The sequence below is a fragment of the Anolis sagrei genome, chromosome Y, assembly GCF_037176765.1.
Source record: "Anolis sagrei isolate rAnoSag1 chromosome Y, rAnoSag1.mat, whole genome shotgun sequence".
Taxonomy (NCBI): domain Eukaryota; kingdom Metazoa; phylum Chordata; class Lepidosauria; order Squamata; family Dactyloidae; genus Anolis; species Anolis sagrei.
Window position 1 is genome coordinate 37,168,197 of NC_090035.1, and position 576,716 is coordinate 37,744,912.

The window sequence follows — 576,716 nt, forward strand, 5'->3', positions numbered from 1 at the left end:
TAATGCTTGCCCTTTTTTCAAGGCTTTCCCTGAGTTTGGGCCCACCGTCTGTCTATTGGAGGCATGCTGGTTTGGTCACCCAATGAAGACCTGCTTTCCGATAGGCTGTGCCTCTTAGACATCCTTAGTATCAGAAATCACTGCCTGTTTAGCTGCTCTGTGCATTCCAACCGTGTTCCTTTACCTTCACCTTGTAGCCTTCCTCTATGTTAACTGAGTTCTAACTGTCAATGTATGCCATTTTCAGAGGTTGCTTTTGTTTCCAGGGTTTTTCTCTTCTGCTGGCTTCTCTTCCTTCCCAATCTTTGGATACATCTTTCTTCTATTTGAGGGGTGCCTGTTTGTCTTGTATGCCTGTTGTCCTGCATGAAGACTTGTCCTTCATCCTGAGCTTTTTCTCTTTTAAGTTACTGTAGCGACGAAAAGGACACTACAGGACACTTTAAGACTGATCTGTTGGTGGGACTTCCGGTAGCGGCAGCATGGCGGATGCCACGGGTTGCTGAAGTTCCGAGCTCGGCATCCTCTTTTCCGCATCAACCCTTGGTAGAGCGGGGGTCTTTCACCCCCAGCTCCCCCCAACCCGGCAGCGAGAAGCGGGTGGGCACTAGTAACTCAGCCGGCAAACAGGACAATTGCAACAGAGGGTTTCCCTCCCCGTTCGAGCTACCGGTGAGTTGTGCAGGGTTCGGAAAAGTTACCTGGCCAAAAGCCGGGAACAGTCCGTTTGCCGCTATTTTAAAGATAAAGAAGAAGAAGAAGAAAGGAAGAAGTAAGAAATTGATCTTGAAGGAAAAAAGGGAACCCGGCGTGGTAAGTAGGCTATAAAATGTATTACTCTTGGATCTACAACCTAATGGATTTACATTACAATCGTAATGCACTATAGTATTACATCTGGCTGTATAAATTGAGACTCTGATGATTGCCTGAGTACAAGCAGCAACCTAATTTAATTTAATTATGTCCACAAAGCCAATGACTGGCAGCTAAAGTACTAAAAAAGAGAAGAAACGTTGCTGACCTTCACAGAATTGACAAGATATACAGATGTAATATAAAGACTATGAATCACTAATCATAAGTGGAGTTGACTTTTGACTGTTGATCATAATTGTGTTGATTATGTTGACTACGAATGTCGAATGTAGACTGAGGGAATGTATAATTGACTTTTCGGAGGAAACGCAGCGCTACCTAATTAAGCTGAGTTAAGTTCTACAACACAGCTGTAACTAGGCCCACGCTGGCCAAGGACTGATCAACATAAATAATTAAAGACTAGATTTCAAAACAGCCGAGAATGAAGGCAAAGGGAAAAGGAAGGGAGGGGCAAGAGACAAAGAGACAAAGAGAAGGAACAGCAGGAGATAAATAATGAGAGGATTGAAATCAGGGAGAGTTTGAAAAAGAGATAACGAAGAACATCACAGAGGAGACCGAGGAGGTGGGCGCCAGGAGGGAGAAGGAGAGAATATCTTTAAAAATCAGGGCAGGCGTCGCAGCCTGACTGCTCCAACCTCAAGGATGTTGCGACCCACTATCTGATTACTCCTCCTCGAACTCCAACACTCAAACACTATATATTTTGACTCTATGCACTCCACCCACCCCCTTGTCGGCAGGACCAGACCTGTACAGAAGTTGATTATAAATTGTATGATTTTAACTGTATTTGTGTTTAGATTGGTTGCACTAATGCTGGAGCGGCCTAACTGAGAGGAGTGTGTTGCCATGGAGATGATGCAGTAGAGAGAGAAGTGGGAGGAGCTTAGAGGGGAGAGTTTGAAAAACAACAGTTTATGTTCAGTTAGGTTTTAGGTTCCGAGGAGTGAGGAGTTAGGGTTTGGAGCTCGGAGTGAGCAGTTCCAGTTAGGAGGTCGTTTCAGTCAGGTGTCAGAGATAGTTGTTTAGTGGAAGAGCAGTGAGAGGGAATAGCAGTAGGTTTTCCAGCCTAGGAAGGCAGGAGGGAGAAACCTGGATAGTTTCTTTAGTCAGGGAAGGCTAAAGAAAGCTAGTTAAGATCGCTAGTCGAGAGAAGACTAGAGATTAGTAGTTTGATCAAGGGCAGATCAAATTAGAAAGCTATTCACCTCAAGAAACATTGCTCAGCAAAGTGCTACATTACACTAACAGTTGCTATAAGCTGTATCATTTGAAAGAGTGTTACTTAAAGTTCCAGAAGTCATTCAACAACTCATAACCACACGCTTTGTACCAAATAAACTTGTTCTCTTTTGTTTGAAGACTGCCTCTTCTCCATCAATTCTGCGTCCAGTGTGCCATATCTCCCAATAATACCTCACATCACACATTAGTGGCACCATTAAGAGTAATAAATAATAAATCGTCCCTCCTAGAGGAAGCCACAGGGAGGCTTCCCTCCTAGAGGAAGCCTAGAGGAAGCCACAGGGAGGAGGAAGCAAGCTTGTTTTCTGCTTCCTTGGAGACTAGGACGCGGAACAATGGCTTCAAACTACAAGAGAGGAGATTCCATCTGAATATTAGGAAGAACTTCCTGACTGTGAGAGCCGTTCAGCAGTGGAACTCTCTGCCCCGGAGTGTGGTGGAGGCTCCTTCTTTGGAAGCTTTTAAGCAGAGGCTGGATGTCCATCTGTCGGGGGTGATTTGAATGCAATATTCCTGCTTCTTGGCAGGGGGTTGGACTGGATGGCCCATGAGGTCTCTTCCAACTCTTTGATTCTATGATTCTATGATTCCTCTCTCCTAATTCGTTACAAACTGGTGGCAGACGACGGGATCCGTTTAACAACTGATCAAGTGCCTTAAGACTACTTTGAGAATAAATTGTGAGGTAAAAGTCATTGAAATATGGCTACCAGACGACAAAAAAAGCTTGTTGAGGAAACAGAGGGAGACCAAGAAGGAAGTTCGGGCTCTGAAGCAGAAACAGAGCCAGTGCCTATGTCAGAATTGGCTTTTAAGTACAAACTAGAGATGAAACGATTGGAAATAGAGGCAAAAGAAAGACAAAGAGAGAGAGAACTGGAGATAGAGGCAAAACAAAGAGAGAGGGAACTGGAGATAGAGGCAAAACAAAGGGAAAGAGAGTTTGAAGAAAGACAAAAAGAGAGAGAACAGGAGATAGAATTGAGGAGAATGGAATTTGAACTGCAAAAGCCAAAATTAGCTTTGTCTGAAACATTCGGTAACATCCAAGAAGGGAGCTCTGGAGTGGATACCCCAGATATGATAAAGAGATTTCCTAAATTTACTAAGGATGATGATATAGAGAAATTTTTAATCTCATTTGAACGATGTTGTAGGGATTTTGGGGTTGCTAAGGAAAAATGGATGACATACCTAAGGCCTCAGATAAGTGGAAAACTCTTACAAATTTATGGAGAAATGCCTGAGGAGTCCTATGGGGATTATGATTTATTTAAGAAACAAATTCAACAGGAATTTCAATTAACTCCTGAATTTTACAGATTCAAGTTCAGGACCCTAAAAAGAGATAAGAACCAAAGTTTCGCTCAAGTGGCCTCTATATTGTCTCAACTGTTCGATAGTTGGCTAAGGATGTCTGAGGTGGAAAATTACCAATAGCTGAGAGAACTTTTAAAATTGGAACAATTCTTCCAATTGGTACCTTCCGATTTTCGCTGGCTGATACAGGATCGAAAACCATCCACTATAGTAGAGGCCGCGGTTATGGTAGATCAAATAATTACCCTAAAAGAAGGATTCAAAAGAGAAGATCTGCCAAGTGATAAAAGAACAAACAGGCAGCCATTTTACCAACATCAAACGCGCCCACAGCAAGAAAAAGGTTCTGCAATAGAAAACCCCTCCTGGAGGAGGCAGAGTGTAACAAGTCAAATTGCTCCTGAGGGAATAATGAGGAGTATTCAGTGTGGAAAGTGGGATCATATAAGGTATCAATGTCCCCTTTTAAGAAAAGAGAAAACAACCCTCTTTGTTAATAAAGTAAAAGAAACAAAGAAGACAGAACCAAATAATGTGTCAAAGGAGAGTTCGGAAACAGAGCCTCAAGAGAAACAGTGTTTGTTCATTTTGTCAAACACCCCAACGGAGGATTACTTAGAATCCATTTCCATTGACAACAAAGACATGAGAGGATTACGGGACACAGGGTCCGAAGTGTGTATTATACATGCAGATATAATACCTCAGAAATTTCAGCATCCTACCTCTGAAATAAGATTAAAAGGCTTGGGACCTACAATACCAACAGCAGTAGTGTCTTTGCCAATAGAATATGGAGGTTGGAAGGGTATGTGGGATTTTGCAGTCAGTCCAGACATACCATACAGATGTTTAATTGGAAATGATCTGGCTAAAAAGATTGAAAACTGGAGAATGACGTGTGAGGAGGAAGAATATAACAACAAAAGCCCTGATCAAAAAGTCATGTGTTTCACCATACAACAGGATGGGGATGAGAATCCAGAATCTAGCACTACGGTTGCTGAGCTTATTAAGAAGACAGGAGGAGTCAGAGAAATTCAATAGGAACAAAGAGCAGAAGAACAACCCTATAGATTTATTGCTGAAGATGGTGTTCCAAATATAAAGTCAGAAGTGTACAACCAGAAGAGACCATGCAAACGAGGAACAAGCCCTGCAGCAGAGCCGATTCCAGTGGCTGATTATTTGAGAGCCAGTGAAGAGAGTATAGAAACAATAGGTCTAGAAAGACAAGTGATAAACTCTGAGAAGAAAGAGGAATCCTTGACCTTAAAAGATGTATTTCCTTCAGCTCCACGTAAAGAAATTACCTCAGCCGAACTTTTTAACAAAGACAATAAAATAAAATTAAAAGAGAAAGCTGAAGAAAAACAGACTCTTGATTTGACAGTAGAAACTGATGAGAGTTCAAAATATCCAAGGACCTTATGTGAAACAAAGATCCAAACACCTGAAGGGCTAATTGAAGTTGACTTCTAGACATGATTCATCCACTATAAAAGTTCCAGGTGATCATACAAAAGAAGTTCTAAAGATTGGAACTATAGCTGAAGATAAGAGTCTAAGTAAAACTTATCAAAGAGCTGGCATCAACAAAATTATAAATACAAGATTATACCCTATGACAGATGATGGTGAAAAAGAGAGACATTTTGCTGAGAGTAAAACATTAGATCAACTCCTCCTTACTAACTCTGAACATGTCGATATGCCTACATCTGAGGAGAGGGTGAGCAGAAAAAGAAGATTTGGCCATGTGTCGGAAGAGAGATCTCCTTTATCCTTGAACAGAGAGGAAGGAGAGAGTGGAGGCCGGGCTGATGGACTGACAGGAGAGCTGATGTACACAGACTGTATTGGTGGTGATAAAAAGAAAAAGCTGCAATTTCTAGCTTTGGAAGTTTGTCCAGATAGCAGTGATGAGTTTGCCATGAAGAAGGACAGTATTCGTGTTCATTCTTCCAAGGACAGTGAATTCTCTTCTTCCAAGGACAGTGCCAAGGACAGTGCCAAGAAAAGATGTTCGAGGAATTCCAGATTATTCACTAAAATCTGATGCTACATTAAAGCAAGCTGTTGTTCAAGCCCTGAAACTCGATGGAAACAGAACTGTTCCTGATAATTGGAAGGTCAGATCAAAAGAAGAAACCCCAGCAGCAAAAAAGAGAGCAGAAAAGACTTGCAGACGTCGTGTGAGAAAGAAAACCGTATCTCCAGGTCATCGAAAAGACATCCAAAGAAGACAAAAGAAGAAACCTAAAAAGAAGAAATGAAGAAGTGGAAGAAAGAAACTAAAAGATCATCATAAAGAGACATTGCTGTGGACAGTTGGTCCAATACAACCGAGGTTGTGTTTGAACCATGGGACATTGGACACTAAGACCTCTATGTCAATGATCAAATGTGGGAATTTAACATTGTGTGGGCTATTAACAAATTGGAACTATATGTATAGGAAAAAGTTGTGGTATGGTATATAGATAAATGTCTTATAAATTGACCAAACTAGGTAGAAGGTCAATTATATATGTTAATGGGATAGAAACACATTTGGACAAGGATATTTGATGTTGATATGGAGAATTGAATAGATAGATTAATAACCTGCTTAGGTGCAAGATAGTTAGAAATGTTTAGATAGATTGTTTATATGAAAAATGTTAGAAATGTGAGACTTTGATACCACATCCATAGATGATACTAGAATTTTGTAAGGTTAAAGGTTTGTATATATGAATTATAATGTATTTAATCATAATATGTTTGCATTTCAGAAATATTGTGTATGTAGATATTGTTGGATAATTTGTGAAATTATTTTTGCCCATTCCGGGACTGAGAATGGCCCAAAAATAACTTTTTCTGGGGGGGGGAAGGTGTACAGAAGTTGATTATAAATTGTATGATTTTAACTGTATTTGTGTTTAGATTGGCTGCACTAATGCTGGAGCGGCCTAACTGAGAGGAGTGCGTTGCCATGGAGACGATGCAGTAGAGAGAGAAGTGGGAGGAGCTTAGAGGGGAGAGTTTGAAAAACAACAGTTTATGTTCAGTTAGGTTTTAGGTTCTGAGGAGTGAGGAGTTAGGGTTTGGAGCTCGGAGTGAGCAGTTCCAGTTAGGAGGTCATTTCAGTCAGGCATCGGAGATAGTTGTTTAGTGGAAGAGCAGTGAGAGGGAATAGCAGTAGGTTTTCCAGCCTAGGAAGGCGAAAGGGAGAAACCTAGATAGTTTCTTTAGTCAGGGAAGGCTAAAGAAAGCTAGTTAAGATCGCTAGTCGAGAGAAGACTAGAGATTAGTAGTTTGATCAAGGACAGATCAAATTAGAAAGCTATTCACCTCAAGAAACATTGCTCAGCAAAGTGCTACATTACACTAACAGTTGCTATAAGCTGTATCATTTGAAAGAGTGTTACTTAAAGTTCCAGAAGTCATTCAACAACTCGTAACCACACGCTTTGTACCAAATAAACTTGTTCTCTTTTGTTTGAAGACTGCCTCTTCTCCATCAATTCTGCATCCAGTGTGCCATATCTCCCAATAATACCTCACATCACACATTGGTGGCACCATTAAGAGTAATAAATAATAAATCGTCCCTCCTCTCTCCTAATTCGTTACAAGACCCGGAAAAGGAACTTTAAAAAACAAAATAAAAATAACAATTAGAAATTCAGAAAATACCAACCAAACTACAAGGAAGGCAGAAGGCAGAAGTAACCGCAAAGGAAAAAGAAGCTCAACGAAACTCAAAGGAACTTAACAAAATCTATCAACATAAATCAAATAAGCACACTCCAAATCTTCATCTACCCCCTCCTCCCACCCATTCCCCTCTTCAGTACTCTCTACCAGAAAAAGGTGAAAGAAACGCCAAGTAACAAAGGAGCGACGGACATATGGATCTTCTCAAGAGACCAACTTAGCAGGAGTGGCAAAGGACACCTGCCGGGCATGAGCCACGCCGTGCTCTTGCCAGGAAGGATCACAAGACTGGCAGAAGAGGGAAAAGACAAAGACTGACTCAGTGTGAAGCAACAGGAGTACAGAAACGGGAAAGTGAAAGAGATCCACGGGGAAGGGAGGGATAAAGGTGGAGGGTGACAGATGGGAGGGAGAAGGAAAAGTGTTTAGGAAATATTCAAGCGGGCCATTCCAAGTTCTAGGCAGGTTAAAAGAATATATATATATATATATATATATATATATATATATATAATAAAAACAATAGAAAATAATAATAATAATAATAATAATAATCACCACCTACAAAACTACAATCTAAAATAAAATAACATAACAAATAGAAATATAACAATCCAATGCCTTACATACCATAATAAAAGGACAAGTATATTTAACTACCAGAAAATTGAAAAATTAAAGGACAATCAACAACAATAGTAACCTCCCCAAAAGATGGGGAAAAAAGGGGGGAAAGCGAATAGGAAAAACTCGCTAACAGAAGAGGTAGGGGTTAAAGATATCCTGAAAGAAATTTGGAAGTTACAGTCAGAAATAAAGAAAGTACAAGAAACCCAAGCAAGTCAAAATGAGATATTGAGAGGAGAAATGAATGAAATAAAAAAAGAGATGAAAGAGGAAATAAAGACCCTAATCAAAGAGGAAATGAAAGTCATGGGAATTGATATGGAAAAAATAAAACAAGACAACAAAGACTTAATGAAGGAAAATAATGCAATGAAAATTGAACAAGGATCCATGAAAAAGAAAATAGAAAATCTTGAAAACAAATGGACTTTGACCCAACACCAACAGGAATTATTAGAAACAAAAGAAAAGGAACACCAGTTGAGATTCAGAAATATAAGAGAAGAGGAAGAGGAGAACACCAGAGAGATAATCATAAATGTTATAACAAACATAACAAAAAAATCGAGGTCTATTATTGAAATGTACTTAGACAGGGTGTTCAGAGTCCAAACGCAATATTCCAAAAAATTTAAAACACCAAGAGATATTATAGCCTGCTGCTCCAAAAAAAACACTGAGGGACGACATTCTAATAGAAAAAGCAAGAGAACCAGTGATGTACAAGGGAAACAAAATAGTAATATTAAAAGAAATACCTTCTTCAGTCTTAGAGAGAAGAAGGAAATACCAGTTCCTGATGGATGAACTAAAAAAAAACACGTAAAATTTAAATGGGAGAAAAAGGAGGGTATAATGGTAACTTGGAGAGAGACCAAATACTGGCTCACTTCCGAACCAAAAGCAAGAACATTTTGGGAGAAATTTATCAAAACAGAAGGACAAAAGGAAAGAGACAAGAATAAAGAAGACGGAGATATATCTGCCACACGCAAAAAAAAAAAAAAAAACAGAAGAAAAGGATGAGACTCCAGGAACCTCAGGAAAATGGGAGGACGAGGAATATGAAAATAAAAGAAAAAGAGCTAGGGAAAACTCCCCGAATGTATACCCATCACAGAGACCAGAAAACAAGAATGATATGGAGATAGAGGATAAAGATAAGAATAATGATGGACAGGAAAATTAAAGTGTATAGTAACAATGTTAACGGTCTTAACCACCCCAATAAAAGAAAAAAAGTATTTCACCAATTAAAAAAGAGTAATTATGGAATTATTTCTCTACAAGAAACACACATCACAGAAAAACATAATAACTTATTAGAACAAAAAGTATTGGGAAAAATGTACTATACTGCAGGTCCACAGAAGAAAAACGGAATTGTAATGTATATTAAGGAAAAAAATACCATCAAAACTAATATTCAAAGATCATGAGGGGAGAATATTAGGAATACAAATAGAGATAGAAGGTAGGGAGATACTGATATGCTCCATATATGCACCAAACTCAACAAAAGACAGCTTTATCAGTAAACTGAAAAATTATATAGAGGAACAAGAATACAGTGAGCTACTTATAATAGGAGATTACAATGGGGTCTTGGACCCAATATTGGATAAATCCACTAATAGAACAAAACTGAATAAAAAAAGAACAGGAGTATTACTAAAAAAATTAAAGAGTCTGATGGAGGATCTTAACCTAAAGGATGTATGGAGACACCAACATGAAGGTGAAAAAGATTTCACCTTCTTTTCACACAGACACAGAATATGGACACGGATAGACATGGTTTGGGGGTCCAAATCACTGTTACCAAACATCACAAAAACGAAGATATTGCAGATGATAAACTCCAACCACTCCCCGATAGAGATAACAATAGACATCCAGCAGGGAAAATATAGTACGTTTATATGGAAACTGAGGGACAATCTCATAAAAGAGCCTAGCCAACTGGAAAATATTAACTCAGTGATAGAGGAATATTTCAAGATCAATATGGACAAAGGAACACCAATAGACATAGTTTGGGATGCAAAGAAGGCCTATCTAAGAGGGCACTTTATTCAACAAGGTGCAAGAATGAATAAAATTAAAAGAGAAAAATGTGAGAAACATCTTAAAGATATAGCAAAATTTGAAGCATTAAAGAAAGAAAAAATAATAAAAAAACTGCCCATCAATTAGAATTACTAAGGAAGCAAATGAATATATTACAAGTAGAGGAAATAGAAAAGAAGCTTAAATTCGCCAAACATTATTTTGAAAATGCTAATAAAATTGGTAAGTGGTTAGCGAGAATAGCTATAAAAAAACAAAGTAAACACATAACAAAAATAGATGAAAATGGAATAAGCTACTTCCAAACAAAAGATATTATGGAAAAATTTGTAAAATATTACAAAGATCTATACAAAGATGAAACTTCCTGTTGGTGGCCGCAAGATGGTGGACGTGTTCTGAAAGCCTGCAGATCAGGTTTCAGAACAACCAGTTTTTTGCGAAGTCAGGGGGGAGAGCCCCCACCCGCTGATGGTCGGAGATCACGGGGGAATACCCTGGGTGCCATCGGCCGACGGCTTCTGAGTGGTACCCCCCTCAAGGGGGTGTCCAAGACGCCCGGCAACGAAGCACGACAGGAGGACGCAATTTCTGGTGGGAGGCAGCGGCAACGGTAGCCTCCGATCCTTCATTGACCACCAACACACTGAATGAAAGAAATGTAAACTAGAACTCCAAAACACAAAGCGAACAGTTCATCTGGGATTTAGCAGCCGACAAGAACAGAACAAAGGGTGATAACATCTACCAAGCTGCAGACAGGAAGCATTCCGAAAGTGATAAATAGCGGAAGGCTTCGGGCCAAGAATCAACAAAGGTAAGCAAGGAGCAAGGAGAAAAGAACGTGCAAGGAGAGAAAGAGCAGAAAGAGAGGAGAGGAGAGAAGAGAGAGAGGGGAGAAAAAACAGAGAAGGATAGAGAAGATAACGGAGGAACGGAGGAAAGAGGGATCAAAATAATCAGATTGCCACAGCTGGGTAGAGCGGAACGCTCCCTCCCAAAGGGACAGCAGAACTGAGAGCTCCTCCATACCCAAAGGATCGTCCTTAAAGGGCCGGCCGAGGGGAGATTGGAGGCCTGAGGTATAGCGGGCTGTGGCGGACAGAAAGCATATGATGGACTTGAAAGAAAGAAAGAGAGAACTGTAAAATAGATAATACACAATACATAATATTCGGGAATAATAAGTATATTATATATTATTAAGGATTACAAAAGAAGGACCCCCACCCCTCTTTCAAAGTCTACGTACACAAAATCTCTACAATAACTCTCTCCCCTGTACCTATACTATTCTGACCTTGAAGACACGCTGGGCGAGTGCCAGCAGAGAGGCGGAGGACCCATTCTTATCAGAAGAAGCCTGAAACCGTCCTTGGAAAGGCCTGCCTCCACCCACATGAGGTACTACAAACAAACAAGCAGCAAGCAGCAAGGCTCTGCGACGAGCTCTCGCGAGACTGCGGGAGATTGCACTGATCAACACGAGAACCTCCAAAGAGCAGCGCTCTCGCGAGAAGAGGCAATCCGGGACAAGAACAAATCCAACCACCGCGAGAAGAGAATAGCAGAGGACAATAAGGAAGTAGGAAGCGGGAAGGCAAGAAAGGGATGTAACAAATGAGATTCAGCCTCTGGTAAAAGCTAAGGAAAGGGACAGTAAAAGAAAAGAGGGGCACACTGAAGAAAGGAGACAGAAGAGCAACCAGAGAGAGGAGAACAGAACGCAGAAGGAGGGTGAAGAGGGGATAAAGGTAAGAAAGTTATATAATTTCGGGTCCTACATACATAAATGTTCTGAGATTAATTGAAGACAAATAAGAAGATAACATTATATACAAAACTAATAAAGAAAAAAATAAAATTCAGGTGGGAAAAAACTGATGGCATAACGGTCACACTGAATGACAAAAAATACTGGTTAAACTCAGAAGAGAGTGCCCGGGACTTTTACAACATGCATATTAAAAACAGTGCGCCCGAACCAAAGCAGAGGAAATTTCATAACAGCACAAAGAAGAATGACTCAAAAGGAGAGAAAAATGACACAAAAATGGACAAGGAAACAGAAGACGAGGAAGATGAAGGAGGGAAAAATGTATATAAATGGTCAAGGAATCAGTTAGAAGAAGAAGATGCAAGAGAACTTAAAAGACTGAGAGAGTTCTCTCCGGAGAACTACCAGCTGGTGGTACCGCAGGATATGCTACAATGGGAAATGCCTGAGAATAACTATGAACAGGAAAAGTGTCAGAATATACTCTAATAATATTAATGGCCTAAATTTTCCCAGCAAGAGAAAAAATTCTTCAACTTCCTAAAGCAAAAGAACTTTGATTTGATAACTCTGCAAGAGACATATATAGCTGATAGACACTCAAAACACCTAACCCAAGACAAATTATTATTTATTTATTTATTTATTTATTTATTATTTGCACTTATTAACCGCCACTCTCAGCCCGAGGGCGACTCGTGACGGTGTACAGAACATAGAAAAGACAACAATTTACAATAGTTCAAGACCACAACACAACATCTTACTAATACAACAACTAATTAAACTAAAAATCCGCTTCGTCTAGTTTGGGGTCATAATCAATCTCGTAGTCATAGTCCATTCCGGTGGTCATTCCAAAAACATAGCATTTAGTTGAAGGCCTTTTCGAAGAGCCAGGTTTTCAGGCCCCTGCGGAAGGCCATGAGGGAAGGCGCCTGTCTGATTTCAGCAGGGAGGGAGTTCCATAGCCGGGGGGCCACCACCGAGAAGGCCCGCTCTCTCGTCCCTGCCAGGCATGCCTGTGAGGCAGGCGGGACCGAGAGAAGGGCCTCCCCAGATGATCTCAAGGTCCTCGTGGGCTCGTAGGCCGAGATGCGGTTCGCAAGGTATTTTGGGCCGGAACCGTTTAGGGCTTTGTAGGATAACACCAGCACCTTAAATTGGGCCCGGTAGCAAATCGGCAGCCAGTGGAGCTGGGACAGCAAGGGCGTTGTGTGCTCCCTGCGTCCCGCTCCGGTTAACAACATGGCTGCCGCGCGCTGGACTAGCTGGAGCTTCCGGGCCGTCTTCAAGGGCAGCCCCACGTAGAGAGCGTTGCAGTAGTCGAGGCGGGATGTGACCAAAGCGTGTACCACCGTGGCCAAGTCAGACTTCCCAAGATACGGGCGCAGCTGGCGCACAAGCCGAAGCTGTGCAAATGCTCCCCTGGTCACCGCTGAAACCTGGGGATCCAGGCTCAACGATGAGTCCAGGGTCACACCCAAGCTGCGAACCTGCGCCTTCAAGGGGAGTGCGACCCCGTCCAGCACAGGCTGTAACCCTATACCCTGCTCGGCCTTGCGACTGACCAGGAGTACCTCTGTCTTGTCTGGATTTAATTTCAGTTTGTTCGCCCTCATCCAGACCGTTACAGCGGCCAGGCACCGGTTCAGGACTTCGACAGCCTCCTTAGTAACAGGTGGGAAGGAGTGACAGAGTTGGACGTCATCTGCGTACAGGTGACACCGCACCCCGAAACTCCGGATGATCTCACCCAGCGGCTTCATGTAGATGTTAAACAGCATGGGGGACAGTATGGAGCCCTGAGGAACACCACAGGTCAAAGGCTGTGGCGTTGAGCAGGAGTCCCCCAATAACACCTTCTGGGTACGACCCTCCAGAAATGACTGGAGCCACCGCAAAGCGGTGCCCCCAAGGCCCATCTCTGCAAGGCGTCCCAGAAGAATACCGTGGTCGACGGTATCGAAGGCCGCTGAGAGGTCCAGGAGCACCAACAGGGACACACTCCCCCTGTCTAGCTCCCGGCGGAGATCATCCACTAAGGCGACATTAGGAAAGACATTTCAAGCATCCTTTAGTGAAAAAAAAAGAGGAGTCGCAAGTTATGCCAAAGAATGGCTAAACCCAAAACAAGTTTTTAAAGATACACAAGGAAGATATTTAGGAATTACAATTGAAATAAAAAGTCAAAAAATCTTATTGTGTAATATTTATTGCCCAAATGGGCCAAAAATCAAATTTATGAAAGACTTGGTCAAAGAAAAAAAGAAATGGTTAACATACCAGCAGTTATTGAAGAAAAACGAGGAGGAGGGGGGGGGGGAAATCTGATATTAAAATCGCTAGAAGAAATTAAACAGAAAAACGAAAAGATCTCATGGCTTAACTATTATCAAATCCACCAAGAATTTAAAGAAGATAGTAAATTGGGGTTTAGTCAGGACCAAGGAATTTGGGAACTGGTAATGAAGAAGAAAAGCAAGCTTATAAAAATCATCTACCAACAATTACTTATGTGGAATACAGGGGAAGAACAAATAAAAGAGTGCCAGGTGAAATGGGCAAAAGAGTTAGGACATAATGTTTTAATAAAACAATGGGAAGAAATTTGGATGACTACATTAAAATATATAGAAGCCAGTGATCTACGCGAAAACTGGTATAAAATGTTCTTTCGATGGTATTTCACCCCTGTAAAATTAGCAAAATTTAATAAAAATGGGTCAAGCATGTGTTGGAAGTGTGGGAAAGAAAAGGGAACTTTTTTCCACCAGTGGTGGTCCTGTAAATTAGTTAAAAAATATTGGACGGAGATACATAAAGCAACCCAAAAAATTATGAAAATTAAATTCCCTCAAACACCAGAAACATACTTATTAAGCATTACAAATATAAAATTAGATAAGAATCAAGAAAAGATGAGCTTCCTCCTTAGTACGGCTGCAAGAATGCTTCTCGCTAAGGTCTGGAAATGGAAAGAGATCCCAACCCTGGAAGAATGGACTATAAAAGTACTGGATATCATACAAATGGACAATCTCTCGCAGAGACTTAAAGGAAAGTACAAAGACACAATATGGACAGGTTTTATAGACTTTATTAAAACTGAAGGTTTTCCGCTTCATATAGATCTGTCTAGCTTATGAACAATGTAAAGGATAGAAGTCGGAGCTGGCAAGAATGAAGAAAGTAAAATACAAACGCAAAGGAAGATTCCGGAAGACTGGCGGGAAGTCACCGCCAACCCCAACCCCTACCCCCCCACCCCGCTATGTTACCCAATCCACTCCACCCCGTCCTTTCCCCCCCTTCCCCACTTTTCACCCCTCCCACACACGCTTTCCTCTACCCTGCACCCCGTACCTCACTTTTCCACCCTTTGAACCGTATATAATCAAAAGCTCAATAAATATTATTATAAAAAAAAGAAAAATTTGTAAAATATTACAAAGATCTATACAAAGATGAAAATGTGCCAGAAGAAAAAATATCACAATACCTAGGGAAACAACAGATAGAACGTATAACAGAGGAACAAAGGGAAGATCTGAACAAAAAAATCACACAGGAAGAGATAAAAAAAATAATTCAAAATATGCCTACAGATAAAGTGCCAGGGCCTGACAGCTTTACTACTAAATATTATAAAGCCTTTCAGGAAACCTTAACACCTCACTTGCAAAAAGTAATGAACAATATATTAGAGGAAGGAAAAATACCTGAATCTTGGAAAACTGCTTCAATCTCCTTAATACACAAAGAAAACACGAGCAACACATTAGTTAGAAACTATAGACCCATCTCTCTACTAAACGTAGATTATAAGATATTCACGGGAATTTTAGCAGCCAGACTAAAAGACCTATTAAGCAAAAGAATAGAGGAAGACCAGGTAGGGTTCCTCCCGAAGCGACAATTAAAAGATAATATAAGAGTAATAATAAATATCATAGATCACTGCGAAAAAATGAACCAGAAGGAGGTAGCACTTAGGTTTATCGACGCAGAGAAAGCGTTCAATAGAGTTAATTGGAACTTTATCTTGGCGGTACTAAGGGAGATGGATATAGGATATCAATTCACGAAAGCAATTAAAGCCATATATACTGACCAAACAGCAAAAGTAGTGGTAAATGGACAACTCTCTACGGATATTCCTATAATGAAAGGGACGAGACAAGGTTGCCCCATCTCCCCGTTGATTTTTATTCTAACCCTGGAGATCCTTCTAAGCAACATAAGAAGCAACAAAGACCTAACAGGATTAAGAATAAAAGGCCACTCTTTTAAAACACGCGCGTTTGCAGACGACGTGGTGTGCTTCATAGACGACCCAATAAACAACATAAATAAATGGTTATCAGCAATAGATGAATATGGAGTAGTGGCGGGCTTGAAGGTAAACAAAGATAAAACGCAAATCATTGCGAAGAACATGAATAAAGAAAACAAAGAAAAATTGCAAGGAATAACGGGAATAAAAATTAGTACAAAGATAAAATATCTGGGAATAACAATTACACCTAATAACAACCAGCTTATAAAAAATAACTATGAAAAGAAATGGTCAGAAATCAAGAACAAATTACAGAAATGGTCAACACTCAATTTATCGCTGCTTGGTAAAATAGCAGCAATAAAAATGAACGTCCTACCCGACATCCTTTTTATATTCCAAGCACTCCCAATTCTTTAAAACAAACACTATGCTGAAGAAGTGGCAAAAAGAAATAATTAAGTTCATCTGGAACAGCAAAAAACATAGAATAAGTGCAATAAACTTGATCGATGATAAAGGGAGGGGAGGTCTGGCTCTTCCCGAGCTACAATTATACTACGACGCAACTGCACTAAGCTGGCTACGAGAGTGGGCAACACTAAAAAAGGAGAAGATTCTGGCATTAGAGGGCTTTGACATAAACCAGGGATGGCATGCCTACCTATGGAGGGATAAGGGAAAAAAAGAATCTGTCTTCAGAAATCACCCCATAAGGGCTGCTCTAATCAATACATGGAATAGATACAAAAATAGATTGTACCAAAAAAACACCATTATGGTTCTCCCCTAACAAGACATACCATAAGAGGGAAATACCAAGGAAGATCTGGTTAACATATAATCAACTCTTAAATATTAGGGGGCAGGACACAACTTTAAAACCAAGAGAGGAACTGAATCAGATAGATCCCTCAATCTCTTGGTTTAAATACCTTCAGATTGTAGAAAATTACAAAGAAGATAAGAAACTAGGGTTTGAAACAAAGAAACCCTTCTGGGACAAGATACTGACTACCAAAACAAAAATTATAAGAAAAATATATAATCAATTACTAACTTGGGCTACAGAAACAAAACAAATCAAGACTAATATGATAAACTGGTCAAGAGACGTAGGCCAATTAATTCCACTAGCAGAATGAGAAAAAAATATGGAAAATCAAAATTAAATATACATATGCCACAGATTTAAAGGAAAGCTGGGTTAAGATCTTTTATAGGTGGTATCTTACACCTGAGATACTAGCAAAAATTAACAAAGATACTTATTTATCGTGTCATCAGCAACCATTGTTTTACAATTCTAACAGAGCAAAACAAACACAGAGATTAAAATGAAAAAGAAAAAAAAGAAAAAAAAACCACACAGATTTTGTAAATTTGGTATTTGGTTAAATGTCCTTTGACCAGTATCTGGCCACTTGGAGTGCCTCTGGGGTTGCCGCAAGAAGGTCCTCCATCGTGCATGTGGCAGGGCTCAGGGTGCATTGCAGCAGGTGGTCAGTGGTTTGTTCTTCTCCGCACTCGCATGCCGAGGATTCCACCCTGTAGCCCCATTTCTTAAGATTGGCTCTGCATCTCGTGGTGCCAGAGCGCAATCTGTTCAGCGCCTTCCAAGTCGCCCAGTCTTCTGAGTGCCCAGGGGGGAGTCTCTCATCTGGTATCACCCATGAATTGAGGTGCTGGGTTTGGGCCTGCCACTTTTGGACTCTCGCTTGCTGGGGTGTTCCAGCGAGTGTCTCTGTAGTTCTAAGAAAGCTATGTCTTGATTTAAGTCGTTGACGTGCTGGCTGATACCCAAACAGGGGATGAGCTGGAGATGTCTTTGCCTTGGTCCTTTCACTACTTCCCGGCGGATGTCAGGTGGTGCAATACCGGCTAAGCAGTGTAATTTCTCCAGTGGTGTGGGTCGCAGACACCCCGTGATAATGCGGCATGTCTCATTAAGAGCCACATCCACTGTTTTAGTGTGATGAGATGTGTTCCACACTGGGCATGCATACTCAGCAGCAGAGTAGCATAGCGCAAGGGCAGATGTCTTCACTGTGTCTGGTTGTGATCCCCAGGTTGTGCCAGTCAGCTTTCGTATGATGTTGTTTCTAGCGCCCACTTTTTGTTTGATGTTCAGGCAGTGCTTCTTGTAGGTCAGAGCACGGTCCAAAGTGACTCCCAGGTATTTGGGTGCGCTGCAATGCTCCAGTGGGATTCCTTCCCAGGTAATCCTCAGAGCTCGGGATGCTTGTCTGTTCTTAAGGTGAAAGGCGCATGTCTGTGTTTTAGATGGATTAGGGATCAGATGGTTTTCCCTGTAATAGGCAGTAAGAGCACCTAGAGCTTCGGAGAGCTTCTGTTCTACCATCTCAAAGCTCCCTGCTTGAGCAGTAATGGCACGATCGTCAGCATAGATGAAACTCTCTGTCCCTTCTGGCAGTGGCTGGTCATTTGTGTAGATGTTGAACATGGATGGAGCAAGCACGCTCCCCTGAGGCAGGCCGTTCTTCTGTTTCCGCCATCTGCTTCTCTGGCCCTGGAACTCAACAAAAAAGCTCCTGTTTTGTAGCAGGTTTCCTATCAGGCGGGTGAGGTGGTAGTCCTTTGTGATATTATACATTTTTCTCAGGAGGAGGCGGTGGTTCACAGTATCATAGGCTGCTGACAAGTCTATGAAGACAGCTCCTGTGATCTGCTGCCTTTCAAAGCCATCTTCTATGTGCTGGGTCAGGTTCAGCACTTGCGATGTGCAGCTTTTGCCTTTTCTGAAGCCAGCTTGCTGTGGGATCAGACAGGGGTCTATATTTTCCATAATTCTATGCAAAATAAGTCTCTCCAGAACTTTGTAGAGGTGGCACAACAGGGAGATTGGTCTGTAGCTTTTTGGGTCATTACGGTCTTTGCCTGGCTTCAAGATGGCGATGACTCTTGCTTTCCTCCAGATTTTGGGGATCTGACAGGATGCAGTGCAGTTGTTCATCAGCTCCAGCAGCCAGCGCCTTGCTTTTGGACCAAAGTTCTTGATTTGTTCCATCCGTAGATCATCCAAGCCAGCTGCTTTGCCATTCTTACATTTGTTGAGAGCCATGTCCAATTCAGTAGATGTAAAGGGTTCATGGAGGTTGTTGTTCTCAATCTCTGGTTGTCTGGCTATTGGTTTCTTTCCTACTTTGGTGGCAAGGTTGGGTTTCCCATTCTTCAGGAGTTGGTGTGCTATCTGATCTGCCTTTATGTTGGCATGGGTATTAGTTTGTGAGGGATCGTTGCTCAGCCGTCTCAGCAGCCTCCACGCCTTCTGGCTGCTCCTGCCCATGTCGACCTCTGTGATCAACTTGATCCACTGTTCTTTCTTGGCTTCAGAGATGGAGGACACAATGCTCTGCGCTGCCTGAAGGGTCTGCTCACTGAATGGGTCTTCGTTGTGGAGCCTGTAATAGTTTTCCAACAAGGCAGCTGTTTCAGGAGTAATGCCCTGGAGGTAGTGGGTTCTGCAGCCTCTCGGTATGGAGGCCCGTGAGCAGGTTTTCACTATTTCAATAAAATGTTCGTATTCCTCAGGGACTGGCGCGACCGATGTGATCATGTCATCTAACATGTCTGAGAATTTAGTCCAATCTGCCTTTCTGAAGTTGTATCTTCGTTTAAATCGAACTTCCTGAGGCCTTATTGTTGGGAACAGTTGGCATATTATTGGTCGGTGCTGTGTGTTTGGGATTGGTGGTCCCACTGATTTGGTGCATTGCTGTACGATGCTGTCGCTCACGAATAAGAGGTCTGGGTTATAACCTCGGTGCCATCTCCCGCTGTTGTAGGATGGTGGGAGCTTGCTATCATGGATGAGTGATAGTTTGTGCAGTTCAGACCAGGACAGGACAGCCTCTCCATTTCTGTCCTCTTGGGCATAGCCCCATACATGGCTATGGCTGTTGAAGTCACCAATTACTACCGCCCTTTGGTGCCTGTCAAAGTTCTCGGGGGAGGAGAAGCAGAAATCTTCATTTGGGGGCTTGTACACAGAGGTGATGGTGATGTTATTAAGCTCTACTGTTATAACCTCGATATTGTTTTCTTCAGTGTTGTGGGCACTGCTGACTTGGAGGCCTGGTTTGACAAAGACAGCACTTCCATACTGCGCATGTGGTCTTTCCGCTACTAGGATCATTCCTGGAACATTAACAAAGATAAGACCAAAGAACATTGCTGGAAGTGTGGCAGAGAAAAGGGCGTGTTTTTCCACATGTGGTGGAACTGTAAAAAGGTAAAAAAATATTGGTCACAAATCCACAAGATGATAGAAAAAATACTTAAAGTAAAATTTGAATTAAGACCAGAAATATTACTATTAGGAATTCATAATGTGAATTTAGAAAAGAATGAGGATAAATTATTTTTTTATTTGACAACTGCTGCTAGGATGGTATTAGCTAGAGTGTGGAAAACGAAAGAGATACCAACAACAGAACACTGGATTGGCAAAATAATGGACATAATGAATATGGACATTTTGACGCAGAGAATCTCACAAATCTACAAGAAACCACAGAGAACGGACTGGAAATGTGTAATAGAATTCATCAAGGAGAAGAACCAAGAGATGTATACAATAGAACTATAAAAGAAATCCAAGAAAATGACAGATGAAGAAGGGAATGATCACCCCAAGCAAATAAGTATAAACAAGCTTTAATAAATATTAAGAGAAGGGACAGAAGTTGGAAAACTAAATATGTGTTGAATAAATGTAAAGCATGTAAAATTAAGAATACTTGTACCACCCTGGGCTAACCTGGAAGTACCCAACCCCTCACCTGCCATTCCCCCCTCCCCCTCCGCACACCCCTTTTCTTACCTTTGCAACCCCCTCCTTCCCCATACCTAACTTATCCCTTCTGTTATTACCCCTTTAAACCTTCCCCTTGTCTCTGTATTTTGTATGTTTAAATAAAATTTATAATAATAATAAAAAAAGACTGATCTGTTGGTGAGGAAGGGAAAGTTATTCTTGGGGGGGGGGGGGCTGCCTGACAGCAGAGTCGATGGATTGATACCGTTCCTCTCGTTGAGGTGCTCCAACCACTTGGCTGTCCAGTGGCTGCCTGTGCTATGGCCTTTTAATGCATTCCTCAATTCTGTCTTCCTCCTTCGGAAACAGTCTTCATCTCTTGGAGGGGTGGTTATTTGGCTGCCATGTAAAGGGAAGCAATTTGTCAACCAGGACTCCCTGTTCTCCTTGGCCTCCTTCCCTTTGGTCCCTACGGTCTCTTCCTCCTTGTATCCCCTTTCGGAGGTGGCTGTTAGCTAGCACTGTGTAGGCTAATGTTTCTCAAGAACCCAATATCTGCAATTCTCCCAGTGTTGACTCCCTTCTCCTGTCTCCCTCCCCAAAGATCCGATTGTGTTGCAGAACCTCCCTCCTTCTTTTCCCTCCCTCTTTTCCCACTTTCCTGCCTCACCGAAGGCTTACAACAACAGACACCACAGGATGTAATGCTGAATAATGTACTTTACATAGTCATTTCCTTCAAGAGTGGTATTTTCTGGAATAGTTTGTTGTGTTATTTCCCAAAATATATAACCCCAATTTTCCTCATCATACCAGTACCTGAATAAAAATCTTCATTACTCATTGCTGAATACCTCATGTAGCTGTCATTTTTACACACTGTGTTTGCTTCAGAGAAGGGGTTAGGGGTGGCTTATATGTCTTCATCGCAATCTGCACAGACAATGTTGTCCCCCAGCATATTGGAGATGTTGTACAACTGTTATTGTAACCTTGGTTTTGGCTGTCAGTCTGCAGAGGTAACATTGGCAGCCACCTGTGCAATGACTGCTTTCCTTTCTGTTGGGAATCTTCCCATCAACAAGAAGAGGTGTCATAGTGATTAAGATGGGAGAAACGGTTGGGCCAATATCAGATTGCTGTTTGTCCCCTGACTGCACATAAAAGGGTCACTTTTGGAGCCATAGCTGTCCAGTCCATGAGTGCTGCCCTCATGTCATCCTGGAGAAGCTACAGGTTGTTCACAAATTTTCAAGGGCACACATTTTTGCGGGTCATGGTTCTGGCAAATTTGCTAATCACAGTGTCAAATACCTTTGCAAGCTCAAGGAATGGCATGTACAGAGGTTGCTTTTGTTACCAACATTTCTATTTCAAAGCAATGATAGCTCCTGATTGAAGATGTGATTAAAATGTGAAATGATGTGTCGTGCCCCCCCCCCCCCCCCACCAGATATGCAGTGGTTGCATGTTACTGGGTTGCACTGCCTGCCTGTATTGCTTGCCTTTATGTGTAACAACGCCACCAGTTGTAGGGATGTTACTGCTTTGTCAGAGTCTCCTACAATTTGTAATGAATCTACAAATTCGATAATACAGCCACTGGCCTGTAATATTTTGTTTATCTTCCTTTGATGTGTAGCGCGGCTTGACTCGAAAGTATACGAAACAGAGACTTGGATTTAAGAGAAACTGTAATAAGTTTCATAGAAGACTGCCTTTTCTAGATGTCCTAGTCATCTGTAAACCAGATCAACAATTGGGTCACACCGTTTACAGAAAACCCACACACACAGATAGATATCTATAAATATACTCCAACCATCACCCAAGTAAAAAAAGAAGCACAATTAAAGCCTTGGCAGACCGTGCAAAAAGAATCTGCGAACCTCACCTCCTCCAAGATGAACTGAACCACCTAAACTGGGCTCTACAGGCCAATGGATACTCCACGTCAGACATCAGAAGAGTTGCAAGACCAAGAACAAGCCACGAGAGTAAAGATAAAGATCCACCCAGAGGAAAAGTGTTATTGCCAAATGTCAGCTCACAACAGCCGTTCCCAATAATTACACAGGACTCCAATCCGTAATCAATCAGAAACTTTTACTGCTGGATGTTCAGACACAAAGAAAGCCAGGATTGACTAGCAGCCGCCGGTCAACCCTTATATACACTCCCCCACATCCGAAATCCCCTTTCCTGCCAGCCAAGAGTCCAGCGCAGCATTCCCGCCAAATGCCAACTGCTCTCCCTGAGGTCACCAGCTGCACAGTTCTTATCAGCGTTGCATGTCAGGATCCTGGTTTTTAGCGCCAAAACCAAAGGCCTGGAAACCGGCTCCTGACATGATGTCCTCCTCCTCTTCTTCTTCCTGGAACAGAAATACATGTCACTACTACACTCCTTCTTCATCTAGTGATCCTTGGTACTTTTTCAACAAGCTACAATGGAATGTTGTGTGTATCTTCCCCAAAACCTTTGGCAGTTGCAATTTATACGTGACATTGTTGATTTTATTGGATATTCTAAATGGGCCAATATACCGAGGAACTAACTTTCTGGATGGGGCATCCAGCTTGAGATTTTTGGTGCTTAGCCATACCAAATCCCCCATCTCCAACTTGTCCCCTTCTCTTCTCTTATGATCTGTGAATAACTTATACCTCCGTTGGGCTTCCCGGAGTGACTTCACCACCTCCTCCCAACTGGCTTTCACTTTATCTGGCCATCCCTCCTTTCCCCAGGATTCTTCCTCCTCCCAATTCGGCAGTTTCGGTAAAGGGGCTATATCTCTGCCATAAACTATTTCAAACTGGGACTTCCCCGTTGATGCATGACAGGCCCCGTTATATGCAACTTCTACATATGGAATAAGATCTGCCCAGTTGTTCTGGCAATGATTTGTGTATGTCCTTAGGAACAACCCCAATGTTTGTTGAGTGCGCTCGACCCCACCATTTGTCATGGGATGGAATGCTGAGCTTAGGGTCCTTTCCACTCCCAGCAGCTGCATGAACTTCTCCCAGAATTTTGCTGTAAACTGCACCCCTTGATCGCTTATGACCTGATCCAGACACCCATGTAGCCGATATATGTGTTTGATGAAAAGTTCAGCGATTTTTTCTGCGGATGGCAACTTGGGCAGTGCCACGAAATGCGCCTGTTTCGAGAATAAATCCAGCACTGTCCATATGTAGTGTTGGCCCTGGCTATTTGGAAGTTCGCCTACAAAGTCCATGGTGATCACACTCCATGGCTTTGATGGCTCTGCCACCCTCTGTAACAACCCTGCCGGCTTTTGTGTGGGCATTTTATTTCTCATACATGTGTCACATTGGGATACATACAATTTTGTGTCACCTCTCATCCCAGGCCACCAAAATTGCCGTGCTAGTAATTTCAGGGTTTTGGTAACCCCCAAGTGTCCTGCCCCTTTACTGTCATGGCATCTTATCATCATTTTCCCCCGCAGGCTTCCTGGGATATACACTTTCCGGTTTACAAATCCCAATCCACCCTTCCATTCCACCTTTTCCTTGTTTCTCTCCAGGCACTCATCCTCCTTGTACGCTTGTTTTATCTCCTCCTCCCATCCCCCGTCTTTGCTTTCTACTCCCACAAGCCTCTGGCTGCATTCCGCCTGTGCCCTGGTCTGCACCGCCATGGCCCACTGTCGTTCTAAGAAAATACTCCCTCTTTGGTCTTGCCCCCTCCCTTCATCCTTCGGCATACACGACAATGTGTTTGCCACGACGTTTTGCTTCCCCTTGTGGAACTTCAGCTGGAAATCGAATCTGCTGAAGTATTGAGCCCACCTTATTTGTTTTGCTGACAACTTCCGGGGCGAAGTGATATATTGTAGGTTTTTGTGGTCGGTCCATACCTCAAAGGGTATGCCGCTTCCCTCTAATAGGTGCCTCCAAGTCTCCAAAGCTTTTAATATCGATAGGGCCTCTTTTTCCCACACCGGCCAGTTTTGCTCAGCTTTGCTGAACTTTTTTGATATGAACCTACATGGCTTCAACCTACCCTCCGGGTCCTTTTGCATCAACGCTGCCCCATAGGCCCAGTCTGATGCGTCACAGTGAATTACACTGCTTGGTCAGGTCGGGATGGACCAGGATAGGCTCTTCTGTGAACCTGCATTTCAGTTCCTCAAAAGCCCTCTGGCATTCTACTGACCAATCTAACCTTGCTCCTGGAGACCGCACCCTTACCGTCTCCCCCCTCCCATTTGGCTTCAGCAATTCAGTGAGGGGTAGTGCCAACTGGGCGAAATCCTTTATAAACACCCGATAAAAAATTTGCAAACCCCAGGAACGACTGCAACTGCTTGTGTGTTTTAGGAGGCTCTCACCCCTTCACGTCCTCTACCTTTGAAGGGTCCATCGCCACCCCTCCCTGGGAGATCCTGTACCCGAGGAAATCTATTTTTTCCTTATTGAATTCGAATTTGGGTAGCTTCACAAACAGCTTTGCCTCCCTCAATTTCTGAAGTACCTCCCTCACCAATTTGACGTGGGATTGTCTATCGTGGCTGAATATTATCACATCATCCACAAAGCAGTACACCCCAAGGTATAATAATGGATGCAGCACCTCGTTGATCATTTGCATAAATGCCCCTCCTGAGCCTTTTAGCACAAAGGGACACACAGAGTACTCAAAATGGCCCATTGCGCAGGAGAAAGCAGTTTTCCATCTGTCCTCAGGCCGTATCCGTAACTTGTGGTAGGCCTCGATTAGGTTGATTTTTGTAAACACCCATGCCTCTGACGGTCTCAATAACAAGTCCTTGGATAGAGGCAATGGGTAATTGTTGGTCATGCTCACTGCGTTCAGTCCCTATAGTCTACACACAACCTCAGTGAGCCGTCTTTCTTGTGCCTAAATAACACCGAGGCCCCCAATGGGGATTCAGATGGTTCTATGAACCCTCGGGCTAAGTTCTTATCTATGTACTTCCTCAGTTCCTCCATCTCCCTCGCCGACATAGGGTATAGTTTACTCCTGGGTAGATTAGCGTCTTTGTTGAGTTCAATCTTTACCTCCACCCTTCTCGGAGGAGGGAGTCGATCTGTCTCCTTCTCATCAAAAACATCCGCAAAGTCCCAATACTCAGGAGGGATCTCCTGCACCCAGTCTGCCATGGTCCCTTCCCCCCTACAGCACTCTCCCTTCTGCGCCTCTTGGAAACTCAGGCTGCCCTTCCTCCAATTGACCTGCGGGTTCGCTTCCTTCAACCACGGCATTCCGCCATTGGGGACACTGCAAATGTTATGCCACCTTCCCAACTTCCTATCTTGCACTGCACCTTCTCCACCTCGAACTGCGCCGGAGCTCCGGCTGCCACTGATCCATCCAGCTGGCAAAATGCTATAGGGGCTCGTAAGGCTGTCTTCTCATATTTCAGCTCATTTGCTAACTCTGGGGCCATGATATTCCTGGAGCATCCGCAATCCAGGAGGGCTTTGCAACTAGCCCACTTACCCTCCCCTTCTAGCCTTATTGGGAACACCAGCATTCTTGGGCTGTGACTCACCAGATCCCCCACTGGGGCCCCGTGAGGGATGCTCTCTTCTGCTCTCTTCCCAACAGCCGGTTTAGGCTTGGGCTGAGGGGGTTCCCCCCCCCTTTGCGCTGCCAACAACTCACAGCCCTATGCCCCAAATGACCGCATACAAAACATCCGCTCCTCTGCCCCTTGGATCCTCCAGCTGGTTCCTTCCTGATCAGGCCTCTCTCCGTCTTCTGACTCTCCTCCTTGGCTCTTGCTTGCTGCGGCGCCACCCCCCGATGCCTCCTGACCTGGGCCAGCGTCGTCTCGATGCGGCCAGCCAGCTCAATCCATCCGCCGATCGTCTCTATGTCATCGCGATGGAGCGCCCAGGATAAGATCTCCTTCCGCAGCCCTTCTTTAAATATCTGGACCTTTGTGACGCCGGACCACTCCAGCACCTTTTCTGCCAACAATTGGAATTCTTCTACATATTCGGACACGAATCGCTGGCCTTGGGTTATGGTCTGCAACTTTTCTCTCGCTCTGACTCTCTCAAGCGGGTCCCGGAAGTGCGCTTCCATCGCTGCTAGGAATCGTCTCGTGGATCCCAGGCATGGGTCATGCCTGGCATGGAGCTGGACATACCACTCTGCCGCTCCTCTCCTCAGCACTGCGCCCACTGCCCGTGCTCTGCTGGCTTCTGACCTAAAGGTACGTGCGTTGTCCCCCAGATAGCCTCTCATCATGGTCAGGAAGAAATCGAGGTTCCCGGCCTTGCCTCCAAACTCTACTCTCAGTTCCTCTCTCCTCTGCTGATAGAAAGGGGGATGCACCTCCCAGCCATCCACTTGCGGCGGCCCCCCTTGAGGTCCTGGTTGCCCGGGAAGCCATTCCCGTCGCCCTGTGCCGCGCCCAGCTCCGGCCGGGGGCACTAGGAGCGTCTGCTGGGACATCTGTGCGAGACGCTGTGGTCGTCCCTCTTCCTTGTCACTCTCTGCCCCAGCTCCCCCACTCACCTCTTGGGCCGTGCTCCGAGTTCTCGGTCACTCCTCTCCTCCATACTCCACATCAACTCCCGCCGAGGTCGTGGGTCCTCCATCAAGGGAGCCAGACAGTCCATCAGTCTCGACATCACAGTGAGGGTGGTTTCCATGGCCGCCACCTTCTCCTCTTGGTATTCCATCCTCTGCGGGGAGGGAAATTCTAGTCCGCTGCTCTCTCTCGCCGCTGCCTCTGGCCCCTTCACTTGCCTCTGGGTCACACCGTTGGGCCAGGCATAACCGGTCGACGATGCCAATGCAGCCACTCTCTCCAATTCCTCCTCCACATTCTCGAAAGGGGAAACCAGTTCCTCCCCTGCTGGAATCTCTTCTTGTTCCATGAAAGCACCTCACCACAGCCGCGGGATGGTGCTGGTAATCCTGGCTTAATGTCAGCTCACAACAGCCGTTCCCAATAATGACACAGGACTCCAATCCGTAATCAATCAGAAAATTTTACTGCTGGACGTTCAGACACAAAGAAAGCCAGGATTGACTAGCAGCCGCCGGTCAACCCTTATATACACTCCCCCACATCCGAAATCCCCTTTCCTGCCAGCCAAGAGTCCCGCGCAACATTCCTGCCAAATGCCAACTGCTCTCCCCAAGGTCACCAGCTGCACAGTTCTTATCAGCATTGCATGTCAGGATCCTGGTTTTTAGTGCCAAAACCAAAGGCCTGGAAACCGGCTCCTGACAGCCAAACATCAAGGGAACCACAGACCGCATAAGGAAGGTCTGAAGATCTTGGAGGTACCTGGTCACCGAACTGGTTCCCGTTCTGGATATGTCTCCCAGAACTCTCACTAGGTTGAGTGGTCCTCGCACTCGTTTGCCATATTGCAACTCGAACTCACTTTATCCTGTACTTCCTTGAGGAACCTCTCTGTATGCGAATTGAAGCTGCTGCAGTTTCACATCTCAGTCATTTGGATGTTGTTGACTGTATGCTTTGATCATTTTTATCAAGATTTTGTTAAGATTTTCTACAAGACCATTGTTCTGTGCATGGTATGCTGAAGATGTTAAATGTTTGATACCACACAGCTCTAATAGTTTCTCCATCAATCTTGATGTGAACTGGGTTCCTTGGTCAGATATCAGTTCCTTTGGATAACCTGTTCTCCCCCATATAGAGAATAAGGCATTTGCTACAATGGTTGTTTCTATGTTAGAAAGTGCCACAGCCTCAGGGTATCGAGTGGCATAATCAATCATGGTAAGGATATATTTACAGCCTCGCTGACTTGGTTTAGGTAAAGGGCCTACTATATCAATGCCTACTCTGAAGAATGGTTCTCCAATAATTGGATTGGGATTAATTGAGCTCTTGTCTGATCTCACCCTGAACTAATTCGTTGGCATGTGTCGCAAGACTGACAAAATTCTTTAATTTGTTGGTACATGCCGGGCCAAAATAAGTTCTTTGTAATGTGTTGTGTTGTGCGTCTAATCCAGGGGTCCTCAAACTAAGGCCCGGGGGCCGGATGCGGCCCTCGAAGGTCATTTAACCGGCCTTCGCTCAGGGTCAACCTAAGTCTGAAACAACTTGAAAGCACACAACAACAACAACAATCCTATTTCATCAGCCAAAAGCAGGCCCACACTTCCCACTGAAATACTAATAAGTTTATATTTGTTAAAATTGTTCTTCATTTTAATTATTGTATTGTTTTAAGTGGTTTTTGCATTACAAATAAGATATATGTGCAGTGTGCATAGGAATTCGTTCATTTTTTTTCAAATTATAATCTGGCCCTCCAAGATTTTGATGGACTGTGACCAGGCCCTCTGTTTAAAAAGTTTGAGGACCCCTAGTCTAATCCCTAGTGGGCTAGCATGCGCCACTTGCATCAGTTGCACTCTATATTTTTGAGGCACCACAATTTGTGTATAGGAAGTGATTAAAACTGGAGACTTTTGGTTTAAAACCTCCGTATACAAAACTTCATCCTTAATCACAAATCTGGTGGGCTTTTCTAGAATTAACTCAGCCATGTTAGTTAGAGCCATATTGAATAAGGTCTGGAGTGTGTCATCAGCCCTTTGTTCTTTAGAAATCTCTCTTTCTCCTTCTATTCCTTTAACTAGGTCAGCTATACGGAGCTTGTTTCTGGGTCTTCTTCCAAATCTTGGCGGATAGGCAAACAAGTGACATCTTGTTTCATATCTGGCTCTTTAATTAAGCATTTATCTCCTTTAGTTGCCCCTTGAATCTTTTTAATCTTTCTGGCAAGGTCATTCCCAATCAGGTACGTATAGGGAATTTCTGAAATTATAGCAAAATCCCATAGCCCTATCCATTCTCCATATTCTATAGGCAAAGATACTATGCTTGATGGAATCGTCGTACCTAAGCCTTTCAAATTAATCTGAGAGGTAGGATCCTGGTACTTCTTAGGCACTATCTCTTGTCTGATTATACATACTTCAAAACCAGTGTCCCTCCATCCCTGTATATGATTTCCATCTATCCTAATGGATTCCAAATAATCATCTGGAACTGTGTTCAAAATTACAAACAAACATTGCTTCTCAAGCCTTTCTTCCTTTTGAATTACCTCAGTGTGATTCTTCTCAACACTGGGCTCTTTTCCTTAATGTTTTCCTGGGGCCTTTTTTTAATAAAAGAAGATTTTTCTTTCCTCAGGAGATCATTTTGATTTAAAATGTCCAAACTTCTCACAGTGAAAGCAGCAATTTTTATTCCCTTCAGCTCTGATGAGGAGTGTAGTGCCTGCCGTCCTCCAGGCGGCGTTTTCTACTGAAGAATTTCTCTCTGGCTGATTGTGGGGAAAGGATCCAAATGGTTGTTTGAATTGTCTTTCTTTTTATAACCTTCCTCTTTTCTAAATCCTTTCTTCAAGGTAATTAATTGGTCTACCATGAGGGCCGCTTGGCTAGAGGACTCAGGATTCCTGTCCTGCACCAGTCATCTCTACTCTGATGGTACTTGTTGGAAGAACTGTTCAATTTCAATCAAATTCTCAAGTTGTTGGAAGTTATTTACCTCAGCACCTCTAACCCAACTTTCAAAGTATTGTGCCTGCCTTGAGGCTAATTGGGAAAAGCTTTCATTTTTTTTCTTTTTTAAGAGTCTGGAACTTCATCCTATAGAACTCAGGGGTTAATTGTAACCTTTGTTGTACCTGTTGCTTAAATTTGAGGTAGTCTCGGTGTTCAGTTTCTGCCATATCGCTATAAATTTATAAGAGTTTGCCACAGATTTGTGGCCTAAGATATATCATCCATTTCTCCTCAGCGATGCCAAAATCTTTACAACATCTTTCAAAGGAGATCAGGAATTTCTCTACATTGTCCTCCTTAGTATACCTTGGAAATTTCCTCAAAATGTGATCCATAGAGATCTTTCTTGTCCCTCCTGTGCATTTATTGGTGACTGAGAAAGAATTAAATGTTGTCTCTCTATTTCTAATTCCATTATCCTCAGTTCTGCTTGTCTGGTTCTCTCTGTCCTCTGCCTGCCTGGTTCTCTCTCTATCTTCAATTTCTAGTTTCTTTAACTCAAGTTTGCACTTAAGGGACATCTCAGACATGGCTGTTTGTTCTGAATCTGAGGTTTCTTCTTCCGGACAAACTTCAGTCTTCTCCGTTTCCTTTGTTACTTTCCTTTGTCTCCTGGTGGCCATCTTTTGCTCTAACCTTTACCTCACAACTTTTCTCTTATGCAATCTCAGGCACTAAACTAGTTATGTTAAATGAATCCCATCATCTGCCACCAATTTGTAACGACGCCACCAGTTGTAGGGATGTTACTGCTTTGTCATAGTCTCCTACAATTTGTAATGAATCTACAAATTCGATAACATAGCCACTAGCCTGTAATATTTTGTTTATCTTCCTTTGATGTGTAGTGCGGCTTGACTCGAAAGTATACGAAATGGAGACTTGGATTTAAGAGAAAGTGTAATAAGTTTATTGAAGTATAGAAGCTTAATGGTTTCAATGTTTCTTAACTCCTAGAGGTATTTTCCTTAGTGGTTACATTTATAACCTTTCATAAAACAACTCTTAAGAGGAATGTTCTTTCCATTAGACAGGTTTTAAACTTATTTCCTTCAAAATGACTTTCTTTTCTTAACAGATCACTCCAGGTACTAGCCTATTCTTTCCCTCTGTTATCTCTGTTACAGTAAAGATTCTTACTAGGGTTCTCTGCCCCTTTTTGTTCAAACCCTAACTACTAATCTAAATAAGTCAACTTGACCTATCTAAACCACACAGGCTAAAAGCCTATACCTTCCTGATTCTCAACACAGTAGAACCAGCTTTCCCTGCCGTTCTCTGACCACAGACTGCTTATTTAAAATGCCTGTTCTTGCCAAGTGGCAGTTGGCTCCTCCCCTTTTACCATGGTAACCCATCTCAGAGTGAGCTGAGCTGGCTACCATCCCCCCAATTATGCTATTTTAAAAACCCCTTTAACCATCTACCTATAATTATACATGACTGTAGGTTAAAATTCACACTTCACTACAATATGGCAAGGCTTTCTCTTTGTTCTTGCCCCCCCCCCCATCCTTCTATTTGAGGCGTGCTGGTCTGGTCACCCAGTGAAGTCCTCGTTTTTGGTAGGCTGTGTCTCGTATCAGAAATCACTGCCTGTTTCGCTGCCCGGTGCATTGCAACTGTGTGCCTTAACCTATACCTTGTAGCCTTCCTCTGAGCAAACTCTGTTTGAAAGGTGAATTATTGCCATGCTCAGAGGTTGATTTTGTTCCCAGCATTTCTCTCCTATTCTGACATCCATTCCTTTCCAAGCTTTGCATAGATCTTGGGTACCCCAAGGTGCAATTCTCTCCCCTCTTCTCTTCAACATCTATGTTAGACCCCTTGCTAGTTTGGCTCAGAGTTTCAGCCTAGACTGCTATCAATATGCTGACGACACCCAACTCCTTCTGTGTTTGGAGCCTGGAGCAACCAGATCAATACCAGTCAATTTCACCTTATGTCTGGAGGCTCTGTCGAACTGGCTACATGCTAGTAGACTGAAGGTAAACCCGGCAAAGACTGAGATTCTCTGGCATGGCAGCTCGATTGGTGTGACCCATTTGCTACCCACCTTCGATGGTGCTGCCCTATCTCTTTCGCCTACCGTTAAGAGTTTGGGTGTTGTTTTGGATTCGCAGCTGACAATGGAAGCTCAGGTCGCTGCTGCCAGCAAACAGGCCTTTTTCCTATGACAAGCCAGACAATTGGCACCCTACCTATCTGATGAGGCTCTGGTAACAGTCATCCATGCCACGGTCATGTCCAGGCTGGACTATTGCAATGCCCTGGATGTTGGCCTTCCGATATTTATGACCCGAAAGCTCCATATTGTTTAGAATGCGGCAGCCAGGCTACTCACAAGAACACCCATGAAATGCTATATAACACCAGTGTTGCAGCATTTGCATTGGCTTTCAACTGATTACCGTGGTCTATATAAGATGCTAGTTCTGACCTTTAAAATTCTTTATGGCCAGCTTCCATCGTATCTTAGGGACCATCTCTCAGTCTCCCATCATTGGAGGTCGCAACAACCATCCCAACATGACTTACTTTATATACCGGGTCCTAGAGAAGTGCACTTGGAAAGGACCAGACGCAGAGCTTTTTCTATTTCTGCCCCTGCCTTATGGAATTCCTTGCCGCCCTATATGAGAACCATGCGTGAGTTAGGGCCTTTTACCCTAGCACTTAAGACCTGACTTTTTACTAGAACTTTTGATCTATGTTAATGTTATCAATATCTGTATGTATGTATTTTTATCCTTTACAATTTAGCTTGTAAATCACCTAGGGCATCTTGGATGGAGGGCGATTAATAAGTAATTAAATGATGATGATGATTATCTTTCTTTTCTTTGAGGGGTGCCTGTCTGTCTGCCCTGTGAAGGACTTCCACACCTTTTCCCAATGGCTCGCTTACACTGTAATTGCTGCCGTAGTTAGTCTTGGGTAGTTGCTACACTTTCAGACAGATCTGCCCAAGTGTGGGTGGCTTCCTTCCTTTTTCATGCGGGGAGTGCCAATCTGGCTGCCCTGTGTAGGCCAGCATTACATCACCGCAATCCCTGTGGCTGTCCTATTCTTCTGATATGTTGGGTCACTGTTAAAAGGGAAAGGGTGCATGGTGGTCCCTGGCTTGCATTAGGAGCTCATCCTTTATCCTGCTGCATCTCTGTACTGGTGGGGACAATTTACAACAGCACACTTACAGATCCGCCTGGGTGTGGGTGGCTTCCTTCCTTCCTTCCTTTTTCATGTGGGGTGTGTCTGCCTGGCTGCCCAGTGTAGGCCAGTATTTCATCACCCTGGAGTCCCTCACTGTACCACAGTTGTTCAGATATTTTTGGTCAATCTTATAAGAAAGTGATGAAACTAGCGCCCCGTCCTTTCTTACATTTCCCAGAAATCCATTATATTTCTGCTATAACCTCAATGACACTCCCTTCTCCTGGAGGGGTGCCTCTGTGGCTTCCCTGAATGCCTGCTGTCCACACAGTGTTTCCTTCCATTCTGCTGGGGCAGAAATGGTTCCGTAACATGAGGAAGGACTTTGTCCCTTACTGGAAGGGTGTGGTGGAATGCTGGCATTTAGTGGTAATTAAAACTCTCATTCCTCTAGGGCTTCCTCATCTGGATTCCTTAATATGAAGTTGCATTTGCTCCTTGCGGTGGTGGGTTCCATTCAATTTAAGGGCTAATCTCACCTCCTGGAGTTTGTCAGTTTGTCTGCTCTGTGGAGGCCTGCTTTTTTGAGGTTCGGGTTTGTTTTCTGTTGGTGTAAAAAGCCTACAAAGAGATTGATTTAAGTCAGTCAACACTAAACCATTGGGAATCTACTATGTCAACTGCAGGGGTGATGACCTGCTTTTCCTGTTGTCCTCCATGTGGGGCTTCCTTCCCTTCTGATACAGTTGTTTTCCCAATCAGTTGGGCAGGAATTGCTTCATAAAGATGAGCCCCTCCTTTCTGAGCTTGTCCTTCCACCTCCTCCTCCATCTTTACTCTGAATGGGACTATTTGTTACAAGACACTTTCAGATAAATCTCTTTTGGTGTGGATGGCAAACCTTTCTTTTCTGAGGGGGGGGGGGTGTCTGCCTGCCTGCCTGCCTGCCTGTGAATGGGAACATTTCATCACTCAAAATGCTTGACAGGAAAGCTTGCTAGTTGTAGGGTGCCTAGCTATCATTTCCTTCCGGGTGAGGGAACCTCTCCTCCATCTGGGGGTTCTTTGTGGAGTATCCATCCAGATTTGCTAAATTTTAATGAGACAGCATAACCCCCATGCATCGACCCAGTTTGTTCTGGATGAACATCCTTCGTTGAGGTATGCTACTGTTTTGCTCTCCAGTGGCTGCCTGTGCTTTTCCAGGACGGCCTTTTGGTAAATTTTCATCTTCTGTCTTCTCCTTCAGGAAACAGTCTTCATCTCTTCGAGGGGTCAGTTTTTGGCTGTACAGAGTATGCCAGCAATTTGGCTACCATGACTCCCTGCTTGTCACAGACATGACTCCCCCATGCATTAGGTGGGGTCATTATTTCTGGAAAATGTTGCATTTCAGGCCACCGCCCTTTTGGGGGTGTCTTTCCTTCTCCTTGGCCTCCTTTCCTTCTGTCTCTTCCTCTTTGTATCTTTTCCCCTGCAGAATTGACAGTTTGCTTGCTCTCTGCAGGCTAGCGTTTCTTGTAAACCTGCAATCTGCAACTGTCCAAGGATTGACTCCCTTTTTCTGGCCCTCTCCTCAAAGAAACTGGTGTGCTGCAGAGCCCCCCTCCTTTGAGGGACTGGCCCTCCTCCTCCTCCTCCTTTCCTCCTGTAAGGAGGATGTATAATAGTACAGTAACTGTGTGATCTCCCCTGCTCTTGTTGGTTTGCCATCTGTTTTTTTCCCCCACGCGTGTGGGATTGGTTGCTTGTTGGCAGTTATGTGGATGAATATTTTTTCTTTAGCAGATAAGAGTTATCTTCATAAGAGATTTGTGTCCCTCAAGAATTGAACTATACTCTATTTTCATGCAGTAAAGGAGTGCATGTTTGGCTGTCCTTTGAAGGCCAATGTGGTCTTCCATGCAGGGTTCTCTCCCTTTTTATGATGCCAGGCTTTGTTCCTTTAGATGAGGCGGGACTTGGTTCCTTGCTGTGGGGCAGGGGTTGGTAAAAGTAGGGCTGCATTGGGGTGGTACACAGACATCCAGTGGGCAAGCAAGCTGTCTGTCCTCCAGGGATTCCAAAATAAGATTTCTTACAATGAGCCTGCTCTTGCTTCCCTGCAGTGGGTTCAATTCGTTTTGGAAGGAATCCTCTTTCATGGAAGAGTGGAAGTTTGGCAGCCCTGTGTACTGTACTGTGCTCAGCAGTTATCCTGCATGTTTGGGACACTTTAGGTGTCTCGGCACTTTGTTTCAACATAACAGCCCTATTGTCATTTCTGTGTGTCCCTTCCTTCCAATCATCATCACCTTTTGTTCTTAAGGGCCTACATTCTCTCAAGGACACTTGTTCCCGTACTGGAAGTTTGACCGCCCTGTGTACACCAGTAGTCCTCCAATGCAGAGGGGGTTCTTTGACATGCTTACTTTACTTAGGCAATCCCTCATTGGCCGAGTTGGATAGTCTAGGATCAGTATTCTGGTGGGTCCGTAGGTGACTGTGGAGCCCTATTCTTGACCTGCATCTTCTCCCACAGTGAGGGCATTGGTTTCCAGGTGGAAGATGGTCTTGGTCAAGATTGGCTTGACATGCCTTCCTCTTGGCACATTTCTCTCTTTCACCCTCCACTTGTGCCTCTTCAAATTCTACAGCACTGCTGGTCACAGCTGACCTCCAGCTGGAGCGCTCAAGGGCCAGGGCTTCACAGTTCTCACTGTCTATGCCAGAGTTTTTAAGGTTGGCTTTGAGGCCATCTTTAAATCTCTTTTCCTGTCCACCAACATTCTGTTTTCCGTTCTTAAGTTCAGAATAGAGCAACTGTTCTGGGAGACGGTGTCGGGCATCCGAATAACATGGCAGGTCCAGCGGAGGTGATGGCGGAGGACCATCACTTCAATGCTGGTGGTGTTTGCTTCTTCCAGCACACTGACGTTTCTCTGCTTGTCTTCCCAAGAGATTTTCAGGATTTTCTGGAGGCAGTGCTGATGGAATCATTCCAGGAGTTGCATGTGATGTCGGTAGATGGTCCATGTCTCACAGGCGTATACCAGGGTAGGGAGGACAATAGCTTTATAAATAAGCACCTTGGTATCCCTACAGATGTCCCGGCCCTCAAACACTGCTTCATTTAGAAAAATGCTGCACTCTAGGTAGCAGAAATGGTCAACATTTTCTAATGTTACACCATTAAGCTGTATCTCTGGCATTGAAGAAGGATTAGTTGGTGACTGCTGGAACAGCACTTTGGTTTTCTTGATGTTCAATGACAGGCCAAGCTTCTCCTATGCTTCTGCAAAGGTGTTTAGAATGGCTTGTAGATCTTCTTCTGAATGCGCACAGACAACGTTGTCATCAGCATACTGGAGTTCTGTAACAGATGTTGTTGTAACCTTGGTTTTGACTTTCAGTCTGCTGAGGTTAAATAGCTTGCTATCTGTCTGATAGATGATTCCCACTTCGGTGGGAAGCTTCCCATCAACAAGATGAAGTATCATAGTGATGAAGATGGAGAATAAAGTTGGGGCAATAACACATCCCTTTTTGACACCTGATTCCACCTTAAATGGATCACTTTGGGGGCCATTGCTGTCCAAGAGTGTTGTCATCATGTCATCATGGAGGAGCCACAGGATGTTCACAAATTTGTTAGGGCACCCAATTTTTTGGAGGATGGTACAGAGAGCGCTGTGATTCACTGTGTTGAATGCCTTTGCAAGGTCAATGGAAGCCATGTACAGTACTTGATTTTGTTCCCTTCATTCTTCTTGGAGCTGTCGTGCAGTGAAGATCATGCCCACTGTTCCTCTAGAGGGGTGGAAGCTGTTCTGGGATTCTGGGAGAGTGTCTTCTGAGAGGGGTAGAAGGCGCTTTGCAAGGATTCTTGCAAGGATTTTACCAGCGGAAGTTAGAAGGGAGTTTCTGCAGTCTGTTCTCTCCCCACCCACCCCCCTTTTTTTTTTTGAAGAGGGTGATGATGGTGGCATCCTTGAAATCTGCTTGGATTTTCTCAGTCACCCACACTTTTTCTATGAGCTGTTGGAATTGTTGTGTCAGCTCAGGTCCTCCCTCTTTAAAGATTTCAGCAGGGACTTCCGGTTCCCAATGGCAGAGAGAGGATGAAACTCCCCTGGGGCCCCGGAGAGATTTCATTGCAGTCAACGTATTGGGGAATTCCCAAGGATTGGAGAATCTCCTGGAAAAAGGAGGTTTGAATTTGGGGCCTTAGAGGCTCTGGTCTCTCCTGCAGGTGGTGAGAATTTCCATTTTTGCCATCCGTGGGGGAAGGAGAGTCAAACTAAGGCCATTAGCCTTTTATGTAGCTGGCTAATCCCTCAGCCCATATAATTCAAAATATCTGAAGTTTATCCATTAGAATACTAATGGAACCGCCTCAGAACTCAGGGGCAAAGAGGAAAGATCTGAAAGTATCTTCCTGGATCTATATAAAATCAGGGGAATAATAGAATATATTCAGTAGATGCAATCTGAAATTACAAGGTAGAGGAAAAATACAACCAGGCCATCCACTTTTGAATATTACAGTGGATTACAGGAAGAGCTGAGTTAAAGAAACTCAAGAAACCTAAAATGGCGACACTCTAACTTAAAGAGTGAAATCAAAACCACAACACATGCTTTAATATTAATAAGAAACAACACTTTATTTCATTTACTTCGTTAAACTGCCTCTAATTTCCAGCCAGTGAAAGTTGGAGATAAATACAGAGAAAGAGAGCAGGAAGCTAGAGAGAGAAGAGAGAGGTTAAAGAGAATTAGGGGGCAAGAAGAAAACATATGAAGGGAAAAGGAAGCTGATTTGTGGAAGAGGAGATACTAAGATTAGAGTGGAAGGGAGAGGTGAGGTGAAGAAAATGAAAGAGAAGTGGAAAACACGGACTGGATTAAGAAGAGGTGAAGTGAGTGGAGAAGAAGAGGAAAAAAGAGGGCAAGCAGAGAGAAAGGAAGCAAAGAAAAGGAAAGGGTAGTGTTAGAGGATCCAAAAGAGAAGAGAAAGGGAAGAAAATGGAAAAGGCTAATAAAAGGGGGAAAAGGGGAAAGAAACTAAAATGAAAAGAGAGGAGCAGAAACAAAAGAGAAAAGGGGAGACTAGAAAGCTATACAGATAAAGATAACTATCTTCCCTGGGACATAATCTCTTAAATCTTAAATTTAATAAGTAAGTGAATGGACACAAGACGGCTAGAATGGCCTCCCAGCAGCTGACTAGACAAAATAAAGAACCCAAAACCTCTACACCACAATTAAGACAAACAACTTTAAGTGTTACCCCAAAACAAGAACAAAATGTACTTTTGGAAGAAATAAGGAAACTGAGGTTGGAACAAAGGGAGATGAAATCAGAACTCAAGAAAGATATGCAAGACTTTTATGCAGAAATGAAAGCAGACTATAAAGAAGAGATGAAAGACCTTAAAGACTCTATTTTAACACTCTTAGAAAAAGCAAGAAATGCCACAACCAAAGTGAGTCAGTTGGAATCAGATTTTGTAAAGCTACAAGAAAATCTACATTGGGAAAGCGAGAAGGAGATGGATGAAAGGACGCTCTTAGACATGAAAATGTGGGATAACTCCTAAAATTAAGAGGCTTGAGAGAGGAAAGTGAAGAAAAGCTAAGGTACACCTTCACACCAATATTTGCAAAAATTCTAAACATAGATGAACAGAAAATGGATTGGGAAATAGACAAGATAATCCGCGTAGGTACCCTAAAGAACAGGAAACCTACTCTTCCACAAGATATTGTAATAACTTGTGTGAAGAAATCAACAAAAGAGGGTATATTACAATACAGTGCGGGGAATGAAATAAAAATGAATGGATATCAGGTAACAATATACAGAGATATCCCTATAAGAATTTTGCAAAAGAGGAGAGATTTCAATTTTTTAACTTCCTTTCTCTGAGAGCAAGCAATTCAATACCAATGGGGCAGGCCTGAAGGACTAAGCTTTCGATACCAGGCTAAATGGTTTGTAATCAACTCAGTAAATGAGGCAAAGGAATTTATGAGAAGACTTGGAAAAGAAAACACCCAAAAAAGAAACTTACCACCAGAAGAGGAAGAAATGGAAGAATTAGAAGGAGCAGTGGGTGGACATAAGAGAAATCTAGCAACAGAAAATGATCCCAGAAGAAGAGAATGAGAAAAGAAACAAAGCCCAACTTATACACATGCAACACAAAGAGAGACAGGACTTTTCATTACCAACAGCAAATATGGCGACTCTGGACATATCCGAATAAAATAACCATGGCAGATCTATGCATTTTAGCTTGGAACATTAAAGGTATGTCCACAACAGAGAAAAGAAGGAAAATCTATCACTTCTTAAGCAAGTAAAAACTTGATATTATCTGTTTAGAAGAAGTGAGAGTCAAAAAAGGGGGAAACAATTTAATAAAGAATAAAAGACTCGGGAAATACTTTTGCTCACTAGCAGATGAAAAGAAAAGGGGTGTCACAATTTATACAAGAGATAATATACCAGCACTAGGCCTGGGTAACAACGGAAAAATTTGTTTCTAAAATCGATTTGTTTTTGGGGTTTTTTTGTGTTTCAATATTTAAAAGAATTCCGAAATTTTTCTTTTAAAAAGTTCGATATTTACGAAATTTCGTAAATGTAAAAAAAATTACAAAACATTAACGTAACAAATACGAAACAATAACGAATCAATTCGTTAATGGCGGACGCGACCGCGCAATACGCTAAAAAACCTCCAAATGGGACAGGGGGAACTTCTGAAGCTTCCCTCTCCCTCTGTTGTTGACTGTTGGTGTGATATTATAATTTTTTTCACTAATTAAACAAAAAAAAACTATAAAACTTGCCCCAGACATACGGAAATAATAACGAAACGACCTCAAACTGATAACGAAACGAATACATAACGAATCTGAAGTATTTACGAAACGAATTTAAAAATTCGTTTCATTTTTAAGTTGCTCCAGAATGGTTCGTTATCGCTTCGTTATAAAAAAACGATTTTTAACGAATTACGAATTAACGAAACGAAACCGCCCAGCCCTAACCAGCACAAGAAATCTTCAAAGATGGATCTGGACACCAATTAGCAGTAGAAATTACCTGGCAAAACCAAAAAAAATCTTACTAGTTGGAGTGTATGGACCACATAATGCAAAAGAAAAATTCTATAAGAAATTGGAGAAAGCAATATTAGACAAAGATTATGAAGAAATCATCTTGTTGGGAGATTGGAATGGGGTCCTGAACCCACAAATAGATGTTCTGGGAGGAAGATCAAGCAAAATCAAGGGAAATTGCCTGTAGCTTTTAACACTCTAATGCAAACAACAGGGGTGATTGATGTCTGGAGACACCTATATCGGAATCAGAAAAGATTCACATTCTACTCAGAAGCACACTCATCCCTGTCAAGAATAGATATGTTTCTCACATAAAAAAACTCTTATCCCACAGATAAAGAAAACGGAAATTCTGCCGAGAACCCTCTCAGATCACAATGCAATTCTGCTAGTCTTTAAAAAGAAGAACTGACTTCTCCTGGAAACTAAATGAAAACCTGTTACAAGACTCAGAAATAGTTAAGAAAGCAAAAGAAATCCTAACACTGTATTTTACAGAAAACAAACCAGGAGAAGTAAAAATGGAATCAGTCTGGGATACAAGCAAAGCCATCATAAAAGGGTTCTTTATACAACAAAACACAACTAGAAACAAAACAAAAAGAGAACAATTGGATAAAATAAATGAAGCAATCAAGGAAAAGGAAAGAGAACTTCACAAAAAACCCATCTGACAAAAACAAAGGAAGAAATAAGGTTACTACAAAAACAGCTAGATCTGATCTTATCAGAGAAGATAGCAAAGAAATTAACAAGATGGAAACAGAAAACTTTGAATGAACTAATAAAGCTGGAAAATGGCTAGCACTACGGTTAAGGAAGGAACAAAGCTATGCACCCATTACAAAAATAACAGATGGTAAACATATGCACCTTGAAACATCCAAAATTTTTTAAAAATTGAACAATTCTATTCAAACCTATAAAAGAACAAAACGACTGATAAGGAAGAAATCGAAAAGGATCTGGATGGGTTAAAGATAAATAGATTCACAGAGGAAGGTAGAAGAAGTTTGAATCAAACAATCAGCATAGAAGAAATAGAAGAGGCAATACGAACTGCCAAAAGTAATAAAGCTCCGGGGCCAGATGGTTTCACAGCAAAATATTACAAAGTATTCCAGGAGAACTTAACTAAACCTCTACAAGCTATTATGAATTCGATAAAAGAAGGGGAAATACCTGAAACATGGAAAGATGCATATATAACATTAATACCAAAGGAAGATAGAGACCCTCTACAACCAAAGAATTATAGATCTATATCACTTTTGAATGAAGACTACAAACTTTTCATGTCTATCTTAGCAAATAGATTGAAAAATATTCTAAAGAGAATAATTTCAAAAGACCAAGCTGGCTTTCTACCGAATAGACAAATCAAACAGAACACAAGATGCCTCATTGACATAATTGAACTATTTGACAAAAACCCCAGCAGGAAATTAGCATTACTCTTTCTAGACATAGAAAAAGCGTTTGACAGCCTACACTGGGAATTCATGATAGAAGTTCTGCAAGCACATGATATGGGGGATCAATATATAAAAATAATAAGAACTATATACAAAGACCAATATGCACAGTTAATAATCAATGGAGAGAAAACACAAAGAGTTGAAATAAGACGGGGTACCATGCAAGGCAGTCCATTATCACCACTCCTGTTTATTATGTGCATAGAGATGCTCAAAAAACAAATAAATGAGAACAAAGAAATAAGGGGTGTGCAGGAGGCAAAGACTACAAGATCGTGCCTTTGCTGACGACATTATCCTGACTCTGGAAAATCCCAATGATTCAAAGGAAGAACCAAAAAATATCCTGACAAACTTTTCGGAATTACCTGGGTTAAAAGTAAACAAAGAGAAAAGTCAATTCTTAATAAAGAACCTGACAGAATTGGAAAAACAAGAATTAAAAGAAAATACAAAATACAATATTGCACAAAAAGTCAAATACTTAGGAATATACATCACAACAAAGAATTCAGAACTATTTAAAAATAACTATGAAAAGGTGTGGAGAGAGATAAGAAAAGAATTAGAGGAATGGAACAAATTAGGACTCTCTCTATTAGAGTCCTCTGTCATCCATCAAGCTGTTGGAGGAGATGCTCGGAGCAGAATGCTGCCATCCACTGCACAGACAAGCAGTCAGGGGGATTTGTCCATCCTCCAGCTGTTACAAGAGGCGGTCAGGATAGGACGTTGCCATCCACTGAGCAGACAAGCGGTCAGTCAGAGGAATTTATCCCTCGTCAAGCTGTTGGAGGAGATGCTCGGAACAGAATGCTACCATCCACTGCACTGACAAGCAGTCAGTCCTCGGAGAGCTTTGCCTGTCCTCCTGTCGGTTGAGGGGGTGGTCGGGGCAGAATGCTGGCATCCACTGGGCAGACAAGCAATCAGTTCTCATGGGAATTTGTTCCTCCTCAGTCTATTGGAGGAGGTGCTCGGGGCAAGACACTGCCACCCACTGGGCAGAGAATTAGTCAGTCCTCAGGGGAATTTTTCCCTCCTACTGCTGTTGGAGGAGGTGGTCGGGGCAGAGTGCTGGCATCCACTGTGCAGACAAGGGGTCAGTTCTCAGGGGAAGATGTCCCTCCTCCAGCTGTTGGAGGAGGTGATTGGGGTAGAACACTGCCATCCACTGCGCAGACAAGTAGTCAGTCATCTGGGAATTTGTACCTCCTCTAGCTATTGGAGGAGGTGCTCAGGGCAGAACACTGGAATCCACTGAGCAGACAAATGTTCAATCCCAATTCAAGGTGCAGGTTATCATCTAAAAAGCCCTAAACGGTTTGGGACCAGCCTACCTTCGTGACCCTATCTCCCTCCATGTACCATCTTGGGCCCTCCATTCATCTGGCGAGGCCCTTCTTTTGCCCCTGCCAGCTTCACAAGCTCGTCTGGTAAGCACAAGGGAGAGAGCTTTCTCCTCTGTGGCCCCCCGACTTTGGAACTCATTAACTGGAGAAATTAGGAAAGCCCCTATCCTAGAAACCTTTAAAAAGGATCTTAAAACCTGGCTCTTCCGCTGCACTTTTGGAGAGTAGGTATACAATCCCACACTACTGCTTAGCCTCAACATTCTGTCATTGGAGTATATGTTGTCCCCTCTCTGTGGGAAAGCTTGACTCCACAACCCCTGCTATAATGAGCTCTCCTCCGCAAATAATCTGTCTCTTTTTATCTTGCCCAAGTTTTAAATTAGTTTTAATTAGTCTCTCTTTTAATAATTACATGCCATTGTCATTGTGATTGCATCTATTGTAAATTTATATTGTTATGCATTTACATATTTATTTTATTATGATGTTGCTGTTTATTGTTTGCGTTTTCGGTTGTGTTTTGGTTTTATTTTTATTGTAATTTGTTGTTCAGGTTTGGTCTCATGTAAGCCGCTCTGAGTCCCCACTGGAGAGATGGTGGCGGGGTATAAATAAAGATTATCATCATCATCATCATCATCATCATCATCATCATCATCATCACCACCACCATCATCATCCTCATCATCCTGTTGTTTGAGGGGATTGTCTGAGCAGAACACTCCCATCCAATGGTCAGTGAGCAGACAAATGTTCAATGAGCAGACAAATGTTCAGTCCCAATTCAAGGTGCAGGTGGCGGGGTATAAATAAAGATTATTATTATTATTATTATCATCATCATCATCCTGTTGTTTGAGGGGATGGTCTGGGCAGAACACTCCCATCCAATGGGCAGACAAGCAGTCAGTCCTCAGGGGGATTGGTCCCTCCTTCAGCTGTTGGAGGAGGTTGTCAGGGCAGAATGCTGCCATCCACTGGGCAGACAAGCAGTCAGTCCTCGGGGGAATTTGTCCCTCATCCAGATGTTGGAGGAGGTGCTCAGGGTAGCACCTCCTCCAGCTATTGGAGGAGGTGCTCGGGGCAGAACGCTGCCATCCACTGGGCAGACAAGGGGTCAGTCCTTGGGGGAATTTGTCCCTCCTCCAGCTGTTGGAGGAGGTGGTCGGGGCAGAACGCTGCCATCCACTGGGCAGACAAGCGGTCTGGGGAATTTGTCCCACCTTCAGCTGTTGGAGGAGTTACTCGGGGCAGAACGTTGCCATCCATTGGGCAGACAAGCAGTCAGTCCTCGGGGGAATTTGTCCCTCATCCAGATGTTGGAGGAGGTGCTCAGGGTAGCACCTCCTCCAGCTATTGGAGGAGGTGCTTGGGGCAGAACGCTGCCATCCACTGGGCAGACAAGGGGTCAGTCCTTGGGGGAATTTGTCCCTCCTCCAGCTGTTGGAGGAGGTGGTAGGGGCAGAATCCTGCCATCCACTGACCAGACAAGCAGGTAGTCCTCGGCCAAATTTGTCCCTCCTCCAGCTGTTGGAGGAGGTGGTTGGGGTGGAACACTGCCATCCACTGAGCAAATAAGCAGTCAGTCCTCAGGGGAGATTCGTTCACCTTCCTGTTGGTTGAGGGTGTGGTCGGGGCAGAACACTGCTATCCACTGCACAAACAAGCAGTCAGTCCGCTGGGCAGACAAGCGGTCAGTCCTCAGGGGAATTTGTCCCAGCTCGAAGTGTTGGAGGAGGTGGTTGGGGTGGAACACTGGCAGACAAGCAGTTAGTCCTCGGGAAGCTTTGCCCATCCTCCTGTTGGTTGAGAGGGTGGTCGGGGCAGAATGCTGGCATCCACTGGGCAGACAAGCGGTCAGTTCTTGGGGGAATTTGTCTCTCATCCAACTGTTAGAGGAGGTGCTCAGAGCAGAATGCTGCCATCCACTGCGCAGAGAAGCAGTCAGTCCTCGGGGAGCCTGTCCTCCTATTGGTTAAGGAAGTGGTTGGGGCAGAGTGCTGGCATCCACTGGGCAGACAACTGGTCAGTCCTTGGGAGAATTTGTCTCTCCTCCAGCTGTTGGAGGAGGTGGTTTTGGTGGAATGCTGGCATCCACAGGGCTGATGAGTGGATGGGCTCCCTCCAGATGTAGGAGGGTGGGACAGGGTTGAACACTGGACTGCTCTTCTCTTATCTTGGAAATAAGTGAATGTAATTAATTAATGTAATGTTATGAGATAAATTCCTCTTACGCCCCTGGTCTCTTTTTTTTTCTGCTAGACTTTTCCAATCTCTTTAGAGAAAACAATTTCAGACCAGCCTCTTTGGATCTTACCCCCCCCCCCTTTCTTCTTTATCTTAATTGCTTAATTACTTAATAATAGTTGATAGCCCACCTTTCTTTTTTTCTTTTTTCTAATTTTTAGAGGAGTCCCCTTTTCCCTCCAAAGAAGCTTACCTTCTCTCACTCACATTTCATTGTGCTGTGCTAACAATGTCCCATCTTGTTCTTGAGTTTAAAATGTGGAAGGTCAGTAGTCCTCCAGGATCCAGCTGGACCCTGGCTAGCTCCTGTGGTGATCAGCTCACCCTCTAATCAGAGACCTGGACCAAACTTGACAAACAGAGCACTGATGACCCAATCTACATCCTGTTTGTGATTTGCGGGAGGATGGGTAATGGATAATGGAGTTGCAGTACCTTCACTCATTTCCTAAGACCGCTTTGGTTTCCTGTGTGCCAAGACAGATAAAGACCAATCTTGGCACACAGGGTGCATATGACCCATTCTACATAGTGGTGTGATTTGGAGGAGGATAGGCCACTTACTGAGACCACTGCAACACACAGTGATGAATCTGGATCACACTTGGCAGACAGAGCCCCCCATGATGAACTCTACATTCTGGTGTGGTTTAGAGGAGAATGGACCATGAACGATGATACTTACAGTATCTTAACTTGCAGCACCTTCACTCACTTCCTGAGATTAATGCAACCTTCACAAATGATCGACTGAAACAAACTTTGCACACAAACCCAGAGACCACTGTCCCCATGGCCCACTTTGCATTCTGGTGTAGTTTGCAAGCAGATGGACCATGGTACTTGCATATGGGAGTTTGCAAGCAGATGGACCATGGGACTTGCCCTCTCGCTGGCCGCTCGCCCTCTCGCTCGCCCTCTCGCCCGGCCGCTCGCCCTCTCGCCGGCCGCTCGCCCTCTCGCTCGCCCTCTCGCTGGCCGCTCGCCCTCTCGCTCGCCCTCTCGCTGGCCGCTCGCCCTCTCGCTCGCCCTCTTGCTCGCCGCTCGCCCTCTCGCTGGCCGCTCGCCCTCTCTCTGGCCGCTCGCCCTCTCGCTCGCCGCTCGCCCTCTCGCTCGCCGCTCGCCCTCTCGCTCGCCCTCTCCTCCTCCTCCTCCTCCTCCTCTTTCAGGCTCTGCCTCTGACTGGCTAAGAGAGGAGAGAGAGGAGAGCTCCCAGCAAGCATCGCCAGGCGGCCATCTTACGTATTTCCGAAATGGACGGAAATACAAAATTTTTTGGCGCCTACCGTTTCGATATTTAAAAACACTTCCGGGTTTAAAAATATGTTTTGTAATCGTTTTGTAATTGCTAAAATTAACGAATATTTAACGAATTACAAAATTAACGAACGAAACCGCCCAGGTCTAGTAGACACATGTGCACACGCACACACATATATGAATGGATGTTGGATCACTGGCTGGATATATATATATTGTATATATATTTACAATACTTTATATATTATTATTATTATTCCTTGTTTGCATGCTTCAAGTGGGTATCAGCCAGCACGTCAACTACTTAAATCAAGACATAGTTTTCTTAGAACTACAGAGACACTCGCTGGAACACCCCAGCAAGCGAGAGTCCAAAAGTGGCAGGCCCAAACCCAGCACCTCAATTCATGGGTGATACCAGATGAGAGACTCCCCCCTGGGCACTCAGAAGACTGGGCGACTTGGAAGGCGCTGAACAGATTGCGCTCTGGCACCACGAGATGCAGAGCCAATCTTAAGAAATGGGGCTACAGGGTGGAATCCTCGGCATGCGAGTGCGGAGAAGAACAAACCACTGACCACCTGCTGCAATGCACCCTGAGCCCTGCCACATGCACGATGGAGGACCTTCTTGCGGCAACCCCAGAGGCACTCCAAGTGGCCAGATACTGGTCAAAGGACATTTAACCAAATACCAAATTTACAAAATCTGTGTGGTTTTTTTTTCTTTTTCTTTTTCTTTTTAATCTCTGTGTTTGTTTTGCTCTGTTAGAATTGTAATACAATGGTTGCTGATGACACGATAAATAAATAAATAAATAAATAAATTATTATTATTATTATTATTATTATTATATATTGCTATATAATACATATATTAGATTATATATATTATTGTTATATATATTACTATATAATATAATGTTACTACTATATATTACTATATTAAATAGACTCTACTTTGAAAATTCTTACTATAGGCCATAGCAATGTGTGGCAGGGCACGGCTAGTGTATATAATAAAAGTGAATGTTTGTGTGTATGTGGCAGCTCGCTGCTTGGCTCCCACTTCCACCTGCTGCTGTGGCCCCCATGAATGACAGACCTGGACCAAACTTGCACACATAACCCCTATGACACTCTTTACATCCTGGTGTGGTTTAGGGAAAGATGCACCACAAATTATTGGATTTGCAATGCTTTCAATGGCTTCAGATCCCACAGACCACTGCGAGTCCCCCAATGATGGATCAGGACCAAACTTGGCACACAGACCCCCCCCCCATGACCAACTTTTCACCCTGGTATAGTTAGGGGGAGGATGGACTACAGATGATGGGACTTACAGTAAATTCAGGAGAGTCACCTTCCACTGCGAGCCCCATGAATGAGGGACCTGGACCAAATTTGAAACACAGACCCCCCCCCCCCCCAAGACCCACTTTTTGAGCATTGAAAATTGTGGAAGGAGAGACCATGGATGATGGGATTTGCAGTACTTTCAATCATTTCACCCCCACGGACTACTGCAATTCACACCAATGACAAATCAGCACCAAACTTGGCACACAGACCACCCATGATCCACTTTACATTCTGGTGTCCTTTTGGGGAGGACAGGCCTCAGATGATGGGACACCTGGGTCTCGCCCTCTCGCTCGCTCAGATGATGGGACACCTGGGTCTGCTCCAATTTCAACAGACCATTGAAATCCAAACAAATGATAGACCTGGACGAAACTTGGCACACAGACCCATGACCAACAGAACATGCTGGAGAAGTTGGGGGACATTGACCTTGATTTACAGGAGTTATAGTTCATCTGCATCTTGATAAACAGTGGCCCCCAAAAATGGACCAGGACAAAACCTGGCACAGAGATCGCCCATGATCAACTGAACATACTGCTATGGTTTGTAGGCATTGACCTTTATTATGCGAGTTGTAGTTCACCCTTATCCAGAGAGCAGTCCACCCAGCTGACAATAGATCTGGAGCAAATTTGGCACAAAGACCCAACATGGCTAAGTGTACAAACAGACAGGGGTCCTGGGAAACTGGGAGTTGTAGTTCAACCTTATCCAGAGAGCACTAAACCCAGCCAATGACAGATCTGGACTAAACTTAAGCAATATTATCAAACTTCCTGATCTGAACAATGCCTTTCTCAAATAACCAGAGCATCGTTGCGTCCCCAAATTAGTATATAAGTCTGTGTTTGTATGTATGTGGGTATGTATGTGGATATGTATGTGAGTATGTGTGTAACTGGCAGCTTTCCAATTGGCTCCCACTTCCACAGGCCATGAGTGATGGGATTTGCAGTAGTTTCTATCACTTTGGCTCTCACAAACCACTGTGATCACCACCAATGACAGTTCAGGACCAAACTTGGTACACAGACCCAAGAAGTTTGGGGGAGAATGGATCAGAGATTATGGGACTAGCAGTACCTTTACTCATTTCCTGAGATCACTGCAACATTCACAAATGACAGACTGAACCAAAATTGGCACCCAAATCCTCCATGACCCACCTCATGTCCTAGTGTGATTTGGGGGAGCATGCACCAGATGATGGGATTTGCAGTACTTTCCATTGCTTTGGCTCCTACATGGTGACTCCCAACAATGACAGATAAGCACAAAAGTTGGCACACATACCCCGCATGACCCACTTTATGTTCTGGTGTGGTTTGGTGGCCTGACAATGGGTGATGGGACTTGCAGTGCCTTTAGTCACTTCCAAAGATCACTACAACAAACATCAATGAGGACAAAGGGAAAGGGTTCATACTAATCTGAACCACAGATAAGGTGAATATTTGGGATGTCTACTAAATTAAGAATTTCAACATTAAACACCAATGGTTTAGGAACTATAATTAAACAGAGGAGAACTGAAGCTTTATTGAAGAAAGACACAGCAGACCTGATCTTCTTGCAGGAGACCCGCCAGAGAAAATACAAATGAGCTGAAATAAAATTGGATTAGACATTATGAAAAATCATTTGGGACATCTAAATCCAAAGGAGTAGCAACAATAATTGCCAAGAAATATAATAAGATTGTAAATAAAATTTTGAAAGATGAGGAAGGAAGGTATATAATAATGTATGGTGAAATGGGGGAAGGAAAGTTAGTATTAATAAATGTATATGCTCCAAATGTTAAATAGCAGGAATTCTATGAAAAAGTTTTAAATCTAGTAGAAAACTACCACCAACAAAATATTATCTTTGGAGGAGATTGTAATTGTTGTATGAATGAAGAAAAAGATAAAACAATGCAAAGAATAATTAGAGGATTAACAGATTTAGGTAAATGTATGAATAAATGGCAATTGAAGGATGTATGGAGGGTGGTAAAGGGTGACGAAAAGAAATGCACATTTTATTCTGTTATACATAGAGTATACACAATAATAGATTACCACTTTGTTTCAGCAAATATGTTGAGTAAATTGTTAAAAGCAAATATTAGTAACATAAGGGTCTCTGATCATGCCTTGGTGTCAATGGAAATTGTGTTAAAATGTAAATATGAAAAAAAAAAGGTGGAGGTTCCTAATAGGGTTCAGTATCATAAATACTAGGATACTGAACTATAAGGAGATTGTGGAGAAAATAAGAGTTGAATGGCAAGAAATATGGAAAATAAATGAAGGGGACATGTCAAAAGGAATACCGTGGGCTACAATGAAAGCGGTGATAAGAGGCTTATGCATAAAAGAGACTAGCAAATTAAAGAGGAAACAAGAAGAAAGGAAAAAGAGTTCAATTAAAGATATAGAAGAGCTGGAGAATGATTATATTAGAAAGGTAAATAAACAAACATATATAAAACTAAGGGCCAAAAAAGAAGAATTGGATAAAATTAAGATTGATGAGGTTCAAGAAAATTTAATATACTTAAAAAGAGAATTTTTTGCATAGAGCAAGAGAAACTCAAAAATGATAGCTAGATCAACACAGAAAAAGAAAGTGGAAAATATGATAAACACGATAAGAAATAAAAAAAAGGACACCTATGTAGATCACTGAAAGAAAAAAATAGAGATTTTTTGAAGAATTCTATAAAGAATTATACCAAACAAAGGGCTGCTCCACAGAAGAAATTAGGAAATATGTAGAGGAAAATTGGGAGGGTGAATTAGGAGAAGAGGATAAAGAATTATTAGAAAAACATATTGAGAGATATGAAATAGAAGAAACTATTTAAAAAATAAATAAAAGCCCCAGGTTTGGATGGACTAGGTCCGGAATTTTATAAAACCTTTAAAGAAATGCTGATCCCTAAATTATTGGAGGTGTATAATGGAATATTGTGTGGGGAGAAAATACTGGATTCATGGAGGAAATCCCTGATACTGAAAGCAGATAAGGACTTGACAGATACAGGTTCATATAGACCTATATCGTTAATAAATCAAGACGCAAAAATATTATCAGCAATAATGGCCAACAGAATGAATAATTGTATGTATAAATATATAAAGACTGACCAGTGTGGTTTGTGAAATGGAGACAAATGCCAAATTTAATAGGGAGAGTAATAAACAAAGTTTGGGCAACTCAACAGGGAAAAACAAAGGTAGGAATATTGGCCCTGGACATATTTAAGGCATTTGATTGTGTGGAATGGAGGACACTAAAAATAATTATGAGTAAGTTTGGAATGAGGAATAAAATGAAAGGATTGATAGAACAATATTATTCAAACAACATAGCGATAGTAACAATAAATGATGAGTGATAGGAGATATAAAGGTAATGAGGGGAACAAGACAAGGTTGCCCTTTGTCGTCAATATTATTCACCACAGTGATAGAATTACTTGCTAATGTAATAAGGAAAAGATGTGAAATTAGAAAGAGTAGGAACAACAACAAAACAAATCAGTTAATTTGCTGACGACACATTATTGACAATTAAAAATATGTGTGGCAATATGGATAGAATAAAGTCACACTTAGAGATATTTGGCAAAATTTACCTTGATTTAGTGGAGTTGTAGTTATCTAAATCCAGAGAGCACTGCAAAGCCAAACAATAATGGACCAGGAGAAAAATTGGCCGAGAGAACCCCCATGACCATCAAACCTACTGGAGAGGTTTGGGGGGAATTGACCTTGATTTCTGGGAATAGTAGTTCATTTGCTTCAAGAGAACTGAACCCAGCCGCCAACAGATCTGGACCAAACTTTGAATACTAGTGGGTTTTTGATCCACAATTTTGGGAATTTTAATTCATCCACATCCTTATGCATTTTCTAATGGAAGCATTCATTCATAACAAAAGTAAAGACTTTTCCTAATAAATAATTTTAACAATTATTTAACCCCGGTATCTAAACTATTACGATATAAATTTGGAAAATCTTAAACCTACAAATTTAAAATTGTTTTATTTGAGAAAGAGAAAAATAAACATTGACTGAAGTGATGCCCAATGTTAACATCACATTACTCTGCATTTCTTCAGAAGTTATTTGTGCTCACTACTTGTCACTTACTTCCTTAAAATAAGAGACACTAGATCTGTAGGCTTTACTCTTTACTGCATTTCTTTTTTTCCCTTATAGCATTCAAGGTGGAATCAATGTTAAGAATTAGAGAAAAATGGGATTGTATCTGGCAGAAAAAGAAGACTCTAAGAAAGACACTGAGGAGTGGCCAGAAAGAACAAATTCTCAACAGCTGGAACATCTCAGCATTGATTAAAATATATACGGAAAGACTTTCTGTATATATTTCAGATTTCAATATTAATGTCAAAAATATGTAGTATGATTTTACATAGGATTTGTGCTACATGTTTGTGCCACTGTTGGTATCCTTCAGTTAAAAAAGTCAATGTGATCCTAAATTGTACTGCTTTAAGGATTCTTGGATGACATAAACTATCTGGATCAGTCACAGTCAGACTTCAGGCCTGATCACGGTACTGAAATGGCTTTGGTCGCCTTGATGGATGATCTCTGCAGGGAGCTGGACAGGGGGAGTGTGACCCTGCTGATTCTCTGGGATATCTCAGCAGTTTTTTTCTGGGACAACTCTCTGGGGTCGGCTCTTACGTGTCTCCGGTCCTTCCTGGAGAATCATTCCCAGATGGTGAAGCTGGGAGTCACCTGCTCGGATCCCTGGCCTTTGACCTGTGGGGTCCCACAAGGTTCCATTCATAATAAATAAATAAATAAAAAATTCTGTCACCTATGCTTTTTAACATCTACATGAAACCGCTGGGAGAGGTCGTCCAGAGTTTTGGAGTTGGGTACCATCTCTATGCAGATAACATGCAACTCTACTACTCTTTTCCACCTAACTCCAAGGAAGCCCCTCAGGTGCTGGATGAGTGCCTGGCCATTGTGGCTGTCTGGATGAGGAGGAACAAGCTGAGGATCAATCCAGACAAGACAGAGGTCCTGCTGGTAGATCGTAAGCTGGATCGGGGTATAGGGTGGCAACCTGTGGTGGATGGGGTTGCACTCCCCCTGAAGTCACAGGTCCACAGCCTAGGTGTCCTCCTGGACTCATCACTTATCCTTGAAGCTCAGGTGTTGGTGGTGGCCGGGAGGGCCTTCACACAATTAAGACCCGTGCACGACCATACCTCGTGAAGTTGGATCTGGCTAGGGTGGTCCACACCTTCTGTCCCAGATTGGATTATTGTAATGCACTCTACGTGGGGCTGCCCTTGAAAACGGCCTGGAAATTTCACTTGGTACAACGGGCGGCAGCCAGGTTACTAACTGGTGCGACTAAAAGAGAGTGGTCAACCCTCCTGTTTAAGGAGCTCCACGGGCTGCCATTGATTTCCTGGTTCCAATTCAAGGTGCAGGTTCTTGCCTACAAAGCCCTGAACAGTTTGGGACCCGCCTACCTGTGTGACTGCATTTCTGTGTACGAACCCACACGATCTCTTTGATCATCTGGAGAGGCCCTGCTCACGCTCTCACCTCCTTTGTAGGCACGTTTGGTGGGGCTGAGGGAGAGGGCCTTCTCATTGGTGGCCCCCTGACTCTGGAACTCACTTCCCAAGGACATCAGACATTCCCCAACTGTGGCAGTCTTTAGGAGGAGCCTGAAAACGTGGTTGTTCCAGTGTGCCTTCCCAGAATAAGGAAAACTCAGCAATATTGTAATTTACCATTGATTTAGGACTGACTGCATTCCCTCATCTCTTTTTGAAAACCCTATACCAGTTATATCCTACCTTGTTCATGCTCAGCATTATTTTTTATTTTTAAATTATTACATTTGGCCCGGCCATTGGTTTTTTAAATGCTTGTATGTTATTTATTGTTTTGTCTATGTGATTTATATTAATTGTTTTGCATTAATTGTTTTGTTATTGCTTTGTTATTGATGTATTGTGGGCTTGGCCTCATGTAAGCCGCACTAAGTCCTTGGGGAGATGGTAGTGGGGTATAAATAAAGTATTATTATTATTATTATTTAATAGAAAATTTGTTACCAGGGGCAGAAATAACATGTAAAATAATGCTTATAAGTTCCTGCACCACAAAAAAGAACAGTTTGACACAGGATTTTGATTCGGGGGGGGGGGGGGGCTGAGTTTGGTTGGGGGAGGGGGCTGAGGCTGAGTGAAAGAAAGTCTACCCTAGCAAACCTTTTGTATGTTACCTAATACCCCCATACATATGGGATATATTGAGCATGGTGATCAGATCATGATATGAATAAACATAGCAGTTTAAATAATGCACCAGTAAGGCCTTCTCGTGGACCACCATGAGAATTGGGGGGGGGGGGGGTGAATTTCGGGGAGGGGCAATCTTTTATTAGAAATTAATTATATCCACATATGAAATCAAACAACTATTATAGGTAAGCATTCCAAGTATATCTGAGAATATTTTCTGTCACTTTTCATTTTACTTGTAATTCTGTGGCCAAATTTATAGGTCTCTGCTTAAAACAATGTTCAACTAGTGCAGCGCTAATCTGCTTTTCCATGTTCTTTATTTTGCTCTTCACACGTAAGAGGTTCTGGTGACAGTTACATTTTACATTGTCTATTTAGGTACATACACATAGTTATTGTAGGATTAGCTGTTAATACAATCCCAGTGGGGAGGAGCTCCATCTCCCCCCCCCCCCCCCCCCCACTGTCTTGCTGTGACCAGAGCCATTCTATCAAGGCTGTAATGTGAGCCATCTGCTGGTTGGAGTTGAGAGGAGTTATAGAGGGTTCCAGGTTGGAGGCTGGTAATCATTCACTCTGTGGATCAGCAGAAGCTCAGCCTGTGGTAATTAGACTCCAGTCCCAAAAGCCTACTGCCTGCTATCTCTACAGAAGATCAGGAGAAGAGTCAGACAATTAATAGAGCCCAACCCCTGGATTTCTGTCTTTGAAATCCTGGCCATACCATCTTCTCTGGGCAATGGCTGTTCATCACCAACAGATTTATGAAAGTAAACGAATGAGGGCAGCCGAGCAAAGGAGTTACGACTAGCTGTAACAAGATGAGGAAAATCACTGTTCTGGGTCCCCTGGTTGTGGTGGATTACTCACCTGTATTCATGTTTCTTCGAGTAGTTCTCTGTGAATCCACACACATGTGCAGGCTCCAACAAAAAACTTCCCAAGTTCAAAAAACAAAGTTTTGGTGGTAAACCCACCCAGCTTTCCAAACAGGGCATAAAAGGTGCCCTGAGTGCACACTCTGTGGTTCCTACACCGCAAAGCAGCTAGAAAGGGGGAGGCTTGCAGAGGTGAGGCCAGGCGGGTTTGTATGGATTCACAGAGAACCACTCAAAGAAACATGGTTACAGGTGAGAAACCCATCATTTTTCTTCATGGTCTCTGTGAATGCATACACATGGAGCCTAGCAAGCAGAGGTCTCAGAAAGTGGGAAAGCAAACTGACCCCAATGTAAGGACCAAAACATGATTTATTGTGAGAACACATGGTATAAACACCCTGTGATCGAACCATTATCATGTCTATGAAGTAGATAACTATAAATAATTGAGGATGACATCCCAGTATCATAAGCAGCAGGGAAAAACCCCCACAAAAACTTTAAGAAACATCAGTTTGTAACATCAGACAGGCAAAAAGGCCTAGCAAAGAACCACACAATATCCGCACAGGAATATTGGGTGAACATTTTAGGCATGTAGTAGCAAAACATTGGAAGAGCAATAAAGGGCATACAATGCTGCAAGATATGCATAAGAAGGCAGAGATGTCATAGGCAAGACATTTGGTAGAAACAGAAACATTGTAGAAAATTGGTGCATGAACATCCCGAGAGGGAGAGAAAACAGGATACAGCATTTTGTATGGAATGATTTGTACATGACATACAGAGACATCAGATCAGACAGGCAGATAAGACAGATCTCCCAAAGGCAGGGTCCCTGCGAGTTCTGGTATCTAGTCAATAATGAGATACAAAGGTCATCAGATGGCTGCCTTGCAAATTGAGTGCAACGGGATGCCTTTCAGGGAGGCCGTGTAAGCCACCATACTCCTCGTCGACCTCGGCAAACTGATGAGGGCAGAGGTCGATGTGCCAGTTTATACCAAAGTTCCACAATGGAAGCAATCCAGTGGGAAAGACATTGGGAGGTGATCGGTAGTCTTAGCTTGTCTGGGGCAAATGCAACAAAGAGCCTCGGGGTTTTGCGGGATTGGCGAGTTTCCCTATAAAAAAGCAGGGCTCGAGGAGGGTGTCGAGGAGATGGAATTTCTTTTCTGCCAGCAATGAAAGGTTCTGGAAGAAAGAAGGGAGCACAATTTCCTAATTGATGTGAAAAGCTGAGATGACCTTCGGCAAGAAGGTGATGTTGGTCCGTAGAACAGCATAGTCAGCATGAAAAAGAAGGTATGGCTCATCGACCCTGAGCACTTTAAGCTAGGATGGTCACTGAGCTGAGGTGATCGCCATGAAAAAAGCAACCTTCCAGGAGAGAAGGCAAGGGTCCATCATGGCCAGAGGCTTGAAGGGCGGGCCAGCCAGTTGGGACATTATAAGATCCAGACTGCATCCCAGATTGGGCGGGTGGACTGGGGGATGCAGGTTGGTATATCCCTTCAAAAACATCTTTATGAGATGATTTTGAAAAAAGGGTTGGGCTGCTGAGCTTCTGGAGATACCAGGAAATTGCAGCGAGGTGTGACTTTAAGGTTCTGGTTTGACAGTGACAGGAAGAAGTCAAACACCATCAGTATCGAAGGTGGCCTCATGGGTTCACCTCAATCCCATAGGAAACTTTGAAGATGGGACAAATAATATGAATAGGCTCTGGTAGTAGCCGGTTTGTGGGCCACCTTCAGGATCAACCAGATGTCAGGGTGAAGGATGGTTAAAAGGTTATCCTCCACGCAATGAGGTGGAGGGGTGGAACAGGTGGAACAGAAGACTGTTGTCCCTCAACAGGAGGTCTGGCTGAGGAGGTAGGATAAGCATCTGTCCCTGAGAGAGCTAGAGGAGGGTGGAGTACCACGTCTGCCTGGGCCAAGCGGGCACGATAAGGATGCAATTTGCGTGTGTGGCTTGAATTTTCTCAATCACCTTGAGGAGAAGAGAGATCGGAGGATAAGTGTAAAGTAGATTTGTCGACCAGTCCAACAGAAATGTGATCCAAGACAGCTCATGACCGGGTTCGGGGGGAGATGGGCCCTGAATAGTGGAAGCTGGGCACTGGACAGAGAGGTGAAGAGATCAACAACCGGGTGATCCCAACAGTTGAAGAGGAGTTGTAGTTCCGCAGGACTGAGAATCCACCCGTGTGTGACTGAGAAGATCAGTTTGTCTGTTGAGGAACCCTGGAAGATGAAGGGCTGAAAGCGATACCAAATATTGCAGGCACCAGTTCCACAGGGCCAGGGACAGTTTGAGGGGTTTTCTCGAGCCCATGCCACCCTGTTTGTTGACATAAAACATAGCAACTGTGTTGTCCATTGGGAGGAAGGCTCTGAGTGCTTTGAAAATGGCCAAGAGCTCGAGGTATTTATATGGCACAACCTCTCCTGAGGAGAGCAAAGATCCTGAATTGAGAGTTCTCCTGGCATCCCTAGGCAAATGTTGATGCATCAATCATCAGGGTGACAGAGGGCTGTTTGGAGTGGAAGGGAATCCCGATACACATGTTTCATCGATGAGTCTGCCAGCTGAGGGCCTGTCATAGTGAGGTCGGTACAGAGAGGATTTTCAAGCTGTGATCCCGGGATGGATTGAAATGGTCGAGGAACCATCCTTGAATTGGTCACATTTTGAATTGGCGAAAGGAGTCACCATCACTGTTGATGCCATATGTCCTAGTACGACCTGGATGTGTCGTGCCCTGACCGATTTGGAGGTCATGCACCAGCAAACTTGTCAATGAAGGGAGGGAGACCATCCTGGTCACGGAGTCAAAGAGAGCGGTGATGGACTTTATGGACTTTGTTGGAATAAGTGTGACTTTTGGGCATTCAGCTAGAGACCGAGGGAGTCTAGGAGGTCCAGTTTCATGGAAATGTGGGTTTTTATAAGGTTGGACTATCAAGACACAAGACCCAGTCATCCAGGTAAGGGAAGATTTGGACTTTCTGCCTTCTGAGATAAGCAGTGATGACCAACATACAATTTGTGAAGATTCTTGGTGCCATCATGAGGTTGAACGGGAGGACGTTGAAGCAGAAGATCTGACCTTCAACCTGGAAAGACAGGAAGTGTCTATGAGAGGGTTGGATTGCAAAATTGAAGTATGAGTCCCAGAGATCGATGGGCGCAAAGAAGTTGCTGAGGTGTATCAGGGGAAGGATAGATGATACTATCACCATTCTGAATTTTCTCAAGCGACTGAAAGAGTTCAGTGCTCTGAAGTCGAGGATCGGTTGAAGGGAGTTGTCCAGCTTCAGTACCATGACGTACCTGGAGAAGAAAGCTCAACTGCCTGCTTCTGATGGAGAGGGTTGAATTGCCCCCTTTGAGAGCAAAGTGTCTATCTCGTTGAGGATTGCAGGAGAGGGATAGGTGAATAACGTGACAGGTAGGGGGGAGTTCTTCGAACTCTAATGCATAGCCTTCTTTGACAACCCTCAAGACTCACTGGATGTGTGAATCTTGACTTTCACCATCTGACTGAGATTGGGACGGCGGGTCCTGAGCCAGCCTGGTTGGTTGTGCCAGTTGAAGTGAAGGACTTGACGAAGCAGCCGAGGAAGTCTGAGGTGCCTTTTTAGAAGAAGATGAGAAGGAAGACCATGGGGAAGCCTTCTTTTTCACCGGCAGCTGGGCAGTAGTCAATGTAATCCATTTACCAAAATCCCCAGAACATAGCTCAATTCAGTGGTACACAGAAATCAAAAGGAGCAGCCGCTCTCAAACATAACAGTTCTAGGTCTGGATAAGGATTCCACTGTATATAGGCTTCAGGGATACATTCAATAAGAAAAGTCATATAAACTAAGTATTGAGTCATGAGGCTATATGTAAACTGAAGACAATAAGGAGGATGAAGCGCCACTCTCAAAACAATCTTCATGGAAAAGATCCAACTAAAGTCCAGTGAAAATGGAGCACTGCTTCTCAAAATAAGTCTTCAAAGGAAAAGTCCCAATGGCATTCAACAGGGGTGCCCGGGTATTTTTGTACCCTGTTTCGGGGAAAGCAATCCCCTTCCTCAGGAGTTGATAAAGTCAGCAACTCTAGACTCTTATCTATAACAAAACATAACATCACATAGAGTAACAAGTATTTTCCAGCACAATTACAGTAGTAAAGATAATGGATACATCAAACATATAACATATACTCACATCATGCCAGATAGCTTATACAAAAAGTGACTCTGCTTGAAGTAAATTCACACTGCGAGTAATTCTGAAGGGTCATCCACAGGTTTATAAAGAGTAATTGGAAACTTAAAGGAAACAGCTAAAATTAAATGACTCGTTAAGTCCTTGAGGGGAAAGGGTTTTCAACTTAAAGATCCAGAACATTTCCCTTTGGGATAATAGTTCTTCCAAATTCATATGGGGTTTGGTGTGATGCATTCCAGAGCATCACACCAAATTTAAGAGAATTGGATGAATGTTTGTGTTGTGTAAAGTGTGAATATAGAAGGGACTCCATAGATAAACATTTTATTCTAGATTTATGTTCAGAAATTCTAATACTCAGAGGTCTGGTTGTTTTTCCAATATACCACAAACCACAGTCACATGTTAGAAGGTAAATAAGATTACTGCTGTTACAAGTGGAAAAATGTTTGAGCGTGGTGCCCACTTTGTTCCTATAGTTGTGTACCTCCTGAGTTTTCCATGATTGTGGACAACATTTACAGCGTCCACAGGGGTAATGGCCTCTCAGAGTGCTTTTAGGTGTAGTAGTAGAAGTGGTTAAATCTGTATGTATTAACAAGTCTCTTATATTTTTAGTGCGCCTATTACCAAAAATGGGTGGTTTTTGGCAACCTGGAATATCTTGAAGAAGATGCCAGTGCTTTTTGATGATTCGGGTAATCTGTTTGGAATAGTGCGATAGTTCTTGTGTCCAAATAATTTGATTTTTTACGGGTTTAGGGCATTCTTTCAGTAAATAGTCCTATCTATTTTATCAGCTTTGGTTAGTGCTTTTCTTATTACATGTTTGGGGTAGCTTCTATTTCTGAACTCATGGCTTAAAGTGACACTTTCCTGAATAAACTGTTCTTTGGTGCTTGAGTTACGTTTAAGTCTGAGGAGCTGTGAAAATGGAAGATTGGTTTTTAAACTAAAGTGATGGAAGCTGTTGTACTGAAGATAAGAATTTTTATCTGTGGGTTTTCTAAAGTTCTTGACCAAAAGTTTATTGTGATCTTTATAGACTGTAACATCCAGAAAATTAATATGTGTCAGGTTGAGATGTCTGGTGAACTTAATAGACGTATGTATGGTGTTGATCCAATTAGAGAATCCTACTGCGGCCTCAGTTGATTTAAATACCATGAATATGTCGTCAATGAATCGTCCGTAATATATAATATATAATATAATACATATTTAAAGATGGATTTAATAATACAGTCTTCTCTAAATTTGCCATAAATAAATTGGCAACAGAGGGGGCCAATGGACTGCCCATTGCCACACCAAAGATCTGAAAGTAAAATTGATTTTGAAAACGGAAATAATTTTTCTCCAAAACTATATCTACCAGGTCCATAAGGAAATGTGTGGGTGGGTGTAACTTGGTTCTTTTATGGAGCACATTCTCTATGATAGTAGTACGTGCCTCATCGAATGGAATGTTGGTATAAAGTAAAGTGACGTCAATAGTTACTAAAACACTATCCTCCTCTATTTTGAGATTTTCTATAACATTAATGAAGTGCTTTGTGTCTTTGATATAGGAGTCACAGAGAGGGACAAAGGGTTGGCAAAAAGAGTCCAGATACTTAGCAACTGGTTCCAGCACTGAAGATGAGCCTGAAATAATGGGTCAGCCTGAGGGGGGGGGGGGGAATAACACCTTTGTGGATCTTTGGTAAAGTATAGAAGATTGGTATTCTAGGAAATTCTTTCTGTAGATATTTAAATGTGGAAGAAGAGATAAATCCCAAGGATAATTTCTCTTGGCACACAACCCTGATAAGGGACTGTATGTGTTTAGTGGGGTCTGAAGCAACAGGTTTATAAAATTTACTATTAGATAACTGGAGGTTGATTTCCTTAATGTAATCTTTTTTGCTGAGTAACACTATGGCTCCCCCTTTGTCTGCTGGTTTCCAGACTACCTCTTTAAGGTTACTCAATTTGTCCAAAGTGGTTCTTTCAATGTCAGACAAATTAGAATGGAATGGCTGTCTGTGGGTGATTAACTTATTGAAGTCCCTCTCTACTACTTTTTCAAAGCACTTGATAAGTATGTTGTCTGTGGAGGGGCAAAACTTGCTTTTGGGTTTGAAGGGATCTATGGTGGAGTTGGGTATGTTGTTTGTGAAAATCTCTCTTAGGCGAATGGTTCTAAACAATTTAAACAAATCTATGCGTGCTCGGAAAGCATTAAATTTTGGAGTTGGAACAAATCATAGAATCATAGAATCAAAGAGTTGGAAGAGACCTCATGGGCCATCCAGTCCAACCCCCTGCCAAGAAGCAGGAACATTGCATTCAAATCACCCCTGACAAATGGCCATCCAGCCTCTGCTTAGAAGCTTCCAAAGAAGGAGCCTCCACCACACTCCGGGGCAGAGAGTTCAACTTCTGAACGGCTCTCACAGTCAGGAAGTTCTTCCTAATGTTCAGATGGAATCTCCTCTCCTGTAGTTTGAAGCCATTGTTCCGCGTCCTAGTCTCCAAGGAAGCAGAAAACAAGCTTGCTCCCTCCTCCCTGTGGCTTCCTCTCACATATTTATACATGGCTATCATATCTCCTCTCAGCCTTCCCTTCTTCAGGCTAAACATGCCCAGTTCCCTAAGCCGCTCCTCATAGGGCTTGTTCTCCAGACCCTTGATCATTTTAGTCGCCCTCCTCTGGACACATTCCAGCTTGTCAATATCTCTCTTGAATTGTGGTGCCCAGAATTGGACACAATATTCCAGATGTGGTCTAACCAAAGCAGAATAGAGGGGTAGCATTACTTCCTTAGATCTAGACACTATGTTCCTATTGATGCAGGCCAAAATCCCATTGGCTTTTTTTGCCGCCACATCACATTGTTGGCTCATGTTTAACTTGTTGTCCACGAGGACTCCAAGATCTTTTTCACACGTACTGCTGTCGAGCCAGGCGTCCCCCATTCTGTATCTTTGCATTTCATTTTTTCTGCCAAAGTGGAGTATCTTGCATTTGTCACTGTTGAACTTCATTTTGTTAGTTTTGGCCCATCTCTCTAATCTGTCAAGATCGTTTTGAATTCTGCTCCTGTCCTCTGGACTATTGGCTATCCCTCCCAATTTGGTGTCGTCTGCAAACTTGATGATCATGCCTTCTAGCCCTTCATCTAAGTCATTAATAAAGATGTTGAACAGGACCAGGCCCAGGACGGAACCCTGCGGCACTCCGCTCGTCACTTCTTTCCAAGATGAAGAGGAAGCATTAGTGAGCACTCCCTGTGTTTGTCCACTTAACCAATTACAGATCCACCTCACCGTAGTTTTGCCTAGCCCACATTGGACTAGTTTCCTTGCCAGAAGGTCATGGGGGACCTTGTCGAAGGCCTTACTGAAATCCAGGTACGCTACATCCACGGCATTCCCCGCATCTACCCAGCTTGTAACTCTATCGAAGAAAGAGATCAGATTAGTCTGGCATGACTTGTTTTTGATAAATCCATGTTGACTATTAGCGATGACTGCATTTGTTTCTAAGTGTTTGCAGACCGCTTCCTTAACAATCTTTTCCAGAATCTTGCCTGGTATCGACGTGAGGCTGACCGGACGGTAGTTGTTTGGGTCATCCTTTTTTCCCTTCTTGAAGATTGGGACCACATTGGCCCTCCTCCAATCTGCTGGAACTTCTCCCGTTCTCCAAGAACTCTCAAAGATGGTTGCCAATGGTTCCGAAATGACTTCCGCTAGTTCCTTCAATACTCTGGGGTGTAGTTGATCTGGCCCTGGGGACTTAAACTCATTAAGAGCGGCCAGGTATTCCTGTACGACTTCTTTCCCAATTTGGGGTTGGATGTCCTCCAATCCCTCATCCACTCCATCTTGCTGAGGTTGAAGACTCTCTTTTTGTGAGAAGACCGAGGCAAAGAAGGCATTAAGTAGTTCTGCCTTTTCCCTATCCCCTGTCAGCATTGCCCCATCTTCTCCGTGAAGAGGTCCTATCGCCTCCTTGTTTTTCCTTTTTCTACTGACATAAGAATAGAAGCCCTTTTTATTGTTTTTAATGTCCCTGGCAAGTCTGAGCTCGTTTTTTGCTTTAGCTTTGCGGACCTTTTCCCTACAGGTGTTGGCTATTTGTTTGAATTCTTCTTTGGTGATTTCTCCCTTTTTCCACTTCTTGTGCATGTCTCTTTTGTGTCTTAGCACAGTTAGAAGTTCTTTGGACATCCATTCTGGCTTCTTTGCACTTGTCCTATTTTTTCTCTTTGTTGGCACGGTTTGCAATTGCGCCTTGAGTATTTCACTCTTGAGAAATTCCCATCCATCCGTAGCTCCCTTGTCTTTTAGTATCTGTGTCCACGGAATGCTGCTCAGCGTTTCCTTCATTTTTTGGAAATCAGCTCTCCTAAAGTCCAAAATGCGGGTTTGACTTGTCTTAGTTTCGGCCTTCCTTTGTACCTCAAATTGCAGGAGCACATGGTCACTTGCCCCTAAGGATCCTACCACTTCGACCGCATCGATCAGGTCCTCCGCATTTGTTAGGATGAGATCAAGAGTAGCCAATCCCCTTGTTGCCTCTTCTACCTTCTGGACCATGAAATTGTCTGCAAGGCAAGCGAGGAATTTGTTGGACCTTGTACTCTTGGCCGAGTTTGTTTTCCAGCAAATATCGGGATAGTTGAAATCGCCCATGACTACTACATCTCTTTTCTGTGCCTGTTTGGTCAACTGTTGGCAGAAGACTTCATCAAGATCTTCCTCCTGGCTTGGGGGTCTATAGTAGACGCCTACAACGAGATCTTTTTGAGTCCCAGTTCCCTTGATTCTTATCCAGATAATTTCAAGCTGGTTTCCCAGATTGCTGTCTTGAATTTCTTCTGCAGCATAAGAGTTTTTGACATATAAGGCTACTCCGCCTCCTCTTCCCTTTGTTCGGTTTCTGTGAAAGAGGTTATACCCCTCGATATCTACATTCCAGCGATAGGAGTCATCCCACCAGGTTTCAGTGATGGCTATGATATCAAATGATAGACCTTTGTTTACTACTGACCTTTCTAAATCAGATAACTTGTAATCAGATAGATTGACAATCATGTCCGGTGTCTTCGATTTTGGCCCCTTCGAAAAAAAGTAGTGGAGGAAGACAAGGAGGATGGTCGATTCATATTTCTATGTTTAGTAGATCGTCTTAAAGAAGGTGCGTCAGAGGCTTCAGAGCTTTCAGTTGTCCTTCCTGGGTCTTCCTCTGTAGAGGAATCTGTAAACTGTGGATGAAAACTGACCCTTCTCCTAGAGGGGGCTTGCTCTTTGTCCAATAGCCATGGGTAGACTCGATTGGACAGATAGTCATTGCGATCTCTATCAGTTTTTTTAATTTTAAATTCCTTCACCTGTTTATATAAATCACTACACTTTTTGTCAAGAGTCTCAAGCATGGTTGGAGAAGTTGTGTCTTTCATAATATTTTCCATAAGATTAGTAATTTTGGTTTCTCCTTCCTTAATAATAGCATTGGATTTCATAATTAGTAGGGCCATTAAATCCAAAGAGCATTTATTTAGAATCTTAACCCATTGTTGTAAGAAATCCCTGTCTTCTTTAAACATACCAGGTGGTTTATATTTCCTTAATCCTCTAGGGATCATATTATGTTTTATATAGTCAGCTAACGTGGAGGCATGAAGATCCAAACGAATATTTCTTTTTTTCAATTTTTCTAAATCATTGAGTAAATTGCTGGTCTGGGAAGACTCAGCTACCGGTACATGATCAATGACTGACCTATTTTTTAGTAAGAGACATAATGTCTTCTCTTTCAAAGCTCAGTGTACCGAGCCAGTCATCCATATTACTATGGTAATACTACTACACAATATCCCAGAGTACTTGTAAGGTATCAGCACAAACACAAAACAATCTATGCGTAATGTCAAAGTGTATTATCAAAAGAGCATATAGTATTCCATTTACCAAAATCCCCAGAACATAGCTCAATTCAGTGGTACACAGAAATCAAAATGTTGCGGCTTAAAATGCCGATTTCCAATTTTCCGGTTCGTAGAGATCGTAGAGAAATGGAAAAGACCGAGACAGCTTCCAGATTTCCAGATTTATTTCTCTTCCTAGGGAGAGGGTGTCCAACCTTAAAAGATGGCTGGAAAACACAACCTCTTATCCAAATCACCAGGTTTATATAGAGCGAATATCCAATTTCCACATGCGTATGTTCCCCCTGGGAGCCCCCGGTGGCGCAGTGGGTTAAAGCACTGAGCTGCTGAGCTTGTTGATCGAAAGGTCACAGGTTCAATTCCGGGGAGCGGCGTGAGCTTCCGCTGTCAGCCCTAGCTTCTGCCAACCTAGCAGTTCGAAAACATGCAAATGTGAGTAGATCAATAGGTACCGCTCCGGCGGGAAGGTAACGGCGCTCCATGCAGTCATGCCAGCCACATGACCTTGGAGGTGTCTATGGACAATGCCGGCTCTTTGGCTTAGAAATGGAGATGAGCACCACACCCCAGAGTCAGACATGACTGGACTTAATGTCAGGGGACTACCTTTACCTACCTACCTATGTTCCCCCTGACACGTACACACTACATAATCATCTTATTGGCAAAGTACCATATCCCAAATATTTGCCTTTCCCATTTGCCTTTGTCCTACACCAAGAATGACGTGATTTGATTTCTTAATCCTAAAAACAATTCCCAACTTTATATACTTTAATCATACTCATTTCTAAGTAAGTTTTCTATTTATTCTTATTCTCTTATTAACTCTTATTAATTCTTCATTGATTACTTTCAAAATCTTGATTATTTGATTTGATTCTATTATAAAATGCTTCTATTATAAAATGCATCTAACTTTTGCCTATTATTTACTTCTTTTGACCATAAGGTGTCGCTCGCTGACCTATAGATGTTCTAGCCTATTGTTCCTTTGAAATTTACTTAATTAGGTGGTTTTTCCTGTGTTTTTGCCAAGAACAGTTCCTTCACTCCTGTGACCTTAATTTACTATTGTTTCAAATGACATGTTCCATTTAATATTTAACTTTCTTGGTTTTGACCTATGAAGCTTTTATCTACTTTCATCTTATGGAACAAACCTCTCCTGTTACGTCTTTACCTAGAAATCTCTTTTGCCAACGCTTCAAAAGTAAGCTTTCAATTTTTCAAATATATTTTTATAATCATTATTTTTTTTATATTTTTCCACCTGACCGCTACAAAAAGGAGTAGCCACTCTCAAACATAACAGTTCTAGGTCTGGATAAGGATTCCACTGTATATAGGCTTCAGGGATACATTCAATAAGAAAGGTCCTTCTAACATGTGACTGTGGTTTGTGGTATATTGGAAAAACAACCAGACCTCTGAGTATTAGAATTTCTGAACATAAATCTAGAATAAAATGTTTATCTATGGAGTCCCTTCTATATTCACACTTTACACAACACAAACATTCATCCAATTCTCTTAAATTTGGTGTGATGCTCTGGAATGCATCACACCAAAACCCCATATGAATTTGGAAGAACTATTATCCCAAAGGGAAATGTTCTGGATCTTTAAGTTGAAAACCCTTTCCCCTCAAGGACTTAACGAGTCACTTAATTTTAGCTGTTTCCTTTAAGTTTCCAATTACTCTTTATAAACCTGTGGATGACCCTTCAGAATTACTCGCAGTGTGAATTTACTTCAAGCAGAGTCACTTTTTGTATAAGCTATCTGGCATGATGTGAGTATATGTTATATGTTTGATGTATCCATTATCTTTACTACTGTAATTGTGCTGGAAAATACTTGTTACTCTATGTGATGTTATGTTTTATTATAGATAAGAGTCTAGAGTTGCTGACTTTATCAACTCCTGAGGAAGGGGATTGCTTTCCCCGAAACAGGGTACAAAAATACCCGGGCACCCCTGTTGAATGCCATTGGGACTTTTCCTTTGAAGACTTATTTTGAGAAGCAGTGCTCCATTTTCACTGGACTTTAGTTGGATCTTTTCCATGAAGATTGTTTTGAGAGTGGCGCTTCATCCTCCTTATTGTCTTCAGTTTACATATAGCCTCATGACTCAATACTTAGTTTATATGACTTTTCTTATTGAATGTATCCCTGAAGCCTATATACAGTGGAATCCTTATCCAGACCTAGAACTGTTATGTTTGAGAGCGGCTGCTCCTTTTGATTTCTGTGTACCACTGAATTGAGCTATGTTCTGGGGATTTTGGTAAATGGAATACTATATGCTCTTTTGATAATACACTTTGACATTACGCATAGATTGTTTTGTGTTTGTGCTGATATCTTACAAGTACTCTGGGATATTGTGTAGCAGTAGTCAATGTAGCCAGGGAGGAACTGATGCCAGGGTTGACTGGTCCCAACGGGGCTCTTCGTGTGCCCTCTTTAAAGCTATTTAAAGGGGATATGATAGCCATGTATAAATATGTGCGAGGAAGCCGCAGGGAGGAAGGAGCAAGCTTATTTTCTGCTTCCCTGGAGACTAGGACGCCGAACAATGGCTACAAACTACAAAAGAGGAGATTCCATCTGAACATGAGGAAGAACTTCCTGACTGTGAGAGCCATTCAGCAGTGGAACTCTCTGCCCCGGAGTCTGGTGGAGGCTCCTTCTTTGGAAGCTTTTAAACAGAGGCTGGATGGCCATCTGTCAGGGGTGATTTGAATGCAATATTCCTGCTTCTTGGCAGGGGGTTGGACTGGATGGCCCATGAGGTCTCTTTCAACTCTTTGATTCTATGATTCTATGATTCTATGATTTTCATGGCTGATGAAGATGGAGGCGTTGCCACCCTAGTCCTCGTGGAACGGATCGAAGCTACGGAACTTGAAGCCGACAAAGGTCTCACCAGCACCATTTGAGTAGTCAAAGTGCACGGTGGTTTAAGCTGCTGGGCTCGTCTCGATAACTTTGATGTGGTCAATCTGGGTTTTGATGACGTCGAGGAGGTCAAAGAGGACGCCTGAAACGCCAAAGGCGCCAAAGTCTAGGGCTGCGCCGAAGGAGCCAAAGTATGTTCATAAAGAACTTTAAGGCGGGCAGCCCTATTCTTCCTAGCTTGGACCGTTGGGGTCAGCAAATGACGGTTCTGGCAATGATGGCAAGAAGCGGTTTTGTGCGCTTCTCTGAAGCAACGTAAGCCCTTCGAATGCTTATCCGAGTCACACAGTTTCTTCGAACACTGAACACAGAGAAATAGAAAGAAGTTTCCGAAGCGAGCTTTGTGGTGGAAAAACAGGAATTGTGGAGCATGTGCGCGCGGCACCTTTTATGCCCTGCTCGGGAAGCTGGTTGGGGTTACTACCAAAACTTTGGTTTTTGAACTTGGGAAGTTTTCTGTTGGAGCCTGTGCAGCTGCAGATACTCCATGCGTGTGCATTCAGAGACCATGAAGAAAAATGTGTGGATACCTTGCACCCAGATCGTCTAGCTGTTCTCCTTAACTCTGTCACTTTAGCACTTTATTAAGGCCACCAGATCTCTGAGCTTATTTTCATCCAACTATTATTTTAACATCATTGCTGCTATGTGATACAAATGCTACTTGACCTGGTCCCTTTCTAGCACAGTATCATTGGTCCTATGATTTGATTCTGCACTAGCACTTTGTTTAATGACCTATCCATTTATTACTATATTTTATTTCCTACTCTTACTTTATAGTCTCTTAACTATTAGATCAACTTATTCATGTTACTCCTGAATCCACTGTCTTTGCAATTGCATTTTGTGGCATCTGGGGAGACTAGAGGGAACTGGAGGGAATTGAAGACTATGGGGCTAGGGGAGGGAAAGCTGGGAAACAGATCCAAATAACAATTCAGAGTACCATAAAAACTGGCCTACAAGACGACTTTTTAAACCTTGAAAACCCTTTCAAAAGTTGGGGGTAGTCTTGCCTTCCGGATATACCAGGACGATGATGTATGGCAGCAGCAGCGGAACTTGCAGGTGAGCCTTGACTTCGCCTTCAGTCTGGCAGGTCAAGTGGCTTGCAAGTGCACCCACTGCCGCTTCTGGCGAGACCACCTCGGCCCTCCCTTCCCAGCCTTCAGCCACGTGAAGTGGCTGGCGAGTGCTCCCACCTGCCGCATCCAGTACGGTTGCCTCCGGAGAGTGGACGACGCAGCCGAGGCAGCGGAGGAGAACCTCCGCTTGCAGCAGCCTACTTGCCTGACTTTCACGGCTGCGCAGGCCTGCGTTGACCTTTGCAGCTGGTGAGCGTGTTCGCTCCTGCTGCTCCTGACGAGGCTTCGAGTGAGATCGACTCTGGCCTCCAGGAGCAGCGAAGTGCAGGCCATATGCTCCATTGGGTCCCAGTTGGGCCCAGTGAGGAAAGAGGCAGCGTGAGGAAGGAGGCCGGAGGGCAGCCTTTTTCACGCTGCCTCCCTCCTTCCTGGGCCCAATTGGGGCCAACGGAGCATCTGGCCCCACTGCACGGCTCCTGGAGGCCGGTCGATCTCACTGAAAGCTTTGCCAGGAGCAGCAGTGGAGGGCTCGCTCACTCATCAGCTGTGGAGGCCAGCGCAGGCCTGAAAGTCAGTCAGGCAGGCTGCTGGGAGCGGAGATTATCCTCTGCCTCAGTTGTGTGCTCTGCTCGCTGCTTAAACCACCACAGGCCTACAGAGGCCTGCACTGGTGAAAGCAGCAAGCGAACGACGCAGCCGAGGCAGCAGAAGGGAATCTCCTCTCCCAGCAGCCTGCCTGACTTTCAGGGCTGATGAGCGAGCGAGCCCTCCCCTGCTGCTCCCGGCAAGGCTTTCAGTGAGATCGACTGACCTCCAGGAGCAGCGCGGTGGGCCCAGATGCTCCGTTGGCCCCAATTGGGCCCAGGAAGGAGGGAGGCAGCGTGACTAACTGACTGACTTCCAGGCCCAGGAGGTACCATACTTTTTGCTTTTGCTCCATGAAGACAGAAGGGGGGTTGGACTACATGGCCTTTAGAGCCCCCTTCCAACTCTATTCTCTTTCTTCTTATTAGTAGTAGTGTTAAGCCTTAATGGCCATCTGTCAGGGGTTCTTTGGTTATACTTTCCCTACATAAAGGCAAAAGGAAGGGGGTTTGTCTAGATGGCCTTTAGAATTCCCTTCCAACATTATTATTATTATTATTATTATTATTATTATTATTATTATTGACATAAAGGCTGGATGGCTTCTGGAGGTCTCAACTCTACGAATCTGCGATAAAATCTCTCTCAAGGGGGCTTTTATTGTGCTTTTCCTGCATGAAGGCGGAATTAAAGGGGTTTTACCAGATGGCCTTTAGAGCTCCCTTCCAATTCTATTACTATTATTCTTATTCTTATTCTTAAGGCTAGATGGCCATCTGTTTTGATTGTGCTTTCACTGTATTAAGCAAAATGAAGGGGGTTGGGCTACATGGCTTTTAGAGCTCCCTTCCAATTATTATTATTATTATTATTATTATTATTATTATTATTATTTTTATTATTATTATTACTATTAATGTTAATGTTAATATTAAGGCTGGATGGCTATATGTTGGGGTGCTTTCCCTACATCAGCGTTTCTCAACCTGGGGGTCAGGATCCCTGGGGGGGGGGTCATGAGGGGGTGTCAGAGAGGTCAACAAAGACCATCAGAAAACACAGTATTTTCTGTTGGTCATGGGGCTTCTCTGTGTCAAGTTTGGTTCAATTCCATCATTGGTAGAGTTCAGAATGCTCTTTGATTGTAGGTGAACTATAAATCCCAGCTACTACAACTCCCAAATGACAAAATCAATCCTCCCCAACCTCACCCGTATTCAAATTTGGGCATATCAGGTATTTGTGCCAAATGTGGTCCAGTGAATGAAAACACATTCTGCATATTAGATATTTACATAACTGTTCATAACAATAGCTAAATTACAGGTAAGTAGCAATAAAAAATAATATTATGGTTAGAGGTCACCACAACATGAGGAACTGTATTAAGGGGTCACCACATTAGGAGGGTTGAGAAACACTGCCCTACATGAAGGCAGAATGAAGGGGGTTTGACTAGATGGCCTTTAGAGCTCCCTTCCAACTCTATTATTATTATTATTATTATTATTATTATTATTATGCAGGCTGGATGGCCATCTGTCAGGGGTGCTTTGATTGTACTTTCCCTACATGATGGCAGAATGAAGGGGGTTGGACCAGATGGCCATTAGAGCTCCCTTACAACTCTTTTATTATTAATATTAATATTAAGTCTGGATAACCATTTGTCGAGAGTGCTTTGATTGTGCTTTCCCTGCAAGAAAGCAGAATGAAGGGGGTTGGACTAAATGACCTTTAGAGGTCCCTCCCAACTTTAGGATTCTATGAAAGGAATCTTCGTCAACGACGAGCCAATAGTGTGATGCTGCAGCTGAAAAGGCCAATGACATTTTAGGCCGCGTCAATAGGAGAAGCCTGCGAAAAGGCAAAAGGGAACTGATATGACACTTTACTTCAGCTGGTTTTTTAATTGTTGTAAATGAGAATTATTTAATGCAACTGTTTATTTTAACTTATTGCCAGCATAATGTAAAGGACCCCGAGTGTAAATGAAATTCAAGGGAGGAAGAGCAACTGTAATGTACAATATAAGGTACAATGTCCCTCTCATAGGAACCTGAATGTCATAAGCATTTGAATTAAAATTACCATATTGAATTCAAATCTGATTTTTTAAAAATGTTATTTGGTGTGCATTGGAAGAGGGGTGGTCTTATACGGCGAGTATATCCCAAATTCTATATTTTAACTGGAAAAGTTGGGGGGTCGTCTTATAGGCCCAGTTGTCTTATATGCCGGAATATACGGTATATACACCAAATCCCAACAATCAGACTGTAGGATGAAAGGGGGGGAGGAGGGTTATATAGGAAGGGGAGGGAGTTTCAATGGTTGAGGGGCCCCAAGAGTAGTGGTGGGGAGGGAAGAGATATGGGAAAGGGAGACCCAAACAACTAATTTGGCCTAAATTTCATGAAAGAATATTGGCAATTCCAAAGCAACTTCCTGACATGGTAAAACTGAGTATCCAGGATGGTGGTCCCTCTAAATTAAGGGTGGTTCTGTTAAATGCTAGGTCTGCCAATGAAAAAACACCTACTATCCAAAAATTAATTCTTGATGAATGGTCAGACCTGCCATGTATAACAGAGACCTGGTTGGGTGAGGCTGGAGGGGCCAATCTTACCCAACTTTATCCGCCAGGATACTCTGTGCAGCATCAGCCAAGATCTGGAGGGCGGGGAGAGGGGTTGCAGTGGTCTATAGGTTTTTCCATCTCCTTGACCAGGTACCCCATCCCATAGTCAACCATGCTTGAATGTGTCCACTTGAGGGTAGGTGACCGGGACAAAATAGGGATTCTGTTAATTGTCAACTGCAGTCTCTGAGGATGTAACATGAACACCTGCTTATCCAGTTTTTATGGATTCATTTCAATTGGTGCAGCTCGAGGACGTGGACAAGATCCTTGGAGAGGTGAGAGCAACCACTCCATCCTAGACCCCTGCCCATCCTGGCTGATAAAGGAAGCCAGAGGAGGATTGGCCAAGTGGGTAAAAGTGGTGGTTAATGCCTCTTTGGAAAGGCAATATTCCAGCAAGCTTAAAACAAGCTGTAATAAAACCGCTGTTGAAAAAACCATCACTGGACCCCACTCAATTCAACAACTATTGGCCTGTTTCCAATCTCCCCTTCTTGGGCAAAGTCCTAGAATGTGTGGTGGTCTCACAACTCCAGGTATTTTGGAAGACATGGGTTATCTGGATCTGGCTCAGTCTGGCTTTAGGCAGGACATGGTACCGAAACAGCCTTGGTTGCCTTAGTAGATGATCTACACTGGATATGGGAGTGTGTTCCTGTTGTTTCTGCTGGACCTCTCAGCAGCCTTTGATACCGTTGACCATAGTATCCTTCTCCTGGGACACCTCGCAAAAATAAGAGGTATTATTTTGCAGTGGTTCTGGTCCTTTCTTCAGGCTGTTCCCAGAAGTTGTTGTTGGGGGATACCTGCCCGAAATCACACCATAGACTTGTGGGGTCATGCAGGTATCAGTGCTGTCCTCCATGTTGTTTAACATTTATATGAAGCCCTGGGAGTTAGATGTCATCTGTATGCAGATGATGTTCAGCTCTATGATGCCTTCCCATCTGTTACTAAAAAGGCTGTTCAAGTCCTGAACCACTGTTGGTGATGGTGTGGATGAGGGCAAATTGAAATTGAATCCAGACAAGGCAGCGGTCTTCCTGGTCAGTAACAAGATTAGACTGGGCATAGGTTACAGCCTGTGCTGGATTGGGTTACACTCTCCCTGAATATGCAAGTTCACAACACTGGAGTGATCCTAGGCTCTGTTGAGTCTGGAATCCCCAGGTCTCAGCGGTGGCTAGGGGAGCTTTTGCACAATTAGTACTTTGTGTGCCAGTTGCACCTGTACTTTGGGAAGTCAGACTTGGCCACAGTGGTTCATGCTCTCATTACACCCCAAATAGATTACTGCAACATACTCTACATAGGGTTGCCTTTGAAGACTGTTGGATGCTTCAACTAGTCCAATGGACAGCAGCCAGGTTGCTCACCGGAGCAGCATACAGAGAGCACACTAGCTCCATTGGCTGCCAATCTGCTACCTAGCACAATTCAAAGTGCTGGCTTTAGCCTAGTATAATGCCCTGAATGGTTCAGGCCCAACTTACCTGTCTGAATATATCCCCCATTATGAAGCATCACAAAGTTTAAGATTGGCAGGGGAGGCCTTGCTCTCAGCCCCACCAACCTTGCAAAACTCAATTGCACTACCTTGGAAAGAACACTACCAAAGCCTCCTGAACCGCAGCTCCAATGAGGCCAAAGAGGTTCTCTCACAAATCCCACAAACAACAAACCAGGGATGAGCTTGCAACACTGCCTAGTTTGGAAGAAGTCAACAATGGCATCAGCCAACAAAAAATAACAAAGCCAGTGGACTTGATGGGATCCCTGCTGAAATCTTTAAAGAGGGAGGAGCTGAGCTGACACAACAACTCCACCAGCTCATAGAAAAAGTGTGGGTAACCAAGAAAATCCCAGCAGATTTCAAGGATGCCACCACCCTCATCACCCTCTTCAAAAAAGGGGAAAGAACAGACTACGGAAACTATTGAGGTATCTCACTTCTAACCTCCGCTGGGAAAATCCTTGCAAGAATCCGTGCAAATCGCCTCTCAGAAGACACCCTCCCAGAATCCCAGAACGGCTTCCACCCCTCCAGAGGAACAGTGGACATGATCTTCACTGCACGACAGCTCCAAGAAAAATGCAGGGAATAAAATCAACTTCTGTACATGGCATTCATTGACCCTGCAAAGGCATTCGACACAGTGAATCACAGCACTCTCTGGACCATCCTCCAAAAATTTGTGAACATCCTGCGGCTCCTCCATGATGGTAACAGTCTTGGACAGCAATGGCTCCCAAAGTGACCCATTTAAGGTGGAATCAGATGTCAAACAGGGATGTGTTATTGCCCCAACTTTATTCTCCTGCGAGACGTGGACTGTCTACAGACGTCACATGCAACTCCTGGATCGATTCCATCAGTGCTGCCTCCGGAAAATCCTGCAAATTTCTTGGGAAGACAAGTGGACAAATGTCAGCGTGCTCTACTCCGAACTCAAGAACGGAGTACATGATAGATGACATGATGTGTCCTACTTTTAGTAATAGACTGGCTTTTTGTAACAGACTTTCAAGTTTAGCTGGTTCAGAGCATTTCAACCATATGAAATACCTAGCAGGAGTTAGAACCGACTGCCAATGAGGTGAAAACTGTCCTCCAATCCTCTTAATGCATTAGTTTCATCAGTGTCACCACGAACTTGGTGGAAGACATAGCCATGCTTCAGCCTGCCCAATTTCTAAAATGCATATTCCTCATGGCTTCCATCAGAGTCCAATAACAACACCTAGCTTGAGTTGCAGATCCTTCTCAGGCACATGGCATTCGCCTACAAATGGCAATTTTTCCTTGCCTTCTTTTAACAAAGAGGACTTTACCAGCCTTACTCAACTACGGAGATCCTTGAATTCCTGATCCAGCTGGCCTCTGGACACCTGTACCAGTGTTGAGCTTTAATAATCTTTGTGTCTCATTACAGGCTGAACTCCATAGCTAATAAGGACTTTGGCAAGGTCATTTTGTTTTCCTGTGTTGCTTGATTCCCACAATCAATGTTTACATTTCTGTTCCCAATGTTGTACTGTTTACTAAAGTAATGTGCCTTAATGGGGAGTGCCCCATGTATGCTTATCTTACTTCAATATTATCCTAAGACTGATGATTTGATATGGTTACATTTCATAATGTTTTGTCATGTGTATGCATTTGCAACAATTTGAGTTCTTCACTTGCTTGCCTTATTTGTTGCTGCCAGTGAAGATAATTGATCACTTCAGAATGTCAACCTCCTCCTGTGCAGCAGCTTTCTAGTCTCCAATTGATGTATATTCACAGGGACCACAGAGAAAAAACACAGGTTGCTTTCCTGTAACTATAATTCTTTGATAATACCTGTTCACTTTTCCCACTTGCTATGCCTTTTATATATATGTAGGTTTCTGCCAAATAGAAACATGAATTGAAGTAATTGTGGCGTCTGCCCAATATATACTTTCAGAATGGTGGGTGGGACTACCACCAAAAATATTCTTTAAAGATATAGAACTGCTCTGCACTGGTGCAGTTAATCCATTGGAGTGGATTCACAGAGGACTACTCAAAGAACTACAGATACAGGTAAACAACTTTGGTATTATAAGAGAGAAGTATTAGGTTTTTTTACGCTTCACAGATCTTTTCTATGCATTAACACTGGATAGGTACGAACTTTTAATAGCAATTATTTCAATTACTTACATTTGCCTGTTCCTTTTTTTTTGAGAGCTTTAGTTCATACATATGCAGTTTGCTTTATGAGATTTTCAATTTAAAAGATATTGATAAATATTTATCTGCAGACAAAGAGGCAGATAGATACATAGATTTTGCACTTTGAAATTAACAAGGATGACATTTTGATACATCTTGGTTTTCAGTGTTAACTTATCAAATATGAATATTCATATGCAATGCTGAATAATGGTTATTCTAGACTCTGCATAGCTAGTTCAAATATTAATTTTTTTAAAAAAGTTTCTTTCATTTTTTAACATTTCTCAGAAGCATATTGTAATTTTCCAAACACTCATAGCTTTGAGTTTCTCATTTATTAGAAATATTAAAGTAAATCAGAAACGTTGTAAATAACAATGGAGATCAGTTCTAATTTTACAAGAATATATGTTTTGGATTTATTGTCCTATGAGAAATTAAAGACTAGGTTCCTAATTATAGATTGCAACATTTAAAAGAAACTGAACAATCTGATTCCAATTTTTCTCTTCTTTCTGCTTTTGCTCTAGCAATCATTTTTTTGTGAAGAAATCAGTGTTTCTAAGGGGAATGAAGGAAGGAAAAATGGAATGGAAAGGAAAATAAGCAATAGAATGTCCCAGGGAAGATTATTATTTTTAAAAATTCTAAAAAGGAAAAAAAAGATACAGCCTCTGTTAGTATGTGAAACAGTGATTTTAAACAAAGAAAACAGTACTATATTTTTTGAATTTTTAATATTTTTACAGATTATCTAGACCACTTTTGATTAAGAAACTGTAAAAAGTTAATAAAGCCACAAGCTAACAATAAGAGGTGGCCCTAGTCAATTTTCCAAAGAGTCCTGTTGTTGTGTCTGAAATGTACTGCTCCAGGTCTTCTCTCACAAATTGCAAACTTCGCTTCAGATTTTTTTTAGTCCACTGGTCTCTTCTCACCATATTTCTTTGTAAACTCTTCTGCATTCTTACAGAATTTCTTACGGTCTTTAGAGTATTCTTCAGCTAGGTCAGCTCGAAGTGGATGTTCAGGCTGAGGATCATTCACCAGTGCTATGAGGGACTGGATTACTAAAATAGAATGGATAGATTAGGAGATATTTTGTTTTCCGGCTGCACCATAAATACATTCATATTTAAACATTACCTTAGTAAACAAGGCAATAACTCCCCAAATTCATAAAATAGTTGACCTTCTAAACTGCAATGATAAGCTGTGTGTGTAGACTACAGAAAATTGGCAACATCTTGATTAAAAAATCTCATTCAAACATAGATCTCTCCAAGTGTATCTTTGATTGCCTCTCCTAGTATTAATTTCTTTGAGTTTACAGAAGAACAAAAACAAATCTGAAATAAGTACAGTTGGTCTATTTTCTTGAAAAAGAGTTTTAAATGAACTGCCTAAAATTTATAGACAGGTATATATTTGTTGGATTTCATCCCTGGACCGCATTTTTGTCGGATTTCATCCCTGGACCTCATTTTTGAGTCATCAAGTTTCTAGACTGCACAAGTTTTTGTGTCATCAAGTTTCTAGAATATCTGGCAGACAAAATTAGAAATAGTGGTAGAATAACAGGATTTAGGATATGAAAGAAGGAAGTGAACGTGAATTTGTTTGCAGATGATTTTTTAAAATAATAACAGGAAATCCATTGGATGCATTGAAGAAATTAGAAGTAATATTGGATCATTATCATAAAATCACAGGTTTAAAGATTAATGTGACAAAATCAGAGCTGTTGGGGTTTAATCTAGGGAAAGGAATCCAAGAAGAAATTTGGAGAAAGAAAGATATACAGATTGTAAAAAATTAAATTAAATTGACTTTGGAAATTTACTTAACTAATAAGCCAACAAGGATCTGGGATTATTACTACAAGAAAAACATGAGAAAGGATACAGACACAAATGAATAATTGGTAGGATAATAATTTAAATACTTCAATTAAAATTAGATTGATTAAAATGTACTCTCTAAATAATTGTATCTGTTTCAAACTCTACCACTGTAGATTACACAATGAAAATTTTAAAAATGGGACATATGGAGGGGAAAAAAATCAGTAGTAAGTAATAAGGAACTATATATGTTAAATAATGAAACAGGATGGGGAATACTAAAGTTACAAGAATACTACGGAGCATTTCAATTGTAAGCAATTTTGGAATTGATAGAGAAGAAGCAAGAGAAGTGAATAACAATAGAGACTGAAGCAAATAAAGTCAAGGAGATTATGGAATCTTTACAAATAATTTAAAAAAGAGAATAGAAAAAAACATCAGGTCCAAGGAAAAGAGCATTAAAATATGGGGGAAATGGAAAGAGAAATGGTTGCCATATTGATCAGAGGAAGACCCCATAGGTAGTTTAAGAAATAAGGACAAGAGCATTATAAAAAAATGAAACAGATGGGATATAGTAAAAATAAAGATTTATATAATAAAAAGGAATTAATAGAATGGGAATAATTGGAAACATCACGGGGTGAGATAAATTGGTTAACATTAAGAGGAATTTGGGAACAAATTAAAAGGAAGAAAATAGTAAGGGAGAAAATATAACAGACAAGATATTAGAAGAGACAGAATCATTTGTATTGTCAGGTTACATGAGAATGCTAGCTTCTTCTTTTTTGTATATATCAGAAGATTAAAGCAAACAAAGACATTAAGAGCTGAAGGAGATGATGGTTAATTGAAGTACAAGGAATAGGAAGAGGAGGTGTTCTGTGTTGCACCCCAGGCCTGGAAACACCTGTAACCACAGCACCACACAAGAGTCCAGAGTATAAGTAAACAGTTTATTGTAAAAACACATAAAATATATGAAAATAATAAAAAATAAAGATGTGAAGTAAAAAAAAAGATATTAGAAGAGAGATTTGGAGGCAAAAAAATACTTAATAAAATATATGGAAGAATGATAGAAGATAAGGAATCTATGTATAGAATAATGGAAAACAAGTGGAAAAAGTAAGAGGGCATAGAAAAAGAAAAAGAAATAGAAAAGATAATCAATGGTTTAAATAAAATAAACAGAAACATACAATGAATTCTAGCTGAAAATAATAACAAAATGGTACAGAATACCAATCCAGTTGGCCCAGATAATTCTGGGATTAAATCCCAAATGTTGGCATTGTGGGATTCAGAAAGCATGGTATCTACATTGATGGTGGGAGTGTGAAGAGATACAAAAACTCTGGAATAAAATTCTAAACCACATTGAATTACAAACTAAAATAACATTTGATATAAATTTGCAAGTTTTGTTAATAGGGATATATAATGATAGAAGAATTAAGGACCAAAAGCAAAAATTAATAATAATGATGTTAAGAACGGTACATGCGGTAAAAGCTTGGGGGTGGAAAGATAAAAAGAAATGGACACTTGAAAATGGTATGAATGTGTGTGGGACCAAATGCAATATATTATGGACATTATAAGAAGCAAAAACATAACATGGTCAGACAAACAGAAGAAAATTAAAGAAATGTGGACTCCATTTAACAGATGGTTACAGGTTGTTAAACCAGATGATGAAAGCTGGAAGAAAAACTTGGATAGAATAGAAAGAAGGCTCATGTAATAGGAAACAAAAGGATTACGTTGTCAACAGGGAAGGGGGAGAGGTGGGTGTGGGGAGGGAGAAGGGAATGAAAAAGGGAAAACGCATGGTAATTATGGTTATGCATTTTTTTAAAAAAAGCATTAAAAACTGAAAAAACAAGCTGAAAAAGTTTCTAGTCCTCAATGAGTAGCTAGACTAGGTTCTAGGCAAAATGTAGCTGCATGGACTTTTTACCTTTTACCGTTTTTGGAAGATGAGATTTAGCAAAATAGTTAACTCCAAGACTCTTCTATCAAGGATATATTTTCTTTTACTTTAATTAATATATTTGAACCAAAGTTCTGACTCTGAAATTCTGAGCCATCCTGAAGATTAAAAGGCTATCCTTTCTCACCACACATAAGTTTCTGCTGGTTATTGAGTTTACTCCTGGTACTCTTCTATGTTTTGGTGCAATTGCCCCAACTGAGGGTTATTTTTGACCCTAACAGCCCAAAACATGTACGCTGAGTGAAAAAATAATTTCAAGTTGTCTCTCAGAAAGAACCCTTCAGTTTGTACAAAGTGCCAAGACAGTAAAAGAAATATTATCACGTCTGAAACGGCATTACAGCAAAAGTTTCTTCAATGAGACCATGCTGATTTATCATGTTATTTACAGCCAAAATGGGCTCATATGATAATTTAAATGTTTTCTGCAGCATGTAAAATCTCTGGGTTAGGACAGCAACTCGAATGGCATCCTGTTTCTCACCAAATGTGCAGAGCACAACCTTTTCATCACCAACACCCTCTTCCGCCAGTTCAAGACATCATGGAAGCACCCCCGATCAAAGCATTGGCATCCCTTAGACTATGTAATCACACATGCCAGAGACCGCCATGTCTTTCTCACAAGAGCCATGACAGGTGCTGATGACTGCAGGCTAATCCGATCCACGATGGCTATCAAGCACACCCCCAAGCGCAGACTCCAAGGATGAAAGACAAGGCGCAAAATGAACACCCAAGCCCTTCAGAAGCCCTCCAAATTCGTCCATCTTCAAACAGCACTCAAGGACCATCTACCCACAGAACACCCCAAAAATGTTGAGGAACACTGGAACAAACTGAAGACCTCCATAATTACAGCCTGCAAAGAAGCTATTGGATAAAAAACCAAGAAACATCAAGATTGGTTTGATGAAAATGACGAGATCCAATAGCTAATCGACAAGAAAAGAAAAGCCTTCCAAACATGGTAGAGATACATCAACTTTGCTGCTAAGAAAAATATCTGTGCCAGTGCAAAAGCTGAGGTCCGAAGAAGGACAAGAGAACTCAAGAACATCTGGTGGGCAAAGAAGGCTGAAGAAATTCAACACCTGGCAGATACCCATGATGCTCAGGGAGCCAAGGTAATCTATGGACTAAGAAACCATGGCATACAACCTCTATGCTCATCAGATGGAACCAAACTTCTGAAAGACAAAATATCAATTGCACAACATTGAAAAGAACGCTACCAAAGCTTCCTGAATCGCAGCTCCAATGTGGCCTAAGAGGTTCTCTCACAAATCCCGCAACAACAAACTGGGGATGAACTTGCAGTGAAGTTGAACATGACACCCCTGCCCCCCAATAAGAGATAGTAAGTTATAGTTCTCCAAGGACCAGAGGACAAGCTTCAGCCCCAGTAATGCAGGGCTCCATATCTTGACTCAGTGGAATCGCCAAGTCTCTCCTTATGATTTTTGGACCCTCTTGCTCCTCATCAAAGACTTTCCCCCCATTATGGACATAATTTCATCTATGGATTTTCCTATAACCAACTATGGATACATATTGAGCCATGATCAAAGCTCTTATCAATTTCTCTGGTGGGAGGGATAAGTGGGTATATTTTCTATGTCATGATTTTTATATTTCTATATTCTCCCCTGTGTATCTGACCTTTTCCTGATCCTATTACCTAATTCCCTTTTATTGAAAATGTATAAAAAATACAAGAAGCCACCCCCATGACCCTGGAAAGAAGGAAATCCTCAGTTGAAAAGACCCTTATCAAAAGACACTTTTTGCATGGACAATAACAATGGATCGTGACCTTTGGGGCTCAGAGTTGGTCCACCCATGGGAGGCAGTTGTTTGGCATTGATGATCATATCACAATGGGACAAAAGGGGCCTTCCGAAAGCCACACTTTTCCTGATCTGTTACTCAATTGAACCTTCCTCCACCAAAACTCCACCCAGATTTCCTCATTGTTCCCATATCGCAGCATCCAGCAAATCCGGATCTGGCAGGCTCGCCAGACAGCAACGTTTATTTCTTTCAATCATAGACAATAGAATTGGCCGGCTCGCAGGCCCCCTGGGACTCGCTGACCGCTTAGACATTTCCTATCTCCATAATCCTTTCAAGCATCCATTGTTTCCCTCTTGTCCCGCCTCCCTCTCTCCTGATTTGTCAGGACGCCGAGGCAGCAGAAGCCCAGCGATTGGCCCAGGTGCTCAGGAGGCAGCCAAGCGTCCTCCCCAGCTGTAGAGCACCAGCCAATCATCATCGAGTCAACAGGGGGGCGGGGAGCGGGAAATTCAAATCTGACAGCTTAGTTTCTGTATAAAAAGGCTTTTATTTGTAAACATGCTATGCTTTGCTTGGAGAAATATTGCTGCTTTGCATCTTTTCCAGCTGGATCGCCATAAACAACTCAGTGGCTTTTCTTCAACTTGGTGAAACCTTTTATTGGGAAAAATCAGGGGAAAATATTGGGTGCTTCTTCTGTCTCGCCAGGGCAATGAACCCTTTGATGAGTCTGATTGGTCTCTGCCTCCTGGCAAAGACCCCTAAATTCCTGCTTGATATCAGGATGAAATCAGCAATGCCATCAGTCAAGAAAAAATAATAATAATAACGAAACCAGTGGACCTGATGGGATCCCTGCTGAAATCTTTAAAGAGGGAGGACCTGAGCTGACACAACAACTCCACCAGCTTATAGAAAAAATGTGGGTGACAGAGAAAATCCCAGCAGATTTCAAGCATGCCACCATCATCACCCTCTTCAAAAAAAGGGGAAAGAACAGACTGCGGAAACTATCGAGGTATCTCCCTTCTAACCGCTGGGAAAATCCTCATAAGAATTCTTGTAAACCGCCTTCTACCCCTCTCAGAAGACACTCTCCCAGAATCCCAGAATGGCTTCCACCCCTCCAGAGGAACAGTGGACATGATCTTCACTGCATGACAAATTCAAGAAAAATGAAGGGAACAAAATCAATCTCTGTACATGGCATTCATTGACTCTGCAAAGGCATTCGACACAGTGAATCGCAGTGCTCTCTAGACCATCCTTCAAAAAAATCGGATGCCCTGCCAAAGTTGTGAACATCCTGTACAGCAATGGCTCCCAAAGTGACCCATTTAAGGTGGAATGAGGTGTCAAAAAGGGGTGTGTTATTGCCCCAACTTTATTCTACATCTTCATCGCTATGATACTGCACCTTGTTGATGGGAAGCTTCCCACCGGAGTGGAAATGATCTATCGGACAGATGGCAAGCTATTTAACATCAACAGACTGAAAGCCAAAACCAAGGTTACAACAACATCTGTTATAGAACTTGAGTATGCTGATGACAACATTGTCTGTGTGCATTCAAAAAAAGACCTACAAGCTACTCTTAACACCTTTGCAGAAGCATACAAGAAGCTTGGCCTGTCATTAAACATTAAGAAAACCAAAGTGCTCTTCCAGCAGTCACCAGCTAATCCCTCTCCAGTGACAGAAATACAACTTAATGGTGTAACATTAGAAAATGTTGACCATTTCTGCTACCTTGGCAGCCACCTCTCCACCAAAGTCAACATTGACACTGAAATTCAACATCACCTGAGCTCTGTGAGTGCGGCATTTTTCCGAATGAAGCAGAGAGCGTTGGAGGACCAGGACATCCGCAGGGATACCAAGGTGCTTGTTTATAAAGCTATTGTCCTCCCAACCCTGCTATACACCTGCAAGACATTGACAGTCTACAGACGTCACATGCAACTCCTGGAATAATTCTATCAGCACTGCCTCCGAAAAATCCTGCAAATCTCTTGGGAAGACAAACGGACAAATGTCAGCGTGCTGGAAGAAGCAAGGACTACCAGCATTGAGGTGATGGTTCTCCGCCATCGACTCCGCTGGACTGGCCACGCTGTCCGGATGCCCGACTATCGTCTCCCAAAGCAGTTGCTCTATTCTGAACTCAAGAATGGAAAACGGAATGTTGGTGGGCAGGGAAGGATGTTTAAAGATGGGCTCAAAGCCAACCTTAAAAACTCTGGCATAGACACTGAGAACTGGAAAGCCCTGGCCCTTGAGCGCTCCAGTTGGAGGTCAGCTGTGACCAGCAGTGCTGTAGAACTTGAAGAGGCACCAATGGAGGGAGAAAGAGAGGAATGTGCCAAGAGGAAGGCGCATCAAGCCAACCTCGACTGGGACCGCCTTCTGTCTGGAAACCAATGCCCTCACTGTGGGAGAAGATGTAGATCAAGAATAGGGCTCCACAGTCACTTACAGACCCACCGCCAGGACACTACACTTGGAGGACCATCATCCTCAGACTACAAGGGATCTCCTAAGTAAGTAAGAATGGGGGAAATGTGAGTGATAGAATGGCAATTGATGCCATCTCAGCAGGAATCCATCAAAGTTATGAAATTATGAAAAATATTCATACAGAGCAAAATCCTTTAACCCTATATGCGTTGATTGTTCAATTGAGAGAAGAGGCAGTTGAGAAAAACTGGAAAAATATCCTATGAAGGTTGCTTTTGTCAGAAAGTTGATAATCTACAAAAGCAATGCTGGCTTGGTAAAAGGAATAAAGGAAGTTTGGGGAATTATCCCATTTCTGTTAAATGTGGCATAGGGGCTCTGTGTGCCAAGTTTGGTTTTTGATAAATTTTGATAAATCATTGGTGTGGGTTACAGTGGTCTCAAGAAGTTGGAGAAAGTACTGCATATTCAAACATCCATGGTATGTAGTCCTGCAATCTTCACAAGGATATAAAGTGGGTCATGGAAGCTTTTCTTGCAAAGTTTGGTCCTGATCCGTCATTGCTTTGAGTCACAGTAGTCTTAGAATTTAGTGAAGGTACTGCAAGTCCCATTATCCATGGTCCATCATCCTCCAAACCACAAGATTTAGAGTGGGTCAATGGGGCTCTGTGTGCCAAGTTTGGTCCTGATCTGTTATTGCTGGGGGGCTGCAGTGGTCTGTGGGTGCCAACGTGTTTGAACTTACTGAAAGTCTCATCATCAATGTAATGGCGAGCAGCCAGGAGCCCCTGCCTTTAAACTTATCTGACCTGCAGCAGGGAGTTCCACAGTTCCTGGTTGCCCAACTGGGCCAGCACCGCTGGGAGTGTAGCCACAGCAGCAGCTTCATCTTGGAGATCTCCTTCTGCTTTGTCTTGCTTTGCTTTCTTCCCCTCAAACTAACATTGTAACAAATCCCCTAATAAAGTAACTTTGAATTGCGACTTTCTACCTCTCATTGTGTCCGTTCACTGGCTCTAACTCACTAAAACATGAACCTTTCCTTTTCCGAGCCACGGACAGCTCCTGGCTTACCCAGGATGCAATTCAAGTGTCCCGGGGAGCCCGAAACTGCATTTTTCTGAACTGCGGATACGAAAATCCATCGGGTCCCCATATCTGTGGGTCAACGGATTGCTCCAAAACCGGTGCCATTCTTCTCCTAGACTAATTTCGAGACTAATGGCTATCTCACATTTGCTCTATCAACCTCTCAGCCCCAGGGACAACCTTGTTGCCCCCTAAAAACTCCACATGGAGATCAGCTGGCTCCCCGTTGCCACCATGTTGCTGCTGCCATTTTGTTGATGCCAAAGAAGTCTATTGGCCTGGGGAACCTGCTGCGGTCACCCCTTGAGACCTCAGGGAAGCAAGCAGGCATCCCGACAGGATTTATAGTCTCCTCACCTGGATGGACAAACTTTGGCCCAGTTCTTGGGGCGATCTCAGTGCAAATTCAGTGAACTCTCAAAACTATCCCCTCTTCCCACTTATGGACTCTGGATTCTTTATAAAATTTTAGCCTAACTTTCACAAACCTTTCTGAACTTTTTGGAAACGTTTCCCCATGGACTGTTCTTGAGAACTGTGGTACAGCGAAGGTACTGCAAGTCCCATAATCCATGATCCATTCCTGGCCAAACCACACCAGGATGTAAAGTGGGTCATGGGAAGTCTATGTGACAAGTTTGGTCTTGATCATCCATAGTCTGTTCTTCCCCAAACCTCACCAGAATATTGAGTTGGCCATGGGGGCACTCTGTGCCAAGTTTGGTCTTTATTGGTATTTGGATGAGTGTTGCTGTGGTTTCAGGAAGTGAGTGAAGGTACTGCAAGCCCCATCATCCATTGTCCGTACTTCTTCAAACAGCACCGGGATGTAGGGTGGGTCATGTGGGCTCTGTGTGCCAAGTTTGGTCTTGATTGGCCATTAGATGAGGGTTGCAGCAGTCTTGGGAAGAGAGTGGAGGTACTTGAAGTCCCATCATCCATGGTCTGTCCTCTTCGAAAGTGCCCCAGGATGTAGAGTGGGGTCATGGGGGCTCTGTGTGCCATGTTTGGTCTTGATCAGTAATTGGTGAGGGTCTCAGTAGTGAGGGTCTCATCCATCTCCAAATTTTTCCCAACCACACCAGGATGTAGAGTGGGTCATGCGGGCTCTCTGTGTGAATTGTGATCCTGATCCATCATTGTTGGCAGTTGTAATGGTCTCAAGAAGGGAGTACCTGTGCTGCAAGTCCCATCATCCATGGTGCATCCTCCTTCAAACCACAGCAGGATGTAGAGTGCGTAATAGAGACTCAGTGTGCCAAGTTTGGTCATTATTGGTGATTGGATGAGGATTGCAGTGGTCTCAGGAATCGAGATAAGGTTCTGCAAGTCCCATAATCCATGGTCCATCCCCGGCCAAACCACACCAGGGCGTAAAGTGGGTCATGAGAGGTGTATGTGCAAAGTTTGGTGTAGATCAGTCATTGAATGAAATCACAGCAGTCTCAGAAAGTGAGTGATGGTACTGCAAGTCCCATCATCCATGGTCCATCCTCCTCCAAACTGCAGTAGGATGTCGAGTGAGTGAAGGTACTGCAAATCCCTCACGCCCTTTCCTTTCTCTTCTCATCCATTTGAGAATGTTAGAATATTTTTTTGGTTTTTGGCTTTTTTTGTCATGTCAGGGGCAACTTGAGAAACTGCAAGTTGTTTCTGGTGTGAGAGAATTGGCCATTTGCAAGGATGTTGTCCAGGGGACGCCAGAATGTTTTGCTGTTTTACCATCCTTATGGGAGGCTTCTCTCATGTCCCACCAGAGGCTGCTGTTGAAGCTGGCCAATCAGAAACTATATGCAAATTTCCTTCCCATGTCCCCGCTTCTATTATTAACAGTCTTTACCATCAGGGGCTCCTGTTGAAGCTGACCAATCAGAGACCACATGGAAATAGTAGCACAGTGCTGCCAATCAGAAAGCTGCCACAAACTCTTCCGCCCTACATCCTACGTCCTTTGTCCTACCTCTGTCCTACATCACATAAAAACTTTGATTTTTGTTATATACAAGCTTGGGGACCCGGCACTGCCCGGGTTATTTGAGAAAGGAATTGTGTTTCAATGTTGGTCTTTATCAGTTATGTATATGGCTTGCAGTGTTCTCAGGAAGTTAGTGAAGGAACTCCAAGTCCCATCATCTGTGGTCCATCCTCCAAACTGCACCAGAATGGAGAGTGGGTCGTGAGGGCACCGCGTGCCAAGTTTTGTTCTTGATCAATAATTGGCTGAGGGTCACAGTGGTCTCAGAAAGTGAGTTAAGGTACTGCAAGTCCCATCATCAATAATCTGTTCTCCCCCAAACCTCACCAGAATGTTGAGTTGGCTAAGGGGGCTCTCTGAGCCGAGTTTGGTCTTTATTGGTTACATCAGGATGTAGAGTGGGCAATGGGGGCTCTGTGTGCCAAGTTTGGTCTTGATAAGACATTAGATTAGGGTTGCAGCAGACTTGGGAAGTGAGTGGAGAAACTTGAAGTCCCATCATCCATGGTCTGTCCTCCTCAAAAGTCCACCAGGATGTAGAGTGGGTCATGGGGACTCTGTGTGCCAAGTTTGGTCTTGATCGGTCATTGGCGAGGGTCTCAATGGTCTCAGGAAGTAAGTGAAGTGACTGCAATTCCCATCATCCATTGTCAAATTCTTCCAAACCGCACCAGGATGTAGAGTGGTACATGTGGGCTCTCTGTGTAAATTGTGGTCCCGATTCATGATTGTTAGCAGTTGTAATGGTCTTAGGAAGGGAGTGCAGGTTTTGCAAGTCCCATCGTCCATGGTGCATCCTTCTCCAAACTGCACCAGGATGTAGAGTGTGTCATGGAGACTCAATGTGCCAAGTTTGGTCTTTATCGGTAATTGGATGAGGGTTGAAGTGGTCTCAAGAATCGAGCAAAGGTACTGCTGTTGAAGCTGGCCATAATCCAGGGTCCATCCCCGGCCAAACCACACCAGGACTTAAAGAGGTTCATGAGAGGTCTATGTGCCAAGTTTGGTCTTGATCAGTTATTGGATGAGGTTCACAGCGGTTTCAGAATGTGCGTGATGGTACTGCAAGTCCCATCATCCATGGTTCATCCTCCTCCAAACTGCAGTAGGATTTAGAGTGGGTCATGAGGGAGTGGGTTTGGAGGAGGACGCACCATGGATAATGGGACTTGCAATACCTGCAGTCCCTTCCTGAGACTATTACAACTGCCAACAATGATGGATCAGGACCACAATTTACAAAGCGAGTCCGCATGACCCACTCTACATCCTGGTGCGGTTTGGAAGAATTTGTCAATGGGACTTGCAGTCACTTCACTCACTGAGACCCTTGCCAATGACTGATCAAGACCAAACTTGGCACAGAGAGTCCCCATGACCCATGCTACATCCTGGTGCACTTTCGAGGAGGACAGACCATGGATGATGGGACCAAGTACCCACTCCCTTCCCAAGACTGCTGCAACCCTCATCTAATGTCCAATCAAGACCAAACGTTGCACACAGAGCCCCCATGGCCCACTCTACATCCTGTTGCAGTTTTGTAGGAGGACGGACGATGGATGATGTGACTTCCAGTACCTTCACTCACATTCTGAGACCTCTGCAAACCTCATGCAATGACTGATCAAGACCAAACTTGGTACAAAGAGCTCTCATGACCTGCCTTACGTCCTGGTGTCATTTGGAAAAATTGGAAATGGATGATGGGACTTGCCGTTGCCTCACTCACTTTCTGAGACCACTGAGACCCTTGCCAATGACTAATCAAGACCAAACTTGGCACACGAAACCCCAATGACCCACTCTACACCCTGGTGCAGTTTGGAGGACAGACCATGGATGATGGGACTTCAAGTACCTCCGCTCCCTTCCCAAGATTGCTGCAACCCTCATCTAATGACCGATCAAGACCAAACTTGGAGCGGTGGAGTCTGCCATGGCTGGGTGAAAGACGTTTTCCCTTAGCTCTTGTGGAAACGAAGCAAAAAGCAGTGAAAAATGGATGGATGATGACTTTTCTGGACTAAAAAGAAGTCTGAAAGTCCGGGGCATACGAGAGCCTGAGAAGGTAATTTATTACCACTTAATTGCTCTGATTTATGAGCTTTGGCAGAAGCGAGGCGGCTGGCTGAACCTGGCTGCCTGAAAACGAAAGCTATTTGAAAGTGAAAGTGATTTGCTAATTATAACTGCATACAGAGCTGGAGAAGATAAATAGTTTGCAACTTAAATACACATTAAAATAATTAGAAATACTGGATCCGGGAAGGCAAAATAATGATTAGAGGCAGGTTCCTCCTTTGAAGAAGGAGTGAGCTAGTCTCGTCATATTAAAAGCGAACTCCATTGGCATTGTAAGGCATATTTGAGTGGATCTTTCTTGGACTGTGTAGAACGAGGGAACCAAGTAATTAAAAAATTGATGAAAGCAGGAGGAGTAAAACTGAAGGGAGGTTGAATGAGAAGGAACAAACAAAGTCAGGATATCCCAAAGCCAGATCCTCGTTGGTTACATACCAAGCCTTCAGACAGATCGTTTTCAAGATTGGAACGGGTCCCACAATCCCCCAAGGAAATGAGTACTGTGAGAAGAAGCCCTCCCCCCTCCATGAAGGGAGTTAAACAGTTAAAACGAACCCCCCCAAATGGAGGGGGCAAAAGGGGGAGGAACCATTTCTACCTCGCTGCCATGTTTAACACCAGAACCAGAAGGAAGCAGGAAGAGCAGCGAGAAGGAAGAATTGGAGATGGGCAGTAGTCAAATGTTAAGCAAAATAGCAGACCTGATTAAAGGAGAGGCTGAAAGACAAACAAAGGAAATGAACTTGAACATGAACTTGATGTTTGATAAAGAAAGAGAAATAAGGAAGGCCGAAATTCAGGCATTGAAGCAAGAAATTCTGACCAGCAATGAAGAAATGAAAGAACATTTGGATGCAGAAAGAAAATGCTCAGATGGAAAATTTCAGACAATAAGAGAAGCTCTGGAGACTGCACAGGGAGAAATACGAAAAAATAGAGCAGAAATTGAAAGAAGTAGACAGGAACAACTGGTACTCAAACAACAAACGCAAAAAAATGAAAATAGGCTTTCAGATGTGGAAAGAAAGTTTGTGTACATGCAAGACAATCAAAGAAGAAATAACGCAATAATAAAAAAACTATTCAGAAGGAAACAAGAAAGAAGATCTGAAATCTGAGATCTTGAAATGGTTGCAAAAGATCTCGCCAACACTAAGCTGGTCAGAACTGGATATCGAGAGAGTTCACCGCCTTCCGGCTGGAAGAAATAGAATAATTCCTAGGAACATAATAATTCGATTTCACAATTTTGTAAAGAAAGAAGATTTGATGAAAATATTAAAGAAGAACCCAGATCTGCTAAAGATGGGCGACTCAAAATTGGAAATATTTAATGACTACTGTCCTGAAACTAAAAACTGGAGATACTCAATGAAGCCTATTACGACGCAACTAATGAAAGCCGGAATTGTGTACACCTGGGGATACCCTATCTTTCTTAAATTTCAATGGAAAGGCAAGAGATATAGAATCGACACATTGGAACAAGGTTATCAACTACTGGAGGAGCTTGGCATAGTAAGAAGACAAGAGAGAGATCGAAAGGAAGAGGAGGCGAGGGATCCGGATGGAGGAGAATTGGAGGAATTAATCGGTGCTGTTGGAGGAATCGAGATGTAAGAAGAAACTATACACTGCAATCAAGTTTCTTATTGATTTAAAATGAGCACTCGGGGGGAGGGAGACTCTGGGCCACAGGATGACTTCACCCCCCCTCCCCAATTGGGAAGGCCCGGGGGCCATGACTGGGACGAGAAGTCCCGAAGATTGGAAGGGGAGGAAGGGGGGAATGAGGGAAGTGGGGGGATTGGGGGGGAGGGGGGAATGGGGAGTAAGGGTAGGGGAGGGGAAGGGACAAGGGTTCACGTTGTTTCAAGCCACAAAAAAGCTTTTAAAGGGAAATGGAAATGATGTCCCATAAATTAAGAATTTCAACGCTTAACACGAGAGGGTTGGGGACAGTAATTAAGAGAAGGCGGATCGAATCTCTACTGAGGAAGGACGCGGCGGACGCCATCTTCTTACAGGAAATGCATCAAAATAAGCGGGGCTCAAATGAGTTAAAGTCGAGCTGGATAAGGAACTATGAAACATCTTTCTGGTCATCAAAGTCAAGAGGAGTAGCAATAATAATAGCAAAGAAATGTAATTTTGTCATAAACAAGGTATTGAAAGATGAAGAGGGAAGATATATAATAATGTATGGGGAAATAGGGGAGGAAAAATATGTATTAGTAAATGTATATGCACCAAATGTAAAACAGCAAGAATTTTATGAAAAAGTGTTAGAACAAATAGAGAATTACCATCAACAAAATGTAATATTTGGAGGAGATTGTACGGTACATAAGGTGTATACAAGAATTGATTACATTTTCGTCTCCAAAAATATGACAAGTAAAGTGCTAAATGCTGATATAGGTATGATTAAGATTTCGGATCATGCTTTGGTTTCAATTGAGATTGTGTTGAAATGTGATTATGACAAAATGAAAAGGTGGAGGTTAAATACAAGAATACTAAATCATAAAGAGATAGTAGATAAAGTGCAAGCAGAATGGCAAGAAATATGGGGCTTTAACGAAAAGGGGGTGACAAAAGGAGTTCTATGGGACACTATGAAAGCAGTGACCAGAGGGTTATGTATAAAAGAGACAATTAACTTAAAAAGAAAGCAAGAAGAAAGGGAAAGGAATTTAGAAAGTGAAATAGAAGAGATTGAAAAAGCATATGTAATAAAGAGAGATAGACGAATTTATGCTAGGTTAAGAGCAAAAAATGAGGAATTGGATAAAATGGAAATAGACGAAGTACAAGAAAATTTAATTTATTTAAGGAGGGAATATTTTGAGTTTAGTGATAGGAATTCAAAGATGTTAGCCAAATCAACACAGAAAAAGAAAATGGAAGGAACAATAAATATGATAAAAGATAAAACAGGTAAATTATGTAGAGCTATGAAAGAAAAACTGAAAGTATTTGAAGAATTTTATAAAGAACTATATCAGACCAAAGCAAGCCCCATAGAGGCAATTAGGAAATATGTGGAGGAAAACTGGGAGAGTAAGCTGGAGGAGAAAGATAAAGAGTTACTGGAACAACCTATCAAGAAAAAAGAAATAGAGGAAGTTATTAATAAATTAAAAGTAGGGAAAGCTCCAGGCTTGGATGGTCTAGGGACAGAATATTATAAAAGCTTTAGAGAAGTTTTAACCCCAAAATTATTAGAATTGTATAATGGAATAATGAAGGGAGATAAAATACCCGAATCATGGAGGAGATCATTAATAATATTAATACCTAAACCGGACAAAGACTTAACAGATCCAGGGTCATATAGGCCCATATCATTAATTAATCAGGATGCAAAGATATTGTCCGCCATAATAGCCAATAGAATGAATAAATGTATGTATAAGTACATAAAAGAAGATCATTGCGGGTTTGTAAAAGGAAGACAAATGTCAAATTTGATAGGGAGAGTATTAAATAAAATTCATTGGGCTAAAGAGGGGAAGGAAAAAGCAGGGATACTATCATTAGATATTTTTAAAGCGTTCGATTGTGTGGAATGGGAGACATTAAGGGAAATATTGAATAAATTTGGAATGGGAAATAGAATAAAAGGAGTACTAAAACAATTTTACTCAAGGAACTCAGCAGTGGTAACTATAAATGATGGAGTGACAAACGAAATAAAAGTGACTAGAGGAACTAGGCAAGGGTGCCCTTTGTCTCTGATACTATTTGCTATGGTGATAGAACTGTTTGCTAATAACATAAGGAACGATAAAAATTTAGAAGGGTTAGGAAAAAAGGAGAAGGTGAGCTTATTCGCTGACGATACATTGTTATTTATAGAAAATATAGTGGAGAAAATGGATAGAATAAAAGAACATTTGGAGATATTTGGGAAAGCAACGGGTTTACAAGTTAATTGGAACAAGTCAGAAATGATGCTACTTAATTATACAAGAGAAGAAGAAAAAGATTTTATGGAACATCCTCCTCCAAACTGCACTAGGATGTAGAGTGCACCATGGAGCCTCAGTGTGCCAAGTTTGGTATTTATTGGTAATTGGATGAGGGTTGCAGTGGTCTCAGGAATTTAGCAAAGGTACTGCAAGTACCATAATCCATGGTCCATCCCCGGCCAAGCCACACCAGAACATAAGGTGGGTCATGAGAGGTCTATGTGCCAAGTTTGGTCCTGATCTATCATTGGATGAGATTAACAGCGGTCTCAGAATGTGAGTGATGGTAATGCAAGTCCCAACATCCATGGTTCATCCTCCTCAAACTGCAGTAGGATGTAGAGTGTGTCATGGGGGCTTTGTGTGCCAAGTTTTGTCTGTATTGGTAATTTTCTGACCCAGCCCCTGGCCTTTTCCTTTCCTCTCTTTGTCATCTCGGAATCTTGTAATTGAGGCTGGCCAATCAGAGACCATATGCAAATTTCCTTTTCTCATGTCCCCGTTTCTGTCATGAACCCTTTTCTCCACCAGGGGCTCCTGTAAAGCTGGCCAATCAGAGACCATATGCAAATAGCACCACAGTGGCAGCCAATCAGAATCTTGGAACATTCAGGCTGGCCAATCAGAATGCCTGCACATACACTGCCACGCTTTTGTCCTCCGAATACAAACTTTGACTTTGACTTTTATTATATACTAGCTTGGGGACCCGGCGCTGCCCGGGTTATTTGAGAAAGGAATTGTGTATCAAGGTTGGTCTTTATCTGTTATTTATATGACTTGCAGTGGTCTCAGGAAGTTAGTGAAGGTACTGCAAGTCCCATCATCTGTGGTCCATCCTCCTCCAAACTGCACCAGGATGGAGAGTGGGTCATCGGGGCTCTGTGTGCCAAGTTTGGTCTTGATCAGTCATTGATGATAATCGCAGTTGTCTCAGAAAGTGTGTTAAGGTACTGCACGTCTCATGATACATAGTCTGTTGTTCCCCAAACCTCACAAGAATGTTGAATTGGCCATGAGGGCTCTCTGTGCCAACATTGTTCTTTCTTTGTATTTGGGTGAGTTCCGCTGTGGTTTCAGGAAGTGAGTGAAGGTACTGAAAGTCTCATCATCCATCGTTTATCCTCCTCCAAACAGCACCGAGATGTAGAGTGTGTCATGGGGTCTCTGTGTGCCAAGTTTGATCTTCATTGGTCATTAGATGAGGGTCACAGTGGTTTCAGTAAGTGAGTGAAAGTACTGAAAATCCTATGATTCATGTCCAGCCCCCTTAGAACTGCATCAGGATGGAGAGTGGGTCATGAGTACTCTGTGTGCCAGGTTTGGGCCTGGTCTGTGATTTGTAGGGGCTACAATGTTCTGTGGGAAGTTGCAGCAGTTTTGAGAAGTGAGTGGAGGTACTTGAAGACCCGTCATCCATGGTCTGTCCTCCTCAAAAGTGTACCAGGATGTAGTGTGGCAAGGGTCTCAGTTGTCTCAGGAAGTGAGTGAAGATACTGCAAGTCCCATCATCCACCCCCAAATTCTTGCAAATCGCACCAGGATGTAGAGTGAGTCATGCGGGCCCTATTTGTGAATTGTGGCCCTGTTCCATCACTGTTGGCAGTTGTAATGGTTTCAGGAAGGGAGTACAGGTAATGCTAATCCCAACGTCCATGGTGCATCCTCCTCCAAACCGAACCAGGATGTAGAGTGCATCATGGAGACTCAGTGTGCCAAGTTTGGTCTTTATCTGTAATTGGATGCGGGTGGCAGTGGTCTTAAGAATTGAGGAAAGGTACTGCAAGTAGCATAATACATGGTCCATCCCTGGCCAAACCACACCAGGGCGTAAAGTGGATCATAAGAGGTCTATGTGCCAAGATTGGTCTAGATAAGTCATTGGATGAAGGTCACAGCAGTCTCAGAAAGGGAGTGATGGTACTGCAAGTCCCATCATCAATGGTCCATCCTCCTCCAAACTGCAGTAGGATGTAAAGTGAGTGAAGGTACGGCAAATTCCTCAGGCCCTTTCCTTTCTCATCCACTTGAGAATGTTAGAATGTTTTTTTGTTGTTTGTTTTTGTCATGTCAGGAGCACTTTGAGAAACTTCAAGTCGTTTCAGGTGTGAGAGAATTGGCTGTCTGCAAGGACGTTGCCCAAGGGATGCCAGGATGTTTTGATCTTTTACCATCGTTGTGGGAGGCTTCTCTCATGTCGCCGCATGAGGAGCTGGAGCTGATAAAGAGAGCTCATATGCGCTCTCCACGGATTCAAACCTGCAACCTGTGGGTCTTCAGTCCTGAGCCAACAGGGGCTCCTGTTGAGGCTAGCCAATCAGAAACCATATGCGAACTTCTTTTTCCCTTGAGAATGTTGAAATGTTGTGGCTGGCCAATCAGAAACCATATGCAAATTGTACCACAGTGGCAGGCAATCGGAAAGCTGCCACATACACCACCTTACGTCCGCAGCACACATACAAACATTGACTTTTATTATATACTAGCTTGGGGAACCGGCGGAAAATAACTTGGGGAAAATAACTGCCCAGGTTATTTGAGAAAAGATTTGTGTATCAAAGTTTGTCTTTATCAGTTATTTATATGGCTCGCAGTGGTCTCAGGAAGTTAGTGAAGGTATTGCGAGTCCCATCATCTGTGGTCCAGCCTCCTCCAAACTGTGACAGGATGGAGAGTGGGTCATGGGGACTCCGTGTGCCAAGTTTGGTCTTGATCAGTCATTGGATTAGGGTCGCAGTGTTCTCAAATGTGAGTGAAGGTACTGCAAGTCCCAACATCCATGGTCCATCTTCCTCCAATCCACACCAGGATGTACAGTGGGTCATGAGGGCTCTGTGTGCCAACTTTGGTCTTTATTGGTAATTGGATGAGTGATGTTGTGGACTCAGGAAGTGAGTGAAGGTACTGTAAGTCCCATCATCCATGGTCTGTCCTCCTCCAAACAGCACAGGGATGTAGAGTGGGTCATGGCAGCTTTGTGTGCCAAGTTTGGCCTTGATCAGTCATTGGATGAGGCTCATATAGATATAGATATAGAAGAAGATAGACTAGTTTGGGGACCCAGCACTGCCCGGGTTATTAGAGAAAAGCATTGTGTGGCAAAGGTTTTCTTTATCAGTTAGTGAAGGAACTGCGAATCCCATCGTGCATGGTCCATCCTCCTCCAAACAGCACCTGGATGTAAAGTGGGTCATGGGGGTCTGTGTGCCAAGTTTGGTCTTGATCAGTAATTGAATGAGGGTCACAGTGGTCCCATCATACATAGTATGTTCTCCCCTAAACCTCACCAGAATGTTTAGTTGGCCATGGGGGTCATGAGTACTCAGTGTGCCAAGTTTGGGCCTGGTCTGTGATGTTGAGTGCCAACCAAGGATTACATTTTGTAGTCAGGCCTCTCCAACCGAGGCCTACCTTTTTTAGTCAGACCTTACCAACCGAGGCCTACCTTTTGTAGTCAGGCCTTGCCAACTGAGGCCTACCTTTATTTAGTCAGGCCAAGCCAACCGAGGCCTACCTTTATTTAGTCAGGCCTTGACAACCGAGGCCTACCTTTATTTAGACTGGCGTTGAGAACTAAGGCCTACCATTTTTAGTGTTCAACTCCAACTATTCCTGAAAGCCAACGTTAGAATGTTGAGGCTGGCCAATCAGAAACCACATACAAATTATACCACAGTAGCAACCAATCAGAATGTTAGAATGTTGGGGCTGGCCAATCAGAGACTTTATGCAAATTGTACCACAGTGGCAGCCAATCAGAAAGCTGCTACTTACATTTCCGCCCTTTTGTCTTCCGCATACATACATACATACATACATACATACATACAAACATTCACTTTTATTATATACTAGCTTGGAGACCCGGTGCTAGGTTATTAGAGAAAATGGGAAAAGGCGGCTCTGTGTGCCAAGTTTGGTCTTTATTGGTCATTTTATGTGGGTCACAGTGGTTTCAGAAAGTGAGTGAAGGTATTGCAAGTCCCATCCTCAATGGTCCATCCTCCTTCAAACTGCAGCAGGATGTAGAGTAGGTCATGGGGGCTCTGTGTGCCAAGTTTGGTTTTTATTGGTCATTGGATGAAAGTTGCAGTGGTTTCAGTAAGTGTGTGAAGATATTGCAAATCCCATCATCCATGGTCCATCTTCCTATAAACTCCACCAAAATGTAGAATGGGTCATGGGGGCTCAGGGTGCCAAGTTAGGTCTTTTATCACTCATAGGTGTGGTTTGCAATGGTCTTATGAAGTGAGTGAAGCTACCGCAAGTCCCATTATTCATGGTCCATTGGCCCAGAAACCCCATCGAGATGTAGAGTGTGTCATGGGGGCCTGTGTGCCAAGTTTGGTCTTTATCAGTCATTGGTGTGGGTTGCAATGGTCTCAAGAAGTCAGTGAAGGTACTGCAAGTGCCAATATCCATGTTCCACCCTCCTCCAAACTGCAGCAGGATGTAAAGTGCATCATAGCAGCTCTGTGTGCTAACTTTGATCTTTATTGGTCATTGGATGATGGTTGCAGTGGTTTCGGTAAGTGAGTGAAGGTACTGCATATCCCATCATCCTTCGTCCATCCCCCTTAGAACTGCATCAGGATGTAGAGTGGGTCATGAGTACTCTGTGTGCCAAGTTTTGGCCTGGTCTGTGATGTAGAGCGCCAACCGAGTGTCTACCTTTTGTAGTCGGGCCTTGCCAACTGAGGCCTACCTATTTTAGTCAGGCCTTGCCAAGTGAGGTCTACCTTTATTTAGTCAGGCCTTGCCAACCAAGGCCTACCATTTTTAGTCAGGCCTTGCCAAAGGAGGCCTAATTTTTGTAGTCAGGCCTCGCCAAGGGAGGCCTAACATTTTTAATCTTCAACTCCCTGGTCTGTGTGGGTTCGATCTTGTTCTGTCATTGTTGGGGGTCACAAGGTGTTTTGAACTTAAACTCCAACTATTTCTGACAGGTTCAGGCCCCTTTGTTATTCCCTCTGCTTTCTCAGAATGTTGAGATTGGCCAATCAGAGACCATATGCAAATTGTACAACAGTGGCAGACAATCAGAAAGCTGCCACATACACCTCGCACACATACATACATATATACATACACTGACTTTTACTATATACTAGCTTAGGGACCCGGCACTGCCCGGGTTATTTGAGATAGGCATTGTGTGGCAAAGGTGTGTTCTTTATCATTTATCACTTAGTGAAGGTACTGCAAATCCCATCATGCATGGTCAATCCTCCTCCAAACAGCCTCTGGATGTAGAGTGGGTTATGGTGGCTCTGTGTGCCAAGTTCAATCTTGCTCTGTCATTCGTGAGGGTCACAGTGGTCTCATGAAGTGTGTGAAGGTACTGCAGGTCCCATCTGTGGTCCATCCTCCTCCAAACTGCACCAGAATGTAGAGTGGGTCATGGGGGCTCTTTATGCCAAGTTTGGTCTTTGTCAGTTTTGGGGGGGGGGCACAATGGTCTGTTGGAACTGAAGGGTTTGAAAGTACAACGAATCCCATCATCGATTGTTCGTCCTCCACCAAACCTCACCAGGATGTAAAGGGGGTCATAGGCACTCTGTGTGCCAAGTTTGGTCTTGATCAGTCATTGGATGAGGGTCACAGGTGTCTTGGGAAGTTAGTGGATGAACTACAAGGCCCATCATCCATGGTCCGCCCTTCTCCAAAGTGCAGTAGGATGTAGAATGGGTCATGGGGGCTCTGTGTGTCAAGTTTGGTCTTTATAGCTCCCTCTATGTCCCATCTCAGAGTTTAAGATCTTCTGGGGAGGCCCTGCTCTCGACCCCGCCTCTATCACAAGTGAGGCTGGCGGGGACGAGGAGCAGGGCCTTCTCGGTGGTGGCCCCTCACCTGTGGACCTCACTCCCCGGGGAGATTAGATCAGCGACTTCCCTTTTGTCATTCAGAAAAATATTGAAGACCTGGATATGGTACCAAGCTTTTGGACATTCTGGCAGCTAAAGGAAAGATCCTGATGATGACCAGGAAGTGATGGAACGGAATGGATATTCGGAACTCTGAAAACTGAGCATGAGATTGTTTACTATTATATTATGTACTGATGATTTTAACTTGTTAATTGTTTAAATTGCTTTTATGTATATTTGTATAACTGACATAGGCATCGAATTGTGCCTTCGTTTGTAAGCCGCCCCGAGTCCCCCCTCGGGGGTGAGAAGGGTGGGGTAGAAGTAACTGAAATAAATAAATAAATGAAATAAATAAATTTGTTGGGGGCCGCAGTGGTCTGTGGGAAATGAAGGGTATGAAAAGACTACAAATCCCGTCATCCATTTTCCATCTTCCCCCAAACCTAACCAGGATGTAAAGGGGGTCATGGGTGATCTGTGTGCCAAGTTGGTCTTGATCAGTCGTTGGGTGAGGGTCTCAGTGGTCTTGGGGAGTGGGTGGATGGACCAGAGATGTCCCATCATCTGTGGTTCATCCCCCTCCAATCTGCAGTAGGCTGTAGAGTGGGTCATGGGGGTTTTGTGTGCCAAGTTTGGACTTTATCGATCTTTGTTGGGGGCCACAGTGGTCTTTGGGAACCAAAGGGTTTGAGAGTACTACATATCCCATCATCCTTTATCCATCCTCCCCCAAACCTCACCAGGGGGGTCATGGGGGCTCTGTGTGTCAAGTTTGGTCTTGATCAGTCATTGGATGAGAGTCCCAGTGGTCTCAGAAAGTTATTGAAGGTACTGCAAGTCCTATCATTCATAGTCCATCCTCCCCCTAACCACACCAGAATGTTGAGTTGACCATGGGGGCTCTTTGTGCCAAGTTAAGTCTTGATCTGTCATTGTTTGAGGATCGCAGCAGTCACAGGAAGTGAGTGAAGGTACTTCAAATCCCATCATCCGTGGTCCATCCTCCTACAAACAGCATCAGGTTTTAGAGTGGGTCATGCAGTTTCTGTGTGCAAAGTTTGGTCTTGATCAGTCATTAGATGAGGGTCACAGCGGTCTCAGTAACTGAGGAAAGTTACTGCAAGTCCCATAATCCATGGTCCATCCCCGGTGAAACCACACCAGGGCATAAAGTGGGACGTGAGAGGTCAATGCGCTGCCTGGATTATTTCAGAAAGGCATTGTGTGGCAAAGGTGTTCCTTATCAGTTATCAATTAGTGAAGGTACTGCAAATCCCATCATGTATGGTCCATCCTCCTCCAAACAGCACCTGGATGTAGAGTGGGTTATGGGGGCTGTGTGTGTCAAATTCGATCTTGCTCTGTCATTGGTGAGGGTCACAGTGGTCTCATGAAGTGTGTGAAGGCACTGCAGGTCCCATCATCCATAGTCAATCCTCCTTCAAACCACAACAGGATGTAGAGTGGATCATGGTGGCTCTCTGTGCCAAGTTTGGTCTTGATCAGTCATTGATGAGGGTCACAGTGGTCTCAGAAAGTGAGTTAAGGTACTGCAAGTCCCATCATCCATAGTCTGTTCTTCCCCAAACCTCACCAGAATGTTGAGTTGGCCATGGGGGCTCTGTGTGCCAAGTTTGGTCTTTATTGGTATTTGGGTGAGTGTTGCTGTGGTTTCAGGAAGTGAGTGAAAATACTGCAAGTCCCATCATCCATCATCAATTCTCCTCCAAAGAGCACCGGGATGTAGAGTGGCTCATGGAGGCTCAACTGCACCAGGATGTAGAGTAGGTCATGGGGGCTCTGTGTGTCATGTTTGGTCTTGATCAGTTATTGGATAAGGGTTGCAATGGTCTTGGGAGGTGAGTGGAGATACTTCAAGTCCGATCATCTGTGGTCCAACCTCCTTGAAACTGCTCCAGGATGTAGAGTTGGCCACGTGGGCTCTGTATGCCAAGTTTGTTCTTTATCAGAGTTTGTTATGGGCAGCAGTGGTCTGTGGATACCGAAGGGCTGGAAAGTACTACAAATCCCACCATCCATTGTCTGTCCACCAAACCTCAACAAGACGTAAAGGGGGTCATGAGGGTTATGTGTGTCAAGTTTGGTCTTCATTAGTTATTGGTTGAGGATTGCAGCTATCTTGGGAAGTTAGTAAATGTACTTCAATTCCCATCATACTTGGTTCGCTCTCCTCCAAACTGCAGTAGGATGTAGTGTGGGTCATGTGGGCTCTGTGTGCCAAGTTTGGTCTTTATTGGTCTTTGTTGGGGACCACAGTGGTCTTTGGGAACTGAAGTGTTGAAAGTACTACAAATCCCATCATCTGTTGTCCGTACTCCCCCAAACCACATCAGGATGTAAAGTGTATCATGAGGGTTATGTGTGCCAAGTTTGGTCTAGGTCCATCACTCGTACAAGTCTCTGTGGTCTGTGAGAGCCAATCAGAAAGCTGCCACATATGCTTCCGCCCTCTGTATACATGCAAACATTCACTTTTATTATATACTAGCTTGGGGACCTGAAGCTGCCCAGGTTATTTGAGAAAGGAATTGTGTCTCAAGTTTGGTCTTTATCAGTTATTTATATGGCTCACAGTGGTCTCAGGAAGTAAGTGAAGGTACTGTGAGTCCCATCATCTGTGGTCTATCCTCCTCCAAACCGCACCAGGATGGAGAGTGGTTCATGGGGGCTCTGTGTGCCAAGTTTGGTCTTGATCAGTCATTGATGAGGGTCACAGTGGTCTCAGAAAGTGAGTTAAGGTACTGCAAGTCCCATCATCCATAGTCTGTTCTTCCCCAAACCTCACCAGAATGTTGAGTTGGCCATGGGGGCTCTGTGTGCCAAGTTTGGTCTTTATTGGTATTTGGGTGAGTGTTGCTGTGGTTTCAGGAAGTGAGTGAAAATACTGCAAGTCCCATCATCCATCATCAATTCTCCTCCAAAGAGCACCGGGATATAGAGTGGCTCATGGAGGCTCAATGTGCCAAGTTAGGTCTTGCTTGGTCATCAGATGAGGGTTGCAGCAGTCTTGGGAAGGGAGTGGGTACTTGAAGTCCCATCACCCATGGTCTGTCCTCCTCAAAAGTGCACCAGGATGTAGAGTGGGTCATGGGGACTCTGATCAAGTTTGGTCTTGATCAGTCATTGGTGAGGGTCTCAATGGTCTCAGGAAGTGAGTGAAGATACTGAAAGTCCCATCATCCATCTCCAAATTCTTCCAAACCGCACCAGGATAAAGAATGGGTCATGCGGGCTCTGCATGTGAATTGTGGTCCTGATCCATCACTGTTGGCAGTTGTAATGGTCTCAGGAAAGGGGTGCAGGTATTGCAAGTGCTATCATCCATGGTGTATCCTCCTCCATACCACAGCAGGATGTAGAGTGCATCATGGAGACTCAGTGTGCCAAGTTTGCTCTTTGTTGGTAATTGGATGAGGGTTGAAATGGTTCCAGGAATTGAGCGAAGGTGTAGTTTGGCTGGCCTATTCCCAGCCAAACCACTGAGAGGGACAGTGAACCAAAATGATAAATTATTTAATACATTTATCATTTTATATATCATCAGAATATCAAAAAAATACATATTCCTAATTCTACCTGAAGAGATATGGTCAGTTTTCCTTTAAGAGAAGAGAAAAGAGGAAAAAGTGCAACCTATGCAGGAAAGTTGCTGAATATGCTTTATTACCTTACATAAGAGTTGTTTATGATACAGGAAACATAACCTGCAGATGGTCGTGCTAAAGAGGAAATGTTTGCCTGAGTTATATCTAATAGATGTTTATGCTATAGGAAACACATGCTTAAACTTTATAACACTTAACACTGAAAAGAGGAACTTTGGGTGGTAAACAATCCCCTATAAAAAACCCCTGGCCGAGAGGACAGACGCGCAGCAGCTTGGTCACTTACACTGCTCTTTGTATGTCTGCTCGCCTCAAACTATAGTTTGAATAATAAATATGTTCTTGTTTTTAATCAATTTGGACTTCTGGTGATTCATAGTGGTAAGGCAGAAGAACTGAAGAAAGGAGAAGCAGTCTGGTTCCGCTTCAAATGGTGCCGTGACTTGGATGACCTGCTGAGGATCCGTTTAAATCTCCAGGAGTTGCCTTTAAGGGCAGAGAGAGACGTTGCCCTCCCGGGGCGTGGGGATCGCACTGGCACTGTGAGGGGTCCCAAATACAGATCGGTGGGGTGTCACCCACTGCGCGCAGAGGAGGGTGGACATTTTCTCTCCCAAACTAAAGATTGGAAACAACCACAGCCAAGGGCTAAGGGAGCTGGCTAGCAGCTAGAGCCCAGAAAGGAAAGAGGCGGCCGCCGGGAGGAAATTGGAACCTTAAAACAGGCAAGTGAAATTTCTTGATATGTATTAATAGGGTCCTGGGGAAAATACTTGTGAAAAAAGTACAGGATACCTTGACTGGGTGGTATAGGAGTCCAAGGTTCTTCTTGGGATTTTTGGGGTAGACGGGTCCAGGAGTCAAAGCCCCTAAGGAACTGAGTCAAGGGTGAAAAGGGGATTTTAGGAATCTAAGACTCCGCTAGTGTAAAAGTAACAATTAAGCTTAAAGCCTTTGTACCCCTCTCCATGGAGATTTAAGCGAACTGGAGGGTTTCCAGGTCGTTGGCTCGTAAATCTCCACCTGACACTTAATTTTGAGTGGCCAGGAAGGCTGAGAGAGTACAAATGTATAGATATGGGTACTAAAAATAAACAACAGATGTTGCTATTGGTAACGCTGCTGCCTCTGTGAAAGTAGGGCAAGTTAAGAGGGAAAACCCACAAATGTATGATTAAAAGTGTACAATTAAAAATATAATTAGAAGTGTATCATTTGTCTGTTGATTTTTAGTAAGGAGGCGTTAGATATAGAATCAACTGTCTGTGTTACATGTTAAAAGAGAGTACAACTTTGCAGCTAAATAATGGAACAAAAGGGAAAGGAAGAAAAATGCATTTGTTTTTCCAGGAGCAATGAAAGTAGATGATAATTATGTTTTAGTCCCCCTATAGACAGAAGTTGGCTTTTGAGGCTGCACACAAAAGAAAATGGAAATTGTATAAAAATAAGCAGTCTAAGAGAAAGGAGGAAAAGGATAAGGCAGGAAACTCTAGAGACAAATTGGTTACAGATGGAAACTAAACTTTGCCCTGAAAGAATGCCCCCCCCCCCTAATTAGTTCCCAGAGAAATGCTGAATAAAGTTTAACAGTTTGTGACTGAAATGTGTATGCTGAATTAGAATATAAATGGCTTAAGATATAAAATAGTTATTAAAGGTGTTGTTTATACTTTAGGACAGTTGGAGAGACAGGAGATTTTGATTGATCGTGTGTGTGAAAAACAGTAGTCCAATAGCATTTTTTAGAAAGATAGAGAAAGGAATTCATGGAGAGTTAGAAAGTCAATGAGGAGGATAAGGTGGTGTTAAAAGAATATTTTTATTAGTCAACGTGCCTTTGATGTTTAGAAAAAGCTTTAGAAAAATTTAGGATTGACGGGCGTGAAGTTGAAAAAGGTCTTAAAGGTGGCTAGTCAAGCTTAAGAGGTATTACATGTCTTGTGAGAGAATGCAGATCTGAAAATGGAATTGGAGAGGCCGGAGGTCACCCCAGTGGGGCCTGGCTGGATTGGCAAACCTAAATTAGGATGCGTTGGTTTTGTTGTGATAGAAAAAGGTTAAGACTGGGTTGTTCAAATAGAGTGAGATGAAATAACAGATAATGAAACAAAAATGACTGGATGGTGAGAATGGAGTTTGATTTCAACTAAAAATGTTGTGGAGATAGATTAAATAGGTTTGGGTGTGGCAACACTAGTTTGAGACCTGCTAATGATTAAAACACTGTGATATAGAAGAATATACTTAGACCTCGAGAGATCAGACCAGATTAGATTAAATCGGATTATAGGAGACTGTGTTTGAGATATTGGATGAGACTGAAAATGAGACTGTGTTTGTGTTAATGTTAAAATAGGACACTGTAGGATGAAGAGGAAAAATTAGAAAAATAAGCGTTATTGAAAAATGTATGGACTTTTTTACAAAAATGGTGTTAAATAGGTTATCTAGCTATATTGGTATGATGCGGTATCTCTGGTATCTTTTCCTTGTTACTGCGCTACATTCCTTTTTACCAGGGGACCGAGTGTGGCTGAAGGACTGGAGGTGTGATCCCCTGGGACTGGAGTAAATGGACCTGCTGCAGATGCTGTTAATACCTTCCAACTTGGTGTTGAGCCGTAGATACATCATACCTAGATAATAAAAAAAGACTACTACCAAAGACTTTGAGACTTTTTGCAGGTGGTGAATCTGAAACTGGACAATTTGTTAAGACTCACACTTAATAAAGTTAATAAAGCTAAGGGCCACCCTGAAGAGGAGGGGCCCCCAGCTGCCTAAGAGCTCACCCCCAGGGGTCCTGCCACCGAGGGCCTGCCTCAAAGAGGATACCCCAAAGACTGAATGGACCTTTGATATACTATCTGATTTGGTTGAGCATAGTTTTCCCGAGGACAACACAAGGAGGATGGGAACAAAATGTATTCCATCAAATGGTTAAAGAGATTATACATGGGACTAGGGTTACCGACTGTTGGGTTTGTATCCATGGTCTTTGCTCACAACTAGAAGGACGGCCCATGGTAGGACAAGTGTTAAACTTAAAAGAATGGTATTCTTTTAGGCCACTGGCCCATAAAGTAGAAGGGTTAAAAGTAGAAGGGTTAAAAGATTCAGCCCAATTTATGATATCTCACAGAGAGCCTCCATTAGAAGCCCCTATGTGTATCACTCGAGATAAAGATGAGGTGAGAGAAAGAGATCATGAAGACCTTCCCCAGGATGCGGTAATAGATCTTGGAAACTATCCCCATTGTACTACCACTCTCATTATAGATTATGATAATCTTCTGATGAAGGTCAATGAACCACAGCGGGAGGTGGAACCACAAAGGTCGAGAAGAGAGGTCAGCGTACCACCTGGAGGAGTTATAAAACCTCCCCCTTCTCGTCCTGTTCATCAAGGAGGGACAGAAAATTCTCCCAAGGGACCTGGATGGCGAGGGACTGGTGCAGGGATGGCACCAGCGAGGGCAGCAGGAGCAGCAGCTCCTCTCCATCATCTGGATTCCAGTCGTCCCCAGGAGATCCTCCCTGAAAACCTCCCTGCAAACCAACCGGTGCCAGAAAGGAGTGAAAAAGTACAACCGGTGCAAAAACCTGGAGGTCTTGAGGATAGACACGCCATGGGAGGCCCACCTGCAGGTCTCTATTGGATATGTGGGCGATGGGGTGGAAAACTCTTACCCCCATTATGGTCAGGTACTTGCACTATTGGTATCTTAGCCCCAACTAACATACAGATTAGGCCTGTGCGGTTTCGTTCGTTAATTCGTTAATTTGTTAAACATTCGTTAATTTTTGCATATACGAAACGATAACAAAACATATTTTCAAACCCGGAAGGGTTTTTAAATATCGAAACGGCAACCCCCACAGTTTTAACGAGCTTTCGCTCGTTTCGTAAATGGGGCGGGCAGGGGCGAGGGGGCGGCGCGAGCGCGCACCCAGTGAGCCAAGCCCCGCGCCTGCCTGTTGGGCGCGAGCGTGGCTCCCGATTGGCCGGCCCGCGCGCGCTCGCCCTTAGGCTGAGGCCCTCTTTGGCAGGAGCTTTCCCCTCAGCGGCAGCAGCTTCCCCCTCGCCCCTTTGCTGCTCCGTGCTCCTTCTTCCCCAGGCTGGGCGCCAGGCTTGGGAGCCCAGCCCCGGGAAGGAAGGGAATTTTTAGCCACGGAGCAGTAGAAGGGCGAGGAGGAGGCTGCTGGCGAAGAGGGCCTCAGCGGCGGCAGCTTCCCCCTCGCCCCTCTGCTGCTCCGTGGCTAAAAGTTTCCTTCCTCCCCGGGCTGGGCTCCCAAGCCTGGCGCCCAGCTTGGGGAAGAAGGAGGACGGAGCACCAAAGGGGCGAGGGGGAAGCTGCCGCCGCTGAGGCCCCCTTCGCCAGTAGCCTCCTCCTCGCCCTCAGCGGCAGCAGCTTCCCCCTCGCCCCTTTGCTGCTCCGTGCTCCTTCTTCCCCAGGCTGGGCGCCAGGCTTGGGAGCCCAGCCCCGGGAAGGAAGGGAATTTTTAGCCACGGAGCAGCAGAAGGGCGAGGAGGAGGCTGCTGGCGAAGAGGGCCTCAGCGGCGGCAGCTTCCCCCTCGCCCTTCTGCTGCTCCGTGGCTAAAAGTTTCCTTCCTCCCCGGGCTGGGCTCCCAAGCCTGGCGCCCAGCTTGGGGAAGGAGGACGGAGGAGCAAAGGGGCGAGGGGGAAGCTGCCGCCGCTGAGGCCCCCTTCACCAGTAGCCTCCTCCTCGCCCTCAGCGGCAGCAGGCTTGGGAGCCCAGCCCCGGGAAGGAAGGGAATTTTTAGCCACGGAGCAGCAGAGGGGCGGGGAGGAGGCTCCTGCCAAAGAGGGCATTTCCATTTTAAAATATTTTTTTAATATTATTTTAATATTATTCTTTAAAAATACAAAAAATATTCTAAAAATTCGTTAATATTTACAAAATTTTGTAAATACCAAAACTTTTTTGGGGGAAAGTTTTGTAATTATTTTAAATATCGAAACAAAAAAACACCCCAATTACAAATCGATTTTAGAAACGAATTTTTTCTTGATCAAACAGGCCTAATACAGATCTACCCAAGACAACAACCCCAGGTGGCTTGGGAAAAGGCACATGGAGGGCACCGTGGAAAGAGAGCTTATGATGAAAACTATGGATATGATCCAGATAACACATATCTTAGTGAGGGAAACAGGTTTGGAGCAATCCTGTTCCCATCAGTAGGGGTATCCCTAAATGTGAGACAAATAAGGAGACTATCAGCACAAATGGAGAGGTTGGCTAACCAGACAGTTATTGGAATAAAGGCTCTCCAAATAGAGATTGATTCATCAGCAGGAGTTCTAATGCAACATAAACTTGCTTTCGACTACCTTTATCAGCTGATGGCAGATTATGTGTCTGGCTGAACGTAACATGTTGTCACTACATCAAAGAATCAGGAGAGATTGAATCCGATGAGGAAAGGATCGATAATATAGTCTCCACTATCAGGGCTGAATACTCCCCAAAAGAAGCAGGCTGGTTTGGGTGGCTAAGTTCCTGGCTCCCAAACCTTCAATGGCTAAAAGATATTGTTGTTATGGTTTTTATAACCTTGCTGCTTACATCAAGCTACTGCCGTGCTTGATGTCCTGCCTGAGAAGAATGGTCGAAAAGATGATTAATGCCTCTTACACGAAAAATAGACCATACCATGTATCTGAAGCTTAGAGAGATGGAAAAACCACCTGAATATGCAAAAACCATTCTATAGTTTAAAAATTAAAGGTGTAACTATGAATTTAACTTTTTAGTTACAAGAAAAAACGGGGGAATGAGAGGGACAGTGAAACAAAATGATCTTATTTAATACATTTATTACTTTATATATCATCAGAATATCAGAAAAAATATGTATTGCTAATTCTCTTTGAAGAGATATGGTCAGTTTTCCTTTAAGAGAAGAGAAAAGAGGAGAAAGTGCAGCCTATGCAGGAAAGTTGCTGAATATGCTTAATTACCTTACATAAGAGTTGTTAATGATACAGGAAACGTATCCTGCTGATGGTTGTACTAAAGAGGAAATGGTTGCCTGAGTTTTATCTAGTAGATGTTTATGCTAAAGGAAACACATGCTTAAACTTTATAACACTTAACACTGAAAAGAGGAACTTTGGGTAGTAAACAACCCCCCTATAAAAAACCTCTGGCCGAGAGGCCAGACGCGCAGCAGCTTGGTCACTTACACTACTCTGTGTATGCCTGCTTGCCTCAAACTATTGTTTGAATAATAAATCTGTACATGATTTTAATCAATTTGGACTTCTGGTGATTCATAGTAGTAAGGCAGAAGAACTGAAGAAAAGAGAAGCAGTCTGGTTCCACACCAGGGCGTAAAGTGGGTCAAGAGAGATCTATGTGCCAAGTTTGGTCTAGATCAGTCATTGAATGAAGGTCACAGCAGTCTCAGAAAGTGAGTGATGGGACTGCAAGTCCCATCATTCATGGTCCATCCTCCTCCAAACCACAGTAGGATGTAGAGTGAGTGAAGGTACTGCAAATGCCTCAGGCCTTTTCCTTTTTCTTCTCATCCACTTGGAATGTTAGAATTTTTTTTGTCATGTGAGGAGTGACTTAAGACACTGTAAGTCATTTCTGGTGTGAGAGAATTGGCCTTCTGCAAGGAGGTTGCTCAGGGGATGCCAGGATGTTTTGATGTTTTACCATCCTTGTGGGAGGCTTCTGTCATGTCCCCGCTTCTCTCATTAACCCTCTTCAGAAACCATATGCAAATTTCCTTCTCTCATGTCCCGGCTTCTCTCATTAACCCTCTTAGTCACCAGGGGCTCTTGTTGAAGCTGGTTAATCAAAACCATATGCAAATTTTCTTCTCTCATGCCTTCGCTTCTCTCATTAACCCTCTTGACCATCAGGGGCTCCTGTTGAGGCTGGCCAAACATTAAACATATGCAAATTTTGGAGTTTTCAGGTTGGCCAATCAGAAACCATATGCAAATAGTACCACAGTGGCACTCAATCAGAAAGCTGCCACATACACTTCCTCCCTCCTCATACATACATACATACAAACAAACTTTGATTTTTATTATAGACTAGCTTGGGAACTTGGCGATGCCTGGGTTATTAGAGAAAGTGGGTAATGATGGTTCTGTATGCCAAATTTGGTCTTTATTAGTCATTGGATCATGGTTGCATTTTTTTCAGGAAGTGAGTGAAGGTACTAGAAGTCCCATCATCCATGGTCCACCCTCCTCCAAAAAGCAGCAGGATATAGAGTGGGTCATGGGGGCTCTATGTGCCAAGTTTGGTCTTTATCAGTCATTAGATGAGGGTGGCAGTGGTTTTGGTAAATGAGTGAAAGTACTGCAAGTCCCATCATCCAAAGTCCATCATCCTTCAAACTGCAGCAGGATGTAGAGTGGGTCATGGGGGCTCTGTGTGCTAAGTTTGGTCTTGACCAGTCATTGCTTCAGGGTCGCAGTGGTTTCAGTAAGTGAGTAAAGGTACTGCAAGTCTCATCACCCATGGTCAACTCACCTTCAAACAACAGCAGGATATAGAGTGGGTCATGGGAGCTCTGTGTGCCAATTTGGTCTTGATTGGTCATTGGATGAAGGTCGCAGTGGTTTCAGTAAGTGAGTAAAGGTACTTCAAGTCCCATCATCCATGGCCCATCCCCCTTAGAACTGCATCAGCATGTAGAGTGGGCCATGAGTACTCTATGTGCCAAGTTTGGGCCTGGTCTGTAATTTGTAGGGGCTACAATGTTCTGTGGGAAGTGAACCTGGTGAAGGTACTGCAAATCCCATCATTAGTGGACTATCCTGCCCTGAACCAGACCAGGTTTTAAAAACTTGGCACACAGAGGCCACTGGGCCTCTGTGTGCCAAGTTTGGTCCTGGTCCGTCATTGGTGTGGGCCACAGTGCTCTAAGGTAGTGAGTTCAAGTACTGCAAGTCCTGTCACCAATGGTCCATCTTCGCTCAAACTGCACCAGGGTGTTGAGTGGGTCTTGCGAGGGAGGGGGGGTGTCAGTGGTCTTTGTGCCAGGTTTGGTCTTGTTCTGTCATTATTGGAGGCCTCAAGGTGTTTTGGACTTCAACTCCAACCATTCCTGACAGCTTCAAGTTCCTTTCCTATTCCCTTTGCTGCCTTGGAATGTTCAGGCTGGCCAATGAGAGACCATATGCAAATTGTTCCTTGGAATGGTGAAGTTGGCCAATCAGTGACCATATGCAGATTGTACCACAGTGGCAGCCAATCGGTATCTTGGAACTTTCTGGCTGGCTAATCAGAGACCATATGCAAATAGCACCACAGTGGCAACCAATCAGAACATACACCGCCACACATCCACCGCATACAAACTTACTCTTATTATAGACTAGCTTGAGGATCCGGCGCTGCCTGGGTTATTAGAGAAAGTGGGTAATAATGATTCTGTATGCCAAGTTTGGTCTTTCTTGGTCATTGGATAACGGCTGCATTGTTTTTAGGAAGTGAGTGAAGGTACTTGAAGACCCATCATACATGGCCCACCCTCCTCCAAACAGCAGCAGGATATAGAGTGGGTCATAAGGGCTCTGTGTGCCAAATATGGTCTTTATCAGTCATTGGATGAGGCTGGGAGTGGTTTCAGTAAGTTAGTGAAGGTACTGCAATTCCCATCATCCAAAGTCCACCCTCCTCCAAACTGAATCAGGATGTAGATAGGGTCATGAGGGCTCTGTGTGACAAGTTTGGTATTGATGAGTCATTGGTTCAGGGTTGTAGTGGTTTCAGTAAATGAGTGAAGGTACTGCAATCCCCATCATCCATGGTCAACCCTCCTACAAGCTGCAGCAGGATGTACAGTGGGTCATGGGGGCTCTGTGTGCCAAGTTTGGTCTTGATTGGTCATTATATGAGGGTTGCAGCAATCTTGGGAAGGGAGTGGAGGTACTTGAAGTCCTATCATCCATGGTCTGTCCTCCTCCAATCTGAACCAGGATGTAGAGTGGGTCATTGGGGCTCCATGTGCCAAGTTTAGTCTTGATCAGTCATTGGTGAGGGTCTCAGTGGTCTCAGAAAATGAGTGAAGTTACTGCAAGTCCCATCATCCATCTCCAATTTTTCCCAAATCATACCAGGGCGTTAAGTGGGTCATGAGAGGTCTATGTGTCAAGTTTGGTCTTGATCAGTCATTGGATGAGGTTAACAGCGGTCTCAGAATGAGAGTGAAGGTACTGAAAGTCCCATCATCCATGGTCAACCCTCCTCCAAAACTGCAGCAATATGTAGAGTGGGTCATGGGGGCTGTGTGTGCCAAGTTTGGTCTTGATTGGTCATTAGATGTGGACTGAGGCAGTCTTGAGGAGTGGAGGTACTTAAAATCCCACCATCCATGGTCTGTCCTCCTCGAAAGTGCACCAGGATGTAGAGTGTATTATGGGGGCTCTGTGTGCCAATTTGGCCTTGATTAGTCATTGGATGAGGGTCACAGTGTTTTCAGTAAGTGAGTAAAGATACCCATCATCCATGGTCCATTCCCCTTAGAACTGCATGAGAATGTAGAGTGGGCCATGAGTACTCTGGTTTGGGCCTGGTCTGTGATTTGTAGGGGCTACAATCTTCTGTGGGAAGTGAATCGGGTGAAGGTACTGCAAATCCCATCATCAGTGGCCCATCCTGCCCTGAACCGCACTTGAAGTCCCATCATCCATCGTCCTTCTCCAAGCAGCATTGAGATGTACAGTGGGTCAAGGGGGCTCTGTGTGCCAAGTTTGGTCTTGATCGTTAATTGGATGAGGGTTGCAGTGCTCTCAAGAATTGAGCAAAGGTACTGCAAGTCCCATAATCCATGGTCCATCCCCGGCCAAACCACACCAGGACATAAGGTGCGTCATGAGAGGTCTATGTGCCAAGTTTGGTCCTGATCAGTCATGGGATGAGGTTAACAGCAGTCTCAGAATGCGAGTGATGGGACTACAAGTTCCAACATCCATGGCCCATCCTCCTCCAAACTGTAGTAGGATGTAGAGTGGGTCACGGGGGCTCTGTGTGCCAAGTTTGGTCTGTATTGGTAATTTTCTGACTCAGCCCCTTGCCTTTTACTTTCCTCTCTTTGTCATCTCGGAATCTTGGAATTGAGGCTGGCCAATCAGAGACCATATGCAGATATCCTTCTCATGTCCCCGTTTCTGTCATGAACTCTTTTCTCCACCAGGGGCTCCTGTAAAGCTGGCCAATCAGAGACCATATGCGAATAGCACCACAGCGGCAGCCAATCAGAATCTTGAAACTTTCAGGGTGGCCAATCAGAATGCTGGCACATACACCGCCACACCTTTGTCGGCTGCATACAAACTTTGACTTTTATATATAGATTCTAGCTTGGGGACCCGGCGTTGCCCGGGTTATTAGAGAAAGGAATTGTATATCAAAGTTGGTCTTTATCACTTATTTATATGGCTTGCAGTGGTCTCCCTCAAACATCACCAGAATGTTGAGTTGGCCATGGGGGCTCTCAGTGCCAAGTTTGTTCTTTATTGGTATTTGGATAAGTGTCGCTGTGGTTCAGGAAGTGAGTGAAGGTACTGCAAGTCCCAACATCCATCCTCCTTCAAACAGCACCGGGATGTAGGGTGGGTCATGGGGGCTCTGTGTGCCAAGTTTGGTCTTGATCGGTCATTAGATCAGGGTTGCAGCAGTCTTGTGAAGGGAGTGGAGATACTTGAAGTCCCGTCATCCATGGTCTGTCTTCGAAAGTGCACCAGGATGTAGAGTGCATCATGGGGGCTCTGCATGCCAAGTTTGGTCTTGATCAGTCATTGGTGAGGGCCTCAGTCATCTCAGGAAGTGAGTGAAGTGACTGCAAGTCCCACCATCCATTGTCAAATTCTTCCAAACTGCACCAGGATGTAGATTGGGTCATGTGGGCTCTCTGTGTAAATTGTGGTCCTGATCCATCATTGTTGGCAGTTGTAATGGTCTTAGGAAGGGAGTAATGGTATTGCAAGCCCCATCCTTCTGTCATGTCCCCGTTTCTGTCATGAACCCTTTTCTCCACCAGGGGCTCCTGTTGAAGCAGGCCAATCAGGGACCATATGCAAATAGCAGCGCAGCGGCAGCCAGTCAGAATCTTGGAACTTTCAGGCTGGCCAATCAGAAAGCCGGCACATACACCGCCACACATCTGCCACATACAAACTTTGACTTTTATTATATATATATATATATATAGATAGATAGATATAGATATAGATATAGACTAGATTGGGGTCCCACCACTGCCCGGGTTATTTGAAAAAGGAATTGTGTCTCCAGTTCGGTCTTAATCAGTTATTTATATGGCTCACAGTGGTCTCAGGAAGTAAGCGAAGGTAGTGTGAGTCCCATCCCATCATCTGTGGTCCATCCTCCTCCAAAATGTACCAGGATGGAGAGTGGTTCATGGGGGCTCTGTGTGCCAAGTTTGGTCTTGATTAATCGTTAGATGAGTGTTGCAGAAGTCTTGGGAAGTGAGTGGAGGTAATTGAAGTCCCATCATTCATTGTCTGTTCTCCCAAAAAACCTCACCAGAATATTGAGTTGGCCATGGGGCTCTCTGTGTCAAGTTTGGTCTTTATTGATATTTGGTGAGTGTCACTGTGGTTTCAGGAAGTGAGTGAAGGTATCATCCATGGTCTGTCCAGGATGTAGAGTGGGCCATAAGTACTCTGTGTGCCAAGTTTGGGCCTGGTCTCTGATTTGTAGGGGCTACAATGTTCTGTGGGAAGTGAATCGGGTAAAGGTACTGCAAATCCCATCATTAGTGGCCCATGCAGCCCTGAACTGCACCAGATTTTAAAGTGGGCCATTGGGCCTCTGTGTGCCAAGTTTGGTAATGATGCGTCATTGGTGTGGGCCACAGTGCTCTAAGGTTAAACCATAGTGCTCTAAGGTTAAACTCTCTCCGTTGCCATGGACCGACCACCACCTGGTCAGATTTAGACTTACTGTACCTCCTAACCTCAACAGAGGTGGGGGACCCATTAAGTTGGTCCACCCCAGGAGGCTTATGGATCCGGATGGATTCTTGACGGCTCTTAGGGAATTTCCCGCCTCCTCGGTTGGTGATTGTGTTGATGCCCTGGTCTCTCTCTGGAACAGGGAGATGACTAGGGCAATAGACACGATTGCTCCGGAATGTCCCCTCTCAAGTAGCCGAGCTAAACCAGCTCCTTGGTTCAACGAGGAGTTGGCAGTGATGAAGCGAAAGAAGAGGGAACTAGAGAGCATGTGGCGTTCTGATCCGAGCGAGCCAAACCGAACACGGTTTGTGTCCTTTCTAAGGGCATATGCCGCGGCAATAAAGGCCGTGAAGAAATCTTTCTTCGCGGCCACTATTGCGTCTGCAAAGAACCGACCGGCTGAGCTGTTTCGAGTTGTCAGAGGCCTTTTAAATCCCGTCGCTCAAGACGGGAGCCCTGGCAACCTGGCAGCCCGCTGTGATGCTTTTGCTCAGTTCTTTGCAGACAAAGTCGCTTTGATCCGTTCTGGTCTGGACACCATATTAATGGCAGTAGATGAGGATGTAGCTGGAGCACCTGCTTGTCCAGTTTTATTGGATTCATTTCAATTGGTGAAGCCCGAGGATGTGGACAAGATACTTGGAGGAATGAGGCCTACCACATGCATCCTGGACCCCTGTCCATCCTGGCTTTTGAAAGAAGCCAGAGGGGGATTGGCCGAGTGGGTGAAGGTGGTGGTTAATGCCTCCCTTTGGGAAGGCATCATTCCGGCGAGCTTAAAACAAGTTATAATAAAACCGCTGTTGAAAAAACCATCACTGGACCCCACTAAATTCGACAACTATCGGCCAGTTTCCAATCTCCCCTTCTTGAGCAAAGTCTTGGAACGTGTGGTGGCCTCACAACTCCAGGTATTCTTGGTAGACACGGATTATCTAGATCCGGCACAGTCTGGCTTTAGGCCGGGACATGGTACCGAGACAGCCTTGGTCGCCTTAGTGGATGATCTGCGCCGGGAGCTCGACAGGGGGAGTGTGTCCCTGTTAGTGCTCCTGGACCTCTCAGCGGCCTTCAATACCGTCTACCACGGTAACCTTCTGGGATGCCTCGCGGGGATGGGCCTCGGAGGTACTGTTTTGCAGTGGCTCCGGTCATTCCTAGAGGGTCGGTCTCAGAAGGTGTTATTGGGAGACACCTGTTCAACCCCACAACCGTTGTCTTGTGGGGTTCCTCAGGGCTCTATACTGTCTCCCATGTTGTTTAACATCTACATGAAGCCGCTGGGTGAGATCATCCGGAGTTGAGGGGTACGGTGTCATCTGTACGCAGATGATGTCCGACTCTGTCACTCCTTCCCACCTGCTACTAAGGAGGCTGTCGAGGTCCTGAACCGGTGCTTGGCCACTGTGACGGTCTGGATGAGGGCGAACAAATTGAAATTGAATCCAGACAAGACGGAGGTACTCCTGGTCAGTCGCAAGGCCGAACAGGGTATAGGGTTACAACCTGTGTTGGATGGGGTCGCACTCCCCTTGAAGACACAGGTTCGCAGTCTGGGTGTGACCCTGGACTCATCGCTGAGCCTGGAACCCCAGGTTTCGGCGGTGACCAGGGGAGCATTCGCACAGTTAAAACTCGTGCGCGAGCTGCGACCGTACCTTGGGAAGTCTGACTTGGTCACGGTAGTCCACGCTCTGGTTACATCCCGCTTAGACTACTGCAACGCTCTCTAAGTGGGGTTGCCCTTGAAGACTGCTCGGAAGCTCCAAATGGTCCAACGCTCGGCAGCCAGGTTGCTAACAGGAGCGGCACTCAGGGAGCACACCACTCCTCTGTTGCGCCAGCTTCACTGGCTGCCAATCTGCTACCGGGCACAATTCAAGGTGCTGGCTTTAGCCTATAAAGCCCTAAACGGTTCTGGCCCTACTTACCTCTCTGAACGCATCTCCTCCTATGAACCCACCAGGACATTAAGATCGTCTGGGGAGGCCCTGCTCTCGGTACCGCCCGCATCGCAAGCGCGGTTGGCGGGGACGAGAGACAGGGCCTTCTCGGTGGTGGCCCCCCGGCTGTGGAACGCCCTACCTGTGGACATCAGACAGGCCCCCTCACTGCTGGCATTCTGGAGGAAGGTCAAGACCTGGCTTTATGAACAAGCGTTTGGCTAATTGTGCAATGAAACACAGTAAGATGGTAGAACTGAACATAGGAATTGGTATAAGGACTATGATTGCGGATTCTGATTTTGATTTGTTTGCTGAGGCGCACGTCTATGTTAATTAATTGCTTGATTTGATATGTCTTGTATAATGCGTTTTAACTGCTTTTGATATTGTTGTGTTAACCTTTACTATGTAAACCGCCTTGAGTCGCCTTTTTGGCTGAGAAAGGCGGTATAGAAGTAAAGCAAATAAATAAATACTGCAAGTCCCGTCATCCATGGTCCATCTACGCTCATACTGCACCAGAATGTATAGTGGGTCTTGGGGTCTTTGTGCCAGGTTTGGTCTTGTTCTGTCATTGTTGGGGGTCACAAGGTGTTTTGGACTTCAACTCCAACAATTCCTGACAGATTCAGGCCCCTTTCCTATTCCCTCTGCTGCCTCGGAATGTTCAGGGTGGCCAATCAGAGACCACAGTGTCAGCCAATCGGTATCTTGGAACTTTCAGGCTGGGCAATCAGAGACCATATGCAAATAGCATCACAGTGGCAGCCAATCAGAATGCTGGCACATACTCCTTCACAACGCCACAACTGTCCGCCGCATACAAACTTTGACTTTTATTATATACTTGGGGATCCGGCACTGCCCGAGTTATTTGAGAAAGAAATTGTGTTTCAAGGTTGGTCTTTATCAGTTATTTATATGGCTCACAGTGGTCTGAGGAAGTTTCACTGAGTGAAGGTACTGCAAGTCCCATCGTCCATGGTGCATCCTCCTCCAAACCGCACCAGGATGTAGAGTGCATTATGGAGACCTGGTGTGCCAAGTTTGGTCCTTAATGGAAATTGGATGATGGTTGCAGTGGTCTCAGGAATTGAGCAAAGGTACTGCAAGTCCCATAATCCATGCTCGATCCACAATCAAACCACACTAGGGCGTAAAGTGGGTCATGAGAGTTCTATGTGCCAAGTTTGGTGTTGTTCAGTCATTGTTGAGGGTCGCTGCAGTATCGGAAAGTGAGTAGAGGTACTTCAAGTCCCATCATCCATGGTATGCCCTACTCCAAACCACTGCAACCCTCATCCAATTATCAATAAAGACCAAACTTGGCACACTGTGTCTCCATGACGCAGTAGGATGTAGAGTGGATCATGGGGGCTCTGTGTGCCAAGTTTGGTTTTGATTGGACATTAGATGACGGTTGCAGCAGTCTTGGGAAGGGAGTGAAGTCCTATCATCAATGGTCTGTCCTTCTCGAAAGTGCACCAGGATGTAGAGTGGGTCATGGGGACTCTGTGTGCCAAGTTTGGTCTTGATCAGTCAGTGAGTCTCAGGAAGTGAGTGAAGTGATTGCAAGTCCCATCATCCATTATCAAATTCTTCTAAATGGCACCGGGATGTAGAGTGGGTCATGCGGGCTCTCTGTGTATATTGTGGTCCTGATCCATCATAGTTGGCAGTTGTAATGGTCTTAGGAAGGGAGTGCAGGTATTGCAAGTCCCATCGTCCATGGTGCATCCTTCTCGAAACTGCACCAGGATGTAGAATGCGGCATGGAGATTCAGTGTGCCAAGTTTGGTCTTTATTGGTAATTGTATGAGGGTTGCAGTGGTCTCAAGAATTGAGTAAAGGTACTGCAAGTCCCATAATCCATGGTCCATCCCCAGCCAAACCACACCAGGACATAAAGTGCATCATGAGAGGTCTATGTGCCAAGTTTGGTCCTGATCAGTCATTGCATGAGGTTAACAGCAGTCTCAGAATGTGAGTGATGGTACTGCAAGTTCCATCATCCATGGTTCATCCTCCTCCAAACTGTAGTAGGATGTCGAGTGGGTCATGGGGGTTTTGTGTGCCAAGTTTGGTCTATATTGGCAATTTTCTGACAGAGCCCCTGGCCTTTTCCTTTCCTCTCTTTGTCATCTCGGAATCTTGGAATTGAGGCTGGCCAATCAGAGGCCATATGCAAATTTCCTTCTCATGTCCCCGTTTCCGTCATGAACTCTTTTCTCCACCAGGGGCTCCTATTGAAGCTGGCCAATCAGAGACCATATGCAAATAGCACCACAGCGGTAGCCAATCAGAACGCTGGCACATACTCCTCCCGCCACACCGCCACACTTTTGTCCTCCGCATACAAACTTTGACTTTTATTATATATTAGCTTGGGGACCCAGCGCTGCCCGGGTTATTAGAGAAAGTGGGTAATGGCAGTTCTGTATACCAAGTTTGGTCTTTTTTGGTCCTTGGATGATGGTTGCATTGTTTTCAGGAAGTGAGTGAAGGTACTTGAAGTCCAATCATCCATGGTCCACCCTCCTCCAAACTGCAGCAGTATATAGAGTGGGGCACGAGGGCTCTGTGTGTCAATTTGTTTTAGATCAGTAAATGGCGAGTGTTGCAGTGGTTTCAGTAAGTGAGTATAGGTACTGCAAGTTCCATCATCCATGGTTCATCCTACTCCAAACTGCAGTAGGATGTCGAGTGGGTCATGGGGGCTTTGGGTGCCAAGTTTGGTCTGTATTGGTAATTTTCTGACTCAGCCCCTGGCCTTTTCCTTTCCTCTCTTTGTCATCTTGGAATCTTGGAATTGAGGCTGGCCAATCAGAGACCATATGCAAATTTCCTTCTCATGTCCCCGTTTCTGTCATGAACTCTTTTCTCCACCAGGGGCTCCTACTGAAGCTTGCCAATCAGAGACCATATGCAAATAGCACCACAGCGGCAGCCAATCAGAAAGCTGGCACATACTCCTCCTGCTACACTTTTGTCCTCTGCATACAAACTTTGACTTTTATTATATGTATAGATATAGATAGAGATATATAGATATAGGTATAGATAGATATAGACATAGATATAATTATTTCTGAATTCAGTTATAAAATTGAAGTTTAAAAATGGTAGAAGGCAAAATTTACATATTGAAACTGTGGAATGGAATTTCGATTTCCAACAGCCTAAAGCATGAGATAGTTTACCAGCTTTCAATCAATCCTAGTTTGGGGAAATCTGGGTTCAACATTTGAAAACCCTTACCTTGATCAGTTTTGGTGGCTGGCTTCCAGTTTTCAGCACTAATTACTGGAAGACAAACTTGCCCTTTTTCATCAATGTTAGGATGATAGATCTTTGTTTTAAATGTAATCTTTGGAGGTTTGAAAGGGTACTCTGCAGGAAAGTTGATTTCGATTCTGAATGCTCCTTTGTCATATGGAGGATTGTCCTGTAACAAAAATATCAATATTCGGTCAAGACTGCAATAAATAAAAAATATATGATAGTTATCTGAAGCAGCAAGGGGATAATGCAGGGACATGGAAATATATGTAATTTAATTGGAAGAGCAAAAACCGATAGCAGTGACCTAAGGAGAAAAATAGGCTGCAATACAGATAGAGGGAAAAAAGAACCAGAAAGCCATTGGTATCTATTTTCAGTATTAGAACTTCAAAGTTCATTATCATTATTTTAAATACTGGAACAAATATCATGGATAGAACAAGACACAAGTGGCTTTCTAAAGGCTATTCTTGGCAAACCAGAAAGCAAGACAAAAGGCTGTAGTTATGGGGCTTGATTCAGCTTTCAGCGGAGTCAAATCCTGCAGCACTAAAAAATCCTGCAGAAATAGCCTATTTCTCTTTTTGTGAAACAGACATATTGCAACAACAGCATTAGCAGCAGTAAACAACAACAACATCAACAAGATAACAGTGGCAAAAGACAAGACTTCCATCTTGTCTTCTGCATATATCATCACTTGAGAGGCCTCGTCCCCTTCTGGCACCAAGGGCTGCTCTAGCCAGAGCAAAGACAGAAGGGCACAGAAGAGACTTCCAACTTGTCTTCTGCCTATATCATCACTTGAGAGGCCTCGCCTCCTTCTGGCACCAAGGGCTGCTCTAGCCAGAGCAAAGACAGAAGGGAACAGAAGAGACTTCCATCTTGTCTTCTGCCTATATCATCACTTGAGAGGCTTCGCCCCCTTCTGGCACCAAGGGCTGCTCTAGTCAGAGCAAAGACAGAAGGGCACAGAAGAGACTTCCATCTTGTCTTCTGCCTATATCATCACTTGAGAGGCCTCGCCCCCTTCTGGCACCAAGGGCTGCTCTAGCCAGAGCAAAGACAGAAGGGCACAGAAGAGACTTCCATCTTGTCTTCTGCCTATATCATCTCTTGAGAGGCCTCGCCCCCTTCTGGCACCAAGGGCTGCTCTAGCCAGAGCAAAGACACAAGGGAACAGAAGAGACTTCCATCTTGTCTTCTGCCTATATCATCTCTTGAGAGGCCTCGCCCCCTTCTGGCACCAAGGGCTGCTCTAGCCAGAGCAAAGACACAAGGGAACAGAAGAGACTTCCATCTTGTCTTCTGCCTATATCATCACTTGGGAGGCCTCGCCCCCTTCTGGCACCAAGGGGTGCTCTAGCCAGAGCAAAGTCATAAGGGAACAGAAGACACTTCCATCTTGTCTTAGAATTTACTATTCTTATTGTTAGTTAATTGTGAAAGGGGCAAGGGACAAAGCGAGCTGGGGGGAGATAAAGGGAACAGAAGACCATGGCAAGTTGAGATCCCAACAAAGCAAATAGCCAACAATGAAATACATATTGAGGTTCTGGATATGGAATGCAGCATGGAGGAGGAGGGGTGTTGCGCCAGCCGAGGGGCTCTCATAGAAGTGGTGGTGGGGAAGGGGAGATGCGGGAAAAGGAGACCATTAATTCGGCCTAGGAATCGTGTAACAACATTAGTAATTCCAAACCGGTCTCCTGATATGGTAAGCTGGTGTAACCAGGATGGCGGTCCCTCTGGATTGAAGGTGGTGCTGTTGAACGCCAGATCTGTCAATGGAAAAACAACTTTCATCCAAGATTTAATCCTGGATGAGCGGGCAGATCTGGCGTGCATTACGGAGACCTGGTTGGACGAAGCAGGAGGCGTGAATATGACCCAGCTTTGCCCACCAGGTTTTTCCGTGCAGCACCAGCCGAGATCCGGAGGGCGGGGAGGCGGGGTCGCAGTGGTCTATAGAGATTCCATCCCTCTGACCAGGGGCCCCATCCCGCAGTCAATAAATTTTGAATGCGTCCACTTGAGGTTGGGTGACCGGGACAGAATAGGGATTCTGTTAGTGTGCCGCCCACCTCGCTGCACTACAGTCTCCTTACCTGAGCTAGCGGGGGTGGTCTCAAGCCTGGCATTGGAATCCCAGAGGCTCCTTGTGCTGGGGGACTTCAATGTCCATGCCGAGGCAGCTCTTTCAGGAGAGGCTCAGGACTTCATGTCTGCCATGGCAACCATGGGGCTGTCCCAGCAAGTATCTTGTCCCACTCATAGTGCAGGACATACATTGGACTTGGTTTTCTGCCAGGGATGGGAGGAAGGTGGTGGGATCGAGGAGCTGACCATCTCTCCGTTGCCATGGACCGACCACTTCCTGGTCAGATTTAGGCTCACTGCGCCCCCTAACCTCTGCAGAGGTGGAGAACCCATTAAGTTAGTCCGCCCCAGGAGGCTTATGGATCCGGATGGATTCCTGATGGCTCTTGGGGAGTTTCCCGCTGCCTCGGTAGGTGATCCTGTTGAGGTCCTGGTCACTCTCTGGAATGGGGAAATGACTAGGGCAATTGACATGATCGCTCCGGAACGTCCCCTCTCAAGTAGCCAAGCTAAACCAGCTCCCTGGTTCACCGAGGAGCTGGCAGTGATGAAGCAAAGGAAGAGGGAACTAGAGAGTGTGTGGCGTTTGGATCTGAGTGAGCCAAATCGAACACGGTTTGTGTCCTTTTTAAGGGCATATGCCGCGGCAATAAAAGCCGCAAAGAAGGCCTTCTTTGCGGCCACTATTGCGTCTGCAAAGAACCGTTCGGCAGAGCTGTTCCGAATTGTCAGAGGCCTTTTGAATCCCACCGCTCAAGGTGGGAACCCTGACGATTCGACTTCTCGCTGTGAAGCTTTTGCTCAGTTCTTCGCAGACAAAGTCGCTTTGATCCGTTCTGGTCTGGATACCATGTTAATGGCAGTCTCTGAGGATGTAACACGAGCACCTGCTTGTCCAGTTTTGATGGATTCATTTCAATTGATGAAACCCGAGGATGTGGACAAGATACTTGGAGGAATGAGGCCTACCACATGCATCCTGGACCCCTGCCCATCCTGGCGTCTAAAGGAGGCCAGAGGGGGATTGGCTGAGTGGGTTAAGGTGGTGGTTAATGCTTCCCTTCGGGAAGGCAAGATTCCAGCGAGCTTAAAACAAGCTATAATAAAACCGCTGTTGAAGAAACCATCACTGGACCCCACTAAATTTGACAACTATCGGCCAGTTTCCAATCTCCCCTTCATGAGCAAAGTCTTGGAACTTGTGGTGGCCTCACAACTCCAGGTATTCTTGGTAGATACAGATTATCTAGACCCGGCACAGTCTGGGACATGGTACCGAGACAGCCTTGGTCGCCTTAGTGGATGATCTGTGCCGGGAGCTCGACAGGGGGAGTGTGTCCCTGTTGGTGCTGCTGGACCTCTCAGCGGCCTTCGATACCGTCGACCACGGTATCCTTCTGGGATGCCTCGCGGGGATGGGTCTTGGAGGTACTGTTTTGCAGTGGCTCCGGTCATTCCTAGAGGGTCGATCTCAGAAGGTGTTGTTGGGGGACACCTGTTCAACCCCACAACCATTGTCTTGTGGGGTTCCTCAGGGCTCAATATTGTCTCCCATGTTGTTTAACATCTACATGAAGCTTCTGGGGGAGATCATCCAGAGTTTCGGGGTACGGTGTCATCTGTATGTGGATATGTCCAATTCTGTCACTCCTTTCCACCTGCTACTAAGGAGGCTGTCAAGGTCCTGAACCGGTGCTTGGCCGCTGTGACGGTCTGGATGAGGGCAAACAAATTGAAATTGAATCCAGACAAGACAGAGGTACTCCTGGTCAGTTGCAAGGCCGAACAGGGCATAGGGTTACAGCCTGTGTTGGATGGGGCCGCACTCCCCCTGAAGATGCAGGTTCGCAGCTTGGGAGTGACCCTGGACTCATTGCTGAGCCTGGAACCCCAGGTTTCGCCGGTGACCAGGGAAGCATTTGTACACCTAAAGCTTGTGCGCGAGCTGCGCCCGTACCTTGGGAAGTCTGACTTGGCCACGGTAGTCCACGCTCTGGTTACATCCCGTTTAGACTACTGCAACGCTCTCTACGTGGGGTTGCCTTTGAAGACAGCTCAGAAGCTCCAACTAGTCCAACGCTCGGCAGCCATGATTTTAACAGGAGCGGAGCGCAGGGAGCATACAACCCCCCTGTTGCGCCAACTCCACTGGCTACCGATCTGCTACCGGGCTGAATTCAAAGTGCTGGCGTTGGCCTTTAAAGCCCTAAACGGTTCCGGCCCAAGCTACCTATCCGACCGCATCTCTGCCTATGAACCCACCAGGACTTTGAGATCTTCCAGGGAGACCCTGCTCTCGATCCCGCCTGCTTCTCAAGCTCGGCTGGCGGGGACAAGATAGGGCCTTCTCGGTGGTGGCTCCTCGGCTGTGGAACACCCTTCCTACGGACATTAGACTAGCACCATGTCTAATGGTATTCCGCAAAAAAGTGAAGACCTGGCTGTTTGGGCAGGCGTTCCAATAATTAGTGCAATGATTGGTTAATGAACACTGGAATGGAACAATGGATGACGAATCTGGTACATGTTTTTGATGACGAGACGACAGTGAATGGGTATTGTAGTAACTGTTTATTAATTGTGTAATGTGTTAGGTTGTTAACTGTTTCTATACTATAGCACTGATTTTTTGCTGTTCGTATTTGTTGTGAACCGCTGTGAGTCGCCTTCGGGCTGAGAACAGTGGTATATAAGTAAGGTAAATAAATAAATAAATAAAAGGATATGCTATCAAGATAGCTGAATTGCTGTCAAGAGTCATTCCAATCTCCTTGGGTTTGCAATAATAATTTTAAAATGGATTAAAAATGCTAATTCAAGCTTGTTAGTTGCAACATTCACACTTTCTTTAAGCAGACACGTGTTCTTTCTCTCACTTTGGGCATTATTCCACAGGTATGTGTGTGTATGTATGTGAATATATACATATGTACGTATATATTCACACACACTCTATTTGCCTCATTGCCAACAGAACCTCTGATGATTCAAGCTACAGATGAAAGCGAAACAACAGGAGAGAATGCAGGTGGAACACATTGATCATACAGCCCAAAAAATTCACAGCAACTCAGATATATATAAAGTTATTAATTCTACTCAATGCTATTTGTCTCATCAATGTTCTTCTTTTCACCACAAAAGTAATTAGTGGCCAATCTTTCATAACTTTCCTTAAATAAGCCAGCTTGCTTCTATTTGCCAATCTTTTTCACCTGTTCTGACCTTTCTCAAGTTTTCCTTGTCACTGTCTGAATAATCTCCCTCTTCTTTCCCACTACTCGAGTCTTGTCTCATTACACTTGATTCTTCTTGTTGTTCTCTACTGTAGGCTCCCTCTAGCTCCTCTTATTTTTCCAGATCTTGTTTAAAGTTGTGGTAATAATATTTTGCTTGCTGAGGCATGGTCATCCAGTATCATTATTTGTTACAGAGAAAAGAGAAGTCTTCTTGATTTTTCCCTACCTAAAGAATATTTATTTAGTATTTTTCTTTCAAGTCCTGAAGTGTTAGTTAATCTGGTTGTCACTTTCTATCATTCTTCTCTCATCTGTTGCTTGTTTATCATCAAATAATATTTCTTTTCTAGTTTATCCACATATCAATGTCAGTTTTGGAATAATGCTTTCTCTTGTTTCTTGCTTTTTCATAGTTAAGGAAAAAGTTCTTCTAGCTAAACAGTTCCAAAAGATAGCAATAAAATTGCTCAAAAATAGTTCCCTAATAAGAAGTCCCTCAGCACATTGTTTCCAAAAATAGAGGATAAAATTGTAATCCAGAGCAAATAAAAGGCAGTAAATCAAAATTGTAATCCAACTGAGATTTACATCTCACACACAGAGAAATGAAATTGTACTCCAATGCAAAAAAGTTTATAGTAAAACAAATTGTTCTTTAAAGTAAAATGATTTCCAAACAGTCAGGCTGGTATCAAATGTCCCTCTGCAAAGTTCTCTTATTTCTCCTTTTTGAAAACTTACACCTCTGCTTTGAAATTAGCCTTAGAAAGATGAGTTTCTAGCAAGTATTGTCTGTAATGACTGTAAGAGTCCTTACATTAACACTTACTTAGGTAGATTCTGGGCAGGGATTTTTGCACAAAGAGAAAATGACAAAGATTGTGATAAAGATTCCCCATCTGTCCTTTGAATTAGACGATTTTCAAATAATCCCAATGCTGTAAAATATGTACCACAGTCTCCTCAGTAATCCCAGTTCTAGAAAAAAGAATTTTTAAAATAAAGCAAAAATAGTAAAATAATAAAATGGTTGTCTTTATAAGCTCATGGTTCAGAAGGATGCTCCATATGAACATTTGCCTGACGCGATTCCAGGTGACGAGGATCATGAACAGGGGCCTCCCTAAGAGATCTTTTTCTGAGGTCTCTTCTGATCCCATGGCAACGATTTATGGCTTGCTAAAAGGGGCCGACCAAGGGCAAGATGGATGGATGGTATCCTTGAAGTGACTGGACTGACCTTGAAGGAGCTGGGGGTGGTGACGGCCGACAGGGAGCTCTGGCGTGGGCTGGTCCATGAGGTCATGAAGAGTCGGAGATGACTGAACGAATGAACAACAACAACAAAATTCCCCTGTAATGTCTCTACTGGGAGACATGTAAGTAAAACAATTTAAAACTTTTATTGCAACATGATTTCTCAGAAATGTGACTGATCTCTGGAGCACACTTGGAAGAAACATCCCTGTTTTTCAAAGGGGGAGGGAATGACAATAATAATAATAATAATAATAATAATAATAATAATAATAATAATCGTCATCATCATCATCATCAAGGTGATCCCAATGGTGATTGGCACACTGGGTGCAGTGCCTAAAGATCTTGGCCTGTACTTAAACATAATCGGTGCTGACAAAATCACAATCTGCCAGCTGCAGACGGCCATCTTACTGGGATCTGCACACATTATTTGCTGATACAGCACACAGTCCTAGACACTTGGGAAGTGTCCGATGTGTGATCCAATACAACAGCCAGAAAAGTGTCTGCTGTGGACTCATCTTGTTGTGTTTCAAATAATAATAATAATAATAATAATAATAATAATAATAATAATTTGTATTTATTACCCACCTCTCCTAATAGCTTGAGAAGGGTAGAACAAATTCAAAAACAAATGAACATAAAAATACAGTAAATTCATATATAGTGGTAACAGAATGTAAATCAAGGCTCTTTCCACAGTTGTGGGGCAACCACTGAAAAGGGGGTCCTCTGGGTAATGGTTACCAGCTGGTTGGTTGGAATCTCAGTGGACCTCAGAGAGCCTCAGTATCCTAAAGGGCAATGGATTGTGTAGGAGGAGGTCATTCTGTAGGGGACCTGGACCCAAACTATGGAGGGCTTTTGTCAGGAGCTGATTTTTGCCGTCTCAGAAGTTCACCATAAATCTTCCCTGTAACATCTTGAAGCCAACCAGAAGTGTTGGTGGAAAGGCTGGAGCACAGCTGGATGGACTAACTTTTTTCTTGAGGGAAAATTGTGATAAGGGACTGGGGGTGAGGTAGTAAGAATAGTAGGAAAAGTGGGGGGGTTTGGGCAAGAATGCCATTGGCAGCTTTTTCTTGGTTTGCGGAAATCTGAGTAATAAAGCCAATTCCAAAGAAAGCTTTGTGAATTGTTTGATTTGCTGTCTAGATTTTGCAGATAATGACAGTTTTAAAGGTCAAAATTATGAAGTGCAGGTAATTTATGTAGTAACCATTAGAAGATAATTTCTGTGGTAAGTATTGAAAGTGGTAATAATTTCAACAAGTATAAAGTTTAATATTTGGGGACTATGAAAAGGACATATAGAAAGACTAATTAATTGATTAGTAGTTATTTAAATTACAAATAATTATAGATTGGTGAATGATTTGATAGTCATTATATTGGTTCTTGTTTGTATACAGAACTGGTTTTCTTGGGGTTTTTTTTCTGCATTTACCTCCACATGTTTTTTCCTTATAACCAGAGGTAAGTGTTGGAGTTTTCTTTTACACTGTGAAGGGAAATCTTGCTACTTTGCCTTGGTAGAAAGAAAGCACCTATTAGGATAGAAATACTCGAAGTCTGTTCCAATATCCACAAAGTTTAGTTGTGTTTTCCTGTTGATCTGTTTTGGACCAGTAGTTATATTAACTTAAGGGACTGTTTCTAAGTAACACAATGAACCAGAAAAAAACCTCTTGTTCTTTTGTTGTTAAACCTTATTGTTAGGTGTCTGTTTTGTAGCCAGGTAAGTGAAGTGAAAAGAAGACTAAAAGAAACTTTATGCAATATTGACTTTTGTTTTATGAACCCAACTAAAATTAATTATTTACATTAAAACTATTATCATACTTTTTCTTTCATCTTCTGATTTATCGTCATTCATACTCTTTTTTTTGTAACTCTTGTAATATATCAAGTATAAAAAATCTATAAGAAAAGTGCCTTTGCATTTACATATGTGCTTAATTCATTTTGTATTTCAATTCATCAGATAACTATATTTTGTCTTATCTTTGTAATCCCAAGTAATGCTTGATCAATATATCCTTTCTAATGTGGGCATATTTTGCTGGATTTCAGTGCTTTTTTCAAAATGTAGAAAGAGACTCTAAAACTGTCTATAGAGTGCACAGACAACCTTAAGTACTTTGAAGAAGAAAATGTTATTACATTAACGTTATTATAGTACAAAGGTTTTTCTTGGGTTACACCTCATAAACAATGGCCCAGAAATGTTTTCTTATACTAACAACTACATTGAATTGCCAGAAATGTCTTTGGCTGTAAGTTTTCAAGAGTTCATTATATAGATGATTTATTAATTTCTTTGGAAAATTAATCACCCCTATATAAATAATTCATATCGTATTTCTAAAATGGCAGCAGGTTGCTTTTACACTCACAGGAACAATAAGCCCTTGCCAAGTCAATAAGTTAGCTTCATCAACTTGGATATTACGGAAGTTCTTCATTCCACACTTGCGGATTTCTTCGAGTTCCTGTAAACCAAGCATAGTACAGGTGGAATGTTATTGATTACAGCAAAAACATGAAAGCTCAAGTGTTTATTTTCAAATATTTATCCATTGTAGGCAATGACAGCAAACTGGGAAAAAGTACTGCAGATGAACGTTTTACACTTGTCCCTCCTTTCCTAGACTTCTGTTGTACACAGACTCAGTTAGATTCACATAATATTTGTTTGTTTGCTTATTTATCTCATTTATATATTGCTTTTCACCTAGAGTGGAACCCAACACAACTCACAAAAAGAAGCAAAATATAATAATAGCTTAAATCCAATTTAAAACCATCAGTTAAAAACAATATAACTGTACATTATGTAAAATATATAACAGTTTAAAACAGCACTGAATCCAGTCGACATTAGATCAGGACCAAACTTGGCACCCAGTCCCAAATGGCCAGCTGTGTCCCGGCATTGAACGTTTGCCGTGTATATGCTGTGCTCTGCCTTGAGTCCCCTTCGGGGTGAGAAGGGCGGAATATAAATGTTTTAAATAAATAAATAAATAAATAATACAGGTGGGGTTTGGGGGTGAATGACCTTGGCTCTGGTAATTGTAGTTCATCCATATCCAGAGAGCACTGAACCCAGGTGACTATGGATCTGGACCAAACCTGGTACACAGATTCAACATAGCCAATTGTGCATACAAGCAGAGCTTGGGGGTTAATCACTTCTGATCTGGGAGTTGTAGTTCACCCTTAACCAGAGAGCTCTGAATGCAGCTCATGTTGGATCTGGACTAAAACTGGCACACATACCCAACATGGCCAACTCTGAATACTGGAGACGTTTGGGGTGATAGGCCTACGATTTTGAAATTGCAGTTCACCCACATTGTTATGCATTTTTGAATGGGAGCATGCATAAAAAACAACAGGAAAGACTGGCTTTTTCCCCTAAGAGATAGAGCTACAAATTATCAAACTGATATTGCCCACCACCCGAAAACAAACAGTGCCTTTCTCAAATAACCCAGGCCAACATAACATACTGGAGGAGGGGGGTGAATGACAAGTCCACAAGGGAGTTGTAGTTCACCTTGCATCCAGAGATATCCCCCAACTTCCCAAAACAATGCTTTTCTCAAGTAACCCAGGCATTGTCAGGTTCCCAAGCTAGTATTACAAATAACAATGAGAGTGAATCTTACCTTTACAGAAAGTTTTGCTTTGTTTTTTCAAGAAAACTTTTCACAGTATAGAGGATATTTTTTTTTTAAAAAAATCAATGGTAAAGAAATAAAGATATATTATCTTTTTCCTGTTCTGTTAGTATTCGTTATATACATATTTCATTCTATTCAGATTTTACAGGTATTTCCATTTTCAATAGCAGTTTGCTAGTCAAAGTATAGCCATTTAAAAATAATTTCATACAAAATCTATCTATTTATCTAATTAATTAATGGCAGTATAATCCATTAAGTTATGTATTTAGTATAAAAGATACATTTGAAATAATCATTTTAAAAGCGATTGAACACTCCTTCGTATCAACAAACAATACTAAGTGTTGTGTTTTGGGGGATTATAAACAAATTGCCTTGATCTCTTTTTTTTCAAAAAGGGAGATACTTTTAATCTCTGAAGTTACATAAGAATAATAGGTTTTTTTAGATTATATGTTTTAGGTTATATGTTTTTAAACTACGCATCTTTATTTAACTTACTACAACTACAAACACAACTAAGTATCTATTAAAATATAGATTGTGAACAAAAAACATGGATAAGCATACTTGCACAAAACAATAACATACAGAAAATAAACAAAACCATTAATTAGACAAATGTAATTAAAAGTAGAAATGTGGCTATATAACACCATATAAAGGGATTGGATTAATAAAATGATTAGATAAAGAGTTAGAGCATTGTAGATTAGTGGTTAATTTGCTTTTTATCCTTCTCAAATAACATCTTTTAAAGGGAGTCATGTCTTCTCAAGTTTCGTCATCTTGGCTTCCAGTTTCATATGCTCTAAGACCCATTGATTTATCTTTATAAGTTTATCAGATCTACAGAAATCTTCCACAGAACATTTGGAAATTTTCCAAATCTTCCCCTGACATTAAGTCTAATTGTGTTGTAATCTGGGGGTTCATGCTAATCTCAATTTCTATGCTACAGTTTTGTCCGTTGACACCTCCAAGGTCATGTGGCCGGCATGACTGCATGGAGTGCAGTTACCTTCCCGCCGGAGTGATACCTGTTTTCAAATTGTTAGGTTGGCAGAGGCTGGGGCTAACAGCAGGAATTCATGCCACTCTCCGAATCTGAATCTGCGACCTTTTGCTCTGCAAGTTCAGCAACTCAGTGCTTTAACCCACAATTCCACTGGGGGCTTCTTCACATACTGCATATGCTCAAAGATAAGCCAAGTTTTTCAACCCTTTTGGGGCTGAAAAAGCCCCCTCGGATTATATTCAAGTCAAGGTCTTCTGCCCCGGTGAGAAGCAAAGTCCCACCCACCATTTGCAATGAGGCGACGTCTTCACTTGTGTTGAGGTGAGGTTTTGCCTCTCTGTGAGCAGAAGCCTTGTCTCACCATGAGTGGAGACCAAAGTACATCATCTTTGATCTAATATCCTTCACTCCAGTGAGCAGCCGGGCATAATTTCCTGGCGAATGGACTGGTTTGATCTTCTTATGGTCCAAGGCACTCAGAATTTTCCTCCAACACCACGGTTCAAAAGCATCTATCTTGCTTCACTCAGCCTTCCTTATGGTCCAGCTCTCACATCCATAGGTTACGATGGGCAATAGTATATTAATTGCCAATGTGATGTCTCTACTTTTCACTATTTTATCAAGATTGGTAATTGCTCTCCTCTCAAGAAGTAAATGTCTTCTGATTTCCCCCCTGTTTAAGGAGTTCCATTGACTGCTGTTCATTTTCCAGTAACACTTCAAGGTGAGGGTTCTTCCTACAAAGCCCTGAATGGTTTGGGACCTGCCTACCTGCATGACCTCATCTGGAGGCCTTGTTCTCGCTCCCGCCCCCTTCGCAGGCACGATTGGTGGGGACGAGGGAGAAGGCCTTCTATATGGTGGCACCCCAACAGCCTGCCAGGTAGGTGCTAAGTTTGATTGAATTCTATTGTTTGTGCATTTCAGAATACTCTTTGATTGAAAGTACAACTGCAACTCCCAAATGTCCGGGTTTATTTTCCCAAAACCTCTCCAGTATTTTCTTTTGATCATGGGAATTCTAGATGCCAAGTTTGGTCCAGGTCTTTAATTTGTCAGGGTTTTAAAGGCCTGTGGAAGTCCGAGCTGAATCAGTTGAAGGTACTGCAAATCCTATCATCCCTTGTTTATACCCCCAAACATATTGTTTTTGTGATTAATCACTAGGCTTTAATTATATTCCATTTCTATCAATGAAAATATATCCTGCATATCAGATATTTACATTATGATTCATAACCATAGCAAAGTTACAGTTATAAAGTAGCAACGAAAATAATTTTATGTTGGGGGTCCCTGTCTCTTGCATCCTATGGGCTATGGTGTCGATAATTAGGATCCCTTGGGGAAAAATGATTTTTATTTGGGTGGTGCATACAAATAGGATCCTATGGGGAAAATTGATTTTAACTTGGGTGGTGCATAAAAATAGGACCCCATGGGAAAAAGTGATTTTAACTTGGCCGCCTGTCTCTTGCATCCTATGGGCTGTGGTGCAGATAAATAGGATCCCATGAGGGAAAGTGATTTTAACTTGGGTGGTGCATAAAAACAGGATCCCATGGAGAAAAGTGATTTTAACTTGGGTTCCTATCCCTTGCATCCTATGGGCTTTGGTGCAGATAAATAGGATCCCATGAGGAAAAGTGATTTTAATTTGGGTGGTGCATCAAAATAGGATACCATAGGAAAAAGTGATTTTAATTTTGGTGGTGCATAAAAATAGCTTCCAATAGGGAAAAGTGATTTTAACTTGGCCCCTGTCTCTTGCATCCTATGGGCTGTGGTGCAGATAAATAGGATCCCATGGGGGGAAGTGGTTTTAACTTGGCTCCCTGTCTCTTGCATCCTATGGGATGTGGTGCAGATAAATAGGATCCCATGGGGGAAAGTGATTTTAATTTGGGTGGTGCATAGAAATAGAATACCATTGAGAAAAGTGATTTTAACTTGGGTTCCTGTTTCTTGCATCCTATAGGCTGTGGTGCATATAAATAGGATCCCATGAGGGAAAGTGTTTTAATTTTGGTGGTGCATCAAAATAGGATACCATAGGGAAAAGTGATTTTAATTTGGGTGGTACATAAAAATAGCTTCCAATGGGGAAAAGTGATTTTAACTTGGGCCCCTGTCTCTTGCATCCTATGGGCTGTAGTGCAGATAAATAGGATCCCATGGGGGAAAGTGGTTTTAATTGGCTCCCTGTCTCTTGCATCCTATGGGCTGTGGTGCAGATAAATAGGATCCCATGGGGAAAGTGATTTTAATTTGGGTGGTGCATAGAAATAGAATACCATTGAGAAAAGTGATTTTAACTTGGGTTCCTGTTTCTTGCATCCTATAGGCTGTGGTGCATATAAATAGGATCACATGAGGGAAAGTGATTTTAGTTTTGGTGGTGCATCAAAATAGGATACCATAGGGAAAAGTGATTTTAATTTGGGTGGTACATAAAAATAGCTTCCAATGGGGAAAAGTGATTTTAACTTGGACCCCCGTCTCTTGCATCCTATGGGCTGCGGTGCAGATAAATAGGATCCCATGAGGAAAAGTGATTTTAACTTGGGTGGTGCATAAAACAGAATCCCATAGGGAAAAGTCATTTTAACTTGGGCCCCTGTCTCTTGCATCCTATAAGCTGTGGGGCAGATAAATAGGATCCCATAAGGGAAAGTGATTTTAACTTGGGTGGTGCATAAAAATAGGATCCCATGGGGAAAAGTGATTTTAACAGGCCCCTGTCTCCTGCATCCTATGGTCTGTGGTGCATAAAAAGAGGATCCCATGGGGAAAGTGATTTTAATAAGAGTGGTGAATAAAAATAGGATCCCAAGGGGAAAAGTGATTTTAATTTAGCCCCCTGTCTCTTGCATCCTAGGAGGTGTGGTGCAGATAAATAGGGGGAAGTTTTTAAACTATGCTACTGTCCCTTGGCGTATTAAGAGAGGGCGATTCCTTCCTATCTTCCCCTTTGCAGAAGCTAAGAGAGGGCAGCATGCTCCAGGTGTAAGGAGGAGGGGGAGTGCAGCCTCTTTGCACTGTCTGCAGGAATGAGGTGGTAGCCCTGCTCAACCGCCCCTCTGGGAATGGAAGCCCTGGAACCGCAGAGCCAGGTAGCCTTCTCCCCTCCAGGCTGCCCCAGAGCTCAGCCGCCAGACCAGGAAGCGAAGGGGGTGGCTCAGGCCAGGCATGTAGCCGGGGGGGGGGGGGGGGGCTTGAGGGGCTTCAGCCCCCCCCCCGAAATTCTCATGGTGGTTCGCGAAAAGGCCTTACTGGTGCATTATTTAAACTGTTATGTTTATTCATATCATGATCCGATTACCATACTCAATATATCCCATATGCATGGGGGTATTGGGGTAATGATACAAAATGTTTGCTAGGCTAGACCCTCTTTCACTCAGACTCAGCCCCCCTCGAAACTCAACCCCCCCAACCCCCCCTGAAATTTTTTTAGCCCCCCCCCTCCCCGAAACGAAATCCTGGCTACGGGCCTGGCTCAGGCCTGCATGTGCAGCTTCCCATCAACTACTTCTCCACCCCCCCCCCCAACCAGGTGACTCCTTACTCTCTTAACTCCTGCAGAGGCCAGGACTAGGTGGCATGTTCCAGGTGTGAGGAGGAGGGGGGGGGGGAAGAGACAGTTTGTGTGAAGGAAAGAAAGTTAAGAAAGTAAAAGGCAGACAGGGAGGGGGAAAAGTTGTGATGGGAAGCAGAAGCAAGGGGAAGGAGGCACACGGTCTTTCCTCTCTTCCCTGTCTCCCTCGTTTGTGTTCTCTATTCTTCCTTCTTTTCCCTGCCCTCCGCCACTTTACCCCCCATTTTGGCCACCCCCTGCCTACCACAACCTGCCCTCTCTCCCCCTTTTCCCACACTCTTTCTCTGCCTCTTTCCGCTCATCTGAGATCAATTGGACAAGAAGCACTGCCTGAACATCAAACAAAAAGTGGGCGCTAGAAACAACATCATACGAAAGCTGACTGGCACAACCTGGGGATCACAACCAGACACAGTGAAGACATCTGCCCTTGCGCTATGCTACTCTGCTGCTGAGTATGCATGCCCAGTGTGGAACACATCTCACCACACTAAAACAGTAGATGTGGCTCTTAATGAGACATGCCGCATTATCACAGGGTGTCTGCGACCCACACCACTGGAGAAATTACACTGCTTAGCCGGTATTGCACCACCTGACATCCGCCGGGAAGTAGCAGCCAATAGTGAAAGGACCAAGGCAGAGACATCTCCAGCTCATCCCCTGTTTGGGTATCAGCCGGCACGTCAACGACTTAAATCAAGACATAGTTTTCTTAGATCTACAGAGACACTCGCTGGAACACCCCAGCAAGCGAGAGTCCAAAAGTGGCAGGCCCAAACCCAGCACCTCAATTCATGGGTGATACCAGATGAGAGACTCCCCCCTGGGCACTCAGAAGACTGGGCGACTTGGAAGGCGCTGAACAGATTGCGCTCTGGCACCACGAGATGCAGAGCCAATCTTAAGAAATGGGGCTACAGGGTGGAATCCTCGGCATGCGAGTGCGGAGAAGAACAAACCACTGACCACCTGCTGCAATGCACCCTGAGCCCTGCCACATGCACGATGGAGGACCTTCTTGCGGCAACCCCAGAGGCACTCCAAGTGGCCAGATACTGGTCAAAGGACATTTAACCAAATACCAAATTTGCAAAATCTGTGTGGTTTTTTTTCTTTCTTTCTTTCTTCTTTTTCCTTTTCTTTTTAATCTCTGTGTTTGTTTTGCTCTGTTAGAATTGTAATACAATGGTTGCTGATGACACGATAAATAAATAAATTGGACCAGTGGACGGTTTCCTCCTCCAGGGGCATAAATCTCATTCCCTTTCCCAGGGGAGTCAGCAGCCAAGTTAAGCTTGGGGCACCATCTTTGCGTGCAACTGGGAGGGGGGCAGGCAGGGAGAGCCCTGGCTGGAGGAGCCCACAACTCTACCACTGACTCTCTCCCTCCTTCTCCCATCCGTCCCCTGATGGTTTTGCAGAGCTGCTAGGCTGGATCCAGGCCGAGCCCTGCTGCGGGCCCAGCAGCCATTCCAGGGAGGCAGAGGGCTAAGCCATAGAAGGTGACATCGTGACCCCCCCAGAAACAGCCCAGTGACCCCCCTGGCAGTTATGACCCCCAGGTTGAGAACCGGTGTCTTACTGGCATGTGAAATAAGTATCATTTGAATATTCTTTAGAGTTTCCCTTTTTTGATATAGGGATAAAAGTTGATTTTTTCCAATCTGATGGCCATTCTTGTGTTTTCCGTATTTGCACCCATCAACTTGACAGTATACTCTTTCAAGATTTTAAGCAGTTCAGCTGGGATCTCATTTTCTCCTGCTGCCTTGTTATTAGCAATGTTTCTTAAGGCCAAATCAGCCTCACTCCCCAGGATGTCTGGTTCTAATTCACTCACCACACCGCCAAAGCTGTTCTCAATACTTTTATCCTTCTAATACAGATGTTCTGTATAATCCCACTACCTTCTCTTGATCTCTTCAGCTTCTGTTAGATGCCTATCATCTTTGTTTTTAATCATGCCTAGTTTTGCTTGAAATTTACCTCCAATGTTTCTAATTTTCTGGAAGAGGTCTCTTGTCTTTCCTATTCTATTGTCTTCTTCCACTCCATATATCGCTTGTTTAAAAATAGTTCCTTATATCTTCTGGTTAACCTCTGGAATTATGCGTTTAATTGGGCATATCATCCCCTATCAGCAAACAACCTTTTTGGGTTTTCTTCTTCTTTGAAACGTACTTTGTTGCCACCTCCTGTACAATGTTGCAAACTTCTGTCCACTGTTCTTCTGGGACTTTATTAAATCTAGTCTTGTAAATCTGTTCTTTACATCCACTGCATATTCACTAACTATGTGTTAGTGTCTGTGTGTTTTCCCTGATCTCTTTAGTCTGACTTTATCTTTTGCAATAAGAAGTTTATGATCTGAACTACAGTCAGCTCCAGGTCTTGTTTTCACCGACTGGAAGGATGTCCGCCACCTTCAGCTGCAGAAGATGTAGTTAATCTGATTTTGGTGTTGACCATCTGGTGAAGTCCATGTATAAAACTGTCTTTTAGGTTGCTGGATGAGAATGTTTGTTATGAACAGCGAGTTTTTCTGGCAAAATTATATCAGCCAGTTCATTTTGTTGTCCCAAGCTATGCTTGCCTGTGATCCCAGTTGTCATTTAACTATCACCTCAGCATTCCAGTCTCCTGTGATGAAAATAATGTATCTTTTTGGTGTGTTATCGAGTTTTATTTATTTATTTATTTATTTAAAGCATTTATATTTATCACCCCGAAGAGAACTCAGGGTGGAGAACAACATATAAATGGCAAACATTCAATGCCAAAACATACTACACTATACACATATAAAAACATTAAAATGACTGATCTTGACGTTAAAATCCTCTGTTTAAAACTGTCTCAAATAACCATATCAAATTTGGTTGGCATACTAAAAGTTCCTAATGTTGACTAATTATACAGTCCCAAATGCTTGGTCCCACAGACAAGTTTTATCATCCTTTTAAAGGACAGGAGGGAGGGGGCTGAGTAAGTGCTGCAGATCCTTATAGAAATGATCTAATTCTGCTTCTTAAGCAGCTGTGGTTGGGCATATATTTGAATCACTGTGATGTTAAATGGTTTACCTTGAACTCGAATTGAGAACTTTCTATCATTTTTTCAACTGTATACAAGCACTGCTTTAGTGACTTTATTATTAACTAGCTTGGGGACCTGGCGGTGCCCAGGTTAATTAGAGATAGGCATTGTTTTTCTGTGCTATAGTTTGGTCTGGATCCAATATCAGGTGGGTTTAGCGAGTGTGGCTGAACTACAACTCCCATATGCAAGTCTTATCATCCATGGTCAATTGTCCTCCAAACTGTAACAAAATGTAGGGTGGGTCATGCCAAGTTTGTTGGTCCTGATCTGTTATTGGTGTCAGTGGCAGTGGTCTCAGGAAGTGAGTGGATTGTAAGTCCCTTAATCCATGGTGCATCATCCCACACACCACACTAGGAACTAGTTCGATCTTGATCAGTCATTGCTGTGGGTCATTGTTATCTCAAGAACTGAGTAAAGATACTGCAATTCCTATCACCCATGGTCCAAAATCTTCCAAACTCCACCAGGATGTAGAGTTGGTTATGGCACCTCTGTTTGCCAAGTTTGATCTTGATCTGTCATTGATGAGGGTCACAGTGGTCAGGGGAGGGAGTGGAGGTACTTCAAATCCCATCACCCATGGCAAATCCTCTTTCAAGCAACAACAGGTTGTTGGCTCTGTGTGCCAACTTTGGTCTTAATCAGTCATTGGTAGATGGTTGCAGTGATCTGAGGAAGTGAGTGAAAGCACTGCAAGTCCCATCACCCATTGTTCATCATTGCCAAAACTGCACCAGGATGTGGAGTGGGTCATGGGGGATCTGTGTGCCAAGTTTGATCTTTTTTAAAAATAATCTTTTATTCAGGGATAAAATAGGGTTACAATGTGGAGATAGTTTCTTAAATTATTTAAAATAAACAGTGAATAATAATAATATGTCTCCACCAGTGAGTTGTGAGGAGAGAAATGTATGTTCATCTTCAATTTCCTCTGACGCAGTCCATCCAGATTGTCTTCGTATTCTATCGATTTCCCTCGGTCTCTTCTCCTCTTGGCTTCATTGTAAGTAATTTAAATTTTCAACAAATTTTTAAATTGCCGTCCAATCAGTCTTTCTTGTCATGGGTTTTGGGTTTTTCTTAAGTGCATTTGTTAAACTATCCATATTAATCATGTTGAGGATTTTTATTTTTATTATCCAATAATCTAAAGTAGGGATCTCTTTGCTCTTCCATTTTTTGGCATATATAATTCTAGCTGCAGTGGTCATATGAAAGAATAATACTTCCTTATTCTTCTCCATGTCAAAATCTGTTATACCTAACAGAATTCTGGGTTTAGTTCTATTGTTAATTCCAGAATTCTTTGTATCGTTTATGTATCTCTAACCAGAATTTTGGCCTTCTTACATAATCATGAAAGGTGGAAAATCCTTTATTTTTACATTTCCAGCATCTATTTGCAAAGTTCGATCTTGATCTGTCACTGATGAGGGTCACAGTGGGCTCATGAAGTGTGTGAAGTCCCATCTTCCATGGTGAATCCTCTTTCAAACCACAACAGAATGTAGAGTGGGTCATGGGGGCTCTGTGTGCCTAGTTTGGTCTTCATCAGTCATTGGTGAGGAATTGATTGAAAGTACTGCAAGTCCCATTATCCATTATCCATCCTCAACCAAACTGCACCAGAATGCAGAGTGTGTCATGGGGCACTGTATGCCAAAAGTAGTCCTGATCCACCATTTTTGTGGGTTGTAGTGGTCTCAGGAAGTGAGTGAAGGAACTGCATCTCCCATCATTCATTTTCCATCCTTCTCCTAACTGCATCACGATGTAAAGTGAGTCATTTGGGTGGCGGGGCGGTCTGTGAACCATGTTTGGCCCAGGTCTTTGATTTGTGTGGGCCACAGTGTTCTGTGAGCAGTGAAACGGATGAAGATATGGCACAACTCATCATCCATGGTCCATCCTCTTTCAAACTGCAACAGGATATGGACTTTGTGTGACAAGTTTCTTTATGATCAATCATGGGTGTTGGTCACACTGGTTTTACCAAGTAAGTGAAGGAACTACAAGTGTATAAAGTTTGGTCCTTATTTGTTATTGGTGTGGGTCACAGTGGTCTCAGGAAGTGACTCCTGTAATCCATGGTCTACACTCCTCCAAACTGGACCAGGAAGTAGAGTGGGTTATTGGAGTTCTGTGTGCTAAGTTTGTTCTTTATCGATCATTGAATGGGGTTCACAGCAATCTCAGGATGTGAGTGAGGGAACTTCAAGTCCCATCCATGGTCTATCCTCCTTCAAACTGCACCAGGATATACAGTGGGTCATGGGGTCTCTGTGTGTCATGTTTGGTCATTATGGATCATTGGATGAGTTTGCAGTGCTCTCAGGGAGTGAAGGTATTGCAAGTCCCATCATACATGATCGGTCCTCCTTCAAATTGCACTGGGATGTAGAATGGGTCATGGGGGCTCTGTGTGTCAAGTTTGGTCTTTATCGGTAATTGGATGAGTGTTGCAGTGCTCTCAAGAAGTGAGTGAAGGTACTGGCAGTCCCATCATCCATGGTCTGTCCTCCCTCAATGCACACCAGGATGTAGAGTGGTTCATGGGAGCTCTCTGTGCCAAGTTTGGTCTTGGTCAGTCATTGGTGGGGGGCACAGTGTTTTGCGGGTGCCCAAGTGTTTTAAAGGACTACAAATCCCACCATCCATAGTCCATCCTTCTGCAAACAGCACCACGATGTAGAGTGGGTCAAGCGGGCTCTGTGTACCAAGTTTGGTCTTGATCGGTTCTTGCACCAGGATGCACCAGGGTCATGGTGGCTCTGTGTGCCAACTTTGGTGTTGATAGGTCATTGGATGGAAGTCAAAGTGGTCTCAAGAAATGAGTGAAGGTACTGCAAGTCCCATCATCCATGGTCAATCCTCCTCAAACATCACAAGGATGTGGGTTATGGGGGTTCTGGTGCCAAGTTCGATCATGATATGTCATTTTGAGGGGAACTGTGGTCTCATCAACTGTGTGAAGATACAGCAAGCTCCATCATCCGTGCTGAATCTTTCTGCAAACTACAACCAGATGTAGATTGCATCATGGGGGCTCTGTGTGCCAAGTTTGGTCTTGATCAGTCATTGGATGAGGGTTGCAGCGGTCTCGGGAGGTGAGTAGAGTGTAGAGTGGGTCATGATGGTTCTGTGTGCCAAGTTCGGTGTTGATCAGCCTTTGTTTGAGGGTCACAGTCATCTCAAGATATGGAGTGAAGGTACTTCAAGTCACATTGTCCATAATCCATCCTTTTCCAAACTGCAGAAGGATATGGAGTGGGTCATGGGGGCTCTGTATGTCTTTATCGGTTTTTGTTGGGGGCCATAATGGTCTGTGGGAACCGAAGGGTTTGAAAGTACTACAAAATCAATAATATATTTTCAGTCTCCCCCAAACCTTGCCAGGACGTTAAGAGGGTCATGGGTCTTATGTCTGCTGACTTTTGTCCAGGTCCGTCACCTGTTCTGTTTGCAGTGGTCTGTGATAGTGGGAGCCCATCAGAAAACTGCTACATACATGACTTCCGGTGAACATGGCGATGGGGAAGCCTCGTTAAGAGTGAGCTCCTGATGAGGATCTGTGTTGTGGCGGTCAGGTTGAGCTGTTAAAGCTCCCCCCTTTGCCAGATCGAGTGCAAAGATGTCGCGAATCTCATAGTGGGCTCGAAGACCCCAAAGACCTCTCCCCCTTCAAGGAGGAGAGTTCGAGAGGGTCCGAGCAACACAAGGGAAAGGTGAGCCGCTCCACAAGGATCGCGCCGCAAGGCACATCTAACCGTCGCCAACCTATTCTCAGCAAAAGAAGAGAGAAAGAAAGAAAACCCTAACAAGGGAAAAGAGACAAGAAGGTAACGGGATCTTTTCCCAAATATTAAAGAAAGAAGAAATCAAGCCAGAGAAAGTTTGAGAAGGAGAGAATAATCTAACTCTATAAAGAAAGGGACCCGGGAATAAGATAAGAGGAGGCTTCCTCAATATTATTTTTCACGGTAAATTAAAATTTAATGGAATAAATAAATAAATAGGCAAACAAATAAACAAATTGGCAAATAAACCAAAATATTAGAGTACTACTAATCTATAATTGATGAGATAAGGCACGTTCATTTAGACAGAATTGGCTACTATTAAATATAAAGTGGTTAGAATTTGATTTGTCTCCCCTCCCTTCCTCGCTTGGAAGAATAGACAGAAAGAAAACTCCAACCTTGACGCCTTTGATGTTTTGAATATCTCCTGCCTTCTTCATAAACAACTGAGCACGCGGATAGAAAAGGAAGTGATGATAACGGAAGGAGCTGGTTGCAGGAAGGGACGGAGTGGCAAGGGCGGAAGGAGAAATAAAGAAAGGGCAGAAGTGAGAGGGAGGAAGGAGGAAGAAGACCATTTTGGAAACCATAGAGAAAGAAAGTTATAGAGCAGCAAGAGCCAATTAAATTAAATTAAATTATTATTATTATTATTATTATTATTATTATTATTATTGTTATTAACTTTATTTGTACCCCGCTAGCATCTCCCGCAGGACTCGATGCGGCTTACAAAGGCCAAGGCCTCAAAACACAACATAACAATACACAACCTAAGCAAATTAAAGACAGTTAAAGCAGTATTAAACAACAAGCAATAAAACAATACACCAAGATGCAATAAAACTGGGCCGGGCCAGAGTAATGGGTACAGATTAAAAGTGCTGACGTGACAAGTGGTATGTAAGGATTATGGGGTAAGTGCAGTGTGCAGCAATCTTAATTCTAATAAAGTGCTTCTGGGACTTGTTGTTGGAGGGTTCCTACTCTGGAAAGGCACATCGGAACAGCCAAGTCTTCAGGTTCTTTCTAAAGACTGCCAATGTAGGGGCCTGTCTAAGATCTTTGGGGAGGGTGTTCCAGAGTCGGGGGGCCACCACAGAAAAAGCCCTGTCTCATGTCCCCACCAGCCACGCCTTCGACGCAGGCAGAATCGCGAGCAGGGCCTCTCCGGGTGAATGAAGTGAGCGCGTGGGTTCATACACGGAGATGCAGTCACGCAGGTAGGATGGTCCCAAACCATTTAGGGCTTTGTAGGTAAGCACCTGCACCTTAAATTGGGCTCGGAAAATAAACGGAAGCCAGTGGAGTTCCTTGAGCAGAAGGGTTGACCTCTTCTCTCTGTAAGGAGCACCAGTTAACATCCTGGTTGAAATTTCCAAGCCGTTTTCAAGGGCAGCCCCACACAGAGTGCATTACAGTACTCCAATCTAAATAAATTAAAGTAATTGATGCACAATACCAGGATGAGAGGCAGAAGGTAAAGGTGAAATATCTAGGACGAGAAGCAGACAGAAATGAGGACGAGAAGAAGATGATCGGACAGAGGAGGAAACGAGGAAGAGAAGCAGACGAAATAAACCAGCACAGATGAGGACGAGAACCAGACAAGGTAAAGACTATACAGACGCGGATGAGAAGCAGGTGAATTAAATATAAAATACGAGGATGAGAAGCAGATGACCCAAGAGGAAGAAGAAGGGTGGAAAATAAATTTAATTAAACCACTGCCTGCTAGAAGTCATTATAAATCATAGAAATTACTGCAGAAAATGGAGACTGAACGAAAATTTAATTAAAACAGAGGACAAAGAATACTATAAGAAAGTAATTCATGAATACTTACAAATAAACAGACCTGAAGGTGTAGAACCACAAGTGATATGGGATGCACTTAAAGTAGTTATAAGAGGCCACTTAATACAACAAGGAGCGAGGGAAAATAAAGGAATAAGAAAATCAAAGATAATGGTTAAAATATCATCCAAAGAATTGGCATTAAAAAAGAGACCTGAAAATAAGAAATTGGAAAGAGAGTTAATGACATTAAAACAAGAGAAGGTGCGGTTGGAACTTGAATTCCAAGTAAGACAACTAAAATTCTTAAAACAACAGATCTTTGAAAACGCTAATAAATCAGGAAAATGGCTATCAAATCAAGTAAGGAAAAAGAGACAGATAAACCACATAACAAAAATAATTATTAAGGACAAAGAATTAATGATGGATAAAGAAATAATAGAGGAATTTAGAAAGTTCTATAGTCAATTATATACAAAGGACCAGATAATGAAAGAAGAAATTACAAAATATATTAGATGAAACTACATAAGATTTCGGACGAGGACAGAGAAATGTTGAATAGAGAGATAATGGAGGAGGAGATAGAAAAGGCAATTAACAAAATGGATGCAGATAAAGCTCCGGGACCAGATGGGTTCACGGCCGGGTTTTATAAATCATTTAAGCAAACCTTAACACTGACACTAAAAATGATTCTAAATGAGGCAATGAAATATCAGAAAATACCAGACTCCTGGAATGAAGCGGAAATTACAGTAATACATAAGGAAGGAACACTGGACACAGATATCAGAAATTACAGGCTGATTTCCTTGTTAAATACACATTATAAAATATTTGCAAACATCATGGCCACAAGATTAAAAACATTTCTAAATGATTGGATTGGAGAGGAACAAACGGGGTTCCTCCCAAATAGACATATGAAAGAAAATATTCGCATGGTATTGGATCTTTTAGAATACTATGAGGTTAATCATCAAAAAGAATTTGATGGTGGCCAGTATATACCAGCAGCAACAAAGGTCTTCCAAGCAAAGGTAACAGCCCAATTATTATACGCAATTCCGGTATGGATCACAGGCTTCACATCTAAAGTAGAACAAGTTCAATCAGGGTTTCTTAGAAAACTGTTTGCTGTCCCCAGTTGTGTTCCATCTGCTGTTTTAAGACTGGAATCAGGAACAGCCTCACTTGTATCACTGGCTTGGAGAAGGGCCCTAGGATACTGGATGGAGAGGGTGCACAAAGGGTCTGAAGTGGGATATACATATCTGATTCAAAAAGACTTCTTTAAATCCCACCGAATCAAAGCGCTAAATCAGAAACTCGGGCAGATGGGCCTCTCAGAGAATATATTGAGCAGTTTTGAGCATAAAAAGTTAATGCAGATCTTAGCGGATCAGTGACATAGACAAACAGGTCTCAATGACTCTGGCGTGCTCCACATGCTCTCCATTGAGTTTAGGCCTAACATTTAATTATTTGGGAGGTGCCAAATACTTAGAAAATTTAAACATCCCAAAATTTCACCTTGCTTTCAGTTGGGCCAGATTCAATGCCTTCAAATCAGCCATACTAGAGGGTAGATACAAAGGGACTGATTACGAACACAGAGTTTGCCCATGCGGGGAGAATAAAATTGAAACTGTAACACATGTACTTTTTATTTGCACAATTTACAAGGATGATAGACTAAGGTTAATATCCCCTCTACTCACCAAGTGGCCAGGAAGATTCCTTAGTTGGTACTGCACTTATTTACTGTCTGATCTTGATAAAAGGGTAACGGAACAGGTGGCCAAATTTCTGTTTGCAGTGGCAAAAAGCCGCAAGTGTTTCATGAATAACCTGTAAAGGCTGAGTGTAACAAAGAGTACTCAGGAGACTTATTATTAACTTGCAATCAGTTCCTGTTTTAGATTATATAGACAGCCATTCATCCGATAGCGAATGGTGATACTTGTTTTTATTAATTATAAGCCAAATGTGTTGTTATTAATTGTTTATTGTTGTATTCCATCATTCTACTTTCACTTGACTTAGCCGATGGTTTGTTGACCTAAATAAAGGCTACTGAAAAAGAATTTGCCATTTTATCAATTGATGCTGAAAAAGCTTTTGACAATTTGAATTTGGGATTTTTTAAAGACACTAATACAAGAATTGGATATGGGAGAAAAATTTAATAATGCAGGTAATGCAATTTATAATTGACAAAAAGCCAAAGTTAAAATAAATGGACAAATGACACAAGAATTTGATATCTCAAAAGGCACGAGACATGGGTGTCCCTTATCCCCATTGATATTTATAATGGCGGTGGAGATTCTAATGAAAAAAAAATCAGAGAAGATGAAAATGTCAAAGGAGCAAAAATTGGTAAATTTGAATATAAAATCCGAGCATTTGCAGATGATCTACTAGGAATAATTGAGGACCCAAGTAAAAACTTATAAAATTGGTTTACTAAAATAGAAGAGTTTTGAAAAGTGGCCGGATTTAAGATGAATATGAAGAAAACTAAGTTACTACTTGAAAACGTAGAAAAGGAAAAACAAGAGAGGATTCAAAAGTCGAATGTGTTAAAAAAAATAAAATATTTAGGAGTCTGGCTTTCAGCGAGGAATGGTCAACTTCTAAAAAACATTATAAATTATAAAATGATATGGAAGAAAATCCAAAAAGATCTCAAAAATGGAACTATTTAAATTTATCTTTACTCGGTCGAATTTCTTTAATTAAAATGAATGTCCTACCAAAGCTTATATTTTTATTTCAAAACATACCGGTAATAAGAAATCAAACCTTGTTTAAAAAATGGAAGAAAGATCTATTAAAGTTTGTATGGAAAGGGAAAAGATCAAGGATAAATTATACGAATTTAACTGATAAAAAAACAAGAGGTGGTCTTGGTTTTCCAGACTTGAAAACTTACCAGGAGGCATGTGCCTTATTATGGGTAAGAGACTGGATGTCATTAACTAAAGAGAAATGTTTAAATTTAGAAGGTCATGATTTGAGAGTAGGCTGGCATGCCTACGTTTGGTACGACGGAGAAACTAAAGAGAAAAACTTTGGAAATCACTTCGTCTGAGCTGCGCTACTAAGGATCTGGATGAGGTATAAATTTTTTATATATATAAAACTATGCCATTGTGGGTCTGTGCAATGGAGGCCCACCAAAGGAGACTTAGGTTGGAGAGTATGGCCAAGATATAAGGATATTCTAATTAAAGGGAAAATAAAGATTAAAACTTTTGAACAACTGAAGAAGAGTTATGAAAATATAACATGACTACACAATATTCAAATCAAGGAATATTTTAAACAAGTTAAAAAGTTGGATTTGACTGGGAGGAAAATATATGGGACAAAAAATTAAAAATGGAAAAGAAAATAGTAACAACAATTTATAATAGATTGTTATTATGGTTAACGGAAAAGGAACAGGTCAAAACATGTATGATTAAATGGGCGGAAAATTTAAGAAACCCTATTCAATTTAGAGAATGAAAACAAATGTGGAACAAAAAGTTGAAATATACTTATGCAATGGATTTAAAGGGAAATTGGATTAAAATGTTCCACAGATGGTATATTACTCCAAAAAAAAAAAAGCCATATGTATAAGAATACATCAGATAAATGTTGGAAGTCTAGTGATCAAATAGGCACATTCTACCATATGTGGTGGACATGTAAAGAAACATCTAAAAACTGGTCATTAATACATGAGGAAACACAAAAAAAATTTGAAGAGGAAGTTTAAGAAGAAACCAGAATATTATTTATTAGGCTTCACAGACCTGGAGTTACAACTTGAAGAAAATGAAGATAAATTGTTAACATACATTACAACAGCAGCTAGAATTAGCTTTGCAAGACATTGGAAAAAAGAACAGATCCCCACTATTGATGAATGGATAGATAAAGTTAAAGAAATAAGAGACATGGATGAACTGACTTTTTTGATGAGGAAAAAATACCGGGAAATTGGTAAAAAGGACAGATTGGACCCTTTTTTTATGACTACGAAAAAATAGGACAGCAGAGACTAAGAATACATAAATTTGATGAAGAATGACTTAATAAAGATCCTGAGGCTGGAGTTGAAGTCATTTTAGTATAGATTTTCTTTTTTTGTATTTTTTGTATGCTTTGTATTCCCCCCCCACTTTCCCCCTCTCTTCCCCCTCCCCCCTCCTTTGTCTTTATTGCTTTTTTCTATGGTGATCGGGTTTCCTACATTTCTATCCTCTTTTGGAATGTTCTCCCTCTTTCCTTGTGTTGGTGTCTAAAATGTTTAATAAAAATCTATTCAAAAAAAGAAAAAGAAAACTGCGACATACACCACCGCATACAAACATTCACTTTTATTATATACAAGCTTGGGGACCTGGCGGTGCCCGGGTTATTTGAGAAATGATTTGTGTGCCAAGGTTGATCTATTTCTGTTATTTATGTGGCTTGAAGTGCTCTCAGGAAGTTAGTGAAGGTACGGCGAATCCCATCATCCATGGTGCAACCAGGATGTAGTGTGGGTCACGGGGGCACTGTGTGCCAAGTTTGAACAGTCATTGGATGAGGGTCGCAGAGGTCTCAGGAAGTGAGTGAAGGCCCTTTAAGTCCCATCATCCATTGTCCGTCCTCCTTGAAACTGCACCAGAATGGGTGATGGGAGCTCTGTATGCCAAGTTCGGTCTTGATTTGTCATTGGTGGGAGTCACAGTGGTCGCAGGAAGTGAGTAAAAGAATGACCAGTCCCATAATCCATGTTCCATCTCCTCCAAACTGCACCAGAATGTAGAGTAGGTCACGGAGGTTCTGTGTGCAAACTTTAGTTTTGATAAGTTATTGGATGAGCATCACAATGGTCACAGAAAGAGAGTGAAGGTACTGCAAATCCCATCATCCATAGTCAGTCCTCCCCAAAACCACACCAGAATGTTGAGTTGGCCATGGGGGCTCTTTGTGCCAAGCTTGGTCTTTATTTGTAAATGGATGAGTGTCGCTGTGGTTTCAGGAGGTGAGCAAAGGTACTGCAAATCCAATCATCCATGGTCTGTCCTAGATCAAGCTGTTCCAGTAAGCAGTGTGGAAATGGGTGCCCTGTGTGCCAAGTTGGTCTTGATTAGTCATTGCAGGAGGATTGCAGTCGTCTCAGCAAGAGTGAGGTACTTCAAGTCCCATCATCCATGGTCTCAAAATTGCACCAGCATGTAGAATGGGTCATGTTGGCCCTGTGTGCCAACTCTGGTTTTCACTAGTCATTGAATGAGGGTTGCAGTGGTCTCCAGGAGTGGAGGTACTTCAAGGCCCATCATCATCCATGGTCTGTCCTCCTCCAAACTCCAGTAGGCTGTAGAGTGGGTGCCAGGTTTGGTCTTTATCGGTCTTTCTTAGGGGCTGCAGTGGTCTGTGGGAACTGAAGGGTACGAAACGACTACAAATTCCATCATCAATTATCCGTCCTCCCCTCCCCAACCTCACCAGATTTCAAGGGGGCCATGACACATTGACTTAAGATGTTTTCATTTACAGTAATCTGTAACAATCAAGTTCCTTACATTCTACTAACTTCATAATTCTTGTGTGTGCCAAGTTTGGTCTTCATCAGTCATTGATGAGGGTCACAGTGGTCTCTGGAAGTGAGTGGAGGTACTTCAAGTCCTATCATCCATGGTCCACCCTCCTCCAAATTGCAGTAGGATGTAGAATGGGTCATGTGGGCTCTGTGTGCCAAGTTTGGTCTTTATCGGTCTTTCTTGGGGACCACAGTGGTCTGTGGGAACCAAAAGGTTTGAAAGTACTACAAATCCCATCATACTTTGTCTGTCCTCCCCCAAACCTCATCAGGACATAAAGGAGGTCATGGGGAGTTTTGTGTGCCAAGTGTTGTCCAGATAAGTCACCCATGCAGGTCATAGTGGCCTGTGCAAGTGGCAGCCAATCAGAAAGCTGCCACATACACCGCCCTACACATACAAACATACTCTTTTATTTATATACTAGCTCGGGTCCTGGCGGTGCCCAGGTTATTAGAGAAAGTGGGTAATGGGGGTTCTTTATGCCAAGTTTGGTCTTGATCAGTCATTGGATGAGGGTCGCAGTGGTTTCAATAACTGAGTTACAGTAATGGAAGTCTCATCATCAATAGTCCATCCTTCTTCAAAGTACAGCATGATGTAGAGTGGGTCATGGGGGCTCTGTTTGCCAAGTTTGGTCTTGATCAGTCACTGACTAAGGGTTGCAGTGGTTTCTGTAAATGAGTGAAGGTACTGCAAGTTCCATCATCCGTGGTCCATCTTCCTTCAAACTGCAGCAGGATGTGGAGTGGGCCATGGGGGCTCTGTGTGCCAAGTTTGGTCTTGATCAGTCATTGGATGCAAGTCCCTTCATTAATGGCCCACCCTCCTCCAAACTGCCCTCCTCCAAACTGCCGTGGGATATAGAGTGGGTCATGAGTTCTCTGTGTACCAAGTTTGGGCCTGGTCTGTGATTTTGGCCTGATCTGTGGAAAGTGAATTGGGTGAAGGTACTGCAAATCCCATCATTTGTGGCCCATACTGCCCGAAATCGCACCAGGTTGTAAAGTGGGCCATTGGGCCTGTGTGCCAAGTTTGGTCCTGATCCATCAGAGGAGTGGGCCACAGTGCTCTAGGGAAGGGAGCTCAAGTACTGCAAGTCCCATCATCCATGATCTATCCTACCTCAAATTGCACCAGGATGTTGAGTGGGCCTTGGTGGGTTTGTGTGCCAAGTTTGGTCTTCTTCTTCTTATTTTTAGATAAATATTTATTTCTAATTTTAGTTCATAAAAGCATTTTGGAATTTCAACGTGTTCATTTAAATACAATCCAAATAAATAGTCTCATACAAAGTTATGATACTTTTAAATAAAGAGTGACCTTATCTATGGCTTTTAACTAAGGATTTGTTAAAAATCAAAAGGGAGTTTCCATCTTTCAAAATCACGACAAATCCAGTTTTAGAAAGGTTTCCATCTTCCATTATAATGAATTTTGCTTTGATCCATGATTAGCCATTTGAATGAAAAAAATTTCAATACAAATACATGCTCTTAAACATACTTTGTAGTCCCCAATGGAGTCCATACAAGAGGGTGATTTGAATCGTGCTGCATAAGAGAGAGGTATAGGGTTCAGGCAGCTATCAAGTCACTTATTTTGTTACCAGATCACTGTCCGATTCGTGGAGCTATAGCAGCTGCTGATGAAGTATCTCCTACACCATCCTTTTGTGGTAATAAGGCATTTGACATTGTGAAAATATAATGGGTTTATCTCTGGAAAAAAAATCTGCATATTTGCAAACAAATACTTCACAGTCACTGTCATTCCGTTGCTGCGGAATTTCATTTGGTTTCATACTATAAAGTGTCCATGATGAAGGATTAATCTCTAGGTTTCTCTTGACTTTGCTTTCATCCTGCAGATCCTGCAGCAGTTTCATATAGATGTTCTGGCCACTTTGTCCCATTGAGTCAAAATATTTGATGGTCTCCCTCCTCATGTCTATGATCACTAATGCCCAATGTACCCTTATGTGAATTGGCACCAAGATCAAATCATGTTGGAATAAATCCCCTTCTTTGGTCCATCATCGTACTGCATTACAGCCCGCAGAACTTAACTTAGGGTAGAACAAAGTGCTGAAAGCATAAAGAAGTGGAAATCCTTGCCTCTTATTTCTTTCCACTAAAAGGTTCATACAGAAGTTAATGACTATATCATTGAGGCATTGTTGGTTTCTTAGAGTCTGAAAATCTCCTCGCATAATATTCAGCTTGAAGGCACTTGTCAAAACTTGATCTTCTTGGTTGTAACTTAGAACATTTGCTATCTCTCGCTCCATAGGCTCTGTCAGGTCTGGAAAGTACTCTGTAGTCTTGTCCAAGCTTAGATATTTATGTTCTTTCATTTTAACTAAACAGCGCCTTCTGTCAGAAGAACCTTCTTGTCCCAGGTTTAACTTCAGTGATACTTCTTCTGATAATTCGTTTGCCAAGGGGTGCATTATACACTCTTTTTTTCCGGACCACTATTTTGTCTGGTTCTGAAGATCTTTCTGTTGTTAAGTGTAAGTGCTTGGCAAGGCTGGGGCTGGAATTATTTTTAGAGCATTTTTCTTTTTCTTGCTCCAGCAGTTTTTTGTATTTCTCTCGCTCTTCATTCTGAACTCCCTTAAATAGATTTCTTTAGATTAGGTTTCCTTAGGTATCATCCAGTATCTAGAGCAGAACCTTCTACCTTATGCCAGTGAGTAGCAAGTCCCCATGGTAGCAATTCTTCTTGAAATGAACTATGTCTTTTCTTACTATTTTTCCCAGCACTACAGTCATACCTTAGACAGGGCATAACTCTGTGGTAGTCAGATAATACTTCTACATCTGGATGCATACTGGTACCACAACCAGTTTTCTTATCCAACATTTGCTTCTCAGTCATAGGTTCCATTTGCTTGTCAGAAAAGGTACCATTTGAAACATTTGAAAAAAAACCCCTCATCTTTGGCTTCTGCATGCTGTTCTTCTGTCTGACGATATATGGATGCCAACTGGGATGGGAGTGTAATTAAATTCCCCTTGCCAACATATCAAAAATACCAAGTTTTTTGCCTTTTTATTTGCTCCTGTTCAAAGTCTTCTGGATTAGACTGAATGCGTCTCTTCCTCGGCCAAGCAGGCAGCGCCTCCCGGTGGCAAGTGGGCACTAGAAAGAACCACCAGTGCAGAGCCTCGAGCAGCCATTGCTGCATAGGCCTCAGCTGCAGTGACTGAAGTTTGGTCTTCTTCTGTCATTGTTGGGGGCCACAAGGTGTTTTGGACTTCAACTCCCACCATTGCAGATAGCCTCAAACCCTTACATTTCACCTCTCTTCCACCTCAGAAAGTTGGAATGTTGTGGCTGGCTAATCAGAGACCATATGCAAATTATTCCACAGTGGCATACAATCAGAAAACTGTTACAGCGTCAGGCCCATTTCCCCCCCTCTCTGCTACCTCAGAATGTTGGAATGGTTCAGGTTGGGCAATCAGAGACAATATGCAAATTGTACCACAGTGGCACCCAATCGGAATGTTGCCACATACACCTCCCTCCCTCCACATACAAACATTCACTTTTATTATAGACTAGCATGAGAAAGTGGGTAATGGAGGTTCTCTATGCCAAGTTTGGTCTTGATCAGTCATTGGATGGGAGTCACAATGGTTTCATTAACTGAGTTATGGTACTGCAAGTTTCATCATCAATGGCCCATCCTCCTCCAAACTGCAGCATGATGAAGAGTGGGTCATGGGGGCTGTATGTGCCAAGTTTGGTCTTGATCAGTCATTGGGTGAGGGTCAGAGTGATTTCAGAAAGTGAGTGAAGGTACTGCAAATCCCACCATCCATGGTTCATCCACCTTAGAATGGCATCAGGATGTAGAGTGGGTCATGAGTGCTCTCTGTGCCACGTTTGGGCCGGGTCTGTGATTTGTAGGGGCTACAATGTTCTGCGGGTAGTTGATTGCGTGAAGGTACTGCAAATCCCATCATTAGTGGCCCATCCTGCACGAAACCGCACCAGGTTGTAAAGTAGGCCATTGGGCGTCTGTGTGCCAAGAATGTTGATACTGCCCAATCTGAGACCATATGTAAATTGTTCCACAGTGGCAACCAATCAGAAAGCTGCCACATACTCAGGACCCTTTCCTTTTGCTTCTGATACCTCAGAATGTTGGAATGTTGAGGCTGGCCAATAAGAGGCAATATGCAAGTTGTACCACCGCAACAGCCAATCGGAATGCTGCCACATACACCTCCCTCCCTCCCTCTACATACAAACATTCACTTTTATTATACACTAGCAAGGGAACCCGGCGCTGCCCAGGTTATTTGAGAAAGTGGGTAATGGGGGTTCTGTATGCCAAGTTTTGTCTTTGTTGGTCATCGGATGAGGGTCGCGATGGTTTCAGTAACTGAGTTATAGTACTCCTAGTCCCATCTGCCATGGTCCACCCTCCAAATTGCAGCATGATATAGCGTGGGTCATGGGGGCTCTGTGTGCCAAGTTTGGTCTTGATTGGTCATTGGATGAGGGTTGCAGCAATTTCAGTAAGTAAGTGAAGGTACTGCCAGTCCCATCATCCATGGTCCCCCCTCCTCCAAACTGCAGCAGGATGTAGAGTGGGACATGGGGGTTCTGTGTGCCAAGTTTTGTCTTAGTCATTAATTGAATGGGAGTCACAGTGGTTTCAGAAGGTGAATGAAGGTACTGCAAAGCCCACCATCCATGGTCCATTCCCCCTTAGAATGGCATCAGGATGTAGAGTGGGTCATGAGTATTCTCTGTGCCATGTTTCGGCCAGATATGTGATTTGTAGGGGCTATAATGTTCTGTGGGTAGTTAATCTGGCTAATACTGAAAATCCAGCTAGTACTGAAAAAATACAATCTGGCCAATACCTAAAATCCCATCATCTATTGTCCATCCCCCTTAGAACTGCAGCAGGATGTAGAGTTAGCCATGGGGCCCCCGTGTGCCAAGTTTGGTCTTGATCAGTTATTGGATGAGGGCCACAGTGGTTTCAGTAAGTGAGTGAAGGTACTGAAAATCTCATCATCCATGGTCCATCCCCCTTAGAACTGCATCAGGATGTAGAGTGGGTCATGAGTACTCTGTGTGCCAAGTTTGGGCCGGGTCTGTGATTTGTAGAGGCTACAGTGTTCTGTGGTAAGTAAGTCACAACAAGGTACTGCAAATCCCATCATTCGTGGCCCATCCTGCCCTGAACTGAACCAGGTTGTACAGTGGGCTATTGGGCCTCTGTGTGCCAAGTTTGGTCCTGATTCGTCATTGGTGTGAGCCACAGTGCTCTAAGGTAGTGAGTTAAAATACTGCAAGTTCATTCATCCATGGTCCATCCTCCCTCAAATTGCACTAGGATGTAGAGTGCGTCTTTGGGGGGGGGGGGGGGGGTGGTCTGTGTGGCAGATTTGGTATTGTTCTCTCACTGCTGGGGGCCACAAAGTGTTTTGGACTTCAACTCCAACCATTCCTGATAGCCTCATGCACCTTTCTTTTTCCCTCTTTGCTACCTCAGAATGTTGGAATATTGAGGCTGGCCAATCAGAGACCATATGCAAATTACTCTACAGTAGCAACCAATCAGAAAGCTGTTACAGCCTCAGGCCCCTTTCCTTTTCCTTCTGCTACCTCAGAATGTTGGAATGTTGAGGCTGGCCAATCAGATACTATATGCAAATTGTACCACAGTTGCAGCCAATCAGAATGTTACCACATAGACCTTCCTCCACATACAAACATTCAGTTTTATTATATAACTAGCTTGGGGACCTGGCGCTGCCCAGCTTATTAGAGAAAGGAATTGTATATCAAGGTTGGTCTTTATCAGTTATTTATATGGCTCGCAGTGGTCTCAGGAAGTTAGTGAAGGTACTGTGAATCCCATCATCTGTGGTCCATCCTCCTCCAAACTGCACCAGGATGGAGAGTGGGTCATGGGGGCTCTGTGTGCTAACTTTGGTCTTGATCAGTCATTGCAGTCTCAGAAAGTGAGTTAAAGTACTGCAAGTCCCATCATCCATAGTCTCCCTCAAATATCACCAGAATGTTGAGTTGGCCATTGGTCTTTATTGGTATTTGGATAAATGTCACTGTGGTTTCAGTAAGTGAGTGAAGGTACTGCAAGTCCCATCATCCATTGTCCATCCTCCTCCAAACACCACCAGGATGTAGAGTGGCTCATGGGGGCTCTGTGTGCCAAGTTTGGTCTTCATTGGTCATTAGGTGAGGGTTGCAGCAGTCTTGGGAAGTGAGTGAAGGTACTTGAAGTCCAATCATCCATAGTCTGTTCTCCCCCAAACCTCACCAGAATGTTGAGTTGGCCATGGGGGCTCTGTTTGCCAAGTTTGGTCTTCATCAGTCATTGGATGAGGCTCTCAGTGGTTTCACTAAGTAAGTGAAGGTACTGCAAGTCCCATCGTCCATGGTGCATCATCCTCCAAACCGCTCCAGGATGTGGAGTGCATCATGGAGACCTCTGTCCGCCGCATACAAACTTTGACTTTTATTATATATATAGATATAGATAGCTTGGGGATCCGGCGCTTCCTGGAGTATTTGAGAAAGGAATTGTGTATCAAGGTTGGTTTTTATCAGTTATTTATATGGCTTGCAGTGGTCTCAGGAAGTTGGTGAAGGTACTGCGAGTTCATCATCAGTGGTCCATCCTCCTCCAAACAGCACCAGAATGGAGAGTGGGTCATGGGGACACTGTGTGTCAAGTTTGGTCTGCCTCAGTCATTGGATGAGGGTCGGAAAGTGAGTTAAGGTACTGCATTATCCATAGTCTGTTTAAGGTCTGATTATCCATAGTCTGTTCTCCCCCAAACCTCACCAGAATGGTGAGTTGGCCATAGGGGCTCTCTTTGTCAAGTGTGGTCTTCATTGGTATTTGGATGATTTAAGGAAGTGAATGAAGGTACTGCAAAGGACACCATGGCGATGCTTGTCTTCCCTCAGAACAGTTAGTGCTTCATTCTTCTCGTGCAATGGGGAGAAGGGCTTTTGCGCATGCTCTGTAAGGCATTTTTGGTGAGTTTTAAGTTATCTCCCCTTCATTTTTTACAGTTTGTTTTGTTTGAAAGACACAGATCAGATTAGAATGTATTTTGCTGCCAAATTTGGTGTTATTTTGTCCAGTGGTTTTTGAGTTCTGTTAATCTAACAAACAAACATTAAATGTTTATTTATATAAGATATAGATATAGATAGACTAGCTTCAGGACCTGGTAGTGCCTGGGTTATTTGAAGCAGGCATTGTGTGCCAAGGTTGGTCTTTATTAGTTACTTGCACTGCTCTCAGGAAGTGAGTGAAGATACTGAGTCACATAATCCATGCTCTATCCTCCTCCAAACAGCCCCAGGTTGTAGAGTGAATCATGGGGGCACTGTGTGCCAAGTTTGGTCTTGATCTGCAACTGGATGAGGGTCACAGCGATCTCGGGAAGTGAGTGGAGGTACTTCAACTCCCATCATCTGTTGTCTAACCTCCTCCAAACAGCACTAGGATGTAGAGTGAATCATGGGGGCACTGTGTGCCAAATTTGGTCTTGATCTGTCATTGGATGAGGGTTGCAGCGGTCTCGGGAAGTGAGTGGAGGTACTTCAAGTCCCATCATGTGTTGTCTGTCCTCCTCCAAAAAGCACCAGGATGTAGAGTGAGTCATGGGGGCTCTATGCCAAGTTTGGTCTTGATCAGTCATTGGATGTTGGTCACAGCAATCTCGGGAAGTGAGTGAAGGTACTGTAAGTGCCCTCATCAATGGTCTGTCCTCCTTCAAATGGCACCAGGATGTAGAGTGGGTCATGGGGGCTCTGTGTGCCAAGTTTGGTCTTCATCAGTCATTGGATGAGAGTCACAGCGGTCTCAGAAAGTGAGTGATGGTCCTGCAATTCCCATCATCCAAAGTCCGTCCTCCCCCAATGTGCATCAGAATGTTAAGTTGGTCATGGGAGCTCTCTGTGCCAAGTTTGGTCTTTATTGGTAATTGGATGAATGTAACTGTGGTCTCATGAAGTGAGTGAAGGTACTGTAAGTCTCATCATCCATGGCTCATTCTCCTTCAAACAGCACCATGATATTAAGTGGCTCATGGGGGCTCTGTATGCCAAGTTTGGTCTTTATTGGTCATTGGAGGAGGGTTGCAGTGAGTAAAGGTACTGCAAGTAACATCATCCATGGTCTGTCTTACTTCAAACTGCACCAGGATGTAGAGTAGGTCATGGGGGCTCTGTGTGCCAAGTTTAGTCTTTATCGGTAATTGGATGAGATTTGCAGTGATATCGGGAAGTGAGTGAAGGTACTACAAGTACCATCATCCATTGTCTGTCTTCCTTCAAACTGCACCAGGATGTAGAGTAGGTCATGGGGGCTCTGCATGTCAAGTTTGGTGCAGGTCTGTCATTTGTGGGGGCCGCAGTGTTCAGTGAAAAGTGAATCGAGTGAAGGTACTGCAAATCCCATCATCCCTAGTCCATTCTCCCCTAAATTGCTTCATGTTGTAAAGTTGGCCATGTGGCCCCTGTGTGCCACGTTTGGTCTTGATCAGTCATTAGTGTGGGTCACAGTGTTCTCAGGAAATGAGTGAAGGTACTGCAAATCCCATCATCCATGGCCCACTCTCCTCCAAACTGCAGGAGGAAGTAAAGTGGGTCATGGAGGCTCTGTAAGCCAGGTTTGGTCTTTATCAGTCATTCAGGATTTGATCCTGGATAACGGAGGCAGATTTCGCATACATCACCGAAACATGGCTGGACAAACTGGGGGGGGGGGGGGGGGATCTCACCCAGCTATGTCCACCGGATTTTGGGGTGCATCAGCAGGCTAGGTCCAGGGGCGGAGAGGAGGGGTTGCGGTAATCTTTCGGCAGTCCATCACCCTAATCAGATGCAATGTCCTGCAATCATTGAGATTTGTGTGTGTCTACCTGAAGGTAGGAGCTTGAGACAGCCTAGGGATCCTGCTGGTGTACTATCCACCCCACAACGCAGCAGTTTCCATGTCTGAGCTAGCCAAAGTGGTCTCAAATTTGGCCTTGGGCTCCCAAAAACGTATAGTTTTGGGAGATTTTAACATCCATGCCGAGATCACGTTGACAGGTGCAGCTCAGGATGTCATGACAACCATGGGGCTGACTCAAGTAATATCTGGTCAGTCAGATTGGAAGAGCAAAATATGCTTCCATTGTCATGGTCTGACCACCATCTCATCTGTTTAAGATTTGCTGTGTCCTCTAACCTCCGCAGGGGTGGTGGACCCATTAAGATGGATCCACCAGGAGACTTAGGGAACCCCATGGACTCCTGAGATCTCTTGGGGATCTTTCTGTCCGGGAGACTGACGATCCTGTTGACGCCCTGGTTGATCACTACAAAAAGCAAGTTGGTTGATCACTATAAAAGCGAGTTGGCCAGGGTGATTGACACCCCCAAACGTCCCCTCTCGTTGCGTAGAATTACATCGACTCCTTGGTTCATCGAAAAACTGGCTATGATGAAGCGCTGGTGAAGGGGTCTAGAGTGCATCTGGAGGAAATCTCGTGACGTGTCTAACCAAGCACGGGCTAAAGTCGCTATTAGGGCTTACTCAGCTGCTTTGTGAGCAGCCGAGAAAGCATTCTCGACTGCCCGCACTGTGAGAGTCGTTCAGCAGTGAAACTCTCTTCCCCGGAGTGTGGTGGAGGCTCCTTCTTTGGAAGCTTTTAAACAGAGGCTGGATGGCCATCTGTCAGGGGTGATTTGAATGCAATATTCCTGCTTCTTGGCAGGGGGTTGGACTGGATGGCCCATGAGGTCTCTTCCAACTCTTCGATTCTATGATTCTATGATCTGCAGCAAACAGGCCATTGGAGTTGTTCCAAGTTGTTGGGGAGCTCCTTCGGCCTCCTGAGGTTGGGGGGCTCCTTGACGACTTGGCAACTCGGTGCAGCAATTTTGCACGGCACTTTGCAAACAAAGTTGCTCAAATATGTCTTGAGCTGGACTCCAGTTTAAACGCAGTGTCATAAAAGGTAACTGAGGCACCTGACTGTTTGATCTTATGGGATTGTTTCTATCTTGTTCTTGATGACACGGAAGGGATCCTTGGGACTGTGAGAGCAACTACTTGCGTTCTGAATCCTTGCCCATCCTGGCTAGTTAAGCTGGCCAGAGAGGGGTTGTTGGAATGGTTTGTTGCAATAATAAATGCTTCACTGTGCCAGGGGAAATTCCCGTCCTGCCTCAAGCAGGCAGTGGTAAAACCTCTATTAAAGAAGACCTCCCTTGACCCAACTATATGCAGCAATTACAGACCAATTTCCAACCTCCCTTTTCTGGGCAAGATTCTGGAGCGGGTAGTTGCTTCCAAAATTCAGGGATTCATCGATGAAGCCAATGTTCTGCATCGCTCACAGTCTGGCATTAGGCCTGGGCACAGTACCGAGATAGCTTTGGTCACCTTGGTGGATGACCTCCACAGGGAACTTGACAGGGGGAGTGTGACCCTGCTTGTTCTTTTGGATATCTCAGCCGCTTTTGATACCATCAACCGTGGTATCCTTCTGGGAAGACTCTGGGATGGGACTCAGGGGTATGGTTTTACTGTGGCTCTGGTCCTTCCTGGATTGTTCCCAGTTGGTAAACCTGGGGGACTCCTGCTCAGACCCCTAGCCATTGACCTGTGGGGTCCCACAAGGATCCATTCTTTTCCCCATGCTATTCAACATCTACATGAAACCACTGGAAGAGGTCACCCAGAGTTTTGGAGTATGGTACCACCTCCATGCAGAGGTGGTACCAGAATTCAAGGAAGCCCCTCGAATACTGTACGAGTGCCTAGCTGCTGTGATGACCTGAATGAGGATGAACAAGCTGAAGATTAATCCTGACAAGACAGAGGTCCTCCAGGTCAGTCGTATGTGCTGCAGGGGTATTGGGTGGCAACCTGTGCTCGATGGGGTTGCACTCCCCCTGAAGTCACAGGTGTGCAATTTGGGGGTCCTCCTGGACTCCGTGCTGGTGCTGTCGGCAGTTGCTGGGAGGGGCTTTGCACAGTTAAAACTTGTGTGCCAACTGCGACCATACCTTGTGAAGTCGGACTTGACGACGGTGGTCCATGCCTTAGTTACCTCTAGACTGGATTACTGCAATGCGCTCTATGTGGGGCTTCCCTTGAAGATGGCCTGGGATGTACAACTTGTCCAACGCTCGGTGGCCAGATTAATAATAGGGGCGAATTACAGGGAGCAGACGACCCCTCTGTTTAAGGAGCTCCACTGGCTGCCATTTATTTCCCAGTCCCAATTCATGATACAGGTCATCACCTATAAAGCCTTAAATGGTTTGGGACCCACCTACCTTTGTGACCGTATCTCCTTCCCCGATCCCTTCAATCTTCAGGGAAGGCTCTCCTCTGCCGTTATCTCAGGCCCGCCTTGAGGGAACAAAGGAGAGCGCTTTCACCTCAGTGGCCCCTCATCTTAGAATACACTACCCGGTGAGATTAGGTGAGCCCCCACCTTAGAAAACTTTAAGAAGAATCTCAAAACCTGGCTCTTCCGCTGTGCTTTTGGTGATTAACCATACAATTTGATATTGCTGCTATGCCTCAACATTTGCCCTTAGAGTATACCATCTCCTCTCCAGTATGAAGACCTTTCTTGACCTCACATCCAAACAGTTTATCCTTCACAAATATTCTTCAAGTCCCATCATCTATGGTCCGTTGTCTTCCAAACAGCACCAGGATGTAGAATGTGTAATGGGGGCTCTATCTGCCAAGTTTGGTCTTGATCAGTCATTCGATGAGGGTTGCAGCAGTATCGTGAAATGAGTGGAGGTACTTTAAGTGCCATCATCCATTGTCCATCCTCCTCAAACTGCATCAGGATGTAGAATGGGTAATAGGCGGCTCTGTGTGCCAAATGTTGTCCTGATCAGTCATTGGATGAGGGTTACAGTGGTCTCAGAAAATGAATGAAGGTAATGTTAGTTCCATCACTCATAGTTCATCCTCCCCCAAACTATACCAGATTGTTGAGTTGGTCATGGGGGCTCTCTGTGCCAAGTTTGATATTTATTGCTAAATGGATGAGTTTCACTGTGATCTCAGGAAGTGAGTGAAGGTACTTCAAGTTCCATCATCCATGGTCTGTCCTCCCCAAACCTCACCAGGACATAGAATGGGTCATGGAGGATCTGTATGCAAAGTTTGGTCTTGATAAGTCATTCGATGAGGGTAGCAGCAGTCTGGGGAAGTGAGTGGAGGTACCGCAAGTCCCATCATCCATGGTTCATCCTCTTTCAAACTGGTCAGTGTCCTGTGAAAGTGGCAACCAATCAGAAAAATACCACATACATATACAGAAACATTAACTTGTATTATATACTAGCTTGGGGACCCGGCACTGCCCAGGTTTTTTGAAAAAGTGGGTAATGGCGGTTCTGTATGGCAAGTTTGGTCTTTATTGGTCATTGGATGATAGTTGCATTGTTTTCAGGAAGTGAGTGAAGGTACTTGAAGACCCATCATCCATGGTGCACCCTCCTTCAAGCTGCAGCAGGATGTAGGGTGGGTCATGGAGGCTCTGTGTGCCAAGTTTGGTCTTTTTCAGTCATTGGAAGAGGTTCACAGTGGTTTCAGTAAGTAAGTGAAGGTAATGCAAGTCCCATCATCCATGGTCCATCCTCCTTCAAATTACAGTAGGCTGTAGAGTGGGTCATGGGGGCTCTGTATGCCAAGTTTGGTCTTGATCAGTCATTGGAAGAGGTTCGCAGTGGTTTCAGTAGTGAGTGAAGGTACTGCAAGTCCCATCATCCATGGTCCATCCTCCTTCAAATTGCAGCAGGATGTAGAGTGGGTCATGCGGGCTCTTATAGATATTATTATGATAGATATATAGATATGATTATTGCAGATATAGCCCAGGATTGCTACAAAGTAAAAAAATGGATGGCCTTTGTGTTTTGATTGTGCCTTCCTGGACAGCCTTTGCTAACTCACAAAGGCTGTCTTTGTTCTTTATTTGAATACTGGACTTCATTTTTCCGAATTCCTTCCCATAGCTCAATAAGGATTAGCTTTCTGAGCACACACACACAAACACAGGATCCCTCCCATGTCAGTTCCCAGCAGGTATCTCCATGCTACCGACAGCCAAGACCCTAAAGGGAAAAGGGGAAAAAGGAAAGGAAAAGAAGGAAAGATCTGGAGAAGGGTGTTTTCTCTCCCTCCCTCCCCCCTTCTCTCTGAATCCTTTGGGAAGAGAGAGGCAGGGTAGCAAGAGGGATATACAGGCCACTTTTCCCTCCCTCTCTCAAGCCACCTCTCTCTCTCAGCTGTTGAGTATTTTCCCCCTCGTGCAGGAGGGAAGGGTGGGGTAGGGTGTTCTTTTAACGCATGTGTTGATAGTCATTTAGGCTTGTGAGGGTTAAGTTCTTTCCAGTTAATTTTATTTTTTGGGAGGTTTTTTTGAGTGAAGGACACAGATTGCTTTAGTTGTTGTCTAGTGTTCACATTTCATATATATACTCATTGAGTTGGAAGAGACCTCATGGGCCATCCAGTCCAACCCCCTGCCAAGAAGCAGGAAAATCACATTCAAAATTTGTTGTCAATTCGTCCAGTGGTTTCTGAGTTCTGTTAATCCCACAACTGAAAATTACATTTTTATTTATATAGATAGATATAGATATAGATAGATTAGAATGTTGAGGCTGGCCTATTAGAAACCATATGCAAATACCACAGTGGGAACCAATCAAAATGTTAAAATGTTGAGGCTGGCCAATCAGAAATGATATGCAAATTGTACCACAGTGGCAGCCAATCAGAAAGATGTCACATACACCTATGCCCACCCTCCGCATACATAAAACATTCACTTTTATTATATAGTAGCTTGGTGACCCGGCGCTGCCAGGGTTATTTGAAATAGGCATTTTTTGTCTGTTTTGTAGTTTTAGTCTAGATCCAATGTCTGGTGGTTAAGTGGGTGTGGGTGAACTACAACTTTCAAATGTAAGTCCCATCTTCCATCGTTCATCCTCCTCCACAGTACACCAGGATGGTGAGTGGGTCATGGGGGCTTTGTGTGTCAAGTTTCTTCTTGATCGGTCATTGGTGTGGGTCGCAGTGGTTTCAGGAAGTGAATGAAGGTACTGTAAATACCATCATCCATGGTGCATCATCCCACTAACCACACCAGGATGTAGAGTGGGTAATGAATTCTCTGTATGCCAAGTTCGACCTTGCTCAGTCAATGGTGAAGATCGGAACGGTCTGAAGGGAACATCATCCATGATCTAAAGTCTTTCACACCACACCAGGATTTAGAGTGGGTTATGGAGGCTGTGTGCCAAGTTCAATCTTGCTCTGTCATTGGTAGGGGTCGCAGTAGTCTCATGAAGTTTGTGAAGGTACTGCAGGTCCCATCATCCATGGTAAGTCCTTCAAACCACAACAGAATGTAGAGTGGATCATAGTGGTTCTGTGCCAAGTTTGGTCTAGATCAGTCACTGGTGAAGGTAGCAGTGGTCTCAGCAAGTGTGTTTAGTTACTGCAATCCCATCATCTGTGATCCATCCCTACACAAACTGCACCAGGATGTAGAGAGGGTCATGGGTGTCCTCTGTGCCAAGTTTGGTCTTTGTTGGGGGCCACACTGGTCTGTGGGAACCGAAGGATTTGAAAGTACTACAAATCTGATCATCCATTGTCCATCCTCCCCCAGACCTCACCAGGATGTAAAGGGGGTCACGGGGGCTCTGTGTGCCAAGTTTGGACTTGATCAGGCATTGGCAAGGTTCTCAGTGGTCTCAGGAAATGAGTGAAGTTACTGCAAGTGCTATCATCCATCTGCAAATTCTTCCAAACTGCACCAGGATGTAGAGTGGGTCATGGGGACTCTGTGTGCCAAGTTTGATATTGACCAGTCACTGGATGGGGGTTGAGACAGTCTCGGGAAATGAGTGACGGTACTTCAAGTCCCATCATCTGTGGTTCATCCTCCTCAAAACTGCACAATGATGTAGAATGAGTAATGGGGGTTATGTTTGCCACATTTGGTTTTGATCAGTCATTGGATGAAGATCACAGTGGTCTCAGGAATTGAGTGGAGGTACTTCAAGTCTGATCATCTGTTGTCCAACCTCCTTGAAACTGCACCAGGATGTAGAGTTGGTCATGTGGGCTGTGTGTGCCAAGTTTGGTCTTTATCGGACTTTCTTATGGGCAGCAGTGGTCTGTGGGAACCAAAGTGTTTGAAAAACACTACAAATCCCATCATCCATTGTCTGGCCTCTCCCAAATGGGATGAAAATGTAAAGTCATGGGGGCTCTCTGTGCAAAGTTGAGCCTTGATCTGTCATTGCATGAGGATTGCAACTGTCACAGGAAGTGAGTGAAGGTACTACAAGTCCCATCATCCATGGTCCATCCTCCTACAAACAGCACCAGTTTGTAGAGTGGGTCATGCGGGCTCTGTGTGCCAAGTATGGTCTTGATCAGGTATTGGATGAGGGTCGAAGAGGTCTGGGCGAGTGTAGTTACTTCAAGTCCCATCATCCGGGGTCCATCCTCCTTGAAAGTGTACCAAGATGTAGAGTGGGTCATGGGGGGCTCTGTATGCCAAATTGGACTTGATCAGTCATTGGATGAGGGTGGCAGTGGTATAGGGAAGTGAGTGGAGGTACTTCAAGTCCCATCATCTGTGGTCTGCCATTATCTAAACTGCAGTAGGACATAGAGTGGGTCATGGGGTCTCTTTGTGCCAAGTTTGGTATTTATCCATCTTTGCTGGGGATCACAGTGGTCTGTGGGAACCAAAGGGGTTGAAAGTACCACAAATCCCATTATCCATTGTCCGGCCTTCCCCAAACGGGACCAAAATGTAAAGTGCATCATTGGAGTTATGTATGCCAAGTTTGGTCCATGTCCGTTGCTCGTGCATGTCTCTGTGGTCTGTGAAAGTGAAAGCCGATCAGAAAGCTGACACATACACTTCCGCCCTTCCGCATACATACATTCACTTTTATTATAGATATATATAGATAGATATTTAGATAGATATCATATAGATAATATTACATGTATCATTTTACTCTATTATTATATCTATTTTACTGTATATTGCTATTACATTTACATTATTTTATTTTATTATTATCATTATTACATGCATTATTTTACTCTATTGTTACTGTTATAACATTTTCATTATTTTACTCTATTATTATCTCTATTACATTTATTATTTTACTCTCTATTATTATTAGAAGGATACATAAACTTATTTACACGGAAGAAGGTAGAATAATCTTTATAAATAAAAATGTAATGTTCGTTTGTGGGATTAACAGAACTCAGAAATTTAGCAGAAGACACCAAACCAGGCAATCTATGCCCTTCACTTACAACTCCCTCCCCAAACACTTCCTCCCCAAAAAGACACTTAACTATAAGTCTCAGGGAGGGAGGGGGGAGAGAAGGAGTGTGCGTGCATGGCCAGTGTCGAGAGTTTGCATACACAGCATGCTCCCATGGAGGCCCTCCATTCAGGAGCTGGAGGAAAAGCCCTCATCCCCGCACGCCTCCCTCCCTGTCACTATCTTTTACATCAGGGGTCCTCAAACTATGGGGTGTGGAGAAGGGTGAGTTCTCCCCCCCCCCCCATCCAAGAAGTGCTGCACAAGGCAGCACTCCAGCACATGGAGAGGGGGGCAGGCTTACTACTACTCCTCCTCTTTCAAGGGGAAACTTACAACTGAAGGGAAGGAGGGTTGGCGGGGGCACATTAGGAGTGAGGGGAAAGAACAAACAGAAAGGTAAACAACACTTCAGATTTACTTTGTTCTTTCACTCTGCAGCAATTCACTTCTTTGATTCTCATGCTCCAACATATCGGAGGAAGCAGCGAGGCAGCAGCAGCAAAAGAAACAGAGGCAGAGGTGGAGGAGCAGCAGGAAGGGAGACCGACTCTCTTTGCTCACTCTCCCTCCCTCCCTCTCTCCCTGCAGCATCCACTAGATTCTTGGCTATGACTCTGTGGAGCCCTGTGACTTTTTGTGCCACAAAGCTCCTCAGGGGGAGGGGGAAGCCAAGGAGTAGCTGCCGTCGTGCTGGCAACCCCGCCCGCCACTCTCGAGGGCCAACAAGTGACCAAAAGTGACCAAAAGCTTCATTCATTGCAGAGGAGACTCCTGTTTGTTGTCTGGAGGAGAAAAGGTGAGAGGCAGGAGCCTGAGATTGGGGCCTGAGGCATGCAAGAGGAGAGATTTTGTAGGCAAAGGTTTTTTTAATTGCTGGGTCCCTCTGAGCATGTGCAGTAATTCCTTGAGCTTTCCAAAGTAATGGATTGCAACTCCTTTGGGGATGATGGGAGATGTCTTTGAGAAAGGATGGGAGATGAAACTAGGAAAGGCATGGACAACTGCAAAAACCCAATTTGCGTAAATTGAAAGATGTCCAAAATCATAGTTGAATGTTTCATTAGCATTGTGTCAACATATTTAACTTTTCCAGGAATCACTTTTTTCTATTTTATAGCATTCCAGCTTGTCCACGTAGTATTACATATTTCTTTTTTTAATTCTTTCCCTTTTCTTTTTTCCCCCTTTTCTCCCTTCCCTTTTTTTTCTTGACAACCATACATAATCCCTTTTCTAAACATCCACATAGTATTCATATCTCAGGAGTTCCACCATAACACATATAACATGGAAAAGAAAGTCACACCAAAAGAGCAACAAAGGATTCCTCATCATTTCTTTCTTCAGAAGGAAGTCAAACTATTTGATGAAAATCAGGATTTTGTATTAGTCAGTCTTAGAATCCCCATGTTGAAATAGCCTTTCTTTCTAAAAACCTTTTGAAGGGTTCCCAGTCTTTCCTAAATTTTGAAGTGTCTTTTGACTGGAGATATCCTGTCAGAATGCCCGTCTCTGCCACTTCTGCCACTTTCACGGTCCATTCTTCCATTTCCGGTGTTTCCTTCCATTTCCAGGCTGGCGCGTAAACGATTCTTGCAGCAGTTACCATCAAGGTGAAGAGTTTGTTGTGTGACTTCAGCAGTGTTCTGTCTGTTATTCCCAGTAGGAATATTTCTGGGTGCATAGATATTTTTAGCTTTAATTTTTTTTTCAATAATTTTATGGATCTTAATCCAAAAGCTTTTTGCCTTCTTGCAAGACCACCACATATGAAAAAATGATCCTGTTGCTTGTTTACATTTCCAGCAAGTGTTTTTTAATTGTGGTGGCATTTTGGCTAATTTAGCAGGTGTTATATAGGACTGATAAAACATTTTATATAAATTTTCCTGAAGTGAACAGCTGATCGAGTGGCCAATGTTTTTGGCCCATTTTACCATACATTCTTTGATATATTCATCTTCTGGATGCAATTTTAACAGGAGGTTGTAGAGCTTAGAGAGTTGTTTATTTCTTGATTGTAGTATCTTGTCAAAATCTGTCTTTTCTAGTTCAAATCCTGTCTGCACATCTTTTTGATACTGTTGGTGTATTTGTGCATATTCAAACCAGCTCATATTATAGCCTTGTTGGTTTATTTCTGTCAGTGTTTTCAATTGGAGGTTACCTTGTGATTTCTTGAGTATTTCCACATATGTTGGCCATCTTTTACTAACTTTAGGTTTTCCACTTTGTTTGAAAGCTTCCTGGATCGAGGTCCATTGTGGTATTTTTGTATAATTTTTTTTATAATTGTTCTAAAGTTTCATCAGGGTTTTCCTAATTGGATGTTTGTTAAAATTTGGATCTTCTGCCACCTTTCCATAAACTAAGTAAGCATTTAATCCAAATTGTTAAAATTTGTTAAAACTCTTGAAGTATCTCCTTCAAGAGTTATAAGACTTTGATTGTCAAGATGAATCCATTCTTTTAGCCAATTCAATATAGCTGCTTCTCTATATAATTTTAGGTTTGGGAGAGCCAGTCCTCTTCTTTGTTTAGTGTCTTGTAGATTTTTCATCTTTATTCTAGGTTTCTTCCCTCTCCAAATAAGTCTCGTAAGTTCAGCATTCCAATTTGTAAGTTCTTTTTCCTTGATGTCCACTGGAATGTTCTGAAACAAGAAGCATAGTCTAGGTAGAATATTCGTTTTTATTGTGGCTATTCGTCCTAGGAGAGAGATCTAAAAGTTCATCCATTTTTGAAGGTCATTTTTTAATTTTATTCCAGGTTTTTTCATAGTTATTTTTGTACAGATCCTTGTTATTTCTTGTTATATTTATTCCTATATATTTTGCATGGAGGGCTATTTCAATTCCTGTTTCTTGACTTAGTTCTTCTTTTTCTTTATTGTTTAACTTTGTCGCTAATATTTTTGTTTTGCATAGATTGATTGTAAGACCCGCAACTAGTCCAAATTGATTGACCAAGCGCATCATTTTAGGAAAGTCCTTCAATGGGTCTTCTGACATTAAAATAATGTCATCCGCAAATAACTTTAGTTTATATTTTTGGTTTTTCACTTTTATACCTATTAAGTCTTCATCTTGGCGTAGTATTCTTGCTAGAATTTCTATTGCGAGTATAAAAATAAAGGTGAGAGGGGGCATCCCTGTCTCACACCTCTCTGTATTGGAAATGATTTGGTCATATCTCCGTTAATTTTAATTTTGGCTCTTTGTTCTGTATATATGGCTTGTATTCCATTACTGAATTTTTCACCATATCTTAGGTTCTTTAGTAGTTCAATAATAAAATTCCAGTTTAGTCTGTCAAAGGCCTTTTCAGCATTCAATAATAAAAGTGCCCCCTTTTTAACTTTTTGAATGTGTTCAATTATGTTTAAGATTATTCTTCTGTTGTCTTTAATTTGCCTTCCAGGTAAAAAGCCTGCTTGATCGGATTTGATCCAATTGCTCGGAGTTGATTTTAATCTAGTTGCCAACGATATAGGCCTGTAATTTTGAACCAGTTTTTCGTCATAGTTTTCTTTCGGGATTAAAATAATGCTGGCCTCCTTCCATGTCTCTGGTATTTGATTTGTTTCCAGTGCAGAGTTCATTATTTTTAGTAGTATTGGTGTTATTTCATCTTTCATCATTTTGTAGTATGTCGCTGTAAAGCCATCTGGGCCTGGGGATCTATCTGTCTTTAAGTTCTGGATTGCTTCATCAATTGAAGATTGTTGTTCTTCCTTCTAATGGCCTGTATTTTATTTTATTTTACTTATATTTTCAACTTTTGCATAATGTAAAAAAAATAGCTGTATTTATTTTATTTCCTGTAAACATGGAGTCCCAAACTGGGAGAAAGTATGAACAATAATTAACAATGATTAATTAATAATTAATCATTCTTTTTGGCATTCTTTCAGTTTCATTTTGCATTTCTGTAGGGTCCATTTGTTTGAGGTGGTCTCTGCCCTGAGTTGCAAGCCACACTCTTTCAACCTCCACAATAATGATTTAATCAGAGTTGGACAGTCTTATCTTAAATTACAGTTCTATGCAAATATTCATAAACATTTAACCTATTGCTACCTATTATTACCTCAATTCTATTTTTATTTTTGAAACAAGCTTCGCTACTTCATTTTACATCTGTCCCTTCTGTCTATTGCTTCAACTGGAATTCCTCTGTTTTCTGAGGCCCACAGCGTGTGGCAGGGTACAGCTAGTGAATAATAAAAAGCCCAAATATTGAAAACTTCTGGAGAAAAATATAATGTCCCTTGTGGCTTGCTTACATGATGTTTATGATTTATACCCTCCAAGGTGTTTTGGACTTCAAATCCCACCATTCCTAACAGCTTCAGGGCTTTTCTTTCCCCTCTCAGCTATTTAAGAATGTTAGAATGTTGAGGCTGGCCAATCAGAAACCACATGCAAATTATACCACAGTTGTCTGTGGGTGCCCAAGCTTTTTAAAGTACTACAAATCCCATAATCCATGGTCTACGACCCCCAAGCCACACCAGGACATAAAGTGGGTCATGGGGATTGTGTGTGCCAAGTTTGGTCCAGCTCTGTCATTCCTGCAGGTCCCAGTGGCCTGTGAAAGTAGGAGCCAATCAGAAATCTGCCAAATACATACATAAAAACATTTACTTTAATTATATACTAGCTTGGGGGCCCGGTGGTGCCCAGGTTATTTGAGAAAGGCATTGATTGGTCTTTATCGGTTATTTATGTGGCTTGTAGTGGCCCCAGAAGTTAATGAAGGTACTTTAAGTCCCATCATCCAAGGTTAATCCTCCTCGAAACTGCACCAGGATGTAGAATGGGTCATCGGGGCTCTGTGTGCCAAGTTAGGTCTTGATCAGTCATTGGATGAGGGTCAGAGTGGTGTTGCAAATTGAGCGATTGTACTGCAAATCCCATCATCCAAAGTCCATCCTCCCCCAAACCACACCAGAATGTTGAGTTGGCCATGGAGGCTCTCTGTGCCATGTTTGTTCTTTATTGGTCTTTGGATGAGGATCTCAGTGCTCTCAGAATATGAGTGAAGATACTGCAAGTCCCATCATCCATGGTAAATCCTTCTCCAAGCAACACCAGGATGTAGAGTGGATCATGGGGGCTCTGTGTTTCTAGTTTGGTCTTGATCAGTCATTGGATGAGGGTCAAAGCAATCTCAGGAAGTGAGTGGAGGTACTTCAAGTCCTATCATCCATGGTCCGCCCTCAGTAGGATGTAATGTGGGTCATGGGGGCTCTGTGTGCCAAGTTTGGTCTTTATCGGTCTTTGCTGGGGGCCATAGTGGTGTGGGAACTAAAGCATTTGAAAGTACTACGAATCCTATCATCCATGGTCCTTCCTTCCCCATACCGCACCAACACATTAAGGGGGTCATGGGTATTATGTGGGTCAAGATTGGTCTATATTGGTCTTTGTTGTGGGCCGCAGTGGTCTGTGGGAATGGAAGGTTTGAAAAGTTCTACAAATCCCATAATCCATTGTATGTCCTCCCCCAATCCTCACCAGGATGCAAAGGGCATCATAGGGATTATGTGTGCCAAGTTTGATCTTTATCGGTCTTTTTGGGGGGCCACATTGGTCTATGGGAACAAAAGGGTTTTAAAGTACTACAAATCCCATAATCCGTGGTCCAACTCCCCTTTACCAGGATGTAAAGTGGGTTATGGATGTTATGTGTGCCAAGTTTGGTCCAGGTTTGTTGCTTGTGAAGGTCACAGTTGCCTGTGACAACTGGCAGCCAATCGGAAAGCTACCACATACATACATACATACATACATACATGTATAGACTAGCTTCGGACACGGTGCTGCCTGCATTATTTGAGATAGGCATTGCTTGTCTATTCTGTAGTTTTAGTATTGATCTAATGTCTGGTGGTTCAGTGGGTGCGGGTGAATTACAGCTCTCATATGCAAGTCCCATCGTCCATGGTCCATCCTCCTCCACACTGCCACAGGATGGTGGGGGAATCATGGGGGCTTTGTGTGTCTTCTTGATCGATTATTGGTGTGGGTTGCAGTGGTCTCAGGAAGTGAATGAAGGTACTGCAAATCCCATCATCCATGGCGCATGGTCCCTCAAACCACACCAAGATGTAGAGTGGGTAATGGAATCTCTGTATGCCATGTTCTATCTTGCTCAGTTATTGGTGTAGATCGGAACGGTCTGAAGAAATTAGTGACGATACTGTAATTCCCAGCAGCCATGGTCTAAAGTCTTTCACACCACACTAGGATTTAGAGAGGGTTATGGGGACTCTGTGTGCCAAGATTGATCTTTCTCTGTCATTGGTGAGAGTCACAGTGGTCTCATGAAGTGTGTGAAGGTACTGCAGGTCTCATCATCAATGATGAATCCTTCTTCAAACCACAACAGGATGTAGAGTGTATCATGGTGGCCCTCTGTGCCAAGTTTGGTCTTGATCAGTCATTGGATGAGCGCCACAGTGGTTTCAGTAAAGGAGTGAAGATACCCATCATCCATCGTCCATCCCCCTTAGAACTGCATCAGGATGTAGAGTGGGTCATGAGTGCTCTGTGTGCCAAGTTTGGGCCTGATCTGTGATGTAGAGTGCCAACCGAGGCTTACCTTTTGTAGTCAGGCCTTGTCAACCGAGGCCTACCTTTTTACTCAGGCCTTGCCAACCGAGGCCTACCCTTTTTACTCAGGCCTTGCCAACCGAGGCCTACCTTTTGTAGTCAGGCCTTGCCAACTGAGGCCTACCATTTGTAGTCGGGCCTTGCCAACCAAGGCCTATCATTTTAATCAGGCCTTGCCAAACAAGGCTTACCTTTTGTAGTCAGGCCTTGCCAACCAAGGCCTAACATTTTTAGTCTTCAACTCCCACCATTCTTGAAAGCCTCAGACTTTTACCTTTTCCTTCTCAGCCACTTCAGAATGTTAGAATCTTGTGGCTGGCCTATCAGAAACCATATGAAAAGTACACCACGTGGCAAACAGTCGGAATGCTGGAATGTTGAAGCTGGCCAATCAGAGACCATATGCAAATAATACCACAGTGGCAACCAATCAGAAAACTGCCACACACACCTCCGCCCGCCACATACATACATACACTCCCTTTTATTATATACTAGCTTGGGGACCCGGCACTGCCTATGTTATTTGAGAAAGTGGGTAATGGCGGTTCTGTATGGCAAGTTTGGTCTTTATTGATCATTGGATGATAGTTGCATTGTTTTCAGTAAGTGAGTGAAGGTTCTTGAAGTCCCATCATCCATGGTCCACCCTCCTCCAAACTGCAGCAGGATGTAGAGTGGGTCATGGAGGCTCTGTGTGCCAAGTTAGAGCCTGGTGTGTGACTGTAGGAGCTACAATGTTCTGTGGGAAGTGAATCGGGTGAAGGTACTGGTAATCCCATTATTCATGGCCCATCCTCCCCGGAACTGCACTAGGTTGTAAAGTGGGCCATTGGGCCTCTGTGTGCCAAGTTTGGTCCTGATCCGTCATTGGTGTGGGCCACAGTGGTCTACGGAACTGAGTTCAAGTACTGCAAGTCCTGTCATCCATGGTCCATTCTCCCTCAAACTGCACCAGGATGTTGAGTGGGCCTTGGGGGGTCTGTGTGCCAAGTTTGGTCTTATTCTGTCATTGTTGGGGGCCACAATGTGTTTTGGAGTTCACCTCCAATCATTCCTGACAGCCTCAGACCTCTCCTCCCTCTCCCACCTCAGACTGTTGGAATATTGAGGCTGGCCAATATGCAAATTGTACCACAGTGGCATCAGTGGCACAGTGCCACATACACGTCCGCTGTCCACATATATACATACATACAAACACTCTCTTTTATTATAGACTAGCTTTGGGACCCGGCGCTGCCCGGGTTATTAGAGAAAGTGGGTAATGGTGGTTGGGTATGCCAAGTTTGGTCATAGGATGATGGTTGCATTGTTTTCAGGAAGTGAGTGAAGGTACTTGAAGTCCCATCATCCATGGTCCACCCTCCTCCAAATAGCAGCAGGATATAGGGTGGGTCATGGGGGCTCTGTGTTCCAATTTTGGGTTTTATCAGTCATTGGATGAGGGTCGCAGTGGTTTCAATAAGTGAGTAAAGGTACTGCAAGTCCCATCATCCATGGCCAAAACTCCTCCAAACTGCACCAGGATGTAGAGTGGGTCATGGGGACTCTGTGTGCCAAGTTTGGTCTTGATTAGTCATTGGCAAGGGTCTCAGTGGTCTCAGGAAGTGAGTGAAGTGACTGCAAGTCCCATTATCCATCGTCCATTCTTCACACCATACCACGATGTAGAGTGGGTCATGGGGGCTGTGTGTGCCAAGTTTGGTCCTCATTGGTCATTAGGTGAGGGTTGCAGCTATCTTGGGAAGGGAGTAGAGGTACTTGAAGTCCCATCATCCATGGTCTGTCCTCCAAACTGCACCAGGGTGTAGAGTGGGTCATTGTGGCTCTGTGTGCCAAGTTTGGTCTTGATTAGTCATTGGCGAGGGTCTCAGTGGTCACAGAAAGTGAGTGAGTTTACTGCAAGTCCCATCATGCTTCTCCAATTTTTGCCAAATGACACCAGGACGTAAAGTGGGTCTATTTGCCAAGTTTGGTCTTGATCAGTCATTGCATGAGGTTTGCAGAGGTCTCAGAATGTGAGTGAAGGTACTGGAAGTCACATCATCCATCGTCCGTCCTCCTCCAAAACTGCAGCAGTATGTAGAGTGGGTCATGGGGGCTCTGTGTGCCAAGTTTGGTCTTGATCAGTCATTGGCGAGGGTCTCTGTGGTCTCAGGAAGTGAGTGAAGTGACTGCAAGTCCCATCATCCATTGACAAATTCTTCCAAACCGCACCAGGATGTAGAGTGGGTCATGCAGACTCTCTGTGTAAATTGTGATCCTGATCCATCATTGTTGGCAGTTGTAATGGTCTTAGGAAGAGAGTGCAGGTATTGCAAGTCCCATCGTCCATGGTGCATCCTCCTCCAAACTGTACCAGCATGTAGAGTGCATCATGGAGAGTCAGTGTGCCAAGTTTGGTCTTTATCGGTAATTCGATGAGGGTTGCAGTGGTCTCAAGAATTGAGTAAAGGTACTGCAAGTCCCGTAATCCATGGTCCATCTCCGGCCAAACCACACCAGGGCGTAAAGTGGGTCATGAGAGGTCTATGTTCCAAGTTTGGTCCTGATCAGTCATTGGATGAGGTTAACAGTGGTCTCAGAATGTGAGTGATGGTACTGCAAGTCCCATCATCCTCTTCCAAACTGCAGTAGGATGTCGAGTGGGTCTTGTAGGCTCTGTGTGCCATGTTTGGTCTGTATTGGTTATTTTCTGACTCAGCCCCCTCTGGCCTTTTTCTTTCCTCTCTTTCTCATCTCGGAATCTTGGAATTGTGGCTGGCCAATCAGAGACCATATGCAAATTTCCTTCTGTCATGTCTCCGTTTCTGTCATGAACCCTTTTCTCCACCAGGGGGTCCTGTTGAGGTTGGCCAATCAGAGACCATATGCAAATAGCACCACAGTGTCAGCCGATCAGAAAGCTGCCACAAACACGTCCACCCTACATCCTACCTACCTCTGTCCTACGTCGCATACAAACTTTGACTTTTATTATAGATATAGATAAGATAGATAGATAGATAGATAGATATAGATAATTTTCTCTGTAGCTTTTTGAGTAAAGTAGTGCCTTACCTTGTGGAGAGACAGTGCTTTTTCTTTATTTGGGACAATGTTGTACCTGAAGGAGGGAAGGCAATCTCCTGCAATACAAGATTCTTGGGCATGTGGCGCCACCTGATTGGTCAATAGCTCTGAAGGGCATGTGGCACCATCTGATTGGTCAATAGCCCTGCCTTATCCTTTTCAGGGCCTAGGAGGATGAAGCCAGCCTTCAAAGATTTAGCAAAAGCATCAATAATTCTTTTCCCTCTTGTGAATTATTACTCCCAAAATCAAGGTCAATTTCCACAAACTCCTATGGTATATACAGTTGGTTATGAGTCTTCTTTGTGTGAAGTGTAGTTCCTGTCCATTGCCTATGATTTATACCCTCCAAGGTGTTTTGGACTTCAACTCCCACCATTCCTGACAGCCTCAGGCCCTTTCCATTCCCCTCTCAGCCACTTAAAAATGTTAGAATATTGAGACTGGCCAATCAGAAATCATATGCAATTTATTCCACAGTGGTCTGTGGGTGCCCAAGCATTTTAAATCCCATAATCCATGGTCCATCACCCCCAAACTGCACCAGGATGTAAAGTGGGTCATGGGAATTATGTGTGCGAAATTTGGATCAGGTCCATTATCCGTGCACGTCACAGTGGCCTGTGAAAATGGCAGCCAATCAGAAAGCTGGCACATGCATACTCCGCTGCATACAAACATTCTCTTTCATTATAGACTAGCCATCTCCTGCCACACATTTCTGTGGCCTAGTCTGTGTATATGTGCTTTGTGTGTGAATATATTTGCGTATATTTGTATATATGTGTTTTTGCGTATACATGTGGTTTTGTAATGTATTTTTTTTTTGCTTTTTAAGTCTCTTCTTCTGTATTTTTCAGTGTTTTTATGAGTGATGGTTACTTGTTGGCCCGATAGGTGTACTGTGTCCAAATTTGGTGTCAATTTGTCCAGTGGTTTTTGAGTTATGTTAATCCCACAAAAGAACATTACATTTTTATTTATATAGATATAGATATAGAAGATTTAGATATAGATATGTGGATATAGATTATGAAGGCTACTTCATTTCTTCAGTGCTCCTCTTGTCCACAGTAGTAGATCTGGTGGTCATCGCTGTGAAGTCTATTTCAGTTCACTGACCCCCAGAATGTCTTATCTTTAATCTTGACATCTCACCAGTAACCATGTCCAATTTGCCCTGGCTCATAGATCTTACATTCCAGGTTTCTATGTTGTGTTGATCTTTAGAACATCTGATTCGTTGTTCTCTTCCAACACTGCCGGCCGCTAGCCTTCCTTTCAGCTTTGAACTAGCTGCGTCATCACATCTGGGACTGGTTGAACTTATCTTCTGTTCCTTCCCAGTAGCATTTTGACCATCTTCCGACCTGGGAATCCCATCTTCCAATGGTATATTGACAAATCTCTGGTTGTACGGGGAATATGAACTATGGTAATTAGATGCAATCTCTTATGCTATGAACACATGCTTCTTGGACCACTATCTGGTCTCCCCCATTTGTTGTGGTGCTGCATTCTACTGACATTTTGGGAGTGTGACCATGCAGTCACCTGCCTCCTTTCAACTCTCTTTGTGGTTCCCAATGCTTTCTGAGATATGGCAGCGGCCTCCTGGGCAATAACTGTCTAGTCAGGCAACTTGTTCATAGGGGTTCCTTCTTGTCATGAGGACGACTCTGATATTGGTTAGTGTGACTCATCTCCTGGAATGATTCATCTAAGGAATTGCAGTGAGAAGATTTTCCCCCATTTACTGTTCTGACAATTACCTTGTCTCGCTTGAACTCTCTGGGAGCATTTTCTGTGCTCCCACTACTTGTAGGTGGAGCAAAAGAAAAGGAGACTAACAGCTCTCTCCTTAGTTCTTCTATGGTGTTCTTTCCATGCTCCCCATAGGGAAGGAATGGGAAAGGAGGGGAAAGTATTGTATTTTCCAGGGTACAAGATGACTGGGCATGTTATATGACTCCCCAACTTTTCAAGTTAAAATATAGAAGGATATACTTGCCATATAAGACCACCCCTCCTCCAACACAATTCCATTGATTTGGTAACTACAACTCCCAGAATGCCTCAGCGGTCATGTCCAAGACACGCCGCCTGAGGCTGCTGGGAGTCATAGTCCAGAGGCACTTCCTTGTAGTTCATCTACAACTAGACAAACTATGAACCCCACTGACAACAGACCTGAGTGAATCTTGGCACCAAAAACCACAATGACCAATGGAAAATATTGTAGGAGTTTGGGAGAAAACCAACCTACATGTCTAAAAGTTGAAGTTCATTGAATCATAGTTGGAAGAGACGTAGCGGGCCATCAAGTCCAATCCCCGGACAAGAGCAGGAAAATCACAATCAAAGCGCTCCCAACAGATGGCTATCCAGGTCCTGTTCCAAACCTCCACCACACTCCGAGGCAGAGAGTTCCACTACTGAACAGCTCTCTCTCACAGGAAATTCTTAATATTCAGGAACCATACCCTTTCCTGTAATTTGGAGCCATTGTTCTGAGTCCTAGACTCCAGGGCAGCAGAAAACAAGCCTGCTCCCTTCTCCCTATGACTTTCCCTCACATATTTATACAAGGTCAGCAATGTCTTCCCTCAACCTTCTCTTCAGCTGGCTAAACATGTCTAACTCTTTAAGCCACTTCTCATAGGACTCGTTCTCCAGACCCTTGATCCTTTTAGTCAACCTTCTCTGCACACATTTAAGCTTGTCAACATTTACCTTCAATTGTGGTTCCCAGAAGTTGACACAGTGTGGTTCCAGGTAAGGTTGGACCAAGGCAGAATACAGGGCTTGCATGACTTCCCATTGATCCCGACATTAGACTCCTAGTGATGCAGGCCAAAATCCTATTGTTTTTTTAGCTGCTGCATGACATTGTTGTCTCATGTTTAACTTGTTGTCTACAAAGACTCCAAGATCTTTTTCATACATACTGCTATTGAGCCAGACATCCCCTCATTGTGTATCTTTGCATTTCATTTTTTCTGCCTAAGTGGAGTATCTTGCATTTGTCTCTGTTGAACTTCATTTTGTTAGTTCTGGCCCATCTGTTACAATCTTATTTCCTGGTTTTGTGTGAAGCCAGCAAATTACACCATGCCTTAAATCTAGCCTGTGTATATCTGAAACAAGGGCAAGGCTGAAATGAGCTTTGTGTATTCTAAGTAGAATGAAACGTAGCAGTACTAATCTTTTTTAAACCACCTCATTGGATGTGTTGCAATGGCAGATTCCCAGATTAGTGTTTACACTTTACTTTATTTTTCTGGTTATTTATTATTAAATTTTTATTTTACTTAAATGATATTTCTCTTTACTGTTCTAATGTAGCACAAATCCTATATAAAATCATATTACGTATTTTTGATATTAATATTGAAATCTGAAATATATACAGGAATGGGAGCAATGGCGGGGAGGGGCCAGCAGGAGGGAAATAAACTGGCAGTTGGAATTTTGTTTCATACTCTAATGTATGCTTTTGAATAAAGCCTTTCCACTTTGTATGTGAGGTAATTTCTTCCTCAGAAAACTACAGATCCAGACATAAAATTTTCCTGATGGACAGTATACTCCACAGTTTTGGGTCCAAGAGAGGGGGGAAGATCAGACAGCAGGAATAAGGAGCCCTGCATTGGACAATGTTGAGGCAGCAAAGACCCTCCCTAAGGAAAATTCAGCAGTTTTTGGGGAAACAAGAGTAGAACCACCTCCCTCCACATAGGAAAACTAATTGTGCCATCCACATAGACCCGAATGTGAAGTTACCATCTCCTAAGATGTATGCAATGTCAGAAAAGGAGAAAGGGGCACTGCAAAGGTTTGTAGACAAAAATCTTGCATGTGGGTCTATTGAGCCTGCAGACTCACCCATGGCTGGTCCAGTGCTCTTTCTGTCTAAAAAGTATGGGATGTTACACTTGTGTAGTGATTACAGGTGTCTAAATGTCATTCGTACCACTAATAAATATTCCATACCCCTGATACAAAACATGTTATCACACCTATCCTGGGGAAAAGTCTTTCCGAAGTTAAACTTAAGAGAAGCCTACTACAGAATCAGTCTTCAAATGTCTACTAAGATCGTATCGGGGAAACGGAAGATGACGCCAAGGATGGCCCTATAGTAAAACTTCCCCATCTGTCTTTTACATTACATCTATTGTATTACCTATATTATTGAATACTACCATTTTATCAGCTAATATTTTAGACTATATCTGTGGAAGCCAGGAGAAGAAAGAGAAACTAGTTAGGCTGCTGATAATCCTTCAGACAAAACAAGAAGAGGCGTGAGGCACAACTAAAATGCCTAAAAGAAAGAAAAGACTTGCCTCACCAACTGTCCAGAGCTCTCAACCTGGCAAGAAGGATTGTAAAAGAAGAAAAAGATCGTATCGAGGAAACGGAAGATGACGCCAAGGATGGCCCTATAGTAAAACTTCCCCATCTGTCTTTTACATTACATCTATTGTATTACCTATATTATTGAATACTACCATTTTATCAGCTAATATTTTAGACTATATCTGTGGAAGCCAGGAGAAGAAAGAGAAACTAGTTAGGCTGCTGATAATCCTTCAGACAAAACAAGAAGAGGCGTGAGGCACAACTAAAATGCCTAAAAGAAAGAAAAGACTTGCCTCACCAACTGTCCAGAGCTCTCAACCTGGCAAGAAGGATTGTAAAAGAAGAAAAAGATCCCCAAAGCCAGTGGGTGAATCTGTGTTACTAAAATAAAGTTACTTAGAGGATTTTGGAATTGCATGCCAAGCAGAGGACTCAAGGACACCTGAGGAGACAGCTAACAGATTCGAGCCCTTGAGGGATGGGGTGCTGACACTGGTCCCTCATCAAGTCAATCTGAATGTGGGGGTTGAGGAAGAGAAGATACTGAAGGCACCAAAACACACAGAACTGATTTATCATTGTTTGCTGAGCAATGCCTTCTAATGGCCAAGACGCTTGATCTCCTAAGTTCCAAAGCAGTAGAGATCCTGGATTTACTTACAAAGCAATCAGAGAAGCAATCACAGATACAGTACTAGATGCCTTATGCAGCATAGGGAATGGTAGGTTACTCACCTATAACCATCTTTCTTCGAGTGGTCCTCTGTGAATCCACACATGTGGAGTATCTGCGCCTGTGCAGGCTCCAACAGAAATCTTCCCCAGTTCAAACTTTTCAGTTTTGGCGGTAACCCTGGCCAGCCGCACCAGGCAGGCATAAAAGGCACCCCACGTGCACACTCCCCAGTTCCTACGCCGCATTTAGCGAGGAAAGGGGGAGGTTTGCAGAGGGGCTGGCTGGTTTGTGTGGATTCACAGAGGACCACTCAAAGAAAGATGGTTACAGGTGAATAACCTACCATTTTTCTTCATGGCCTCTGTGAATGCACACATGTGGAGACTCGCAAGCTGAGGTCCAGGACAGCGGGAAGCGAACTGACACCAAGTAAGGGCCAAACCAGATTTCTTGTGAAACTACATGACTCAAACAGTAAAACACATATCATTGAATAAAGTCAAAAGACCATGGAACAAGTTCAAGGAATGGTCAACATATTAAATTGGCAATTGTTTTTAGTGCAGGAAAAAACATAACACCTTTGGCGCAAAGAGAAACTCTTTGTATTAACCGATTATTGTTCCCAAGCTAGGATGGGTACAAACAACAGACGCAATCTCCCAGAGATAGAGGAGTTGGGCAATCGAAATAAAGCTCGACCGAGTTTCAGGGAACATATATCAACTTGTAACACGACAGATGTCAGGTAATAACATACATTAATGGGGTAAACCCCATGGGTAAGTGCACAGAAAACATGGTATCAGTATCAGCGTCAGTACCGTAGTGACCACTTACAGAAAAACATCAAACCCAAGCATTAACAAAGACCACTCATGACCAGTCAACCCAATATAAACAGAGGATAGACAACACCCCTTTCACTCAGAGTAGGCAGGTAGTGAGTATGCCGTGTCTCTGCGGAATTGGTGTCCAAATGGTAATGCGATACAAAGGTCATCGGGTTCGACCAAATGCCAACTTTACAAATAGAGTCCAGAGGGACACCCCGTAGGAAAGCCGTAGTTGCCGCCATGCCCTGTGTCGACCTTGGGCAGATCGACACCGTAGATGGTCGACGGGCCAACTCATAGCAAAGTTCAATTGTAGGGGCGATCCACCTTAAGAGTCTTTGTGCTGAGACTTGTAGGCCCAACCTGTCCTAGGCATAGGCTACAAACAGCCTTGGTGACTTACAAGATAACGCAGTTCTGTCCCTATAGAAAAGGAGGGCCTGACGAACATCCAGGGAGTGCAGTCTCCTCTCTATCTGGGAAGATGGACTTTGAAAAAAGGCAGGGAGAACAATCTCTTTGTTGACGTGAAACGTCGAAACCACCTTCAGAAGAAAGGTGATATCCTTTTTCTCAAAACCACGCTATCGGTATGAAACAAGAGATACGGCTGAGCCGCCAACTCAGACGGTCTGTGGGCCGATGTAATTGCTACTAGGAATGCCACTTTCCAGGAAAGCAGTCTCAAGTCTGTTGTAGCCAAAGGCTCGAATGGCGGGCCCGCCAACTGAGCCAGGACAAGATCAAAACTCCATCCTGGGGTAGGTAGATGGATGAACCGGCGGATGGACATTCATATAGCCCTTTAAAAAAGGCTTAACGAGATGGTTCTGAAACAGCGGTGGGGCTCCCATCCTCTGGAAGAACAAAGAGAATGCAGCGATGTATGACTTTAAGGAGGCCAAAGTCAAGTTCTTGTTTGCCAAGGTTAGCAAAAATTCCAACACCATTAGTACCGATGGGGGCATTTCTGTGAGACCTCGCTGCTGGAGGAAACTCTCCAGATGAGTGATATGGTAAGGATATGCTCTGGATGTTGCAGGTTTATGTGCTGCCCGAAGGATCAACTGGACCTCAAGTTCCACAGTTTAGAAAGTTATCCTCCAAGCTGCGAGGTGAAGAGATGAAACATCTGGGTGCAGTATCAGGCCACTCTCCCTTGACAGGAGATCTGGTTCTGGAGGAAGGTGAATCATCCGACCCCTTGAGAGTTGAAGGAGGGTCACGTACCAAATCTGTTTCGGCCACGCCGGTGCAATCATGATGCAGTTCACAGTTGCCATCTGAATTTCTTCAATCACCCAAAGCAACAGCATGGTCGGTGGGAACAGATAAAGGAACTCGGTAGACCAGTCGAAGAGAAATGCGTCCCTGAGGCAGCCGATGACTGTGTCTGGCGGAAGACGAGCTCCAAAGAGAGGGAGCTGATAGTTCAGCCGAGGGGCAAAGAGGTCGATCGTTAGCTGGCCCCAGTGCCAGAAGATCGGCTGGAGTTGTTCGAGGTCGAGCATCCATTCGTGGGACATTGACATCGAGCGGCGGAGGGAGTCGGCTTGATAGTTGAGCAAGCCGGGAAGGTGGAGAGCTGACAGGAATATGGAATATCGAAGACACCACTCTCAAAGTGCCAGGGACAGTTTCAGCAACTTTCTGGAACCTGTGCCCCCCTGCTTGTTTATATAATACATTGCCACCATGTTGTCTGTCTGAACATGGACCCTTCTGTTGGTTACTATTGGCAGGAAGGCCCTGAGCGCCTTGAAGATAGCCAGGAGCTCAAGATAATTTATGTGTTGTAACCTTTCTTGAGGCGACCACAAGTCTTGGATTATCATATTTCTCGTGGCCTCCCATGTATGCATCGAGGAGTCAGTCGTGAGAGTGATTGATGGGCATTCAGGATGGAAAGGGAGTCCCATGCAGATGTTTTCTTGAGATGTCCACCACCCAAGAGATCGTCGAACCATGGTCAGCATCGAGAGGATCTTTGAGCTGTATTCCCATCGGGGGTTGAAGTTGTCGAAGAACCACCTCTGCAGCGGACGCATCCTGAGTTTCGCAAACGGGATAACCATCACGGTTGAGGCCATATGTCTGAGAAGACTCTGGATGTAGCGTGCTCTGATTCTGGAGGACATTGTGCACCTGTGGACCTCCCAACAAAGGGCCAGGAACCTGACTTCTGGCAAGGAGACTGTCTTGGACACCGAGTTGAAGTAAGTTCTGATAAACTTTATGGAAGTCATCGGCGTTAGGTGCGATTTCTCAATATTGAGCTGGAGACTGAGAGTCTGCAGGAGATCTAGGGTAAGTACCACATGGGACATCAGGGGGCTGGGCACCAGAAACCAGTTGTCCAGGTAAGGAAAGATGCAAATCTTTTGTCTTCTGAGGTGCACAGCGACTACTGACATGCACTTCGTCAATTTCCTCGGTGCCATGACGAGACTGAATGGAAGAACCATGAAATAAAAAGTCTGTTCGCCTACTTTGAAGGACAGGAAGTGCCTGTGTGATTGGCAAATACCTACATGAAAATAAGCATTCTTGAGGTTGATGGATGCAAAGAAATCACCTCAATGGAACATGAAAGTTATCAATGATACCGTCACCATCCTGAATTTCCTCAGGTAGATGAACTTGTTCAATACTCTGAGATCGAGGATTGGTCAGAGGGAGCCGTCTGGCTTCGGCACTGTGAAGTACCTCGAGAAGAAAGTTCGATTGTCCAACCAAGATGGAGATCTTCGAATCGCTCCTTTTGAAACCAAAGTGCCTATCTCAGCTAAGATGGTGGGTGAGGGTCTGCTCGAACTATATGTCCCGTTGGGAGCATTTCGTCGAACTCCAATGCATAGCCTTCTTTGACAGTTTTTAAAACCCACACATCTGACGTGATGGACTGCCATGCATCCACAAAATGAGCAAGACGATCTCCGAACTGGACAGTTTGCAGATTTGTGGCATCGAAATGACTGGAATGAGGCAGAGGACTGGTAGGGATGGTGACCCCGACAAAAGTATCTAAGATGGAAGTGGTATCATCGAGAAAAACGTCAAACCCGACGTCTTGCATTGCTGCCAGCGGGTGGTGGTTGGGCTCTGGATCCTTGGGGCTGTCGAGATCGGCGATTTTGATTGTGAGCCTGAGGTTGTGTAGCAGGTAGAGGATGCAGGGTTTGTCTCACCAACTGGTGTCAGTAGGAATGACCATTGGAGTGACATTGGTGGCAGTTGTACCAACGCATTCTCTGTGCCTGTGACTGATTTTCTATGCCACATTTTGTGGCTAAAAGTTTATAGTCTTGATTGGATTTTAACTTGTCATCCGTGCCCACATTGAACAGCCCCAGAGCATCGGAGGGAAGGTCCTTGATGACCTGTCTTGAAGATGTAGCGCCGCCAGATGATCTGAGCCATGCATGTTTTCTAATAGCCAGCGCATGGGCTATCATTTTCCCCGCAGTATTGCCTGTATGCTTTGCTATCTACATTTGGTTGTGAGCCAGGGAATTTGCCTCTTGAGATAGTGCCAACAGAACGGCATGATCCTCTTCTGAGAGCTTGGCTATGAAGGGCTGGGTCTTCTCCCAGAGAATTTGTTGATAGGCCCCCATGCAGGCTTCGTAATTCAGCATTCTGGCTGGGCAATTTTTACCACCACCGAATTAGGATTGGGGTGATGTTTAAGCCATTTGAGTCCATCGTCATTGGTTCGATACCAAGCCTCTATGCGTTTCGAGGTGGGTGGTATCGACGAAGGTGTCTTCCACGATGCCTGGATTACCTTGCGTAAGAATGGAAGAAAAGGCAGAAGGGATGCCGACGGAGCTTCCGCCTGAACACACTTGAATACAGGGTCAGTGACAGCTTTAGAAGTCTGTTTAATCTTCAAGATCCAGGGTTTCTGCCATCTGTGCCATCTGGTCGGCAAATGCTCGAACATTGTCTGTGGGAGATGGTGGGTCGGCCCCATAGGAGTCATGAGTCGGAGACCTGTTGAGACCCAGTGAAATAACAGATTCAGAGTGCACCGAGCCGTGCACATCCTTATCCTGGTCATCATCTTCCGAAGGGTGAGGAGACGAAGACAGTTGCTTGGCCTGGATCGGTAGGGGTCTGGTTACTACAACTGGAGAGGATGGAGGAGGAGGGTGTTTTAAGGCTGAGGCCTGGCTGCCCTCGCAAGTCTCACCATTTGGCAGCCTCTCTCTGGTGTTGATGCCGATGGGAAGAGTTCTTGCTGCACTGGCAGGTGCTGAGACACTTCCACCATCATTTGCACTAACTGGATTGGTGAAACATGAATTTCCTCCTCCTCTGACTGGGGTAGGGAGGACGGTACATCTGGTACCAGTGGTCGCTGTGCCGGCTAGACCGGTGAAGAATGAGATGACAACGTTGCCGAGAAAGTTTGGGTAACCCTCTTTGACGAAGATGAGGATGAAGAGCGGGGCTGAGTGTCTGAGAGGTAGGTTGCAGTGACTTGCCTGGAGGGATTGAGGCCGGGGTAGATTGAGCTCGGCAAGACTCCTCGTGGGCCCGCTTAAAGGCTTTCTTTATAGCCAACGCCGATGGAGGAGTGGTGATGTTAGACCTCGTGGATCGGAGGAAAGCCACCGAGCTCGATGTCAATGAAAGTTGCACCAGCACTGTCTGAGTGGTCAGAGTGCACGGCGACTTTGGCTGCTGGGTTCATCTCGATGATCTCGATGTCGAAGAAGCTGGCTTGGACGACTGCACCGCCAATGAAGTCGATGGGATCGAGGGTGGCTGAGACATTAAGGGTGCCTGAGACAAGAAAGTCGAAGGTTGCGGAGGCAAAGTTTGTTTGTAAAGGAGATCTTTCAGGTGTGCAGCTCTATTTTTCCTGGACTGAACCGTTTACATGTTGAAGTATTATGCGCTTCTCCTAGGCACTGCAGGCACTTCAAATGTTTATCTGAGTCCGGTAGTTTTCTCGAGCACTAAGTGCAATGTTTGAAGCGAGTTGTAGACATAGTAAGGGAAGACTCCAAGTGAGCTGTGCGGCGGAAAAACAGGAACTGGGGAGTGTGCCCGCAGGGCGCCTTTTATGCCTGCCTGGGGCGACTGGGCGGGGTTACCACCAAAACTGAAAAGTTTGAATTGGGGAAGTTTTCTGTTGGAGCCCACGCAGGCGCAGATACTCCACATTTGTGCATTCAGAGAGGCGACAAAGAAAAACCAGCGATTCTCCTCAACAGAAATAGCAACAAAGACAGCAGGAAGGAAAACCAAAAACGGGGAATAACTGTTTTCACTGGAGATACTGATAACATTGTACCAGCCCCAGATATAAAGTGCTTGTCAGAATCTTCAATACTAACACAATCAGGTCAATCAGAACATTTAGATATAGTAAGACTTATTCAGATTGTAACCTGGAATGTAGCTGGCTGGAAAGAGACTGCTGGTTGTGAACTGGTGAGATTCCTATCTGATTTCAAAATATTAGCGCTACCAGAATCTTGGTTAGTAGAAGTGGATGACTCAATACAATTACTCGAATTTCAATGTTGGTACACACCTGCTCATAAAAGAGGGAATAAGGGGCATGCCTCAGAGGGCCTATGTATATTATTAAGGAGGAACTACAGTGGCAAGGAGAAGGATTGTTCATGGGGGTTGATAACCATACTGGCCATTAAGTTCAGCCATAAAGAAATGGAGCTTATACTGATAAATGTTTACATCTCAACAGTCACATCCTCTTATTATAGTCCTGATACCTGGGTATGGTTAGAAATAATAGTGGAAGAACTAACAACGATGTAAATACAAGCAACAATTATTTTACTGGAAGATTTTAATGCTAAATTAGGGCCATCCATTCATGGACTTACTCAATATGGTGGTCTCTCATGTGATTTTATTAATAACTACCCTTAATGGTATTTCAAAGCAAAAAGTTCAATAGGGCCGCTATGTCTGCTTTCTTTGATTTACAAATTCTAGGAGGTAAGAATTATAATAATCAGAATTATGTATACCCTTACACATTTCATTCCAGCCAAACAAACAGTGCATTAGATTTTATATATGTTTCAGCAGATAAGGGCAATCTTTTCTCACAGATCAAGGTGCTTTTGAGGGGAGAAAGTGATCAACCAGTGAGTGTAAAATTTTTGGGACCTTCAGATTTAAGGCCAAATGATAAGAACGATAAATGGATTATGGCCAACACTGAGGTGATTCAAAGTAAAATATTTGCTTGGACCAAAGTAGACATGGTGGCAATAGCAAGTACGCTCAAATCAGAGGATATAACAAAGTGGGCCTTACTAATACAGTCACCCTCAGCTGAGTGGCAGACAGTCTCAAATGCATTCACAAACATTTGTGGTAGCCTAAAGGAACATCTTGTAACAAAAGCCTCTCCTAAATGTCCCCACATGAGCAGAGCACCCTGGTTTGACAAAGAATGCCAGCTTTTGAGTATAAAGATGAGGACAGCAATGAAGTGTGCTCAGGGACAACATTCTGCACATTTGCATACTGAAATGTTGACCCTGAGATGAGAATACAAGAAACTTATTAAAACAAAAAGGGAAAAACATGCAGTCTCAATTTGGTCTGGACTCGAGTGTTCAGCTAAGAATAATAAGTCGGCTATCTTTTTGCATGCAGTAGCTGGAATTTTGAAGGAAAGGAAATTTGCATTGATATACCTATCCCTGCAGAGGACTGGGAAAGCTACTATACCCACTTGTTTGCTCCATCAGAACCCACAGTGATGCAGCCTCCAGTTAAAGATTTACTAATAGAAGCCCTATCCCATTGGCCTCCAGTAACAGAATATGAGATCAGATGTATCACAAATGACTTAAAGACCAATAAATCCCCAGGAGAAGACTATCTACCTGCTGAGCTATTAAAAACACACCTGGACTGGTGGGCTCCGCTATTAGCAGGCCTATTTACACACATAAATAACACCTGTCAGATCCCAGTTGGCTGGAAGATGACAATAGTTGTTCCCATACACTAAAAAGGAAACAAAAAAGAGATCCTGGTTCTTATAAACCAATTAGTTTAGTTGATATTGTGGCCAAAATATATGTCAGATACCTCTTGAGCAGAGCTGAAAGCTGGGAAAAAGAAAACGCATCCTTGATGAAGAACTGACCGGCTTCAGGAAGAGTAGATCTATCATTGACAATTGCTTTGTGTTAAAACACATAATTGCACACTATGCCAACAAAGGGAAACAACCGTATGCTGCCATTATAGATCTCAGTGGAGCATTTGATAAAGAGATTTGATAGAGATGTTACGGATGGAATTAACTGATCTCAATATGGAACCCGGACTGCTGGCACTGATCAAAGCACTTTACACTAACACCTACCTGAAAGTGCGATTTGGGGTGCAAGGAGCCATGATAAACAGTGTTGAACCACATAAAGGGATCAGACAAGGCGGCATATTAGCACCACTGTTGTTTAGCTTATATATATATGACATATTTGAACAGTTGAAGGATCGAGAGGTACACATGCCCCAGGTGTTTAAAACCCATATTAACATGATATTATATGCTGATGACATTACTGTCATACTCAAAAGTTGAGCTACATAGTTTGCTGAGAAAATTTAATTCCTATTGTCATAAGAACGGGGGACATGAGAGAAGCCTCCTTGCAGGATTGCAAGACATCTGGGCGTCCCCTGGGCAATATCTCCGTATACGGCTGATTCTTTCACTCCAGAAGTGACCAGAAGCAACTAGCAGCATGCAAACAAGGAAGCAAAACAACCAACGGACCTTTTCAGGACCAACCATTACAATAATCTCAATCAACATTGAAGGCATGTTAACTGTCAAAGAACAACTGCTCTATGAACTGTGCCAAGATAAGAAATACAATGTGCTATGTGTTCAAGAAACACACAGGGATGAACAACAGAAATGACCAAAAGTTTCAAGAATGGTCTTAGTAGCAGAAAGACCACATGCGCAGTATGGAAGCGCTGTCTTCTTAAAACCAGGTCTCCAAGTCAGCAGTGCCCACAAAATGGAAGAAAACAATATAGAGGTTATAACAGTAGAGCTTAATAACATCACAATCACCTCTGTGTACAAGCCCCCAAATGAAGAGTTTTGTTTCTTCTCCCCCGAGAACTTTGATAGGCACCAAAGGGCGGTAGTAATTGGTGACTTTAACAGCCATAGCCATGTATGGGGCTATGCTCAAGAGGATAAAAATGGAGAGGTTGTCCTCTCCTGCTCTGAACTGCACAAACTATCACTCATTCATGATAGTAAGCTCCCACCATCCTACAACAGAAGGAGATGGCACCGAGGATATAACCCAGACTTCTTATTTGTGAGCGACAACGTTGTACAGCAATGCACTAAATCAGTGGGACCACCAATACCAAACACACAGCACCAACCAATAGTATGCCAACTGTTTCCAACTATAAGGCCCCAGGAATTTCGATTTAAACGAAGATTCAACTTCAGAAAGGCAGATAAATTCTCAGACATGTTAGATGACATGATTATATTGGTCGCGCCAATCCCTGAAGAATACGAGCACTTCATTGAAATAGTGAAAATCTGCTCACGGGCCTCTATACCGAGAGGCTGCACAACCAACTACCTTCAGGGCATTACTCCTGAAACAGCTGCCTTGTTGGAAAACTATTACAGGCTCCACAACAAAGACCCATTTAATGAGCAAACCCTTCAGGCAGCACAGAGCATTGTGTCCTCCATCTCTGAAGCCAAGAAAGAACAGTGGATAAAGCTGATAACAGAAGTCGACATGGGCAGGAGCAGCCAGAAGGCGTGGAGGCTGCTAAGATGGTTGAGCAATGATCCCTCACAAACTAATACCCATGCCAACACAAAGGCAGATCAGATAGCACACCAGCTCTTGAAGAATGGGAAACCCAAACTTGCCACCAAAGTAGGAAAGAAACCAATAGCCAGACAACCAGATACCGAGAACAACAACCTCCGTGAACCTTTTACATCTACTGAATTGGACATGGCTCTCAATAAATGTAAAAATGACAAAGTAGCTGGCCTGGATGATCAACGGATGGAACAAATCAAGAACTTTGGTCCAAAAGCAAGGTGCTAGCTGCTGAAACTGATGAACAACAGCACTGCATCCTGTCAGATCCCCAAAACCTGGAGGAAAGCAAGTCATATCCATCTTGAAACCAGGCAAAGACCGTGATGATCCAAAAAGCTATAGACCAATCTCCCTGTTGTGCCACCTTTACAAAGTCCTGGAGAGATTTATGTTGCATAGAATTAAAAATAGACCCATGTCTGATTTCACAGCAAGCTGGCTTCAGGAAAGGGTAAAAGCTGCACATCACAAGTGCTGAACCTGACTCAGCATAGAGAAGATGGCTTTGAAAGGCAGCAGATCACAGGAGCTGTCTTCATAGACCTGTCAGCGGCTTATAATACTGTAAACCACTGCCTCCTCCTGAGAAAAATGTATAATATCACAAAGGACTACCATCTCATCCGCCTCATTGGAAACCTGCTACAAAACAGGAGCGTTTTTGTTGAGTTCCAGGGCTAGAGAAGCAGATGGCGGAAACAGAAGAACGGCCTGCCTCAGGGGAGTGTGCTTGCTCCATCAATGTTCAACATTTACACAAATGACCAGCCATTGCCAGAAGGGACAGAGAGTTTAATCCATGCAGATGATCGTGCCATTACTGCTCAAGCAGGGAGCTTTGAGATGGTTGAACAGAAGCTCTCCAAAGCTCTAGCTGCTCTTACTGCCTATTACAGGGAAAACCAGCTGATCCCTAATCCATCTAAAACACAGACATGTGTTTTCACCTTAAGAACAGACAAGCATTCCGAGCTCTGAGGATCACCTGGGAAGGAATCCCACTGGAGCATTGCAGCACACCAAAATATCTGGGAGTCACTCTGGACCGTTCCCTGATCTACAAGAAGCACTGCCTGAATATCAAACAAAAAGTGGATGCTAGAAATAATATCATACGAAAGCTGACTGGCACAATCTGGGGATCACAACCAGACACAGTGAAGACATCTGCCTTTGCGCTATGCTACTCCGCTGCTGAGTATGCATGCTCAGTGTGGAACACATCTCACCATGCTAAAACGGTAGACGTGGCTCTTAATGAAACATGCCGCATTATCACGGGGTATCTGCGCCCTACACCACTGGAGGAATTACACTGTTTAGTGGTATTGCACCACCTGACATCCGCGCCGGGAAGTAGAAAGGGCCATGGCAGTGACATCTCCAGCTCATCCCCTGTTTGGGTATTATCCAGCGCATCAACAACTTAAATCAAGAAATAGTTTTCTAAGATCTACAGATACACTCATTGGAACACCTCAGCAAGCGAAAGTCCAAAAGTGGCAGGCTCAAACCCAGAACCTCAATCATTGGCTGAAACCAAATGAGAGACTCCCTCCTGGGCACACAGAAAACTGGACAACTTGAAAGGCGCTGAATAGACTGCGCTCTGGTACCACGAGATGCAGAGCCAACCTTAAGAAATGGGGCTACAAAGTGGAATCCATGACATACGAGTGTGGAGGAGAGCAAACTACAGACCACCTACTGTAAGGCAACCTGAGCCCTGCCAAATGCACAATGGAGGACCTTCTTGCAGCAGCACCAGAGGCACTACAAGTGGCCAGCTACTGCTCACGGGACATTTAATCAGCTGCCAAGCTTGTAAACTTTGTGTTTTGTTTGTTTGTTAAAAAATGCAACACAACTGTTTTGTCTGCTCTTGACACGATAAATAAATAAATAAATAAATAAGAACTCCCTAATTATCAATAAATCAAAGTAAAAAATAATGGTATTTGATAAATGACACAATAGACATAGATAGCTTCTGGGTGGTGACCCAATAGAGCAAGTTTGCACTTTTAAGTATTTAGGTGTCATTTCTTCTGAGACTGGTTCTTGGCTCCCACATCATCAAAGGAGCACAGCCAGAGCAAGAGCACAGGCAAATCAAATGCTAAAAAGTAACTAATTATAGCCAACCAGGATCCTTTTAACTTTTAACTTAATCAAATTCTAATGTATATTAGTTCACTATTATAGGAGTCTTAGGATAGTGATTAGTGTCTATTTTTTGTACTTTTCATTTTGTCTATTGTTGATATGGTCAGTGGACCATAATCTTTGCTTGCTTGCCTGGTTTGTGTGATGCTAGCAAATTACACCATGCCTTAGATCTGGCCTAAGGGAGGCCTACTACAGAATCAGAATTAAGGCTGGGGATGAATGAAAACAGCTTTCAATTGTCCCCTAGGATCACACCAGTACCGGATAATGCCATTTATCTTTATTGGGACCCCAAAGTTTTCATGCAGTTCATCAATGAAGTACTACATCCATTTCTATGTAAGGGAGTTTTAGTTTATTCGATGACATTTTGTTTTCAACATCATTAGAAGAACACATAACATTGACCAGGTAGGTATTAACAAAATTATGGGAAGCACACCTCTATGTCAAGTTGTCCAAGTTGAGTTCCATAAAGCAGAACTAGACTACTTGGGTTCCACATTTCCACAGATGGGATAAGCATGGATCCTACCCGCCTATCTCCGTGATCGCATCTCCTTCTATGAACCGGCACAAGCTCTAAGATCTTCCAGGAAGGCTCTCCTCTCGGTCCCACTACCGTCTCATGAGCGATTGGTGGTGACGAGAAAGAGGGCCTTCTCAGTGGTGGCCCCCACCACTGGAATGCCCTTCCAATGGAAATAAGACAGGCCCCATCCCTCCCCTCCTTTCGTAAGAGCTTGAAGACCTGGTGGTTTCAACAAGCCTTTGAAAATGACTAGTTCTAACTCAGTCCTACACATTGTTGAATACCGCAACGCAGCAGTTTCCCTGCCTGAGCTAGCAGATGTGGTCTCCAATTCGGCTCTGGTCTCCCAGCGCTTGATAGTGCTGGGAGACTTTAACATCCATGCTGAGACCTCTTTGACAGGTGCAGCTCAGGACTTCATGGTCGCCATGACGACCATGGGGCTATCACAAGTTATATCTGGACCCACCCGTCAGGCTGGACATACACTCAACCTAGTTTTTGTGGCGGACAGTGGAATGGTCAGAGTGGAAGAGCAAAACATCCTTCCACTGTCATGGTCTGACCAGCATCTAATCAGTTTTAGACTTGCTGTGACCTCAGACCTTCACAGGGGTGGAGGATCAATTAAGATGATCCGCCCCCTGGCTCTTACTGCCATGGAGCCTGGCGATTCTGTCGGCACCCTGGTCGATTGCTATAACAGCGAGATGGCCAGGGTGATAGACTTGATCTCTCTTGAACACCCGCTCTCACTGCGTAGAGACACACCGTCTCCTTGGTTCACTGGGGAGTTGGCTGTGATGAAGCACACGAGAAGGAAGCTAGAGTTTTTTGTTGGTTTTTTTGTCATGTCAGGAGCGATTTGAGAAACTGCAAGTCGCTTCTGGTGTGAGAGAATTGGCCGTCTGCAAGGACGTTGCCCAGGGGATGCCTGGATGATTTGATGTTTTTATCATCCTTGTGGGAGGCTTCTCTCATGTCTCCGTATGAGGAGCTGGAGTTGATAGAGGGAGCTAGAGTGCAAATGGAGAAAATCTCAGTTGATAGAGGGAGTTGATAGAGGGAGGCTAGAGTGCAAATGAAGGAAATCTCAGGATGTATCTGACCAAGCATGGGCTACGACCTCTCTTAGGGCCTACTCCGTGGTTATACGGGTAGCAAGGAAGACCTTCACGACTGCCCATATAGTGTCTGCATCTAATAGATCTTCGGAGTTGTTCCGGGTCATTGGGAAATTTCTTCACTCTCCTGAGGTGGAGGAGACCTTCGACAATCCGAAAACTCGGTGCTGTGAATTTGCGCAGCACTTCGCAGACAAAGTTGCTCAGATACGCTTTGAGTTGGACTCCAGTTTAATCACAGTTCCAAGAGAGGTGACTGAGGCATCTGCTTGTCCGGTTGTGTGGGATTCCTTTCGGCTTGTTCATCCTGAGGACGTGGAGGTGGCCCTTGGGGCAGTGAGAGCGACCACATTGGCTCTGGACCCTTGTCCGTCCTGGCTAATTAAATCGGTCAAGGATGGTTTGATTGATTGGTTTATGTTGATCATTAATGTATTGTTGGAGCAAGGAATTTTTCCATCTGGATTAAAACAGGCGGTGGTCAGACCACTCCTGAAAAAGACCTCCCTTGACTCCACGGTCTTGAACAACTATAGACCAATCTCAAATCTCTCTTTTTGGGGCAAGGTGTTGGAGTGGGTGGTCGCTTCTCAGCTCCAGGGCTTCCTAGATGACACCAACTATCTGGATCAGTCACAGTCTGGCTTCAGGTCTGGCCATGGCACTGAGACGGCTTTGGTCGCCTTGGTGGATGACCTCCGTAGGGAGCTGGACAGGGGGAATGTGACTCTGTTGGTTCTCTTGGACATCTCAGTGGCTTTCGATACCATCGATCATGGTGTCCTTCTGGGACGACTTTCCAGGATGGGCTTGGAGGCACGGCTTTGTCGTGGCTCCAGTCCTTCCTGGAGGGTCGATCTCAGATGGTGAAGCTGGGTGACACCTGCTCGGACCCCTGGCCTTTGACCTGTGGGGTCCCGCAAGGTTCGATTCTGTCTCCCATGCTTTTTAACATCTACATGAAACGGTTGGGAGAGGTCATCTGGAGTTTTGGAGTTGGGTGCCATCTCTACACAGATGACACACAACTCTACTACTCTTTTCCACCTAACTCCAAGGAAGCCCCTCAGGTGCTGGACAAGTCCCTGACCGCTGTGGCTGTCTGGATGAGGATGAACAAGCTGAAGATTAATCCTGACAAGACAGAGGTCCTCCTGGTAGATTGTAAACCAGATCGGGGTATAGGGTGGCAACCTGTATTAGATGGGGTTGCACTCCCCCTGAAGTCATAGGTCCGCAGTTTGGGTGTCCTCCTGGATTCATCACTTACGCTTGAGGCTCAGGCATCATCGGTGGTCAGGAGGACCTTTGCACAATTAAGACTCGTGAGCCAATTGCGACCGTACCTCGTGAAGGCGGATCTGGCCAGGGTGGTCCATGCCTTAGTCATCTCTAGACTGGATTATTGTAATTCACTCTACATGGGGCTGCCCTTGAAAACGGCTCAGAAATTCCAGATGGTCCAACAGGCGGCAGCCAGGTTGTTAACTGGGACTCCTTAACAGGGAGCGGTCAGCCCTCCTGTTCAAGGAGCTCCACTGGCTGCCATTCATTTTCTAGACCCAATTCAAGGTGCAGGTTTCTTACCTACAAAGCCCTGAACGGTTTGGGACCCGCCTACCTTCGTGACCGCATCTCTGTATACGAACCCACACAATCTCTTCGACCATCTGGAGAGGCCCTGCTCACACTCCCACCTGCATCACAAGCGTGATTGGTGGGGATGAGAAAGGGGGCCTTTTCGCTGGTGGCCCCACTCTGGAACTCACTCCCTAAGGACACCAGGCATGTCCCAACTTTGGCAGTCTTTAAGAGGAGCTTGAAGATGTGGTTATTCCAGTGTGCCTTCTCAGAATAATGATAACATAACACTTTGTCCTCCAAAGCACTTTAGGTCTGCTCGTATGTTCCCACAAACTGTCCCATCACTTTTTCGCCCATGTTCAGCATTATTTTTTAATCTTTTAATTTTAATTACATTTGGCCTACCCATAGATTTTAAAGTGTGTTGTTCTATTGATAATGCTTGTGTTATTGTTTTATTATCTTGTTGTTTTAAAATTGCTTATATTGTTATTGTTATTGCTTGTATTGTTGTATTTTGGGCTCGGCCTCATGTAAGCCTCACCGAGTCCCTTGGGGAGATGGTAGCGGGGTATAAATAAAGTATTATCATCATCATCATCATTATTATTATTATACGGCCTTATTCTTCCTACCAATTACCCAGATCATTTCTTCTAATTGGTCCTGGAATGAACAGCCACAGACCCATGCCTAATATAATTGTTGCCTGTCATAGCATTGCACTTAATTTCCGGACCTCCTAGAATTTTTAGGCTTACACAAATCTTGGCCCAGCCTTTTAAATTTTTAAATTGCTTTGAACAAGCAGGATTACTTTTAATATATGTGTGTTATGGAAACAATCTTTATGTTTATATTTTGTTTTGTTAATCTTATGGTTATCTTGTTTTTACTTTGTATGTATTGTGATGTTACCTGGGAACCACTCTGAGTCCCTCGGGGAGATGGAGCGGTATATATAAAAAAGTTATTATTATTATTATTATTATAATAACGTCTGGCGGGGACGAGAGAGAGGGCCTTCTCGGTGGTGGCCCCCCGGCTGTGGAACACCCTCCCTGTAGACATCAGACAGGCGCCCTCCCTTATGTCATTCCGTAAGAGCCTAAAGACATGGTTATTTGAGAAGGCGTTTGACTAAGTGCTACAACAATTGGCAATGATGATTGGAACGGAATATGGATAACGAGATTGGTTTATGATTCTACGATGAGACGGCGCAGATGATTTAGTGTAATTATATTGTTGGTGTATTATTGATAGTTATGATGATATTGCTTTATTGTAAATTTGTCTTTTTATATGTTGTACACTGCCGTGAGTCGCCCTATTTATTTATTTATTTATTTATTATTTGCACTTGTTAACCGCCACTCTCAGCCCGAAGGCGACTCGTGGCGGTGTACAGAACATAGAACATAAAGGACAACAGGTTACAATAGATCAGGATCATAACACACATCTTACTAATACACAACTACTTAACTAAAAATCCGCTTCGTCTTGTTTGGGCCATAATCAATCTCGTAGTCATGGTCCATTCCGGTGGTCATTCCAAAAACATAGCACTTAGTTGAAGGCCTTTTCGAAGAGCCAGGTTTTCAGGCCCTTGCGAAAGGCCATGAGGGAAGGCGCCTGTCTGATTTCAGCAGGGAGGGAGTTCCACAGCCGGGGGGCCACCACCGAGAAGGCCCGCTCTCACGTCCCCGCCAGGCGAGCCTGTGAGGCAGGCGGGACCGAGAGAAGGGCCTCCCCGGATGATCTTAAGGTCCTCGTGGGCTCGTAGGCCGAGATGCGGTTTTCAAGGTATTTTGGGCCGGAACCGTTTAGGGCTTTGTAGGATAACACCAGCCCTAGGGCTGAGAATGGCGGTCAACAAATGCAGCAAATAAAAATAAATAAATAAATATTATTATTATTATTATTATTACTAAAGTGCAGGATCTTTTGGCGTGGGAGGCCCCTTGTACACAAAAACAACTCCAAGGATTCCCGGGTTTTGCAAATTTCAATAGGCCAAAATCATCCTGCCAAAAATAGATCCTTGGCTGTTGATTCAGCTGAAGAAAGGGGGGTGGGTATGGTACTACGGTAGCAAGCTTTATGTTCCGCAAAAGTGTCAATGAAGGTGCTAGAGCAGGGCCACAACATAAAACCGCTAGACACTATGGCTATACCAAAACTTTGAAATAACTCAATCAGCAGTTTTGGTGGCCGAAAATGCAGAAAAATGTAAAAAGTTATTTGCACGAATGCCAAATTTGTGCACAGGCTAAACAGAAAGTGAGAAAACTTACAGAGTTATTGAAAACAATAGCAGAGCCTCACCAACCCTGGAAGCAGCTAAAGCTATGGACTTCATAGTAGAATTGCCAAACAGCAAAGGTTACAACACTATATGGACTGTCATTGACTTGTTCTCCAAACAACCCCACTTTGTCCCAGTTAAAGGCTTACCTACTGCTAAGCAGCTGGCTAAATTGTTAGTGCTTCATGTCTACTGTAGCTGTCCTGAGAGAATTATTTCAGATTGGGGACCATAATTCACAGCCAAATACTGGGGGATTTCTTGAAACTGTTGGGGATATAACAATCCCTCAGTTCAGCATTACACCTCATGACAGACAGGGCCACTGAGATGGTACAGAAAACCCTCCAACAATTTCTATGTTGTTACAGTAGTTACCAACAGGACGATTGGGTAGATTCTCTTTCTTTTGCTGAGTTTTCTTATAATTTCTTGGATCATGCATCAACTGGGTTGCTCCCTTTTAAAGTGCTACAAGGATGTGACTTCGCCCCTGTACCAAAGGTGCAGGCGGGGGCAGAAGGGAAGTCAAAGCTCCACCAGGTGATTGAGCTGATAAATTAGTAGCAGTCTGGCCAATCATTCGGCATTTGCTAGAGGCTGCTACAAAGAGGTATAAATAGTTTGCGGACATAAAAGGGCTAAACAACTTCATTTCCTGGGTAGGGGATTGGATGTACTTATCCACCAAATTTCTAAAAACTGCACAGCCATAAAAAAAACCCTAGATTTTTGGGGCCTTTCCCCATAATAGAAATAACTAACTCAGTCACAGTATAACTCAAGCTTTCTCATGGTTTAAAATGAATACATCCAGTCTTTCATTGCAATCTTATCAAACCAGCTTGCAAGGATTGAAAATGCCAAAAAGAAGTACCAAACCCTGATCCTATCCTAGTGGATTGGTAAAGCCACTTTGAGGTAAAAAAAATTCTAGAGTCTAAACTCTAGATGTCATTATTTTAAAAAATCAGTATTTAATTCAATGAAAATATTTTGACCAAACAGAATGGGTGGATGGCCAAGAGTTGCAGGCAACATTCCATCAAAAATACCCAGAAATCCACAGTAACTGTCAAATAATATGTACAATGTGTAGGATGTTTGCTCATGTTATTAACATGTTATTAAAGTTTGCAATTTTACTGTTTGTTATTTTTATTTTATTTTTGGTGGGGAGACATATTATGATCTTATTTCCTGATTTTGTGTGAAGCTAGGAAATTAGGCCATGCCTTAGATCTGGCCTGTGTATATGTGAAACAAGAGCGAAGGTTGACATGAAAACTGAAGCAATGAAGAGGAGGGGCCAACATGAGCGATAGGAGGCATGATGGAAATAAACTGGCAATTGGAATTGTTTCATACCTCAATGTATGCTTTGGAATAAAGCCTTCTCACTTTGATCGTGAAGTAATTTTGTTAGAAAGCTATAGATCTGGACACCATCTTTCTAACCTGTTAAGATTGTTTTGAATTCTTTTAATGTCTTCTGGAGTATTGGCTATCCCTCCAAATTTGGTATTGTGTGCAAATTTGATGATCATGTCTTCTAACCCTTCATCTAAGTCATTAATACAGATGTTGAACAGAACCAGGCCCAGGATGGAACACGTCTTATGGCACTCCACTTGTCACTTCTTTCCAGGATGAAGAGGAAGTATTTGTGAGCTTCCTCTGGGTTCATTCACTTCACCAATTACAGATCCACCTAACCATGGTTTTGCCTAGCCACATTTGATTACTTGGTTTACCGGAAAGTCATGGGGTACTTTGTCAAAGGGCTTACTAAAATTCAGATATGCTACATCCATAGTGTTCCCAGGATCTACCCAGCTTGTAACTCTATCGATTTACACTTACACCCAGAGACACTATGACCACCACTGATTATAGATCTGGACCAAACTTGGCACACAGAACTCCCAAACTTACTGAAGGGGGCTGACCTACTATGGTAAGAACTGTAGTTTATCTTACAGCCAGAGATCAAACCGAACCCCATCAATGATGCATCTAGAGCAAACATGCCCAACATGACAAACTTTAATTACTGATGGAGTTTCAGGGGCTTAACTTGGCATGATGTGAGTACTAATTCACCTACAACCTAATGCTCTTTGTAAAATAAAATAACAACTTTTCTCAAATAACATGGGCAACTGGGGTATCAAAGCTAGTCTAGAATATAAGACAATGTTTGTTTGTATGTATGTGTGTATGCATGTGACAGCTTTCCAATTTGTTCCCACTTCCACAGGGCATTGCAACCCCCCATAAATGATGGACCTGGACCACACCCCATCACCCAGCTCACGTCCTGGTATAGTTTGGCAAAGTATGGACCACAAATGATGAGATTTGCAGTACTTTCACCTGATTTGGTTCCCACAAACCACTGGGACCTCCATAAATGACAGCCCTGGACCAAACTTAGCACACAGAAACCCCGCATGAGCCACTTTACATCTTAGTGCAGGAACAACAAATGATGGGATTTACAGTTCCTTCACTCAATCCAGGGACCACTACAACCCCCACACATGACAGACCTGGAGCAAATTTGGCACACAGCCCACTTTATGTCCTGGTGCAGATTGGGGACCAAACTTGGCACACATACCCCCGTCGCATGATCAACAGAACATAGTGGAAGGGTTTTTTGGGAGAACTGACCCACTTGTATGGGAGTAATAGTTCACCCTGCATCCAGACAGCATTGTGTCCCCACCAATGGGTTTCAATCCCACTCAATCAATGAAGAGTTCCCAATCAGATTTAGGAGGCCCAAAGGAGGTTTAACAATCCTAATCTCCAACAAGCTACAGGCTAAGACAATCCCCCCCCCCCTTAAAGACTAGTGGTATGGCTATTCTAATGCAATTCAGGAACCACAAAATGCTGATAATAAATGTCTACATACTCCCTATGAGAAGAAAAGCCCAAGTCTGAGCTGGAATCCTATGCCCATTATCTTATACTACAGAATCCCAATGCATTTATTGTTTTGCAAGGATGGGCCCATATGACTCTTCTCTCTATAAGCAACAGAGCTATACATCTCCAACCCGTGAGGGTGACAGATTTCTCCCTTTCCACTGGTCCAAGGATCCAAAATCGCATTTTGAAGGCCTTTGTCTAACCAAAACAACTTATAGGCTAAATAGCTGTATCTTAAATGGGGTGCTGGAAGGCAATCACCCAGCTGAATTCATCTTTTTTTCAGGCACAAAAATGAGTTTTATTGATTACATAGCCATTTCAAGGGATTTTGTCCCATATGGTAATTCCCTAAAAGTTATGCTAAAACTTGAGAGGGACTATCTTCTAGACTCTCTTCAATTAAATGCCTTCTCACAGGAAACTCACATAACTGAATATTATCATCCTCTACTACTGCCAACAGAAAGATTTTAAAACTAAGTCAAGTGGACCCCACATCTGAACCAAAGAATAACTGATCTGCTGGCCACAGATCAGCTCATGAGCTTTCGCTCCTGACATCAGCTGAAGCTGCCAGCACACTCATGCTTATAGAAACATCATTCAAGAGCTTCAGACAGTTAAGTCAGTACAACATCACAGAGCGGAAACATCAACATCAACAACAGTATCAACAATCCCAGCATGGTTTGACAAGGAGTGTATTTCTGCCAAAAAAAAAAAAAAAAAGCACTCACCACTGCTTATCAGATTTTCAAATCCAACACCTCATCTACAACTACACAAGATCTCCTTCAGAAAAAGAGATAATATAAATAATTGCTGACTCGCAAGAAGGGAGAGGCTGTGAAAAATAACTGGGCACAGCTCATCCAAGCTGCCAGGACAAAAGATGCAGCCACCTTCTGGCGTACCACATCTAATATTCAAAGTTGGGATTGACTCTCAGCCAACTCTCAAATATCCCCAGCAATCTGGGAAGCACATTTTCAGGAACTTTACAGGGATACCGCACTGGATATCATGGGTGGAAATGTCTGCCCAGTTTCATTAATGGAAAATCTTTCCATTTAGGTTCCAGTGGCAGCTTTGGAAATTAAGAGTCTTGTAGCTCATTTAAAACCAGGAAAGGCACTAGGAGAAGATTTGATCCTTACTGAGCTAATTATTGACTGTTGGGAGAATTTGTAATGACTATTGGTTTTACTGATGGATCTATGGATCATAATAAAATTGTTGTTGTTGTATTGCAACACCTCATAGAAAAATATTCCTCCCACACGTCATTCTCTATGTTGTGTTTATTGACATCAGAGCAGCTTTTGATTCTATTGGTGAAGGAGGAGGAGCAGCAGCACAATGGGGAGAAAGAGAAGCTGAAGACTATCCCTCTCTTTGAGCCCAAGGAATGCATATACAAATACAAATCAGCACCTATTCTCTTCTTCAACTGATAATGTAAGTTCCCAACTTGGGAACTGTCCCAATTTGGTATTATCGCACTCCAGGAAACATGGATTACAGAAGAGGAACAAATATGCCAACTCTCGGAATTTCAAACCTGGTCCAAACCACCTATGAAACTTTCAAAATATGGCAGACCTAGTGGGGGCATTGCCACTTTAATCAAAGGTGCATTTGGTTGGCAGGGAGAAGAAATCTCACTAAAAAGTACTACAAACTGTATTAACATCCTGAGTCAAATTAACAAATATTTCTGCCCCCTTGGCAAAAAGGAGTCCAACTATCATCCTCCTAAATGTTTATATAGAACCTACAACATTGTCAGATAAACGGGATATATGGCCAATTCTTGAAGGGGCACTGGAGGAAATTAATATGGGGTTTCTGGCAGCACAGACCATAATCCTGGGTGTTTTCAACGCGAGACTGGGCAACTCCAAACTGAAGATTGCAAGAGCTAGCAACATCCCCCCAGATGCAAGCTTGTTCGACTTCGGATGGAGGTCCCGTGACTGTCAAAGAAACAAAGCTGGAGTTTCATTGGTGGCCCTACTGTACAAATTCGATCTCACGATCCTTAGTGGCTTAAATGAGGAATTTATATACCCATTCAGCTTCCATTCAGAAAATGTCAGCAGTGCTATAGACTTCATTTACGTTTCCAGGGAACTCCAGCCAGCGTTTACTCCCTTGGAAGTTATTCCCAGATTGGATAGCGATCACCAACCTGTGACAGTGAGATGCCTCCTGCAGACTGACCTTAGAAAGCCCACACTTAGCACCAATCAGGAGAGCCAGACATTGGAATTACAATATAATAAAAGATTTAGATGGAAATTTGTTAATCTAACCCACCTAAAGGACATTATCGACTCTCCAGAAATAGGCCTTCTTAAAAGAGAAATCCAGTCGGAGACAAATTATATTGTGGTTGTTTTTTATGCTTATAACTCTTTAGTTAATGGACTAAAGGGGTTGCTGACAGAGACATCCAATAAAAAAACCACTACTGAGCACTTCGAATTCCAACAAGTGGTTTGATTATGAATGCCAACTAAAAAAGAAGCAACTGAAAAGTGCCATAAGAGTACTCCAACATACCCACAACTCAGATACACATGCCCATATGTTAAAGATTAGACGGCAATATAAAAAACTGATTGCAGATAAAAAGAAGAGCTATAATATGAAATTATGGTCTGATCTTGAACTGACAATTTCCACACGTAACTCTGTTTTATTTTGGGATATTGTAGAGGTGGTTTGATTTGATATTGAATCACCCATTCCTGTGGCCCAATGGGAAGACTTTTATACAGAACTATTCAATACATGACTGTCCCGAACGGAGGAATTAAGCATTGAATCAATCTTAGGAGCAGATCCCCTTCCCTCATGGCCACCACTGCAAGCAGCGGAAGTGAAAAAAGTTATAACAAGGCTGAAAGCAAACAAAGCCCTGGGTGAAGACTTTCTCCCACAATAGCTGTGACGGTGCGAGTGGCGCCACCTATGTATAGAATGGTTAGTTGTAAGATTTAAACTGTTGTATCATGCTTAATCTTGCCCCTTTTTACCCTGCTTATGTATATTTGTATGGTTTGGTTGCTTGTAGCTGTCAATCGGTACTGTTTGGCTCCACCTCTCACCTCTTCCTGCAAGAGGGGAGAACTTCCTTTTTCTTCTTCATTCTGCTATCAGACTTCCTGCAACATGGACGTGAGTAAGAGACTTGATTCTAAAAGATCCTGCCCAAAGACACTAAGTTGCCAGAAATTCAGTCTTGCAAATCTACTATCGATGGCCAAGACTCACCAAGGCAAGGTTTAAATCCAGCCAAATTTGAAAGATTCAGCAAATGGACTAGACTTCAGGGAGCCATTGCTAGGCTCATACATTACATCACTACCAAAAACTGTGGTGTTACTTAAAGAAAAGGATGCTCCTAGACACCAATGGGCTAAGGGTATTGTGTCTAAGTTATATCCTAGCTCTGACAATAGAGTGTGCAAGGCCCTAGTTAAGGTTGTTTTTAACCAAAAGGTTTCCTTGTTTGACAGGCCTATTCACAACATGGTTGTGTTATTTTCACAAGACCTACAGTCTTAGAGTTATAAAAGTTAAAGGTGTTTAACTTCATTTTTGTTTAGATTTTCGAAAGTCCGAAAATCTAGGCCGGGTGTGACGGCGCGAGTGGCGCCACCTATGTATAGAACTGTTAGCTGCAAGATTTAAACTGTTGTATCATGCTTAATCCTGCCCCCTTTTACACTGCTTATGTATAGTTGTATGGATTGGTTACTTGTAGCTGTCAATCAGTACTGTTTGGCTCTACCTCTTCCTGCAAGAGGGGAGAACTTCCTTTTTCTTTTCATTCTGCCATCAGAGTTCGTACCAGATGGACGTGAGTAAGAGACCTGACTCTAAAGGACCCTGATTTAAGTTACCTCTTAGCACCAGTTCTGAGGTTTTTTACCCCTGGGACTCATGCTTTATGTCCAGATCGTCCTGGACAATTATTGAGGAGACCCAGGCACCTTCAAGCCGGTTCTTTTGGCACCAAAGGAAGACCCTGAATCTTCAAAACATAGGCCATCTGAACTGGGGTTGTGGTTTGCCCCTGCATTCACAGCCATTGAGGAAGGAGGAAACTTGGTGAGGCTTCTCAGCTTCAAACCCCTTGGACCCAGGACTAATTGAGATTGTAACGTATATTTTTCTTCTAAAGTTTTCCAGCTCATTGCTTTGAAGAAATGACTTGTGATAAATAAAACTTATTTTGAGCTACTTACAGTGTTTTGGGTTTTTGGGAGTTCCAGTTTCCTATAGGAGGGCAAGAAGCAATCCCTTGGAGGAAAGATGCCACGTCCATTCCTCCTTTATTGAGAATAATAGCGCCCAGGCGCGACGGCACAAGAACTGTTCAAGCAAAATATAGATTGGTGGGCCCAACTACTAGCAGGCTTATTCAATCATATAAATAAGGTATGTTCTGTTCCATCAGGCTGGAAACTAAGCATTATAGTGCCAATTTTGAAGAAAGGGGTTAAAGCCAACCCTAGGAATTATTGCCCAATCAGCCTTATTGACATAGCAGCAAAGATCTATGCAAGATACCTACTGGACAAAGTAGAGGAATGGGCTGAAAATAATTCGATAATAAAAGAAGAGCAAGCAGGCTTTAGGCAAGGCTACTCCACTATAGACAATGCTTTTGTTCTTCAGCACGTAATTGACAAATATTCATCAATGAACAGAAGTTTATATGTTGCTTTTATAGACCTGTCCGCTGCTTTTGACTCTATAAGCCGAGGGTTACTCTGGAGGTAATTTTTGAAGTCCAACATAGGTAAAAGACTCCTGGCACTTATGATTGCTCTATATGATCACTCCTCAGTTAAAGTGAGATTAGATAACAGTGGGGCGGCCTCCAATGGAATACCTACAACTAGGGGTGTGAGGCAGGGATGTTTGTTGGCTCCGTTCTGTTTTGATTTTTATATTAATGATATCGTGGAATATTTGAATATGAAAGAATGTCACAGTCCAAAGATTATGGATAGGGAGACAAACATTTTGATATACGCAGATGACATAGTATTGTTATCCACCACCCCAGTTGGGTTAAGGTCCCTGCAAAAACTTAGCCAATATTGTACTGAAAATGCCCTCGCTATAAATAAAGAAAAATAAAAAATAATGGTTTTTGGTAAGAAAGCTAAGGCTTCCAATTGGCACCTTGACGGGCACAAAGTGGAGCATGTGAAGACATTTAAAGACTTAGGTCTTCATTTTGCGGCATCTGGGGCATGGACCCAACACCTAAAATTAAGCATTGCAAAAGCTGATAATGCTGTGCAGGCAATTCATAAATTATGCAACCACAATTACCCAGGTTCCTTGCGCCCCTTTCTGAAGGTTCTTAAGGCAAAGGTGTTCCCCATCACTTTGTATGGAGCTGAAATATGGGGTGAGCAAGACCCTTTATTGATAGAGATTCCAACTGCGCCACCTGAAAATTGGCTTAGGTGTGGAGAGATCATCCCTGTCAGCTGCAGTGAGAGCAGAGATGAGAGTACCCCCTATTTCCACTGCAATTCTGAAGAGGCAGATCAATTGGTGGTACAAAATAAGACAAATGCAACCTCACAGACTCTCAGCCATATGCCTTCTAAACAAGAAAACCACAAAGAGTGGTCATCTTGGCTTAGCAGATTTGGTCACACAGTCAGTAGGTTAGGTTTTGCCCCCCACGAGTTAATAAATTTTGGGGCAAACGTATGCTCAATTGCATATCAAAGAGCTCTCAACATTGTTGCACAAAATGATCTAATGATCATAGCGCAAGCTAGAGCCACTCCATACCTGACCAAATTTAAATGTAACATAGGCATGGAACCTTACCTCTCTTTTATACTTCCACTATACAATAGAAAACTTTTTACCCTGGCTAGATTTGAGCAGCTCGACATTAAGTCCAAGTTGGGACGACATCAGAATATTCCCTACATGAGGAGAACCTGTGGGTGCCGTGAGGTAGATGCAGAAGTGGAAGACTCAGAACATTTCTTCTTAAAATGTCCCTACTACAATAGGATCCGGTCTTACTAACTAGAGCCTCTGCTGGAGAATCATACTTATTTAGAGAATAAGGAAAAATTGTACCTCCTCCTACAAAAAGCACTACAAAAAGCACTGGCCATCTGTGAGAAGATGGAAGCAGAGAGAGGTGACCTCTCCACTAGTTTTACCTACCCGCACCCCTGCCCAAACCCTACTTTAAGGAATTAATCAATTTTTAATATTTTAATTTTTTTTATCTTGTAGTTGCACAATCATTTAGGAGTGGGTTGACAGGCCAGTAGGTCAGGATGCCTTGTATTCATATATGGTTTTACTGTATGTATGGGCAAGTGTGTATGCAGATGATGGGATTTGCAGATGATGGGATTTGCAGGGCCATTAGTCAAAATTGACTAATCAATAAAGAATTGTTGTTGTTATTGTTGATTCTATCTCCCATCCCAAGCTAAGGGAAAAACTTGGGTCCACCTCAATAGACAGACTACTCCTGCAACTAATATGAAGACTCCATAAAGGAACTACTCTAAAGTAACATGCAGTCCCCAGGGCCATCTTATCAAACTGGTTGAAACTGAGAATGGAACCCCCCCAAAAAACGTACTGGTCAGGTTTTAAAGACTTTATTATATCCAGAAAGATTCCACTTTTGATAAATTTGTCTAACCTCTGAAAGGACAAAAATTATCTAAAGTGATTATGAGAAGATTAGCTAGAACCGATTTACAGCAAACCAAAGTTATTAAACTCTCAGAAGACTTTGGGAAGTACAAGCACTTCTTAATGTTTGGTGGGGGGCGGGGGGGGGGCGGTTGATGTTTTGTGAGGATGTTATGATTACTGTGGATCTCATTTGTCTTTCTTTTTGTCTCTTACTTCCATATACTTTTCACTTTTCACTTAGATTTCTTCCTTTCTTCCTTGTTTGATTCTTTCTCTTTGTCTTATTGTAAATATCAAAATGCACAATAATATATATATATATATATATATATATATATATATATATATCGGAACTGAGAATGGAACATCTATACAACTTGGACTTCCTCCCTTCAAAACTAGCAGAAAGGCATCTATCCAATATGCTTTATGCAGATTATGCAGTTCTTTCCAGAACACAAGTTGGATTGAAAAGAGCTCTGAAAGCATTAACAAATTACTGTGAGGCAGAACAGCTGCATCTCAATTTTCAGAAAACCAAAATTATGATGTTCGGTAAATAACCCAAGAACTGGAGAAGAGATGGAAACAAAATTGAGCAGGTTTCAAGTTTAAATACCTGGGAGTACTCCTCCATTGCGCTAACAACAGGAAAGTGCACACAGAGTATGCAACAGAGACAGTGCAAAAGAGCTTGTTCGCCATCTTAAGATACCTCAAGACGGGAGGAGGTCACTTTATACTGGCAGTACTTAAACTTTTCAAGCCTAAACCAATAGTACAAGTGCTGCATGGAGCACAGTTTGGCCGCTTTTCAAATTATGCCCCAATAGAACATAATTCCTAAGATCAGCTCTACAGGCTCCCAGATGTGTCTCTTAATGCCACCCTGTGATTGGAGACAGGCTTCACGAAAGTAGAGGTGAGAATATGGACAACATTTTCAAGAACTGGCTATGCCTATCCTTCTCCCCATGTGGTCTTACCCCTCTAACCATGAAGTACGACTTCCAGTTCATATGGACTAAAAGAGTGACAGTAAAGATCGCAGCACTAGGTTTCTCCCATGGAAAATTGCTAAGCATGAGATGGGACCAAGCAAAAGATCTCATTAAGCAACAGATACTGGACATAGAGCATCAATCAGACCTAGCTTGTTCCCCAGCTTTTATTGTTAGGGAAGCAAATAGACACCCCACTGCCCCTATGGCACACTTAACAGACCTGGAGGTGCCCAAACACTGAAGGGCTTTTACCATGGTAAGATAACATGCCCTTCCATTGGATGTATTGGAGAGGAGGTATCGGAAGACCTTCTCCAAGGAGAAACTATGCCCCCTGAGTCTGGACACATAGAAACAACTGACAAGTACTTCTTCAATGCATGTTCTACAGAGACCCAAGACTAATCTCATTACCCCATGACTTCTAAAATATCCAGGGTGCAGTGAAAAATATTATTCCACCCTGCTGCTTTCAGACTCTAGCACTACAATAACTTACAGTGTTGCGAAGTTTTAAGCATGTCCCCATGTGGGGACATGAGAGAAGCCTCCTACTAGGATGGTAAAACATCAAAACATCCGAGCGTCCCCAGGGCAATGTCCTTGCAGTGGCCAATTCTCTCACACAAGAAGCTACTTGCAGTTTCTCAAGTCACACACACGCACACACAAAGACCTCTGCTGCTTTCGGACTCTAGCACTACAATAACTTACAGTGTTGCTAAGTTTTGTGCTTTGGCACTTAAAATTAGATGGATGATGACAGAACCCATAAGGCAACACCCTGTTGGGAATGAAATTAGAGCAACATGTTACCATTTTACTCCTGGTGCGGCTTGGAGAGGATGGACCATGGATGATGGAATTTGCAATATCTCCACTCACTTCCAGACACCGCTGCAACACCTATGCATGACAGACCTGGACCAAATTTGCCCCACTGACCCTCCATGACCCACCTCACATCCTGGTGAAGTTTGGGAGGATGGACCACAGATGATGGGATTTGCAGATGATGGGATTTGCAGATGATGGGATTTGCAGGGCCATCTTATCAAACTGGTTGAAACTAAGAATGGAACATCTATACAACTTGGACTTCCACCCTTCAAAACTAGCAGAAAGGCATCTATCCAACATGCTTTATAGAACTCTTTCTAGAACTCAAGTTGGATTGAAAAGAGCCCTTTTAATCACTTCAGCTCTACAGACCGCTGCGACCCCGTCAATGATAAATCAGGATCAAACTTGGCACACAGACTCTCCCATAACCAACAGAACATAATGGAGGGGTTTTGGGGAGATTCATCAACTCATGTGGGCGTTGTAATTCACCCTGCATCCAGAGAGCATTCTGAACCCTATCAATGTTAGACTTGGACCAAACGTGGCACACAGAAACCTGGTGACCAACAGAACAAATTGGAGGGGCTTTGAGAGGACTGAAATGCCCATGTGGGAACTGTAATTCACCCTGCATCCAGAGAGCACTCTGAAGCCCACCAATGATGGATCTGGACCAAACTTGGCACACAGACCACCCCATGACCCACTGTATGTCTTGGGGAGGACAGACTATCGATGATGGGACTTGGAGTACCTTCACCTGATTCAAATCTCACAGACCACTGTGACCCCCATGAATGACAGATCTGGGCCACACTTGACATACAAGCCTGCCATGGCCCACGCTACATCCTGGTGCAATTTCAGTAAGGACAGATCATGGATTATGGGATTTAAAGTGCCTTTACTTATTTCCAGACCAAACTTGCCATTCAAACACTGCATGATCCATTTTACATCGCGGTGCAATTTGGGGAGGATGGACCATAGATGGACCATAGATGTTGGATTTGCAGTACTTTTACTCACTTCCAGAGACCACTGTGACCCCCATGCATGACAGACCTGGACTAAACTTGCCTCACTGACCCCCAGAACACACCTCAAGTCCTGGTGAAAATTGGGGGAGGCTGAACCACGAATGATGAGAGTTGCAGTAGTTTCAATCACTTCAGCTCCCACAAACCACTGTGATCCCCCACCAATTACAAATCAGGACCAAACTTGGCCCACAGAACCCCCATTATCAAGAGAACATAGTGGAGGGGTTTAGAGGGGACTGACATGTGGGAGTTGTAGTTCAGAGAGCATTCTGAACCCAACCAATTATGGATTTGAACCAATCTAGGCACACAGAGCCCTACTGACCAACAGAACATCAATCAATCAATCAAAAATAGTTTATTGTACGGGCCCAAGGCCATGACAAAAAGCACCACACGCACAGACCATCGATGTACAGGCACCAAAGATGCTAAACAGAACCATAATTTGCTCCCACAACAAAAACAATGGAAGTTAAAATAATTAAAATACATTTTAGGAGAGGATCCAGTTAACCCTTAGAATTTTCTTGGCAGTTGATAGCAATTTTATCTAACTCTGTCTTTCTGATCTTTTTTGCAGAGCGAGCAAAAAAGGCTACTTTGTAAGTTATATAGTCATTTGTATCGCTCAACAGAAACTGCACTGTTTCTGCAATAGAGTTTCCTTCATCTTCTGTCAACAAGGGTTTCAGGTGTCTTTCCCTTGGGTCACTATACAATGGGCAGACTAAAAGATAATGCATGATGTCTTCTATCTGACATTGACTACAAATACATTCAGTTCTTGTGGGGTTTTTTCGGGCTATATGGCCATGTTCTAGAGGCATTTCGCCTGCATCTATGGCAAGCATCCTCAGAGGTGAGGTCTGCTGGAACTGGGAAAAAAGGGGTTTATATATCTGTGGAATGACCAGGGTGAGACAAAGGGCTTTTGTAAGTTGGGCTAGGTGTGAATCTTTCAACTGACCACCTAGATTAGCATACAATGGGCTGACTGTGCCTGGAGCAAACTCTTCTTGAAAGGTGATTAGATGTCCCTGCCTGTTTTTCTCTCTGCTGTTTTTGCTGTTGCGATTTTAGAATTTTTTAATACTGGTAGCCAGATTTTGTTCATTTTCATGGTTTCTTCCTTTCTGTTAAAATTGTCCACATGTTTGTGGATTTCAATGGCTTCTCTGTGTAGCCTGACATGGTGGCTGTGAGAGTGGTCCAGCATTTTTGTGTTCTCAAATAAAATGCTGTGTGCAGGTTGGTTCATCAGGTGCTCTGCTATGGCTGATTTCTCTGGTTGGAGTAGTCTGCAGTGCCTTTCAAGTTCCTGGATTCTTGTTTGGGCGCTGCGTTTGGTGGTCCCTATGTAGACTTGTCCACAGCTGCATGGTATACGGTAGACTCCTGCAGAGGTGAGAGGATCCCTCTTGTCCTTTGCTGAACGTAGCATTTGTTGGATTTTCTTGGTGGGTTTGTAGATTGTTTGTATGTTGTGTTTCCTCATCAGCTTCCCTATGCAGTCAGTGGTTCCCTTGATGTACGGCAGGAACACTTTTCCTCTGGGTGGATCTTCATCTTTACTCTCGTGGCTTGTTCTTGGTTTTGCAGCTCTTCTAATGTCTGAGGTGGAATATCCATTGGCCTGTAGAGCCCAGTTAAGGTGGTTCAGTTCAGGGTAAACAAATACATTGTTTTCTCAGGGAACATTTTGGTAGAGACCATCTAACACTGCGGTTGGCATCACTTGAAATCGTAGCTCAGTGAAGGTGGTTCTTAAGGAAGGAAACTTGAGCTTGATCAGATATCTGGCTCTGAAATGTTTAGTTTTCAAAAAGGGGAACCATGGGGAGATATTTGAGTTCCTGATTAATTGCAGGGTCCTTCTTGATTCAATCCAAAATAGCCAGTCTCTTAGTTGTCTCTTAGTCATGTCCAGGGCAGAATTCAATTCAGGAAGATTGTAGTTGAGGAAGAGGTACTCCAGGCCAGATCTCCATTGTCCATGGCCACTCATTTCCTCGTAGCACAACACAGGAAACCGGTCGCCCTGAAGAGTAGCAATTTGTTTGAAGTATCTTAATTGGGCACAATTTATTCTTGATTTTACTGATGGACATCCAGATTCAGTGCATAGAAACACTGCAGGAGTTCCCGCTGGAAGATAATAAAGCTTTTGTAGGAACTTGTTCTGCAGAATTTCCAGGGTTTTGTAGAGGTTGGTATCTGAACCCCAGATATCTGCACCATATAGCACCTGTGTCAGCACTTGACTGCTGAAAATTTTAAGGGCAGGTTCTATCAGCTGGCCACCTTGTGTATAGAAGAATTTCATTAGGGCGCCTATTGTTTTCTGAGCTCTCAGCTTCACTGCTTTGCTGTGATGTTTCCAGGAAAGAGATTCACTGAAAACAATTCCCAAGTATTCAAATAATTGGGTTTGTTCTATGGCATGTTGGTCTAATGTCCATTTGTACCTGGGACAGTGCCTTCCAAAAACCATCACTTTGGTCTTAGAGTAGTTTATTAATAGATGTTCTTCTTGGCAATATTTACTGAAAGCCTTCAAGAGGTTTTTGAGACCCAACCAAGAAAGGGATAAGAGCACTAAATCATCTGTGTACATCAGGATGAAAATCTTTCTATTCCTGATTGCTGGTGAAGGAGAGTCAATTTTGGATAAACATGTCACTAAATCATTCACATAGATGTTGATAAGAGTGGGAGCCAATACACATCGCTGTTTTACTCCACTTAGAATCATAGAATCAGAGAGGTGGAAGAGACCTCATGGGCCATCCAGTCCAACCCCCTGCCAAGAAGCAGGAATATTGCATTCAAATCTTGCCTGACCGATGGCCATCCTGTCTCTGTTTAAAAGCTTCCAAAGAAGCTTTTAAGAGAAGAAGCTTCCAAAGAAGCTTTTCTCTGCCACACTCTGGGGCAAAGAATTCCACTGCTGAATGGCTCTCACAGTCAGGAAGCTCTTCCTCATGTTCAGATGGAAACTCCTTTCTTGTAGTTTGAAGCCATTGTTCCGCGTCCTAATCTCCATGGAAGCAGTAAACAAGCTTGCTCCCTCCTCCCTGTGGCTTCCTCTCACATATTTATACATGGCTATATCTCCTCTCACCCTTCTCTTCTTCAGGCTAAACATGCCCAGCTCCTTAAGCCGCTCCTCATAGGGCTTGTTCTCCAGACCCTTGATCATTTTAGTTGCCCTCCTCTGGACACATTCCAGCTTGTCAATATCTCTCTTCAATTGTGGTGCCCAGAATTGGACACAATATTCCAGGTGTGGTCTAACCAAAGTGGTCTAACCAAAGGGGTAGCATTACTTCCATAGATCTAGACACTATGCTCCTATTGATGTAGGCCAAAATCCCATTGGCTTTTTTTGCCACCACATCACATAGTTGACGCATGTTTAACTTGTTGTCCATGAGGACTCCAAGATCTTTTTCACACGTACTGCTCTCGAGCCAGGCATTGTCCCCCATTCTGTATCTTTGCATTTTGTTTTTTCTGCCAAAGTGGAGTATCTTTCATTTGTCACTGTTAAACTTCATTTTGTTAGTTTTGGCCCATCTCTCTAATCTGTCAAGATCATTTGGAATTCTGCTCCTGTCCTCTGGAGTATTGGCTATCCCTCCCAATTTGGTGTCGTCTGCAAACTTGATGATCATGCCTTCTAGCCCTTCATCTAAGTCATTCATAAAGATGTTGAATAGGACTGGGCCCAGGACGGAACCCTGTGGAACTCCACTCGTCATTTCTTTCCAGGATGAAGAGGAAGCATTGGTGAGCACCCTCTGGGTTCGTCCATTTAACCAATTACAGATCCACCTCACCGTAGTTTTGCCAAGCCCATATTAGACTAGTTTGTTTGCCAGAAGGTCGAAGGCTTTACTAAAATCCAGGTATGCTACATCCACGGCATTCCCCGCATCTATCCAGTTTGCAACTCTATCGAAAAATGAGATCAGATTATTCTGGCATGACTTGTTTTTGATAAATCCATGTTGACTATTAGCGATTACCGCATTTGTTTCTAAGTGTTTGCAGACCACTTCCTTAACAATCTGTTCCAGAATATTGCCTGGTATCAATGTGAGGCTGACCAGACGGTAATTGTTTGGGCCATCCTTTTTTCCCTTCTTGAAGATTGGGACCACATTGGCTCTCCTCCAATCTGCTGGAACTTCTCCCGTTCTCCAAGAACTCTCAAAGATGATTGCCAATGGTTCCAAAATGACTTCTGCTAGTTCCTTCAATACTCTGGGGTGTAGTTGATCTGGCCCTGGGGACTTGAACTCGTTTAGAGCGGCCAGGTATTCCTGGACGACTTGTTTCTCAATTTGGGGTTGGATGTCCTCTAATCCCTCATCCACTCCATCTTGTTGAGGTTGAAGATGACTTTCTTTTTGTGAGTAGACCTAGGCAAAGAAGGTATTAAGTAGTTCTGCCTTTTCCCTATCCCCTCTCAGCATTGCCCCATCTTCTCCTCGAAGAGGCCCTATTACCTCCTTGTTTTTCCTTTTTCTACTGACATAAGAAAAGAAGCAATTTTTATCATTTTTAATGTCCCTGGCAAGCCTGAGCTTGTTTTGTGCTTTAGCCTTGTGGACCTTTTTCCTACAGGTATTCGCTATTTGTTTGAATTCTTCTTTGGTGATTTCTCCCTCTTTCCACTTCTTGTGCATGTCTCTTTTGTGTTTTAGCAGAATTAGAAGTTCTTTCAACATCCATTTTGGCTTCTTTGCACTTGTCCTATTTTTTCTCTTTGTTGGCACAGTTTGCAATTGAGCCTTGAGTATTTCACTCTTGAGAAATTCCCATCCATCCGTAACTCCCTTGTCTTTTAGTATCTGTGCCCATGGAATGCTGCTCAGTGTTTCCTTCATTTTTTGGAAATCAGCTCTCCTAAAGTCCAAAATGCGGGTTTGACTTGTCTTAGTTTCGGCCTTCCTTTGTAACTCAAATTGCAGGAGCACATGGTCACTTGCCCCTGAGAACCCTACCACTTCAACCACATCGATCAGGTCCTCTGCATTTGTTAGGATGAGTTGAAGAGTAGCCAGCCCCCTTGTTGCCTCTCTGCCTTCTGGACCATGAAATTGTCTGCAAGGCAAGCGAGGAATTTGTTGGACCTTATACTCTTGGCCGAGTTTGTTTTCCAGCAAATATTGGAATAGTTGAAATCACCCATTACTACTACATCTCTTCTCTGTGCCTGTTTGGTCAATTGTTGGCAGAAGACTTCATCAAGTCCTTCCTCCTGGCTTGGAGGTTTGAAGTAGATGCCTACAATGATATCTTTTTGAGTCCCAGTTCCCTTGATTCTTATCGAGATGCTTTCAAGTTGGTTTCCCGGATTGCTGTCTTGCATCTCTTCTGCAGCTACTCCACCTCCTCTCCCCTTTGTTTGGTTTCTGTGAAAGAGGTTATAGCCCCCAATGTCTACATTCCAGCAATAGCAGTAATCCCACCAGGTTTCAGTGATGCCTATGATATCATATTTGTGGCATTGTGCTAAAAGTTGGAGTTCATCTTGTTTATTTCCCATGCTCTGTGCATTAGTGTAAAGACATGTGAGCCCCTGAGATCTTACCCTGAGCTGTTTAATTGGGATTATTGTGCTTTTGATACTTGGTCCTCGTGTTTGTTGTAGAAAAGGTTTCTGTCAGTGAACCGTTTTTGCCAGCTCTGACCCTCATTTCTGTGTTGGTGTATAATTTCTGAATCAGCCTCAGCAATCTGCAATCTATGTCAGAGTTTTGTAACTTTCTCCATAATCCATTTCTGACCAACAGAACATACTAGAGGGGATTGGGGAGACTAACCTAACCTGGTGGCATCTAGAGAGCATTCTAAATGCACTAATGTTGGATCTGGACCAAACTTGCCACAAAAACTCTTTATGGCCAATTTTGCATGCTGGTGGATTTTGAGGGTGATAGACCTTGGCATCCCGGGGAGTTATAGCTCACCTGTATTCAGAGAACACTGAACCCAGTAAGTGACAGATCTGGACCAAACGTGGCACACATACCCAAAATGGCAAACAATAAATATTGGCCACTTTTGGGGATGATTGTGCTTGAATCCTGGGAATTGTAGTTCACTGATATTCAGAGAATACTGAATCCAGATGATGATGGATCTGGATGACACTTGGCACAAACACCCAATCTGTGTTTTAAGGCATTTAATATTGTGTTTTAAGGAATTAAATCATTGTCTGTATGCGAAGCTGCCTTGAGTCCCCTCCTGGGTGAGAAAGGTGGGGTAGAAATATCATAAATAAATAAACAAAACAAAAAAACCATGGTCAAGTATGCATACTGGTGGGATTCAAATAGAGTTGACCTTGGAATATGGGAGTTGTGCTTTACTCACATTCAGAGAGCACTGAAAGTTACAGGCCACATGTATTCATAGAACTGTGAACCCAGCAGATGATGCATGTGCACCAAAGTTAGCACACAGACCCAAGATAGGCAACTATGAGTGCTGGTGGAGTTTGGGGAGAATTTGCTAACAATTTTGGAAAACAGAGTTAACTCACATTCTTATACATTTTCTAATTGGAACATTCATAAAATACAAAAGCAAAAACTGAGTATTTTTTGTTTGGAAAACTTATAAATTATCAAATTGCTATTACATAACATAAAAAAATGCCTTTTTCATATAATTCAGGTTTAGCTGGGTTTCCAAACTAGCTTATCTGTATACATACTAAATGTGAAAATGTGTGTATGTGGCAGGAGTGTTTGCTTACACTGGCAGACACCCCTCCAAAAACAGGTTAGAGTTCCCACTGAACAGGAGACACCCATGGCTCTTGCAAAACTGATATTGCAGGTTACCATGGAAATGTCCAAGAGTCCTGCTAATGTCCTACACAAATGCCATACTACCCACCACACAAGTGAAGGTGGAATGACAACCAAACAAACGGGGCAATGAGAAGAAGAGGATAGTGGTGTATATGTAGCTGTAGATAAGTCATTAAACATTTATAGATATACTAGCTTAGGGACCCAGAGTTGCCCGAGTTATTTGAGATAGGCATTGGTTGGTCTTTATCAGCTATTTATGTAGCTTGCAGTGTGTCAGGAAGTAAGTGAAGGTACTGTGGGTTCCATCATCCAGCTTCATCCACCCACAATCTGCACCAGGACGTAGAGTAAGTCGTGGGGGCTTTGTGTGCCAAGTTTGGTCTTGATCAGTCGTTGGATAGGGTCTCAGCGCTCTCAGGAAGTGTGTGGAGGTACTTCAAGTCCCAACATTCGTGGTCATGGGGGCTCTGTGTGCCAAATATGTTCATAATCCGTCATTAGTGGGGACCACAGAGGGAGCTCATCCATGCTCTCCCTGGATTCCTTTCCCGTTTCAGCCACTTGAGGATCTTGGAATGTTTTGGTTGGCCAATCAGAAACCATATGCAAATTGTACCACAGTGGCAGCGAAAAAGAAAGCTGCCACATACACCTACATCCGTCCTCCGCATACATACAAACACTCTCTTTTATTATGTATATATATATATAGATATTGATATAGATATCGATAGATATAGATATATAGACTAGCTGTACCTGGCCACAAGAAGCTGTGGCTCTAAGAAAACAAAGGATTTGCAGACATGAAGTAATCTGGGCTAGGGAACTCCTCCCACCAGAGGTTTCCTGCTGGCTAGTAGAAGCCAGGCCGTTAAGGTGCAAGGTGGTATGGAAAATAAAGTAATGAGAAGCAGCCCCTGAAGCTGCAAGGCTTTTCACTTATATTCATGCTGGCCAAAACTCTCAAAAAATCCTCTTTGAAACAGAGGCTGGGTGGCCATCTGCTGGGGGGTGCTTTGAATGGGATTTTCCTGCTTCTTCACAGAATGGGGTTGACCTGGATGACCCACCAGGTCTCTGCCAATTCTAGAACTCTCTGATTCTATATTCTTCTCTTCCCTTCACCAGTTTCCCCCTTTCTTTCTTTGTTCCTTCCCTCCCTCTTCCCTTCCTTTCCTCTCCCATCCCTGACTCCTTTCCCTCCCTCCCTCCCTCTATATTTCCTTCTACCTTTCCTTCCATTCATTATCTTCTCTTCTTTTCACCAATCCTTATATTTCTTTCTTCTCTCCTTTTCCTTTCTTTCCCCTCCTTCTTCTGGGACAGCTTGTAAGGGTTTTAAAGGGGTTTTTGGGGGGAGGGGAGAGGGGAATGTGGAGAGTTCCTGGCTTTCTCATGGTTTGCATCCTCCCTTCACACAACCGCTCCTACAGTCAGGTTTGCCTTCCAATCCCCTGGTCTTGGGGGAAGAGTTGCCTGCTAGCCACATGGGCCTCATGGAGCCACTGCGGGGGATCCAGCTGCTGCCGGGGCTTGCCTCGCCAAGCCTCCACCCCTCCATTGCGCCAGGCCTTCTCTGTCACTCCCTCTCATTATTATAGATATATAGATATTATTGACAAACAGATATTATTATAGACCCTCTGCTACCCTCATCCAAAGACTGCTCAACACCAAACTTGGCACACAGAGCCACCATTAACCACTCTATGTCATAGTGCAGTTTCGAGGAAAATGGATCATGGATGATGGGACTTGAAGTACCTCTACTAATTTCCCTAGACCGCTACCACACTCATCCAATGACTGATGAAGACCAAACTTGGCACACAGAGCCCCAATGACCCATGCTACATCCTGATGCTGTTTGGAGGAGGATGGACCATAGATGATGGAACTTACAGAACCATCCTGTAAAGATGCCAACAATTTGTGATGAGGCTACTAATTTGTAAAGAGTTTGTAAAGAAGCCACCAATTTGTAAAGGTTTATTAATTTGGTTTATTAATTTTATAGCGTAGCTGATAGCTGGTAACAAGTTTATTGAAATGTAAAAGGAGCGTGATGGTTTCATTTCTTACTCTTAGAGGCGCATGTCTTGAAAGGTTACATTTATAGCTCTGGAAGGGACTCTGCCTTCCACTAAACAGGTTTTAAAACTTATTTTTCTTCAAACTGTGTTTCTTTCCTTAATATATTACTTCAGTTACAAGCCTATTCTTTTTTGTGATGTTTCTGTTGCAATAGAGATCCTCCCAGGGTTTCTCACCCTTTCTCTTATACACTAACTGTTAATATAAATAAGTCAACTTGACTTATTTAATCTACTCAGGTTAAAAGCCAAAACCTTCCTGATTCTCACTGCTATAGAAATCAGCCACTCCTACAGTTCACAGACTGTACTGTCAGGAGCCGGTTTCCAGGCCTTGGGTTTTGGCGCTAAAAACCAGGATCCTGACATGCAACGCTGATAAGAACTATGCAGCTGGTGACCTCGGGGGGAGCAGTTGGCATTTGGCAGGAATGTTGCGTGGGACTCTTGGCTGGCGGGAAAGGGGATTTCAAATGTGGGGGAGGGTATATAAGGGTTGACCGGCGGCTGCCAGTCAATCCTGGCTTTCTTTGTGTCTTAATGTCCAGCAGTAAAAGTTTCTGATTGATTACGGAGTGGAGTCATGTGTCATTATTGGGAACGGCTGTTGTGAGCTGACATTAAGCCAGGATTCATCAGCACCATCCCGCGGCTGCGGTGAGGTATCTTTATGGAGCAAGAGGAGAATCCAGCAGCAGGGGGAGAGCCAGACTCCCCTTTCGAGAATGCGGAGGAGGAACTGGAGAGAGTAGCTGCCTTGGCTTCATCGACTGCTTATGCCCGGCCCAACGGAGTGACCGAGAGGCAAGCGAAGGGGACAGAGGCAGCAGCGAGAGAAAGCAGTGGGCTAGAATTCTCCACCCCACAGAGGATGGAGTACCTACAGGAAAAGGTGGCAGCCATGGAGACCACCCTTGCAGTGATGTCAAGATTGATGGAGCATCTGGCTCCCCTGGTAGAAGACCCCTGACCCCGGGGGGAGTCGACCCGGAGCACGGCCTAAGATGCAGGCAATTTGGAGAACTGGGGTGGAGAGTGACAAGGAGGAAAGACAACCACGGGGCCTCACGCTGACATCCCAGCAGATGCTTCTGGTGCCCCCGGCTGGAGCCGGGCGCAGCACAGGGCTGCAAGGAAGGCCCCCAGAGCAGCAAGGGCTCCAGGGAGGACCACCGCGAGTGGAGAGCCAGGAAGCACAACCTCCCTTCTATCAACAGAGAAGGGAGGAATTGAGAGTGGAATTTGGAGGCGAGGCTGGGAACCTCGATTTTTTTCTGACCATGGTGAGAGGCTACCTGGAGGACAACACACCTTTAGGTCAGAGGCCAGCAGAGTGCGGGCAGTGGGCGCAGCACTGAGGAGAGGAGCGGCAGAGTGGTATGTCCAGCTCCATACCAGGCATGACCCATGCTTGGGATCCACGAGGCGATTCTTAGCAGCGATGGAAGCACGCTTCTGGGACCCGCTTGAGAGAGTCAGAGCGAGAGAGAAGTTGCAGACCATAACCCAAGGCCAGCACTCCATGTCTGAATATGTAGAGGAATTCCAGTTGCTGGCGGAAAGGGTACCAGAATGGTCCGGCACCACAAAGGTCCAGATATTTAAAGAAGGGCTGCGGAAGGAAATCTTATCCTGGGCACTCCATCGCGATGACCCAGAGACGATCGGTGGATGGATTGAGCTGGCTGGCTGCATCAAGACGATGCTGGCTCAGGTCAGGAGGCATCGGGGGGGGGGGGCGGCACCACAGCAAGCGAGAGCCAAGGATGAGAGTCGGAGGACGGAGAGAGGCCCGATCGGGAAGGGACCAGCTGGAGGATCCAAGGGGCAGAAAAGCGGATGCTTTGTATGCGGCCGTTTGGGGCATAGGGCTGCAAGCTGTTGGCAGCGCAAAGGGGGGGATCCCCCTCAGCCAAAGCCTAAACCGGCTGCTGGGAAGAGAGCAGAAGAGAGCCTCCCTCACGGGGCCCCAGTGGGGGATCTGGTGAGTCACAGTCCAGGAATGCTAGTGTTCCTGATAAGGCTAGAAGGGGAGGGAAAGTGGGCTAGTTGCCAAGCCCTCATGGATTGTGGATGCTCCAGGAACATTATGACCCCCGAATTGGCAGACAAACTGAAATGTGAGAAAGCCATTTTGCCAGCCCCTATAGCATTTTCCCAACTGGACGGGTCAGTAGCAGCCGGGGCTCTGGCACAATTCGAGGTGGGGAAGGTGCAGTGCAAGATAGGGAATTGGGAAGGTGGCATAACGTTTGTGGTGTCCCCTACGGTGACTTATAATGTGATATTGGGAATGCCGTGGTTAAAGGAAGCAAACCCACAGGTCAATTGGAGGAAGGGCAGCATGAGTTTTCAAGAGGCGCAAAAGGGGGAATGCTGTAAGGGGGAGTGATGCACGGCAGATTGGGTGCAGGAAATCCCTCTCAAATATCGGGAATTTGCGGATGTGTTTGATGAGAAGGAAGCGGATCAGCTCCCTCCCCCGAGAAGGGTGGAGGTGAAAATTGAACTCAACAAAGACACTAAGTTGCCTAGAAGTAGGTTATACCCCATGTCAGCGAGGGAGATGGAGGAATTGAGAAAGTACATAGATAAAAACTTGGCCCGAGGGTTCATAGAGCCATCCGAATCCCCGTTGGGGCCCCCAGTGCTATTTAGGCACAAGAAGGACGGCTCATTGAGGTTGTGTGTAGACTATAGGGGACTGAACGCAGTGAGCATGAACAACAATTACCCGTTGCCTCTAACCAAGGACTTATTATCGAGACTGTTGGAGGCACGGGTGTTCATGAAAATCGACCTAATTGAGGCCTACCATAAGTTGCTGATACGGCCTGAGGACAGATGGAAAACTGCCTCTTCCTGTGCGCTCGGCCATTTTGAATATTCCGTGTGTCCCTTCGGGCTAAAGGGATCGGGAGGGGCGTTTATGCAAATGATTAACGAAGTGCTGCATCCATTGTTATACCGTGGGGTGTACTGCTTTGTGGATGATGTAATAATATTCACCCGCGATAGGCAATCCCACGTCCAATTGGTGAGGGAGGTACTTCAGAAATTGAGGGAGGTGAAGCTATTTGCGAAGCTACCCAAGTGTGAGTTTAATAAGGAACAAATAGACTTCCTCGGGTATAGGATCTCCCAGGGAGGGGTGGCAATGGACCCTTCAAAGGTAGAGGATGTCAAGGGATGGGAACCACCTCAGACACACAAGCAGTTGCAATCATTCCTGGGGTTTGCAAACTTTTATCGGGTGTTTATAAAGGACTTCGCCCAGTTGGCGCTACCCCTCACTGAGTTGCTGAAGACAAAAGGGAGGGGGGAGACAGTAAGAGTGCGATCTCCGGGAGCAAGGTTAGATTGGTCAGTAGAATGCCAGAGGGCTTTCGAGGAACTGAAATGCAGGTTCACAGAAGAGCCTATCCTAGTTCATCCCGACCTGACCAAACAGTTTGTAATTCATCGTGACGCGTCAGACTGGGCTTATGGGGCAGCGTTGATGCAAAGGGACCTGGAGGGTAGGTTGAAACCATGTGGGTTCATATCAAAAAAGTTCAGCGAAGCTGAATGAAATTGGCCAATGTGGGAACGGGAGGCCCTGTCGATATTAAAAGCTTTGGAGAATTGGAGGCACCTATTAGAGGAAAGCGGTATACCCTTTGAGGTATTGACTGACCACAAAAACCTACAATATATCACTTCGCCCCGGAAGTTGTCGGCGAAACAAATAAGGTGGGCTCAGTTCTTCAGCAGGTTCGATTTTCAGCTGAAGTTCCACAAGGGGAGGCAAAACGTTGTGGCAGACGCGTTGTCGCGTATGCCGGAGGTTGAAGGGAGGGGGCAAGCCCAAAAGGGGAGTGTTTTCTCGGAACAACAGTGGGGCATGGTGGTGCAGACCAGAGCACAGGCGGAACGCAGCCAAAGGCTTGTGGGGGTAGAGAGCAAAGACGGGGGATGAGAGGAGGAGATAAAACAAGCGTACAAGGAGGATGAGTGGCTGGAGAGAAACAAGGAAAAGGTGGAATGGAAGGGTGGATTGGGATTTGTGAACAAGAAAGTGTCTATCCCAGTCAGCCTGCAGGAGAAAATGATGATAAGATACCATGACAGTAAAGGGGCAGGACACTTGGGGGTTACCAAAACCCTGAAACTACTGGCATGACAATGTTGGTGGCCCGGGATGAGGGGTGACACAAAATTGTATGTATCCCAATGTGACACATGTGCGAGAAATAAGGTACCCACACAAAAGCTGGCAGGGTTGTTACAGAGGGTATCAGAGCCATCGAAGCCGTGGAGTGTGATCGCCATGGATTTTGTAGGCGAACTTCCAAATAGCCGGGGCCAACACTACATATGGACAGTGATGGACTTATTCTCGAAACAGGCGCATTTCGTGGAGCTGCCCAAATTGCCATCCGCAGAAAAATTAGCTGAACTTTTCATCAAACACATATATCGGCTACACGGATGCCCCAATCAGGTCATAAGCAATCGAGGGGTGCAGTTTACAGCAAAATTCTGGGAGAAGTTCATGCAACTGCTGGGAGTAGAAAGGACCATGAGCTCAGCATTCCATCCCATGACCAATGGGGGGGGGGGGGGGGTCGAGCGCACTCAGCAGACGTTGGGGTTATTCCTAAGGACATACACAAATCATTGCCAGAACGACTGGGCAGATCGTATCTCATATGCAGAAGTCGCATACAACGGAGCCTGTCACGCATCAACGGGGAAGTCCCCATTCGAAATGGTAGGGAGGTAGCCCCTTTACCGAAACTGCCGAATTGGGAGGAGGAGGAATCATGGGGAAAGGAGGGATGGCCAGACAAGGTGAAAGCCAGTTGGGAGGAGGTGGTGAAGTCACTCCGGGAAGCCCAACGGAGATATAAGTTATTCACAGATCGTAAGAGACGGGAAGAAGACCGATTGGAGGAGGGGGATTTGGTATGGCTGAGCACCAAGAATCTCAAGCTGGATGCCCCATCCAGGAAATTGTCTCCTAAGCATATTGGGCCATTTAGAATCTCCAATAAAATCAATGATGTCACATATAAATTGCAACTGCCAAAGGTTTTGGGGAAGATACACTCAACATTCCATTGTAGCTTGTTGAAAAAATAGCAGGGTTCGCTAGATGAAGGAATGTAGTAGTGACATGTATTTTTATTCCAGGAAGAAGAAGAGGAGGAGGACATCATGTCAGGAGCCGGTTTCCAGGCCTTGGGTTTTGGCACTAAAAACCAGGATCCTGACATGCAATGCTGATAAGAACTGTGCAGCTGGTGACCTCGGGGGGAGCAGTTGGCATTTGGTGGGAATGTTGCACGGGACTCTTGGATGGCGGGAACGGGGATTTCAAATGTGGGGGAGGGTATATAAGGGTTGACCGGCGGCTGCCAGTCAATCCTGGCTTTCTTTGTGTCTGAATGTCCAGCAGTAAAAGTTTCTGATTGATTACGGAGTGGAGTCCTGTGTCATTATTGGGAACGACTGTTGTGAGCTGACCCTGTACACTAACCCACTGGTTCTCAGGCACTAAATTACTTATGTTAAACGTATCCCATCGTCTGCCACCAATTTGTGATGATGCCACCAATTTGTGACGAGGTTACTAATTTGTAAAGAGTTTGTAAAGGAGCAAGCAACTTGTAAAGGTTTATTAATTTGATAGCATAGCTAATAGCTGGTGATACTGACTTGGTCTTTCCTTAATGTGTAGCGTGACTTAACTTGGAAAGGAATGGTAATAGAGACAGAGCTTTGGGAAAAACAGTAACAAGTTTATTGAAATGTAGAAGGAGCGTGATGGTTTCAATGTTTCTTACTCTTAGAGGCACATATCTTCAAAGGTTACACTTATAACATTCCTTAAACAACTCTGGAAGGGACTCTGCCTTCCACTAAACAGGTTTCAAACTTATTTTTCTTCAAACTGTGTTTCTTTCCTTAATAGATTACTTCAGTTACAAGCTTATTCTTTTTTTTGTGATGTTTCTGTTGCAGTAGAGATCCTCACTGGGTTTCTCTCACCCTTTTGCTCATACATTAACTATTAATATAAATAAGTCAACTCGACTTATTTAATCTACTCAGGCTAAAAGCCAAAACCTTCCTGATTCTCACTGCTATAGAAATCAGCCACTCCTACAGTTCACAGACTGTAGACTAACCCACTGGTTCACAACACCCACTAGAACCATCCTCTCCAGTAGTTGCTGACTACAGACTTTTTTAAAATGGCTGCCCTGCCACGTGGAAGTTGGCTCTGCCCCTGTTTCCATGGTAACCAAGCTCAACAATAGCTGAGCAGGCCACCACCCCCCTTAGTTATGCAACTTTAAATACTTACCCTTTAAAACATCTATCTATAATTATACATAACTGCAAATTAAAAATTTACACTTCACCTCACATCCCAATACCGATGTGACCCTCGTGCAATGACAGAAGAAGACCAAACTTGGCACACAGAGCCCCATGGCCCTCTTTGTGTCCTGGTGAGGTTTGGGGGAGGACGGACAATGGATGATGAGATTTACAGTACTTTCCCACCCTTCGGATCCCACAGACCCCAGCGACTCCCAACAAAGACCGATAAAGACCAATCTTAGCACACATAACCCCCATGTTGAGGTTTGGAGGAGAACAGACAATGGATGACGGGATTTGTAGTACTTTTCAAACCTTCAATTCCCAAAGAACACTGCGATCCCCAATACAGATCACACTTGGCACAAATATCCCCCGTGACCTTCTTTATGTCCTGGTGCACTTTGGGGGAGGAAGGACCCTGAATGATGGCATTAGCAGTACTTTCAAACACTTCCTACAGACCACAGTGGATCGCAACAAAGACCAATATAGACCATACTTGGCACACACAGCCCCCATGACCCACACTACATCCTGCTGGATTGGAGGAAGGGGGACCATGTATTGGAGGAAGGGCGACCATGGATGATGGAACTTGAAGTATCTCCGCTCATTTCCTGAGATCGCTGTGATTGTCATCCAATGACTGATCAAGACCAAACTAGGCACACAGAGCCCGCATGACCCACTCTACATCCTGGTGCCTTTTGGAAGAGGATGGACCATGGATGATGGGACTTGCAGAACGATCACTCACTTTTTGAGACCGCAGTGACCCTCATCCAATAACTGATCAAGACCAAACTTGGCAAACAGAGCACCCATGACCCAGTCTACATCGTACTACAGTTTGGAGGACAATGGACCATGGAAGATGAAGTACCTCAACTCACTTCCTGAAACCGCTAGCACCCTCATTCAAAGACTGATGAAGACCAAAATTGACACACAGAGCTCCCATGACCCACTCTACATCCTACTGCAGTTCAGAGCAGGATGAACCATGGATGATGGGACTTACAGTACCATCGCTCACATTCTGAGACCGCTGTTAACCTCATCCAATGACTGATCAGGACCAAACTTGGCACATAGACCTCTCATGACCCACTTTAGGTCCTGGTGTGGTTTGGCTGGGGATGGACCATGGATTATGGGACTTGCAGTACCTTTGCTCAATTCTTGAGACCACTGCAACACTCATCCAAGTACCAATAAAGACCAAACTTGGCACACTGAGTCTCCATGACGCACTCTACATCCTGGTGCAGTTTGGAGGAGGATGCCCCATGGACAATGGGATTTGCAATACCTGCACTCCCTTCCTAAGACCATTACAACTGCCAACGATGGATCAGGACCACAATTCACACAGAGAGAGCCCACATGACCCACTCTACATGGTGCAGTTTGGAAGAATTTGCCAACGGATGATGGCACTTGCAGTCACTTCACTCACTTCCTGAGACCACTGAGACCCTCGCCAATAACTGACCGAGACCAAACTTGGCACACAGAGTCCCCATGGCCCACTCTTCATCCTGGTGCACTTTCGAGGAGGACAGACCATGGATGATGGGACTTCAAGTACCTTCACTCACATTGTGAGACCTCGGCGAACCTCATCCAATGACTGATCAAGACCAAACTTGGCACATAGACCTCTAATGACCCACTTTACGTCCTGGTGTCATTTGGAAAAATTTGGAGATGGATGAAGGGACTTTCATAACTTCACTCAACTTTCTAAGACCACTGAGACCCTCACCAATGACTAATCAAGACCAAATTTGGCACATGGAGCCCCAATGACCCACTTTACATCCTGGTGCAGTTTGGAAGAGGACAGACCATGGATTATGGGACTTTAACTACCTCCGCTCCCTTCCCAAAATTGCTGCAACCCTCATCTAATGACTAATGAAGACCAAACTTGGCACACAGAGCCCCCATGATCCACTCTACATCCTGCTGCAGTTTTGGAGGAGGGTTGACCATGGTACTTGCAGTACCTTTACTTACTTACTGAAACCGCTGTGACTCTAATTCAATGACTGATCAAGACCAAACTTAGCACACAGAGCCCCCATGCCCCACTCTATATCCTGCTGCTGTTTGGAGGAGGGTGGACCATGGCTGATGGGACTTCAAGTACCCTCACTCATTTTCTGAAAACAATGCCATCATCATCCAATGTCCAATTAAGACCAAACTTGGCATACAGAACCGCCATCACCAACTTTCTCTAATAACCCGGGGAGCGCCTGGTCCCCAAGCTAGTCTATAATAAAAATGAATGTTTGCATGTATGCGGAGGGCGGAAGGGCAGAAGTGTATGTGGCAGGTTTCTGATTGGCTCTCACTTTCACAGGCCGAAGAGACATGCATGAGCAACGGACATGGACCAAGCTTGGCACACATAACCCCCATGATGCACTTTACATTTTGGTCCCGTTTGGAGGAGGCTGGACAATGGATGATGGCCTTTATAGTACTATCAAACCCTTTGGTTCCCACAGAGCACTGTAGTCCCCAACAAAGACCAAACTTGGCACACAGAGCCCCATGACCCACTCTACGTCCTACTGCAGATGGATGACGGCGGATCACAGATGATGGGACTTGAAGTACCTCCACTCAATTCCCGAGACCGCTGCGATCCTCATCCAATGACTGATCAAGACCAAACTTGCAAACATAATTCCCATGACTCACTCTACATTCTGGTGCAGTTTTGAGGAGGATGAACCACGTATGATGGCACTTGGAAGTACCTTCACTCATATCCCGAGACCGCCTCAACCCTCATCCAATGACTGGTCAATACCAAACTTGGCACACAGTCCCCATGACCCACTCTACAACCTGGTGCATGTTAGAGGATGTACCACAGATGATGGGACTTGAAGTACCTCCACTCACTTCCCTAGACTGCTGCCACCCTCATCCAATGACTGATCAAGTCCAATTTGGCATACAGAGCCCCCATGACAGACTTTACATCTTGGTGCACTTTCAGGGAGGATGGACCCCGGATGATGGGACTTGAAGTACCTACACTCCCTTCCCCAGACCGCTCTTACCCTCATCCAATTCCTGATCAAGATCATACTTGTCACAGAGAGCCCGCATGACCCACTCTACAAAATGGTGCTCTTTGTAGGAGGATGCACCATGAATGATGGGACTTTAAATACCTTCACTCACTTCCTGTGAACACTGCAATCTTCATGCAATGGCAGATCAAGGACGAACTTTGCAGAGTCCACATGACCAACTCAACATTCTGGTGTAGTTGGGGGGGGGGATGGACTATGGATGATGAGACTTGCAGTACTTTCACTCATGTTCTGAGACCACTGTGACTCTCATCCAATGTCTGATAAAAACCAAACTTTGCACACAGAGCCCCAATGACCCGCTCTACATACTGACGCAATTTGGAGGAAGCTTGACCACAGATGATGGGACTTCAAGTATCTTCACTCACTTCCCGAGACCACAGCCAATTACCAATAAAGACCAAACTTGGCACACAGAGCCCCCATGACCCCCTCTCCATCCTGGTGCTGTTTGGAGGAGGATGGACAACAGATTATGGGACTCGCAGTACCTTCATTAACTTCTGAAGACTACTGCAAGCCATATAAATAACTTGTTACACAATTCCTTTCTCAAATAACCTGGGGAGCGCCGGGTCTTCAAGCTAGTCTATAATAAAATTGAATGTTTGTATGTATGCGGAGAGCGGTAGCGTATGTGGCAACTTTCTGATTGACTGCCACTGTGGTAAAATTTGCATATGGTCTCTAATTGGCTAGCCTCAACATTTCAAATTTCTCAGGTGGCAGAGAGGGGAAAGGAAAGGCCTGACGGTTTCAGGAATGGTGGGATTTAAATTCCAAAACACCTTGTGGTTCCCAACAATGACAGAACAAGACCAAACTTGGCTCACAGGCCCCCCAAAACCCAGTCTACATCCTGATGCTGTTTGGAGGAGGATGGACTATGGACAATGGGGCTCACAGTACCTTTACCAACTTCCTGGGACTGCTGTGAGCCACATAAATAACTGAGAGAGACCAACCTTGCAATACAATACCTTTCTCAAATAACCCGGGTACTGCCGGGTCCCCAAGTTAGTATGTGATAAAATACAAATTGTTTGTATGTATATATGTTTGGCGGGAGGTGTATGTGGCAGCTTTCTGATTGGCTTCCACTTCCACAGACCACTGCAATCTGCATGGGTGACAAATCTGCATCACACTTGGCACGCATAACCCCCATGACCCCCTTTACATCCTGGTGAGGTTTGGGAGAAGATTGACAAATAATGATGGGATTTGTAGAACTTTCAAACCCTCCAGTTCCCACAGACCGCTGTGGCCCCAACAAAGACCAATAAAGACCACACTTGGTACACAGTGCCCCCATGACCAAGTCTACTTTCTATGACAATTTGGAGGGCAGACCATGGATGGTGGAACTTGAAATACCTCCACTCGCAACCTGAGACTGTTGCAACAAATATCCAATCCAAACCAAGACCAAACTTGGCACACATGACCACCTTTCCATCCTGGTGAGGTTTGTGGGAGAATGAACAAAGGATGATGGGATTTGTAGAACTTTCTAAACATTTGGTTCCCACGGACCACTGTGGCCCCCAACAAATACCGATACACCGAACTTGGCACACATAGCCCCACATAGCCTCCATGACTCACTCTACATCATACTACAGTTTGAAGGAGGACAGACCATGGATGATGGGACTTCAAGTACTGCCACTCACTTCTCGAGACACATGTGACCCTCTTCCAATAACTGATCAAGTCCAAACTTGGCATAGAGAGCCCCTATGACCCCCTTTATGTTCTGGCGTGGTTTGGGGGAGGAAGGACAATGGATGACAAAATTTGTAGTACTTTCCAACCCTTCAGTTCACACAGATCACTGCAGCCCACAACAAAGACCAAAAAAGTCCAAACTTGGTACACAAGGCCCCCATGACCCATTCTACATTCTGGTGCAGTTTGGAGGAGGATGGAACACAGATGATGGGAACTGAAGCACCTTCACGCACTTTCTGAGACCGCTGCGACCCTCCATTTTAGTCCACCAGAGGAAGGCCTGGAGTGAGGCCGAAACCAGTAAAAAAAACGTGGACTACCGATTTAAGTTCAACTCGACGCAAGAACATGCAGCGTTGATACTTTTTTGAGTGACTGTACCAAACACATATAATATTGTTTTGTGAGTGCTATGATTTGGAACTGTATAGTAAGTTTCACCAGTCACATTGTTGTCTGAGTTGATTTATTTTTCTTTCTGTGTACAAGTGGGCTATTGTGTTGCATGCAGTTTTGAGGAGGACAGACCATGGATGATAGGACTTAAAGTACCTTCACTCACTTCCCGAGACCACTGTGACCCTCTTCCAGTGACTGATCAAGACCAAATTTGGCTCACAGAGCCGCCATGACCCACTTTACATCCTGGTGCTGTTTGGAAGAGAATGAACCATGGACAGTGGGACTCGCAGTACCTTCACTAAGTTCCTGAGACCACTGCGAGCTACATAAATAACTGATAAAGACCAACCTTGGCACACAATGTCTTTCTCAATTACCCAGGCACCGCTGGGTCTCCAAGCTATTATATAATAAAAGTCTGTATTTGTATGTATGTGGTGGTGTTTCCTTCTGCTTTTTGGTTGGCTGCCACTTGCACAGGCTAGTACGATCCCCGTGCATGATGGACTTGGACCACAAACTTGGCACACAGATGCCCATAACCACCTCATGTCCTGGTGCGCTTTGGTATCCCGAGAAATTGACCCCTTACCGACAATTGGGAAGCCCCATTACCAAGTCAAAATACTTCATGGTTTATGAGAATTGACCTTCATTTAGGGAGTTGTGGTTCACCCTTATCCAGAGAGCACTGAGTCCAGCCAACAACGGGCTTGGATCACACTTGATGCACAGACTCAACATGGCCAACTGTGAATACTGGTGGGATTTGGGGGTGATTGCTCTGGGACTCTGGGAGATGCAATTTCACATTTGGCACACAGGTTTCTCATGGTGCACTTTATCTCTTGTTGTCCCTTGGGGGAAGATGTACCATGGATGATAGGATATGCAGTATCTTCACCCACTTTCACAGACTACTGAAACCCCCACAAATGACAGGCCTGGACCAAACTTGGGACACAAATCCCACATGATCAACAGACCATATTGTGAGGAGTTTGGGGAACTGACTCATCTGCATGAGAGTTGTAGTTCACCCTGCATCCAGAGCACTCTGAACTCCACCAGTAACAGAACTGGATCAAACTTCAAAACAGAGAACCCTGGTGAACATACTGGTATTGTATGTGGGGAGACCAACCTTCCCATGTGGGTGTTCTAGTTAACCCTGCACCCAGAGCACTCTGAACCCCACCAATGATGGCTTTGGATCAAATATGGCACACAGAACCTTGATGACCAACAGAACATACTGTAAGAATTTGGGGGACAACTGACCCACCCACGTGGGAGTTGTTCACCTTGCACCTAGAAGCCCCTGGTGGCACAGTGGATTAAACCCTTGTGCTGGCAGGGCTGAAGCCCGACAGGCTGCAGGTTTGAATCTGGGAAGAGCGCAGATGAGCTCCCTCTGTCAGCTCTGGTTCCCCATGCGGTTCCCCCACAAAGATGGTAAAACATCAAAACATCTGGGCATCCCCTCAGCAATGTCTTTGCAAACGGCCAATTCTCTCACACCAGAAGTGATTAGCAGTTTCTCAAGTTGCTCCTGACATGAAAAAAAGCCAAACAAACAAGCAAAAAAACCCCAGAGAGCATTTCAAAGCCACTGTGGCGGATCTGGAACACATGCAGCACACAGAACAGGTAGCCAATGGGGCATACTGAATAGATTGGGAGGGAATGACCCACCCACGTGGGAGTTTTAGTTCACCCTACATCCAGAGCATTCTGAACCTCCTCAATAATGGATCTGGACCCAAAGACCCAACATGCCCAACTGTGAATACAGGTGGAGTTTGGGGGTGATTGCCCTAAAATTTGGGAGTTGTAGTTCACCAGCATCTGTGACCCCCATTGACAATGGACCATGACCAAACTTGGTACAGAGAAGCCCTATGACCAATCAAACACAGACCAGGGGTTTGTGGGAATTGACCATGATTTTGGGAGTTGTAATTCACCTGCACTCAAAGAGTCGTGGTCCTAGCCATCGGATCTGGACCAAACTTGCCACACAGACCAAACATGGCCAGCTGTGTATACAGACTGGTTTGGGGAGGATTGGCCCAAACCAGCTTGTACAGTTAGCCTGTTTGCACATGGATAATTGTGCAAACAGTCAGGAATTGGGGGTGATGGCCCTGTTAATCTGGGAGTTGTAGTTCAACTTTATCCAGAGATCACTAAGAACATGACCAGCTGTGCATACAGGCAGGAGTTGGGGGCAATTGCTCTGGGAATATGGGAGTTGTAGTAAACCCTTATTTAGAGATCACTAAGCCCAGGTGAGGACATATCTGGAACAAACTTGACACACAGACCCAACATGGACAACTGTTCATTCAGCCAGGATTTGGGTGGAGATTGCTTTGAAAATCTGGGAGTTCTAGTTCACCATTATCCAGAGTGTATTAAACCCAGCTGACAGCAGATCTGGACAAAACTTGGCACACGGACCAAAATGACAAACTGCAAACACCATTATTATTATTATTATTATTATTATTATTATTATTATTATTATTATGCTCCTGGCACAACAAAAAAAAATTATTTAGAGCATTTGTATCCCGTCCTTCTCAACCCCCGAAGGGGGATTCCGGACGGCTTACACTAGGCAGTCATTAGATGCCAACAAAGAAACAGAACACAACAATTCACATAAACAAGTCAACATCAATAAAATACATTTAAAAAGCAATAAAAATACATTAAAATTTTTGGCCCTTAAATACTAACACAATCAAGTCTGAGTCCACAAATCAAATCATAGTCCAGAGTTCCAGTCTGGACTAGACAATTCTCATGAGTCATTACAGTTGTTCCTCAGTCAGCTGCCAGAATGCTTGATACCAAAGCCAATACTTGAGTTTCTTCCTGAAGGAGAGGAGAGAAGGAGTTGCTCTGATTTCACTGGGGAGTGCATTCCACAGATAGGGGGCCACCACCAAGAAGGCCCTGTCTCTCGTCCCCACCAATTGCGCTTGTGAGGTTGTCAGAATCAAAAGCAGGGTCTCTTACTGATCGTAAACTCCGAGGTGGGTTATAGAGGGAGATACGTTCAGACAAGAAAGCGGGGCCAGAACCATTTAGGGCTTTATAGGCCAAAATCAGCACTCTGAATTGCACCAAGAAGTGCACCAGCAGCCAGTGGAGCTGATGAAATAGCGGGGAGGTATGTTCCCTATAAGTCGCTCCGATGACTAATCCAGCCGTCGACCGTTGGAGTTTGACAGTCTTCAAAGTCAACCCCACGTAGAGTGCATTGCAATAATCTATTCGGGATATGTATTGCAAGTCACCTACAGATGTGAGAGCTAGATCATAGGGAAGGCTGAGCAAAGGAAGATAGATGCTTTTGAACTGTCACCTAGGGATGTGAGAGCTGGACCATAGGGAAGGCTGAACAAAGGAAGATAGATGCTTTTGAACTGTGGTGCAGGAGGAAAGTTCTGAGAATGCCTTGGACCTCCAGAATTCCAACCAGTCCATACTTCAGGAAATAAAGCCAGACTGCTCATTGGAGGGAAGGATAGTAGAGGCAAAGATGAAGTACTTTGGACACATCATGAGAAGACAGGAAACCTTAGAGAAGACAATGATGCTGGGGAGAATGAATGGGAAAAGGAAAAGGAGTTGACCAAGTGCAAGATGGATGAATGGCATCCTTGAAGTGACTGGATTGACCTTGAAGGAGCTGGGGGTGGTGACGGCCGACAGGGAGCTCTGGCGTGGGCTGGTCACGAAGAGTCAGAAATGACAGAACGAATAAACTACAACTGCAAGTCCCATGATCCATGTTCTGTTCTCCTTCAAACTGCACTAGGATGTAGAGTGGTCATGGAGGCTTTGTGTCAAGTATGGACTTTATCGGTTATTGGTTGATGGTCACAGTGATCTCAGAAACTGAATGAAGAAATTGTAAGTCCCATCATCCATGGTATATTATACACCAAAGCGAACCAGTATGTAGAATGGGTCATGGGGACTCGTGTGCCAATTTTTGTCTTGATCTGTCATTTGTGGGGGCAGCAGTGGTCTGTGGTTGCCTAAGCATTTTTAAAATACTACAACTCCCATAATACATGGTCTAGTTCCCCAAACCACACAGGATGTAAAGTGGGTCATGGGGGTTATGTGTACCAAGTTTGGTAAAGGTCCGCCACCCGTGCAGTTCACAGTGGCCTGTGAAAGTGGCAGCCAATCAGAAAGCTGCCACATACACACATACAAAAATTCACTTATATTATATACCAGCTTGGGGACCCGGTGGTGCCCGGGTTATTAGAGAAAGTGGGTAATGGGGCTTCTATATGCCAAGTTTGGTCTTGATCAGTCATTCGATGAGGGTCGCAGTGGTTTGTACTCTGTGTACCAAGTTTGGGCCTGGTCTTTGATTTGTAGGGGCTGCAGTGTTCTGCGGGAAGGGAATAGGGTGAAGGTACTGCAAATCCCATCATTTGTGGCCCATCCTGCCATTGGGCCTCTGTGTGCCAAGTTTGGTCCTGACCCATCATTGGTGTGAGCCACAGTGCTCTAGGGTAGAGAGTTAAAATAGTGCAAATCCTATCATCCATGGTCCACTCTCCCTCAAACTGCACCAGGATGTAGAGTGGGTTTTAGGGGGCCTATGTGCCAAGTTTGGTCTTGTTCTGTCATTGTTGGGAGCCAAAATATGCTTTAAATTTTAAATCCCACCATTCTTGATAGCCTCAGACTCTTACCTTTTCCCTCTCAGACCCATCAGAATGTTAGAATGTTGAGGCTGGCCAATTAGAGACCATATGCAAATTGTACCACAGTGGCAGCCAATCAGAAAGCTGCTGCATACACCTCCACTCTACGTCCGTTCTCCCTCCACATACAAACATTGTTTTTTATTATTTTATTATATAATAGTTTGGGGACCCAGTGCTGTCTGGATTATTTGAGAAAGGAATTGTGCATCAAGGTTGGTTTTTATCAGTTATTTATATGTTGAGGCCGGCCAATCAGGGATCTTATGCTAATTGTACCACAGTGGCAGCCAATCAGAACACTGCCACATACACCACCCTCCACATACAAACATTCACTTTTATTAAATATTTAGACTAGATTGGGGACCCAGCGGTGCCCGGGTTATTTGAAAAAGGCATTGTGTGGCAAAGGTGTTCTTTATCAGTTATCAGTTAGTGAAGGTACTGCAAACCTGGTCAATCCTCCTCCAAAAGACCCCTGTATGTAGAGAGTGTCATGGGGGCTTTGGGTGCCAAGTTTGGTCTTGATCAGTCACTGGATGAGGGTTGCAGCATTCTGGGATGTGAACGAAGGTACTTCGAATCCCATCATCCGAACTGCAACAGGATTCTCAATGGGTCATGAGAATTCTGTGTGCCAAGTTTGGTCTTGTTCAGTCATTGAATGAGAGTCGCAGTGGTCTCTGGATGTGAGTGGAGGTACTTCAAGCCCATTTATCCTTGGTCTGTCCTCCAAACTGCACCAGGGTGTAGAGTGGGTCATGGGGGCTTTGTGTGTCAAGTTTGGTCTTGATCAGTCATTGGTTGAGAGTTGCAGTGGTTTCACTACATGAGTGGAGGTACTGCAAGTCCATCATCCATGGTCCATCCTTCAAACTGCAGCACGATGTACAGTGGGGGCTTTGTGTGCCAAGTTTGGTGTTGATCAGTCATTATATGAGTGTTGCAGTGGTTTCAGGAACTGAGTGAAGGTATTGCAGGTTCCATCATCCATGGTCCATCCTCCTCATTCTGCAGCAGGATGTAGAGTGCGATATGGGGCCTATGTGTGCCAAGTTTGGTTTTTATTGATCATTTCTTGAGGGTCGCAGTTATTTCAGTAAGTGAGTGAAGGTACTGCAAGTTCCATCATCCATGGTCTACCCTCACTTAGAACTGCAGCAGGACATAGAGTGGGTCATGGGGGCCCTGTGTGCCAACTTTGGTCATTGGAAGAGGGTCGCAGTGGTTTCATTAAGTTAGTGAAGGTACTGTAAATCCCATCATTTATTGTCCATCCCACTTAGAACTGCATCAGTATGCAGAGTGGATCATGAGTACTCTGTGTGCCAAGTTTGGGCCTGGTGTTTGATTTCTAGGGTGAAAGTACTGCAAATCCCATCATTCATTGCCCATACTGCCATTGGGCCTCTGTGTGCCAAGTTTGGTCCTGACCCATCATTTCCTGTGTGCCAAGTTTGGTTCTGACCCACAGTGCTCTAGGGTAGTGAGTTAAAGTAGTGCAAGTCCTATCATCCATGGTCCACCCTCTCTCAAACTGCACCTGGATGTGGAGTGGGTCTTGGGGGGCATGTGTGCCAAGTTTGGTCTTGTTCTGCCATTGTTGAGAGCCAAAAGATGTTTTGAACTTCAACTCCCACCATTCCTGGCAGCCTCAGACTCTTACCTTTTCTCTCTCAGCAACCTCAGTATGTTGGAATGTTGAGGCTGCCCAATCAGAGATCATATGCAAATTGTACCACAGTGGCAGCCAATCAAAAAGCTAACACAAAAACCTCCGCCCTACATCCATCCTCCCTCCACATACAAACATTCTCTTTTATTATATATTAGCCTGCGGACCTGGCAATGCCCGGGTTATTTGAGAAAGGAATTGCCTATCAAGGTTGGTCTTTATCGGTTATTTATATGGCTCACAGTGGTCTCAGGAAGTTACTGAAGTTACTGCGAGTCCCATCATCTGTGGTCCATCTTCCAAACTGCACCAGGATGGAGAGTGGGTTATGGGGGCTCTGTGTGCCAAGATTGGTCTTGATTGGTCATTATGTGAGGGTTGCAGCAGTCTTGGGAAGGGAGTGCAGGTACTTGAAGTCCCATCATCTATGGTCTGTCCTTTCTGAAAGTGCACCAAGATGTAGAGTGGGTCATAGGGGCTCTGTGTGCAAAGTCTGGTCTTGATCAGTCACTGGCGAGGGTCTCAGTGGTCTCAGGAAGTGAGTGAAATTATTCCAAACTGCACCTGAATGTAGAATGAGTCATGATTATTATTTACAGTATTTATATACCACTTTTCTCACCCCTAAGGTGACACGTCCTCATGAGGGCTCTCTCTGTGAATTCTGGTCCTGATCCAACATTGTTGGCAGTTGTAATGATCTCAGTAAGGGAATGAAAGTATTACAAGTCCCATCGTCCCTGGTGTATCCTCCTCCAAACCACAACAGAATGTAGTCCATACCCGGGGAAGCCATACAAGGGCGTAAAGTGGTTCACAAGAGGTCTATGTGCCAAGTTTGGTCTTGATCAGTCATTGGATGAAGTCACAGCAGTCTCAGAAAGTGGGTGAAGGTACTGCAAGTCCCATCATCCATAGCCATCCTCCCCCAAACAGCTCCAGGATGTAGAGTGGTTCATGGGGGCTGTGTGTGCCAAGTTTGGTCTTGATCAGTCATTTTATGAGGGTCACTGCGGTCTCAGAAAGTGGGTGAAGGTACTGCAAGTCCCATCATCCATGGCCATCCTTCCCCAAACAGCTCCAGGATGTAGAGTGGTTCATGGGGGCTGTGTGTGCCAAGTTTGGTCTTGATCAGTCATTTTATGAGGGTCACTGCGGTCTCAGAGTGAGTAATGATACTGCAAATGTCATCAGCCATGGTCCATCCCCTTACAGCTGTATCAGGATGTAGAGTGGATCATGGAGGCTCTGTGTGCCAAGTTTGGTCTTTTTTGGTCATTGGATGATGGTTGCAGTGGTTTCAGTAAGTGAGTGAAAGTACTGGAAAACCCTTCATCCATGGTACTTCCCCTTTAGAACTGCATCAATATGTAGAGTTTGTCATGAATACTCTGTGTGCCAAGTTTGGACATGGTCTGTGATTTCTAGGGGCTGCAGTGTTTTGTAGGAAGGGAATATCAGCCACATCATAATGTTAGAATGTTGAAACTGGCCTATCAGAAACAATATGTGAATTATACCACAGTGGGAACTAATCAGAGTGTTAGAATGTTAAGGCTGTCCAATAAAATCCATATGCAAATAATACTACAGTGGCAACCAATCAGAAAGCTGCCACATACACGTTCTCCACATACATAGAAACACTCTCTTTTATTATAGACTACCTTGAGGACCCAGCGGTGCCTTGGTTATTAGAGAAAGTGGGTAATCTGTGGCTCACCCTCCTCCAAACTGCAGCTGGATGTAGAATGCATCATGGAGATTCAGTGTGCCAAGTTTGGTCTTTATCGGTAATTGGATGAGGGTAGTAGTGGTCTCAGGAATGGAGCAAAGGTACTGCAAGTCCCATAATCCATAGTCCATCCCCGGCCAAACCACACCAGGGCGTAAAGTGGGTCGTGACAGGTCTATGTGCCAAGTTTGTTCTAGATCAGTCATTGGATCAAGGTCACAGTGGTCTCAGAAAATGAGTGATGGTACTGCAAGTCCCATCATTCATGGTCCATCCTCATCCAAACTGCAGTAGGATGTAGAGTGAGTGAAGGTACTGCAAATCCCTCAGGCCCTTTCCTTTCTCTTCTCATCCATTTGAGAATGTTAGAATTTTTTTTCTCATGTCAGGAGCGACTTGAGAAACTGCAAGTCATTTCTGGCATGAGAGAATTGGCCGTCTGCAAGGATGTTGCCCAGGGGATACCAGGATGTTTTGATATTTTACCATCCTTGTGGGAGGCTTCTGTCATGTCCCTGCATGAGGATCTGGATTCAAACCTTCAACCTTCCTGCAGGTACAGAGGTTTAACCCTCTGCGCCACCAGGGGCTCCTATTTCAGAAAGGCATTGTGTACCAAGGTTGGTCTTTATCCGTTAATTATGTGGCTTGCAGTAGTTTCAGGAAGTTAGTGAACATACTGCGAGTCCCATTGCCCATGGTCCATCCTCCTCCAAACACCAGAATGGAGCATGGGTCATGGGGACTCTGTGTGCCAAGTTTGTCTTGATCACTCATTGGATGAGGGATGCAATGGTCTCAGGAATTGAGTAAAGGTACTTCAAGTCTCATCATCTGTGGTCCATCCCAAACTGCACCAGGATGTAGAGTGGGCCATGGGTGCTCTGGGTTTCAAGTTTGGTCTTTATCAGTGATTGTATAAGGTTCACAGCAGTCTTAGGAAGTGAGTGAAGGTACTTCAAGTCCCATCATCCATGGTCCATCCTCCTCCAAACTGCAGTAGGATGCAGAGTGAGTGAAAGTTATTGCAAATCCCTCAGGACCTTTCCTTTCTCTTCTCATCCACTTGAGAATGTTAGAATATTTTTTTTCTCATGTCAAGAGCGACTTGAGAAACTGCAAGTCATTTCTGGCATGAGAGAATTGTCCGTCTGCAAGGATGTTGCCCAGGGAACTCCAGGATTTTTTGATCTTTTACCATCCTTGTGGGAGGTTTCTCTCATGTCCCTGCATGAGGAGCTGGAGCTGACAGAGGAGCTCTCCGGATTCCAACCTGCGAACTGTGGGTCTTCAGTGCTGCTGGCATAGGGGTTTAACCTTCTGTGCCACCAGGGGCTCCTGTTGAGGCTGGCCAATCAGAAACCATATGCAAACTTACTTTCCCCTCTCAGCCACTTGAGAATTTTGGAATGTTGTGGCTGGCCAATCAGAGACCATATGCAAATTGTACCACAGTGGCAGCCAACCAAAAAGCTGCCACATACACCTACGTCCTCCACATACATACAAACACTCTCTTTTATTATATACTAGCTTGGGGACCTGGCGCTGCCTGGGTTATTTGAGAAAGGAATTGTGTCTCAAGTTATTTATATGGCTTCCAGTGGTCTCCGGAAGTTAGTGCAGGTACTGCGAGTCTCATCATGTGGTCCATCCTCCTCTTAACTGCACCATGATCGGGAGTGGGTCATGGGGGCTCTGTGTGCCAAGTGTGGTCTTGATCACTCATTGGATGAGAGTCCCAGTGGTATCAGAATGTGAGTGAAGGTCACATCATCCATAGTCCATCCGCCCCTTAACCACACCTGAATGTTGAGCTGGTCATGGGGGCTTCTCTGGGCAAATTCGGCCTTGATCTGTCATTGCATGAGGATTGCAGCGGTCACAGGGAGTGAAGGTACTTCAAGTCCCATCATCCATTGTGCACCCTCCTACAAACAGCACCAGTTTATAGAGTGGGTCATGCGGGCTCTGTGTGCCAAGTATGGTCTTGATCAGACATTGGATGAGGGTCGGAGCATGAGCAGGGCCTCTCCAGGTGATTTAAGAGAATGTGTGGGTTCGTACACAGAAATGTGGTCACGCAGATAGGACTGCGGACCTGTGACTTCAGGGGGAGTGCAACCCCTTCCAGCAAAGGTTGCCACCCTATACCCTGATCTGGCTTACAATCGACCAGTATTGTCTTGTCGGGATTGATCTTCAGCTTGTTCCTCCTCATCCAGACAGCCACAGCGGCCAGATACTCGTCCAGCACCCAAGGAGCTTTCTTGGAATTAGGTAGTAGAGTTGCGTGTCATCTGCATAGAAATGGCACCCAACTCCAAAACTCCGGATGACCTCTCTCAGCGGTTTCATGTAGATACTGAAAAGCATGGGGGACAGAATGGAACCTTGCAAGACCCCACAGGTCAAAGGCCAGGGATTCGAGCAGTTGTCTCCCAGCTTCACCATCTGGGAACGACCCTCCAGGAAGGACCGGACCCACAAGAGTCGTGCCTCCAAGACCCATCCTGGAGAGTCGTCCTAGAAGGATACCATGATCGATGGTATCGAAAGCCACTGAGATATCCAAGAGAACCAGCAGTGCTACATTCCCCTTGTCCAGCCATCTCAGTACCGTGACCAGGTCTGAAGCCAGACTGTGACTGGTCCAGATAGTTGATGTCATCAAGGAAACCCTGGAGCTGAGACGAGACCACCCGCTCCAGCACCTTGCCCAAAACAGGAGGTTGGAGATTGGTTTGTAGTTACTCACGACCGTGGAGTCAAGGGAGGCTTTTTTTCAGGAGTGGTCTAACTACAGCGTGTTTCAGCCCAGATGGAAAATTCCCTTGCTCCAACGATGCATTAATGATTAACACAAACCAATCAATCCACCTCTGGCCAATTTAATTAATGAAGAAGGGCAATGGTCCGGAGCCAACGTGGTAGCCCTTACAGTCCCAAGGATCCCCTCCATGTCCTCAGGATGAGCAAGACGGAAGGAATCCCTCAAAACCGGACAAGCAGATGCCTCCGTCATCTCCTCTGCCACTGTGTTTAAGGTGGTGTCTAACTTGAGGCGTATCTGAGCGACTTTATCTGCAAAATGGTGTGCAAACTCACAACACAGAGTTGTCAGGTCGTCAGGGGCCTTCTCCACCTCAGGGGGGTGAAGGCGCTCCCCCACGACCCAGAACAGCTCCGAAGATCTATTAGATGCAGTCAGGAAGGTCTCCCTGGCTACCCGTATAGCTGCAGTATAGGCCCTAAGTGAGGTTCTAGCCCGCGTACGGTCAGAGACACCCCGAGATTTCCTCCAGATGCATTCTAGTCTCCTTCTTGTGTGTTTCATCATAGACAACTCCCCAATGAACCAAGGAGATGGCATGTCTATGTGCAACAATAGGGGATGTCCGGGAGTGATCATATCTATCACCCTGGCCATCTTGCTGTTATAGCGGACCAGAGCATCAACAGGATCGCCAAGCTCCATGACAGGAAGAGCCCCAAGATTCCTCAGGAATCCATCTGGATCCAGCTATTTCCTGGGGCGGACCATCTTAACTGGTACTCTAGCAAGCCTAAGACTGATCAGATGGTGGTCAGGCCATGACAGTGGAAAAATATTTTGCTCTTCCACTTTGACTGTTCCGGTGTCCGCAATAAAAACCAAGTCGAGTGTATGTCCAGCCTGATGGGTGGGTCCAGATATAATTTGTGATAGTCCCATGGTTGTCATGGTGACCATGAAATCCTGAGCTGCTCCTGTTAAAGTGGTATCTGCATGAATGTTAAAGTCTCCCAGCACAATCAGATGATGGGAGACCAAAGCCGAATTAGAGACCACATCTGCTAGCTCAGGCAGGGAAACTGCGGAGTCGCGGGGTGGGTGGTACACCAGCAGAATCCCCAAGCTATCATGGTTTTCCACCTTCAGATGAACACATTCAAACCCAGAAGATTGCGGTACAGCGCATCTGACCACGGCAATGGACTGCCGAAAGGCTACTGCGACCCCTCCTCTCCGCCCCCCAGACCTAGCCCACTGGTGCACCCCAAAACCAGATGGGAATAGCTGGGTGAGATTTACCCCACCCAGCTCGTCCAATCAGGTCTCAGTTATATAAGCCAGGTCCGCCCCCACATCCAGGATCAGATCCTGGATGGCAGCAGTCTTTCCATTGATGGATCTGGCGTTTATCAGCAGGACCTTAAGTCCAGGGGGTCTATTATGGGGTCTACCACATCCTATTATTATTATTATTATTATTCAGTTCTTGTGGGGTTTTTCGGGCTATAAGGCCATGTTCTAGAGGCATTTCTCCTGATGTCAGGAGAAATGTCTCTAGAACATGGCTATATAGCCCGAAAAAACCCACAAGAACTGAGTGATTCCAGCCATGAAAGCCTTCGACAATACATTATTATTATTATTATTATTATTATTATTATTATTATTATCTTTATTTGTATCCCGCTAGCATCTCCCGAAGGACTCAATGTGGCTTACAAAGGCCAAGGCCTCAAAACACAACATAACAATACAACACCTAAAGCAAATTAAAAACAAAGCAATATTAAACAACAAGCAATAAACAATACATCAAGACACTATAAAACTGGGCTGGGCCAGAGTAATGGGTAGAGGATTAAAAGTGCTGCTGTGACAGGTGATATGTAAGGATAAGGGTAAGTGCAGTGTGTGGTGTGCAGCAATCTTAGTTCTAATAAAGTGCTTCTGGGACTTGTTATTATTATTATGTAATATTGTTATTATCCTACCTTCTGCAGGGTCACAAGAACTCTGTTGCGCTTCTCCCTGGTGTATTGGTGACCGACAAAACTCTTCCCCCCACACAACCTGTATGGTGCCCATCTCCTCCGGAACCCCTCCCTCCCCAGAGAGTTGGATTCAGTGGCTAGTCAACTCTCCAAAAAAGGGGAGGTAGTTCACGATTTATTTTGAAGGTCATGTGAGAATGTTTCTGATGTCATAGTGGAAAGGGAATCATCAAGGGAACTAAGAGGACTGAAAAGAGGGAGTGTCCTTGGGTGGTAGAATGTGGCTGATTGAGTGGGGACAACAGATGCAGATTGGGTTTCAAACTGGTACTGTGCAGATGGGGGGGGGGGGTCCTAACCGAGGAGATATTTGTGGATTTATCACATGAACCAGATGGAACATGATGAGAAGGTTCTGTGATGTCAACAAGGGGGTGAACATATGTGTCCACAAACACCTTTCTGATAGTAATGCCCCATTCTTTTAAGCAAGATCGAATTGCTAATAGCTCACCGAGCCATGAATTGTCTTCTGGTGTAATCAGAAGACGAGTAGAGCGATCATATGATTGATAGTCTCTACATAGCCATGCTATGGCCTTCACTCTGTCTTCTGGTGGTCTCTTTGATAGGATTTCATAGAATCATAGAATCAAAGAGTTGGAAGAGACCTCATGGGCCATCCAGTCCAACCCCCTGCCAAGAAGCAGGAATATTGCATTCAAATCACCCCTGACAAATGGCCATCCAGCCTCTGCTTAAAAGCTTCCAAAGAAGGAGCCTCCACCACACTCCGGGGCAGAGAGTTCCACTGCTGAACGGCTCTCACAGTCAGGAAGTTCTTCCTCATGTTCAGATGGAATCTCCTCTCTTGTAGTTTGAAGCCATTGCTCCACGTCCTAGTCTCCAAGGAAGCAGAAAACAAGCTTGCTCCCTCCTCCCTGTGGCTTCCTCTCACATATTTATACATGGCTATCATATCTCCTCTCAGCCTTCTCTTCTTCAGGCTAAACAGGCCCAGTTCCCTAAGCCGCTCCTCATAGGGCTTGTTCTCCAGACCCTTGATCATTTTAGTCGCCCTCCTCTGGACACATTCCAGCTTGTCAATATCTCTCTTGAACTGTGGTGCCCAGAATTGGACACAATATTCCAGATGTGGTCTAACCAAAGCAGAATAGAGGGGTAGCATTACTTCCTTAGATCTAGACACTATGTTCCTATTGATGCAGGCCAAAATCCCATTGGCTTTTTTTGCCGCCACATCACATTGTTGGCTCATGTTTAACTTGTTGTCCACGAGGACTCCAAGATCTTTTTCACACGTACTGCTGTCGAGCCAGGCATCCCCCATTCTGTATCTTTGCATTTCGTTTTTTCTGCCAAAGTGGAGTATCTTGCATTTGTCACTGTTGAACTTCATTTTGTTAATTTTGGCCCATCTCTCTAATCTGTCAAGGTCGTTTTGAATTCTGCTCCTGTCCTCTGGAGTATTGGCTATCCCTCCCAATTTGGTGTCGTCTGCAAACTTGATGATCATGCCTTCTAGCCCTTCATCTAAGTCATTAATAAAGATGTTGCACAGGACCGGGCCCAGGACGGAACCCTGCGGCACTCCACTTGTCACTTCTTTCCAAGATGAAGAGGAAGCATTAGTGAGCACTCTCTGTGTTCGTCCACTTAACCAATTACAGATCCACCTCACCGTAGTTTTGCCTAGCCTACATTGGACTAGTTTCCTTGCCAGAAGGTCATGGGGGACCTTGTCGAAGGCCTTACTGAAATCCAGGTACGCTACGTCCACGGCATTCCCCGCATCTACCCAGCTTGTAGCTCTATCGAAGAAAGAGATCAGATTAGTCTGGCATGACTTGTTTTTGATAAATCCATGTTCACTATTAGCGATGACTGCATTTGTTTCTAAGTGTTTGCAGACCACTTCCTTAACAATCTTTTCCAGAATCTTGCCCGGTATTGATGTGAGGCTGACCGGACGGTAGTTGTTTGGGTCATCCTTTTTTCCCTTCTTGAAGATTGGGACCACATTGGCCCTCCTCCAATCTGCTGGAACTTCTCCCGTTCTCCAAGAACTCTCAAAGATGGTTGCCAATGGTTCCAAAATGACTTCCGCTAGTTCCTTCAATACTCTGGGGTGTACTTGATCTGGCCCTGGGGACTTGAACTCATTAAGAGCGGCCAGGTATTCCTGGACGACTTCTTTCCCAATTTGGGGTTGGATGTCCTCCAATCCCTCATCCACTCCATCTTGCTGAGGTTGAAGACTCTCTTTTTGGGAGAAGACCGAGGCAAAGAAGGCATTAAGTAGTTCTGCCTTTTCCCTATCCCCTGTCAGCATTGCCCCATCTTCTCCTCGAAGAGGTCCTATCGCCTCCTTGTTTTTCCTTTTTCTACTGACATAAGAATAGAAGCCCTTTTTATTGTTTTTAATGTCCCTAGCAAGTCTGAGCTCGTTTTTTGCTTTAGCTTTGCGGACCTTTCCCCTACAGGTGTTGGCTATTTGTTTGAATTCTTCTTTGGTGATTTCTCCCTTTTTCCACTTCTTGTGCATGTCTCTTAGCACAGTTAGAAGTTCTTGAGCCAGAGACTTGCAGACTGCCTTCCTTGAAGTCCATCTGCCTCTATTGATCATTAAATTAGCAATTTCTACCGCAAAATTATTCGTTTCCAGATGTTGGTTTTGGCCACAAACTGCGGTGGGATGAGCAATAGAGTCTGATGTTATATTAACAGTTGTCCTCTGAAAGTCTGTGGTTATCTCCTGCCAGTCAGGGCCATCCTGATTCCTATGAGTACAAGAAGGCCCTCCCATTCCCTCAGTTATCACACATTCAACCCTTTCTTCCAAAGTCCAGTGACCCTCTTTCTCCTATCAAGCAAGCGTCCTCCATTGAGTCTGTAAACAGGATTGTCCACCCTCAGAGGGTCATATTGCACAGGAGTTTTAATAAATGGCAATTCCTTTAAAGAGGTGGTCAACTTTTTTATTGAATGTTTCAAGTTGATGTGACAAAAGTTTGAACAATTTTCTCAAGAGGTCACACAGATAGGATAAGTCATTCATGATTCTATGATTCTATGATTCTTCCTATGAAATTCTAGTCTTGCCATTTCTAATGTCTCAAAGTCCTTCTTCTGGTAAGCATCCAAAAACTTCCTTCTACAACTTCACGTTCTTAATAATCCTTCTCTAACTTTACCAATTACACTGTTCTACAATTTTTCAGTTTTTCTCAGTTACGGAAACGAAATGTGCTGTTTCTTAATAAATTTAACATGCTGAATTCAAATATAATAATTAAATGTGTTAATTGGCTCTGGTTTTTATGCAACAGCTATTTCAATTTTCTCCACAATAGGTAATTCGTTAATACTATGATAATGCGCCTAACCTTACTGCATGTATATAAACTGTGAATATTTACTAAATTTTAGTCAAATTATATTGCCAATAGTTTATACATGAGAAATATTTAATTTTTTGTTTATGTTTGTGCAGCAAGAAACTATATTAGTAGGCCTAATGCAGTTGAAAAGTCTGAAAGTTTAAATGTCGCTTTAATCGTGACTTTAGTTTTTATTCTGTTTGCTTCTCTTGACTTTTCTTTTGTATTCAAGGAAAGGATTGTCTCTTACAATGCTCCAACAGTAGTCTGACAGCATTGACGGAGTCCATTTACCTTGATATCTTTTTCCATAGTGCTTTATTTACACACATGCGAGGCATAACTACAGTAAAAAGAACAATGTAAAACGATGTTTAACGATACTGTCTCAGTCTTCAACTGACTGACCCTCACCGTTCAAAAGTCTGGCCTTATATAGGGCTTTCTGGCTTTTGCACACGGCACTAATATTGCGTCATCAAACTTTCTAGAATATTCTAGAATCTTCCATAGTGTAAGTTGCAACATGCATTTTTTCAACCATACGTGATCACGTGACTGCTTATATCATTAAAAACTAGAGCCAATATACATTTTTAAATGTCATTTTTGTTTTCAGCACCCCAAAATCATAAAAGAACAGCTATTTCCAGGCCCGCAACTTTCTAGAATTTTCCATAGTGTAAGTCGCAACATGCATTTTTTCAACCATACGTGATCATGTGATTGCTTATATCATAAAAACTAGAGCCAATATACATTTTAAATGTCATTTTTGTTTTCAGTACTCCAAAATCATAAAAGAACAACTATTTTCAGGCCCACAACTTTTTCTCCGTTGAACAGTGTTACCAGCCAGGCACTCCTCAAACCTTATCCTTAATCTTCTCTCAACATCTCACACATTCTCCAAAACTTATCTGTACTTTCTATTTACCATCACAACCATCCACACTAACAGGACTCTCTCTTGGTCCAATTCACACAGACTTTTCTTATAGATACTAGCTTCAGGACGCGGCGCTGCCCGAGTTATTTGAGAAAGGAATTGTGTATCAAGGTTGGTCTTTATGTTACTTATATGGCTCGCAGTGGTCTCAGGAAGTTAGTGAAGGTACTGCGAGACGCACCATCTGTGGTCCATCCTCCTCCAAAATGTACGAGGATGGAGAGTAGGTCATGGGGGATATGTGTGGCTAGTTTGGGCTTGATCAGTCATTGGAAGAGGGTCACATTGGTCTCAGGAAATGAACAAAGGTACCGCAAGTCCCATAATCCATGGTCCATCCCGGCCAAACTACCACAAGGGTGTAAAGTGCATCATGGGGGCTCTGTGTGCCAAGTTTTGTCTTGATCAGTCATTGGATGAAGGTTACAGCAGTCTCCGAAGGTGAGTGATTGTACTACAAATCCCATCATCCATGGTCCACCCTCCTCCAAACTGCAGTAGGATGTAGAGTGGGTCATGGAGGCTCTGTGTGCCAAGTCTGGTCTTTAATGGTAATTGAATGAATGTCTAAGGAAGAGAGTGAAGGTACTTCAAGTCCCATCACCCATGGACCCCCTCCTCCAAACAGCACCAGATTGTATAGTGGGTCATGAGTGCTCCGTGTGCCAAGTGTGGTCTTTATTGGTCTTTGTTGGGGGCTGCTGTGGTCTGTGGGAACTGGAGGATTGGAAAGTACTACAAATCCCATCATCAATTGTCTGTTCTCCTCCAAACCTCACCAAGCTGTAAAGGGGTTATGTGTGCCAAGTTTGGTCTTGATCAGTCACTGGATAAGGGCTACAACGGTCACAGGAAGTGAGTGGAGTTACTTCAAGTCCCATCATCCATGGTCCATCCTCCTCCAAACTGCAGTAGGCTGTAGAGTGGGACATGGGGGTTCTGTGTGCCAAGTTTGGGCTTGATCTGTCATAGGTGGAGTGTCACAGTGGTCACAGAAACTGAGAGAAGTTACTGCAAATTGCTCAGGCCATTACCTTTCCGTTCAAATCCACTTGAGAATATTAGAGTCTGGCCAATCAGAAACCATGTGTAAATTTCTTTTCCCTCTTCGCAATTTGAAGATCTTGGAATCTTTTGGTTGGCCAATCAGAGACCATATGCGAATTGTACCAGTGGCAGCCTGGGTTATTTGAGAAAGGAATATTAGATCAAGTTTGGTCTTTATCAGTTATGTATACGGCTGGCAGTGGTGTCAGTGAGTTAGTGAAGGTACTGCGAGTCCCATCATCTGTGGTCCATCCCCCTCCAGACTGCACCAGGATCGAGAGTGAGTCATGGGGGCTCTGTGTGCCAAGTGTGGTCTTTGATCAGTCATTGGGTGAGTGTTGTTGTGGTCTCAGGAAGTCACTGAAGGTACTGCAAGTCCCATCATCCATTGTGTGTCCTCCTCCAAACAGCAACGGGATGTAGAGTTGGTCATTGGGGCTCTGTGTGCCAGGTTTGGCCTTGATCAGTCATCAGATGAGGGTTGCAGAAATCTTGGGAAGGGAGTGGAGGTACCTGAAGTCCCATCATCCATGGTCTGTCCTTGAAAATGCATCAGGATGTAGAGTGGGGCATGTGGTCTCGCTGTATGAATTGTGATCCTGATTCATCATTGTTGGCACTTGTAATGATCTCAGGAAGGGAGTGCAGGTATTACAAGTCCTATGGTCCATGGTGCATCCTCCTCCAAACCGCAGCAGTATGTAGAATGCATCATGGAGACTTAGTGCGCCAGGTTTGGTAACTGTGACCCTCATCCAATGACAGATCGAGACCAAACTTGGCACACAGAGCCCCCATGACCCACTCCTCATCCTGATGCAGTTCTAAGGGGGATGGACCATGGATGATGGGATTAGAAGTGCCTTCACTCACTGAAACCGTGACTCTCATAGAATGACCGATCAAGACCAAACTTGGCACACAGAGCCCCCATGACCCACTCCTCATCCAGTACCATGGCTGCCGCCCGTTGGACTAGTTGGAGCTTCCGAGCAGTCTTCAAAGGCAACCCCACATAGAGAGCGTTGCAGTAGTCAAGGCGGGATGTAACCAGAGCGTGGACTACCGTGGCCAAGTCAGACTTCCCAAGGTACGGTCGCAGTTGGCGCACGAGTTTTAACTGTGCGAATGCTCCCCTGGTCACCGCCGAAACCTGGGGATCCAGGCTCAGCGATGAGTCCAGGATCACACCCAAACTGCGAACCTGTGTCTTCAGGGGGAGTGCGACCCCGTCTAACACAGGCTGTAACCCTATACCCTGTTCGGCCCTGCGACTGACCAGGAGTACCTCTGTCTTGTCTGGATTCAATTTCAATTTGTTCGCCCCCATCCAGACCGTCACAGCGGCCAAGCACCGGTTCAGGACCTCGACAGCCTCCTTAGTAGCAGGTGGAAAGGAGTGACAGAGTTGGACATCATCTGCATACAGATGGCATCGCACCCCGAAACTCCGGATGATCTCGCCCAGCGGCTTCATGTAGATGTTGAACAACATGGGAGACAGTATTGAACCCTGAGGAACCCCACAAAACAAAGGTTGTGGGGTAGAACAGGAGTCCCCCAGTAACACCTTCTGAGACCGACCCTCGAGGAATGACCGGAGCCACTGCAAAGCAGTACCTCCGAGACCCATTCCCGTGAGGCGTCCCAGAAGGATACCGTGGTCGACGGTATCGAAGGCCGCTGAGAGGTCCAGCAGCACCAACAGGGACACACTCCCCCTGTCGAGCTCCCGACGGAGATCATCCACTAAGGCGACCAAGGCTGTCTCGGTACCATGCCCCGGCCTAAAGCCAGACTGTGCCGGATCCAGATAATCCGTGTCTACCAAGAATGCCTGGAGTTGTGAGGCCACCACACGTTCCATGACTTTGCCCAAGAAGGGAAGATTGGAAACAGGCCGATAATTGACGAATTGAGTGGCGTCCAGTGATGGTTTCTTCAACAGCGGTTTTATCACAGCTTGCTTTAAGCTGGCTGGAATCTTGCCCTCCCGAAGGGAGACATTAACCACCACCTTAACCCACTCGGCCAATCCCCCTCTGGCCTCCTTTAGAAGCCAGGATGGGCAGGGGTCTAGGATGCATGTGGTAGCTCTCATTCCTCCAAGCACCTTGTCCACATCCTCGGTTTGAACCAATTGAAATGAATCCATCAAAACCGGACAAGCAGATGCTCGTGTTACATCCTCAGAGACTGCCGTTAATATGGTGTCCAGTCCAGAGCGGATAAAAGCGACTTTGTCTGCAAAGAACTGAGCAAAGGCTTCACAGCGAGCTGCCGAGTCATCAGGGCACCCATCCTGAGTGGTGGGTTTTAACAGGCCTCTGACAACTCGGAACAGTTCAGCCGGACGGTTCTTTGCAGACGCAATAGTGGCCGCAAAGGAAGTCTTCTTTGCGGCTCTTATTGCCGCGGCATATGACCTTAAAAAGGACACAAACCGTGTTCGATTTGGCTCGCTCGGATCCGAACGCCACACGCCCTCTAGTTCCCTCTTCTTTCGCTTCAACGCTGCCAGCTCCTCGGTAAACCAAGGGGCTGGTTTAGCTCGGCTACTTGAGAGGGGACGTTCTGGAGCGATCGTGTCTATTGCCCTAGTCATCTCCCCATTCCAGAGAGCGACCAGGGCATCAACAGGATCACCAACCGAGGTGGCGGGAAATTCCCCAAGAGCCGTCAGGAATCCCTCCGGATCTATAAGCCTCCTGGGGCGGACCAGTTTAATAGGTCCTCCACCTCTGCAGAGGTTAGGGGGTGCAGTGAGTCTAAAGCTGACCAGGTGGTGGTCGGTCCATGGCAACGGAGAGATGGTTAGCTCCTCAATACCGCCACCTTCCTCCCATCCCTGACAGAAAACCAAGTCCAATGTATGTCCAGCACTGTGGGTGGGGCCAGATACCTGTTGGGACAGCCCCATGGTTGCCATGGTAGACATGAAGTCCTGAGCCGCTCCCGATAAGGCGGTCTCGGCGTGGACATTGAAGTCCCCCAGCACAAGTAGCCGTTGGGACTCCAGTGCCAGGTCCGAGACCACCCCTGCTAGCTCAGGTAGGGAGACTGTAGTGCAGTGAGGTGGACGGTACACTAACAGAATCCCTAATCTGTCCCGGTCACCCACCCTCAGGTGGACGCATTCAAAATTTGTTTAAAGGTGGTGGTAATAGGATTTAATGTGGTCCCAAAATGGTGTCTTAGTTTAATCATACGAAATAATCTAGCTAATTCTATGCACATCCTAAAGGGATTGTATTTAGGTTTGTGAACAAATGTTAGACCTTTGTTGATAACATCTTTCTCCTGAGTGGTTAATATTCTATTGGACAAATTCACTATTAGGTCTTCCGTTTCACATTCGGAGCGTCTTGAAAAAAACGGGTAGGTTTATTCCTAATACGACCTGTACGTCTAGGCATATAAGTGTTGTCCCTCTTTGTTGAGGACATGCTGTGTCCTGAGCTGTCAGACATAGATCTTGTGTCTTCTTCAGAAGTGTACTCACTAAACCTTACTTGTTTTCTAGAGTGGCGGTTTTTTGGAGTATATCCACTGGTAAACACTATTGTTGTTATAAAAATTTTCATCCCTCTCAAATTTCTTAAGTTTGAAAGCTCAAAGCTGTTGGGAAAATTCTTTAAGTTTACATGTAAGGATGTCCAAATCCGTTTTAAACTGATCATCAGAATTGAGTTTCCCTAGCAAATCCTGGGATTGAGTTTTTAACGGTAATTTCATTTGAACGCAAAATGAGAAGAAGCATTAAATCCTGTGAACATTTGTTGAGGATTGCTACCCATATTTAATTAAAGGACTTATCATCCTGAAACATTCCTGGAGGTTTGAAAATACGTAGTCCGCTGGGTATCCTATTGGCTCTAATATATTCCGCCAGTGTTGATGCATGTAGATCCAACCTGATTTCCCTACGTTTTAATTTCTCATACTCTCTTATAGATATACCCATGTTAGGGTTGCTGGAAGTAGATTCTCCAGCTTCAAACAATGATCTGTCTTTAATAAAGGATTCCTTAAGTTTGTCATCAGACCACCTTAAGTTTGCGCACAGACCACTGTGGCCCCAACCGATAAAGACCACACTTGGCGCACAGAGCCCCCATGACCCAGATTACATCCTACTGCAGTTTGGAGGAGGGTGTTCCATGGATGGTGGGATTTGAAGTACCTCCACTCTGTTCCCAAGAACGCTACTACCATAACAGAATGACTGATCAAGACCAAACTTGCAACACATGACCCCCACAACCCCCTTTCCGTCCTGGTGAGGTTTGTGGGAGAATGAACAAAGGATGACGGCATTTGTAGTACTTTCAAAACATTCAGTTCCCACAGACCACTCTCGCCAGCAAAGACTGATAAAGACCAAACATGGCACACATAGCCACCATGACCCTCTCCACATCATACTATTGTTTGGAGGAGGGCGGACCATGGATGATGGGGCTTCAAGTACCAACAATCACTTCCCAAGACTGATGTGATCCTCTTCCAATGACTGATCAAGACCAAACTTGGCACACAGAGCCCCCATGACCCCCTTTATGTCCTGGTGAGGTCTGGGGGAGGACAGACAATGGATGCCGGGATTTGCAGTACTTTCCCACCCTTTGGTTTCCACAGACCCATGCGGCCCCCAACAAAGACCAAACTTGGCACACATAACACCCATGACCACCTTAACATACTGTTGAGGTTTGGAGGAGGACAGAGAATGAATGATGGGATTTGTAGTACTTTTCAAACTTTCAATTCCCACAGACCACTGCGGCCCCCAACAAAGGCCAATATAGACCACACTTGGAACAAAAACCCCATGACATCCTTTACATCCTTGAGCGTTTTGGGGAAGGAAGGACCACGGATGATGGCATTAGCAGTACTTTCAAATGGATTAATTCCCACAGACCACTACAGCCCCCAACACGGACCAATAAAGACCAAACTTGGCACACAGAGCACCCATGACCCACACTACATCTTACTGCAGTTTGGAGGGTGGACCATGGATGATGGGACTTGAAATACTTCCACTCACTTCCCGAGACCATTGAGACTGTCATCCAATAACTGATCAAGAACAAACTAGGCACACATAGTCTCCATGACCCCCTCTACATCCTGGTGTTTTTTGGAGAGGAAGGACTATGGGTTATGGGACTTGCAGAACCATTACTCACTTTCTGAGTCTGCTGTGACCATCATCCAATGACAGATGGAGACCATACTTGGCACACAGAGCCCCCATGACCCACACTACATCCTGGTGCAGTTTCAAGGAGGATGGACAACGGATGATGGGACCTCAAGTGCCTTCATTCACTTCCCAAGACAGCTGTGAACCTCATCCAATGACTGATCTGAGCCAAACTTGGCACACAGAGCCCCCATGAGCCACTCTACATCCTGCTGCAGTTTGGAGGATGGGTCAGGGATGATGGGACTTGCAGTACCTTCATTCACTGAAACCACTATGACCCTAATCCAATGACAGATAAAAACCAAGCGAGGCAAAGAGAGGCCCCATGACACACTCTACATCCTGCTGCAGTTTGAAGGGTGGACCATGAATGATGGGATTTGCAGTACCTTCACTCACTTCCTGATAACAAGGAACCATCATCCAATGACAACTAAAGACCAAACTTATTTATTTATTATTTATTTGGGGTTCTTGTACCCCGCCCTTCTCACCCCGAAGGGGACCCAGGGCGGCTTACAGCTGCAAGGCGCACTTAGACGCCTGCTACACAAACAATCATCACAAAATATATATATATATATAACAGGAATACAGAACCACAATTACCCACTTTCTCAAATAACCTAGGCAGCACAGGGTGCCCAAGCTAGTTTATATCTATATCTATATCTATATGTATAACAGAAGAGAATGTTTGTATGAGGAGGGCGGACGTAGGGTGGGCGGATGTAAGGGGAATGGAGGGAGGTGTATGTGGCAGTATTCTGATTGGCTGCCACAGTGGTACAATTTGCATGTGGTCTCTGATTGGCCAGGATCAAAATTCTAATATTCTGAGGAAACAGACAGAGGAGAGATAAAGGCCTGAGGCTGTGGCAGCTTTCTGATTAGTTGCCACCGTGGAACAATTTGCATATGGTTTCTGATTGGCCAGCCTCAACATTCTAACATTCTCAAGTGGATGAGCAGGGAAAGGAAAGGGACTGAGGGATTTGCATTACCTTGACTCACTTTCGGTGACCACTGTGACATTCATACAATGACTGATCAAGACCAGATTGGCACACAGAGCCCACATTACTGACTCTACACCCTGATGCTCTTTAGAGTACAGACCATGGATGATGGGACTTACACTACTTTCACTCACTTCCTGAGACCACAGCAACACTCATCCAAATACCAATAAGGACCAAACTTGGCACACAGAGTCCTCATTACCCATGCTTCATCCTCATGCTGTTTGGAGGAGGACGGGCCATGGGTGATGGGACTTGCAGTACACTCACTTTCTGAGACCGCTGTGACCTTCGTCCAACGACGAATAAAGAACAAACTTGGCACATAGACTTCACTTTACGCCCTGGTGTGGTTTGAACGGGGATGGACCTTTGATTATGGGACATGCAGTACCTTCGTTCTATTCCTGAGACCAACGCAACCCTCATTCAATTACCGATAAAGACCAAACTTGGCACACTGAGTCTCCATGATGCACTCTACATCCTGGTGTGGTTTTGAGGAGGATACACCATGGATGATGAGACTTATAATACCTGCATTCCCTTCCTGAGACCACTAGAACTGCCAACAATGATGGATCAGGACTACAATTAACACAGAGAGCCCGCAAGACCCACTCTACATGCTGGTGCAATTTTGAAGAATTTGGAGATGGATGATGGGACTTGCAGTATCTTCACTCACTTCCTGAGACCACTGAGACCCTCGCCAATGACTGATCAAGACCAAAATTGGCACACAGAGCCCCCATGACACACTCTATATCCTGGTGCATTTTCGAGGACAGACCAGGCTGATGGGACATCAAGTACCTCCACTCCCTTCCCAAGACTGCTGCAACCCTCATCTCATGACCGATCAAGACCAAACTTGGCACACAGAGCCCCCATAATCCACTCTACATTCTGATGCTGTTTGGAGGATGATGGAGGATAATTGATGGGACTTGCAGTACCTTCACTCACTTACTGAAACCGCAGCGACACTCATCCAAATACCAATAAAGACCAAACTTGGCACCGGGAGCCCCCATGGCCAACTAAACATTCTGATGAGGATTGGGGAGAACAGACTATGGATGATGGGACTTGCAGTACCTTTAATCACTTTCTGAGACCACTGCGACACTCATTCCGGTCAGCACCAGGTTCCCAAGCTAGTATATAATAAAAAAGAATGTTTTTCTATATGGCAGATAGGAGGGAGGGAGGGCCGGCGGACGGTGTATGTATGTCCTCTAATCTCTCATCCATTTCATCTTGCTGTGGATGAAGATGACTTTCTTTGTGAGAAGACTGAAGCAAAGAAGGCATTAAGTAGTTCTGCCTTTTCCCTATCCCCTGTCACCATTGCCCCATTTTCTTCCCAAAGAGGCCCTATCGCCTCCTAGTTTTTCCTTTTTCTACTGACATAAAAAAGAAGAACTTTCTATTGTTTTTAATGTCTCTGGCAAGTTTGAGCTAATTTTGTACTTTTGCCTTGGGGACCTTTTCCCCACAGGAGTTGGCTATTGTTTGAATTCTTCATTGGTGATTTCTCCATTTTTCCACTTCTTGTGCATGTCTCTTTTGTGTCTTAGCGCAGTTAGAAGTTCTTTGGACATCCGTTCTGGCTTCTTTGCACTTGTTCTATTTTTTCTCTTTGTTGGCACGGTTTGCAAATAAGCCTTGAGTATTTCACTCTTGGGAAACTCCTACCCATCCATAACTCTCTTGTCTTTTAGTGTCTGTGTCCACGGTATGTTGCTCAGTGTTTCCTTCATTTTTTGGAAATCAGCTCTCCTAAAGTCCAAAATGCGGGTTTGACTTGTCTTAGTTTCGACCTTCCTTTGTACCTCAAATTGCAGGAGCACATGGTCACTTGACCCTAAGGATCCGACCAGTTCAACCGCATCGATCAGGTCCTCCGCATTTGTTTGGATGAGATCAAGAGTAGCCAACCCCCTTGTTGCCTCTTCTACCTCCTGGACCATGAAATTGTCTGCAAGGCAAACAAGGAATTTGTTGGACTTTGTACTCATGGCTAAGTGTGTTTTCCAGCAAATACCAGAATAGATGAAATCGCCAATGACTACTACATCTCTTCTTTGTGCCTGTTTGGTCAACTGTTAGCAGAAGACCTCCTCAAGTTCTTCCTCCTGGCTTGGAGGTCTGCAGTAGACGCCTACAACGACATCTTTTTTAGTCCCAGTTCCCTTAATTCTTATCCAGATGCTTTCAAGCTGGTTTCCCGGATTGCTCTCTTGCATCTCTTCTTCAGTGTAGCAGTTTTTGACATATAAGGCTACTCCGCTTCCTCTCCCCTTTGTTCGGTTTCTGTGAAAGAGGTTATAGCCCTCGATGTCCACATTCCAGCGATAGGAGTCATCCCACCAGGCTTCAGAGGTGTTGTGCTAAAAGTTGGAGTTTGTCTTGTTTTTTTTGCCATGCTCTGTGCATTAGTATAAAGACATGTGAGCCCCTGAGTTCTTCCCCTGAGCTGTTTATTTGGGATTATTTCGCTTTTGGTAATTGGTCCTTGTTGTGTTTGTGCAGCCTTCTGGCGGTTCCCTGACATTGTGGGTAATGTAGTGTTTGCAAGGCTGTTGTCCCCCTCCCCCAGTGGACCTAGTTTAAAGTGCACCTAATGAGGTTTGTGAGTCTGTGAGCAAAAAGGTGTTTTCCTACTTGTGTGAGATGAACCCTACCCCTTGTCAGTAGGTCTTCCTCCTGGAAAAGCAGGCCATGGTCGAGGAAGCCAAAGCGTTCCTCCTGACATATGATCTCTGATTGACCAGCCTCAATATTCCAACATTCTGAGGTGGCTGAGAGAGGAGAAGTAAGGGTCTGAGTGACGGACCTGGACCACACTTGGCACACATAACCCCCATGATCCCCGTGACATACTGGTGAGGTTTGGGGGACGATGGACAAAGGATTATGTGATTTGTAGTACTTTCAAACCCTTTGGTTCCCACAGACTACTGTGGTCCCCAACAAAGACCGATAAAGACCAAACTTGGCACACAGAACCCCCAGGACCCACTCTACATACTACTGCAGACTGGAGGAGGATGGACAACAGATGATGGAACTTGAAGTACCTCCAATCACTACCTGAGACCGCTGAGACTCTCATCCAATGACTGATCAAGATCAAACTTGGCACAGAGCCCCCATGACCCCCTTTAGATCTTAGTGAGGTTTGGTGGAGGACCGACAATGGATGATGGGATCTGTGATACTTTCAAACCCTTCAGTTCCCACAGAACACTGCAGCCCATAACAAAGTCCGATAAAGATCAAACTTGGCACACACAGCCCCCATGGCCCACTCTACATCCTGGTGCAGTTTCAAGGAGGTTGGACCAGAGATGATGGGACTTGAAGTAACTTCACACACTTCATGAGACCATTGTGACCCTCACCAATGACAGAGCAAGATCGAACTTGGCACACAGAGCCCCCATAACGCACTCTAAATCCTGGTGCGGTGTAAAAGACATTATACCATGAATGATGGTAATTACAGTATCATCACTAATTTCTTCAAACTGTTCTGATTTACTTCAATGACTGAGCAAGATCGAACTTGGCATACAGAAGAAACTTTTCACACAAATCCCCCATGACCCACCCACCATCCTGCCGCGGTGTGGAGGATGATGAACCATGGACATTGGGACTTGCTTATGAGAGTTGTAGTTCACCCGCACCCACTGAACCACCAGACTTTGGATCTAGACTAAAACTACAGAACAGACATATAGTGCCCATCTCAAATACCCCGGGCAGTGCTGGGTCCCCAAGCTAGTCTATATCTATCTATCTATATAATAAAAGTCATTGTTTTTTATGCAGAGGAAGTGCAGAGGAAGTGCAGAGGAAGTGCGGAGGAAGTGTGGTGGGCGTAAGGTGGAGGAGTTTCTGGCAGCTTTCCGATTGGCTGCCACTGTGGTGCTATTTGCATATGGTCTCTGGTTGGCCAGCTTCAACAGGAGTCCCTGGTGGCGAAGAGGGTTAATGAGAGAAGCAGGGACATGAGAGAAGCCTCCCACAATCATGGTAAAAGATCAAAACATCCTGGCGTCCCCTGGGCAATGTCCTTGAGGACGGCCAATTCTCTCACACCAGTTTCTCAAGTCGCTCATGACATGACAAAAAAACAAAAAAGAAAAAAAACATTCTAACATTCTCAAATGGATGAGAAGAGAAAGGAAAGGGCCTGAGGGATTTGCAGTACCTTCACTCATTCTACATCCTACTGCAGTTTGGAGGAGGATGGACCATGGATGATGGGACTTGTAGCACCATTGCTCACTTTCTGAGACTACTGTGACCTTCATCCAATGACTAATCTAGACCAAACTTGGCACATAGGCCTCTCATGACCCACCTTACTCCCTGGTTTGGCCGGGGATGGACCATGGATTGTGGGACTTGCAGTACCTTCGCTCAATTCCTGAGACCAATGCAACCCTCATCCAATTACTGATAAAGACCAAACCTGGCACACTGAGTCTCCACGATGCACTCTACATCTTGCTGCGGTTTGGAGGACGTACCACGGATGATGGGACTTGCAGTACCTTCAACTCACTTTCTGAGACCATTGCAACCCTTATCCAGTGACTGAACATGGCACACAGAGCCCCTATGACCCACTCTCCATCCTGGTGCAGTTTGTCTTTTTGATATTTTTTAATTATTTTATCATGATTCAATACATTTGTTATATGTTTGTTTTGCAGCAGATACTTATTATTCAATACAACCTACCATTCTTTAACTTTGGTATCTAGTGTTATTTTTCTGCTTATACAAATATTCTAAACCTTACTGCTGTGCTTCCCACTCCCCCTCCCAAGCCACAGCTTTTACATATCATCTGTCCAAAATTTCAATTCTTCTTGTGGAGGTAATTTTCCTTCTTTATTGTTTAAATTTTCTCCATACATCATCAAAATCGCTTTGTTTTCATATACCTCTTTTAACTTTTAATATACATGTCAGTTTATCATATATTTTTTGCCAATTTCCATACTTCCTTATACCGCTCCTCTATTTGTATATTTATTTCTCCTTTCCAATTCCTTGCTATAAACAGTCTTCCTATTTTTTATTTTTAAAAATTATTGCATCTTTATCCTCTTTTTTTCAATTGTTTATTGTTATATAATGAGGCTATACCAGGACTTCTTCTATTTTAATGCTCATTATAACTTCTATTTCTCTAAATACTTTCCCCCAAAATTTACATATTTACATTGCCACCAGATATGTATATATGTTTCTCATTCTTGACATCATCTCCAGCAATTTTTTGAATAGTTTTTATTTATATTTGCTATTCTTACTGGTGTTAGGTACCATTTCCATATTAACTTGTAATAATTTTCTTTAACCCGTATTGATGTTTTTAGATGTCTTTGTCTCCATAATTATTTCCATTCTGTTTCATTGATTTTTATCCCTGAATCTTCTTTCCAGATCTCCTTGAGGATGTTATTTTTTTCCTTCCTTTATTTCAATTATTATATATTTTACTAATTATTCCTTTCAAATGTTCATGCTCCTCTACAACCCTTTCGTTTTGTATTATTTGTTCAAATTGGTTAAGCTTACTTCCATTTTTGTTATTTCCCCTCCAATTTTTAAACCATTATTCTAATTGTATACAATGGAACCATGTTAATTTTAATTCTCTAAATTCTTCCATAATCATTTCTTTCTTCATTCCAACCTTTATCTAATCCCCTATTTTGTCTAAATTCTTTCCCCTTAACTTTTTATCCATTTAAAAAATTGGAAATTTATTTTCCATTACAATTGGGTTTATTACTGAACCATCCGTTATTAACATTCTCCTATATTTGTCCCATACTTCTAATATATTGCTCAACATTGGGTTCCTTATTTCCCTAGTTTCTTTTCTCGTAAACTGTTTAAAAAATATATTCCAAATTTCTTCCTCCACTTTTTCCGAATCCTTTCTTAGCCAATCTACTCCCTCTTTTTTATCATTCCTTCTATAACCAATCTTAATCTGCTCACTTCATAATATTTTTAATATTAGGGAGTGCTAATCCTCCCTCTGTTTGCAATCTGTATTATTACTGTTTGTTTAATCTACTTCTTTTACTAACATTACAATATTTATTTATCATTTGTTGCAATCTATTTAGCTCTTCTTCTGTAATTTGAAGTGGCAGCATCCTAAATATAAAATTTATCTTCGGAAGTAAAAATTTTCATTTTTACTAATGCTATCTTTCCAAACCAAGATAAATATATATTTTCATTTTCTATTAATGTTTTTTTAAACAACTTTTCTCAATGCTACTACATTTACCTCTTCCATTTCTTTTAAATCCTTTGTTAGTATTACTCCCAGGTATTTTAATTTATTCTTAATTCTAATTCCCATTTTGCTCTGTTTTATGAAGTCTTTTTCTTCTTTCTTTGTATAATTAAATAGCATCATTTCTGACTTATTCCAATTAACTTGCAGACCTGTTATTTCCCCAAATATCTCTAAATAATCCTTTATTTTATCCATTTTACTTACTAGATTTTCAATAAATAGCAATGTATCACCAGCAAATAAGCTGACCTACTGCTTTTCCTTTATTCCTAGCCCTTCTAAGTTCTTATCTTTCCTGATGGCATTTGCAAATAATTCTATCACCATGGTCAACAAAATCGGTGATACAGGGCAACCTTGTCTTGTTCCCCTTGTCACTTTTATTTCTTTTGTCACTCCATCATTTATAGTTACTACTACTGAATTTCTTGAGTCATATTGTTCTAATAATCCTTTTATTCTACTTCCCATTCCAAATTTATCCATAATCTCCCATAATGTCCACCATTCCACCCAATGAAAAGCTTTAAAAAATCTAATAATATCCCCACTTTTATTTTCTTCTCTTGAACTACACAAATTTTAATACTCTCCCTATCAAATTTGACATTTGTTGTCCTTTTACAAATCTGCACTGATCATTTTTAATATACCTGTACATGCATTTATTCATTCTATTGGCTATTACAGCAGATAAAATCTTTGCATCCTGATTAACTAATAATATGGACCTATATGAGCCTGGGTCTGTTAAATCTTTATCAGGTTTTGGTATTAATATTATTAATGACTTCCTCCATGATTCTGGCATCTTATCTCCTCTTATTATTCCATTATACAGTTCTAATAGTTTTGGAATCAATACTTCTCTAAAGCTTTTATAATATTCTGTTCCCAGACCATCCAGCTCCAATGCATGGAAGTGGAAGAAGACAACAGAATAGGAAGGACAAGAGACCTCTTCCAGAAAATTAGAAACATTGGAGGTAAATTTCAGGCAAAAATTGGTATGATAAGAAACAAAGATGGCAGGGACCTAACAGAAGCTGAAGAGATCAAGAGAAGGTGGCGAGACTATACAGAAGATCTGTATAGGAAGGATAACAATATCAAGGATAGCTTTGACGCTGTGGTGAATGAATTAGAACCAGACATCCTGAGGAGTGAGGTTGAATGGGCCTTAAGAAGCATTGCTAACAACAAGGCAGCAGGAGATGATGGGATCCCAGCTGAACTGTTTAAAATCTTAAAAGATGATGCTGTCAAGGTGATGCATGCCATTTGCCAGCAAATATGGAAAACACAAGAATGGCCATCAGACTGGAAAAAATCGACTTATATCCCCATACCAAAAAAGGGAAATGCGAAAGACTGCTCAAACTTCCGTACAGTGGCCCTTATTTCTCATGCCAGTAAGGTAATGCTCAAGATCCTGCAAGGAAGACTCCAGCAATACATGGAGCGAGAGTTGCCAGATGTTCAAGCTGGGTTTAGAAAAGGCAGAGGAACGAGAGACCAGATTGCCAATATCCGCTGGATAATGGAGAAAGGCAGGGAGTTTCAGAAAAACATCTACTTCTGCTTCATTGACTATTCTAAAGCCTTTGACTGTGTGGATCATAATAAATTGTGGCAAGTTCTTAGTGAGATGGGCATCCCAAGCCACCTTGTCTCTCTCCTGAGGAATCTGTACAAGGACCAAGGAGCAACAGTCAGAACTGACCACGGAACAACAGACTGGTTCAAGATTGGGAAAGGCGTACGGCAAGGCTGCATCCTCTCACCCAACCTTTTTAACTTGTATGCAGAACACATCATGCGATGTGCGGGGCTGGATGAATGCAAAGCTGGGGTGAAAATTGCTGGAAGAAACATTAACAACCTCAGATATGCAGATGACACCACTCTGATGGCCGAAAGCGAGGAGGAGCTGAGGAGCCTTCTAATCAAGGTGAAAGAAGAAAGCGCAAAAGCCGGGTTGCAGCTAAACGTCAAAAAAACCAAGATTATGGCAACAAGAATGATTGACAACTGGAAAATAGAGGGAGAAACCGTGGAGGCCGTGACAGACTTTGTATTTCTAGGTGCAAAGATTACTGCAGATGCAGACTGTGGCCAGGAAATCAGAAGACGCTTACTTCTTGGGAGGAGAGCAATGTCCAGTCTCGATAAAATAGTGAAGAGTAGAGACATCAGACTGGCAACAAAGATCCGCCTAGTCAAAGCCATGGTATTCCCTGTAGTAACCTACGGATGTGAGAGCTGGACCTTAGGGAAGGCTGAGCGAAGGAAGATCGATGCTTTGGAGCTGTGGTGTTGGAGGAAAGTGCTGAGAGTGCCTTGGACTGCGAGAAGATCCAACCAGTCCATCCTCCAGGAAATAAAGCCCAACTGCTCACTGGAGGGAAAGATACTAGAGACAAAGTTGAAGTACTTTGGCCACATCATGAGGAGACAGGAAAGCCTAGAGAAGACAATTATGCTGGGGAAAGTGGAAGGCAAAAGGAAGAGGGGCCGACCAAGGGCAAGATGGATGGATGGCATCCTTGAAGTGACTGGACTGACCTTGAGGGAGCTGGGGGTGGTAACGGCCGACAGGGAGCTCTGGCGTAGGCTGGTCCATGAGGTCACGAAGAGTCGGAGACGACTGAACGAATGAACAACAACAACAGACCATCCAGACCTGGAGCTTTCCCAGCTTTTAAATTCTTAATAACTTCCTCTATTTCTATCTTTTAATAAGTAGTTCCAATAATTATTTGTCTTTCTCCTCCAACCTACTCTCCCAATTTTCCGCCACGTATTTCCTAACTGCTTCTATGGAGCTAGCTTTTGTTTGATATAGTTCATTGTAAAACTCTTCGAAAACCTTCAATTTTTCTTTCATAGATCTACATATTTTACATGTTTTATCTTTTATCATACTTATTGTACCTTCCATTATCTTTTTTGTGTGAATTTGGCTAACATCTTTGAATTCCTATCACTAAATTCAAAAAAATCCCTGCTTAAATATATTAAATTTTCTTGTGCTTCATCCATTTCCATTGTATCCAATTTCTCTTTTTCTTTTCTAGATTCCTTTCCCTTTCTTCTTGCCTTTTCTTTTAGATTGTCTCTTTTATGCATAACACTCTCACCACAGCTTTCATTGTGTCCCATAGCACCCCTTTTGATACATCCTTTTAATTAAACCCCCAAATTTCTTGCCATTCTGATTTCTGAGTGAAATCCTGGTGCAGTTTGGAGATGAATGACAGATGATTGGACTCGCAGTACCTTCACTAACTTCCTGAGACCACTGCAAACCATATAAATAACTCATAAAGACCAACCTTGATAGACAATTCCTTTCTCAAATAACCTGGGCAACGCCGGTTCCCCAAGCTAGTATATAATAAAAGTCAGTGTTTGTATGTATGTATGTGGGGGTGCGGCAGGCGGTGTAAGTGGCAGCTTTCTGGTTGGCGCCCACTTTCACAGGCCACTGTGACCAGCAAGGGTGACAAACTGGAACCAAACTTGACATACATAACCCCCATGACCCCCTTTATGTCCTGGTGAGGATTGAGGGAGGATGGAGAAAGGCTGATGGGATTTGTAGTACTTTCAAACCTTTGGTTCCCACAGACCACTATGGCTACCAGCGCCGGGTCCCCAAGCTAGTATGTAATAAAAGTGAATGTATGTATGCATGTATGCATGCGGAGGGCGTTAGTAGATGTATGGGCAGCTTTCCGATTGGCTGTCACTGCAGTACAATTTACATAAGGTCTCTGATTGGCTAGATTCAACATTCCAACATTTTGATTGGTTGCAACTGTGGTATAATTTGCATATGGTCTTTGATTGGCCAGCCTCAACATTCTAACATTCTGATTGTTTGCCACTGTGGTATAATTTACATATGGTTTCTGATAGGCAAGCCTCAACATTCTAAGACTCTGAAATGGCTGAGAAGGAAAATGTAAGGATCTGAGGCTTTCAGGAATGCTAGGAGTTAAAGTCCAAAACATCTTGTGGCCCCCAACAATGACAGAACAAGGCCAAACTTGGCACACAGACCCCCCCCCCCCCAAGACCCACTCTACATCCTTATGCAGTTTGGAGGAGGGCAGAGCATGGATGATGGGACTTGAAGTACCGCCACTCATTTCCTGAGACAGCTGCGACCCTCATTTAATAACTGATCAAGACCAAACTTGGCACACAGACTCCCCATGAACTACTCTACATCCTGATGCATGATGGGACTTGAAGTACCTCCAATATATTCCAGAGACCGCTGCGACAGTCATCAATGACTGATCAAAACCAAACATGGCACACAGAGAACCAATGAACCACTCAACATCCTAGTACTGTTTGGATGAGGATGGACCATGGATGATGGGACTTGCAGTCCTTTCACTCAATTTTTAAGACCACACTGACACTCTTCCAATTACCAATAGAGACCAAACTTGCCACAGAGAGCCCCCATGGCAAACTCAAAATAGGATGGGATAGGATGGACTATGGATAATGGGACTTGCAGTACCTTCACTCACTTTCTGAGACCAATGCGATCCACATCCAATGACTGATCAAGACCAAACTTAACACACAGAGCCCCATGACACATTCTACATATTGATGCAGTGTCATGGATGGACCACAGATGATGGGACTCAAAGTACCTTAACACACTTCCCGAGACCGCTGTGCCCCTCATGTAATGAATGATCCAGATGAAACTTGGCACAAAAAGCCCCCATGACCCACTCTACATCCTGGTGCAGTTTGGAGGAGGATGGACCATGGATGATGGGACTTGAAGTATCTCCACTCACTTCCTGAGACCGCTGCTACCCTCATCCAATGACTGATCCAGACTAAACCTGACACAAAGAGCCCTCATGGCACTTTCACAGGCCACTTTGAGCCGCACGAATGATGGACCTCGACCATACTTGGCACACTTATCCCTATCACCTTGGCACACTTATCCCTATTACATCCTGGTTCCATTTGGAGGAGGATGGACCATGGATGATGGGATTTGCAGTACTTTCAAACTCTTCAGCCCTCACAGACAACTGTGACTCCCAACAATGACAGAACATGACCAAACTGGGGACACAGAGCACCCATGACCCACTCTACATCCTGGTGCTGTTTGGAGAAGGATGGACCATGGGTGATAGGAACTGTAGTACCTACATTCACTTCCTGACACCATTGTGACTCGCACCAATGATGGATTAGGACCACACTTGGCACACAAGCCACCATAACCGACTTTACATCCTGTTGTGATTTGAAGGAGGATGGATCATGGATGATGGGACTTGCAGTACCTTCACACACTCCTTGGGACTACAACAACCCTCACCAATAAAGGATCAAGATTGAACTTGGCACACAGAGCCCTCATGACCCACTCTACATCCTGGTGTGGTTTGGAAGAATATGGACGATGGATGATGGAACTTGTTCAGTTTGGAAAAGGATGAACCACGGATGATGGATCTTGTAATACCTTCACTCTCTTCCTGAGACCACTGCCACCCTCATCCAATGAGAGATCAAGACCAAACTTGGTACACAGAGACCCCATGACCCACTCTACATCATGGTTCAGCTTGGATAAGGATGTACCACAGATGATGGATCTTGCAATACAGTCACTCTCTTTCTGAGACCACTGCCACCTTCATCCAATGACAGATCAAGACCTTAATTGGCGCAAAGAGGCCCTATGACCCACTCTACATTTTAGTGTAGTTTGGAGGAGGATGCAACTTCTGATGATGGAACTTGCATTACCTTCTCTCTTTTCCTGAAACCAATGTAACCATCAGCCAATTCCGCTCAAATACAAAAATTGGCACACAGAGGCCACGTGACCTATTCTGCATCCTGCTACCATTTGGAGGAGGGTGGATCATTGATGATGGGATTTGCAATACCTTCACTCACTTCCTGAGGCCACTGCAACCCTCATAGAAAGACTGATCAAGACCAAATTTGGCACACAGAGACCCCATGGCCTAGTCTATATCCTTGTACCATTTGGATGAGGGTGAACGATGGAAAATTGTACTTTCAGTACATTCACTCACTTCCCGTGACCATTGTGACCCACACTAATGACTGCTCAAGACCGTATTTGGCACACAGAGCCACTTTGACCCATTTAAATCCATTTGTGATTTGAAGGAGGATTCAAAACGGATGGGACTTGCAGTACCTTAATGAGACCACTGTGACCATCACAATTGACTGATCAAGATCGAACTTTGCACACGGACCCTCATCACCCACTTTATTTCCTGGTGCTGTTAGGGGGCGACAGACCATGGATGATGGGATTCACAGTACCTCCACTCACTTTCACAGACCATTGGGACACACATATATGGCTGATAAAGACTAATATGTAATATGTGAACTCACTTTCAGAGACAATTATAACCCTCATGAATAATGGATCAAGACCACATGACACAGAGAGCCCGCATGACTAATACAGTTTGGACGATGGATTTGCAGTCCCATCATTCATTTCTTGAGCTCAGCAATGACTGATCAAGATCAAATTTGGCACACTGAGCCTCCATAACCAACTCTATAACCTGGTGCTGTTTGAAGGAAAATGGATCATGAATGATGGGACTTGCAGTAAATAATAAAAGTGAATGTATGTGGCGGGTGGGTGCTGCATGTGCATATGTGGCAGGTTTCTCATTGGCTCCCACTTTCACAGGCCACTGCAGCCTGCACGGGTGATGGACCTGGACCAAACTTTGCACACATTACCCTCATGACCCACCTTAATGTCCTGGAGCAGACTGGGAGAGTATGGACAACATTCAAACACTTCAGCTCCCAAGGACCATTATGGTTCCCAAGAATGACAGAATAGGACCAAACCTGACAATGGATGATGGGACTTGCAATATATTAACTAACTTCCTTAGACCACTGTGACTCACACCAATGATGGATCAAGAACAAACTTGGCATACAGAGCCCTAAGACTCACTCTACATCCAGGTACTGTTTGGAGGAGAATGGACCATGGATGATGTGACTTACAGAGCCTTCACTCACTTCCTGAGACCATTGTGACCCTCACCAATGACTGATGAAGACCACACTAGGCACCCTGGTGCAGACTATAGTCTTTACATCCTGGTGCAGACTATAGACCATGGATGACAGCATATGCATTACCTTCACTAACTTCCACAGACTACGGCAACCCACATGAATGACTGATCAAGATGAAACTCATTCCACATCCTAGTGTAGTTTGGGACATGGCAGACAATGGATGATGGGATCTGCAGTACCTTCATTCACTTCCTGAGACAACTGCACCCTCCATCAATGAGGGAGCAGGAACAAACTTGGTACCATATGAGCCCATATGACCCACTCTACATGCTGGTGTGGTATGGAGGAGGATGAACCATTTATGATGGGACTTGCATACTTTCACTCTCTTCGTGAGACCACTGTGACCGTTACTAAATACTGATCTTGACCAAACTTGGCATACAGAGTCCCCATGACATCCTGATGCAGTTTGGGGAACAATTGACAATGAATGGCCAGAGATCCAGTACCTTCACTCACTTCCGGAGAACACTGTGACCCATAGTAATAATGGTTCTGGAGCACACTTAATACACAGAGCCCCTATGACCCACTCTACATTCTGGTGCAGTTTGGGGGATGACGGACAATGGATAATAGGAGATGAAGTACCTTCACTCATTTCTTGAAACCAGTACGACCCACAGTAATGACAGATCAAGAGCGTACTTGGCACACAGAGCCCCTATAACCTATTCTATATCCTGGTGTGGTTTGGAGGAGTAATGGACCATGGAAGATGGGACTTGCACTACCTTCACTCCCTGAGGCCACTGCAACCCACAGGAATGACTGATCAAGACAAAACCCAGTCTACACTGTTCCAGTGTGCCTTCCCTGAATAAGGAAACAGTGCCCTGTTATGATTAATTCTCTGCAATTGTCCTCAGAAGCACTTTACTATCCGTTGGGTTGGTCTCCCTACATTATCTTTTAAAACCCTCCTTCTTAGATACATCCTACCTCTATTCATGGCTAGTGTTTATTAAAAAAAATTAATTTATTAGATCTGGCCTGGCCATAATGTTTTAAATTCTCTGTTGTATTGTTTATATGTGAGTTATATCAATTGTACTGTTTTATTTGCTTGCTGTGTTGTTTTTACTGATGTGTTGTTGGCTTGGCCTCATGTAAGCCGCCCTGAGTCCCCTTGGGGAGATGGTAGCAGGGTATAAATAAATAATAATTATTATATTATTACTAGCTGTGCCCTGCCACGCGTTGCTGTGGCCTATAGTAAAACTTATCAAAGTTGAGGTAGATATCTGGACTATTATGAAAGAGAGGTACCTACCTATTCCTTCCCCCTTTTCCTCCCCCTTTCTCTCCTTTCTTCCTTCTCTACCTCTTTCTTTCTTTCACTACTTGGTTTCATCCTTCTCTCTTTCCTTCATTCCCTCCCCCTTTCTTCCTTTGCCTTTCTTCCCTCCCTGTTTCCTTCCTTCTTTCACTTTTTATTTCCTTTTATTTTACCACCATCATAACAATAACAATAATGCAATGCATTGCCTCTGGGACCTGACACCTCTCCCATTCCTCCAGGGTCTCATAGGAACAATAGCATAATAATAATAATAATAGAAATAACAACCTTTACCCGCCACGTGTTGCTGTGGCCAATCTTCCCTCTTTCTCTCCTTCTTTCCCTCCTTCCTTCCTTCCTTCCTTCCGTCCCTCCCATCTTTCCTTCTCCTCTTCTTTCTCTATCTCTTTCCTTCCTTCCCCCTTTTTCTTTCTTTTCTGCTGTCTCTCTTTTCTTTCCTTCCATCTTTCCTTTTCTTTCCTTTTCTTCTTCCTTCTTTCTCTAACTTTCCTTCCTTCCCCCTTTTTCTTTACCTCCCTTTCTCTTTCTTCCTTCTTTCCTTCCTTCCTATCTTTCCTAGATTTTGACAGGGCGGGAAGGGGCGGGGTGGGGTTTGGAGGGGGCATGAAGTAAAAAGAGGTAAGATTGGGGTGGGGGAGTGATGGAGCATGGGGTTGTGTGTGTGTGTACAGCGGTGGGGGGAGTGATGGAGCGTGGGGTTGCGTGTGTGTATGCGGCGGGGGGGGAGTGATGGAGCGTGGGGTTGCGTGTGTGTGTGCGGCGGCGGGGGGAGTGGGGTTGCGTGTGTGCATGCGGCAGCGGGGGAAGTGATGGAGTGTGGGGTTGCGTGTGTGTGTGCGGCGGCGGGGGGAGTGGGGTTGCGTGTGTTTTGTGTGGCGGCGGGGGGAGTGATGGATTGTGGGGTTGTGTGTGTGTGTGCGGCAGGGGTGTGTGTGTGTGCGGGAAGCGGCGCGGCGGGGCTTGGAGTGGGCATGGTTTCCGCAGAGGGAACGTTGGCCGGAAGGGCATGTGCGCGCGCCAGGGAACTTGCGGCTGGGCGCCAATGCGCATGCTCAGTTGTTTTGCCGTTTTGTGAGTGTGTTGTTGTGTTGTTTTTCATTTTGAGTAGATACGTTTGTACCTTGTGGGTTGTATTATGGGCATGGGAATTTTGGTTAAGTTTCGTTGGTTTTTTTTAGAGTTTTATCCTTTTGCCGTTTTGTGAGTGTGTTGTTGTGTTGTTTTTCATTTTGAGTAGATATGTTTGTACCTTGTGGGTTGTGTTATGGGCATGGGAATTTTGGTTAAGTTTCGTTGGGGGATTTTTGAGTTTTGTTGTTTTGCCGTTTTGTGAGTGTGTTGTTGTGTTGTTTTTCATTTTGAGTAGATATGTTTGTACCTTGTGGGTTGTGTTATGGGCATGGGAATTTTGGTTAAGTTTTGTTGGGGGGGGTTTGAGTTTTGTTTCCTCGTTGGATGCCCCTAACAAATTTATATATATAGATTATTACATCCCGGTATCATTTGGGACACAATGGACAAAGGGCCTTTTCTGTGGTGGCCTCCCGGCTGTGGAACGCCCTTCCCATGGAGGTAAGATCAGCCCCCTCGCTGATGGTGTTCCAAAGAAGATGTTTGGATATTCAAACCTGGATGTTTGAACGGGCATTCGGTTAAACAGTGCAACCAATGTGATGATTACAGGAATTGGAAAATTGGACGACGAACTGAATCGTTTTAGTTATGAGATGCATTATGTTGTTTATTGTTGGATTAATATTGTATTTTATGCCTTTGTGGTTTTACATTGTATATTGTTGTTGATTTTATCCTTGTTGTAAACCGCATTGAGTCGCCGGTCAGGCTGAGAAACGGCGGTATACAAGTATACGTATAAGAAATAATGGATGATGGTTTTTTTAGTACCCTCACTTTCTGAGACCACTGCAATCCACAACAATGACTGATCAAGACCAAACTTGTCACAGAGAATCCCCATGAGCCCCTCTATTGTCCTGGTGTGGTATGGAGGAGAATGAACCATGGACGATGAGACTTGCATATGGGAGTTGTTCATCTGCACCACCTGAACCCAGCCAACATTATATATAGATGATAGTTGAAACACAGATAAATAATGCCTTTCTCAGATAACCAGGTCCCTAGGCTATCCATGTTTATGTGGGTATGTGTGTTAGTGGCAGCTTTCTGATTGGCTCCCACTTCCACTGACCTGGACCAAACTTGGCACACATAGCCCTCCTGGCCCACTTTGCGATCTGATGTGGGTTGGAGAACAATCAACCACGATGATGGGATCTAAATTGCTTCAGATTCCACAGACCACTGTTTTGTTTTTGTTGTGTTTTTTTGTTCTTGGAGAATGGGAGAAGTTCCAGCAGACTGGAGGAGCCCAATGTGATCCCAAATCTTCAAGAAGGGGAAAAAGGATGACCCAAACAATTACTGCCCGGTCAGCCTCACCTCGATACCAGGCAAGATTCTGGAAAAGATTGTTAAGGAAGTGGTCTGCAAACACTTAGAAACAAATGTGGCCATCGCTAATAGTCATCATGGATTTATCAAAAACAAGTCATGGCAGACTAATCTGATCTCTTTTTTCGATAGAGTTACAAGCTGGATAGATGCGGGGAATGCTGTGGATGTAGCGTACCTGGATTTCAGTAAAGCCTTCGACAAGGTCCCCCATGACCTTCTGGCAAACAAACTAGTCCAATGTGGGCTAGGGAAAACTACGGTGAGGTGGATCTGTAATTGGTTAAATGGACGAACCCAGAGGGTGCTCACCAATGCTTCCTCCTCATCCTGGAAGTGACGAGTGGAGTGCCGCAGGGTTCTGTCCTGGGCCCAGTCCTATTCAACATCTATTAATGACTTAGATGAAGGGCTAGAAGGCATGATCATCAAGTTTGCAGACGACACCAAATTGGGAGGGATAGCCAAGACTCCAGAGGACAGGAGCAGAATTCCAAATGATCTTGAGAGATTAGCGAGATGGGCCAAAACTAACAAAATGAAGTTCAACAGTGACAAATGTAAGATACTCCACTTTGGCAGAAAAAACAAAATGCAAAGATACAGAATGGAGGACAATGCCTGGCTCAAGAGCAGTACATGTGAAAAAGATCTTGGAGTCCTCATGGACAACACGTTAAACATGAGCCAACAATGTGATGTGGCGGCAAAAAAAAGCCAATGGGATTTTGGCCTACATCAATAGGAGCATAGCGTCTAGATCTAGGGAAGTAATGCTACCCCTCTATTCCGCTTTGGTTAGACCACACCTGGAATATTGTGTCCAATTCTGGGCACCACAATTGAAGAGAGATATTGACAAGCTGAAATGTGTCCAGAGGAGGGCAACTAAAATGATCAAGGGTCTGGAGAACAAGCCCTATGAGGAGCGGCTTAAGGAGCTGGGCATGTTTAGCCTGAAGATGAGGTGAGAGGAGATATGATAGCCATGTATAAATTTGTGAGAGGAAGCCACAGGGAGGAGGGAGCAAGCTTGTTTTCTGCTTCCCTGGAGACTAGGACGTGAAACAATGGCTTCAAACTACAAGAGAGATTCCATCTGAACATGAGGAAGAACTTCCTGACTGTGAGGAGAGCCTTTCAGCAGTGGAACTCTCTGCCCCGGAGTGTGGTGGAGGCTCCTTCTTTGGAAGCTTTTAAACAGAGGCTGGATGGCCATCTGTTAGGGGTGATTTGAATGCAATATTCCTGCTTCTTGGCAGGGGGTTGGACTGGATGGCCCATGAGGTTTCTTCCAACTTTTTGATTCTATGAGTCTATGAAGCGGTAATGGCCGTGGGAAGGCAACTATGGCAGGGTGGCTCCAACAACGGCAGAACGGCAACAGCGGTGGGGCAACAAAGCAGCAACAGTGTTGAAAAAGCAGCTGCAGACAGGCAGCTCCAAGAGAAGACAGCTCAGTGGAGGGATACTAATGGTAGCAGGGTGATGGGCGATGGCAGGCCAGATGGCAGGGCAAGAAGCAGCTGGGTTTTACTCTAGCCCGTAGCAGTAATCAGCAAGAGGGTCCCGCCGATCATCCACAGCTGGTGATTCACTGTGGAGGTTCACAGAGTTCAGGTTGTCTGGGGCCAGCAACTGGAATCAAGTCTCAAACAGAGGCAGGCAGACTTAGTCACCAAATAATGTAATCTGGTAAAAGATTTTTTAAGTTGATAGATTTTTAAAAATATTTTAAAATCCACTCTTAGGAAACCACTGTCTGAAGCAGGAGTGATCTCAACCAAAGTGAGAAGTAGGGAGAAAAACTCGACCTAGATTATAATTGCGGCCATGCTCTACCTTACCTCTCCTAGTCTTCCTCCCCTTGTTCTTGTCCTTCTTGCTCTAGTATGCCCATCCAAGGCCTCCTTCAAGACCCTGTGTGGTCAAACCAGCAGTTATGCTGGAATCTTGACAGGGAAAATCTGGAAAAGAGGAATATCACAGATATAGATTTTTCTTTCCAGAGCTCCTGTGAGGTCCCTATAGCCTCAGTGCCATCTTGCCTCCTATCTTCTATTCAGTTTTTCATGTTGGATCTGTGTGCTAAGTTTAGCCCAGATCCATTGTTGGCTGGGTTATGTTTACCAAATATGCTCCAGGTCCATTTTCGAAGGGGGTCACAGTGCTCTGGAATGATGCAGGGTGAATTACAACTTCCATCCCGTTCAGTCAGTCCCCCAAACCCCTCCTGTCTGTTCAGTTACTGATCAATTCCTCTGTGTATGCTATATACCATAGAAAAGGGTAGGGAAAGGTTAAGGGAAAGGCAGTAGGCAGGGTCATGAAAATTCCACCCAATAAACCCTGGGATGCCTGCCCCTAGTGGAGGATACATGTCAAATCTAGGATGAAATTCTCTCAAAATGAAAGCATTCCTTGGATGGTGGGCTGTAGTGTTTGGGGAGGAGCTTGGCAGTCTTTGAATCACATGTTCATGGTGCTCACTATAACCTGCAATGTCAGTGGAGTGAGTGACTTTGGAAGCTTCTCAACACTTGGAACTATAGCCTATTTGTGGAGGCCAGAGGCTGTCTGTCCAAGCAGATACCTCCACCACATATACATTTTCACTTTTCTTATATGTAGAAGGATAGGTTGGATCCAGCAGTGCCCAGCTTATTTGAAAAGGGCATTGTTTGCCTGCGCCCCAAGTTTAGTCTAGGTCTAATGTCTGCTGGGTTCAGTGGGTGCAGGTGAACTACAGTTTCCATATGCAGGACCCATCGTCCATGGTCTATCCTCCTCCAAATCGCACCAGGATTTAGATAGGGTAATGGGGAGTCTGGGTGCCAAGCTTGGTCTTGATCAGTAATTGGTATGGGTCTCTGTGACCTCAGGAAGTGAGTGAAGGTATTGCAAATCCCATCATCCACTGTCAAAACTTCTCCAAGCTGCAAGGGTATGTAAAGTTCATCATGTGGGCTTTGTTTGCCAAATTTGGTCCAGATCTGTCACTGGTGGGTACCACAATCATCTGTGGAAGCTGAAGCAAATGAAAATACTGCAAATCCCATCATTCATCTTTTTCCAAATCACACCAGGACACAGAGGTCAACATGGGGATTTGTGTGCCAAGTTTGGTCTTGATCAGTCATTTGTGTGGGTCGCAGTGGTCTCTGGAAGTTAGTGAAGCTACTGCGTATCCCATCGTCCATGGTCCATTATCCACCTAACTGCAACAGGAGATAAAGGGGTCATGTTGGCCCTGTGTGCCAAGCTTGGACTTGAGCCATCATAAGTGTGGGTTACAGTATCCTCAGGAAGTGAGTAAAGGTAATACAAGTCCCATGGTCCATCTTCCTCCAAACCATACCAGGATGTAGAGTGGACAATGGCGGTACTATATACCAAGTTTGGTCCACATCCATCATTCGTGATGGTCGCAGTAGTCTCAGGAAGTGAGAGTACTGCAAGTCCCATAATTCACTGCCTATCCTCCCCCAAACCACACCAGGACATAAAGTGGGTCACAGGGCATATGTCTACCAAGTGTTGCCCATGTCTGTGATTTGTGGGGGCCTCAGTGATCTGTGGGAGGCAAATTTGGTGAAGGTATTCCCCCAAACTTCATCAGGGCATGAGGGGGGTTTTGTGCCAAGTTTGGTCAAAGTCTGTCATTAGTGGGGGTTGCAGTGATCTCTGGAAGTGAGTGAAAGTACTTCAAATCCCATCATCTGTGGCCCATCCTCCCCCAAACCACATCGGGATATAAAGCGTGTCATGGGGGTTCGGTGAGTCAAGATTGGTCCAGATCTGTCATTGGTGGATCTCACAATCGTCTGTGAAAGAACTGCAATTCCATGGTTCATCTTTCCCCAAATAGCACCAGAACATAAAGATAGTAATGGGGGTTATGTGTGATAAGCTTGGCACAGGTCAGTTATTTGTGGAGGTTACACTGGCATGTGGAAGTGGGAGCCAATCGGAAAGCTGCCACATACACACATACCCTCATACATATACATAGGCATACATACCCACAGACAAAACTTGACATTTACTATTTATGCCATATGCCAGAAATTAATAATGAATAATCAGCGATTTTTGGGCATTCCCAGCAACTATCCTAGTTTTTCAAGGAGACGATGTCCTAAGAGCAGAGACATATGAGGAAAGCTTATAATTGCTCAAGTCTTTAGAAATCAAGATAGGTGGCATGGCTCAAAAATTGGCCCAAACTCAACAGGACACCTCCAAAAAGTTTAGAAAAACAACAGGAGGAGCAACCGCAACCCAGAGCTATGTGACAGAAGATGAATCTGCTAAGGAAGATCAAGATAGAGTCAATGGAGAACAACAGCTGAAGAGCCCATGCAAGCAGGATGTTTAAGTTAAAAGACCACTGAGAAAGAAGAAAAATAGTTATTAAATCTTTATGCAATTATTGATTGCTTAATGTATTGTCGAAGGCTTGCATGACCACAGTCACTGGGTTGCTGTGGGTTTTTCAGGCTGTGTGGCTGTGTTCCAGGGGTGTTCTCTCCTGGCATTTCTCTCCTGCGCCTATGGTGGGCATCCTCATAACCTTTGGGAGTGCCTGCTGTGGATGTAGGTGGGGCGTCTGGGGGGGAGTGCTTCTGGGATGTGGCCGTGCAGCCCAGAGGACTTGCAGCAACCCATTGAATGCTGAATCTTTCTTTAATTTTTCAAAAATAAGGTAACCAGATTGGATAGGATATAAGGAGTAAGGGAAAGAGTACAATAGAAGAGTATTTCTAATAGGAATAGGGGAGAACCCTAATTGGGAACGCAATCAGCAGAATGATTATCCCCCTAACAGGGTAAGCTAGGGGTTTGCCACTCCTCATTTTAAGCAAAGGGGGGTCACAATGGAGATATGAGGGAGGGGTGAGAGAAGAATTAAGAAAGAAAACCAAGGAGACAAAGAGAAGATATAAAATGATTTCTTTTTTAAAAAAAAAAAAAACCAAATGGGTGAATTACCAATACTGGCACTGAATATTAATGGAATGGCAGATCTCAAGATATATAGGGTGCTGAAACTTGTAAGGGATTGTAAAATATACCTAATAATCTTATCTGAAATGCACAAAAAGAGGGGGAGTGATAAACTGATTAAAGACAAAAAATGGAGCAGAATTTACGAATCTCGTGGGACAGGTAATGAAGAGGTGTAGCAATTCTAATTAATGAAAATTTTCCATTTGAGGAACTCAATTTTCAAAAAGATAGGGAAGATAGAACAGCTTTTGTGAATGGAAAAATAAATCACATTAAAATAGCATTAGCTGTGATATAATCACCAAACAGAAATATAAAACAATATATACTAGATACAAAAAGGAATCTTGATAATTATGCGAAAGGGACACTGATTTGGGCAGGCGATTTCAATTTGGACTTAATAACAAAAATAATAAAGCATTAAATGTAAATATGCTTAATATGGTGGATGTACATTCAAACCAGACTAAAAGAGATACATACTATTCAGCAAGACATAATAAATTTAGTTGTATAGATTATATTTTAATAAACAAAACAAATAATGTTCAAATAAAGGAGGTAGGAAGTAAACCAATCTTTTTGTCGGACCATTGTCCTTTGATCGCGACTCTGGGATTGAGTTCTGATGCTAGACAGAGAATCTGGAGATATAATTCAGTAGTATCAGAGAAAAGTGAATACGAAGTGAATTGTAAACCGCAATGAGTCGCCGCACAGACTGAGATATTAGCGGTATACAAGTGTACTAAATAAATAAATAAATAAATTGCAGGAGGAGATAAGAGAATATTATAGAATTAATGACACTGGAGAGCTATCTAAAGCTAAGGTGTGGGGCTCATTTAAAAGTGTAATACGAGGTCAGTGTATTAGTATTGAATCCCATATCAGGAAAAGCTGGAGGAGAGAAAAAGAAAAATGTATAAAAGAGATTGAATTAATAGAGGAACAACTGAGAACAACAAGGTGAAGAGATATAAATACTATTTTAAGGCAGAAAAAGAAAGAATTGAAATTAATGGATGAAGTGCAATGGAACAAAATGAGACAGTGTGTAAGGCAAAGAATTAATAGATGGGTTACAAAATCAATGAAACAAATGGTTAAATACTTAAAGAAGAGAAAGGAAAAGTCACGCATAACAAAACTCAAAGATAAAAATGGATTGTTGAAGGAAGGGAGAAAGGAAATAGAAGACAAAATGAGAGAATTTTACAGGAATCTGTACCAAAAAGAACATAGATATGATAGCCATGTATAAATATGTGAGAGGAAGCAACAGGGAGGAGGGAGCAAGCTTGTTTTCTGCTTCCTTGGAGACTAGGACGCGGAGCAATGGCTTCAAACTACAAGAGAGGAGATTCCATCTGAACATGAGGAAGAACTTCCTGACTGTGAGAGCCGTTCAGCAGTGGAACTCTCTGCCCCGGAGTGTGGTGGAGGCTCCTTCTTTGGAAGCTTTTAAGCAGGGGCTGGATGGCCATTTGTCAGGGGTGATTTGAATGCAATATTCCTGCTTCTTGGCAGGGGGTTGGACTGGATGGCCCATGAGGTCTCTTCCAACTCTTTGATTCTATGATTCTATGAACAGATGAATAATAATGAGATAAAAATTGGGAATAAAGTAAACGAGGATGATAAAAACATCTTAAAGGAAGATTAAGGAAGATGGCGGAGAGTGAAACACCCTGATAACATCGCTCCATGAGTTTCTTACTAAGAACTTCTAAAAACTAAAACTAAGAATCCTAAACAGACTGAAGGCCTGGCATGTTAACAAGATAATTTGCCAGATAATTTGCTGACTTCTACAAAAAGGGAGTGACAATTTATCTAAGCTATTTTGAAACCCTGAAGTACTCTTTTATCAGAAGACTCGGCGTTTCTCCTGAGTTGTTTTTCTACGGATATCTACTGCAAGCAGGGAGTAAATTCTGCTCCTGCCACGGATGGTTCCCATTTGGTGATGAAAAAGATTTATTGGAATTCTATTTGAGCCAGTCTTTCCGTTAGGCATTTTCAAGAAAACAAGCCCTTTGGTGTTTTTATACTTTCGATATGATGGCGGCGTGGTAAGCAGCGAACCTTCTGCACGAGAAAAGAGCGGGCTCACAACCCAGCCTATTCTGGGTCAATTTTCCCTTCTGGATTCCCGCAAGTCGTCCCCCCATACAGACAACAATCCCTGGGTCACGAAAGTGATCTCAGGGATCTATTTTGGGGAACGCCGGAGAAGAAGAAGGTGAGCAAACGGGGGAAGAGGAGGAAAGGAGAAAGACAACCGGGCCGCCGCCATTGTCGGCCCCAAACATCCTATCCCTCGCCGTTTGGACCCCTCTTTGGACCCTCTCCGGACCCCCTATACCCTCCAGTCTCCGGTCTTTCAATAATTATTATCATCTGACCTGACGGAGAAGTGGAGGTTCTGTTTGGCTGCTCAACTGCTCAACGGGTCGACCGACTCTCTATCGCGTCGGCGTCTTCCAGCGTCTCCCAGCTGCAGCCGCAGACACCCGGCTGCCTCGGTCGCGCCGACTTCTTCCAGCTGGCTTCTTCCAGCCGCGCCAGCTTCCTCCAGCTGCAGCTGCGCCGGCTCCTCCAGCCACGCCGGCTTTTTTCCATCTGCAGCCGCAGACACCTTGGCTGCCCCGGCTACTACGGCCGCGTGGGCCGGTCCTCGGCTCAAAAGAGGAGTGGAGTGAGGCCCATTACCAGCTAGGCCTGAGTACGCGGCTGCCATTTTGGGGCGCGGCGCGGCTACTGCAGCGGCTCCCTGCGGCCTGGGCTGGCCCCTGCGGGCCTGAAGCGGGGATGCTTACCAGCCCTGTGCCCCTCTGCGTTTTCTCGCCTACCAGAGGTCTTGGCTATTTGGCGGGGTCGCCGCTCAACTTTTAGCGGCCTTCCATCACTCCCTGCTCGACCACATACGGCATCGGCGGCGGTGCCGTTTGGTTGCTCGGCAGCGTCAGAGCTCCGAACGGGGTTGGTGCCTACCATCTCTCGCCGCCCTTTCGGACGCCTGGGCACTCCGGCTTGTGTGCCGTTTCCCCCTTGGGGAAGCCGGCCCCAGGCCGGCCTGGTTCTGGGTCGGAGCCCGGGCGCGGCCTAAAGGACTTGTATGCTACCGACGCCGTGCTATTGCTGTGCTGACCAACTCAGACTGCCTAATTGTGTGTTGACCAATTAACCATCTTCTGTGCCGACCGTTTGTGTTGTTCAATTTGTTGTGGAGAATGCTGTGTTGTCCAACTCAGGCTGCCTGACGTGTGTTGACCAGTTAATCATCTACTGTGTCGACCGTTGTGCTGCTCGATCTTTTGTGCTGTCCATCTGTGTCGTCCATCTGTGCTGGCCATCCCTTACCATCGGACTGTCCGGCTGTGGCCAACGACTACCACCACGGACGTTAATTTTATCCCCGGAAGGACCAAAATCATCCACCCCTGGATCCGCTTTCTGTCGTCCATTGTCCTGTAATTGTATGCCTTAATATCTTTGTCAACATACCGAGTGCTGCGGTTAATCTGCATAATTCCAACACTTTAATCTCTCAGCACTTTAATTTTCCAGCACTTTAAATTGCTATTTGTACTGTATTGGTCCATTACCCTGCTCAACTTAGCACTTTAACCCAGTGTTCTAGTCTTCTAGCACTTAAATCAGCAGTCCTCCATGACGCACCTTATTGTAGCACTTTAGAACAATCTTGTTAAACCTATCGCACTTTAAGAACTGTGAGGTTGATACAACTACCTGCTGCACTTTAAAAACTTGGTAGCTCTATTGATAGTGTTTAACACTCACCTACTGCACTTTAAGAACTGTGAGGGGGATACAACTACCTGTTGCACTTTAAGAACTTGGTAACGCTATTGATAGTGCTTAACATCTATCTATTGCACTTTAAGAACTGTGAGGTTGATAAAACTACCTGCTGCACTTTAAGAACTTTGGTAGCTTTGTTGATTGTGTTTACCACCACACCACCATTCATGCTGCTCCCGATCCCCTGGTACTTGCTAACCCTTTTGTTAATTATTTGTGGGGGAGGTAAGGAGGGGAGTGAATCGGAGATTTCTGGAAATAGCAAAGTCCGGGTAAGAAATGAATGGAAGGGAAAACTAGAACGAATTGTATTGGTAACAAATCAGATAACCAGCAGCGAAGCATGGGGTGAAATTATGGATGTGAATTGCATCATGGAGGAGGAAGGATGTTCCGTTGGTCGGGGAGCCTCCATAGAAGTCGTGGTGGGGAGGGGGAGATACGGGAAAAGGAGACCCCGAATTCGGCCTAGGGACCGTACAACAACTTTAGTAATTCCAAATCGGTCTCCCGATACGGTAAATTGGTGTAACCAGGATGACGGTCCCTCCGGATTGAAGGTGGTGCTGTTGAACGTCAGATCTGTCAATGGCAAAACAGCCTTCATCCAGGATTTAATCCTGGATGAATGGGCAGATCTGGCGTGCATCACAGAGACCTGGCTGGACGAAGCTGGAGGTGTGAATCTGACCCAGCTTTGCCCGCCAGGTTTCTCTGTGCAGCACCAGCCAAGATCCGGAGGGCGGGGAGGCGGGGTTGCAGTGGTCTATAGAGATTCCATTCTTCTGACCAGGGCCCCCATCCCGCAGTCAACGAATTTTGAATGCGTCCACCTGAGGGTGGGTGACCGGGACAGATTAGGGATTCTGTTAGTGTACCGTCCACCTCGCTGCACCACAGACTCCCTGACTGAGCTAGCGGGGGTGGTCTCGGACCTGGCATTGGAGCCCCAGCGGCTGCTTGTGCTGGGGGACTTCAATGTCCACGCCGAGACCGCCTTATCGGGAGCGACTCAGGACTTCATGTCTGCCATGGCAACCATGGGGCTGTCCCAACAGGTATCTGGCCCCACCCACAGTGCTGGACACACATTGGACTTGGTTTTCTGCCAAGGATGGGAGGAAGGTGGCGGTGTTGAGGAGTTATCCATCTCTCCGTTGCCATGGACCGACCACCACCTGATCAGCTTCAGACTAACTGCACCCCCTAACCTCTGCAGAGGTGGAGGACCCATTAAGTTGGTCCGCCCCAGGAGGCTTATGGATCCGGATGGATTCCTGACGGCTCTTGGGGAATTTCCCGCCGCCTCAGTTGGTGATCCTGTCGATGCCCTGGTCGCTCTCTGGAATGGGGAGATGGCTAGAGTAATAGACACGATCGCTCCAGAACGTCCCCTCTCAAGTAGCCGAGCTAAACCAGCTCCTTGGTTCACTGAGGAGCTGGCAGCGTTGAAGCGAAAGAAGAGGGAACTAGAGAGCGTGTGGCATTCGAATCCGAGCGAGCCAAATCGAACACGGTTTGTGTCCTTTTTAAGGGCATATGCCGTGGCAATAAAAGCCGCAAAGAAGACTCGACAGGGGGAGTGTGTCCCTGTTGGTACTGCTGGACCTTCGATACCATCGACCACGGTATCCTTCTGGGACGCCTCGCGGGAATGGGTCTTGGAGGGACTGTTTTACAGTGGCTCCGCTCATTCCTCGAGGGCCGGTCTCAGAAGGTGTTACTGGGAGACTCCTGTTCAACTCCACAACCTTTGTCTTGTGGGGTTCCTCAGGGTTCAATACTGTCTCCCATGTTGTTTAACATCTACATGAAGCCGCTGGGTGAGATCATCCGGAGTTTCGGAGTGCGATGTCATCTGTTCGCGGATGATGTCCAATTCTGTCACTCCTTTCCACCTGCTACTAAGGAGGCTGTCGAGGTCCTGAACCGGTGCTTGGCCGCTGTGACGGTCTGGATGGGGGCGAACAAATTGAAATTGAATCCAGACAAGACAGAGGTACTCCTTGTCAGTCGTAAGGCCGAACAGGGTATAGGGTTACAGCCTGTGTTGGATGGGGTCAAACTCCCCCTGAAGACACAGGTTCGCAGTTTGGGTGTGATCCTGGACTCATCGTTGAGCCTGGAACCCCAGGTTTCGGCGGTGACCAGGGGAGCATTCACACAGTTAAAACTTGTGCGCCAACTGCGCCCGTACCTTGGGAAGTCTGACTTGGCCACGGTAGTCCACGCTCTAGTTACATCCCGTTTAGACTACTGCAACGCTCTCTACGTGGGGTTGCCTTTGAAGATGGCCCGGAAGCTTCAATTAGTCCAACGCTCAGCAGCCATGATACTAACTGGAGCGGAGCGCAGGGAGCATACAACTCCTCTGCTGCACCAGCTCCACTGGCTGCCGATCTACTACCGGGCTCAATTCAAAGTGCTGGCGTTGGCCTTTAAAGCCCTAAACGGTTCTGGCCCAACTTACCTATCCGAACGTATCTCAGCCTATCAGCCCACCAGGACCCTAAGATCTTCTGGGGGGGGGGGCTGCTCTCTATCCCGCCTGCTTCACAGGTGCGGCTGGCGGGGAAGAGAGACAGGGCCTTTTCTGTGGTGGCCCCGCGGCTATGGAACGCCCTCCCCATGGAGATAAGATCAGCCCCCTCATTGATGGTATTCCGGAAAAGACTAAAAACCTGGATGTTCGAGCAGGCGTTTGGTTAACTCAGTGCAATAAGTGTAATGATTGAAGGACTGCCAATTTGGACGATGAAACTGGATCGCGATTTTAATCAATAGATGAATTGGATTGTTTATTGATATATGTATTGTGGATTGTGTTTTTATGTTTTTAAACTGTATACTGTTGTTTGTTATAAGTTGTTGTAAACCGCGTTGAGTCGCCGGCTAGGCTGAGAAACGGCGGTATACAAGTATAGCAAATAAATAAATAAATAAATAAATAAAATGTAGTAATAACACAAGATGAAGTAATTAAAGCAATAAAAGGATTGAAGCAATATAGGGCATCAGGCATAGACAGATTCACAGCAGAATCCCCCCTCAGGGTTGAGAAGGGCGGGGTAGAAGTAACTGAAATAAATAAATAAATAAATAGATTCTATAAGACCTTTATGTATTGGTACCATATATGACGGAAATGTTTAACGAGGTATACATAAGAGGTATTGTTCCACAAACTTGGAAATTTTCCGAAATTATTACCATCTTGAAGCTGGATAAACAACCAGATTTCCCAGAATCATATCGTCCAATCACTCTAGCAAATCAAGATTATAAGATATTCAAGAAAATCATAGCAAATAGAATGGAAGCTATTCTACCAAAGATAGTAGGAGATCAATATGAGTTATTGAGAATTTGTGAGCCAATAGGAAATGTTATCAATGCAATCTGTCATGCAACTAAAACTAAAAGAAAGCTGGCAATTCTAAAGCTAGATGTGTACAAAGCTTTTAATAAAGTAAACCACAAATATTTATATAGATTATATAATGAACTAAATTTGGGGAATATTTTTTGTGAAATGATTAAAAATATATACAGGGGAAATAAGGTTTGCATTAGAGTGAATGGGCAAAGAACAGAGAATATTGATGTCAAAAATGGGACTAAACAAGGGTGTCCATTATCCCCAATGTTATTTACTTTGGCAATAAAATCCTTAGCATATAAAATAAGGATGCATGGAATGTGAGAAGGTTATCAGATTGGTAGACAGGAGCTGAGGCAAAACTTATTTGCGGACGACACAATAATTTTAACACAGCAACCAAGGGAAATGATCGAGTCAATGAAAATAATCTTGAGGGAGTGTAAACAAGGATCAGGGTTATCAGTAAATATGGAAAAATCAGAGATATTATTTATCAATCTCCCCCTCCCGAGGGAACAATTAGAGATAAGGAAAGAATGAGGATTAAAACTGGGAATTAAAAAAATGAGGTATTTGGGAATCTGGATATATAAAACACCAGAGAAAATAACAGATGGAAATTACAGGGAAGTATGGAAGAGAATGCTAAAACAAATGAGTACTTGGGAAAAATAAAAACCTTAAACAGATGTCTAGGATAAGAGCACTGAAAATGTTGATAATTCCAAAAATGATGTATCCCAGGTACTTCCAGAAACTCCTCCCCTGGTAAAATTACAAGAATGGGATAGGAAACTTAATTATTGGATTGAAGGGGGAAAAGACCAAGAGTAAGGAAAAAACTGTTGATTGCAAAAGAAATGAAAGGAGGATGGGGTTGTCTTAGTCTAGAGCTTTATAGTGTTGTCTTCCAAAGACTAATAGAATTACAAGTGACAAATTAAAAATGGGTGAGATTTGAGAAGGAAATTAATGTTGATTATGAAGAAATAATCTATAGAAAATGGGATAAAAGGCATATTGATAAACTAACAGGACCAATGAGAGGAACAATACAAGTGTGGAAGAAGTGGCAAAAGACAATAGGCAGTTTAAAATCTAAAATGTCAACATTATGGTCAATTAATAAAAAGAATCAAATGTGAACAAAAATTATTAAAGGGAAAAGAAATAGACAGAATTGAACAATTGTACAATATTGAGGGAATGGTAAGGGAGAACAGAATTAAACAATGGCTTGGACAGAAAAATTGGCTACAGATAAGAGCAATTTGTACCTATCTAGATTCTAAAGAAAATATTAATATCGTAAAAAGAGAAGATACTACATTTGAAAAGATAATGAGAGAAAAAATAGAAGGAAACAACACACAGGCCAGTAAAATATATACAATGTTAATAGAGGCCAATGAGTGTACAATACGGGACTTGAAAAGTATGTGGGAAATGGAGTTACAAATTACAGAACAAGATATGAGACAAGTGGTAGAGATATTGGGACGACAAAGAAAACAAGAAATATCGGAGCAAGAAATCAAACAAGCAATAAAAAAGTTAAAACCAAATAAAGCACCAGGGCCGGACGAACGGTCAGCAAACTACTATAAAACATTTCACCAGGAATGCATACAATATTTAAAAGACTTAATGAATAAAATAAGAGTATACAAGCAGATTCCAGATTTATGGAAACAAGCATATATATATGTGATACACAAAGAGAAATCAGACCCAGAAGAAGTAAAAAATTATAGAACAATTTCATTACTTAATGTGGATTATAAAATTTTCAGTAATATAATGGTAGATAGACTCAAGAAATTACTCAGTGAATATATAAAGGAGGAATAGGCAGGATTCTTACCAAACAGATATTTAAAAAATGTAAGAATAATTATATACCTAATTGAATATTATGAAATTAAACACCAAAATAAAGTAATGTTCTTGGCCCTGGATGCAGAGAAAGCTTTTGACAATGTGAATTGGAACTTTTAAAAAATTGTAACGAAAGAGATGGATTTAGGATTTTATTTTCAAAACCCAATAGAAGCAATATATGAAAAACAAGAGGCAAAAATTATAGTGAACAGGAAAGAAAAACTCTAGAAATAAAAAAGGAACAAGGCAGGGATGCCCATTATCACCACTTATATTTATTCTTACACTAGCTTACCCACCACGCGTTGCAGTGGCCAACCTTCTCTCCCTCTTTCTCTCCTTCTTTCACTCCTTCCTTCATTTCCTTTTCTTCTTTCCTTTCTTCTCTACATGTTTAGTTCCTTCCCTAGCTTTTTGCTCCCATCCTTCCTTCTGTTTATTTCTTCCCTCCCTCTTTCTCTCCTTCTTTCTCTTCTTCCTTTGCTCCTTCTCTTCCTCTTTCCTTCTTCCCCCTTTTTCCCTTCCTCTTTCCTTTCTTCCCTCTCTATCTCTTTCCTTCCTTCCTTCCTTCCTTCGCTCTTGACTTTCAGACTTCCTTTTCTTTCTTTCTTTCTTCCCTCCCTTTCTCTTCTTCCTTCACTTTTTTCCTCTCTTCCCCTTCCCAAATTCCCCTTCCTTCCTTTTGACACCTTCCCTTCCCCTTTCCTTTCTTCTTCTTTTCTATCTTCCTTTCCTTCCTTCCTTCCTTCCTTCCTTTCTCCGTTCTTTCCCATCCTCCTTCTCTCCCTTTCTTGTCTTTCCTTCCTTTCTTCTTTCATATACCTTCTCAACTTCTCCTTCATACACCTTCCCTTCCCTCCTTTCTTCTTCCTTCCTTCCTTCCTTCCTTCCTTCCTTCTTTCTCATCCTCCTTCTCTCCCTTTCTTTTTTTTCTTCCTTTCTTCTTTCATACACCTTCTCAACTTCTCCTTCCTTTCTTCCTTCCTTCCTTCCTTCCTACACCTTCCCATCCCCTTCCCACTTTTCTTCTTTCCTTCCTTCCTTCCTTCCTTCCTTCCTTGCTATTTACACCCCTTCCCCTCATTTCTGTGTTTCCTTCCCTCTCCTGCTTCCTTCCCTCCTTCCCCTTCCTCACCAATGGCGGAGCCAGACGGTGGTGTGCGGGGGTGGCCTGGGCAGCCTCCACAGGTCGCGCAGCATCCTGGCCCCCAGCGAGCACAGCCGGCCGAGCTCCAACTCCCAGGCCGGGGCTTCAGTGTCAGCAGGTAGGCCGCGTTCAAGAACTACAGTACTTCTTCCCCTGGGCACTGCGCATGCTCAGTTGGTTTTTGTAATTGTGAGTTTGTTGAAATGTTGTTTGGAATTTTGATGAGTGTTGTGCATATCTTGTGGATTGAGGTATGTGCATGGCAAATTTGGTGAATTTTCGTTGGGTTTTTTTTGTGTTTTGCTGTCCCATTGAACGCCCTTTCCCTTTTTATATATATAGATTAGTGATACTGCTGAATAAGATAGAGAAGAAAAAGATCTGACCGGTGCAAGGTTACAAGGACAAGAATATAAATTTGGAGCTTTGGCCAATGATGTAATATGTATAATTGAAGAACTAAGAAATAAATTGGGAGGTTGGATAAACACAATTGAAAAATTTGATAAGGTTTCAGGATTTAAAGTAAATATGGAAAAAACCAAGGTGATAACAAAGAACATAGGGAAAAAGAATAAGAGGAATTAAAAGAAAAATGGAACATACAAATTGTCTCAAAATTAAAATATTTAGGGATAATTCTAACACCAAAAAAAATTACAATTACTACAAAACAATTATATAGAAAAATGGAAGGAAATCAAAAAAGAAATGGTAAGATGGAAAAACATAAACTTGTCACTAATGGTCAAATTGCAAAAGTAAAATGATGATATTAGCAAAATTGATGCTTTTATTTCAAAATTTACCAATCAAAATAAATATGAAAAATTTAAAAGACTGGAACAAAGATATAACAAAATTCATTTGGAAAAAAAAGAATACATTATGATAATATGGTGGAACGAAAAGAAAAAGGAGGACTTGCTGCAACAGATTTAAGATTATACTTCAAATTAAATGCATTATTGTGGGCCAAAGACTGGGAAAATTGGAGAAAAAGAAATGATTAATTCTGGAAAGGATAGAATTGAGAGAGGGTTGGCACACATGCATTTGGTATAAAGGGAGAAAAAAAGAAAAAAATGGGAATCATTTTATAAGATCAGCAATCTTGAAAATATGAGAGAAATATAAAAAGAAACTATACAACAAAACACCTATGTGGGTATCACCTCTGGAAGTTGAACAAAGACGGTGTATGGGATGGTATGAATGGCCAAAATATAAGGATGTATTAAAAAAGGAGGAGAAATTATATTAAAATCACAGCATGAATTGAATATGATAGACCAAAAAATCTCATGGCCACAATATTGGGAAATTAAAGAAACAAAAAAAAAAAGATAATAATGGGTTTATTCAAGAAGAAAAAAACTTAATGGAATAATGGAACAACATAATGGAATCAGAAAAAAAACTTATAACAAAGATATAAAAAACTATTAGAATGGGAATTAGAATCAAAAGAAGGAAAGATTTATATGGGAAGGTGGAACTAAAACATTAGAAGAACTATCAAGCAAAAAGAATGGGAAGTAATTTGGAAAAATATATATAGTTATTTATTTATTTATTTATTTACTTACTATATTTGTATACTGCCCCCTCAGCCTTATGGCAACTCGAGGCGGTTTACAAGGCAAAATTCAATGCCACCAAAAACACAATTGCAATATAAAAACTTTAATTGCAATATAAAAACTTTAACATTAAAATCATAACAGCTGTAATAAAACATAATTCAATAAATACCCATAAAAACAATGTCCAATTCCATCTTGTAGTTGATTCCATTCTTATGTCCATTACTCATTATTCGCAAATGTCTGCTCGCATAGCCATGTCTTGAGTTTTATTTCGAAATGCTAAAAGTGAAGAAGCCAATCTAATCTCCATAGGGGCGTTCCATAGCCGAGGGGCAACCACTGAGAGGGCACTGTCTCTCATCCCTGCCAGCCATGCCTATGATGATGGTAGGACCGAGAGCAGGGCCTCTCCAGACAATCTTAAAGTCCTTGAAGGTTCATAAGGGGAGATGCAGTAAGGGGAGATCCGGTAAGATGGCGAGGTGGTAGCAGCAAGATCCTGCTGAGGGCCCGACAGAAGTGAAATCTGAGATAATCCTCCCATACAGACCAGCCCACTACCCCAAAATCATAACCGCCATACATCTGAGGTCTTGAAGGAGACCTTGGTGTTCGTTTGGTATGATTGTTCAATCCTATGGGGAGAAGGTGAGCTGGAAGAGGAGAGGAGAAGGAGAGGTTGTAGCACAACAAATATAGTTGGATTGCTCCTTCCCCACTTTCTTACCAACTGCTTCAAACTGTTGGAGCTGCGACTGGCTGCCCCTTTGTGGGTGAAATCGCCATCGCCGCCCACCACTGTGGTGACGGTGGGCCATGTGGAGCGGCCGCCACTGGAGCCGACTGCCACGGGGGGGATTCCTCGGTGGTTGCCGCTGCGCCACACACCACTCCTCTCTGCCGCCTGGAGTTTTTGGAGTTCAATCTGCTTGCACTTCCATCTGCTCGGCGTTTCCTTCAGCTTCTCTGTCTGCCGGCGTCGTTTCCTTGCCCGGCGGGCACGGTGCGGCGGGATTGAGCCGCGGAGCTACATCCTGTGATGAGGGGGCCATTGCGGCTGTGGTGGGGGGCCTTTTACTCCTGGATACCGACATCTGGCTGTGACACCCAATTCCATCGGGCTGTTTTGACTCAGTGACCTAGCCGGATATTGGCCCTCATTGCTTAGAGGACCTGCCTGCTTGGCAGGAAGCCGGAACTGATCCATTCCCCCCTGTCCCTTGAACTGGAGGCTTTTCTGTCTCCTTCAGAGGTGGCTGCTAAGTAAAACTTCCTGGGGAATGGCAATTTGATTGAAGATCCGGCGGCCTAATTCTTTATCATTCTGTGTCATGTGGTTCGTGTGGTGCATGGTCCCGTGAATTGGTTGCAGTTGGCTGTAGTGGCCATCATTTTAAATGATGAATAACACCAGGTTTAACATCATAGTGCGGACGTTGGGCCTAAAGAACGACTGGAAGTTTTGTCCGCCTATGACTCAGCGTTTTCATTGTTGTACCATCAGGGCTCTCAGTGCTTAAAGAACTAGTTACTCACTCTACACTGCCCTCTCTGGTCGAGCCAAACTGTGCAAGTAACATCATCTCACACAGCTTGGAGAGTGTGCTAGCAACTAATGATAAAATTCAGTTACTGTCTTTCATTGTACGGGTTACCATCTTTTTCCTGTTAACTTTATTTATTTATTTATTTCGAGGTTTTAACTTTGTCATCATCTCTCCTGGACGGCCAGGAAGAACCAGGGATCTAGCCAATGGGTGTCGGCTTGTTCTCCACGGATCCAAGAAGCTGGGTTCCTATGGTTTAATCTGACTGTCCTTGTTGAGCGACCTTTGGATTTAATCCTAGAAGGCATTAACTTGAATTGTAGAATTGTAGAATTGTCTAGCACCAAGTCACTTTAGTCTGAGCAATTTTAGACCTTGCTTTAATCTGCCAGAACCCTTGCTATTAACTGGTCCCAAATTATTAAATCTGTGATCAAGTTGTTGTTACTATAACACTGTAAACAAATGCTCTAAGATCCTGCACTATCACTTTAGTTCTATCTAGTTGTATTGTTAACTACCAGCACTTTATGTCCATGTCACCACTTATGCTATTCTTGCTGCTATTGACATTCTTGCTGCTATTGAATCAGTTATCCTTTCCTTCCATTATTGTACAACTGCACTTTATAATCTTTGGTATACTGGAAAGAACAGGAACAGGATGCATTAAGGGGTGAGAATGCAGGGGTCTAGCTATATGTAACTATAACAATGACTGTTATCAAATATCAACAACCAGAACAAGAATTGAGGAAAATGTAGGGAGCTTCCCCAGGAGGGGGGGGGGGTAGTTCCATGGTTGAGGGGGCCGCCATAGAGGTGGTGACAGATAGAGGAAGATACAGGAAAGGGAGAACAAAACACTCATTCTGGCCCAAAATTTACAACAACAAATTGGCAAAATCTAAATACATAAGTGATTCAAGGCAAAAGCAAATTCGGCCCAAAATTAACAGTAGAACATTGGCAATTCCAGAAATCACTCACAATACAACCCAACAATCCATTCGGCTCGAAATTAACAAGGATTTATTGGCAACTCCAAAACATTCTCTTGACAAGGTACAGCTGAGGTACCAGGTTGGTGGCCCCTCCAGGCTAAAGGTGGTGATGCTCTATGCCAGGTCGGTAAATGGGAAAACCTCCATCATTCAAGTTCTAATCCAGGAGGAACAAGCAGACCTGGCTTGCATAACGGAGACCTGGCTAGATGAGGGAGGAGGAGTGAATCTCTCCCAGCTCTGTCCGCCAGGATACTCTGTGCAGCACCAACCAAGATCTGGAGGGTGGGGAGGTGGAGTCGCAGTGGTTTATAAGGATTTTATCCCCCTGATCAGGTGCCCCATCCCACAGTCATCTTCTTTTGAGTGTGCTGGCTTTAGGATAGGTGACCAGGACAGGATAGGGATTCTGTTAGTTTACCGACCACCCCACTGCAAGACAGTCTCCTTACCTGAGATAGCAGGAGTGGTCTCGGATTTGGCGTTGAGCTCCCAACAGCTTTTAGTCCTGGGAGATTTCAACGTCCATGCCGAGACCTCTCTTTCAGGTGCAGCTCAGGACTTCATGGCCGCCATGGCAACCATGGGCCTGTCCCAATTAGTATCTGGTCCCACCCATAGTGCCGGACACACATTGGATTTGGTCTTCACTCAGGGATGGAAGGAAGGTGACGGGGTGGAGGAGCTGACCATCGCTCCATTGCCATGGACCGATCATCACCTGATTAGGTTTAGACTTACTGTGCCTCATAACCTCCGCAGGGATGGTGGACTCATTAGAATGGTCTGCCCCAGGAGACTTATGGATCCAAATAGCTCTTGGGGAGTTTCCCACCTCCTCGGCTAGCGATTTTGTCGATGCTCTGGTCTCCCACTGGGACAGTGAGATGACATGGGCAATTGATACAATTGCTCCAGAACGCCCCCTCTCGAGTAACCGAGCTAAACCTGCCCCATGGTTTACTGAGGAGCTAGCAGCGATGAAGTGAAAGAAGAGGTGGCTAGAGCGCGTGTGGCGCCGGAGACCTACCAAATCTGCCCAAACACATCTGAATGCCTTTCTAAGGTCCTACGTTGTGGCAATAGCGGCGGCACAAAAATCATCTATTGCTGCCAATATTGCATCTGCGAAGAATCATCCAGCTGAACTTTTCCGAGTTGTCAGGGGTCTGTTAAATCCGCCGAAAAGCGAGATCCCTGATAACTCGGTGGCTCGCTGTGAAACTTTTGCTCGATTCTTTGCAGATAAAATTGCGCTGATTCAGTCCGACTTCGACGCCATATTAACAGCAGTCTCTGAGGATGTAACATGAGCATCTGCTTATCCGGTTTTATTGGATTCATTTCAATTGGTTCAGCTTGAGGATGTGGACAGGATCCTTGGAGAAGTGAGACCTACCACATGAATCCTAGACTCCTGCCCATCCTGGCTGATAAAAGAAGCCAGAGGGGGTTTGGCAAGAGTGGGTGAAGGTGGTGGTTAATGCCTCTTTACAGGTGGGTAGATTTCCAGCGAGCTTAAAACAAGCTATCATAAAACCGCTGTTGAAAAAACCATCACTGGACCCCACTCAATTGGACAACTATCGGCCAGTTTCCAATCTCCCCTACTTGGGCAAAGTCATGGAACGTGTGGTGGCAACACAACTCCAGGGATTTCTGGTAGACACTGATTATCTAGATCGGGCACAGTCTTGCTTTAGGCCGGGACATGGAACTGAGACAGCCTTGGTTGCCTTGGTAGATGATCTTCGCCGGGAGCTGGACAGGGGGAGTGTGTTCCTGTTAGTTCTGCTGGACCTCTCAACAGCCTTCGATACCGTCGACCACAGTATCGGAACGCCTCATAGATATGGGACTTGGGGGTACTGCTCTGCAGTGGCTCCAGTCCTTTCTTGAAGGAAGGTCCCAGAAGGTGTTACTGGGTGACACCTGTTCGGCCCCACAACCATTGTTGTGTGGAGTCCCACAGGGTTCAATTCTGTCCCCAATGTTGTTTAACATCTACATGAAGCCGCTGGGGGAGATCATCCGGAGTTTCGGAATGAGGTGTTATCTCTATGCAGATGACGTCCAAATCTGTCGCTCCTTCCCACTTGTCACCAAGGAGGCTGTCAAACCTTGAACCGGTGCTTGGCTGCTGTGTCGGACTGGATGAGAGCTAACAAATTGAAACTGAATCCAGACAAGACAGAGGTCCTACTGATCAGTTGTTGAGCCGAACAGAGTGGCCGGGAGAGCTTTTGCAAAATTAAAACTTGTGCACCAGCTGCGCCCGTACCTTGGGAAGTCGGATCTGGCCAGTGGTCCACGCTCTTGTTACATCCCGAATAGATTACTGCAACGCACTCTACGTGGGGTTGCCTTTGAAGACTATTCGGAAACTTCAATTAGTCCAGCGGACGGCAGCCACATTAGTCACCGGAGCGTCATACAGGGAGCATACAACCCCTCTGTTATGTCAGCTCCACTGGCTGCCAATCCAGTTCCGAGCACAATTCAAAGTGCTGGTTTTGACCTACAAAACCCTATACGGCTCCGGCCCAGCGTACCTGTCCAAACGCATCTCCCTCTATGTCTCACCTCAGAGTTCGAGATCTTCTGGGGAGGCCCTGTTCTCGACCCCATCTCTATCACAAGTGAAATTGGTGGGGATGAGGAGCAGGGCCTTCTCGGTGGTGGCCCCTCACCTGTGGAATTCACTACCAGGGGAAATTAGGTCATCGATATCCCTCCTTTCTTTCAGAAGGAAATTAAAAACATGGTTGTGGGACCAGGCTGTCCTTATCTAATCTGGCGATTAGATAAGGACAATGATGACCAGAATCGATGGTACTGACAATGTGAAATGAATTTACGGACTCTGAGATGGCGAACGCTGAGTTTTAGATTGTTTTTATTGATTTTGATGTATGAACTATCCTAATTGTTATAATTGCTGTTTACATGTTTTATTCATTGTTATGTTTATGTTTATGCTGGCATCGAATTGTGCCTTTGTAAGCCGCCCTGAGTCCCCCCTCGAGGGTGGAGAAGGGTGGGGTAGAAATGCGGGAAATAAATTAGTAAATGCGTTCGGACAGGTAAGTTGGGCCAGAACCGTTTAGGGCTTTATAGGCCAGGTCAGCACTTTGAATTGTGCCCTGTAGCAGACTGGCAGTCAATGGAGCTGGCGCAACAGGAGGGTTGTATGCTCCCTGAGAGCCGCTTCAGTTAGCAACCTGGCTGCTGTCCGTTGGACCAGTTGAACCCCATGTAGGGAGCGTTGCAGTAGGATGTAACAAGAGCGTGGACTACCGTGACCAAGTCAGACTTCCCAAGGTATGGACGCAGCTGGTGCACAAGCTTTAACTGTATGAATGCTCCCCTGGTCACCACCGAGACCTGAGGTTCCAGACTCAGCGATGAGTCCAGGACCACACCCAAGCCGAACCTGCGTCTTCAGGGGGAGTGTGGCCCCATCTAACACATGCTGTAACCCTATGCCCTGTTCAGCCTTACTACTGACCAGGAGTACCTCTGTCTTGCCTGGATTTCAATTTGTTAGCCCTCATCCAGACCGTCACAGTGACCAAACATTGGTTCAGGACCTGAACAGCCTCCTTAGTAGCAGGTGGAAAGGAGTGACAAAGTTGGACATAATCTGCATACAGATGACATGGCACCCGAAACAACAGATGATTTCCCCCAGCGGGGACAGTATTGAACAACATCAGGGACAGTATTGAACCCTGAGGAACCCCACAAGACAATGGTTGTGGGGCTGAACAGGTGTCTCCCAATAACACCATCTGGGTGTGGCCCTCCAGAAAGGACTGGAGCCACCGTAAAACAGTGCCTCCCAGGCCCATTCCAGCAAGGCGTCCCAAAAGGATACTGTGGTCGACAGTATCGAAGGCTGCCGAGAGGTCCAGCAGAACCAACAGGGACACACATCCCTGTCTAGCTCCCAGAGTAGATCATCAACTAAGGCGACCAAGGCTGTCTCGGTTCCATGTCCGACTGTGCCAGACTGTGTCGTATCCAGACTGTGTCGTATCCAGATAATTTGTGTCTTCCAAGAATACCTGAATTGAGAGGCCACCACACATTCCAGGACTTTGCCCAAAAACGGTAGATTGGAAACAGGCCAATACTTGACAAATTGAGTGGAGTCCAGTGATGGTTTCTTCAACAGCAGTTTTAATATAGTTTGTTTTAAGCTTGCTGGAATATTGCCTTCCCGAAGAGAAGCATTAACCACCACCTTTACCCACTTGGCTAATCCCCCTCTGGCCTTCTTTAAAAGCCAGGATGGGCAAGGGTCCAGGATGCATATGGTTGCCCTCATCCCTCCGAGTATCTTTTCCACATTCTAGGGTTTCATCAATTGAAATGAATCCATCAAAACCAGACCAGCAGATGCTTGTATTACATCCTCAGAGACTGCTGTTCACATGGTGTCCAGGCCAGAACAGATCAAAGCAACTTTGTCTGCGAAGAACCAAGCAAATGCTTTACAGTGGGCTATCAAGTTGTCAGGGCTCCCATCCAAATAGGTGGGATTTAATAGGCCACTGACAACACGAGACTGCTCCGCTGGACGGTTCTTTGCGGATGCAATATTGGACACAAAGGAAGATTTCTTTATGGCCTTTATTGCCGCGTCATATGTCCTTAGAAAGGCAACATGCCATGTTTGATTTGGCTCGATCGGATCTGAATGCCACACACTCTCTCGTTCCCGCTTCCTTTGCTTCATCGCTGCCAGCTCCTTGTTGAAATAAGGAGATGGTGACAGGCCAAAGCGTACTGGCGACAGATACATAAAGAAACTGGAAAAATTTTATGCAAATCATTCCTCCCAAGACTAGAATACTATTTGCTAGGAATAATAGACTTTGACCTAGATGTAAATGAAAGTAAGATCTTTTTTTATCTTTCTACAGCCGCCAGGATTAAATGGGCACAAAACTGGAAATCTAGAGAAGTTCCAACTATAGAACAGTGGACTCTAAAGGTCTATGATATTATGAATATGGATCTTCTGACGCAAAGAATATCAGTAAACAACACCAAGACAACAGATTGGAGCAGTTTCCTAAGCTACCTCGAAAATAGAAAAAGGGAATAAATGACGAATGTTAGGGAAAATAAATATCTATATATGCAGAAATATAAACATATATCTATACTGTGGGAAAAGCGGATTAGATGATCTATAAAAGTAAATAATTCAGAAGACCAAGGACATATGTAATTACAACATGGAACTAAGGAAAGAAGACCTATTCGACAGCACAGACGCACCGGGAAGCACTTTTCTAATCCCCCCCCCTCACCTCACCCCCTCCCCTTTCCCTCCTTTTCCCTCCCTCCCTATCTTCCCTGATTGAATCAAGGATAATGTAGTATGTATGTTGTGTATGCCTGTTTGGAAGTGAGTGGTCCTCTCCCCCCCTCCCCTTTTTCCTATCCCTCTCACCCCCCACTCCCACTCTTTAGACAGTCACATTTTTACTCTTGTACTCTTTGCTTTTAATGTATATGGAAAAAATCAATAAACATATATTTTAAAAAAAGAAATAAGGAAATGGTTTAGCTCGGCTACTTCAGGGAGGGACGTTCCAGAGCGATCGTGTCTATTGCCCTAGTCATCTCCCCATTCCAGAGAGCAACCAGGGCATCAATAGGTGGCAGGAAGCTCCGTAAGAGCCATCAGGAATCCATCCGGATCCATAAGTCTCCTGGGATGGATTATCTTAATGGGTCTTCCACCCCTGCAAAGGTTAAAGGGTGCAGTGAGCCTCAACCTGACCAGGTGGTGATCGGTCCATGGCAACGGAGCGATGGTCAGCTCCTCCACACTGCCACCTTCCTCCCATCCCTGGCAGAAAACCAAGTCTAATGTGTATCCACCCTTGTGAGTAGGGCCAGATATCAGTTGGGACAGCCCCATGGTCACCATAGAAGACATGAAGTCCTGAGCTGCTCCTGACAAAGTGGCCTCGGCGTGGATGTTGAAGTACCCCAGCAAAATAAGCCGTTGAGACTCCAACGCCAGGCTCGAGACTCCAATTGACCACGTCAGGAGACCAATTTGGAACTACTAATATTGTTTCATGATCCCTAGGCCAAATAAGTGGTCTCCCTTTCCCATATCTCCCCCTCCTTGTTATTACTCCTAAGGGGGGGCCTCGACAAATAGAACACCCATCTCCCATGACAAGCTTCATATTCATATCTTCAACCCATGATTTAATATCTGATTTGATGGTATTTCATTTTGTATTGAATCTCCCGTCCATTCACTTTCTACCCCCGCCCTGCAAATTCCGGACCTCTCCAGCCCATTCCAACCCTCACCTCCCTCACAAAGTGCAATTATAATTAGTATATACAGCAACTTAGGACAGAACATGGGGAATGGTTATGGGACACATTTTAAATTAGGAGTCCATAAAGTGTGAGCAAATAATTGAGGTCCATAATGAGTTTATAAAGTGCTAGAACATATATGGAGTCCATAAAGTGCTGGTGGGGTTTGTTGTTGTTTAAAGTGCCAGATGGTTAATCTATAAAGTGCAATAGTGGAAGGAAGTTAATGGGTTAAAGTGCTATATAATGAGCAACATTAGCAGCATGATTTTATATATAAAGCAGAGTAACGGTTCTTTCCTATGTCCTCAGTTCCTTGGTTTTAAGGCCAAATTGATTTTAGTAAAAAGCCCACGCCCTCATCCCTCCAAAGTATCAGGCCTCAACAGCCGAAGACATAAACCTTCTGGCAGCCGAGCAGCTGAACTTCACTGGGTGGTGAGGTCTGTAAGGAAATGACGAAGACCACTAGTATTAGATGGTGATCAAGATGGTGGACAGGGAACTCCCTGTCCACCATCTTGGTGTTGATCCTTCCGGGGGTGGATGCGATAGTAAATACTGCACACGATATCAACCCCCGCTGTGTGATGTAAATGTAAATGTAGCAGGAAAGGGCAGCGGCACCAGCGCAAGATCGCAAAAGCGTGGCACTCCCGGTAGCACCAGACACCAAGGGCCAAGTCCCGATGCCATCAGTGGGCAGGCTGCCCAAGCCAGCGGCCAATAGTTTCAATGGCGGCTAATTCACATAAGTCAACAGTCAAGCTGTAAACAAGCACACCAGGTCAGCTGTACAGCAGGCACGCCAAGCACCTCAATGAGGAGATGAAAATCAAAAAAAACGGGGAGGTGGCAGCCAGCAAACGACAGCAGCAAGAAGGGAGTGCCCCAACCAGCCTCCACAACGAAAAAGGGCCCGCCTCAATCCGATGGATTGGATTTGATGGCAGCTATCTCCACACAGGCAATCAGGGTGACAATTATGACCATGGGCAGGGAAACGACCAGAGAAACGGCAACCAGCAACCCAGCATGAATACCAGCAAGTTGCACAATCCCACACTGTGGCAGCTGACAGGGACCTGGATGTTTCAGCTCCTAGGCTCTTATATTTTTCTCGTGCTTCTGTTCTTCAGTTCATCAGCCCCTTTCCGAGGAGGGAGCGTTGCGGCCTAAACACTGTAATGGAGGCTACGCTGTACCTCCTCTACCTCTCCTGGTCTTCTTAATCCCTTTGTTTCCACCAAACCCCCTTAGTCTACTCTCAGGACCTATTCCGAGACCTCCAGACGTAAGATGTAGGGTATTGAGCTGGAGGGGCTGGGGTGGGGGGACACAGGAGGCAGATGAATTCAGTTTGTTCTTATGGAGTTTACGGAGCTTTTACGGGTCAATGTGTCCTCGGCGCATCTTGTAGCTGTTCCGCAATTGATTTGAAAGAGAATTGGGTAAAGACAGCATACAGATGGTACATGACTCCGAAGAAGATGGGGAAGAATTATAAGAATATGAGTGCTGGAAATGTAAAGAAAAAGAAGTTTCATATTTCCACACATGGTGGACAGGTGATAAAGCTAAAAGATATTGGAAAGAGGTACAGAAAGAACTACAAAAAGTATTGAAGTTAAATATCCCATGGAAACTATAATTATGTTTATTAGGAATGCATGAACTAAAAAAAAATGGACAAGTTATTTTTGATGACTAGATGGCAGCAAGAATTTGCTATGCGCAAATTCACAGGTGACCACTCGAGAAACTATGTTTACAGGTAAGCAACCTATATTTTCTCCTCGTGGTCACTGTGATTTGCACATATGATACATTCCTCCATTCGCGCAGGCAACCTTGGTCCTCCCTGGTCCTTCAGATGTCCAAGGGAATTTTCAAGCCATTACCAAAGAGGGAGGACATTCTGTCAGTGCAGGAGGGTCGTGTTCTATACCCGGACGTTCACAGCTTAAGGCTGACAGCTTGGCGACTGTTGACATCCCGGTAGCCTTTAAATCTCCTTTGTCAAGTCCAGTGAGATTGATCATAGAAGCTGCCCAAAGACAGTCAACTAAACGGTCTTATGTTTATAAGTGGTCTAGGTTTACCAAATTTGCAAAAGAGAAAAGGGTGGAGCCTGAAACAGCTCCAATTTCCACTATTTTGGACTTCCTTGCACAGCTGGTGGATTCAGGATTATCATGGGCCTCTTTGAAGTGCTATCTAGCGGCATTATCCTGGTATAGGAAAGTGGGCTTACCTTCATGTTTCAGTGACCCACTGGTTTCTCTTTTTATGAAAGGTTTGAAAAACTTAAGACCACCAGTTACTCCTATCGCTCCACCTTGGAGTCTAGAGATAGTGCAGCCTTGACCAGACCACCATTTGAGCCACTGTCAGCGGTAGACGTGAGTTTTTTTTTATCATGGAAAACAGCATTTTTAGTAGCGATAACTTCAGCCCGCAGAGGAGGGGAGTTATGTGCTCTAAGATGTGAAGAACTGTACATGAGAGTTCATAAGGATAAGATAGTCTTGAGGACATAGCTTTCCTTCCCAAGGCGATACGTAAGTTCCATATGTCGCAGGAAATAGTGTTGCCAGCATTTTTTCAGAATCTTGTCTCCCCTTTAGAAAAGAAGTTACACCTGCTTGATGTACGCAGGGCATTGATGTATTATGTTGATAGGACCAGAGGTCATAGGAGGTCCCCTCGACTGTTTTTGAAATATAGGAAAGACTCCATTGGTTTCCCTGTGTCTTCGCAGAGGATATCTTTATGGATTGTTTCTACAATCCGATGTGCTTATCGTTTATCAGGGAAAGACTTACCTTTACAGGTCAGAGCTCATTCTACGAGGGGTGTTGCAGCGTCAACGGCGTTCTTGAAAGGGATCCCTCTCAATGTGATCTGTAGAGAGGCGACGTGGTCCAAGCCAACAACCTTCGTGAAGCATTACAAACTGGATGTGACGTCCAAGAGGGATGCAGCCTTTGGCAGAGCAGTATTGTTTACAGAAGTGGCATAATGCCCACCATCCAAGGTTAGCAGCTCGCTAGTCTACCTTTTGTGCAAATCATAGTGACCACGAGGGGAAAATATAGGTTGCTTACCTGTAAACATAGTTTCCCGAGTGGTCACCTGTGAATTTGCACAACCCGCCCAACCTCCCCTCTTTATTTTAGATGTCATGCTTCTGGCTGCGTTTTAGCGGTGGAAGAACTAACCAAAGCCCCTTCTAAGGGATATTTATAGAGGGGAGCAAGGTGGGCGGGGCTTCGTTAACTGTTAAAAGGTCTCGAGAATTTTCCGTTTCACCATGCGAAACTTTCTGGTAATAATAAATCTATTTACCCCCCTTAAATCGAGTATTGGGCATTGTCCACCTCCCTTTTTGGATACTAAAAAGTACCTTGAGAAAAAGCATTGTCCATATGCTGATGTAGGGATTGGACATATTGCTCCTTTGGAAAGCAGGATATTTATTTCCTCTATCAGCGGAGGAGATGGAGGTGTGATCCTTAGGTGGCCTACTGGCGGTAAACTGTCAAATTCAATTAAATAACCATCTCTCACAATTTGTAACACCCAACTATCAGTAGTAATTAATGACCAAGCGTCATAAAAAGAGGCTAATCGTGCCCCAAAATAAGGAAACTTCAAATTTACAGCTTTAAAATTCTCATAATCAGGAAAAAAAATTCATAACCAGGAAAACAATAACTTTGTTCAGAAACATTAGAACTTAAAATATCAGGCAATTTAACTCCTTTCTGCCTAGAGGGAAAATGTCAAAACCTATTTGAAATATTTATATAAATATTTATATAAATATTCGCTATTTATAGAGAATCTTGACAGCAAAAAATCTCTTGCTTTAGATATAAAGCAAGAGATCTAGGGGAGAGGGGAAGAAACAAACAAGAACAAGAAGTCGAAAGGGGAGAAGAAAGAGAGAAAGGAAATGGACCTCTAGAAAAAACCAGCAAGTCAAAATAACTTCCATGCCTCTTTATCTTTTGATTTTAGATATAGAATTTTTCTTTTCTACACACACACACATTTGCTTTTTCTCTTTTCTTTCCTATTGTTGGCAGACTTATTACACCTTTATAGACACAGACCTATTTACTTTACACTTTTCTCATTTTTCTTTTTTTCTTTCTTTTTTATTACTTTTTTCTTTTAATTATAAATTTAAAACTTCTAATAAAGATTTTAAAAAAAAAAAAAAGGAATACAAGAGTAAGTGAAATGAGGAGGAAAATATTACATAAGTGGTATCGTACATCCTGTCAATTAGCGTACTATTATAAAAAGGGGACCAGTCAGTGCTGGCATGGATGCCAACAGAAAGGATGGTTTATGCACATGATTTGGCAATGTGAACAGGTACAATATTTCTGGCAAACAATACAAAATGTGTCAAACCAAATATTAGGGACTGATTGGGTTATAACAAAAGAAATGGCAGTCCTAATACAAATAGAGGGAATGGGAAATAACAGGGAACTAAAGGAAGCAATAATTGAGTTCACACAAGCAGTCATAGTATTGGGATGGAAAGACAAATCAAAGTGGACGGTAAATAAATGGTATCAGTATATGGTGGACCAAATGGAATTTGGAATTATGGATGTAAAATTAAATGACGCAAAATGTAATGAAAATAGAATGCAAGAAGTTGAAGAAAGATGGAGCCAGGTCAAGAATTACATTATGAACAAGTCTAGAGATCAGGCCATAAGAAATAGAATACAAATGTTATACAATATGTAAATTTAGAAGACTTGTCTCCAAAAGGATTAATAAATGAAAGAAAATAATCCTCGTAGTGGTGGTGGGAATTGTAACTGTTTTGTTTGTATATGTGTGTGTCTTAAAATAAAAAATAGTAATAAAAAAAAACATTTACTACCTTGAGGACCCAGCAATGCCTGATTTATTTGAAAAAGGCATTGTTTGTTTTTGTGTGTTAGGTATTTTTAATTTGTCATTGTTTGTTTGTACAACAATGTTAGTCAAGGTTCAATGTCAGCTGGATTCAGTGGGTGCGGGTGAACTACAACTCCCATATGCAAGTCATTTGTTTGGCTCACAGTGGTCTCAAGAAGTGAGTAAAGATACTGCAAGTCCCATCATCCATGGTTCAAAATCTTTCAAACCACACCAGGTTGTAGAGTGGGTCATGGGGGGGGGGAGTCTTGTGAGCCAAGTATAGTCCTGATCCATCAGTGGAGGGGGTTGAATGTTTCCAATAAACACTGAAGTCTTTTGGCACGGCACCCAATGTGCCAATCACCACTGGGACCACCTGTACTGGTTTATGCCAGAGCCTTTGCAGTTCGATTTTGAGGTCCTGATAATGGCTGAGTTTTTCCTGTTGTTTTTTCTCAATGCGACTATCACCTGGTATGGCGACATCAAACTTTTTTCTTTTCCACAATCATGATGTCTGGCATATTGTGTTCCAAAACTTTGTCAATCTAGATTCGAAAGTCCCACAGTATTTTTGTGTCTTCATTTTCTACTACCTTTGCAGGTTTATGATCCCATCAGTTCTTTACTACTGGCAGGTGGTACTTGTGACATAGGTGCCCATGAATCATTTGGGCCACAGAGTTGTGCCTCTGTTTGTGGTCTGTTTGTGAGATTTTCTTGCAGCAGCTGACAATATGATCAATGGTTTCATCAGTTTCCTTGCACAGTCTGCAGAGCTTGAGGACAGGGCAAGACAAAGAGAAATTGAAATGGAATCCCAAAGGAGACAAGCAGAGGAAAGAACTAGACAGGCAGAGATAGAATTGAGGAAAATGGAATTGGAAATAGAAAAACAACATTTAACTCTCCCTCAGGCACAAATAAATACACAGGAGGGACAAGAGGAGATCCTATGGATCATATTTTGAGGAGGTTCCCTAAGTATAGTAAGGAAGATAATGTGGAGAAATTTCTAATTTCTTTTGAAAGATGCTGTATGGATTTAATGTTGCTGAGGAGAAATGGATGGTGTATTTGAGGCCACAGATGTGTGGTAAACTCCTAGAGATTTACAGTGACATGGCTGAAACGGAAAACAGAGATTACTCTAAATTTAAACAACAGGTCCAACAGAAATTACAGTTGACTCCTGAATTCAATAGAATGAAGTTCAGGATGCTTAAAAAAAAGAAAATAATGAAAGCTTTTCACAATTAGCCTCGAAGCAGGCACAATATTTTGAGAGCTGGATCAGAGGCGCTCAGGTGAATAACTTCCAGCAACTTAAAAACCTAATTGAGATGGAACAGTTGTCAACAAGTTCCCCAGAATATAACTGGCTGGTAAGGGATAGGAACCCTGAAACTTCGACCCAAGCAACCCTTATGGTGGGTCAACTTATTACTTTAAGGGAAGAATTTAGAAAAGAGGAAGGATTTAAAAAATAAGACAGGCAATTCAAGCCGCTATTTAAAAACTTCCTCCACAGTCAATCCGGAAAAGGTCCCTCGGTAGAAAACACCCCCTAGAGGACGGCAGGTGCCATACACTCTAATAGAGCTGAGGGGAACAATAACTGTTTCCACTGTGGGAAATTTGGACATTTTAATTATTATTTGGAACCCATTAAGATAGACTCTCAACAACTGGTGGTCTTGGGAGATTTCAACATTAATGCTGAGGCCACCTTGTCTGGTGCAGCGCAGAACTTCATGGTTGCCATGACGACCATGGGCCTGTCCCAAATGATATTGGGGCCTATTCATCAGGCAGGGCATACTTTAGAACTAGTATTTGTGACAAATGGAGATAACGTTGGTGTGGAAGAGCAAAAAATTCTACCATTGTCATGGACCGACCATTATCTGGTCAATTTTAGACTATCGTTATCTCTAACCTCCGCAGAGGTAGGGGACCTATTAAGATTTTCCGCCTCAGAAGACTTATGGATCCAGAAGGACTGCTGATGTCTCTTGGGGATCTGTCTGTCATGATAGCTGGTGATCCTGTTGAATCCCTGGTGGAGCTCTATAACACCAAGATAGCTAGGGTGTTAGACATGATCGCCCCTGAACGTCCCCTCTCGCTGCGCAGAGTCAATCCAACTCCTTGGTTTTCTGAGGAGCTGCCATTGATGGAAGTGCTCAAGACAGAGACCAGAGTGCAATTGGCGGAAATCCCAGAGTGTTCCCGACCAAACACAGGCTAGAGCCTTTATTAAGGCCTACTCTGCAGCGTTGGAGGCAGCCAGGAAATCTTTCTCGGCTGCCCGCATCACATCTGCAAAAAATAAACAAGCTGAGTTGTTTTGGGTTGTCGGGGAGCTCCTTCACCCTCCTGGGACAGAGAAGCCCCACAACAATCCTGACACTCAATGCAGCGAGTTCACGCATAATTTTGCAGATAAAGTTGCTCGGATACGCTCCGATCTAGACGCCAATTTTCCTAAAGTGTCAGGTGAGGTAACCAAGGCATCTGTCATTTGGATCTTATTGGATTCATTTCAATTGGTGCAGCCTGATGACGTGGACAGGATCCTTGGAGCAGTGAGGGCGACCACATGAGCACTAGACCCTTGCTCATTGTGGCTTATAAAACTTGCAGAAGATAATAAATGCTATATTGGAGCAAGGGCAAATTCCATCATGCCTAAAACAGACAGTTGTGAGACCACTCTTTAAAAAGGCATCTCTTGTCTTGTCAGTTTTGAACAATTATCGGCCAATCTCAAATCTCCCCTTCCTGGGCAAGGTTCTGGAGCGAGTGGTTGCTTCTCAGCTCCAGGGATTTCTGGACGAAACTGATTTTCTGGACCCATTGCAGTCTGGCTTCAGGCCTGGTCATGACACCGAGACACCTTTAGTTGCCTTGGTGGATGACCTCTGCAGAGAACTTGGCAGGGGGAGTGTGACCTTGTTGGTTCTCCTGGACACCTCAGTGGCTTTTGATACCATCGATCATGGTATCCTTCTGGGACGGCTCTCTGGAATGGGTCTTGGGGGTACTGCATTGCAGTGGCTCCGGTCCTTTCTGGAGGGTCGCATTCAAGCTGGGGGATACCTGCTCGGACCCCTGGTCTTTGACCTATGGGGTCCTGAAAGGTTCTATTCTATTCCCCATTCTCTTTAATATCTACATGAAACCGCTGGGCGAGGTCATCTGGAGTTTTGGAGTTTGTTGCCATCTCTATGCAATGACACACAACTCTACTACTCCTTTCCACCAAAATCCAAGGAAGTCCCTCGGGTCGTGGACCAGTGTCTGGCCACTGTGATGGGCTGGATGAGGGCTAACAGGTTGAAATTGAATCCTGACAGAGGTCCTGCAGGTCAGTCGCTTGGCCGAACGGGGTATAGGGTGGCAACCTGTGTTTGATGGGGTTACACTCCCCCTGAAGACACAGGTCTGCAGTCTAGGGGTCCTCCTGGATTCAGTGCTGATGCTTGATGCGCAGGTGGTTGGAAGGGCCTTTGCACAGTTAAGACTTGTGTGCCAGTTGCGACCATCCCTCAAGAAGTCTGATTTGACCATGGTGGTTCATGCCTTAGTTACCTCAAGATTAGACTACTGTAATGCACTCTACATAGGGCTGCCCTTGAAGATGATTCGGAAACTACAGCTGGTGCAAAGATTGGCAGCCAGATTGTTAACTGGAGCAAGTTACAGAGAGCGGTCAACCCTCCTGTTTAAACAGCTCCATTGGCTGCCAATAAATTTCCGGTCCCAATACAAGGTGCAGGTTATCACCTATAAAGCTCTAAACAGTTCAGGACCTGCCTATCTGTGTGATCGCTTCCTCCCTTTCAAGCCCACGCGATCCTTAAGATCTTCCAGAGATGCCCTTTTCTCACTTCCGCCCCCGTCTCAGGCACAGTTGGTAGGGGTGAGAGAGAGGGCATTCTCGGTGGTCGCCCTCATCTCTGAAACTCCCTCCCCAGGGAGATTAGACTGGCACCCTCCCTAGCCACATTCCGTAAGGAATTAAAGACATGGATGTTTCGTTGTGCTTTCAAATGACAACTCCTATGACAAATGGCCTGTATCATGACTTAAATTGTCATTGAATCTGATGTCCTATATTATATTAACTGATCCTGTTAATTCGCTCTGTTTCCATGATTTTTCCTATACCATTATACATTGTCATCTACCTTACTAAACCACTTTATCCTTTAACTAGTTCACGTAGTGGTTTTCCTTTCCCCCCCCCCCCCTCCAAAATTAGTCTGCTGTTATTGTTGTGGTAGCTATTTTTGTTATGTTGTTTTATGCTGTTTTATTTGTTATTGCTTTATTTTAATTGTAGCTATGTATGGGGCTATGCTCAAGAGGATAAAAATGGAGACACTGTCCTCTCCTGGTCTGAACTGCACCAACTATCACTCATCCATGATAGTAAGCTCCCACCATCCTACAACAGCGGGAGATGGTACCGAGGATATAACCCAGACCTCTTATTTGTGAGCGACAGAATTGTACAGCAATGCACTAAATCAGTGGGACCACCAATTCCAAACACACAGCACTGACCAATAGTATGCCAACTGTTCCCAACAATAAGGCCTCAGGAAGTGCCTGGGCTTGGGCCCCATGTAAGCTGCCCCGAGTCCCTTCAGGGAGATGGAGGCAGGGTAGAAAAATAAAGTTCTTCTTCTTCATGCAATGCTTTGTTGGGCCAGCTGTCAGTTCTGGTTTGGAGTGCAGTTTTCTTGTACTGCTTCTTTGTCTGCTATGCTTTGAGAAGTTTCTGATTACTGACTTCAATTAAAACAGGTTCTTGGCTTTCCTGGCCTTAATTGCATTACATGCATTAATTGCATCATCATCATTACTATTATTAGGAGCATTTCTATCCTGTCCTTCTTGCCTCTGAAGAAGGAGGGCTACCAACAGGCACCATTCAGTGCCAAACAATAAAACAAGCATAATATACAATTAACTTACATTTAAAAACATTTATTTATACATTAAAACAGTAAGGAATTCCAGAAAGTCTGCCTCTTAGCAACTCTTGGAGAAATGTGTTTAATCTCACCTTTGCAAAGAGTATGCGATATTTAATTACTGTAAGACTTTTCAGATATTCACAAGACATAAATGGGTCCCTGTATGGTAAATTTAAAACTCTGGGGGAACATGGTGAATCTGAGTGAGCTCTAAGCTCTCCCAGGGCAATGTTCTGCAGCCTTTGCTTCAGGGATTCCTGTGCCATTTTGAAAGCCAAATAGAGCAAAAAAGTGCAGATAGTCCGATTTTTTTTCATTCAGTCCTCCATGCCCACAGGGGTTTGAAGGCTTCATGATGGAGGTGATGCAACAAACCTGTTCCCAGTTTGAAAACCATTGCTTTTAATCATAGGTTCATTTTCAGAGTCCAGGCCCTAGTAGGCAGTGGGCATTCACGCATTTCTAGAAGCAGGACCGCACTTGGTACACAAGGCACATTTAGAAGATTTCTTATAAACCTTGCTTGCACTCTATCTTGGATGACAGTTGAGTTTTCATACCATATGTCTCCATCAAAAAGGAGTTTATAAGCTGTTTTGGCATTAAAGATTTTTAGTGCAGAGGGACATATTAGTGTAATAAAACTGTTTTAAGGCTGCTCGGCAGGCCCTTGTCTTTTTCAGAGTGCTCTCTCCAGGTTAAGGTGTGGTGGAAGCTAAGGCCCAAATACTGGAGACTTCTAACATGCTCTAGAGAAAATTTGTCAGTGGCCCATTTCTAATTTGTAAATTTTCTTTCAAAAACCAGAACTTTTGATTTGTTGAAATTTATATTTAGCTTATTTGTTTCAAATATTCTGTAAAGTTCCTAAGTTGGCGTATGAGCCCTGGAGAGGATGGCTATATCAAAAAGGAGATTGGACTAAATTCTCAGACATGTTAGATGACATAATCACATCGGTCACGCCAATCACTGAGAAATATGAGCACTTTATTGAAATCATTAAAATCTGCTGGCGGGCCTCTATACCGAGAGGCTGCAGAACCAACTACTTCAGGGCATTACTCCTGAAACAGCTGCCTTGTTGGAAAACTATTACAGGCTCCACAACAAAGACCCATTTAGTGAGCAAACCCTTCAGGCACCACAGAGCATTGTGTCCTCCATATCTGAAGCCAAGAAAGAACAGTGGATCACAGAGGTCGACATGGGCAGGAGCAGCCAGAAGGCGTGGAGGCTGCTACGAAGGCTGAGCAATGACCCCTCACAAACTAATACCCATGCCAACATAAAGGCAGATCAGATAGCACACCAACTCTTGAAGAATGAGAAACCCAATCTTGCCACCATAGTAGGAAAGAAACCAATAGCAAGACAACCAGAGATTGAGAACAACAACCTTCATGAACCCTTTACATCTACTGAACTGGACATAGCTTTCAATAAATGTAAAAATGGCAAAGCAGCTGGCCTGGATGATCTACGGATGGAACAAATCAAGAACTTTGGTCCAAAAGCAAGGTGCTGGCTGCTGGAGCTGATGAACAACTGCACTGCATCCTGTCAGATCTCCAAAATCTGGAGGAAGGCAAGAGTCATCGCCATCTTGAAGCCAGGCAAAGACCGTAATGATCCAAAAACCTATAGACCAATCTCCATGTTGTGCCACCTCTACAAAGTTCTGGAGAGCCTTATTTTGCATAGAATTACGGGGGGAAATAGACCCATGTCTGATCCCACAGCAAGCTGGCTTCAGGAAAGGCAAAAGCTGCACATCGCAAATGCTGAACCTGACTCAGCACATAGAAGATGGTTTTGAAAGGCAGCAGATCACAGGAGCTGTCTTCATAGACCTGTCAGTGGCTTATGATACTGTCAACCACCGCCTCCTCCTGAGAAAAACGTATAATATCACAAAGGACTACAACCTCACCCGCCTCATAGAAAACCTGCTACAAAACAGGAGCTTTTTTGTTGAGTTCCAGGGCCAGAGAAGCAGATGGCGGAAACAGAAGAATGGCCTGCCTCAGGGGAGTGTGCTTGCTCCATCCATGTTCAACATTTACACAAATGACCAGCCACTGCCAGAAGGGACAGAGAGGTTCATCTATGCAGATGATCGTGCCATTACCGCTCAAGCAGGGAGCTTTGAGATGGTTGAACAGAAGCTCTCCGAAGCTCTAGGTGCCCTTACTGCCTATTACAGGGAAAACCAGCTGATCCCTAATCCATCTAAAACACAGACATGTGCTTTTCATCTCAAGAACAGATAAGCATCCCGAGCTCTGAGGATCACCTGGGAAGGAATTCCATTGGAGCATTGCAGCACACCCAAATACCTGGGAGTAACTCTGGACCATGCTCTTACCTACAAAAAGCTCTGCATGAACATCAAGGCTGTTAGAAACAATATCATACGAAAGCTGACTGGCACAAACTGGGGATCTCAACCAGATACAGTGAAGACATCTGCTCTTGTGCTATGCTTCTCTGCTGCTTATGTTTGCCCAGTGTGGAACACATCTCACCACGCTAAAACAGTGGATGTGACTCTTAATGAGACATGCGCATTATCATGGGTTGTCTGCACCCTACACCACTGGAGAAATTACACTGTTTAGCCGGTATTGCACCACCTGACATCCGCTGGGAAGTGAAAGGACCAAGGCAGAGACATCTCCAGCTCATCCCTTGTTTGGGTATCAGCCAGCACGTCAATGACTTAAATCAAGAAATAGTTTTCTAAGATCTACAGAGACACGCGCTGGAACACCTCAGCAAGCGAGAGTCCAAAAGTGGCAGGCTGAAACCCAGAACCTGAATCAATGGCTGATACCAAATGAGAGACTCCCCCCTGGGCACACAGAAAACTGGGTGACTTGGAAGGCCCTAAACAGACTGCGCTCTGGCACCACGAGATGCAGAGCCAACCTCAAGAAATGGGGCTACAAATTGGAATCCACAACATGCGAGTGTGGAGAAGAGCAAACCACAGACCACTTGCTGCAATGCAACTTGATCCCCGCCACATGCACAATGGAGGACCTTCTTGCAGCAACACCAGAGGCACTCCAAGTGTCCAGCTACTGGTCAAAGGACATTTAATCAACTACCAAGCTTGCAAACTCTGTTTTGTCTATTTGTTAAAAAATAGGCCCTGAAATGTGGCCATGGCAGCTATTATAATGTAACTATTATCCCTGTAAACTTCTTTAATGAGAAAGACCAGTCTTTTATCAGTTAGATACTTATCTAATTTGACCCATAGTTTTGGTCTGAAGATTGAATCAAATGCAGCTTTTAAATCCATGAAGGCCACAAAAAAAATGTACCTTTTCTGGGTTTTATAATATTTTTCTGCTAGATGAGAGAGGACTAAGCTATGATCAACTGTAGGTGAGTTTTTCCTGAAGGCTGCCTGGACATCTAAAAGAATTTTATTTTCCTCAATCTCCTTTGTCAGTTTCATATAGAGAAATCTTGTGTACAGTTTGCCTGGAATGGAAAGCAATCAGGGCGGTCTATAGTCTCTGGGATCTTTTGGGGAGCCTTTCTTATATATTGGAACTATGTTTCCAGCAAGTTGGAATTTTGCCTTAGTTGTTTATGTGGGTGAAAAGGGCAGCTAATAGTGGAGCCCACCACTGCATGTTTGATTTTATAAATTCTGTTGGTAGGAAGTCATTTCCCGGGGCTTTGACATTTTTAAGTTGTGAGATGAGTTCCACTATCTGCTCTGATGTAACCTCACTCCAAATTGGGGTCTCTGTGAATAACTCTGGGGGGTTGGTGTATTCATAGAATCATAGAATCGAAGAGTTGGAAGAGACCTCATGGGCCATCCAGTCCAACCCCCTGCCAAGAAGCAGGAATATTGCATTCAAATCACCCCTGACAGATGGCCATCCAGCCTCTGTTTAAAAGCTTCCAAAGAAGGAGCCTCCACCACACTCCGGGGAAGAGAGTTCCACTGCTGAACGACTCTCACAGTCAGGAAGTTCTTCCTCATGTTCAGATGGAATCTCCTCTCTTGTAGTTTGAAGCCATTGTTCCACGTCCTAGTCTCCAAGGAAGCAGAAAACAAGCTTGCTCCCTCCTCCCTGTGGCTTCCTCTCACATATTTATACATGGCTATCATATCTCCTCTCAGCCTTCTCTTCTTCAAGCTAAACATGCCCAGCTCCCTAAGCCGCTCCTCATAGGGCTTGTTCTCCAGATCATTTTAGTCGCCCTCCTCTGGACACATTCCAGCTTGTCAATATCTCTCTTGAATTGTGGTGCCCAGAATTGGACACAATATTCCAGGTGTGGTCTAACCAAAGCGGAATAGAGGGGTAGCACTACTTCCCTAGATCTAGACACTATGCTCCTATTGATGCAGGCCAAAATCCCATTGGCTTTTTTTGCCGCCATATCACATTGTTGGCTCATGTTTAACCTGTTGTCCACGAGGACACCAAGATCTTTTTCACACGTACTATTCTCGAGCCAGGCATCCCCCATCTGTATCTTTGCATTTCGTTCTTCCTGCCAAAGTGGAGTATCTTGCATTTGTCACTGTTGAACTTCATTTTGTTAGTTTTGGCCCATCTCTCTAATCTGTCAAGATCGGTTTGAATCCTGCTCTTGTCCTCTGGAGTATTGGCTATCCCTCCCAATTTGGTGTCGTCTGCAAACTTGATGATCATGCCTTCTAGCCCTTCATCTAAGTCATTAATAAAGATGTTGAACAGGACCGGGCCCAGGACGGAACCCTGCGGCACTCCACTTGTCACTTCTTTCCAAGATGAAGAGGAAGCATTGGTGAACACCCTCTGGGTTCGTCCATTTAACCAATTACAGATCCACCTCACCGTAGTTTTGCCTAGCCCACATTGGACTAGTTTGTTTGCTAGAAAGTAATGGGGGACCTTGTCGAAGGCCTTACTGAAATCCAGGTACGCTACATCCACAGCATTTCCCACATCTACACAGCTTGTAACTCTATCAAAAAAAGAGATCAGATTAGTCTCTAAGTGTTTCTAAGTGTTTGCAGACCACTTCCTTAACAATCTTTTCCAGAATCTTGCCTGGTATCAACGTGAGGCTGACCGGACGGTAATTGTTTGGGTCATCTTTTTTCCCTTCTTGAAGATTGGGACCACCTTGGCCCTCCTCCAGTCTTCTGGAACTTCTCCGGTTCTCCAAGAACTCTCAAAGATGATTGCCAATGGTTCCGAAATGACTTCCGCTAGTTCCTTCAGTACTCTTGGGTGTAGTTCATCTGGCCCTGGGGACTTGAACTCATTTAGAGCGGCCAGGTATTCCTGGACGACTTGTTTCCCAATTTGCTGTTGGATGTTCTCTAATCCCTCATCCACTCCGTCTTGCTGAGGTTGAAAATGGCTTCCGCTAGTTCCTTCAGTACTCTTGGGTGTAGTTCATCTGGCCCTGGGGACATGAACTCATTTAGAGCGGCCAGGTATTCCTGGACGACTTGTTTCCCAATTTGCCGCTGGATGTCCTCTAATCCCTCATCCACTCCATCTTGCTGAGGTTGAAGATGACTTTCTTTTTGTGAGAAGACTGAGGCAAAGTAGGCATTAAGTAGTTCTGCCTTTTCCCTACCCCCTGTTAGCATTGCCCCATCTTCTCCTCAAAGAGGCCCTATCGCCTCCTAGTTTTTCCTTTTTCTACTGACATAAAAAAGAACTTTCTATTGTTTTTAATGTCTCTGGCAAGTTTGAGCTAATTTTGTACTTTTGCCTTGGGGACCTTTTCCCCACAGGAGTTGGCTATTGTTTGAATTCTTCATTGGTGATTTCTCCCTTTTTCCACTTCTTGTGCATGTCTCTTTTGTGTTTTAGCACAGTTAGAAGTTCTTTGGACATCCATTCTGGCTTCTTTGTACTTGTCCTATTTTTTCTCTTTGTTGGCACAGTTTGCAATTGTGCCTTGAGTAATTCACTCTTGAGAAATTCCCATCCATCCGTAACTCCCTTATCTTTTAGTATCTGTGTCCACGGGATGCCGCTCAGCGTTTCCTTCATTTTTTGGAAGTCGGTTCTCCGCGGGTTTGACTTGTTTTTGTTTCGGCCTTCCTTTGTACCTCGAATTGCAGGAGCACATGGTCACCTGCCCCTAGGGATCCGACCACTTCAACCGCATCGATCAGGTCCTCCGCATTTGTTAGGATGAGATCAAGAGTAGCCAATCCCATTGTTGCCTCTTCTACCTTCTGGACCATGAAATCGTCCGCAAGGGAAGCGAGGAATTTGTTGGACCTTGCACTCTTGGCCGAGTTTGTTTTCCAGCAAATATCGGAATAGTTGAAATCGCCCATGACTACTACATCTCTTCTCTGTGCCTGTTTGGTCAACTGTTGGCAGAATACTTCATCTAGTTCTTCCCCCTGGCTTGGAGGTCTGTATTAGATGCCTACAACTAGATCTTTTTGAGTCCCAGTTCCCTTGATTCTTATCCAGATGCTTTCAAGCTGGTTTCCCAGATTGCTGTCTTGTATCTCTTCTGTATCTCTTCTGCAGCATAAGAGTTTTTGACATATAAGGCTACTCCGCCTCCTCTCCCCTTTGTTCAGTTTCTGTTAAAGAGGTTATAGCCCTCGATGTCTACATTCCAGCGATAGGAGTCATCCCGCCAGGTTTCAGTAATGCCTATGATATCATATTTGTGGTGTTGTGCTAAAAGTTGGAGTTTGTCTTGTTTATTTCCCATGCTCTGTGCATTAGTGTAAAGACATGTGAGCCCCTGAGTTCTCCCCTGAGCTGTTTAATTGGGATTATAGTGCTTTCGGTACTTGGTCCTCATTGTGTTTGTGCAGCCCTCCATTTAGTCTTCTGGCGGTTCCCTGACATTGTGGGTAAAGTAGTGTTCGCAAGGCTGTTGTCTCCCTCCCCCGGTGGACCTAGTTTAAAGTGCACCTAATGAGATTTGCGAGTCTGTGAGCAAAAAGGTGTTTTCCTACTTGTGTGAAATGTACCCCATCCCTTGCCAATAGGCCATCCTCCTGGAAAAGCAGGCCATGGTCGAGGAAGCCAAAGCATTCCTCCTGACACCATTTTCTAAGCCAGTCATTGACCTGTACTATTTTTCTGGCCCTTGTAGGACCATGTCTTACAACTGGGAGGAGGGATGAAAAGACCACCTGTACATTAGATTGTATTGGGAGTTATTATTGAAGAAAATGCCTCTAAAACAGCTTTTCCAGATAATGGGTGGTATCTGGTGACTAATTACAGAGGGGTGGGAGCTAAGAACACCTGAGATAAGGTGCCAAAAAAGTCTAGAGTAGTTCTTGTGCAATGGATGCTTCAAGCAGGGTGGGCCAAGCATTTAGTCTGCTTTACTTTTCAAAATATAATTAAGGCCTTGTGTTCTTTCTTTTCCTGGTTATAGTTCACTAGAAATGGCCATCGCCTGTCCTGTCTATAGGCCATATAAGAATATTTAAGGCCTCTTTTGTCTTCTGACATCTTTCATCAAACCAATTTGATGAACCTGGTATGTGAGAGATTCTCTCTACATTTTGCTAAGTAATCACATCGGAAACATCTTCCCTGAACAGAGAGATAATGATGTCATATGCCTCAATCACTGTCTCAATAACATTTTCTTTCATTTTTTGTCATTTTTCATTTTATTTTATCTGAGCTCATTCTTATTTGGATCTATTCGTCTAATTTGGCTGACCATCTGGATGAGCTCTCTTCTAGATGGTCTGGTAAGTATTTTTGTATAACTCTAATTTCTTTCTAACAAAGTTTGTGGCAGATGATCACTTCAATTTTAGGCTCAAATTTGAGCGTACGGGCCCAGTTTAAAGCATCTCTTGTTATCAGGCAATAGTCCACCATGCTAGCTTCCCCTTTGTTATTAAAGGTATATTCCCCTTCAGACTCCTCCTTTACTGTGCCATTAAGCACTAAGAAGTCCAACCTATACATCATTTGTAGCATATAGTATCCTTCATAGTTTGAATTTTTTTCTTTTAAATTCCTATCAAAGAAGACACTAACCTCTTTGAGTTCCCTCAGAAGTGGGTACTTTGTTTTTAGCGTGTTATCATTTGCTCCTATCCTGGCATTCAAGTCTCCCATTATAAGGATGGGTACCTTAGTATATCTAGTCATTTGGGAAAACATATATTCTTCTAACTTTGGACAGGTTTCCTCTAATTGTTTTTTAATCCTCGAGGGGGGAAGGTATACTGTTATAATTGATATTTTTGTTTTACTTTTAGCAGGATTTGTGTACTAATTGTTGCAGGCTGTCCAAGGATATTATCTCAGATGTTAATGCATTAGAAACAAAGGTGGACAGCCCACCTCTTGGGAGTCCCAACATGTACTTTCAGGGCTTCCAGAGTAAAACTAGTATAGCCATCTAGGGTAATGGGAACTGTAACCCATGTTTCTTGACATAATATTATATCAAAGGAACTAATAAAGTGAAAAAAAGAGTTGTCCCCAATCTTGTTTGCCACCCGGCTATGCTCCAGATGATCTTTAGTTGGAAAGACCCTGGAGCCCCATGTGGCTGTGTAGCTTTCATGCTTTTTTTCTCATTTGGCCCCTTGCTCTCTGCTTCAGTGCCCAGAGAAAATTCGCATAGACATATGATAAGGGAATTGTCAGAATAAACCAAGCGTTTGTATTTTGTGGTTTGAATATATTCACTTTCAGGGACAGTGGGACATGTTTAGTGGTGGGCCATGGGGGCTCTGTGTGCCAAGTTTGGTCCTGAACCTATATTGGTGGGAGGCACAGTGGTATGAGGAAGTGATTCGGGGTATTTCAAGTCCCATCATCCATTGTCCATCATCACCCAAACAACACCAAGACGTAAAGTCAATCATGGGGCATCTGTGTGCCAAAATTGATCCAGGTCCATGATTAGTGGGGGCTGCAGTTGTCTATAAAAACCAAATTTGGTCACTGGTCCGTCCACGCCCAAACTTCACCAGGGTGTGAGGTGGGTCATGGGGCTTATGTATACCAAGTTTGTTCTTAGTCCGTCATTATTTAGGGTCCCAGTGGTTTCAGGAGTGAGGGTACTGGAATTCCCATCATCCATGGTCCGTCCTCCACAATCCACAGCAGGATATAAAATGTGTCATGGAAGGTCTGTGCGCCAAGTTTGGTGCTGATCTGTCATTGGTGGGGGTCACAGTGGTCTGTGGGAGCCAACGTGATTGAAAGTACTGCAAATCACATCATCCATGGTCCATGCATCCCCAAACCACACCAGGATGTAGAGTGGGTCATGGGGATCCACCATTCATGCAGATTGCAGTGGCCTGTGGAAATGGGAGCCACTCAGAAAGTTGCCACATACACACATACATACATAGATACATACATTAACTATTATTATATACTAGCTTGGGGACCCGGCGCTGCCTGGGTTATTTGAGAAACGAATTGTGTATCAAGATTCGTCCTTATCAATTATTTATATGGCTCGCAGTGGCTTCAGGAAGTGAAGGTACTGCGAGTACCATCATCTGTGCTCCATCCTCCTCCAAACTGCATCAGGAAGGAGAGTGGGTCATGGGTCAGTATATTAACTGTGTGCCAAGTTTGGTCTTGATCGGTCATTAGTTGAGGGTTGCAGCAGTCTTGGGAAGTGAGTGGAGGTACTGCAAGGCTCTGTTCTCCCTCAAACCTCACCAGAATGTTGAGTTGGCCATGGGGGCTCTCTGTTCCAAGTTTGGTCTTTATTGGTATTTGGATGAGTGTCGCTGTGGTTTCAGGAAGTGAATGAATGTACTGCAAGTCCCATCATTCATCGTCCATCCTCCTCCAAACAGCACCAGGATGTAGAGTGGCTCATGGCGACTCTGTATGCCAAGTTTGGTCTTGATCGATCATTAGATGAGGGTTGCAGCAGTCTTGGGAAGGGAGTGGAGGTATTTGAAGTCCCATCATCCATGGTCTGTCCTCCTCGAATGTGCACCAGGATGTAGAGTTGGTCATGGAGGCTCTTTGTGCCAAGTTTGGTCTTGATCAGTCATTGGCAAGGGACTCAATGGTCTCAGGAAGTGAGTGAAGATACTGCAAGTCCCATCATCCATCTCCAAATTCTTCCAAACCGCACCAGGATGTAGAGTGGATCATGCGAGCTCCCTTTTTGAATTGTGATCCTGATCCACATTGTTGGCAGTTGTAATGGTCTCAGGAAGGGAGTGCAGGTATTGCAAGTCCCAGCGTCCATGGTGCATCCTCCTCCAAACTGCAGCAGTTTGGAGGAGTGCATCATGGAAACTCAGTGTGCCAAGTTAGGTCTTTATCGGTAATTGGATGAGGGTTGCAGTGGTCTCAGGAATTGAGCGAAGGTACTGCAAGTCCCATCATCCATTGTCCATTCCCCTTACAACTGCATCAGGATGTAGAGTGGTCCATGAGTACTCTGTGTGCCAAGTTTAGGCCTGGTCTGTGATTTGCAGGGGCTCCAATGTTCTGTGGGAAGTGATTCGGGTGAAGATACTCCAAATCCCATCATTCGTGGTCCATCCTGCCCAAAACCGCACCAGGTTTAAAGTGGGCCATTGGACCTCTGTGTGCCAAGTTTGGTCCTGATCCATCATTGGTGTGGGCCATAGTGCTCTAAGGAAGTGAGTTAAAGTACTGCAAGTCCCATCATCCAATGTCCATCCTCCCTCAAACTGCACCAGGATGTTGAGTGGGTCTTCCGGGGGGGGGGGGGATCTGTGTGCCAGGTTTGGTCTTGTTCTGTCATTGTTGGGGGCCACAAGGTTTTTTTGGACTTCTACTCCAACCATTCCTGATAGCTTTCCTATTCCCTCTGCTACCTCGGAATGTTAACGTTAGCCAATCAGAAACCATATGCAAATTGTACCTCGGAATGTTGAGGTTGGCCAATCAGAGACCATATGCAGATTTTACCACAGTGGCAACCAATCAGAATCTTAGAATTTTGTGGCTGGCCAATCAGTGACCATATGCAAATAATACCACAGTGGCAGCCAATCAGAAAGCTGCCACATGCACTTCCATCGCATACATACAAACATTGACTATAATTATAGATATAGATATAGATAGAAGATATAGATATGGACTAGTTTAGGGGCCACTGCATTCCATGGGAGGAAAATCAGTTGAAGGTACTGCTAATCCCATCATCTGTGGTCCATCCTCCCCCAATCTTCACCAGGGAGAAAGGGGAATCATGGGAGATTGGTGTGCAAAGTTTGGTCTTGAAGGTACTACAAATCCCATCAAAATCCCATCACCACAGTACATCCTCCCCAAAATTGTAACAGGTTGTAAAGTGGTTCATGGGAGATAGGTGTGTCACCTTTGATCCTGTTAGAGCATTGGTGGGAGTCACAGTGGTTTGTGGGAGCCGACACAATTCAAAGTATTGCAAATCCCATCATCCATGATACATACTCCTCCAAACCACTGCAGGATGTAGATTTCATCAAGGGGGCTCTGTGTGCCATGTTTGGCCTTCAATAGTGAGAAGTTAGGCTTGCAGTGGTTGCAGTAGTCCCAGGAAGAGAGTGAAACTACTGCACGTCCCATCATTCATTGTCCATCCTCCCCTAAACTACACCAACATGGAAAGTGGGTCATGAGGGATCTGTGCACCAGGTTTCATCCAGGTCTGTGATTTATGGGCCCTATAGTGTTCTATGGGAGGCAAATCGGGTGAAGGTAATGCAAATGCCATTGTCCATGGTACATCATTCCCCAAACTTCACCAGGGAATGAGGTGGGTCATGAGGGTCTGTATGCCAAGTTTGGTCTAGATCGGTCATTGGTGTGGGTTGAAGTGATCTCTGGAAGTAACTAAAGGTACTGCAAGTCCCATCATCCATTGTCCATCCTCCCTCAAACTGCACCAGGATGTAAAGTGGATTATGGGGGATCTGAGTGCCAAGTTTGTCCTTGATCTGTCACTGCTGAGAGTTGCAGGAAATGTGTGAATGTACTGGAAGCTCCAACATCCATGGTCCATCCTCCTTCAAATCAGAACAGAATGCAAAGTGGGTCATGGCGCTCTGTGTGCCAAATTTGGTCTTGTTCAGTCATTGGATGAGGGCTGAAGTGGTCTCAGGAAGTGAGTGAAGGTACTGCAAGTCCCGTCACCCATGGTCAATCCTCTTCCAAACTGTATCAGGATGTATAGTGGTACATGGGGGATGTGTGTTGCAAGTTTTGTCTTCATCAGTCATTGGATGAGGACCAAAGTGGTATCAGGAAGTGAATGAAAGTACTGCAAGTCCCATCATCCATGGTCAATCCACCTTCAAATTTACCAGGATGTAAAGTGGGTCATAGGGGTTCTGTGTGCCAAGTTTGATCCAGGCCATTCATGGGCATCTCACTGGTGTGTTGGAGGTCTAGTGGATGAAGATACTGCAAATCTCATCATCCGCTATTAGTTCACCCAACAAAGTAAGCTAAGACATTAAGTGGTCCACATTGAGTCTGTGAGTCAAGTTTAGTCCAAGTCTGTCATTTGTGGGGGTTGTAGTGATCTCTGAAAGTGAGTGAAGGTACTGCAAATCCCATCATCCATGGCCAATACTCCTCCAAAACACACCAGGATGTAAAGTATGTCATGGGGATTCTGTGTGCCAGATATGATTCAATTCCATCACTGCTGGGCATGAAAATGGTCTGTGGGAACTGAAGCGATTGAAAGTACTTCAAATACCATCATCCATAGTCCATGCTCCCCCAATGGGAGTTATGCATGGGTAATGGGGGTTATGCGTGCCAGGTGTCATACAATTCCATCATTAGTGCAGGTGGCAGTGGCCTGTGAAAGTACAATCCAATCAGAAAGCTGCCACATACCCACACGTCCCCACAAATAAATAAATATAAATATACATACAAACACAGGCTTTTATTATATACTAGCTTGGGGACCCGGCATTGCCCGGGTTATTAGAGAAAGTGGGTAATGGCGGTTCTGTATGCCAAGTTTGGTCTTTATTGGTCTTTGGATAACTGCTGCATTATTTTCAGGAAGTGAGTGAAGGTACTTGAAGTCCCATCATCCATGGGCCATCCTCCTACAAACAGCAGCAGGATATAGAGTGGGTCATGGGGGCTCTGTGTGCCAAGTTTGGTCTTTATCAGTCATTAAATGAGGGTGGCAGTGGTGTCAGTAAGTGAGTGAAGGTACTGCAAGTCCCATCATCCAAGGTCCATCCCCTTTCAAACTGCAGCAGGATGTGGAGTGGATCATGGGGGCTCTGTGTGCAAAGTGTGGTCTTGATTGGTCATTAGAAGAGGGTTGCAGCAATCTTTGGAAGGGAGTGGAGGTATTTGAAGTCCCATCATCCATGGTCTGTCCTCCTCCAAACTGCAGCAGAATGTAGAGTGGGTCATTGGAGCTCCATGTGGCAAGTTTAGTCTTGATTAGTCATTGGCGAGGGTCTCACTGGTCTCAGGAAGTGAGTGAAGTGACTGCAAGTCCCATCATCCATCTCCAAATTTTTCAACACCAGGACGTAAAGTGGGTCATGAGAGGTCTATGTGCCAAGTTTGGTCTTGATCCGTCATTGGATGAGGTTTGCAGAGGTCTCAGAATGTGAGTGAAGGTACTGGAAGTTCCGTCATCCATGGTCCACCCTTCTCCGAAACTGCAGCAGGATGTAGAGTGGGTCATGGGGGCTCTGTGTGCCAACGTTGGTCTTGATTGGTCATTAGATGAGTTTTGCAGCAGCCTTGGGCAGTGGAGGTACTTTAGGTCCCATCATCCATGGTCTGTCATCCTCCAAACTGCTCCAGGATGTAGAGTGGGTCATTGAAGCTCCATGTGTCAAGTTTAGTCTTGATGAGTCATTGGCAAGGGTCTCAGTGGTCTCAGGAAGTGAGTGAAGTGACTGCAAGTCCCATCATCCATTGTCAAATTCTTCCAAACCGCTCCAGGATGTAGAGTGAGTTATGCAGGCTCTCTGTGTAAATTGTGGTCCTGATCCATCATCGTTGGCAGTTGTAATGGTCCTAGGAAGGGAGTGCAGGTATTGCAAGTCCCATCGTCCATGGTGCATCCTCCTTCAAACTGCACCTGGATGTAGAGTGGGTCATGGAGAATCAGTGTGCCAAGTTTGGTATCTATTGGTAATTGGATGAGGGTTGCAGTGGTATGAAGAACTGAGCAATGGTACTGCAAGTCCCATAATCCACGGTCCATCCCCGGTCAAACCACACCAGGACGTAAAGTGGGTCATGAGATGACTATGTGCGAAGTTTGGTCCTGATCAGTCATTGGATAAGGTTAACAGCAGTCTCAGAATGTGAGTGTGGTACTGCAAGTCCCATCATCCATGTTTCATCCTCCTCCAAACTGCAGTAGGATGTAGAGTGGGTGATGGGGGCTCTGTGCCAATTTCGTCTGTATTGGTAGTGTTCTGACCCAGCCCCCGGCCTTTCCTTTCCTCTCTTTGTCATCTCGGAATGTTGGATTTGAGGCTGGCCAATCCAGACCATATGCAAATTTCCTTCTGTCATGCCCCGTTTCTGCCATGAACCCTCTTCTCCACCAGGGGCTCCTATTAAAGCTGGCCATTCAGAGACCATATGCAAATAGCACCACAGCGGCAGCCAATCAGAACGCTGCCACATACACCTTCCGCCCTTCCGCCCTCCGCCCTTCCTCTGTCCGATACAAACACTCTTCTTTATTATATACTAGCTTGGGGACCCGGTGCTGCCCAGGTTATTTGAGAAAGGAATTTTGTATCAAGGTTGGTCTTTATCAGTTATTTATATGACTCACAGTTGTCTCAGGAAGTTAGTGAAGGTACTGTGAGTCCCATTATCTGTGGTCCATCCCCCTCCAAACTGCTCCAGGATGGAATGTTGGTCATGGGGGTTTTGTGTGCCAAGTTTGGTCTTGATCGGTCATTAGATGAGTGTTGCAGAGGTCTTGGGAAGTGAGTGGAGGTACTTGAAGTCCCATCATCCATAGTCTGTACTCCCCAAACCTCACCAGAATGTTGAGTTCGCCATGGGGGCTCTCTGTTCAAAGTCTGGTCTTTATTGGTTCTTGAATGAGTGTCGCTATGGTTTCAGGAAGTGAGTGAATGTACTGCAAGTCCCATCATCCATTATCCATCCTTCAAACAGCACCAGGATGTAGGGTGGGTCATGGGGGCTGTGTGTGCCAAGTTTGGTCTTGATCGGTCATTAGATGAGGGTTGAAGCAATCTTGGGAAGGGAGTGGAGATACTTGAAGACCTATCATCCATGGTCTGTCCTCCAAACTGCACCAGGGTGCAGAGTGGGTCATTGGGGTTCCATGTGCCAACTTTGGTCTTGGGGAGTGGAGATACTTGAAGTCCCATCATCCATAGTCTGTCCTCCTTGAAAGTGCACCAGGATGTAGAATGGGTCATGGGGACTCTGTGTGCCAAGTTTGGTCTTGATCAGTCATTGGCGAGGGTCTCAGTGGTCTCAGGAAGTGAGTGAAGTGACTGAAAGTCCCATCATCCATTGTCCGTCCTCCTCCAAACAGCACCAGGATGTAGAGTCTCTCATGGGGGCTCTGTGTGCCAAGTTTGGTCTTGATTGGTCATTAGATGAGGGTTACAGCAGTCTTGGGTATTGAGTGGAGGTACTTGAAGTCCCATCATCCATAGTCTGTTCTCCCCCAAACCTCACCAGAATGTTGAGTTGGCCATGGGGGCTCTGTGTGCCAAGTTTGGTCTTCATCAGCCATTGGATGAGGGTCTCAGTAGTTTCACTAAGTGAGTGAAGGAACTGCAAGTCCCATCGTCCATGGTGCATCATCCTCCAAACCACACCAGGATGTAGAGTGCATCATGGAGACCCGGAGTGCCAAGTTTGGTCCTTATCGGAAATTGGATGATGGTTGCAGTGGTCTCAGGAATAGAGCGAAGATACTGCAAGTCCCATAATCCATGCTCGATCCACAGTCAAACCACACCATGGCATAAAGTGGGTCATGAGAGGTCTATGTGCCAAGTTTGGTGTTGTTCAGTCATTGTTGAGGGTCGCAGCAGTCTCGGAAAGCGAGTAGAGTCCGATCATCCATGGTATGCCCTACTCCAAACCACAGTAGGATGTAGAGTGGGTCATGGGGGCTCTGTGTGCCAAGTTTGGTTTTGTTCGGACATTAGATGAGGGTTGCAGCAGTCTTGGGAAGAGAGTGGAGGTACTTGAAGTCCTATCATCCATGGTCTGTCCTCCTCAAAAGTACACCAGGATGTAGAGTGGGTCATGGGGACTCTGTGTGCCAAGTTTGGTCTTGATCAGTCGTTGGCAAGGGTCTCAGTGGTTTCAGGAAATGAGTGAAGTGACTGCAAGTCCCATCATCCATTGTCAAATTCTTCCAAACTGCACCAGAATGTAGAGTGGGTCATGCGGGCTCTCTGTGTAAATTGTGGTCCTGATCCATCATTGTTGGAAGTTATAATGGTTTTAGGAAGGGAGTGCAGGTATTGCAAGTCCCATCGTCCATGGTGCATCCTGCTCCAAGCCGCACCAGGATGTAGAGTGTGTCATGGAGACTCAGTGTGCCAAGTTTGGTCTTTATCGGTAATTGGATGAGGGTTGCAGTGGTCTCAAGAACTGAGCAAAGGTACTGCAAGTCCCATAATCCTCTGTCCATCCCTGGCCAAACCACACCAGGACGTAAAGTGGGTCATGAGAGGTCTATGTGCCAAGTTTGGTCCTGATCAGTCATTGGATGAGGTTAACAGCGGTCTCAGAATGTGAGTGATGGTACTGCAAGTCCCATCATCCATGGTTCATCCTCCTCCAAACTGCAGTAGGATGTCGAGTGGGTCATGGGGGCTTTGTGTGCCAAGTCTGGTCTGTATTGCTAATTGTCTGACTCAGCCTCCTCTGGCCTTCTCCTTTCCTCTCTTTGTCATCTCGGAATCTTGGAATTGAGGCTGGCCAATCACAGACCATATGCAAATTTCCTTCTCATGTCCCCATTTCTGCCATGAACTCTTTTCTCCACCAGGGGCTCCTTTTGAAGCTGGCCAATCAGAGACCATATGCAAATAGCATCACTGCGGCAGCCAATCTGAATGTTGGAACTTTCAGGCTGGCCAATCAAAACGCTGGCACATACTCCTCCCGTCGCACCGCCACACTTTTGTCCGCCGCATACAAACTTTCACCTTCATTATATACATAGACTAGCTTGGGGACCCGGCGCTGCCCGGCTTATTAGAGAAAGTGGGTAATGGCGGTTCTGTATGCCAAGTTTGGTCCTTATTGGTCATTGGATAATGGCTGCATTGTTTTCAGGAAGTGAGTGAAGGTACTTGAAGTGCCATCATCCATGGTGCACCCTCCTCCAAACAGCAGCAGGATGTAGAGTGGGTCATGGGGGCTCTGTGTGCCAAGTTTGGTCTAGATTGGTCATTAGATGAGGGTTGAGCTATCTTGGGAAGGGAGTGGAGGTACTTGAAGTCCCATCATCCATGGTCTGTCCTCCTCCAAACTGCACCAAGATGTAGATTGGGTCATGGGGGCTCTGTGTGCTAAGTTTGGCCTTGATCAGTCATTGCATTAGGGTCGCAGTGGTTTCAGTAAGTTAGTAAACGTACTGCAAGTCCCATAATCCATGGTCAATCCTCCTCCAAAACTGCAGCAGGATGTAGAGTGGGTCATGGGGGCGCTGTGTGCCAGGTTTGGTCTAGATTGGTCATTAGATGAGGGTTGCAGCAATCTTGGGAAGGGAGTGGAGGTACTTGAAGTCCCATCATCCATTGTCTGTCCTCCTTGAAAGTGCACCAGGATGTAGAGTGGGTCATGGGGACTCTGTGTACCAAGTTTGGTCTTGATCAGTCATTGGCGAGGGTCTCAGTGGTCTCAGGAAGTGAGTGAAGTGACTGCAAGTCCCATCATCCATTTTCAAATTCTTCCAATCCGCACCAGGATGTAGAGTGTGTCATGCGGGCTCTCTGTGTAAATTGTGGTCCTGATCCATCATTGTTGGCAGTTGTAATGGTTTTAGGAAGGGAGTGCAGGTATTGCAAGTTCCATCGTCCATGGTACATCCTCCTCCAAACTGCACCAGGATGTAGAGTGTGTCATGGAGACTCAGTATGCCAAGTTTGGTCTTTATCGGTAATTTGATGAGGGTTGCAGTGGTCTCAAGAATTGAGCAAAGGTACTGCAAGTCCCATAATCCTCTGTCCATCCCTGGCCAAACCACACCAGGATGTAAAGTGGGTCATGAGAGGTCTATGTGCCAAGTTTGGTCCTGATCAGTCATTGGATAAGGTTAACAGCGGTCTCAGAATGTGAGTGGTGGTACTGCAAGTCCCATCATCCATGGTTCATCCTTCTCCAAACTGCAGTAGGATGTCGAGTGGGTGATGGGGGCTCTGTGTGCCAAGTTTGGTCTGTATTGGTAATGTTCTGACCCACCCACCCCCCGGCCTTTTCCTTTCCTCTCTTTGTCATCTCGGAATCTTGGAATTGAAGCTGGCCAATCAGAGACCATATGCAAATTTCCTTCTCATGTCCCCGTTTCTGCCATGAACTCTTTTCTCCACCAGGGGCTCCTATTGAAGCTGGCCAATCAGAGACCATATGCAAATAGCACCACTGCGGCAGCCAATCCGAATGTTGGAACTTTCAGGCTGGCCAATCAAAACGCTGGCACATACTCCTCCCGTCGCACCGCCACACTTTTGTCCGCCACATACAAACTTTCACCTTTATTATATGCATAGATATAGATTAGCTATCCCTGCCACACGTTGCTGTATATGTGCTTTGTGTGTATATATATATATGTGTATATATGTATATGCGTGTATATGTATGTGTGTGTGGTTTTCTGCATGCGTTGTAATGTTTTGTTTTTTTGGCTATGTAAGTCACTTCCGCTGTGTTTTTCAGTATTTTTATGAGTGATGGTCACTCGTTCGCCTGATAGGTGTATTTTGTCCAAATTTGATGTCAATTCCTCCAGTGTTTTTTGAGATATGTTTCCCACGAACAAATATTACATTTTTCTTTATATAGACTATCTTGGGGATCCGGCAGTATTGGGATTATTTGGGAAAGGCATTGTTTGTCTGTGCTCCATGTTTGGTCTAGATCCAATATGAGATAGTTTCGGTTGGTGTGAGTGAACTACAACTCCCATATGCAAGTCCCATGGTCCATCCTCCTTCAAACTCCACCAAGATTGATAATGGGTCATGGGAGCTCTCTGTGTCTTGATAAGTCATTGGTGTGGGATGTAGTGGTCACAGGAAGTGAATGAAAGTATTTCAAGTCCCATCATCCATGATCCATCATCACCAAACCACACCAGAATGTAGTGTGTGTCATGGTGGCTCTGGATGTCAAGTTTCATCGTGATCCATCATTGGTGAGGGTCTCAGTAAGTGAGTGAAGGTTTTGCAGCAGCAACCCCAGAAGAAGGAGAACAAAATGATAAAAGATCTAATCAACACAACCAGGAAGGAAGACAACAGACCAGCTCCAGACAAAAGGGGAAAACAAGCTGATATGGAGAAAAGAACTGTGGACCTCATGAAAAGACAAAGAACAGGGAATAAGGACAAACTAATAGACTCAAATAGAATCGGAACTAGAAGTAGAGATAAGTAAGACTGTGGAGTCTACAATGGCATCATCTCATGCACTGTATAAAAACAGTGTGTATACTACAGTTTACGCAGACTTTTAAGAAAAATTGGACTATAGCATACTAACAAGGACACTTCTGTAGAGCATGGTTCAGAGAAAGAACCACAAACTGTTTTGTTAATTAGAGTAAGTAGATCTACGTTAAATTATATAGTATGCCAGTGGTGTTAGCATTAAAAGGAAATAACAGTAATAGAGCCAGAATCTTGGCAAGGTAAGGCTCTACATGAGGCCTATACAACTCAACAATTGAAGGTTAGGTAATAATAGAAGAGTAGAATAGTAGAATGCTAATAGATATAATGTATGCCATTAAGTCTTACTTGGGGAAGGGGGTCTAAACAGAGGATAGGGAGAGGACAGGGAAGCTCATCCCCAGGGAGTTATCTGGATGATGGTGAGGATATTTTACTCAGCCATTCCTCTCTTGATTCAGGGTTGGGAATCGGAAGCCAGATGGGGGAGGGGGGCAAAGGGGGCAAGAGAGGGAAGGGTTCCTGTGGAGGGAAGAGAGGGAACAGTTAAAAACAGAAAAGTAATATTGACTAATAAAATTATGTGGAGAGTGACAAAAAAAAATCATGATGGGTGATAGTATCAATATTATGTTGATAAAATGAACGGACTTTCGACACCAGTAAAGAGACACAAACTATCCAAATTGTTAAAGGAAAACCAAATACACAATGCATTGTTATAAGAATCAAATAAAAAGGGGGGAGACAAATCCAAATTGTGCAACAACAAAAATTGGGATATACAGTATGAATCGAGGAGCTCAAATAAGCTAGAGAGTGGCCATACTGAATAAGGATAATTTAAACTTTGCATTGGAAAAGGTAATTAAAAATATCAAAGGTAGATTTATAATGATATTAAGTAAAATAAACAATACACAGGTATCAATAGCAAGTGTTTATGGCCCAAACCAGAAACAAGTAAAATTTATAAACAAAACCTGCTCAAAAATAGAAAAACATGCATCAGGTTGGCGGGGACTTAAACTTACCCTTGTATTTAAAAAAAAAGGAAGAGTAATGGAATAGGAAACTCAGATACAAATTGGAAGATAAATTTTAGAAAGTAGAACTTAATAGAGGCTAATAGTAGAATAGGGGAAAGAACAGATATTCCTACAGACCTTCAACATTCTCTACTATAGACTATTTCCTGGTCGGTATTAACAACACAATGCCAATAAAAGAACTTTTGGTGGGCAAACAATGGCCAGGAGACCATGCACCTCTCTACTTAAAATTGGGAAAATTTACCATAAACAAAGTGGGGAAAATGGCGATTTAACCCAAAAGTTGCCTATAAAGTCAGTCAGAAATGAGTTAAAAGAATGAATTATTCAATATTTTAACCTAAATAGAACCCCTGGAATGAAAGAAAGCATAGTATGGGGTGCCCTCAAGGCAGTAATTAGAGGGAAATGCATAACAATCGAGAAGGGCATAAACAAAAGGAAATATGAAAAATTAAGGAAATTGAGATCAGAAGAAGAAGAAGCATTCTAATCATTTTTAAAAGACCAAACGGTGGGGGGGGGGGGGGGGGGGAAGAGAAATTGAAAGAGATGAAAAAACAACTAGAAAACTTGGAAGAAACAAAAAGTACAAAAAAATACATCTGGGTTAAGAATGACTTTCAGACAAACTCTATAAATAACGCAAAGAAATTAGCAAGTCTTCTAAAAAAGAAACAAGGGAAAACAAAGGCTATTAAACTGAAAGACAGGAAGGGCCAAATAAAAACAAGGCAGGAAGACCTAAAGGAAATAATGGCCAATTATTACAAAAAGCTTTACACAAATAAGGATACAGAGAGAACAGAAGGATTACTTAGCAATCTCTCTCCCAAGCAGCATTGGATATGAAATAGAAGAGGCAATAAAAAAAACTTCAAAATTAATTCCTCACCGGGACCCGATGAGCTTATTACAAATTTCTATAAAAATTTTCAAAAGGAATTAACTCCTTACCTACTAATACTATATAATGAAATCATGAGGAAAAAAATCACTCCAGAGACATGGAAGAAATCCAAAATTATAACAATATTAAAACCAAATAAAGAGGGAACAGACCCTAACTCCTATAGGGCTATTACTTTATGTAACGTGGACTATAAAATATTCACAAAGATAATAGCAAACAGGTTGAAAGAGATAATGCCCACTCTAATTGAGGAAGATCAGTTTGGTTTTATTTAAAAAAGAAAGATAGTGGACTCAAATAGAAACATCGTAAATGTAACTGACCACACAACAAGAGAGAAAGCAAAATTACTTTAAAAAAAACTAGATGTTTACAAAGCATTTGATACAATAAATCATAATTATTTGGCCAGTCTTTGTGAGAAGTGTAACTTAGGGGGAAAGATGTGTGGAGCAATTAGAGAACTATACAAAGATAATCAAGCTGAAGTAATAGTAAATGGATCTAATTCCAGAAGTACTGAAATCAAAAGTGGAACCAAACAAGGCTGTCTTTTTTCCCCTTTACAATAGAGCTTTTTGCTAACCTAATTAGATCAAAGAAAAGCATAAAAGGATATAAGATAGATAGGGAATAAAAATAAATTTATATGTGGATGATGCAGTAGTCATTATAGGCTCAATAGAAGACTCGGTAAAGGAAGTAACAACAAAAATCAAAAAAATTGAAAAGATTTGAGGCCTAACCATTAATATTGAAAAATCAGAACTTCTACATAAAAACATGAACTGAAAGGAGATAAAAGTAGCCCAATCTATCCTAGGGGTGAAACTGGAGGGAAAGAAGTTAAAATACCTAGGTGTTTATATACTAAAATAAATAAATATAATCCAGATAAATTATAACCAATTATGGAAGAAAGTAAGTAAACAAATCAATGACTGGAAAAAATGGAATTGGGACATAACAACAAGGGTGAAGGCATGTAAAATGATATTACCTAAATTTTTATACTTATTTCAAAACCTCCCATTTAACATCCCACCTAAAATAATAAAGTAATGGGATATCTCAATTAAAACATGGGGAGGAGGTTCCAGTAAAACTAAAATTACTAACACAATTTTATTTTTTTTACTCCACAAGAAAATGGAGGCTGGGGAGCACCTTGCCTCCAGAATTACTTTGAAGCCTGCCAACTGACCAGGTTACTTGAATTGGACATTGGAGTGCCCAAAAGATTGGTCAGGATAGAGAAACAGATGGGAATATGGATCATGTCTTATGGGGAAAATCAGGGGAAAAGACTTTAAAAATATAAAAGGAGGCCCTTTGGCATCAACAATGGTATGTTGGGAAAAACTTCCATTAAATAAAATAGACATGCTCCCAATAGGATCCATAGAGAACAAAAAAAAAACCCCGCAGTTATACCGAAATATGTTAAAGAAATTGACTTACTTGACTTAGGTGATACCTCGTTGTCCGAGCAGGACAGTCTTCCAGGGTCAGTGTACTGGCGGTGAGTCCGTAGGTGACTATGGAGCCCTATTCTTGATCTGCATCTTCTCCCACAGTAGTTTCCAGGTGGAAAGCAGTCCCGGTCGGAGTTAGCTTGACGCGCCTTCCTCTTGGTACGTTCTTCTCTTTCGCCTTCCATTCATGCCTCTTCAAATTCTACAGCATTGCTGGTCACAGCTGACCTCCAGCTGGAGCACTCAAGGGCTAAGGCTTCCCAATTCTCAGTGTCTATGTCAGAGTTTTTAAAGTTGGCTTTGAGCCCATCTTTAAATCTCTTTTCCTGCCCACCAACATTCCATTTCCGTTCTTGAGTTAGGAGTAGAACAATTGCTTTGGGAGACTGTGGTCAGGTATCCGGACAAGGTGGCTGGTCCAGCAGAGTTGATGGCGGAGAACCATATACTTCAATGCTTGTGGTCTTTCCTTCTTCCAGCACACTGCCATTTGTCTGCTTGTCTACCTAAGAGATTTGCAGTATTTTCTTGAGGCAGCACTGATGGAATCGTTCTAGGAGTTGCATGTGATGTCTGTAGACAGTCCACATTTCGCAGGCATATAGAATGGTTGGGAGGATTATATAAACAAGCACCTTGGTATCCCTATGGATGTCCCGGTCCTCAAACACTCTTTGCTTCATTCGGAAAAATGCTGCACTCGCAGAGTTCAGGCGGTGTTTTATTTCAATGTCAATGTTTATTTATTTATTTATTTACTTTGCTTATATACCGCTGTATCTCAAGCCCGAAGGCGACTCACGGTGGTTCACAAACAGTAAAAACAGTAGAAACAGCAGTGGTTCCATACAACATATAACAATTGACTTAACACATTATCCATAAATTACCAATAAGCAATTACAATGCACAATTATTACAAAAAACAACCGTACCCAATCTTCTCATCATCCAAGCATAGTCCAGGTTCGTCGTCCATTGTTCCATTCCTATGTTCCATTACCAGATTGCACTAAATTACTCAAACGCCTGCACAAACATCCAGGTCTTCACCTTTTTGCGGAATACCATTAGAGATGGTGCTAGTCTAATGTCCGTAGGAAGGGCGTTCCACAGCCGAGGAGCCACCACCGAGAAGGCCCTATCTCTCGTCCCCGCCAGCCGAGCTTGAGAAGCAGGCGGGATCGAGAGCAGGGTCTCCCCGGAAGATCTCAAACTCCTGGTGGGTTCATAGGCAGAGATGCGGTCAGATAGGTAGCTTGGGCCGGAACCGTTTAGGGCTTTAAAGGCCAACGGCAGCACTTTGAATTCAGCCTGGTAGCAGATCGGTAGCCAGTGGAGTTGGCGCAACAGGAGGGTTGTATGCTCCATGCGCTCCGCTCCTGTTAAAATCATGGCTGCCGAGCGTTGGACTAGTTGGAGCTTCCGAGCTGTCTTCAAAGGCAACCCCACGTAGAGAGCGTTGCAGTAGTCTAAACAGGATGTAACCAGAGTGTGGACCACCGTGGCCAAGTCAGACTTCCCAAGGTACGGGCGCAGCTGGCGCACAAGCTTTAGCTGTACAAATGCTTCCCTGGTCACCGGCGAAACCTGGGGTTCCAGGCTCAGCGATGAGTCCAGGGTCACTCCCAAGCTGCGAACCTGCATCTTCAGGGGGAGTGCGGCCCCATCCAACACAGGCTGTAACCCTATGCCCTGTTCGGCCTTGCGACTGACCAGGAGTACCTCTGTCTTGTCTGGATTCAATTTCAATTTGTTCGCCCTCATCCAGACCGTCACAGCGGCCAGGCACCGGTTCAGGACCTGGACAGCCTCCTTAGTAGCAGGTGGAAAGGAGTGACAGAATTGGACATCATCCGCGTACAGATGACACCATACCCCGAAACTCCGGATGATCTCCCCCAGCGGCTTCATGTAGATGTTAAACAACATGGGAGACAATATTGAGCCCTGAGGAACCCCACAAGACAATGGTTGTGGGGTTGAACAGGTGTCCCCCAACAACACCTTCTGAGATTGACCCTCCAGGAATGACCGGAGCCACTGCAAAACAGTACCTCCAAGACCCATCCCTGCGAGGCGTCCCAGAAGGATACCGTGGTCGACGGTATCGAAGGCCGCTGAGAGGTCAAGCAGCACCAACAGGGACACACTCCCCCTGTCGAGCTCCCGGCGCAGATCATCCACTAAGGCAACCAAGGCTGTCTCGGTACCATGTCCCGGCCTAAAGCCAGACTGTGCCGGGTCTAGATAATCCGTGTCTACCAAGAATACCTGGAGTTGTGAGGCCACCACACATTCCAAGACTTTGCCCAAAAAGGGGAGATTGGAAACTGGCCGATAGTTGTCGAATTTAGTGGGGTCCAGTGATGGTTTCTTCAACAGCGGTTTTATTATAGCTTGTTTTAAGCTCGCTGGAATCTTGCCTTCCCGAAGGGAAGCATTTACCACCACCTTAACCCATTCAGCCAATCCCCCTCTGGCCTCCTTTAGAAGCCAGGATGGGCAGGGGTCCAGGATGCATGTGGTTGGCCTCATTCCTCCAAGTATCTTGTCCACATCCTCGGGTTTCACCAATTGAAATGAATCCATCAAAACTAGACAAGCAGATGCTCGTGTTACATCCTCAGAGACTGCCATTAACATGGTATCCAGACCAGAACGGATCAAAGCGACTTTGTAAAGAACTGAGCAAAAGCTTCACAGCGAGAATGTTGACTTTGGTGGAGAGGTGGCTGCCAAGTGAGTGGAAATGGTCAAGATTTTCTAATATTACCCCATTAAGCTGCATTTCTGGCATTGGAGAGGGATTGGCTGGTGACTGCTGGAAGAGCCCTTTGGTTTTTTTGATGTTCAATGACAGGACGAGCTTCTTGTATGCTTCTGCGAAGGTGTTTAGAGTGGCTTGTAGGGTTCACTGTGTTGAATGCCTTTGCAAGGTCATTGAATGCCATCAAATGGATGCCAAATTGGAAGCTGTTCTAAGTCCTCCCAGAGGCTGAGACGGGTGGGGTAAAAGTATTCGAAATAAATCTATCTATATATCTATATATTTATTTACATCTATATCTATCTATCTATACATATAATAAAAGTCAAAGTTTATATGCGGAGGTGCGACCGGGTATGTGCCAGTTTCTGATTGGGTGCCGCTGTAGTGCTATTTGCATATGTTCTCTGATTGGCCAGCTGCAACAGGAGCCCCTGGTGGAGAAAAGGGTTCATGACAAAAATGGAGACATGAGAGAAGGAAATTTGCATATGGTCTCTGATTGGCCAGCCACAATTCCAAGATTCCGAGATGACAAAGAGAGGAAAGGAAAAGGCCAGGGGCTTTGTCAGAAAATTACCAATACAGACCAAACTTGGCACACAGAGCCCCCATGACCCACTCTACAGCCAACTGCAGTTTGGAGGAGGATGAAACATGGATGATGGGATTTGCAGTACCATCACTCACATTCTGAGACCGCTGTTAACCTCATCCAATGACTGATCAGGACCAAACTTGGCACATAGACCTCTCGTGACCCACTTTATGTCCTGGTGTGGTTTGGCCGGGGATGGACCATGGATTATGGGACTTGCAGTACCTTTGCTCAATTCTTGAGACCACTGCAACCCTCACCCAATTACCGATAAAGACCAAACTTGGCACACTGAGTCTCCATGATGCACTCTACATCCTGGTGCAGTTTGGAGGACGATGAACCATGGATGATGGGACTTGCAGTACCATCACTCACATTCTGAGACCGCTGTTAATCTCATCCAATGAATGAATAGGACCAAACTTGGCACATATACCTCTCATGACCCACTTTACATCCTGGTGTGGTTTGGTCAGGTATGGACAATGGATTATGGGACTTGCAGTACCTTTTCTCAATTCTTCAGACCACTGCAACCCTAGTCAATTACCGATAAAGACCAAACTTGGCACACTGAGTCTCCATGATGCACTCTACATCCTGTTGCAGTTTGGAGGAGGATGCACCATGGACGATGGGACTTGCAATACCTGCACTCACTTCCTAAGACCATTACAACTACCAACAATGATGGATCAGGACCACAATTTTCACAGAGAGCTCGCATGACCCACTCTACATCCTGGTGTGGTTTGGAAGAATTTGACAATGGATGATGGCACTTGCAGTCACTTCACTCACAAAATCAAACTTAGCACACAGAGCCCCCAGTCCTGAGGCTGTGGCAGCTATCTGATTGGTTGCCACTGCAGTACAATTTGCATATGGTCTCTGGCCAGCCTCAACATACCAACATTCTGAGGTGGGAGAGAGAGGAGAGGTCTGAGGCTGTCAGGAATGGTTGGAGTTGAAGTTCAAAACTCATTATGGCCCCCAACAATGAAAGAACAAGACCAAACTTGGCACACAAACCCCCCAAAGCCCACTCAACTTCCAGGTGCAATTTGAGAGAGGCTGAACCAGGGATGATGGGACTTGCAGTACTGAAACTCACTTCCTTAGAGCACTGTGGCCCACACCAATGACAGATCAAGACCAAACTTGGCACACAGAGGCTCAGTGGCTCACTTTACAAACCGGTGCAGTTCAGGGCAGGATAGGCCACAAATGATAGGATTTCCAATACCTTCATCCAATTCAATTCCCACAGAATATTGTAGCCCCAACAATCACAGACCAGGCCCACACTTGGCATAAAGAATACCCATGACCCACTCTACATCCTGGTGCAGTTGCAGGGGGGATGGACAATGGATGATGGGATTTGCAGTACCTTCACTCAGTTACTGAAACCACTGCAACCCTCATCCAATAACCAATAAAAACCAAACTTGCCACACAGAGCCCCCACGGCCCACTCTACATCCTGCTGCAGTTTGAAGGAGGATGGACTATGGATGATGGGACTTGCAGTACATTCACTCTCTTACTGAAACCACTGCAACCCTCATCCAATGATCACTACAACCCAAACTTGGCACACAGAGGACTCATGGCCCACTCTACATCCTGATGCAGTTCTAAGGGGGATAGACCATGGATTTGCAGTACCGGAACTCAGTTACTGAAACTCACTTCCTGAGACCGCTGTGACCCTCATCCAATGACTGATCAAGACCAAACTTGGCACACATAACCCCCATGATGACCTTTACATACTGGTGAGGTTTGGGGGAGAATGGAAAAAGGATGGTGAGATTTGTAGTACTTTCAAAGCCTTCGGTTCCCTCAGACAACTGTGACCTCCAACAAAGACCAATAAAGACCAAACTTGGCACACAGAACCTCCCTGACACATTCTACATCCACTGTGGCCCATATCAAAGTCCAATAAAGACCAAACTTGGCACACACAGCCCCCATGACCCACTCTATATCCTGGTAGTTTCAAGGTTGGACCAGAGATTAAGGGACTTGAAGTACTTCCACTCACTCCCAGAGACCGCTGCGACCCTCATCCAATGACTGATCAAGACCAAACTTGGCACACAGACCCCCCTGAACCAATCTACATTCTGCTGCAGTTTGGAGGGGGATGGACCACAGATAGCGGGACATGCAGTATCTAAACACAACTGCTGAGACCACTGCAACCCTCACCAATGACTGACCTAGACTAAACTTGGTACAGAGAGCCACCATTATCCAGTCTACATCCTGTTGTGGTTTGAAGGGGGATTCACAATGGATGATGGGACCTGCATCATTCATTGTGAATCCCCCTTCAAACCACCTTCACACATTTTATGAGAACACTGTGAACCTCATCCAATGACTGATCAAGACCAAACTTGGCACACATAACCCCCATGACCCCCTTTGCGTCCTGGTGAGGTTTGGTGGAGGAGGGACAATGGATTATGGGATTTGTAGTACTTTCAAACACTACGGATCACACAGACAACTGGAACATGAGCATCCCCTCTCAAGTAGCTGAGCTAAACCATTTCCTTAGTTTACTAAGGAGCTGGCAGCGATGAAGCAAATGAAGAGGAGACTAGTGGTGGAAAGAGCCTAGCAAGTCAAATCAATCACGGCTGAATGTCTATCTAAAGACATACGCTGCAGCAATAGAAGCCGCAAAGAATGCTTTCTTTGCAGCTAATATTGCATCTGCAAAGAACCGTCCGGCGGAGTGGTTCCAAGTAGTCAGATGGCTATTAAATCCCGTCTGCCAAGACAGGATCCCTGACAGCTTGGCAGCCTGTTGTGAAGCATTTGCTTGGTTTTTCATAGACAAAGTTGCTATGATCCGCTCTGGCCTTGACCCTACATTAACGGCAGTCTCTGAGGTTGTAAAACGAGCACCTGTTTGTCCAATTTTTATGGAGTCGTTTCAAACTGCAGTTCGAGGATGTGGCTAAGATTCTTGGAGAGGCGAGGCCGACCACATGCATCCTAGACCCTTGCCCATCCTAGCTGATAAAGGAAGCCAGAGAGGGGTTTGCCAGGGTGGGTGAAGGTGGTGCCTCCCTAAAGGAGGGCAAGTTTCTAGCTAGCTTAAGAGAGGCTGTTATAAACCACTGTTGAAGAAACCGTCACTGGATCCCACCCAATTTTCAGCCAGTTTCCAATTTTCCCTTTTTGGGCAATGTCCTGGAACGTGTGGTTGCTTTGCAACTCCAAGGATTTTTGATAGACATGGATTATCTAGGTCTGGCACAGTCTGGCTTTAGGCCAGGACATGGTACCAAAACAGCCTTGGTCGCCTTGATAGATGATCTACGTCGGGAACTAGACAGGGAGAGTGTGTCCCTGTTGGCTCTGCTGGACCTCTCAGCGGCTATCAATACCGTCAACCATGGTATCCTTCTGGGACGCCTCAGGAATATGGGACTTGGGGGTACTATTCTGCAGTGGCTCCAGTCCTTCCTGGAGGGTTGGTCCCAGAAGGTGTTGCTGGGGGACACCTGCTCATCCCCACAACCATTGACTTGTGGGGTCCTGCAGGGTTCTATATTGTCCCCCATGTTGTTTAACATTTACATGAAGCCGCTGGGAGAGATCATCCGGAGTTTTGAGGTCAGATGTCATCTGTAAGCAGATGATGTTCAGCTCTATCATTCCTTCCCACCTGTTACTAAGGAGGCTGTGCAGGTCTTGAAACTTAATCCAGACAAGACAGAGGTACTCCTGGTCAGCCGAAGGGCCGAACAGGGGATAGGGTTGCAGCCTGTGTTGGACGAGGTTACACACCCCCTGAAAACACAGGTTTGCAGTTTGGGAGTGATCCTAGACTCGTCGTTGAGCCTGGAACCCCAGGTCTCAGAGGTGGCCGGGAGAGCATTTGCACAATTAAAGCTTGTGCGCCAGCTGCACCCGTTCCTTGGTAAGTCTGACTTGGCCACGGTAGTCCACGCTCTGGTTACATCCCAAATAGACTACTGCAATGTTCTCTACGTGGGGCCGCCTTTGAAAACTTCTCAGAAGCTCCAATTAGTCCAGTGGTCGGCGGCCAGGTTGTTAACTGGAGCTGAGTACAGGGGGCGTACCACTCCTCTGTTGCACCACCTCCACTAGCTGCTGATTAGCTTCCAGGCACAATTCAAACTGCTGGTTTTAACCTTTAAAGTCCTGAATGGTTCTGGCCCAAATTACCTGTCCAAACGTATCTCCTGCTATGAACCATCACGTAGGTTAAGATCATAAGGAGAGGCCCTACTCTTGATCCCACCACTCTCACAAATATGGTTGGTAGGGAAGGGAGACAGGGCCTTCTCGGCAGTGGCCTCCTGTCTGTGGAACTCTCTCCCTAAGGATATCAGGTTAGCCACCTCCCTCCTGTCCTTCAGAAGACAACTGAAGACCTGGCTCTGGGGCCAGGCATTCGATTAGAGGCCAGCACCAATAGGAAAAGGAAATTTGGATTTTGTGATATGGATTCTCCCGGTTCAGCTTGGTTTTAACTGGCACGTTAATCTATTAATTTATTGTTAAATTTTACTGATGATGTTGTATAATGTTTTAAAATGGTTTTATTGTGAATTGTAATTTTTATGTTATTTATGCTGTTAGCATCCTCTGATGCTCATGTGAGGCCGCACTGAGTCCCCTTTGTGGGGAGAAGCGCGGGATATAAATATATGAAATAAATAAATAATAAACATTTACTCATTTACTGAAACCACTGCGACCCTCATCCAATGATCACTAAAACCCAAACTTGACAGACTCCCCATAACTCACTCTACATCCTGCTGCAGTTTGAAGGAGGATGGACCATGGATGATGGGACTTGCAGTACCTTCACTCACTTAATGAAACCACTGCGACCCTTATCCAATGACCAATAAAGACCAAACTTGGCACACAGATCCCCCATGACTCACTCTACATCCTGCTGCAGTTTGAAGGAGCATAGGCCATGGATGATGGGACTTGCAGTACCTTCACTCACTTCCTGAAAACAATGCAACTCTCATCCAATGTCCAATAAAGACCAAACTTGGCATACGGAACCCCCATTACTCACTTTCTCAGCGCCAGGTCCACAAGCTAGGATATGATAAAAGTGAATGTTTGTATGTGGAGGGAGGACGGGAGGGAGGTGTATGTGGCAGCTTTCTGATTAGCTGCCACTGTGGTACAATTTGCATAGAGTCTCTGATTGGCCAGCTTCAACATTCCAACATTCTGAGGTGATAAGAGAGGGGGGAAAGGGCCTGAAGCTGTGGCAGTTTCTGATTGGTTGTCACAGTGGAACTATTTGCATATGGTTTCTGATTGGCCAGCCTCAACATTCTAACATTCTCAAGTAGATGAGAGGGGAAGGGGAAGGACCAGGGATTAGCAGTAACTTCACTCACTTTCTGTCATCACTGTGACACACATCCAATGATTGATCAAGGCCAAACTTGGCAAACAGAGCCCGCATGACCACTCTACATCCTGGTGCTCTTTGGAAGAGGATATACCATGGCTGATGGGACTACATTCACTCACTTCTTGAGTCCACAGCAACACTCATCCAATTACCAATAAAGACCAAACTTGACACACAGAGCCGTCAAGACCCACTCTACATACTGGTGCTGGGACCATGGATGATGGGACTTGTAGTATCATAACTCACTTTCTGAGACCACTGCACCACTCATCCAATGACTGATCAAGACCAAACTTGGCAAACAGAGCCCCATAACCCCCTCTCCATCCTGGTAAGATTTGGAGTGGTATGTACCATGGATGATGGACTTGAAGTACCTTCACTCACATTTCCAGGACCTCTGCGACCCTCATCCAATGACTCATCAAGGCTAAACTTGGAACATAGAACCTTCATGACCCACTCTACACCCCGGTGCTCTTTGGAGGAGAAGGACATGGACTATTTGACTCACAAATTTGCATATGGTCTCTGATTGGCAAGCCTCAAGACTCCAAGATTTTGAGATGACAAAGAGAGGAAAGGAAAAGGCCAGAGACTGTGTCAGAAAATTACCAATACAGACCAGACTTGGTACACAGAGCCCACATGACCCACTCTACATCCTACTGCAGTTTGGAGGAGGATGGACCATGGATTATGGGACTTGCAGTACCACCACTCACATTCTGAGACCGCTGTTAACCTCATCCAATGACTGATCAGGACCAAACATGGCACATAGACCTCTCATGACCCACTTTAGGTCCTGGTGTGGTTTGGCCAGGTATGGACCATGGATTATGGGACTTGCAGTACCTTTGCTCAATTCCTGAGACAACTGCAACCTTCATCTAATTACTGATAAAAACCAAACTTGGCACACTGAGTCTCCACTCTACATCCTGGTGCAATTTGGAGGAGGATAGACCATGGACAATGGGACTTGCAATACCTGCACTCCCTTCCTAAGACCATTACAACTGCCAACAATGATGATCAGGACCACAATTCACACAGAGAGCCCGCATGACCCACTCTACATCCTGGTGCAGTTTGGAATAATTTGGCAATGGATGATGGCACTTGCAGTCACTTCACTCAGACAGCTGGACAGGGAGAGTGTGACCCTGGTTGGTTCTCTTGGACAACTCAGCGGATTTTGATACCATCGATCATGGTATCGTTCTGGGACGACTCTCCAGGATGAGTCTTGGAGGCACGGCTTTGTCGTGGCTCCGCTCCTTCCTGGAGGGTCGATCCCAGATGGTGAAGCTGGGAGACCCCTGGCCTTTGACCTGTGGGGTCACGCAAGGTTCCATTCTGTCTCCCATGCTTTTTAACATCTACATGAAACCGCTGGGCGAGGTCATCCGGAGTTTTGGAGTTGCCATCTCTACGCAGATGACACACAACTCTATTAGTCTTTTCCATCTAATTCCAAGGAAGACCCTTGGGTGCTGGACGAGTGTCTGGCTGCTATGGCTGTCTGGATGAGGAGGAACAAGCTGAAGATCAATCCCAACAAGACAGAGGTTCTCCTAGTCGATCGTAAACCGGATCGGGGTATATAGGGTGGCAACCTGTGTTGGACGGGGTTGCACTCCCCCTGAAGTCACAGGTCCGCAGTTTGGGTGTCCTCCTGGATTCATCACTTACGCCCGAGGCTCAGGCGTCGGCAGTGGCCAGGAGGGCCTTTGCACAATTAAGACTCGTGTGCCAACTGCGACCGTGCCTTATAAAGGCGGATCTGGCCAGCGTGGTCCATGCCTTAGTCACGTCAGATTGGACTACTGTAATGTGCTCTACATGGGGCTGCCCTTGAAAACAGCTCGGAAATTCCAGTTGGTCCAACGGGAGGAGGCCAGGTTGTTAACTGGTGCTCCTTACAGGGAGCGGTCAACCCACCTGTTTAAGGAGCACCACTTGCTGCCATTCATTTTCCAGACCCAATTCAAGATGCAGGTGCTTATCTACAAAGCCCTGAACAGTTTGGGACCTGCCTACCTGCGTGACCGCATTTCTGTGTACAAACACACACGGTCTTTTCGATCATCTGGAGAGGCCCTACTCGCGCTCCCACCTGCATCACAAGTACGACTGGTGGGGATGAGAGAGAGGGCCTTCTCAGTGGTGGCCCCTCGACTCTGGAACTCACTTCCTAAGGATATCAGGCATGCTCCATCTCTGGCAGTCTTTAGGAGGAACTTACCCACTCTACATCCTGATGCAGTTCTAAGCGGGATGGACAATGAATGATGGAATTTGCAGTATGCTCACTCACTTAATGAAACCACTGCGACCCTCATCCAATGACTGATCAAGACCAAACTTGGCACACAGAGCACCCATGATGCACTTTACGCCCTGGTGTGGTTCCGCTGGGGATGGACCATGGATTATGGGAGTTGCAGTACCTTTGCTCAATTCCTGAGACCACTGCAATCCTCATCCAATTACCGATAAAGACCAAACTTGGCACACATAACCCCCGTGACCCCCTTTACATCTTGGTGAGGTTTGAGGGAGGACAGACAATTGATTCGATTTGTAGTACTTCCCAATCCTTCAGTTCCCACAGAAAACAGCAGCCCCCAACAAAGACCGATAAAGACCAAACTTGGCACACAGAGCACCCATGACCCACTCTACATCCTGGTGCTGTTTGGAGAAGGAGGGGCCATGGATGATGGGACTTGAAGAACCTTCACTCACTTCCTGAGACCACAGCAACATTCATCCAATTACCAATAAAGACCAGACTTGGCACACAGAGCCCCCATTACCCACTCTATATCCTATTGCAGTTTGGAGGAGGATGGACCATGGATGATGGGACTTGCAGTACAATCACTCACTTTCTGAGACCGCTGTAATCTTCATCCAATGACTGATCTACACCAAACTTGGCACAAAGACCTCTCATGACCTACTTTACGCCCTGGTGTTGTTTGGCTGGGGATGGACCATGGAACAATGGGATATGTATGTATGTATGTATGTATGTGGCGGGAGGTGTATGTGGCAGCTTTCTGATTGGCTGGCACTTTGGTACAATTTGCATAAGGTCTCTGATTGGCCACCCTCAATATTCTAAGATCCTGATTGGCTGCTACCTTCACTCATTTCCCGAGACTGCCGAGACACCCATCAAATGTGTGAACAAAGCCAAACTTGGCACACAGAGCCCCCATGACCCCATTTATGTCCTGGTGAGGTTTGTGGGGAAGGGTGGACAATGGATGATGGGATTTGTAGTACTTTCAAACATTTCCGATTCAACAGACCACTGTGGCCCCCAACAATGGCAGAACAAGGCCAAACTTGGCACACAGATCCCCATGATCCACTTTAAGTCCTGTTGTGGTTTGGAGAGGATGGACCATGGATGATGGGACTTGCAGTACCTTCACTCATTTCCCGAGACTGCCGAGACACTCATCCAATGTGATCAAGGCCAAACTTGTCACACAGAGCCCCCATGACCCCCTTTATGTCCTGGTGAGGTTTGAGGAGAAGGGTGGACAATGGATGATGGTATTTGTAGTACTTCCAAACATTTCCAATTTGACAGACCACTGTGGCCCCCAACAATGACAGAACAAGGCCAAACTTGGCACACAGATCCCCCATGATCCACTTTAAGTCCTGTTGTGGTTTGGGGAGGATGGACCATGGGTGATGGGACTTTCAGTACCTTCACTCATTTCCTGAGACCACTGCGATCCCCACCAAATGACCGATAAAGACCTAAGTTGGCACACAGAGCCCCAACAACCAACTATACATCTTCGTACAGTTTGGAGGGGGGGTGGACCAAGGATGATGGGACTTGCAGTACTTTTACTTCGTGAAACCACTGTGACAAACACCAATGATGGGTCAGAACAAAACTTGACCCACAGAGACCCAATGGCCCACTTTACAACCTGGTGCACTTTGGAGCGGGATGGACTATGGACAATGGGATTTTCAGTATCTTAACCCATTAGCTTCCCACATAACACTGTGGCCCCTACAAATCACAACCAGGACAATGGACCCTTCCTGGTGCACTTTCAAGGTGGTAGACCATGGATGATGGTATTTGCAATACCTTCTCTCATGTCCTGAGATCTTTGCGATCCACACCAATGACCGATAAAGACCAAACTTGACACACAGAGCCCCCATGACCCACCCAGCTTTATGGTGTGGTTTGGGAGAGGATGGACCATGGAAGATGGGACATGCAGTACCTTCACTCACTTTCTAAGATTACTGTGAACCTCATCCAATGACCTACAAAGACCAAACTTGACACACATAGCTCCCATGACCAAATCTACATCCTGGTACAGTATGAAGGAAGCAGGACCATGGATGATGGGTTTTGCAGTCCCTTCACTCACTTTCTCAGACCATTGCAACCCTCATCCAATGATTGATCAAGACCACACTTGGCACACAGGGCCCCATAAACCATTCTACATCCTGGTGCAGTTTTGAGGAGGGTGGACCACAAATGATGGGACTTGAAGTATCTTCTCTTCCCGAGACAGCTGAAACTCAAATCCAATGACTGATCAAAATCCAATTTGGCACACACAGCTCCCAGGACCCACTCTACATCCTGCTTCAGTTTGGAGGCGGATGGACCATGGATGATGGGACTTGATATACCTCCACTGACTTCCTGAGACTGCTGCAACCCTCATTCAATGGCTGATCAAGAACAAACTTGACACACAGAGCCCCCATGGCCCACTCTACATCCTGCTGCAGTTTTGAGGACGGACCACGGATGATGGGACTTGACATACCTCCACTCACTTCCCGAGACCACTGCATCTCTCATTCAATGACTGATCAAGACCAAACTGGGCACACAGAGCCCCCATGATACACTACATCCTGGTGCTGTTTGAAGGAGGATGGACCATGAATGATGGGACTCGCAGTACCTTCACTATCTTCCTGAGACCGCTGCGAGTCACATAAATGAGAAAACCTTTTTCAAATAACTCAGACAGCGTCGGGTCCCCAAGGTAATATGTAACAAAAGTCATTGTTTCAATGTGTGTAGTGCTGTAGTTATGTAGAAGCTTTTTTTATTGGCTCCCGCTTCCACAGGCTTATGCAACCCCCACGAATGATGGTCCTGGACCAACTTGGCACACAGAATCTCCATGACCCACTCTACATCCTGGTGTGTTTTATTGTAGAATTGATCACGGTTGTTGGGATTTGTAAAACAGTGTTCCCTTTCTATTTTGCAGTTCACTTATTTTGGACTCACTGTTTAGTGATTTTTTTTTCCCTCTGGACCACTCCCATTACCCACTTTACATCCTGGTGCAGTTAGAAGAAGGATGGACCACAAATAATGGGATTTGCAGTAATTTAACTCTCTTCCTGAGCCCACAACAACCCCCAGGAATGACGTACTTGAACCAAACTTGACACACAAATCCCCCATGACCCACCTCACATCCTGGGAAGTTTAGCGGAGGAAGGACCATGGATTTGCAGTACCTTACCTGATTCACCTCCCGCAAAACACTGTGGCACCCAAAAATCACAAACCGGGACAACATTTGCCACACAAACCCCCTCATAACCCACAGTATATCCCGGTGAGGTTTGCCGGATGATGGACAGTGGATGATGGGAGATGCAGTACTTTCATTCATTTCCTGAAACCACTACTGTCCCCAATAATGTCGTATCAGGATCAAACTTGGCAGACAGAGCCCCCATGACCCACTCAACATTTTGGTGTAGTTTGTAGGAGGATGGACTATGGAAGATGGGACTTGCATTACCTTCACTCACTTCCTGAGAGGACTGCAACCCAAACCAATGGCTGCTCAGGACCAAATTTAGGAAACAGAGCCCCCATGACCCACTCTATAGCCTGGTGCATTTTGGAGGAGGATGGATCATGGACAATGGGACTTGCATATGGGAGTTGTAATTCACCCACACCCACTGAACCCAGCTGACATTGGAGGACAAACAATGCCTTTCTCAAATAATCTGGGCACCACTGGGTCCCCAAGTTAGTATTCTTATATATTTCTGCATTTTAATCTGGCAGTGGATTTAATATGGTATAGTGTAATGTAGGTAGGGGCAGTTCTGATTCATCTAGTTACTGAAAGATTACCATCAGCTGCAGTTTGCCTGAAGGCCATTAGTAGCTGCTAGTACCTCCTGAACTACACTGTTTTTACAAATTGCACCTCCACTTCCCTTATCCTTACTGTGTGCGGATTTAATACTGTTAATTGCCAAACTCTTGCCAATATTATTGCACTGTAAATGAAGGCCTTTGTAATTTAACTCCTCTTCATGCTACTGCGATAGACGACGGGTTAGCACTTTAATTAATGAATTCCTGTGGACTAGTAATTTCAATGTTACTCTTGGACTGTCGTTTCAAGCTTGCATTCGCACTTTACACCACGCACTTTATAATCTTCTCCAATAATGGTCGAATGGCAGGGGAGAACTGGAGATGGTTTTATGAATCAGAGGAGTGGAACTATAAGAAAGATGAAACTGATATATTGACAACGGTCCGGGTTAATGATATGCTATATAACAGTGCAATACTAGATTGTCAGGATTAAAGAACGGGGGTGGTAGGGAGGGGAAGAGTTCCAGTCCTCGGGGGGGGGGCATAGAGGTGATGATGGGGAGGGGGAGATACGGGAAAGAGAGAGGTAAAAAACCAATTCGGCTAATTCGTGAACAAACTTTGAGGAAAAGTCCAAAATGTTCTCCTGACTTGGTAAACGTGGGTTCCAAGGCAGACGGTCCTCCTGGACTGAAGGTGGTGCTGTTGAACACCAGGTCTGTCAATGGGAAAACATCAACCATTCAGGATTTAATACTTGGTGAAAAGGCAGATTTGGTGTGCATCACGGAGACCTGGTTGGACGAGGCTGGAGGGGTTAATTTCACCCAGTTTTGCCCACCAGGTTATGCTGTGCAGCACCAACCAAGATCCGGGAGGTGGGGAGGCGGAGTTGAAATAGTCTATAAAGATTCCATCTCCTTGATCAGGTGCCCAGCCTTACAGTCGGCCTTGTTTGAATGTGCCCATCTGAGGTTAGGAGACCGAGACAGAATAGGGCTGTTGTTGGTGTACCGACCACCCTGCTGCATCACAACCACCCTACCTGAGCTTGCAGAGTAGGTCTCGGGCCTGGCATTGGAGTCCCAGCGGCTTGTAGTGCTGGGGGACTTCAATGTCCATGCAGAGTCCACTCTTTCAGGAGCGCCTCAGGACTTCATGGCCGCCATGGCAACTATGGGGCTGTCCCAGCTAGTATCTGGCCCTACCCACTGTGCTGGACACACACTTGACCTGGTCTTCTGTCAGGGCTGGGAAGAAGGTGGCGGTGTGAAGGAGTTGTCAATCTCTCCTTTGCCGTGGACCGACCACCATCTGATCAGGTTTAGATTCGCTGCAACTTCTAACCTTCGCAGGGGTGGTGGACCCATTTAGATGGTCCGCCCCAGGAGGCTTATGGATCCTGAAGGACTCCTGATGGCTCTTGGGGACGTTCCCGCTGTCTTGGATGGTGATTCTGTCGATGCCCTGGTCACTCGCTGGAATAGTGAGTTGACTAGGGCAATAGACACGATGGCTCCGGAGCGCCCCCTCTTAAGTCGCCGGACTAAACCATCTCCTTGGTTTAACGAGGAGTTGGTGGAGTTGAAGAAAACAAAGAAGTGGCTAGAGAGCATGTGGCAGAAAAAGCCCAGCAAACCAAATTGAACACGCCTGCGCCTTTATCTAAGGGCGTATGGTGCGGCAATAGAGGCCGCGCAAAATGCTTTCTATTCGGCCAATATTGCATCCGCAAAGAACCGTCCAGCAGAGCTGTTTCGAGTAGTCAGAGGGTTGTTGAACCCTGCCTCGAGTGGGTCCCCTGACGACTCGGCAGCTCGCTGTGAAGCCTTTGCTCAGTACTTTGCGGACAAAGTCGTTTTGATCCGTTCGGGCTTTGACACCTCTTTAATGGCAGTCTCTGAGGATGTAACACAAGCATCTGCTTGTCCAGTTTTGTTGGATTCGTTTCGATCTGTTCAACTCGATGAGGTCATCAGGGTTCTCGGGGAGGCGAGGCCTACCACATGCATCCTAGACCCCTGTCCTTCCTGGCTGATAAAAGAGGCCAGAGGGGGTTTGGCAGAGCGGGTAAAGTTGGTGGTTAATGCCTCCCTTCGGGAAGGCAATATTTCAGCAAGCTTAAAACAAGCTGTTATTAAACCGCTGTTGAAAAAAACATCACTGGATCCCACTCAATTCGTCAACTTTCAGCCAGTTTCCAATCTCCCCTATTTGGGCAAAGTCCCGGAACGTGTGGTGGCCTCGCAACTCCAGGAGTTCCTGGTTGACACGGACTATCTAGATCGGGCACAGTTGGGATTTAGGCTGGGCCATGGCACTGAGACAGCCTTCGACGCCTTAGTGGATGATATTCACCGGGAACTGGACAGGGGGAGTGTGTCCCTGTTGGTTCTGCTGGACCTCTCTTCGGCCTTCGATACCGTCGACCACGGTATCCTTCTGGGACGCCTCGCGGGAATGGGTCTTGGGGGTACTGCTTTACAGTGGCTCCGGTCCTTTCTCGAGGGTCGCACCCAGAAGGTGTCACTAGGGGACTCCTGCTCGACTCCTTGGCCGTTGCACTGTGGAGTCCCGCAGGGCTCAGTACTGTCCCCTATGTTGTTTAACATATACGTGAAGCCGTTGGGAGAGATCATCCGGAGTTTTGGGGTGCGGTATCATCTGTATGCAGATGATGTCAAACTCTATCACTCCTTTCCACCTGCTACTAAGGAGGCTGTTAAAGTCCTGAACCGGTGCTTGGCCGCTGTAACAGACTGGAGGAGGGACAACAGATTGAAACTAAATCCAGACAAGACAGAAGTACTCCTGGTCAGTCGTAAGGCTGAACAGGGTACGGGATTACAGCCTGTCCTGGATGGGGTCACACTCCCCCTAAAGGCGCAGGTTCGCAGTCTGGGAGTTCTCCTGGACTCATCGCTGAGCCTGGAGCCCCAGGTTTCAGCAGTGGTCAGGGGAGCTTTTGCACAACTAAAACTTGTGCGCCAGCTACGCCCGTACCTTGGGAAGTCTGACTTGGCCACGGTGATCCACGCTTTGGTTACATCCCGCTTAGATTATTGCAACGCTCTCTATGTGGGGTTGCCTCTGAAGACTGCCCGGAAGCTGCAGCAAATCCAACGCGCGGCAGCCAGATTACTAACAGGTGCTGGGTACAGGGAGCACACCACTCCGCTGTTACACCAGCTCCACTGGCTGCCAATTAGATTCCGAGGACAATCCAAAGTGCTGGTGTTAACCTATAAAGCCCTAAATGACTCCGGCCCTGTTTACCTCTCCGACCGTATTCTCCCCTACGAACCATCAAGATTATTAAGATCATCTGGAGAGGCCCTGCTCTCAGTCCCACCGGCCTCGCAAGCGCGTCTGGTGGGGACAAGGAACAGGGCCTTCTCGGTGGTGGCCCCGCGACTCTGGAACTCTCTCCCACTGGAGGTCAGAACCGCCCCGTCTATCCTGACATTTAGGAAACGGGTGAAGACGTGGCTGTGGAGTCAGGCTTTCGATGAATGAGACAACACCCTAGGATTCTGGATGGAAGATTATGTAGATTTGATTTTAATACGATGATTGACCACCGTAGTTTTATATATAGTGTTATTTTAAACCTGTTACTGTAATTATGATTTATGATATTTTAATGATTGTATGTGTTTTTATGAGAAGTTCGGTATAGAAAACTTTGAAATAAATAATAATAAATAAATATATACCTATCTAGACATCCCTCTATATATAAATTATATGGATTTGCAAATACTTGCAAACATGTGAGGGGAAAATTGATATATAAAATTTTATATATATATATATATATATATATATATACACACAGAGAGAGAGAGAGAGAGAGAGAGAGAGAGAGAGATACATACACACAGAGAGATATACAGATATATAGGTACCTCTATATATCTACTGTATATTCCGGGCTACTAGACAACTTTTTAAACCTTTAAAACTCTTTCAAAAGTTGGAGGTTGTCTTGTCTTCCCAAAATAAACTGGAAGGGGCCTATAAGGACCCTAATTAAGAAAGTAATAGACAAACCAGACTATTGTGGAGGGGCGAGAAGTTCATTCGACACTGCAAAAGTAATGGTACAGTCCCTGGATTTCAATCCAGCACCCACAGCAAGTAACTCAACTGTTTTTGCACCGGGTTTAAGAAATAAGGCAAACTCTTTAGGTTGAATCTGGGGGAGGGAGAGAAAACCGCTGTGAAATTGGTGACCAGTTTCACAGCTACAATCTCCCCCCCCCCCCCCCCCGCTGCCAATAGCACAATGGCAAAGTCCAGAGCACACTGCTGCTTCCTCCCTTTTGCTGTTTGCAAGCAAGGGGAGGGTTGCCTAGCGACCTTGTGGGGAGAGGGGTGGAGCCAGGCAGAAGCAGCAGCAGCAGCAGACTTGCTTTGCTGTATTAAGGCATTTTAATTTGGACAGTGAGTACATACAATACTGGTATTTATTTATCGTGTCAGGCAACCGAACAGTTGTATTACAAACAAACAACAGACAAAACACAAAGTTTGCAAGCTTAGTAGTTGATTAAATGTCCTATGACCAGTATCTGCCCACTTGGAGTGCCTCTGGTGTTGCTGCAAGAAGGTCCTCCATTATGCATGTAGCAGGGCTCAGGTTGCGTTGCAGCAAGTGGTCAGTGGTTTGCTCTTCCCCACACTCGCATGCCGTGGATTCCACTTTGTAGCCCCATTTCCTAAGGTTAGCTCTGCATCTTGTGATGCCAGAACACAGTCTGTTCAGCGCCTTCCAAGTCGCCCAGTTTTTCTGTGTGCCCATGGGGGGAATCTCTCATTTTGTATTAACCATTGATTGCGGTTCTGGGTTTGAGTCTGCCACTTTTGGACTCTCGCTTGCTGAAGTGTTCCAGCGAGTGTCTCTATAGATCTTAGAAAGCTATTTCTTGATTTAAGTCATTGACGTGCTTGCTGATATCCAAACAGGGGATGAGCTGGAGATTGTGTGATATATTGTTGTTTTAATTGTTTTTAATTGTTGACCATTTAATTCCTGGTTTTATATGTTATTGTATTTGTGCAGGCACCAAGATGTGCCTTTTTGTAAGCCGCCCTGAGTCCCCCCTCAGGGGTTGAGAAGGGCGGGGTAGAAGTATACGAAATAAATAAATAAATGTCACTGCCTTGGTCCTTTCACTATTGGCTGCTACTTCCCAGCGGATGTCAGGTGCTGCAATAATGACTACACAGTGTAATTTATCCAGTGGTGTAGGGCGCAGACACCCCGTGATAATGTGGCATGTCTCAATAAGAGCCACATCCATTGTTTTAGCATGGTGAGATGTGTTCCACACTGGTAAGTGAGCCTTTTATTGGTAATGGTAACAGAAATGCAACTGCTGATCAAAATATTTTTGGATGTCGAAAGTGGATTTATTTTCCTCCTGCCTTATTACAGCTTTTTTCCTGAAAGGCAAACTCTATTTCAACCATGAATACAGACAGCACCTGGCTTGCCAAAACCAACATTTCATTGCTCTTCGTGATTAACTGGCAGAGGGTCCACAATATTTACCGAAGAGCAAGTTAAATGTTTATAGAATCATAGAGTTGCAAGGATTCATGGGCCATCCAGTCCAACCCCATTCTGCTAAGAAGCAGGAAAACTGCATTCAAAGCACCCCAACAGATGGCCATCTAACCTCTGTTTAAAAGCTCTCACAGTCAGGAAGTTCTTCCTAATGTTCAGATGGAATCTCCTTTATTGTAGTTTGAAGCCATTGCTCCATTGCGTCCTAGTCTCCAGGGCTTGCTTCTTCCTCCCTATGATTTCCTCTCACATATTTATACATGGCTATCATGTCTCTTCTCAGCCTTCTCTTCTTCAGGCTAAACATGCCCAGCTCTTTAAGCTGCTCCTCATAGGGCTTGTTCTCCAGACCCTTGATCATTTTAGTTGCCCTCCTCTGGACACATTCCAGCTTGTCAATATTGTGTCCAGAATTGGACACAATATTCCAGGTGTGGTCAAACCAAGGCAGAATAGAGCATGGGTAGAATGACCTCCATGGATCTAGACACTATACTCCTATTGATGCAGGCCAAAATCCCTTTTTTCCCGCTGTATCACATTGCTGGCTCATGTTTAAACTTGTTGTCCACAAGGATCCCAAGATCTTTTTCACACGTACTGCTCTTGAGCCACGCGTCCCCCATCCTGTATCATTGCATTTCATTTTTTACAGAAGTCAAACTTGAAAGCTCTTATTTACCCAGGGTCCCCTTCCTCTTTTCTGATCTGTTCTCCCCTTCTAACAATTAAACACACTTGGCTGTGTTCTTGTTTTAAAGTTTAGAGAAACTCTAAAACAATTCAAGCTGTCAGTGATTTAAGGATGAAGACACGTCAACATGTGACCCAGTAAACATGTGCCATGCCAAATGCTACATTTCTGAAGGATTAGGGTCCAATCTGCCCCTTTCTTCTGACAAGAGGTCCTGATTTATAAAGACTGCATATAGATAAAAAATCTACAAATGCTTTGCCTTCATCTCAGTACTCATAATACAAAGCCTGACTTCTATTTGCATGCAAGCTTCTATACCAGCATAAATGTAATCTGAACCATTTAAAGCCTGCTTTCATACTTGCCAGCATGATGTAAAGGACCCAGAGTGTAAATGAAATTCAAGGGAAGAGTAACTGTAATGTACAGTGTAAGGTACTATGTCACTCTCATAGGAACCTGCATGTCATAAGCATTTGATTTAAAATTACCATACTGAATTCAAATCTGATTTTTTTTAAATTATTTGCTGTGCATTGGAAGAGGAGTGGTTTATACTGTGAGTATATCCCAAACTCTATATTTTAACTGGAAAAGCTGGGGTCATCTTATACACCCAGTCATCTTATATGCCGGAAGATAAGGTATATAGGATTTATCTATATAGGATTTGCAAATACCTTTAAACATAAGAGGGGGAAATTTATATATAAAACAGTGTAAAGATAGATAGAGATAATATATAGGTATATCGGGATTGCCAAGGCTTTGCAGGGGAAATACCTATAAATCTGTTGAAGAGATTAGCAAATATTTCAAAGGAAAATCTTTTATAAGATGAATGGATATATATGGTTTGCAAAGACTTCAGAAGAAACATGTATAAACATTGTATAGATCTATAAAAATATTTTCTCAAAGGCTAGTGAATACTTCCAAGGGAACCAAAATGCACATATAAAGTTAATACATTTAGATACCCACACAAACAAACAAAAGCCAGGAAATTCGGTGGGTTTGAAAGAGAGCCATACAAACAAGGAAGACATGGAATATATCTCCCTTCCCTTCCTTTTAAATGGAAAAAACACATTGTTAAAGGAGATGAGAGAGAAATATATCATACTACCTTGGGGATCGGGCGGTGCCCAGGTTATTTGAGAAAGGAATTGTGTATCAAGGTTGGTCTTTATCAGTTATTTATATAGCTCGCAGTGGTCTCAGGAAGTTAGTGAAGGTACTGTGAGTCCCATCATCTGTGGTCCATCCTCCTCCAAACTGCACCAGGATGAAGAGTGAGTCATGAGGGCTCTGTGTGACAAGTTTGGTCTGGATCAGTCATCGGTTAAGGGTCGCAGAGGTCTCAGAAAGTGAGTGGAGGTACTGCAAGTCCCATCATTCATAGTATGCTCTCCCCCAAACCCCACGAGAATGTTGAGTTGGCCATGGGGCTCTCTGTGCCAAGTTTGGTCTTTATTAGTATTTGGATGAGTGTCGCTGTGGTATCAGGAAGCGAGTGAAGGTACTGAAAGTCCCATCATCCATTGGCCGTCCTCCTCCAAACAGCAATAGGATGTAGAGTGGGTCTTGTGGGCTCTATGTGCCAAGTTTGGTCTATATTGAAAATTTTCTGACACAGCCTCAGTCCTTTTCCTCTCCTCGTCACCTCAGAATCTTGGAATGTTCCTGACTGGCCAATCAGAGACCATATGCAAATAGTACCACACTGGCAGCCAATCAGAAAGTTGCCACATACACCTCCGCCCTACGTCCAGCGCATTTCCTCCATACAAACACTGACTTTTATTATATAGATATAGATAGATATTGCAAGCAATGGCCTCCAGGCCAATTCTCTCACTCCGGAAGCTACTTGTAATTTCTCAACATTTGGAAGATATGTTGTCCTCACAAATGGACTGTACATTTTTTATTTATATAAAATGGAATGTGTGGCTCTGTATACATGTGTGTTTTTGGTTAAGAATATATATGTGTGTTTGTGTATCTTCAGGCATATGTGTGTATATATGTTTGCATGTGTATATAATAATAATAATAAAACTTTATTTGTACCCCACTACCATCTCCCGAAGGGACTCGGTGCGGCTTACATGAGGCCGAGCCCACAATACAACAATAAACAATAGCAAAAGTAATACAAAACAATAAATAAACTCATAAGCAGAAAATAAGCAATAAACATTAACAATAACACGACACATTTAAAAACCTATAGCTGGGCCAAATGTAATAATTAAATTTTAAAAATAATGCTGGGCATGACAAGGTGACATATAAGTAGGGTAAAAGTATTGGAGAGAGATGAGATGTGCAGACAAGCCTAGATCACTAATCAAGTGTGTTTGGGGACATATTGCTGGGAGTTTCCTTATTCTGGAAAGGCAAACTGAAACAACCACGTTTTCAGGCTTCTCCTAAAGACTGCCAGAGTCGGGGCATGCCTAATGTCCTTGGGGAGTGAGTTCCAGAGTGGAGGGGCCACCACCGAGAAGGGTCCCTCCCTCGTCCCCACCAATCATGCATGCGATGGTTGTGGGAGCACAAGCAGGGCCTCCCCAGATGATCGTAGAGATTGGGTGGGTTCGTACACAGAGATGCGGTCATGCAGGTAGGCGAGTCCCAAACCATTTAGGGCTTTGTAGGTAAGTACCTACAAAGCCAATGGAGCTCCTTAAACAGAAGGGTTGACTGCTCCCTGTAAGGAGCACCAGTTAACAACCTGGCCGCTGCTTGTTAAACCAACTGAAATTTCCGGGCCCTTTTCAAGGGTAGCCCCACGTAGAGTGCATTACAGTAGACCAATCTGGAGGTGACTAAGGCATGGACCACGCTGGCCAGATCCGCCTTCATGAGGTACGGTCGCAGTTGGCGCACAAGTCTTGATTGTGCAAAGGCCCTCCCGGCCATCGCCAATGCCTGAGCTTTAAGTGTAAGTGATGAGTCCAGGAGGACAACCAAACTGCGGACCTGTGACTTCAGGGGGAGTGCAACCCTATACCCCGATCTGGTTTACGATCTACCAGGAGGATCTCTGTCTTGTCGGGATTGATCTTCAGCTTGTTCCTCCTCATCCAGACAGCCACAGTGTCCAGGCACTTGTCCAGCATCGAGGGGCTTCCTTGAAATTAGGTGGAAAAGATTAGTAGAGTTGCGTGTCATCTGCATTGGAAATCGGTCTGAAATTGTTCAACACTGTGGAGTCGAGGGAGACCTTTTTAAGGAGTGGACGAACCACTGCTTGTTTCAACTGAGATGGAAAAAACCTCTGCTCCAACGATGCATTAATGATCAACACAAACCAATCAATCAACCCCTCCCTGGCCGATTTAATTAGCCAAGATGGGCAAGGGTCTAGAGGCGACGTGGTCGCCCTCACAGCCCCAAGGACCTCCTCCACAGTCTCAGGAAGAACAAGCCTAAAAGAATCCCACAAAGTTAGACAAGCAGATGCCTCAATCACCTCCCCTGGAACTGTGGTGAAATTGGAGTCCAGCTCAAGATGTATCTGAGCAACTTTGTCTGCAAAATGGTGTGCGAACTCACGACACCGAGTTGCTGGGTCATCAAAGGTCTCCTCCACCACCGGTGGGTGAAGGAGTTCCCCGACAACCCGGAACAGCTCCAACGACCTATTGGCTGCAGACGCTATACGGGTAGTCGTGAAAGACTCCCTGGCTACCCGTACAGCCATGGTATATGCCTTAAGAGAGGCTTTAGCTCGTGCTTGGTCAGACACGTCTCGACATTTCCTCCATTTGCGCTCTAGCCCCCTTCTCGTGTGTTTCATCACAAACAACTCCTTGGTAAACCAGGGAGATGGCATGTCTCAATGCAACGAGATGGGGCGTTCGGGAGCGATTGTATCTATCGCCCTGGACATCTCCCTGTTTTAGAGATCAACCAAGGCATCGACAGGATCGCCAGGCTCCATGGCAGGAAAAACCCCAAGATTCCTCAGGAATCCCTCTGGATTTTGTTCTTCCACTCTGATCATTTCATTGTCTGCCACAAAAACTAGGTTGAATGTATGTCCAGCCTGATGAGTGCAACCAGATATAATTTGTGAGAGCCCCATGGTCGTCATGACAGCCATGAAGTCCTCAGTTGCTCCAGTCAAAGAGGTCTCAGCATGGATGTTAAAATCTCCCAACACCACCAGGCGCTGGGAGGCCAAGGCCGAATTGGAGACCACCTTGGCTAGCTCAGGCAGGGAGACTGCTGGGTAATGGGGTGGGCGGTACACCAGCAGAAACCCCAAGCTGTCATGGTTTCCCACCCTCGGGTGGATACACACAAACCCAGGTGATTGCAGAACAGAGCATCTGATCATGGTGATGGATTGCTGATAAACTACTGCAACCCTCCTCCCCGCCTGGCCTGCTGGTGCACTCCGAAACCCGTTGAGCACAGCTGAGTGAGATTTACTCCCCCCAGCTCATCAAACCAGGTCCCGGTAATCCAAGCAAGATCCACCCCCTCATCCAGGATCAGGTCCTGAATGGCAGCGGTCTTACCATTGACAGATCTGGAATTGATCAGCAGGACCTTAAGACCAAGGGGTCTGTCATGGAGCCTACCACTTCCTACTTTCTCCAGGGTAGCAAGAACTGTTGCGCTTCTCCCTGGGACGTTGGTGACCAGCAAATATCCTCCGCCACACAACCTGGATGATGCCCCCTCCTCCGAGACCCCCCCTCCCTACGTGGTTGGAATCTATGGCTAGTCAACTTTCTGAGGAAGTAAGGCTAGAGTATAATAGGTTGGGGACACGGCGCTGCCTGGGTTATTAGAGAAAGTGGGTAATGGCGGTTCTGTATGCCAAATTAGGTCTTTATTGGTCATTGCATAACGATTGCATTGGTTTCAGGAAGTGAATGAAGGAACTTAAAGTCCCATCATCCATGGTCCACCCTCCTCCAAACAGAAGCAGGATATAGAGTGGGTCATGGGGGCTCTATGTGCCAAGTTTGGTCTTTATCAGTCATTGGATGTGGGTAGCAGTGGTTTCAGTAAGTGAGTGAAGGTACTGCAAGTCCCATCATCCATGATCCACCCTCCTCCAAACTGAAACAGGATGTAGATAGGATCATGGGGGCTCTGTGAGCCAAGTTTGGTCTTGATCAGTCATTGTTTCAGAGTCACAGTGGTTTCAGGAAGTGAGTGAAAGTACTGCAAGTCACAACATCCATGGTCAACCCTCCTCCAAAACTGCAGCAGGATGTAGAGTGGATCATGGGGGCTCTGTGTGCCAAGTTTGGTCATGATTGGTCATTAGAAGAGGGTTGCAGCAATCTTTGGAAGGGAGTGGAGGTACTTGAAGTCCCATCATCCATGGTCTGTCCAAACTGCACCAGGATGTAGAGAGGGTCATTGGAGCTCCATGTGGCAAGTTTAGTCTTGATTAGTCATTGGTGAGGGTCTCAGTGGTCTCAAGAAGTGAGCAAAGGTACTGCAAGTCCCATCATCCATCTCCAAATTATTCCAAAAAACACCTGGACATAAAGTGGGTCATGAGAGGTCTATGTGCCAAGTTTGGTCTTGATCCGTCATTGGATGAGGTTTGCATAGGTCTCAGAATGTGAGTGAATGTACTGGAAGTTCCATCATCCATGGTCCACCGTTCTCCAAAACTGCAGCAGGATGTAGAGTGGGTCATGGGGGCTCTGTGTGCCAACTTTGGTCTTAATTGGTCATTAGATGAGTTTTGCAGCAGTCTTGGGGAGTGGAGGTACTTGAAGTCCCATCATCCATGGTCTGTCCTCCTCCAAACTGCATCAGGATGTAGAGTGGGTCATTGGAGCTCCATGTGCCAAGTTTAGTCTTGATTAGTCATTGGCGAGGGTCTTAGTGGTCTCAGGAATTGAGTGAAGTGACTGCTAGTCACATCATCCATTGTCAAATTCTTCCAAACCGCACCAGGATGTAGAGTGGGTCATGCTGGGTCTCTGTGTAAATTGTAGTCCTGATCCATCATTGTTGACAGTTGTAGTGGTCCATCCCCGGGCAAACCACACCAGGATGTAAAGTGGGTCATGAGAGGTCTATGTGCCAAGTTTTGTCCTGATCAGTCATTGGATAAGGTTAACAGCGGTCTCAGAATGTGAGTGGTGGTACTGCAAGTCCCATCATCCATGGTTCATCCTTCTCCAAACTGCAGTAGGATGTCGAGTGGGTGATGGGGGCTCTGTGTGCCAAGTTTGGTCTGTATTGGTAATGCTCTGACCCACCCACCCCCCGGCCTTTTCCTTTCCTCTCTTTGTCATCTCGGAATCTTGGAATTGAGGCTGGCCAATCAGAGACCATATGCAAATTTCCTTCTGTCATGTCCCTGTTTCTGTCATGAACCCTCTTCTCCACCAGGGGCTCCTGTTGAAGCTGCCCAATCAGAGACCATATGCAAATAGCACCACAGTGGCAGTCAATCAGAAAGCTGCCACATACACTTCCGCCCTCCGCACTTCCTCTGTCCTTCCCATACAAACAAACACTCCCTTTTATTATATACTAGCTTGGGGACCCGGCGCTGCCCGGGTTATTACAGAAAGGAATTGTGTATCAAGTTTGGTCTTTATCAGTTATTTATATGACTTGCAGTTGTCTCAGGAAGTTAGTGAATGTACTGTGAGTCCCATCATCTCTGGTCCATCCTGCTCCAAACTGCCCCAGGATGGAGAGTGGGTCATGGGGGTTTTGTGTGCCAAGTTTGGTCTTGATCGGTCATTAGATGAGTGATGCAGAGGTCTTGGGAAGTGAGTGGAGGTACTTGAAGTCCATTCATCCATAGTCTGTACTCCCCCAAACCTCACCAGAATGTTGAGTTGGCCATGGGGGCTCTCTGTTCCAAGTTTGGTCTTTAATGGTTTTTGAATAAATGTTGCTATGGTTTCAGGAAGAGAGTGAACATACTGCAAGTCCCATCATCCATCCTTCAAACAGCAGTGGGTCATGGGGGCTGTGTGTGCCAAGTTTGGTCTTAGTCGGTCATTAGATGAGGGTTGCAGCAATCTTGGGAAGGGAGTGGAGGTACTTGAAGTCCCATCATCCGTGGTCTGTCCTCCAAACTGCACCAGGGTGTAGAGTGGGTCATTGGGGCTCTGTGTGCCAAGTTTGGTATTGATTAGTCATTGGTGAGGGTCTCAGTGGTCTCAGAAATTGAGTGAGGTTACTACAAGTCCCATCATCCATCTCCAATATTTTTCCAAATGACACCAAGACATTAAGTGGGTCATGAGAGGTCTATGTGCCAAGTTTGGTCTTGATCAGTCATTGCATGAGGTTTGCAGAGGTCTCAGAATGTGAATGAAGGTACTGGAAGTCACATCATCCATCGTCCATCCTCCTCCGAAACTGCAGCAGGATGTAGAATGGGTCTTGGGGGCTATGTGTGCCAAGTTTGGTCTTGATCGGACATTAGATGAGGGTTGCAGCAGTCTTGAGGAGTGGAGGTACTTGAAGTCCCATCATCCATGGTCTGTCCTCCTCGAAAGTGCTCCAGGATGTAGAGTGGGTCATTGGAGCTCCATGTGTCAAGTTTAGTCTTGATTAGTCATTGGCGAGGGTCTCAGTGGTCTCAGGAAGTGAGTGAAGTGACTGCAAGTCCCATCATCCATTGTCAAATTCTTTCAAACTGCACCAGGATGTAGAGTGGGTCTTGCGGGCTCTCTGTGTACATTGTGGTCCTGATCCATCATTGTTGGCAGTTGTAATGGTCTTAGGAAGGGAGTGAAGGTATTGCAAGTCCCATCCATGGTGCATTCTCCTCCAAACTGCACCAGGATGTAGAGTGCGTCATGGAGACTCAGTGTGCCAAGTTTGGTCTTTATCGGTAATTGGATGAGGGTTGCAGTGGTCTCAGGAATTGAGCAAAGGTATTCCAAGACCCATAATCCATGGTCCATTCCCGGCCAAACCACACCAGGACATAAGGTGGGTCATGAGAGGTCTATGTGCCAAGTTTGGTCCTGATCAGCCATTGGATGAGGTGAACAGCGGTCTCAGAATGTGAGTGATGGTACTGCAAGTCCCAACATTCATGGTTCATCCTCCTCCAAACTGCAGTAGGATGTCGAGTGGGTCATGGGGGCTCTGTGTGCCAAGTTTGGTCTGTATTGGTAATTTTCTGACAGAGCCCCTGGCCTTTTCCTTTCCTCTCTTTGTCATCTCGGAATCTTAGAATTGAGGCTGGCCAATCAGAGACCATATGCAAATTTCATTCTCTCATGTCTCCGTTTTTGTCATGAACCCTTTTCTCTACCAGGGGCTCCTGTAAAGCTGGCCAATCAGAGATCATATGCAAATAGCACCACAGAGGCAGCCCATCAGAATCTTGGAACTTTCAGGCTGGCAATCAGAATGCTGGCACATACACCGCCACATCGCCACACTTTTGTCCTCCTCATACAAACTTTGGCTTTTATTATATGTATAGATATATATCTATATCTATATATAGATATAGATATATAGATATAGATACTAAATGGATATTCCATAATCAAAGGAGGGAGGGAGTTAATGGGTTAAAGTACTATATAGCGAGCAAGCGTTAGCAGCACGATTTCATATGTAAACAACAGAGTAGCAGTTTTTTCCTATGTCCTTAGTTCCTTGAACCTATGGGCGACATGTTTTTAATAAATAGCCCCTACCCCCACAGTGTCAGGTCCCAACGGTTGAAGACATAGATTTTCTGGCAGCCGAGCAACTGAACTTCACTGGGTGAAGTTCACTGGGTCCCCCACGCTCTTGCTAATGCCGAGGGAGGGACCCGTGCCAGCATTGTTTACAGAGCACATGTCCTTAGACCCGTCACAAACTAGGTTCCTGCGGGAGAAAACCTTGCTAGCACGTCCCTGACGTCACGAGACTCCGCCTCTCGCCCCGCCCCTTTCTCCGCCCCTTTCTCTTTGCCAGCGTGGTTTTTCCTTTGCTAGGGCAGCATTGCCAGCGTACTCTCTCAGTTGGCAGAATTCAACTGAGAGAAAATGCGAGCAATGCTGCCCTAGCAAAGGAAAAACCACGCTGGCAAAGAGAAAGGGGCGGGGAGAGAGGCGCAGGCTCATGACATCAGGGACGTGCTAGCAAGGTTTTCTCCCGCAGGAACCTAGTTTGCGGCGGCTCTTAGCTTTGCCAGATCAGCTGGATGTGTATCTGTGAGTGAAGATCCCACTGAAGCAGAAAGAAGGACCTGAGTTTATGTCCTTAAATGCACTTTATTAATGATCTAGGATTGTCTGCATGCTCCATCCCTTCCAGAAAACTCTATCCTAGTCATATTTCACGTGTTCATGCCCAGCATTATTTTTAAAATTTTAATTATTACATTTGGCCCAGCCATTGGTCTCTTAAACGTCGCTGTGTTACTGTTAATGTTTATTGCTTATTTTTTGTTATGAGTTTTATTTTATTGTTTGTATTACTGTTGTTATTGTTTTTATTACAGATGTATTGTGGGGTCAGCCTCATGTAAGCCGCACCGAGTCCCTTGGAGAGATGGTAGCGGGTTATAAATAAAGTTTTTTTATTATTATTATCAGGGAGAGCCAGCTCCATGTCTTGTGCAGCCAAGCTGAGAAAGAGTGACTGGTGAGACAAAACAAGACACATTTTCATTTCCATTTAAAAATTGCTTCTGTAAGAAAAATAAGGTTTTTCAAGCTCAGGAATGTTGATAGTCCCCTAACTGCAATAAAAAGCTCATTTCAGAAAGTCAAAGTCATCAGATACAAGATTCCATTTGATTTCTCCAGTGGGAAGTTTTGACATTGAAGGGAGCTGATGGAACCTTAGAAACTGAATCTGCTTTTATGAACATGATTTGAATCCAGAAAATTTTAAAAAGCCACCATCATTTATTTATTATTTATTGAAACACTTCAATCTCACCTTAAATTTAAAACACTTCCATAGCAACAGCATAAATAATTTGAAAATTATAAGAACATAGTAAATTTCAATGTGAAATGACAAGTCAAGGGTGAAAAACACAAAGCCCTGCAGAGATGGTTGGAATGTGATCCTTAGCATCAGTAACTTTGGCCATGATAGCTGTTGGCCACAACATCCCTGCAACAGAAATGATCCAAGGCAAAGTCTGATATAGAATGGCAGTTCTTCAGGTACTGTTAAATATTATAGTCAAAACTGAAACATTTGGTGTGTTGGTTCCAGGTTGGGCCACAAAAATTTGTTTCAATTCTCTTGATATTTTTCTCACAATCCTACAATACATTCATCCTTTTGTTTGTTTCTTTACAGAGCATGATCTAGTCTATTTAGCTTCTCTTAAGTCAAAAGCAACAATACACTATAGCAGGCATGGGCAAACTAATACACACAGAGACACACACACACTCATATACAGGCATGGCCAACTTTGACCCTCCCTCCAGGTGTTTTGCACTTCAGCTCCCACAATTCTTAACAGCCGGGATTGTGGGAGTTGAAATCCAAAACACTTAGAAGGAAGGCCGAAGTTGGCCCAGGCCTGAGATAGATTAGATAGTTAGATAGATAGAGATATAGACAAGCGTGCACACACAAAGAGAATAGGAAGAGGGCAGGGAAAAGTGTGAGGAAGGAAGGGAGGGAGGGAGGGAGGGAGGGAGGGAGGAAGGAAGGGGAATATCTATATATAGAGATATGTATAGATGTATATACCCACAAGAAAATAGGACGAGGGTAGGGAAAAGGGTGAGAAGGAAGGAAGGAAGGGGAGTGTGTGTGTGTGTGTGTGTGTATAAATGCTCTGTTCGTTTTGAGTGACATCATAACTCAAAATCCGTTGGACAACTGGCCACCAAATTTGGCCACAAGACACCTGCTAACCCAAGGAGTGACCATCACTAAAAAAAACCTTGAATTTGTCATTTGGGAATTGTAGTTGCTGGGATTTATAGTTAACTATGTTAACAATGATGGACCAAACTTTGTACAAATACTCAATATACCCAAATGTAAACACTGGTGGAGTTTGGGGGGAAATAGACCTTGACATATGCGAGTTGTAGTTATTGGGATGTATAGTTCACCTACAATCAAAGAGTATTCTGAACTCCATCAATGATGGAATTGAACCAAATACAGCACACAGAACTCCCACGACGAACAGAAAATACTGAAAAGGTTTGGTGGGCATTGACCTTGAGTTTTGGAGCTGTAGTTCACCTACACCCAGAGAGCACTGTGGACTCAAACAATTAAGGATTTAGACCAAACTTGGCACAAATACTCCATGTGCCCAAATATGAACACAGATGCAGTTTGGGAAAATAGACCTTGGCATTTGGGAGTTGCAGTTACTGGAATTTATAGTTCACTTACAATCAAACAACATTCTGAACCCCACCAACGATAGAATTGGGCCAAATTTTGTATTCTGTATATCTAAACTGTTGTAAACCGCTCTGAGTCACCTAAGGGCTGAGAAGAGCGGTATACAAATAAAGTAAATAAATAAATAAATAAATAATTTCCCACATTGAATCCCCCATGACCAACAGAAAACATTGTTTTACTGTGGTCTTTGGCGACCCTTCTGACACCCCCTCATGGTCCCCCCAGGTTGAGAAATGCTGCCTTATGGTCATCCAGACCAACTCCCTTCACCAGAGCAAGAAAAGATAATCAAAGCCTTCCTGACAAAGAGCCATCAAGCCATAGACAGAGATAGATCTATATGATTCACACGCACTCACATATATGGAAGATATAATATCATAGATTTGAAAGGGATCCCTAAAGAAAGACAATGATGTTTTATGTTCAAGAGTAGGCAAACCAGACAATCGCTACATCAATACTGACAAAGAAACAACACGAAATACTGTTTACCTACAAGCATCAAGAAATTACATATAGAAGAAACCAACTTTCTAATTACTTTCTTTTCAAGATCACCAGACTGGATCACAGCAACGCATGGCAGGGGACGGCTAGTGAGTGTGTGTGTGTGTGTGTGTGTGTGTGTGTATGGCATAGGCCAACTTTGGCCCTCCATGTGTTTTGGACTTCAACTCCCACAATTCCAAATAGCCAGTAGGAAGTCCAAAATACCTGGAGGGCTAAAATTTTTCCATGCCCATATATATAGATAGAGATAGAGATAGATAGATTTATCCCAGTGATTGGTTTGGGGAGAAGGCGCCAAAATACTCTTTCCTTATGGTTGAAAATTACCTAGGGCTGCCTCTGCCTAAATATATAGGACACTACATATATAGTGTGCACACAAATATACATAAGCATACATGTACATGTGTGTGTGTGTGTGTGTGTGAGAGAGAGAGAGAGAGAGAGAGAGCTTTGGATCACATAGGGGGAAAATTGTTGTATCAGGAGCGACTTGAGAAACTGCAAGTCACTTCTGTTGTGAGAGAATTGGCTGTCTGCAAGGACGTTGCCCAGGGGACGCCCAGTTGACTTGATGTTTTATCATCCTTGTGGTAGGCTTCTCTCATGTCCCTGCATGAGGAGCTGGAGCTGATAGAGGAAGCTCATCTGCCTCTCCCCAGATTCAAACCTGCGACCCGTCGGTCTTCAGTCCTGCCGGCACAGGGGTTTAACCCACTGCGTCACCGGGGGCTCCATAGGGAAAAATGAACACCTTTGTGGTGTTTTCTTTGCTGTCTGTGCTCCTGTTCAGATTTCCCCTCACTTTCTGTCTCTATGAGAATTGGATTTAGGAAAATGTGGCTTGTTGTGGAAACAAAGATTGGAGAAAAAGCTTCACTGAAGACCTCCTTTCCCCTGATAATAAGTTTTTCAGGAGTGGTTTTCCCTTCCTTCTGATTAGAGTTCTCTCACTTCCAGATATATTTTTTCATGTCAGGAGCAACTTGAGAAACTGTAAGTTATTTCTGGTGTGAGAGAATTGGCTGCCTGCAAGGACTTTGCTCAGGGATCGCTCTGATGTTTGATGCTTCCTGTAGGAAGCTTCTCAAATGTCCTTGTATGGGAAGTTAGAACTGACTGAGGGAAGCTCACCCTGCTCGCTGGATTCCAACCACCCAATCTTTTGGTCAGCAGTTCATCCAGAACAAGGGTGCAGCCAGGAGCTCCTCACTACCTGTTGTCTCAGCCCCATTGTTCTTAAATGAGTCATTTGTAAGTTGGATGTTTGTAACTTGGGGACAATCTGTAATCACCTATGCCTTACTGTTCCTTTTCTCTGGAACAAGAACACATGGCATTAACTAAAATTCAAATATCTTGTGAGTCTGAAGAGTTCAGTGGTCTTTTGTTTTTTAAAAAAAGATATATTTTCTTTTTATTCGAATTAAGAAGATATATGTATGTTTAAAGCTAATTCTAACATTTATTAAACAGAAAATGAAAGAATCTGAAAATGTTCTGTTTGAAAAGCCTTCTATTCCAAGCCTGCCCATTAGGAACAATTCTTATTTAGTTAGTATTTTAGTTTTTAGAATTATAAGGACATTTGTTTTGACAGCTAACATTCAATTAATCACTTTCTGGAAAACCCCAAAAGATCATCATAGGTCAGAAACAACCCGAAAGCCCACAATGACAAAACACATTTTAAAAAACCAATATGGTATAGTGTAATTATCTGAGTGATGGGCTTGGACCTGAGAAATGAGAGTTATTGTATATTCTATGAATCAAGTTTCTTTTTCTGATAAATTATTTCCTCTGTAGAAGCCTGTTTCCTAGAAACACCAGAACTTTAAAGGCAAGTGTAAGGATGTAAAAGCATTGCACATGAAATTATTTATGAATGTAAACCTTTAAAAAAAGAAACACTAATACCGCAATAGAAGAAAGGGAAGTTGAATTGAAATATTTCCCCAAATGATATTTGTCACCTAATTCACTATCACCAACTCTCCTATTCTGGCAGAATTTAGTAGTGTCGGTAATTTTCCATTCCCAATGTCTACCTGAATTTAGACTATTATTGGTTATGTTCCTTACGATCTTATACAACTGTGGACAAACTTATGCGTCTCAGAGCAGGGGTTTCTATAAATACGTGGCTAAGGGGCTCCGCTAAATCGTCCTTTCTCTTATTTTTTCGGTTCAGCGCCACTGGACGTAAAGGAAATGAAAGTATCCTTCGCCACAGTTCCTGCTCGCACGTTCATGCCCTCCCTCCCCCATTCAACCGAATTGGGGACTAGCCTGGTTCCTTGTTACGGATGCTTCCATGGCCGACGTTTCTCTGGAACCGTTGGTATGAGCGGCCAAAAATCGAGGCGGGAACGGTTTAAGGGATTGGGGTAAAGAGAAACAACGAGATATATCCTCGATGAGGAAAAGTCTTCTTACTTTACACTGGAACGCCTCCCGCCCAGTCAGCCCTAGACCAGCGGCATAGATATATATGTTACCTTCATCAGCCTCCTGCTAGCCGCCATCTTAGATCTGCTGCCACTGTCCCACAGTGCTTAGCGGTTGCGAACGAGGCGCTTCCTGAAGGAAAAGGGGAAGAGACAGAAGAGAGGGAACGGGGAGGAGGGGCGGAAGAAGAAGGTTTTTACTTCTGCCAGTCATCATTGCTTTTTCCAGCTCTCTTTTCAGGAGGACGTTATCATTAAATAATTAGTTAATTTGTTAAATTAGAAAGCTTAGTATAACTGTTCTCAAACTACAGGGTGCCACAGCATAACATCCTTTTTTCAAAACTTAATAAAAACAGAGTCAGAAAAATATATATAATGTAGACGTATACATAAAGTTTTGTTTTACGTAGTTTTGAAGATCAAATTAAGTAAGTGACGTCCCCCATTCTCCATACACTGAGTAAACTGATATCTGGCGTTTGTCATGACTTGCCAGCATAGCAGGCGTTATGTTCGCAATTTCTTCCTGGATGTTGGTCTTCAAATCTTGAAGGGTCCTTGGACAGTTCACATAAACACGGGATTTCAAAAAACCCCATAGAAAAAAATCACAAGGGGCCAAATCTGGAGAGCTGGCTGGCCATTCCAAATCCGCTTGAAAAGTAGGCCTCAACGGCAAAAGTACGCTCCTCACTGTTCCAACGCATGAACTGTGTCAGGACAAAACGTTATACACCTGCCTCTCGAAGGAGACCACTAGCGCTCCACTACGTTTTCAACCGACTGAATGGTGCGCATTTTTTAAAAGGAAGTTATGCTGCCTCACCCTGTAATTTCAGTTTTGCTCTAATTTCTCTCTGAAGATTCTGTGGGTATGTAGTTTTGAGCATTTTGAAGAATTTAGAATAAAAATAATGCATTAGCTTGTGTTTATTTAGATTTATGCAAAACAATTCATGATATTTCCTCTTAAAGATACCATACATTAAGGGCATACCCCTGTGGTTCATTTGTTCAGTCGCTTCCGACTCTTAGTGACCTCATGGACCAACTCACGACAGAGCTCCCTGCCAGCCATCACCACCTCCAGCTCCTTCAAGGTCAAGCCAGTCACTTCAAGGACGCCATTCATCCATCTTGCCCTTGGTTGGGCCCTCTTCATTTTTCCTTCCATTTTCCCCAGCATCATTGTCTTCTCTAAGCTTTCTTGTCTCCTCATGATGTGGCCAAAGTACTTCAACTTTGTCTCTACTATCCTTCCCTCCAATGAGCAGTCGGGCTTTATTTCCTGAAGTATGGACTGGTTGGATCTTCTGGCGGTCCAAGGCATTCCCACACCACAGTTCAAAAGCATCTATCTTCCTTCACTCAGCCTTCCCTAAGGTCCAGCTCTCACATCCGTAGGTGACTATGAGGAATACCATTGCTTTAACTATATGGATCTTCATTGCCAGTGTGATGTCTCTACTCTTCACTATTTTATTGAGATTGGTCATTGCTCTCCTCCCAAGAAGTAGGCATCTTCTGATTTCCTGGCTGCAATCTACATCTGCAGTAATCTTTGCACCAAGAAATACAAAGTCTGTCACGGCCTCCATATTTTCTCCCTCTATTTGCCAGTTATCAATCAGCCTGGATAAAATAATCTTGGGTTTTTTTAATGTTTAACTGCAACCCAGCTTTTACACTTTCTTCTTTCACTTTGATTAGAAGGCTCCTCGGCTCCTCCTCGCTTTCGGCCATCAAAGTGGTATCATCTACAGATCTAAGGTTCTTAATGTTTCCCTCAGCAATTTTAACCCTAGCCTTGCATTCATCAAGTCCCGCACATTGCATGATGTTTTCTGCATACAAGTTGAATAGGTTGGGTGAGAGTATACAACCATGCCGCACGCCTTTCCCAATCTTGAATCAGTCTTGTTCCATGGTCAGTTCCTACTGTTGCTACTTGGTCCTTATACAGATTCCTCAGGAGAGAGACAAGGTGCTTTGGTATGCCCATACCACCAAGAACTTGCCACAATTTGTTATGATCCACACAGTCAAAGGCTTTAGAATAGTCAATAAAACAGAAATAGATGTTTTTCTTAATCTCCCTGCCTTTCTCCATTATCCAGTGGATATTGGAAATTTGGTGTCTGGTTCCTCTGCCTTTTCTAAACCCAGCTTGTACATCTAGCAACTCTCTCTCCGTGTGTTGCTGGAGTCTTTCTTGCAGGATCTTGAGCATTACCTTACTAGCATGAGAAATAAATGCCACTGTATGAAAGTTTGAGCATTCTTTAGCATTTCCCTTTTTTGGTATGGGGATATAAGCTGATTTTTTCCAGTCTGATTGCCATTCTTGTGTTTTCCATATTTGCTGGTATATGGCATCCATCACCTTGACAGCATCATCTTTCAAGATTTTAAACAGTTCAGCTGGAATCCTGTTGTCTCCTGCTGCCTTGTTGTTAGCAATGCTTCTTAAGGCCCATTCAACCTCACTCCTCAGGATGTCTGTTTCTAATTTACTCACCACACAGTTAGAAACCCTAAATTGGGTCTTTTTAGGTCCACGTCACGGGAGCACGGAAGGATGGAGACAGTTCCAATGAAAGATCAAAAAACAAGGTTTTTATTTTAGTTTCTTCATGAAGAAGACGAACAGCCTGATAGTATACAAAGATGCTATCCTTCAGGTGGCTGCCGTGCTCTTCCCTTGAAATCTGCAAACTTTATAGCCCATTTACAAACAGCAAGCATGGGGAAAACACCTTTTGTGAATAATAATTCTGACCTTTTGATAGAAAGTACCTTCCTGTATATGCGGCCTCTGCGCTTCAAAAAAACATTCTTAACCTTTTAACAAAAGAAAGTAACAGAAAACCGCAACTCCTTCCTGTCTATATTTCCTGCGCTCTGTTCCGTTACGAAGCTCAGCTTATTGCTCTTTTTAAGTCAGAGAAAGGGTAGGTCTCTCTTTTGCTGTTTTTATTTCATTCAAAGCCCCTTACTTAGTATTTGCAAATTTCGCTCAAAGACCCTTTGAACACCATCAAAACTATCTTCGATATTACTATCCTTCCTATACAGATCTTCTGTATAGTCTAGCCATCTTCTCTTGATCCCTTCAACTTCTGTTAAGTCCCTGCCATCATTGTTTCTTATCATGCCAATTTTTGCCTGAAATTTACCTCCAGTGCTTCTAATTTTCTGGAAGAGGTTTCTTGTCCTTCCTATTCTGTTGTCTTCTTCCACTTCCATGCATTGTCTATTTAAAAATAGTTCCTTATCTCTTCTGGCTAAGCTCTGGAATTGTGCATTTAACTGAGAATATCTCCCCTTATCGCTGTTGACTTTTGCTTCTTCCTTTCTTGGGCTACTTCCAGTCTCTCAGCTACTTGCAGTGTCTCAACAGACAACCAAAGAAACCAATAGCTAGACAACCAGATATTTTGAGAACAACAACATTCATGAACCCTTTACATCTACTGAATTGGACATGGCTCTCAATAAATGAAAAAAAATGGCAAAGCAGCTGGCCTGGATAATCTACAGATAGAACAAATCAAAAACTTTGGTCCAAAAGCAAGGTGCTGGCTGCTGGAACTGATGAATAACTGCACAGCATCCTGTCAGATCCCCAAAATCTGGAGGAAAGCAAGAGTCATAGCTATCTTGAAACGAGGCAAAGACCGTAATGATCCAAAAAGCTATAGACCAATCTCCTTGCTGTGCCACCTTTACACAGTTCTGGAGAGACTTATTTTGCATAGAATTATGGAAAAAATAGACCCATGTCAGCAAACTGGTTTCAGGAAAGGCAAAAGCTGCACATCACAAGTGCTGAACCTGACTCAGCACATAGAAGATGGTTTTGAAAGGCAGCACATCACAGGAGCTGTTTTCATAGACCTGTCAGCAGCTTATGATATTGTCAACCTCTGCCTCCTCCTGAGAAAAATGTATAATATCACAAAGGACTACCACCTCACCCGGCTCATAGGAAACCTGCTGTAAAACAGGAGCTTCTTTTTTTTTTTTTTTTTTGAGTTCCAGGGCCATCAAAGCAGATGGCGGAAACATGCCTCAGGGGAGCGTGCTTGCTCCATCCATGTTCAACATTTACACAAATGACCAACCACTGCCAGAAGGGACAGAGAGTTTCATCTATGCAGATGATCATGCCATTACTGCTCAAGCAGGGAGCTTTGAGATGAACAGAAGCTCTCTGAAGCTCTAGGTGCTCTTACTGCCTATTACAGGGGAAACTAGCTGATCCCTAATCCATCTAAGACACAGACATGTGCTTTTCACTTTAAGACCAGACAAGCATCTCGAACTCTGAGGATTATCTGGGAAGGAATACCACTGCAGTAATGGAGCACATCCAAATACCTGGGAGTCACTCTGGACCGTTCCCTGACCTACAAGAAGCACTACCTGAATATCAAGCAAAAAGTGGGCACTAGAAATAATATATGAAAGCTGACTGGCACAACCTAGGGATCACAACCAGGCACTGTAAAGGCATCTGCCCTTGGCTATGCTACTTTACTGCTGAGTATGCATGCCCAGTGTGGAACACATCTCACAATGCTAAAACAGTAGATGTGGCTCTTAATGAGACATGTTGCATTATCATGGGGTGTCTGCGCCCTACACCACTGGAGAAATTACACTGTTTAGCCGGTATTGCACCACCTGACATCCACTGGGAAGTAACCAATAGTGAAAGGACCAAGGCAGTGACATCTCCACCTCATCCCCTGTTTGGATATCAGCCAGCACGTCAACGACTTAAATCAAGAAATAGTTTTCTAAGATTTACAGAGACACTTGCTGGAACACCTCAGCAAGCGAGAGTCTAAAAGTGGCAGGCTCAAACCCAGAACCTCAATCAATAGCTGATACCAAATGAGAGACTCCCTCCTGGGCACACAGAAAACTGGGCGAATTGGAAGGCGCTGAACAGACTGCGCTCTGGCACCACGAGATACAGAGCCAATCTTAAGAAATGGGGCTACAAAGTGGAATCCAAGACATGCGAGTATGGAGAAGAGCAAACTACAAACCATCTGCTGCAATGCAACCTGAGCCCTGGCACATGCACAATGGAGGGCCTTCTTGCAGCAACACCAGAGGCATTCATAGTGGCCAGCTACTGGTCAAAGGGCATTTAATCAACTACTAAGCTTGCAAACTTTGTGTTTTGCTTGTTTGTCTGTTTGTTAAAAAATGCAATGCAACTTTTTGGTCTGCTCCTGACACGATAAATAAAAATAGCAGACAACCATTTTGCCTTCTTGGCTTTTTCTTCTTCTTTGGGACATACTTTGTTGCCACCTCCTGAACAATGTCTCGGACTTCTGTCCATAGTTCTTCTGGGACTATATTTATTAAATCTAGTCCTTTAAATCTGTTCTTAACTTCCAGTGCATATTAGCTAGGAATGTTAGTGAGATCATATCTAATTGGTCTGTGTGTTTTCCCTGATTTCTTTAGTCAGATTCTAAATTGTGCAATAAGAAGTTCGTGATCTGTGCTACAGTCAGCCCCAGGTCTTGTTTTCACCAACTGGATGGATGTCCGCCACCTTTGGCTGCAAAGGATGTAGTCGATCTGATTTTGGTGCTGACCATCTGGTGAAGTCCATGTATAAAGCCGTCTTTTAGGTTGTTGGAAGAGAGTGTTCAGCGAATTTTCCTGGCAAAATTCTATCAGCCTATGTCCTGCTTCATTTTTTTTTTTGGTCCCAGACCATGCTTGCCTGTGATCCCAGTGTCATTTGACTTCCCACCTTGGCATTTCAGACTCCTGTAATGAAAATAATATCTCTTTTTGTTGTATTATCCAGTAGGTGCTGCAGATCCTCACAGAACTGATTTACTTCTGCTTCTTCAGCAGCTCTGACTGGGGTGTATGCTTGAATCACTGTAATATTAAAAGGTTTTCCTTGCACTCGAATTTAGATCATTCTGTCATTTTTGGATTGTATCCAAGCACTGCTTTAGTGACTTTTTATTAGTTATGAAGGCTACTCCATTTCTTTGGTGTTCCTCTTGTCTGCAGTAGTAGATCTGGTGGTCATCTGATGTGAAATGTCCCATTCCAGACCATTTTAGCTCAGAATGTCTATCTTTAGTCTTGACATCTCACCAATAACAACATCCAGTTTGCCCTGGCTCATAGATCTTACATTCCAGGTTTCTATGATGTGTTAATCTTTAGAGCATCGGATTCATCGTTCACCTCCAACACCGTCAGCCGCTAGCCTTCCTTTTGGCTTTGAGCTAGCTGCATCATCACAGTTGGGGCTAGTTGAACTTTCCTCTGCTCCTCCCCAGTAGCATTTTGATCATCTTCCGACCTGGGAGTCCCATCTTCCGGCATACTGACATATCTCTGGTTGTACTGGTCCATTTAGTTTGGTTGGCAAGAATACTGGGGTGGGTTGCCATTACCTTCCCCAGGGATCACGTTTGGTCTGATCTCTCTGCCGTGACTGCCCCATCTTGGGTGGCCCTTCACAGTTTTACTCATGGCATCATTGGGGTGCTCAGACTCCAGCAAAATGACAAGGCAGCAATCCTTTGCTAGACATACCCCTAGGTGTTCATTAATGTATTTGGTGATAGTATGATAGCTGTGTCTGGAAGCTTCGAGCAAGGGTGGTTGTGAATAAGGGAAGGGAAGGACCACGTGGTCCAGAGAGGTGATGGAGTGAGAGCCAGGAGAGTTGCACATTGAGGGCTGCACATTGAGGACAGAAACATACTTCATAGTTGCATTTGGTGGAAGAATAGAAAGGAGAGAATGGTTAGGATAAGGTTTATGGTTAGGGGTTAGGGTTAGGGTCAGCTTTAGGGTAAGGGTTCAGGTAAGGATTAGGTTTTACCTTACAAGCTCCACCTTGCCTCCTGCATATGTCATCAGTTGCCCCCCCCCCCCCCCCAGCACCAACTGCTGCTCTGGGCCAGAGTGGAGAGAGAGGGGACCAGGGGACAGTTCCACTTTGTCTCCTGTGCTATGCTAATAATATAATGTAATAGGGCTTTGGAATGCCCTCCCTACTGAAATAAGATCAGCCACCTCGCTAATGGCATTTCGGAAAAAACTGAAAACTTGGATGTTCAAGCAAGTTTTCAACTAATTCCGATGTGATGATGTTTTGATCATGGACTAGCAATCAAGGATAACGAATTGGATTACGACTTTAACTATGAGATGTTCCGGTCTGTATTGGTGGCCCAATACTATGTATGTATATGTATGTATTTTTATATTTTATTTTATATTTTTAAAGTGAATATTGTATTTTTAAATATGTTGTAAACCGCAATGAGTCGCCGCACAGGCTGAGATATTAGCGGTATACAAGTGTACTAAATAAATAAATAAATAAATAATAAATATGTGCATAAAATATTTATAACATTATAATGTAATGGAATATAATACTAATTATAATATGGTATTATAATTATACATTTTATATTACATATAATATTACTAATAATATTACAATATAATGGTATAGTAAAATGTAGTAACATATAATACTGATATTGTACTAAGCTCATTATATATATATATATATATATATATATATATATATATATATTGTGTGTGTGTATTAGGCATGGGTAGGTACAGTCGTTGTGTTCTTAAATAGGAATTATTTCAGAAAAAATGACCTTTTGAAGTGTCATTGATGCGCTTTAGCAAACCGGAAATGTATTTGCCCCTTCGAAGCCACGGTCGCCATCTTTCTTACAACTTCAGGAAGTGAATCAGAAATGAGTCAACAGGTATTTGCATACTGGAATGTTTGGGTGTGTCCACACTGTCCAGTCAATGAGGAGACACAACGTATGGAGGGGCGGGGTTTCTACAGGGCAGCCATTGCCCTTTATAAGGGGCCACGCATGCCTTCATTGCGAGATGGGACATGAAGGAGAGAGGTTCCGATCTGTGCTGCTGTAGGGATAGGCCAGGCCCAAGAGGATGCAACGCCACCGCTAAGCAGCCAGCAGGGCTGGGAAGGGTTTTTTGAAACAAGCTTTACTACTTTTTGGGCAGGATTTGGAAATTAGAAATGCAGCTTTATTTCTTTATTGGTTCTGAAACTAGAAATGGAATTTACTATTTCTTTTTTGAGTTTTAGAAACTAGAAATTGGGCTTTACTCTTTTTTTGTTCTTTTTGGAAACTAAAAATGGGTCTTTACTAATTATTTCTTGACTTTGGAAACTAGAAATGGGGCTTTAGACAAACCAAAATGGTTGGGAGTCTGTATTATTTACCTGGGGAAAAAAAGGGTCCCCCTTTTTTTCTGTGTTGCCTGCCTGAGCCTCCTGTTAAAATTTGGGCAAGCGGGGTCTGTGGGTTCCCCTTTCTGTGTTGCCTGCCTCCTGTTCCTAGGGCTAAATCCCAAGCCTTCCTTGCCCAATAGGAAAAGCTCTCTGTCAGGATTTGCTCCTACAGAAGCTTGTGTGTCTTCTGGTCGCCTGTGGAACCTTGCCCAAACTAAGAATCCCAATCCAAACCTTCCTTGCCCAATAGGACTAACTCTAAGCCAGGGTTTGCTCCTCCAGAAGCTTGTGTCTCTTGTGGCCCCCTGGCCAAACTAAGAATCCCAATCCAAACTTTTCTTGCCTAATAGGACAAACCCTAAACCAGGGTTAGTCCCTCCAGAATCTTGTGTCTCTTGTGATCTCCTGTGGAACCTATGCCAAACTAAGAATCCCAATCTCAAACCTTCCTTGTCCAATAGGACAAACTGTAACTCAGGGTTTGTATCTCCAGAAGCTTTTATCTCTTGTGGCCTCCTGTGGAACCTTGCCGAAACTAAGAATCCCAATCTCAAACCATCCTTGCCCAACAGGAGAAACCCTAAGACAGCATTTGTTCCTCCAGAAACTTGTGTCTCTTATAGCTGCCTATGGACCCTTAGCCGAACTAAGAATCCCAATCTAAACCTTCCTTGCCGAATAGGACAAACTCTCTGCCGGGGTTTGCTCCTACAGAAGCTTTTGTCTCTTGTGACGTCCTGTGGAACTTTGCCCAAACTAAGAATTCTAATCTCAAACCTTCCTTGCCCAACAGGACAAACGCTAAGCCAGGGTTTGGTCCTCCAGAAGCTTGTGTCTCTTGTGGCCGTGTGTGGAACCTTGCCCAAACTAAGAATCAAAATCTCAAACCATCCTTGCCCAACAGGAGAAACCCTAAGCCAGCGTTTGTTCCTCCAGAAAATTGTGTCTCTTAGAGCTGCCTGTGGACCCTTGGCCGATCTAAGAATCCCAATCCAAACCTTCCCTGCCCAATAGGAAGAAACTATAAGACAGGGTTTGCTCCTCCAGCAGCTTCTATCTCTTCTGGCCTCCTGTGGATGCTTGCCCAAACTAACAATCCCAATCCACATCTTCCTTGTCCAATAAGACAAACTCTAACCCAGTATTTGGTCCTCCAGAAGCTTGTGTCTCTTGTGGCCGCCTGTGGAACCTTGGCCGAACTGAGAATCCCAATCCAAACTTTCTTTGCCTAATGGGACAAACTCTAAGCCAGGGTTTGCTCCTCCAGAAGCTTGTTTCTCTTGTGGTCTCCTGTGGAACCTTGGCTAAACTAAGAACCCCAATCTCAAAGCTTCCTTGCCCAGTAAGACAAACTCAAAGCCGGGGTTTGCACCTCCAGAAGTTTGTGTTTCTTGCGGCCCCCTGTGGAACCTTGCCCAAACTAAGAATCCCAATCTCAAACCTTCCTTGCCCAACAGGACAAACTCTAAGCCAGGCTTTCGTCCTCCTGAAACTTGTGTCTCTTGTGGCGGCCTGTGGAACCTTCGCCAAACTACGAAGTTTCAATCCAAATCTTACCTGCCCAATAGGACAAACTCTAAGACAGGATTTGCTCCTCCAGAAGCTTCTGTCCCTTCTGGCCTTCTGTGGAACCTTGCCCAAATGAAGAATCCCAGTCTCGATCCTTCTTTGCCCAAAAGGACAAGTGTAAGCAAGGGTTTGGTCCTCCAGAAGCTTGTGTCTCTTGTGGCCGCGTGTAGAACCAAAGCCAAATGAAGAATCCCAATCTAAACCTTCCTTGCCCAATAGGACAAATTCTCCACCGGGATTTCCTCCTACAGAAGCCTGTGTGTCTTCTGGTCGCCTGTGGAACCTTGCCCAAACTAAGAATAGGACAAACTCTAAGCCAGGGTTTGCTCCTCCAGAAGCTTGTGTCTCCTGTGGAATCTTGGCCAAACAAGGAATCCCAGTCTCAAACATTCCTTGCACAATAGTCAGGGCTTGCACCTCCAGAAGCTCGAGTCTCTTGTGGCCACCAGTGGAACCTTGGCCAAACTACGAAACCCAATCTCAACCTTCCTCGCCCAACAGGACAAACTCTAAACCAGGATTTTGTCCTCCAGAAGCTTGTGTCTCTTGTGGCTGCCTGTAGAACCATGGCCAAACAAAGAATCCCAATCTAAACCTTCCTTGCCCAAAAGGACAAACTCTCTGCCGGGGTTGGCTCCTGCAGAAGTTTGAATGTCTTGTGGCCACCTGTGGAAGCTTGCCCAAACTAAGAATCACAATCCAAACCTTCCTTGCCCAATGGGACAAACTCTAAGCCAGTGTTTGCCCCTTCAGAAGCTTGTATCTCTTGGCCTGCCTGTGGAACCTTGCTCAAACTAAGAATCCCAATACAAACCTTCCTTGCCCAATAGGACAAACTCTAAGCCAGGGTTTGGTCCTCCAGGAGCTTGTGTCTCTTCTGGCCTCCTGTGGAACCTTGCCCAAAATCAGAATAACAATCTACATCTTCCTTCCCCAAGAGGACAAACTCTAAGCCAGGGTTTGGTCCTCCAGGAGCTTCTTTCTTTTGTGGCCACCTGTGGAACCTGGACCAAACCAAGAATCCCAATCTAAACCTTCTCTGCCCAATAGGGCAAACTCTAAGCCAGTGTTTGCTCCTCCAGAAACTTGTGTCTCTAATAGCTGCTTGTGGAACCTTGGGCAAAATAAGAATCCCAATCCAAACTTTCCTTTCCCAATGGGACAAACTCTAAGCCAGGGTATGCTCCTCTAGAAGCTTGTGTCTCTTGTGGCTGCCTGTGGAACCTTGCCCAAACTAAGAATCCCAATCCAACCTTCCTTCCCAAATAGGAAAAACTCCATGCCAGGGTTTGTTGCTCCAGAAGCTTGTGTCTCTTGTGATCTCCTGTGGAACCTTGGCCAAACTAAAAATCCCAATCCAAAATTTCCTTGCCCAATAGGACAAACTCTAACCCAGGGTTTGCTCCTCCAGAAGCTTGTATCTCTTGTGATCTCCTGTGGAACCTTGGCCAAAATAAGAATCCCAATATGAAACAGTCCTTTCCCAATAGGACAAACTCTAAGTCAGGATTTGCTCCTCCAGAAGCTTGTGTCTCTTGTGATCGCCTGTGGAACCTTGGCCAAACTAAGAATCCCAATCTCAAACATTCCTTGCCCAATAGGACAAACTCTGACCAAGGGTTTGCACCTCCAGAAGCTTGTATCTCTTGTGGCCTCCTGTGGAACCTTGGCCAAACTAAGAATTCCAATCTCAAACCTTCCTCGCCTTACAGGACAAACTCTAAGTCAGGGTTTTGTCCTCCAGAAGCTTGTGCCTCTTGTGGCCCCCTGTAGAACCATGGCCAAACCAAAAATCCCAATCTAAACCTTCCTTGCCCAATAGGACACACTCTCTGTCGGGGTTGGCTCCTACAGAAGCTTTTATTATTTTTATTTTTGAATATGTTTATTTAGAATATATTGCTCTTAGGGGAGCTGATAGAAGAGAAATGTATTAGTGCAAAGAAACAATACAAACAAACATACATACGAACGAATAGACAGACATACGATTGAATACAATACAATGATTAATCAATAACAACACTTACCGACACCAACAATTATTCCCCGAGTGAATTTTAAAATACTTCCAGGTTTTGCTGGTCGGGCTCCAGGGGGTAAACTATACTTTAATCCCCTTTTTCTTTTCTGTTATCTATATTAGTAATGGTGTAATCGCCAGTTTCCTATTACTTTACCTTCAAGTTTCATTAATGTATAGTACTAATATATATCTCATTATATAGCCCTTTTATGTAATCCAGAAAGCCCTCCCAGTTAGTCCTAGGGGTTTTTGCTATACTCTGCGACATTTTATGGGTGAGGATGTCCATATTCATAATATCCCATATTTTCAGTAACCACTGCTCCACAGTTGGTGCCTCCTTGGATTTCCATATTCTAGCTACCACTATTCTCGCAGCAGTGGTGAAGTAAAAAAAAAAGCTTTTCTGAGTTCTTATCCATAATGGAGTCAATAATTCCCAACAGCATTACCTCCGGTTTAAGTTCTATTTTTTCCTTTAAAATGACCTCCATTATTTTTTTAACTTTACACTTGACCTTTTTACATTTCCACCACATGTGGATATAGTTACCCTTTTGCTTTTCGCATCTCCAACAGACATCTCTGATTCTTCCTCTGCTAAACTTAGATATTTTATCGAGCGTGAGGTACCATCTATAAAAAGACTTAAACCAATTTTCTTTCATCTCTGCTTTGTAGGTATATTTTATTTTATTGCACCACACTTCCTCCCATTCTGTCATATGTATTGATCTTCCTGCGTCTTTTGACCATTGTATCATAACTCCTTTTACCTGTTCTGTTTCAGTGGCCCATGTTAGCAGTTGTTGGTATACTTTTTTGATTACTTTCTTTTCTGATTTCATTATCTTGTCCCAGAATGTTTCTTGGGTTTGAAATCCTCTCTTCACGTCTATCTTGAAGTTTTCTAATATTTGATGGTATTGAAACCAAGAGATGGATTGATCTATTTGTTTGAGTTCTTCCTGGGATTTCAGCTTAATCTCATGTGTGTTTATCTTTAGTAGCTGGGCGTACGTTAGCCAATGTTCTCTAGGTAATTCCCTCAAGTAGAGTGCTTCGTTGGGCGCAAACCAAAGGGGGGTCTTGCTATATAGCCTGTCTTTGTATCTGCTCCATATTTGCAGGATGGAGACTCTGGTAGGGTGATTTCTAAACTTTTTTTCCTTCTCTGTTTCCCCCTCCACAAGTGTCCGTGCCAGCCCCGTGACAGATCGAAACCCTCTAAACTCAGTATTTTCCTTTTGCTCAGCATCATCCAGTCTCTCGCCCATCGCAGGACCGCTGCCTCGTAGTAGAGTTGCATGTCAGGAAGGGCTAGGCCCCCTCTTTTTTTTGTCATCGGTCAGATTTTTATGATTTATTCTCTGTTTTTTATTTATTCTCTGTCAGAGTTAGACTCTCCAGTCTCGGCACAGCAAGCGTGAGGTTTCAAAATAAACAAACTCAGGCAGCATTCTTCTTTCAAGGTAGCTTTTACTTAAAGCATCTATGCACAAAGGACTACATGATGGAACTAAAGATGGCGACGAACAAAGCATAGCAAGAAGAAGACACAGCAAATGAAAGATCCGCCCTTCCGTGTTATCTATGTTCTTGGCTGGTACACTCCCTAATATTTTCAGAGCAAAGGAATTCTGTTATCACAGTTTCACTGTCTGGCCTGTAACTTTGTAACAATAACATATGTGAGCTGAACAATATATGAACATGACTGAACCATCTTTGAAAAGCAATACTAATACATTATAATACTAATGCAAACACATTGAAAAACATACATATGAAATAACTATAACTATTCTGACAATTCCCCTTCTTTTTGTGTTACAATACCTCTATGTGTTACAATACCTCTATTACATACATACATGTGGTTTGCATAATAGTAACTTCTTGATTCTTAATTCTCAACTTCAATATTCACTTTTTCTTACTCTTTAACTTCACTCTTCACTTTTAAACATTTGTCTACTATTCTTAACTTCTATAATAACTTCATAATACATTTGCTTCTCTTAACTTCTCTTAGCTTCTTTGCAATCTAATAACATTTCCATTACATACAATTATCTCTGTTTGTTTCTATTACATCTTAAACACATATAACACTTCTTCCATATTACTCTGCTTTGCTTCATTATAACTTTTATACACACAATAACTGCTTCTCATTACATAACACATTTCTGCAAACTTATAATGTCTTAGTACACACAATCATGTCTCTATACATTTCTGCATTTCTTCTATATATTAAATCCATATAATTACTGCTCTTCATTTCATAATGTCTTTCTGTGATTCTATAATCTCTTCAATACACACATTTACTTTTCTTGATTACTTCTTATTGCATATCATTTCTTAATACATATCATTCTTACATTTCGGGACTTCCGGTGAGGCAAGATGGAGGTAGCAGCAGAACGCTGAGCTCCTAGAGCTCAGGTCTGATTCCTCCACCAGTTTAGGGGTCGGGAGAGCTTCAAAATCTCCCCAACTACGACAGAAGGAGTCGTGTTGGCAACCTGCCACAGGGCAACCTTTGGGGCTGCGAGAAGCCCTGAGGAACGGCCCAGGTGGAAGACGCCGGACGCCAAGGACGGCAAGCAACCTTCGCCTCATATTAAAGACGAGACCAACTCAATCCAAACGAAAGGAAACACACAACAGATAAAGGCCACAGAGGACAAGAGACAAAGACAAAAGATAAGTCTAAATAAACTTAAATTCAATTTACCGGCTCCATTAGGGTGAGTCTCTATCCGCAGGAGCGCGGAAGTGGACGAGAGCAGGCAGCGGCGGTGGTGGCGAGTAGGAGGGGGAGAGACGAACGCCGAGACGAGTGCTGAGCGCCGTGAGAGCCTCCCGCCTCCCGCTGGGCACCGGGCTCCCCGCTGGGCGCCGTGCCTCCAAACACCGAGCTTCCGCCGAACGCCGTGCCCCGCCACCCCCCGCCATAGAGTAAGCGACAAGAAAACGAAAGGAAGAAGCCGCACGCAGTAAGACAAGGGGCGCGTCGTAAACAGCCGCAAAGCAAGGAAATGATGTAAAGGGCAGCAGGAGGGACGAGGATAAAGAAGAGCAAGAAGAACAAGTAAACGTGAGGGGGAAAGGGAAGATGAGGGTAGGGAGGGGAGAGAGGAGGAGAGGAGAGGAATAAGACAGGAGAAATCCAGGCTCAAAGAGGCAAGCAGCGGCGACGACAAGCGGTGGAGAGAATCCTCACTCTCCTCGACCCCCGCCACCCGGCGAAAGTGCTCTCCCCTCACCCATACCGTTCTCAAACCTCCCCTTACCCCCCTTACCCCCTTGGGGACAGAGAAACATTTACAAGAACCATCGCACTGAAGCTACCTTCCCTGAGGCCCAGGCGACGGAAAGAAGACTGTCTACCTCCCCTCTACTCCACTTCTACTTCCCCTCTCCTCCTCTTCCTTTTTGTTTTTTTTTTCTCTCCTTTCTTTTCTTTTCTTTTTTCTCTTTCTTTCTTCTCTTCTCTTTCTCTTCTTCTCTTCTCCCTCCCCCTCTTAAACTCCCTAACTCCTCCACCCCTTTTTTTTCCCTTTCTTTCTTTTTTTTTTCTCTTCTCTCTTCTCTCCCCTTCTCTTCACCTTTTCTCTCTTCCTCCTTCCCTTCCAACCATATCCTTCTTACCAGGAGCTAAGAAGCGGAGAAAGCGGAGAAAACCATCCAACTGGGGAAAGGGAAGAAAGAAGGATATAACCATACCATACTATACTACACATAGACAACGTGAGTAAAGTTAATATCTAATTGTAAAAGGTAACCTTAACTTTAACTGTAAGTTTGAAGCAATCAATGGATGAGAGGTAACATTACCAAATGGATATTGGATTTAAATTTAATGACCTAGCAATAATAGTACCACACACTTAATGAAACGAATTGTAATAACAAGGTGTTAAGAATTGAGGTTAATATTGTTTGCATTATATTAGCTCTGTTAACGTTTTAATAGTTTATTATAGAGCACTAATTGAAAAGTACCTTATGCTACTAACGGTGGTATTAGCAGCCAACACTGTATGATAGTTTAACTCTGTTGAATATAACCTGTATTACAAATTGGAAAAGTCAACGTGAACTAAACACCACAAGAGCAAAAAGGAGTCTCTAGAAAATAAGAAGGAGCAGGAAGAACAAAACCAAGGAAAACCTTAAGAAACCAAACGGAGCTGAATCAAATCCAACAGATTTAAAAAAAAAAAGAAGTTAAAGAACTAAAGAAGAGACCCAGAAATGGAAAAACCCAACATTCTAAAACAAAGCAAACTGTTGACAACAAGACGACACTCGATACAAGGGGAATTACCCCAACCACCGAAAGAACCAAAAGAACAGGAACCTACCTTAAAAGACTTAATGGTCGAGCTAACAAAGATACAGGAATCACAAGTGAAAATGCAGGAGACACAAACCAAGTTACAAGAAACTCAAGAAAAAATAAGAGCCTCACAGGAAAAACAACAGGCTAGACTTGAAAAAATGATCCAAGAGGAAATGGGGAAAGTGAAAGAGGAAATCAAAGAAGAGCTATCCTCCTTTAAGAAAGAAATGGATGGAATACAAGAAGAAGTTACTGCAATGAAAGCAGATAACCAAGTACTGAAAAAAACTCAGGAAAAATCAAAAAAAAGGCTGGACACCTTGGAAGAAATTTCATCCAGACTCTCTAGACAGCAAGAGAGGATGGAATTAAAGGAATCTGAATATCAATTAAGACTAAGGAATATTGTAGAGGACAAGCAGGAAAATCTAAGAAGCATGATTACCGAAATAACCGCAAAAATTGTGAATATATCAAACGAGGAGATGGATTTAAATATAGACAAGGTGTATCGAGTGCAAACCAATTATGCAAAAAAAAATGGAACACCACAAGACATTGTGGTCCACCTAACAAGAAAACACCTAAGGGATCAGATACTGAAAATCAATGCCAAACAGCCTTCGTACTACAAAGATAAAAAAATTGCTATAATAAGAGAAGTACCAGCCTTCAGCATGAGTAAAAGGAAACCATACTATTTTTTGACCGACGAACTCAAGAAACAACAAATCAAATTCCGATGGGAAAAAAAGGAGGGGATAATGGCAACCGTGAAAGGAGAAAAAGTGTGGATAACATCAGTGGAAAAAGCGAAGGACCTCTTTCAGAAAATTACAAGACAACAAGACCGAGAGGCCAAAAAACAAAGAGGAGAATCATCCACGAGAGACTGCACAGAGACAGAGGAGAAAGACATGGAAACCTCACAGTCCCAAGAAGAGCTTGGAATAAAAAAGGGAGAAAAAAGAGCCAGACACACTTCACCAGAGGATTACGCCAAACAACTCCACAGAAACCAGACCTCTAAGGACTTGATAGACTTAAACCTTAAAGATGGAACTGAAGATCGTATCTAATAATGTAAACGGACTGAACACCCCCAATAAAAGGAACCTTATTTTCAATCAACTCAAGAGTCTCAAGTGTGATATTATAGCAATCCAAGAGACGCATATAGCACAAAAGCATAGTTCATACTTAGAGAACAAACACCTAGGGAAACTATTTCATTCCTCCTCCCTTGAAAAGAAAAGAGGAGTTGCATTATATATAAAAGAAAATCTAAACCCTGAACTAGCTTTTAAGGATAGCGAGGGGAGGATGATAGGGGTAAAAATTCAGATCAATAACATGAACATACTTATAAGCAATATCTATGCCCCTAATGGAGCAAAAACAGCCTTCGTTAAACAACTGAGAGGGAAACTAGCTGATCACATGAGCGATAATTTGGTGATGATGGGCGATTTTAATGGAGTGTTAGACGGCAGGATGGATAAATCTGGGAAAAAAGCAAAGTGCGGGATACTCCCACAAAATTTTCTCCAAATGAAAAAAGAATTAGGGCTGCAAGATGTCTGGCGTCTTAAAAATCCAACGTCTAAGGACTATACTTTTTACTCAACGAGACACCATACCTGGACCCGGATTGATATGTGCTGGGTAACCAGTTTATTATCAACTAAAGTTAGGAAAATCAAAATACTTACTAGATCTACCTCAGACCATTGTCCGTTAAAAATAAATATAAAAATCGGTGCACGAAATAGGAGATGGAAACTGAACGAATCCCTACTCAGGCAAAAAGAAGATATAGCGCTTAGCAAAAAAACAATTCAAACCTACTTTAAAGAAAATACAGGGAAAGGTACAAAGTTAGAGATAGTATGGGAGGCTAGTAAGGCTGTTATACGTGGCCACTATATCCAACAAGGAGCTATTAAAAATAGAAGAAGGAGAGAAGAGAGAGCAAGAATTGAAACCAAACTAATAGAGAAAGAAAGTCAACTAAAGAAATACCCTAAAAATAAAAAGATCCTTCTCGAAGTTGAACTGTTAAGAAAAGAAGTGAGTGCAGCACAGTTAGAATTAATGGCCCGCAATCTGAAATATATAAAAGCGCAATACTTTGCAGAAGCAAACAAACCAGGGAAATTCCTCGCCAGAAAACTGGCGAAGAAGAAACAGCGAAGGATAATAACACAGATAATAGAAGAAGGAAAAGACTATTCCACTGAAAAAGATATTGCCGGGCAATTTAGAGAATTCTACAAGAAGCTTTACAAAAAAGATCCAACAAAGAAAGAAGACATTATTGCATATATATCAGAACAAAAAATACCACGACTCAATGATAACGAAAGAGAGCTACTGAATGCTCCATTTAAAGAGGAGGAAATAAGCAAAGCAATTATGGATATGCCAGGAAATAAAGCTCCAGGCCCTGACGGATTGCCAGCCTTATACTACAAAACCCATAGAGAAGAGATAGTAGTATTCCTAAAAGAGATTATGAACAATATAAGAGAAGGAAGTAAAATTCCAGATTCATGGAAAGAAGCATACATAACGCTACTGCACAAAGAAAACACAGATCCCGTTAATGTCAGAAACTATCGCCCTATCTCGTTATTGAACTGCGATTATAAGATCTTCGCCACAGTTATTGCCACCAGACTCAAAGAAATACTCAAAACAAGAATAAAGGAGGACCAGAGAGGATTTCTTCCTAAAAGACAGCTGAAGGACAACATAAGATGCATCCTCAATATAATTGAATATTACGAACAAAACAGACAAAAAGAAGTAGGCCTCCTCTTCGTAGACGCAGAGAAAACCATACTATTTCCTAATATCAACACTAAAAGAGATAGACGCGGGTTACCAAATAATAAATGCAATCCAATCCATCTATACCCAACAGACTGCGAAAATAATCGTGAACGACCAACTTACGGAGGATATTAGCATACAGAAGGGAGTCCGACAAGGATGCCCTATGTCCCCATTACTGTTTATAATGATATTGGAGACCCTTTTAGAAGATATAAGGACTGACAATACCCTAAAAGGAACAAAAATCGCCTCCGAAGAATATAAGGTCCAGGCTTTCGCCGATGATATTGTGTGTATCGTAGAAAACCCGGTTGAGTTAACTGCAAAATGGCTAGCGAAGATTGAAAAATTTGGGAAGTTAGCTGGCCTCAAAATAAATAGAAATAAATCTAAAATATTAACCAAAAATGTTAAAGAAGACAAGAAGATTAAGATCAGTGAAGAAACAGGACTAGAGATTGTCAAAAAGGTCAAATACCTAGGGATCACCATTTCCGGATCCAATGCAAATCTGTATAAAGATAACTACGAGAAGACATGGGGAACCATCCAGAAGAAGCTCAAGAATTGGAAACATCTCAACTTATCCTGGGTAGGAAGAATCTCTGCGATCAAAATGAGCATACTACCCAGGATGATCTTTCTATTCCAAACAATACCGATTATTAAGAACAACACATGCTTCAGAAATTGGAATAAGGAAATCTTGAGATTTGTCTGGGACGGGAAGAAACCGAGGGTTAGATTCAAAGCTCTGACAGACGCGAAGGAAAGAGGAGGCCTTGCAATGCCGGATCTACAGCTATACTTCGAGGCATGCGCCCTATCCTGGACAGTAGCTTGGGCCAATCTAGAGCCCAAAAGGATACTATCAATCGAAGGCTGGAACGCAAGAAGAGGATGGCATGCATACCTCTGGTATGAGAAAGACCAAGTAGAAAGATCATTCAATAATCACTATATAAGATCAGCCCTTTTAAGGGTTTGGAAAAAATATAAAGGTTTCTTTTACTCCAAAACGCCTAGATGGATATCTCCCTCAGAGGCCTTCCACAAGAAGGAACTGCCTAGGAAAAGATGGCTGAATTACAACCAACTGCTTATAAAAGAAAATACCCAATGGCGCCTTAAATCAATGGAAGAACTTCGCGAATCAGAAGAAGAATTGGACTGGTTCCACTATCTACAAACAAAGGAATGTTATAAAGAAGATTGCAAAAAGGGATTCTCCGAGACGGAATCTCTATGGGAAAAGATAATGAAAAAAGACAGAAAAGTGATTACAACAATATACAAAAACTTATTAGAATGGAACAACGAAAGGGACCTGATAAAAGAATGTATGAATAAATGGGCGAGAGACATTGGCAGGACTATATGGCTCAGGGAATGGGAGCTAGTTTGGAAGAAGAAAACCCAACTTACCAAAGCCACATCCATCATTGAAAACTGCCACAAGATGTTTTACAGATGGCATTTAACACCGGCCTTACTATCCAGATTAAACAAAAACCAAAATAATTTGTGCTGGAAGTGTAAGAAGGATACAGGAACGTACTACCACATGTTCTGGGAATGCAAGAGAATCCAAAAATTTTGGTCGATGGTCCATAATCATGTACAAAAAATAACCAAAACCAAACTGGAAATGAAACCGGAATATTACCTTCTCAATATACCAGCCCCCACTTTGAAGAAAAATGAGGAAAAAATCTTCTTCTACTTAGCATCCGCAGCAAGGATGCTTATAGCCCAAAAATGGAAAACACAAGAAACCCCAACGGCAGAAAAATGGATAGAAAAAGTGATTGAATTTATGGATTTAGAAAGGTTATCGAACCTAATGGAGAATCAAAATAATGAAAATCAGACAAATTGGAATAACTGTAAGGAATACCTAAAGAACATCCAGATCTAAAAGAATAATTATAATAATTATTACATAAGAAAAAAAAACAGAAAATAAAGAACTAAAACAAAGAAACAAGAAGGAGAAAAGGAAAAAAAAAGGTACTAATCAGTACATAATCCTACTGTGGACCAAACGGAAGTGCCAAACTACCCCCCTCCCCTCCCTAAACCTCTCCCCAAGCCTCCCTCCTTCCCGCATCTCTCCTCCCACTCCCCACCCTCCATCCTACCCATGCATCCCACCCCTCTATACCTATACATTCCAAGCTTTCCTATAAACGGTTTTGTTCCCCCTCTTTCGATGTCACCAGTTATAAGAAAATCAATAAAAACTATTGAACACGAATACACACATTTACTTTTCTTGATTACTTCTTATTGCATATCATTTCTTAATACATATCATTCTTACATTTCGTCTTAATACAAACCATTTCTTCATTATAACTACTATACTTCATTACCTCAATACTTTAATAACCATTGCATTTCAAAATCATTTCATAATAATTGTAACTCTTTAAACTCTATAACTTTCACCACATAATTTAACTTCTTAGTCTCAATACATCAATGTAACAATCCGGGGAAATAAATGCATCATAAAATCTTAGCAATACACATAGCAAAACTACAATACATAAAACACATTGCATTTTAGCAAAGGCACCTACGCTTTAGTTGAACACAGTTTCAAATATCTTGCATTACTACATTTTTGATACTCTAAACCAAACCATAACAAATTCATTTCATTTTCAAAACATTCTGGTACTTGCTGATTCTAGAACTCACTGTCATCCCAGTTGGTGTAATCTTTCCCTACTGCAACTGTGTCTAAGCTATAAAGCTGAGCCCACAGGCCTGCCAGGGACTGAGTCTGCTGTGTTGCTGTAAGGGGCAATAAAGATCTCCAGCCTGCTCCCAGGACTCCTTGTGAGTAGCCAGCAACCCAGGCCTCCTCCAGTGGGGTCTGACTCAGCACCTGCAAGGAGGCCTCTACTTCTATAAAGCTGAGCCCACAGGCCTGCCAGGGACTGAGTCTGCTGTGTTGCTGTAAGGGGCAATAAAGATCTCCAGCCTGCTCCCAGGACTCCTTGTGAGTAGCCAGCAACCCAGGCCTCCTCCAGTGGGGTCTGACTCAGCACCTGCAAGGAGGCCTCTACTTCTATAAAGCTGAGCCCACAGGCCTGCCAGGGACTGAGTCTGCTGTGTTGCTGTAAGGGGCAATAAAGATCTCCAGCCTGCTCCCAGGACTCCTTGTGAGTAGCCAGCAACCCAGGCCTCCTCCAGTGGGGTCTGACTCAGCACCTGCAAGGAGGCCTCTACTTCTATAAAGCTGAGCCCACAGGCCTGCCAGGGACTGAGTCTGCTGTGTTGCTGTAAGGGGCAATAAAGATCTCCAGCCTGCTCCCAGGACTCCTTGTGAGTAGCCAGCAGCCCAGGCCTCCTCCAGTGGGGTCTGACTCACCATCTCACCATCTGAGACGCCTGTCATCGCATCTTCCATCTCCACTGTCATCGCGTCTTCCATCTCCACTCCTGGAAGGACTAGCATTGACCATCCCACCATCTTAACTTGCTGCCATCCGACTGTCCATCTCCATTTCCAGTTAAGACTGGCGATAGAGTTTTCCCCCTTGGAGCCTGCACTGGTTGAGGACCGGTGACCACCTACTTCAGCCGGCGGGGTTGTCTGCAGCAGCTAGAGGCCAACTGGTCGGGCTGCAATACCTACGATGACTGGTGGTGCTGTACTATTGGGGCTGTGACAGTGTGCTCCATCTGCAGTTAAGAACTTCTTGTGCAGTCCTCCAGGACCCCTAATGTGCGGTGGCGGCTGCGGGCTTGCTATCCATCCTGGCTTGGTTGTGGTGTAATTGTGAAGCTGCTTTTTTACTGCTTACTGTTTGTTTGAGACCAGTCGCCAGTTGCCAACTGTCATTATAGACACCCTCGGCTTGCCAAGGGTCAGTTGCCCTTCCATCCACCCAACAAACAGGAATATATTCCAACCTCCAGTAGTACAGCCGTACTCCATCCTGGGCAGTGGCTCTAGGGGGGTTATTGTGTGTTTGGTGCGACTGTTCCACCTATGTGCAGAGAAGACTGTCAACAGCTGCAGATTGACTGAAGGCATCAGTAGAGGAACTATACGGCTCCCTCCTGGAGCCCGAGGTCCTGCTGCAAATATCTCTCAAGCTACTGTGATTTGCACCTGGCACTTTTTCCTATGCCCCTACTTAATGTCAATTACACTGCCAATCTGCCAATTTCTTGCCAATAAGAATTGCACTGTGTAGGAATACCTCTGTAGTCTAATCCCTCATTGCACTGTTATGAAAGATGACTTGTTAGCACTCCAGCACTTTAATTAACGGTGAGATCTCTGTTAGTTACTAATGTCAATGGTGCTATTGTGCGGTCACTTTAATTTTGCATTTGCACTTTACATCGTGTATTATATAATCACTCCCAACAATGGTCGAATGGCCTGGGAAAATTGGAGATGGTTTTATAAGGCGGAGGAATTGAACTACAACAATGGCGGAAATGATGGTTTAACAACCGCCAGGGCTATTGACATATCATATAATAGCGCACTAGTGAACTACCAGGATATGGAGAATGATAGAGGGGGGAGGGAGGGAGGGAGTTCCGGTGCTTGGGGGGCCCCCATCGAGGTGATGATGGGGAGGGGGAGATACGGGAAAGGGAGAGTTAAAAAACCAATTCGGCCAATTCGTGAGCAAATCTTAAGAAAAATTCCAAAATGTCCTCCCGACATGGTAAACTTGGGTTCCAAGGTAGACGGTCCTCCCGGATTAAAGGTGGTGCTGTTGAACGCCAGGTCTGTCAATGGTAAAACATCAACCATTCAGGATTTAATCCTGGATGAAAAGGCAGACCTGGTGTGCATCACGGAGACCTGGTTGGACGAGGCTGGAGGGGTTAATCTCACCCAGCTTTGCCCACCAGGTTATGCCGTGCAACACCAACCGAGATCTGGGGGGCGGGGAGGCGGAGTTGCAATAGTCTATAAAGATTCCATCTCCTTGGTCAGGGGCCCGGCCTTACAGTCGACCTTGTTTGAATGTGTCCACCTGAGGCTAGGAGACCGGGACAGAATAGGGCTGTTGTTGGTGTACCGACCACCCCGCTGCACCACGGCCGCCCTACCTGAGCTTGCAGAGTTGGTCTCGGGCCTGGCATTGGAGTCCCGGCGGCTTGTAGTGCTGGGGGACTTCAATGTCCATGCAGAGACCACTCTTTCAGGAGCGGCTCAGGACTTCATGGCTTCCATGGCAACTATGGGGCTGTCCCAATTAATATCTGGCCCTACCCACTGTGCTGGACACACACTTGACTTGGTCTTCTGTCAGGGCTGGGAAGAAGGTGGCGGTGTGGAGGAGTTATCAATCTCCCCTTTGCCATGGACTGACCACCACCTGATCAAGTTTAGACTTGCTGCAACTTCTAACCTCCGCAGGGGTGGTGGACCCATTAAGATGGTCCGCCCCAGGAGGCTTATGGATCCAGAAGGACTCCTGATGGCTCTTGGGGATGTTTCCGCTGCCTTGGATGGTGATTCTGTCGATGCCCTGGTCACTCACTGGAATAGGGAGTTGACTAGGGCAATAGACACGATTGCTCCGGAGCGCCCCCTCTTAAGTCGCCGAGCGAAACCGGCCCCTTGGTTCAACGAGGAGCTGGTGGAGCTAAAGCGAACAAAGAGGTGGCTAGAGAGCGTGTGGAGGAAACAGCCCAGCGAGTCAAACCGAACACGCCTACGCCTCTATCTAAGGGCGTATGGCGCGGCAATAGAGGCCGCGCAAAATGCTTTCTACTCGGCCAATATTGCGTCCGCAAGGAACCGTCCGGCAGAGCTGTTCCGAGTAGTCAGAGGGTTGTTGAATCCCACCTTGAGTGGGTCCCCTGACGACTCGACAGCGCGCTGTGAAGCATTTGCTCAGTACTTTGCGGACAAAGTCGCTTTGATCCGCGCGGGCTTTGACACCACATTAACTGCAGTCTCTGAGGATGTAACTCAAGCATCTGCTTGTCCAGTTTTGTTGGATTCGTTTCGATCTGTTCAACTCGACGAGGTCATCAGGGTTCTGGGAGAGGCGAGGCCCACCACATGCATCCTAGACCCCTGCCCTTCCTGGCTGGTAAAAGAAGCCAGAGGGGGTTTGGCAGAGTGGGTAAAGGTGGTGGTTAATGCCTCCCTTCGGGAAGGCAAGATTCCAGCCAGCTTAAAACAAGCTGTCATCAAACCGCTGTTGAAAAAACCATCACTAGACCCCACTCAATTCGTCAACTTTCGGCCAGTCTCCAATCTCCCCTACTTGGGCAAAGTCCTGGAACGTGTGGTGGCCTCGCAACTCCAGGAATTCCTGGTGGACACGGACTATCTAGATCTGTCACAGTCTGGCTTTAGGCCGGGACATGGTACTGAGACAGCCTTGGTCGCCTTAGTTGATGATCTGCGCCGGGAACTGGACAGGGGGAGTGTGTCCCTGTTAGTTCTGCTGGACCTCTCTTCGGCCTTCGATACCGTCGACCACGGTATCCTTCTGGGACGCCTCGCGGGAATGGGTCTCGGGGGTACTGCCTTGCAGTGGCTCCGGTCCTTTCTCGAGGGTCGCTCCCAGAAGGTGTCACTAGGGGACTCCTGCTCGACTCCTCGGCCATTGTACTGTGGAGTCCCGCAGGGCTCAATACTGTCCCCTATGTTGTTTAACATATACATGAAGCCGTTGGGAGAGATCATCCGGAGTTTTGGGGTGCGATGTCATCTGTACGCAGATGATGTCCAACTCTATCACTCATTTCCACCTGCCACTAAGGAGGCTGTTCAGGTCATGAACCGGTGCTTGGCCGCTGTCACGGACTGGATGAGGGACAACAGATTGAAACTAAATCCAGACAAGACAGAGGTACTCCTGGTCAGTCGTAAGACCGAACAGGGTACGGGGTTACAGCCTGTGTTGGACGGGGTCACACTCCCCCTAAAAGCACAGGTACGCAGTCTGGGAGTTCTCCTGGATTCATCGCTGAGCCTGGAACCCCAGGTTTCAGCGGTGGTCAGGGGAGCATTCGCACAATTAAAACTTGTGCGCCAGCTGCGTCCGTACCTTGGGAGGGCTGACTTGGCCACGGTAGTACACGCTTTGGTTACATCCCGCTTAGATTACTGCAACGCTCTCTACGTGGGGTTGCCTCTGAAGACTGCCCGGAAGCTGCAGCAAGTACAACGCGCGGCAGCCAGATTACTAACGGGTGCGGGGTACAGGGAGCACACCACTCCGCTGTTACTCGAACTCCACTGGCTGCCGATTAGCTTCCGAGCACAATTCAAAGTGCTGGTGTTAACCTATAAAGCCCTAAACGACTCCGGCCCTGTTTACCTCTCCGAACGTATTCTCCCCTACGAACCATCAAGACCACTAAGATCGTCTGGAGGGGCCCTGCTCTCGGTCCCTCCGCCTGCACAAGCACGGCTGGTGGGGACGAGGGACAGGGCCTTCTCGATGGTGGCCCCTCGACTTTGGAACTCCCTGCCATTAGAGATTAGAACTGCCCCCTCCCTCATGACGTTCAGGAAACTAACAAAGACCTGGTTGTGGAACGTGGCATTTGACAACTGATTTAATTCTTTGCCCACATGAAAGGAGGATGATGAATGTGATTGTGATGGTGTTGGACGATTTGGCTCTTTTAACTAGGATGTTAATATTTTAATGTGTATGGTGCTGATATTTTAATCGTGTAATGAAGTGGCATTGTGTTGTTATTGTATATTTTTTGTATGTTAACACATGTTGTGAACCGGTCCGAATCCCTCTTTGAAGGTGAGAGGGTCGGTATATAAAACCTCGAAATAAATAAATAAATAAATAAGCCCCCAGTGGCCGAATTATGATACTGCATGTATTTCACTGCATCTTTCTCACTCATAGAACTGACTTGCTTTACAACTATTAACTCTTCAGGTTCCTGTTTAACTTGCACACTCTTTCTTTCAGGTGTTTTTGTCATTTCCCCTCTACTTTTTGGTGATTCTGCTTCTGACCTGTGTGTGACTTCTCTTTCCTTGGAGTGTGCACCTTGTTCTGCCTTCTCCTGCAACTTCTGCATAACTTCTGCATATTGTTTAGCTATTTTCTCACTTTTTGTCTGTGTAAGTGTTCCTGACTCATGTTTCTTCTTCACTTCTGTGCCTGTGGCAACACTTCTTTCCTTTCTACGTGTATCTGGCTCAATCTTTATCTCTTGTCTCTGCTTCTGCTCAACCTCTGCATCTGGTGCAACTCTTCTCTCCTCTCTCTTCATGAGCAAACCATGTAAATTCTCTGTGTTAGTGTGTATGTCTTCCCAGTCTCTCAATCTTGGGAAATATGCCACTCTCGCTAACTTGACTGTTTGTGGTGAACTTAAAAATTTTAGATAATTCTTAAAATAGCCAAGGAAAAACATCTCACGATAACGGTTGCGTTTGTTCCTCTCATTTACAGATAACAACACATTGGCACAGTGTCCAAAAATCCTCATGTGTTTGAAACTTGGTGCATAGCCATACAATTTACGAAAAGGAATATCATCCAACATCTTATCCCACAAACGATTCATTATATAATTAACTGTGTGGATCGCTTCTGGCCAGTAAACATTTGCAATCTTGCCGTCTTTGAATAAACATGTTTTCATTTCATTTATATACTCCATTCTTTTATCTGCAATTCCCTCCTCATTCTTGAGCTGACTCATTTCAATGACTTCAATCCCTTCTGATTTCACAAACTGCTTTAACTCATCTTTACACACTTCAGCTCCTCTATCAATATACAAAGTTTCCAGTTGTACATCAAAAACATTCTCAACCATTTTTAACCAACTTTTGAGCTTCTCAGTGGCCTCAGACAAATCCTTCAGGAAATAAACAAAAGCGAATTTACTTAATCTTTCTACTATTAGCATGGTAAATCTCGATTTTCCACCACTTTGTTGGTAAGGTCCTGCAATACTAATACGCCCTATTTCAAAAAGTCTCTCAGCTCTAATCTTGGATTTCTTATAACACTTAATCGGTTGACTTTTTACCTCACTACAGATCGCACATTTTAAATCAAAATAACATCTTTCAAGCTCATGTTCTGGACACAAATTTAAAGTTTCCTTTAAGACTTCCATGTCAGCATGTCCCATAATTCTATGAAGTAAATGTATGCACCTGTCATGTTGGATTTCATTTTTAACACATTGTATTTGTACATTCTCATTGCTCTCTGTCTGGTTCAATTTTTCAAACATTAAGTACATTTTATCTCTCTTCACACCTTTCGCAATCAAAACACCCTGTGGGTCAAAAACATAACAATAAATTCCTTTGAACTTTACTTGGTAATTATGATCAGTTAAAGTTGCTACACTCAACAGATTAGTTCTCATTTCTGGTACATACAAAACTTTCTCCCAACAAACATTAAGACAAGGGATATAACAAGTCCCAAACCTTTCAAACATGAGATAAGACCCATCAGCCATTGTTACCATGCTGCCCTGGGTGTATTGTACGCTGGTCATTTGACGTAAATTGTTCGTAATATGATGTGTAGCACCCGAATCTAAAATCTACCTGTCTCTTTTGATGCCGTCCATTTCTCCTGCAGCAGCAACCATGATCCTTGCTTCTTCAGCTTGACTTGAATCATTTCTTATATAATAGTCCCCTCTGGCTCCGTTACTTTTCTTGACTCTAACTTCACGGACACAGCCACCTCTGGACTGATATCTTCTCTCCACACAATTCCGGGCATAATGTCCAATTTTATTGCAGTTGAAACACCTCCGCTCAACTCTGGCAGATCTTTTAAAAGGTTCCGCTCCTTTGGCTGCAGCTGTCACTTTCTCCACACAGGAATTTATCTTTCTGCCGCTGCTTCTCTGCTCATCTTCACAGTAACTTTCCTCGGCTCCATATCTCCTATGGGCCATTACTCTGAGTTGAAACTTTCTCTCTTTGCAATCTCTTTTAAAATGTCCTCGTCTGTTGCAAAAATAACACCGATGACGATCTGCATTGTATCCATCTGTAAAGAACCTCTGCCACTGGTAATGAAGCTGCCACCCAATTGTAGAGAGACGCTACCAACTAGTGAGGAAGCGCCTAGGTTTAGGAGAGAGGAGCCACTGATTTGTAAAAGGCTCTGGTATTAAAGGCTCTGTTTGTGTTGTGAGGTAATTTTGGTAGAGTGGGTGCACAGAACGTAAAATTAATGGAGATGAGGCAGTTTTAAAAACCAAAGAGAACAAGTTTATTTTTAAACAAAGCGTATGGTTGCAGTATGAAGATGTTAAGCTTGGCAAATACTTGATGGTTACATGTAACTTGGTTGCGATACAATTCAGACTTTCGATGTTACAACTTATGAACTCTTGCTGAGGTGAAGCGCTTTATTAACCAGTGTTCCCTGCAATGAATAGTCTTTCTGTTTGATCTATACTTGATCAAATCACAGATCTCCAGTCTTCCTCCGACTAGCGATCCTAGCAAGCCTCTGTTAGTTCTTTCTAACCAAAGCAACTAACAAGGTTTTCCCCTTCAGCTTCCTAGCTGAAGAAATCTCTACTATTCACGAACACTAAAACCTGGCTCTTCACTTCTTCACTCCTCAGAGTCTAAAACTGACTCTGCTGCTCTCTCAGAGTCTCCTTCTCTGACTGACTCTAACTGTCACTTTTTAAAACCTTTACTCTCTAAGCTCCTCCCACCTCCTCTTCTGCCTCGTTTCTATGGTAACACATTTCTCACAGCTAGGCCGCTCCAGCCTTAGGGCAACCAATTCAAACACAAATACAGTTATAAGCATATTATTATAAACACTTCTGTACACCATCATTCTGTACACTTCTGTACACCATCATTCCGTCATCATTCATTATATCCATCATTCCATCTGTCATCCTCACAAGCCGGTTGGAACTTTGAAGCAGTCATAGCAACCTTCGGACAATTTAAGCCCAGCTGAAAGAAAACAGCTTCTGGCAGTTTTATGGCTTGGCAGATTCCAACATCAATCACCATCTCAATGACTTCTTAATAGGCCCAGTGCGCCCCGCTGCGTATCTTCCTTCAAATCTCAGCTGCGTCACTCACCGCAGGGCTGTAATCCTTTCGTCAATTCACACTGGATAGCCACCGCAAAACTCTCCCTTTGCTCCGGTCAGGCTGTTCCAGTTCCCATGCTCCATCAGCCTCTCAAGTCAACTGGGTTGAACTTCACGACTCCGGCAACATGTCCATAAATCCATAAATTCAGATAACTTCTGGTAATTTCAGGCAATTCCAAGCAATTCCAGGGCCCATAACCTTTTGTCAGAGTTAGACTCTCCAGTCTCGGCACAGCAAGCGTGAGGTTTCAAAATAAACAAACTCAGGCAGCATTCCTCTTTCAAGGTAGCTTTTACTTAAAGCATCTATGCACAAAGGACTACATGATGGAACTAAAGATGGCGACGAACAAAGCATAGCAAGAAGAAGACACAGCAAACGAAAGATCCGCCCTTCCGTGTTATCTATGTTCTTGGCTGGTACACTCCCTAATTTTCTCAGAACAAAGGAATTCTGTGTTATCACAGTTTCACTGTCTGGCCTGTAACTTTGTAACAATAACATATGTGAGCTAAACAATAAATGAACATGACTGAATCCATCTTTGAAAAGCAATACTAATACATTATAATACTAATGCAAACACATTGAAAAACATACATATGAAACAACTATAACTACTCTGACAAGTTGCATATCAGGAAGGGCTAGGCACCTTTTTTTTTTGTCATCGTTCAGATTTCTATGATTTATTCTCTGTTTTTTACCCCCCCAAATAAATTTAGAGATCTCTTTTTGCCATTTACTAATTAAAGTTTTGGATTTTAAGACGGGTGGCGTCTGGAATAAAAATAAGACATCCGAAAGAATGTTCATTTTGTCGGAGGTAATCCTGCCTAACAGAGAAAGGTTAAAGCAGTTCCATGAATAAGATCGTCTTCCTACAGAAGCTTGTATGTCTTGTGGCCGCCTGTGGAACCTTGCCCAAACTAAGAATCCGAATCCGAACCTTCCTTGCCCAATAGGAAAAACTCTAAGCCAGGGTTTGGTCCTCCAGAAGTTTGTGTCAATTGTGGCCTCCTGTGGAAACTTGTCCGAATTAAAAATCTCAATTCAAACCTTCTTTGCCCAATAGGGCAAACTCTCCACCGGGGTTTCCTCCTCCAGAAGCTTGTGTATCTTGTGGCCTCCTGTGGAACCTTGCAAAACTAAGAATCCCAATCCAAACGTTCCTTGCCCAATAGGACAAACTCTAAGCCAGGGTTTCCTCCTCCAGGAGCTTGTGTTTCTTGTGATCTCCTGTGGAACCTTGGCCAAACTAAAAATGCCAATCCAAACCTTCCTTGCCCAATAGGACAAACTCTAAGCCAGGGTTTGCTCCTCCAGAAGCGTATGTTCCCTGTGATCTCCTATGGAATATTGGCCAAACTAAGAATCCCAATCTCAAACATTCCTTGCCCATTAGGAAAAACTCTAAGCCAGGGTTTGCTCCTGCAGAAACTTGTGCATGTTGTGGTCGCCTGTGGAACTTTACCCAAACAAAGTATCCTAATCCAAACCTTCCTTGCCCAATAGGACAAACTCTAACCCAGGGTTTGCTCCTCCAGAAGCTTATGTCTCTTGTGATCTCCTGTGGAACCTTGGCCAAACTAAATATCCCAATCCAAACCTTCCTTGCACAATTGGACAAACTCTAAGCCAGGGGTGGGCCTCCAGAAGCTTGTGTCTCCTGTGATCTCCTGTGGAATCTTGGACAACCTAGGAATCCCAATCTCAAACATTCCTTGCCCAAATGGAGAAACTCTAACCCAGCGTTTTCTCCTCCAGAAGCTCGAGTCTCTTGTGGACACCTGTGGAACCTTGGCCAAACTACGAAAGCCAATCTCAAACCTTCCTCGTTCAACAGGACAAACTCTAAACCAGGGTTTTCTCCTCCAGAAGCTTGTGTCTCTTGTGGCTACCTGTGGAACCATGGCCAAACAAAGAATCCCAATCTAAACCTCCCTTGCCCAATAGGACAAACTCTAAGCCACGGTTTGGTCCTCTAGAAGTTTGTGTCAATTGTGGCCTCCTGTGGAAACTTGGCCAAACTGAATATCTCAATTCAAACCTTCTTTGCCCAATAGGACAAACTCTTCACCGGGGTTTGCTCCTCCAGAAGCTTGTGTATCTTGTGGCTGCCTGTGGAACATTGCCCAAACTAAGAATCCCAATCCAAATGTTCCTTGCCCAATAGGACAAACTCTAAGCCAGGGCTTCCTCCTCCAGGAGCTTGTGTTTCTTGTGATCTCCTGTGGAACCTTGGCCAAACTAAAAATGCCAATCCAAACCTTCCTTGCCCAATAGGACAAACTCTAAGCCAGGGTTTGCTCCTCCAGAAACTTATGTTCCCTGTGATCTCCTGTGAAATATTGGCCAAACTAAGAATCCCAATCTCAAACATTCCTTGCCCATTAGGAAAAACTCTAAGCCAGGGTTTGCTCCTCCAAAAACTTGTGCGTGTTGTGGTCGCCTGTGGAACTTTACCCAAACGAAGTATCCTAATCCAAACCTTCCTTGCCCAATAGGACAAACTCTAACCCAGGGTTTGCTCCTCCAGAAGCTTGTGTCTCTTGTGATCTCCTGTGGAATCTTGGCCAAACTAAATATCCCAATCCAAACCTTCCTTGCACAATTGGACAAACTCTAAGCCAGGGTTTGGTCCTCCAGAAGCTTGTGTCTCCTGTGATCTCCTGTGGAATCTTGGCCAACCTAGGAATCCCAATCTCAAACAATCCTTGCCCAAATGGACAAACTCTAACCCAGGGTTTGCACCTCCAGAAGCTTGAGTCTCTTGTGGCCACCTGTGGAACCTTGGCACAACTACGAAACCCAATCTCAAACCTTCCTCGCCCAACAGGACAAACTCCAAACCAGGGTTTTCTCCTCCAGAAGCTTGTGTCTCTTGTGGCCGCCTGTGGAACCATGGCCAAACAAAGAATCCCAATCTAAACCTCCCTTGCCCAATAGGACAAACTCTATCCCAGGGTTTGGTCCTCCAGGACCTTGTGTCTCTTGTGATCTCCTGTGGAACCTTGGCCAAACTAAAAATGCCAATCCAAACCTTCCTTACCCAATAGGACAAACTCTAAGCCAGGGTTTGTTCCTCCAGAAACACGTGTCTCTTATAGCTGCCTGTGGAACCTTGGCTGAACTAAGAATCCCAATCCACACCTTCCTTGGCCGATACGACAAACTCTAAGCCAGGGTTTGCTCCTTCAGAAGGTTGTATCTCTTGGCCTGCCTGTGGAACCTTGCCCAAACTAAAAATCACAGTCCACACCTTCCTTGCCCAAGAGGACAAACTCTAAGCCAGGGTTTGGTCCTCCAGGAGCTTCTTTCTTTTGTGGCCACCTGTGGAACCTCGGCCAAACAAAGAATCCCAATATAAACCTTTTCTGCCCTATAGGACAAACTCTAAGCCAGGGTTTGTTCCTCCAGAAACACGTGTCTCTTATAGCTGCCTGTGGAACCTTGGCTGAACTAAGAATCCCAATCCACACCTTCCTTGGCCGATACGACAAACTCTAAGCCAGGGTTTGCTCCTTCAGAAGGTTGTATCTCTTGGCCTGCCTGTGGAACCTTGCCCAAACTAAGAATCACAGTCCACACCTTCCTTGCCCAAGAGGACAAACTCTAAGCCAGGGTTTGGTCCTCCAGGAGCTTCTTTCTTTTGTGGCCGCCTGTGGAACCTCGGCCAAACAAAGAATCCCAATATAAACCTTCTCTGCCCAATAGGACAAACTCTAAGCCAGGGTTTTTTCCCTCCAGAAACTGGTGTATCTAATAGCTGCCTGTGGAAATTTGGCCGAACGAAGAATCCCAATCCAAACCTTCCTTGCCTAATCGGACAAATTCTAAGCCAAGGTATCCTCCTCCAGAAGCTTGTGTCTCTTGTGGCTGCCTGTGGAACCTTGCCCAAACTAAGAATCCCAATCCAAACCTTCATTGCCAAATAGGAAAAACTCTAAGCCAGGCTTTGCTCCTCCAGAAGCTTCTGTCTCTTGTGATCTCCCGTAAAATCTTGGCCAAACTAAAAATCCCAATCCAAATCTTCCTTGCCCAATAGGACAAACTCAAAGCCAGGGTTTGCTCCTCCAGAAGCTTGTGTCTCTTGTGATTGCCTGTGGAACCTTGGCCAAACTAAAAATCCCAATCCAAACCTTGCTTGCACAATAGGATAAACTCTAAGCCAGGGTTTGCTCCTCCAGAAGCTTGTGTCTCCTGTGATCTCCTGTGGAATATTGGCAAAACTAAGAATCCCAATCTCAAACATTCCTTGCCCAAAAGGAAAAACTCTAAGCCACGGTTTGCTCTACCAGAAGCTTGTACGTGTTGTGGAACCTTGGCCAAACCAAGGATCCCAATCGAAACCATCCTTGCCCAATAGGACAAATTCTCTGCCAGAATTGGCTCCTACAGAAGCTTGTATGTCTTGCCACCGCCTGCGGAGAGTGGCCCAAACTAAGAATCACAATCCAAACCATCCTTGCCCAATAGGACAAACTCTAAACCAAGGTTTCATCCTCCAGAAGCTTGTGTCTCTTGTGGCCTCCTGTGGAACTTTGGCCGACCTAAAAATCTCAATTCATACCTTCCTTGCCCAATAGGACAAACTCTCCACAGGGGTTTGCTCCTCCAGAAGCTTGTGTGTCTTGTGGCTGCTTGTGGAAGTTTGCCCAAACTAAGAATCCCAATCCAATCGTTCCTTGCCCTATAGGACAAACTCTAAGCCAGGCTTTGCTCCTCCAGAAGCTTGTATCGCTTGTACCTGCCTGTGGGACCTTGGCCAAACAAAGAATCCCAATCTAAACCTTCCTTGCCCAATAGGACAAACTCAAAGCCAGGGTTTGGTCCTCCAGGAGCTTGTGTCTCTTCTGTCCTCCTGTCGAATCTTGCCCAAAATAAGAATCACAATCCACACCTTCCTTGCCCAAGAGGTAAACTTTAAGCCAGGGTTTGTTCCTCCAGGAGCTACTGTCTTTTCTGGCCTCCTGTGGAACATTGCCCAAAGTAAGAATCCCAATCCACACCTTCCTTGCCCAAGAGGACAAACTCTAAGCCCGGGTGTGGTTCTCCAGGAGCTTCTGTCTTTTGGGGCCGCCTGTGGAACCTGGACCAAACCAGTAATCCCAATCGAAACCTTCCCTGCCCATTAGGCCAAACTGTAAGACAGGGTTTGCTCCTCCAGAAAATTGTGTCTCTAATAGCTGCCTGTGGAACCTTGACAGGACTAAGAATCCCAATCCAAATGTTCCATTCCCAATGGGACAAACTCTAAGCCAGTGTATGCTCCTTCAGAAGCTTGCGTCTCTTGTGGCTGCCTGTGGAACCTTGCCCAAACTAAGAATCCCAATACAAAACTTCCTTGCCAAACAGGAAAATCTCTAAGCCGGGGTTTGCTCCTCCAGAAGCTTGTGCGCGTTGTGGTAGCCTGTGGAACGTTACTCACAAGTATCCCAATCCAAACCTTCCTTGCCCAATAGGACAAACTCTAACCCAGGGTTTGCTCCTCCACAAGCTTGTGTCTCTTGTGATCTGCTGTGGAAACTTGGCCAAACTTAGAATACCAATCTCAAACATTCCTTGCTCAACAGCACAAACTCTAAGCCAGGGTTTGTTCCTCCAGAAACTGGTGTCCCTAATACCTGCCTGTGGAACGTTGGCCGAACTAAGAATCCCAATCCAAACCTTCCTTGCCTAATGGGACAAACTCTAAGCCATGGTATGCTCCTCCAGAAGCTTGTGTCACTTGTGGCTGCCTGTGGAACCTTGCCCAAACTAAGAATCCCAATCCAAACCTTCCTTGCCAAAAAGGAAAAACTCTAAGACAGGGTTTGCTCCTCTAGAAGCTTGTGGTCGCCTGTGGAACATTACCCAAACCAAGTATCCCAATCCAAACCTTCCTTGCCCAATAATACAAACTCTAACCCAGGGTTTGCTCCTCCAGAAGCTTGTGTCTCCTGTGATCCCCCATGGAATCTTGGCCAAACTAAGAATCCCTATCTCAAACATTCCTTGCCCAATAAGAAAAACTCTAAGCCAGGGTTTGCACCTCCAGAAGCTTGTGCATGTTGTGTTCGCCTGTGGAAAGTTACCCAAACGAAATATCCCAATCCAAACCTTCCTTGCCCAATAGGAGAAACTGTAACCAAGGGTTTGCTCCTCCAGGAGCTTGTGTCTCCTGTGATCTCCTGTGGAATCTTGGCCAAACTAAGAATCTCAATCTCAAACATTCCTTGCCCAATAGGACAAACTCTAAGCGAGACTTTGCTCCTCCAGAAGCTTGTATCTCTTGTGCCTGCCTGTGGAACCTTGCCCAAACTAAGAAACCCAATACAAACCTTCTTTGCCCAATAGGACAAACTCTAAGCCAGGGGTTGGGACTCCAGGAGCATGTGTCTCTTCTGGCCTCCTGTGGAAACTTGCCCAAAATAAGAATCACAATCCACACCTTCCTTGCCCATGGGGGCTCTGTGTGCCAAGTGTGGTCTGTATTGGTAATTGTCTGACTCAGCCCCCTCTGGCCTTTTCCTTTCCTCTCTTTGTCATCTCGGAATCTTGGAATTGAGGCTGGCCAATCAGAGACCATATGCACATAGCACCACTGCGGCAGCCAATCCGAATGTTGGAACTTTCAGGCTGGCCAATCAAAACGCTGGCACATACTCCTCCCATCGCACCGCCACACTTTTGTCCACCACATACAAACTTTCACCTTTATTATATAGACATAGATATAGATATATAATCTTTATTGAAGTTTTTCATAAAAATATGCATATAGGTAAAAGTAAGAGGGGGAGAAGGAAAGAAAAGAAAAGAAAGGGGGAGTAATACTTGGCAAAGGTTAAGGGGGAAAAGTGGGGAAGAGTGGGGAAGCATAGGACGGTGAGAAAGAATTGGAGAGGGAAGATGAGGGAAAGAGAAAAGAAAAAAAAAGAAAAAAGGGAGGGGGTTAAAATAAAAAGCCAAAAATAGGAGTATCTCAACCTCCTGGTATTTTCCAAAAATCTTCTGTTCATACTGTTTGATCTTATCCTTAGAGGAAAAAAAAACAGAAATAAAGTTCTTTATTTATTTTCTGTTCTAATTTTTCTTTCCCCTCTTCTTTTGGCTTTCATCCTTATTTCTCCTCTTCCCTCTAGATCATTGTCTCTTTCTTCTTTTCCCTTAAGTATTCGGTGACGTCTTTCCAATCTGTTTCTTCCAGTTTCCTTGTTTTTCAATAGTAGAAAGGTAAGTCTGTCTAGGTTGCTAATGTCCAGCATTTTTATTCTCCATTCATCTTCTTCTGGTGTTTCTGTTTCCCTCCATTTTTTTGCATAACACATCCTTGCGGCCGTTAATGCTAAAAATAGTATTTTGTCTTTGTTTTTTTCTATATTGTTATCGTACATTCCAAGTAGGAACAGCTCTGGTTTCATTGGTAGTTTTATTTTTAACATATTTTGTATTTCTTTTCGTATCTTCTTCCAATAGCCTTTCGCTTTTCAACAGGTCCACCACATGTGAAAGTAGGAACCTTCTTTCTTCTTACATTTCCAACAGGTCGAACTTGTATTATTATATATTTTCCCTAATCTTTTTGGAGTTAAATCCCATCTTAATGACATTTTAATCCAGTTTTCCCTAAGGTCGGTGGCGTATGTGTATTTTAATCTTTTTCTCCAAATTTCCTTCCACTCTGTTTGTCTGATACTTCTTCTTAGATTTTCGTTCCATCTTCTCATGTAATTTTTATCTTCTCTAGATTCTAATTGCCATTCTAAATGTTGTTTGTATAGTTTTGTTATTAGTTTACTTTCTGTTTCTAGTATTTTATCCCAAAAATCTTTACCCTTTGAAAACCCTACTTCTTTATCCAATTTATACTTCTCTTTGATTTGCCAATATTGTAACCATGATATTTTTTTTATCTATGGTAATTAATTCCTGTTGTTCTTTTAATATTAAATCTCCTTGATGGTTTTTCAGAATTTCTTTATATTTTGGCCAGTCGTTCCACCCCATACATCTCCTTTAAGTCGCCTCCAATGGTGATACCCATAGTGGTGTCTTTGTGTGAAATTTCTTTTTATATTTTTCTCATACTTTTAAAATTGCGGATCTCACAAAGTGATTTCCAATTTTTTTTCCTTTTCCTTCCCTTTGTACCAAATGTAAAGATGCCACCCTCCCCTAAGATCTATTCCTTCTAATGTCAATAATTTTTTCTTTTTTAACAATGCCCAATCTCCTGCCCAAACTAATGCACTTGATTCATAATATAATTTTAAATCTGGGGCTGCCAACCCTCCCTTATCCTTTTGTTCTATTAAGTTATTATAGTGGCTTCTTGGCTTTTTGTTATTCCAAATAAATTTCTTTATATCTCTGTTCCAATCTTTGAATATTTTCATATTTCTTATTATTGGCAAATTTTGGAAGATAAATATCATTTTCGGCAGTATCTTCATTTTGATTGTTGCTATCCTTCCTAATAATGATAAGTTTTTATTTTTCCAATTTTCCATGTCTTTTTTTTATTTCTTTCCACTTATTTAGGTAATTATTTTGTAGCAAATGTAAGTTCTTCGCTGTCAAGTTGATTCCCAAATATTTTAATTTTGTTACTATTTGTACATTCCATTTTCTCCCTATTTCTTCTTGTTCTTTGTTATCTATATTTTTTGTTATTGCTTTTGTTTTTTCCAAATTAATTTTAAATCCTGCCACTTCCCCAAAACTTTTTATTTCTCCTAGCCATTGGTCTAATTTAGTTTTTGGATTTTCTATAATACAAATTATGTCGTCCGTGAAGCCTTTGTATTTGAACTCTTGTCCCTGAATTTTTGCCCCTGCCAATTTTTTTTCTTCTCTTATTTTCCTTAATAAAACTTCCAGTGTTAGAATAAATATTAAGGGGGAGAGGGGGCACCCCTGTCTTGTTCCTTTCTCTATCTTTATTTTTTCAGTTTCCTGTCCGTTTACTATAACTTTAGCCTCTTGATTTTCATATATCGCCTCTACCGCATTTTGAAAATAGTACCCCATGTCCATTTCCCTAATTAAGCTTTTGAAGAAATTCCAATTAATGTTATCAAACGCTTTTTCAGCGTCTACTGCCATGAACATTACTTTTTTTTAATGGTTAATTTCGTAGTATTCAATTAAATCTATTATTGTCCTAACATTCTCTCTTTGGTGTCTATTGGGTAGAAAGCCTGCCTGATCTTCGTCTATATATGTAACAAGAACCTTCTTCAATCTCTCCGCTAGAATATTACTAAAAATTTTGTAATCCACGTTTAATAAAGATATAGGCCTATAGTTTTTTACTTCCTCTGGATTGGAATTGTCTTTATTTATTACCGTTATATTAGCCTGTTTCCATGAATTGGGTATTTCTTTATTTATTCTTATATTAATCATTATCTCCTTTAAATAGGGCATAAGTTCTTGGTGAAATGTTTTGTAGTAACCTGAAGATAAGCCATCGGGACCTGGGGCTTTATTGGGTTTTAGATTTCTTATTGCTGTACTTATTTCTTGTTCCGATATTTCCTTATTCAATATTTCCCTTTGTTCGTCTGTTATTTTTTGTATTTTCTGTTTTCCTAGGTATTGGTGAATCTTTTCCTGATCAATTTTTTCGTCTTGATATAGTTTTTTATAAAAATCAAAAAATTGTTTTCTTATTTCCTCTTCTTGCGTATACACTATGTCTCCATTTTTTTAACTTAGCTATGTGCGTTTTTTCCTTTCTTTTCCTTAATTTATTGGCTAACCATTTTCCTGATTTGTTCACATTCAGGAAGAAGTCTTGTTTTATATATTTCAGCTGTTTCTCTCTCTCTTCTAATTCTAGATAATCTAATTGTTTGCACAAGTATTCTAGTTTTCTTATTATTTCTTTCTTCTTTGGGTTCTTTTTTAGATTTTCTTCCTTATTTCATCCATAATTTCCTTAGTTTTCTGATATTTTTGTTTATTTTTTATTGCTTTTTGTTGTATAAAATTCCCCCTTAACACTGCTTTACTTGCCTCCCATAAAGCCAATATATTTGTCTCGGAATTATCATTTATCTCGAAGTATTCCCTTAAAATCTTTCTATTTTTCTCTCTATCTTCTTTTTTTATTAAATTTTCATCTAATCTCCATCTCCTTGCTTTCTCTGCCAATTCAGTTTTTATTTCAATGGGACAGTGGCCCGAATCCAATCTAGGTACAATTTGTATACTAGTCACATTCCCTAAAATTTGCGGTGATGCCCATGCCTTATCGATTCTCGACCAATTTTGAAATCTGGCCGAGTAATATGTGTAGTCCTTTTTGTTCCCGTTTTTGAATCTCCTGTTGAATCTTGGCCAAACTAAAATTCCCAATCCAAACCTTCCTTTCCCAAGAGGACAAACTCTAAACCAGGGTTTCGTCCTGCAGAAGCTTGTTTCTCTTGTGGCCTCCCGTGGAACTTTGGCCAAACTAAAAATCTCAATTCAAACCTTCCTTGCCCAATAGGACAAACTCTCCACCGGGGTTTGCTCCTCCAGAAGCTTGTGTCTCCTGTGGCCGCATGTGGAACGTTACCGAAACGAAGTAACCCAATCCAAAACTTCCTTTCCTAATAGGACAAACTCTATCCCAGGGTTTGCTCCTCCAGAAGCTTGTGTCTCTTGTGATGGCCTGTGGATCCTTGGGCAAACTAAAAATCCCAATACAAACTTTCCTTGCCCAATAGGACAAACTCAAAGCCAGTGTTTGCTCCTCCAGACGCTTGTGTCTTGTGATCTCCTGTCGAAACTTGGCCAAACTAAGAATCCCAATCCAAACTTTCCTTGCCCAATAGGACAAACTCAAAGCCAGGGTTTGCTCCTCCAGAAGCTTGTGTCTCTTGTGATCTCCTGTGGAACATTGGCCAAACTAAGAAACCCAATCTCAAATATCCCTTGCCCAATAGGACAAACTTTAAGTCAGGGTTTACACCTCCAGAAGCTTCTGTATCTTGTGGCCTCCTGTGGAACCTTGGCCAAACTAGGAATCCCAATCTCAAAACTTCCTCGCCCAACAGGAATAACTCTAAGCCAGGCTTGTGTCCTCCAGAAGCTTGTGTCTCTTCTGGCCGCCTGTGGAAGCATGGCCAAACCAAGAATCCCAATCAAAACCTTCCTTGTCCAATAGGACAAATTCTCTGCAGGGGATGACTCCTAAAGAAGCTTGTATGTCTTGCGGCTGCCTGTGGAACCTTGCCCAAACTATGAATCACAATCCAAACCTTCCTTGCCCAAGAGGACAAACTCTATACCAGGGATTCCTCCTCTAGAAGCTTGTTTCGCTTGTGGCCTCCTGTGAAAAAAAACCCTAAAAATCTCAGTTCAAACCTTCCTTGCCCAATAGGACAAATTCTCCGCCGGGAAATGCTCCTCCAGAAGCTTGTGTCTCCTGTGGCCGCATGTGGAACGTTACCCAAACCAAGTGTCCCGATCCAAACCTTCCTTTCCTAATAGGACAAACTCTATCCCAGGGTTTGCTCCTCCAGAAGCTTGTGTCTCTTGTGATCGCCTGTGGATCCTTGGCCAAACTAAGAATCACAATCCACACCTTCCTCACCTAACAGGACAACCTCTAAGTCAGGGTTTGGTCCTCCAGAGGCTTGTTTCTCTTGTGGCCGCCTGTGGAACCATGACCACCCCAAGAATCCCAATCTAATCCTTCCTTGCCCAATAGCACAAACTCTCTGTCGGGGTTGGCTCCTACAGAAGCTTGTATGTCTCGTGGCCCCCTCTGGAACCTTGCCCAAACTAAGAATCCCAATCCAAACCTTCCTTGCTCCATAGGACAAACTCTAAGCCAGGCTTTGCTCCTCCAGGAGGTTGTGTCCCTTCTGGCCTCCTGTGGAACCTTGCTCAAAAAAAGAATCACAATCCACACCTTCCTTGCCCAAGAGGACAAACTCTAAGGCAGGGTTTGGTCCTTCAGGAGCTTCTGTCTTTTGTGGCCGCTGGTGGAACCTGGGCCAAACCAAGAATCCAAATCTAAACCTTCCCTGCCCAATAGGACAAACTCTATCCCAGGGTTTGCTCCTCCTTGTGTCTCTTGGGATCGCCTGCGGATCCTTGGCCAAAGTAAAAATCCTTATCCAAACCTTCCTCGCCTAACAGGATAAACTCTAACAAGACAAACTCTTGGTCCTCCAGAGGCTTGTGTCTCTTGTGGCAGCCTGTGGAACCATAACCAAACCAAGAATCCCAATCCAAACCTTCCTAGCCCAATTGGACAAACTCTAACCCAGGCTTTTGGCCTCCAGAAGCCTGTATCTCTTGTGGCCTCCTGTGGTACCTTGCCCAAACTAAGAATCCCAATCCAAACGTTCCTTGCCCAATAGTACAAACTCTAAGCCAGGCTTTGCTCCTCCAGGAGCTTGTGTCCCTTCTGGCCTCCTGTGGAACCTTGCCCAAAATAAGAATCACAATCCACACCTTTCTTGCCCAAGAGGACAAACTCTAAGCCAGGGTTTGTTCCTCCAGGAGCTTCTGTCTTTTGTGGCCGCTGGTGGAACCTGGGCCAAACCAAGAATCCCAATCTAAACCTTCCCTGCCCAATAGGAAAAACTCTAAGCGAGGGTTTGTTCCTCCAGAAACTGATGTCTCTCATAGCTGCCTGTGGAACCTTGGCCAAGCTAAGAATCCCAATCCAATCCTTCCTTGCCTAATGGGACAAACTCTAAGCTATGGAATGCTCCTCCAGAAGCTTGTATGTCTTGCGGCAGCCTGTGGAACCTTGCCCAAACTAAGAATCGCAATCCAAACCTTCCTTGCCCAATAGGACAAACACTAAACCAGTGTTTCATCCTCCAGAAGCTTGTGTCTCTTGTAGCCTCCTGTGGAACTCTGGCTAAACTCAAATTCTCAATTCAAACCTTCCTTGACCAATAGGAGGACAAACTCTCCGCGGATATTTTATCCTCCAGAAGCTTGTGTGTCTTGTGGCTGCCTGTGGAACCTTGCCCAAATTACGAATCTCAATCCAAACATTCCTTGCCCAATAGGAAAAACTATAAGCCAGGGTTTGCTCCTCCAGAAGCTTGTGTCTCTTGTGGCCGCCTGTGGAAAGCTATCCAAACCAAGTATCCCAATCCAAACCTTCCTTGCTTAATAGGACAAACTCTATCCCAGGGTTTGCTCCTATAGAAGCTTGTGTCTCTTGTGATCGCCTGGGGAACCTTGCCCAAACTAAGAATCGCAATCCAAACCTTCCCTGCCCAAGAGGAAAAACTCTAAACCAGTGTTTCATCCTCCAGAAACTTGTGTCTCTTGTGGCCTCCTGTGGAACTCTGGCTAAACTAAAAATCTCATTTCAAACTTCCTTGACCAATAGGAGGACAAACTCTCTGCTGGGATTTTCTCCTCCAGAAGCTTGTGTGTCTTGTGGCTGCCTGTGGAACCTTGCCCAAATTAAGAATCTCAATCCAAACATTCCTTGCCCAATAGGACAAACTCTATCCCAGGGTTTGCTCCTCTAGAAGCTTGCGTCTCTTGTGATCGCCTGCGGATCCTTGGCCAGACTAAAAATCCCAATCCAAACCTTCCTTGCCCAATTGGACAAATTCCCTGCCGCAGTTGGCTTGTACAGAAGCTTGTATGTCTTGCGGCTGCCTGTGGAACATTACCCAAACTAATAATCGCAATCCAAACCTTCCCTGCCCAAGAGGACAAACTCTAAATCAGGGTTTTGGAACTGTGGGCGAACTAAGAATCCCAATCTCAAACCTTCCTTGCCTAACAGGACAAACTCTAAGTCAGGGTTCGGTCCTCCAGAGGCTTGTGTCTCTTGTGGCCCCCTGTGGAACCATGACCAAACCAAGAATCCCAATCCTTCCTTATCCAATAGGACAAACTCTCTGCCGGGGTTGGCTCCTACAGAAGCTTGTATGTCTCGTGGACCCCTGTGGAACCTTACTCAAAGTAAGAATCCCAATCCAAACCTTCCTTGCCCAATAGGACAAACTCTAAGCCAGGGCTTTGTCCTCCAGAAGCTTGTGTCTCTTGTGATCGGCTGCGGATCCTTGGCCAGACTAAAAATCCCAATCCAAACCTTCCTTGCCCAATTGGACAAATTCCCTGCCGCAGTTGGCTTGTACAGAAGCTTGTATGTCTTGCGGCTGCCTGTGGAACATTACCCAAACTAATAATTGCAATCCAAACCTTCCCTGCCCAAGAGGACAAACTCTAAATCAGGGTTTTGGAACTGTGGGCGAACTAAGAATCCCAATCTCAAACCTTCCTTGCCTAACAGGACAAACTCTAAGTCAGGGTTCGGTCCTCCAGAGGCTTGTGTCTCTTGTGGCCCCCTGTGGAACCATGACCAAACCAAGAATCCCAATCCTTCCTTATCCAATAGGACAAACTCTCTGCCGGGGTTGGCTCCTACAGAAGCTTGTATGTCTCGTGGACCCCTGTGGAACCTTACTCAAAGTAAGAATCCCAATCCAAACCTTCCTTGCCCAATAGGACAAACTCTAAGCCAGGGCTTTGTCCTCCAGAAGCTTGTGTGTCTTATGGCCTCCTTTGGAACCTTGCCCAAACTAAGAATCCCAATCCAAATATTCCTTGCCCAATAGGACAAACTTTAAGCCAGGCTTTTCTCCTCCAGAAGCTTGTATCTCTTTAGCCTGCCTGTGGAACCTTGCCCAAACTAAGAATCCCAATCCAAACGTTCCGAGCCCAATAGGACAAACTCTAACCCAGGGTTTGCTCCTCCAGAAGCTTGTATCTCTTTAGCCTGCCTGTGGGACCTTGCCCAAACTAAGAATCCCAATCCAAATGTTCCAAGCCTAATAGGACAAACTCTAACCCAGGGTTTGCTCCTCCAGAAGCTTGTGTCTCTTCTGGCCTCTTGTGGAACCTTGCCCAGAATAAAAATCCCAATCCAAACCTTCCTTGCCCATTATGACAAACTCTAACCCAGGGTTTGCTCCTCCAGAAACTTGTGTCACTTGTGATCTCCTGTGAATCTTGGCCAAACTAAAAATCCCAATCCAAACCTTCCTTGCCCAATAGGACAAATTCAAAGCCAGGGTTTACACCTCCAGAAGCTTCTGTCCCTTGTGGCCTCCTGTGGAACCTTGGCCAAACTAGGAATCCCAATCTCAAACCTTCCTTGCCCAACAGGACAAACTCTAAGCCAGGGTTGGAGCCTCCAGAAGCTTGTGTCTCTTGTGGCCACCTGTGGAACAATGGCCAAACCAAAAATCCGAATCGAAATCTTCTTTGCCCAGTAAGACAAATTCTCTAGCGCGGTTGGCTCCTAAAGTAGCATGTATGTCTTGCGGCCGCCTGTGGACCCTTGCCCAAACTAAGAATCCCAATCTCAAACCTTCCTTGCCCAATAGGACAAACTCTAAACCAGGGTTTCGTCCTCCAGAAGCTTGTTTCTCTTGTGGCCTTCTGTGGAACTTTAGCCGAACTAAAAATCTCAATTCAAACATTCCTTGCCCAATAGGAAAAACTCTCCACCTGGGTTTCCTCCTCCAGAAGCTTGTGTCTCTTCTGGGGGCCTGTGGTAGCTTGCTCAAACTAAGAATCCCAATCCAAACGTTGACCAATAGGACAAACTCTAAGCAAGGCTTTGCTCCTCCAGGAGCTTGTGTCCCTTCTGGCCTCCTGTGGTACCTTGCCCAAACTAAGAATCCCTATCCAAACGTTCCTTACCCAATAGGACAAACTCTAAGCCAGGGTTTGGTCCTCCAGGAGCTTGTGTCCCTTCTGGCCTCCTGTGGAACCTTGCCCAAAATAAGAATCCCAATCCAAACTTTCCTTACCCAAGAGGACAAACTCTAAGCCAGTGTTTGGTCCTCCAGGAGCTTCTGTCTTTTGTGGCCGCTGGTGGAACCTGGGCCAAACCAAGAATCCCAATCTAAACCTTCCCTGCCCAATAGGACAAACTCTAAACCAGGGTTTGTTCCTCCAGAAACTGATGTCTCTCATAGCTGCCTGTGGAACCTTGGCCAAGCTAAGAATCCCAATCCAATCCTTCCTTGCCTAATGGGACAAACTCTAAGCTATGGAATGCTCCTCCAGAAGCTTGTATGTCTTGCGGCAGCCTGTGGAACCTTGCCCAAACTAAGAATCGCAATCCAAACCTTCCTTGCCCAATAGGACAAACACTAAACCAGTGTTTCATCCTCCAGAAGCTTGTGTCTCTTGTAGCCTCCTGTGGAACTCTGGCTAAACTCAAATTCTCAATTCAAACCTTCCTTGACCAATAGGAGGACAAACTCTCCGCGGATATTTTATCCTCCAGAAGCTTGTGTGTCTTGTGGCTGCCTGTGGAACCTTGCCCAAATTACGAATCTCAATCCAAACATTCCTTGCCCAATAGGAAAAACTATAAGCCAGGGTTTGCTCCTCCAGAAGCTTGTGTCTCTTGTGGCCGCCTGTGGAAAGCTATCCAAACCAAGTATCCCAATCCAAACCTTCCTTGCTTAATAGGACAAACTCTATCCCAGGGTTTGCTCCTATAGAAGCTTGTGTCTCTTGTGATCGCCTGGGGAACCTTGCCCAAACTAAGAATCGCAATCCAAACCTTCCCTGCCCAAGAGGAAAAACTCTAAACCAGTGTTTCATCCTCCAGAAACTTGTGTCTCTTGTGGCCTCCTGTGGAACTCTGGCTAAACTAAAAATCTCATTTCAAACTTCCTTGACCAATAGGAGGACAAACTCTCTGCTGGGATTTTCTCCTCCAGAAGCTTGTGTGTCTTGTGGCTGCCTGTGGAACCTTGCCCAAATTAAGAATCTCAATCCAAACATTCCTTGCCCAATAGGACAAACTCTATCCCAGGGTTTGCTCCTCTAGAAGCTTGCGTCTCTTGTGATCGCCTGCGGATCCTTGGCCAGACTAAAAATCCCAATCCAAACCTTCCTTGCCCAATTGGACAAATTCCCTGCCGCAGTTGGCTTGTACAGAAGCTTGTATGTCTTGCGGCTGCCTGTGGAACATTACCCAAACTAATAATCGCAATCCAAACCTTCCCTGCCCAAGAGGACAAACTCTAAATCAGGGTTTTGGAACTGTGGGCGAACTAAGAATCCCAATCTCAAACCTTCCTTGCCTAACAGGACAAACTCTAAGTCAGGGTTCGGTCCTCCAGAGGCTTGTGTCTCTTGTGGCCCCCTGTGGAACCATGACCAAACCAAGAATCCCAATCCTTCCTTATCCAATAGGACAAACTCTCTGCCGGGGTTGGCTCCTACAGAAGCTTGTATGTCTCGTGGACCCCTGTGGAACCTTACTCAAAGTAAGAATCCCAATCCAAACCTTCCTTGCCCAATAGGACAAACTCTAAGCCAGGGCTTTGTCCTCCAGAAGCTTGTGTCTCTTGTGATCGGCTGCGGATCCTTGGCCAGACTAAAAATCCCAATCCAAACCTTCCTTGCCCAATTGGACAAATTCCCTGCCGCAGTTGGCTTGTACAGAAGCTTGTATGTCTTGCGGCTGCCTGTGGAACATTACCCAAACTAATAATTGCAATCCAAACCTTCCCTGCCCAAGAGGACAAACTCTAAATCAGGGTTTTGGAACTGTGGGCGAACTAAGAATCCCAATCTCAAACCTTCCTTGCCTAACAGGACAAACTCTAAGTCAGGGTTCGGTCCTCCAGAGGCTTGTGTCTCTTGTGGCCCCCTGTGGAACCATGACCAAACCAAGAATCCCAATCCTTCCTTATCCAATAGGACAAACTCTCTGCCGGGGTTGGCTCCTACAGAAGCTTGTATGTCTCGTGGACCCCTGTGGAACCTTACTCAAAGTAAGAATCCCAATCCAAACCTTCCTTGCCCAATAGGACAAACTCTAAGCCAGGGCTTTGTCCTCCAGAAGCTTGTGTGTCTTATGGCCTCCTTTGGAACCTTGCCCAAACTAAGAATCCCAATCCAAATATTCCTTGCCCAATAGGACAAACTTTAAGCCAGGCTTTTCTCCTCCAGAAGCTTGTATCTCTTTAGCCTGCCTGTGGAACCTTGCCCAAACTAAGAATCCCAATCCAAACGTTCCGAGCCCAATAGGACAAACTCTAACCCAGGGTTTGCTCCTCCAGAAGCTTGTATCTCTTTAGCCTGCCTGTGGGACCTTGCCCAAACTAAGAATCCCAATCCAAATGTTCCAAGCCTAATAGGACAAACTCTAACCCAGGGTTTGCTCCTCCAGAAGCTTGTGTCTCTTCTGGCCTCTTGTGGAACCTTGCCCAGAATAAAAATCCCAATCCAAACCTTCCTTGCCCATTATGACAAACTCTAACCCAGGGTTTGCTCCTCCAGAAACTTGTGTCACTTGTGATCTCCTGTGAATCTTGGCCAAACTAAAAATCCCAATCCAAACCTTCCTTGCCCAATAGGACAAATTCAAAGCCAGGGTTTACACCTCCAGAAGCTTCTGTCCCTTGTGGCCTCCTGTGGAACCTTGGCCAAACTAGGAATCCCAATCTCAAACCTTCCTTGCCCAACAGGACAAACTCTAAGCCAGGGTTGGAGCCTCCAGAAGCTTGTGTCTCTTGTGGCCACCTGTGGAACAATGGCCAAACCAAAAATCCGAATCGAAATCTTCTTTGCCCAGTAAGACAAATTCTCTAGCGCGGTTGGCTCCTAAAGTAGCATGTATGTCTTGCGGCCGCCTGTGGACCCTTGCCCAAACTAAGAATCCCAATCTCAAACCTTCCTTGCCCAATAGGACAAACTCTAAACCAGGGTTTCGTCCTCCAGAAGCTTGTTTCTCTTGTGGCCTTCTGTGGAACTTTAGCCGAACTAAAAATCTCAATTCAAACATTCCTTGCCCAATAGGAAAAACTCTCCACCTGGGTTTCCTCCTCCAGAAGCTTGTGTCTCTTCTGGGGGCCTGTGGTAGCTTGCTCAAACTAAGAATCCCAATCCAAACGTTGACCAATAGGACAAACTCTAAGCAAGGCTTTGCTCCTCCAGGAGCTTGTGTCCCTTCTGGCCTCCTGTGGTACCTTGCCCAAACTAAGAATCCCTATCCAAACGTTCCTTACCCAATAGGACAAACTCTAAGCCAGGGTTTGGTCCTCCAGGAGCTTGTGTCCCTTCTGGCCTCCTGTGGAACCTTGCCCAAAATAAGAATCCCAATCCAAACTTTCCTTACCCAAGAGGACAAACTCTAAGCCAGTGTTTGGTCCTCCAGGAGCTTCTGTCTTTTGTGGCCGCTGGTGGAACCTGGGCCAAACCAAGAATCCCAATCTAAACCTTCCCTGCCCAATAGGACAAACTCTAAACCAGGGTTTGTTCCTCCAGAAACTGATGTCTCTCATAGCTGCCTGGGGAACCTTGGCCAAACTAAGAATGCCAATCCAAACCTTCCTTGCCTAATGGGACAAACTCTAAGCTATGGAATGCTCTTCCAGAAGCTTGTATGTCTTGCGGCAGCCTGTGGAACCTTGCCTAAACTAAGAATCGCAATCCAAACCTTCCCTGCCCAAGAGGAAAAACTCTAAACCAGTGTTTCATCCTCCAGAAACTTGTGTCTCTTGTGGCCTCCTGTGGAACTCTGGCTAAACTAAAAATCTCATTTCAAACTTCCTTGACCAATAGGAGGACAAACTCTCTGCTGGGATTTTCTCCTCCAGAAGCTTGTGTGTCTTGTGGCTGCCTGTGGAACCTTGCCCAAATTAAGAATCTCAATCCAAACATTCCTTGCCCAATAGGAAAAACTATAAGCCAGGGTTTGCTCCTCCAGAAGCTTGTGTCTCTTGTGATCGCCTGCGGATCCTTGGCCAGACTAAAAATCCCAATCCAAACCTTCCTTGCCCAATAGGACAAATTCTCTGCCAGAGTTGGCTCGTACAGAAGCTTGTATTAGGGCTGGGCGGTTTCGTTTCGTTAATTCGTAATTTGTTAATAATTTGTTAATTTTTTCAATTACAAAACGATAACGAACCATTCTGGAGCAATTTTTTTAAAAAACGAATTTTTAAATAGTTTTGTATATGCTTCGTATTTTGTTATTGTAGTCGTTTCGTTATTGTTTTCAGGTCGTTTCGTTATTTTTTCCGCATGTCTGGGGCAAGTTTTATGGTTGTTTTTTGTTTAATTAGTGAAAAAAAATTATAATATTACACCAATAGTCAACAACAGAGGGAGAGGGAAGCTTCGGAAGTTTTTGGAGGTTTTTTAGCGTATTTCGTGGTCGCGTCCACCATTAACGAATCGATTCGTTATTGTTTCGGAAATCGATTCATTAATGTTTTGTAATTTTTTTTCACATTTACGAAATTTTGTAAATATCGAACTTTTTAAAAGGAAAATTTTGTAATTATTTTAAATAACGGAACGCAAAAAACCCCAAAAACGAATCGATTTTAGAAACAATTTTTTCCGTTGTTACCCAGGCCTAGCTTGTATGTCTTGCGGCTGCCTGTGGAACCTTGCCCAAACTAAGAATCACAATCCAAACACTCCTTGCCCAAGAGGACAAACTCTAAACCAGGGTTTCGTCCTCCAGAAGCTTTTTTCTCTTGTGGCCTCCTGTGGAACTTTGGCCGAACTAAAAATCTCAATTCAAACCCTCCTTGCCCAATAGGACAAACTCAAAGCCGGTTTTTGCTCCTCCAGAATCCCAATCTAATCCTTCCGTGCCCAATAGGACAAACTCTCTGCCGGGGTTGGCTCCTACAGAAGCTTGTATGTCTCGTGGCCGGATGTGGAACCTTGTCCAAACTAAGGATCCCAATCCAAACCTTCCTTGCCCAATAGGACCAACTCTAAGCCAGGGTTGGGGCCTCCAGAAGCTTGTGTCGCTTGTGGCCTCCTGTGGAACCTTGCCCAAATTAAGAATTCCAATCCAAATGTTCCTTGCCCAATAGGACAAAGTTTAAGCCAGGCTTTTCTTCTCCAGTGTTGCGGCACATACTTTACCCAAGATCATTTAGAGCACAATCAAGCAGGAAAGAGACGGAGACAGCAATTTGATTCCAGGCAAATTTACTATCAAGGTTGATAGGACGCTCAGAAACAATATCTGAAGCGTACTGGAAGTCAGTCAGGTTACAATATTTATAGCAGAAGTCCACTTGTTCAGACATGCGTAGAACTGTCTCGACATTTACACAGTTATAATCATTAACAGAGGTCCTTACGTATTGCCTTTTTCCATACACCACGATGACGTGTTATAATGACGTACTTCTAATTGTTTCAAATCTTAATTATTCCCATACTCGTAATTCACTAGAATTGATTCCTTTAGAAAATGCATCTGATCTGGCCTGCTATTTACATCAACGCAGCGCAAGATGGCGCTATCTGACCTTTTAGGTGTTCCAGTCTTAGATCAATTACGTTAGTACACAGGTGTATCGTTTGCCAAGAACATTCCCTTTGGCAATGCTTATGACGGCAAACATATCACTTACTATTGTTTCCTAAAATGTCAGGTTCCATTAATATTTAACTTCCTTGACTCCATGAAGCCTGTTCAGTCAATCATTTACTTTCATCTTTGGAACACTTCGCTCTCTCTACCAAATCTCCCCTGCCGCAGAGCTCTCTCTCAAGGTATTCTTTTCTATATTCATTTTAAATCCATTTTTATAATTATTTTCTTCCGCTTGCTCCCTCCAGAAGCTTGTGTCTCTTGTGGCTTCCTGTGGAACCTTGCAGAATTAAGAATTCCAATCCAAATATTCCTTTGGCCATGGTTCCACAGGCGGCCACAAGAAACACAAGATTCTGGAGGACCCAACCCTAGCTTAGAGTTTGTCCTGTTGGGCGAGGAAGGTTTGAGATTGGGATTCCTAGTTTGGCCAAGGTTCCACAGGAGGCCACAAGGGACAGAAGCTTCTGGAGGTGTAAACCCTGGCTTTGAATTTGACCTATTGGGCACGGAAGGTTTGGATTGGTATTTTTAGTTTGGCCAATATTCCACAGGAGATCACAAGTGACACAAGCTTCTGGAGGACCCAACCCTGGCTTAGAGTTTGTCATAATGGGCAAGGAAGGTTTGGATTAGGATTCTTATTCTGGGCAAGATTCCACAGGAGGCCAGAAGAGACACAAGCTTCTGGAGGAGCAAACCCTGGCTTAGAGTTTGTCCTATTGGGCTAGGAACGTTTGGATTGGGATTCTTAGTTTGGGCAAGGTTCCACAGGCAGGCTAAAAAGATACAAGCCAAACTAAAAATCCCAATCCAAACCTTCCTTGCCCAATAGGACAAATTCTCTGCCTTAACTGGCTCATACAGAAGCTTCTATGTCTTGCGGCTGCCTGTGGAACCTTGCCCAAACTAAGAATCACAATCCAAACCTTCCTTACCCAAGAGGACAAACTGTAAACCAGGGTTTCTTCCTCCAGAAGCTTGTTTCTCTTGTGGCCTCCTGTGGAACTTTGGCCGAACTAAAAATCTCAATTCAAACCTTCCTTGCCCAATAGGACAAACTCAAAGCCAGTTTTTGCTCCTCCAGAAGCTTGTGTCTCTTGTGGTCTCCTGTGGAACCATGGCCGAAATAAGAATCCCAATTTCAAACCTTCCTCGCCTAACAGGACAAACTCTAAGTCAGGGTTTGGTCCTCCAGAGGCTTGTGTCTCTTGTGGCCGCCTGTGGAACCATGACCAAACCACGAATCCCAATCTAATCCTTCCTTGCCCAATAGGACAAACTCTCTGCCGGGGTTGGCTTCTACAGAAGCTTGTATGTCTCGTGGCCGCCTGTGGAACCTTGCCCAAACTAAGAATCCCAATCCAAACCTTCCTTGCCCAATAGGACAAACTCTAAGCCAGGGCTTTGTCCTCCAGAAGCTTGTGTCTTTTGTGGCCTCCTGTGGAACCTTGCCCAAACTAAGAATCCCAATCCAAACCTTCCTTGCCCAATAGGACAAACTCTAAGCCAGGGCTTTGTCCTACAGAAGCTTGTGTCTCTTGTGGCCTCCTGTGGAACCTTGCCCAAATTAAGAATTCCAATCCAAATGTTCCTTGCCCAATAGGACAAAGTTTAAGCCAGGCTTTTCTCCTCCAGAAGCTTGTATCTTTTTAGCCTGCCTGTGGAACCTTGCCCAAGCTAAGAATCCCAATCCAAACGTTCCTAGCCCAATAGGACAAACTCTAAGCCAGGGTTTGCTCCTCCAGAAGCTTGTGTCTCTTCTGGCCTCGTGTGGAATCTTGCCCAGAATAAGAATCCTAATCCAAACCTTCCTTGCCCATTATGACAAACTCTAAGCCAGGGTTGGGTCCTCCAGAAGCTTGTGTCACTGGTGATCTCCTGTGGAATATTGGCCAAACTAAAAATACCAATCCAAACCTTCCGTGCCCAATAGGTCAAATTCAAAGCCAGGGTTTACACCTCCAGAAGCTTCTGTCCCTTGTGGCCTTCTGTGGAACCTTGGCCAAACTAGGAATCCCAATCTCAAACCTTCCTCGCCCAACAGGACAAACTCTAAGCCAGGGTTGGGTCCTCCAGAAGCTTGTGTTTCTTGTGGCCGCCTGTGGAACCATGGCCAAACCAAGAATCCGAATCAAAACCTTCTTTGCCCAGTAGGACAAATTCTCTAGCGGGGTTGGCTACTAAAGAAGCTTATATGTCTTGTGGCCACCTGTGGAACCTTGCCCAAACTAAGAATCCCAATCTCAAACCTTTCTTGCCCAATAGGACAAACTTTAAACCAGGGTTTCATCCTTCAGAAGCTTGTGTCTCGTGGCCTCCTGTGGAACTTTAGCCGAACTAAAAATCTCAATTCAAACGTTCCTTGCCCAATAGGACAAATTCTCCGCCTGAGTTTCCACCTCCAGAAGCTTGTGTCTCTAGTGGTAGCCTGTGGAACATTGCCCAAACTAAGAATCCCAATCCAAACGTTCCTTGACCAATAGGACAAACTCTAAGCCAGGCTTTCCTCCTCCAGAAACTTGTATCTCTTTCGCCTGCCTGTGGAACCTTGCCCGAACTAAGAATCCCAATCCAAACGTTCCTAGCCCAATAGGACAAACTCTAACCCAGGGTTTGCTCCTCCAGAAGCTTGTGTCTCTTCTGGCCTCCTGTAGAATCTTGCCCAGAATAAGAATCCTAATCCAAACCTTCCTTGCCCATTATGACAAACTCTAACCGAGGGTTTGCTCCTACAGAAGCTTGTATGTCTCGTGGCCGCCTGTGGAACCTTGTCCAAACTAAGAATCCCAATCCAAACCTTCCTTGCCCAATAGGACAAACTCTAAGCCAGGGCGTTGTCCTCCAGAAGCTTGTGTCTCTTGTGGCCTCCTGTGGAACCTTGCCCAAATTAAGAATTCCAATCCAAACCTTCCGTGCCCAATAGGTCAAATTCAAAGCCAGGGTTTACACCTCCAGAAGCTTCTGTCCCTTGTGGCCTCCTGTGGAACCTTGGCCAAACTAGGAATCCCAATCTCAAACCTTCCTCGCCCAACAGGACAAACTCCAAGCCAGGGTTGGGTCCTCCAGAAGCTTGTGTCTCTTGTGATCGCCTGTGTATCCTTGGCCAAACTAAAAATCCCAATCCAAACCTTCCTTGCCCAATAGGACAAATTCTCTGCCGGAGTTGGCTCGTACAGAAGCTTGTATGTCTTGCGGCTGCCTGTGGAACCTTGCCCAAACTAAGAATCACAATCCAAACCTTCCTTGCCCAAGAGGACAAATTCTAAACCAGGGTTTCGTCCTCCAGAAGCTTGTTTCTCTTGTGGCCTCCTGTGGAACTTTGGCAGAATTAAAAATCTCAATTCAAACCCTCCTTGCCCAATAGGACAAACTCAAAGCCGGTATTTGCTCCTCCAGAAGCTTGTGTCTCTTGTGGCCTCCTGTGGAACGATGGCCGATCTAAGAATCCCAATCTCAAACCTTCCTCGCCTAACAGGACAAACTCTAAGTCAGGGTTTGGTCCTCCAGAGGCTTGTGTCTCTTGTGGCCGCCTGTGGAACCATGACCAAACCACGAATCCCAATCTAATCCTTCCTTGCCCAATAGGACAAACTCTCTGCCGGGGTTGGCTCCTACAGAAGCTTGTATGTCTCGTGGCCGCCTGTGGAACCTTGCCCAAACTAAGAATCCCAATCCAAACCTTCCTTGCCCAATAGGACAAACTCTAAGCCAGGGCTTTGTCCTACAGAAGCTTGTGTCTCTTGTGGCCTCCTGTGGAACCTTGCCCAAATTAAGAATTCCAATCCAAATGTTCCTTGCCCAATAGGACAAAGTTTAAGCCAGGCTTTTCTCCTCCAGAAGCTGGTATCTTTTTAGCCTGCCTGTGGAACCTTGCGCAAACTAAGAATCCCAATCCAAATGTTCCTAGCCCAATAGGAAAAACTATAAGCCAGGGTTTGCTCCTCCAGAAGCTTGTGTCTCTTCTGGCCTCCTGTGGAATCTTGCCCAGAATAAGAATCCTAATCCAAACCTTCCTTGCCCATTATGACAAACTCTAACCCAGGGTTTGCTCCTCCAGAAGCTTGTGTCACTTGTGATCTCCTGTGGAATATTGGCCAAACTAAAAATACCAATCCAAACCTTCCGTGCCCAATAGGTCAAATTCAAAGCCAGGGTTTACACCTCCAGAAGCTTCTGTCCCTTGTGGCCTCCTGTGGAACCTTGGCCAAACTAGGAATCCCAATCTCAAACCTTCCTCGCCCAACAGGACAAACTCTAAGCCAGGGTTGGGTCCTCCAGAATCTTGTGTTTCTTGTGGCCGCCTGTGGAACCATGGCCAAACCAAGAATCCGAATCGAAACCTTCTTTGCCCAGTAGGACAAATTCTCTAGCGCGGTTGGCTACTAAAGAAGCTTGTATGTCTTGCGGTCGCCTGTGGAACCTTGCCCAAACTAAGAATCCCAATCTCAAACCTTCCTTGCCCAATAGGACAAACTTTAAACCAGGGTTTCATCCTCCAGAAGGATGTGTCTCTTGTGGCCTCCTGTGGAACTTTAGCCGAACTAAAAATCTCAATTCAAACGTTCCTTGCCCAATAGGACAAATTCTCCGCCGGGGTTTCCTCCTCCAGAAGCTTGTGTCTCTTGTGGTGGCCTGTGGTACATTGCCCAAACTAGGAATCCCAATCCAAACGTTCCTTGACCGATAGGACAAACTCTAAGCCAGGCTTTGCTCCTTCAGAATCTTGTATCTCTTGTGCCTTCCTGTGGAAACTTCGCCAAACTAAGAACCCCAATACAAACCTTCCTTGCCCAATAAGACAAACTCTAAGCCCGGATTTTTTCCTCGAGAAGCTTGTGTCTCTTGTGGCCTCCTGTGGTACCTTGCCCGAACTAAGAATCCCAATCCAAACGTTCCTTGACCAATAGGACAAAGTCTAAGCCAGGCTTTGCTCCTCCAGGAGCTTTGTCACTTCCAGCCTCCTGTGGAACCTTGCCCAAAATAAGAATCACAATCCACACCTTCCTTGCCCAATAAGACAAACTCTAAGCCAGGGTTTGGTCCTCCAGGAGCTTCTGTCTTTTGTGGCCGCTGATGGAACCTGGGCCAAACCAAGAATCCCAATCTAACCCTTCCCTGCTCAATAGGACAAACTCTAAGCCAGGGCTTGTTCCTCCAGAAACTGATGTCTCTCATAGCTGCCTGTGGAACCTTGGCCAAACGAAGAATCACAATCCAAACCTTCCTTGCCTAATGGGACAAACTCTAAACCAGTGTTTCATCCTCCAGAAGGATGTGTCTCTTGTGGCCTCCTGTGGAAATCTGGCTAAACTAAAAATCTCAATTCAAACCTTCCTTGACCAATAGGAGGACAAAATCTCCGCTGGGATTTTCTCCTCCAGAAGCTTGTGTGTCTTATGGCTGCCTGGGGAACCTTGCCCAAATTAAGAATCTCATTCCATTCATGCCTTGCCCAATAAGAAAAATTATAACCCAGGGTTTGCTCCTCCAGAAGCTTGTGTCTCTTGTGGCCACCTGTGGAAAGTTATCCAAACCAAGTATCCAAATCTAAACCCTCCTTTCCCAATAGGACAAACTCAAAGTCGGTTTTTGCTCCTCCAGAAGCTTGTTTCTTTTGTGGCCTCCTGTGGAACCGTGGCCGAACTAAGAATCCCAATCTCAAACCTTCCTCGCCTAACAGGACAAACTCTAAGTCAGGGTTTGGTCCTCCAGAGGCTTGTGTCTCTTGTGGCCGCCTGTGGAACCATGACCAAACCAAGAATCCCAATCTAATCCGTCCTTGCCCAATAGGACAACCTCTCTGCTGGGGTTGGCTCCTACAGAAGCTTGTATGTCTCGTGCCGCCTGTGGAACCTTGCCCAAACTAAGAATCCCAATCCAAACCTTCCTTGCCCAATAGGACAAACTCTAAGCCAGGGCTTTGTCCTCCGGAAGCTTGTGTCTCTTGTGGCCTCCTGTGAAACCTTGCCCAAACTAAGAATTCCAATCCAAATGTTCCTTGCCCAATAGGACAAAGTTTAAGCCAGGCTTTTCTCCTCCAGAAGCTTGTATCTTTTTAGCCTGCCTGTGGAACCTTGCCCAAACTAAGAATCCCAATCCAAACGTTCCTAGCCCAATAGGACAAACTCTAACCCAGGGTTTGCTCCTCCAGAAGCTTGTGTCTCTTCTGGCCTCCTGTGGAATCTTGCCCAGAATAAGAATCCTAATCCAAACCTTCCTTCCCCAATAGGACAAACTCTAACCCAGGGTTTGCTCCTCCAGAAGCTTGTGTCTCTCTGGCCTCGTGTGGAACCTTGCCCAGTATAAGAATCCCAATCCAAACCTTCCTTCCCCAATAGGACAAACTCTAACCCAAGTTTGCTCCTCCAGAAGTGTGGAACTTTGGTCGAACTAAAAATCTCAATTCAAACCTTCCCTGACCAATGGGACAAACTCTCCGCTGGTGTTTCCTCCTCCAGAAGCTTGCCCAATTTAAGAATTTCAATCCAAACCTTCCTTGCCCAATAGGAAAAACTCTAAGCCAGGGTTTGCTCCTCTGGAAACGTGTCTCTTGTGGCCGCCTGTGGAACGTTACCCAAACCAAGTATCCCAATCCAAACCTTCCTTGCCTAATAGGACAAACTCTATCCCAGGGTTTGCTCCTCCAGAAGCTTGTGTCTCTTGTGATCGCCTGTGGATCCTTGGCGAAACTAAAAATCCAAATCCAAACCTTCCTTGCCCAATAGGACAAACTCTAAGCCAGGCTTTGCTCCTCCAGGAGCTTGTGTCCCTTCTGGCCTCCTGTGGAACCGTGGCCGAAATAAGAATCCCAATCTCAAACCTTCCTCGCCTAACAGGAAAAACTCTAAGTCAGGGTTTGGTCTTCCAGAGGCTTGTGTCTCTTGTGGCCGCCTGTGGAACCATGACCAAACCAAGAATCCCTATCTAATCCTTCCTTGCCCAATAGGACAAACTCTCTGCCGGGCTTGGCTCCCACAGAAACTTGTATGTCTTGTGGTCGCCTGTGGAACCTTGCCCAAACAAAGAATGCCAATTCAAACCTTCCTTGCCCAATAGGACAAACTCTAAGCCCGGGTTTTGTCCTCCCGAAGCTTGTGTCTCTTATGGCCTCCTGTGGAACCTTGCCCAAACTAAGAATCCCAATCCAAACATTCCTTGCCAATAGGACAAACTTTAAGCCAGGACTTTCTCCTCCAGAAGCTTGTACCTCTTTAGCCTGCCTGTGGAACCTTGCCCAAACTAAGAATCCCAATCCAAACCTTACTTCTCCAATAGGACAAACTCTAAGCCAGGGTTTGCTCCTCCAGAAGCTTGTGTCTCTTCTGGCCTCCTGTGGAACCTTGCCCAGAATAAGAATCCCAATCCAAACCTTCCTTCCCCAATGGGACAAACTCTAACCCAAGTTTGCTCCTCCAGAAGTGTGGAACTTTGGTCGAACTAAAAATCTCAATTCAAACCTTCCCTGACCGATGGGACAAACTCTCCGCCGGTGTTTCCTCCTCCAGAAGCTTGCCCAATTTAAGAATTTCAATCCAAACCTTCCTTGCCCAATAGGAAAAACTCTAAGCCAGGGTTTGCTCCTCCAGAAACGTGTCTCTTGTGGCCGCCTGTGGAACGTTACCCAAACCAAGTATCCCAATCCAAACCTTCCTTGCCTAATAGGACAAACTCTATCCCAGTGTTTGCTCCTCCAGAAGCTTGTGTCTCTTGTGATCGCCTGTGGATCCCTGATGAAACTAAAAATCCAAATCCAAACCTTCCTTGCCCAATAGGACAAACTCAAAGCCAGTGTTTGCTCCTCCATAAGCTTGTGTCTTGTGATCTCCTGTGAAACATTGCCCAAACTAAGACTCCCAATCCAAACGTTCCTTGCCCAATAGAACAAACTTTAAGCCTGGTTTTTCTCCTCCAGAAGCTTGTGTGTCATGTGGCGGCCTGTGGAATTGTGCCCAAACTAAGAATCCCAATCCAAATGTTCCTTGCCCAATAGGACAAACTCTAAGCCAGGGTTTGATCCTCCAGGAGCTTGTGTCTCTTTTGGCCTCCTGTGGAACCTTGCCCAAAATAAGAATCCCAAACCACACCTCCCTTGCCCAATAGGACAAACTCTAAGCCAGGATTAGCTCCTTCAGAAGCTTGAGTCTCTAGTGATCTCCTGTGGAACCTAGGCCAAACTAAGAATGTAAATCTCAAACCTTCCTTGCCCAATAGAACAAACTTTAAGCCAGCGTTTGCTCCTTCAGAAGCTTGAGTCTCTTGGGATCTCCTGTGAAACCTTGGCCAAACTAAGATTCCCAATTCAAACGTTCCTTGCCCAACAGGACAAACTCTAAGCCAGGGTTTGGTCCTCCAGAAGCTTGTGTCTCCTGTGGCCGCCTTTGGTACCATGGCCAAACCAAGAATCCCAATCGAAACCCATTTTGCCCAATAGGACAATTTCTCTGCCGAATTGGTTCCTACAGAAGCTTGTATGACTTGCGGTCACCTGTGGAACTTTGCCAAAACTAAGAATCACAATCCAAACCTTGCTTGCCCAATAGGACAAACTCGAAACCAGGGTTTGCTCCTCCAGAAGCTTGTGTCTCTTGTGGCCACCTGTGGAAAGTTATCCAAACCAAGTATCCAAATCTAAACCCTCCTTTCCCAATAGGACAAACTCAAAGCCGGTTTTTGCTCCTCCAGAAGCTTGTTTCTTTTGTGGCCGCCTGTGGAACCATGACCAAACCAAGAATCCCAATCTAATCCGTCCTTGCCCAATAGGACAACCTCTCTGCTGGGGTTGGCTCCTACAGAAGCTTGTATGTCTCGTGCCGCCTGTGGAACCTTGCCCAAACTAAGAATCCCAATCCAAACCTTCCTTGCCCAATAGGACAAACTCTAAGCCAGGGCTTTGTCCTACAGAAGCTTGTGTCTCTTGTGGCCTCCTGTGGAACCTTGCCCAAACTAAGAATCCCAATCCAAACCTTCCTTGCCCAATAGGACAAACTCTAAGCCAGGGCTTTGTCCTCCGGAAGCTTGTGTCTCTTGTGGCCTCCTGTGAAACCTTGCCCAAACTAAGAATTCCAATCCAAATGTTCCTTGCCCAATAGGACAAAGTTTAAGCCAGGCTTTTCTCCTCCAGAAGCTTGTATCTTTTTAGCCTGCCTGTGGAACCTTGCCCAAACTAAGAATCCCAATCCAAACGTTCCTAGCCCAATAGGACAAACTCTAACCCAGGGTTTGCTCCTCCAGAAGCTTGTGTCTCTTCTGGCCTCCTGTGGAATCTTGCCCAGAATAAGAATCCTAATCCAAACCTTCCTTCCCCAATAGGACAAACTCTAACCCAGGGTTTGCTCCTCCAGAAGCTTGTGTCTCTCTGGCCTCCTGTGGAACCTTGCCCAGTATAAGAATCCCAATCCAAACCTTCCTTCCCCAATAGGACAAACTCTAACCCAAGTTTGCTCCTCCAGAAGTGTGGAACTTTGGTCGAACTAAAAATCTCAATTCAAACCTTCCCTGACCAATGGGACAAACTCTCCGCTGGTGTTTCCTCCTCCAGAAGCTTGCCCAATTTAAGAATTTCAATCCAAACCTTCCTTGCCCAATAGGAAAAACTCTAAGCCAGGGTTTGCTCCTCTGGAAACGTGTCTCTTGTGGCCGCCTGTGGAACGTTACCCAAACCAAGTATCCCAATCCAAACCTTCCTTGCCTAATAGGACAAACTCTATCCCAGGGTTTGCTCCTCCAGAAGCTTGTGTCTCTTGTGATCGCCTGTGGATCCTTGGCGAAACTAAAAATCCAAATCCAAACCTTCCTTGCCCAATAGGACAAACTCTAAGCCAGGCTTTGCTCCTCCAGGAGCTTGTGTCCCTTCTGGCTTCCTGTGGAACCGTGGCTGAAATAAGAATCCCAATCTCAAACCTTCCTCGCCTAACAGGAAAAACTCTAAGTCAGGGTTTGGTCTCCCAGAGGCTTGTGTCTCTTGTGGCCGCCTGTGGAACCATGACCAAACCAAGAATCCCTATCTAATCCTTCCTTGCCCAATAGGACAAACTCTCTGCCGGGCTTGGCTCCCACAGAAACTTGTATGTCTTGTGGTCGCCTGTGGAACCTTGCCCAAACAAAGAATCCCAATTCAAACCTTCCTTGCCCAATAGGACAAACTCTAAGCCCGGGTTTTATCCTCCCGAAGCTTGTGTCTCTTATGGCCTCCTGTGGAACCTTGCCCAAACTAAGAATCCCAATCCAAACATTCCTTGCCAATAGGACAAACTTTAAGCCAGGACTTTCTCCTCCAGAAGCTTGTACCTCTTTAGCCTGCCTGTGGAACCTTGCCCAAACTAAGAATCCCAATCCAAACCTTACTTCTCCAATAGGACAAACTCTAAGCCAGGGTTTGCTCCTCCAGAAGCTTGTGTCTCTTCTGGCCTCCTGTGGAACCTTGCCCAGAATAAGAATCCCAATCCAAACCTTCCTTCCCCAATAGGACAAACTCTAACCCAAGTTTGCTCCTCCAGAAGTGTGGAACTTTGGTCGAACTAAAAATCTCAATTCAAACCTTCCCTGACCGATGGGACAAACTCTCCGCCGGTGTTTCCTCCTCCAGAAGCTTGCCCAATTTAAGAATTTCAATCCAAACCTTCCTTGCCCAATAGGAAAAACTCTAAGCCAGGGTTTGCTCCTCCGGAAACGTGTCTCTTGTGGCCGCCTGTGGAACGTTACCCAAACCAAGTATCCCAATCCAAACCTTCCTTGCCTAATAGGACAAACTCTATCCCAGTGTTTGCTCCTCCAGAAGCTTGTGTCTCTTGTGATCGCCTGTGGATCCCTGATGAAACTAAAAATCCAAATCCAAACCTTCCTTGCCCAATAGGACAAACCCAAAGCCAGTGTTTGCTCCTCCATAAGCTTGTGTCTTGTGATCTCCTGTGAAACATTGCCCAAACTAAGACTCCCAATCCAAACGTTCCTTGCCCAATAGAACAAACTTTAAGCCTGGTTTTTCTCCTCCAGAAGCTTGTGTGTCATGTGGCGGCCTGTGGAATTGTGCCCAAACTAAGAATCCCAATCCAAATGTTCCTTGCCCAATAGGACAAACTCTAAGCCAGGGTTTGATCCTCCAGGAGCTTGTGTCTCTTTTGGCCTCCTGTGGAACCTTGCCCAAAATAAGAATCCCAAACCACACCTCCCTTGCCCAATAGGACAAACTCTAAGCCAGGATTAGCTCCTTCAGAAGCTTGAGTCTCTAGTGATCTCCTGTGGAACCTTGGCCAAACTAAGAATGTAAATCTCAAACCTTCCTTGCCCAATAGAACAAACTTTAAGCCAGCGTTTGCTCCTTCAGAAGCTTGAGTCTCTTGGGATCTCCTGTGAAACCTTGGCCAAACTAAGATTCCCAATTCAAACGTTCCTTGCCCAACAGGACAAACTCTAAGCCAGGGTTTGGTCCTCCAGAAGCTTGTGTCTCCTGTGGCCGCCTTTGGTACCATGGCCAAACCAAGAATCCCAATCGAAACCCATTTTGCCCAATAGGACAATTTCTCTGCCGAATTGGTTCCTACAGAAGCTTGTATGACTTGCGGTCACCTGTGGAACTTTGCCAAAACTAAGAATCACAATCCAAACCTTGCTTGCCCAATAGGACAAACTCGAAACCAGGGTTTGCTCCTCCAGAACTTGTGTCTCTTGGGGTCTCCTGTGGAACTTTGGCTGAACTAAAAATCTCAATACAAAACTTCTTTGCCCAATAGGACAAACTCTAAGCCAGGGTGTGATCCTCCAGGAGCTGGTGTCTCTTTTGGCCTCCTGTGGAACCTTGGCCAAACTAAGATTCCCAATCCAAACGTTCCTTGCCCAACAGGACAAACTCTAAGCCAGAACTTGTGTCTCTTGTGGTCTCCTGTGGAACTTTGGCCGAACTAAAAATCTCAATACAAAACTTCTTTGCCCAATAGGACAAACTCTAAGCCAGGGTTTGATCCTCCAGGAGCTTATGTCTCTTTTGGCCTCCTGTGGAACCTTGGCCAAACTAAGATTCCCAATCCAAACGTTCCTTGCCCAACAGGACAAACTCTAAGCCAGGGTTTGGTCCTCCAGAAGCTTGTGTGTCCTGTGGCTGCCTTTGGTACCATGGCCAAACCAAGAATCCCAATCGAAACCCACTTTGCCCAATAGGACAATTTCTCTGCCGAATTGGTTCCTACAGAAGCTTGTATGACTTGCGGTCACCTGTGGAACTCTGCAAAAACTAAGAATCACAATCCAAACCTTGCTTGCCCAATAGGACAAACTCTAAACCAGGGTTTGCTCCTCCAGAACTTGTGTCTCTTGTGGTCTCCTGTGGAACTTTGGCCGAACTAAAAATCTCAATTCAAACCGTCCTTCCACAAAGGGACAAAGTCTCGGTCGGGGTTCGCTCCTCCAGAAGCTTGTATGTCTTGTGGCTGCCTGTAGAACCTTGCCCAAACTAAGAATCTCAATCCAAACCTTCCTTGCCCAATAGGAAAAACTGTAAGCAGGGGTTACTCCTGCAGAAGCTTGTGTGTCTTGTGGCCGCCTGTGGAACGTTACCCAAACCAAGTATCCCAATCCAAACCTTCCTTGCCTAATAGAACAAACTCTAACCCAGGGTATCCTCCTCCAGAAGCTTGTGCCTCTTGTGATTGCCTGTGGTTTTTGGCCAAACTAAAAATCCCAATCCAAAACCTCCTTGCCCAACAGGACAAACTCTCAGCCGTGGCTTGCTCCACCAGAAGCTTGTGTCTCTTCTGATCTCCTGTGGAACCTTGGCCGAACTAAGAATGCCAATCCAAACTTTCCTTGCCTAATCGGACAAACTCTAAGCCATGGAATGCTCCTCCAGAAGCTTGTGTCTATTGTGGCTGCCTCTGAAACCTTGCCCAAACTAAGAATCCCAATCCATACCTTCCTTGCCCAAAAGGAAAATGTCTAAGCCCGGGTTTGCTCCTCCAGAAGTTGTGCATGTTGTAGTCGGCTGTGGAACGTTACCCAAACGAAGTATCCAAATCCAAACCCTCCTTGACCAATAGGACAAACTCTAACCCAGGATTGATCCTCCAGAAGCTTGTGTCTCTTTTGATCTCCTGTGGAATCTTGGCCAAACTATAAATCCCAATCAAAACCTTCCTTGCCAAATAGGACAAACTCAAAGCCTGGGTTTGCTCCTCCAGAAGCTTGTGTCTCCTGTGATCTCCTGTGGAACCTTGGCCAAACTAAGAATCCCAATCTCAAACATCGCTTGCCCAAAAGGAAAATCTCTAATTCAGGGTTTGTACCTCCAGAAGCTTGTGTCTCTTGTGGCCTCCTGTGGAACCTTGGCCAAACTAAGAATCTCAATCTCAAACCTTCCTCGCCCAACAGGACAAACTCTAAGCCAGGGTTTGGTCCTCCAGAAGGTTGTGTCACTTGTGGCCGCCTGTGGAACAATGGCTGAACCAAGAATCCCAGTCGAAACCTTCCTTGCCCAATAGGACAAATTCTCTGCAGGGGTTGACTCCTACAGAAGCTTGTATGTCTTGCGGCCGCCCGCCTGTAGAACCTTGCCCAAACTAAGAATCTCAATCCAAACCTTACTTGCCCAATAGGAAAAACTGTAAGCAGGGGTTACTCCTGCAGAAGCTTGTGTGTCTTGTGGCCGCCTGTGGAACGTTACCCAAACCAAGTATCCCAATCCAAACCTTCCTTGCCTAATAGAACAAACTCTAACCCAGGGTATCCTCCTCCAGAAGCTTGTGCCTCTTGTGATTGCCTGTGGTTTTTGGCCAAACTAAAAATCCCAATCCAAAACCTCCTTGCCCAACAGGACAAACTCTCAGCCGTGGCTTGCTCCACCAGAAGCTTGTGTCTCTTCTGATCTCCTGTGGAACCTTGGCCGAACTAAGAATGCCAATCCAAACTTTCCTTGCCTAATCGGACAAACTCTAAGCCATGGAATGCTCCTCCAGAAGCTTGTGTCTATTGTGGCTGCCTCTGAAACCTTGCCCAAACTAAGAATCCCAATCCATACCTTCCTTGCCCAAAAGGAAAATGTCTAAGCCCGGGTTTGCTCCTCCAGAAGTTGTGCATGTTGTAGTCGGCTGTGGAACGTTACCCAAACGAAGTATCCAAATCCAAACCCTCCTTGACCAATAGGACAAACTCTAACCCAGGATTGATCCTCCAGAAGCTTGTGTCTCTTTTGATCTCCTGTGGAATCTTGGCCAAACTATAAATCCCAATCAAAACCTTCCTTGCCAAATAGGACAAACTCAAAGCCTGGGTTTGCTCCTCCAGAAGCTTGTGTCTCCTGTGATCTCCTGTGGAACCTTGGCCAAACTAAGAATCCCAATCTCAAACATCGCTTGCCCAAAAGGAAAATTCAGGGTTTGTACCTCCAGAAGCTTGTGTCTCTTGTGGCCTCCTGTGGAACCTTGGCCAAACTAAGAATCTCAATCTCAAACCTTCCTCGCCCAACAGGACAAACTCTAAGCCAGGGTTTGGTCCTCCAGAAGGTTGTGTCACTTGTGGCCGCCTGTGGAACAATGGCTGAACCAAGAATCCCAGTCGAAACCTTCCTTGCCCAATAGGACAAATTCTCTGCAGGGGTTGACTCCTACAGAAGTTTGTATGTCTTGCGGCCGCCCGCCTGTGGAACCTTGCCCAAACTAAGAATCACAATCCAAACTTTCCTTGCCCAATAGGAAAAACTGTAAGCAGGGGTTTCTCCTCCAGAAGCTTGTGTCTCTTGTGGCCGCCTGTGGAACGTTACCCAAACCAAGTATCCCAATCCAAACCTTCCTTGCCTAATAGGACAAACTCTAACCCAGGGTTTCCTCCTCCAGAAGCTTGTGCCTCTTGTGATCGCCTGTGGTCTTTGGCCAAACTAAAAATCCCAATCCAAAACCTCCTTGTCCAATAGGACAAACTCTCTGCCGGGGTTTGCTCCACCAGAAGCTTGTGTCTCTTGTGATGGCCTGTAGAACCTTGGCCAAAATAAAAATCCCAATCTCAAACATTCCTTGCCCAATAGGACAAACCCTAACTGAGGGTTTGGACCTCCAGAAGTTTGTGTCTCTTGTGGCCTCCTATGGAATCTTGGCCAAGCTAAGAATCCCAATCTCAAACCTTCCTCGCCTAACAGGACAAACTCTAAGCCAGGGTTTGGTCCTCCAGAAGCTTGTGTCTTCTGTGGCCGCCTTTGGAACCATGGTCAAACCAAGAATCCCAATCTAATCCTTCCTTGCCCAATAGGACAAACTCTCTACTGGGGCTGGCTCCTACAGAAGTTTGTATGTCTTGTGGCCACCTGTGGAACCTTGCCCAAACTAAGAATCACAATCCAAACCTTCCTTGCCCAATAGGACAAACTCTAAGCCATGGTTTCGTCCTCCAGAACCTTGTGTCTCTTGTGGCCTCCTGTGGAACCTTTCCCAAATCAAGAATCCCAATCCAAACGTTCCTTGCCCAATAGGACAAACTCTAAGCTAGGCTTTTCTCCTCCAGAAGCTTGTATCTCTTGTGCCTGCCTGTGGAACCTTGGCCAAACTAAGAATCCCTATACAAACCTTCCTTGCCCAATAGGACTAACTCTAAGCCAGGGTTTGATCTTCCAGGAGATTGTGTCTTTTCTGGCCTCCTGTGGAACCTTGCCCAAAATAAGAATCCCAATCCACACCTTCCCTGCCCAAGAGGACAAACTCTAAGACAGGGTTTACTCCTCCAGGAGATTGTGTCTCTTGTGGACTCCTGTGTAACCTTGCCCAAACTTAGAATCCCAATCCAAACGTTCCATGTCTAATAGGACAAACTCTAAGCCAGGCTTTTCTACTCCAGAAGCTTGTATCTCTTGTGCGTGCCTGTGGAACCTTGGTCAAACTAAGAATCCCAATTCAAACCTTCCTTGTCCAATAGGACAAACTCTAAGCCAGGGTTTGATTCTCCAGAATCTTGTGTCTCTTCTGGCCTCCTGTGGAACCTTGCCCAAAATAAGAATCCCAATCCACACCTTCCCTGCCCAACAGGACAAACTCTAAGCCAGGGTTTGCTCCTCCAGGAGCTCCTGTCTTTTGTGGCCGCCTGTGGAACTTGGACCAAACCAAGAATCCCAATCTAAACCTTCCTTGCCCAATAGGACAAACTCTAAGCCAGGGTTTGCTCCTCCAAAGGCTTGTGCCACTTGTGGCTGCCTGTGGTTTTTGGCCAAACTAAAAATCCCAATCCAAAACCTCCTTGCCCAATAGGACAAACTCTCAGCCAAGGTTTGCTCCACCAGAAGCTTGTGTCTCTTCTGATCTCCTGTGGAACCTTGGCCAAACTAAGAATCCCAATCTCAAACATTCCTTGCCCCATAGGACAAACCCTAACTGAGGGTTTGGTCTTCCAGAAGCTTGTGTCTCTTGTGGCCTCCTGTGGAACCTTGGCCAAACTAAGAATCCCTATACAAACCTTCCTTGCCCAATAGGACAAACTCTAAGCCAGGGTTTGATCTTCCAGGAGATTGTGTCTTTTCTGGCCTCCTGTGGAACCTTGCCCAAAATAAGAATCCCAATCCACACCTTCCCTGCCCAAGAGGACAAACTCTAAGACAGGGTTTGCTCCTCCAGGTGATTGTGTCTCTTGTGGACTCCTGTGTAACCTTGCCCAAAATTAGAATCCCAATCCAAACGTTCCATGTCTAATAGGACAAACTCTAAGCCAGGCTTTTCTACTCCAGAAGCTTGTATCTCTTGTGCGTGCCTGTGGAACCTTGGTCAAACTAAGAATCCCAATTAAAACCTTCCTTACCCAATAGGACAAACTCTAAGCCAGGGTTTGATTCTCCAGAAGCTTGTGTCTCTTCTGGCCTCCTGTGGAAACTTGCCCAAAATAAGAATCCCAATCCACACCTTCCCTGCCCAAGAGGACAAACTCTAAGCCAGGGTTTGCTCCTCCAGGAGCTCCTGTCTTTAGTGGCCGCCTGTGGAACTTGGACCAAACCAAGAATGCCAATCTAAACCTTCCTTGCCCAATAGGACAAACTCTAAGCCAGGGTTTGCTCCTCCAGAAGCTTGTGCCACTTGTGATCGCCTGTGGTTTTTGGCCAAACTAAAAATCCCAATCCAAAACCTCCTTGCCCAATAGGACAAACTCTCAGCCAGGGTTTGCTCCTCCAGGAGCTCCTGTCTTTTGTGGCCGCCTGTGGAACCATGGCCACCAGAAGCTTGTGTCTCTTCTGATCTCCTGTGGAACCTTGACCGAACTAAGAATGCCAATCCAAACTTTCCTTGCCTAATGGGACAAGCTCTAAGCCATGGAATGCTTCTCCAGAAGCTTGTGTCTCTTGTGGCTGCCTGTGGAACCTAACCCAAACTAAGAATCCCAATCCAAACCTTCCTTGCCAAATAGGAAAAAGTCTATGCCCGGGTTTGATCCTCCAGAAGCTTGTGTGTCATGTGGCGGCCGGTTGAACCGTGCCCAAACTAAGAATCCCAATCCAAACCTTCCTTGCCAAATAGGAAAAACTCTATGCCCGGGTTTGCTCCTCCAGAAGCTTGTGTGTCTTGTGGCGGCCTGTGGAACCTTGCCCAAATTAAGAATCGCAATCCAAACCTTCCTTGCCCAATAGGACAAACTCTAAACCAGGATTTCATCCTCCAGAAGCTTGTGTCTCCTGTAATCTCCTGTGGAACCTTGGCCAAATTAAGAATCCCAATCTCAAACATCGCTTGCTCAAAAGGAAAATCTCTAAGCCATGGAATGCTCCTCCAGAAGCTTGTGTTTCTTGTGGCTGCCTCTGAAACCTTGCCCAGACTAAGAATACCAATCTCAATCTTTCCTCGCCCAACAGGACAAACTCTAAGTCAGGGTTTGCTCCTCCAGAAGCTTGTGTCTCTTGTAGCGGCTTGTGGAACCATGGCCAAACCAAGAATCTTAATCGAAACCTTCCTTGCCCAATAGGACAAATTCTCTGACGGGGTTGGTTCCTACAGAAGCTTGTATGTCTTGTGGCTGCATGTGGAAACTTGCCCAAACTAAGAATCACAATCAAAAACCTTCCTTGCCCAATACGACAAACTCTAAACCAGGGTTTCGTCATCCAGAAGCTTGTGTCTCTTGTGGCCTCCTGTGGAACTTTGGCCAAACTAAAAATCTCAATTCAAACCTTCCTTAACCAATAGGAGAAACTCTCTGCCGGGGTTTGCTCCTCCAGAAGCTTGAGTGTCTTGTGGCTGCCTGTGGAACATTGCCCAAATTAAGAATCTCAATCCAAACCTTCCTTGCCTAATGGGACAAACTCTAAACCAGGGTTTGCTCCTCCAGAAGCTTGTATCTTGTGATTTCCTGTGAAACCTTGGACAAACTAAGAATCCCAATCCAAACGTTCCTTGCCCAATAGGACAAACTCTAAGCCAGGGTTTGCTCCTCCAGAAGCTTGTGCCACTTGTGATGGCCTGTGGTTTTTGGCCAAACTAAAAATCCCAATCCAAAACCTCCTTGCCCAATAGGACAAACTCTCAGCCGGGGTTTGCTCCACCAGAAGCTTGTGTCTCTTCTGATCTCCTGTGGAACCTTGGCCAAACTAAGAATACCAATCTCAAACATTCCTTGCCCAATAGGATAAACCCTAACTGAGGGTTTGGTCTTCCAGAAGCTTGTGTCTCTTGTGGCCTCCTGTGGAACCTTGGCCAAGCTAAGAATCCCAATTAAAACCTTCCTTACCCAATAGGACAAACTCTAAGCCAGGGTTTGATTCTCCAGAAGCTTGTGTCTCTTCTGGCCTCCTGTGGAAACTTGCCCAAAATAAGAATCCCAATCCACACCTTCCCTGCCCAAGAGGACAAACTCTAAGCCAGGGTTTGCTCCTCCAGGAGCTCCTGTCTTTAGTGGCCGCCTGTGGAACTTGGACCAAACCAAGAATGCCAATCTAAACCTTCCTTGCCCAATAGGACAAACTCTAAGCCAGGGTTTGCTCCTCCAGAAGCTTGTGCCACTTGTGATCGCCTGTGGTTTTTGGCCAAACTAAAAATCCCAATCCAAAACCTCCTTGCCCAATAGGACAAACTCTCAGCCAGGGTTTGCTCCTCCAGGAGCTCCTGTCTTTTGTGGCCGCCTGTGGAACCATGGCCACCAGAAGCTTGTGTCTCTTCTGATCTCCTGTGGAACCTTGACCGAACTAAGAATGCCAATCCAAACTTTCCTTGCCTAATGGGACAAGCTCTAAGCCATGGAATGCTTCTCCAGAAGCTTGTGTCTCTTGTGGCTGCCTGTGGAACCTAACCCAAACTAAGAATCCCAATCCAAACCTTCCTTGCCAAATAGGAAAAAGTCTATGCCCGGGTTTGATCCTCCAGAAGCTTGTGTGTCATGTGGCGGCCGGTTGAACCGTGCCCAAACTAAGAATCCCAATCCAAACCTTCCTTGCCAAATAGGAAAAACTCTATGCCCGGGTTTGCTCCTCCAGAAGCTTGTGTGTCTTGTGGCGGCCTGTGGAACCTTGCCCAAATTAAGAATCGCAATCCAAACCTTCCTTGCCCAATAGGACAAACTCTAAACCAGGATTTCATCCTCCAGAAGCTTGTGTCTCCTGTAATCTCCTGTGGAACCTTGGCCAAATTAAGAATCCCAATCTCAAACATCGCTTGCTCAAAAGGAAAATCTCTAAGCCATGGAATGCTCCTCCAGAAGCTTGTGTTTCTTGTGGCTGCCTCTGAAACCTTGCCCAGACTAAGAATACCAATCTCAATCTTTCCTCGCCCAACAGGACAAACTCTAAGTCAGGGTTTGCTCCTCCAGAAGCTTGTGTCTCTTGTAGCGGCTTGTGGAACCATGGCCAAACCAAGAATCTTAATCGAAACCTTCCTTGCCCAATAGGACAAATTCTCTGATGGGGTTGGTTCCTACAGAAGCTTGTATGTCTTGTGGCTGCATGTGGAAACTTGCCCAAACTAAGAATCACAATCAAAAACCTTCCTTGCCCAATACGACAAACTCTAAACCAGGGTTTCGTCATCCAGAAGCTTGTGTCTCTTGTGGCCTCCTGTGGAACTTTGGCCAAACTAAAAATCTCAATTCAAACCTTCCTTAACCAATAGGAGAAACTCTCTGCCGGGGTTTGCTCCTCCAGAAGCTTGAGTGTCTTGTGGCTGCCTGTGGAACATTGCCCAAATTAAGAATCTCAATCCAAACCTTCCTTGCCTAATGGGACAAACTCTAAACCAGGGTTTGCTCCTCCAGAAGCTTGTATCTTGTGATTTCCTGTGAAACCTTGGACAAACTAAGAATCCCAATCCAAACGTTCCTTGCCCAATAGGACAAACTCTAAGCCAGGGTTTGCTCCTCCAGAAGCTTGTGCCACTTGTGATGGCCTGTGGTTTTTGGCCAAACTAAAAATCCCAATCCAAAACCTCCTTGCCCAATAGGACAAACTCTCAGCCGGGGTTTGCTCCACCAGAAGCTTGTGTCTCTTCTGATCTCCTGTGGAACCTTGGCCAAACTAAGAATACCAATCTCAAACATTCCTTGCCCAATAGGATAAACCCTAACTGAGGGTTTGGTCTTCCAGAAGCTTGTGTCTCTTGTGGCCTCCTGTGGAACCTTGGCCAAGCTAAGAATCCCAATCTCAAACCTTCCTCGGCTAACAGTACAGGGTTTGTCAGGGTGTCGTCCTCCAGTAGCTTGTGTCTCTTGTGGCCTCCTGTGGAACTTTTCCCAAATTAAGAATCCCAATCCAAACGCTCCTTGCCCAATAGGACAAACTCTAAGCCAGGGTTTGATCCTCCAGGAGCTTGTGTCTCTTCTGGCCTCATGTAGAACCTTTCCCAAAATAGGAATCCCAATCCACACCTTCCTTGCCCAAGAGGACAAACTCTAAGCCCAAGAGACAAAAATTTCTCCAGAAGCTTTTGTCTCTTGTGGCCTCCTATAGAACCTTGCCCAAACTAAGAATCCCAATCTACACCTTTCTTGCCCAAGAGGACAAACTCTAAGCCCAAGAGACACAAATTTCTCCAGAAGCTTGTGTCTCTTGTGGCCTCCTGTGGAAGCTTGCCCAAACTAAGAATCCCAATCCAAACATTCCTTGCCCAATAGGACAAACTTTAAGCCAGGCTTTTTTCCTCCAGGAGCTTGTGTCTCTTCTGTCCTCCTGTGGAACCTTGCCCAAAATAAGAATCCCTATCCACACCTTCCTTGCCCAAGAGGACAAACTCTAACCCAGGGTTTGATCCTCCAGGAGCTCCTGTCTTTTGTGGTCGCCTGTGGAACTTGGACCAAACCAAGAATCCCAATCTAAACCTTCCTTGCCCAAGAGGGAAAACCTTAAGAAAGGGTTTGCTCCTCCAGAAGCTTGTGCCTCTTGTGATCGCCTGTGGTTTTTGGCCAAACTAAAGATCCCAATCCAAAACCTCCTTGCCCAATAGGACAAACTCTCCGCCGGGGTTGGGTCCACCAGAAGCTTGTGTCTCTTCTGATCTCCTGTGGAACCTTGGCCAAACTAAGAATCCCAATCTCAAACATTCCTTGCCCAATAGGACAAGCCCTAACTGAGGGGTTGGACCTCCAGAAGCGTGTGTCTCTTGTGGCCTCCTGTGGAACCTTGGCCGAGCTAAGAAACTCCAATCTCAAACCTTCCTCCCCTAACAGGACAGGGTTTGTCAGAGTTTGGTCCTCCAGAAGCTTGTGTCTCTTGTGGCCTCCTGTGAAACCTTTCCCAAATTAAGAATCCTAATCCAAACATTCCTTGCACAATAGGACAAACTCTAAGCCCAAGAGACACAAATTTCCCCAGAAGCTTGTGTCTCTTGGGGCCTTCTCCCAATCCAAATATTCCTTGCCCATTAGGACAAACTTTAAGCCCTGCTTTTTCCCTCCAGGAGCTTGTGTCTCTTCTGTCCTTCTGTGGAACCTTGCCCAAAATAAGAATCCCAATCCACACCTTCCTTGCCCAAGAGGACAAACTCTAACCCAGGGTTTGCTCCTCTTCTGATCTCCTGTGGAACCTTGGTGGAACTAAGAATGCCAATCCAAACTTTCCTTGCCTAATGGGACAAGCTCTAAGCCATGGAATGCTCCTCCAGAAGCTTGTGTCTCTTGTGGCTGCTTGTTGAACCTTGTCCAAACTAAGAATCCCAATCCAAACCTTCCTTGCCAAATAGGAAAAACTCTAAGCCCGGGTTTGCTCCTCCAGAAGCTTGTGTGTCTTGTGGCGGCCTGTGGAACCTTGGCCAAACTAAGAATCCCAATCTCAAACATCGCTTGGCCAAAAGGAAAATCTCTAAGTCAGGGTTTGCACCTCCAGAAGCTTTTGTCTTTTGTGGCCTCATGTGGAACCTTGGCCAAACTATGAATCCCAATCTCAAACCTTCCTCGCCCAACAGGACAAACTCTAAGCCAGGGTTTGGTCCTCCAGAAGCTTGTGTCTTTTGTGGCCGCCTGTGGAACCATGGCCACCAGAAGCTTGTGTCTCTTCTGATCTCCTGTGGAACCTTGGCCGAACTAAGAATGCCAATCCAAACTTTCCTTGCCTAATGGGACAAGCTCTAAGCCATGGAATGCTTCTCCAGAAGCTTGTGTCTCTTGTGGCTGCCTGTGGAACCTAACCCAAACTAAGAATCCCAATCCAAACCTTCCTTGCCAAATAGGAAAAAGTCTATGCCCGGGTTTGATCCTCCAGAAGCTTGTGTGTCTTGTGGCGGCCTGTGGAACCTTGCCCAAACTAAGAATCCCAATCCAAACGTTCCTTGCCCAATAGGACAAACTCTAAACCAGGGTTTCGTCCTCCAGAAGCTTGTGTCTCTTGTGGCCTCCTGTGGAACTTTGGCCAAACTAAAAATCTCAATTCAAACGTTCCTTCCAATAGGACAAACTCTCCGCCGGGGTTTGCTCCTCCAGAAGCTTGTATATTTTCTGGCCGCCTGTGGAACCTTGCCCAAATTAAGAATCGCAATCCAAACCTTCCTTGCCCAATAGGACAAACTCTAAACCAGGATTTCATCCTCCAGAAGCTTGTGTCTCCTGTAATCTCCTGTGGAACCTTGGCCAAATTAAGAATCCCAATCTCAAACATCGCTTGCTCAAAAGGAAAATCTCTAAGCCATGGAATGCTCCTCCAGAAGCTTGTGTTTCTTGTGGCTGCCTCTGAAACCTTGCCCAAACTAAGAATACCAATCTCAATCTTTCCTCGCCCAACAGGACAAACTCTAAGCCAGGGTTTGCTCCTCCAGAAGCTTGTGTCTCTTGTAGCAGCTTGTGGAACCATGGCCAAACCAAGAATCTTAATCGAAACCTTCCTTGCCCAATAGGACAAATTCTCTGACGGGGTTGGTTCCTACAGAAGCTTGTATGTCTTGCGGCTGCATGTGGAAACTTGCCCAAACTAAGAATCACAATCAAAAACCTTCCTTGCCCAATACGACAAACTCTAAACCAGGGTTTCATCATCCAGAAGCTTGTGTCTCTTGTGGCCTCCTGTGGAACTTTGGCCAAACTAAAAATCTCAATTCAAACCTTCCTTAACCAATAGGAGAAACTCTCTGCCGGGGTTTGCTCCTCCAGAAGCTTGAGTGTCTTGTGGCTGCCTGTGGAACATTGCCCAAATTAAGAATCTCAATCCAAACCTTCCTTGCCTAATGGGACAAACTCTAAACCAGGGTTTGCTCCTCCAGAAGCTTGTATCTTGTGATTTCCTGTGAAACCTTGGACAAACTAAGAATCCCAATCCAAACGTTCCTTGCCCAATAGGACAAACTCTAAGCCAGGCTTTTCTCCTCCGGAAGCTTTTATCTCTCGTGCCTGCCTGTGGGACCTTGCCCAAACTAAGAATCCAAATACAAACCTTCCTTGCCCAAACTCTAAGCCAGGGTTTGATCCTTCAGGAGCTTGTGTCTCTTCTCGCCTCCTGTGGAACCTTGCCCAAAATAGGAATCCCAATCCACACCTTCCTTGCTCAAGAGGACAAACTCTAAGCCAGGGTTTGCACCTCCAGGAGCTTCTGTCTTTTGTGGGTAAGGTTCCAAAGACATCCACAAGAGACGCAATAAACGCTGCCGGGGTTGGCACCTACAGAAGCTTGTATGTCTTGTGGCCGCCTGTGGAACCTTACCCAAACTAAGATCCCAATTCAAACCTTCTTTGCCCAATAGGACAAGCTCTAAACCAGGGTTTCGTCCTGCAGAAGCTTGTGTCTCTTGTGGCATCCTGTAAAACCTTGCCCAAACTAAGAATCCCAATCCAAACGTTCCTTGCCTAATAGGACAAACTCTAAGCCAGGCTTTTCTACTCCAGAAGCTTGTATCTCTCGTGCCTGCCTGTGGAACCTTGGCCAAACTAAAAATCCCAATACAAACCTTCCTTGTCCAATAGGACAAACTCTAAACCAGGGTTTGATCCTCCAGAACCTTGTGTCTCTTCTGGTCTCCTGTGGAACCTTGCCCAAAATAAGAATCCCAATCCACACCGTCCTTGCCCACGAGGACAAACTATGAGCCAGGGTTTGCTCCTCCAGGAGCTCATGTCTTTTGTGGCCGCCTGTGGAACTTGGGCCACACCAGGAATGCCAATCTAAACCTTCCTTGCCCAATAGGACAAACTCTAAGCCAGGCTTTTCTCCTCCAGAAGCTTTTATCTCTCGTGCCTGCCTGTGGGACCTTGCCCAAACTAAGAATCCAAATACAAACCTTCCTTGCCCAAACTCTAAGCCAGGGTTTGATCCTTCAGGAGCTTGTGTCTCTTCTCGCCTCCTGTGGAACCTTGCCCAAAATAGGAATCCCAATCCACACCTTCCTTGCCCAAGACGACAAACTCTAAGCCAGGGTTTGCTCCTCCAGGAGCTTCTGTCTTTTGTGGGCAAGGTTCCAAAGGCATCCACAAGAGACGCAATAAACGCTGCCAGGGTTGGCACCTACAGAAGCTTGTATGTCTTGTGGCCGGCTGTGGAACCTTACCCAAACTAAGATCCCAATTCAAACCTTCTTTGCCCAATAGGACAAGCTCTAAACCAGGGTTTCGTCCTGCAGAAGCTTGTGTCTCTTGTGGCCTCCTGTAAGGGACTCTCCACACCAACACAGTTGGTCTGGAGAGCGATTTGCCCCTCCCCCTGAAGGGAGAGAATGGGAGGTTCCTTTACAACCTCCTGGAAGAGGGGCGGGGGCTGGCTAACTCCGTCAGCCAGCCTCCTTACCTCAGTCTGAAAAGACTTTTCAGAGAAGCAGACCTAACCTTCGTTGCTCCAGTTCGGTCCGTGAGCTTGGAGGGAAGGAGGGGGCCGTCTCTCCTTCCCGTCTGGAGCTGCGGCAGCGGAGCGCTGGCTGGAGGCCTGCGCTCGGGCGGCTCTGGATCGGGGTGCCTGATTCCCATCGCTTCTTGTATGGGAGTCTTTCGGGGACGCAATTCTGGCGGCGTTTGGCGCCTTGGAGCGGCGCCTCTTTGTTGTTGGCGTTCCCGTCGGCCGGGCCGCGGCCGCGAGTTAGACAGCGTGCGGCGCGAGTTGGCACTTGCGCAGTGGGGCAGCCGCTCCTTGCGCGCTCTGGCTTGAGCCAGTTCGGTTGCGCTGCGCGAGTGTGCACTCGCGCGTGGGTCTGCCCTGTAGGGCGGCCGCCCATTGCGCGCTCCGGCTGGGGGCTGTTTTGGCGGCGTTTTTAGCGGGCTGCCGCCATTTTTACGCGGCAGCGCTGGTCGCCATCTTGGCGAGGTTGGCGGCAACGCCCGCCATTTTGAATAAAATGACGCAACCAGGGTCATTGACGGCAATGGCTGCCATTTTAGAGTGATGGCGCGCTTGGGCTGGCGCACAAGTTTTTTGGTCGACGGTCGCCATTTTGTGTGGCGCAGTTAAGCTGGATGTGGCGGGAACGGCCGCCATTTTATGGCCGTTTTTTTCAGTTTTAAGGCAGGGGCCGCCATTTTGTCAGGGGTGGTGACACAGGTAGCCGGGGATAGGCTGACGAACTTTTGTGTTATTTGCCTTGCTGGTATGAAGCTAGGCCCTTGGGGGGAAGGGGCTTGGGGGCCCATGGAGTACTTTGAGTTGATTTTATGGTATTTGACGCTGTAAGGGCATGTGACAACTCCACACTCCCTTCCACATTTGGGGACCCCTTCCTCTTCCAACTCTTTGATTCTAGGACACCAGGAGGGTAGGAGTGACATTTATACCCTCTCCACACCTTGTTATGGGACTTTGGTATACATTGCATAGATAATTTGTTAATTGCCTTCACGCATAGATGCCCATTTAGCATGGGCATTGAAGCTGCATCCTCCTTGAGTGAGGGGAGGTTGAAGGCATAGGGGGTTTCTTCCAACTCTTTGATTATGTGGTTTTAGGGCGCTATGAATGTGTGAGGAGAACGACACATGATGTCTCTTCCAACTCTTTGATTCTATGATGGTGGTGCTGTAAGCAAAGCTGGTGTGCTGTAAGCATAAGGGCGCCATAAGCGGGATAGCTTAGGACGACACATGGCGTTTCTTTCAACTCTTTGATTCTATGATTGGCTAGTGCCGTAAGCACTCTCCCACCGCTGTGGTGTCGGGCGGGGGAGGCTGCTATGGGGGTGAACGTGCACTGGGTGTGGTACTTGTGCTTAGTGGTGTCTTTTACTTCTTCATTTCTTAGGATGCCTTCGAAGAAAAACAAGGGGGGCCCTAAGGGAAAGGGTCCCGCGGAGAAGTCGAGTCACAAGCGCCCTTTGCGTCAGGACGGATCGTCGTCGGATGAAGATGGGGTGTCTATGGAAGACTTGGAGGCCCTTCTTCAGTGGGTTCACCAAGTGGAAAAAAATAGGGGGGTTGGTTTGGGTGGGGTTGGTTCATGCCCCACTCGCCGGGCAAGCAAGAAGCAGTTGTTCAAATCTTTGTTGTCCCGGGTTTCTATTTTAGAGTCGACCTCAACCGCGGGGGCGGAAAGGGCTGTCCGGCTTCCTGACCAATCAGCGGCTCCGTGGGCTGCAGAGGGCTCTTCTTCGGTGTCTTCGGCTGTGCAGACTACCACCAGCCCTGAAGCACATCCATCTGTGCAGTCTTCGTCTGGGTCCTCGGCGGCGGCTGTGGCCGGACCTAGTCAGCCCGCGGCATTGGCCTCCACGTCCAGTGCCGTGGCCGGGTCCACTCAGTCGGTGGGGTCGACTGTTGCTGCCATTGATGTAGCAGGGCGTGAGCAGTTGGTGACGGCTGTCACAGCAGGTACTTCCACCACACTCACATCAGCAAGTACTTCTACTTCACTCACATGGCCCTGGGACCAGGGGAGAGGTCAATCGGTGGTTAGAGTTCAGTCACATGCTGCAGTTGGGGTTCAGTCTGTGGGTGGGTCGGAACTCAGTTTAGGTGATAAGAAGGATGATTCTGCCACTCAGTCGGCCAAACCGGCCACTGTTACCTTGGAATCGGCCCGAACTGGTGAAGCAAACAAGTTTTGGGGCACAGCAAAATGGCTACCGCAGGCGACGCCTACTGTTAGTCTTTCAGGTTTAGGTTCCCATTTGGCAACCAAGACAATGGAAAAGATATTGAGAAATGAATACATCGATATCTTTTCTCTATACTTTAGGGATCTGGATAAGAAGGAGAAAGATGAGTTAGATGAGGACAGCAAAGAGAAAATTAAGAAACGCAAGGTTGAGCAGAATTGGGAGAACTGGCTCCCTTGTTTCACAATGTATGCGAACCTGCTTTCTGATGCTGCCCCAGAAAGGGCTACGGCTTTGTGGCAGTACCAGAATATCGGTAACAAGGCTTATGTTAGCGGCCCTCCTAACGCTTGGCTAGAATATGATAGGCGGTTTAGAGCCGAAGCGGCTTGCCATCCAGACAAGCGTTGGGATTTGATTGATGACCAGATTTGGATTGAAGTGATGAATCCATCTAGGGCTTCCTCTGCCTTGAAAGCAGACAGTGGGCACACCATTCAGAATAAAGCAGGGCAGCCCTTTCGGCAGGGGGCTCCCCAGCTGCAGTCCCAGCGACAAAAGCCTCTGTGCTGGGAATTTGTGGCTCAGGGAGCCTGTTCACGTAAGAGCTGTCGATACGCCCACTCGTGCTTAATTTGTTACGGCACGCACCCGTCCAGAAATTGCCCCAAGGGGAGAGCCACGAGAGGGAATCCTCGGGACACACAATTTGTTAAAAAGCCCTCAGGACAGGCCCCAGTTCCAAAAGGGCCCCAGCCCAATTAAGTTAGATCAGTTGAAGGTTTGGTTAGATCAGTACCCGAATAGGGGGTCAGCTAAATACCTATGGGAAGGTTTTTCGGAGGGTTTTCGTATTCCGGCGTTGGGTCCCCGGTTTCACACTTTATCCCCAAATTTGAAATCCGTTATAGGTATGGAAGATTTAGTTCAGCGTAAAATAGATAAGGAAGTTTTAGAGGGGAGGGTTTTGGGCCCATTTACGGCGCTACCAACGCCGATGTTGCGGGTATCACCTTTGGGAATAGTACCAAAGAAAACGCAGGGGGAATATCGACTCATTCATCACTTGTCCTATCCTAAGGGCAGGTCGGTGAATGATGCGATTCCGGATGAGCAATGCTCTGTTCATTACGCATCGTTCGATTCGGCCGTGCAGCTGGTTCGTCGGTTTGGGCTTGGGGCAGAGCTGGCTAAATGCAACATTAAGTCGGCATTTCGTTTGCTTCCCGTCCATCCGGCGGATTTTGAGCTGCTGGGTTTTCAATTCGGGGTTTTTTTCTACATGGACAGAGCACTTCCCATGGGGTGCTCAATTTCCTGTGCGGCCTTTGAGCAATTTAGTACCTTCCTGGATTGGGCCGTTAGGACCAAATCCGGAAAGTCTGGAGTCACCCATTATTTGGATGATTTCCTGTTTGTAGGGCGTTCCGGGTCGGGTAATTGCAAGGGGTTACTCGAGTCATTTCAAGGGCTAGCATGGGAATTAGGGGTTCCCTTGGCGGAGGAAAAAACGGAAGGCCCGTCAACGGTTCTGACTTTTCTGGGGATTGAATTGGATACGGTTCAGCAATATTCCAGGTTGCCTCCTAACAAAGTGGCAGACTTGACGGGCAGGGTTCAACAGTTTTTGTATCGTAGAAAGGCTACTTTAAAAGAATTTCAGGAGTTAATTGGCCATTTAAATTTTGCATGTAGGGTTGTTGCCCCGGGGAGGGCTTTTTTACGTCAGCTATGTAATGCCATAGCAGGAGTTAAAATGCCCCATCATAGGATTAGGGTTACTCGTTCAGTTAGGGAGGACCTGTCCATTTGGCTGGAATTTTTGGAGGGTTTTAACGGGGTTTCATTCTGGAGACAGTAGTTAAGGCTGCAGGACGCTCTTAAAGTGGCGTCCGATGCATCAGGTGCAGTTGGCTTTGGGGTGTTTTTTCAGGGACACTGGTGTGCCAAAGTCTGGCCAGACAGTTGGCACGCGCAGGGGATTACAGCAGATTTAACGTTTTTGGAATTTTTTCCCATACTTGTTGCTGTTACAGTATGGGTTGAGGCCTTTGCCAATTCGACCGTTCATTTTTGGTGCGATAACCTTGCCACTGTTCAGGTTATCAACACTTTGACATCAAAATCTAATAGGGTGATGGGGGCACTCAGGCAGTTCACATTACACTGCTTGAGGTATAACATCTTGTTTAAAGCCTTTCACATAGCGGGAATAGACAATTCTTTGGCTGACGCTCTATCTCGTATGCAGATGGAGCGCTTCAGACAACTCGCGCCCAGCGCCGACGTTCATCCACAGCGTATGCCAGGCCATCTTTGGCAGGTTGGAGGGACGAGGCGGTAATGGGTATGGCTTTAGCATTAGCCCCAAGTTCACGAAAGTCTTACCTGAGGGTGGTTGAGGAGTTTCACGAGTTTAGACAGTTTTACCAGTTACCGTCTACAGTACCGATTCCTTACGAACATTTGGCGCAATTCTGTGTGTACTCGCACAGAAGAGGCCTAGCGCCGCACACTATTAAGTCCCAGCTGTCGGCGTTGGCCTACTGGTCAAAAGCGCAGGGCCTTTCGGATCCCACAAACGATTTCCGCGTACATAAAATTATTGCGGGTTGGGCACGCCAACGGGGTCCATCGCATGATAAAAGGGAACCCTTGTCACCCACAATTTTAAAGGGATTGAGGGGAACATGGCCCAAAGTGTGTCGGTCCGAGTATGAGCAGCGGTTATTCCACGCGGCGGCCTTGACGGCCTTTTTCGCTGCTCTTAGGATAAGTGAGTTGCTCGCCATGTCAAGAAGTGATGTCTCTCAGCGGGCATTGCTGTTGCCAGATATAAAAATCACCCATAATACCCTCCAAATTTTAGTACGGTCGTCCAAGACAGACCAGCAAGCTAAGGGCGCTGTGGTTACATTAGCCAGATGCAGTGACCCCGAGCTATGCCCTGTTTTGGCTATGGAACAGTTCTTGCAAGTTAGGGCTCAGGTGGGGGGTTATTTGTTCTGCCATCAGGATTCCTCCCCCCTCACGAAATATCAGTTTTGGGCCATCACAGACAGGGTGCTGAAGATGCTGGGGTTGGGTTCTCACAAATTTGGCACTCACTCTTTTCGAATTGGGGCGGCATCTTCAGCAGCACAATTGGGTTACAATGAGGAGGCCATTAAATCAATTGGCAGGTGGAAATCGGATGCTTACAGGCGATATATTTGCTCGGTACTTGTTTGAGTTTGTTGTTTATCTTTCAGAGAATGCCAGGCTGGCGCATAGATGGAGAATCCTTCTTTGTGGGCATAGTTATGTCCACTGGGCGGAGAGATACGCCAGGAACTCGTCCTTTGGCCAGCATCTGGGTTGAACTTCCACTGCATTGGTCGAGTGGAAGGGTGTTCGGGGCCTTCGTTGGGACGGTTTGGTTCCCTTGTTGTTCCAGGACAGGAGCAGGCCCCCTCCTGACGTTTTGGTGCTCCATATTGGAAGTAATGATCTTGGCCTGCTTAACGGCAGGGCCCTGTATCTGCAAGCCCGTGCTGACATTTTGAAGATCTGGCAGGCATGGCCCCGGGTTCACATCGCTTGGTCGGCCATCATTCCACGCCTTCGGTGGCCAGGGGGCGGTGACGTCAGGAAGCTCGAGAAGGCCAGAAAGCGTGTGAACCGGGCCATGCGCACGGCTTTAGCATGGGGCAAGGGGTCTTACATCCAACATAGGGACATCACGCATGACAAAACACAGTTTTACCGTTCCGATGGTGTACATTTAACAGATTTGGGTAACGCACAATTTTTGGCTGATTTGCAGTTAGGCATTCAGGAGGTGTTAAGGGGCTTGGTGGGGGATGGGGGCGAAATAGACATTTGCCCCCAATCTGTGGCATAAATAGATCAGGATAACACAGACATGGAGGTATATGCATGGCACCACTTAAGGGTGGGGGTCAGTGTACATCAAACACTCACCTAGAAGTCACCAAATGGGTGAGGGGACATCAATTGGCACAGTAAAGAGAGAAGCTGATATTAATAATCGGACACAGGCTTCTCCAGACTATTACCTTCAGGTTGCCCGGTTGGGCATCCAGGGCACACAGATATTACACAGTAAGTAGCCGAGGACGCTGCCTCGGTTAGCCACCAAGTTCCTAGACTCATAGTTTAGTTCAGGTAAAGTTAAATAGGTAACATTCAATAAAAGTTGCCCAATTTGAATCCATACCATTGTTGTCTGTCTCGTTATTTCAGGGGTTAAGGGGCAAGGGACTCTCCACACCAACACAGTTGGTGGGGAGAGCGATTTGCCCCTCCCCCTGAAGGGAGAGAATGGGAGGTTCCTTTACAACCTCCTGGAAGAGGGGCGGGGGCTGGCTAACTCCATCAGCCAGCCTCCTTACCTCAGTCTGAAAAGACTTTTCACCCACCACTCTCGCCCATTGACAGTATATCTGGTTGCCCGTTGGAGCCGGGTAGGAATTTTTTGCCTCTCATGTTCTGGGTTTTTTTTCCGCCTAACCTATACTGTTATTAGGGGCTAGATGGGGTGGTCTGGTTTAATTAGGCCAGCATAAATAGATCAGGATAACACAGACATGGAGGTATATGCATGGCACCACTTAAGGGTGGGGGTCAGTGTACATCAAACACTCACCTAGAAGTCACCAAATGGATGAGGGGACATCAATTGGCACAGTAAAGAGAGAAGCTGATATTAATAATCGGACACAGGCTTCTCCAGACTATTACCTTCAGGTTGCCCGGTTGGGGATCCAGGGCACACAGATATTACACAGTAAGTAGCCGAGGACGCTGCCTCGGTTAGCCACCAAGTTCCTAGACACATAGTTTAGTTCAGGTAAAGTTAAATAGGTAACATTCAATAAAAGTTGCCCAATTTGAATCCATACCATTGTTGTCTGTCTCGTTATTTCAGGGGTTAAGGGGCAAAACCTTGCCCAAACTAAGAATCCCAATCCAAACGTTCCTTGCCTAATAGGACAAACTCTAAGCCAGGCTTTTCTACTCCAGAAGCTTGTATCTCTTGTGTCTGCCTGTGGAACCTTGGCCAAACTAAGAATCCCAAAACAAACCTTCCTTGCCCAATAGGACAAACTCTAAGCCAGGGTTTGATCCTCCAGAACCTTGTGTCTCTTCTGGTCTCCTGTGGAACCTTGCCCAAAATAAGAATCCCAATCCACACCTTACTTGCCCACGAGGACAAACTCTGAGCCAGGGTTTGCTCCTCCAGGAGCTCCTGTCTTTTGTGGCCGCCTGTGGAACTTGGGCCAAACCAAGAATGCCAATCTAAACCTTCCTTGCCCAATAGGACAAACTCTAAGCCAGGGTTTGCTCCTCCAGAAACTTTTGTCTCTAATAACTGCCTTTGGAACCTTGGCCGAACTAAGAATCCCAATCCAAACGTTCCTTTCCCAATGGGACAAAGTTTAAGCAAGGGTATGCCCCTCCAGAAGCTTGCGTCTCTTGTGGCTGCCTTTGGAACATTGCCCAAACTAAGATTCCCAATCCAAACCTTCCTTGCCAAATAGGAAACCCTCTAAGCCCCTGTTTGCTCCTCCAGAAGCTTGTGTCTCTTGTGGCCACCTGTGGAATGTTACCCAAACCAAGTATCCCAATCCAAACCTTCCTTGCCCAATAGGACAAACCCTAAGCCAGGGTTTGGTCCTCCAGAAGCTTGTGTCTCTTGTGATGTCCTGTGGAATCTTGGCCAAACTAAAAATCCCAATCCAAACCTTCCTTGCCCAATAGGACAAACTCAAAGCCAGGGTTCGCTCCTCCAGAAGCTTGTGTCTCTTGTGGCCTCCTGTGGAACCTTGGCCAAATTAAAAATGCCAATCTCAATCCTTCCTCGCCCAACGGGACAAACTGTAAGAAAGGGTTTGGTCCTCCTCAAGCTTGTGCCTCTTGTGGCCGCCTGTGGAACCATGGCCAAACCAAGAATCCCAATCGAAAACTTCCTTGCCCAGTAGGACAAATTCTCTGCCGGGGTTGGCTCCTCCAGAAGCTTGCATGTCTTGCAGTCGCCTGTTGAACTTTGCCCAAACTAAGAATCCTAATCCAAACCTTCCTTGCCCAATAGGACAAATTCTAAACCAGGGTTTCGTCCTTCAGAAGCTTGTTTCTCTTTTGGCCTCGTGTGGAACTTTGGTCGAACTAAAAAATCTCAATTCAAACCTTCCTTGCCCAATAGGACATACTGTCCACCGGGATTTGCTCCTCCAGAAGCTTGTGTGTCTTCTGGCTGCCTATGGAACCTTGCCCAAACTAAGAATCCCAATCCAAACATTCTTTGCCCAATAGGACGAACTCTAAGCCAGGGTTTGGTCCTCCAGGAGCTTGTGTCTCTTCTGGCCTCCTGTGGAACCTTGCCCAAAATAAGAATCACAATCCACACCTTCCTTTCCCAAGAGGACAAATTCTAAGCCAGGGTTTGTTCCTCCAGAAACTGGTGTCTCTAATAGCTACCTGTGGAACTTTGGCTGAACTAAAAATCCCAATCCAAAACTTCCTTGACTAATGGGACAAACTCTAAGCCATGTTATGCTCCTCCAGAAGCTTGTGATCTCCTGTGGAAACTTGGCTAAACTAAGAATCCCAATCTCAAACATTCCTTGCCCAATAGGACAAACTCTACTCCAGGGTTTGATCCTCCAGAAGCTTGTGTCTCTTCTGGCCTCCTTTGGAACCTTGCCCAAAATAAGAATACCAATCCACACCTTCCTTGCCCAAGAGGACAAACTCTAAGCCGGGATTTGCTCCTCCAGGAGCTTCTGTCTTTTGTGGCCGCCTGTGGAACTTGGGCCAAACCAAGAATCCCAATCTAAACCTTCCCGGCCCAATAGGACAAACTCTAAGCCAGGGTTTCCACCTCCAGAAGCTTGTGTCTATTGTGGCTTTCTGTGGAACCTTGGTCTAACTTAGAATCCCAATCTCAAACCTTCCTCACCTAACAGGACAAACTCTAAGTCAGGGTTTGTTCCTCCAGAAGCTTGTGTCTCTTGTGGCCTCCTGTGGAACGTTGCCCAAACTAAGAATCCCAATCCAAACATTTCTTGATCAATAGGACAAACTATAAGCCCGGCTTTTCTCCTCCAGAAGCTTGTATCTCTTGTGCCTGCCTGTGGAAGCTTGCCCAAACTAAGAATCCCAATTCAAACCTTCCCTGCCCAAGAGGACAAACTCTAAGCCAGGGTTTGCTTCTCCAGAAACTTTTGTCCCTAATAGCTGCCTTTGCAACCTTAGCCATACTAAGAATGCCAATCCAAACATTCCTTTCCCAATGGGACAAAGTTTAAGCAAGGGTATACCCCTCCAGAAGCTTGCATCTCTTGTGGCTGCCTTTGGAACCTGGACCAAGCTAAGATTCCCAATCAAAACCTTCCTTGCCAAATAGGAAAACCTCTAAGCCCCTGTTTGCTCCTCCAGAAGCTTGTGTCTCTTGTGGCCACCTGTGGAACGTTACCCAAACCAAGTATCCCAATCCAAACCTTCCTTGCCCAATAGGACAATCTCTAAGCCAGGGTTTGCTCCTCCAGAAGCTTGTGTCTCTTGTGATTTCCGGTGGAACCTTGGCCAAACTAATAATTACAAACTCAAACACTTCTTGCTCAATAGGACAAACTCTAAGTCAGGGTTTGGACCTCCAGAAGCTTGTGTATTTTGTGGCCTCCTGTGGAACCTTGGCCAAACTAAGAATCCCAATCTCAATCCTTCCTCACCCAAAAGGACAAACTGTAAGCCAGGGTTTGGTCCTCCTGAAGATTTTGTCTTTTGTGGTCGCCTGTGGAACCATGGCCAAACCAAGAATGCCATTTGAAAACTTCCTTGCCCAATAGGACAAATTCTTTGCCGGGGTTGGCTCCTCCAGAAGCTTGCATGTCTTGCGGCCGCCTGTGGAACCTTGCCCAAACTAAGAATCCTAATCAAAACCTTTCTTGCCGAATAGGACAAACTCTAAGCCATGTTATGCTCCTCCAGAAGCTTGTGTCTCTTGTGATCTCCTGTGGAAATTTGGCCAAACTAAGAATCCCAATCTCAAACATTCCTTGCCCAATAGGACAAATTCTACTCCAGGGTTTGATCCTCCAGAAGCTTGTGTCTCTTCTGGCCTCCTTTGGAACATTGCCCAAAATAAGAATACCAATCCACACCTTCTTTGCCCAAGAGGACAATCTCTGAGCCGGGGTTTGCTCCTCCAGGAGCTTCTGTCTTTTGTGGCCGCCTGTGAAACTTGGGCCAAACCAAGAATCCCAATCTAAACCTTCCCGGCCCAATAGGACAAACTCTAAGCCAGGCTTTGCACCTCCAGAAGCTTGTGTCTCTTGTGGCTTTCTGTGGAAACTTGGTCTAACTTAGAATCCCAATCTCAAACCTTCCTCGCCTAACAGGACAAACTCAAAGCCCGGCTTTTCTCCTCCAGAAGCTTGTATCTCTTGTGCCTGCCTGTGGAAGCTTGCCCAAACTAAGAATCCCAATTCAAACCTTCCCTGCCCAAGAGGACAAACTCTAAGCCAGGGTTTGCTTCTCCAGAAACTTTTGTCCCTAATAGCTGCCTTTGCAACCTTAGCCATACTAAGAATGCCAATCCAAACATTCCTTTCCCAATGGGACAAAGTTTAAGCAAGGGTATACCCCTCCAGAAGCTTGCATCTCTTGTGGCTGCCTTTGGAACCTGGACCAAGCTAAGATTCCCAATCAAAACCTTCCTTGCCAAATAGGAAAACCTCTAAGCCCCTGTTTGCTCCTCCAGAAGCTTGTGTCTCTTGTGGCCACCTGTGGAACGTTACCCAAACCAAGTATCCCAATCCAAACCTTCCTTGCCCAATAGGACAATCTCTAAGCCAGGGTTTGCTCCTCCAGAAGCTTGTGTCTCTTGTGATTTCCGGTGGAACCTTGGCCAAACTAATAATTACAAACTCAAACACTTCTTGCTCAATAGGACAAACTCTAAGTCAGGGTTTGGACCTCCAGAAGCTTGTGTATTTTGTGGCCTCCTGTGGAACCTTAGCCAAACTAAGAATCCCAATCTCAATCCTTCCTCACCCAACAGGACAAACTGTAAGCCAGGGTTTGGTCCTCCTGAAGATTTTGTCTAGTGTGGTCGCCTGTGGAACCATGGCCAAACCAAGAATGCCATTTGAAAACTTCCTTGCCCAATAGGACAAATTCTTTGCCGGGGTTGGCTCCTCCAGAAGCTTGCATGTCTTGCGGCCGCCTGTGGAACCTTGCCCAAACTAAGAATCCTAATCAAAACCTTTCTTGCCGAATAGGACAAACTCTAAGCCATGTTATGCTCCTCCAGAAGCTTGTGTCTCTTGTGATCTCCTGTGGAAATTTGGCCAAACTAAGAATCCCAATCTCAAACATTCCTTGCCCAATAGGACAAATTCTACTCCAGGGTTTGATCCTCCAGAAGCTTGTGTCTCTTCTGGCCTCCTTTGGAACCTTGCCCAAAATAAGAATACCAATCCACACCTTCTTTGCCCAAGAGGACAATCTCTGAGCCGGGGTTTGCTCCTCCAGGAGCTTCTGTCTTTTGTGGCCACCTGTGAAACTTGGGCCAAACCAAGAATCCCAATCTAAACCTTCCCGGCCCAATAGGACAAACTCTAAGCCAGGCTTTGCACCTCCAGAAGCTTGTGTCTCTTGTGGCTTTCTGTGGAAACTTGGTCTAACTTAGAATCCCAATCTCAAACCTTCCTCGCCTAACAGGACAAACTCAAAGCCAGGGTTTGCTCCTCCAGAAACTTGTGTCTCTTGTGATTTCCGGTGTAATCTTGGCCAAACTAAAAATCACAAACTCAAACACTCCTTGCTCAATAGGACAAACTCTAAGTCAGGGTTTGCCCCTCCAGAAGCTTGTGTCTCTTGTGGCCTCCTGTGGCACCTTGGCCAAATTAAAAATGCCAATCTCAATCCTTCCTCGCCCAACAGGACAAACTCTCCGCCGGGATTTGCTCCTCCAGAAGCTTGTGTGTCTTCTGGCTGCCTATGGAACCTTGCCCAAACTAAGAATCCTAATCCAAACCTTCCTTGCCCAATAGGACAAATTCTAAACCAGGGTTTCGTCCTTCAGAAGCTTGTTTCTCTTCTGGCCTCCTGTGGAACTTTGGTCGAACTAAAAAATCTCAAATCAAACGTTCCTTGCCCAATAGGACAAACTCTCCGCCGGGATTTGCTCCTCCAGAAGCTTGTGTGTCTTCTGGCTGCCTATGGAACCTTGCCCAAATTACGAATCCCAGTCCAAACATTCTTTGCCCAATAGGACGAACTCTAAGCCAGGGTTTGGTCCTCCAGGAGCTTGTGTCTCTTCTGGCCTCCTGTGGAACCTTGCCCAAAATAAGAATCACAATCCAAACCTTCCTTGCCCAATAGGACAAACTCTAAGCCAGGGTTTGTTCCTCCAGAAACTGGTGTCTCTAATAGCTGCCTGTTAACTTTGGCCGAACTAAGAATCCCAATCCAAAACTTCTTGACTAATGGGACAAACTCTAAGCCATGTTATGCTCCTCCAGAAGCTTGTGTCTCTTGGGATTTCCGCTGTAATCTTGGCCAAACTAAAAATCACAAACTCAAACACTCCTTGCTCAATAGGACAAACTCTAAGTCAGGGTTTGCCCCTCCAGAAGCTTGTGTCTCTTGTTGCCTCCTGTGGAACCTTGACCAAATTATAAATGCCAATCTCAATCCTTCCTCGCCCAACAGGAAAAACTCTCCGCCGGGATTTGCTCCTCCAGAAGCTTGTGTGTCTTCTGGCTGCCTATGGAACCTTGCCCAAACTAAGAATCCTAATCCAAACCTTACTTGCCCAGTAGGACAAATTCTAAACCAGGGTTTCGTCCTTCCGAAGCTTGTTTCTCTTGTGGCCTCCTGTGGAACTTTGGTCGAACTAAAAAATCTCAATTCAAACGTTCCTTGCCCAATAGGACAAACTCTCCGCCGGGATTTGCTCCTCCAGAAGCTTGTGTGTCTTCTCACTGCCTATTGAACCTTGCCCAAATTACGAATCCCAGTCCAAACATTCTTTGCCCAATAGGACGAACTCTAAGCCAGAGTTTGGTCCTCCAGGAGCTTGTGTCTCTTCTGGCCTCCTGTGGTACCTTGCCCAAAATAAGAATCACAATCCAAACCTCCCTTGCCCAATAGGACAAACTCTAAGCCAGGGTTTGTACCTCCAGAAACTGGTGTCTCTAATAGCTGTCTGTGGAACTTTGGCCTAATTAAGAATCCCAATCCAAAACTTCCTTGCCTAATGGGACAAACACTAAGCCATGTTATGCTCCTCCAGAACCTTGTGTCTCTTGTAATCTCCTGTGGAAACTTGGCCAAACTAAGAATCCCAATCTCAAACATTCCTTGCCCAATAGGACAAATTCTACTCCAGGGTTTGATCCTCCAGAAGCTTGTGTCTCTTCTGCCCTCCTTTGGAACCTTGCCCAAAATAAGAATACCAATCCACACCTTCCTTGCCCAAGAGGACAAACTCTAAGCCGGGGTTTGCTCCTCCAGGAGCGTCTGTCTTTTGTGGCCGCCTGTGGAACTTGGGCCAAACCAAGAATCCCAATCTAAACCTTCCCGGCCCAATAGGACAAATTCTAAACCATGGTTTCGTCCTTCCGAAGCTTGTTTCTCTTGTGGCCTCCTGTGGAACTTTGGTCGAACTAAAAAATCTCAATTCAAACGTTCCTTGCCCAATAGGACAAACTCTCCGCCAGGATTTGCTCCTCCAGAAGCTTGTGTGTCTTCTCACTGCCTATTGAACCTTGCCCAAATTACGAATCCCAGTCCAAACATTCTTTGCCCAATAGGACGAACTCTAAGCCAGAGTTTGGTCCTCCAGGAGCTTGTGTCTCTTCTGGCCTCCTGTGGTACCTTGCCCAAAATAAGAATCACAATCCAAACCTCCCTTGCCCAATAGGACAAACTCTAAGCCAGGGTTTGTACCTCCAGAAACTGGTGTCTCTAATAGCTGTCTGTGGAACTTTGGCCTAATTAAGAATCCCAATCCAAAACTTCCTTGCCTAATGGGACAAACACTAAGCCATGTTATGCTCCTCCAGAAGCTTGTGTCTCTTGTAATCTCCTGTGGAAACTTGGCCAAACTAAGAATCCCAATCTCAAACATTCCTTGCCCAATAGGACAAATTCTACTCCATGGTTTGATCCTCCAGAAGCTTGTGTCTCTTCTGCCCTCCTTTGGAACCTTGCCCAAAATAAGAATACCAATCCACACCTTCCTTGCCCAAGAGGACAAACTCTAAGCCGGGGTTTGCTCCCCCAGGAGCGTCTGTCTTTTGTGGCCGCCTGTGGAACTTGGGCCAAACCAAGAATCCCAATCTAAACCTTCCCGGCCCAATAGGACAAATTCTAAACCATGGTTTCGTCCTTCCGAAGCTTGTTTCTCTTGTGGCCTCCTGTGGAACTTTGGTCGAACTAAAAAATCTCAATTCAAACGTTCCTTGCCCAATAGGACAAACTCTCCGCCGGGATTTGCTCCTCCAGAAGCTTGTGTGTCTTCTCACTGCCTATTGAACCTTGCCCAAATTACGAATCCCAGTCCAAACATTCTTTGCCCAATAGGACGAACTCTAAGCCAGAGTTTGGTACTCCAGGAGCTTGTGTCTCTTCTGGCCTCCTGTGGTACCTTGCCCAAAATAAGAATCACAATCCAAACCTCCCTTGCCCAATAGGACAAACTCTAAGCCAGGGTTTGTACCTCCAGAAACTGGTGTCTCTAATAGCTGTCTGTGGAACTTTGGCCTAATTAAGAATCCCAATCCAAAACTTCCTTGCCTAATGGGACAAACACTAAGCCATGTTATGCTCCTCCAGAAACTTATGTCTCTTGTAATCTCCTGTGGAAACTTGGCCAAACTAAGAATCCCAATCTCAAACATTCCTTGCCCAATAGGACAAATTCTACTCCATGGTTTGATCCTCCAGAAGCTTGTGTCTCTTCTGCCCTCCTTTGGAACCTTGCCCAAAATAAGAATACCAATCCACACCTTCCTTGCCCAAGAGGACAAACTCTAAGCCGGGGTTTGCTCCTCCAGGAGCGTCTGTCTTTTGTAGCCGCCTGTGGAACTTGGGCCAAACCAAGAATCCCAATCTAAACCTTCCCGGCCCAATAGGACAAATTCTAAACCATGGTTTCGTCCTTCCGAAGCTTGTTTCTCTTGTGGCCTCCTGTGGAACTTTGGTCGAACTAAAAAATCTCTATTCAAACGTTCCTTGCCCAATAGGACAAATTCTCCGCTGGGATTTGCTCCTCCAGAAGCTTGCATCTCTTGTGGCTGCCTTTGAAACCTTGCCCAAACTAAGATTCCCAATCCAAACCTTCCTTGCCAAATAGGAAAACCTCTAAGCCCCTGTTTGCTCCTCCAGAAGCTTGTGTCTCTTGTGGCCACCTGTGGAACGTTACCCAAACCAAGTATCCCAATCCAAACCTTCCTTGCCCAATAGGACAAACTCTAAGCCAGGGTTTGCTCCTCCAGAAGCTTGGGTCTCTTGTGATTTCCGGTGGAACCTTGGCCAAACTAAAAATCACAAACTCAAACACTCCTTGCTCAATAGGACAAACTCTAAGTCAGGGTTTGGACCTCCAGAAGCTTGTGTCTCTTGTGGCCTCCTGTGGAACCTTGGCCAAACTAAGAATCCCAATCTCAATCCTTCCTCGCCCAACAGGACAAACTGTAAGCCGGGGTTTGGTCCTCCTGAAGCTTTTGTCTCTTGTGGTTGCCTGTGGAACCATGGCCAAACCAAGAATCCCAATCGAAAACTTCCTTGCCCAATAGGACAAATTCTCTGCCGGGGTTGGCTCCTCCAGAAGCTTGCATGGCTTGTGGCCACCTGTGGAATTTTGCCCAAACAAAGAATCCTAATCCAAACCTTTCTTGCCGAATAGGACAAACTCTAAGCCATGTTATGCTCCTCCAGAAGCTTGTGTCTCTTGTGATCTCCTGTAGAAATTTGGCCAAACTAAGAATCCCAATCTCAAACAATCCTTGCCCAATAGGACAAATTCTACTCCAGGGTTTGATCCTCCAGAAGCTTGTGTCTCTTCTGCCCTCCTTTGGAACCTTGCCCAAAATAAGAATACCAATCCAAACCTTCCTTGCCCAAGAGGACAAACTCTAAGCCGGGGTTTGCTCCTCCAGGAGCGTCTGTCTTTTGTGGCCGCCTGTGGAACTTGGGCCAAACCAAGAATGCCAATCTAAACCTTCCTTGCCTAATACGACACACTCTAAGCCAGGGTTTGCTCCTCCAGAAACTTTTGTCTCTAATAGCTGCCTTTGGAACCTTGGCCGAACTAAGAATCCCAATCCAAACGATCCTTTCCCAATGGGACAAAATTTAAGCAAGGGTATGCCCCTCCAGAAGCTTGCATCTCTTGTGGCTGCCTTGCCCAAACTAAGATTCCCAATCCAAACCTTCCTTGCCAAATAGGAAAAGCTCTAAGCCCTGGTTTGCACCTCCAGAAACTTGTGTCTCTTGTGGCCACCTGTGGAACGTTACCCAAACCAAGTATCCCAATCCAAACCTTCCTTGCCCAATAGGACAAACTCTAAGCCAGGGTTTGCTCCTCCAGAAGCTTATGTCTCTTGTGATTTCCGGTGGAACCTTGGCCAAACTAAAAATCACAAACTCAAACACTCCTTGCTCAATAGGACAAACTCTAAGTCAGGGTTTGGACCTCCAGAAGCTTGTGTCTCTTGTGATTTCCGGTGTAATCTTGGCCAAACTAAAAATCACAAACTCAAACACTCCTCGCCCAACAGGACAAACTGTAAGCCAGGGTTTGGTCCTCCTGAAGCTTTTGTCTCTTGTGGTCGCCTGTGGAACCTTGGCCAAACCAAGAATCCCAATCAAAAACTTCCTTGCCCAATAGGACATATTCTCTGCCGGGGTTGGCTCCTCCAGAAGCTTGCATGTCTTGTGGCCGCCTGTGGAACCTTGCCCAAACTAAGAATCCAAATCCAAACCTTTCTTGACTAATGGGACAAACTCTAAGCCATGTTATGCTCCTCCAGAAGCTTGTGTCTCTTGTGATCTCCTGTGGAAGCTTGGCCAAACTAAGAATCCCAATCTCAAACATTCCTTGCCCAATAGGACAAACTCTACTCCAGGGTTTGATCCTCCAGAAGCTTGTGTCTCTTCTGGCCTCCTTTGGAACCTTGCCCAAAATAAGAATACCAATCCACACCTTCTTTGCCCAAGAGGACAAACTCTAAGCCAGGGTTTGCTCCTCCAGGAGCTTCTGTCTTTTGTGGCCGCCTGTGGAACTTGGGCCAAACCAAGAATCCCAATCTAAACATTCCCGGCCCAATAGGACAAACTCTAAGCCAGGGTTTGCACCCCCAGAAGCTTGTGTCTCTTGTGGCTTTCTGTGGAACCTTGGTCTAACTTAGAATCCCAATCTCAAACCTTCCTCGCCTAACAGGACAAACTCTAAGTCAGGGTTTGTTCCTCCAGAAGCTTGTGTCTCTTATGGCCTCCTGTGAAACCTTGCCCAAACTAAGAATCCCAATCCAAACCTTTCTTGCTCAATAGGACAAACTATAAGCCATGCTTTTCTCTTCCAGAAGCTTGTATCTCTTGTGCCTGCCTGTGGAACCTTGCCCAAACTAAGAATCCCAATTCAAACCTTCCTTGCCCAAGAGGACAAACTCTGAGCCAGGCTTTGCTCCTTCAGGAGCTCCTGTCTTTTGTGTCCGCCTGTAGAACTTGGGCCAAACCAAGAATGCCAATCTAAACCTTCCTTGCCCAATAGGACAAACTCTAAGCCAGGGTTTGCTCCTCCAGAAACTTTTGTCTCTAATAGCTGCCTTTGGAACCTTGGCCAAACTAAGAATCCCAATCCAAACGTTCCTTTCCCAATGGGACAAAGTTTAAGCAAGGGTATGCCCCTCCAGAAGCTTGCTTCTCTTTTGGCTGCCTTTAGAACCTGGCCCAAGCTAAGATTCCCAATCCAAGTCTTCCTTGCCAAATAGGAAAACCTCTAAGCCCCAGGAGGGCGAGGAAGGTTTGAGATTGAGATTCTTAGTTCGGCCAAGTTTCCACAGGCAGCTATTAAAGACACAAGTTCCTGGAGGAACATACCCTGGCTTAGAGTTTGTCCTATTGGGCCGGGAAGGTTTAGATTGGGATTCTTGGTTTGGCCCAAGTTCCACAGGCGGCCACAAAAGACAGGAGCTTCTGGAGGAGCAAACCCTGGCTTAGAGTTTGTCCTCTTCGGCAAGGGAGGTGTGGATTGGGATTCTTATTTTGGGCATGGTTCCACAGGAGGCCAGAAGAGACACAAGCTCCTGGAGGATAAACCATGGCTTAGAGTTTGTCCTATTGGGCAAGATAGGTTTGTATTGGGATTCTTAGTTTGGGCAAGGTTCCAAAGGAGATCAAAAAAGACACAAGCTTCTGGAGGAGCAATCCCTGGGTTAGAGTTTGTCCTATTGGGCAAGGAAGGTGTGGATTGGGATTCTTATTTTCGGCAAGGTTCCACAGGAGGCCAGAAGAGACACAAGCTCCTGGAGGATAAACCATGGCTTAGAGTTTGTCCTATTGGGCAAGGTAGGTTTGTATTGGGATTCTTAGTTTGGGCAATGTTCCAAATGAGATAAAAAAAGACACAAGCTTCTGGAGGAGCAATCCCTGGGTTAGATTTGTCCTATTGGGCAAGGAGGGTTTGGATTGGGATACTTGGTTTGGGTAACATTCCAAAGGCACCCACAAGAGACGCAAGCTTCTGGAGGAGCATACCCTGGCTTAAACTTTGTCCCATTGAGAAAGGAATGTTTGGGATTCTTGGTTTGGCCATGGTTCCACAGGCAGCCACAAGAGACACAAGCTTCTGGAGGACCAAACCCTGACTTAGAGTTTGTCCTGTTAGGCGAGGAAGGTTTGAGATTCGGATTCTTAGTTCGGCCAAGGTTCCACAGGAAGCCACAAAAGACACAAACTTCTGGGGGGTGCAAACCCTCGGTTACACTTTGTCCTATTGGGCAACGAATGTTTGAGATTGGGATTCTTAGTTTGGCCCAAGTTCCACAGGAGATCACAAGAGACACAAATTTCTGGGAGAGCAAACCCTGGCTTTGAGTTTGTCTTATTGAGCAAGGAAGGTTTGGATTGGGATTTTTAGTTCAGCCAAGGATCCACAGGATATCACAAGAGACACAAGCTTCTGGAGAAGCAAACCCTGGGTTAGAGTTTGTCCTATTGGGCAGGGAAGGTTTGGATTGGGATACTTGGTTTGGGTAACGTTCCACAGGCGACCACAACACGCACAATCTTCTGGAGGAGCAAACCCCGGCGGAGAGTTTGTCCTATTGTGCAAGTAAGGTTTGCATTGTGATTTTTAGTCCGGCCAAAGATCCACAGGAGGCTTTCACCTTACGAATGCAATAGAAGCAATATATAGCACCCCAAAAGCTACAATCTGGTCTAATGGTCATCCCTCTGAAGAAATAACCATACCCACAACACGCCAAGGATGCCCAATGTCACCACTAATATTCGTATTGGCGATGGAAGTATTATTAAGGAACATAAGAAATGATAAAAACCTAAGAGGCCTGCAAATAGCTAAGCAAAGCTTCAAATCAGAGCCTTTGCAAATGATTTAATCTGTATTATTGAGGACCCAAGATCCAGCATCGAAAACTGGTTAGAAAAAATAGAAGAATTTGGTGCTCTGGCTGGCTTTAAGCTAAACAAAAGGAAAACTACTATGCTGACGAAAAACATCTCCAAAAATAACCAAGAAGAGCTGAGTAGGAGATGTGGCATCCCAATAGTCTCTCAGATTAAATAATTAGGGATACATATTATGGCAAAAAACTCACAACTACTACAAAATAATTATGAAACCAAATGGAGAAAAATGAAAGAAGAACTAAAGAATTGGAAGAATCTAGGTTTATCTCTGCTGGGCAGAATTGCGGCCGTGAAAATGATCATTCTCCCTCAACTGCTCTACCTCTTTCAAAATCTGCCAATAATTAGAACTAATAAACCATTCCAAGACTGGAACAGGGACCTTTTGAAATTTATCTGGCTGGGAAAAAAGCCTAGGATAAAGTTCAGGAACTTGACGGATACGAAAAAGAGAGGCCTCCTGGATTTCCAACTCTATTTCGAGGCAAGTTGCCTATCCTGGATAAAGGATTGGATTCGTCTGGACAGAACGAAGATACTAACACTAGAAGGGTTTGATCTAAGAACAGGGTGGCACTCCTACCTCTGGTATTCCAAGATCAAGGTGGAGAAGAACTTTAAAAACCATTTTGTGAGAGCAGCTTTGATAAGAGTATGGGAAAAATATAAGAACAAACTGTACTCTAAAACGCCGCTCTGGCTCTCACCATTGGAGGCGCAACAGCGAAGACTGCTGGGTCCAACAGACTGGCCCACATACGGAGAAATCCTGATGAAGAAAGAAGGCACTCTTATCCTGAAATCCCAAGACGAAATCTCACAAAAATTCCAAAGTGTCTTATGGTTTCAATACATGCAACTGAAGGAATACTTCAGAAAAGATAAGGAATTAGGATTCTGTGAGAAGGACAGATTCTGGGAAATCATAATAAAAAGAGATAAAAAAATATTACAAATATATACGCAAGTCTGTTGGAATGGGCCACCGAAACGGAAACCATAAAGGAGTGCATGATAAAATGGGCCATAAATGTAGGGAGATCTATCAACTATAAAGAATGGGAACAACTATGGACAAAGAAGATGAAACACGTTTACGCGGTGGAATTAAAGGAAAACCTATACAAAATGTTAGATGGCACATGACTCCTCAGAAGTTAAGTATGATGTATAAGGAGAGATGGAATAAGTGCTGGAAGTGCGATACCCAGGTGGGATCCTTCTATCATCTTTGGTGGACCTGTCCAGTAGCCAGAAAGTATTGGAAGAGAATTCAAGAGCTATCTCAGAAAATACTGAAAATAAAAATCCAGATGAAACCGGAATATTTCCTGCTGGGCATTACTGACAACGATTTAGAACTAGATTGTAACCAGGACATTCTGTTCACTTACTTTATGACAGCCGCTAGAATTGTGTACACGTGGAAATGGAAACAGAAAGACCCAAGTTCGACAGACTTGAAGGACATGGACAAATTGACCTACTACTTGAAAGATTACACAGGATCCCCGGTGAAAAGGACAGACTGGAAACAGTTCGAAGATTTTAGGAGTACTTACTAAATAAAGAAGAAATAAAGTTCCACTAAAGGGAAAGTAGGACAAAGGGAAGTGTATTCATTTCAATCAACACTAAGAGCCGTCGCAAACTCTGTTCCTGCGGGAGAAAACCTTGCTAGCATGTCCCTGACGTCACGAGACTCCGCCTCTCGCCCCGCCCCTTTCTCCGCCCCTTTCTCTTTGCCAGCGTGGTTTTTCCTTTGCTAGGGCAGCATTGCCCGCATTTTCTCTCAGTTGGCTGAATTCAACTGAGAGAAAATGCGGGCAATGCTGCCCTAGCAAAGGAAAAACCATGCTGGCAAAGAGAAAGGGGCGGAGAAAGGGGCGGGGAGAGAGGCGCAGGCTCATGACGTCAGGGACTTGCTAGTAAGGTTTTCTCCCGCAGGAACCTAGTTTGCGACGGCTCTAAGGGAAAACTGGATACGAAGAGGAGCCGAAAGAAGGAAGAAGACACTAAGAGAAGAGAAAGATAGAACTGTCGGAAAGATGATTGGGAAGCCCCAAACTTCCCGCCCCCTCTCCTCACTACCTCCCCCCCCCTCCACCACCCCCGTTTTGTATTTTGGCTATCACCCCCCCCCCCTTTTGAGGGGTGCGGGCAAGCATACATGTAAGATGTAGGTTGACATTGTTTTGTAGGGATGTGTGTGGATTAAATTAGTTATACATGCCCCCCTCTCCTGTCCCCCACTTCTCCCTTCACAACCCTTCCCTATACCTTTTAAATGTTATTTGTACAACTTGCAAAATTCTAATAAAAATTTATTTTTTTTAAAAAAAAAGATCCACAGGAGGCCACAAGAGACACAAGCTTCTGGAGGACGAAACCCTGGTTTAGAGTTTGTCCTATTGGGCAAGGAAGGTTTAGATTGTGATTCTTAGTTTGGGCAAGGTTCCACAGGTGGCTGCAAGACATACAAGTTTCTGTAGGAGCCAACCCCGTAAGAGAAATTGTCCTATTGGGCAAGGAAGCTTTCGATTGGGATACTTGGTTTGGGTAACATTTCACAGGCAGCCAGAAGGCAAGGAATGTTTGGATTGGGATTCTTAGTTTGGGCAAAGTTCCACAGGAGGCCACAATAGACACAAGCTTCTGGAGGATGAAACCCTGGCTTAGAGTTTGTCCTATTGGGCAAGGAAGTTTTGAATTGGGATTCTTAGTTTGGGTAAGGTTCCACAGGCGGCCACAAGACATACAAGCTTCTGTAGGTGCGAGCCCAGGCAGAGTTTGTTGCGTCTCTTTTGGATGCCTTTGGAACCTTGCCCACAAAAGACAGAAGCTCCTGGAGGAGCCAACCCTGGCTTAGAGTTTGTCCTCTTAGGCAAAGAAGGTGTGGATTGGGATTCCTATTTTGAGCAAGGTTCCACAGGAGGCCAGAAGAGACACAAGCTCCTGGAGGATGAAACCCTGGCTTAGAGTTTGTCCTATTGGGCAAGGAAGGTTTGTATTGGGATTCTGAGTTTGGGCAAGGTTCCACAGGTAGGCACAAGAGATACAAGCTTCTGGAGGAGAAAATCCTAGCTTAGAGTTTGTCCTATTGGGCAAGGAACGTTTGGATTGGGATGCTTAATTTGGGAAAGGTTCCACAGGAGACCACAATACACAAAAGCTTCTGGAGGATGAAAACCTGGCTTAGAGTTTGTCCAATTGGGCAAGGAAGGTTTGGATTGGGATTCTTAGTTTGGGCAAGGTTCCACAGGTGGCCACAAGACATACAAACTTCTGTAGGAGCCAACCCCGGCAGACAGTCTGTCCTATTGGGCAAGGAAGGATTAGATTGGAATTCCTGGTTTGGCCATGGTTCCACAGGCGGCCACAAGAGACACAAGTTTCGGGAGGAGCAAACCCTGGCTTTGAGATTGTCAGGGTTTGCTCCTGCAGAAACTTGTGTCTCTAACAGCTGCCTGTGGAACCTTGGCCGAACTAAGAATCCCAAACCAAATGTTCCTTTCCCAATGGGACAATTCTAAGCCAGGGTATACTCCTGCAGAAGCTTGCGTCTCTTGTGGCTTCCTTTGAAACCTTCCCAAACTAAGAATCCCAATCCAAACCTTCCTTGCCAAATAGGAAAAACTCTCAGCCTCGGTTTCTTCCTCCAGAATCTTCTGTCTTGGCCTGTGGAGCCTGTGGAACCTGGGCGAAACCAACAATCCGAATCTAAACCTTCCCTGCCCAATTGGACAAATTCTCTGCCAGGGTTGGCTCCTACAGAACCTTGTATGTCTTGTGGCCGCCTGTGGAACCTTGGCCAAACTAAGAATCCCAATCTCAATCCTTCCTCGCCCAACAGGACAAACTGTAAGCCGGGGTTTGGTCCTCCTGAAGCTTTTGTCTCTTGTGGTCGCCTGTGGAACCATGGCCAAACCAAGAATCCCAATCGAAAACTTCCTTGCCCAATAGGACAAATTCCCTGCCGGGGTTGGCTCCTCCAGAAGCTTGCATGGCTTGTGGCCGCCTGTGGAACCTTGCCCAAACTAAGAATCCCAATACAAACCGTCCTTGCCCAATAGGACAAACTCTAAGCCAGTGTTTGCTCCTCAAGAAGCTTGTGTATCTTGTGGCGGCATGTGGAACTTTACCCAAACTTGTATCCCTCTCTTCTGGCCTCCTGTGGAACAGTGCCCAAAATAAGAATCCCAATCCACACTTTCCTTGCACAAGAGGACAAGCTCTAAGTCAGGGTTTGCTCCTCCAGGAGCTCCTGTCTTTTGTGGCCGCCTGTGGAACTTGGGCCAAACCAAAAATCCCAATCTAAACCTTCCATGCCCAATAGGACAAATTCTAAGCCAGAGTTTGCTCCTGCAGAAACTTGTGTCTCTAATAGCTGCCTGTGGAACCTTGGCCGAACTAAGAATCCCAATCCAAACGTTCCTTTCCCAATGGGACAATTCTAAGCCAGGGTATACTCCTGCAGAAGCTTGCGTCTCTTGTGGCTTCCTTTGAAACTCAATAAAATTGCTGAAATCAGGTTTCTCTGATGGCTCGCCAAGGTCATGGGCCCTCTTTGGTGCGGTCCTAGGGGTCTCTCTTACTGGGGAGACCCTCTTAAATTCCATATTGACTTCACAAACCTTCCTTGCCCAATAGGACAATAAGCCAGGGTTTGCTCCTCCAGTAGCTTGTATCTCTTGTGTGGCCGCCTGGGGAACCTTGGCCGAACTAAGAATCTCAATCCAAACCTTCCTTGCCCAAAAGGATAAACTCTAAGCCAGGGCTGCTCCTCCAGAAGCTTGTGTCCCTTCTGGCCTCCTGTGGAACCTTGCCCAAACTAAGAATCCCAATAAATACCTTCCTTGCCCAACAGGACAAACCCTAAGCTAGGGTTTGTTCCTCCAGAAGCTTGTGTCTCTTGTGGCTGCCTGTGGAACCTTGCCCAAACTAAGACTCCCAATCCAAGCCTTACTTGCCAAATATGACAAACTCTAAGCCAGGGTTTGCTCCTCCAGAAGCTTGTGTCTCTTGTGGCTCCCTGTGGAACCTTGCCCAAACTAAGACTCCCAATCCAAACCTTACTTGCCAAAAAGGACAAACTCTAAGCCAGGGTGGCCGCCTGTGGAAATTTATCCCAACTCAAACCTTCCTTCCCCAATAGTACAAACTTTAAACCAGGCATTGTTCCTCCAGACACTTGTGTCTTTTATAGCTGCCTGTGGAACCTTGAGCGAACTAAGAATCCTAATCCAAACCTTCCTTGCATAATAGGACAAACTCGAAGCCAGGGTTTGCTCCTCCAGAAGCTTGTGTCTCTTGTGACTGCCTGTGGAGCCTTGCCAAAACTAAGAATCCCAATCCAAAACTTCCTTGTCAAATAGGAAAAACACTCAGCCAGGATTTGCTCCTCCAGAAGCTTGTGTGTCTTGTGGCTGCCTGTGGAACCTTATCCAAACCAAGTATCCCAATTCAAACCTTCCTTGCCCAATAGGCCATACTCTAAGCCAGGGTTTGCTCCTCCAGAAACTTGTGTCTCTTGTGGCCTCCTGTGGAACCTTGGCCGAACTAAAAATCTCAATGTAAAACTTCCTTGCCTAATAGGACAAACACTCCGCCAGGGTTTGCTCCTCCAGAAACTTGTGTCTCTTGTGGCTGCCTGTGGAACCTTGCCCAAACTAATAATCCCAATCTAAACCTTCCTTGCCCAGTAGGACAACCTCTAAGCCAGGGTTTGTTCCCTCAGAAACTTGTGTCTACTATAGCTGCTTGTGGAATCTTGGCCGAAATAAGAATCCCAATCCAAACCTTCCTTGCCCAATACGACAAATTCTAAGCCAGGGCTGCTCCTCCAGAAGGTTCTGCCTCTTCTGGCCTCCTATGGAACCTTGCCCAAATGAAGAATCCTAATCCACACCTTCCTTGCCCAATAGGACAACCTCTAAGCCAGGGTTTGCTCCTCCAGGAGATTGTGTCTCTTGTGGGCTCCTTTGGAACCTTGCCCATAAATAGAATCCCAATCTAAACCTTCCCTGCACAATAGGAAAATCTCTAAGCCAGAGTTTTTTCCTCCAAAAACTTGTGTTTCTTATAGCTGCCTGTGGAACCTTGCCCAAACTAAGAATCCCAATCTAAACCTTTCTTGCCGCATAGGACAAACTCTAAGCCAGGGTTTGGTCCTCCAGAAGCTTCTTTCTCTTGTGACCGCCTGTGGAACCTTACCCAAACCAAGTATCCCAATCCGAACCATCCTTGCCTAATAGGACAAACTCTAAGCCAGGGTTTCTCCTCCTGAAGCTTGTGTCTCTTGTGGCCTTCTGTGGAACCTTTGCCGACCCAAAAATCTCAATGTAAACCATCCTTCCGTACTAGGACTAACTCTCCGCCCGGGTTTGCTACTACAGAAGCTTGAGTGTCTTGTGGCTGCTTGTGGAGCCTTGCCCAAACTAAGAGTCCCAATCCAAACCTTCCTTGCCCGATAGGACAAACTCTAAGCCAGGGTTTGATCCCCTAGAAGCTTGTATCTCTTGTGATCTCCTGTGGGACCTTTGTTTGGGCAAGGTCCCACAGGCGGACATAAGAGACACGAGCTTCTGGAGGAGCAAACCCTGCCTTAGAGTTTGTCCTATTTCGCAAGGAAGGTTTGGATTGGAATTCTTGGTTTGGCCAAGGCTCCACAGGCGGCCACAAGAGACACAAGCTTCTGGAGGATCAAACCCCATTTTAGAGTGTCTTGTGGCTGCTTGTGGAGCCTTGCCCAAACAAAGAATCCCAATCCAAACCTTACTTGCCAAAAAGGACAAATTCCAAGACAGGGCTTGCTCCTCCAGGAGCTTGTATCTCTTGTGATCTCCTGTGGAACCTTAGCCAAACTAAGAATCCCTATCCAAACTTTCCTTGCCCAATAGGAGAGGGTTTGCTCCTCCAGAAGCTTGTGTGTCTTATAGCTGCCTGTGGAACCTTGCCCAAACTAAGAATCCCAATCCAAACCTTACTTGCCAAATAGGAAAAACTCTAAGCCAGGTTTTGCTCCTCCACAAGCTTCGGTTTCTCTTGTGGCTGCATGTGGAACATTGCCCAATCTAAGAATCCCAATCTCAAACCTTCCTTGCCGAAAAGGTCAATTGTAAGGCAGGGTTTGCACCTCCAGAAGCTTGTGTCTCTTGTGGCCTCCTGTGGAACCTTGCTCAAACTAAGAATCCCAATCTAAACCTTCCTTGCCCAATAGGACAAACTCTAAGCCAGGGTTTGGTCCTCCAGAACCTTGTGTCTCTTGTGGCCGCGCCTGGAACCTTTGCCAAACCAAGAATCCCAATCTAAACCTTCCTGGCCCAATAGGACAAACTGTCTGCTGGGTTTGCTCTTGCAGAAGCTTGTGTGTCTTGTGGCTGTCTGTGGAACCTTTCGCAAACTGAGAATCCCCATGCAATCCTTCCTTGCCCAATAGGACAAACTGGCTGCCGGGGTTTGCTCTTTCAGAAGCTTCTGTCGCTTCTGGCCGCCTGTGGAACCTTGCCCAAACTGAGAATCTCAATCCACACCTTCCTTGCCCTATAGGACAAACTCTAAGCCGGGGTTTGGTCCTCCAGAAGCTTGTGTCTCTTGTGGCCGCCTGTGGAACCTTGGCCAAACCAAGAATCCCAATCCAAACCTCCCTTGCAAAATAGGAAACACTCTAAGCCAGGCTTTGCTCCTCCAGAAACGTGTGTGTCTTGTGGTTAGAGAAAGCAACCGTCTTTTACCGCATCGAGATACCAGGTGGGAGGGGTCTTAGGTTTCTCTGTGCAGTCTTGGAGTTGGACCGCTGGTTGGGAAGTGGGCAGGATTTGGTAACAAATTCCTGGGAGAGGTGCAGGGAACATCTGGTGTTTAGGGTTTAGATACTTGCAGTCCAACTTGCTCTTTGCATACCTGGGGGGCTGTGTAAGAAAGGGAAGCGTCCTACCCTTTGTCTACAAGCCTAGCTGCAGGTGTTGACCACTTAGTTCTTGGGTCAGAAAACTTTGGTTGGGAAAGCTCGTGTTGTTGTTGGCAGAGCAGGTTCCTCATTAACTGTGAGGATAGCTAGAAGAAATCAGTGTTTGCTGTTTTAGAGCTAAACGTCCTACCCCGAAGAGAAACACCACTTGGCAAGCTCCTGGCTGTTTGGGGTAGGCTGCCATCATGTCTGTTGATGCAGGCCAGGATGGTCAATCATTGTGGGAACGTGCAGCCCCAGAGGCCCTCAGCAGGGGGAGCCACTTGACCTCCTCATGGCAGTTTGGGTCAGGAGCTCATTGAAGCTCCGGGTGGACTGCCATGATAGGGCCAGGTGAAAGGAACTTGATCATGTTTCACGCTTTTTGGCCATGAGACCGGAGAAGGTGGAGGGAGAAGATTGTGCCCAACTCTCACCATGCAAGGAGATGGCCACAACCCCCCTCCCTTCTCCCAAAAATCCCTCTCCAGACTTTTTACCTCCTCTAGAGGAGAACCCCCTCCTTGAAGTTTTGCTTGTCCCCCTCCCTTCCGCCCCAATCTTCCTGCAGCAGGGAGTTCCTCTCCCCAATCGCTTGGCCCCTCAATCCAAAGCTCCTCTAATCTTTCCTTTGTTCCAAAGTGAACCCACAGCCTTTCCCCCCTTTTTTCTGTTGCCTTCTTTGGGAAAAAAGGAGGAGGGGTAGAAGAGGGGGCAGGCTGGAACTACCTTTTCCTTAGCCTTAGGGCTCCCTGGCAGACCCTGGGCCTTCTCTCTCTCTCTTTCACTGGTAAAGAGAGGGGGGAGAGAAGGGGAATAGCTTGTACAAAAAAGTGACCCCTTTTGTCCCCCCCCCCTTGAAATCTGGGAGGAGAGAGGTCTGACCTGGGCTTGTTTTTCTTTCTCCCTCTTTGTGGGAGAGCCCCAAATGTCCATTGGGGGGGGGGGTTGCCTGTACCTTTTTCCTTTGTCTCCTGTTGGCCATGCTTCCCAGGGTTTCCAAAAATATTTCCTCTTTCCTCAACAGGAAGGGGAGGAGAAAAGGAAGGATTCTCCCTTCCCTCCTTCCTTCCTTCCTATCTTCCTTCCCCTTCCTTCCTTCCTTCCTTCCTTTGTTTGACCCCTTTGTTCCTTTTTCTCCCTTGGTATCTGAAAGGGAAAGAGGCTGACCCAGGTTTATTATTCTTTTCTCTCTTTCCCATTCTGGGAAATGTGATGAAGGGAACGGGGGAAAAGGGGAGGAAGCTTCAGCCAAGCCTTGTGTTTGCAATTGTGTGCCTCCTCTGCTTTCCACTGGTCCTTGGGAGATATGTAGCTCTCAGGGGGATTGTGCTAGAAGTGAGTTCTGGCATGTTTCTTTCTTGTGTGCCACCTCACCCCTCTTCCCTTTTCTCCCTGCAGATGGAGGGAGGGCACATCACTCCTTCCTTTCTTCTCCCATCTCTTCTCTAGCAGCTGCCTCACAAAAGGCTGTCTCTCCCCCCCCCCAAGTTTCCCTGACCCAAGACCCTTTTTGTGCCCCCCTTCCTGAATTTCCAGCCTTCTTCTTTTCTTCTCTACTGTGCAACTACAAACCCCATTTTCCAGAGGCAGTCACCAATGTCCCTGTTTTTTTTCCTTTGTCCTCTCTTCCCCCTTTCCCATTACTCCCCAACTTCCCCTTTTTGCTTTCAACCTCCCCCACTTTCTCCTCTAGCAAACAAAAGGAGGTGTAAAAGGGGACTTTTTTTCCTGTTCCTGTTTCTTTTTGCTAAGAAGAGGGGAATGATCCATGCCTCCAAGTTTGCTGTTTTTTTCCTCCTCTCTCTACTTCTCCCCTTTCTCTCTAAGAACCAGGCCTCACAAAAAGAGTTCCATGTGCTTGTAAAACGTCTCTGAAACCCATTCCTCTTTTCTCTCTCTCTTCTCCCTCCCTTCCCATCTTCTAAGAAGCCAATATTCTGTGAATTCTTTCCTCTATCCCCCAGAGAAATCCTGCTGCTTCCTCTTACCTCCTTCTTCTCAAACCTAAGAAAGAGATGTTCCAGAAGCATTCCCTCCTGACATTTCACCCACATCTATGGTTAAGTCTCTCTCACGGTCCCTCCAATGCTGCTTTTTTTCCTTTCTGGCCCTTCCTCCTTCCCTTTTCTCTGAGCGCATGTATGTGAATGTTTAAATTATCCCATTAACTGACTTAAATATGAGGGGGACGTGGAGGTCCAGAGGTCTCCTCTGCACAGTGAAGAGGACCAGGAGGCCACCAGACATCGGATCGAACTGTGGTACCCATAATCCTCTCCTGTCGCTGAGGACAACTACCTGGGTGAGGTGAAAATGGGAGGTCTATGGACTTCCCCGTGTGGCAGCTGGAACCCAGATGGCACAGGAAGATCCTAAAAGAGCAGGACCAGACCCCCATGCCACCCAAAAGAGACAGCCTCCTCCTTGAGGCTGATCTGAGCCCCCACGGGGGATGCCATTGCAGGAGGTGCCTCAGGAGGAGCACCCAGGATCCCACAGCGACCGCCATGAAGGAAGGATGCCTTGCCTGTTCCAGAAGCTGTGCAGAGGGATGGCCCAAAGGAGACCACTGAAGTCCTCACCAGGTATGGATGTTTTACCTTTGTTTCCCCATTAACTACCCTGGGGCCGGGAAGAGGGGGGAGCCTGTAAACTTTCTTTCTGACTATCCTAGACATTACCCTGATCCTCTGTGATGATGGAGAGCTGGACCTGTTTGCGGTCACCAGGAGGCACCATGCCAGGAGAAGGGGTGACAAAGCTGTGCCCGTCTTCTCCCTCCCCCAAGTGCCAAGGGAAGAGCCACAGTCAGGAGGAGCCAGTGCCCCCAGGAGGCCGGAGGACCACTGCCAGATGGGAGAATTCCACCATGTGCTCCAATTCGCCATCTTCTCCATTGGGGACTCGACAGCCTCCATCATCCCCTGCCTTCACCATCTCCATCGTCTTGCTCCCTTTTTCATCACTCCAGACCAAGGGACGCTTGCTTCAATATCATGTGATCAACCACCATGGGTTGGACATCATCTTTAACCTCTTCAAGTTCCTGCCACTTTCTCACACCCTACTGGGTGTTGCAAGCTTATGTTGCTTAGGTTGGGCCCCATAAATAGTCATCACAATACAATCTGATCTGGCCCTGGGTGCTAAAGAATTTTTGAGGCTTTGGGGAAATGAGCGTGGCCATTTTCCAGCCTCGAAGGGAGGAATGACGTCGAGCATGCCTCCTCCTCCCAACAAGGGATGGTGACTTATAGTTCTGCAAAGGACAAAGGTACCAGATTGCACAATAGGGGTTAAGTCTTGGTCAATTTGCCAAGGCCTTAACAATGATGAGGACCCCATGAAACTTCGGGAATAGCTAGACTTTGGGGTCTCTGCCTCTCTCGGGAGCTGTAGTTCTCCAAGAACGGGGAGCAAAGCTTGTTTCCAGAGACACCAGGTCCATTTGGGCCACTCAAGAACTCCTGCCAGGACCTTTGTGAAGCACCCTTGCGTTTTAGCCATCCCCTATGGACGCTCTTTCCCCCCACATGGACAAACCTTATGAAATCTTGCCTTTTATGAACTTTAGATATATGAAATGTGTTTTCTGATTTCTTTGTGTGGCAGAAACCTTTCCCCTTTTCTTCTGAGCTTTGTTTCCCCTATATACATGAAAAAACTCCACAAAAGGGACTACAAAACCCCAAACATTCCAGGACTTTTTATCCACAACTTCCTTTTGCATGAACAATAGCCTGGGCAGATGGTGGCCCTCGGAGGAATTGCCCAGCCCTCAGCTTGCCCCTTTGGCAAACATCTTAATCATATTTCCCCCTGAAGGACAAAAGGTCTTCGAAAAAACCTTTTGCCTTCATTCAGATTATTCATTCCACTCAAAGCAAAATAGATTAGGCTGGCTTGAGATTTCCCCTTTGTATCGCTGGCGGCATGGCATGGCATTTCCTTTGTTTACTCTTTTTCCAAATTCCTTTGTGCTCCCTCATCCCAGCTCCATCTCTCCTGATTGGCTGTCGCCACCAGGTGGCAGAGGTCTCCCCATTGGTTCCTACGGATCACTGGAGCCCATCGCCCAATCACGGGAGGGAACAACAGGGAAACCGGGGCGGGAAGTTTGAACTCCGCAACTTTGAAAACTCCATATAAATGGCTGTGTCAAATGAATTTCTTTATGCTTGCATGTGAAGGATCACTGCAATTGCATCCGCTTCAGCTGAATCGCTAATAAACCTTGGTGCCACTTCTTCGCCTTGGCAAGAGTCTCATTTTAATTATATCAATAAAATTGTTGGAATCACGCTTCTCTGATGCCTCGCCAAGGTCATGGGCCCTCTTTGGTGCGGTCTTAGGTCTCCCTCTTACTGGGGAGACCCTCCTAAAGTCCATACTGACTTCACAAACCTTCCTTGCCCAATAGGACAAACTCTAAGCCAGGGTTTGCTCCTCCAGAAGCTTGTGTCTCTTGTGGCCGCCTGTGGAACCTTGGCCAAACTAAGAATCCCAAACTAAACCTTCCTTGCCCAAAAGCCAGGGTATGTTCCTCCAGAAACGTGTGTCTCTTGTAGATGCCTGTGGAATCTTGGCCGAACTAAGAACCCCAATCCTAACCTTCCTTTCACAAAAGGACAAACTCTAAGCCAGGGTTTGCTCCTCCAGAAGGTTCTTCTGCTTCTGGCCTCACAATCCAAACCTTCCTTGCCTGATATGACAAACTCTAAGCCAGGGTTTGCTCCTCCAGAAGCTTGTGTCTCTTGTGGCTGCCCGTGGAACGTTGCACAAACTAAGAATCCCAATCAGAACCTTACTTGCCCAATAGGACAAACTATAAGCCAGGGATTGCTCCTCCAGAAGCGTGAGTCTCTTGTGACCTCCTATGGAACCTTGGCCATACTAAAAATCTCAATTCAAACCTTCCTTGCCCAATAGGACAAACTCTCCGCGGGGGTTTGCTCCTACAGAAGCTTGTGTATCTTCTGGCTGCCTGTGGAACCTTGCCCAAACAAAGAATCCCAATCTAAACCTTCCTTGCGCAATAGGACAACCTCTAAGCCAGGGTTTGCTCCTCCAGAAGGTTCTGCCTCTTCTGGCCTCCTGTGGAACCTTGCCCAAACTAAGAATCCCAATCCATACCTTACTTTTCCAACAGGACAAACCCTAAGCCAGGGTTTGTTCCTCCAGAAACTTGTGTCACTTATAGCTGCCTGTGGAACCTTGACCAAACTAAGAATCACAATCCAAACCTTCCTTGACTAATAGGACAAACTCTAAGCCAGGGTTTGCTCCTCCAGAAGCTTGTGTCTCTTGTGGCTGCCCGTGGAACCTTGCCCAAACTAAGAATCCCAATCAGAACCTTACGTGCCCAATAGGACAAACCATAAGCCAGGGATTGCTCCTCCAGAAGCTTGTTTCTCTTGTGGCCTCCTATGGAACCTTGGCCGAACTAAAAATCTCAATTCAAACCTTCCTTGCCCAATAGGACAAACTCTCAGCCGGGGTTTGCTCCTACAGAAGCTTGTGTGTCTTGTGGCTGCCTGTGGAACCTTGCCCAAACAAAGAATACAAATCTAAACCTTCCTTGCCCAATAGGACAACCTCTAAGCCAGGGTTTGTTCCTCCAGAAACTTGTGTCTACTATAGCTGCCTGTGGAAACTTGGCCGAACTAAGAATCCCAATCCAAACCTTCCTTGCCCAATAGGACAAACTCTAAGCCAGGGTGTGCTCCTCCAGAAGCTTGTAGCTCTTGTGGCCGCCAGTGGTACCATGACCGAACTAAAAACCTCAATGCAAGCCTTCCTTGCCCAATAGGACAAACTCAAAGCCAGGGTTTGCTCCTAAAGAAGCTTGTGTCTCTTGTAGCCTCCTGTAGAACCTTGGCCGAACTAAAAACCTCAATGTAAACCTTCCTTCCCTAATAGGACAACCTCTAAGCCAGGGTTTGTTCCTCCAGAAACTTGTGTCTCTTATAGCTGCCTGTGAAACCTTGACCAAACCAAGAATCCCAATCCAAACTTTCCTTGCCAAATAGAAAAAACTCTAAGTCAGGGTTTGCTCCTCCAGAAGCTTGTGTCTCTTGTGGCCGCCTGTGGAACCTTACCCAAAGCAAGTATCCAAATCCAAACCTTCCTTGTCCAATAGGAAAATCTCTAAGCCAGGGTTTGGTCCTCCAGAAGCTTGTGTCTCTTGTGGCCGCCTGTGGAACCTTGGCCAAATCAAGAATCCCAATCTAAACCTTCCATGCCCAATAGGACAAACTCTACGCCAGGGTTTTTTCCTCCAGAAACTTTTGTCACTTATAGCTGCCTGTGGAACCTTGGCCGAACTAAGAATCCCAATCCAATCCTTCCTTGTGAAATAGGAGAAACTCTAAGCCAGGGTTTGCTCCTCCAGAAGCTTGTGTCTCTTGTGGCTTCCTGTGGAACATTGCCCAAACAAAGAATCCCAATCCAAACCTTCCTTGCCCAATAGGACAACCTCTAAGCCAGGGTTTGTTCCTCCAGAAACTTGTGTCTACTATAGCTGCCTGTGGAAACTTGGCCGAACTAAGAATCCCAATCCAAACCTTCCTTGCCCAATAGGACAAACTCTAAGCCAGGGTGTGCTCCTCCAGAAGCTTGTAGCTCTTGTGGCCGCCAGTGGTACCATGACCGAACTAAAAACCTCAATGCAAGCCTTCCTTTCCCAATAGGACAAACTCAAAGCCAGGGTTTGCTCCCAAAGAAGCTTGTGTCTCTTGTAGCCTCCTGTAGAACCTTGGTCGAACTAAAAACCTCAATGTAAACCTTCCTTCCCTAATAGGACAACCTCTAAGCCAGGGTTTGTTCCTCCAGAAACTTGTGTCTCTTATAGCTGCCTGTGAAACCTTGACCAAACCAAGAATCCCAATCCAAACTTTCCTTGCCAAATAGGAAAAACTCTAAGTCAGGGTTTGCTCCTCCAGAAGCTTGTGTCTCTTGTGGCCGCCTGTGGAACCTTACCCAAAGCAAGTATCCAAATCCAAACCTTCCTTGTCCAATAGGAAAATCTCTAAGCCAGGGTTTGGTCCTCCAGAAGCTTGTGTCTCTTGTGGCCGCCTGTGGAACCTTGGCCAAATCAAGAATCCCAATCTAAACCTTCCATGCCCAATAGGACAAATTCTACGCCAGGGTTTTTTCCTCCAGAAACTTTTGTCACTTATAGCTGCCTGTGGAACCTTGGCCGAACTAAGAATCCCAATCCAATCCTTCCTTGTGAAATAGGAGAAACTCTAAGCCAGGGTTTGCTCCTCCAGAAGCTTGTGTCTCTTGTGGCTTCCTGTGGAACATTGCCCAAACAAAGAATCCCAATCCAAACCTTCCTTGCCCAATAGGACAAACTCTAAGCCATATTTTGGTCCTCCAGAAGCTTGTGTCTCTTGTGCTCTCTTGTGGGACCTTGGCCAAACTAAGAATCTCAGTCTCAAACCTTCCTTGCCCAATAGCACAAACTCTAAGGCAGGCTTTGCTCCTCGAGAAGCTTGAGTCTCTTTTGGCATCCTGTGGAACCTTGCCCAAACTAAGAATCCCAGACCACACCTTCCTTGCCCAAGAGGACAAACTCTAAGTCAGGGTTTGCTCCTCCAGAAGCTTGTGTCTCTTGTAGCCTCCTGTAGCACCTTGGCCACACTAAGAATCCCAAACTAAACCTTCCCTCACTAATAGGACAACTTCTAAGCCAGGGTTTGTTCCTCCAGAAACTTGTGTCTCTTATAGCTGCCTGTGAAACACTGGCCGAACTAAGAATCCGAAGCCAAACCTTCCTTGTCCAATACAACAAACTCTAAGACAGGGCTTGCTCCTCCAGAATCTTGTGTCTCTTGTTGGCTCCTGTGGAACCTTGCCCAAACAAAGAATCCCAATCTAAACCTTTCTTGCCCAAGGAGACAAACTCTAAGCCAGGGTATGTTCCTCCAGAAACTTGTGTCTCTTATAGCTGCCTGTTGAATCTTGGGCGAACTAAGAATCCCAATACAAACCTTTTTTGCCCAATACGACAAACTCTAAGCCAGGGTTTGCTCCCCCAGAAGCTTGTGTCGCTTGTGGCCGCCTGTGGAACATTGGCCAAACCAAGAATCCCTATCTAAACCTTCCCTGCCCAATAGGACAAACTCTAAGTCAGGGTTTGTTCCTCCAGAAACTTGTGTCTCTAATAGCTGCCTGTGGAACCTTGGCTGAACTAAGAATCCCAATCCACACCTTTCTTGCCTAATGGGACAAACTCTAAGCCAGGGTACACTCCTCCAGAAGCTTGTTTTCTTGTGGCTGCCTGTGCAACCCTGCCCAAACTAAGAATCCCAATCCAAATCTTCCTTGCCAAATAGGAAAAACTCTAAGCCAGGATTTACTCCTCCAGAGGTTTGTGTGTCTTGTGGCCGCCTGTGGAACATTACCCAAACCAAGTATCCCAATCCAAACCTTCTTTGCCCAATAGGACAACCTTTAAGCCAGGGTTTGCTACTCCAGAAGCTTGTGTATCTTGTGATTTACTGTGGAACCTTGGCCAAACTAAGAATCCCAATCTCAAACATTCCGCCCAATAGGACAAACTCTAAGCTAGGGTTTAGTCCTCCAGAAGCTTGTGTCTCTTGTGGCCGCATGTGGAACCTTGGGAAACCAAGAATCCCAATCTAAATCGTCCCTGCCCAATAGGACAAACTCTAAGCCAGGGTTTGTTCCTCCAAAAACTTGTGTCTCTTATAGCTGCCTGTGGAACTTTGGACTTCAGGACATGTCTGTCTCCCATGAACTTTCCTTAGAAACGTTGATCTCAAAACCATCAAATAATGAAAATCAATTCTTTTTATTAAATATTTGGGATGTGGGATGGGGATGGGATGTTTTGTACTATGTAATGCTTATGATTTAATTGTACGTGTATCTTTCTATGAAATATTGTCTGCCCTTCTGCTTCACCCCCTCGCTCTTTGCCCCAAAAGAAATGCGACCAGGAACTATTCAGTGCCTGAGGGAGGGCTATTGTCCTCCTCGAAACCAACCTTGTCACCAAACATCTGCATGGACAATAATAACTGGAAATTCTTTTGTTTATTTTCTGAGTTGGTCTGATATACAGGGAATTCCTTTAGGTATCTTGATTTAATTACAAAGGGGCGAGACGGACCCCAGGGGTCTCCTAGCCCAGCTCAGTTTACTTTTCTAAAGCACCCATCGAAAAGACACACCTTATCAGATCTGGGACAGGAAAACCTTTCTTAATTCAATCAAGTTTTTGCCGGCCACACAATACAGCTGGCCGGCAACATCATAATCCCATTACTCTCCATTGTCCGCGATTGTCCCACCACCTTTTCCCTGATTCGTCCATCCTTGGAAGCAAGAGGAGTGTCCTGATTGGCTCCCCAGAGGCGGGGAAGCCTGCTGATTGGCCCAGAGCAAGGCAGGCTGCCAAGCCTCCTCCCAGCTGTTCGAACTGTCAGCCAATCAGCAAGAAGCCGGGTGGGGAAAGGCGGGCGGGAAATTCAAAATCTCTGAGTGTATTTTGTCTATAAAATGCTTGCAAAAATCTGTAACGGCATTCTTGTGGAGGCGCTATCCCTACAATTGCATCCGATCTCAGCTAAATCGCTAATAAAGAGCCTCAGTCGCCATCTTCTTCCACTTTGGTGAGACGTTTATTATTTTTAATATTTTCGTTGTTGGAATTCGTCTTCTCTGTCCTTGCCAAAGTTCAGGGACCCTCTTTGGTGAGGTCCTCGGGGTCTTCCTTACTGGGGGGACCCTCCTAAAGTCCGTACTGACTTCAATTGGCTTATACCATGAAGGGACCCCGCTTGGAGGTCCAGGCAAATTATAGATCAAATTTCCAAGCGGCAAACTTGGTCCAGAATTTCCGGGGCAGCTCACAAGGAGGAATGGCTTGGGAAAAAGAGGCTCCTCAATTCAAACTTTTTTGACCAAAAATAAATTCTCCCACAGCCCCTTCCTCTCCATGAATTGACCCGGATTTTTGGCGCAAAGAAGCCACAGGGAAACTTTTTTTCTAAAGACTTCCTAGAAGAAGGGCCACCGACGCAACATCAGAAGACGACATAGGGTAAGAGAAAGCAAGCATCTTTACCGCATCAAGATACCAGGTGGGAGGAGTCTTGGGTTTCTCTGTCCAGTCTCGGAGTCGGACCACTTGGTGGGGAGACAGCAGGATTCGGTAACAAATTCCTGGGTGAGGTGCGGGGAACATCTGGCATTTAGGGTTTAGATACTTGTAGTCCAACTTGCTCTTTGCATACCTGGGGGGCTGTGTAAGAAAGGGAAGCGTCCTTCCCTTTGTCTACAGGCCTAGCTGCGGGTGTTGGCCACTCAGTTCTTGGGTCAGGTACCTTTGGTTGGGAAAACTCATGTCACGGTTGGCAGAGCAGGTCCCCTACTAACTGCTGGTTGATAGCAGGGCTGACCTAAAAGAAACGGGTGCTTGCAGTTCCAAAGCTATATGTCCTATCCCAAAAGAGTCACCATTAGGTAAGCTTCTGGCCGATTGGGATAGGTGGGCATCACGTTCTTTGGTGCAGGCTAGAATGGTCAGGCATTGTGTGCATAAGTGGCCTCAGAGGTCCTTGGAAGGGGGAGCCACTTGGCCTCCTCATGGCAGCTCTGACCAGGAGCTTATTTTGAAGCTTCAGGCAGACTGTCATGATAGGGCCAAGTGGACAGAACTTGCTTATGCTTCATGCTTCCTGTCCCTGTACCGGAAAGTGGTGGAGGGAGAAGTTTGTGCCCAACTTTTACCATGCAAAGAGAAGGCCACAAACCCCCCTTCTCCTTGAAGCCCCTCGCCAGACCCTTTACCTCCTTCTGAGGAGGATCCCCTTGAAGTTTTTGCTTGTCCCCCTCCTTATCGCCCCAGAACTTCACCCACCTCTCCGCCAGCCCCCACTCAACCCCTCACATCAACCCAGGGAGCCCCTTCTGACCAATCCCTTCTCCCTGGGATCCCAACACTCCAGGTTTCCAAACCTCCTGCGGTGGAGATTTCCTCCTCTCAACCCTCAGGGCCCTCCATCCAGAGTGTCTCCACCCCTCTGTATCCTCCTCTTCAGTCTACCCCAACCCACTCCCACAGTCCTATCCCCCTCTCTCTTGCCCAGTCCCCATCTCTTCATCCCCCAAGTTCATCCCGGACCCCTTCTCTGGGTCTCAGCTGCCCCATCTCTCCAGTTTCCTCTTCATTTGTCCCATCCATACACAGTTCCTTTGACCCTCTGTCTCCTGCCCTGGCCCCTCAAGCGCCCTACAGCCCACAACCAGGTCCTCTTGCTCTTCCTATGCTCGACCCTCTTGCCCCTTCACGCACCCCCCCTCAGCCAAACCTTCCTGCCCCCTGTACACCAGCCCCTTTTGTGCCTCTACACACAACCCACACACCTCCTCCAGCTCCCTTCTGCCACCAGGCAGTCCCACCAGCATCTGCAGGGACCCCCCCCCCCCAGCCCAGCAGCCTTTGATTCCTTCCCCTGCCCCCTCCCAGGCCTATCACAGCACCCTCCTCGACCCTCATGACCCCTTTGAACCCCTCATTACCAAGGGCAGCCTGCGTAGCCATCCCACAAACATTCAAGCCCCCCTGAGAGAGGTAGTAGGGAGTGGAGGGGCCCCTGTCTTCATCCATGTCCCTTTTTTTCTACCCCTGATCTCATAAATTGGAAAAGGAACACTGCCCCTTTGACCCAGGACCCATCAGAAATGTCTGAGCTGTTTAGGAACACCTTTCTCACCCACAGACTCAGTTCTTCACAGACGGCAGCAGCAGTGTCCACCATGGGGAGAGAAGAGTCGGGTATGCGGTAGTCACTCTATGGGACACCATAGAGGCAGACCCACTTCCATCTGGCACCTCTGCCCAGAAGGCGGAGCTCATCGCCCTCACCAGAGCTTTGGAACTGGCTGAGGGAAAGACTGTTAACATCTACACAAACTCTAATTTTGCCTTTCACGTGCTTCATGCCCATGGAGCCATTTGGAAGGAGAGGGGGCTGCTGACAACAGCTGGCAGCCCTGTCAAACATCAGGCTGAAATCCTAAGACTCTTGGAGGCTGTTTGCAAGCCTGCTGCAGTTGCTGTCATCCACTGCAGGGGGCACCAGACAGGGGACCATGACATTGCTAAGGGGAATCAGAGGGCAGACACCGCAGCCAAGGGGGCTGCCAACCGGAAGCCCACCTTCCTTGGGGCCCTGATTCCTGATACCACTGTGACCACTCTCCCTGTGTATGGGGCTATGGACAATGAGTTTGCAAAAGGAGAGGGTCTGAAGCAGGAAGAGGGCTGCTGGAAGGACAACCAAGGCCTTCTGCTCCTAAGAGATCCCCTCATGCATGAAGTGGCCCTCCGCCTCCACAAGAGTACCCATTGGGGTCATGATGCCATGCTGGAGCACCTCAGGACTTTCTTCATTGGCCCTCTTATGGCCCAGCAGTCTATCTGGGCCTGCAGGCGATGCCTCCTGTGTCTAAAGAACAATACTAAGTTTCAGAAGAAGCCAGAAGTGGGGCATCTCAAGGCAGGTCTCCAGCCAGGGCAAGTGTGGCAAGTGGACTTTGCCATCCAGTAAAAAGTATAAGTACCTGTTGGTGTTTGTGGACTGTTACAGTGGGTGGCCAGAGGCTTTTGCCTCTTACACCTGCACTGCCAAGGAAGTGAGTCATGCCCTCCTCAACCACATCATCCCCCGTTTTGGATTGCCCATCTGCCTCTCTTCTGACAACGGATAATCTTTCATCTCCAAGACAACCCAGCAGGTCACCCAGGCCCTCCAGATCAAGTGGGACTTACATACCAGCTGGTACCCTGAGGCCAGTGGCAAAGTCGAGAGGATGAACCAAACCATCAAGAGACAACTGGCTAAGATCTGTCAGCAGGCAAGCCTGCCTTGGCCAGATGCCCTTGCTCTTGCTCTTACTCGGGTTAGGGTGGCTCCTCGGGGTGGGTTGAAGCTGAGCCCTTTTGAAATTCTTTATGGTAGGCTGTCAGGATCCAGTTTCCGGAGCCCAGACTTTGGCGCCGAAAACTAGACTCCTGACGTTTCACCTCGATAAGGAATCTACAGCTGGTGGCGTTGGAGGGAGGCAGTTGTCTGGTGGCGGGAAGCTTTTGCGCGGGGTTTTGGGTTTGGCGGGAGTTCACGTTTTGAACTGGTGGGAGTGTATATAAGGGATCACCTGCTGCGACCAGGCAATCCCGGCTTTTTTGTGTCTTAGTATCTGATAGTAAAGTTCTTTGTTTGATTATGATGGAAGTCTCGTGTCATTATTGAGCCCAGCTATCGTGAGCTGACAGTAGGCCTTTTCCTTCTTCACAGGTCCCTCTGAAGGCTGAACATCTGAACGAAGTTGGGTCCGATAGTATTAGAGAGAGGTTGTCTTTTTTCACTTCTATCCTTTCCTCTTTAAATAGGTATCTGCTTTCCCATCTTCCTGTTCCTTTGGATGCTCCTGTCCACAACTTCTCCATTGGTGATTGGGTCCTTGTGCGGACGTGGATGCCAGAAGCCTTGTCAGAAAAGTGGGTCGGGCCCCATCAGATCCTCCTCACTACTCACACAGCGGCTAAGATATCAGGAATCCGGGACTGGGTCCATCATTCCAGATTGAAGCTGGCCCCAGAGCCAGAAGTGGGGTCCGCTGAGGTGGAGGAGGATGAAGAACAGTGGACCGTCAAGCCCAGGGAGAACCTGCGGTTTTTGTTCCGGAATGTGCCACCGCAGGACCCCCTCCCACTGATCCAGCTGGCCCACCACCTTCCAAGGCCCCCAGGAGGAAGAAACGTCATGCACGAAGCCCCTCACCTAATTTCGTGTCTCTAGCACCATGGGAAGCCACTTTTCCAACACTTCCAGGTTTCTGATAGCTCTCCTGACAGCTGTCAAAGTTCCAACAGCTGATTTTGACAGCACGCTCTAGAGCATCTTCTGCTTTCGATTTCCACTGGGCCTCCTCGAGCACTGCGGAGCTGTTCTTTTAGCACCATTTGGAACTGTGAGTCTATTTTATTCCTATTATTTCCCGGGCGGAGCTGTCCATCAGCACCACGCAACTTCAGCATGCTTTCCCCTGTGTTTTTCTGCCTAATATCTCTAACCCAGTGTACAACTTCTGTCCTATATGAGTGGCTGTCGACCAAGGCCAATTTCTGGCAGCAGTTGGCATCTAGAGTTCTCAATGTTTCTGATTTCTGTCTGTCAAGTGGGGTCACTGCCACTGATTTGTTCTCCACATGTCTGATTGGAATTCCAGAATCTCTGGAAATTTTTTGAAATTATACCATTTTTCAAAATATTCCCTCAAAGCCCATGTCCTATAGGACCTGTCTGTATGGGGCAGGGCTGCCAGGAAAAAGGAACCAAGCATGGTGTCTATCAAGTTGGCCCACAGCCCCCATGCTTCTCACTGCTTTCAAATTCCCAAATGCATAGGGAAGTGCTAAAGGTTTTCAAGGGATAATTCTCTAAATTGTTCTTCCATAGAAATGTTGCCCTATATGAATGCCCATTTGGTTTTGCCCCCAGGATGGTTCTTCCTATGTGGGCAGACACCCTATAGTTACTAGTCTTGGGTAACCACGAAAAAAATTTGGTTCTAAACTCATTTCGTTTTTAGGGGGGCCCTTGCATTTCATTTTTTTAAAGAATTCCGAAATTTTCCTTTAAAAAAGTTCGAAATATACGAAATTTCGTAAAATTATGAATCGATTCATTAATGGCGGACGTGATTGCACAATATGTTAAAAAAAAAACCCTCCAAATGGGACAGGGGGAACTTTTGAAGCTTCCCTCTCCCTCTGTTGTTGACTGTTGGTGTGATATTTATTTTTTATCACTGATAAAACAAACAACAACTATAAAACTTGCACCAGACATATGGAAATAATTACAAAACAATTACGAAACAATTTTGAAACAATTTTGAACCAATTACGAAACAATACAAAATAAATTGGAAAAATTGTTTCGATTTTTAATTACTTCTCACAGTAGTCCTGCATGGCTCAATATTGGATCGTAAGCTAATTTAAATACGAATTAATAATGAATTACGAAATTAACGAACGAAACCGCCCAAGCCTAGTAGTTACCTACCAGCCAATTCTTCCATAGGGAATTGTGCTCTGGGCAGGCTGTCAGTTTTTATGCCTTCCAAAAGTGACCTTGAGCTGGCACACTCTTTAGCCAGGGAAGCTAGGTCCATCCAAAATTTGGACCCAAATCGTGATCCCTCTGTGGTTATCAAGGGCATTCCTCAACCGCCCTATTTACCCCTGGGGTGGCAGCTGGCATGAACTACAGGGCCATTAAACATCTGGCTTGTGCTCTGGTCAAAAACATCAACTTCACCTCACAAGCCCTGACTTCCATAGCCACAAAGATGCATGAGCTGAGAGAGTCTGTGCTGGACAATCATGCTGCCATTGATTTCTTGTTGTTGAAAAATCATTATGGCTGTGAGAGTGTGCGCCACATGTGTTGTTTTAACTTGACTGACCAGACCCCTGTAGTCAACAAAGCCATAGAGGGTATGAAAGATTTGGCAGCTGGAATCCAGGAGACCATTGGTTTTGACCTCAGCTTTTTGACAGACTGGCTTCCCTCTCTGAATTGGCTAAGAAAGGGCTTTCTAGTTTTCCTAGGTCTCATTCTCCTCCTCCTTGTTTTGAGCTGTTGTTGGTCTCACATTCCCGCTCTGTTCAAAATTTGTCAAAAAAGGGAACGTCCGAATCCATCTCGCCAGATGCCCTTGCTGCCCTTGGTTGGGTACAATGCTTGGGAGGAAACTTTAAGTAGGCATGGCCTACGTGAGTTTCCGAGGGGGGAATTGTCATCGAGGGCAGCGGAGGCTCCCGCTTTCAAATTGATTTGACCCGCAGCGGAGAGTTCCGCAGTTCCTGGAAGCCATAATTGGGACAAACTGATGAAATGTGCTCCAACAGACAGTTCAAAACTAGGACTGCACTCAGCCTCTGTGTCTTTCCATCACTTTCCCCCTGGCCTAACATTGTAGCTGTTCCCTAATAAAAGTACTTGAAAATCGCAACTTTTAACTTTTCCGCTTGATACATTGTATCTTTTCCGTGCCTGAACTATCAATTGCATGAAATAAACCTTTTTCTAGGCTCCAGGGAACTGTGAGCTTGCCTGGGATGCCTTCCCGGCGTCCCAGGGACGCCGCATCTGTGTCTATTGAAACCGCAGATACAGGAATCCCCCTTCCAGATCCCCGTATCCGCAAAAATCATAAAATGGCGGATCGGCTCCATTTTAATGCCATATTTTTCTGTACTAAATTCTAAACTAGACTGCTGTCTTGCTTTTCTCATTTTGGATCCCTACGCCCAGGAAATAACCGTTCTATTTTTAAGAATATAATTTGACAGAAAACAGCTGATTGCCAAAATCGCCAGTTTCATGCAAACAGCCCGACTGCTCCTCGCCGCCGCTCGCCCCTGCCTAGCTCTGGACCTGGGGACTTGATACGGTTCCCCCATAGGACTTTGGGGAGGAGTTGGGATAGGGAGCCCCGGCCCTTGGGAAGGAATTGTAGTTCCCCAAGGACCAAGTTGTGGATTCATAGTAGATCGGCCAGGGGTCCATCTGCCAACTTTTGCAGAACCAAAGACTTTCTGTTGCCTGATTTTGGACTTCAGGATATGTCTGTCTCCCATGAACTTTCCTCAGAAACGTTGAACTCAAAACCATCAAATAATGAAAATCAATTCTTTTTATTAAATATTTGGGACGTGGGATTGGGATGGGATGTTTTGTACTATGTAATGCTTATGATTTAATTGTACGTGTATCTTTCTATGAAATATTGTCTGCCCTTCTGCTTCACCCCCTCGCTCTTTGCCCCAAAAGAAACGTGACCAGGAACTATTCAGTGCCTGAGGGAGGGCTATTGTCCTCCTCGAAACCAACCTTGTCACCAAACATCTGCATGGACAATAATAACTGGAAATTCTTTTGTTTATTTTCTGAGTTGGTCTGATATACAGGGAATTCCTTTAGGTATCTTGATTTAATTACAAAGGGGTGAGACGGACCCCAGGGGTCTCCTCGCCCAGCTCAGTTTACTTTTCTAAAGCACCCATCGAAAAGACACACCTTATCAGATCCGGGACAGGAAAACCTTTCTTAATTCAATCAAGTTTTTGCTGGCCAAACAATACAGCTGGCTGGCAACGTCATAATCCCATTACTCTCCATTGCCTGTGATTGTCCCGCCTCCTCTTCCCTGATTCGTCCATCCTTGGAAGCGAGAGGAGCATCCTGATTGGCTCCCCAGAGGCGGGGAAGCCTGCTGATTGTCCCAGAGCGAGGCGGGCTGCCAAGCCTCCTCCCAGCTGTTTGAACCGTCAGCCAATAAGCAAGAAGCCGGGAGGGGAAGGGCGGACGGGAAATTCAAAATCTCTGAGGGTATTTTGTCTATAAAATGCTTGCAAAACTTTGTAACAGCATGCTTGTGGAGGACCTATTCCTACAATTGCATCCGATCTCAGCTGAGGCGCTAATAAAGCACCTCGGTTGCCATCTTCTTCCGCTTTGGTGAGACTTTTATTATTTTTAATATTTTTAATTGTTGGAATTCGTCTTCTCCTTCCTTGCCAAAGTTCAGGGACCCTCTTTGGTGCGGTCCTCGGAGTCTTCCTTACTGGGGAGACCCTCCTAAAGTCTGTACTGATTTCAGGGGGAAGAGAATGGGTTTGCACACATGCACTGTGTTCTCTTTTGCCTTTTTAAAAATTTAAAGGTCATTGTTTTTTAGGAGAGGTCGGAGGAGGCTGCGGGAGGAGTGCAGGCTGCATTTGTAGAGCGCTCCTGCAGTTAGTTTTATTCCTATGTTATTGTTTTATTAGCCAAGTAGTTTATTGCCCCAGTCTCTTACCAGCCAGAGAAGGTGTTTACATTTCCCTCTGCTTTCCACTGGGAACTTCTGGTCTTATGACAACAAGGCTATCTGAGAAAACAAACCATAAACGAACACCAAGACCTTTTACTGCAATGGATAACACCAAAAGAAAGAACGGCTCCAACAGGAAAAGAAGAGGGAAACGGAAGCCCCAGAGAACTAATCTTCCAAATAATCAAGAAAATGATGAGACCCTCCCCAAATAATGCAAGATCACAGACCTACTACCAAATAAGGACCCTTCATGTAAGTCCCAACTTAATTCCTTTATGTACCGTTCTAGAGGTCACTTAGAGGGAATAAACTCCACCTTGGAGTCTGATGATCAGGGCCTGCCAGAGATTTGCTCTATTGAGCTCTCTATCTCTGCTGAAGAGAATGTAACAAAGGATAAAGAATATGCTTACAATCTAATGGCTAACCACTGCACATTAACTACAGAGACAATACTTGCTTTATTTGAAGGGATCCAGGCAATTAACAAATCTATAGAAGAACTGAAAGCCTCTTTTGGGATCCTCCCAATCTCCTCTCACAAACACTTAAGTAAAACACCCAGCATGCTTCAGAGTGATAATGGGGTGAAGTCAGCCAAAAAGCAAGATACCCCCTCAAAGCACAACTTAATTCTCCAAAGGAATAAAATACTCCTCTCAATTGACAATAACAGAATGCAATGGCATGGGCGTTTTCACAAGGAATCTGTGATCATACGGTCTCTATCCCTTTTATTGAGAAGAAAAATCTCTCCTGATGACATTACCCAAATCTCCTGGTTGCCTGACTTCCTTGGAAACAAAAGAATCATTCTGACATTTAAGCAAGAGGATCTTGTGGCCATGCTCTTAAAGAGAAAACACTACCTAAGTGCCCTTGGGATTATATTGACAAGCGTTTGTCAGAACTCTCAAATTAAGGCACTTATTACTCAAGAGATGTATTCCAAGGGAGAAATAGTTGAGAAAAGAAGCCTCAATAACATAGACAGGACTTCATCCAACAGGAATTTAAATGCTAACTACTCAAAACCTGCCCAAAACAACTCAAAGGGAGATAATGGATTAGATGTGAACAAAGTACCCCACCATTGCTCCATTTGTGTGACCAACCATTGCCAAGTATCCCAGAACAACGCGGGCATAGACAACACCAAGTCTTTGGCAATCCCACATGAAACAGAGACAGGATGTCCAGATAACCCCAATAACACATCCCCCTCCTATAATCCTCATTTTCCGGTGCATAGAAGTCATTCACCACCAGAAAGAAACTCAGCAGAGGAAGCAAAATCGCCCAATAGGAAGAAAAGGAGAAGATTCTGCACAACCCAGGAAGAACTCTTACAAACTCACAGGAGCTCCTCTCAACAGATAACAACTGTTCCACAAAAGTCATATCCTTCTGAAGTTCATCATCAAGAAGCAGTGTCCTTAGAGGCCACTGACCCCAGTACAAAACCCAAAGAAAACTTAGTCAAAGGAAATGGAAAGAAACATAGTGACCACTCCACTTCCTCACCCAGAATCCACACCACAAGTTTCAAATCCACCAGCGTCTGACCATCCCTCCTCAATGTTAGAATCCCAGTCATCATATTCTGAGGAAAGCAACCATCCCCGAAACAACTGTATATGCTATGATGACTTAGACAGCATTGCTGCTGACCCTCCAACAGATCAGAACTGACTAAACCAACCCTCACAGTTTCATCAAATGAAGATACCTTTGAACTCATGAAGTCAATATGGACTTTAGGAGGGTCTCCCCAGTAAGAGAGACCCCTAGGACCGCACCAAAGAGGGCCTGCAACCTTGGTGAGGACAGAGAAGACAAATTTCAGCGACGAAAAATATTAAAAATAATAAAGTCTTCAAAGCATTTGATTGTGTGGAATGGGAGACATTAAGGGAAATTTTGAATAAATTTGGAATGGGGAAATAGAATAAAAGGAATTTTAGAACAATATTACTCAAGGAACTCAGCAGTGGTAACTATAAATGATGGAGTAACAAATGAAATAAAAGTGCCAAGAGGAACAAGACAAGGTTGTCCTTTGTCGCCGATTTTATTTGCCATGGTGATAGAACTGTTCACAAATGTCATAAGGAAAGACAAGAATCTAGAAAAAAGGAGAAACAGAAGGTGAGTTTATTTGCTGACAACACACTGCTATTTATAGAAAATATAGTAAAGAAAATGGATAACATAAAAGATCATTTGGAGATATTTGGGGAAAAAACAGGCTTACGAGTTAATTGGAATAAGTCAGAAATGATGCTACTCAACTATACAAAGGAGGAAGAAAAAGATTTTATAGAACAGAGTAAAATGGGAATAAGAATTAAGAATAAATTAAAATACCTGGGAGTAATAATAACAAAGGATTTAAAAGAAATGGAAATGGTAAATGTAGTAGCATTGAGGAAAGTGGTTCAGAAAAAGTTAATAGAGTATGAAGATATACGCTTATCTTGGTTTGGAAGAATAGTTTTAGTAAAAATGAAAATACTTCCAAAGATAAATTTTATATTTAGGATGCTGCCACTTCAAATCACAGAAGAACTAAATAGATGGCAACAAATGATAAACAAGTACTGCAATGGTAGTAAAAGAAATAGATTAAATAAACAGTTATGGTATAGATCGCAAAAAGAGGGTGGACTAGCGCTACCTAATATTAAAAAATATTATGAAGCAAGTAGATTAAGATTGGCTATAGAAGGAATGGTTTAAAAAGAGGGAACAGACTGGTTTAGTAATGACTCAGAAGAAGTAGAAGAAGAAATTTGGAATATATTTTGTAAACAGTTCATGAGAAAAGAAATTAGGGGAAATCAGAAACCCAATGCTGAGCAATAAATCAGAAGTATGGAACAAATATAGGAGAAAGTTAATAACGGATGGGTCAATTATAACCCCAATTGTATTGGAAAAGAAGTTTGCAAAAAATCTTAAAAAAGTAATTGATAAAAAGTTAAGGGAAAAAAATTAGACAAGATAGAGGATTGGATAAAGGTGGGAATGAAGAAGGAAAATGATTATGGAAGTGTTCAAAGAAATAAAATTGACATGGTTCCATTGTATACAATTAGAACAATGGCTCAAAAATTGGGAAAAAATAATAAAAATGGAAGCAAACTTAACCAATTTGAACAAATAATACAGAATGTAAGGGTTGTAGAAGAGCATGAAAATTTGAAAGGAACAACTAGTAAAATATATAAGATAATAATTGAAATAAAGGAAGGAAACACAAAAAACAACACCCTTAAAGAGGTTTGGGAAGAAGATTTAGGGATAAAAATAAACGAAACAGAGAGGCAACAATTATGGAGACAAAGACATTTTAAAAAAATTATCAATACGGGTTAAAGAAAATTATTATAAGCTAATATGGGAGTGGTATCTGACACCAGTAAGAATAGCATATATAAATAAAAATAATTCAAAAAATTGCTGGAGAGGGTGTCAAGAACCAGGAACATATATGCATATGTGGTGGCAATGTAAATATGTAAATAATTTTTGGGAGAAAGTATTTAGAGAAATAGAAGATATAATGAATATGAAAGTGGAGAAAAGTCCTAGTATAGCTTTGTTATCACTATATAACAATAAATAATTGAAAAAGGGGGATAAAGAAGCGATAACAAACATTAACAATAGCAAGACTGCTTATAGCAAGGAATTGGAAAAAAGAAATAAATATACAAATAGAGGAGTGGTACAAGGAAGCATGGAAACTGGCAATAAATGATAAGCTTACATGTATATTAAAAGTTTAAAAAGATATATGGAAACAACGTGATTTTGATGTTGTATGGGGAAAATTTGTTGTAAATGATTTAAAAAATAAAGAAGGAAGGTTACCGCCACAAGAAGAAATGAGATTTTGGACAGATGATATATAAAAGTTGTGGCTTGAAATGGGGAGAGGGGAGCACAGTGGTGGGAAAAAAGGGGGGAAAATGCTTAAGCAGAATAATAAGATTATAAGTTAAAGAGGGTGATGAATAATATGTAATATGTAACTGCTATAAACAAATGTACAATAAATGTAATAACTATGATAAAACAATAAAAAATATTTTAAAAAATAAAGTCTCACCAAAGTGGAAGAAGATGGCGACCGAGGTTCTTTATTAAATGATTCAGCTGGATCGGATGCAATTGCGGGGATAGCTCACCCACAAGCATGCTGTTACAGAGTTTACAAGCATTTTAATAGGCAGAACAGGTACATTGATTTCAAATTTCCTGCCCGCCCTTCCCCGCCTGGCTCGTCGGTGATTAGCCGATGGCTTGAACAGCTGGGAGGTGGCTTGGCGGCCCGCCCTCAGCCTGAGCCAATCACAAGGCTTCCCCGCTTCTGGGGAGCCTATCAGGACGCTTTCCCCGCTTCTGGGGATTGACGAATCAGAGAAAAGGAGATGGGATGATCAGGGACAATGGAAGGTAATGGGATTATGACATATCGAAAGCGACATGTCCCTGCGTCCGGGGGAATCGGCCAGCTGAGGCATTGAGCTATTGTTTTGCCGATGAAGAGTTGATTGATTTAAGAAGGGTTTTCCTGTCCCTGATCTGATAAGAGAAGTTTGCTTTGTGTGCCGGGCAGAAAAAGACAGAGATGGCCAAAAAGACTACCTGGTGGGCAGCCTGGCCAGTATTGTTTGGAAATAATCAAAACTTGCTTTTGGAAAACTTCTATTGACCAGACCAACTCAGAAAATCAATAGAGAATTACCCTAGTTATTGTCCATGCAAATGTCTGTGAAATGTTGGTTTCGAGGGGGCGACAGCCCCCCTCGGGCACTGATTTGTTTTCCTGGTCGCTCTTCTTGAGGTAGGGCAAGGGGGGGGGGGCAAGGGTAGAGCGAAAGGGCAAAAGATATTTCATAGGAATATACATACATTCAAATCATAAGCATTTCATAGCAAAAACCCACTGCTGTCCCACATCCCAAGTATATTTAATAAAAGAATTAATTTTCATCTGGAGGCTTTGAGTCCAGTATTTTAAGAGCCTGATGGGAAATGTAGCAGGGGCGGGGTAAAATCCAATGTTGAAATGGTTAATTTTCTTAATAGTTTTGATTTAATAACTTTGCAAGAATCATGGGTGGTAGATGGAGGGGATCAGTTACAGCTGCCAGGTTATGATATTTGGTATATTAATGACCAAAAATAAAAAAAAATAAAGGAAGAGCCTCTGGGGGTCTAGGGATCCTGTTGAAAACAGAACTAAACTGGAAAGGAACCAAATTATATGAGAATGATCTACCACAAGTTTTGGTTGTAAGATTTAATTAGTGATCTAATAATGATTAATGTGTATATTCCTCCTCTCTCATCCCCATACTACAGACCTAAAATTTGGGTGCAGTTACAATCCATTATTCTGGATATCTCACTTTTCCACCCACATGCTGTGGGGAAAATTATTCTGTTGGGGGACTTTAACGCCAGGCTAGGCTCCTCACCCATGGCCCTTGTGACCTCTATAGGCCTATATGGTCCCCCTGCAAGTGGGATCCCCTGTTGGTTTTCTTGTGATACAAAGACCAATGCATCCGGGGCAAAACATTTATCGTTAACCAACAAATGCAGCCTACTAATTCTAGGGGGCAGAGATCCTAACTTCAAATACCCCTACTCATACCATGGCATACACACAAGCAGTGTACTTGATTTTATCTGTGTCTCTGTAGGAAACGACGATCTCTTCTCACAAATTGAAGTCCTCCCCAGAGTAGATAGTGACCATCAACCAGTCAGTGTTAAGCTCAGTGCCCCATCAGACCTTAGAATTACTAATTTATTTATTTTATTTATTTAAAAGTTTTGTATACCGACCTTCTCACCTCTCTTGAGGGACTCAGACCAGTTTCCAACCATAATATCACAGACAGTCAATAAAACATCATACTTCACATTGCAATAAAAGATTGAAACATTAAAACAGCAAAACAGCAATTACATTCAATAAATAACAATGGTCAGTTGTCCCACTAAATTTGATGTTCATCATCCTCCATCCATATCTCAGGGTGTTGGCTCACTCTTCGAATGCCTGTCTCCATAACCACGTCTTCATCTGCTTCCTGAATGTCAGGATAGAAGGGGCAGTTCTGATCTCGGTGGGAGAGAGTTCCAGAGTCGAGAGACCACCACCGAGAAGGCCCTGTCCCTCGTCCCCACCAGATGCGCTTGCGAGGCCGGTGGGACCGAGAGCAGGGCCTCTCCAGACGATCTTAATAATCTTGATGGTTCATAGGGGATAATTCGTTTGGAGAGGTAAACAGGGCCGGAGTCTTTTAGGGCTTTATAGGTTAACACCAGCACTAATGAGTCAGACCGTTGGATTACAAACAACACTGAGGTACAATTAAATAAAAGAATCAGGTGGCATAAGGTCATCACTGATGCTATAAACAGGTCCCTTAATTCCATACTTTTCACAAATTGGTCAGCTACAATACAAGCCCCTTCATCTGACTGGATGGCAGTTAATACGGCATTCACAAATATATACAGCCAATTAAAAAACGATTTAACTGCTAACGCTACCACATTAAGCACAAAAAGAAATAGAGATGATTGGTTTGATACTGAATGCCAATCCATTAGGAAAAGTCTTAAGAGCCTAATGAGAAAGGTGCAGGGGTCTCACTCTAAGACAGTACATAACAATATGTTAGAATTGAGAAGGAAATATAAGCAAACCATCAGAGAGAAAAAGAAAAATCACACAGTATCCATTTGGAATGAGTTAGAACTTACAGCTACAGGGAGGAACACAGTTCTCTTTTGAAACTCAGTAGTTGGAATTCTTAAAGAAAGTAAATATGCTTTTGATGCACCTATCCCAGCTGCTAATTGGGAGAACTGTTATCAACAACTGTTTGCCCCTTCATCTCCTCCAAAGAACCATGTCACTCCTAGTATAGACCGTTCTGAAATGCTGCCAGACTGGCCCCCCGACAACGGTCCAGGAAATAAAGAGCATAATTAAAAGCCTAAATAACAACTAAGCTCCCGGAGAACACTTCTTACCACCAGAACTATTTAAATCCAATCCTGACTGGTAGGCTCCCCTGATAGCAGGTCTATGTAACCATATAAATAACACTGCCAATATACCTACAGGTTGGAAACTCGCAATAATCATCCCTATTTACAAAAAAGGGTGCACAAAAGATCCAAAAAATTACAGACCTATTAGTCTCATTGATATAGTGGCCAAAATTTATTCAAAAGTACTTCTCTCCAAATTAGAACTATGGGAATATGAAAACAAAATCTTAGCAGAAGAACAAGCCGGCTTCAGATCAGGAAGATCCACCATGGACAACTGTTTTGTATTAAATCACCTAATTAACAAACATCTAAAAAGTAAGAGCAGGTTATATGTTGCTTTCATTGATTTAAAAGCAGCTTTTGACAGCATCAATAGAGAAATCCTCTGGCAAACATTTACAGCCCATGGAATAGACCGCAGATTACTACTACTGATCAAATGTCTGTACTCCAACAACCATATTCAGGTTAGAACAGGAATCAGTGGAGCCCTGATAAAGAGAATAGATTCCTGAAAAGGTGGAAGACATGGCTGCTTATTGGCCCCTTTACTTTTCAACATTTATATCAATGACCTGCCAGATTCCCTCAACAGCTCAGATGTTCACATGCCAAAAATGGGTGACAGACATGTAAATACTCTTTTATACGCAGATGACATGATTTTGATGTCAAATACACAAATAGGATTACGAAGATTGCTGAGCAAACTTAACACCTACGCCCACAAAAACAAGCTGACAATAAACAAATCCAAGTCAAAAATAATGGTGTTCGGTAATCGCCCTTCTAGACACAAATGGGTTCTTGATGCAGAGCATCAAACTCTTTTACATATATAGGCTTGGTATACTCAGAGATAGGCTCATGGCTTGCACACTTTCAATCTTGTGCGACCAAAACTAGGGCTCATTCTAACACACTGGCAAGATTGTTATCCCATAAATATCCTGGATTTTTATCCTTGATAATCAAAGTTTACAAAGCAAAAAATGTCCCCATGATACTATATGGAGCTGAAATCTGGGGCCTAAACAAGCTACCAATATTGGAACAAGCACAATCAAAATTCCTAAGACAGATACTTGGTGTTGACTTTAAGACCACCGCTGCTGCAGTCAGAGTAGAGCTAGAAATATATTCTATCGAAGGACTTGCTAAAATCAGGGCCTTTAACTACTGGTCTAAAATAAGAAACCTCGAAAACAATAGACTCCCAAAATTGTGCTTTTTAGAACAATCTAATGGCCAAAACCAAGCTTCCTAGTCAGAACAAATAACAAGATTCCTCCGCACCTCAGATTACAAATTGCCTCCTTAGGCCAGAATAGGGATGCTGAAAAAAGGACAGCTTCAAAGAATCCTAGATATTGAAGCCCAGAAAGATATAGCCACCCTGTCAAACACAGGATCCCTGAAGTGGTTAGGGCGTTTTAAACATCATTTCCAGAGGGCGCCATACCTAAAAGCTGACATGCCAAGACACCTAAGAACCACTTTTACCAGGGCAAGATTTGAACGAATTGAATCCATGGAGAGACACGGCAGATTCAATCATATCCCATACGAAGAAAGGCTATGTATCTGTGGTGCCCCTGAGGTCGAAAATCTGGACCACACTTTACATCAATGCAATCTATATGAAAAAGAAAGGAAACAATACTTATGGCCTTTTATTTGCAATAAATCAAGTTGGGATACAGCAGCCAAAACTTCATTCTTGTTGGTTGGTTATAACCCCATTCTGACAACACAAGTTGCCCTTTATTTGTTTAAAGCTGCTAAAAGGAGGTCAGAGTACATAGATCAGATTGGGGTGCAGTGTAGGGGAGACGAGGATAGTTGATGCATATATCTATGGCTACCTGTATATTTGTATTTTATTTTAAGAGGACTAGATGTATGCTGTATATTGTATGTTATGTCTGCATTGTTTGTTTTTGATAAGGCCAATTGGCTAATCAATAAAAATTGTTGTTGTTTTTTAGGAGGAATTTTTTTGAGTGAAGGACGTAAATTGCTTTGAATGGTGTCTTGTATCCAAATTTGGTGTTAATTCACCCACCGTTTTTTGAGTTCTGTTAATCCCACAAATGAACATTACATTTTTATTTATATAGACTAGCCTTGAGATCCAGCAGTGTCCGGGTTATTTGAGAAAAGTATTGTGTGTCAAGATTGGTTTTGATCAGTTATTTATGTGCTCGCAGCAGTCTCAGGAAGTGTGTGGAGGTACTTCAAGTCCCATCCTCCATGGTCCATCCTCTGCCAAACAGCACCAGGATGTAGAGTGGGTCCTGGGTTCTCTGTGTGCCAATTTTGGTTTGATCTGTCATTGAATGAGGGTCGAAGCGGTCTTGGGAAGTGAGCGGAGGTACTTAAGTCCCATCATCCTTGGTCCACCCTCCTCGAAACTGCACCAGGATGTAGAGTGGGTCTTGGGGGCTCTGTGTGCCAAGTTTGGTTTTTACCAGTCTGTGTTGGGGGCCATATTTATTTATTTATTTGACTTGTATACCGCTACTCCCAATTTGGCTCGGAGCGGTGTACAGCAGTAGATTAAAACAATACAATTAACTTTAAAATACAATAAAAACAAGAACACACATAGTCCCGAGTTATTCACCCATCGAAAGCTTGTTGGAAGAGAAAGGTTTTACAGGCTTTCTGAAAAGCAAGTAGGTCTCGGATAGTTTGGGTTTCAACTGGCAAGGCATTCCATAAATAAGGGGCTACAATCGAGAAGGCTCTCTGCCTAATAGAGGACAGATGATAAGTCTGGACGTTGGGGACTTCAAGCAAATTTTGGTCTTCGGACCAAAGTAATCTCTAGGGTTGGTAAGGGGATAAGCGGGCCCTCAGGTACACTGGCCCCAGACCATATAAGGCCTTAAAGGTTAGACCCAGCACCTTGAAAGTAATCTGGTATTCACTCGGTAGCCAGTGCAGCTGTTGGGGTAATGCAACACCTCGCCAACACCCCGGTGAGCAGACGAGCCGCCGCATTTTGCACCAGCTTCAGTTTCCAGATCATTGACAAAGGAAGGCCAATGTAGAGGGCCTTACAGTAGTCAAGCCTCGAGATGACTGTCACCTGGATCACTGTAGCCAGGTCATTCCTAGATAGGTAAGGATCAGGTCGCGTAGCCTGACGTAGATGGAAAAACGCAGATCTTCTCACAGCAGAGACCTGGGCCTCCATTGTGAGCAGAGGGTCACAATTTTGTGGGAACCGAAGGGTTTGAATTATCCATTGTCCGTCCTCCCCCAAACCTCAACAGAATGCAATGGGGATCATGAGAGTTATGTGTCCGATGCTTGGTCTTGATCAGTCATTGGATGAGGGTCACAGCGGTCTCAGGAAGTGAATCGAGGTACTTCAAGTCCCATCATCCACGGTCCACCCTCCTCCAAAGTAGAGTCGGTCATGAGGGCTCTGTGTGCCACATTTAGTCTGTATTGGTCGTTGTTGGGGCCCACAGTCGTCTGTGGGCACCAAAGAGTTTGAATGTACTTCAAATCCCATTATCCTTTGTCTTTCCTCCCCCAAAGCTCACCAGGAGGTCATAGGGGTTAAGTGTGCCATGTTTGGTCCAGGTCCGTCACCTATGCTGGTCACAGTGGCTTGTGAAAGTGGCAGCCAATCAGAAAGCTGCAACATACGCACATACTTACAAACATTCTCTTTTATTATATACAATTTCTGTACCTTCGTCACGTGTTGCTATGGCCTCAGAAAACAGGAATCCTGGACATGAAACAATCTGGGCTAGGGAACACCTCCCCACAAAAGTTTCCTGTAGGCAGGAAGAAGCCAGGCTTTTAAGCTGCAAGCTTTTCTAAGGTAATGAAGATAGGCAAGGTATGTGTATATGTATATGTATATGTGTGTATATATGTGTGTATGTGTATATGAGTGGTTTGCATGTGTGTGTGTATATATGTGCATGTTTGTGTTGTTTGTATATGTGTGCAAGCCTTGGCCTACTTGGGCCCTCCAAGCATTGTGCACTTCAACTCCCACATTTCCTAACAGCCATGTGTAAAGAACCCTTACATTTTAGCAGCCAGGATGGAGGGCCTAGAGAAGCCTGGAAGCTTAAAAACAGATAGGATGTGGGCATGGTGAAGCCTCGGCGGCCATTTTAGTGTAGTTCAGAGCAGGGGTCGTGGCCTAGTCAAGAAGCCAGCAGGGAATGGCCTGGATTGGTGGAGAAAAAGGGGGCGGAGTTTAGGAGACTGAGAGGGGAAAAGGAGCGTTTTAAGATATAGAGAGTTGTTGGAGTTTGGGGTTTGAAGAGAAAGGGTGTTAAGGAGTGGAGTGGTGTTAATGGTTAGAAGAAAAGGCAAAGGCTTAGCCAGAAGTTTGCCAGCAGGGTAGCTAAAGCAAACTGACAGCTATTAGGAGAATAGCTGGGTAGTAGCAGGATAGAACTAGGATAAGTTTATTTGGGCTACTGAAGAATCTCTGGCAGAGACACAGTCCTGTTGGGACTGTTTTGGAGGGAGAGAAGAATCTCTTAAGTAACAAAGATAGAACCATTCTTGTAACCATCACGCTTTTAAGATACAACTTTCTGTAACAGCCAAGATATTGATGCATTTGTACCCGCTCTAACTAATAAACTTTGTTGATTATTGTTTATCAAAACCTGACTCAAGTGTGCCTCAAAGTTTGAAGATTACAAAAGCGACTTTTGAAGAAAACTAATGGTGGCAGCATTTATTAGTGATCTGAATAGATCTTTATTATTATTTGGTCTCCAGCGAATGAGATCAATCTGTTAGATCCTTTACAATTGGTGGCAGCAAGTGAGATCTGATTTATCCGATCATTATACCATGCTGTTCTGGCTGTTAGGAATTTTGGGAACTGAAGTTCAAAATGACTGGAGGGCCCAAGTAGGCCCAGGCCTGCACACAAACATGCACATATATACACACACACAGGCAAACCACTCATATATACGTACACACATACACACATATATACACATGCACACATATATACACACATATACATATACATATCATTTTGAACTTCAGTCCCCAAAATTCCTAACAGCCAGAACAGCATGGCTGTTAGGAAATGTGGGAGTTGAAGTGCACAATGCCTGGAGGGCCCAAGTAGGCCCAGACTGCATACATATACAAACAACACAAATATGCACATGGAGTATGAAATTTTTTACTGAACCCTGTGTCTCTTTCAAGGCCTGTACAGCCTCCTCCTGGCATGGTTCCTCCTCCCTCCCTCCCTCCCTCCCTCCCCTTTCCCCTCTCACCTTCCTTGCCTGACAGATGTAAAATGCTTGCATGTTTCTTTGCTTCTTCTTTCCCTCCATCCATCCTTCTCCCTCTCCTTCCCCCTCCCTCCCCCATTTCTCCCTCCCTCCTTCTGTCTCTCTCTCTCTCTCTCTGAGAAGGCTTTTCAGAGCAGCTTTGCTGGGCTGTACTGGCATCTCAACTTGACTCCTGAAGCAGTGATGGCCAGCTGCTTTGCTATGGATGACTGTTTGTTTCCCCCACTCACACAAGAGGGAGCGGGGCTAGGTTTTGTGCATGCTTGGTAAGGTATTTTTATTTTTTAAGAATTTTAAAGATATTTTCTTGGTTTTGGGTTTTTTAAAATTGTTGGTCATACCTTGCAGTATGAGATGTTTGGAGGCCAAATTTGATGTCAGTTGACCCCATAGTTTGTTTGTTTTTAGCCTACTCACAATGCACAGAAGCTTTTTATATATTAAGATAGACTAGCTTGGGGACCCGGTGGTGCCTGGCTTCTTTTAGAAAGGCATTGTGTGCCAAGGTTGGTCTTCATCAGTTATTTATGTGGCTCATGGGGCTCTCAGGAAATATCTGACATATAGACACTAGGCTTGGGTAATCAAGAAAAAAATGTTTCTAAAGTCGTTTCGTATATAAGGGGCACTGGCATTTCGAATCTGAAATGATTTCCAAAATTTCTGATCAAATATATATAATAGATATAATCCGAAATATCCGAAATATCCGAATCGCTTCGTTAAGGGCGGACGCGATTTTCACAATACGTGAAAAACCTGCAAGCAGGACAGGGGAAATTTCTGGAGCTTCCCTCTCTCTGTTTTTGACTGTTGGTGATAAAACTAACAACCAACTTAAATTAAATTAAAATAAAATTAAAATAAATAAATAAAAATAAAGTTATTGAAATTATTAAATAAAATAAATAAGAATATTTCAATAAAATATTAAATTATTATATTAAATAAATTAAATTAATAAATTAAATATTAGAAGGAGAAAAATTGCTGTCTGTCACAAGGATTATTTTTGAAAATTCAAATCTATCTCTCTGTTGTATTTCCGTTTGGACTGCTTTGTATGCCAGCCATCCTCCTCCACTACCACCACCAGCAGCAGCAGCACCACCACCTCCTCCTCCAACACCTTCCAGGGATCCATCTACACCAGGAGCAAACGTTTGGAACGCTCTGTCCTTCTGCAGGACTAATGGTAAGCTAAATGCTCACAGAGCAGTAAAATTGCACCTCTCATTCCTTACTGGGGTGTGGAGAAGGACAGGGTAGAAACAAATAATCAAAAGTAAGTGTAAGTGAAATATAACCAAAGGTTGCGGCAATGTATTCGAAAAGACCAAAGTAATTATGAAGTAATTGAAAAATAACCAAGTATTAAATAACCGAAGGTTGCTATTATGTGTTTGAGAGATCCTTCGTCCTACAATTGCTTCTCCACAGGAAGTGGCCTTCCAGAAGGCTAATGATGATGATAATGTTTTTAATGCCTGAAAAAACCATACCCTTGGTCACACAGCAGACAAACAGGCACCCTTCAAAGACAGGAAAGAAGTATTGTATCCTCGGGAGAGGCAGGAAAACAGAAGAAGATCTTGGGAAGGAAAGGAAAATGCAGAATGCAAAGTAGAGGGATGAAATACCGGCCTTTACACTGGGCAGTCAGGAAGACACATCACCCATCACAATGACAGATGCCTGCCTCAAAGTGCTCTGTGGTAAAATTATCCCAAGTGCTCCAGAGAAGCTCCAGAGTAGAGGGAAGGACTCAAAATGTGCAGGGGCTGTTATTGTGGAGCAGTGGATGGACAGCCAGTTACACAGGTACTATGTGCCTTCTATGATAACAGTTTTTTTTGCAGATGAACCAGAACATGAAAATAATACTGTACTATAATCTATAAAAACAACAAATCTCAGCAACTGCAACTCACAAATGTGAAAATCATTTCTTTTAAGTGATGGTGAGTCAGTACTTAATAAGTTACTTGTGGCCAAATTTGGTGGCTATTTGTGGTTTTGGATGTAGTGTTCATTCCACAAATGAAAATTACAATTTATATTTCAATAGTAGGATTAGATTGAAGATAGATGGGATAAGGGAATAGAGGATGATAATTGCTCGACTGGCATGATTATTCTCAATATTGCATGTATGCATTGCATATGGACCATTCCTAATGTGTCCCCAGGAGTTTATTAATTTGACCCTAGGAGTTGATTGATTAGATTAGATGAGATTAGATGTGATTAGTATTACTTTCCCCATCCCCAAGGTACCAGGGGAGCACACAGACAAGGAATAGACAACCCTATCATATAGGGAAGCCAGATGGGCACTCTACATATGAAAAGGGAAGGAAGCCCCTCCCCCCCCCCCCCGGCTTATCTGACTCGAAGTGTCACATTGAGAAATGAAAGGACGAGGGAGCTCATAACGCAGGTGAGGCATGTGTGCTCAGAGCAGTGAAACAGCCACCCCTTCGATTTCCCCAAGACTGAGCACTAGTGTCTGCCCTGTGGGCAGTGGCTCGCCCACACCACCACTTCCTCTAAAACCTCCAGGCCAGGAAACCACATCCACTTAACCTCACCTCCTGGAGGACTGCTGGAATATGCACACAAACCTGTCCAACCGTCACCCTTCCCATTCCCACCCCCGCCCCCAAGACTGAGCGTCTCCCCGGCTTATGTGTCTGTGTGACACAAAAACATGAATGGAAGAGTGCACACTAAAGCTGTCAAATGCCCCCCCCCCATTCCCCCCAAGAATGAGCACTTGCCTGCTATGTGGAAGGTAAACTGCCCACATGCAGTACATCTGTTTGGCCTGGAGGACTGCTGGGATATGCACACAGACCTGTCCAACCATCACCCCTCCCATTAGGAGTTGAATGATTTGATCAGAAGAGATTAGATGTGATTGATTTGATCAGAAGAGATTAGATGTGATTGATATGATCAGAAGAGATGTGATAGCACTTTCCCCAAGGTCTTGTGTCTGCCCAGGAACAATCCCTCCCAGGAACAAACATTTGGACCGCTTTGTGTGCATACCAGCCGTCCTTCAGTATGCAACACCACCGCCTCCTGCAACACCTCCCGGGGGGGGGGGGACAATCCCTCCGGGGGGGACCAGGAGGTGTTGTCCTGCAACACCTCCTGGGGGGGGGGGGGACAATCCCCCAAGAGCAATCTTTGGGTAGGTGTGTGTGCATTTCAGCTGTCCTCCAATACTCACCACCATTGCCTCCTGCAAAACCTCCCGGGGGGGGGGAGGGGGTAACAATCCCTCCAGGAGCACTGTTTGGGCATTTCAGCCGTCCTCCAGTACTCACCACCACTGCCTCCTGCAACACCTCCCAGGAGCAATGTTTGGGCAGGTTTGTGTGCAGTACCTCCAGCACCTCCAGGGGAGAGACCGGCCCCCCTGAACTGTTTGTCTGTCTGCTGGGTGGATGCCAGCCCACTTTCCCCCAGGAATGACTGTTTGCCTGCTATGTGGGTGCCAACTGTCCTCCCCACACTTCCTCCCACTGAACTCCATGGAGGATCAATTCATCCCCCCATAACTAGCTGTCTGCCTGCTGGGTGGGTGGATGCCAGCCACCCACCCTCCCCCACCACCTCCTCCAACACACCTCCTGGGGGATCAATCCCCCCCCCCAGGAGTGACCATTTGTCTATTTTGTAAATTCCTGTGGTCATCCCCGGCCACCTCCTCATACACCTCCAGGGTTTAACGCTGGCCTTTTTGAGAGAGAGGGCCTTCTCTGTAGTGGCCCCCTGCTTATGGGACGCCATCTTTTTTATTTATTTAAAACATTTATATTCTGCCCTTCTCACCACGAAGGGGACTCAGAGTGGAGCACAGCATATAAATGGCAAACATTCAATACCTGGATATAATTCATAAACATTAAAAACATTTATTGAAATATCAAAATACACCATTTAAAATAACACAATTTAAAACTGTCCTAGGCATCCGCATGAATCCAGTTGGCCCTGCCATCTTTCCCATTCCCACTTCATTGCCTGTCCTGAAAGCTTTGTCTCACAGCCAAGTTTTTAACTTCCTTCTAAAGGACAGGCGTGAGGGGGCCGACCTGATCTCACCAGGAAGGGAGTTCCATACCTGAGAGCAATCACCAAGAAGGCCCTGTCTCTCGTCCCCACCAATCGCGTCTGTCACAATGGCGGGATGGAAAGCAGGGCCTCCCCGGAGGACCTTTATCTCCGTGACGGCTCATAGGGGGAGATGCATTCGAACAGGTAGTTTGGGCCGGGGCCATCTTGTCATGTATCAGAAAAAAATTGACCTGTTTATGGGACCAAGGGTTTGATCTGTGAGGAAGAAGATAACACAACTAATGCCATGAATTGATCTGAATTGGTTTTTGGATTTTGATTTTAATGGATGTGCCTTAATCAATTTTTTTTCAAAAAAAATATTTCGATTGGACATTTGTTGTTTTTATGATGGTAGCATCATATGATGCTTTAATTAGGCTGCCCTGAGAAATAACTTAGTAAACTGGCCTCCAGTGGCCCATTTCCTTGAGACACTGTCCCTGCTACTGCATGGTGGAGTCACGTTTGTAATGACCAGGAAATCCCGGTCACCAAATTGTGGGCACAGGGGAGACAAAGAACCACCCCTTTAACGGAAGAGGATGGTTTCCTAAGGGGGAATGCAGCCGAGATGATACTATGCAATTGACACCTTGCCTCATTCGTACCCAGCGGATGAGCTGCTCTACAACAAACTTAAAGACAGCCAGACTCCATGTTGATGGGGAAGTGAGTGTACAGACCTCATTTTTTAATGAAAACACAGCGTGATACCCTTCATCATATTCTGAACGTGAGTAGAAATTGTGCAGACGGTGTGGTCAACTCTTTTCTGTTGCACCACCATTTGTCAACATGCAGCTTCCTGTGCTTCTTCCTCCACAGTGATATGGTTGAAGTCCTATCGGAGAGTTCCTCTGGGGCCCTTGACAATAACTGTTTCATCTCTTCATGAAAATGTAAACTTTCTCAGGGATGTCAATAGTCTGGTTGCTAAGAATAGTCTTTTCAATTGTGAATACCAACACTTCCTTTAACACCACCAGGCCAATTTCAAAGAATGAGCGATTGTCTGCCCATTGAGTGGATGCCGGACTGCCAAAATGCACTTCACCTTCTGGCACCTCCTGGCCTGGCGACCACTACTGAAACAAACCTGTCCAACCGTCACACCTCCCATCCCCCTAGGTCTGAGCACTTGCCTGACCAGTGGACGGCGGGCTGCCCACACCACCACTTCCTCTAACACCTCCAGACCCGGCGACCACTACTGGAGGACAGCTGTGATGCACACAAACCTGTCCAACTGTCACCCCTCCCATTCCCCACACCACCTCTTCCTCTAACACCTCCAGGCCTGGCAACCACTACTGGAGGACAGGTGGGTGCATACAATGCGGTGCAACTGTCACCACCCATTCCCCACATCACTGCTTCCTCTGACACCTCCATGCCCGGCGACCACTACTGGAGGACAGGTGGGTGCATACAGTGCGGTGCAACCGTCGCCTCCCATTTCAAATAATGAGTGATTGATTGTCTTTCCATTGAGTGGATGCCAGACTGCCAAAATGCACTTCTCCTTCTGACACCTCCTGGCCTGGCGAACACTACTGGGGGACAGCTGTGATGCACACAAACCTGTCAAACCGTCACCTCTCCCACTCCCCATACCACCACTTCCTCTGACACCTCCAGGCCCGGCGACCACTACTGGAGGACAGGTGGGTGCATACAGTGCGGTGCAACCGTCACCTCCCATTTCAAATAACGAGCGATTGATTGTCTGTCCATTGAGTGGATGCTGGACTGCCAAAATGCACTTCATCTTCTGACACCTCCTGGCCCGGCGAACACTACTGGGGGACAGCTGTGATGCACACAAACCTGTCCAACCATCACCCCTCCCATTTCAAAGAATGAGCGATTGTCTACCCATTCAGTGGATGCCAAACTACCAATATGCTACAGGCCAGGAGCTTCTGACACCTCCTGGCCCGCGAACACTACTGGAGGGCAGCTGGGCAAACACAGGCTTTTATGTCTTTCTGTAAGTGTAACAAAATAAATGAATGAATGCCTGAGCATGCAATTGAGCTGTCCAACCAGAGTGCTGGGAAACACACATGGTTGCCATTCCCTCGAATTAGTAACTTGTCTCCATGGAGTGTAATCATCATCACCCCAAGCACTGACCATTTGGCCGATGCAACCAGACCATTCATCTGCAGGATGGCAGTTAAACGGCCACCCCTCTCATTCCCCCCTGGGGTGTTGAGAAGGAAAAGGGTTCAAGTACTCAAAGGAAATAAGTAATTAATATAACCATTAACCAAAGGTTGGGGTAATGTATTACAAATACTCTATGTAAATCAAATCAAATAAGTGATTAATAAAACCCAAGCTTGAGATTTTTATGTGTTTAAGATACTCCAATAAAAAATAAAAGTTATAAAGACCCTAAGGCTTGGATTATGTATTCCCAAGATATTTTGTCTTCCAATTACCAGGGAGATTAACGATGTTACAACACTGCAAGAAATCCTACCAACTGAATACGTGAGGAAGAAGGAAAGCAAGCCCAGCAGGACTGTCTGAGCCTGATGCCATGGCTCTCCTCCACCATGCTGCAGACAATCCAGCAGGCAGCCCTGAAAGAGAACCTTGTAAAAATGTCTACTCCGATTCCTTCCAAGTCAGAGGTCTAGTCTGCATGGTATCCACGCCAACACCAGTACTAACTGTTACACATATAGGGAACGGTCAAAATACCAAGGACGGAATACCTGCCAGCAATGACTAAGTCCACCCACCCAAGGGAAGGAAGTAAACCCTCCATGGGTGTGTGTGTGCTGGTATACACATAGCAGTCAAACGGGCACCCCTCCCAGTCCCCCCTGGGGTCTAGAGAAGGACAGGGTAGGAGTACTCAAAGTAAATAACAATTTATGGAAAAATTAAATAACTAAAAGAAGGTTGTGATTATGCATTTCAGATACTGTAAGTAATTCAACCAAAGAACTAAGTGTTGTGATTATATATTAGAGAAATGATGCAGTTACAGCACGAATGAGGACAAGCAGGCCTTTGAGAGAATGTCTGGAGGCCTGATTGGCATACCACCACACAGCAGACAACCAGGCAATCCTGAGAGAGACCCTTTAAACAAAGGCTCCACAAGGTAGGGACTGGAAGGCTGATGAGGACAGAGCATACAGCCAGTGGCTACAGAACCAAAGTCAAAAACAGGCTAGCGGATCACTGAAGCAAGGACTGCACTCCAAAGTAGGAGGATGAATCCCGCCAGGTATAACATAGAAGAGTAAACCTTGACCTCCAAAATGCAGGCCTCCTCCGAGCAGACAAACTGTTACTCCTCCATACAAACTGTCTTAAACTGTCCTCCTTGCCGAAGGATCCAAGATGGAAGTGGAAGAGGACAATGGATGACAATGCAGTACCAGATAGCAGACCAACAGGCACCCCTCAAAGAGAGGAAAGTATCATATGGAGAGGTTGGAAGACGGAGGAGGATCCCGGGAGCAGTGGAGAGCCAGACACACTCATTTCCCCCAGGAAATGTTGTACGTGTTGCTTGAGGTGCACAGATCTCTTATGAGGATTAGTGTTTTCCCATTCAAAGACAGGAGGCCACTCAGCAGTCAAGCAGTAGCTCCCCTCAAACAGAATAGACAAAGATATCTGGGGTCTGGAAGTGCCTGGGAGTTATGCAATAGGAAATGCTGCCCTGGCCAGCTAAAAACTCAATGATCCCTTTTGTGAAATATGTATCTATTTCTAGCATAAGACGGCCGTGCTCCCTCCTACTACCACCACCTACCCAAGACCAACCATGACAACAGATACAGTGTGAATGGAGGAGAGGCTCAGGACGAAGTTCATGAGTGCAGGACAACACAGCAGTCAAACGGGCGGTCCTGTGAGACATTAAGGATAAGGATGCGTACGTTGACATTGTATTCGACACGCAGCCTCGAACCGACTTCCTGCATGTCTTAGCGTTGTCAGAGAATCAGAGTTGGAAGACAGTTCTTGCTCCATCCTGTCCAACCCTCTAGCCCCAAAGCAGAGGCCACTGGAGAGGCAAACAGGCAGTGTCACTCTTACGGGAAAGGTTAAATCCTTCTCTATTGTAAATGCCCCCTCCCCCTCAACCAACCAACAGGGGAGTAAGACCGGATGTTTGTGGAGGGAGAAAGCAGAAGACAGTGAACCCTGCAAGTGTTGAAGGGAACGGCTTGTAAAGAAACGTTAGCCTGCACACAGAGCAATCCAACAGTCACCTCTGAAAGGGAAAGAGATACAAGGAGGAATACGCCATTGCACTGGCGGCCGAAGGGAAGGAAGCCAAGGAGAACTAGGAGTCCTGGGAGATCAGAAACCTCTATTGACACAGCAGCCCAAAACTCCATCCCTACTAGAGATGGATGGATTGTTTCCAAAGGGGGAACCCATTTGGCCACACTATACCACACCACACCAAAAGCAGACAGTGGACAGGGAAGTGGTCCACATCCATCATTGAATCCACACTGCTCTCTGGATGCAGATGAATTAGTACAACTCCCTAAGTCAAGGTCAATCCCAAACAAACTCGGAGACACCAGTGTTTTCTGTTGGTCATGGGAGTCCGGTGTGCAATCTTTGCTTCAATTCCATTATTAGTGATGTTTAGGGCACTCTTTGATTGTACTTTAACTATAAATCTCGGCAGTTACAACCCTCTAATGTGGAAATCACTTATTTAAAGTGATGATCAGTCAAGTAGTTAATAAGTGTCTTGTGGCAAAATTTGGCTGTAATTTGTCCAGTGGTTTTGGAGTCATGTTCATTCCTATCCTGAAAATTACCTTTTTATTTATTCAGCAGAATGATAGGATAAGGGAAGAAAGTGGGATAAGGAATAGGGGATTGAGAACAAAATTGATGTAGCAGTTCTCAAAGAAACTCAATGCCCTGACTGATTTGGGTTTCTTTTTTATTTTTGGATGTGCCTTAAGTCATTGCTTTGATTGTTGTTATGATTGAGATTTTGATTGTAACGTGGCAGGTACGAGAAATGAATAGGGGGTGAGTTAGATAAAGCTGATTGATTGATGATGATGATTACAAACGCAAGGTACTACAGGCCTAGTTGGTAGTTTATTTCCCAAACAAACAAACAAAGAAGGAAATAAGGAAATGCAATGCAGATAAACCAGAAGTGAGACACACAGAAAGGGGAACACCAATGTTAGCTAAGGTTTTTAGCTTTATTTTGTTTTCCCCAAGAAAAATAAATAAAAAATAAAGCAAAAAATAAAAATGAAAATATTTAAAAATAAATGAGGCTTTATTTATAAATGGGGCTTCATTTATTTAAAGCTCCATGTATATTTTCCAAACCCCACAGGCAGTACTACAAAAGGGGTGGTTTTTTTTTTTGCCTTATTTTGTTTTCCCCAAGAAAAATAAATAAAAGATAAAGTAAAAAAGAAAATAAAAATAAAAATATTTAAAAATATAATAAAAACAAAGAATAAAACTAGATTTAAGCAGAAAACCCTCTGCCTTTCTGTCTCTGTCTTTCCCCTCTGCTAGCCGCATGGCTAACAATGGCAGGCCCACATTGGCCCAGTTAATAAATGAAAAATAAATAAAAATAAAGTAAAAAAATAAACAATAAAAATGATAATATTTAAAAATAAATGAGGCTTTATTTATAAATGGGGCTTCATTTATTTAAAGCTCCATGTATATTTTCCAAACCCCAAAGGCAGTACCACAAAAGGGGGTTTTTTTGCCTTATTTTGTTTCCCCAAGAAAAATAAATAAAAGATAAAGTAAAAAATAAAATAAAAAGAAATACATTTTAAAATATCATAAAAACAAAGAATAAAAATAGATTTAAGCAGAAAACCCTGTTTCCCCCCCCCCCCCTGCTGGTCGCGTGGCTAACAGTGGCAGATCCAAATTGGCCCAGTTAATAAATAAAAATAAAAAAATATTTAAAAATAAATGAGGCTTGCCACCCTCGCTGGCTGTATGGCTAACACTGGCAGGCCCTGGCAGGCTAGTAGGGCACCTTGCAGCCTGAAAAGCAGAGCATCAGCAGACCCCCTCCTCTCCCCTTCACGTCCCATCTCACACTGAAGCCACGAGGCATGCGCGGCCCCTTTTAAATGGCTGCCCTGCAGAAACTCCACACATGGTGTCTCCTCATTAGCTGGACACAGTGTGGACCCACCCAAACATCCTAACATGCAAATACCTGTTGACTCCTCTACGATCCACTTCCAGGAGTCATAAGAAAGGTGGTGACCATGGCTTCGAAAGGCAAATTCACTTCCGGTTTGCTAAAGTGCATCAATATCACTTCAAAAGGTAATATTTCCAAAATAATAACAATTTAAGAAGATAATGGCTGTACCTACCCATGCCTAATAGACGCCTAAGTTGCTCAGGACAGCTTGCAATGCCTGAATGTGTTTAGCAGGGCAATGGAGGGGGTGGTGATTAAAACTCTTCATAAATATGCACCGTGTCCCTGTATGCACATACACATACATATGGAGATTGGGGGGTGGGGGTGGAAAGGAGTCAGAAGAGTAGGAATAATGTGTCAAACCTCATCTTGTTAAGAAGACAACAATAAAAAGATCGTAAATATTTTCTCTGTAGTTTTTTGAGGAAAGCAGTGCCTTACCTTACAGAAGAACAGTGCTTTTTTTCCAAATGATGTTGCACCAGGGGGAGGGTGTGCTCCTTTGCAGCCTAACAGAGTGAAGCTAGAAGTGTTCATAAGCATGAAAAGGCATCATTAAAAGATAATGATTCTTTTCCCTGTTGTCTTTTGACTTAAGTAGGACCTTACCTTGCAAAAGGACAGTGCTTTTTCAAAAGACCATGGCAAAAACTGCCTTCTTTCGGCCAATGTTGAATGGGGAAATAGCATTCTCTTTTGAGGTCTAGCAGGATGGAGCCAGCCTTCAAGGATATAGCAGAAGTGTCTGAGGAGGTTGGGATAGGAGGTTTGGGGGCTAAAAGTGTTCATATGCATAAAAAAAGACATCAATAAAAAAGTAATGATTTCTCCCCTGTTGTCTTTTGAACAAAATAGGGCCTTTTCAAATGACCCTGGCAGAAGCTGCCTTCTTTGGGATAATGTTGAAAAGGGAGGATGGCATCCTCTTTTGGGCCTAGCAGCCTTAAAGGATTTAGCAGAAGTGTCTGAGGAGGCTGGGACAGGATGTTTGGGAGCTAGAAGTGTTCATAAACATAAAAAGGTCTGTTTGCCAAGTTTTGTCTTGATCAATCATCGGATATGGGTGGCAGTGGTCCTGGGAAGTGAGTGAAGGTACTTCAAGTCCCAACATCCATGGTCCATCCTCCTCCAAACTCCACCAGGATGTAGAGTGGGTCATAGGAGCTCAGTGTGCCAAGTTTGGTCTTTATTAGTCTTTGTTGGGGGTCACAGTGGTCTGTGGGAACCAAAGGTATTTAAAGTACTACAAATCCCATAATCTGTTGTCTGTCCTGCCCCAAACCTCACCAGGATGTAAAGAGGGTCATGGGGGTTATGTGTGCCAAGTTTGGTCCAAATCTGTCACCTGTACTGGTCACAGTGGCCTTCACCTTTTCACCAATCCAGGCCAGGTTCTGGGGGATTGCTGCGATATGCACAGAGCTGTCAAACCGTCAACCCTCTCATTTCCCCCACAACTTTGTGATCTGTCTCTGAGGACAGTTGAATTACCCCAAGGACTGACCGTTTGCCTGATGCAACCATTCATCTGCAGAAAGGAAGTAATTCCCTTCTGGAGGACTGCTGGGATACACACAGAGCTGTTGAACAGTCACCCCACCCATCAGGAGTTGATTGATTTGATTTCCCGCCTCGACTGAGCATTTGCCTGCAATGTGGATGACACTTCCATGGAAGATGTCCACTACTGGAGGACTGCTGAGATACATGCACAGAGCTGTCCATTCCACTGTCTACCCTCACATTTCTCCCCAAGACTTTCCCCCCCAAGACAGAGCATCGCCCCTGCCGCTTATCTGTCTGTGTGATTCAAAAAGATGAATGGAAGAGCATGTGTTAAAGCAGTCTGGAGGACAGCTGGGAGGCACACATACCTGTCCGACCACCACCCCTCATATTTTCCCCAAGACTGATCAATCCGGCTTGTATTGGAAACAGTGCCGCAAAGCAATGACTGGAAGAGCACACACTAAACAGGTGAAGCGAGCACCAAGCCAGGTCAGTATTACAGCAAACCTGAACTTCAAAACTCAAGAAAGCTGCCCTCCTCCATTTTTTGGACTTCCGGTAGCGGCGTGATGGCAGACGCCATGGTTTGCTGAGGCTCCTCGCAATGCCTTTCAGCAACCCGCTTTCCCGCAGCTCTTGGTTGAGCGGGGCACCTCCCCAGCTCCCCCCATCCCGGCAGCAAGAGGCGGGTGGGCGCTAAAGACCCTCTCGTATCCCCATGGTCCGGACCCCGATAGAGTGATAAGGGGCAGGTAGAGGAGTCGTGCAGAGTGCGGTAAGGTTACCTGGGGGAAACCCGGGAAGAGAACGCCAGCCGCTATTTTAAACCCAAGAAGGTACTTTTGAAGAACAAGAAGAAAGAAGAAAGGTAAACCAGGTTGAGTAGGAGAGCTAACGCTACCTTGGGAAAGCGAGAAAAAGGGAGAACAATGAGGAACACCAAGGTACTATCCAGAGAATTGTTAAGCAGCAAAGAACCGATGAAAAACTAATAGAAAAAAAATAAAAACGAAGCTTAGCCAGCTAGGAAACTAAGAGGCTAAGAGGCTAAGAAGCAAGAAACCAGAGAGAAGGGGAAGGAGAAAAAGAAAGAGAAAGAAAGAGAAAGAGAACCAGAAAGAAAGAAAGAAGATAAATTATCATTTATCCATCTACCCATCTACTCTGATATCCATAATCCAGTGACAATGTACGCGGAGGAAAGCAGAGCAGAAAACGAAGCAGCAGCATACCAGTAACACATTTAACTACGCTAATCACGCGCTAACCCTTTAGCGCCAAATCTCCAATCTTCCCCCAAACTGCTCTTCCTTTTTGAACTCCTAACTATATTTATCGACACTGTGGACCACAATAACATCGAGAACGGACGGGGCCTTTTCAAATGACCCTGGCAGAAGCTGCCTTCTTTGGGATGGCTGTATGGCCGCTGCAACCGCGGGGAAACCAGGTGAGACGGGAAAGAAACTAAGACATAAACCCACGCTCGCGGAGTAACTAAGAGTAACTAAGAACTTAAAACCTGAGAAAACCCGCACTAAGCGACACCCCAGCGCCACGCCCCCCTAGCTTCCCTACCAGCTTCTCTAACACGCTACTATCCCACTACTCCCCTACTCCTTTACTACTCCATTACTAAACTCCCCAATCCAGCCTTACCAACTCCTTTCGTGGATCCCCGTGGCCGACCAGCTTCCCCTTCTTCGACTGTGCTCCACTCAAGGGAGGAGAAGGGAAGAGCTGCCCTGCCGGAGAACGCAGAGAGGCTCCAGTCGGCAAGGAGAGCTCAGGCGTAGTAAACGAACGCTGAGCAGTGGAGCCAAAGAAGAGAAAACAACAGCGGAATTGAAATGGCGCCGAACAAAGACAGAGACAAACGGACAAGGAGAAGGAGGAAGCTGGAAGCGAGAGGCTCGTGAAGGAGACACAGTCCTTCCAAACAACACAGGAATTTCAGTTGGAATACACACCAAAGAATCCGAGTAGGAGAAGGAAACAAAAAGTGAAAGTGGAGAAGAGCAAGACACCAGCAGGAAGACAACAAGGATAAAGACAGAAGAAATAAGAAAGGTGAGAGAACAGCTTTTCCTATAACTGACTCTACCTAACTAACTGCCAGGAACTATTGAAGGAGAAGATCTGCAGGGGACACAGTACATACTAAGGGAGGAACAAGCCCCCTATGATAAACCTCTATAATTTCTAGGAGGAATCTCGCTATATTGTATTGCACTGTAAGTCTGATATCGTATTTGGCATAGCATATGGATAGTGATATATGAAATAATTCTGTAACTGTAATTTATTGTTTATATGAACTTCTATGAATTTATATGAGCTGAGTTAGATTTAAGGACATATGAATTTGTAACTCTAAAAGGAACAGCCAACCCGGACGATCAAATGGTCTTGCGAGTGATTGGATTCCATAAATAAGGAACTAGGGGCTGAGAGAAAAGGACTACATCTAGAAACAACCTGATATCATATTGGGTACAATATTGGGTATAGTATATTGTATTGTACTGTAAATCTGATATTGTATTTGGCATAGCATATTAACAGTGACATATGAAATAACTCTGCACTGTGAAGTTGATATTGTATTTGGCATAGTATATTGATAGTGACATATGAAATAATTCTGTACTGATAATTTATTGTTTATACGAACTTATATGAATTTACATGAACTGAATTAGATTTAAGGACATATGAACTTGTAACTCCAAAAGGTACAGCCAACCCGGATGATCAAATAGTCTTGCGAGCGATTGGACTCCATAAATAAGGAACTAGGGGCTGAGAGAATAAGTACTACATCTGGAAACAACTTTATATCATATTGGGCATAATATTGGGTATAGTATATTTGTATATGAATTATCCTGTATTGTAACATATATGTATATATGAATTGTAATCTGATTTAAGGGACATATTAGCTTGATACTGTAAACACATCAAAAACGTAGAAGATAAAAGTTGGTCATTTAACAGATTTAAGATACATAAATAACACCAAAATTGGTAAAATACATAACCCGACAAGGAAAAAAAAACAAAAACAAAAACTGGATGCCTGAGTATACTTTTACAAAACCCATAACAGTAAGGTAAAAACCCCAATAAAAGCATGGGAAAAAAAGGACCTGACTCTGCTAGGAAAAACTCCCAAACAGCAGAGATAGGAATCAAGGACCTGTTTAAAGAAATTATGAAGTTACAAGCGGAAGTTAAGGTGATACAAACCAATCAAGAAAACCAAAACACAATTTTGAAAAACGAAATAGAAGGAATAAAAAAAGAAATTAAAAAAGAACTAAAGGAAGCTATCAAAGAAGAGACGAAACCCGTGAAAGATGACATTGCAAAACTTAAACAGGATAATAAAGAACTGCGTGAAGACAACAAGGAACTATGGGGAAAAAATGAGATGCTCAAAATAAAACTAAAACTAAAAAAGAAACTAACTAAAACTAAAACTAAACTAAAAAAGAAAACTAAAAAAGAAAATAAATAATTTAGAAGGCAAAATGACAACAATCCAAAACCATCAGGAAATGCTCGAATCGAAAGAAAAGGAATTCCAACTAAGATTAAGAAATCTAAAAGAAGAAGAGGGCGAGAACATCAAAGACATCGTGGTGGAATTGATAGAAGGAATAACAAAGAAGACAAAAACGGAGATCAAATCCAATTTGGACAAAACATACCGAATTCAAACCCAATTCTCGAGAAAACACAAGACGCTGAGGGACATAATTGTGTGTTGCACAAAAAAACCCCTGAGAAATGAGATACTAAGAGAAAACACAATACAACCGGTGTTCTACAAAGGAACTAAGGTAGCCATACTAAAGGAAATCCCTTCCACCACACTGGAAAGAAGAAGAAAATACCATTTTCTAACAGACGAGCTGAAAAGAAGAAATGTGAAATTCAAATGGGACAAAAAAGAAGGAATTCTGTTGACCTGGATGGAAAACAAACATTGGCTTACATCGGAAGCAAAAGCGAAGGCTTTCTGGCACAAATATATTAAAAAAGAGGACAATGGAGAAGAACACTCGCAACGAGGAGACGAAAGAGAAAAGAGTAGCAACCCAAAGAAAGACACAGAAGAGGAAGAAGAGTTTGAATGGCACGAAACATTCCAAAAAGAGGATCAGGAGAACAGAAGGAAGAGAGCTAGAGAAAAATCTCCATACAAATACTCCCTCCAAGTGAAAGGAGATGGGGGGAAACTGGACTTGGTTTTAGAGAATAAAAATAAAGATGGATTGGAAAGTTAAGATTTATTGTAATAATGTAAATGGCTTGAACAGCCCCAATAAAAGAAAAAAACTCTGGAATCATCTAAAAAAAGGTGGTTATGATCTGATTCTGTTACAGGAGACACATATTTCTCAAAAACATACAACACACCTAAGGCAAAAATCACTTGGGAAACTCTTTTACGCATCAGGCCCGGAAAAAAAATGGTTTAGCAATTTTTGCCAAAGAAACAATTAAAACAGACCTATCCTTTAGGGACCAAGAGGGAAGAATACTGGGGATTAAAATGAAATTAGAAGGGAAGGTGATATTAGTTTGTAACATATACGCCTCCAACGGAACTAAAAATAAATTTGTGAATAAACTAAGAAACTTCATAGACAACCAAGAATATGATGACCTGATCATCATGGGGGACTTTAATGGAGTCCTAGACCCAGCAAAAGACAAATCACTGATAGACAAAAAACAAACACAAAATCCCAAAAGCCCCTACCCCAAGAATTTATTAAACTTAAGGAAGATCTAGGTCTTCACGATGTCTGGAGGCACCAAAACGAGAAAGAACGAGACTTTACGTTCTTCTCGAACAGGCATAGAACATGGTCTCGAATCGATATGGCCTGGGGAACCAAAACAATTATGACAAATATAACCAAAACATCTATATTGTCAATGACCCATTCAGACTCACCGCTTGAGATAATATTAAACAACAAACAAGATACTAGAAAGTTCTACTCCTGGAGACTGAAAGACAATCTATTAGCAGATCCCAAATTACAAGAGATAAACAAATCACTCCTAGAAGAGTATTTCCAATTAAACCTGGATAAAGACGTGCCAATCAAGACGGTATGGGACGCTGGAAAGGCCTAAATGCATGGCCATTTCATCGAACAAGGGACACGTCTCAACAAATTAAAAAGAGAAAAATACAACCAACTAATGGAAGAGATAAGGAGAGGCGAAGCAAAAGCAAAGGAAAATCCGAATGATGAAAAAACAATTAAACAACTAGAACTACTAAAAAAGTATGTAAGGCAATATCATTTCGAAAACGCTAACAAAATAGGATAGTGGCTATCCAAAAAAGTGGCCAAAAAGAGACAATCTAGACATATAACCAAAATAGAATCGCAAGGCAAATGCCACCACCAAAACAAAGAAATTATGGAACAATTCTCAAAATTTTATAAGAAACTCTACGAAGAGGATAACATTCCAGGGGAAAAAATAATGAAATTCTTGGGAACACAAGAGATCTCCAAAATAACAGAAGACCAATGCTTGAACAAGAAAATCACACAAGAAGAAATAAAGAAAGTCATACAAAGAATGCCAACCAATAAAGCACCGGGACCTGACGGCCTCACGGCTAAATACTACAAGACATTCCAAGACATCCTCACACCACACCTACAAACGGTTATGAATAAAATAAGGGGAGAAAAAGATATACCAGATTCTTGGAAGGCAGCAACAATCACTCTAAAGAAAACTCAGACAGCGCAATGGTCAAAAATTACAGACCGATATCACTACTCAACGTGGATTATAAGATATTCGCGGGTATACTAGCCAACAGATTGAAAGAATTACTAAGTAGCAGAATCCACGAAGATCAGGCGGGCTTTCTTCCTAAGCGTCAAATAAAAGATAACATACGAATGGTCCTGAACATAATCGATTACTATGAAAAAAATAGACAGAAAGAAATAGCCATTATGTTTTTAGACGCTGAAAAAGCATTTGACCATCTTAACTGGAATTACATCAATGCTGTCTTAAGGGAAATGGACGCAGGATACTACTTTCTGAACACAATAGAATCGATTTATACAGACCAGAAGGCGAAACTTCTAGTTAACAACCAGTTATCTACAGAAATCCCAATAAGAAAAGGCACCAGACAAGGCTGCCCGCTGTCCCCCCTCCTCTTTATACTTGCATTGGAGACTCTTCTCGATAACATCAGGAAAAATGCAGAGCTAAGAAGTTTAAGAATTATGAAACACACTTTCAAACTTCGCGCATTTGCCGATGACATAGTATGTTTTATAGAAGATCCCAGGAACACCATCAATAACGGGCTATACGAAATTGAAAAATATGGAGAGGTGGCTGGATTCAAGATCAACAGAGACAAGACACAGATCATCGCAAAAAATATGGAAAGGGGAAAAAAAGAAGAGATCCAAGAAAGAACTGGAATCAAAGTAGTCTCAAAAGTCAGATACCTCGGAATAACAATCACACCCAGCAACTCACATGTAATAAAAAACAATTATGACCAAAAAGGGACAAAAATAAAAAACAAGTTAAAAAAATGGGAAAACCTAAACCTATCCCTCTTGGGAAGAGTGGCAATCATCAAGATGAATATATTACCAGACCTTTTATTCACCTTCCAAGCTCTCCCAATTCTAAGGTCAACCAGAACGATCCAAAAATGGCAAAAAGAAATACTTAGATTTATTTGGAAGGGCAAAAAACACAGAATTAGCGCAAAAAAGTTAATTGACGATAAAAAAAGAGGTGGCCTGGCCTTGCCAGAGTTACAATTATACTACGACGCGGCGGCCCTGAGTTGGACGAGAGACTGGGGAACATTATCGAAGAGAAGAATCCTCGCATTAGAAGGCTTCGACCTTGCTCAAGGCTGGCATTCCTATCTTTGGAGGGGGAAAGATAAGAAGGAAAAAAACTTCAAAAACCACCCAATCCGCGGCACACTTATACAGGTATGGAACAAATATAAAGAGCTATTCCATCAGAAAACCCCGATGTGGTTTTCACCAAATGAAGCCTATCATAAAAGGGAACTCCCGAGAGAAAAATGGTTGACATATAAACACCTAACCATAATAAAAAACCGGGAAGTGTTTCTTAAAACCCAAGAAGAACTGAAACAGATAGACCCAACGATATCGTGGTTTCAATTCTATCAAATAAAAGAGAACTTTAGAATTGACAAAACAAAAGGCTTCGAAGAGAAAGATACATTCTGGGACAAGATATTGAACACAGAAACAAAGCTAGTCAGAAAGCTTTATAACCAACTACTAAAATGGAGCACAGAGACCGAACTAATAAAGGATAATATGATCAACTGGTCAAGAGATATCGGACGCTCCATCCCGTTAGAGAAATGGGAAGAGATCTGGCAAACAAAAATCAACTATACATACGCGACCGACATCAAAGAAAGTTGGTACAAAATCTTTTTTAGATGGTACCTAACACCTGAAATATTGAAAAAAAATAGTAAAGGAAAAACTAAGGACCTCTGCTGGAAATGCGAAAAAGAAAAAGGCAGCCTTATACATATGTGGTGGGGCTGCAGAAAGATTAAAAACTACTGGCTGCAAATCCACAAGAGTATAGAAGATATAATAGACATAAAATTTAACCCTACCCCAGAGACTCTACTTTTAGGAATACACGACATAAAAATGGAAAAAAACAAAGATAATTTTTTTTCTATTTTATTACTGCCGCAAGGATGACATTAGCCAAATTATGGAAAGCGAAAGATATCCCAACAGTACATCAGTGGATAACGAAGATAATGGATATAATTAATATGGATATCCTGACCCAAAAAACCTCCACTAGTTACAAAAAACTCAAAAAGACGGATTGGAAAGCCGTCCTAGACTTTATTAGAAAACTTAACGACGGATTACATATTATAGACATGTAAACCCATGTTGGAAAATACCAACAAAAAATAGGTTTTGACACATCTATTGGCATATCATAAAAAAGTAAAGCTAATAGCTCAACAATCCTGCGATTATACAAGGGGTTAATAACAATAATAATGGAAAGAAACACTAGTTAACCACCATATAGTAACACAAAAATCCGAAGGGCATTAAATGAGGATGAATTGTATAATTGTGAATTTAGGATAGTGTCAACCTGGTCTTACCTGGAAGTAAAATCCCCCCCCCCACCTTCCCCAGCCCCTGTTCTCCCCTCGATTCTTCCCCCTCCCAACCTCCCCCATCCCCACCCTATTGTCTATTTACCTTCCCTCACACCCTCCCGCTGTATTTTATTGTAAATGTGAAAACGAAATAAACATATCAGTAAAAAAAAAGAAAGCTGCCCTCCAGAGCAGATAAACTTACACTCCTCCAGGAGGCTAGATTGGCCCTTAAATTGAAGGGAACCAAACAACGTGAGGAGCAAACTCCAACCTCACAGAAGGAAATCCAGAAGAAGAACCCCCAAATTGACGATAGCTTGCAAGCATAGCCAGCCACTCAATGCCTGCGTCCCACCTCCCCATTTTCCAGTATAGATGAACAAGAACATGATGAACCCATCCTGGAGTTGCAAGAAAGAGCAGATGTCAAGTCACCATCCACAGGGGAAATGAGTGACATCGCAGAAAGAGTCAGGAGGCCACTCATCAGCCAAACAGTAGCTCCCCTCAAACAGAGGAAGGATTTTTTTTTTATCGAGAACAAAGTGATATCTCATTGAAATTTTCCATTCCTGCATGCAGAGAACGCATCACAAGGAAGCCCAATAAGGTAGAAGTTCCTCCATGAAAATACCAACCTCAACCAAGAGCAACACTCCGATTTCCCTCAATTACTGGACCAAGTTCACAGAAAATAGTAAACCAACCCTTTTGGACGGGAAGTAAGGTGCGGTTAGAGATTTCCTAGTACTTTTGGAGGACTGCCAAACACACATAACACTCAAACGGGCACCCCTTAGAGAACCCCCCGTGACTGGACCAAGTTCACTCAAAATAGTAAACCAACCCCTTTGGCGGGAACCGAGTTGTGATTACATATTCCAGAGTAAGAAGGACTGCCTAACACACATAGCAGTTAAACGGGCACCCCTTTGAGTATTTATTTATTTATTTGGTTTACTTCTACCCCACCCTTCTCACCCCAAAGGGGACTCAGGGCAGCTTACAAATATAAGGCACAATTCGATGCCCGTATCATACAACAGTAATAAAACAAAATAAAACAGTAATAGAACAAAATAGCATAAATTAACAATTAGATCACAATTATACATTACATCTATAAACCGATAAAACCAATAAGACCAATAAAAATCCATACAAACCAATACAAACCAATTACTCCTTATTGCCGGTCAACGTCCGCTATCTCATAGTTCATATTCCAATTCCACAATTGTCAGTCCTGCCAGTCCTATTCGTCTGGTTGTCCTTATCTAGTTAGCAGATTGCCCGAAGGCCTAGTCCCACAATCACATCTTTACCTTCTTCCTGAAGGAAAGTAGGGATGTTGATGCCCTAATTTCCCCCGGGAGTGAGTTCCACAGGTGAGAGGCCACCACTGAGAAGGCACTGCTCCTCGTCCCCACCAGCCTCACTTGGGAAAACGGTGGGGTCGAGAGCAGGGCCCCCCTCAGATGATCTCAGATTCCGGGGTGGGACGTAGAGGGAGATACGTTTGGACAGATACACTGGGCTGGAACCATACAGGGTTTTGTAGGTCAAAACCAGCACCTTGAATTGGGCTCGGAACTGCACCGGCAGCCCATGAGCTAACATAGCAGAAGGGTGGTGTGCTCCCTGTATGTCGCACCAGTGAGCAGCCTGGCAGCCGTTCGCTGAACCAGTTGAAGTTTCCGAACCGTCTTCAAGGGCAACCCCACGTAGAGTGCGTTGCAGTAGTCTATTCGGGATGAAACAAGAGCGTGGACCATTGTGGCCAGATCAGACTTCCCAAGGTATGGGAGCAGCTGGTGCACAAGTTTTAATTGTGCAAAAGCTCTCCCAGCCACCGCTGAAACCTGGGGTTCCAGGCTCAGCTATGAGTCCAGGATCACTCCCAAGCTGCGAACCTGAGTCTTCAGGGGGAGTGTAACCCCGTCCAGCACAGGCTGTAACCCTATACCCTGTTCGGCCTTACAACTGACCAGTAGGACCTCTGTCTTGTCTGGATTCAATTTCAATTTGTTAGCTCTCATCCAGTCCGACACAGCAGCTAAACATAGATTCAAGGTCTGGACAGCCTCCTTGGTGACAGGTGAGAAGGAGTGACAGATCTAGACATCATCTGCGTAGAGATAACACCTCATTCCGAAACTCTGAATGATCTCCCCCAGCGGCTTCATGTAGATGTTGAACAACATTGGGGACAGAATTGAACCCTGTGGGACTCCACATGACAATGGCTGTGGGGCCAAACAGGTGTCGCCCAGTAACACCTTCTGGGATCATCCCTCAAGAAAGGACCGGAGCCACTGCAAGGCAGTACCCCCAAGTCCCATATCTCTGAGGCGTCCCAGAAGGATACCGTGATCGACGGTATCGAAGGCCGCTGAGAGGTCCAGCAGAACTAACAGGGACACACTCCCCCTGTCCAGCTCCCGGCGAAGATCATCTACCAAGGCGACCAAGGCTGTTTCCGTTCCATGTCCTGGTCTAAAGCCAGACTGTGCCGGATCTAGATAATCAGTGTCTACCAGAAATCCCTGGGGCTGTGTTTCCACCACACATTCAATGACTTTGCCCAAATAGGGGAGATTGGAAACTTGCCAATAGTTGTCTAATTGAGTGGGGTCCAGTGATGGTTTTTTCAACAGCGGTTTTATGATAGCTTGTTTTAAGCTCACTGGAATCTTGCCTTCCTGTAAGGAGGCATTAACCACTACCTTCACCCACTCTGCCAAACCCCCTCTGGCTTCTTTTATCAGCCAGGATGGGCAGGGGACTAGGATGCATGTGGTAGGTCGCACCTCTCCAAGAATCCTGTCCACATCCTCAAGCTGAACCAATTGAAATGAATCCAACAAAACCGGACAAGCAGATGCTCTTGTTACATCCTCAGAGACTGCAGTTAAAGTGGTGTCAAAACCAGACCGAATCAGTGCAATTTTATCAGCGAAGAATCGAGCAAATGCTTCACAGCGAGCTCCAGAGCTGTCAGGAATCTCGCTTTTCAGCAGATTTAACAGACCCGTGACAACTTGAAAGAGCTCGGCTGGACGGTTCTTCGCAGATGCAATATTGGCCACAAGAGATTTTTTTTGTGCTGCCGCTATTGCCACATTGTAGGACCTTAAAAAAGCCTTCAGATGTGTTTGGGCCGATTTAGTCAGATTCCGGCGTCACACGCGCTCTAGCCACCTCTTCTTTCGATTCATTGCTGCAACCTCCTCAGTGAACCAAAGGGCCGGTTTAGCTCGGTTACTCGAGAGGGGGCGTTCCGGAGTGATTGTATCGATTGCCCTGGTCATCTCGGTTTTCCATCGAGAGACCAAGGCACCAACAGAATCATCAGCCAAGGAGGTGGGAAGTTCCCCAAGAGCCATCAGGAAATCATTTGGATCCATAAGTCTCCTGGGGTGGACCATTCTAATGGGTCCACCACCCCTGCGGAGGTTGGGAGGTACAGTGAGTCTAAGCCTAATCAGGTAGTGATCAGTCCATGGCAATTTCCCATCCCTGGGAAAAGACCAAATCCAGTGTGTGTCCGGCAGTGTAGGTGGGACCAGATACTAATTGGGACAGGCCCATGATTGCCATGGTAGCCATAAAGTCCTGAGCTGCACCTGAAAGGGAGGACTCGGTATGGACATTGAAGTCCCCCAGGACTAAGAGCCGCTGGGAGCCATATCCGAGACCACTCCTGCTAGCTCAGGAGACTTCGTGCCGCAGGGTGGTCGGTTCACTAACAGAATCCCTATCCTGTCCCGGTCACCTAACCTGAAGCCAGCACATTCAAATGACGATGATTGTGGGATGGGGAACCTGATCATGAGAATAAAATCCTTATAGACCACTGCAACTCCTCCTCCCCGCCCTCCGCATCTTGACTGGTGCTGCACAGAGTAGCCTGGCGGGCACAGTTGGGAGAGATTGACCCCTCCCCCCAATCCAACCAGGTCTTCGTTATACACGACAGATTGGTTTGTTCTTCCTAGATTAGATCTCTGATAATAGAGGTCTTTCCATTTACTGACCTGGCATTGAACAGCACCTCCCTTAACCCAGAGGGGCCACCATCCTGGCATCTCAGCTGTACCTTGGCGGGAGAATTTTTTGGAGTTGTCAATACATTCCTGTTATTTTCAGGCCGAATCGTTTGTTGGGTTGTAGTATGGATAGTTTTTGGAATTGCCAATGTTCTATTATAAATTTTGGGCCAAGTTTGCTTTCGTCTCGAATCCTTGCTGAATTTTGGATTTGCCAGATTATTGTGGTAAATTTTGGGCCGAATTAAGTGGTTTGTTCTTCCTTTCCCATATCTTCCTCTACCTGTTACCACCTCTATAGCAGCCCTCCCCCACCCGCAGACCCACCCTCCCAGGGGGGGGGGGGATGTTCCTCCATACTCTTCAATTGCTGTACCAGTTGTTGGTGTATAATACAGACATTGTTGTAGTTGTAAATATCTGGACCCTGAGGGACCCCCCTTTCAATCCTTCCTAATCCTTTCAGTGTGTTACAACTCATAAGGTGCACTTGTGCATTACTGAAGGGGAAGGACGAGGCACATATATGATCAAGGAGGGAAGTAAACTCAGGCCTCACTTATTGGAAAGAATATATTGTAAACTAGGGTAGCTGCCACCAATCATGAGGTAAGTTATAATATTGTGAGAAATGGCACACTGGACGCAGAATTGATGGAGGTGAGGCAGTCTTCAAACAAAAGAGAACAAGTTTATTTTGTACAAAGCGTGTGGTTACGAGTTGTTGAATGACTTCTGGAACTTTAAGTAACACTCTTTCAAATGATACAGCTTATAGCAACTGTTAGTGAAATGTAGCACTTTGCTGAGCAATGTTTCCTGAGGTGAATAGCTTTCTAATTTGATCTGTCCTTGATCAAACTACTGATCTCTAGTCTTCTCCTGACTAGCGATCTTAACTAGCTTTCTTTAGCCTTCCCTGACTAAAGAAACTATCTAGGTTTCTCCCTCCCGCCTTCCTAGGCTGGAAAACCTACTGCTATTCCCTCTCACTGCTCTTCCACTAAACTACTATCTCTGACGGCTGACTGAAATGACCTCCTAACTGGAACTGCTCTCTCCGAGCTCCAAACCCTAACTCTGACTGTTCACTCCTCTGAACCTAAACTCTAACTCTGACTGAACATAAACTGTCGTTTTTCAAACTCTCCCTCTAAGCTCCTCCCACTTCTCTCTCTAGTCTACATCGTCTCCATGGCAACGCACTCCTCTCAGTTAGGTCGCTCCAGCATTAGTGCAGCCAATCTAACCACAAATACAGTTAAAATCATACAATTTATAATCAACTTCTGTACAACCCCCCTTTCAATCCTTCCTAATCCTTTCAGTGTGTTACAGCTCATAAGGTGCACTTGTGCATTACTGAAGGGGAAGGACAGCTGATAAAAATCAGTAATAACAGACGTAACCAGAAAGATGACATCAATAAATTGCTGGTAGTTCGCAATGTAAACATAGGGGTAGAAAAGAGTCACAGTGTTTGTCTAAAGTACTACAGTGCTCACAACTTAGCAGCAGTATTGGTGGTTTGGGACCAGTCAACAGTTTCTGACAAGACCAGGCAATCTAAAGTGCAAGATTAAGGTGCTAAATAGTTTCTATGACTCAAGTACTGCAGGACCATATGATCTAAAGTGCTGGGCTAAAATGCTTAATAGATTCTATGATTCAATGTTAGTGCCCTTAAGAGATTCCCAGAAGTCACTCAAATTAGGGCAGCCAGTTCAAAACAAAGGACCCAGCTTCTAGGCCCGTGGACAACAAGCCGGCACCCTTGGCCCGGTCCCTAGTTCTTCTCGACCGTCCGGAGAGGAGATGGTGCAACTTAGTGGAGGATGGTCCTTGTATAGTGAAGGCAGTGACTGAAGAGTATAGAGACAATTTCCAGCAATAATGTGGAATGGTGTTATTTGCACCTCCCACCAGAGGGGGCGGTGTTGAAAAGGATGCCAGGTCTTATTCTGCTATGAGTTTTATGGTAAACAGCTGAACGCCGAACCCTATAATGGGTAGGCCCTCCGGTTGATTACTTAGGCCCACAATGTCAGGTGGTCAACCCCGCCGTCGATGGCAGGCGGCTCCGCCAGAGAGCACGGCTCACCCCCCAGAGGCCGTTGCTGCAGACGGAAAAGGAGCGGCTATCAGAGGAAGTGGCTGCCAATAAAGTGGCTGTTGATGGAAGTGGTGTCGCTTTTTTTGGGCTGCTGATGGAAGTGGCTGCCGATGGGCGGCTGCTGATGTGAAAGTACCCCCCCCCCCCATGACTGGACCAAGTTCACTGAAAATAGTAAACCAACCCCTTTGGGTGGGAAGCAAGGTGCGATTATGTCTTCCCTAGTTCTTTTGGAGGACTGCCAAACACACATAGCACTCAACCCCCCCCCCCCCAGTCTCCCCTGGGGTGAAGGCAACAGGGATCAAGATCCCAAATAAAATAATTTTTAAATTGCAAAAAGTACGGTTGGTGGTATTCCAAACACTCAAAGTAAAAAATAGATCTGTGATAAGTAGCCAAAGGTTGCACCATTAACCCCCCATCACACCTATCTAATCTTCAAAACTATGCAAAACAACGCTTTAGGTATGCGCTAAACTTATAAAGAAGAATAGTACAGATTAGATTGATTGTTTCCAAAGGGGGAATAGTACAGAAATGCCACACCACAAGCAGCCACTGCTCTCTTGAGGCAGATTAAATACAACTTCCAAACTCAAGGTCAATGCACCTAGTGTTTTCAGATAAATCATGGGAGTCCTGTGTGCCACTTTTGCTTCAATTCCATTATAGTTGGGGTTTGGAACATCGAGTTCTGAGCGTTCTTTGGTTGTAGATCTTGGCAACTACAACCCTCAGTAGTCAAAATCGTTTATTTTCAGTGATGTTCAGTCAGTAAGTGTCTTTTGGACAGATAAGGTGGTAATTCGTCCAGTAGTTTAGGAGTAATGTTCATCCCACAAAATTACATTTTTTCAAAATCAGATTAAACATAGGTGTAAATGAAATAATTGATTTTAGTACTGTGGCAGGAGGGTGGAAAAAAGCTTTGAAGCAATGTGTTTCATCAATGGAGTGGGCTAAGGGAATATGGGATAAGGTAGATTATAATTATTTATTTTTATTTTTATTTTTTTAATTTTATTTCAAAAAAATAATACACCAACCATATATGTTACAAATATATACACCTACACAAACAAACACACACATACAAACAGCCCTCCATGCAGTTACCCTTCCACCCACCCCCAGTGCTACCCACCACCTTGACTTCCGTCACTAATCCACGCAAGATTTATGCACAACTTATTTAACCCTCTATATTTCTAATACAATAAATTCCTCTTGTTTTTATTTCTTTAGCTCTCCCGTCAAGTATGCTAAGGCCAGCTTCCAGTTTCTTTCAAATATTTCATTATTTTCATATTTCAAATTGCTAGAAATCTTAGCCATCTGTGCATAATCCCACAGTTTATCCTTCCAATCTTTGATGCTTAATGTTTTCTCCCCTTTCCAATCTTTGGCAATTGTAATGCGTGGAGCCGCAAAGCTGTACAAACAAATTTATCTCTCTGGTTGTTCTAAGCTATCTCTGAATATCCCTAATAGGCACATCCCTGGGTTCTTTTTTACTTTGTTGTAAATCATTTTATTTGTTTCCTTTATTATTCTTTTCCAATTGATCTGCACCAGTTCACATGACCACCATACGTGAAAGAAAGTCCCTTTCTTTCTTTTGCACCTCCAACAGGAACCTGTTTGTGAATTGTCCATTTTGGCTAGGAGGTCTGGAGTTATGTAGCATCTGTAGAACATTTTATATACGTTATCTCTAATTGAAGCTGCCACTGTAAATTTAAATCCATTGTTCCACAGGTTTTCCCAGATGTCAAAATCTATGCTTCTCCCTAAATCTTTTGCCCATGAGATCATGGGGGTTTTAACACGATTATCTTCCAAATTATAGTGTAGAATATATTTGTATAATCTGGCTATTAAGCCTCCCCCCCCTTTATCTAATATAGTTTCCAGATCTGATTTTTTTTTAAACAAATCCCCTCTTCTCGTCTTTTTTGAATCTTTCGTATAATTGATGATATCGGAACCAATTTTTAATACCCAATTCGTCTTTTCCCCTCAGTGCCCAATGGCCATTGGCCCTGATAAGTAGTTCCCCATACGTTCTGACATCATCCTTGCAGAGTCTCCCAATGGCTTCTATTGGCCTCAGCCACAGGGGTGTTTTGGGTTCCATCCCTAATTTGTATCTTTTCCAAACAAGCTTCCCCTGATTACATGTTTATTGAATGCCTTATTTAATCTCTCTCCTTCATACCAGAGGTATGCATGCCATCCATATCTGATTCCATGTCCTTCTAAATTTAGTAAATTTATGTTCCGGAATTGTATCCAATCTCTGAGCCAGCTCATGCAGGCAGCCTCATAGTAGGTTTTTAAATCTGGTAAATTTAGTCCCCCCCCCCCCTCTTTGGTATCAATTAAATTTTTGTAAGCAATCCTGGCTTTTTTCCCTGCCCAAATGAAATTAGTGATATCCCTCTTCCACAAATTGAAAATTTTAGTCCCTTTAATAATAGGTATGCTTTGAAAAAAGACAAGCAATTTGGGAAGTATCATCATCTTAATAATTGCAATCCTGCCCAGCCATGTTAATGGTAGCTTCTGCCAATTGTTCAAATTTCCTTTGATCTCCGACCACGTGTTCACATAATTATTTTGAAACAAGTCGATGTTCTTGCTTGTGATAATTATTCCCAAATATTTTATCTTCGGGACTACTTTACAGTTAGCCGCTTCCTCTAATTTCCTAATAATTTTAGTGTCTAAATTTTTTGTAATAAATTTGGATTTATCTTTATTTATTTTAAAACCCGAAACCTCTCCATACCATTTGATTACCTATAATAATTTTGGAACGCTCTGTGTTGGGTTAGATAAAATACAAACCATATCGTCTGCATATCTTCTGATTTTAATTTCCTGGCCTTTTACTTTGAACCCTTCAATTTCATTGTCATCTCTAATTCTTATACTCAAAATTTCCAATCCCAAAATGAATAGTAATGGAGAAAGTGGACAGCCTTGTCTAGTCCCTTTCTGTATATCTATGGCTTTTGTCAGCTGACCATTTATTTTTATCTTAGCAGATTGTTTAGAATATATTGCCCCCACTGCTTTTCTAAAGCGATGGCCCACCCCATATAGATCCAAGACCTTTTCCAAATAAGCCCAGCTGACCTGGTCGAAAGCTTTCTCCGCATTAAAAAAAATTGCTAAATCTTTATTGGGGTCGCTCTCCGCTACTTCCAAAACATTCAGAATTGTTCTGACATTTTGGCTCAGGTATCTATTAGGTAGAAATCCCGCTTGATCCTTATGAATGATCTCTGCTAATGTCTGTTTGAATCTGTTTGCCAAGATTGTAGTAAATAATTTATAGTCACAATTTAGAAGCGAGATGGGTCTGTAATTTTTAATTGGGTTCAGGTCTTTATCTGATTTTGGGATTAGTACAATTGTGGATTCTTTCCAAGAATCTGGAATCTCACCTTTTTCCAAGACTTTATTCATTACAGACACCAGTAATGGTGTCAGCTCTTCTTTGAACGTTTTATAATAAAGTGGGGAAAGACCATCTGGGTCAGGAGCTTTATGTGGCCTAATCTTATCTGTTGTTTCCATTAGTTTGTCTGGTGTAATTAATCTATCTAGATTAGCTTTCATTGCTTCGGTTAATCTTACAGTCTTAGTCTCATTAACAAATTGAGTGGTCTTGTCTAAATCTTCCTGTTCTTTTTTATAGAGCTTTGAGTAGTATTTTTCAAAAATTGTCTGGATTTGCTGCAAGTTTGTAATTGTCTCACCATTGTATCTTATTCTGGTAATCAGTTGGGATTTCTTTGTACCTTTCAGCTGCCAGACAAGAAATTTGCCTGGCTTGTTTGCATTCTCAAAGAAGTTGTACCTATTGTACCTGATTTTCCTCTCAATATCATTAGCAATCAACAGATCATAGTGCTGGTGTAAGTTTTTCAATTCTGCCAGAATTTCATTTCGCTGCCCTCTTTTCCTCTCCAGCTCTATTTCCTTTCCTCTAATCTTGGCTAATAAGTCTAGTTGCTTTTTATTATTACCTTTGTACCAAATTGAGTTTTGCTGAATTAATACCCTCTTATTACGGCTTTTCCAGCCTCCCAAACCACCCTATCCTCTAGGTTATCATTGGTGTTGTCTTTCAGGTAGTATTTTAATTCCTTTCCAATTTTATCTCTATGTGTTTGTATCCTCAGAATATAATCGTTCATTCTCCATCCCCCCCTGTTGCTATTTTCTTTTCTTAGTTTCAATAGAATCGGATTATGGTCTGCAAATATTCTTGCTAGGATCTCTATCTTTTCTGTTCTGCAGATGATGTCTTTTGTTCCAAATACCATATCAATTCTGGAGACTGATCTGTGTCTATGGGAGTAGTATGTAAATTCTCTCCCAGTTGGATTGAGAATTCTCCAAATATCGAACATATCCCATTGATGTATTTCTTTAAAAAAAACCCGGTAATCTGCCTTCTTTCTTGTCTTTTTTTATTCTATTACTCCTATCTAACTTTGTATCCATAACCTCATTGAAGTCACCTAGCCAAATCATATCTTTTTCACCATATTCGGCAAGTATACCCGCAAGTGTCCTGTAAAATCCACTTTGTTTGGTATTGGGGGCATAGATACCTACTATGAGAACTGATTTACCCTGGATGAGAACCTTGATTATAAGAATCCTGCCCTCCTTATCTGAGAAAATTACTTCAAGGTACAGAATTTTCTTAATATATATTGCAATCCCATTGGTTTTCTTACAATTACAAGAGGTGAATAACTGGCCCAGTCTTTCTTGCCCCAATAGATGTATATCCTTTTCTACCATGTGAGATTCCACTAAATAAGCTATATCAGGCTTAATTTTCTTCAAGAAAATGTGTGTGTGAATAGTCCACTGCTATTCAACTTCTTCCTCTACTTCTTTCTCTTCTTCTGAAACAACTGGCGTTTCTTTCTCCTCCTCCTGCTCCAGCTCCTTCTCTTCTTCTGTATGGAGCTGATGGTTTTGCCCCAAGTTCTCTTTCTTATTTCTTCCATGTCCTTGTCTTTTTTGTCTTTCTTCTTCCTGCTGGGAGTCATCTTCAGAGTCAAAGTCCTTATGGTATTTTCTTAAGAACTGCTCAGCCTTCATGGTATCAGAAATAGAATGTCTCTTAGTTTTGTAGTAAAAAGCCACTCCTTGAGGGTAGAGCCATCGAAAGGATATCTTCTTTTGTTTGAGTTTGCTCACCAGGAAAGCAAAATCTTTCCTTTTTTTCAAGAATCTTCCAGGGATCTCTTTTAGCATCAAACATTTTTTCCCCCTATTATAATGGGGGATTCATACTGTTTCTTCAAAATAATATCTTTGCATATTCTTGTGACAAATTGAACAATGCAGTCCCTGGGGAGTTTCTTTTGTTTTGCTATTGCAGAACTCACTCTATAGCATGCAGATATGGAATCCATCATCACTGAGAGGTCATCCTCCCCAAAATGTTTTGCCAACAATTTACTTAAAAACAACTTCAGATTGTCACCTTCTTCCCCCTCTTGGATCCCTCTTAATCTTAGAGTGTTATCAGCAAGTTTGAGTTCTAGCATGGCCATGTTATCCAACATACTTTCTTGCTTATCATTAAAGAGTTGTTGAGCCCCTTCTGTTTTTTCAAGCCTTTTTAAAATAAGTTTCTGATCAGTGTCCAGTTTGTTCACTTTTGCCTCAGTCTTTTCTTGGCGTTCAGAAATCTGTTTCAATTCTTTGGTAACTGCCTCCATTGAGGTCTTAAGTTCCACAAACATAGCTTTAATTTCTGAAAGTGTCTTATCTTGAAGCTGACTTGGTTTTTTTGCCTTCTCTATCACCACTGTTGACGCTGCAGATGCGTAGGAGGAGATTGGTCCCTTGGGCGTCCGTGGTGACCTTTTATCCATAATTGATTGTGGGTTATGAGCATCTGTTCAAGGTCGCTGGAGCAGTGTTATCTGCCTGAGAGAGATGGAGACGTGCTTGAGAAGGGGCGGAAGAGAAGCCAGGTTCAGCCCACCATCTTTTTCAGTTGCATTTTAAGCATTTTAATCATTTTGCCATTTTTATTTTAAGAGAAGAAAGCAAAGCTCAGTCTCCTTTCTGCTTATATGGATCTTATGTAGATCTGGCCTTTAAGGTTTTGCTGTCTCCTGTCAACCACAGAGCAAGGTTTCAAAGATTTACTGTTGTAGCAAACAGCTTAATGGCTCTTCTTGGGAGACAATTAAGGCAATTAAGGATCGTAAACTTTACAAGCAGGAATGTAGATACAGACTTTGACAGGTTTCCTTCGTGAGAACACCACATGAATAGTGTACTTTAAAAAGCAAAAATTGCAGTATTACTTGAATCTGTTGAATATATTGGATGTTGAGAGTGTAGCGAAGAGGACAATATCACGGCGGGAGCTGTCTCCAGTTTAAGATCAAACAAAGTGATTTTCTGCAGACCAACTCTCCTTTCTCTGTCTCGCCTGGAGATAAGGAATCTGTGAGGAAAAGTTGCTTTCTCCTCTCACCGCTCACGATTCTTCACGGAGCTCCGGCTCCATGCTGCTGCCTCTCTCCGCTCCCAACCCGGAAGTCCAGGTAGATGATAGTTATTAATTGCTAGAGTGGCATGATAATTCTCAGCATTGCATGCATGCATGCATACATGCATGACATATGGACTGTTTCTTGTTGTCTAAGCAATGACCCTAGGAGTTTATTTATTGATTATAAAAGGAATCTATCGGTTCTCAAACACAATGCCCTGACTTTTTTTAACTGTCTTAATTAATTCTCAAAGAAACGGAATGCCCCTGATGGAGGGGGCCCCCCGCCATCGATTGGCCTGCACTGCAGCGGAGAGTTCCGCAGTTCCTGATTGTCACATTTGGAAGAAACTGATGAAATGTGCCCCAGCAGGCAGCTCAATAATAAGAATGCCTTCAGCCTTTCTTTTGCTTTCCCCTTCTCCTTACATTGTATCATTCCCCTAATAAGGCACTTGAAACTTGCAACATTTAATCTTTCCACTTGATACTTTTGTATCTTTCCTGCCTCAGACTAATTCAACATTAAAATAACCCCTTTTCCAGGCTCCGGAGAGCCGTGAGCCTGCGGGGAGGTGCCTCCAGGCACCCCCCCCCCGGACCAAGGATCTGTGTTCGCCCAATTCGCAGATACTGAAACCGCCATTTTGGACCCCAGTAACCACTAAAACAGTAATATGGCGGATCGGCGCCGTTCTAATTTTGTATTTTTCTGCTATTAATTCTAAGACTAACTGCTATCTCGCTTTCCTCATTTTGGACTCCTGCGCTCGGGGAATAATCATTTTGTTTAAAGTATTATTATTAGACAGCAAACAGCTGATTGCCAAAACTCTGCCGGCTCGGCGAAAGCAGCCTGTTTCTCCTTTGCTACCGCTTGTTCCTGCTCGGCCCTGCCATCAAGGGCTTGCTGTGGGCTCACATAGGAAGCCCCGGAGAAGCGGCCAGGCGGGAACCCCGGCCCCAGCTCGGAAGATCTAGTTTGCCAAGGGCCGGGCAATGGACTCTGTTACTACCCAACTCAGTGCCCATCACTGGACTTCTGCCTTTTCTTATTCACTCTCTGCTTCATGAACTGAACTGTTTATCATATCCATGACCACGAACTCTCTATTGGTGCCTGACTTGAGATGCAGACAGCCTCCGCTTCCGCGGATCCTCTTCAGAGCTTATGAAGCCTCCAGTTTGTGCCATAATAAGATCAAACATTGTAATAAACTTTGCTGGGGATGGGGATGGGATTTTGTTAATGAAATATATGAAATGTATGGAATGTGTATAATGAAATATCATATGGAATGTACTCTGATTCCCCTTCCCGCCTTTCCCTCTGACCCTTGCCCCAAAAGAATGTGACCTGGGGATTACTGCCGTAGAGAGGAACTCCTTTGTCCTCCTGAAACTGTTCCTATTTACATTTGCATGGGCCGCGCTGTTGATTCCTTCCTGACCCTGACTTTCAGAGCAGACAGTGAGGGGAGGGGGAGTCAACAGAAACTCAGGAAGAAAAGACTGATTAAATCATTTTGGATATTGTTGATCCCCCCTTTTTTGAGGTCCAATATCGCCGAAAGCTTCTTTTCATACTTCCTCCCAAATCCCATCACAGACCAGGAAGCTCATTGTTCCCCTATCAGACACCCCGCCAGGTGAGGACAAAAGCCTCACATACCAGCTGGCAGATTCCCTTAAGGCTGTCATTTCCTCAGTCTTTGTCAGGCTTCATCCCGCCTCCTGGCTGCCGATTGGTCCATCTTCAGAGGCGCTAGGAAGGCACTGATTGGCCTCCCAGAGGCAGCGGAGCCCGCTGATTGGTCTGGAGGCGGGGCGTGCTGCCAAGCCTCCTCCCAGCTGTTCCGCGGCCAGCCAATCAGCACGGAGCCGGCCGACAGAGGGCGGGCGGGAGTTTTGAAACTGTTTTCCTTTGTCTGTGTACTATAAAAATGCTTGGAAATTCTGTAAAATCATGCTTGCAGTGGAATGATTCCTGCAATGCATCTGATCTCAGCTGAATCACAATAAACCTCGGTTGCTGAAAAAAAAACTTCTTCCACTTGGATGAGTCATTATTATTTATAATATTTTTACTCTTTGGATTGGCTCTCGCTGGCCTCACCAAGGGACCCAGAGCCCTTTAGGCGCGGTCCTCGGGCTTCTCTCTCTCAAGGAGACCCCACTAAAAGCAGCTCGATATCACCCCTACTGATTTTGGGTGATTTTTTTGTTGGGGGGGGGGGATATGTGCCTAAAGTAGGTGGTTTGATTGTGGTTTTACGTTATTAAAGTTTAGATTCTACCGTTGCAGGAAATTGCTGCCGCTGGAAGTTTGGGAGATCTGTTTTATCAATGGCATGGGATATAAGGGAAAAGGGGATGAGGTAGATAAAAGTTGATTGATTGATGATGATAACAAAAAGTTCTCAAAGAAACGCAATGCCCCTACTGATTATTTTGGGGGGAGGGGGTTGGGATGTGTGCCTTAAGTAGGTGGTTTGATTGTTGTTTTAAATTATTGAAATTTAGATTGTACTGTGGCAGAAGGTTGCTGCCACTGAAAGCTTGGAAGATCTGTTTTATCAATGGCACATGATATAAGGGGAAAGGGGATGAGGTAGATAAAAGTTGATTTATGATTTCAAAAGGTTATCTAAGAAACACAATGCCCCTATTGATTTTGGGGTTTGTTTTTTTTTTGGGGGGGGGTGTACCTTAAGTAGGTGGTTTGAGTTTTGTTTTAAGTTTTAGAAATTTAGATTGAACTGTGGCAGGAGGTTGCTGCCGCTGGAAACTTTGGAGATGTGTTGATTGCTGTTTTAATTTCTAATATTTTGATTGACCATTCCTTTGTGTCACAGCAATAAATTTATCAATGACCGCAGGAGATGATATCCAAAATATTGTGCAATCCCCTGGCCCAGAGGAAGGATCGTAATCCTGACTTTTTTTCAAGAAACCAACTCTTGAGCAACGATACAGCATAAGGAGAAGTCGCTATACCCCATGCGCCACAAAAAGCTGATAACAAAACAATGGTGTTCTTTCAAAATAAAGCATTTATTGGGTATATAAAACACCAAACAAAAGTGATCTACGGGACAGTGGCGTCAAAATCAATCTCCAGGAAGCCCAAAACTGGAAGGTTGGCCTTCAGAAAGACAAGCTTCTCCACCACAAGAGGGTTGAGCAAGCTCCGTTGAAAGGTCATGACATCTCCTGCCAGGCTGAAGACCCTCTCACTCTGCACACTGATTGGCGGACAGGAGATGTGATGTTTGAAAAGTCCGGCCACTCCTTGCAATGGGAAGACTAGTAAGCCAAGGGATCACTGGAGAAAGTCACCTGAGGCTCCACGAAGTAACAGTTTATGGAACACTCGGCCGAGTCTATCTTGGCTGCCTGGGCCGGCAAGGATGTTCCCACCTCTGAAAGTAAGGCAATGGCCTCCTCGAAGAAAGCCTCCTTGTGCTGTCTTTCCTCCCTCTGTGCTTTTCCGTCCCTTTGAGGTGGCAAGATGGGGTTGTCAGAAGCGTCGCTGGCAGTACCGTGTGGGTTCTTAGGAAGAACGGCAGTGGCAGCTTGATCGGAGTGCTCACCCACCCTCTGAGTGTATGCCTTTTTCACGAGCGTGATGCCTCTTCATGTGCATCGTTAGGCCAGTTGTCGACAGATGCCTCAAGTCTTTGCCCCTGCTGACGGTCTAACTGCAATGCCTACAAATGGCCAAGGTGGCCTTCTGAGAATGGACATCAAAGTGATCTCAGAGGAGAGACTTTGGCCTTCCCAAACGCACAAGTACTGTAGAGATGGGATTATCACCAGCGGTATCGGTGGAATGGCGGGGGGTGCGCAGAAGCGATGGTTGACCCTCCCGCAAACAGCCCTCCTCTGGATTGCTGTGTCCCGAGGGAGAAGTGGGTGTTTGGGAAGCAGTTTCCATTTTTTCATCTGCCCACCCCAAGAACACCTCCTCCTCCTCCTCCCTACAACCAACTTTAGATTGATCAGAACAACTTTTAAGAGCAACGTAGCCAAGACGTTGAGAGTTTTGGACAGCTACAGAAGTTGTTGCTCCCACAATGCTTGAAGAAGCACTGGCTTCTGTAGCCGTAGTGGTGGCATGCTCCCGGCGCAGGGAGATGTCACCCTTGCCTTTCTTGTATGTTCGGTAAGCACGTGGTAAAGACACTGGGGCCTTATATCTCAAGTTGCTAGGAACGTAACATTTCATATTTCACAAGCTTTAGAAGGAGCAAACCCTGGCAGAGAGTTTATCCTATTGGACAAGGAAGGTTTGATTGAGATTCTTAGTTTGGGCAAGATTCCACAGGAGGCCACAAGAGACACAAGCTTCTGGAGGAGCAAACCCTGGTGGAGAGTTTGTCCTGTTGGTCAAGGAAGGTTTATGATTGGGATTCTTAGTTTGGGTGAGGTTCCACAGGAGGCCACAAGAGACTCAAGCTTCTGGAGGAGCAAACCCCAGCGGAGAGTTTGTCCTATTGGACAAGGAAGGTTTTGATTGAGATTCTTAGTTTGGGCAAAGTTCCACAGGAGGCCACAAGAGACACAAGCTTTTGGAGGAGCAAACCCTGGCAGAGAGTTTATCCTATTGGGCAAGGAAGGCTTGGGATTTTGCCCTAGGAACAGGAGGCAGGCAACACAGAAAGGGAAACCCACAGACCAAAGGTTTTTGTTTCCCAACAAAAAGGGATGGTATGCCTGGCCAATGTTGGAGAAGGTTTTTAGGTTTGTGTAATCCCCCCCCCCCCCCCCCAAGATGCCAGCAAAACCCACAGGTCGAGAGAAGTGCACAAACACACACAGACTCCCAACTGTGTTTGTCTTTGTTTGGCTAAAACCAAATGGAATTTACAATATTTAGTAAGAAAAAATTAAAGTATTTCCCCCCTCCCCTTTTTCAACAGGAGTCTCAGGCAGGCAACACAGAAAGAAAGGGGAACCTTCCCCCCGCCCCCAGGTAAAACGTACAGACTCCCAAATGTTTTGGTTTGTCTAAAGCCCCATTTCTAGTTTCCAAGATCAAGAAATAATTAGTAAAGACCCATCTCTAGTTTCCAAAAACAACAAAAAAATTAGTAAAGCCCAATTTCTAGTTTCTAAAACCCCCCAAAATGAGTAATAAAGCCCCATGTCTAGTTTCTAGAACCAATAAAGAAATAAAGCCGCATTTCTAATTTCCAAAACCCCTCAAAAATTATAAAGCTTGTTTCCAAAAAGCCCTTCTCTGCCCTGATGGCTGCTGAGCGGTGGCGTTGCACAACCCAAGCAGCTTGGCCCTACAGCAACACAGAGCAGACCCTCTCCCCTTTGTGTCCCATCTCGCACAGAAGCCATGAGGCATGCGCGGCCCCTTTTAAAGGGCAATGGCTGCCCTGCAGAAGCCCCGCTCCTCCACACACAGTGTCTCCTCATTCACTGGACAGTATGGACACACCCAAGCATCCCAGCTAGCGAATACCTGCTGACCCATTTACGATCCACTTCCTGAAGTCATAAGAAAGATGGCAACCACAGCTTCGAAAGGGCAAATACACTTCCGGTTTGCTAAAGTGCATCAATATTGCTTCAAAAGGTAATTTTTTCCAAAATAATAACAATTTAAGAAGATAACGACTGTACCTACCCATGCTTAGTAGTTATGTGTGCCAAGTTGGTCCATCACCCATGCTAGTCTCAGTGGCCTGTAAAACTGGCAGCCAATCGGAAAGCTGCCACATACTCTCCCCTCTGCATACAAACATTCTCTTCTATTGTCTATATAGAGATAGACTAACTTGGGGACACAGCAGGATGCCCGGGTTATTTCAGAAAGGTATTGTGTGCCATGTTTGGTCTCTCAGTTATTTATGTGGCTCCCAGTGATCTCAGGAAGTTGGTGAAAGTATTGCGGGTCCCATCATCCATGGTCCATCCTCCTCCAAACTGCACCAGGATGTGGAGTGGGTCATGGGGGTTCTGTGTGTCAATTGATCAGTCATTGGATGAGGGTGGCAGCAGTCTTTGAAAGCGAGTGGAGGTACTTCAAGTGCCATCATCTGTGGTCCATCCTTCTCCAATCTGCACGAGGATGTAGAGTGGGTCATAGGGGCTCTGTGTGCCAAATTTAGTATTGATCAGTCATTGGATGAGGTTCGCTGTGGTCTCGGGAAGTAATTGAAGATACTTCATTTCCCTTCGTCCGTGGTCCACCCTCTTCCAAACTGTTTGGTCTTGTTCAGTCATTGAATGAGAATCACAGTGGTATCAGGAATTTAGTGAAGGTACTCCAAGTCCCACTGTCCATAGTCAATCTCCTCCAAACTGCAGTGGGATGTAGAGTGGGTCATTGGGGCTCTGTTTTCCAAATTTGGTCTTTATTGGTCATTGTTGGGAGCACAGGGGTCTGTGAGACTCCCAAGCGTTTGATAGTATGACAAACTACATCATACTTTGGCTGTCCTCCCTCAAACCTCACTTGGACATATAGGGGTCATGAGGATTATGTGTGCCAAGTATGGTCCAGGTCCGTCACCCGTGCTGGTCTCCGTGGCTTGTGAATATGGCAGCCAATCAGAAAGCTGTCACATACAAACATACAAACATTCGCTTTTATTTTATAGTATCCTGGGGAACTGATGGTGCCCGCGTTATTTGAGAAAGGCATTGTGTGCTAAGATCAGTTTTTATCTGTTATTTGTGTGGCTCGCAATGGTTTCTGGAAGTCCCATCATCTATGGTCCATCCTCACCCAAACTGCAGCAGGATGTAGAGTGGGTCAGGGTGGATCTGTGTGCCAAGTGTGGTCTTGATTAGTCATTGGATGAGAGTCGCAGTGGTCCCAGGAAGTGGAGGCACTTCAAATGTCATCATCCATGGTCCTCCCTCCTCCAAACTGTAGTAAAATGTAGAGTGGGTCATGGCAGCTCTGTGTGCCAAGTTGGTTCTTTATCGGTCTTTTTTTTGGGGGGGGGGCATAGTAATCTTTGGGAACCAAATGGTTTGAAAGTACTACAAATCCTATTATCCATTGTCCGCCTTCTCTCAAACCTCACCAGGATGTACAGGGGGTCATGGGCGTTATATGTGCCAAGTGTGGTCTTGATCACTTATTGGATGTGGGCCACATTGCTTTTGGGAAGTGAGTGAAGGTACTTAAAGTCCCAACATTCATGGTCTGCCTGCCTCCAAAGGTCAGTAGGATATAGAGTGGGTCATGGGAGCTCTGGGTGCCAAATTTGATCTTTATTAGTCTTTGTTGAGGGCTACAGTCGTCTGTGGGAACTGAAGGGTTTGACAGTACTACAAATTCCATCATCCTTTGTCCTCCCCCAGACCTCATCAGGACGTAGAGGGTAATGTGTGCCAAGTTTTGGTCCAAGTCTGTCACCCGTACTGGTCACAGTGGCCTGTGAAAGTGGCAGCCAATCAGAATGCTGCTATATACATACAAACATTCAGTTATATTATTTACTGGCTTATGATTAGGGTTAGGGTGCCTGGGTTATTTGAGAAATGTATTGTGTGCCAAGGGTGATCTTTATCTGTGGTCCATCCTCCTCCAAACTGCACCGGGATGTAGAATGCGTCATGGGGGCTCTTTGTTGCAAGTTTGGTCTTGATCGGTCATTGGAGGATGGTCACAGCAATCTAAGGAAGTGAGTGCAGATACTTCAAGTGCCATCATCTATGGTCCAGCCTCCTCTAAACTGCACCGGGATGTAGAATGGATCATAGGAACTCTGTATGCCAAATTTGGTCTTGATCAGTCATTGCATTGAGGTGGGGCAACACGCAGGGCTCTTTCTTCTAGTTCATCTGACCTATGCCAGGGAGTTCCAAAACATCTGGATATATTTCCTATGAAGCCCTGTATGCCCCCCCCTCTCTATATCCCTATATGAAAAATGAACAAATATCATCAGACTTCAGAGAGCAAAAGGCTAGTCCATCTGAGGGATGGATTCTAAGGACATTTTAATCATCTCTCACAAAAGGAGTTTGGTCACCTCAGTCTCCTTCCATTGTGTCAATTCCTCTGGCTGACACAGATCCAAGATATCATCAACAGATCCTTTATCCCAGACCTAAGGACAACAAAGGGGCTGATTATCTAGTCAGTCAAAGAAATATTTCCAGGAACCAAAAACAATAGCTAAGCTGGCTTGAGAGCTTAGGAGAAGCTATTGCTAGCAATTATACGAACATTAGTCATTACTCCCATCATCTTCTTCTCCCGGTTCATTGTTTCCCACCCGGACTGCCGCCTCCTTCCCCATTGGCCAAGAGGCCGAAGCGTGCTGGCTCCCTGATTGGCTAAGGCATGGCGAAGACAGTAGCACCTTCCAGCCAGCTGATGACTCTGACCAATCAGTGCGAAGCTGGCGAGGGGGGCAGGAGTGGGAATTTCAATTTGACAGCTCTGTACTTCCTACAAAAATGGTAATATTTCCCCTTGCAATGACATGTCCAAATGCATTTCCCCTTATGAACCATCTAGAGAGCATTACAGTAATCCAGTCTAGAGGTAACTAAGGCATGAACTACCATGGTCAAGTCAGACTTCACGAGATAAGGTCAAAGTTGGCACACGGGTTTTAGTTGTGCAAAGGCCCTCCCGGCTGCTGACACCTGCGCATCAAGTGTCAGCGCTGAGTCCAGGAGGACTCCCAAACTGCGGACCTGTGATTTCAGGGGGAGTGCAACCCCATCCAGCACAGGTTGCCACCCAATACCCCGATCAGCCGAACAACTGACCTGGAGGACCTCTGTCTTGTCAGGATTGACCCTCAGCTTGTTCTTCCTCATCCAGGTCACCACAGCAGCCAGGCACTGGTCCAGTATCCAAGAGGCTTCCTTGGAATCTGGTGGAAAAGAGTAATGGAGTTGGATGTCATCTGCATAGAGGTGGCACCGTACTCCAAAACTCTGAATGACCTCTCCCAGCGATGTTAAAAAGCATGGGGGACAGAATAGAACATTGCGGGACCCCACAGGTCAATGGTCACGGGGTCCGAGCAGGAGTCCCCCAGCTTCACCAACTGGGAACAACCCTCCAGGAAGGAACGGAGCCACAGTAGAACCGTGACCCCAAGTCCCATCCCAGCAAGTCTTCCCAATAGGATACCATGGTCAATGGTATTGAAAGCTGCTGAGATATCCAAGAGAACCAGCAGGGTCACACTCCCCCTGTCCAGTTCCCTGTGGAGGTCATCCACCAAGGTGACCAAAGCTGTCTTGGTACTGTGCCCAGGCCTAAAGCCAGACTGTGAGTGATCCAGATAATCAGTGTCATCGAGGAATCTCTGAAAATGCGAGGCAACCACCCGCTCCAGAACCTTGCCCAAGAAAGGGAGTTTGGAGATTGGTCTGTAGTTGTTACATAGTCAGCTCAAGGGTGGTCTTCTTTAACAGAGGCTTTACCACCGCTTGCTTAAGGCAGGTCAAAAATTTACCCTGGCCCAAAGAAGCATTTATTATTGCCACAAACCACTCCAACAACCCCTCTCTGGCCAGCTTCACTAGCCAGGAAGGGGAAGGATCCAGAGCATAAGTGGTCGGCCTCACAGTCCCAAGAACCCCCTCCATGTCATCAGGTAGAACAAGCTGGTAAGAATCCCACAAGATTGGACCGACAGGTGCCTCGGTTACCTCATCTGGCACTGCATTTAAGCCGGAGTCCAGCTCAAGGCGTATCTGAGCAACTTTGCCTGCAAAATGGTGCACGAAATAGCTGCGCCAAGTTGCTGAGTCGTCAGGAAGCTTCCCAACCTCAGGAGGCCGGAGGAGCTCCCCCACAACCCGGAATAAATCTGATGGTCTATTTGCTGCAGACACTATGTGAGGAGTCAAGAATACATTCCTGGCTGCTCACAAAGTCGTGGAGTAAGCCCTAATAGCGGCTTTAGCCCGTGATTGATCACATATGTCCCGGGATTTCCTCCAGATGCCCTCTAGACCCCTCCTCCAGCATTGCATCTCAGCCAGCTCCTTGGTGAACCAAGGAGTTGGTGTGGCTCTGCTCAAGGAAAGGAGATGTTTGGGAGCGATTGTGTTAATCACCCTGGCCATCTTGCTATTATAGCGATCAAGAAGGGCGTCAACAGGATCGTCAGTCTCCAAGAAAGGAAAATCCCCAAGAGACTTCAGGAGTCTTTCTGGATCCATAAGCCTCCTGGGGTGGACCATATTAATGAGTCCTCCACCCCTGCGGAGGTTAATGGATATGGTTAATCTTAAACTGATCAGATGATGGTCAGACCATGACAATGGAAGGATTTTTTGTTCTTCCACTATGACTGTTCCACCATCCACAATGAAAACAACGTCAAACGTGTGTCCCGCCTGATATGTGGAACCAAATATTACTTGAGTCAGCCCCATGGTAGTAATGGCAACCATGAAATCCTAAGATGTGCCTGTCAATGTGGTCTCGGTGTGGATATTGAAGTCTCCCAAAAGTAAAAGTTGTTGGGAGGCCAGGGCCAAATTTGAGACCACTTCCACTAGCTCAGGCAGGGAATCTGCCGGGTCATGGGGTGGGCGGAACACCAGCAGAATCCCCTGGCTGTCTCGGGTACCCACCTTCAAGTAGACACACTCAGACCTCAGAGATTGAGGAATGGTGCATCTGATCAGGGCAATGGTCTGCTGAAAGATCACCGCAACCTCTCCTCCCCGCCCTCCGGACCTGGCCTGCTCATGCACCCTGAAACCTGGAGGACACAGCTGGGTAAGGTTTACCCCCCCCCCCAACTCATCCAACCAGGTCTCGGTGATGCACGCCAGATGAGAGTCAGGGAGGTTTTGGGAAGTGAGTGAAGGTACTGCAAGTCCCATCATCCACTGTCCATCCTACTGCAAACTACACCAGAATGGATAGTGGATCATGAGGGCTCTGTGTGCCAAATTTGGTCTTGATAAGTCATTGGAAGAGGATCGCAGCAGTCTCCGGATGTGAGTGAAGGTACTTCAAGTCCCATCATCCATGGTCCACCCTCCTCCAAACTGCAGTGGAATGTGGAGTGGTTCATAGGGGCTCTGTGTGCCATGTTTGGTCTTGATCAGTCATTGGAAGAGGGTCGCAGCAGTCTCAGGAAGTAAGTGAAGGTACTTCAAGTCCCATCATTCGTGATGTATTCTTCTCCAAACTACACCAGGTCTATTGATGCTCAAGCAATTTAAAGTACTCGAAATCCCACAATACTTGGTCCACCTCCCCCAAACTGCACCAGCATGTAAAGTGGTTCAAGGAGGTTATGTGTGCCAAGTTTGGCTCACGTCGGTCATTTGTGGGCATTGTATTGGCCTGTGGAAGAAAGCTGCCACATACAAAAAAATTCACTTTTATTATAAACTAGCTTGGGGACCCGGTGCTGCCCGGGTTATTTGAGAAAGGAAATGTGTATCAAGGTTGGTCTTTATAAGTTGTTTACATTGCTCACAATGGTCTCAGGAAGATAGTGAAGGTACTGTGAGTCCCATCATCTGTGGTCCATACCCCTCCAAACTGCACCAGGATGGAGAGTGAGTCATGGGGGCTCTGTGTGCCAAGTTTGGTCTTGATTGGTCATTAGATGAGGGTCGAAGTGCTCTCAGAAAGTGAGTTAAGGTACTTGAAGTTCCATCATCCATGGTCTGTTCTCCCCCAAACCTCACCAGAATGTTGACTTGGCCATGGGGGCTCTCTATGCCAAGTTTGGTCTTTATTGGTATTTGGGTGAGTGTCGCTGTAGTCTCAGGAAGTGAGTGAAGGTACTTCAAGTCCCATCATCCATCGTCCGTTCTCCTCCAAACAGCCCTGGGATGTAGAGTGGCTCATGGGGCCTCTCTGTGCCAAGTTAGATCGGTTATTAGATAAGGGTTGCAGCAGTCTTGGGAAGGGAATGGAGATACTTGAAGTCCCATCATCCATGGCCTGTCCTCCTCGAAAGTGCACCAGGATGAGTGAGTCATGTGCATAATAACAGAGAGCAACAATTTGTTTGTCATAAGCCTTCTTGACATGGAGCGTAGTATTTTCCGACTCCTGCTTAAGTTTGTGTGCCAAGTTTGGTCTTGATCAGTCATTGGCGAGGGTCTCAGTGGTCTCAGGAAGTGAGTGAAGTGACTGCAAGTCCCATCATCCATCTCCAAATTCTTCCAAACTGCACCAGGATGTAGAGTGGGTCATGCGGGGACTCTGTGCGAATTGTGGTCCTGATCCATCATTGTTGGCAGTTGTAATGGTCTCTAGAAGTGATTGCATGTATTGCAAGTCCCATCATCCATGATAAATCCTCCTCCAAACCACAGCAGGATATAGTGTGCATCATGGAGACTCAGTGTGCCAAGTTTGGTCTTTATCAGTAATTGGATGTGGGTTGCAGTGTTCTCAGGAATTGAGTGAAGGTACTGCAAGTCCCATAATTCCTGGTCCATCCCCAGCCAAACCACACCGGGGCGTAAAGTGGTTCATGAGAGGTCTATGTGCCAAGTTTGATCTTGATCAGTCATTGGTATAGATCATATCCGAAAGTGAGTGATGGTACTGCAAGTCCCATCATGCATGGTCCATCCTCCTCCAAACTGCAGCAGGATGAGTGGGTCATGGGGGCTTTGTGTGCCAAGTTTGGTCTTTATTGGTAACTGGATGAATGTTGCTGTGGTCTCAGGAAATGAGTGAAGGTACTACAAGTCCTATCATCCATGGTCCACACTTCTTCCAACTGCAGTAGAATGTAGAGTGGGTCTTGCGGGCTCTGTGTGCCAAGTTTGGTCTGTATTGGAAAATTTCTGACATTCTCGGGCCTTTTCCTCTACTCTGCCACCTCAGAATCTTGGAGTTTTGAGGCTGGCCAATCAGAGACTGTTTGCAAATAATACCACAGTGGGAATGAACCAGAAAGCTGCCATATACATCTCCCTCCATCCTCCATCCTCCTTATGTCCGCCCTCTGCCACATATAAACTTTCTCTTTTATTATATACTATCTTAGGGACCAGGCGCGCTGCCTGGGTTATTTGAGAAAGGAATTGTGTATCAAGGTTGGTCTTTATCAGTTCTTTATATGGCTCACAGTGGTCTCAGGAAGTTAGTGAAGGTACTGTGAATCCCATCATCTGTGGTCCATCCTCCTCCAAACTGCACCAGGATGGAGAGTGGGTCATGGGGGCTCTCTGTACCAAGTTTGATTATTATTGGTAATTAGATGAGGGTTGCAATAGTCATGGGATGGGAGTGGAGGTACTTGAAGTCTCATCATCCATGGTCTGTCCTCCTCGATAGTGCACCAGGATGTAGTGTGGGTCATGGGGGATCTGTGTGCCATGTTTGATCTTGATCAGTCACTGGTGAGGGTCTCAGTGGTCTCAGGAAGTGAGTGAAGTTACTGCAAATCCCATCGTCCATCTCCAAATTCTTCCAAACCTCGCCCGAATGTAGAGTGGGTCATGAGGGCTCTCGGTGTGAATTTTGGTCCTGATCCATCATTCTTGGCAGTTGTAATGGTCTCAGGAAGGGGGTGCAGGTATTGCTAGTCCCATCGTCCATGGTACATCTTCCTCCAAACCACAGCAGGGTGTAGAGTGCATCATGGAGACTCAGTGTACCAAGTTTGGTCTTTATCGGTAATTGGATGACGGTTGCAGTGGTCTCAGGAATTGATTGAAGGTACTGCAAGTCCCCTAAATCATGGTCCATCCCCGGCCAAACTACACCAGGGTGTAAAGTGGTTCATGAGAGGTCTATGTGCCAAGTTTGGTCTTGATCAGTCATTGGATGAAGATCACAGCGGTCTCAGAAAATGGGTGATGGTACTGCAAGTTCCATCATGCATGGCCCATCCTCCTCCAAACTGCAGTAGGATGTAGAGTGGTTCATGGGGTCTGTGTGTTCGAAGTTTGGTCTTTTTTTTAAAAAAAAGAAATTTTATTAAATTTTATATAGAATACAACGAAAGGGTGAGAACAATAAGGCATAGAAAAGTAAAGAAAAAAGAGAGAGAGGGAAAGGCCAATAAAGTAAGAAATAAAAAAATATCCTAAAAAAAACCTTCAAAAATATATCCACACACAGAAAAAATAAAATAGAAAAAACAAAAAGAAAATCAAAAAATTAAAAAATTGTGACTTCCATTCCATCTTCTTGGATAAAATCTTCTTATTATTCAAAAATATAATTTTTTTTTTATTAAAGATAATAAAATTGTCTCTCTTGTTTTTTATATTCGCAAATTGTCCAGATAGTCATGAAGATCGTCCCAATTCTTTCTTTTTATTATCATGGCTGTACTTTTCTTCAACAAAAAAGTTAGTTCGTCCATGTCCTTTATTTCTCTGATTTTTTCCACCCAATCCTGTTCGGGTGGTATTGAGTTTTGCTTCCACTCTCTAGCAAAAACAATTCTAGCGGCGGTCATTGTATATGTAAAATGTTTGTCCTCTTGTTCCATCAATTGTAAATCCAAATCTGTAAAGCCTAACAAGTAATACTCTGGTTTTCTTGTAAAAGTTCTTTTACAAATGTTCTTTTTAAGATCTTTTGCGTCTCTTCATGAATTGCCCTCCAAAATTTTACTGCTTCTTTACAAATCCACCACATATGGTAGAACGAACCCACTTGTTCTGAACATTTCCAACACTTATCAGAAACTGTTTTATACATTTTAGCAAGTTGATTCAGTGTGGTATACCATCTGTGGAACATTTTTATCCAATTTCCTTTTAAGTCCATTGCATATTTTAATTTTTTGTTCCATAACTGTTTCCACTCCCTCATTTGAATTGGTCTTCTTAAATTTTCAGCCCATTTTATCATACAGTTTTAACCTGTTCTTTTTCAGTCAGCCAGGTAAGTAATATATTATAAATATTTGATATTACTTTCTTTTCCAATTTTATAATTTTATCCCAGGCTGTTTCCTCCCAGGAAAATCCAATTTTTTTATCTTGATTGTAATATTCTTTAATTTACATATAATGTAACCAAGTAATATTAGAAAAAAAATGTTTTAATTCCTCATAAGACTTAATATTGTTCGTTGCTTTATTTAACAAATCTTTGTAGGTTAGCCACTTTCTCCATTCTAAAAGTTTTTGCTGGTTTGCTTCCATGGGAGAGACCCATAAAGGTATTTTAGAATAAACGTGTCTTTTATATTTTTGCCATACTCTTAATAGGGATGCTCTCACAAAATGGTTACCAAAACTCTTTTCTTTCTTTTCCCTTTCGTACCATAAATAAGCATGCCATCCTACTATTAGATAATTTCCTTCTATATTTAAAAAATCTTATTCATTCAACAATATCAAATTTTTTATCCATATCAACGTACATGCTTCATGATATGCTTTAAAATCTGGGAGGCCAAGACCTCCTCTATTCTTCTTATCAATCAAATTATAATACTTTATTCTTGGTCTTCCTCCAGCCCATATAAATTTCAGTATTTCTTTTTTCCATTTTATAAAAAGTGTTTGACTTCTGATTATCGGGAGGTTTGGAAAAAGGAACATCAATTTCGGTAAAACATTCATCTTAATCAAAGATATACGGCATAAAAGTGACAACTTCAGATATTTCCACTTTTGTAAGTCCTTTTGTATTTTTTCCAGACTTCTTCATATTAATTCTTTAATAGTTGTCCATTTTTTGTCGTGATCCATACTCCTAAGTATTTGAATTTCTTAACTATTTCCAGACCTGTTTGCTCTTTAATCATATCTTGTTTTTTCTTTTCTACATTTTTTGTTAGTATCTTTGTTTTTGACATATTGACTTTGAATCCTGCAACTGACCCAAACTCTTTTATCTTCTGCATCCTAGTATATTTTTACTTGGGTCTTCCGTTATCCCAAGTACACCATCCGCTAAGGTTCTTATTTTATATTCATATTTACCAACTTTAGATCCTTGTATCATTTGGTCTTCTCTTATTGCCTTCATTAATGGTTCTAGTGCCATTATAAATATCGGAGGAGACAGGGGACATCCCTGTCTAGTTCCCTTCAGTATGTCAAACTCTTCTGTCGTTTGACCGTTTATTCTTAATTTAGTCTTTTGTAGATCATACATCGCTTTTATTGCATTAGAAAATTTATCTCCCATGTCCAATTCTTGTATTAAAGTCTTTAGAAAATCCCAATTTAGGTTTATCAAAAGCCTTCTCTGCATCCAAGGCTAGTATGGCATATTCTTTTTGATGATTCTGTTAATCGTTTGAGAGACCTGTTACTGTGAAGCGCCTGTTCTCATGAATCCTCGCTTCAACTGAAGCCACCAAATCGTCTGTAATCAAAGAAGCGTGACCGAAGCGGTCTTTATCATGGACGTTGGCACGCCCATCTTTGAATTGTCGTACCTACTTACGCACTTTGCTTTCACTCATAACAGTATCACCGTACACAAATCTGTCGAATTTCTGCAGCAGGCAGGTTCCTTGCTGACAAAAACCGTATCACTGAGCGAACCTCACATGCGGGGGTGAGTTGATAGTCTTAAACATTTTTAAAGCACAGAACAGAACCGCACAGGTTAGCTACAGAGCAGAAACTGAGCACAGTTGTTCCCGAGGCATGCCGGTATACGACGCACGCGCTCGTTGCGCTATGTGCACGAACTACTAGTGTCTACAACAAAACGGACCTTAAAAATACCCCTCATATATTACATACCAATAATTTTGTATTTCCGATAAGGATTTTAACTGCAAGGCATCTGCCTTCTTGATCCTTGAATATTAATTCCGATACCAAGTTATCTTTTATATATAATACTACTCGTTTTTTCTTATAAAATGAAGAGTGGTACATTTTTCCTAATTTTTTCTCATCGAGATGGGATATATGCTTATGACAGATATGTGTTTCCTGGAGAGCTATTATATCGTATTTCTGCCTTTTCAATTTGTTAAAAATGTTCTTCCTTTTCTGGGGTGAGTTCAAGCCATTAATGTTGTTCGAAAAACATTTTATTTGCCGCTCCATCATGCTACTAATTGTTGTCTAAGTCCAAACTGACTGCACCAAGATCCATTTCTGAAATCGCTGTTGTCATTGCCTCTATTCCAGCTAAATCTCTTTCCAATACACTAATTCCCACAAACTTTCTTTCTTTAGATGCCAATGACAGTTTATATTCTTCTGGTGAGACATATCTTGCTTTCTTCTATTTCCATTTCTAGCTGATGACTGTTTCTTCTCTCCTTTCTCCCCCTCACTTTTTTCTCCATTATCTCCTTCCTCCTCCTCTCTCATCAATTTTTTGTAGAAGACTTTTGCTTTTTCTTCCATTGTTAACCAATAACGTTCCTTCTTGTATGTCACCATTATACCCTCGCATCTCTCCCATCTATATCTAATTCCTCTCTTCTTCAATTCGTCTTTTAGAAAATAATATTTCTTCCTTTCTAGTAAGTGTGATTTGCGGATATTCTTTGAGGACTGGGATTTTCACTCCTTTGTATTGTAATGGATCTTTATTGGTCTTCCACAGTATGTCATCCCTTATTTTCTTCTTTGTGAATTGTACTATCACATCTCTTGGTGTTTTGTGTTTCCTAGAGTAGAATTAGGAAACTCGATATATTTGATCTACCTCTTGCTCAAGCTCATCCTCCTCCACCTCTAAAACTGGTCAGAAGGTTTAACACTATTGATCTTATGTCTTCCTTCGAATCTTCTTGCATATTTCTTAGCCTCAATTGGTAATCCATTTGTTTTTGTAATAATTTTTCTTGTTCTAATTCCATTCTTTCTCTTTGCTTCTCCAGTGTCTTGATTTTTAAAAAATTTTTTGCCCGTGTCTCATCTGTTTCAATTTTACCCGCTTTTAAAACTTCCACCATGCCTGCCAAATTATTTCTTTCTTCCTTCAGTTCTCCAAACTCTTCTTTCATTTCTTTTTTTATCTTTAAGATCATTATTTATTTTTATAACTTTCTTCCTGTTTTTTTATAGTATTCTTCTTGTTTTCTATCATCTCTTTCTTCATGGTATCTTGCTTCTAAGAGAGCTTCTTGATTTCCTTTAAAAGATTCTCCATGTTGACACCTCTATCAAGAGAACCTCTTCTCAATTGTGTCTGTAATTCCTTATTGTTTTCTTTCTCTGCTTTCCCCTTTGTTGACATTTAAGAAGCAATTTACTTTCTTTAGCTGCTTATAACTTTTTATTGTTCTGGAACAGCTGTTCCAGGAGCTCCAATTTTACTTGCTTGGAACTAAAGGTTTGTTTGCAATTTCAGGCTTGAGATTCTGCAGCAGGGTGGCTTCTGTTACAGTTTGCAGTCATAGGGCAAGCCCCCTGTCCATCTTCATTTAGCTTTGGTTCCGCCCCTTTTTCTGGGTTTTGGGAAGAGGGAGGAACCATTTCAGTTAGTTTTCTACAGGGAAATCAATGTACAGGATGTGTACAGATTTCCTCCTGAAAAAAGGCTTCAACCCTTAAGACCTCCCGGGGGAGAACCAGTCTTAAGGTCATCTAAAGATTCTCGAAGGTTCCAGGGAAACAGCTTTACAGCCCTGAAGAATTCCGGAGGGAATAACAGCTTTAAGCATCAAGAATTCCAGCTAAGTGATTACAAGCCCTTTGATAGGTTCGCTCGGCGTTGAGACGCAGTTCAACCCGGTAGTGAATCTACATCAATAAGGTTTAAGTTCATAGTTAGCCTGGGAGAAATTTAGAAAGGGGTTTTCCTTTAAAGTAAAGCAAAGACTCAGTTAAGAAGCCACCAGTTGTTTGAAGCCTGAAAGTATTTGTTTAACCCTTTGAAGACAAAAGGAGTTTCTGTTGATTGTTCACCAATAAAAACTTTGTTATTTCACAAGCCTTCTAATGCCTGTTTATGGTGAAAATCCTTCAAAATTCCTCTTCAGGCCCCCTGGCTTCCTGTGGGGCCAAAAGGTGCACGTCCTGTTTTAAAGGCTCTTCATTTCAAGCCCAGCAGCAACAGAACATGTATAGCTTATTGTTGCAATTACTATATACATTTTTATTTTAGTCTTAATTAAATTCCAATTCATTTAATATTAATATATATTTGGTCAATTAATCAGTTAATTTAAAATTCAGCCGTTGGTTTGGAACTCTTCAATTATGTGTAATACAATTTATAATTTATTATATAATATACTTGTATATATTATATATTATATATTTGTATATATTATTTATAAATCTAATTAATTTTCTCCCATCAATTAATCAAATGTTAGCCAATTCTTATTCAATTTATCAATCAATCATTTTTGGATAAGATCTGAGTATATTTTGAATATTTTAAATGCTTCAAATCTATTTTATCATTGTCCTCTTCTCGTCCTGGTCTTACTTTGCGTCTGCTTCTCGTCCTCGTCTGCCACCCATCTGCTCCTCTTCCTTGTCTTTATTCCTTAAATTTAGTCTTTGCACTTCTCAAAGATTGATGTATATTAAAATTAATCCATTTCCTGTTTCTGTTGCCTCTTCTGCCCTCCTTTGCTTTGCTACCTTCATCACTTCTGCCCTTGGGCCCTTCTCTGCTCTTAAATCCTCTTTGGACTACCACTCCCAGCCTGCATTGCTTTCTTCTTCCTGTATTGCCCCGCTGTAGCTTCCCGTTTCGTCAGTTCCTATCTTGTTTTAGTTCAATTGTTTATGAAGAAGGCCAGCATAGACCAAACAATAATGGTACCAAGGTTGTTTCTTCGCAATGTAAGCTATTTTCACTTCTTTTACGATCTATTAAGGACCTCGGGTTTAGATGGCCGTGCAGCGGGGTAGTCTACTATTTAAAAAAGAGTACAAGGGTCCTGATATTTATAAAATTCTACTTTCTTTAGTAAGGATTCCAAATAGTTTAGACTTTAAAGTTCATTCATTTTAAAGATCAATTTATAAAAGCACACTTCTTAATATGGATTTCTCTCCTTTACTATCTTCTTCTTTACTCCTGGTATAAGTAATCAATTCAATTCTTTTTTCAAAAAGTTCCGGGGGGTAGATCCCTCCCCCCTCTTATGTTACCTCGAGGATGAAATTTCTTCTTTCAGGAACACAGTCCCTTTAGCTCCCATGGAAAAGGAAAATGAAGGAAGATTGCCTTTTCTAGATGTCCTAGTTATCCGCAAACCAGATCAACAATTGGGTCACACCGTCTACAGAAAACCCACACACACAGATAGATATCTACATAAAAACTCCAAGCATCGCCAAGTAAAAAAAGAAGCACCATTAAAGCCTTGGCAGACCATGCAAAAAGAATCTGCGAACCCCACCTCCTCCAAGATGAACTGAACCACCTCAACTGGGCTCTCCAGGCCAATGGATATTCCACCTCAGACATCAGAAGAGCTGCAAGACCAAGAACAAGCCACAAGAGTAAAGATGAAGATCCACCCAGGGGAAAAGTGTTCCTGCCATACATCAAGGGAACCACTGACCGCATAGGGAAGCTGATGAGGAAACACAACATACAAACAATCTACAAACCCACCAAGAAAATCCAACAAATGCTACGTTCAGCAAAGGACAAGAGGGATCCTCTCACCTCTGCAGGAGTCTACCGTATACCATGCAGCTGTGGACAAGTCTACGTAGGGACCACCAAACACAGCGCCCAAACACGAATCAAGGAACATGAACCGCACTGCAGACTACTTCAAGTCAGCCATAGCAGAGCACCTGATGAACCAGCCTGGACATAGCTTATTATTTGAGAACACAGAAATGCTGGACCACTCCAACAACCACCATGTCAGACTACACAGAGAAGCCATTGAAATCCACAAGCATGTGGACAATTTCAACAGAAAGGAGGAGACCATGAAAATGAACAAAATCTGGCTACCAGTATTAAAAAACTCTAAAAGTACAACAGCAAAACAGCAGAGAGGAAACAACCAGGCACATCTTAACACCTCTCAACAGAACATTTTCCCAGGCTCAGCCAGGCCTTCAAATGCTAATGAAGGTGGTCAGCTGAAACATTCACACCTAGCTTCAGCAGAGAGCTCTTTGCCCCACCCCAGTCATTCCACAGACATATAAACCCATTTTTCTATTTCCAACAGACCTCACTACCTCTGAGGATGCTTGCCATAGATGCAGGCGAAACGTCAGGAGAAATGCCTCTAGAACATGGCCCTATAGCCCGAAAAAACCTACAAGAACCTAAAAAACTAGGTAGCTTTCAACTCACTCGGAGAACTGGCTAGATGCTGATTTAGATGGGTATCAGGGTACCCAGAAAACAGTAAGCCGGTCAACTGGTCACTGTCTCACCTGACCTCAGACTGACCTGCATACAGATCACCAGTTTCAATTTTGCCTAAAAGGGACAGTACCTGGTGAAAAAGGACCTGGTCTTCAGGAGAGAAAAAAATGCAAGTGGTGGTGGTGGGGGGGGGGGCACATTCACCTCAGGGTAACTGCAGATACTAGATGGGGTCCTCCAAGTCACTTGTGGCAACTTACATTCATAGGTAAAAAAAGACACACTTTCAGGGGGAAAATGTCAGGTCTATTGCTCTTTGTGTAGTTTTTGTGTTGTTTCACCTTCTTGGATGGGTATATTGTGTGTATGTGAGGTTGCTATTTTCTAACTCAACCCTTTGTGTGTTGCTGCTATATCACACTAAATATCTTAGCAATATAGAGTTCTCAATTTATAACTAGGTTTGTTTAATTTTTTAAAAAAGTTATTGCAAATGCTAGAATCCTCAAAAGTGAGCAAAGAGAGGTGATTGTGTATTGTCAAAACTTTCATGGCCGGAATCAATGGGTTGTTGTAGGTTTTCCCGGGCTATATGGCCATGTTCTGGGGGCAATTTTTCTCCTGACGTTTCGCCTGCATCTATGGCAAGCATCCTCAGAGGTAGTGAGGTCTGTTGGAAGTAGGAAAAAGGGGTTTATATATCTGTGGAATGACCAGGGTGAGACAAAGGACTTTTGTCTGCTGGGGCTAGCTGTGAATGTTTCAGCTCATCACCTTGATTAGCATTCAATGGCTTGGAAGTGCCCGGGGGGAATCTTTTGTTGAGAGTGATTTTATGTGCCTGTTTGTTTCCCCTCTGTTGTTTTGCTGTTGTAATTTTTGAGTTTTTTAATACTGGTAGCCAGATTTTGTTCATTTTCATGGTCTCTTCCTTTCTGTTGAAATTGTCCACATGCTTGTGGATTTCAATGGCTTCTCTGTGTAGTCTGACATGGTGGTTGTGAGAGTGGTTCAGCACCTCTGTGTTCTCAAATAATATGCAGTGTCCAGGTTGGTTCATCAGGTGCCCTGCTATGGCTGATTTCTCTGGTTGGAGTAGTTTGCAGTGCCTTTCATGTTCCTTGATGCATGTCTGGGCACTGCGTTGGGTGGTCCCTATGTAGACTTGTCCACAGCTGCATGGTACACGGTAGACTCCTGCAGAAGTGAGAGGGTCCCTCTTGTCCTTTGCTGAACGTAGCATTTGTTGGATTTTCTTGGTGGGTCTGTAAGTGGTTTGTATGTTGTGTTTCCTCATCAGTTTCCCTATGCGGTCAGTGGTTCCCTTGATGTATACATGGAACACGTTGAAAAACAAGCCCTTGAAACAGCAACCAAAAAAGCCCACTATATGGTTCAGATATGTGGATGACACCTTCACTATTTGGAGCTGTGGAGAAGAAGAACTCAACAGGTTCCTGGAACAACAGCATCCACCCAGACATTCAATTCACAATGGAAAAAGAAATGAAGGAATACTGCCTTTTCTAGATGTCCTAGACATCCGCAAACCAGATCAACAATTGGGTCACACCGTTTACAGAAAACCCACACACACGAATAGATATCTACATAAAAACTCCAATCATCACCCAAGTCAAAAAAGAAGCACAATTAAAGACTTGGCAGACCGTGCAAAAAGAATCTGCGAACCCCACCTTCTCCAAGATGAACTGAACCACCTCAACTGGGCTCTACAGGCCAATGGATACTCCACCTCAGACATCAGAAGAGCTGCAAAACTGAGAACAAGCCACGAGAGTAAAGATGAAGATCCACCCAGAGGAAAAGTGTTCTTGCCAGACATCAAGGGAACCACTGACCGCATAGGGAAACTGATGAGGAAACACAACATACAAACCACTTACAGACCCACCAAGAAAATCCAACAAATGCTATGTTCAGCAAAGAATAAGAGGGGTCCTCTCACCTCTGCAGGAGTCTACCGTGTACCATGCAGCTGTGGACAAGTCTACATAGGGACCACCAAACGCAGTGCCCAGACACGCATCAAGGAACATGAAAGGCACTGCAAACTATTCCAACCAGAGAAATCAGCCATAGCAGAGCAGCTGATGAACCAACCTGGACACAGCATATTACTTGAGAACACAGAAGTGCTGGACCACTCTCACAACCACCATGTCAGACTACACAGAGAAACCATTGAAATCCACAAGCATGTGGACAATTTCAACAGAAAGGAAGAAACCATGAAAATGAACCAAATCTGGCTACCAGTATTTAAAAACTCAAAAATTACAACAGCAAAACAACAGAGGGGAAACAAACAGGTATATAAAATCACTCTCAACAAAAGATTCCCCCCCCCCCCCCTCCGGGCACTTCCAAGCCATTGAATGCTAATCAAGGTGATGAGCTGAAACATTCACAGCTAGCCCCAGCAGACAAAAGTCCTTTGTCTCACCCTGGTCATTCCACAGATATATAAACCCATTTTTCCTACTTCGAACAGATCTCACTATCTCTGAGGATGCTTGCCATAGATGCAGGCGAAATGTCAGGAGAAAAATTGCCCCCAGAACATGGCCATATAGCCCGGGAAAATCTACAACAACCCAGAGGTGATTGTTTTTGCATATTTTTTCAAAAACGATTTTATATAGTGATAGCAATGGAAGCAAGAAAGGAACTGAAAGTATTTTTCCTGGAGCAATAAAAAGATATAGGCCCCTATAGACAAAGAGTGGATTTGTTGTCTTTATATGCCAGAGAGCAACAACAGCTCAAAAACAAAACAAGTCAGAAAAGTACAGCAAAACGGGTTTGAGTAAAATATAGGGATCTGGAATGACTTTTCTAAATACTAGGATGGGTTCTCAACTTATAGCAGTATTTGAAATATTTGAAAGTATTTATCTGCTCTTTTATTTGCCTATTTATTCCAACACTAAAACCCTCAAAATAGCATTAAAATATAGGAATAATATTCCTTTGTCAATATGCAAGTCTGTGTGAGAAAAAAAGTTGGGGAAGAGGCTACCCGTGGCTGAAGGAAATGTGTGTATGAGGCCAGCAGGAGAAAACCATGAATGAGTGTGTGTGACAGGATGTGTGTGAAGCAATAGGATGAGCCCAAAATTATATCTGTAAAATGGTAAATGAATTTTCGTTCTAAAAAGCTTTCTTGCAAGAATATTTTTGTTAATCTCAAACAAGAGGCAATCGGTGTTATAAATTGCCCTTAATATAAATGTTTAAATATTTTTTGGGGGAAAGCTGACTTATATTTTGAATCCTTAAATTTTGATGTTTCTAAATGTCTATTCTAGAAAGTTAAATCGCTGTGTCTGTGCTATAACTACTGGAGGTCTGTGTCTGAGACAGAGCATTTTCTTACCATCTGGGTTCTTAGCCAGGAGTCCTGTTTTCAGACACCAACTGCTAACATCAATGTGAAATAGTAAAACTACCATTCCCATTATCTCAATTGGGTCTAAGAATGTTATTTCCTCATTAAACAGAGCAAGATATACAGTAGTTATGGCACTCTCCCTAAACACCCCAGCACAAAAATGGAATTGATAGTATTCTAAAAAACAGAAAGAAAATAGCCAATATATATAATATTGAGGCTCAAATATTTAAAATTATAGCTGTTCCTCTTAAACTTAATAGGTTGTCCCTACCTTGGGTTGTTGTAGGTTTTTCGGGTTGTATGGCCATTTTCTAGAAGCATTCTCTCCTGTTGCCCAGAATTGGACACAGTGTGATTCCAAGTGAGATTGGACCAAAGCAGAATAGAGAGCTAGCACGACTTCCCTGGATCTAGACACTAGGCTCCTATTGATGCAGGCCAAAATCCAATTGGTTTTTAAAGCTGCCGCATGACATTGTTGTCTTATGTTTAACTTGTTGTCCATGAGGACTACAAGATCTTTTTCATACATACTGAGCCGAGCATCCCCCATTGTGTATCTTTGCATTTCATTTTCTCTGCCTTAGTGGAGTATCTTGCATTTGTCTCCATTGTACTTCATTTTGTTCATTTTGGCCCATCTCTCTAATCTGTCAAGATCGTTTTGAATTCTGTTCTTGTCTTCTGGAGTATTGCCTATCCCTCCAATTTGGTGTCATCTGCAAACTGCAAACTAACCCTTCATCTAAGTTGTTAATAAAAATGTGGAATAGGACCAGGCCCAGGACGGAACCCCGCAGCACTCCACTCGTCACTTCTTTCCAGGATGAAAAGGAAGCATTGGTGAGCATCCTCTGAAGGTTGGAAAAGCAAACTAACAACTTTGTTTAACAGGAAGTTAAATGTGGCCACCGTGTGAAAAAAACACAGTTCATGAAGAAATTGCAATTTCCATAATAAATTGGGAGTTACAGTATTAATTGAATGTAAATAATGTGCACATATTGTAGTTTTCAAAGAGTCAAAGTAAGAAAAAGGAGTGCATTAAAAGTATGCTGGGGATGATTATATTAGTTATGCACAATCTGGTGCCAATGATTATTGACTATATATGTTTGCTTCAGAAAGTCAGAGCTGCCAGTCTCAGATTTTTAGAATGAACAAAATAATTTGAAACATTGGTTTATAGAACTGGTTTACTTCAAGAGAATTAATAATTAATTTTATAGGGGGAAAGGGAGTGAAAACATTTGCTATAGAAATATGATAATAAATAATATAATCATTAAGAAAAATACCTATATTTGTCAGCTACAAATGCCATCTGGTGTTTTGATGAGATTTCAATGAAAACTGCTTAGAAATTATGATCTTTATGTATCTCATGAAATTAAGAAATAAATTACTTAATCTGGGACATCAGCAAAAGATCCAGGGGTACAAGATAAGGATGAACTGCTGACCAACATAAGTTCATATGGGATATTTGAATACATGCATCATAGCTGACAATGAATTTTTCCAAACTGGTTATTTAAACTGAATAATATATTTTTCTATGTATTAATAATTGTGATCAACAACTTATGTAATGAAACCTGTATAAATACAGGCCTGATCAAGCATAAAAGTGTGGAAGTTCATTTTGAATCAGCTGGAATTTTTCACCCTTTATGCTTAATCAGGCATATATTTATACAGGTTTCATTACATAAGTTGTTGATTGCAATTATTACGGTCGATCACAATTAAAACAGTAAAAAGCTGATCTCGAAACCTTGGTGGACTGGTCTTTCTTCTTTTTCATCTGTGTTTGAATGGACAGGCAGAGATTGCTTTCAGTTGTCTGCTGCAACTATCTTCCTGGGGCTCATTTTGACCTCTTTCTGGGTCTTGTTTTCTCTTCTTTCCACATCTCCTTTTCTTCTATTTCCAAGTCTAGTTTGTCCTCTTTTCAGGTCTCATTTTGTCCTCTGCTCGGGTCTCATTTTGTCCTTTTTAAGGGTCTCATTTTGTCTTTATTTTATTTTATACTAGCTTGGATACCTGGCATTGCCTGGGTTATTTGAAGAAGTCATTTTTTTTATTTTACAAAATGCATAAATTTATGGGTGAACTACAACTCACATCATGCCAAATTAATCTCCGGAAACTCCATTAGTGTTAAAGCTTGTCATGTTGTTCAAGTTTTCTCTAGATGCCTCTTTGGTGGGAGTCAGTGTGATCTCTGGCTGCAGGATAAACTGCAGCTCTCACCATGCTGGGTCAGTCCCCTCAAACCCCTCCAATAGGTTCAGTTGGTCATGGGGGTTCTGTGTGCCAATTTTGGTACATATCCATCATCAGTGGGAGTCACAATGTCTCTGGTTCTAGGTGAACTAGAACTCCCAGAAATTGAGGTCTATCCCTCCCAAACCCCTCCAGTATTCACATTTGGGTGTATCAGGCATGCATGCATCATTGTTTGAGTTCACTGTGGTCTCTGGATATAGATGAACTACAACTCCCCAAATTAAGGTGAATTTTCCCCAAAGCCCTCCAGTATTTTTGGTGGTCATGGGGGTTTTGTGTGCCAAGTTAGGTCCAGGTCTATCTTTGGTGGGGTTCAGAGTGCTATTTGACTGCAGGTGAACTTTAAATCCCAGTAGCTACAAGTATTATATATTAAGGGCAATTCCCCCCAAAACCCGCTAGTATTCAAATTTGGGCTTATTTGGTTCAGAGCCATTGTTCTTTGGCTTTACGATGCTCTCTGGATGTGAACTACAACTCCTATAAATTAAGGTCAATTTTCCCCAAACCTCTCCAATATTTTTCGTTGGTCAAGGGAGTTCTGTGTGCCAAATTTCGTCCCAGTCCATTTCTAGTGGGCTTACAGTGCTCTGCCTTGATGCAGAGTGAACTACAACTCTCATTATGTTGACTCAGTCCCTCAAACCCTTCCAATATATTCCGTTGTTGATCAATTCTTATCTATTTGCTGTGCACCATAAAAAGAATAGGAAAGGGTTATGGAAGAGGCAGTGAGCAGGTTCATGCAAATTCCACATCAAATGAGATAGTCAGAAAGCAGAGATTTTGTGGTGGAGGAAAGACATAAAATCTAGGATGAAACTGTTGCCATATGAAAGCCTTCACTTGAGTGGTGGGCAGTCTGGTGTTTGTGGAGGACACTGACAGGGCTACAGCACTCGCTTTAACCTGCAATGTCATTGGAGGGAGGGCAACTGATGTTTCCTGCATAGTGTGAGCTAAAACTATTTTAGGAAATGGGAGTCTGTCTTTGAAATTGAAACCCCAGCCACACACACACTTACCTATTGTATAGCAACCAGAGACGACTTGCAGCATGCAAACAAGAAAGCAAAACAACCAACGGCCCATTTCAGGACCAACCATGACAATAATCTCAATCAACATCGAAGGCATGTCAGCTGTCAAAGAACAACTGCTCTATGAACTGTGCCGAGATAAGAAATGTGACATGCTGTGTGTCCAAGAAACACACAGGGATGAACAACAGAAATGACCCAAAGTTCCAGGAATGATCCTAGTAGCGGAAAGACCACATGCGCTGTCTTTGTCAAACCAGGCCTCCAAGTCAGCAGTACCCACAATACTGAAGAAAACAATATCGAGGTTCTAACAGTAGAGCTTAATAACATCACCATCACCTCTGTGTACAAGCCCCCAAATGAAGAGTTCTGCTTCTCCTCCCCCGAGAACTTTGACAGGCACCAAAGGGCGGTAGTAATTGGGGACTTCAACAGCCATGGCCACGTATGGGGCTATGCTCAAGAGGATAAAAATGGAGAGGCTGTCCTCTCCTGGTCTGAACTGCACAAACTATCACTCATCCATGATAGCAAGCTCCCACCATCCTACAACAGTGGGAGATGGCACCGAGGTTATAACCGAGACCTCTTATTTGTGAGCGACAGCATCGTACAACAATGCACTAAATCAGCGGGACCACCAATTCCAAACACACAGCACCGACCAATAATATGCCAACTGTTCCAAACAATAAGGCCTCAGGAAGTTCGATTTAAACGAAGATACAACTTCAGAAAGGCAGATTGGACGAAATTCTCAGACATGTTAGATGACATGATCACATCAGTCGCGCCAATCCCTGAGAAATGTGAGCACTTTATTGAAATCGTGAAAACCTGCTCACGGGCCTCGATACCGAGAGGCTGCAGAACCAACTACCTTCAGGGCTTTACTCCTGAAACAGCTGCCTTGTTGGAAAACTATTACAGGCTCCACAACCAAGACCCATTTAGTGAGCAAACCAGGCAGCGCAGAGCATTGTGTCCTCCATCTCTGAAGCCAAGAAAGAACAGTGGATCAAGTTGATCACAGAGGTCGACATGGGCAGGAGCAGCCAGAAGGCATGGAGGCTGCTGAGACGGCTGAGCAACGACCCCTCACAAACTAATACCCATGCCACCATAAAGGCAGATCAGATAGCACACCAACTCCTGAAGAATGGGAAACCCAACTTTGCCACCAAAGTAGGAAAGAAACCAATAGCCAAACAACCAGAGATTGAGAACAACCTCCATGAACCTTTTACATCTACTGAATTGGACATGGCTCTCAACAAATGTAAGAATGGCAAAGCAGCTGGCTTGGATGATCTACGGATGGAACAAATCAAGAACTTTGGTCCAAAAGCAAGGCGCTGGCTGCTGGAGCTGATGAACAACTGCACTGCATCCTGTCAGATCCCCCAAATCTGGAGGAAAGCAAGAGTCATTGCCATCTTGAAGCCAGGCAAAGACCGTAATGATCCAAAAAGCTACAGACCAATCTCCCTGTTGTGCCACCTCTACAAAGTTCTGGAGAGACTTATTTTGCATAGAATTATGGAAAATATAGACCCCTGTCTGATCCCACAGCAAGCTGGCTTCAGAAAAGGCAAAAGCTGCACATCGCAAGTGCTGAACCTGACTCAGCACATAGAAGATGGCTTTGAAAGGCAGCAGATCACAGGAGCTGCCTTACTAGACTTGTCAGCAGCCTATGATACTGTGAACCACCGCCTCCTCCTGAGAAAAATGTATAATATCACAAAGGACTACCACCTCACCCGCCTCATAGGAAACCTGCTACCAAACAGGAGTTTTTTTGTTGAGTTCCAGGACCAGAGAAGCAGATGGCGGAAACAGAAGAACGGCCTGCCTCAGGGGAGCATGTTTGCTCCATCCATGTTCAACATCTACACAAATGACCAGCCACTGCCAGAAGGGACAGAGAGTTTCATCTATACTGATGATCGTGCCATTACCGCTCAAGCAAGGAGCTTTGAGATGGTTGAACAGAAGCTCTCTGAAGCTCTAGGTGCTCTTACTGCCTATTACAGGGGAAACCAACTGATCCTTAATCCTTCTAAAACACAGACATGCGCCTTTCACCTTAAGAACAGACAAGCATCCCGAGCTCTGAGGATTACCTGGGAAGGGATCCCACTGGAGCATTGCAACACACCCAAATACCTGGGAGTCACTTTTGGACTGTGCTACAAGAAGCACTGCCTGAACATCAAGCAAAAAGTGGGCGCTAGAAACAACATCATACGAAAGCTGACTGGCACAACCTGTGGATCACAACCAGACACAGTGAAGACATCTGCCCTTGTGCTATGCTACTCTGCTGCTGAGTATGCATGCCCAGTGTGGAACACATCTCACCACACTAAAACAGTAGATGTGGCTCTTAATGAGACATGTCGCATTATCACAGGGTGTCTGCACCTGACACTACTGGAGAAATTACACTGCTTAGCCGGTATTGCACCCCCTGACATCCACCGGGAAGTAGCAGCCAATAGTGAAAGGACCAAGGCAGAGACATCTCCAGCTCATCCCCTGTTTGGGTATCAGCCAGCACGTCAACGACTTAAATCAAGACATAGTTTTCTTAGATCTACAGAGACACTCGCTGGAACACCCCAGCAAGCGAGAGTCCAAAAGTGGCAGGCCCAAACCCAGCACCTCAATCCATGGGTGATACCAGATGAGAGACTCCCCTCTGGGCACACAGAAGACTGGGCGACTTGGAAGGCACTGAACAGACTGTGCTCTGGCACCACGAGGTGCAGAGCCAACCTTAAGAAATGGGGCTACAGGGTGGAATCCTCGGCATGCGAGTGCAGAGAAGAACAAACCACAGACCACCTGCTGCAATGCAACCTGATCCCTGCCACATGCACAATGGAGGACCTTCTTGCGGCAACACCAGAGGCACTCCAAGTGACCAGATACTGGTCAAAGGACATTTAACCAACTACCAATCTTGCAGAATCGGTGTGTGTGTGTGTGTGGTTTTCTTTTTCTTTTTAATCTGTGTATTTGTTTTGTTCTGTTAGAATTGTAACACAATGGTATGGTTGCTGATGACACGATAAATAAATAAATAAATAAAATTGTATAGATTTCATCGTCTTGCTATGACATCTTTTAGGTCTTGCTTTGTCCTTTTAGGTCTCCTTTTGACTTCTTTCTGGTCTCTTTTTGTTCTCTTTCTGGGTCTCATTTTGTCCACATTCTTGGTCTTTTTTCTTCAATATTTCTGAGTCTCATTTTGTCATCTTTTGGGGTATTGTTTATTCTCTTTCTTGGTCTCATTTTGTCAATTTTATATGTCTTTTCCTCTTATTTCTGAATTTCATTTTTCAGAGTTTTGTTTTGTTGTTTTTCTATGTCTCTTTATCTTTCAATTTTAACTGTCGTTTTGTGCTCTTCTTGGGTCTCATTTTGTCAACTTTCTGTATCTTTTTTCTGCAATATTTCCGAGTCTAGTATTTGGGGCTTGTTTTGTCCACTTTGGGGGTCTTATTTTGTCCATGTTCTGTGTCTTTTCTCTCTAATATTTCCAAGTCTCATTTTGTCATCTTTTGGCATCTTGTTTGATATTCTTTTTGAGTCTAATTTTATCCTCTTTCCGTGTATTGTTTTGTCTTCTTTCATTTTGTCATCTTTCCAAGTCTCTTTTTCTTTTATTTCCAAGTCTCTTTCTGTGTCTTTTCCGGTTAATTTTCTGTGTCTTTTTCTAAGAAAACAGAACTCTTGTTTTCTTTCGGGGTCTTGTTTTGTTGTTTTTCTGGGTCTCATTTGTCCTCTTTCCAGGTCCCATTTTGTTGGCTTTATGTGTTTTTTCCCCTCTTATATTTCCAAATCTCATTTTGTTGTCTGTTGAGGTCTTGTTTTGCCCTCTTTCTGGATCTCGTTTTGTCCTCTGAAGATATCACTTTTTCTTCTTTTCATGTCTCCTTTTGGTCTTATTTCCAAGTCTCATTTTGTCCTCTTTGGGGGTCTCTTTTATTGAATTTGTGTCTTTTTTTCCTTACATTTCCAAGTTTCATCATCACTCTAGGTCTCATTTTGTCCTCCCTGGGTCTTGTTTTGTCTTCTTTTCAGCTGTCATTTTATTGACTTTCCATGTTTTTTTCCTCTCTCTAATATTTCAGAGTCGCATTTTGTTGTATTTCCAGGTCTCATTTTGTCCTCTTTCTGGGTCTCCTTTCATGTGGGTCTTGGTTTGTTCTTATTTTTGATCTTATTTGTCAATTTTAATGTCCTTTTCTCTCATATTTCCAAGTCATACTTTGTCATTTGGGGGGGGGGTGTTTTATCCTCTTTCTGGGTCTTGTTTTATTGTCTTTTCTCTTATTTTGGAGTCTTATTTTGTCCTCTTTTGAGTCTCATTTTGTCATAGTTCTGCATCTTTTATCGCTTATATTTCCAAATCTTGTTCTGCCATATCTTGGGGTCTCCTTCCAGGTCTCATTTTGTCCTCTTTTGGGGTCTCTTTTTGTCCCATTTTCAGGACTCATTTTGTCTATTTTACTCTCATATTTCCAAGACTTGTTTTTCTCATTTTTGGGATCTACTTCCAGGTCTCATGTTGTCCTCTTTCTGGAGCTTTGTCATTTTTTCAAGTCATGTCTTCTCCTTTTTTTCCAGGTCACATTTTGTCTTCTTCTCAGGTCTTGTTTTCTCATATTTCTGTCTCCTTTTCTCTTATTTCTAGGTCTCATTTTATCCTTCTTTTGGGTCTTGTTTTGGCCTTTTTCCAGATTTCATTTTGTCCTCTTTTCAGATCTCAATTTGTCCCTTTTTGGGTCTCATTCTGTTGTCTTCAATACTAACTTGGATACATGAAATAATCTCAATTTTGGGGTGAAAAGAATTCCTGTTAAACATCTATTATTTTCCACCGAATTCTTGAGAGTCCAAAATAGACTCCTGATTTCAGGTCTTGTTTTGTTAATTTCTTGATCTTTACCTTGTATGTTTTTACGGCAGTGAAATTATCTTGTTTCCATCCCATTCTGATTTAATGGAGCTGAACGAGCCGGCCTGTCTTCCTCTCCTTAAAGGACCCTGGTTCCGTCACCTCAAAAGCAGAGGTTTGAGGACAATGATCGGCAGACCCCAATGCCTTTCAGGGGGAAGTGGACATGCTCAACCCAAAGTTCCTTGTCAACCTGAATCCCTACTACTAAAGCAACAACAGAACCATCTGTCTCATCTGCAAGATAGGACAGTTCTGAGGGAGATAACGGCTTGCTTCCTCTCTCCCTCCTACAACTCAAAGGAGAAAGACTGCCATTCTCCCTTCTAAAAATCTGGGAAGGGTCTATTTTCTTCTTTTTATATATATATATATATATATATATATATATATATATAATACAATTCTTTATTGATTAGTCAATTTTGACCATATCAAAACATACAAAACATACACATACAGTAAAACCATATATGAATACGAGGCATCATGGCCTACTGGCCTGTCAACCCACTCCTAAATAATTGAGCAACTACGAGATAAAAAGGTTAAAAGATTAAAATTGTTTAATTCCTTAAAATAGGGTTAGAGTGGGGGGCATGGGTAGGTAAAACTAGTGGCGTGTCCATATTAAGTTTTTAAGTTTGAGTTTTGCTGATGGCAGCAAGGTCGCCTCTCTCTGCTTCCATCTTCTCACGGATGGCCAGCGCTTTTTGGATAAAAAGGGTCAATTTTAAAATAGAGTTTTTATCTGAACCCTGAAGAAGGATGTGCAATTTCTCCTTATTCTCTGAATAAGTATGGTTCTCCAGCAGAGGCTCTAGATAGTAAGACCGGATCCTGTTGTAGTAGGGACATTTTAAGAAAAAATGTTCTGAGTCCTCCACTTCTGCATCTACCTCACGGCACCCACAGGTTCTCCTCGTGTAGGGGATATTCTGATGTCGTCCCAACTTGGACTTAATGTCGAGCTGCTCAAATCTAGCCCGGGTAAAAACTTTTCTAAGATGGAGTGGAAGTATAAAAGAGAGGTAAGGTTCCATGCCCACATTACATTTAAATTTGGCCAGGTATGGAGTGGCTCTAGCTTGCGCTATGTTCATTAGATCATTTTGTGCAGCAATGTCGAGAGCTCTTTGGTATACAATTGAGCATACCTTTGCCCCAAAATTTGTTAACTCGTGAGGGGCAAAACCTAACCTACTAACTGTGTGGCCAAATCTGCTAAGCCAAGATGACCACTCTTTGTGGTTTTCTTGTTGTTTTTATATATATATATTGCATTTTTCAGTTTTATTACAGATCGGTACTAGATAAATTGGGGAAAAAGGGGAAGGGGGAGGTGAAGAGTGAGACTGGGGGAAGAAAGGAGTGGTAGAGCAAAACGTAAAAGAAAAGATGAAAGAAAAGATAGGAATATATACATGGAGTCAATTTAAGCCACGTCCCATAGAGAGCCCTCCACCCTTGTGCCCAGTCCCAAACCGTGGTGAGACTTCCCAAGGTGTTCCAAGATTCTTTGTTGTTCCATCAAAAACAAGTATCATTTTTCCTCCCGTATGCTGACAAATTTTCTTTCTTCTTTCCTTTTATTAAATGCAAGCCAAGTCTATTACCATCGGTATTCCTCTTTTTTATATATAGTCCTTAAAGTCTGTCCAGTCAGTTCTTCTAGTTGTGCCGTTGATTCTTTGGGATAGATTATCCATTTGGATAATATCAAATGCTTTTATTATCCAATTTTCCTGAGTTGGAGTTTCTTTTTGCTTCCACATCCTGGCAAGTATCAATCTTGCAGCTGTGCTCAGCAGAAAGAGAATTTTTTCTTGGTTTCTATTCATTTTGGTTTTGTTTTGTATCCCTAAGAGATATGTTTCCGGAGCCTGAGGGAAATTTAATTTTAGAATTTTTTGGGTAGCCTGATGAATCTTTTTCCAAATTTTTTTTATCTTTCCGCAGGTCCACCATTGGTGATAAAATGTGCCTAGCTCTTTTCCACATTTCCAGCATCTGATATGTTTTTCTTAAACTTCGCTATTTTTTCTGGTGTATAATACCAGCGGAAAAACATCTTGTACCAGTTTTCTTTAAGATCACTGGCTATGGTGTATTTAATTTTCGTGGTCCAAATTTCTTCCCATTGACTCATCAGGATACTATGCCCTATATCTTTAGCCCACTTCACTTGGCATTCTTTGACTTGTTCTTCTTCTGTGTCCCATAGTAGTAATTGTTTATATATTATTTTTATTAATTTTTTGTTTTTCTTGGCTAAAACCTAATTTTCTGTCTTCCCTGAATCCCTCTCGAATTTGGAAGTAATTTAACCATGTAATTTTCCCGTTTAATTTCCTAAGTTCCTCATAGGGCTTCAATTCCAGTTTTCCATCTTCCTTTTTTTCCAGTATTTGACGGTAGGTTAACCAGTTTCCTTCGCCTAGTTCTCTTTTATGTTTTGCTTCCATCAGTGATATCCATAATGGGGTGCTCCTGAAAAATCTAGTTTTATACTTTTCCCATGTTTTTATTAGGGCTGCCCTGATGTAATGGTCACTAAAGCTTTTCTCTATTTTCCTTCTGCCATACCACAGATAACTGTGCCACCCCGCTCTGAGGTCATGTCCTTCTAAAGTTAATGCCTGATTGTTTTCTAGAGTGGTCCATTCGTTTATTGCTACTAAATTGCAGGCTTCATAGTAGATCTTAATATTTGGTAACCCTAGGCCCCCTCTTTTTTTTGTCATCTGTTAATATTTTCATGCTGATTCTTGGTTTTTGGCTTTTCCAAATAAATTTTATTATATCTGAATTCCATTTTTTAAACAGATAGTTATTCCGAATTACAGGGATGGCTTGGAATAGGAATAGGAGTTGCGGGAGGATCACCTTTTTTACTATTGAGATCCGTCCAAGAAAAGATATGTTTTGGCTTTTCCATCTTTCCATATCTTTTTGGATTTTTTTCCACAGAATTTCATAATTGTTTTTTATTAACGCTGCATTGCTTTTTGTAATATTTATTCCCAAATATTTTATTTTGTTTACTATTTGAATCCCTGTTGTTTTTTGTAGTATGGTTTTTGTCTCCTCATCTATATTTTTAACTATTATTTTTGGGTTTTTTTGTTTAGTTTGAACCCAGCCAGAGTCCCAAAAGTTTCAACCTTTTTTAACCAGTCCTTTATCATATTCATTGGATCTTCAATGAAACAGACAACATCATCTGCATAAGTTCCTAGTTTGTATTGTTGTTTCAAAATTTTTGGACCTTTCAGATTTGCGTCTTTGTTTATATTTCTTACCAGAGTTTCCATTACTAGAATGAAAAGCAGTGGGGAGAGGGGGCATCCCTGTCTCGTGCCTTGGGTGATCCTAATTGATTTTTTTGTCTCTTGACCATTTATTATTAATATGGCTTCTTGATTTTTGTAAATTGCCGCAATTGAATTTCTAAAATGATACCCCATGTCAATTTCTTTTATTAATAATTTATAATTAATATTTTCTTCATTTCTACTTTTTCCTTTCTCCTAGCCTGTTTCCCGTTTTTCTCAGCCTACATTCCCCCTTCTCTTGCTCTGACGAAGGCCTATTCTCCCTCTGAAAAGCCTCCTTTCTCTCAGCCTATTTTCTCCTTTTCCCAAATTTGAGATCTTATTTATTCCTTTATTCAGCTCTACTTTCCTCCTTACTTTGAGGACCTACTTTCATTCTTCTCTGTATGTATATATCTATATATATAAATCTGTAAGGGGCATCCAACAGGACAGCAAAACTAAAAAAAACCCCAACGAAAATTTAACAAAATTCCCATGCACATACCTGAACCCACAAGGTATGGACAAATCGATTCAAAATACTAAACAACATAATAACACACTCACAAATGGACAAAACAACTGAGCATGCGCAATGACGCAAAGTCCCTGGTGCGTGCACATGGCCGAACGGCCAACGCACCCTCTGCACCTCCCCCGCCCAGCCCCGCACAATCACACCACAACATGCCACCTCGATCCCCCGCCTCACCCCACACGAACATGACACACCACGCCACCTCACTCCCCCACCCTGCACGATCACGCCACACCATGCCCTCACTCCCCTGTCCCGCCCAGCATGATCACACCACACCATGCCCACTCCCTCCCCCGCCCTGCCCCACATGCACACACAACACCACGCCCCCTCACGCACCTGCCCCGCCCCACATGCACACGCAACACCAAGCCCCCTCACTCCCCCGCCCCACACGCACACACAACTCTACACCCCCTCACTCCCCCACCCCGTCCCACACGCACATCCAACACCACGCCCCCTCACTCCCATGCCCCGCTCCACACGCACACGCAACACCACGCCCCCTCATTCCCCTGCCCTGCCCCACATGCACATGCAACACCACGCCCCCTCATTCCTCCGCCCTGCCCCAATTTTACCTCCTCTATCTCCTTTTTCTTCATGCCCCCTCCAAACCCCGCCCTGCCCCTTCCCGTCCTATCAAAATACATCCCTCCTCCCCCTCCTTCTCCTTCCCCCGCCCACACCCCCTGCAAGGAAGCCACGCCCCTTCCTAACCCTGCCCAGCCCCTTCCCGCCCTGGCAAAATCCATCCCTCCTCCCCCTCCTTCTACTTCCCCCACCCACGCCCCCTCCAAGGAAGCCATGCCCACACCCACTGACACCCCACCCCTACACTCCTCCTCCTTCCTCGCCCACCCCCCTCTGTGGAAGCCCCGCCCACACCCACCGACGCCCCACCCCTACACTCCCCCTCCTCCCCCGCCCACCCCCCTCCACAAAAGCCCTGCCCACATCCACCTGCGCTCCACTCCTACACTCCTCCTCCTCCCCACCCACCCCCTCCATGTAAGCCCCGCCCAAACCCGCCGACGCCCTGCCCCTACACTCCTCCTTCTCCCCCGCCCACCCCCCTCCACAGAAGCCCCGCCCACACCCACCGATGCCCCACACCTACACTCCTTCTCCTCCTGCAGGGATTTATAGTTTACCTATAATCAAAGCATTCTGAACTCCACCAACGATGGAATTAAACCAAACGTGGCACACAGGACTCCCATGACCCAACAGAAAGCATGAGAAGGGTTTGGTAAGCATTGGGAAGGAAGGAAGGAAGGAAGGAGGGAAGGCAGGAAAGAAACAGGTACCAAAGGAGGGAAGAAGAGAAAGTAGAAAGGAAAGAAAAATTAAAGGAAGGAAAGGCAGGAAAGAGGTAAAGAAGGAAGGAGAAAAGAAAATAAAAAGTGAAAGAAGGAAGGAAACATGGAGGGAAGGAAGGAGGCAAAGGAAGAAAGGGGGAGGGAATGAAGGAAAGAGAGAAGGATGAAATCAAGGAGCGAAAGAAGGAAAGAAAGAAAGAAAGAAAGAAAGAAAGAAAGAAAGAGGTAGAGAAGGAAGAAAGGAGAGAAAGGGGGAGAAAAGAAAAATTTGGCTCTTATTTTCAGAAGTGGAGTTGCATAAGAGGGAAATGGACTGAGATATATATATATCAGCCCATTTCCCTCTTATGCAACTCCACTTCTGAAAATAAGAGCCTAATTTTTCCCAACTCTGAAAGGCCTTCTTCCTGTTCCCAGCTTTGAAAAGAAGACCTGACAAAGCCCAATTTCTCCCTTCTCTGGATTCTGAGAAGATCCACTTTCTCTATTTTCCAGGTCTACCTTATCTCAGTCTTTCTCCCTTCTCCTATTCTACTTTTCTCCTTTCTCTCAGCCTTCTCTCAGAGAAGGACTAAAGCTCTTTCTCTGCCTTAGTCTCAAGTTCAAGTTCACTTTATTACGATCAATGACCAGCTGGAGAACTTTGTCTCATCATTTCTGATTCCTCCTTTTAGTTATGAGAAGGGCCTACTTTACTCCTTTCTTTCAGCCTACATTCTCCCTTCTTCAGTTTTGAGATTAGGATTCTACTTTCTCCTTTCTTCAGCTCTACTTTCCTAATTTTTTAGCTATGAAAAAGGCCTGTCTCAGAGCTGGAGACGTTGGAAAGTATAACAAGCAGCGTCCATATTTTTCTCTTATTTTCCTCCAGATGATAAGAACCTCCCAAACATCCTTCTGTTGCAGCTGAGTGTCCAGAGCATAATCCGCCAGCAATACGATAAGAGAAGTGAAGGAAGGGCAGCCATCTTGGATTCTCTGGTGGCAGGGAGGTGGCACTCAGTGTCACTTCCTGTTTCCTGTTTTAGAGGCTAATCATTTCCTGCAGTTTGTTAACATTTGCTGGTTTCTCCTGGGGAAAATAATATGATGCAGTCATGTCATCCAATTATTATTTTTTTTACTATTCCTCTTTTTTATTTTTTCAATTTAAATGATTTTTATGTATTTCTTGTTATTTTTTTACTATTTTTTAGCTGAAATATTTTTTTGGTTATTTTTCAAACTCAATTTTCTTTTATCTTTATTTTTAAAGTTAAATAATTTTCTTATTATTTTGTTTCTATATTAAAACATTATCCATTTTTATTTCTATTTTTTTTAAAAAATCCCATTTATTTATCAAACTCTATTTTTCAATTTAAATATTTTTATTTCTTAAACTCATTTTAAACTTAAAATATATTCATCTCTTATTTATCAAACTCTTGCTATCAAACTCATATTTAATTTCTTTTATTTTTCAATTTAAATATTTTTCAAGGTTATTTTCCAATTTATTTTTTAATTTAAATATTTTTCTTTTTATATTGTGAAATTTAAATTGCATATATTTCAGAAATGGAACTGAGATATGAGTTAACTGATGTTTCAGATTGTAAAACAAAACAACAATAATAAAGGTATTCTTATTCGTATGCTTTCAATTATCAATGCCAAATATTTAGTTTATTTCCTTTGGACACCTTTTCATCTTTTGAATATATATACTTTAATACCTAATATATTTAGTACGAAAGCTGACTGGCACAACCTGGGGATCACAACTCTACTGCTGAGTATGCATGCCCAGTGTGGAACACATCTCACCATGCTAAAACAGTGGCTGTGGCTCTTAATGAAACATGCCGCATTATAACAGGGTGTCTGCACCCTTCACCACTGGATAAATTACACTGTTTAGCTGGTATTGCACCACTTGACATCCGCCGGGAAGTAGCAGCCAATAGTGAAAGGACCAAGGCAGTGACATCCCCTGTTTGGATATCAGCCACCACGTCAACAACTTAAATCAAGAAATAGTTTTCTAAGATCTACAGAGACACTTGCTGGAACACCTCAGCAAGCCAGAGTCCAAAAATGGCAGGCTCAAACCCAGATCCTCAATCAATGGCTGATACCAAATGAGAGACTTCCTCCTAGGCACACAGAAAACTGGGCGACTTGAAAGGCGCTGAACAGACTGCGCTCTGGCATCATGAGATACAGAGCCAACCTTAAAAAATGGGGCTACAGGGTGGAATCCACGACATGCGAGTGTGGAGAAGAGCAAACTACAGACCACCTGCTGCAATGCAACCTGAGCCCTGCCACATGCACAATGGAGGACCTCCTTGCAGCAACACCAGATACACTCCAAGTGGCCAGATACTGGTCAAAGGACATTTAACCAATAGGCTTGGGCGGTTTCATTTGTTAATTTCGTAATTCGTTATTAATTTGTATTTAAATTAGCTTACGATCCGATATTGAGCCATGCAGAAGTAATTAAAAATCAAAACAATTTTTTCAATTTATTTCGTAATTATTTCCGTATGTCTGGTGCAAGTTTTAGGGTTGTTGTTTGTTTTATCAGTGATAAAAAATAAATTATCACACCAACAGTCAACAACAGAGGGAGAGGGAAGCTTCAGAAGTTCCCCCTGTCCCATTTGGAGGGTTTTTTAGCATACTGTGCAATCGCATCCGCCATTAACGAATCAATTCGTAATTGTTTGGTAATTTTTTTGTAATTTTACAAAATTTCGTATATTTCAAACTTTTTTAAAGAAAAATTTCGGAATTCTTTTTAAAAACGAAACGCAAAAATCCCCTAAAAACGAAACGAGTTTAGAACCAAATTTTTCCGTAGTTACCCAAGCCTATTAACCAACTAGCAAGCTTGCAAACTTTGTATTTTGTCTGTTTGTTTTGTTTGTTAAAAAATGCAACACAACTGTTCGGTCTACTCCTGACACGATAAATAAAACCTAATATATTTATATGTATAAATAAATACATTATATTGTGTGTGTGTGTGTGTGTGTGAACGATCATAATATTATATTGATAATACATTTAAGTATATATTTATTAATAGGTTTAATATATTAAAGGGCAAAACAGAAGCTATTTAAACTCTGCTCAATATATGAAAGTGCCATAAGCATATTGTCTATATTTATGGAGCCTTTATATATTGAGTGTTTAAATTATTTCCATTTTGCCCTTTTATTTAATATATAATAATAGCATATTAAGCATATTAAGAGCATATTAAGAGAACCAGGAAAAAAAGCTGCAAAAGACAAGTAATGGCAAAAAAAGCAGCAGGGGAGGGGGGGGGGGAGGGGGAGGTTATCTATGTTAGTAAAATATGGCTAAAATAAAGGTATTTTAAGACTATTGGACAGAATAGAAGAAAGTACTTTAAATACCATTTGATTCAATATAATATTAAAGAACTGTGAGGGACAGGAGGAGATGTTTTGCAAAAATAATTTCTGACGACTCAAAATCTAAGACTGTTAAAAAAA

The 576,716-nt window shown here is 44.3% G+C and overlaps 1 protein-coding gene and 1 pseudogene across 6 annotated transcripts; both read right to left on the reverse strand.

The window, feature by feature from the left end:
* Window positions 1-77,293: 77,293 nt before the first annotated feature.
* LOC137095171 (ubiquitin-conjugating enzyme E2 L3) lies at window positions 77,294-367,685 on the reverse strand. Of its 6 annotated transcripts, XM_067461524.1 has the most exons (6): window positions 367,604-367,666; window positions 275,116-275,235; window positions 161,069-161,144; window positions 129,515-129,610; window positions 120,490-120,676; window positions 77,294-77,645 (listed from the first exon to the last, which is right to left on the reverse strand). In XM_067461524.1, the coding sequence occupies exons 4-6, from the start codon at window positions 129,581-129,583 to the stop codon at window positions 77,491-77,493; spliced, it is 411 nt and encodes a 136-aa protein (XP_067317625.1). In that variant the 5' UTR covers window positions 129,584-129,610; window positions 161,069-161,144; window positions 275,116-275,235; window positions 367,604-367,666; the 3' UTR covers window positions 77,294-77,490. The 6 variants fall into 6 exon arrangements, with proteins under 6 accessions (XP_067317625.1, XP_067317628.1, XP_067317626.1 ...); XM_067461527.1 differs by lacking the exon at window positions 275,116-275,235 and having other exon boundaries at window positions 367,604-367,674; XM_067461525.1 differs by lacking the exon at window positions 161,069-161,144.
* On the reverse strand, window positions 151,139-152,753 carry LOC137095257 (uncharacterized; annotated as a pseudogene).
* Window positions 367,686-576,716: the final 209,031 nt, after the last annotated feature.

Excerpts from the sequence above, each read along its gene's own strand:
- LOC137095171 (XM_067461523.1), bottom strand. The coding sequence starts at position 367,630 with ATGGCGGCTAGCAGGAGGCTGATGAAG. Across the intron at positions 129,611-367,603 it reads CTAGCAGGAGGCTGATGAAG|GAACTCGAAGAAATCCGCAA; the intron begins GTAACATATATA and ends CTTGGTTTACAG. Across the intron at positions 77,646-120,489 it reads AGCCACCAAAACTGATCAAG|TAATCCAGTCCCTCATAGCA; the intron begins GTAAGGGTTTTC and ends ATTCTATTTTAG.